Source organism: Streptopelia decaocto, assembly GCF_964273445.1.
Source record: "Streptopelia decaocto genome assembly, chromosome: 10".
NCBI lineage: Eukaryota > Metazoa > Chordata > Aves > Columbiformes > Columbidae > Streptopelia > Streptopelia decaocto.
In genome coordinates, this window is record NC_138665.1 from 11,478,628 (window position 1) to 12,055,343 (window position 576,716).

Sequence of the window (576,716 nt, forward strand, 5' to 3'; positions counted from 1 at the left end):
ATTAAAGCATAAGTTTGTTGAAGAACTAAATGTGTATACTGCAGCTCTGCATGGCAGGGACAGAAAGCCCCACACAGTGACAGCCCAGCCCAAGCCCGAGCCCGAGCCCCTCTCTGTGCCCAGTCCAGCCACCCGCTCTCACCTGGGCAGTGCTTGGAAAATATTGGCCCTCACATCACCTTTGACAAAGTTAAGCCACAGTTTTGCTCCCCACTGTAGCCTTCCTGCCTTACATAAATCCATCATTAGCCTTTCTGCTTGTGTTATTTCTCACAATCCCTCTTTATCTCTTCTCTAACCTCCAGGCTGTCCTTTGTCTCCTGCCACTTTCCACTTCCTTCCTGCTTCCCTGGTGAGAACTGGAGTGAAACTCCCGGCTGTTGTCTACCAGACGCCCTCTCTCTTCCTCCATCTCTTAGACTCTTTGCTGAAATTAATCCTACCTGCCTCGCTCACCTGTGATGAGTGCGCCAACCTGAGGATTAATTCCACTTGACAGAAAGCTCTACTCAAAAATGATATGAAAATCTGGCTTTAGAAGTCTAAATATGGTTTGCAGTATTTCTGCAGGCAAGTGTCGGTATCTCTTTGCTACATGCATTTATCACCACCTTTCATTGTCTTCCCTCCACTGAACCCTGCTGCTGGTAGAGTTTCTGCAGGCACTCCAGTGTGCGCCATTGCAGGCAGAGCTACATAAGTGATTATTCCCTTGCTGCCGAAGAAGGCAGCGCATCTTTTCCCCACAAAGGCCTTGCAGGTCTAACAAAAGCAACAGCTGGTTTTGTCACTGACAGTCACAGTAGATCTGTTGAGAGTGAAAACTTCACCAGGGCAAGGCTACTTTTCAGAGCAGAACCAGATTTACCAGCCCCAAGTTTTTCATTGCCAGCCTGATGAGTGGTTCTGCCGAAACAGAAACTATGCTCCAAGTGTCCCCTGTAGTCTCGTGCCCTGCTTGCGCTCCAGCCCTCCCCAAAGCACTGCACAGACCGGGTGTTCATGCTATTGCTGACTTGCACATGGGCTGTCACACCTTGCTCTTCTGCATGAAGCCACGTGGCAGAATACCTCCCAGCAACTGGGAAATTGAATGCCTTAGCAGAACCCGAGTGCTAGTAAACGAGAAACCCACATTCATCTTAGCAGTAATAAAAAGTGAAAAGGACCCTCAAAAATAAATTCAATTTAAAACCCAACCAACCAAACAAAAAACCCAAACCCAACACACACAAAAGAAACAACCCAAACCCAGAACTCATAATACAACAAACACAAGATAATTAAATGCTTTCAGTACAGCTTTCTTCTCCAACAGCCAAGTCAAACCCCTGCAGCCAAATTCAGCAACCACAGACCTGAACATCAAAACTTTGAAAATACCTGTGTGCATGCAAAGGATGTTTTGTATTAAAAGGGAAGTGCGAGCATGAAGGGGGAAGAACTTCCTTTGTTTCAGCAAAGGAAATGCCATTGTACCCCAGAAGTACGGGGCTAATCCTGAGCTCTTCTGTCTGCATCCCACCCCCAAACCCGGATTTGTAGTACTACTAATAGTAGGTAGTACTACTAATAGTAGTTGCCCCTGCCAGGTGTGACACTCAGCAAAGGAAGACTGTTTAAGGATGAAGCCCAAACTGATATTTTGGCTTGTTTCCTTCAGCTTTGTTTTTGCTGAGGTCTCAGCTACAGGTGTGAAGCTGGCAGAGAAAAAAAAAAAAAGAAAAGATAACTCTTAAGAAAACAGGATTTCCGGTCTGCAGGAAATAAACAGCTTCTTAAAACGTGGATTCAGTCTGAACTGGAGAAACTGACTGTTTTCAGAACTGTAAATTCAGAGAAATTGTAATTCAGAAAAGCTGAGACACACAGGATCTTCTCCCTGAAACGACCCCCCGGTGCTGCTCAGGGAACAGACATCCCTGTCACCTCCATGGCCGCGGGAACAGCCAGGCTCAGCAGCTCATGCCATGTCCATCACTGACCCTAGCGCTCAGACATCAGCACCTTTCTCCCAGAATAAGAATCCTTTACAAAATTCCCCATGACTTTCGTTTTTTATATGAACAAGATATTTTAGACATATCTTCAGTGTTTCTTTAGGGTACAACCCTTAGCTGAGAGGCAGCAAAGTGACACAAAAGCCCATGAAATCTTGTTGTAACTACAGACTCACCCTCCACTTCCAGAAGCTCTCTCTGGATTGCTTGAAAAGGAGGGTCGATCTTTTTGCCTAATGGTTTCAGCAACCATTTTGTCCTCGTTTGATAGCACCAGAACCAGACGATTACCAGCTGCTAAATACTGATTACAGGAGAGTCAATGGGCAGCTGTGGCCAGCAGGGTATTAAGCCCCACATTCACCCATGGGTGGGGTTTCTTGGCTGCTGCTTGAATTCATTACCATTTACATCATCATTCTGGAAGTGATTTATTATTACTGAAGATTGTTATGAAGTCCTGGAATACAAAAAAAAAACCCCTTGATTTATTAGGCCAGCCACTAACTTTAAAGTTGTCCCGTTCCGTTTCCAATTATAGCATGGTTTAGTACTGTGGGTGGCTTTGCTAGACTGTCAGGAACAAAACTACACATTAAAAGAACATCTAGGATTGTATATAGCCCGGGTATGTTCCTGTGCTAGCTTGGTGGCAGTCATACGACAGCATGAGTACTACTTGATGAACACAGAAAAGTGGAGAACACTTTAATCAGGTCACACCTTGGAAAATACCAGTACAACTTAGCAGAGCTGCTGCAAAAATTCTTTAGATTGCAGGGGGAAAGATTTAAGTTTCAGGCCACAGACACTCAGTTACTTACATTCCAATTTAGTTAAAAGATGCTAAAAGAAATGAACCACCAACCCCTCCCCCAACCCAATCCATTTAATAACTTCAGTATTTCTGTGACCCATCCCTGCTGAGCTTGGAAATCACAGTAAATTGTCTTTGTTTTCAATGGATTGTTGGATCAGGCTCTGAATATTTCTCATGCTTTCTCCTATTTGAACTAAATAAAACTCCACTTCATTCCAAACACATTAAGGCTGGGCCAGAAAGTCATATTTAAACCCAAATCTGTCTTCAGATTTGCACTTTGCAGAGGCTGCTGCATTAGGATTGAGAGATAGGGTTACTACCTTGAGTAAACTGGGAATACCAGAAATTCAGACAAACAAACCAAAACAGTCATTTCCCGTACGATACTCAGTAGCACATACAGTAGTTTTCAGCTCTTTAAAAATTAAATAACTTTTTTTCGGTTCCTGGCAGCCGTGCTAGTTCAGCTTCACAGGATATCCAAAATGAGACCAAACAGCTTCCTTCCCAGAGGGTTCCTGAGTGGACAGGCAAGCTGGAAAAACTGCCTCGCACTACTGTAATCACAGCCAGGATGTCCACCTCATTTCCCAGCGTAAAGCTTAAAATAAAGGTCTCCCACAAAACCTGCATTGGTCCGAATGCTGCTCACTGGGACTCTTGCAGAAGTTTATTTTCTTTTCAGTCGCACACAAACAGGCCTGGCTGAGGAAAGCGCATCCCAGTGCGCTTGCACACGGAGAGCACAAGGAACCTCCTCCTCGCGGGACTGATAACCCTCTGGCACCGCCTGACCCCTGACTTCACAGCATTGTTTCGGCACAGCACCTCCGAGTTTCCCCAGTAAGAAGCTGCTGCTGGAAGTTTCCCATTTCCCCTCAGCCCAGCACATGTCCCTGCTATCCCTGACAACAGCCACACAAACACTTTCAGGGACAAGAGTCGTATTTTCTGGAATTATGATACTTTGCACTTCTGGCTTTTGGACTCTCCGTTCCAAAATCCTCAATTGTCATTTTGTGCAGTAACACATGAATCACACAGATAACTGTTTCTCTGGGTAAAAGCTATTTCTATTACATTGTCACCCCATGAGAGTTTTTCCTACTCTGATTTTCTTTTTTTTTTCCTACATCGCCAGTTTTTTCACTTTAACTGTATACCTAGTATAGAATCATAGAATAGTTTGGGTTGTAGGGACCTTAAAAACTCATCTAGTGCCACCCCTGCCATGAGCAGGGACATCTTCACCAGCTCAGGTTGCTCAGAGCCCCGTCCAGCCTGGCCTGGGATGTCTCCAGGGACGGTTCATCCACCACCTGGGCCAATATTTTACCACTCTCATTGTAAAATCTAGTAAAAATAAATATCTAGTAAAAAATTAAAATAGTATCTGAATACCAACATAGTATCTGCATACTACAGTGACACCTATGCATGAAGGCTGGCTGGCAATTTTGCAAAATTAAGAGCAAGATGATTTACTGAAATAAATCGAACTCATACATTTTATGTTACTGTTGTATATTACTGTTGCACAACCATCTGCCTAGCTATAAGTTCTTCCCTTCCCTCCCATCTTCTGCAAAGTTATTTCTTCAGTCAAAGTGGCAACCATTTTAATCACTTTGCAAGGAACAGTAGCTATATATTACTAGGTCATCAGATCCCAATGGGGTTTATGAATACCATAATGAATTTCAGCCCAACATCTGTCTGCTCTCTGAAACAGACACAATTATGGGAAAAAATAGCTGCTGCCTCTTCACTGGCAGATTTCTCAGTAAAAAAAAATGAAAATACAGAGAAAACTCACATAGCATAGTTTAATTGATACCACATTAAATTTATCAGTCAAAATATCATATTGCACTTTTTTTTGTGAAAGCAAGAAGAGTTGTGGTAACTTTTCCGGCAGACAGGCAGAGGGGTTTTTTTAGACTTCAAGAAAATCTTGCAGGCATGATTTTGGTTTTGCCAAGCAAATGCTAACTTTGGATGACTCAGACCGCGGTTCCCTTTTATCCAAACCACTGAAGTTTGGTGGTTAGCTAAGGAGGAACTGGTATCTGAATCACCCTTGGTTTAGAGGAATTATCAGATGAAAGCCTTGGGCGCAGGGTGTTTTGGGCAGGGTGTTGGCTGGGTTTTTTGCCCCTCTCTTCCCCAAAGCAAAGAAAAAAAGTCGACAGCTTTAAAAGTGGAGACACCTTTCAGTGTACTTAAAAAAAGAACAAACAAAAAACACAACAAAAAAACAAAACAACACACCACCAAAACAAAAACCCCACACAACTTTATCTTAGCTTTTTCACCTTTTCAATGTCATGTGTCAGTCTGAGTATGTTCTCAGTAAATTCAACATTTTTTTCAGTCATGTTGCAAGCATAACCTGCGCCTCACAAAATTACACAATTCTAACCTCATCTTTAGCTACAAAAAAAGCCCACCTCATTGCTCAAGTCCCAGTCACATATCTGCAGTTCCCAGGCCTCCCGCTTCTCCTTTTCTTAGAGGAGGGAAAAAAAAATGGGCAAAAGAGGAACCGTAATTTATGAGCCCCCTTCCCGCCCTCTGGAACAAAACCTGCCCCCTGTGACTTATTACGCATCTTCAGGGAAGTATCCCCCATTCTCACTCTAATTTCTATTTACTTCCAAGTTGCTTTTCTTCTTGGTAGTTTGTCAACTTTGAACATTTCAAACACACTTGGATGTGCCCCAGTGCAGTGCCTGAGCCTTTTAAATCCTCCTCTTTTCCTCAAGGGAAGTGTATCCCATCTTTGAGATGTTGCCTAATTATTTTGTGTGTGTGTGTGTGTGACTGCTCAATTAGAAAAGCAAGGGGAAGCTCATTTGAGCCTTGAGCAACAGAATCCTCTTCCAACACTAAATCATGAATAAGTCTGTGCCTTTTCCTGTATATCCTTGCCAGTCCTGTCTAAACATTCTCTATCTTTGTATATTAATAACTGTGGGACAGGATTTGGCTGGCCTCAGTAAAACTCCCAGCACTTATCAATTGGTAAAAGAAGATGTGCTGGAACTTGTTGGTCACAGGCCATGGGAAGGATAAAGTCAAGAACCTTACTTAGAAGGAATAGGGAGTGCTGACTCTATGTTGGTAAAGTTGTAAAACAGTTGTCCTGTAAAAGAGGGACTCTTGTTCTTGCACAGGGAAGATTGCTTGAGTTAGGGTAGTAACTGTTTAAGAAAATGTCTTAGCATCAGCCAGTCTGTGAATGTCTAGTGTACAGTGTAGACCAGTCACCTGTAACACGGTAACAGAAACAGCAATCAGCTCGAAGCACGTTGCTGAGGAAAAGTATAAATGTATGTGAGGTACACTAATAAAGCGGACATTTTGTTTGCATCAAACTGTGTCCCGTCTCTCAATCGCGGCAATAACCGGCAAATAACTTCCAGCCAAGTTCCAATTATGCTTGTAACACCACACTCAGTCTGGTAACAGGCAACCCAGCTCTCAGGAGGGTCTGTCAGTGTTCTCATCCTCACTGCACTTTACAGCAGATCTGGGAAAGTGCTGGAAGGTGCGTTCACCTTCATGTTGCTGCTGCACAGTGCAGCTGTCAGCTGAGACTGCAAACATTTTAAAAATTAAATTTCAGAAGTTGTTTAGTGGCTTGGGAAGAACAGAAAGCATCTGTACATCTGCCAGTCACTCACTGATATTTAGTCATGGAAGTTTTGTGGGGAAGGAATGTGTTTGTGCAGGTCTAATGCAGGGTGTATTCACTGTTTTTATTGATAACCTGGAAACAAATACCAAATACTTGCTGCTTAGCTCATACAGGGCATAAAGAGGTGCTGTGGCAAGGGGCACAGGGCTGCGCTGTCTAGTATGCCTGCCTCAGTAACCTAAATCCATTTAAATGATATTCATCTTAATAGAGGCTCGTACCAGGTTACGTGCAAACGCAGCTTGCATGTGGTGGGGCGGAAGGGCTCTGGACACTGCCCAGAGCACTGCATCCCAGAGGCACTCACAAACTGTATCAAACAGAGCAAATCTGTGGAAACACCTAGGTGCAATATTGTGGCAAAAGGGCTGATGGGATCGTGGCTGCATAAGCAGAGAAGACAGACTAGGGAAGGAACTTTACCTCGCATATGGCTTTGCCGATATGGAAGCGGGAACAGCAGCTCCAGTATCTTTCTAATAATGTGCAGAGCAGAAATGAAGACTTGGATTCAGTGCAAGGAAGTGGCATAAAAATTAAAAACCGAGGACAGAATGGCTTACTGTGCCCACCTTGAAGAGCTAAAGCTCTTACCTTCTTAAAAACAAAAGTGACTTCATGTTTTCTCCTAAGGAGAAAATAGTGGGAATTTTAATTACAAAAGGCATAACAAGAGCCAGGTGCTGAAGCACAAAACAGACAATTAAAAAAAATCCCCCAAACCAACAAGGTAGAAACAAAGGCATGTTAACAAAAACAAAACATGTTAACAGACCTCTTGGTTTCCATTTTTCATGGGTCTCACTTTCTGATTCCTAGGGTAAAGAGAACACATGCTCAGATCACCTCAAATTACAGCTGGTCTGAGCAGCCTCTCAGACTGTTTCACTAGTCCAAAGTAACTGCTGAACAAGATGTTCTGACCACAGCAGCTTCTGTGCCACCCAGGAACCCGGAGGGCTGCCTGGCTGCTTTGCAGCAGCTGAGTCGCAGACAAGCCCAGAACTGGCACCATATAGTGTACTTGGGCTTAGCCTTTCAGCAGGGAGAACTGGGGATTTAAACCAACTTCCTTTTTCACAGCAGCTTAAGTTCTTTAAGGAGTTTAGCTCCATAAACCAATTAAGCATCTTTAAGTCATTGAGCTCTCATACCTTCCCTGAGCAGTTTGCATGCTTACGTGCTTTAAAGGGTGAAAGCTGATTTCATCTAGCTGAGATGTGAGCATCTTATGAGGTCACAGGGAGAGCAATCCTAAGCAGAGTCAGCGAGTCTGGAATCCTCTGCAGACCAAATCTGGGGTGCTGCACTCCTGTGGCCTCATTTCAAAAAAAAATAATAATAAAAAAAAATATATATATATATAAATTCTTACAGGTTTGGAAAAGGCCACCTTTAATTCTTTGCTTTCAAGAAGCCCCAGTTCTAGGTTATAAAGTAATAGGTGTCACATGAGCTCATAAAATTTACAAACCAAGAGTGGGAGTAAGACAATTATTATGTGCATTTGCACATCCACTGTGGCAGTGCAGGTGGACACAAGTGGTGTGTCACCCCCTCGAGTCCTATCCCAACGCCTTATCTGTCCTCCCCATCTTTTTTCTTTGCATTAGTTAACACTAAAAGAAGAACATTAGCACAGTCATTTTATATTGGAATATGGAAGCTTAAAACCAAGTCCACAAAGTACTGTTTGGGGCTGGTTTTTAGACAGACAAATCAGCAATACCTTGAAAGCCAGAAAACCACATCATAAAGTTCTATGGGAATCTGTCACTGGCCCCCTTTGTTTCCGATAGTACATACCCCATATAGCTAGATGCATTTATATATAATATATATATATAGGTTTGCATTATGTATACATATGTATATGCATATGTATACATAAATTTAATTACTGTGTATCTTCTAAATGCTGTAATTTTCATAGATACTCTTTTTAAGTCAGTTAATAACCATCTATCATTATACTGTGTTAAAATGTAGTTTTTAGCTCCTGCACAGGAAAAGCAATATGCTGCAGTAAAAATGTGATTCTGTAAACAGCTGTGGATTAACATTCAGTGACCACTGAATCTTCTCTGTGATTAAAAAATCCCACCAGCTGCCCAATCTGCTTTTTTTAGTAAACTCTGCATCATTTTACAGCAATAAAAACACTGTTTGCCCACTCACTTGAGGTCAGTCATGTGCTTATGCCTGAAAAGGAGCATTTACAGAATGTTATGTGAAGGGCAGACCTGCTGCTTGCTTAGAAGGTCACAACCTCTGTTTCTTCTAAAACAGTGACAAATTATCCCAGAAAATGCCCCATCCATCAGCTCTGCCTGGTCAGCACCCATGTAGAGCCCCCTGCACTAGGGTCACCTGAGGAGGACATGGCACTGAGGCACAGCCCCTGGACCCAGAAGCAGATCTGGAGGCACTGGATCCTCGCATGGACCTCCCAAGATGTCACAGTAAGGCACTTTGTACAATACATCCCCTGAACACGACTCATCAACAGGTCAAACTGTAGCTCTAACCGTGAAACTTCCCAGCCTAAACCCCCCACCAAGAGGAGGCACCTCAGCGGTTCCTCCCTCCCTGCAAACTCCAGTTTTGTCTGCAAACTCAGATGGTATTCCAAAACACAGGGGGACCAGCCCTCTGCCCCGCCGGCTCAGGAAGCAGGGAGGCAGCCGCCTGCGGGGCTGAGCGCTGCCCTGGGGCTGGCAGGGGAGCCCGGCCACAGCAGCTCGTCCAGCCGGGGCGCGGGACCAAGGGCCACGCTCACGCGGCCTCTCTCCTCATGGGCGTCTCTTGCAGACGGACAGCCAGGCACACAGCAGGGAGCCCTGCAACCCAGCGGAACTGCCCTGCACGAGCGTGCCCCGGGAGAAGACAGCCCATCTGCCAGCCCTGCCGCCTCTCCACAGGCCCGCAGCGGCACCCGGACCCGCACGCACAGCTTGGAGGTCTATAGTTGTGCTCCGGAGCTGTTCTGTGCATGAAGGTGTGGCAGTTGCACAGCCCCCTCTTTTCCCCCTTTCCCCCGCCCCCACCTTCCTTCGACATGGAAGGTGTAGGCACATCCCCCTCTCCCTCAACACATCCTTCCCCCTTCCTCTTCTGCAATGGGGGTAACAGCTTTTGTTTGACCCCAGAGCCCATTGGCCAGGGTTGTTAAGAGAGAGGAGGACGGGGTGCAGAGGCGCCAAGGAGCCGAGAAGCTTCAGGGCACGCCACAGCCAGAGTGGGGGTGCAGAGAAGCTTCTGGAATGCCCACAGTCAGATCTACACGCGGGTATATAAATGGGACCCCGTCGAGGCATGTGCTTGGCGTGTCCTCTCGCAGCGCGGGCCAAATGCTGCCGCCGAGAGCCCTCCCGGGACTGGGACGCCATTTGCCTCATCTCCATGTGTGGGTGAGTGATATCCTTCTTTCCTCACCAGACAAGCAAGTGTGTTTAATAATTCCTCGCCACTTGGGCGGGTGCTTATTCCATGCTTAAATATAAGCACGTGTATTTTCTTTAATCATTCCTTGCCAGATTCAGGCAAGGCAGGTGTATTTTTCCCGGAGTCAGGGACGGCTCTGGTATTGTTTTTTTGGTGAGCCATGTGTATGCACACTGTGGATCTCCATTGTTATTATTTGCTGCACCCCAATAATTTCCTCAACTGATACTGGAACCTGTATTTACGTTACTGGAGTGCAAACCACTGGAGTGGTTAATCTGCTGCACCTTTTTGACCAGAATAAAAGTTTGGTTTGGACATGGTTGTCCACCTAAAACTACCTTGGGGGTGCCTCCGTGACAGAAGGCTTTTGCGTCTCGCTGTGCAGTGGCTGCAGAGTTGGTCTGATCCCACTGAAGAGCACCAGGAGACATCAATCTGTTTGCTTCTTTTCTAGACCAAGTTTTAAGGCTGGTTTTGGTAGTAAAATGTGATTAAAACATAACGTTCCTCCAAGAAGACCTCAGGTAACTCATTTACCAAAATTCAAACCACTTCTCCCAGGGAAGCTGAATTTCCTCCATAGCAATAAAATGATCAGGTTTTGCACAGAAGAGTTGGTGTGGTTCTAAGCGTATTTATTTTGTATATGCTGCCTGGAAGGAGCAGACTCTACTGCCTTTTGCTTTTGGTGATGGAAGTTGGGAATGGTCAGCGTTGTGCTTCTTGTTAGGAGCATTTCATTCTCGTCTTATTGAAACTTTGGTTTTGCTGGACGCATCTCAAAGGAAAACGCCTCAGCTTGCCTTCCCATTCTCTGCTCCCTGCTCCTTCAAGCAGGGGCTGCCCCACGCCAGGCCCAGCCGGGCCCAGAGGTGGGTGTCTCCATGGTGACTGCCCAGGCTCTGTGATGTGGAGGCCTCATCATGGCCAGAGGCCATTGTGACAGGGGGGTCCCCACGGTGACCGTGGGGGTATTTAAGGAGTGAGAGCCCTGGGGTCCCCACTCCCAGGTGAGCAGCTTCTCAGGAGGCAGCAGCTTCTCAGGAGGCAGCAGCTTCTCAGGAGGCAGCATCTCCCCTGGTTGCCCGTGGCAGCTCTGCGGCCGATAACGCCCAAGATGCCCATGGACAAGAAGCCGAACACCCACTCCGAGCCCTTCAGGCTGCCGCCCTTACTGAATAGGCCGCAGGTGAGGGACGGGGCAGGAGGGAGAGGCCGGTGGTGGGATGGCGCCACGTGCAGCTGCCGTGGTGCCGGGGCTGGGGCTGCCGGCACTGTGGGGGCTGCTGTGCCGAGGCTGCCGCCCGCATCCCATGTGTCCTCCTCCTCCTCCTCCTGCCTGCAGGTCGGCCACAACCAGAGCCAGGCAGCGCCGCAGGACAGCCAGCCCCAGGCCTTGTCCCATCGTGGGGTCAGGCTGCCACCGCTCGCCTGCCCAGAGAGCTCGCAGGCTGCTGGGAGCCACCACACACAGGTAGGGAGCCCGAGGAACGTGGAGCCGAACGACTTCCCGACCCCAGGAGCTGCCGACGGGCAGGTGGGAGGTGCAGGAGGGAACAGTCGGGCCCGGCCCCGTAACAAGCTGAGCCCCCGGGCTGTGCCCGGCCAGCTGCCCAGGCACGTGGGGGTGCTCCCAGGAGTGGCCATGGGCCACAGGGGGACCAGCCCTCTGCCCCGCCGGCTCAGGAAGCAGGGAGGCAGCCGCCTGCGGGGCTGAGCGCTGCCCTGGGGCTGGCAGGGGAGCCCGGCCACAGCAGCTCGTCCAGCCGGGGCGTGGGACCAAGGGCCACGCTCACGCGGCCTCTCTCCTCATGGGCGTCTCTTGCAGACGGACAGCCAGGCACACAGCAGGGAGCCCTGCAACCCAGCGGAACTGCCCTGCACGAGCGTGCCCCGGGAGAAGACAGCCCATCTGCCAGCCCTGCCGCCTCTCCACAGGCCCGCAGCGGCACCCGGACCCGCACGCACAGCTTGGCCACCGGCACCTGCCAGGCCCTGCTGCAGGCTGTCTCCTCTGCCAGCAGCACCTTCTGCAGATGCTGCCAGGGGCGGTGAGACAGCAGTCGGCACGGCAGACAGCATCCTCCGGCAGCCTGTCTCACCAGCTCAGCCTCACCCAGCCACAAGGACAGCGAGCAGGAGTCATGGCCAGTACAGATGTGCACCTGTGAAGGATACAGCCAGGTGCGACATTGTCACTGGAATCCAGGGACTTGGCCTGCAGCTGGTGGAGACAGCAGGGAGGATTGTCCTGCAAGCGCCAGAGGACAAAACAGTGGCCTTGGTGAACAAGGAAGAATGGGAAGACGAGAGAAGCAAAGAGAGGTCCCAACTGGAAGACATCACCATCCACACCATCTGGGTCAGCCCCTCGTTCCAGGACTGCTTCCAGGGCCCCCATGCACATCCCCAGGAAGGGTCTGCCTGCCCCAGCAGCACAGCCACAGAGGTGGAACCAGGGGCAGAGAACCCGGGAGCTGCCCAGCACAGCCCCACAGCCGACAATGTAGCTCTGTCGGATGCTGTCAAGCGCATCGTCAGTGAGGCTGTGCGCACGGATCTCACTGGGCACCAGAGACCCATCCAACAGGCAGCAGTGAAAGCAGGGAAGACCGTCCTGCAAGTTCCTGAAGACAAGCCAGAAGCCTTGGCCAAGAGGGAAATCTGGGAAGATGAGAGCAGTGAAGAGTGCTCCCAACCGGAAAACGACAGCATCGACACCATCTGGGCCAGCCCCTCATTCATGGAGCATGACCAGGATGCCCGTGCAGGTCCCCAGGAGGTGTCTGCCTTGGCCAGCACGATGAACACAGAGGCGGCACCAGAGGCAGAGAGCCAGGTTGCTGCCCAGCACAGCCCCACAGCCAATGATGTGGCCATGTCAGATATTGTCAAGAACATGGTCAGTGAGGTCGGGCACAGAGTTCTCACTGAGCACCACGGACCCATCCAAAAGGCAGCACTGAAAGCAGGGAAGGCCGTCCTGCAAGTTCCTGAAGACAAGCCAGAAGCCTTGGCCAAGAGGGAAATCTGGGAAGATGAGAGCAGCGAAGAGTGCTCCCAAGGGGAAAATGACAGCATCCACACCATCTGGGCCAGCCCCTCATTCATGGAGCATGACCAGGATGCCCGTGCAGGTCCCCAGGAGGTGTCTGCCTTGGCCAGCACAATGAACACAGAGGTGGCACCAGAGGCAGAGAGCCAGGCTGCTGCCCAGCACAGCCCCACAGCCAATGATGTGGCTCTGTCAGATTTTGTCAAGAACATGGTCAGTGAGTACGGGCACAAAGTTCTCACTGAGCACCATGGACCCATCCAACAGGCAGCGGTGAAAGCAGGGAAGGCCGTCCTGCAAGTTCCTGAAGACAAGCCAGAAGCCTTGGCCAAGAGGGAAATCTGGGAAGATGAGAGCAGGGAAGAGTGCTCCCAAGGGGAAAATGACAGCATCCACACCATCTGGGCCAGCCCCTTATTCATGGAGCACGACCAGGATGCCCGTGCAGGTCCCCAGGAGGTGTCTGCCTTGGCCAAGAGGGAAATCTGGGAAGATGAGAGCAGCGAAGAGTGCTCCCAAGGGGAAAACGAAAGCATCGACACCATCTGGGCCAGCCCCTCATTCATGGAGCACGACCAGGATGCCCGTGCATGTCGCCAGGAGGTGTCTGCCTTGGCCAAGAGGGAAATCTGGGAAGATGAGAGCACCGAAGAGTGCTCCCAAGGGGAAAACGAAAGCATCGACACCATCTGGGCCAGCCCCTCATTCATGGAGCACGACCAGGATGCCCGTGCATGTCGCCAGGAGGTGTCTGCCTTGGCCAAGAGGGAAATCTGGGAAGATGAGAGCAGCGAAGAGTGCTCCCAAGGGGAAAACGACAGCATCCACACCATCTGGGCCAGCCCCTCATTCATGGAGCACGACCAGGATGCCCGTGCAGGTCCCCAGGAGGTGTCTGCCTTGGCCAAGAGGGAAATCTGGGAAGACGAGAGCAGCGAAGAGTGCTCCCAAGGGGAAAATGACAGCATCCACACCATTTGGGCCAGCCCCTCATTCATGGAGCACGACCAGGATGCCCGTGCAGGTCCCCAGGAGGTGTCTGCCTTGGCCAAGAGGGAAATCTGGGAAGATGAGAGCAGCGAAGAGTGCTCCCAAGGGGAAAACGAAAGCATCCACACCATCTGGGCCAGCCCCTCATTCATGGAGCACGACCAGGATGCCCGTGCATGTCCCCAGGAGGTGTCTGCCTTGGCCAAGAGGGAAATCTGGGAAGACGAGAGCAGCGAAGAGTGCTCCCAAGGGGAAAATGACAGCATCCACACCATTTGGGCCAGCCCCTCATTCATGGAGCACGACCAGGATGCCCGTGCAGGTCCCCAGGAGGTGTCTGCCTTGGCCAAGAGGGAAATCTGGGAAGATGAGAGCAGCGAAGAGTGCTCCCAAGGGGAAAACGAAAGCATCGACACCATCTGGGCCAGCCCCTCATTCATGGAGCACGACCAGGATGCCCGTGCATGTCGCCAGGAGGTGTCTGCCTTGGCCAAGAGGGAAATCTGGGAAGATGAGAGCAGCGAAGAGTGCTCCCAAGGGGAAAACGACAGCATCCACACCATCTGGGCCAGCCCCTCATTCATGGAGCACGACCAGGATGCCCGTGCAGGTCCCCAGGAGGTGTCTGCCTTGGCCAAGAGGGAAATCTGGGAAGATGAGAGCAGCGAAGAGTGCTCCCAAGGGGAAAACGAAAGCATCCACACCATCTGGGCCAGCCCCTCATTCATGGAGCACGACCAGGATGCCCGTGCATGTCCCCAGGAGGTGTCTGCCTTGGCCAAGAGGGAAATCTGGGAAGACGAGAGCAGCGAAGAGTGCTCCCAAGGGGAAAATGACAGCATCCACACCATTTGGGCCAGCCCCTCATTCATGGAGCACGACCAGGATGCCCGTGCAGGTCCCCAGGAGGTGTCTGCCTTGGCCAAGAGGGAAATCTGGGAAGATGAGAGCAGCGAAGAGTGCTCCCAAGGGGAAAACGAAAGCATCGACACCATCTGGGCCAGCCCCTCATTCAAGGAGCACGACCAGGATGCCCATGAAGGTCGCCAGGAGGTGCTCGGCTGGCCCAGCACAACGGGCACAGAAGTGGCACCAGCGGCAGAGAGCTTGGCTCCTGACCCTCCGCATCAGGTGAGCTGGCTGTGCGTTGCCAGCACCGGGCATCCCAAGTCGCTGGAGATCGGCGCGGTGCCTGGGGCGTGTTTGGCAGGGAGATGCCTGGTGCTCCCCGTGCCATCCCACCGACATGCCCTCTATCTCCTGTGCTCTCGCTGTCTTCACGCAGGTGGCCTTCCACCACAGAGGTGACACACAGCCCTGCTGCATCTGCAGGTACATGCCCGAGGATGGCCAAGGTACGTCCCCAAGTCAAACGCCATCCCAGTGACGGCTGGGCTGGCCTGGCTGGCCCAGTGAGTGGCACCTGGGCCAGTCCTGCGGCACTGCGCGCACAGTGGGCCACTGTCTGTCTACCCCTCCCTGAGGGAAGCCCTCAGTGCTGGGGGCAGGTAGGGGTTGTCGGTCGCCTGCCCTGCCCCTCACCTACAGCTCTCCTACCCCCACAGGCATCACCAGCCTCCCACACGCCCCAGCTCGACAGCGACGGCTTTCCCTGTTCAGGAGAGCGCTCCGAGCTCTGCGCAGGGCTTTCTGTTGTAGCTGCACTGCAGGAGAGCAAGAGGATTAGAGCCCAGTTGCCAGTGCCAGACAGGTCCTCAGAGATGGCAGCTGGTCCTGAGCCTGCCAGCATCCACAGTGAACGGCTCAGGGTGGCACATGAGAGATGGGTGCGTGGACGGCAACCGCGGCATTCACCTGCCCTGAGGACGTGATGCTGCTGGCCTCTCCTCAGCCTTGGACACTTTATGCAGCCAATAAAAGATCGCAGTTTTCCTCCCATGCTTGTCTGTGCCTGGTCCGCCTCAGGAGAAACACAGGTGCAGGCAATCACTGTCCTCGGGGTGGCCCGGCATTGGTTGCGGGGAGCCCTGGGCTGGTGCTGCTGCCAGCCAGCAGTCTGGCTGGATCCCCCTCAAGCTCCTGTTCCACCCGCCTGTCTCCGATTCAAGTCAAGGACTTTAAACATTTGAGATCCATTTCCAATTTGGCCTCTTTGACCTAATCCCTGCACCATACGGCATCACCTTGGTTTCAGAAGGAACCTCCCCATTGCAGGGGACATTTCTGAGCACCTACACGGTGCTCTTGCCCCTTCATTTTTAAGACCCTCCTCCATGGTGCTGGTGCTTTCCCATCAACAGCAGCAAGTGCAGCGCTATACCCCGTTGGTGTGTCCGTCCCCAGCAATGCGTAATCGAGGCTTTTGTTCCAGTCCCACCACCAGAGATTCCTGCTTCCCTTGGTCTCTTGTTTCACAGCCATGTCAATGATCTGCCAGAAGCAATCACGAGCCTTGTGCCTCTCATTCTGTGGACCACTGCACACCTCAGAGATGTCAATAACCCCTTCCCTTAGGGGCTGCTGCATGGCAGGGTGCTGAGCTCTTTCACGGATTCTCTGAATTAGTGTCACCTGATATTTCTTCACAGCTGATTATCCCCCACGCAGCTGGATATGAAACAATCTCAATTCATGAAAAGCAAAAGGAATGAAATTGACGTGAAACAAAGCAAGTCATTTGCCACAGCTGTCCAACCTGCGCTCCTCACACCAGAAGCGACCATCAACACTTTCTGCTGCTGCAGGGCCATGCCGCAGCAAGTCAGTTGGGGCTGTGGCCAAAAAGGTGGTGATGTACATACAGAAATACCCAATTCATTTTGTGGGGAGCATCTGTCTCCTCAGCATGATTTGGAACACTTTTGACACAAGGTACTTGCTGGGCCCCAAATCACAGCTGCGCTGACTCCTATAAGCCCCTCCAGTTCCAATTCAGCAGGTGCCCAGTTCAAGGTGACAGTACAGCAACATGTTCTTCTCTTTAATCTGCTTTACATGCTCTCTCTGAAAACACTTCCTTCCTAGGAGCGATCTGGGTCCTAAGGTAGGGTACGAAGCCATTGGCCTTGTTGACAGTAGTTTGCCAACAGTAATTTGCCAACGGGAGGAGGTCTCGCTAAAGCAATAGCAAAACACAGGCTGAAAAATGCAACGGAGCAATCCAGGAGGTCTATAGTTGTGCTCCGGAGCTGTTCTGGGCATGAAGGTGTGGCAGTTGCACAGCCCCCTCTCTTCCCCCTTTCCCCCGCCCCCACCTTCCTTCGACATGGAAGGTGTAGGCACATCCCCCTCTCCCTCAACACATCCTTCCCCCTTCCTCTTCTGCAATGGGGGTAACAGCTTTTGTTTGACCCCAGAGCCCATTGGCCAAGGTTGTTAAGAGAGAGGAGGACGGGGTGCAGAGGCGCCAAGGAGCCGAAAAGCTTCAGGGCACGCCACAGCCAGAGTGGGGGTGCAGAGAAGCTTCTGGAATGCCCACAGTCAGATCTACACTAGGGTCACTGCCCACCAGGTGCAGGGAGGAGCAACCAGCTTGTGTAGCGGGTGAGTCCCACCCACGCTGTGCCGCACCAGCGGGTGTGGTAGCTTGTGCAGCAGGGTGCAGAGAGCACTTGTTGCTGTCAGCCCCTCTAACTTATTGCCAGCATCCCAGACTACTGACGACCATGGTCACCTCCAGGAGGAGAGCTTGTCTCAAACAGACGGTGGCAACGCAGACTGAGGCTCTGTCCCGAACGGTGGCTGTTCAGGTCTCCGGATGCAGGGAGTGCCAGAGCCTGCTGCTGCCAGGGCAGGGAAGCCAGCACTCCACCTGTGTGAGGTGTGAGCAGGTGCAAGATCTGCTCGACATGGTCGTGAAACTTAAGGAGGAGGTTGAGACGCTGAGGACCATCAGGGAGTGCGAAAGGGAGATCAACTGGTGGAGTAACACCCTGACATGCCAGTCGGAAAGGTCCCAGGGAGGTACCCCCCAAAAGGAGATGGACCTCCTGCCCTCTCGGACAGAGGTGGAAGTCCTGAGACAGCCCACCCTTGTTGCTGTCGGGCAGAGGTAGGGGACCTAAAAGACGACGAGGGTTGGAAGCGTATTCCGGTTCGGTGTCACGGGCAGCCCCCCTCCCTGCCTCCTTTGTCTCCCCAGGTGCCCCTCCGTAATAGGTTTGAGGCCCTGGATCTTGAAGAAGAGGTAGTTGAGGAGGTGGTGCCAAGCCTGCCTACAAGATCACATAGGAAGAGGCGGTTGACTTCACAACTTAAGACTGCCTCTGATAAGAAAGAAAGAAGGGTGATTGTAATAGGAAATTCCCTTCTGAAAGGAACAGAGGGCCCAATATGCAGAGTTGACCCTCATCTTAGGGAAATTTGTAGTCTACCTGGAGCCCGGATCAAGGATATCGCTAGAGAGCTCCCCAAACTGGTGCACCCGACAGACTACTACCCACTGCTGGTCTTCCAGACAGATGGGGAGGAAGCTGCTTCCCGTAGTCTGAGGGGAATGAAGAATGATTTCAAGGTCTTGGGAAGGATGGTGAAAGACTCAGGGGCTCAGGTGATCTTCTCTTCACTCCTTCCATCTTCAAGTGACGATGTGGAATGGAATAGAAAATTCAGTCTCTAAATGGTTGGCTCCAAGACTGGTGCTACAGGCAGGGCTTTGGATTTTTTTATAATGGTTGGTTTTATAAGACACCAGTCCGAACAGTGTCACGTGGGAAAGGTTTATCTTGTAGGGGCAAAAGGATGCTGGGGCAGGAATTAGCTGGGCTCATTTGGAAAGCTTTAAACTAGGCTCGAAGGGGGATGGGGTTGTAGCTGGGCTTGTCCCAGTGGGGCAGCATTCTAAAACTGATGAGGACCAGGTGGCCTCCTATGGCCCTAAGGAGAAATGGGTGTGCTCTGCTCGCTCCCTGAAATGCCTGTACACCAATGCGCGCAGCATGGGGAATAAGCAGGAGGAGTTAGAATCCTGTGTTCGGTCGGGAGATTATGATCTGGTGGCAATTACAGAGACACGGTGGGACAGCACACCTGACTGGAATGTGGTCATGGATGGCTATGCCCTTTTCAGAAAAGACAGGCCGTCCAGGTGTGGTGGTGGAGTTGCTCTCTATGTGAGAGAGCAACTACAATGTACTAAATTCTGCCCAGAAGTGGATGATGAGCGAGTTGAGAGTGTATGGGTCAGGATCAAGGGGCAGGATGGCAGGGGTGACACTGTTGTGGGCGTCTGTTACAGGCCACCAGATCAGGCTGAGGAAGTTGATGAGGCCTTCTGTGGGCAGCTGAGAGTGGCCTCACAGTCACAGGCCATGGTTGTTGCGGGTGATTTTAACTTCCCTGATGTTTGCTGGAAGGACCATTCAGCCAGCCAGCCACAGGCCAGGAGGTTCCTCCAGTGCATTGATGAGAACTTCCTCATGCAGATGGTGGAGGGGCCGACTAGGAGAGGTGCACTGCTGGATCTCATCCTCACTAACAAGGAGGGTCTGGTCAAAGCAGTAAGGGTTGAGGGCTGCCTGGGTTGCAGTGACCACGAGATGGTGGAGTTCAGCATCTCGTGTGGCAGGAACAGAATAGCAAGTAGAATTGCAACCCTGGACTTTAGCAGGGCTAACTTTGGCCTTTTCAAGCAATTGCTGGGGGAAATCCCATGGGCAAGACTGCTTGAAGGAAAAGGGGCCCAAGATAGCTGGGTGGCATTCAGAGATTGCTTCTTCCATGTTCAGGATCAGAGCATCTCCACACGTAGGTAGTCACGGAAGGGAGCCAGGAGGCCTGCGTGGTTGAATAGGGGTCTGATGGGTATGCTCAAGCAGAAGAGGAGAATTTACAGGTCATGGAAGCAGGGGCTGGCCACTTGGGAAGAATATAAGACTGATGTTAGAGGATGTAGGAAGGCAGCTAGGATAGCCAAGGCCTCCTTAGAATTACAGCTGGCGAGAGGGGTCAAGGACAGCAAAAAGAACTTTTTGAAATAACATAGCAGATAAAACTAATAGCAGAGGCAATGTAGGCCCACTGATGAATGGGTTGGGTGCCCTGATGGCAGAAGATACAGAGAAGGCAGAATTATTGAATGCCTTCTTTGTCTCTGTCTACTCTGCCGGAGGCTGTCCTGGGGAGCCCTGTACCCCTGAGACCCTGGATGAAGCCAGGTCAATGGAGGAGTTTGCTTTAGTTGATGAGGACTGGGTTAGGGAGCAATTAAATAGTCTGGACATCCATAAATCCATGGGTCCAGATGGGATGCATCCGCGGGTGCTGAGGGAGCTGGCTGAAGTCATTGCTGGACCACTCTCCATCATCTTTACATAGTTTTGGGAAACGGGAGAAGTGCCCGAGGATTGGAGGAAAGAAAATGTCACTCCAGTCTTCAAAAAGGGCAAGAAGGAGGACCGGGGTAATTATAGACCGGTCAGCCTCACCTCTGACCCTGGGAAAGTAATGGAACAGCTTATCCTTGGTGCCATCTCAAGGCATATCAAGGATAAGAGGGTTATTAGGGGCAGTCAGCATGGCTTTACCATGGGTAAAGAGTAGTGAGGTGGGTTGCAAACTGGCTTAAGGAGAGAAGCCAGAGAGTGATAGTCAATGGTGCAGAGTCTAGTTGGAGGCCAGTATCTAGTGCAGTGCCTCAGGGGTCAGTACTGGGGGCAGTATTATTCAATATATTCATTAACGATTTAGACGAAGGAATAGAGTGTTCTATCAGCAAGTTTGCTGATGACACTAAGCTGGGAGGAGTGGCTGACACGCTAGAAGGCTGTGCTGCCATCCAGCGAGACCTGGACAGGCTGGAGAGTTGGGCGGGGAATAACCTAATGAAATTTAACAAGGGAAAGTGTAGAGTCCTGCATCTGGGCAGGAACAATCCCAGGTTCCAGTATAGGTTGGGAAATTACATATTAGAGAGCAGTGTAGGGGAAAGGGACCTGGGGGTCCTGGTGGACAACAGGATGACCATGAGCCAGCACTGTGCCCTTATGGCCAGGAAGGCCAATGGCATCCTGGGGTGTATTAGAAGGGGGTGGTTAGTAGATCGAGAGAGGTCCTCCTTTCCCTCTACTCTGCCCTGGTGAGACCACATCTGGAATATTGTGTCCAGTTCTGGGCCCCTCAGTTCCAGAAGGACAGGGAACTGCTGGAGAGAGTGAGCGTAGGGCAACAAAGATGATTAAGGGAGTGGAGCACCTCCCTTATGAAGAAAGGCTGAGGGAGCTGGGTCTCTTTAGTTTGGAGAAGAGGAGACTGAGGGGTGACCTTATTAATGTTTATAAATATATGAAGGGTGAGTGCCACGAGGATGGAGCCAGGCTCTTCTCGGTGGCAAGCAATGATAGGACAAGGGGTAATGGGATCAAGCTGGAACACAAGAGGTTCCACTTAAATTTGAGAAAAAACTTCTTCTCAGTAAGGGTGACAGAACACTGGACCAGGCTGCCCAGAGAGGTTGTGGAGTCTCCTTCTCTGGAGACATTCAAAACCCACCTGGACATTTTCCTGTATGACCTCACCTGGGCGTTCCTGCTCCAGCAGGGGGATTGGACTAGATGATTTTCTGAGGTCCCTTCCAATCCCAAACATACTGTGATACTGTGACACTGTGATATAAACAGGACCCCGTCGAGGCATGTGCTTGGCGTGTCCTCTCGCAGCGCGGGCCAAATGCTGCCGCCGAGAGCCCTCCCGGGACTGGGACGCCATTTGCCTCATCTCCATGTGTGGGTGAGTGATATCCTTCTTTCCTCACCAGACAAGCAAGTGTATTTAATAATTCCTGACCACTTGGGCGGGTGCTTATTCCATGCTTAAATATAAGCACGTGTATTTTCTTTAATCATTCCTTGCCAGATTCAGGCAAGGCAGGTGTATTTTTCCCGGAGTCAGGGACGGCTCTGGTATTGTTTTTTTGGTGAGCCATGTGTATGCACACTGTGGATCTCCATTGTTATTATTTGCTGCACCCCAATAATTTCCTCAACTGATACTGGAACCTGTATTTACGTTACTGGAGTGCAAACCACTGGAGTGGTTAATCTGCTGCACCTTTTTGACCAGAATAAAAGTTTGGTTTGGACATGGTTGTCCACCTAAAACTACCTTGGGGGTGCCTCCGTGACAGAAGGCTTTTGCGTCTCGCTGTGCAGTGGCTGCAGAGTTGGTCTGATCCCACTGAAGAGCACCAGGAGACATCAATCTGTTTGCTTCTTTTCTAGACCAAGTTTTAAGGCTGGTTTTGGTAGTAAAATGTGATTAAAACATAACGTTCCTCCAAGAAGACCTCAGGTAACTCATTTACCAAAATTCAAACCACTTCTCCCAGGGAAGCTGAATTTCCTCCATAGCAATAAAATGATCAGGTTTTGCACAGAAGAGTTGGTGTGGTTCTAAGCGTATTTATTTTGTATATGCTGCCTGGAAGGAGCAGACTCTACTGCCTTTTGCTTTTGGTGATGGAAGTTGGGAATGGTCAGCGTTGTGCTTCTTGTTAGGAGCATTTCATTCTCGTCTTATTGAAACTTTGGTTTTGCTGGACGCATCTCAAAGGAAAACGCCTCAGCTTGCCTTCCCATTCTCTGCTCCCTGCTCCTTCAAGCAGGGGCTGCCCCACGCCAGGCCCAGCCGGGCCCAGAGGTGGGTGTCTCCATGGTGACTGCCCAGGCTCTGTGATGTGGAGGCCTCATCATGGCCAGAGGCCATTGTGACAGGGGGGTCCCCACGGTGACCGTGGGGGTATTTAAGGAGTGAGAGCCCTGGGGTCCCCACTCCCAGGTGAGCAGCTTCTCAGGAGGCAGCAGCTTCTCAGGAGGCAGCAGCTTCTCAGGAGGCAGCATCTCCCCTGGTTGCCCGTGGCAGCTCTGCGGCCGATAACGCCCAAGATGCCCATGGACAAGAAGCCGAACACCCACTCCGAGCCCTTCAGGCTGCCGCCCTTACTGAATAGGCCGCAGGTGAGGGACGGGGCAGGAGGGAGAGGCCGGTGGTGGGATGGCGCCACGTGCAGCTGCCGTGGTGCCGGGGCTGGGGCTGCCGGCACTGTGGGGGCTGCTGTGCCGAGGCTGCCGCCCGCATCCCATGTGTCCTCCTCCTCCTCCTCCTGCCTGCAGGTCGGCCACAACCAGAGCCAGGCAGCGCCGCAGGACAGCCAGCCCCAGGCCTTGTCCCATCGTGGGGTCAGGCTGCCACCGCTCGCCTGCCCAGAGAGCTCGCAGGCTGCTGGGAGCCACCACACACAGGTAGGGAGCCCGAGGAACGTGGAGCCGAACGACTTCCCGACCCCAGGAGCTGCCGACGGGCAGGTGGGAGGTGCAGGAGGGAACAGTCGGGCCCGGCCCCGTAACAAGCTGAGCCCCCGGGCTGTGCCCGGCCAGCTGCCCAGGCACGTGGGGGTGCTCCCAGGAGTGGCCATGGGCCACAGGGGGACCAGCCCTCTGCCCCGCCGGCTCAGGAAGCAGGGAGGCAGCCGCCTGCGGGGCTGAGCGCTGCCCTGGGGCTGGCAGGGGAGCCCGGCCACAGCAGCTCGTCCAGCCGGGGCGCGGGACCAAGGGCCACGCTCACGCGGCCTCTCTCCTCATGGGCGTCTCTTGCAGACGGACAGCCAGGCACACAGCAGGGAGCCCTGCAACCCAGCGGAACTGCCCTGCACGAGCGTGCCCCGGGAGAAGACAGCCCATCTGCCAGCCCTGCCGCCTCTCCACAGGCCCGCAGCGGCACCCGGACCCGCACGCACAGCTTGGCCACCGGCACCTGCCAGGCCCTGCTGCAGGCTGTCTCCTCTGCCAGCAGCACCTTCTGCAGATGCTGCCAGGGGCGGTGAGACAGCAGTCGGCACGGCAGACAGCATCCTCCGGCAGCCTGTCTCACCAGCTCAGCCTCACCCAGCCACAAGGACAGCGAGCAGGAGTCATGGCCAGTACAGATGTGCACCTGTGAAGGATACAGCCAGGTGCGACATTGTCACTGGAATCCAGGGACTTGGCCTGCAGCTGGTGGAGACAGCAGGCAGGACTGTCCTGCAAGCGCCAGAGGACAAAACAGTGGCCTTGGTGAACAAGGAAGAATGGGAAGACGAGAGAAGCAAAGAGAGGTCCCAACTGGAAGACATCACCATCCACACCATCTGGGTCAGCCCCTCGTTCCAGGACTGCTTCCAGGGCCCCCATGCACATCCCCAGGAAGGGTCTGCCTGCCCCAGCAGCACAGCCACAGAGGTGGAACCAGGGGCAGAGAACCCAGCACCTGCCCAGCACAGCCCCACAGCCGACAATGTAGCTCTGCCGGATGCTGTCAAGCGCATCGTCAGTAAGGTTGTGCGCACGGATCTCACTGGGCACCAGAGACCCATCCAACAGGCAGCAGTGAAAGCAGGGAAGACCGTCCTGCAAGTTCCTGAAGACAAGCCAGAAGCCTTGGCCAACAAGGAAATCTGGGAAGATGAGAGCAGTGAAGAGTGCTCCCAACCGGAAAACGACAGCATTGACACCATCTGGGCCAGCCCCTCGGTCATGGAGCACCACCAGGATGCCCGTGCAGGTCCCCAGGAGGTGTCTGCCTTGGCCAAGAGGGAAATCTGGGAAGATGAGAGCAGCGAAGAGTGCTCCCAAGGGGAAAATGACAGCATCCACACCATCTGGGCCAGCCCCTCATTCATGGAGCACGACCAGGATGCCCGTGCAGGTCCCCAGGAGGTGTCTGCCTTGGCCAAGAGGGAAATCTGGGAAGATGAGAGCAGCGAAGAGTGCTCCCAAGGGGAAAACGAAAGCATCGACACCATCTGGGCCAGCCCCTCATTCATGGAGCACAACCAGGATGCCCGTGCAGGTCCCCAGGAGGTGTCTGCCTTGGCCAAGAGGGAAATCTGGGAAGATGAGAGTAGCGAAGAGTGCTCCCAAGGGGAAAACGACAGCATCCACACCATCTGGGCCAGCCCCTCATTCATGGAGCACGACCAGGATGCCCATGCAGGTCCCCAGGAGGTGTTTGCCTTGGCCAAGAGGGAAATCTGGGAAGATGAGAGCAGCGAAGAGTGCTCCCAAGGGGAAAACGAAAGCATCCACAGCATCTGGGCCAGCCCCTCATTCATGGAGCACGACCAGGATGCCCGTGCAGGTCCCCAGGAGGTGTCTGCCTTGGCCAAGAGGGAAATCTGGGAAGATGAGAGCAGCGAAGAGTGCTCCCAAGGGGAAAACGACAGCATCCACACCATCTGGGCCAGCCCCTCATTCATGGAGCACGACCAGGATGCCCATGAAGGTCGCCAGGAGGTGCTCGGCTGGCCCAGCACAACGGGCACAGAAGTGGCGCCAGCGGCAGAGAGCTTGGCTCCTGACCCTCCGCGTCAGGTGAGCTGGCTGTGCGTTGCCAGCACCGGGCATCCCAAGTCGCTGGAGATCGGCGCGGTGCCTGGGCTGTGTTTGGCAGGGAGATGCCTGGTGCTCCCCGTGCCATCCCACCGACATGCCCTCTATCTCCTGTGCTCTCGCTGTCTTCACGCAGGTGGCCTTCCACCACAGAGGTGACACACGGTCCTGCTGCATCTGCAGGTACATGCCCGAGGATGGCCAAGGTACGTCCCCAAGTCGAACGCCATCCCAGTGAGGGCCGGGCTGGCCTGGCTGGCCCAGTGAGTGGCACCTGGGCCAGTCCTGCGGCACTGCGCGCACAGTGGGCCACTGTCTGTCTACCCCTCCCTGAGGGAAGCCCTCAGTGCTGGGGGCAGGTAGGGGTTGTCGGTCGCCTGCCCTGCCCCTCACCTACAGCTCTCCTACCCCCACAGGCGTCACCAGCCTCCCACACACCCCAGCTCGACAGCGACGGCTTTCCCTGTTCAGGAGAGTGCTCCGAGCTCTGCGCAGGGCTTTCTGTTGTAGCTGCACTGCGGGAGAGCAAGAGGATTAGAGCCCAGTTGCCAGTGCCAGACAGGTCCTCAGAGATGGCAGCTGGTCCTGAGCCTGCCAGCATCCACAGTGAACGGCTCAGGGTGGCACACGAGAGATGGGTGCGTGGACGACAACCGCGGCATTCACCTGCCCTGAGGACCAGATGCTGCTGGCCTCTCCTCAGCCTTGGACACTTTATGCAGCCAATAAAAGATCGCAGTTTTCCTCCCATGCTTGTCTGTGCCTGGTCCGCCTCAGGAGAAACACAGGTGCAGGCAATCACTGTCCTCGGGGTGGCCCGGCATTGGTTGCGGGGAGCCCTGGGCTGGTGCTGCTGCAAGCCTGCAGTCTGGCTGGATCCCCCTCAAGCTCCTGTTCCACCCGCCTGTCTCCGATTCAAGTCAAGGACTTTAAACATTTGAGATCCATTTCCAATTTGGCCTGTTTTACCTAATCCCTGCACCATACGGCATCACCTTGGTTTCAGAAGGAACCTCCCCATTGCAGGGGACATTTCTGAGCACCTACACGGGGCTCTTGCCCCTTCATTTTTAAGACCCTCCTCCATGGTGCTGGTGCTTTCCCATCAACAGCAGCAAGTGCAGCGCTATACCCCGTTGGTGTGTCCGTCCCCAGCAATGCGTAATCGAGGCTTTTGTTCCAGTCCCACCACCAGAGATTCCTGCTTCCCTTGGTCTCTTGTTTCACAGCCATGTCAATGATCTGCCAGAAGCAATCACGAGCCTTGTGCCTCTCATTCTGTGGACCACTGCACACCTCAGAGATGTCAATAACCCCTACCCTTAGGGGCTGCTGCATGGCAGGGTGCTGAGCTCTTTCACGGATTCTCTGAATTAGTGTCACCTGATATTTCTTCACAGCTGATTATCCCCCACGCAGCTGGATATGAAACAATCTCAATTCATGAAAAGCAAAAGGAGTGAAATTCATGTGAAACAAAGCAAGTCATTTGCCACAGCTGTCCAACCTGCGCTCCTCACACCAGAAGCGACCATCAACACTTTCTGCTGCTGCAGGGCCATGCCGCAGCAAGTCAGTTGGGGCTGTGGCCAAAAAGGTGGTGATGTACATACAGAAATACCCAATTCATTTTGTGGGGAGCATCTGTCTCCTCAGCATGATTTGGAACACTTTTGACACAAGGTACTTGCTGGGCCCCAAATCACAGCTGCGCTGACTCCTATAAGCCCCTCCAGTTCCAATTCAGCAGGTGCCCAGTTCAAGGTGACAGTACAGCAACATGTTCTTCTCTTTAATCTGCTTTACATGCTCTCTCTGAAAACACTTCCTTCCTAGGAGCGATCTGGGTCCTAAGGTAGGGTACGAAGCCATTGGCCTTGTTGACAGTAGTTTGCCAACAGTAATTTGCCAACGGGAGGAGGTCTCGCTAAAGCAATAGCAAAACACAGGCTGAAAAATGCAACGGAGCAATCCAGGAGGTCTATAGTTGTGCTCCGGAGCTGTTCTGGGCATGAAGGTGTGGCAGTTGCACAGCCCCCTCTCTTCCCCCTTTCCCCCGCCCCCACCTTCCTTCGACATGGAAGGTGTAGGCACATCCCCCTCTCCCTCAACACATCCTTCCCCCTTCCTCTTCTGCAATGGGGGTAACAGCTTTTGTTTGACCCCAGAGCCCATTGGCCAAGGTTGTTAAGAGAGAGGAGGACGGGGTGCAGAGGCGCCAAGGAGCCGAAAAGCTTCAGGGCACGCCACAGCCAGAGTGGGGGTGCAGAGAAGCTTCTGGAATGCCCACAGTCAGATCTACACTAGGGTCACTGCCCACCAGGTGCAGGGAGGAGCAACCAGCTTGTGTAGCGGGTGAGTCCCACCCACGCTGTGCCGCACCAGCGGGTGTGGTAGCTTGTGCAGCAGGGTGCAGAGAGCACTTGTTGCTGTCAGCCCCTCTAACTTATTGCCAGCATCCCAGACTACTGACGACCATGGTCACCTCCAGGAGGAGAGCTTGTCTCAAACAGACGGTGGCAACGCAGACTGAGGCTCTGTCCCGAACGGTGGCTGTTCAGGTCTCCGGATGCAGGGAGTGCCAGAGCCTGCTGCTGCCAGGGCAGGGAAGCCAGCACTCCACCTGTGTGAGGTGTGAGCAGGTGCAAGATCTGCTCGACATGGTCGTGAAACTTAAGGAGGAGGTTGAGACGCTGAGGACCATCAGGGAGTGCGAAAGGGAGATCGACTGGTGGAGTAACACCCTGACATGCCAGTCGGAAAGGTCCCAGGGAGGTACCCCCCAAAAGGAGATGGACCTCCTGCCCTCTCGGACAGAGGTGGAAGTCCTGAGACGGCCCCACCCTTGTTGCTGTCGGGCAGAGGTAGGGGACCTAAAAGACGACGAGGGTTGGAAGCGTATTCCGGTTCGGTGTCACGGGCAGCCCCCCTCCCTGCCTCCTTTGTCTCCCCAGGTGCCCCTCCGTAATAGGTTTGAGGCCCTGGATCTTGAAGAAGAGGTAGTTGAGGAGGTGGTGCCAAGCCTGCCTACAAGATCACATAGGAAGAGGCGGTTGACTTCACAACTTAAGACTGCCTCTGATAAGAAAGAAAGAAGGGTGATTGTAATAGGAAATTCCCTTCTGAAAGGAACAGAGGGCCCAATATGCAGAGTTGACCCTCATCTTAGGGAAATTTGTAGTCTACCTGGAGCCCGGATCAAGGATATCGCTAGAGAGCTCCCCAAACTGGTGCACCCGACAGACTACTACCCACTGCTGGTCTTCCAGACAGATGGGGAGGAAGCTGCTTCCCGTAGTCTGAGGGGAATGAAGAATGATTTCAAGGTCTTGGGAAGGATGGTGAAAGACTCAGGGGCTCAGGTGATCTTCTCTTCACTCCTTCCATCTTCAAGTGACGATGTGGAATGGAATAGAAAATTCAGTCTCTAAATGGTTGGCTCCAAGACTGGTGCTACAGGCAGGGCTTTGGATTTTTTTATAATGGTTGGTTTTATAAGACACCAGTCCGAACAGTGTCACGTGGGAAAGGTTTATCTTGTAGGGGCAAAAGGATGCTGGGGCAGGAATTAGCTGGGCTCATTTGGAAAGCTTTAAACTAGGCTCGAAGGGGGATGGGGTTGTAGCTGGGCTTGTCCCAGTGGGGCAGCATTCTAAAACTGATGAGGACCAGGTGGCCTCCTATGGCCCTAAGGAGAAATGGGTGTGCTCTGCTCGCTCCCTGAAATGCCTGTACACCAATGCGCGCAGCATGGGGAATAAGCAGGAGGAGTTAGAATCCTGTGTTTGGTCGGGAGATTATGATCTGGTGGCAATTACAGAGACACGGTGGGACAGCACACCTGACTGGAATGTGGTCATGGATGGCTATGCCCTTTTCAGAAAAGACAGGCCGTCCAGGTGTGGTGGTGGAGTTGCTCTCTATGTGAGAGAGCAACTACAATGTACTAAATTCTGCCCAGAAGTGGATGATGAGCGAGTTGAGAGTGTATGGGTCAGGATCAAGGGGCAGGATGGAAGGGGTGATACTGTTGTGGGCGTCTGTTACAGGCCACCAGATCAGGCTGAGGAAGTTGATGAGGCCTTCTGTGGGCAGCTGAGAGTGGCCTCACAGTCACAGGCCATGGTTGTTGCGGGTGATTTTAACTTCCCTGATGTTTGCTGGAAGGACCATTCAGCCAGCCAGCCACAGGCCAGGAGGTTCCTCCAGTGCATTGATGAGAACTTCCTCATGCAGATGGTGGAGGGGCCGACTAGGAGAGGTGCACTGCTGGATCTCATCCTCACTAACAAGGAGGGTCTGGTCAAAGCAGTAAGGGTTGAGGGCTGCCTGGGTTGCAGTGACCACGAGATGGTGGAGTTCAGCATCTCGTGTGGCAGGAACAGAATAGCAAGTAGAATTGCAACCCTGGACTTTAGCAGGGCTAACTTTGGCCTTTTCAAGCAATTGCTGGGGGAAATCCCATGGGCAAGACTGCTTGAAGGAAAAGGGGCCCAAGATAGCTGGGTGGCATTCAGAGATTGCTTCTTCCATGTTCAGGATCAGAGCATCTCCACACGTAGGTAGTCACGGAAGGGAGCCAGGAGGCCTGCGTGGTTGAATAGGGGTCTGATGGGTATGCTCAAGCAGAAGAGGAGAATTTACAGGTCATGGAAGCAGGGGCTGGCCACTTGGGAAGAATATAAGACTGATGTTAGAGGATGTAGGAAGGCAGCTAGGATAGCCAAGGCCTCCTTAGAATTACAGCTGGCGAGAGGGGTCAAGGACAGCAAAAAGAACTTTTTGAAATAACATAGCAGATAAAACTAATAGCAGAGGCAATGTAGGCCCACTGATGAATGGGTTGGGTGCCCTGATGGCAGAAGATACAGAGAAGGCAGAATTACTGAATGCCTTCTTTGTCTCTGTCTACTCTGCCGGAGGCTGTCCTGGGGAGCCCTGTACCCCTGAGACCCTGGATGAAGCCAGGTCAATGGAGGAGTTTGCTTTAGTTGATGAGGACTGGGTTAGGGAGCAATTAAATAGTCTGGACATCCATAAATCCATGGGTCCAGATGGGATGCATCCGCGGGTGCTGAGGGAGCTGGCTGAAGTCATTGCTGGACCACTCTCCATCATCTTTACATAGTCTTGGGAAACAGGAGAAGTGCCCGAGGATTGGAGGAAAGAAAATGTCACTCCAGTCTTCAAAAAGGGCAAGAAGGAGGACCCGGGTAATTATAGACCGGTCAGCCTCACCTCTGACCCTGGGAAAGTAATGGAACAGCTTATCCTTGGTGCCATCTCAAGGCATATCAAGGATAAGAGGGTTATTAGGGGCAGTCAGCATGGCTTTACCATGGGTAAAGAGTAGTGAGGTGGGTTGCAAACTGGCTTAAGGAGAGAAGACAGAGAGTGGTAGTCAATGGTGCGGAGTCTAGTTGGAGGCCAGTATCTAGTGCAGTGCCTCAGGGGTCAGTACTGGGGCCAGTATTATTCAATATATTCATTAACGATTTAGATGAAGGAATAGAGTGTTCTATCAGCAAGTTTGCTGATGACACTAAGCTGGGAGGAGTGGCTGACACGCTAGAAGGCTGTGCTGCCATCCAGCGAGACCTGGACAGGCTGGAGAGTTGGGCGGGGAATAACCTAATGAAATTTAACAAGGGAAAGTGTAGAGTCCTGCATCTGGGCAGGAACAATCCCAGGTTCCAGTATAGGTTGGGAAATTACATATTAGAGAGCAGTGTAGGGGAAAGGGACCTGGGGGTCCTGGTGGACAACAGGATGACCATGAGCCAGCACTGTGCCCTTGTGGCTAGGAAGGCCAATGGCATCAAGGGGTGTATTAGAAGGGGGGTGGTTAGTAGATCGAGAGAGGTCCTCCTTCCCCTCTACTCTGCCCTGGTGAGACCACATCTGGAATATTGTGTCCAGTTCTGGGCCCCTCAGTTCCAGAAGGACAGGGAACTGCTGGAGAGAGTGAGCGTAGGGCAACAAAGATGATTAAGGGAGTGGAGCACCTCCCTTATGAAGAAAGGCTGAGGGAGCTGGGTCTCTTTAGTTTGGAGAAGAGGAGACTGAGGGGTGACCTTATTAATGTTTATAAATATATGAAGGGTGAGTGCCACGAGGATGGAGCCAGGCTCTTCTCGGTGGCAAGCAATGATAGGACAAGGGGTAATGGGATCAAGCTGGAACACAAGAGGTTCCACTTAAATTTGAGAAAAAACTTCTTCTCAGTAAGGGTGACAGAACACTGGACCAGGCTGCCCAGGGAGGTTGTGGAGTCTCCTTCTCTGGAGACATTCAAAACCCACCTGGACATTTTCCTGTATGACCTCACCTGGGCGTTCCTGCTCCAGCAGGGGGATTGGACTAGATGATTTTCTGAGGTCCCTTCCAATCCCAAACATACTGTGATACTGTGACACTGTGATATAAACAGGACCCCGTCGAGGCATGTGCTTGGCGTGTCCTCTCGCAGCGCGGGCCAAATGCTGCCGCCGAGAGCCCTCCCGGGACTGGGACGCCATTTGCCTCATCTCCATGTGTGGGTGAGTGATATCCTTCTTTCCTCACCAGACAAGCAAGTGTATTTAATAATTCCTGACCACTTGGGCGGGTGCTTATTCCATGCTTAAATATAAGCACGTGTATTTTCTTTAATCATTCCTTGCCAGATTCAGGCAAGGCAGGTGTATTTTTCCCGGAGTCAGGGACGGCTCTGGTATTGTTTTTTTGGTGAGCCATGTGTATGCACACTGTGGATCTCCATTGTTATTATTTGCTGCACCCCAATAATTTCTTCAACTGATACTGGAACCTGTATTTACGTTACTGGAGTGCAAACCACTGGAGTGGTTAATCTGCTGCACCTTTTTGACCAGAATAAAAGTTTGGTTTGGACATGGTTGTCCACCTAAAACTACCTTGGGGGTGCCTCCGTGACAGAAGGCTTTTGCGTCTCGCTGTGCAGTGGCTGCAGAGTCGGTCTGATCCCACTGAAGAGCACCAGGAGACATCAATCTGTTTGCTTCTTTTCTAGACCAAGTTTTAAGGCTGGTTTTGGTAGTAAAATGTGATTAAAACATAACGTTCCTCCAAGAAGACCTCAGGTAACTCATTTACCAAAATTCAAACCACTTCTCCCAGGGAAGCTGAATTTCCTCCATAGCAATAAAATGATCAGGTTTTGCACAGAAGAGTTGGTGTGGTTCTAAGCGTATTTATTTTGTATATGCTGCCTGGAAGGAGCAGACTCTACTGCCTTTTGCTTTTGGTGATGGAAGTTGGGAATGGTCAGCGTTGTGTTTCTTGTTAGGAGCATTTAATTCTCGTCTTATTGAAACTTTGGTTTTGCTGAACGCATCTCAAAGGAAAACGCCTCAGCAGCCATGCTCTGCTCCCTGCTCCTTCAAGCAGGGGCTGCCCCACGCCAGGCCCAGCCGGGCCCAGAGGTGGGTGTCTCCATGGTGACTGCCCAGGCTCTGTGATGTGGAGGCCTCATCATGGCCAGAGGCCATTGTGACAGGGGGGTCCCCACGGTGACCGTGGGGGTATTTAAGGAGTGAGAGCCCTGGGGTCCCCACTCCCAGGTGAGCAGCTTCTCAGGAGGCAGCAGCTTCTCAGGAGGCAGCAGCTTTTCAGGAGGCAGCATCTCCCCTGGGTGCCCGTGGCAGCTCTGCGGCCGATAACGCCCAAGATGCCCATGGACAAGAAGCCGAACACCCACTCCGAGCCCTTCAGGCTGCCGCCCTTACTGAATAGGCCGCAGGTGAGGGACGGGGCAGGAGGGAGAGGCCGGTGGTGGGATGGCGCCACGTGCAGCTGCCGTGGTGCCGGGGCTGGGGCTGCCGGCACTGTGGGGGCTGCTGTGCCGAGGCTGCCGCCCGCATCCCATGTGTCCTCCTCCTCCTCCTGCCTGCAGGTCGGCCACAACCAGAGCCAGGCAGCGCCGCAGGACAGCCAGCCCCAGGCCTTGTCCCATCGTGGGGTCAGGCTGCCACCGCTCGCCTGCCCAGAGAGCTCGCAGGCTGCTGGGAGCCACCACACACAGGTAGGGAGCCCGAGGAACGTGGAGCCGAACGACTTCCCGACCCCAGGAGCTGCCGACGGGCAGGTGGGAGGTGCAGGAGGGAACAGTCGGGCCCGGCCCCGTAACAAGCTGAGCCCCCGGGCTGTGCCCGGCCAGCTGCCCAGGCACGTGGGGGTGCTCCCAGGAGTGGCCATGGGCCACAGGGGGACCAGACCTCTGCCCCGCCGGCTCAGGAAGCAGGGAGGCAGCCGCCTGCGGGGCTGAGCGCTGCCCTGGGGCTGGCAGGGAAGCCCGGCCACAGCAGCTCGTCCAGCCGGGGCGCGGGACCAAGGGCCACGCTCACGCGGCCTCTCTCCTCATGGGCGTCTCTTGCAGACGGACAGCCAGGCACACAGCAGGGAGCCCTGCAACCCAGCGGAACTGCCCTGCACGAGCGTGCCCCGGGAGAAGACAGCCCATCTGCCAGCCCTGCCGCCTCTCCACAGGCCCGCAGCGGCACCCGGACCCGCACGCACAGCTTGGCCACCGGCACCTGCCAGGCCCTGCTGCAGGCTGTCTCCTCTGCCAGCAGCACCTTCTGCAGATGCTGCCAGGGGCGGTGAGACAGCAGTCGGCACGGCAGACAGCATCCTCTGGCAGCCTGTCTCACCAGCTCAGCCTCACCCAGCCACAAGGACAGCGAGCAGGAGTCATGGCCAGTACAGATGTGCACCTGTGAAGGATACAGCCAGGTGCGACATTGTCACTGGAAGCCAGGGAGTTGGCCCGCAGCTGGTGGAGACAGCAGGGAGGACTGTCCTGCAAGCGCCAGAGGACAAAACAGTGGCCTTGGTGAACAAGGAAGAATGGGAAGACGAGAGAAGCAAAGAGAGGTCCCAACTGGAAGACATCACCATCCACACCATCTGGGTCAGCCCCTCGTTCCAGGACTGCTTCCAGGGCCCCCATGCACATCCCCAGGAAGGGTCTGCCTGCCCCAGCAGCACAGCCACAGAGGTGGAACCAGGGGCAGAGAACCCGGGAGCTGCCCAGCACAGCCCCACAGCCGACAATGTAGCTCTGCCGGATGCTGTCAAGCGCATCGTCAGTGAGGTTGTGCGCACGGCTTTCACTGGGCACCAGGGACCCATCCAACAGGCAGCAGTGAAAGCAGGGAAGACCGTCCTGCAAGTTCCTGAAGAAAAGCCAGAAGCCTTGGTCAAGAAGGAAATCTGGGAAGATGAGAGCAGGGAAGAGTGCTCCCAACAGGAAAACGAAAGCATCCACACCATCTGGGCCAGCCCCTCATTCATGGAGCACGACCAGGATGCCCGTGCAGGTCCCCAGGAGGTGTCTGCCTTGGCCAGCACGATGAACACAGAGGCGGCACCAGAGGCAGAGAGCCAGGCTGCTGCCCAGCACAGCCCCACAGCCAATGATGTGGCTCTGTCAGATGTTGTCAAGAACATGGTCAGTGAGGTCATGCACAAAGTTCTCACTGAACGCCAGGGACCCATCCAACAGGCAGCAGTGAAAGCAGGGAAGACCGTCCTGCAACTTCCTGAAGACAAGCCAGAAGCCTTGGCCAAGAGGGAAATCTGGGAAGATGAGAGCAGGGAAGAGTGCTCCCAAGGGGAAAATGACAGCATCCACACCATCTGGGCCAGCCCCTCGGTCATGGAGCACGACCAGGATGCCCGTGCAGTTCCCCAGGAGGTGTCTGCCTTGGCCAGCACGATGAACACAGAGGGGGCACCAGAGGCAGAGAGCCAGGCTACTGCTCAGCACAGTCCCACAGCCAATGATGTGGCTCTGTCAGATATTGTCAAGAACATGGTCAGTGAGGTCGTGCACAAAGTTCTCACTGAGTGCCGGGGACCCATCCAACAGGCAACAGTGAAAGCAGGGAAGGCCGTCCTGCAAGTTCCTGAGGACAAGCCAGAAGCCTTGGCCAAGAGGGAAATCTGGGAAGATGAGAGCAGCAAAGAGTGCTCCCAAGGGGAAAACTACAGCATCCACACCATCTGGGCCAGCCCCTCGGTCATGGAGCACGACCAGGATGCCCGTGCAGGTCCCCAGGAGGTGTCTGCCTTGGCCAGCACGATGAACACAGAGGGGGCACCAGAGGCAGAGAGCCAGGCTGCTGCCCAGCACAGCCCCACAGCCAATGATGTGGCCATGTCAGATGTTGTCAAGAACATGGTCAGTGAGGTCGTGCACAAAGTTCTCACTGAGTGCCAGGGACCCATCCAACAGGCAGGAGTGAAAGCAGGGAAGACCGTCCTGCAAGTTCCTGGAGACAAGCCAGAAGCCTTGGCCAAGAGGGAAATCTGGGAAGATGAGAGCAGCGAAGAGTGCTCCCAAGGGGAAAATGACAGCATCCACACCATCTGGGCCAGCCCCTCGGTCATGGAGCACAACCAGGATGCCCATGAAGGTCGCCAGGAGATGCTCGGCTGGCTCAGCACAGCGGGCACAGAAGTGGCACCAGCGGCAGAGAGCTCGGCTCCTGCCCCGCACATGCCCACAGCCGACGACACGGCTCTGCGGGACACAGTCCAGCACATGGTCAATGAGGCCGTGTGCACGGCTCTGGCTGTGGCCCAGGGAATCGTCCAGCAGCCAATGGAACAGCGGGGCCTTGCTCAAAGCATGGATGTGGAAATGGCAGCACCAACGACTGCAGGACTTGAAGCCACAGAGTCTCCCTTGGCTGGGCAGCCTGAGGAAGAGGCCAGCACAGCCCCTCTTGTCCCAGCTGCACACAATGAAGGGGAAAACATGGTTTCTCCCATGTCTGGAGACCATCAAGAAGGGGCCATCGTCAGCCTGACAGCGCCCGAGGAAGATGCGGCTTCTTCATTGCCTCAACAGCCTCCGGCAGACGCTGGCACACTCAATCTTGTGCCAGCAGCAGGCGACAAAGGACATGCAGTGGCTTCTCCCTTGGCTCGGGACCTTCCCCATCAGGTGAGCTGGCTGTGCGTTGCCAGCACCGGGCATCCCAAGTCGCTGGAGATCGGCGCGGTGCCTGGGGCGTGTTTGGCAGGGAGATGCCTGGTGCTCCCCGTGCCATCCCACCGACATGCCCTCTATCCCCTGTGCTCTCGCTGTCTTCACGCAGGTGGCCTCCCACCACAGAGGTGACACACAGCCCTGCTGCAGCTGCAGGTACATGCCCGAGGATGGCCAAGGTACGTCCCCAAGTCAAACACCATCCCAATGAGGGCCGGGCTGACCTGGCTGGCCCAGTGAGTGGCACCTGGGCCAGTCCTGCGGCACTGCGTGCACAGGGGGCCACTCTCTGGCCACCCCTCCGTGAGGGAAGCCCTCGGTGCCGGGGGCAGGTAGGGGTTGTCGGTCGCCTGCCGTGCCCCTAACCTACAGCTCTCCTACCCCCACAGGAGTCACCAGCCTCCCACACGCCCCAGCTCAGCAGCAACAGCCTTCCCTGTTCAGGAGAGTGCTCCGGGCTCCGTGCAGGGCTTTCTGTTGTAGCTGCACTGCGGGAGAGCAAGAGGATTAGAGCCCAGTTGCCAGTGCCAGACAGGTACTCAGAGATAGCAGCTGGTCCTGAGCCTGCCAGCATCCACAGTGAACGGCTCAGGGTGGCACACGAGAGATGGGTGCGTGGACGACAACCGTGGCATTCACCTGCCCTGAGGACCTGGTGCTGCTGGCCTCTCCTCAGCCTTGGACACTTTATGCAGCCAATAAAAGATCGCAGTTTTCCTCCCATGCTTGTCTGTGCCTGGTCCGCCTCAGGAGAAACACGGGTGCAGGCAATCACTGTCCTCGGGGTGTCCCGGCATTGGTTGCGGGGAGCCCTGGGCTGGTGCTGCTGCCAGCCAGCAGTCTGACTGGATCCCTCTCAAGCTCCTGTTCCACCCGCCTGTCTCCGATTCAAGTCAAGGACATTTGAGATCTATTGCCATTTGGCCTGTTTTACCTAATCCCTGCACCATACGGTATCACCTTTTTCTTACAAGGAACCTCCCCATTGCGGGGGTGTTTTGGAGCACCTACATGAAGCAATTGCTCCTCCATTTTTAAGACCCTCCTCCACAGCACTGGTGCTCTCCCATCCACAGCAGCAAGGGCGGTTCTTTACCCCGTTTGTGCATCCGTCCCCAGCAGTGCGTAATCGAGGCTTTCATTGCAGTCCCACCATCAGGGATTCCTGCTTCCCTTGGTCTCTTGTTTCACAGCCATGTCAATGATCTGCCAGAAGCAATCACGAGCCTTGTGCCTCTCATTCTGTGGACCACTGCACACCTCAGAGATGTCAATAAACCCTTCCCTTAGGGGCTGCTGCATGGCAGGGTGCTGAGCTCTTTCATGGCTTCTCTCAAATAGTGTCACCTGATTTTTCTTCACAGCTGATGAGGATTTTCTCAGTGCTGCCCATTCAGGGTCGTTTGCTTTTGAGACTGGAGGTCCTACCTCTGCTCTGTTTCCTCCTGCCCAGCTGTGAGGCCCTGGAACAGCTGCACCGTGTGTCCTTCTGCTGTTGCTTGACTTTTTTTTCTCCTAAATTCAGCTGTTTGCTCCTCTACCACAGGGTCTAGCGTCTGGAGATTGCTGAACTCCAGCTTGAGGAGCAGCAGCAGGATGTTGCCCCCTGGCTGGAAAACTGAGCCATGATCCATCCACCTCTGCACAAGGATCTGATGCACAAAGCTTCCGAAATCACATCCAGGCTCTTCTTTAATCTGCTCTAAAATCAGTGATATTCCTTGGGATGACTGTGAATACACATGCACACGTTGTGGGTACTCACACCCCCCTTCTGAGCTGCATGCTTTATACCACCTCTTGCTTTGATGCAGCAATAGCACTTCCAGTTTTTTCCTAGGTGTTTTTTATTAAAAAAAACACCAACCAATCAATAACAACAACAAAACCCCACAAAACCAAACCAGAAATCTTTCCGTTTAAGTCTACAACATTTGAAGCCTTTTGTTCTTTTTCCTGGACTTAGGTTACCCCACAGAGATCAGTTGTTTTCTTTCTTGTCCAGACATGTCTTCCTGCTCAGCCAGATAACGATTTGCTTTACTTTCATGTGGGTGTATGGGTTTGTGTTTTCCCTTGCCATTTCTGTGAACAACGTAGCAAAGATCGGTGTTGCGTATCCTCATTCACTTTCTTTTTTTTGGCTCATTTTGATGATTGTCCCATACCAATACTAGCTGCTTTTCCAGTCATATTTAATCCCCTTTGTGGCCACCTCCACTTTTGCTGGAATTAAATGGCCTGATATCCTGCCCTAGTTTCCATGTTACAACTGATGGGAGGATAATCAGAATTCATCTGTATTTTTTTCCTCCTTGCTGTGTCCCTTTATCTCATTTATTCTTCATCTAGATTGGGAGGGTCTTCAAGTCCTTTCATGACTATTGTTTTTTTCCACATGTCCAAGCTCAAACTGAGAATTAGAAAGCTTCCAGGGCTGATTTTACTTGGCCAGCATTTCCATCGCATTTCTCTTTTTAACCTTTTGAGAGCATTTTCTGCAGTTTTTGCCTTCCCAGCGGATCAGAGAGGAAACCAGAGGCAGCGGGAGGGCTCACCAGGAGCCAGCCCCAGGATGACCCTGCACTGGAGATGTGCTTAGGCCCTTTGCAGAGGCTTAGACTAGGAGCAAGGCAAATTAATTTTAGTCAAACTGAAATCTGGTTGCTGTTGGGGTCAGCAGGGATAATTCTGTCCTCTGGGCAACGTGAACTTTACGTTGTGACTTTTGTGGTCTCTTACAGTACAGCTAACTCTGGGAGGGTTTGGTTGGTTTGAGCTGGGGGCATGGTCTGAGCTCACTTCTTAAAATTTGGTGCAGTTCTTGGTGTCTTACTCATGTAAAACTGGGGAGGAGGAGCATGGGTTTGTACTTCAGATGGCAAACTGGAATTACGACTGGTATCTCCCCTCCATGTTAGAAGGAATCACAGATTCTGCCAAGCCACATTACACTAACTAGTCTAGTAAGCCAAATGCTCAGCATTATTACAATCTTCCTTTTAGGCTGCTCAGATTAATGGAACAACTTCTCATTCAGAGAGATCAGGTACAGATCCCTAGTGACTACACTGATTTGACTCTGCTTTTGCGTAGTACAAATTACAGCAAAATATCATTATTAATTTCAGCTGTCCCCTGTTCTGGCAAATTATCATTCATCTCTCAAAATGGGTATCTCAGCTGGAGACCTTTATTTTACCATTTTAGTGTAAAAAATCCCCACTGTGTCCTCCCTCCAAATTAGCACTCTGTGATTTTCCTGGGTAAGTCTGTCCTTAAGTGTAGTGCTATGACTTATGCTTGACTAATATCCCCTGACTAGACAGGGCACCAGAACATACCTGAAGTTTCTCACCAGGTCCCTGACTGCCTGCTCAGGAGTTAGTCACTTCCTCCACAGCCTGTAGGGAAGACAGTAAAATTAAAAAAAAATGTTGCTTTATTATAAGAAAGCTTGTAATCAGTGGCTCACCACTCACACGTACACTGAATTCATCTAACTCCATGTGAAAACTGCCCAGGCTGCAGGCCAGGGTCTGATTGTGCTGTCAATACAGCCTTTGCTTGGTTTCTTGGTGTCACCGGGTAAGCTCCTGAATTAACCAAGGTACTATAGAGTGTCATTTCTAAATGTTGCAGTCAGCCTCACTGCCCCAGTGCTACATTTCAAGCTGCCCATATGGAGCCTTTCCCTTCCCACAGCCAGGGAATTGTCTCATACGGCTCAGTGCAGAGTACGAATTAAACATGAAATCATCAGAAAAATGGTGTAGTGTCTTTTGTAGGGTGGCCGATGGGTCAGTAGTGATACCCCCATGGGAAATCTGAGGAAAAGCAGAGCTGGCTGGGGCAAGGGAGGTCAGCCTGGGGTGGCTCATTCCCGGTGATGCCATCCAGAGCCCTACAGACACACTGAGGCTGATGATTATCTGAGCTTGTTCTTTGAAAATACGGCTTTCAGATCACAATTTTTAAGTACTATTTAAGATGCTAATAACTTGCTACAAGTTAAACCGGTCCTGACTAAGTTACCTTGTGATACTTTAGTCTCACTCGGACATTGTGGCTTTGCCGCCAGTGCTATTCCTGTGGGGTTCGCTGGCTCAGTGGCAGTAAGTATTAGAAACTGGAAATTTTGGTGAGGTTTCAGGGACAGCAAGGACTGAAGAACATGCGTGTTGAAATGCTCTTGCACCTTCTGCTGAGGAAATGACAGTACTTGAACCCTTGTAACCTAGACACTGGCCCCATATGGGCATCCCTGTGCCACCCCTTGGATACCGGACCCCTGCCCTGCTGACATGGGACAACAACTTGGTCTTTGGGCTCGCTCTAGCATCAGCCTCTTTGCTGAGTGAAGGGAAAAGGCTGCCAAAGGAGAGGCCCACACCTGTCCACTAGAAACCATCCCAAGATCAGCAACTAGTGTCACAGAGAAGTGACACTGTGCAGCGCTGGGCAGTCGGCCCATGGCAGGGTGATGGGTACTGCCTTTCTGCATCGTACAGAGTCTGCTGGCCCTGTCCCTGTCCTGTGTGAGACCGGTGTTGGCCACCTCACATGGACACTCTGGTTTCTCCACTTCTCCACTTTTGTCTGCTGCCGCCTTAACTTCTGTCACCACCCTGCACAAACCACTGCACTGTCTCCTAGCTCTTGGGGAGAGTTTGTGCTTTACAGTCTTACTGTAAAATAACTAGAATCAGGCTTCTAATATCAGGATGTTTCTCTAACAGGCTTCTGTGCTTTTGCTATAATCATTCCACATGCTCCTCCGACAATTTCTGTGACCTCATTTCTCAAAAAAAAAAAAAAAGAAGACAACTCCCATCATCCCTCAAGTCTCAGTAGAGCTTTCTGCACGCTAAAGGAGAAGCAGAGGCTGCCAGTTCTCTCTTGAGCTCTTACACATGTTTGTTAACCCTCAGGGTACAATGGATGCTAAGAATTACTCTTTCGTAACATTTGTTTGGCTGCCAGAAAGGAAAAATGATTAGCAGCTCAAAGGTTACATTGCTGTATTTTGTGAGAAAAGCCCTTGTCATGGGCTGCCTCTATTTTGCTGACTGCAGACGTGCTGCCGCAAAGCTCAGCTGCCCGCGGGGCACCGGGGCACTCTGCCCGCCCGGGTGCGCTGCTCCAGCTCCCCGTCCTGCTGCTCGTGGTGCAGTGTTGGAGATTTCCACTGCTGCCCTGCAGACACGTCTCCTCTTCTCCTCCCATGGAGAGCAGCCGCCAAACCTTGCAAGTGGTGACCAGACCTTGCGAGGCCTCATCTCCCACTTCACCTCTATGACTGCGACCAGCTTCGCACTGCGCACGAACCACTCCCTGCTGCAGGCAGTGCCACTTCTGTACCCTCTCCAGGGACTTCAGTACCTTAAAGACAAGTCAGATACTGAGTTTATGAGGTACAGTTAATGTTTTAAGAAAGGGATTTAAAACAGCTTGCTGAATTAATGACTACCATTATTGTTTCCCTTATTAGCCTGTTTCTCGGAGGCGGAACTGTTTGGACAGGATTTACCTCTCTTTGCAGCCCAGGGAGCTCAGGAACTGGGTACCATAAGTAGCTTTGGTAGCCCCCTCAAGGACCTCGGAGCAGGCTGCAGTGACCATGAGATGCTGAAGCCGTTGTGTCCAAGCAGTGCCCATACCCTACACATCCCCAACAGCTGCTGGCATGGGGTGTCTTCTAGGCAGGCGGTGGTGGGCTCCAGCCCCTCACACAGCTCCTGCCCCTCTCTACCTCCAATCCCAGCTCCGTAGCACCTCTCAGAAACACTCACCCAGCCTGACCGCCTCTGCCATGGCATTCGGGCTTGTATTTCACAGCTGGGGGACTCTGCCAAGGACAAGCCAGGTCAGCCAAGTTCATTAATGTATTCCTTCATTTTGCTGTCTGAGGCTCCTCTCTTCTGTTCCACAATGAGGGGGCTGCTTTAAATTGTCTGTGCACTAAGATGTACATGTACCTGCCTTGGTCTAGGCATTTTGCAAGGAGAAATTATTCAGAAGGGTAACTGAAAACTTCTGGCCCTGGATTGAAGCCTTCCTCACAGACTGGCACTGTTGTATCACAGATGCTTACTCTGTTCATTATGTTGATGGGTGTTAGCAACGAAGTTTGAACTTTGTTCAGATTTTCCCTGAGTCTGGCAGTATAAGAGGCAAAGCTCTCTGGGTTCAGGCTGGTTGTTAGGTACAAATGATCTGTCAGTCCAATTTTTTCCCCTGCTGTCTCCCTTCACCAATAATTTGCTAAAGAACAGAGATTTGCTGTCATCTCATCTTGTCAGTCGGCATCCTTCCAAAGTCACTTCACTGCTGATGAGGAGCTTCTGTTTGTTCCCCTCTCTGCAGAGAGCTGATGATCCTGCAGGGCAGCATCATGATTCCCTCTGGGTGAGCTCTTTTGTGCTCCCCAAAAACAGCCACAGTGCAACCCACTTAGGGAACATTCAGAGGTTGTTCACACAGACTGGAAAGATGTTTTTCTGTCGGTCAAGAGATGATGCAGCCACAGAGCCAGGCCGAGGCAATCTGCTGGGAAGTTGTCAGGCTGGTCCAGGGAGTATTATCTACTGGGCAGAGCTCCAGACTGGGAGGCAGTGGGCACGGCCCCAGCTCTGCCTCTGGGTTTTGGTAGGATCTTGGGCAAAATGGATCCTAACCCTGTTTTTCATTTGCTAAAGGGAAGAGGAAAACATTTCCCCAGCAGAGTTAGGTGTTAGATTGTTTCATGATCATAAAGCCTTTGCTATCCTTGAATCAAAGAGCTGTTAAGTGTTTTAAAGGTTGTTATAATTTGTGGAATAGATGTTAATTTTCTGTGCACAGTCTACACAGAATATGGACTCTCTTATTTGGGGACTAGTATTAAATGCTCCCTTGTAGGTGCTGTCAGAAGTTACCTTTAAGCCACATACACACACTGATTAGAATATATCGCACTTCAAAAGTTTCTTCATATCTCAATAGACCTTCTCTTCTTGACTCACCTCATGAGAGACTAATTTATGTTAAATCTAAGCCACATCAGGGTCTGGATTTCTCATGAAAATGTGTCTTGGTAGTAAAAGCAAAGGCCCTTGTGCTCTCTGAATGAGAATCACTAATTCTCCCCTTCACATCATAAATCCCAGGGCATGCCCTGAATCCCAAATAATTTGGATTTAGAAAGAAATGAGGCGCGCAATTCTACCTTTGAGAATTTTAATTTCTACCTCAGCTTGCCTACAATTCTCCATTAAAAGAGGGCACTGGAGACTTTGCAAATCCCTCTATACAGTGTGAGCACAGTCTGAACCGGTGCTATATTCTCTTGGCACCGCCCAGTCAAATACGCGAGCCCATCCTGTCCCGTGTGGGCAGGGTCTGTACCACCCGCACTCAAACGCTGCTCTGCTCAATGCGAGCGGTTCAGCAGGAGCTGCCGCTGCTCTCACTCCAGCAAACCACTTTGCATGTCCACAGTGAAAACCTGCAGCCAGGAGAACACTTACCACCCAGTGCTGTGCACAAAGGAATTTACAGGCTTAAACTGTGAAACTCATCTAGTATAAAATACGTTGTTTTGTGTTTGTCCTGAAGAAAGCTCTTAAAACGTTGTAAAGCCAATTACGCTCTATCAAAATGAATTAGAGGAGTTGTTTATAGAATACCTACCGTGAGAACCTGGCTCAGTTTGACAGACTGTATTTTTGTTTATTTATTATTTATTCTGCTTGGTCTGTAGCTGTACAATGATATTGCAATGAAGAGAAAATGCTGACAGGTCATGTTCTGCTTCTATTGGCAGTGTTACTGTTTTATATTTAAATGACAAACATCCTAGCAAAGCTCAGTAACTTTATCTTTCCTTCTTTTCAGACATTGTTTTATACTTCTTTAGAGCAGCCTTATTAACCTCTGAATTTCTCCAGTGGTATTGAAATGATCAAATGACTCCTTGAGGTTAAGTATTGCAAAGCTGTCCTTCCTTCACCATCACAAATGCTTCATGCCATCTCTTTAGGGAAGCAAAGAACATTTCAGAACATTGTTCTCTGTGTTTGCAGGAATGTGACATGCCATTACTTTCCATTTTCAAATTTCACTTTGCTCCTGTAAGAAGGTATTCCAAAATCCTGTATTTTTAACACTCGCTGTGCTAACTGGTGCCAAAATGGAACTGTTTCAATCACTATTATTTATGAAATTTCAAAAATGTAAATACTTTCAAGACCATGGAAGGTACTTTTATGTATTTTTCATGATTTTATAAGTAAATAGACCAATAGTGATGACATTAAACAATCATTGTAATGTTCAGGTACTCATTTTCCTCCTGACCTGTGTGATGAAGGGCCTGCTGGCTTCACCTTGGTGCGGTTCTTCCAGCCCTGCTGCTCAGAGCAGTCGTTAGTTTTCACAGTCCTGACTAACTAAAGCTGGTAATACAAGAACTGATGACCAGGACTAACTCCTATGGACTTCTGATAAGATCTGACTCCTGCATGGCTTCATTTCTTTGGAAAGACAGGCTCTGGCTGTTATTGCACTGCTCAGCAGACCGCAAGGCTGACACCCCCGGGGACGGTACCGATGCAAACTGATACCACACCCAGCAACTACATGTTGTAAGAGCTGCAGAACTGCTGTTGGGACAGTCCTCAACAGTAATGTTTGGTACCCGCTTTACTCCTGATGCTGGGCCACACTTAACTGAAAACGTACACCTGGTAGAACAGGGCAATGGCAAAATTGAGTAGCTTGGTTTTCTGAGAAGCCAGACCAGAAGCCGCACGCTGCAGGGATGGGATCCCCCGCGCTGCAGAAACCAGTCACCTCATCCACCCCAGCAGGCTGACCTGGTAACACTTAGGGCATTACATGTGAGTTTCAAGCGCACAGGACCAGCAAAAAGCATGAGTTTCTACTTTGTGGGGAATTTCCAAAAACATAAAGCAGCAGCTTGCCTTTTTTGTTGTTGTTGTTTTCTCCTGTGGAAGAAATCAAGAAAGTTTCCCATTTGACACGAAACTGAAACTTACTTTTAAAACTACCAAGATAAGGGTCCTGAAGCAAGTGAGCTGGCAAGAAATGATATTTTTCTGGGGAACTTTGCCCAGCATCCAGTGAATAGTGGACATACACAACGCACTCATGCAAGAGCTGTCATTGTGCTGAACTGAATCTGTATTTCTGCCTGGGGAACCCTTGGACTCTGACTGCTCTCTTCTTCCTCTCCCTCCTTCACATTCCACTTATTTTGTCGTGCCCCGGTAACTTTGCAGCCCCAGCATGAACCTCAAAGGAGGCACAAAAGAAGAAGGGTGCACAAGAGAAGATGCACAAAATGCGGCATGGCGGTAGAGGTTTCTGGCAGATGGTATTACTAACCAAGCTGTCCCATGGCCGCTGCCCATGGGGTAAGCTCCCAGTTGCCCAACATGATGAAAAAAGCCATTGTTCTCCCCTCTACCATTGACTTCCCAGGGAGATGTCACCACCAGGCTAACGAGCATTGAAGATGTTCTTGCTTGGAACCAGGACTGAGAGACCTGACAGCTGTTCTGCCATAATACTCGCATTCATTCAGAGACTGAAATGGGAAGAGCTGCTCCAAGGCTCTCCAGAAGGGCGCAATTCTAAAGGCTGCTAAATGCCGTGATTTCTGCTGCTGAATGGTTCTTCCAGGCCCCTGCTCAGTAAAAGTATTTCTCACTGAATTAAGGGGAATTTTAAGTATGCACTTACGCTTTTGGATGAACAGAGAAAGCCTGTTGAATCAAAGGCACTACTGAGAGCAGAGCAGAAGCCCTTAAAAATGGTGTGGTTTTTTTTTCCCTAAAAGTATCTGTTATTTATTCCCAAGTCCTTATCTTGTTTATAACAAAGAATGAGCAAAATTCCTTTCCCAAGGCTGAACAGTCCTGGAGCATATCCGTACCAAACAGGGACAAAAATAAGCTTGATTTTAGGCAGATTAAATAAGCAAAAGCTTCTTAGCCTCTTGACTTCTTTTTTTCAGTTTTGTCCTTTTTATTTCTCTGTACACAGCAAACCTAAGGTTTTTTGGCCATCTCCAAAGTCTGCTGAATTTGATGGAAATGTTTCTGTTGGCTTGAATAGGTTTTGGAGTAGAGCTGTAGGCAACAATATCTTTACACAGGTTTCTCATCCACCGTCTAGAGAAAGGAACATTAATAATTAAAGCACTGGTCCAGCACACAGCCCCAAGAACTGTCAATATTAATTCTACTTTGTTACTTACTTTAGAATTACCCTGTTTTGTCTCTGAATTTTCTTTAGGAACATAAAATCTGTAGAGGCTGAATAAGCTTCCAATTTCTAGCTCATTTTATATACAACCTCCAAGCCATAACTGCTTCTGAAGGACATCACACACAAAGGTAAGCACACGAACAGTAGTTTCCAAACATTATAACAAACCACCTTTAAAATGAACCTGCACCAGATCAGAAGCCACATGTGGCTGCAATGAGGATATTTGCTGCTGGTGACTTTGTTGCTGGGGAGGGCACAGCCCAACATGCCAGGGGGGTCAGGGCTGCTGGTGACACGAACGAGACGTGGCACCAGGCACCGTCAGGATAGAGCCCTGGCCTCTTCCCGATAAATCCAGCTGAATAAGTACACGGCTTTGCTCAGACAGAGGAACACAAAATGCACTTACACCCTTCTGTTTCAACTAATGAAGTTCAGGTGAACGAGCTAGAACATTTTTGCTGCCAAACTGTCACTGCTGCCACCAGGGACCGCACTGGAGGGTTGCTATGATTTTCACTGTGGGACAAACTCCTGGTCTTGATGCCACCCAGGTCCCACTGACATACGCATTTCATTGTTTGACAGTATTTTTCCAGACCCTTAAGTGCTACCTATGGCAACTGTAGCACATCATACTGGTATTACATGAAACTGGGCCAACAAGAAGCCTCCTGAGCTCAGGTCCCCATCCCCATACTGAAAGCAGAGGGGTACAGCTGGTTCAGATTCACGTCTATATTGTCAATACACACTTCAAAATCTTAAAGCAGATTGTGACTTGTCATCTATAACTAAAAGACATCGGTACACAGACACACAATGTGCTTTTGCAAAATGACAGAAAAACTGTTCTTTTCATGTTACCTCAATGCAAACATGACTGCATTTTGCTTTTGTATAGCTACTGCTCTAAGAAACATTATCATCAGGTAAAAGAATTTGCTACCCCTATTTAGTCATTGTAAATAAAATAAGCAGATCAACCTGCATATGCATTTTTTTCTTATTTTCTTTTTTTTTTTTTTTTTGAGTTTGCATGCTTAGTACAGAACCAGTAGGTTTAAAATCTCACTGAACATTCTATGTGAATTAACTAGAGTTTAAAGTAATGTGGAAAGGAAAACGATGAAAAGTACAGCTTTTCATTTAAACATATGCAGCTCTTTTCATGCAGGGTTTTCTTCTAGTTTTTTTCCCTTTTTAAAAAAATCACACTTTGCATTAAAGAACATAGCCAGTGTAAACACAGTCTGTAAACACTTAAAAAACGGTGCAAATTCTGTAAATTTCTGGGAGGAGGTTGAAATACATATATTTATAATGGAGGTAAAATTACTTTCTCAGTAGAAAAATACGCATATTAAACACCCATATGTTTGGAACGTAACTTCACAAAAGAGCAAGTTATAGTCCTATACTGTGTAGTAAATTAATATATTTTCTAGATTCCCATTTTCAGTGTTAGTGTTGAATGCATAATAATGCTAGAAAAAAACAAGAGAAATATGTATTATTTAGAACCTAATGAAAATCTTACCAATAGTAACTGGTGTAAGAGGGCACAGAATAGGGGAAAGAAGCAATGGAAAAATACCGACCTCGGTGAATTACTGCACATTTGAGATCATTCTCATGGCCTTTGGGCCAATTCTGGATACTTCTGTCTTAGGTCAGTGTTTGTTTCCATTTGACTGTAGGGTGCAATTTAGGAACCACCGCAAAATGTCAAGGATTTACTGAACTTGTTTGCCGATGAAACTGCAGGCAGCCAAGTGCAGAGTGCGAGCTTTTATTCATGCAAGCAAAGAGAACAACGCTAAAATCATACTGAAGTACAGGCAAGCTTGCCTGCCATAAAAATATTTTGGGGAACTTGCTCCAGTAGATCTTACTGAAACAAAACTCTCATGTCTACTGTGTTTTCATTAAAACTGTGCCAAAAATTGCAAAACTGTCTTCTGCCTTCATTATTTAGAGCTTTTTCCTTGAATACTATTGTCTCCACGGTCTGATTCTGCAACCCTGAATCAACAGAGTGTGGAAATCTCCATGAAACATCCTGGTCCAAAGAAAACTTAACTCGCTGAGTAGTGAAGCCTGATGCTGAGTATGGGTAGGTCCAACAGCAGCAAGAATCCTTTCCATGAAAGATAAATGACAGTATCCTATTTGACTGATGGGATCACTCACATAAGTGAGAAATGCAAGACCTTACCAGGTGCTTATCACTTTTCACTAGTTGCACAGAGCAGAAATATTCCTGCTTTGGCATGTTTAAAAGGGACATAAACTGATAGGTAGATAAACAGAGAGAAAACTGTCTCAGGTGATTATCAACGCACTAGACTACTAGTAAACCTGAGTAATTTAGTGCTTCATCTCTGAATATTGCTCTAGTCATTATTTTCTATTGCTGATGTTCTCACAAAAAAAAAGTTAATTTCAAATTGTAACTACTGATTTTGGAAAAAAAAAATCCTATGTAAAATTACATTGCCTTTATTACAAATCTTAAAAGAGCTCAAGAGATTTTAAGAAATTTCAGATTAATGAATTGACTGACAGACATAAATTTATACTTAAACTGTTTAAAAAAAGTCATTAAAAATCTGCAAAAAATAGTGAAATAATCTATAATTGACAGAAAAATTATTTAAAATCCTCCTAAACATCTTCTGATATTCTAGTAAGTTGTTTAATAAAACCACATTGCTAATCATTGACTAGGAATACAACATGCCTCAATAATAAAACGAAGAGATGTTGATGTGGGCAGGTGATTTATTCTGCAGCAACTGTTACTATGCACTTCATTGATAAAGCTTCACCTGCATTGTTTCAGCTGGTCATCTTCTAAAATGTATTTGTGACACAACATCACCAGGGAGGTTTCCTCCTCCCTCCTTCTGAGAATGATTCACCTGATCTGTGCAGGAGATGATCATTTTCGTAGCATGATTAGAATTTCAAACTGTACTGCAGTCTATAACAAAAACCCAACAACTTCTGTGTATTTCGAATACTATTACGTAAATATGTATGAATGTGGGAGATCATGTACCGTGACCTTTTATCCATCCCAGATTGTAAACCTACTGTAAAATGATGGGATCTGTTTTTTCTATTCCCCCTCCTTTTTAAAGAAGCAATAAAATTGTACATTAAAAGACAGGAAGGACATTACCAAGTTACAAAAGAATGCCCCCTTTGTCAGTAATTTGTAAATGTAAACAAAAGGTTCAAGTAGAAAAGCAAACAAGTGTGCTGCTGCTTCGAATATCTTTTCTCACCCCATGGGGTTAGGCCAAAGTTCTTTAAAAATGCGTCTTCATGGCGGTCATGAAGCATCCCAAAATGTCCTGATCTTCACTACCAAATATCACTGGTGAAGCTAAGCTCCTTTGCTGATAAAGGTAGCAACGGGTTGTTCCTGTGAGGCTCTTGGGGATCCTTCATGGTATTGTTAAGAGGCAGCTGTCCATTTAGTAGTGTCAAGGGTATGTTACAGTACGTGTGATGGTTGCTTATGGAAGCTATCGGCAATGTTGCCGCTGACACATCATATTCATATCCTCTGCAATAATGTCTCATTTGCACAGAGTCCGCTTGATGGTAATCAGTTAAATCAGCCCGCGATTCTACCAACGTGGCAGAAGTGCCGGTGACGGCAAGAGAGGGTACAGTCTGGAGGTCTCCAAAAAGGCCCTGCTCTGCAGAATCCAGGACCTGATGCCGAGACACCACCTCCTTTTTCTTCCCTGGCATTTCAAAGACTAGGCGCTTCCAAAACTTAGAATTCAGTTTGCTGCTTTTTGGTCCTTTCCACTTGACCACTGAGAGAAGTTTGATGGTGTGCTTTAAAGATTCCACTTCATGATAATTCACTTTCCCTTTTAATTCAGTACACTCAATCAAAATAACTTTGATTTCTCCACTGACTAGCATGTTATGGAGTCTGTTTTCCATCTCAAAAATACTCCATCCTCTCCTGAGAACATAGTCTGGAGTTAACACGATAATGAGTCTTCTGCTTTGTTCAACACATCTTGTGAGATCTTCAATATAGGCTACAAATTACAGAAAGAGAGAAAGAGTAAAGAATAAAGAAGTCTATTGTATCAAAACATCAGGCTTGCAATCAAGTATAACAATCAGCTTACTGATCCACACCATTTAAGACAATTTCACAATATACTCCAACAAAAATAGGATTGTGTATCACAACGTATTTGTATTTATGGAGTACATATATAAAACTCCTTAATAACACCCTCCATCCTTTACTGGTTTTTCCCTGTTCATCTCAACAGAATGACATCTACATAATATCCTCACTGTGCAGATGCATTACTGACTGAAAATACACAGTTAACTTACTGAAAAAATATAGGTCAAGATCAATGTAATGTTTGTGTAAAGTTTACCAGTAACTCTAGATATGAATAACATCGCATTGAAGGAAGCACACACTGGGAAGCAGCTCTTGTGTTTCAGATGCAAGGACATGAGGGTGCTGCAGGGTGTATGAACGGTAACTTGCAAGAGCTCAAAAAGAAATCAACCTTCATCACATGCAAAACTTGTGCAATTGCATAGAAGCATCATGGTGGCTCTTTTTGTTTTAGGTGTTGACCACAAAAGGACAATAACATGCTTTGTGGCCCAATGTTTGGGTTTTTTTTAAATATCACAAACCTATGCTTCTATGTACCCCAAGGTATTAGAAGAAAATTGACAAGTGATAGGAACAAATGGAAAATTTAAACATGTTGGAGGTGTTTATTTGTTGAGACATCAGTGACAAAGAAAACAGTATTATTATTTCATTCATGCATGCCAAGTAGTTGCAAATGATCAGTGTAAGCAGAAATGCCAGCCCCATCATTAGGTCCATGATGTCAGCTTATTGAACCATGAAATATTCTGGACCTGGATCTCTGAGTTTCACTTGTCCCAGGGATGGCAAGGAGGAGAAGCCAATTACACTGGTCTGACATGGAACAGGATGGGAAAGAGATCTACTTACAGACCTGATCTAAAACCCATTCAAATGAACAGAACTCAACAAATTCCAATGGGTTTTGGGTCAAGACCAGAAAAATTAAACCATTAAAAAAAACGACACTAGGGTTAGAAAAGTGTTCATTGGTTGCACAGCATTGCGATTGCGAGCTTAGAGACAAGATACAAGACACTTTTTGTTTAAAAACTACATGAACCTCTTGACCATGCTACTCAGAATGTGCCACCTGACAACAGAGGAGAAGCATGTGTTATAAATGAAGACTTGGACACAAGAGCTGCACAGAACAGATCTTTACTCAGCACAGGGCAGGGCCTCTCTTACACACACTGCCCTCCAGCAGGAACGACGATTACAAATAACAGCATTAATCAACATCTGTTACTGCAAGACTCATTGTTATAGTCCCAGGCACCATACCACAGCATGCTTATTCACACCACTTCCAGTAAGTAAATAGCTACAAAATAGGCCAACAGGAACATTCTAAAATAGCTTATTTTCATAAGACTGAAGGCATAGTTAGCATTGGATCTGCCTTTACGAATGTTTTATTTCACCACTTAGCAGCAAGAAGAATTTCTTTCACAAATGGAAAAAAGAGGCAATTGCAAACATCCCACAGACACACAAAAATTTAAGACATACACATATATTACAAATGTCTACGCAACAATCCTGACTTTTTGTTAATGTTTTATGACTCTTAAATCATGCAGCATTTACAGATTTGTTTTTGTTTTTGTTTTTTTTTTTTCTTAAAATATTTTATGAGGAAAACCCCCACATTGCTCTGTGTAAAATAGTTACTCATTAATGAAAAAAATTCAACATGAAAATCCATGGGAGAAGCAGCAAAGAGGGAAGAGAATCAGCAACAATGAGAAAATGATAAGCAGAACTGGTGAAACAAAACTTAAGGAAAGGTAGAAATGTTCAATACAATGGAAAGAGATTATCCCAATGTATCAACAGCTCAGACTCTTCATTTTCTTCCTTTCTTTCTGCTCCCAAAAAGAAAGAATTTAGGTGGGAAGCTTCATCATTAGAGGTTGAATCTGCAAGATACAGTAAAACAACAAACTATCATGCATCTTTCCTGAGATATCCATCGCTCCTTCAAACAGCTCAGAACACTGCTATGTACAAGATCATTCTCTGCAGGACACAATACTGGTCAGTACCACACAGCCAGCCATGTATATACTGTAGGCATCCAATTAAAAGAGAAAAAATAACAAAACAAAACAAAAAATCACTCCACTTTCATCTCTTCAAATATCCAGCAGCAGTCATTTCAATAGCAACAACCCAGCAATAATCCCTTATATCATCTCAATGAAAAACTCACCAGACTTCGGTTTACACAAGGAACGAGGTAGGAAGAAGACAGGAAAAATCCCCCATTTTCACAGCTGGATACTTCTCCCCTCTGTGCCTCCCCCATGCTTTTGCACTCCCACCTTACTTACTGGATACTGCAACAAGTTAGAGCTCGTTCTACAGAAGACTCCACAGACACCTCCACAAATGATCACTAGGTGCTCCTTCACGTTCCAAGTTTGCAGCTGGTTCGCTGACAGACATGGGCAACATATAGGGGCTTTGCTGGTGCATTGAGGATAAAATGTACTGTATTATAGGAAATTGGGAACCCCAATGAACAGGCAAACACATTTTCCAGTCATCTGGTCCAGAAATACTTAGTACTGCCAATAACTTCAGCTTGGGACAACTACCAAAGGCAGGTGACAATCTCCCTGGAGCACGTAGTTCCATGTGGTGCACTCTACAAGAGGTCCAAGGTGCACAGCATACACACTTCTGTGAGGAAATGCATGGGGAACAGATCCCTGTCTGTGGAAATTCAAGCTTTATTTTTTTCCAGAGGTACCAGACTGACTGCATAAGCCCATGAGTTGCTAAATCACCCACTCTCCTTTCACTTCAGAATTTGAGACTGCCCAAAATACCGCAAGTTGTCTGTCTTGTGTTCAGTCCATTAGGAGGTCTTAAATCCAAGCAATCTCTATTGCAATGTAGGATGGAGAAAGGGCTGTTTTCACCCTTCCAGTGAGCTCAGATGTAACTGTCAGGACGTGTTTCTGTTTCACTTTCAAGAAAAAACACTGAGCAGGGATTTCAGGAATGGCGTCAACAACCAGGATCAACTGTGAGATTCCAGAAAAATACAGTTCCATCATATAAATATCATTTTGCTGAAAATTCACTTTCACTGCAGGAGGTATCAGTTTCAATGACACTTCATTGTGGGGGAAGAAGAAAATAATCTTGACAAAATCAGTATGGAATTATTAGTGTTTAATTCCCAAAGATTGTATTTTATCATAAACTAGAATGTAAAAATAAAATGTCAGCATTAGAATTGACCCACTTGATGTTATTGAAAAAGAACATTTTAAATTTTGAACCTTTTTTCCCCTTGGAACAGTATTTTGCAGTATGGTCCCAAAACTCTTTTCGAAATGTTAGCATTTGCCATAGGTCAAAAAATTAGAATTGTGAGTGACTGTATCAGTAAGGAACTTGCACCACGTCCAGTGCAATGCCCAAGGAGCTGTGGACAGCAAGAACTTCTAGACTCATAACAAACATAGTTTTTGCATGGTTGCCCTTAAGTAACGAAGACAGATCACCTGACAGCAAATATGTGCTCACCAAACTGTCAACATGTAATGATGCTGAACTGTAGTTAGAAGCGCCGAAGAAGAGAAGTCCATTTGCAGTTAAATCATGCATAACTGCCTACTGAACCTTGAACGACCCACACTAACCACAGGCTGGAGGGAAACCCAGACAACCTCATATGCAAGCGCACTAAGAGCAAGGGAATTAATGAACACCATGGACACAGAGCTGCTTATGCAAAGAAAAGACTGACTAACCAGATTCAGATGATTTGCAGAAGCAGTTGAGGGAGAGGGAAAGTACATCAGAAATCATAAAAAGCCCTATGGATATTTTTGGAAAGCATGGTCTGCAGGACCACAAGAATCAAAGAGTACCTGCCATCAGCCACACACTGGCTGGCTCCTGGCACTCTGAAAATAACCAGCCTTTCTGCGTTCGGCAGAGTGACTATCACTTGAGAAAGTGATTCATGGAAGAATAATTCAGCCTTGGTTTCCTAACTGAATAGTTTCCAAACCCTACCTCTGATTATTTTATTATGACAAAAATTATGGCATGTATTGTTTTTCCTGCTTATTAAATATCTGTTCCTTCTGCTAGCTCAGACCAGACCAGTAATGCAGTTGGGACTGCTGAAACACAGAGCAGAGCGATGGCTGCTCCCCAGAGAGCCCAATCCCAGGATCAGCTAAGGGACAGCTGATGTGTTCAACATAAAGAACAAATAATGCAGATCAGCATGACACACTGCCCTCTCACCATACCGCTCCCTTAACCCCTGTCAGCCTTTCTGTATTTCACATGGCGTAGGAAGGAGGGATTAAGGAGAAGGAAAAGATGGGAGCTCTGGGGATGTCTCCTTGCAGACTGAAGTGGGTGATTTTAGTGAAACTATTGTGGTGATAGGTGATGGAATCAAAATTCTGCATATTTAGAATCAAAGATTCATAAACTCATACGGGTTAGAAGGGGTTCTGGTGATCTGCAGGTCAACACTCTGCCCAAAGCAGAACCAGCTAAGTTGCTCAGGGCCTTTTCCAGCACAGGTTTGAAGACCTCCAGGGCTGGAGGTTTCTTCTCAGTGTCTCTGGGTTCTGTTCCGGTGTCTGACCATCCCCACGGTGAGGAACATTTTCCAAATGTTTAAATTGAATTTTCAGTGCTGCAACTCATACCTGTGGCCTCTTATTCAACAACTGTGCACCTTTGAGAAGAGTCTGCCTCCACCTTTGTGCTTTCCACTGGAAAGACAACAATAAGATTCCTCCTTGGCTTTGTCTTTGTTGGCCTTTTCTTCAAGAAACACAGTTCTTCGGGGCTCTCCTCTTGTATTATGTGATTCAGCTCCCTGAACATCTTGGTGGCCGTCAGAGGACCATTAGCGGGTAGCCAGCCTTTTTTGTTTTATTTCTCCCATTTCCAACTGTCATTTCTGTGCATCCCTCCTACTCCTGCCCATGCACAGCATTAAGTATAAGATTAATACAGAGTAGACAACCAGGGACTTCTGAAAGGAGTTTGTGGAGCTGGGTACTCTATTCCCACTCCACATAAAAGCTGTCCCCTACTGTATTAAGGCTTTTTGGGAACCCCAGGCACACAGTTCATACAGGTTTTCTTCATCCAGGAACCCAAGAAGCTGGAATTCATCCGGCAAAAATCACACAGATGGGCAGACAAACTACAAAGTGCCAGAACTGCAATACTGAGCTGTTGGGTGCTTTTTATCACATGCTTTAGCTGCTCTCCTGTTGTGCTGACAATCTCTCATTTTTTAGGTAAAACCAAATATTTTTATTCCATCACTGTAGTTCATTTCAGTGCCTGATCTCTATGTCCCGGGCTGAGCTAGAGTGAATTGCTGGTGTTGCTTCAATCCTGTCAAGATCAAATGCACATATGCTTAGAGAGCAACTAGATGGTGCTCTGATAGGTTTGTATTGCTGGTACTAAAAATCCAACTTGACAATTTTGACCTCTTCACTTTCAGGGTTTAAGATAATTTGCAGAAACCATGTGAGAAAAGTATCTTTCTCTAACGTAGCCCCAAATTTAGAAGTCAAGTGCAAACAGATTTTTCTCTCTGTATACACACCATACTTAGCAAGACAAAAAATGGCGCAGGTAAAAACATCATTATCCCTGTTTCCCTCCCCACAAGCATTCAGTCTCCTCGGGTCTCCTAACACTGAATTTAAAAGCCCACAGGGCTTGAGAGTCTGCTTGCCGTGGGAAAGGGAGAGGGTTTGCTAAAAAAGCCCTGAAAACTAATAGGGTGGAAAAAACGGTAAGAGCTAAGTAACAAGTGCACCTGTATCCTAGGGATCACAGTCTCTTTATACAAGCTGACATGTTCAATTATGCCTCGGTTACCTAGGCAGAAAGCTGCACGTGCTGTCGGCTCTGGCAGGCTGAAGAACACTCACTCTCTGTTAAGACCAAAGATATTCTTGGAGAAAGAATAGCTGCTATAATGCTTCCTACAACATGCAACTCCAATCCCGGGTGACAAATTTGGTCTTGCTGCTCACAAAGCACACTGCATTTCATGTCTCCCTGCCACGCTGCCCCTCTCATCTCCCAGCCTGCATGGATACGGGGGCTCATGCAAGCAGAGAAGCAGTGGCTGCTTGAACCCTGTTCCTGCCTCACCAGTTCGGGAAGCAGGTCCAGCTGTGCTGCCCTCAGGCAGCTCCAAGAGTCACCACAAAGGTCCTTGCTGGCCACCTTGTGGTGGGCACCACTGAGGCCCCCGGCATCCTTCGTGGTGATTCTCCCATTAGGACAAAACACTCCACTGGGATAAATAACATTTGTATCCTGGCAGGGTGCAGAAACCAACACCTACTGCAAAACATGATTCAGCCCCATCTGGCCTGGACTCTGGATGCTGGGGATCTGCTTCTCAACGGTGAATGGTGAACACGGTCAGTCCCCACAGCCATCACCTCTGTGCTCCCAGCAATCGCAAGAGTCACTCCATGGGCATCCCTGCAGCAGAGGGTCCTCAGCATGGAGCCGAAATGCTCAGATACGCAGCTCACTGCTGGGTGTGCAGCCTCAGCTAAGGCACATCTGGCTGTCATCTTTCCCTCAGCTGCACAGGGACATGCAGAGCCTATCATAGCTTTTCCCCAGAGGTCAGAGATGAATCAGCTAGACAAAAACATAATCAAATGTGTCCCTGAATTTTTCTGAAATCAGCTTTTTAGTTTCTTCAGAGAAGTGTGCAAGAAAGTTAATGAAATACTATTTAACAAATCTATTTTTTGCTTGCTCTCAAACCCAAGTAGCAGCTGTACATGGTGCTTCGTGCCAGGAACCAAGCGCAATAATGCACACCCTCCTGTGGTGGCACCTTAACATTGCAGCGATTATATGGAACAACCAGCCTCACAAAACACACATTTGTTGTACTAGTGGAATGACACACATCTAAGTACACGAGGTGTAGAAGGAAACACAGCAGAATGGAGAGTGGGAAACATTACGTTACACTGAAAGTCATTTAAACCGAAAGGCAAAGAAATGCAGTACATGTGAAAAGAGACATTTTCTAAAAAAAAATTTAAAAAGGGGATAACTGTGACCAAACCCCCATTTTGTTTTGTCATATATGCCACTTTTTGAGACAATGACTCTAAAATGTTATGTTACCTCTGGAGTTTCTAGCCGGTCCATGCCACATGGGACTGTCTGGTCTCCTCACCAAGCATTGCAAGTCCTTGTAGAGCACCAGGCAGAACACAGACACGTTCCCCTTCTCCAGTGTGCACGGAGAGCTCACAAATACAGGAGCCCTTCCCCATCACCTCTCCCACTCCCCCATTTTGCTCCCCAAAAATAAAGTGCCTTCCCCCATATCTTTGTCGAAGCTAACCCGTGGAAATCACACTCATTTCAGTTCCACATTTTATTCTGCATTGTCATTTTGTCTGATTAAACGTTCTTGAAGCTCCATGTGTTTGAATCAGGCCCTTTCATAATACTGAAGAAGTGAGTGTGAGATGAAAAAAGAAGTATTAAATTTGTGAATGTTCGTAAATGAGAACTGACATTTTCAGGTACCCTACATTTTCAGGAGAGGTTTAATGAAAACCCAAAGTGATGAGAAGTATTTGCTGAGTGTCTGACTGACAAAAATAAAATACCTTGCTGGCTGGTACAGCACTTGGAAAGAAGAATCTCATTTCAGATTAATCTGTGCTTCAGTATAGTTATCACTGAAGGGCAAGCTTTAAACTCTTTAATTCACTTGCATAATTGCTGTGTATAACTCTGTTATATTGTTGGATATGAAACAACTATTTACAACATTCCTGCCATTTTTGACACAAAAAAGGATGTATTTTCTCTTAATAGTATGTAAAAATTCAGTATCGCTTGTGTTGTCAGAAATCAAAGTCTATAAGCCAATTCCCCTTTCTGTAATAAGTCACTAAGACAGTAAAACTCACACCTTGCAGGGGCCCGGCAAAAGGAATAGGGGAAGCAGCTCTAACCCAGGAGCTGCAAATGCACATGGGAAGTTCACATCCCTGCACAGGACTTTGTATGATGTCTGACTAGGCTCCGACTCCTCCTCCCCAATGGAACAGGACTCTGAGCTCTGTTTCCAGCTCCCTCGAATGTCAGAGCAGAAGGAGGCTCCAACTTCTGGGGCAGCCACTGATGTTTGGCAGCAGCAAAGCAGCAGTTCCAAGTCTTTTGGCAGGCAGGCTGCTAACGCAGCCATGTTCTAGCTGCTTCGTGTCTGGGGACATCTGCTCCAGCACAACCACTGCTTTGTGTTGTTCATATTTCCTATACAGCATCACATGCAGAGATAAGTTTGTGTTCTTTTCTAATATTTTCCAAGGAAGCAATCTGCAGGCAGAATTTCTACAAAAAGCTGATTTCTCACAAGGGCAGCATTTCAAATAAATGTGATATTAAAGCAAACACACTGCACATTGGAAATTCATCAACATGATGCATATGACTCATGGTCTTTTTTGACTTGTGCAAAAATTACTCTGGAAGAAGAGATACCACATCTACAGCTAGGAAGGCATTAACAGTTGATACAGATGTGCAAAATGCTGCTGAATCTTCAGACATGGCATCAAAACTGATTGGAAATGGACAGCTGTATTTCACCATCAGCATGGAACACTGGGCTGTACATAGTCCTCTGAAGAATCAGAGTTACTTACCCAATACCAACACTGCTTAGAAATGCAACACTTGGTCAAAACTCTGATGAGAAAATTGCACCTGTACCATTAACTGGGAAACTACTGTAGCTATGAGATTTCAAAATTAGGAAAAAACAAACAAACAAAACCAAAAGACAATGGGAAATAAGACTTTTACCTGTGAAGGTCCGGTAGATAAGCAAATAATTACTGGAAAAAAATAGTAATCCCATTTTCAGTGATTGTAAAACAGAGACTACAATTTCCTGCCTAGTGTCTGATGTAGAGATTTTGGACTACAGTATTCCCTGCAGCACTGCAGCCTTTCCTGAGGGCAGGTCCAGCTCCTGCCTCCACTGAAATCAATGGAAGTTCCCTCGGATTTCAGTAGTGCAGGAATGAGCTGTAACCGAGAGGTCAAATTCGTAGCACTGAGGAATCTGCCCCAGTCCTCACAATCACTTCACAAGGAGAGGTTTCCCATATCTAGTATTTATTGCACAGTCCAGGACTCTAAGACACATCAGAGAGAACTAAAATTGATCAGTCAGAAATACTTACTTCCACTAGGGATCAGGTCCCTATCCGGAATGAAAAGCTTATATCCGTAGTGCTTTTCTAGAACATCTGGCAGAATTTCAAGTGCAAACTGCTCCTCTTCATTATTTTCACAATCTAATGCATCAGGATCCACTTTGGTGTATGAAAGATATGCATCATATTCCTTGTTGTCTGTAAGAAAACAAAGGCATGTTCAGCCTGCTGTTTCCAAGGGTACTATAAAGAATATAGGAAAGTATGAGGAAATTCTATTATTCCTTGAAACAATCAAGCATTTCCCAACAAAGTCGGGACTTTTCACAGGAACATATAATCTGGTTTCCATAGAGAAATTTTTCAGACCAGACAAAGCATATCCTTTCAGTTTTCTTCTGCATGTTGAGCTAGTTACTAACTCTGCTTCATGTTGCCAGTGCACCCATTTCACATCTGAAAAGACTGTGGGCAAAATTTCGATACAAAAACTAAAGTTGAAACTTTTCTATTTTAATCCTTTACATATTGCTAATGGAAATCTTTCTTTCAACTCCTATGCCTCAAGAGTGCTGTGATTATGTGAAAGTTTTGAGATTGGAAAAGTTTCTGAGCCTGGAAAGTTTGGGAAGTTTTGAGCAATGAAAACTTCCTTGCACAGGTAATTGTGAGAAAATACATGACTTAACTGAAATGAATAGCGATTATGCAGAAAACAATGACAACTGCAAACAGTTTGAAGCGTTTGTTTTGGTTTTTTTTTTAGGAGGTCTTGTAGTTTTTAAAACCAATATCATAATTTTAGAGGTCACTTGATCCAGGACATTTTAAATATTTGAGGCTCATAGCATGAAACTCCAAGAGCAAACGGGGTGCAGGGGGAGACATTGCCCCTCCATTGCGCCTGCTGGTTGGGTGGAGGCGAAGCCTGGTGAAAGGGTGGAGGCAGGCAGCGAGTGACAGAGGGGACACGGCACATGAGGACAGGGGGGCTGCAACCCAGTGCTTTGGCTAGAAAGGGTAACAAACCTCCTCCTCCTGCACAGCACCGGAGCTCGGCTCCAGCTCTCTGTGTCCGAAACATGGAGCTAAAAGCTGGAGGCTGTGCCAGGGGCAGAAGTGGCACCACTATTGAGCTTGGGATCCATGCTGGGATCAGACTGCTTAGTGACATTTCTCTTTGCTATTCCTCTGCAGTAATGGAGAATGGTACATTGAAAAAGTCAACCTTCAGCAGCTCGGTCACCAGGGAAGAGCACAGCTGCCATTATTTACAGAAAATGAAAAATCAAATACTTAATGTTGTGAGGACAAAACTGCATGAATGGAGGATTGCTGAGTGCCAATTATCTGTAAAGAATAGTGCACATGAAAGATAATTAAAGCAGTTAAAAACCATCAATATATTCAATAAAAAGAAAACATAGCTAATCATAATACAATACATTCCTTCATGACCTTGAAATGACGGTTATTTTCTTAAAATTCTTGACACAAAGCCAGACCCATGAGGGTCAGAGCTACAGACAAAGCATGTGAATAATTATGTCTGTAAAAGGCAATTTGCTGAGTAACACCATAGCTGTATGGGAGGATGTCCACCTAGCTTGCTGATATTTCTCTGAAATCAACAACATAAAAAAACCCCACAGTAGTTACTGATGGAAAGATGACAGAAGAACAAACAGCAAAGAAAAAAAGCCAGCTCTGGAGGCCTGTCCAAAACCCACCACCCTGTCCATAATGAAGCCTGCCAGAACCTTTCAAGAGAAGCCAGCCACCAAGTGATGCGGGAGGCAAACATCCCTGCAAACATCTGAGCGCTCTGCAAACCCCAGAGCGCTGCTGTGCCTGGTCACAAAGCAGCGTCAGAGCTGTGTGCTGGCACAGGGCAGACAGGGAGGACTCCCTGAGCCCTGTCCCTTCCAGGTACGTGGGTGGCTACAACAGCCACCCCCTCCAGCCACCTCCAGACACAATACAGGGAAGCAAGACATAGAGCCAGCTCCCCCAGGTTCCTGTGAGTCCATATGCTTGTGTCACATCCCTACCGTCTTGACTCCCTCCTTGCAAGGAGGATGGAGCAGAAGGACTTGTCCACGCTTGCCCACTGCTCGCTCTGTTCGGAGCCACTTTCTAAATGGCTTCCCCTAGTACTAAGTATCATTTTCTCTAAAAACAATGCTCTGGACAACACAGGAAGTGAATGCATCCAACATCGCTTACGTAGGATATTTTTAGAAATAGGAATAAAGCAAATCTGTTGAGTGCCAAATCTCCTACTTTAAAGAGTTACATGTATAAATGGAAAATGACCCTGCAATTGCATCTATACAGCTGACCGCTCATGACAATCTGTATGTTCGCCCTATATCCTATATCAGTAGAAAAAAACATCCCCCTATATGCTTTGACTTCAGTAACATTCTGCCTCCATTTTTCATTCTGCAGGGTCAGAATGAGACACAAAGCTGTTCTAAAATCACACACTGGAAAAATAAAAGGTTGCTTCCAGAATTAACATACGCACACAATCCCCTATGTACTCATGGGGCTTCCTCTAAATAACCAGAAGTTACATAATAAAAATGCAGCAGCTTCACACTGAAAACATGAGATAAATGAATCAAACTAATCTGGAGGAAATTGCCTCTCTTTGGGTCATTTTTTGTTGGTGTGAACCAGGGATGTTATGCTGGTATAATCCCAAGGTGTTAGAGGCAAATTACTTCCAAAACCACATAATTTCACCCTTCACTTTCTCCTAGGTATCAGTATAAATATTGTGCAGTATTGTATAGTATGAAAAAAGGTTTAGGTTTTCCTACTCGCACATGAAGATCAAGAAAGAGGTAGTTTCCTGACCTCTATTCCTGCTATTTATCATTCCACATTCTGTAAAATCCCCTGGACATAATTTCACCCATTCTCCAAAACTCCTATGGATTTCATTGTAGCAAAACATTTTCACACTATATGTCCCCAGAGTTAAACAGAAACATTTATTGTTTTGATAACAGTAACGCAAACTGCAGAAAGCAACACAATAGGGGAAATGTGTTCCCTGCCCTTTTTACAAATACATTATTGTTTCCAGTCACACTATTCCAGACACATACATGACTCAGAAGTCTTGCAGTGGGCTATGAAAAGCACCTGCATTTGAAGACAGTACTTCAGATCTTTAGCAGATACCAGTCATATGCATACTGATAACATATTAATTCTTCTACAATGGAACTATTAAGAATATGATAATAAGATTTAAAGCATTTGGATTTAGTTTACCAGGGCTTACTCCAGCTTCATAGGAGGAGGAATGGTCTAAATTAAGGAGAATAAAAGCTTCAATTTTAAAATACACATTTGGTTTTTAGCCATCAAAGAGAACCTATGCTAGTGAGAGGGAAGGGGGAGAAGAACACTAGAAAATACCTGGCAAAAGGGCTGCCCACACACAGTAAGGATCTCAGGAGAAGCAATCCTGGGCATGTGTGGCACTGGGACATATGAACATGAAGAGTTCTCCTGAGGAATCAGTTCAGTGACATTCAGACCTCTACAACAGACTCATGAACAACATTTCTGACTCCCATTTGCTTAGGGCATGGCCTGGGGACATTTCAGTGAAAAGACTCATTGATTTCAGGGGGCTTTGGAAGAAAGTCTTAGGGCTTTACACTGCTGGCTGCTCAGTAGTTTGAACTTAAATTGGCAGCAGGTATCTTTTGGGATTCATTTAATCTAGAAGTTTCATTACTTTTGGTCTCTGAAATATTTCCATTGCATATATTGAGTTTCCTGAGCAACCGCTTACCATCAGCTGCTTCATCTCCTCCAAAGTTCTGTCTGTAGAACAGCATTAACTCTATGTTGTAGCACTTATAGATGGTCACGAGCAAAATAAGCAGAAGAAGGATGGCTCCCAGTCCTCCGGCAAGTTCTATTTTGTAGATCAAATCTAAAATTAGCAAGGAAAGTCAAAAAGGTTATGATCTTTCTGAACTTTATTTGCTCTAATGCACTGCACAATTTTGGATAAAACTGTGCGGCTTCCAATTAAGAATGCCTGATTTTTTGTTCGTTACCTATTGTTTGTTAGTTACCTATTTTTTGTTGGTTATCTATTACCTATTTTTGTTCATTACCTATTGCTTAACTTTACCCATTTACTCCATCTACTGTCCATCTGAAATCGCCACCCCGAACACTTTTGAGGCTATAATCGTAATTCTTCTACAATTGTGCAGTGATTTTACATGGAATATTAACCGACCTTTAATGAGTTTAAAACTTCTGTACTGGCAGAGTGCATCAAATGCTGTATGCAGCATGTGGGAATAGATATACTGACATATTGTACCCCACTTGGGAGGCTCTAGTCCCCCAAATAACATTAAAATTTGGTTTCATGCTTGTGAAGCCGGTGGATGAGCTGATGTCAACCAGCTGAATCACTGGACAGTGAACTGAGCATCCAGAATGCTCAAGATAAGTGAGAAGCCAGGAGCACACATCAGGCTGCTACGAGCCACTTTGAGTTGTGATGGCTACCAACAGATTTCTCATACGTTTGTTTACTACTCATTATACTTTAATGAGAACTAGTGCTAGTTAAAATTTCCTACTGGGATGCTTTTGTTAGGAAACATCACAAGCAGTCTGCCTCAACAAACTTCACACATTCATCCAAATGCAATTATCCACCTTTTACAGCTGGGGAAACAGAGGCAGAGAAAAGTGAAACAACACATTCAAGGTTATTCAGCAAAACAAAGCCAGAATGGGATAAAAAACCTTGAATACCAGTCCAGTGTTCTACCTGATGTAAAACTTTAACAGTATTGCTCTTTAGCCTAAAACGTCCTCTGAGCACAATATTGCTCATAACACGACTTGGCATATTACTTAGCCACAAAAGACAAAAGATGTCAATTTGACAATAGCTACCTCTAACAGCCTGTGTTAGTTTAGATAAGACATTATGAAAACATTCACTGCTGTGATGAAAACAACGTGAAGATGTAGCAAGTGTAATACAAGCAAGACAAAGTTTTTGTTATCTTTGCAGTTCTAAAAATTAGGTCAGAAAAAAATACTGGTATGTCATTTGTGTCATTTTCAAGATAAGAACCAAATTAATTGTGCATCTTTGGGGGTTATTCTTGCCTCGCCATGCCTTGTATTTCAACAATTAACATCAGATGTCAAGCTATTCCCAGTTTACAGTATCTCTGATGTCTGTCTGGTAGGAAGTCATGGACGAATAGATGGAAAAGGTCTATTATAATTGCTATTTAATCTCTCAGAGAACACAGGGAATTCATAGGACTTTCATTACACTACATGATAAAGGTAGCATGTGCTTTGGGGATAAATCTGGTCGAATCAAGAACAGTTGGGTAAAATCACTTTTCAGGGAAAGGACTTTTTTTTGTTGGACTGAGTCTTCTTTCCTTGGAAAATGAGATGACGGCAAAGCAGCCAGCTTGGAAGTATAGAAAATGCTGAGCCTGGATCACCTGCAGCACAGACTGGTGTTCACTTGCCAGGGGAATGGCAGCGTGTCAAGCTGAACCAAAAACTCCAGCTCAAAAGGCAGAATTTATTTGCTTTTGCATGTCCTGTGTTTGTCCTGCTGCCCCATACACTCTCCTAGAGTCCAGACGTAAGGAGGCAGAAAGGCAAGGCTTTCGAGCTCTTTATTTCTATTCCAAGGTGGAGGTAAAGGACAAAAACACACCATGTCCAGATTTCTCGCTTACTCGAGCCCTTAGTCTCTGATTAATGCCTGACTCAAGTGGTCCTCACTGAGGTCAATAGGGAAGGTGACACACCCAGCATTAGGAAAGGAGTTGAATCCAGGCTTTGTGCCATAATAGTGACTAAAAAATAGTAAATAATAATATTCTGTTAGTTTCCAATGTAAAATAATGTAGAAGAACTTAGCTAATACGTGTCACAGAGGTTGATGGTCTTCAAAATTAGTCTCAAACAGCCAATAAGTGAGACAGAAATATATTTTAGAAGGTTCCTCATAATTTAGTACTATATCATCTTCACCCCTCCCCCATTAGTTTCCTATGTGTCCTGAATAAAGGCAGCCTCCTTGAAATAAACGGTGAGTAAATACAATTATAATATTTACTTTCATCTAAATTCACTGCTTCTTTCCACTAAAAACACATATTGATTTTATTCTTCCGTTCCTGACAAGATATTAATAATCTATAATATAACTGTCCTGGATTATGTAGACTTCAATCACTAAAATACTGGACCATTTTCATATTCATTTGAAGGGACTCCTGAATGATTTCCACAACTAAAAAACAAGTGGGTGAATATTGTGTTTCCATGTAATTTGAGCACCAAATGTGCTAGGACAGCATGGAGAAAACAAGAAAAGTAAACTAAGCATTGTCCAGAACTTACTTCTCAAATACTTGAAAGTAAATAACAACATGGTCTTGAATTAAGTCAGTAAAGAAGAATGTGATAGCAGACTGTGGTATTTGGGTCTCAGGAGGAAGCCTGATTCTGTCATTGCGTTGGGAGCTGTGGGTGTTTGAAACTGTAATTGGTTCTTTTTCAGTCAAACAAAAGAAAAAAAATCCTACCTGATGATGCATGCTCTGGGGCTATTAGAATAGTACACTGGTGCTGTACAGATAGCACTCCTGTATTCTCCGACAGCATTTGTGAGGACTGTACCACTAACAAAGTAAAAGATTTCAACATACTCTATCTTAAATATTTGAACAGTTGCCCCCTTTTCTTCCTTAAAGCAAAGTCCATGTTTAAAAATAACCACCTGATGTCAAAACAAGCACTAACTCTAAAAACTCTTACACTACAGCTATCACTTGGATTTGGGGTTTATTCCTGGTGTTTTATACAAGCCTCCCTAGTTTAGCAGGACTCACGACTTAAGCCAGTTTGTGTACACCTGCTGTGCTGCAATCCCACCTTTGAACAGAGGGCAGACACAACCTACAGCACTGGGGCAATCTGGAAACAAAACTGAGCGACAAGCACCTCTTGTTCAACAGGGACAACGTAGCCCTCCACAGTTAAAACTTTGGAGGAAGGGAGATTTCTCTGGTTCGGAGATCTGTGTTTCCCCTTCACCTTTCCCAAGTGCCCCAGCACCTGGAAACTGCAGCACATTACAACAAGGATCCCTGATCCCTTCTTTGACACACATAAAGGATCCTGGTCACATAAAGGATTCCTGCCTCATGAACACCACAGCCAAATCCAAGCCAGAGAAAGCTAGGATAAGAAGTAATTATATCAAGTTGCAGAAAGGAAAAGTTTGGTCAAGTACTTGCAAGAACTCTAATAAATAACAAACGGGACAATGGGACAGGCAGTCAAAGGACATAGTAAAATACTGTGGTTATTTTAAATGACACTTTAATAGCTTGAAAATCAACTATTGAGAATGCCTGAGGGGAATATAAGCTTTTTACAACCACAGTGCAGAGAGAAATGAAACAGTATCTGAGAAGTGATCCTTTCCACCTCCAAATTCTGTATTCAGCAGTGCCGCTTTCATAATTTCAGCAGAGCTCTGAAATGTCTGCATTTCCTTGTTATAAATAAATCTGGCTTGTTATTCTAGTATATGCAACACAGCTGAACATTTAAGCATCAACATAAATATATTTACTATCAGTTGTATATTTATTCGGTTCAGTGCATGGAAAGGTAGAACGCTTTTTGAGGCTAATCCTTCATCAAGATGACCAGCTTTGTTAAAGTTGTGACATGCTGTCAGTTTAGATGTTGAATATACATTTGTGTGTGCTCCACGTCACAACTGTGGGCCCTTGCTTCTCAGAGTGCTTTGCAACTTCCTTATTGTGTTTTATTCTTATCACTTAGTATAAAATAGAACCTATGTTATGCCCTTCTTTCTGAGAGGACATAGAACTCTCATGTCTAGAGGAAACTGTAAGTAGGACTTGATTCAAATGGCTTTAACAGGATTGCATGCTATACATTCACACATATTACACATGGGTCACATAAAAGAATAGCAAAAAAAGGGACATCGACCCAAAAGTTTCTTTCCCCCTTTTTTGCCCCAATACCACCCCTCCCTCAGCTTTCTTTTTATACAGATCATAGCTGTGAAACAGCATGTAGCATCCAGCATTCCTTTAGGTGAACTGGTGACAACAGATGTTTTCCAGAACTGCGATGCCCCGTCTAGAGAGGCCACGGCTGGTCCCTCCTGTTCTCCACCTGCCTCTTAATTCATTTGTCCCACACTGACGTCTGCCCTAGGCTCAGAGGTCAATCTGCAGCACCCTCAGGTAATATTAGTACATTTAAACCTTCTCCAAAGGGTGACACTTTGGGGGAACTTTGCTGTGTGACAATGGAGAGCATTGGTTTTTTTAATTGACACCAACCCTGCAATGCACTATCTGCCAAGAAGCGTGTCCTTCCTTCAGCGGTCTGAAAGCACATGAAGGGCTGGAACAGCACTTATGGGTGTGCCTCGTGAAAACAGTTCTTCTCCTCTTTCGGTAAATTAATTTACAGCCAAGAATAATGGTAGAGATCTGGACAATATAATAAATCTTCAGTCTCCTGTGCTGATGTCTCTGTGGTTTCCCATTACATCCTTATCCCAAGTGTGTCGCCTTCCTTTGTTTTCCCAACAGTCCCTGTCTATAGCTTTTGTACTACCTAATGCACTGTATCTTAGAGAGATCACCATCAAATTTAAATGTCACCCTACTTATGAATAGGAAAGGTGACTGAACAAACAACATAATAATTGTAATGAGATATTGTTACACTCCTTATGATAATAACTTCTACAAACAGCAGAGCATAGTGGCACCTTTTAATGTGGAACATTCAAACCCAAATGGTTTCCTTTCTGCTCCAGATAACTTGTCAGTAGTGGTATTCCCATTTCCAGGTACAGTACCAAGCAAAGCAACCATGATGAGGTATTATCCATTGATTTGTAGTTCCCACTGCAATGTTTTCATTCCCAATGCAGTCAGGAACCAAAACCGTTTAAAACTTGCAATTGAAACAGCAAAGCCAGGAAGTGGAGCAATAGGAGAACATCTGACCTCACTGCTGAGCTGCCTGTTCTAAGAAAAGCACATTTTAGCTGCATGACACAATTACCTCTGGCCTAGTCAGTCAACTCTGGGTCAAATTCACAGGTTGTTTAGACCAAAATACTTCTACTGATTATCCCGATGCTTTATGGGTGACTGTATTCCAGGCAAGTGCCTCACCTGCAAGGCTGATTCACTAGAGACTAAAGAGCAATTCATTATTTTTTTTCACAAATGGTAAACAGAAGCTGTAACAAAACCATATTTCAGCTCCAAGCAGGCACACAGGAGTCCAGCCTGAATCAGAGAGGTTGGCAAAACCTTCGCTACGGGCTGACCTGTTGCTGCTGAGGCAGGCGAGAGTACATGTAATGAAATAAAGAGAGTTACCTTTCTTGCGCAGGAGAACGCTGGCATGTTTCCGTCCGTTTCTGTTTTCCACGTGACACGTATAGTTAGCCAGGTCTGCCTCCTCTACAGCATCGAAGATCAATGTCAATTCAACTTCCTTTTCTCCAAGATGTTCTCTGAGAAGTCTGAAAGAAAACATACAGTCGTCACTTAACTGAATTAATAGAAGTGGAAGGTTCCCAAAAGAACCATGATTTGTCAGCACAGTGCTCCTGGTCTCCTCCACTCCTGGAGAAGGATGCAGGAGACTCAAGTTGCCTGAAAGAGACCTGACAGAAGCATCTTTCTTGACAACCAAAAGCCTTTTTTTTCTTGCCATGTCTACAGCAAGGAGCTGAATCAAGTGCAGGAAGAGTGTCTACGGGTGCAATGGTTCCAAGGGGCTTGTATACCTCAGCTCCAGCAGAATCAAATGATAAAAACAATGTTTCTTTTAAAAGAGGCAATAAATACTCACTTTCCAGATAAATAAATATGTGCTACTAAGCCATCAATGAGCAAATTCTAAGGCAATATTATAAAGGCTGGGTATTGTGATACATTTTAATGTAGTCTGGAAAACCAATGAAAGGAGCTGTGCTATTCTCTGGAATTTTCCTCTATTTTGGGGGCTAGGTCCTGACTTTAAAAGGGAACAGTGTCAAGAACAAGAGCTCTCTGCTCCTTTGGGAGGACAGAGGAAACATGCAAAATGCCCACAAAGGGAACAGAAAGTTCTAGTAGACTTTCAGGCCAGAGGTACAGTCTTTTCAAATCATTGTTCAAATGTGAACATGAAAAAGGATGCAAAGTACATGCAGGTGTTTTCTGATGCTGACATTAAGCCTAAAAATACAATGCCCTGTTCTCTCAAAAGGCTTCTTATCAGTTGCTCAAGAAAAAGTTACCAGTTCTTTGAACAAGGAAAGGTAACATCAAGTAAAATCTACCAGATCCATTCAGTCCCATTAGTGTTCTGCTGCATGACACATACAGGGCAAACACAGAACGTGCCATGCCCTCGCAGTCACCTGTGAACTCACCCTTGCACACAGCACTTCAGTGAGTCTTTTCTCTGAAAAGATAGCGTACAACACTAAGTAAAGGTATAAATAAGATCCATGTTCACTGGAAAATAAGTGTTTTCTCAGGAGGCTGAAGGGAGGCAACGAGGCACAAAGTAATGAAGCAGAGCGCTGCCTGCGCTGGATGGAAACTGCTTCTGGAGAGCTTAATGTTTTCCAATAACAACAACAACAACCACCCCCAAACTTCTCTTTTACAAGTCAAAGTTGTTTAGGTGTTTCCAATGTGCACAAACATTTTATTATGTATGTAATTTCATATAACAAATATGGAAACAAATCACAAGTGAGGTATGAAGGCATTCCACTAGACAATCAAAGATACAAGCCTGACTACTATAAGCCGCATATGTACAGTGAGATTTCATACAGCACATAAGCTTTAAAGGCTTGTGTGAGGAGACATACCAGAGCACCCACGACAATTCAGCGGCTTTCACTATGGCTGGGTAACTTCCCAAAAAGCAAGTGGAAAAACATTGGTTTAAGAACAGGCACGTGTGTGGCATTTGGAAATTTTGATTGCGTCTTTTTTTGCAAATTCACTCTCATTTATTGTGTATTTTTGCATTTTTTTTTAATTCCGTCCCTGAGTCCAAGTGCAAAAAATAATGCAAGAGAGACTGAATTCCTATCATTTCTGTCCAGAAAAGGAACCACCCAGGAGAGCCTGATCTGTTTGCAGACTCAAATCAGTCTAAATCATTGGGGGTCAGATGCATCAATTCTTATTTACCTATTAACATTCCATATGTATATACAGTGAAATATTTTAAATTCAGGAAAGTCATTCTTCCATGTTGGTAAACAATACGCTCCACAATTTTTGGCCTACAAATCATGCTGCAAGGAATGAATAAAATCATTAACAGAGAAGATATCTACGACACCAATCTGTCAATGTTCAGATTATGTTGTGTTTACTATAATCAGCATATTTTATAAAGGAAAAAATTATGACAGATTACAATTAAGATAAAATAAACTATTATTCTGAATCTATTTAAAATCAAATAATTGACCCTTAACCTAAGTTTAAATAGTATATGATCAGCTAAAAAGGAGCTTTCATAAAAAAGAACATGCATTTGGAGTGAGAATTTTTTTTCACTTGTTTTCATGCTAATTGCAATCTTTAGGAAGAGAACTCTTAAGAATGGGATCTAAAATGAAAATACTGACAGACGCTTAAACATTATGCTGGTAGCAAAAAAGCTCTTAGTGGTGTTAAACTTTTAATTCCTGCCTTTTTTTTTTCTTTCTTCCTTTTAACCTGTGTTTGGCAGCTAATAATCCATTATTGCTACAGAAACACACAGTTGGTCACCTACATTTTTTAAGAAGTGTGCAGACTTTAATCGCTTGCATTTTCTAGTTGGTTCAGAGAACACTGAGCACAATATTTCTGGGGAAGAAAAGGAATACAGTGTCAAGAAGTTAAGACCGTAAAGGTGCAACAGTATTTGCTGCACACCCAGAAAATGAGGCTCTGTCCGTGTCTGAGCTGGGGGAAACTTGAGCAGCAACCCTGCCAACACAAGCCAGCTCCCACAAGCTGACTTTCTTCTGGTTTGATGAACAAACTGTACAAGTAATTACACCATTTAATACACAGACAAATCAATGGGGCTTGACAACTCACAACAAATAGGATGGAGGCAGAGAGAAAGAAGAGGTGGATGAAGTAAAAATAATACCCAGTGCTTCCTTTTTGTTCAAGCTGAAGCATTTTATTTGAACTGAAACAAAACATTTTTATCTACTGATTATTTTTCAGTTAAGAAAATACAAATTAAAAGCAGAAGTGTCATTTCAGAATCCTAATGTTTTCTTTAAAAAATGTCCAAAGTTTCAGATTTTCAAATATTTTGTCACATTTTTCCAATGCACTTATGCACTAAATTGAATCTGAAGTTAAAATACCTTTCCCTTGAAACCACATTTTCCTAAACTTTTCAGGCTTTGTATGATCACACATGTAAAGGCCTCACAAAAGCTTCTGCTGGGTCTCTTTGCAAGACCAAGCCACTAATTTCAAACCTTTACTAACCCGCATGTACCTTGGGACTTACCAAAAAAGAAAACTTTCCTTACATAGTTAAAGATCTGGACTGTGAACAGGGGTACGAACTCTAGTCCCTTCTTTCTAGCCCTTAACAATAGTCTGTAGATGAAAGGACAGATCTGTATGTACCTTTCTAAAGAAAAGCGGTTCAACTAACAATGCAGCATAGTGATCTTCCCTCTCGCTTTCCTGCACCATGTTCCCATTCTCTGCCCAGAAGTTGTCTGCTTTAATAATGGTACAAGCTTTTCAGGAGAGGGCTGTGATTTCCATACTTTTCTGCAAAGTACCCAGCACGTTAGTCAGGCAGCGCTGGTTTTTCTGCCTCCCTCCATCAGCATCCTCTCCTAACACAACACACCATCCTCACCCTGTCTGAGCATTTCACACCCATCAGTTGACTTGCGTTGGTGAAAAGGCAGAATGTTAATGAGCAGAAAGAAATAAGGCCGCAGTTCAAAATGTCTCCGTTCACTTCCTTGCATGCCTCAAAAATGAATTAAACTACTTCCACTTTAAAAATGGGGAAGAGAGAAAAAAGGACAAACACGCTTAACAAGCTGAGCATTATGAGGTACCTGCAAACTGTTCTGCAGTGTTGCCTGAAGAAGAAAAAGCAGTTACTCATAGGTGGTTGGGACAACAAGAGTTATGCCTGAAAATACCTTTTTGCCATGGCAAGGAGACCGTGTTGTAATTTGCTGTGGGCTCCTTTGATAATTAGGTACAACTGACAACTCTGCAGGCAGGCTTAAAGCCTTTGATTCCTCTTTAATAGCCTTGGTTCGATTTACATGACATTTTTATTACCGCTGTGAAAAACCCACCTGGCAAACAAAGTCTCACTCTCCTTTTCCCCCTATGCATGTCTAACATTTGGGAATCTTAATTCAAGGGAAGGCAAGGATGCTGGTTAGAAAGAGGGTCCTTGCCTCCGAGTCCTCCAATGCTGATTAGTTACTTTTTATTATGAGGTCTAATAAGTAACGAGCAGCCCAGAGCGACACATATTTTATTCATGGTGAAGTCTCCAATGCTTTCATAAAAGCAGACTAATTGTCTGGTGACCATGCATACTTGGGGGTGCAAACTAGGGATGGACGTTTTGTACTCCCACACTACATTGATCTGCAAACTTGAACTCTCATCAAATACAGAAAATCCAGCAACACAATGGATGGGTAGAATCCAGGGTAAGGACAGCACCAAACATTCTGAGTGCTACTAAATTTGTGAACTGATTTAATATAGGGGATGGATGGTTAAAATGTTAGGTATTTGCCAAAGGAGCAACCTATGGAGTATCTTGGTCTGGTTGTAACAGTGCCCAGTTACTTGTAGTTTCTCAACATTAACAGAAACACCATATAGAAGCAAACTGACGGGGAAAAGCATCTAACCAGCAAGTTCACCGTGGCTCATCAAATTTGAAACAGATGTGACATTTTCTGAAATACGTCAATAAATATGACTGGGTAGAAGATACGGGCTGGCTCGGGGCACTGACAGAACAGTTGGTGCTGCTTAGTTTCTCTGAAGCAGCCTACCTGTAATGGGACACATAAACAAGAGCTGTTGCTGTGAAAAAAAATCATTTGCAAAAAGTTACTACTGCAGTTGCCATAGCTACTTCTAAATGAAAAAAAGGGATGGAGTGTGGCACTGCTGGTAATGATGCAGGAGGTTTTGGTAAATGCTATGTTTTTAATGCTGTCTGTGATGCACAGGAGATTAGGTATGTGATAAACAGCTTTGCTGAAGAGAAGATTCACTGAATTGTACACTGAGTCAAAGCATTTTAATGGAGTGAGAAAAGGGAGTTGTCACAAATTTAATTTGAAACACGCATGTGTAACGAAATGGCACAATGAAGGACAAATACAGCTTCTTCAAACTCAGTTTCACTAACAAATGCACATCAAGGAAAAGTTTTGAACACTGCTGGAGAGGTCTTTAAATACAAACCTAAAATTGTCCTTGTGATGCAGGGGAAGAACATGACCAAAATCACTTTGTTCATACACATATACACCAGAGAGGATGTAATGTCATTAAATGCTGATTACTTGCAATGGCAGAAGTCTCCAGTAATTGTATTTTGTGGTCAGAAGCCCAAAAGAGGATTGTACACTTAAAGTCATTCTGGCAATGTATAATAAATTTCATCTGTATGCAACTAAGGTGCAATGTTAGGTCAGGTATTTTATTGTTTCTTCATAACTAGTGGCTAAATGGCTGAACTTCAGATCATTGATCAAGTCACAAAGCAAAGGAATCTCTTTCTCTGCCCGCTCTCCAAAAATCTCTTTTACAGGAAACAATTCAGGAATGAGAGCAAGAAAATGTGCAATGGAAGGTGCAAAGTCCTCGGCTTTCTTTATAATCTATATTCATCATGTCTATAGGAGCCGGGACCAGCTTGCCTAGAGACTAACCGTAGCTTCGTCTTTGCTCAAAGAGCTATTCATCAGGTGATTATTAAATAAGGAAGACGAGAAGATGGTGTTAGGTGCAATTTCCATAAAAGTTCATGGGGATACAAGTGTTGTCTTCACAACCGGTATAGCAAATGATAACCATCATCTGGACCAAGCCAAGCACAAGTTGGATATCAGACAATCTCACCAGCGACTTCCTTCTGTCCCCTAAGTGTTAAGCATGAAGGAACAAATACTGCTCTTCGAAAGCCCTAGTTAAGGCATGCTAAGAGCTATATCACAGGCAAACAACACATTCAGCACAAGAGAAAAAGTATGGTGACTTTGACAGGAGACCATTCATCTTTAAGATTAACACTGATGCTGAAATGAATGTCACCCTGCCAAGGACTGCCACAAGGGGCAATGGCAGCATCATTTCCACGCAGGGCTAAAATCAACCCCCAGAACACTCAAAGAGACGCTTCAGCTGCTATCGGGGGAATTTGATAACAGATTTTCAGGCACATAGATAGCTACTATGTCTTTAGAGTTTATTCACTAGAAAAGAGAGCAACTCACACTGCTCTGGTTCCAAGTCATTTATCACTCCTTGGACAGAAAACTATTTCTACCTCGAATTAAAAACCTGTTTAAAAAACCCAACAGGATTTTGGGACATACCATATTTTTTAACAGTAAATACTCCAAAAAGTACCTGACTTCGCCTTCTCTAATGTGACCTTCCAATTCTTCTATGAATTTTTCCCCTTTCATCCAGTAGATCATGGGGCCTGATTCTCCGCTGAATCCAAAGAAAGCTTTGCAGGCCACAGTCAGTGGGTTTCCTGAGGACAAGAAGAAAAGAAAGGGTTAGACACTTTGTCATGGCTACTAGTGAGAGAGTGATTATGAGAAATTTCAACACCTTGGGTAAACCTCCCCCTTTTATAATTGAAGAAAAAAAAAAAGACAAAAAAGGAACAACTACAAACCATTGGAAAAAGGGTGATGTTGATTTGCATCTATAGGAAATAGCTGTGGAATGAAACTCTGAGGTTATCCATCCTTTTGTTTTCCCAGAAAGGTATTACATGAACAATGAGAAGGTATGAAAATGGTGGCAACATAAGGTGATGTCAGACTGGCTGTTAAAAAGAAAAGAGATGACTTCTTTGTGAGACTCCCAGGATCTTACCAGGACCGGGGAGTGTGCCCTAAGAGGCAGGTAAAAGCACTGAACTTGCTTACTGCTGCCCATCCGCCCGTAAAAAGACACAGTAATAATTTCCTCCCAACTCAGATAGAAATCAAATGTTAATGAAGTCTTGGTAAGCTGTTCAGAGCGCTTTTAAAGATCCCCAAGTAATACATGATACCCGTGAGCACCAACAACACTCGTGTTACTGTCAACAGGCTTTTGGCAAAGCACCAAACTTCAAAGCATTACTCAAGCAACAAAGAATTCTCCCTTTCAGCTCTGCAAAAATACTTCCAAAAGAAAGAAAATAAAACTTGGAAACTAATCAGATTTCTTTTCTCTTCAAGAATTCAGCATTTAGATGGGTTTTTGTTTGGCTACAGTTTTAGTTGTACTAGAACAAAAAAGCCCCAAAACAAGCCAGGAAATTCAGGAGAACCATGCCCATTCCCTTAGTATGCAAATGCAGCTGCTGCACTCACTTCTCTCTGCCTATTCTAATGCAGCATAGGTGTCCAGGTTACAAAGCAGCTGTAGAATTACCAGCTTACATGGGTGGACAGACCTCATTTAATGTTTAATGGAGACACCTGCTGAATCTTCCAGGTCTTGGATTGCATGGAAAGTCCAAATAATGCATTTTACTATGTTAGGAAGAAACATTTTATTATGCTGTCCATTCTCAGCGTGAGCAGGAGGCTCTTTTGATGCTGAAACAGAACATGCCTATGCTTTTCAAAAAGGGCTAGTCATTTGGAGCACGTCCCTTGGCTGAGCATGGGCTAATAGCTTCACATGATTGAATTACTGTGCCTTAATCAGTTATCTCTTGTCTGTTTGGCAGTGATAACTTGCTGTGTGCATATTCTGAGTGTATCAGAGCTGTGTGTTAAAGCATCTTTGCCTAAATGCCCCCGGAGTTGTCCTAAGTCAACTACTTGCACTCATCTACCCGTTATTTCAGTGCTCAATTTAAGACACGTCAAAAGAGTCTGATTAGTAGGAAGTGCAGCATCCCCAGACACTGAAAATCAGCCGTCTTTAAATTGTTTCCAAGTGAAGATCTGAAATTACAAGTCTTTTTGAAACATTAGGATACAGCAAGAAAAGTTTTAAAGACTGCACTTCAGACTCTGTTTCTCCAATAGCTAGGCAAAAATGGAAGATGTTTATCCTGAAAATGTTTTACAGAATCTTTCATTGTCATATTCACTGTGAACTCTGGTACCACAGCTGGCCATTGAAGATGCGCTGATGCTGGCAGATTACACACGACCAGCTCAAATGTCCAAAACACAAGAAGAGGCGGATATTCACAGTGATTTGTACAGCCCACAACACTGACCACCATCATAAGAAAGTTCCAAACTTCATTAACTAATGAAGAATCAGAAACACTTCTAGGCAGACATTTAATTCCACCACGTGACAATATTGGAGAAGTCTGTTCCCTTCTGCTCCTGACATGTTCAGCCAGCCCTGCGAGACGCTGCGTGCTCTTCCACGGGAGAACTGGCGCCTCCAGCTACATCCCTTGCACGTTTTCCTAACCTGCCGCCTGCCTGTGCGGTGTGAGGTCTTTTGTGCCACTTGCCTCAGAGTCATGATACACATCTATTTAAATAACACTTAGTGATTCCTAGCATGTGGCTGCTCAGTCCATGTTTGATTTTAATGGAAAAAGACAACTGTAGCAATGTGAAACAGAAAAGGGCTGGACATGGCCGATCAGCATTGACAGTATATGCCCTTTTCCTGGCACACCGTGCTGGGCATTAAGCGTTTCAGGCAAAATACATTACAGGGTGTGCTTTTCTTAAAACCAGCAGAGTTTTACTTAAAAAACAAACCCTGAAGAAATGAAGATATTCCAAGGTGAATCTAAGATTTCTATACATGCACAATAAATATCCTGAGGTAATATGCGTGGTCTGAAGAAATAAGAAGTTTTCTAGACAAACACGAAAAAACTAAAAAAGCTAGCTGTTGGTACACAGCTTCTGTAATAAATAAAGCAAATATAACGCATCAGTAGCCTTTACTGTGACATGCCTGGGCAGATCTATTTCCCAGCTTTCCCACCAGGGAAAAACAGTAGAATAAACTAATACTGTCAATGGCAAACTTCTGAATGAATTTGTATTTTCAGCTCAAAGACTGGAACTGGCCACACCTGAAAAACCCCACAGTCCATCTCATCTGCGAAGCCATGGCTGATCAGAGGGAGGTATAAGCAACTGTTTCTCACGGAACAACTAATTTTTATCTCAGTAGCAGAATGATGTATGTCTGCGTTGAGCTGATCTGTCCTGAGGTGGAAAGAGCTGAGGGCTTGATGACACCCCAAGGTCCCATCCCAACCCCAAGTCTCACTGTTCTTCTGTTCCTCAAGCTGGTAAGGACACCTCGCTTTCTGTAGCTCTCTGAAGCAGCTTCTGGTTTATAACTCTCATCACTTCTTTGTGACTCTGGAAGCAGGACAATTCAGAAAAGGTAACATTGGCTCTTCACTGCAGAAACACTTTGCTCCCTCAAATAAGCCTCCATTAGGAAAAAAAGGAAGGCTTCCCCTCTCCTGCTATGCTAAGGCACAGCTGGCCACAGAAGCAACCTGTTTTCAGGGTTTTCAGGGAACTCCAGGCAATTCCCATTCAGAAAAGAACGTGTCTCTGCATTTCCCAAGTCCTGAGATCCTGAAGCTGCAGCTGAGTTCCCTGGTTCCTAAATGAGCCCTTCAATACAGGAAGAAACAGGCGCTAAGCACGGAAAGAGCCCTTTGCAGGTCCTGATTTTGGGGCTGGCTTCAAGGCACGTGGTAACACACTGAATCACAGTTTCAGGCAGAAGGAACTAAAAGGCAGTTTGTAACTACAAAAACTCATCTTGTGTGAGGCCCAAACTTTTGCACACGACTACTTCTATTCTGCATGACACTAAGTAGTTCCACTACTCACTGTCCTTATTAAGTAAAATCACCCTTGTACAATTTAATTAACAACATCAAAGTTCCTAAAATGAATGGTATCCTAAAGTTTTCCATTTAAAAATGGTTTGTGTTTAAATCAGATAGACATTTCAGTTGCGATTTTAATTAATAAAATAATTTGCTGAGAAACAGAGAAAATGATTAGTGAGATTTCTAATGAAACAACAGTTAAGATAATATTTTATGAACCAAGGGAAGAACGTAGAAAAGCCTGCTTGTAGACATCACCGAGTCTATTGCTTTGCTGGGGTCACCTTGTTACAGTAAAGCCTCCGGTTCCAGCAGAAGTCTCAGCTTTAGCTTTTTTCCCTCCTCTGTCAATCAGGCAGGCTTGTTGCAAACTCCCAGCTGATAAGACACAACCACTGGCAATATGAATGATTTCTATTGATAAATCTTATTGTACATTTTTCACCTGACCATTTTCACAATAAATCTGTGCAATTTTAGCTTTTTTTTTTTCCTGAAAATGGGAATTCCACAGAAATGAAATTATTCAAGCAAAATAGTTGCCTGATGGCAGCAGGAGTACTGGCTAGGGATGGAAAAAGGGTCTGCAAAACTTAAGTGCCAAGGCTAGATCACTAACCAGTATGGAAGACAATAGCTGTTCACAGATCATAAGATCTGGCTTACGTCAAGGCAATATTTTGTTGGGTTTTTGTTTGTTTGTTTGTTTTGTTTTAAATATGTATTGATTACTTGTGTTTTTTTTTTTTTTCATGCATTTTGCACAAGTAGGTGTATTTTGTGGCTTATTTGTCAGCATCCATTCTAGAGTGCAACACAGAGTCCACATTCTCTGATGTCTGCATTCTGCTGGTGCTCTGTTCTTCCAGCAAATTAGGCTTTTACTCCTGAAGTAAATCATCCCAGAGCAAACCCACCAAATAGTTGAAGTCATCTATGAATCCTTGAGTGCTCTTTTCTCTCCCCATGGCTTGAAACATTAGTATTTTTTCTAATTCTTTCACATTTTTTCTGCCATATACACCATCACCCTCAACCAGCCTGAACTGAACAAGAAGATCCTTCCAAGCCAGTTGCAGAATTGACTGAAAATGACAAACAAAGACCTCCTTTTGTACCAAGCAACACTAAAAGTCAATCCTGCACATATTGCCAGATGGATTTACAGCATCAGCTGCACCTGACTGTTAATACCATTGACTGTAATACTATTTCTTTTATGTCTTTTCAGGGCTGGATGCTGGATAGATGTAGAAAGGAAGACAAGTACACAAGTCCCGCTGAAAATCATCCCGTCACTCCAAGTCTCTCTTATCGATGATGCATATGCATCGTGTAGCTCCTCTCTGATAATGGTGCCTGTGTCTCTTTCCCTATAAGACTGACAGAGAGAAGTGTTTGCAAAGGAGCAGCTTCCCACTAGACACATGCAAATGTTATGCAGGTACTTCACAAGGAGACAGGCATGAGATGAGAAGGATGAGAAAGGCAGGTTCCTTATCACATCTCAATAACTGTATTCCACAGGCTGTCTGCAGGATTGATTCTGTCTTCCTTTTCCAGGCTGCAAGGTTTGCAAGGGAAATCACATGTCACTGACAAGACCATTATTGTTATAATAGGCTTTACAAGCACTACAGACTGACCAAAGTGCAGCAGAGTGACTTAAATTTCCCTAGCAAGGCAGGTGGGATTGTATACAACTGTGAAGTAAAGAACAGATTTCCTTTTCCTTCAGAAGGACATCCTGGATAAGAAGATATGGGAGACAGAGTTTATGCTTGCAATTAATCCACAAAACAAATGCCAGGGGCAATGCAGACCTTGACTCATGAAAAACAATCTCTGTGTGTGGTAGCTTCTATCTAGTTCGCAGAGAATGACAATTTTCTCTACGGCTCTTGCAAGGACATCCTCTTAGCTGCGCTTCTATGCTCAGCGCTAACGGGCAGAACCCAGGATCACACTGAGGCGGTGCAGCCCAAGCCAAACTATGTGTTTGGCTCAGCCGGCTGATGCTGAGCTGCTGCCGGGGATGTGAGGATGGCAACGGCAGCAAACGGTGCCCACTCGAGGCCACTCCTGCAATCTGAGAGCCAAATCCTGCCAAAAGCTGCTGAGTCCCAGCCCTCTGCGTGACCTCCTGAAGCAGCCAGGGGCGTCTGACAGAGGCAGCTGAGGATGCGCTTGGGTTTTGCTCATGTCACCCAGCCCAGCTGATCACTCATGTTCCCCAGTCCCCTCCCAGCACAGATCTAGGGACTGTAGTACCACTTCACCACATCAGGCTCTTCAGCATCTGTTGCTATGACATGCTAAGGCAGCACTGGAATTCTGCACAGATTATTAGCAAGTTTGCTGATGGTACCCAACCCTGACCTGGTCAGGCAGTTGGACTGGATGATCACTGCAGATCCCTGAAATAGTCTCTTCTATTCTATTCATCCACTACTGGGTTTAGACAAAGTCACAAACTTCCACAAAAACCTCTGAAACATTATCAGCTTCCTCCTTTATTTTTCCCTGGCCACTTCCCAGCATTACCTGATCAAAGGTTCCATGTTTTGTTTAGTACAACAAGATTTATGTCAGTGCTAATTACTCTACCTGGGCTCCTTTTTCCTCCTCTTCTACTTGGCTATTCTACAGAATACCAGCCTAGCTGTGTGCTAAACCATGTTACCCCTATTTAGTTAAAAGTCCCATGGACTTCAGTTTGAGCATTATTTGATCCAGTGAAAATAAAGCATACTCAAAACAAATTATTTTCCCTGACAAAAAAAAATACTACAGAAAATCCCATGTGTCAAAACTCTATTCCAGTAGATTCATGACTGGAGATGATCCTTCCAAATATTTGTGTAACTAAAGATCAGCCAGGAATTAATGAACTGAAAACATTTTAAATAAAACTAAGAAACCTGCTTTGGGTAGTGATAATAATAGCTTTAATAACATACATTTATAGTTAAATCAAACTAGCCTTCAGACATTTCAAATCAGCTTATGAGCATTTCAAAACACACCCATACATACATATATATAATTTTACTAGATTGTTTTATTCTCCAAGTTTCTACAAGAAACAGACTAAAGCAGGTGCTCTACCCCTAAGTAAGGCCCTGTGTTATGAACAGTATATGCTAGCCACTAAAATAATACTCTGGTAGCTGTACTGATACATAGGAAAATAAGTGGCGGCTCTTCACTGACGGAAGAACATTTTGACTAGGGCAAGTCCTTGGCAATAACAAAGAGCCCAGCAAAAACTTTTACAAGAAAAATGAAGAAGATCTTTATGCCTTTTTTTGTCCTCTGTAGTTCATGAACTCAATTCTAACTTACTTTCTTGCTCTGCTCTTATTTCTTACGCCCTGAGACACCACAAAACACACGGCTGTGAGATATTTGTGATGTTCTGCCTCACTGAAATGAGCAAATGGCATATATAAAACGTAGCATAAAAATAACACCAACTAACAGCAAACAGCAACACCCCAAACATGAAGCAAAGCAACTAAGCCTCTAGACAGTTTGTTGCCAAGAACACAAGTCAATGCATTTGCTGTCATTCTATGCAGCCCCAGCCATTCCTAATTTAAACAACACAATCACGACCCACTGCAAGTGGTGCTTGTAGGCTTGACTATTGACTGTGGCTGTCACATAAAGAGAAAAACAAAACTAAAATACACTAAATGTGGAAATGTTACTGATAAAAATTTATTGGACATACTAAAAATTAGTCACTCAAGGCAAAATCTCCTAGAATAACTTTCTTCAAAAACCAGACTAACATGCCCCCCCCCGCCAAAGTAAATCTCACTTATATCCTGTAAAATCCTTTTCCCATTTTCAGAACTACCTTGGTGTCAGAATTTGAAGCCTTAGTCACTGAGAGCTCAGGTGTAACTGAAAGTCAAGGATTTTAGCTTTTCAGTTATTCACCTACAATGAAGACAGATGCTCAGTGGGATTTCAGAGGCCGCTTGACAGCTGCCTTGTGCTGACTTTACCTTGTGCTCAATGCTGAAAATCTCATTTCTGTACGTTTTGAGGCACATAGACATTATTTAAGAGAAATGTCCTGTAGGTGCTTAAAAAACATTCCCTTGGTGATAGGGTTCCAAGGGCTGGGGCAGCCCAGTGGCCACAGAGCAGTAACATCCAGACCAAGGTGAACTAAACAGGGAATGAGATGGAACAAATTCTCTCACTATGGCCAGGGTATGGGTATGGCCCCATGTTGCCACAGCAATCATTTGTCTCTGTTCTGATATTGCTTTTTAGCATGGCCAAAATAGGTGGTAACACACAGGTGTGTTGCTCTGAGAGAAAAGCAGGAAGGGAAAAATTATTCAGAGGGACACTTGCTTTCTTAGAACACTGTCCCATGGTGAGAAGGGGAACAGCCAACTGTTTGTTTAAGCTACAAAGAGATAGACAATGAAGGGATGCTCCTGTCTCCTCCCGGCGCCGTGCTGGCTCAAGGGGAAGGTAGGGTCCTATCCAACATCTTGCTGCTTCTTGTCAGCTTCAGGACTTTCCAACTCTCCAGCTTGCCCCTGCACACAATTTTCTATGGACATTCACATCTTACATTTCAGTTTCCTGAGCCAGTACATCGTGATCTTTTCTCTCGGGGAAAAAGAGGATGAAATCCAGAACCTCATTCTAGAGAGCAATCTGGTTTCATGTGAAGAAGGTGCACAGAGAGACCAACCTAATCAAGACCTGGTACCATCAATGTGGCCAAATTCTGAAACCTTACTCTCATGAGTATGCAAAGGGTATCCAGTCATATGTCTTAGCGAGTTACATTTTAGTACGCAGAAGGTACTTTGAGGTTGCCAAGGAAACCAGCCGTGGGCTGCAATGGACTGAAGAAATTACACTAAACCTCTTCCAACTCCTGTGTTGATTTTTAAACAAATGATAGAATTTCTTGAAATTATTACTACAGAATGGATAATTCTTCTTCAATTTATTAGAAAGGACTAAGCAAATGTGAACTGATGCTTCACACTATGATGTCCTGCCCTATAAACAAGGTGAGACTCTTCAAAATAAACATATGCTTGAATCTAAGGAGTCAACTGGGGTATTTTCATACCTGGTTTTTGACTGTTCACTGAACTCCTGCTTAGAGTTTGGTTTACCCAGCTCATGCTAAGGCCTGATGTATGCTGGGAGCAGCACCATTAGACCAGGTAGGCAGGACAGGTGGCCAGGCAGGGCTAACAGGCCATTATGCACCATTATCACCTGAAAATTGCTGTTTCCAGCAGCCATTACCTTTTGTCTGTAGTTTCCTCAGAATCCACTAACTCACAGAAATAGTATAGACCAAACCTCCAAGCTGGAGAGTATAAAACGTCAGTTTACCCAAAACTCTTTTGAATCAGATCGAACAGCAGCTGAAGTGCTGAAGCTTTCATGCTTTCCAGTGTGATACAGGGGACACCTGCAACTTGATGGAGAAGGAAGGATGAGCACTCTCACCATCAGCTAGGTAACTAATTCTTTTCTTTTGATCATAGGTGCATGACATTAAGAGTTATGGATTATAATTTCTGAAACCTTGTGACTTGAATGGTGAATAAGTGGATTCACATACTAGACTAGTCTGGGCAAAAGGGGATTGAGCCCCTCTTTGTCATGTTTGTTTATTATGTTTCTTAATTAGCTGATGAAATAAAGTTTCAATCATGGACTATATTGTCCTGTAAATTTGAAAGGTCCAAAGAGACCATGACATCAGTTTTGTACAAAGATATTTTCATGAAAAACTTAATTCTCCCTGACCAGCTTGCTAATGTCTCCATAGTGTCCTGCAGCAGGCACATGGGGCCAGCAACATTCATGTGGTTAACAAGGTCCAGAATACCGCCTTGATGCAGATATTCTGATGTTAGCCAAGTCCTCTCCTCTCTCTGCTGCCATGCGGAGAACGGGATGGCAGGGCTAAGAAAAGGAGCCAAACACAAGAGGCAGTAACTTCTGCAACCTTCTTATTTCTCCAGCTTTCCTAGCCTTCCAAAAATAAGTGAAATGCAGTGCTGGGTCCCAGTTAGGGGGATGAAGAGACAGACGTCAATCACCTCTAATAACAAATGTAACCACAACTGTCACCTCCGTTGGCCTCAGTTATGCAGGTGGCCTCTCATCCTCGGGGGACAGGACGTCCCACCGCTCATGATAAGATGACGCAAGTTCCCGCTTCCCTGCACAAAGGGACCAACAGGGACACAGGGACAAGATCAGCTTGTACTCAGATGAGAATCTACAACTGACTGATGTGCTTAGAACTCGGCAAATGTGCAAACATTTTGCTGAATAGGGAGAGGGCTCCCTATTGATTAAATTTAAGCACATATTTAAGTGCTATGCTGAGTAAGGGCCACAGTGAGTTCTAAATAGTGGTTTTACAAATAAGATTCAAAAAGAAAAACAACAGCCACAAAGCAGCATTTTCTCCAAGCTAACTCCAGTAACTAATTCCCATTTATTATTTACTTAAATTTAGAGATAACATTCAGGGAGAGTAGGAAAGTAAAATACAGTTCAATAAATATATATTGTATTTTGCTTATTGAGTGAATCAATGTTGTGCATCAGTTGTCCAATCAAGAATTTACAGGCAAGTTTAATCCCTTCTAATTTGTAGAAATTAAAGGAAATATTTTTATTTGCCCTTATTTTTTAAAAAAAGTAATGATTAAAAAAGTACCATTAAGATTTTTTTTTTTTTTACCTCCAAAACACTTTTAACCAAGACCCAAGACATAAACCAGGGACTTGTATCTCAGGTACAAGACTTTAGCAAGCACTTCAGGATGTAAGGGTCATAAGAAATTTTATCAACTCAGACAACTTCTTAGACCTAACAGCACTCCCTCCTAAAGAGATCCAGCGGGATCCCCTCATGGGGCGGAAACCATAGCCTGTGGTTTCACCCTCCCCAAAGCCACCTAATTCATTCTCAACACTGCTGACGGATGATTAAAAACACTCCAAAAGTCAAAAAAATACTTCACACTGGCCCAAGCGTAAACTCCTGCAAGGGGGAACTACGAGGTTTAAATTCATGGCGATGAGACACCACATGCTTGCAGAAAAGAGTGTGAATTTCAAGAAATCACACAAAGATTGCAAAACTCGGGTGGGTAAAAAGGGAAGGAAAGATGCCTCTGCAAGGACTAACATTAGCCGTGACCAGAACACAGCAGAGCACCCCTGAAAGGGGTTAACATTGCCTTTGGCTCACAGCATGAGAGGAGCAGCAGTCAGCTTCTGTGGACTCGTGTTCCAGGTTTGAAAGGGGGCAACTGTTACCTGAGTAAGCTGTAGATCCAGACCTCTCGGGATGCAACCAGCCTAACCCTATTGACATCAGCATGGGATACAGCAAAGCCCACAACTCGTGGGACTACATCGGGAAAGAGGGGAGCACGGATTCACCCTCGGGTGGTCCCATTGCCTTGGGGCTGGCCAAGGTGGCAAAATTGCCTGGCTGTAGATTCCCCATAACCAAGGAAAACTGCACAAGAGGTCACACTGTGAGAGGAAAGTGGGCTCAGAGCAAGAGATCCTCAGACCTCAGTGTGATATGGAAAGAAAATGCAAGGATAAGAAACCTTTTTGAAAGAATAAAAAACCCAAACCCCTTGGGGAGAGGTATGTCACGTCTTCTCAAGACTTACAAAATGATACTATGAATTTGAAATACATTGAGAAGAGGGAAGCTATACTGCCCTGCTGTGGAGAACTCAGCATGAACTTCCATTTGGGTGAGCCATGTTATGACTCAATTCAGAGCAACCTCCTGAAAATTTAGTGTGAACCTGGGTGGCTGATCTTAAAAAGACCATTTGCTCTTGGAAAATAGAGAGGAATCGGGAAATAGGATCCCTTCCTCTACCAGGTGGGCACAGCTGTCAGTCCTGTTATGCACAGAAGGCAAAGCCTGTGTGAGCGACTACCTGGCCCAGGTAAGAGTTCCAGCCCGCCCTTCACTCCAGCACGCTGTGAACAGCCACGCTAGAGCACTCAGCACACACAGCTGGCTCCCACAGAAAGGAACTTTGATTTCATACAGTCCCAAAGCCTCAGAATAACCCCCTGGTGTCTTGCCCACAGTGATGTTTAGATACAAGGCAGTGTTTTTGAAGCTCAGAGCAGGATCTTTAAAAAAAACCCTCCCGAGAGAAAAGCTTTTCTTTTCTTTATTGCTTATCTCTTTTCTTAGCTGTGCTAGTGCTGAGAAAGGAATTAAGCTGCTCCCTGCAAGATCTAATGTGAAACCAGGGCGACTTCAGTGTCAAGATTGTTATGTGAGCTCTTTTCTAGTGACAGAAATCTTGATGTGCCTTGACCTCCCAACTTACCAGAGGAAGCTAGAGACTTGCTCTTCCCCCCTTGGAAAAGGTCGTGCCACCATCCAAAATGAAGCAAAGACCCAGATAATCATGATCATCTGGAAGTGTGAGGGTCTAATCACACACAGATGTGCAGGAGCAAGACCAAAGGCCTGGCCTTTAGAGATGTGCATCTGCTACTGTGCTAAAGCTGTGCCTGCAGCTGATAACAGGCTGAGGCAAACGTCTGCCCCCAAAGCCTTGCAAATGTTTCTTTTAAGGCTTTTTAAAGGAATTGCTGCATACATTTTCAAAAGCTCATGTAGCAATACATAACAGAGAAAAATACAACAGAAAAAAAAATGGTTGTTGTTCGGAATGGATTTTCAAATTCAAGAAAGCCACTATGGCTCCATGCACGGGGTGATACGAAATGGCTGGCAGGGCTTCCCTGTTATTTTCCACTTCAACATCCAGAGGAATACTGGCAGAGGGTAACCAGGGTACCAGTGTCTAGTAATACCTGTGAAGAGTTGTTAGCTGCCCTGAGGGGACTGTTGCCTTTGGAAGTTGGAGAGGTTTTTCTTTAGCTTGTTTTCTGCTGACTGTGCGGAGTATTAGAGACAGAAAAGGCCAGGTAAAATTTTCCCTCTATTTGGACAATTCTGTGCTACGTTGCTGAGAATGGATGTGTCTGAACTGATTTCCTTAATTTCTCATCAAAACCATAATTATTTCCTTAGCTGATTCATTCATCCTTGGGCTAGGGCTCAGAAAAAGACACTAACTCAGGTCAGTTTGTCGGGAATTGACCGAGCTCTCCTCCCCTCAACCCTTAGCTCCCGAGTCAGCCTTCCTAAAGCCTGAATCTCCACCACCACCTCTGTGCTGACTTGGTGACGGAGAGAAAGCTGCTGCTTCTGAGTATGGTTTATGTAGTCTGAGATTTCACTGGAGGCCTCTAATATTTTGCCTTATGTGCTACTGCTGCTGCGTTTCAGCCTGGTATTGCTCAGTAACATTTCCCTCTGCTGAGCTGTGCAGGCAATGGGCAAGATGCAGTTCTCAGCTCTGCCAGGTGGACTTGCCTCTGACAGAAAGCCTGCCTGGAGGGAGATGGGGCTGGACGTAGCATCTGAAAAATCCTTCCCATGTTGTAAAACTCAAACTGTGGGCAGGTCTGCCCCAAGAGCGAGGGAGCTGAGGCAGTGAGGAAAGAGACTGAATCTTCACAGGTAGAGCAAGGATGCTGTCAGCTCTGGTCATGGGGAACAGGGCTGACTCGAGGCTTGTTGAGGAGAGTCTCAAAGCAGCGCTCCCGTGGGAAGGCTAGGACAGATTTGTGCTCTGTGCTGCCCATACCTGTGTCATTTCTCATTTCCCACTAAGGACAAGCCCGGCTTAGAGAATGAGCACAGCCCCCTACAGCACAGTGTACTTCATGCCTCGCAGTGTGCTGAAAAGCAGGATCCCTTGGGTAGTTATCAGCCAAACAGACCAACTAATACTCACTATTCCCAAATACCAAACAAATTAGCTACACAGACACTCATATCCCACTTCAGGCCACGTAATGAAACCCATTTCAAAAGTCAGCTCCACACAGAAACATAGCTCTATTTGCTAACAAGTTGGTTTTTTTCTTTCTTTTCCAGTGAGGTGCTGAATGTTTCTCATTTTCCCAACAGACAAAAAAGACATTAAATCCTTTTGTACTGACTCCTGTAGCACTAGTTTTCAGCCTTTTTAGATTTACTGACCCCTACAAAATTTCTGTTGGAGCTGCTGACCTTCCCAGAGAGCCCTTGTCCCCACCGCCAAGGTACAGCCCAACTGCCCTTCAGAGCCCTGAGGAGCAATCTGCCGCACTCCTGAGGCACCAGCCACTGCCCCGGTGAAGTTACCCGACAGCAGTACACACCGCGCTGTGTCCGCTGAGATTACAGAGCATACGCAGCAGCTGGGGATAGGTGTGGAAGGCAAAGAGTAATCTCCCTTTCGGGAGACTGCTTCAGAGAGACTGCTTCAAATGGCAGAGTAGTAAAAGGGCACTTCAATGAAACGAGAAATTACATCTCAGCGTAGGCAAATGTTTCCCTTGTGTCTGGCACATATATGTGAGGGGACAGGGAATGAGCCTTTTGGGCAGCGTAAAGACCCAACCAGGAGAACAGGAGTGGCAGGTTGCAGCCTCTCTAACGGTGACAGGAGGGCTCCTAGCATGGCTGCCCCAGCACTACGCCTGCCTGAACAGCAGTGATGCCATTCCCAAGGTGCGGGGCTGCCACGGGGCAGGCTCTTGCTTGTGCTTTACCAAAACAGTCTTGAGTTCAGTTTCAGCAGTGCAAGGGGTAGTATTAACAGAGGCCAGGCTTTCCCAGAGAGGCTGGCTGGGGAGGGTTTCTCTTCAGCTGCTGGAGAAAGATGACACCAAGCTGTAGTTGCATAGGAGAAAAATAAAATCTGCCCCACTTGCCAAGGGAAATACAAACACGTGGCTGGCAGCGCACTCGCTCTGTGCTGGGCTTGCAAGGGAAGGCCAGATGTTGCACGGTTGGCCATGCCAATGGCAGCAGCATGCTAGCCCCCATGGGCCTGGCAACGCCATCTCTGCTGCACACAGCTTCAGAGCGGCCTGGGGTGGTGGATGGTCCTGGGTCCAGCCAACACCTCCTGCCTCCTGCCCTCACAGCTAGCGCTGCCCAACCCACGGATCCCGGGCTGCTGTCACACTTGACAGGCACTCGAGCTAACATGGCTTTTCTTAGGGGGTTAAAGAAACTTCAGACCCACTGCGCACAACCACTGCTAAAAAGCAGGCCTGCCCCACCAGAAGGGATCTGCATGGGGTTCCAAGCAGCCTCACTCCCTGATACTGCCTGACCCACTTTTTCAGCTGGCTTTAGATGCAAAGGAGAGGACAAAGTGACAGGCGGTTTGTGGGAGTTACTGATTGCTGGCACCCTGCACTTTGCTTTTGTCATGTCGAGTCATCTGCAAGCTGCTCAGAGCCTATGTGATGGTACTTTTACTTGTTCAAATGGAAATGAAATGGAAATTAAGTAAAAGCCAGAGTGACATGCACTACTGTGCAGAGAAACAAATGCAGAGCCACAGAGTAGCACGTCCTCCTAAATCTGAGGCCATGAGCTTCACCAGTGCCTGGGGAAAGGCTATTTCACAGAAAAGAATTTCACTTTGGACTAAATGAAGACAAGGTTTATGTAACCTCAAACCCAAAAGCAATCAAAGGAGTGTGAATGGTCCCACAGAAGGTTGCTGACCTGCTTTTGTCTGTGTTTTTCCTTCTTCAGTTCCTGGCCACCCTGAAGCATTTCAGGGAGGTTGTTTACCATGCAGTAAACCTGACAGTCACCTGCCTTTGTGTGGGCCAGCTCTGCTTCAGTGGCTTTGATCCTGTGCAGCGAAACCTGAGCATCTGGCAGGGTGTAAGCAGGGCTGATCTGCTGGGCTGGCAGCTCTGCCAACAGCTGGCGGGCACAACAAAGCTGCACCCAGCTGCAGTGGGTACCACAGGCACCTGATAGTTTTTATCCATCCATACGGACATGCCCGGCCTCTCTCCCTCAGTCTCCTTTATCTACGCCCATGTAAAGGGAAGGTGGCTTTTTGCACAGTTGTTTCAATACATTCCTCAACCTATGAAATATTGCCTGGAGTAACTGAGGGAAACACTAGAAGCACAAGAATACTTCAAGCCACTCTAGAGCATGATATGACCCACTTTAGCTCAATCAAAAATACCTTAACTCCCCCACAGCCTCATAAAATTTTCACTTTCAGTATGCTAAACTTCTGGAAAAGCCTAGGTTTTCAGTGATTACAAAATATTTTCTTAATAAAACCAAAATATATATTTACTCTCAAACAGCAAAATACATTGTTTGCACTTTGGGACCACAGCTGAACGGAAAGAAAGAGAAGCCTATGAGGACAGCTGAGGCAACAAAGCTTTTGGTTGCAAACAGACTTTGAATGGTAAGATCTCAAAAGCATGATCACACTTCCAGTGTATTCAACTCCACATAAAAACCTGAGTAGTGAGATCTGCTGTGATCACACGTGACAGATGGAACTGCCATGAGTCATGCTAGTAGTTCACATCCATGTGCAGATACATAGATGCAGTTGGCAGTTGATACTGGGTCCCTCCCAAATGAAAATATGCTCAGATGTCTCCATCTTGAAAAAGAGAATAATAATAATAATCCCCCAAATACACTAATTTAAAACAGATATGATTCAATTTTCTTTTGTTTTACACCAGATGTGCTCCAGACATGCCAACTTGGTCTCTAAAGACTTCCCTGCGTACTATGGTCTCCTAACTACTCATCAAAGCACACTGGGTAAAAATTTCTTTCCTCCACATCACTCGTCACCGACATGACCTTGTAATTTCAGTTTCTCACACGTCTTCTTTTCCCTTGTCCTATATCTCTGCAAAGTCTCATCTGTACAGCATATTGCCATTGGCTACTACTGTTGAACAAAGCACTCCCAATTTCAAACATAATGAAAAGAAAATTCAGTAACACAAAAGAGAAAATTAACCATGGAAACCACTCTGCTGCTGTTCTTCACTTCCTCTGGAGTTCATTTCACTGAACAATCTGCTCCCAAAGAGAAAGGAAGAGTGTTGGGGTAGATGCCAACCTGAGAGTCCCCCAGCACCCTCCTGAACCTCACAGAAGCACTATTCTGCCCCCAAAATCTTCCTCAGGTACACACACATACCCTCCCCCCACCCAGTAGCCCAAGATCTGTTTTACAACAAGCAATGATTAGGAGACATGAATCATCCTCTAATTTTTTTTTCTGCTACATGCACACAGGGTGCACCCTCTTTCCCCTATTCCTGCTGGAACTCCTGCAAGCTGCTTTCATGACAGATTTTCGCTTTAAAAAGCAATTTGTCAGTACAAGTGATGCTTAAATTTTAAAAGGTAGTGACTAGTACTGGGATTTGGAATCTCAGTCCTGACCCAGGCAGACCAAATGAGGCTGCTGCCTTCTCAAATTGAGAGTTTCTAGCCAAAACTTCATTTTGTGCCAATTGCTAGTATTTAAAATTTTAAAATGTTAAAAATGGCATCTCAGTAGGGGGTCTAAAGACACAGCCCATGCAGAAGGCCACTTATGTAAGCACCAAAGCACACAACATCTGAATCATCCCTACAGCCATTTGGCTATGGGACAGAAAAGGAAGACAAAAGCAAGCAGGCTTTCTGTGGGACACTGTCTCTACTTTACCCAACGTTTTTACATCTCCTCATTTTTCACCAGGGACCATCATCTTTCAAACTGTTGAAGAAGTTTTGGAAGAAGAAAGGAGGCCAAGGTACTGCAGGAAACAGTGACTTCAAGAGCTGTGGAAACAACTCTTTAAGTCCCTGGAAGCCAGAAAATATCAAGTAAACTACTGAAGTGTCAGTGTACTATCACCACTGCCAGTTCATCTTGTCATGTTCCTTCATGCCCAAGCATCTGGCATGGACTTGCACCCACTGGCTCTGTGAAACATACTCTCTCCAGAGAGCAAGAGGTCCAGCCTCAGAGGACCTGGGCTTGTACTCCTGTCTTAATCTTGCAGAACAATGCACTATTCCTCACTTCTAGTCCCAAGGAAACTCGTGCTTTTATCCCAGAGCAGTACACAGTTAATAGTTTTAGCTAGTAAATCCCTCAATTCTTTAAATGATGCCTTGAAGAAAATTATATTTTTGTTAGAAAAAGATAAAATTACATGAAAAAAGTCTCACTCCCGCTGATATTCATAAAGTAGATGTTACATGCTTCAGAAGAATTGAAGATTACCTTCAAAGATTTTCAAGGCTTATCACTTGATCCCGGCTGCAAGTCTACTATAGCAAATTTTGTATAGATCTTTTAAACACAAACACACCTGCAACACACAAAAACATGTATATGGGAGCTTGAAGAACATGTTTGACAACTCACTTTTGACTGTAGCCTTCCCTCAAAAAAGCTGTAGAACGAGGACTATGCACAGCTAAATCTCCTCCTATACTGAGAACCCTTTTGATACTGCAGGATGGCCCAAATACATGGTGAGCATCTGTCATTAACTAAATATCTTCCAATCAATTAATAAAGTTGACCCATTGTGTAAATGATTCAGGAAGTTATTTCCCAAGAATATGTGTTCCCATTACAATCTCAATAATTATCAAGCACTTTCCCCTTTGCAGTTTAAGGTGAGCACTCCAAACACCAACACACAGGAGCACTTTGAAACACTGACCAAGTCCTGTCCACATACATGCATTTGCCAGGTTAGGGTGCTAGATACTATAGTGCCTTATAACTTTGAAAAAACCACTTAGTGATTTATCTATTCACCTTGTGTTTTGCAAGAAATGACAAATTTGAGCTTTATTTGTGCCAATACTGAGCTGTTCTGCACAGTCCCACCGTCAGCAGTGCTAGGATAATCATTGATGTTGCAGGTTGCCTTGCTTATTTCCTTAAACAACTGCAGACAGAGCAACCCTATTACTGCTGTGCTTTGTAAGACACTGACCTGAATTTTTCACACATTGTAGTGGAAAATGGGAATAATGGTGACAGTCTGTGAAATTACACAATGGCTAGAGAACAAGAATTGATGCTCAGGTTGATTGAAAAAAAGAGGATCTTGGAAATCTGCGGGAGTCTACCACATAGTATGCTGCCTCTCTAAGCCAATATGATTCAAGCTGAAAATTGAGCCTCTCTCCTGCTTTTTAATCTGTGTTGTTTTTCTAACAACTGGGAGTTCACTTGTCTAATGCTGGTTTGCTCCTCTGTTAGCTGCATGAGGCTTTCTGCAGACGTCATAAATTTTTGAGGCCAGAACAGGTCATCAAGACCATCTCTCCCTATCCCCGCTCATAATGGTCTTCTTACTGATCATTACACCGTTCCCCTTAACTTGTGCTTTGGTGAGCATGTATTTGGAAAGAGACTGAGTATCTGTGTGTATGGGAATGGGAAATGCTCTGGAATCTCTGATCCACTGCTCCGAAAAGCTGTGGTGTAAAACTGAAGACACAAAGGGAACACAGTGTGTCCTCAGCAGCCGTTCCTCCTCCTCCTCTGTGGACTGGTTTGATAGCCTTGTGCAACCCCTGGCACCACCCAGGAATCAGCACCTGTTTTCAGCCCTATGACTCCTAATTTTATGGAGATTGCAAGTAATGAATCTGCACCATCCTCTCCAGGGCTTGCAGATTTTTAAGTGCTGGCTATGTATACATCCAATTTTTTAAAAGAGGAAAGACAATACCATATTAAGAAGGTAATCAAATGCAAACCTTCTAGCTTATTTTATCTGTTCCTGGATAAAATACTTCTGTGACAAAGTTATATTTTTGAAACGGTGATTAGGGAGGTATAAGCTACTTGCAGTCCCTGTATTAGATAGTAAATATACTTTGGAAGAAACGTACCGGTACATCCTCGGACATGTAATATCACAAAGACCCTGTTCAGTCCCCAGCAGAGATTCGTAAATCTGGCAAGTCTCAGCACAGCTGGCAGGCTCTGCTCAGGAGAGAACGGAACGGTGACAGGAAGGCTTCTGCCAGGTTCAATTTACTTCAGCAAAATGTGTTTAAGAAGCCTTGCAGAAAATATTGTCCTGTTATAGATAGCTCTGGCTATGCCAGAAAGTCTCTTGCATGTACTTACCCCAAGGCAAGAAGGGTTTATGCCTTCTTTGTCCTCAGTAAGATAAAAATCGCACCAAACATCCTTCTCTCCTTTAGCACCCCCTCCTTCTGTATGCTACCCCAACCCACCGGAAAAAAAAACTTTGGCAGAGTCATCTATCACTTTGAATGTAAGAGCAGATATTTCATGAAACTTAATAAAAGCAATACCCATATTCTTCACCCAAACATAAAACACGATAGATATGGATTGGATGCCATTTTTTTATGAATCTGCTTAGAGCACTAGTGGATATAAATTATGGTAAAGGGCAAACTGCAAGTTCTACATGACTTGGCTTGCCATAATGAGAAACCAGTCCTGCATATAGCATGTCACCAGAAGACATACTTTCTTCCTAGTTATCGTTAGTATCCATTAACTTCTTGTTGGGGGAAATTTTCCATATTTTTTATCTATTCCTGTTTGTCAGAGCCCTTGCTAACATTTCAAGCAGTTATGATTGTTCAGCCAAAATCAAAGGCCAGTGATAAGTTATAATGATCCTTGCTTTTTGAAATCTAATTTGCTTTTAAGGAAGGAAGAAAAGGAGAAAAGAAAAGGATCTTACTGCATTTGCACTATGTCTGATTTCTGTCAATCTAGCATTTCCCAGAAGTAGGTCTTTAAGTCCAAATAAGTTAGCTTTGTCTTTCTTTATGCATTCATGCATTCTGTTATGTACAGCAGCAACACTTCTGTCATAATGAGGAGTCAGGATGCCAGACTCCAAGTCTGTAACCGGGTGCTGGTACGGGATGTGCAGAAGCCTAATACAGCCTCATCTAGGGTTTCAAAAAATAAAAAGGCAAGCAGAAAAAATATTCTCATTAAAGAGAACATGGCTTATGCACAAATCACCACCACTTTGAGAGTTCCTCTTCTTCACATGAAATTGAGGAACACAAGTTATTTCAATATGCTTTGACCCACTTTAGTCTCACTTCCCTATCATGAGCACATGGCTGTTACTTAACCACTTCTGAAAGCTACCATAGAGTCAATGCATTGTTACCATGTTCTTCATGGCTTGTGCAAAATTTTCACCCAGACTTTTCTCAGCAGGGAGCTCCCACCATGGGGCAGGTGTCGGCATTTCCACCTCCATATTATGAGATTCTTTTTGGACCCAAATCTCCACAGTACTGACACCAAGAGGACAAGTGGAAGTGGTACACTCAGGTAAACTTGACATGATTAAATCTGTTGGCTTCAGCAAGGTTATTCAAATGACAGAAGGGATTAAAAGGGATAGCAGCAGTCAGTCAATTGGGCAGTGGCAGCGACGTGCAGGCTGCTGCCGAGGGTACTTCGTGACTGTAGGGAGCAGGAGGCTGCTCAGCATCCAACTGCCTGTTGCTTATCTTAATGGTATCAGCCAAAACCCACGCTGGCTTTTGATATTTACTGCAAGAAAGACACAAGACAAAAGAATCTCAAAGGGGACTGAAAAAAAAAAACAACAAATGGAGACCAAAAGCCAAGATCCTGTCACCAGTGCACCCCAAAGCCTGTCTCTCAAACCAGAAGAACTTTCTGCTACAAGAACAACGTCTGAGTTTATACTATAGTTTGTGATTAATAACAGCACACAGGGCAAGCTTTCCATTTGAAAATCTTATAGAACTTCTTGAAAAACAGCCATTGTATCCAAAGCAGAGAACAAGGGGAAGAAGCAGGCTGGGACACACCGTGCCCAGATCCTCCCTTAGTGCTCCTGGGTTCCTGGGACACATACCCGCTCCTTCTCCCACCTCACCAGCCCAGCCAGAGATGGGGACAAGCTGTAGCTGAAGGGCAGGAATAACTTTGCTTTAAATCATATTCTCTGCTGAGCAGCTAATGATGCTGAAGCTTTGGAAGATGGATAAGTGCCAATGCCAACTCTTGCAATTGGATTGTGGGACCCTGCTGATAGGTTTTGCACAGATTGGTGCTCTGATGCTTTGCCTCCTTGCAGCATGGATCTAGAGGAGAATGTTGGGTTTTATACTGACAGTTAGAGAGAAATGTGAAGTTCAATGATCTAATTCAAGTATGATGAAGTGCCCAACAATGCCTGAAGACCATTCTGGCATTTATATATATTTCAAAACTATCTCATGTATTTTTGGAGCCTGACTTATTTTTTCTTTTAACTCTTTGGGTTGGCAATACTAGAAAAGAATAATACATATTTCAGCTCTTTTCAGGGAAGTACAATTGGCAGAAAATCACATCAGGTGTTCTCAGCTCGGGGTTAGGGAATGGGTCTCAGAACGAATCCTGACTGATCCTTCTCTCTTCGTTGCCAGACTGGATGGCTGAGGATGAGGAAGTCCTAAGGAGATTCATGCAAAGACAGTGTTGGTTTGGAAAATTACAACAAACAACCACACTGCAGCGTAATGCAATTTACCATCTAATCCAAACCAGAATGTGCATTTTTTTGAACATATTTCACCAGAATCCCCACCAAGCTGTTTTCATGAAAGACTCTAGTTTTTAAATACAGGCGCTGCATTTTTTACAGGCCCAGGGAAAAGCAACAGCTCTACAGGGACCACATGGACACATATGAGAAAAGAGGGTGCTTCTTTCTGCACTTTCAGAAAAGCTCCTGCAGTGCATAAAGCTTCTACAAGATGTACAGCTTCTTCCAAGAGGTATCACTAAAGCACTATTTAGGAATGTATCGATTGGTGGACATTTACAATGTTGTCAGTCCCAGACAAGATGACCTACCATCAATTATTATATTGGGTACTGCTTATAAATGTCAGAGTCATTACTCAGGAAATTGATCTTGACTTTTTGCAAGTTAAACATCAACAGAAAGCAGCAAACAATTAGCAGGCTATTTGTAAGAGTGCAGTGACACAATTATTGACACTTTCCTTGGAATTTATGCACTCACAGATACACATACTGTGTTTATATACCTACCATCTATGGGCTATCTGTACCCTCAGCAGATGCACAAAGCTTGGTCTGACTTGCACAGCTGCTCCAGAGTCTCATCCTTTTTGGGATTTGGACCCATTGTTACTATTATTATCTCAGTACCATCATAAGCTTGTAGATGTTCTCCTTGGGTGTGGTGGGTTGATCCTGGCTGGACACCAGGTGCCCACCAAGCCACTCTATCACTGCCCTCCTCAGCTGGACAGGGGAGATAAAATACAACAAAAGGCTCATGGTGCGAGATAAGGATGAGGAGAGATCACTCACCAATTACTGTCACAGGCAAAACAGACTCAACTTGGGGAAATTATTTTAATTTATTGCCAATCAAATCAATGTGGGAGAATGAGAAATAAATTCAAATCTTAAAAACAGCTTCCTCTCAACCCTCTCATCTTCCCAGGCTCAATTTCATTCCCGATTTCTCTACCTCCTGCCCCCAGGCAGTGCAGGAGGATGGGGAAGGGGGTTGTGGTCAGTTCACCACACGTTGTCTCTGCTGCTCTTTCCTCCTCAGGACGAGGACTCACATTCTTCCCTTGCTCCAGCGCAGGATCCCCCCCAAGGGAGATAGTCCTCCATGAACTTCTCCAACATGGGTCCTTCCTGTGGGCTGCAGGTCTTCATGAACTACTCCAGCGTGGGTCCCTTCCATGGGTGCAGTCCCTCAGAAATAGACATGAGTTGCACCACGGGCTGCAGGGGAACCTCTGCTCCAGCACCTGGAGCACCTCCTGCCCTCCTTCTGCACTGGCCTTGGTGTCGGCAGAGTTGTTCCTCACACATATTCTCACTCTTCTCTCTGGTTGCTGTTGCACAGCAGCTTTTTTTCCCCTTCTTAACTATGTTATCCCAGACTTGCTACCACCATCGACTGATGGGTTCATACTTAGCCAGTGGTGGGTCCATTTTGGAGCTGGTTGGCATTGGGAAGCTTCTAGCCGCTCCTCACAGAAGCTGCCCCCCTGCTATCCAAACCTTTCCACACAAACCCAGTGCACTGGGATACACAGGGATGCACCAGCAGCACTCAGCAGCTGCCTTTTGTAACAAGTGCTGCAGGAGCCAGTTTACCAAGAAAATTGATGAAGTCAATCACTACGGGACAAAAGACAAAGAATTCTGAATTTCTGTTCTTCCAAAGCACAAAATATTATAAAATATATTTGCGCTAGCATCCTGGACTAATCCATCTGAAGTATAAAGAAGTCTAGAAAAGCATAGCATTTCCCATTCAACTGTGTTTGCATCTTCAGAACTGACCTTTGCGATCAGAACCACCCATGTGAAGGAAAATGGGAGTTTTTTTGTTACACACCTTACAAATGTCATTTAAAATCCCTGTTGCCTCCCTGGCAGGAAGGGTTTGAGTAAGCACAAAGCTGTCCATGAGATTACCTGTATTTTCTTCCAATCTGGCTACTTGTTAGATTGTAACCACTTTCCTATTTCTAAATTGCCAGTACTTTGAAAATTCTGCATTTCATCAGGGTCTTCCTCTAAAAATAGAATCCTCTAAAGGATTTTAAGAATGTAGCAAATGTAGCTTGATTTCCTTTTCTTCTCTTAAAAGAAAAAAAGAGAAAAAATAAAGGAGGGACTTGAAGAGACTCATTAGGTAGCCCAGCTGCAGTGTTTGGAAAGCAGATAATGACCGTCCAGTTGTAGGTGAGCAGAAACCTGAGACACAAACCTCTCAACTATGTTTAGAACCTTTTGCTTCCATTTTGGTTGTTAAAACCCCGCAAGTCCCAAGAACAAGGAACAGGATGAAAGGTTTCCTATGATTATCTGTAGATGTGCAAGTCACATCTGCGCAGTCACCTCATTCCCTTCCCATCTTCTTCCAGTAAGCACTTCAGTTTTAGTCTGAATAACCTGGGGGAGGTTTGCAGAACAGTTGAACACCCAGGGATACTGAAGATCATCAGAAATTCTGCCTGGAGTTTCACTGCAAGCGCTCTGCATTGCTACCTTGAGAGTGGCTTGAAGTGACAGAGATAAGAAGGGATTTAGAAAATCTTCTTTCTTGCCTTTCAGATCCAAAGCAGAATCACAGGCAAGAAACTCCTCCATTAGGTCTATTCTCACTTCCAGGGTGCTGCTTTAGAAGTATCAAAAAAAGCAAACAGATTCAGGTGAGAAGCTCTACTTGAAGTCAAAAGAGGCTAAGGGGAGGAGGAGGGGTACTTTTTTGGACAGCGTCTCTGAAAAACAAATGTCAAATCAAGTGACTGAAGCAAAAATACCACTGCTGCCTTACAGGCTACAGAGCCTTCGTGTTTCCTTGTCGATATGCCAGAAAAGCATTAATGTCGAAGGATAGAAGATGATCCTGTAATGTACACAACCGAAATACAAAAAGTCATTTTGGGGTTCTTCAGATGGGGGAAAACCCCATACTTCTTGGGGTAGAACAGAGAGCTGAAGATTCAAAACTCAACAAGGACTTTAACTTTCTCACTTCCAACTTATTTTCGCAAAACTACAGCCACTTATTCTCTTCCCTTGCCATTGACATTGCAACTGTCAAATGAATAAATAGCGGTGTTTCAAAGAAACATCACACATTGGGAAGAGGGCATCAGGGAAATTAGAACGCTGAGCAGGAACCTGACTGTGACAGGAGGCATGTCAAGAAATGACTTTGTAAGTCTGCTTGTGAATGCAGCTGTGCGGTCAGTAAAAACTGGCACAGCCTTTTCATATTATTCCTACTGGCACAGCTGCCAAAGGAAGAGCTGCTAATTTAACAGATTCCTGCCAAGTACAGTAAGGGGAACAGCCCCATTTGTGGTGTCTGAGGATTTCGTTAGATGGCATCACATTTTAAAGCCCCCCAAAGATCTGTCTAATAATGAAGCCTACAGACTCAGATGTTGGTATTGGCAAGTTCTTTGATTTAAGTGTACTTGCCCCTTTGCTGAGCTACAGTAAACAAGCTGTGCTTTTGCATTTTTGATGTGTGTGTAAAAGCAACATGACATGACATCAAAGCAGCTCCCATAGCATTACCCACAATCTCTCTTGCAAGAGGAGCAGAAGGCACTATCAGCACCTGGGAATAAATACGAAAGAATCCTGCTGATGTGTTCTACCCTGTGCCGAAAAAGTTAACTTTCCTAGAGATTAAGCACTCAATGATGTGACTCAGTGATTACATTTCAGCAAGTTGTGTGCAATTTCTTTGTATGCCAAATGTGGACTGGCTGACTGCAGCAAATTTAACTAAACTACTTGGCAGCAGCCAGTGCTGAACAACACTTCTCTTTATGCCTGTGCAAAGGCACAGTCCAGCTCCCATCGCACCCAACAGCAATTCAGAGGCAATGCTATTTTACCTACTTAACCAAATCCTCAATCTACCATCTTTGATCACGATTCTATGACAATTTCCTTAATCGCACAGCTAGTTGTGTTACAATGGCTGAGTCCTGAGATGTTGGTCTTGCCCCTAGCTGAGAAAGGGATGGAGACAGAACCCCTGGGAGGGGCAGGGAGAGGACACAGAGGAAGAATTCAAGTATCCATATGTTCAGTTTGTCAATAAGAGGACTGAAAAGTGCCTACAGTACAGCATACAAGGATTTCACTAGGAAGCAATGCAAGACAGTCGAAGATTTCTTAGTACCGCAGAAAAGGCATTTCAAGAATCAAAGTTTTAATTGCTAATAAAACACCAATTTGAAACAGAAAATCTAAACAGCAATTGGAAGAGGGCACTCTGGGAAACAGTGAGTTCTCCAGCTCTCAACACCCTGAGATCAAGGCAAGCTGTCTTCCTGGACTATATGATTTTTTAAAATACACTGTGTTGGGCCCAACACAGCGGGGAGACTGAAAATTTAATTGCCCATAATGCGCATGAGATGAATTCAGGTGAACTCACAATCCTGTCTCTTGAAGCTCTGTGAGTCTACAGACTCCTGTTAATGGGATTACTTGCATAAAAAATACCCACATAAATGAGAATTTACACAACTGCATCAATTTCTAGTGAAAACTGCTCCCAACAGGTATCTTCTATGTGATACACTCCATCTCAATGATGCAAGATGACCTAAAACTTAATTTAGTGAGAAACAGTAAAACTCAGGGGACCTGTGAAGACTTTTAGCAAAAAGTTTGTTGTTTTTTTCCTCCTCTTTAAATAATTTCTTATTTGTTCAAGGTTGTTTGTTGTTGCTGGTTTTTTCCTGCAGACTTGACTATTGAAGTGCTGTTGTCCAAATCCAGTCTCAGCATATTTTTCACCTTCAGAATTTCACACATCTAATGAAATTTTCTGTCTCATGAACCTGCACACATTGTTTGATTTTTTTCCTATTGTACGGGTAGGAAGAAACCCTATTACTCCTTAAATATAGAGGTCACTAATGGGATTTAGGGAAAGGTCATTTTAGCAATTATCTGCAGAAGAAAAGTTATTTGAAATACAAAACATGGAATTCCTTAAATTAGGTTTTACGTTAAGGAGAGAAACAAACAAATACAAAAGTGGTCCCCAGGCTTGAATGAAAACCTGCTTATCTGTAAACTGGCCCTTTTTCAGAGTTCTCTTGGCAGTTTTGGCCTGAGGGAAGGTCTAGGATGATATGGTTACTTTCTTAGTAGAGCAATAAGATTAATGGGACAGATTCTCATTCACTGACTACAGCCAATTCTCTGGAACTTACACTATCTGAGGGGCTAGCCCAATATAATTTCCGAAATCTAGGTTTCACATAGATGAACCAATTCCTAAAGAGGAGGGTAGCATTTTAAAAGGCTGTGCAAATATTAAAGCATCATTTTTGGTGGTAATGCTAAAAACGGACATTTCCCCATCCTCCTCCTAGCAGCAGAAGGTAGTGGGCATTTTGTGATTCATTTCTAATTCTGCAGTTCATGGGAGTCTGCTGTGCTGCTCTGAGAATGCCAGCCCAACTTACGCCAGCAATTATTCTGAACCAAGAGGAAATTTTTAACGAGCCGGGACTCTATTGCTGACCTGTTTCCAACTCATTAATGCTTTTAAAGTCTTTGCCATCTTCCACTTCCACATCAACTTCTTCACAGCTGCACTTCCTAGTACACATGACACATTGCTAACAAATGACACAGTGCACAGCTCACAGCCTGGAGAGATCTTACTCCAAAAATTAAAGCCATACTTTGAAAGTGCGTTTGGAGTGACAGTGAACTCCACCAGGTGTTGGCTGCTTATTAAATCAGCAGCACCTCAGTCAAAACCTGTGCAGTTGTCTGAGTCTATTACCATTTTTCACTGATGCAATACTATTCTAAAGACTTTCTTCTCTGCTCTTGAATAATTAACAATATCCTTGCAATATAAAAACAGCCATACTGGATCAGGCCAGAAGTTCATCTATCCTCCTATCTTTTCTCTGACAGTAACTGGGATGAATGCCAAAGGAAAACAACAATCCCTCTCCTGAAACACACTTCATCCTTTCAGCAATCAGCATTATAAGGACTTCCTGAGCTGCAGGTTGCACTGCATTTCACAGCTGCTGGTGGTTATACGTTACCAGCCTCTGCCCCAACCTGTTTTGACACAATGAGCCTCTACAAAATAGTGTCTAGGAGCAGAACCATTTTACCATCTGAGATTGTGACCGATCAATGGTACATAAATGCCAACAGCAGCATATATTATCACATAAGTGAAGCTAGCTTTGACAATGATCATTCTCCCTGCTTATATAATAGGTACATAATAATTACCAAAATATTTCTGATCTTGTCACACACACAAAAGTCAGCTTGTAACAAGACAGAAACAAGCTTTTCCTGGTGGTTTAAAAATGTACATACTAATCTCCCTTGTTAGCATCTATTTAATTGTGCTAAAATCTATCAGACTGTAATTATTTGGATAGAGACTGTCATGCTTTCCCCAGAGCCTAAATCCAGGTATCTTTGATGTCTGTTTTGCTGCCTGAAAGAACACTAAGTTTTGTTTCATATTTTTCCCATATTTCGTAAAGTGGATATCTTAAGCCTTCTGCAGGAGAGGCACTGCTGGAGTTGTGGGCTATTACACAGTTAATCGCTCCTGGCCTGGGTAAATGGTGAAACACCAGCAGCGCTGTTACACTGACGGGGCTGCTGAACAACCGCAGTGCTGAGCTGGAGCTGCAGAGCTCTGGCTCAGTGTGAACCCAGGGGCTGGGTAAAAACTGCTTCAGCCTCATCCTCTGTAAATGGAGCTTTAGAGCGAAGGGCTGTGTCCTGCCTGAACAGACAGTGGTGCTTTAGAAAAACACATCTGTCTCAAGGAATAGTTGGGATAGACACAGTGTCACCTGCTGGGAGCTCTGCCAAAGTACCTCCTTGGAGACTGACCTTGCACTGGGGAAGAATGGAGCATCTCAGGCAGCCTCAAAAAGAAGGAGCTGGCTGAGGGTAAAACCCTGGGATGAAGCGGGGTTAGGCTATCCTGTGTGGGTCCTGTGGTTCCTCTAAGTCATGCCATGAATCTAGAACACCTTCCCTAACAAGCCAAGGACGAGGAAAGTGAGTGCTGCTTTCCCACACCTTCCCTCCTGCTTCCTGCGCTCCTGCTCAGAGGAGGGCGAGAGACAGGAGGGCATGTGTGAGCGATGAGGGAATGAGAAGAGAAGCAGTTCTTTCCTACGGGCAGAACAGATTACATGTAATCAGGGTGCTAAAGCTGTCACAAAGCAAATATGCTGCATTGGTTAAGATGTAATTTGTCTGCGGAGAGTTACTTAGGAATACAATAACAGTAACTCACCAAGTAGGTGGGTGCAGCTGAAGACGAAACCATGCTAGCTCCAAAGCTTGCCTGTCTCTCAGAGCTTTTAGTGCCTGAGTTTTGATGGTATTTCTAGACTGAGGTGGCTGGTGCTCTACAATAGACATGTACTTTGTGAGAAGATTCATGGCATATTTATCCAAGAAGTGTCCTAGTAGCTGTCAGTGGTGAGTCTCTCATTCATCACGCTGTCCCATGTCATAAGGGGAAGTTCATCTATCCCACAATATATTTCGACAACCTAGCAGTACTTCAAGCGTGCACTCTACCTATTAGAAATCATCAGCAAAAGGTAGGTTTGTTGTCTGTTATAATACCTCCATCAGCAGAGAGCTGCTGTCACTTGCATTCAAGTTAATCTGCATGTCGTTTGCAATACTCGGAGCCCAAGCGAGCGAGGACAGAGGGGTTCCTGCAGAGAAACACGCTCCCGCTGCTCTCTCCGCAGGCTGGCAGCTGCTGTGTGTTTAGCTCCGCACTCTCGACACAGGACATGCCGCTGCGTTGAAGTGGCATCTGTGGAGAGCCCATACAGCCCCAGGTGCTGCTCCTCATTTTCTTCCTGCAAGCGCAGGCAATTTATTATGTCTACACTAAGACCTAAAATTCTTAAATGACATGGTGCCCCAAAATGAAGCCTTCTCACTAGCAGATGGCAAGGGTGGCACACAGTCTGAGCAAGGTCAGAGCCGCTCTTCAGTATAAAAGCCCAAACGCTCTGTTGAAGAACTTCCCAGGGCCAAATACGATCAAAACCCAGAAATGCCTTGAAAGTCGTAAATGCTTTTGGTGATACCTTCTGTTCACAGTTTCATGTGATTCTTATTGCATGCAAGAACAGCTTCCCTGAAGTCCCTGTTCACCAGAGTGTTTAAAAGTATGTAAATTTAAGTGCCAACATCAACGGAGTACTTGCATGCTTAAAAGTCCTGTTAAACAGAGGCCTTGGGCTACGTCTCACTGCAAAACCAGGTCTCTTTCTACATCAAGATTCCTGTGTTGGAGCAGTTGCTCCAACATAAATGCTGTTGGTGATGTGGTACAGGAATTGTCACGCTACTGTAATGAACAGAGGTCACCTTATTTCTGGACACCGCAACTATCCGGACTGAGGTACAAGAAAGCACCAGCTCTGCTGGGACACTACTACATTTCCCAGTTGTAGCAGGGTTGCAGTGTATTCTTATTTCTTTTTGTGGTTAGAATGTCCCTCACCAGAGAAAGCAGCCTGAGTAACTAAAAAAGTCTGTCACTGATTTAACAAAGGAAGGAATGTGCCACAATCAAAAGTCTGTGAGAAGGTTTCTTATCCAGAAACAAAAATAAAGAAATGACATCAGCAGCTTCCCAAGGGCTTCCTTTTCCCTTCCTTTGTGAATATGAAAAATAAAATACAGTCACTGAATTTGAACTGAAATTAATTCCTTTCATCTTTTAACTAGTAGCTTTAAAAAAAAGATAAAAATTATTTGGTCAATTAATTGTGGTGAACAGCATCTTCTTATGTATTTGTACAACATCTTTCGTAACTGGGTCTTGGTTTGTCATAGAAGAGCTTCCAGACACTCCCACAACACATACTAAACACAGTCACAGAAAGCATCACCAAGGAAAAAAAGGGTGCCATGTAAAAAACCAGGAATTATCTGCAGCCTTAACCAGGCCTCGCTGTGCAACTCCAGCACCAGACAGCCTGACCACACGTACACGTCACATTTTTAACACAGAGCCATTGCCTCATGCATTGCATGGGATGAATGTTGTCCACATAAAGAGCAGCTATTCGATATTTTGCTTTCTCCCCTTTTTTCAACATGTGGTCCCTGAAGACAGAATTATTAATTTCCTCATCTTTTTGATGGAGTTAATCTCCCTGGTTTCTAATGGCTTCACAAACAATAACAAATGTGATTTTCACAGCAACTCTGAGAAGCAGGGGATGTGTGCACTGAATGTGGCCCACATAAAAATACCATGTGTTATGCAGATCACTGAATGTTGGCCTGAAAACTGCCTTGGGCAGTGACTTTTCGTGGTGAAGTGCCATATGTATCAATAAACCCATGCCAAGCAGCTGCAACATTACAAGACGTCTTCTTTTTTCTGAACATCGTGCCACAAAAACCTGCCTTAATGCCATTTAAAAGATACCTCCTAGAAATGTTCAATGATTTCCTACTACTTACATGGGCACAGACAAGCTGATGGAGATGGGGTAGGCAGTAATGTGCAGCCAAGAAGGGCCAGGGCCAGATCCCACTGATGAAGCGCAAGGAATGCTGCTGCTCTCTGCAGGACTGGCTGATCCGGCCCTAAAAGTTAATGGTGCAGTTTGTGTTGAAAACAGGCAAATCCCTTTTCAAAAGTGTGTTTTCTGCTAGTGGAGAGGTCTAGATGCTTCTTTATGCAGGGTGGCCTGCTCTTCCCTGTTTTAAAATCTTTTTTGCAAGCTACATAGAAATGATGCTACAGATTGCCAAGGATTGATAAATACCAGTGGTGTTAGCACAGTTTTAATCACAGGATAAATGTGGTACAAAAGAGGATTTTTAGGTAACAGCTTCTATTCTGGATGAATGTTACAGACAAACTTCTCAGCAGGGTGATTTCATAACCTCTCCGCAGGAACCATTTACAGAATTCAATATATTTATATATGGCACCTCAAAGAACATTTTTTAGTGTCAGAGGAGAAAATTCTTTGCAGAGGGCTTGAGATACTGGTCAAACCTTGTTAATTAGTCAGGCTGTCAGCTTGTCAGATGAATTATATGGATTTGCAGGTAATAGCTCATTAACAAGAAATAGCTACTGCTAATTATAACAAGGTCATGAAAGCAATATCATTCCAAATTTATGAAGGAAATAAAAATAAGGCAAGTGTCTTTTCATCTGAATGCAGATTAAATGAGTAGTAAATGTCTTTTCTCAGTATAAAGTAGTTGGTTCTGGTAGCTGAAGTTATAGCTAGGTATCTCTTTTACAGGAAGATTAAATGAGATTAAATTAGAATGGCCCCACTAATTTAACTTCACTCATTATTTAACCATGCATATTGATTCAAAACAAGTACTACTCAGCCCTTACTTGTCATCTTCTCAGTGTTATTTTCTATGTCAAGACCTTTGTAAACAACCGTGCATGCAATTACAGAATTTTGCTTTCCAGATTAGCTGGTAAATGGGTTTAACTGCCACAAAATATCATGTTTGTAATAAATTACTCTGTGATTTGGTTTAGCCTAAGGTAATGACAAATGTAATTTCTTTTCAACAAACAATTTACAATTGGCACACAGGCAAATATTTGTGTATTTAAACGCTCCTGAAAGTTTCTGTTTGACGTTCTGATACTAGCAATATTGACTTAGCACATAACGGATGAAACACTAGTACGGGGACATTCTGCTTTTTGGGGGATGGAAACAAAAGTCATTCCAGTCCCCATTTCCTCCAGCATGCCATAATATTTTTTAATATTATTGCCTAATCATTGTTACCTTTTGCAAGACCACATCCACATTACATCCTATAGGAAATTTGCTATTGATTTCAGAAGGGCACAATAAGGGCAGTTTGTAATAGAATCATTTCAGTTGGAAGAGACCCTCAGGACCATTGAGATCAACCATAACCTAACCTAACTCCAGCACTAACCCATGTCCCTAAGAACCTTGTCTAAATGCCTTTAAAACCCCTCCAGGGATGGTGACTCCACCGCTGCCCTGGGCAGCCTGTTCCAGTGCCTGACAACCCTTTCCGGGAAGAATTTTTTCCTAATATCCAATCTGAACCTCCCCTGGTGCAACTCGAGGCCATTTCCTCTTGTCCTACCACTTGTAACTTTGGAGAAGTCAACCCCCTCCATGCTACAACCTCCTGTCAGGCAGTTGCAGACAGTGATAAGGTCTCCCCTCAGCCTCCTGTTCTCCAGCCTGAACAGCCCCAGGTCCCACAACCGCTCCTCATCAGACTTGTGCTCCAGGCTCCTCACCAGCTTTGTAACGCCTCAGTGATCAATTCCACCAGAACTAGCACAACAAAAGGCAGCTGTTATATGTATCTTCACTACTGAACTTAAAACTATGTAAAGCAGCAAACTGGGACTTTCATTTTGCCTCACAGTTAAGGAAATTTCATGGCAACCTCCTGTATCTGAAGGTCTTCTACTGTATTGCCCAAACACAACACATTTCCTCTATGAAATGTAAACATAAAACAGTTCAAATTCTTGCCTGAAGTTCTAATCTGTAAATGTTTTTAACTATCCCTACTGACCACAGAACAGTTTCCCTGCCAAGGAACTTTGTTGCAGTGCAACAAAGCAAAAGAATAGCTTATTTTGTATAAAAATTGTAATGTTTTTGCAATATGGAGTCCTACTAGATAGTTTTCCATGAGGATTAAGACATCTGTTTGGAACATACAAGCCTCTAAAATGCTTCTCACAGTAGTTCAGATAATTGTCCATTTCTGTTGTTTTGGTGGGAAGTATTCCCACTGAATTGAGTCTTAAATGCTAAAACAAAGCAAGCTCATAAGCACAATAGAAAAGCAGGCAGTGCATCGATTTCAAAAACAAAACAAAAACTCACCTCCTAGGAAAAGCTTTGTAGAAATGTGCTTAGTACAAGTTGCAAAAAATTACAACTATGCTAGTGTTAGCAGCCAAGAAAGTCTCGTTACTTTTAAAGATGAACAGGCAGAGCCAATTTCAAATTACACTTGTTGTGGTATAACATATATAACAAAGAAAAAGCAAGGGACTGAACTGATCCCTGAACACCACACATAATGCATATTTCCAAAGTGCTTTTGGGTGTGTAACAAAACGTTCTCCTTTTATCCAGTCACATTTCAGTTGTTTGAAAGGCTGCTTGGCTTTCTAAGTTACTAAAATGGACAAGAAGCACTGATGTTCTCTGCCAGTGATGATGATCTCCAGTGCAACTGAGCTCCCAAATCAAATTAGGAAATTATTGTTCCTCCTGGTTGTGCAGCACGCTCCTTAAAGAAATTCAGTGCTTTACTTGCAGAACTTTCTGTGACATTAGAAGAATTATTCTCTTGGTAACTTTTTCCACCATTATCTACCAAAAGAAGTTATGTAAGCTGAAGCAACACCAATAAAATGAAGATACACGCTTTCCCGCTGCACCGCAGCCCTACCAAGGGGCACATCTTGTTGAAGCTGCACAGACTCCACAGAGTATTATCACTTTTTCTGCTTATGGATCTATCTGCATCATGACTGACAGACCACCACCGCTGAGGTCTAAATATTCTCCAGGGCTTACTGGAGATACTTACTGTTGTGTAAGCGTCTCAAAGTCGAGGAACAAAAGCTTAAAGGAATTCACTGTCTGGATTCCACCTCAAACTGCTGAGTACTGGAATCCCACTTCAGGCAAAACACAGTGTGTTTTGGGTTGTGCAACAAACAGCCAAAAGGTAACAAGAAATAGGAAAGAACTTCTTTCCACATCAATATTTGAGGCTTTTCCATTTCCTTGCTTACCAGCTTCTTGAGCGCACACACACACCATTTCTGCCGACCAACAGCTCACAAACGCTGTCCCGTGTCCTGCAGTGCCCTCCCCCTGCCTGGGGAGGATCTTGCAATTTGCCTGTAAAAGCAGAGCTCGGCTCGGGCCAGAATCCCCCCAAAAGAGGCTTAAAGGAGTGAGGCTTTCTATATTGGAAGTCAGATTAGGACAACGCTCTTGGTTTTTTATCTAGTCAGTTTTACAGTATAAATAGTAACATATTTATCACTGGTTTTATCACAATCTGTCAAACTACCCTTTACCTACTAAAGACTGCTGCAGCACTATGAAGTGGAACGAGTAGAAATAATTCTAGTTTTATTGCTAAAGTGAGGGTTTTGTTTACACTTAAATGCTCAGTCTCAATTTCATAACAGTTAGAAACCTGAAGCCATCAAACATGTGGTAATTAAACATTTTTGTGAAAAAAGGTGAATGTAAATCAGAGACTGAAGGGGGCATTTGTAGGAAACATGGTGAGTTCCTAAGGATTTCTATTTGCTCTGAAATTTTTCATCTCAGCAGGGCTATAAGCACCAAAAGTTTTAATGAGCATTAACAAACTATAATTCATGTCTCTATTTCATCTGCACAGCCCAACTTCACACGAGATTTGGCAACGGAGCCCAGGCTTGGCACCAACGCTCTCTGCTCTGTACGCTGCTCACCATCTGTCCAGGCAGCAGCCAGAGAAGCTCCCCCATCACAGTTCTGCAGCGCCCTGAATTATAGATGCTGCTGCTTGCAGCTGCCCCCAACATGCCAGGGCAAGGCGAGCACAGGCCAGGCTGACCTGAACCAAGCACTTGGCTGATCTGTCATGCGTGTTTCCTACAAGAGTGTAGCTGGACCAAACCACTGCTGCATTATTGCTGGGCAGCCATAACATTTTATTTAATGGCTGACTACTTAAAACATTGAATGCAATGAAAGGAGGACCTGTATACCCTGAGAGGCAAGTGGGACATATGGCTTTCAATGAAGTTATAATGAATATTCCCAGGACCATCCTAGCAATTTGAAGAAATCCCTCATTAAGCATTTAATTTTGCAGCATTTTTTTTTTTTTCCCTGGAAAATGCAACTCCGGTGAAAATTTGATGTTTAATTTATGACTTTATTTTGCACAGATACTACGGGGTGCTGGTATACCTGCATAAATAGGTGTACAATAGATTGTGTGGGTATACACTGATACTCAAGGAGAAGGAAGGGAAACTCAACCATAAGAGTTACAAGCAATTGTCAAAAGGACCACCAATGTATAAATGTAGACTAAATTAGTGGTAAGGATTTATCTGAAATGGCTCTGCCTTTGAAAGGCAGTAATAAATAATACAAACACCTAAATATATGTGTGTGTGTATGTTTTACCTGGGAAATTCACAGTCCACCAACACTGTCAATTATTTTTCCCCATTTAAGAAATGACAGCAGCAAAGCGCAGCCGGATGATCAATGTGGCTCATGGCCAAGCGGATAAAGCAAGACACAGTAATGGAAATCTGGGGTTTAATCCCAGCTCTGCCACCAGCCTGCTGTGTGTCCTTGGACAAGCCTGTGGGTGCCCGTTTCCCCATCTGCAGAGCACTGGGCTCCTTGGCATCAAGCTTTGAGCTGGAGACACTGGAGCAGATTTGCCCTGAGCCATCCTATCTCCAGCATAGCTGGGGCCAAGCTGGAATGATGACATCCATCTGGATTTTTCTCGCCCTTGCAGAATCACCTGACTATCCCTGTGCCCTGCTCTGCAAGGCTCCCAGCAGAAGGCGCAGTATTTTGTGGGCTGAACAATATGGAAATGCAGGACCAGCTTGAATCTGGTGCTGCTCCCAAGCTAGAAAGCTCCTCTGAAGCCAGAACAGTTGGGGAGCAAACATGTTTACATCCAGATGGGCTTATTAGCTTTAACTCTGGATGGACTATCCCAAAATTGGCAGTACCCCTAGCAGAAGCGTTCAGTGTGTCCACCCAAGGTTTCCCCAGGCTGTCCATTGTGGGAGCGCAGTCAGAGTGCCTCCTGCCTCCGCAAACCAGAGCGCCAGATCTGTTCCTGTCTCCTGGCCACACAGATACATGGCAGTGAATGTGTCATCATTTACCTTCTGCTGCTGAGCCCTACAAATGCCATTAGAGAGAAGATGCACAGGTTTGAATTATCGTATTGGAGGAAGGAATCTATTTTCAGTGTTTCAGAACCTGAGTATCATACACTACATCCAAATGTTCACTGTCAAAGCATCCTTGCTTATTCATACCAGCAGTCCCATTGAAATCAACAGGGCAGACAAGACCTGGGCTGCTGTTACTAAGCTAGAAGCAAAGAGAATATAATTTTCAAGGACTGTATTCACTGACTACAACAAATTAGTCTCCAGTGAACCTGCATACATTTGAGTATTTTGTTTTATTTATGGCTTTAGAAGTTGTTAAACACCTCGCTCTTGCTATCTAAAAGGATTTTAAACAGAATATTTACAGATAAAAATAAATGATCATATGGATGAGTGAGGCCTTCATGTGTTAAGTCAAAGTTTGAGCACTTACAGAATGTAACTTCAGAACCTTGTACTGACTTCAGGGCTTTAATCTGCAGGGATATGGCACAGAAAACTCAGCACGACCTTACCAACCAAGTTTTTAATCTCTGAATGTCTTCCTCCTGTCTGCGTAGTTTCCTTCACCAAATTTTCATCTTATACTTTGCACATGGAGAGTTGTCACTCTGCTTCAATCCTTAATGAACATCACTAACAAAGATAATTACTATAGCAATAAAAATGGAGATTTTAAAAATCAGAAATCAATTGATTAATGAGAAAATATAATTTTCTTTATTTGTTTTATACTTAGGCAGACTCTTAAAACACATAAAGGGCAGCCAACCTTTCCTTAAAGATCACAGAGATGTAAAATAGTATCTTGAGATGCTTTGAAAGTCACATTTAATTCTTCATTTTAAATATTCAACAGCATGTATCTAGGAGCATTTTTTCACTTGGTTATATTAACATGCTCTGACAAGAGAATATAATAATGAGATTACCAGTCCAGCTGTGAAACAAAACTCTTAAATTCTGCCAGATGAGCAGTTATGTTTTGGCAGGTTTTGTGAGCTGCTTTGGCTTGTCTGTTATCCACTTCTCCTCCTGCCACGGCAATATAAGTAGTCTTCAAAATCTACAACATGTATGTCTATTCGTGTTACTGTGAAGAGCCTGTGCCACAAACTGATGAGTCTCTGAAGATCTGGACTTCGACAATTTCCTCTCTTTCAGTAAGATACAAAAGCTAAGAGCAAAACTTTGCATATGAAAGAACTCTTTCCTGGTTTAAAACACATAGAAGGGGTAGAATGTAGATCACAGAACAAGGGGATATCAACTATGAGCATGAAAGCTTTGTCAGCTAGGCCTGAGCCTTTAGAGCAGGTGCAAAGATGAATACTCCTACTACTCTATGTTTTCATCAATGACCTGGAAGCAAACACAAGATCACTTGCTGACATATTTGCAGGTGACAAATTGTAGCTCAGTGATACACTGTGAGGAAGACAAGCCAGTGAAAATGACTGGGATCATTGGCAAGCTGTACCCATTCAAATTCAATGCATTCTAATTTAGCCAGAAGCAAGGCCTTAAGAAACAAAACCCACAAATCTACTTGCAGAAAGGATCTGCATTATTGTGAAGAACTATATACAGATATCTACACACACACACACACCAGCTCCCAGTATTATCTTAGCTGTATGAAAATGCTAATTTATTCCTTAAATTTGAATACCGAAGGGCAAAAAGAAGAAGTAGGCAAGTGTACACAATACTTGTGAGACCTTGTGTCAGCACACAGAATGTTCATGTCTTGTCTTAGAAAAAAATAGAATATAGAAAGCACCCCCCCAAAACTAGACTACTGGAGAAAAATGCATCTAGTGAGACTACAGAAATCTCAATACACTTAGTTTATAAAAAAGAAGATTGACAAGTGACTACTTTATATGGTGTAAGCACTTTCCCAGGGAGAAAACAAACACTTGGTACTTACAGTCTCTCTTGTCTAGCAGGGAAATTACACAAAAAGAACTAATGGCTGGGAACTGAAGCCCGATACATTCATTTGGGAAACAAGGCATTACTTTTGAAAGCTGAGCCAAGCAATATAGTGAGTTGCCCATGTTCTTTTTAGTTGGAGGATGCCTTTGGAGAACAAGCATTGCACAGGGACAAGTTCTTGGGCTCAAACTGTTCCAAGTAAGCTCACATACAGGGGATCAATTACAATGATCTTCCATTTTCTTCTGGCCTTGAAGTAAACAAATTTATCCATGTACACAGACCTTTCGCAACTGTCAAAGAGATGTAATAGTTTCCTTCAATCATCAAACACCACAGTGCAGCAATGGGGACAAATTTGCTACTGACAGGGAGTGACACCTTCCACAATCACCAGACGTGAAAATGGTCTCTCATCACTGCTGCGGAGCGGACAGGTTATACTAGTAAACTTTTAATATTATGCTGCAAAGGACAGCTCATTTAGTATTATTAGTTTCTCCCTGGTGATATTTCCCACAGTTTCTCACTGACAATTTCATGCCCTTCTCTGAACAGGATCTAGTTCTGCTCAGGAAGCCTTAAGCAGCTTCTCAAAGCAGTTCAGTTCGGTTCACCTCTAGCACACCAGAAGATCTACAACACCGCTATTGAGGGGCTCCATTGTCAGTCAGCAACAGACACGATACTGCCAAGAGCAGACAAAATCTACAGCACGTCACCGTAGAAAATAAGGAAATTCCAAGCCTCAAAGGTCCATCAATGATGCTGGGAAAACCTGCTTTCAAGTCTGTCTGTGACAAACACTATGGAAGATCCAAAAAGAAAGACTCATATCTGCATATATATTAGGTAGCACCTCACTGTGTTGGGAACCCTTTTAACTCATATCCATGTCACTTTGGAAATGGTTAGGGACACTTCTCTTCAACAGTTTTTCCAATGAAACCCTTACGGACTTAAAGGTGATTTTACATGAGTGAAAAATCCAGGCAGATTTTGGAACAGGCCTTGAAACAGGAAACATCCCCTCATTTTTAAATGAGGCATAGCAAAAAAGAGAAAATATATTAAATGAAATAGCATTGTCCCTGTGACATAAAACGTGTTGTAATGTTCCATCTTTAATTGTGTCTCCCAAGGCCCGTGAAGCTGAATTCACTTCAATTTGGAAAAAAAAAAAAAAAAAGAAAAGAAAAACAAAAACCCCCCATGCCACCACAAACCTGTAACAAGCTGGTATGAGAGATCCTTAAAACAAGCCTAGAGTTTTCTTACTCGTTTTGCCTTATTATTACATCTATAAACCTCAAGAGTGGAGCTGCTCAAACATGCCTTAGACATTCCTCTGTCTACCATGCCCGTATCAGCTGCTGGTACACGGAGTCCCTGCAGTAACAGCAGTACAGCACGTTTCCCCAGCCCAGGTTTACTGCAGTACATGTTTTGCCATGAAATTCCTGAGGAGTGCTCACATTGCCCTGGGTGAAGTGCCTGAACAAAGCTTAACACACCCCATGCCAACTCCCCAAGCTGCATTTCAGTGATGGACGGGCTCTGGCAGGCCAGGAGCACGTGCCAGGTGGAAATCCCTCACAGCTTCTGTGCACAGGAAGGGTGTCACTGAGGACATCACTGTCGGACCTGACGGGGTTTGGTCTCTCACAACACACTTGTTGTTGTAGCACCTGAGAGCGACACTGAAGAATTCCTCTGCTCCGTGCAGTCCTTGAAATGTAAACTCTTGTGATCCTAGTGCTCACTAACTACTGGGACAACTGAATAAGATAACAAGAACCAGAATGCTGGTGGTGCTCTGTACCTCTCCCTCAAGCAAAGCAGAATTAGCCTTTTGTTACAGAAGCCAAAGCTACAGTTTATTTAATTAAAGTAATCTGAAGAGCACTCTACAGCAAATATGACCTAGCACTCTAAATGGAGAGGTACTTCTTCAATACAAGGTACTACAGGCACCTGCAAGACGCTGTCAAAGAAAACCTTAGCATACAAGTTTTTGGAAAGCAGGAGGCTATGTATTTATAAATATAAGTTTCTAGTGAAATTACATTTAAAAATAAAAAGCCAAATTTACTTATTTTTATACAAATGGGTTTCCAAACAAGAGGTTAACCTGCAGCTCATTAAATGAATAGATTTTTAAGTGCTGAAGAGAGCCATCACTATCATCATTCAGTCTAGCCTCCGGTGTAACGTAACGGTTGGGTCTGGAAATGGAAAACACACAATCATTAGGGAAACTTAACACGAAAAGCGCTACTCCATCTTTCAGGGGCTAAACCACAAGCCGTGGAAGCTCCTCTCATATCAGGGGAAGGCTGCAGCCCTGAAAAGCTGTGGGTTTGGCTGGCTGATTGTGTCAGAAAGAGCTTTTGTTTCCATTAAGTTCACACAGGATGGCAAGGCCAGACTCCTCTTCTGCAGCAAGTCCCTCCCTTGGGGGCATGGTACCTGGGCTAGAGATGAGCGTGTTTTGTATTTGAGGCCTCCAGTTAGCTCTCCAACTCCTTTTGGCAAAGCACAAACACACAGGTAGCGACAGAAAGAAGCCTCAGATTTCATGCCTACCAGGAGATATAAGCACATGCTCAAGTATTTTGCAATAGACTTCAGCACCACCTTTGCCAAACCGAGCCCTAAAATTTCAAGTTTTGCCAACTCTGTCATTACAGCATGGAGCTAACAGATTGCCTAAAGCATCATATAATATACCACCAGCAGTCTGCTCACAGTCCCTCCTTAGCTCTGTATGCTCTCCCTGTAAACCCACACAACTATGTGATTTCTAGGTAATGGGAAATTATCAGTGCCTGGTACTTGAGGAAGGGGAAAGAAAAGAAAAAAAGTTTTTGAAAACAGGTGATAATCAGCACTAGCATTCCAAACTGGTTTTACTAGAACAGAACAAGAGGATTTGAGCTGAGCTGTTTCACTGGCACTAACTCAGAGGGAGCAGTAAAACAACAGATGTTCTGCAGAGCTAAAAAACAACTGGTACTTCCACTACCCCCAAGCAATGATGGGATGCTATTCTTCTGCTGGAAGAATTAGGGTGGCAAACCAGCACCCACATGATTAAAAAGGAGTTGGACTAAAGAAAGTGAGTTTCAGAAATTCCTAGAGTAGGCAGATAAATTTAGCAACTACAATTCAAACAGCCATTGATTTCAGCAGGACAAGAATTGAACTCCCTGGTCACTGTCATCATATTCTCCTCATCATCTTCACTGCCCTTTAAAAGCTGAATTTCGTGAGGTGTGCAATGGCCAGGGCAATAGTGAAAAGTGGTTCAGTGCTGTGACATCAGATGGTCCACTTTAACAGTAGCACGAAGGCAGTGCAGATATTTCTCTGACTTATTTTAAAACATGTCCCTAAACCAGTATAATTTCTTCAGTTTCAGAGGTAGCAAAGGAAAACTATTTATTAGATTGACCATTGCTATTTCATCTATTTAATGTTGCTGGTATACTGTCTCTACTAATTTTGTGACTTGAGTTCTTATTTATGCTCATAAATCTGTGCTTAACATTTTATATTATTATAGAAAAAAGCTTCTTTTAAATGCTCTACTATTTTTTATGTATTTTTATTAGAACACGCAAATCCTCACTGGCTTAGTTTCCAAGTGAATATATCAACTCCCAACCCCTTTTTGCTTCAGAAATAATAGTTTTACTGTCTGTTGCATTTTTCAAGTTTTGTTTGTTTCCTTTCAGCCTGGTCTTTTTGGGTTACTTACAATGTGCCATCTCTAATTGCCTTACTGGTCACTCAGGAAGACGAATTCAGCAATTACAGGTTTTGTCATTAGTGGACTGAGGCACTTCTGAACCACCTCTTTAATTACATACCAGAGTTACTCAGGGCTCTGCCCTCTGCTACAACACCACGTTCCTGCAGAAGATCACAAATGGCACCTCAAATTCCTGTTCCTGAATCCTGTTGCAGAAGTACCACCGATGCCCAGCCCCTGCCTGTGCCTCACCAGCCCAGTTCACATAACCCAGTACACGATTCTCCAGCACGCTCTGGCCTGGGTCACACATGGAGGCATCAGGAGAGCGCAACCTGGCCCAACAGAATAACTAGTTAAATCAGATTCGGGTTCCTCTCTAGCAGCGGGAAGCAATGCAGAACAACTAACCGCTCTGGCTGCAGGATGTGGTCCTGCCACAGGTAGCACCAGGGCAAGGGTTTATTTAAACTGCCCTGAGGACCAACTGAAGCCCACCAGAGCCTCTTGTGGTCACTTCCTACTTATCTCAAGGAGGGGCCAGTGCCTTATTTCCCAAGAACGGCAGGATGTTAACAAACAAGTTCTTGAAAAGACCCTACGTCTGAAATTATTACTTTTCGTCCTTTCAGCAACTTCTGAGTCAAACATGAGATCTTTCAGTTCTCCCTTACACTCTGGCAACAGGTTATATCCCTCAATCTCTCAGAGGAAATGATTTTTGTATAGCCATAGCTCCCTTCTCCTTCCAGCCCTTTGAATAGCAAATCCTAGTTAGCATCTATATAAAAAATTTTTTTTCTAGCTGTTGAAGGCTGCAGATCACCATTTCTCTTTCTTAGGACTACTTATTTAGCAGCTTGCTTCCACCCACAGATTTCTTCTTTGAGATTATTCGTATTTTTCTCTAGGGGGAATGATTTCAGAGGAGCTGCTCTTGACAGAAGAACAAATGTTTAAGACCTGGACCCATGACTTTTACATTCCTGGCAAGAATTCATAGTCCCCTTTCATAAAGTAAGAACTTAAATCTGACTTCCACAAAGTAGAAAAGAAGAAAAAGCCAGGAAGGATGCTTTTTCCTCTTTAATCTCCTTACTCGTTTAACTATAGCACATCCTAATTCTTTTGAGATAAATTTTGGCAGCAGCAAAGCTCAAGCTCTTAGAATCCCTAATTTGCAGAACAGTGATGCACTACATGGACAAACTGTAACTATGGAGTGTCACCAGCCAGCACAGTGGGAATTCATTTACATTACCCTAACATGAATTTAAATTAAGCAACACCTGATTATATACATCCTAGTACACAATATTAATGCTGTGCTATTAATAACACTTTTACAGTTTTGGGCCAGCCTAATTCTAAGATTCATCATAACAAAACAGAGCATATTGAACAACTCCAGGGTACATTTGTTGAAGTATCTGAGTGAATTAGTACTTAGTGTTCCATCGATTTTTCCCACAGATGTCTACATCAGTAATGTCTATTGCCAAATGCCTTGGGGTTAACACATCCCAACACTGAGTAAAACACCAGTCCTTTCAATTCAAGCAGCTGACTGTGCCTGATTTTAAATCTGTTCGAGGAGAGAAGTTAAGCACATGCTAACAACCTTTGCTGAGCAGTGAAGTTCTCTCCTGACTAAGTGTCAGGGGGTCCCTCTGGAGAGATGAGAATGTACACATAAAACAGGAGGGAAGTCAGGTCACACATGCAAGCCCAGAGGAGGCGAAACAGTTAATCTGAGGGCACAGGGAGTTTATGGCATTTTGGTAAAATAACAATTTTATGATGTTTTCATTTATCAACACATACACGCTTGGGATTGCTTACGTTATCCCCAAAAAATGAATTGTGTCAGAAGGATGACTAATACTGGGTCAAGCATCTGGCTTGATATTCGAAGATCTTCCAAAACCAGAAAGGGGGTGCCAGTTGCTTTCACCTCTGGTTCTGCACTAGACAGTAGAGACAAAGGAAGCTCCACGCCCTTCTCCAAGCTGTTCTGTCCTCTGGGAGCCTGACCTGAACCGAGCGATGAGCTTTGTCCCGGGAGTAGTTTGTGACTGTTGTCAGCCTTTTGTGATTACAGCTCACAAGGTCCTTCCTTGCTGACAGGACATAATGGCAAATTCTTCTAGTGGAGATATAACTTTTATTTGCAAGTGCCCAGTAGTAGAAGTACCCAGTATTTTTAAATCAGAACCAGCCAGAACCAATAAGATGCTCTGTAACAGTAAAGGATATTTTTCAGAATAATCAAAACTGGTTTAGGGCTTCCACTAGTACAAAAACATTGCAATGTAGCAACTTTACCTCTTTGTCCACCAACATCTTTTAAACTGTCAGAATTTTTAGCACTATCTGACTCTGGGCAGCTTTTTTACATATTATTACTATAAACCTGCTGCAAGAGATCTTGGACTCAGTGCCTCTTCGTTTTATTACAGCAGTGGTGAGAGAGCCATCTAAAGCCTTTTCATATCAGCAATTGTGTCAGTCTGTGTAGTTTTTATCTCCCCAGACAACTGCCACCACTAGAAAAAGAGGCTCAGGAAGGATGACTTTTATTCTTTAAAGCTGACAGCTGTAAAACAAGGTTCTTAGGACTGCAAAGAAAAAGACCCTCAGAGATGGGTGCACCCTAGTAATCAAGTGAGCTGTATGTTTCTTTTTAATTCTCAGCTGCCTGTAGGCTTTTCCCCTTCCCAGCATTGCATCTGACAGATGATTGATACAGATTAGGTGCCACTCACAATTAAAGCTGCAAGAAAACGATGAAGATCATGTTTCTTTTGATGTCTATCAAGAGACAGACTAGCTCTCTGAGCTTGTGATCAAAACTCCATTTGGCAGATTACAAATATCTAGAGGATGATAGCTTACCAAAAGCTTCATATTGTTGGGACTTAACGTAAGATGAAAGAAGGTTCAGATCCTCCTCTATTGTACTTCGCAAAATGCTTAAGTGTCCTCTGCATACATGAACCTCAACTCTGAGAGCCTACCTGGCCCATTTGCTGTATGTTCTCCGTGTCCTTGCCCTTTAAACAGTGACAAGGTATCAGGAGGACAGAGCAAAGAGATCCCACAGTGCCAGGCACCAGCCTGTGATGATAAGGACAGTGGCAAAGCCCAGGTGGTCTGACAAAGCATCCTCCCAGCAAGCTGAGCACTGGCTGCCTCCCACTTCACCTTCACACTCAAGAGAGGAAGGAGCTGTGAATCACAGAATCACAGAATGTTAGGGATTGGAAGCAGGCTTGGGAACGACAGTGTGGCAGAGAACGGGGCACTTGGGGGAGTTGGTGTGTGGAGGCTGAGCCAGACGGAAGGAAGATCATGTCAGGACTGGACTGGCTGTTCAAGAGTGGGCACAAAACTGCTCTGGAGAACTGTAAGGGCACAGAAAGGGCACAGCTGTGCACTTGCTCTTGCTACTGAAGCACACGTTTATAACAGCAGCTGTTGTGCTATTTCGATTGTTTTCCAGAGTCCTACAGCTCTGATTTGGACCAGCATCAGATCTCTCCCAAATCCCCACTGCAGCTCCCACTTCAGCGTGCTCATGGGAAAGAGCAATCTTCACAGGGAACGGGAGAGACTGTGAGAGGCTCAGCTGCTCTAGATGCTACTGCAGTGGTGGAGAGAGCCCCAAGGGGGCATGGAGAGGAGCAAGGAGAAAGCAGAGACCTGGTCCGGGGCTGTGCAAGCCAAGGGGAGCTTTTTCAATCACCTTCCTCAAGAGCAGGCTCTGGCAAGGCAGGTGAAGGACAGAGTTGTGACACTGGCTTGAAAATTTCCTACTTGCGTTATTTTCCTAATGGCACTGTTTTCAACTATTTAATATTAGTCACTCGCGATGACATATGCAAGTCTATTTTGTTTTACGATTCTCTTGGGATGACCTAATTGCATCAAAAATAGGGAGGTTGTTCATGTCTAATCAGATTGCTGTGTGATTAACTCATTCACAAGCATTTTAAAGGCAATTTCATAAATGCATGTAAAGGCCTTTGTCTCCAAACTTGAAAAGTCTATTTGAGTGTGTGTACACAGTCAGGCTGAGTCACTCCCTTTCTGCTAGTCAGCGAAAAGACATCCTATTATAGGACACTGAACTCTTATCTATTTGCTGGTTACATTTATAGTTCAGAAAGACTCCAGCTATTTATTTATATTTGCCCACTGCACAGACTTAGTGCCTGGGGACAAATGAGCTAGGTGACACCAGTGTCAGGCCCGCCCAGAAACTATTTTTAAAAACCAGGCTTTTAAACCCAACTTCCCAGCATTACACAGCAACATCAAGAACCAGGGAGGCCTTGTTCCTAAGGGTGGGAGCTCAGGAAGAACAGATGCAGAGCCCAATTATGCCTTGTATCAAAAAATTCTATATAATGGAGAGGGCAGCAGTTTCTCTGCCCTTGTCCCTGCCTATGTGCCATAGCCAGTGCACTGGCGTCCCATGTGAGGCTTTCAGGACACAGTAAGCACTGAAATAGTTATTTGCACTACAGTGGCACTTAGAGGTCCCATCCCACTGTAGAACAGATAAATATTAAGAATACCGCTTTAAGACAGAAGTGCTGTTTTAAAAAAAATACATCATTCTTCCTCCAGAAGGAAAATGCATATAGCTATAGCCTGACACTAGGTTTTTCCCAAGTTTTATAATATGTCTGAGACTGTGGGTGAACTGCAGCACACAGATTCCAAAGGGAAGGCTTATGAATCTTAGTAAAAAATAAGTTTGATTATGAGCAGAATGAAAGTGCTTCCTGAGTCAATAGCTCTGAGCTAAGAAAAGCAAATGTAAGGTATAATTCTGCCCCAGGTTATGATTTTGTCATAAAAACAAAGACAAAACTTACAGCCAGTGAGTGAAAGTACTATAACAAAACTTGACACTTAGCAGATTTAATTAAAATACAGATTTCCTAAATCCATTTTCCATTATTATTCTTCTTGTTCTTTAGAAGCTGATTAGGCAATAGCAGATGTCACCACTGTACAAATCTAGATACATATGCAGTAATATCATAATTAGAAGATTTCTTAAGTCTCACTAGAAGTTGTCTATTGAGGAGTGAAAAAGAAGGTTTACTCCAAATATTTTTCAACACTTAAACCCAAACCAAATGAATTTACTGCCAGAATTAAAGAGTAGCTCTCCACCATAGGGATTATTTGTAGGAAAAAAAAAAAAAAAAAAAAATCGAAAAGGCCTTGATTTGCAAACATTTTGGGTGCATGGCAGCACACACACTCTGTGATGCAGCAGCTACAGAGATCTGTGAAGCACCATGGGGACAGATCAGAGCTGAACGCAGCACAGCCAGCAATGCAGAGTTTAACATCCCAGCTAAAGCTGCTTCCCAAATTCAACCTCACTTCTCAAGACAGTGTTTGTACGAGTCTTCCTCACTGTTCAGTGCTACCACAGAGCTGAGATAGTTCTGCTCTGTGTGGTGACCACAGTGTTAGGAACACTTCTGTGTGGTGAACTACAATGTAAGGGATGGCTTTGCGGTCCTGCGGTCCCAGAGCCCCATCTCATCTGGGTGGAGAAGAGGTGGGACCAGACCTCTCACTCCATTGAGTTGCTCTGCATAGGCACTTCTAGGGCACCCCTAGAGAAGACCAATTTTTAGACTAGCTGGATAGAGATATAACCTTGAAAACCCCACAGTTTGGGCTTTCTATTAACCACATGCTGAGGAAAACTAATCTTGACTCATTCTTTCCTCTCTGCACCTATGTTTTCTTGCAGCTCACCATCCCTCATGCATGCCTAATTGAACTAATAAGGTCCTACAATAAGCATCTGCTAATCAGCCTGCCAGCCAACTCACTTCTTGTACAAGGTGTGCTTAATTTATGCTCAGCAAGCAGTGCTGCTGAAATTATAGAGGGCAACTCAGTGTTTCAAGTGAAGCATGGGGGCCTAAATAAATAGGGCTTTACCATTAACCCTTCAAAGAGGCCAGGTCCAAAACCCACTGAGGTCAAAAGAAAGACCTTATAACTTTAGCAGGCTTTGAGTGAGTCACCAAAAGCATTAAGCCATATCAACTACTGTCTCAGCACTTGTAGACTAGGGCATGAACAGCAGTAATACAACTCTAATATATATTTCAGCTGTATTTGCATTAGCAGCGTACATATTTTGCAAAAAAGGAACCTTCAACTTGTAAAAAGAAATCAGTAGAAAAGTCAAAGTGTCTCCCCTCTGTTTAATAAATGTAAATTTATTTAACACTAGTGAAATGCACGTTGTACTATCAGTCTGCATGTCTAAGACCAGATAAGAATTTTTAAGACCTTTCCTTACATTATTAAATTGCAATAGACCTAGTAGAAGAAAACTGGAAATCAAGTCTCCTTATTCATGATGGGGGAAAAAAAATCCTGAAGTCATAACAAGATCACAGAGACCAACACGACACAGTTTGCAGAGAAGATCAGTTGTGTCCCATGTAAATGGCTTCTAAGAGGATTTTCAAAAAACACATATACAATCTGAAGACTCTCTGCTTTCCATTGAAAGCTCTACAGCAATTGGATTTGCATTGAAAATCCCATCCCTCTCAGCCTGCAAGTTTCTCTGATAACAGTGTGATTTTTTTTCCTCCATTCCACAGGTCCTGTCTTACCTTTTACTATCATTAGCTAAAACCAGTCCCTGCTGAGTAGCGTACTATCACTAACTTCTGATACACGAGCTGAATCAGCTCCTGTACGTCTACAGCTTTTTTCTTTTTAAATTCCATTTCACTTTTTGCTGAGCAGCTTCATGCTGTTATTGTTATGCCCTTCAACAGTGGAGACAGGACTCTCTGTATCAATGCATAATGGGTTTGTTGTGATAATAAAGCCTTTTCAAGACATCCCAGGTTCATTCAAATGAAAAGTACCCACTTTAGAAGAACAAAACCCAAAGGTGATTATTACCTGACTTGAAAACAACAAAAATATGAGAAGCAAATTGCTCACATGGGATTCAACTAATATTTAAAAGGTAAAAAATGCAGAAAAGATTGATGCCATTTAAAATTTTACTGGTTCTAAATGAAGTCTTAGACATTTAAATTAAATTATGCATTTGTACACAGGAAATATCTAAGATTAATAACATGATGAAGATGCCATCTCTTGCCACAGCAATAAAAGGAAGTTTCAAATGAAATCCCCTGAATGATATTTAACTGTTGTAGAACTGATTTCAGTTTAAATAGACAGAGGAAGTATAACTGCATAGCAAATATCGCCCTGACCAAGGATAACGGTCAGCGTTTACCAGGAAGACAGAATGGACCGCGATGCAAACAGTGTCCCACCTGCCCCGGGAGGTGTTTCCAACACCGCACCTGAGCACCCGCCGTGGAGCGGAGCCGGGGTCACGGTGCGACTGCGGGCAGCGGCCACTAAAGGAGCACTTCTGGAAAACCAGATAATCCAGCTCAGGATTAACAACTCCCATGTAGCTGTGGAATTTATTCAACAAGGCTGTCTGCCCTCAATCCAGCTTTTAAACAGTTTTTGGCTTTTGGCCTGCTTCCATTTCAAGGCTATTTTTAAGATGGTTTATCTCTCCCTTAATGAAGACAAGCCAATTTCCCCACCACAAAAAATTTTTTATGCAGCCAGCAGGAACCTTCCACATAGTTTACAGAAACATCCCAGAGACTAGCGGGATTTGGCAAATTCACCCTGGCAAAGAAGGCAACATCCCCAAGTTTGTCCTTATCTGTGATCATTAGGTCTTTTTAGGAAGTATGTTCATTTGGCTCCAGACCACAGATCCATTAGTGAGATAAGTCACAACTCGCATTAGCTGTTTTCTGTCCACAGGTCAGATGCGAGTCTGAAGTACTTTGCCACAGACAGAGTGAAAGCAAAAATTTAAACCTGTCCCGTGCTACAGGTCACCTGTGGAGCAGACTGACAGAGCTGCCTGTGCCCCAGAGCACAGCCGGTTCCGTGTGGCCAGCGGGCTCAGACAGGCTGGGTCCAACTGCGTGTGTCCATGTAGGCAAGCCCCGAAGAATGACAGCAAACCTGACACCTGTGAGAGGCGGGATGGTCATCTGCACTGCAAAGGCTCATAGCCTGGTCAAATGGAACAGATTTTCTAGGGAATGCCAAATGATACAATCTCGAAATCCATGTTAACTTTCCTATCCAATCTAGCAAGTTTCTGTTCACAAAGCCCTAGTTAAACAGAATATTTTGTTGCTCCCAGATACATCTGAGTTGCTTGGATTTAAATTAATTATTTGTCAAGGGAATACTCCCCCAGAACGGGAAATTGGAGATCGAAGGTTACATTTTACCCAGATTAAATTAAGACAACTGAAAACAGTGGTTTGAGCATGTTCAACAATCTTAATAAGACAACAATATGACAACTGCTTACAAAGGAGACAGTCTACTATCACTTTTTAGCACCATTTAGTGAAGGTGAACAGCTACAAAGTGTGTGCCAAAATTGTTGCAGTTAGAAAGAAATAGTAACTAAAGTATGAGATTTCTTATTCATTCACATCCAGAAGAAAAGAGACCTGGACGTATTCCAGCTCTGGGGCAGGGGGGTGGAAGGATATTCATCACTTTGTCAGGTTATGCTGGACAGTCCTTGTTCTGTGAAATGAGCCAGGATACCCTCTTGTTCCCAAGGCTGAGAGCCGAGTAAATGAGCCATGTTCCATGAAGCCGGTTGTGCTGCCCTCATAGATTGTAAACAAGTTTAAAAAATTTCACGTAATGAATTTATCCTGGTTTGCAAGTGCCAAATGCAGAGTTTAAATCAGATAGCTATGAATGTATTATATGCTTTCTTTGCTATCAGTGAAAATGTGTTGATAACATCAATTTTACACCAACTGTCCATACCACATTTGCAGATACCAGAAAAACAAAACAAACCCAAAACACAGAACGTGAGGGAAAACTATTAAGTGATTGTCATTTCCATTAACAAAATTTGAACCTGGACCATAGAAATAGGACTGAGGTTGGTAAGTCATGTTTTGGACTGTTCACTGACAGTACAAGCTATATTCCATTTGTAGTTTTCAGATAAAGGCAGATAATAAGTAATATAACACTGCGTTCATGTAAACATGAACTGAAATAGTGTTCTGTGAGTGGAAATTAGGGCTCTAGACCAAGTGGCCTCAGTATTTCTGAGCAGTGTCTTTGTCTTAAACTGTCAAGGTCTGAAGATATTCTTCAGGTATAGCATTCTCAGTGATGCTGCGACACATGAAATAAGGTGCCTCTGTGGCATGGAAGAGTTTCAAAGTAGGATTTTTAAATGCTCTTAAACTTCAAAAGTGCTGTTTGAATAAAGAACACCAACGTTTTCTGTAACAGTCCTACCACTATCCAGAAAGTACAGGATATGCAGCAGAGGAACTTTTGCTGCTCTTTGTGGGAACAGAAATACTGATCTTGGTGGACCCTGAGCTAGATCAGTTGAAAAATCCACCCAGAGTCTCTATTTATCTACAGGGCTCAGTCCTCAGGCATGCTTTCCAATGTCAGACAAACATACCTCTGGGGGGTTTTTTGATTGAGAGTAAGCTTACCTATTCACTGGTCAGATAATTATTGGCTCATGTATAAGCAGTGATTAGATTTGTAAATCTAACTTGCAGCATCTAAATCACTAGAGTAAATTATTTTAAAAACAAGCAGAATATTAGTGCTATAAACCACTGAGCTGACTGAAACATCCTGAAAGCATTTTGCATAATGCTAATTCTTTGAAAGTAGTCATTCCTACAAGAAGCTACCACTTGGCACAACGTTAAACCCTTCTGCATTGCCTTGGGCTGTTAGCTGACTAAATGATCGTTAATTCTTTGGAAATAAAAAATACCTCCAGGATCACCACTTTAATGTTGAAGGGAACCTATTTCAGTACAAGGAATGCAGAGAAATATGATGCCAGTTTTCTGCAGTGTATTAATATTTCTAATTATCTTGAACACACATTTTAACATGGTGGATATGTTCATTAAAAAAAAAAAAACAACAAAAAAACAGTGATATCTCTTCAGGTTGGAATATACTTACTCAAGCATCTGCTGTGGCTTAAGGCAGTCTCTAAACTCAGGTCATTAGTTCTTATAATCTCCACAGCTCCAATGCCCCAGAACTCACCCCACACACACTGAAAAGATCACATAAATTTCCACAAATTTGTTCATCAGTAGGGATGTTGGACCTTATGTCTTTGGTGTGATGGCTACAAGCATCACTAGACAACCAAAGTCAAAACCTGCCCACTCCAAAGGCCATGAGCAGCATGGCGGCAGGAGGACCCCTCCTAGGGAGAAGGCGCAGGTTTTACATGAGGAGGATGGCTCACGAAGGTTCGGGGTGGTTATGTGCTCCACAGCGCATCACATTGACTATCTGAAGAGAAACAACCTCCTCACAGCCATACACACAGATACAGGAGAGTTCTCATGGCTTCAAGTAGCCAGATTTTACTTCTTGGGTGTAGGATGCTACTTTTAACTCGTAGGCTTTGTGTAGGGGCGATGGCATGACAAAGTGCATAGGAAAAGACTGCCTTTCTCTCAGCCCCTCACTACAAGGAAGGTCAGGACCTAGCCTTTCTCACTTCGAATATTGATCTCAAATGCCTAAAATATCAAAATCTCTTTCTGGATTGAATCAAACAGAAATATGTAGCTTTCTCAACTAATGGTAAACTAATGGTTTCAAAATTTCACATTAAGATAAAGACACTGTGCTGTCTAATCTGCAAGTGTTTTTTACCTTCTTAAAATGAGATCAAAGTGAAACATCAGTAGTTTTTCTCTGCCTTCTCTCATTATAACCAAAACTTTTTGTTACTTGTCACGTCAGCTCACTGGAACATTGATGTCACCAGTGGCTAATGGTTGACATAGTTGATTCCTTGAAAGTCATTCAGCATTCACCTGTCTCTTTTGCTCCTCCAGGCTAATAAAATATGGCAGCTAAGACACAGGCGTAATTACCACAAGTTGGCTGCACTTCTAAATTCACATAGTCTTTTTGTGCCTTTTCCAATAAATCTTTGTCAGATATTGCAGATGATTCAAAAACAGTTTGAGAAAGCTACCATACTTTTCCCCGAGGAATTTCATTGTCTGTGGATCTGGCTGTACCAGATCTGGGTCCAGGTCCTCTGCAGGAATCTCAGCTCTACCACACCCCCCTTGGCACAAGGGCACAGAAGCAGTGGAGCAGTTATGTCCTAGTTCCAACGAAAAGCTACAAATATGGGTCCAAAGGATTCCTCATCTTCCTACGGGCATAAAAAGTGTGTCGGAGTGAAGGAAACCACTGCATCAGGATGTGATCTTTTGCTACCTGGAACAGCTGCTGAGCTGCAGGTGTTTTGCAGCTGACTGAAACTGGAGCTCGTTTTTTCAGAGTGCCTGATGCTGATACCATCAATGCTACTCTGTGATCTTAAAATGTATTTAGCATAAAAAAGAAAATAATCAGAGCCAAGAGGCCATTGTTTCTTCCCCAAAACAACTCCTTAGAGTTTGCAAAGGACTATTAGAAATTCAACACTTGCATGAAACCTGCGGCAATTTTCTATGAAAGCATAACAACTATTTTTACCGATGTCATAAACTATTCAAAATAATATGGATTACCACCAAATCCCTTTACAACTCTGTTCTCTGAAGTGCCAAATCTCCAAGGAGACACACATACCATATTATCTACCACTTTCATACAAAACATTAGAAAAGAGATGGCAGAGAAGAGAACAGGAAATATGTAATTAACAGACACTGTGAAGTAAATGGGAGAAGCTGTTAAATGAGGGGCAGCAGCTGGGCATACTCAAAGTTTCCACTTAGTTTTGAAGTAAAGAATGACCTTTTTATTTATAGGACAAAATTCTGACTCATGTTGCAATAACCTGAGGGTAAACCTTAGCCCCACTGACACCAAAGGACTGTCTTGTCTTCAGTAAGTGGCCTAACTTGCAGAAGCAGAGGTGCCCCATGAGAAATACATCATGGTTGAGCAGGCAGGACACCTAGCGTGCACCCAAAACTGCTAACAGTTGGGAGACTCTTCCATTTAGCCACGTATGCTGTAGCCATCTACCCTCTGAACCTATCTGCATTTTTCAGTACATCCATGATCTTCATAAGCGTAATACTGTGGGGTTCTGCCAGAGTAATAGTGAGAGAATAGCTGTAGGATTTAACTGACTGGCAAATTAGGGAACTACTCTGTTCAAAAAAGAATGATGCAAACTAGGGTATTGCCAAATAAGTAACACCCAATATTTGCCCTAATAAATCTGTGTATTACCAACCTCACTAAACAGAAGCAAAACTCCATCTATTCAGCACCTCCTTCCTGTTATTGTCCTAAAAAACCTCAAAAAACAAACGTAGAAATGCAGTTAACTCTAAATTATGATGGCATGAGAGGTATCTCTCTTTCATTATCTGTTGGAGTGTAATAAATGTGACAAATTACATTATGTCTGTTTGTAAAGGGCTTAGAAAAGAGTTAGTGGCTAAGATTATCCTGAGGGATTCTAACTCCTGCCTTTATGGAGCATAAAAGGGTTAGGCACCATGGCATCTCAGCCAGTCAGAACTATGACAGCAACACAATGTTTGGGATGACATCAAACCAGAAGATTTTCAGATAGAATCAAACTGGGACAACTGAAACAAAAGCAACAAAAAAAAAAAAAAAAAAAAAAAAAAATCAGCAAACACCTGCAGAAAAGCTGCCTAACAGTATTCTAAACCACATGGAACAGATGTGATGAGATGCAGTTTTTAAAGTATTTGCAGGAAAAACTTCCACATTTAAAAGCAATGAAGGTCTTTCTGGCAGCAGCATATGGTATTTTCTCTTAGGCATGGAGGAGAATATCTGCTCTGAGTACATGTATTCACTAGTCCAGAAGAAGTAGCACATATCTATTTTCCAGTCGTTACTTGTAGCAAAGTCTTATCTTAAAAGACAACAGTTTTCCTCATGCTGCTATAGCTTTAAACTCGGTGATGCTGAGTTACGTAACGGGGGATTGAAAAAAAAAAACCAAAACAACAGAAGGCTGTATTTAGAAATACAGATAATCTGTTTAGTACCCATAATTTAAGGAGTAGTAGTCCAATTCACTAAATCTGTGTCTCACAAACATTTAAAAACTTTCAAGAAAATAAAGCCAGTATCACTTTCTTCCCCCAGGAGCTGTTCAAAGATACTCAGAAGGAGAAAGCATCCAGAGAGAATGTCACAATGTCTGCAGATTCCTCTCTTTGGTAGATCAGTGTGCTGTGGCACAGATCATTTGCTGATAGTTTTCCAAAGGTTCCTTTATAGCCAGACATTTACTTTAAAAAAAAAAACAAAAACAAACAAAAAAAAAACCACCAAACACCTGCTTTACACCTTAGAGTTGTGTCCTCGGCCAGGTCTGCCCCTGATATGATGCCTGCAGGGGATGGGAAAGTGGGCAGCAGGGTGTGCGAACTCATTTTGGCACAAGCTTCCAGTGGGGTACAGGGATGGACTACACCTTTCAGTTTAAAATGAACCAATGGCCTCTGGTTAAAGCCCAAGTCTGGCCTAGGAGTCACCAGCACCGAAAGTCAAAAATGAGCTGACCAGACTATAGAGGCTCTCTTCCTCCTTTGCCTTATGCTCTTCTCTGGACTATCAGCTGCTCTGGAATTCTCTCTCTCAAAACAAGCTACCCATACAGCAAAACCCAACCAAACCAATCCCTCCTTCCCCAAGCCTTTTGAAATCTCACAGCTCAAAGCACAATGGGAACCAGACATCCCCAATGAACCTTTTTTCCTCACACCTTCACATCTACAAAGGAAATTTAAGAATCCTTTTCCAGAAAAGCTTGTGCAGCAGCAGCCCGCTTCCAGCTTTATTGCTACAGAACTGAAATGGGGTGAATTGCCTCCAGAATTTTTCATTTCATTGAACATTAATATCATTTGAGAACAACCAATGCACTCCCACTGCGTGATCTCTGTCCCTTATCGGAGTTGAAGTAAAGGCATTTGCACTTTCCGCTTATAAAGATCATGCAAGCAGGAAGCATGAAGGGGAACTTTCCGATTACTTCTGAGTGAGGATTATACAGATGAGACCGTAAATAATATCAGAGCTACTGAAATGACCTGACAGGACAGTAAGATTTATTTCATAGTTTATCTGATCACTTTTGTGAGCGAGGCGATGGAATGAAGCTTGAGCCTTCAATTTAATCCTTTCCTCCCTTTTTTATTGAGTCAGGAGATGTTTAAAGAAATTTATGTAGCTGTTTGAAAGTCAGAATTTTTAATAAGTCACACAGAAAAATAGATTACAGTGAGGAAAGGACGCAGATAACACAACACTATACAAAAGGAAAAAATGGCTTTGCAAAGACTTTCCCTATGAAGGCAGAGGGATGGAAGTTATTTTTTATGATTTATCCATGCAGCTTCTTTAACCACTATCTGCATTTGACTAAAGAAGGGGAAAAAAAGGTAAAAAGGACAGTTTGGGAACCTCACTGTAGAAATGCAATATATGGATGCCTAACTTTCCAGGGGCACAGCATATGTATATAAATATATGCACGCAAGACAGTGATCAGGTATGGTCAGGCTGTGTCTCTTGACTTACTATCTGCCCAAAAGCAGAATCCTGTTGCTCAGCTGTCCATATGGATACATGGATAGTGGAGTAAAATGTCATTTCCATTAGTACCAGCTTTACCCTTTGCTTTTCCAGGGCCAATATTTCACCTTGAACACTGAATGCTCAGCCTAAATCAAGGTGACGATAGCAGCTGAGAGAGTTTCATGAACTCTCACACAAAATGTTTTCAGGGTTGTGGGCACCTCCATTTAGAAAGATATTTCTCACTCTGAATCTTGACTTTTTTCTCCAGTTAGGAGATGATTTTGAACTGCTTAGAGAAAGCCAAGTTCATAGTATCTTGCTCATTCACTTCAGATTTACTGTTGATAGCCAATTAAAAATTCATCTCAGATTTAAACAAATGGAGAATAATTTAGATGTAACTGCTGTTTTAAACACTTACTTGCAAGCAAAATATCATATATATGCAGAAATCTGTTTCCAACCTTCTGCATGAAGCAGAAACAGCAATAATTCAACTCTAAAGGACAGCTAAAATATGCATTGCTTTTAATTCTTTCAATATTGTGCACAAGGGATTGGTGAAAAGAATCAAGTGCCTTATGCTGCCTGGTTGTATATATCAGATGGATAACAATAAAATAGAAAACAAAATCATTTAGAACGCTTTTAGGACCATATGCTCAACTTCACAGGCAATAATCAATGATAACTATGATACTGCATGATTCATGTCGAAGAACTGGAGAAATAATCCGGGCTCATTAGGAGGAGAGTTACATCGAATTCTTGCTGCCCTAGCCATGGCACAGCTTTGTGCAGCCTTGAAGATACACATGTATGTATAGACTTACCCCTTCACATACACCCCACACAGATTAATCGAAACGGCCATGCATACTTGCCCATAAACATGTAACAGAAGAAGAGTCAGGGTCTGCTCTGAGTGTCAAAGTAATCCTATGGGGCTTCAGGCAGCAGCCAGCATGGATGCCAGGGTTTGAATATAATTGTAGGAAATTATTCAGACTTTAATAAAACATATACATCCGAGTAAATGGCCAGGAGAAGTGACATATCCTATTTACGTACCTCATTTTCAGGACAGCTCTCCTGGGGCTGGATGCTACATAAAGTCACTTCTTAATTCTCTCACCTTTTTTTTTTTTTCCCCTCTTCAAAAAAGATCCTTTCTTCTCCACCAGTACCTGTTCATTTCACTTCTCACTGATAGCTGATGACTCCTTCGGTAGCTTTCTGTTTCTCTCCTCCTGTCTTTATACCTTTTATTTTTTCTTTTCCCCTAGGCAGCTCACTCCATCCTTCCTCCCTTCCCCACTTCTTATTGTATCTCCCCGTATCTCTCACTTTCTTTCTCTCTCTCCTGCTGTTACATCATTTTCATTTCATTACCATTAATCTCAGAACAGTTAAATTACAGCGAAGAGACCCTGTGCAGAACCCTTGTTGGAGTCCCTAGAAAAGGACAAATCCCCTAACCCCAACATTTTCACATCTTTTAAAACATCATCATGATTTTCTGAGGCATTTCTATGTTTTAACACTAGGATTATGCATTCTTCATGCGAATCAAAGCTGACTTACTCTCTGAGTAGCATGTGGAAATGTTGGCAACTAATATAGATAAACAGAGAGTGGCACTAAAAGAAGCGAATAGAACTACATTTATGAAGGTCCCTGAAGAACGTACAGTTGACTAACCATTGTCTTTATGGTTGGAGCTGCAAGTTACATTTAAATGAAATCCCTTTCAAGACTGTTAAACATTTGATTGTACATAATTATTAAGTTTTAATTCCTCATTACTAGTTCTTCCTTTTTTTTGAGCTGGGGCAATCCATTAAATCATACAATTCATGCCCAATACAGCAACGGATATAGGATGTTCTGGGTCTACATAAGAGCATAATAGCTGTAATTTATTCTTAGTAATGACAACTTGGTTGTAATGAATTACTCCTTTTGTCTGAATACCGAATGGCAGCACACTGCAGGCAAAGGAACAAGCTGTTTGAATAAGGCAACGGCTCTGTTGAAGTTTGCGTCATTTTCTCCAACGGATGGGAATGTTGGGAAGCAGCAGAGGACTGGCTGGAAAAGCAGCAACTCATCTTGGGCAAAGTTCACTTGAAGTCAATAAAACTGGGTCATTAACAGCCGCGGATAAAATACTAGGTCCAGATTTAATGATTTCCCTGGCAGTTTGCCATACCTTTGAAAATTTGGCTCTTTACCTCCGAGGAACAGGGAAAAAGCAAACTGCCTCCAGGGAGGTGAAAGACTGGTAACACTACTATAAGTTAAAAAAGCCACAACCTAAACCTGCAGCAATTAAAAGACAAGAAACTAAATGGCAAAAAAACAGGTAAAAATCTATGAGCATCTGTTTTCATTTTATCAGGGTATCTCAACACCTGAAGTTTACAGTGGTAAAACCATCAGGTACAATGAACACATCCATTCCTTGTACAGCTATTCATGAACTCATCTTGCAGGTAATACAGACCAAACTTGAGATTTACTAAACTGGATAAGGCTTTATAGGCACCTAGGCAAACCACAAGATTTATATATTACTTTTTTTCATGTAAGGGGCAGAATGAGACCATGCAACTCCATTTCCTTGGGAATAGCTAAAAAAATATTTCTTTTTTAGATTCCTTCCTTCATAAAGTACAGAAAAGAGGAAAAAAAAACAGGTTATTCTGAACACTAGAAACAGCTAACTTTCACAGTCTATTTTCCTCTCCTACATTAAAAGTATTCAAAATGGAATTTGCTAGCAGAAAATCAGACCTAACTGCATTACAACAAGAAGTTCTGGAGTCAGATCCCTCTTCGCAGGCATTTAGGCATATGTAACTAGAGCTTAGCTCTTTATTTATAGGGAAATAAAACCTGAAATATTGTCAGCACATAAAAAGCAAGTATAATCTGGTATTTGTTTTGTGTAGACTCAGACCATCAAAGGGGGTTATTAAAACTATATGTTACCTTAGGATCTTCACATACAAGCACAGACAATCAATGTTAAGAACAAGAAACTATCCTGGAATATAAGGTACCTTCATATTAGCATAAATATATAGCAGGGAGTGCACTGGCATAACTATTTCAATTTTTAAAACAACTTAATAAATCACACTTTTGCCATGCAGGTGCATCTCCCAGATTCCCAGCTACTATAAATTAGCTTGCAGCAAACAAAATTGGAGGTCTAAGAGATGTGGTGGGCGTCCTATTTTGTTCTGGAATAAGACAATTACTCGGCCTCCGGGGTCTACATCTCAAACATAACTCTGGTGTCACCACTTAGTAGGAACAGGACCTTTTAGCCTGAATTCAGCTATTTTCTGTCATGTACTGTTCCTCTACAGAGTGTACTTGTAAATAATGGAGCATTCTCACAGAATTAACAATTTCAGACAAGGAATTTCACTCTGGTTATGTACCAAGGCTCCGATCCTGTTGGGCTATGGACGCCCGAAACATTTTGAAAATAAAGTCACTTATATAACTACAGGTTCAAGAGCTTAACACTGGGCATCCAGCTTTTCTTTGGAGATGACACAGGCAGAAGAGGCCACTGATCTCCCACTTCAAACTCCTTAAACAAGCCACGGGATGAGTTCAGACTGCACCATACCTTGAATCGGGCAAAGCCCAATTCTTGACTTAAAAATCAACACTGATGGAGAGCCCTAGGCTGATGAACTTGCTGTATTGCCTTATTACCTGCCCTGGTAAAAGCATGTGCTATAAGCATACACTCACCTAGCATCAACACATCATAATCAGATCTTGTTATACACTTCAGCTTAATAGATACAAGAGCTCTCCATCATGAAATTTCAGTTCCCTCTACATGTAACTCACTGACTAAGGTATTTGTCACTGTGTTGAACATGGCAGAGAGAGTTTCTAGACCTTTTATTCTTCCCAGTGCTTTCTTTCAAGCCTTTCTTGCGGGTGTCCCTGGCCTGCTCTCCATGTGCTCAGCTTCCCTGGAGTGCTAACAGCCAGACCTGGAAACCGCACTGCTGTAATGAGCCCAGCAAGATGCCAGACACTGAAATAGCATTTCCCAGTCCTACATGAGTTTACTGCTGAGGGATTGTATTAGTCCTGGTGCACCCACGTTACTGAGTAATGTACTGTCTGCATTTCAGTTGTGCCTCAGGAGCGAAGCCTTCTTCACTGTTGGCTTCTGAGGTTTTTACTGAAGTGTTCTCTAACTTTTCCCAGTCCTTAGCCACAGTTTTTATGTCCTACAAACTGATTTGCCAAAACACATTTGTCCACACTGAATGTGACTCCTTTGAAGCCACTATTAGTCCTCTTCATTTTATCACAGGCAATACAACTGAAACTCTTCAACAGAATTAATGTAAAAAATAATTTCTCAGTGCAACAAAGCATCCCAGCGCTATTAACCATTTAGATAACTACAGTTTTGGAAGAGCAGGGCCTGAGGGCTCTCTCTTCTGTCTTTCTCACATCACCCACCCCTGACAATCTCACTTCTTTTGGTAGAGTAAGCACAAAATAGCACTGAATGCTCTGGTGATCCACAGGGAAGGGGACCAGCAGCTACTGAAACAGAGCTGGCGATTCCTGACACTATCAAAATGTCACATCACAATCAGACTAAGCATTGCTATGAGGACTTACCATAAATCAAGCTCTCTGGGCAATGGGAGTAGAGGGCTGGGTACAGCAGCAGAGACTATGGCGTAAGATGAAAAATAGGCAGCACAGTGTTATGGTAGCATCAGTGACAAATACAGCTGATAGCATGCACTATTTCTCATGTTGAGAAGATTTTTTTTTCACGCATTTGGGCTTTATATATATCATGTGAAAACAAGACTGTCAAATCACAGGCCTCTACATCTACTTAAACTCAACGGGTTTTTAGTGCTCTGATCTATTTCACTTTGTGGCTCAGGATGAAGTAACGTATAAATCCCTTGCTAAGGATGTAGTACTTTAGGGGGGATATTTTATTGCTGACAAAGTGTGATTTCCAGCTTGCCGTGATGGGAATTAAATGCAACACTACGAACATCTCTCCCAGCCCTTAACTAACACAGAAAGGCTTCACAAGGGGTCGTCCTCTTCCCCACTGCAAAACCATGTTCTGCAGAAACACCGGCCTGTTCTCCACTCTGCTCTTTCACGGCTACAGCACCAGTCGATATGTGTCCAGCAGAAACTGCTTCTAGGTTCTCAGAAGCAGCAAATGCCACTTTGACAGACAGCTCCTCCTCCCCTCATTCCCTCTTAAATAGGTTGTAAACATGGATCTTAACACTCCTGTCATGCAAATAATTCCCTTCAGATTTCTATTCTATTCTATTGACTAGGTTGAATTTAAGTGCATAAATGTGCCATTCTCTTTCTGTTGTTTATTACCCAGGTTCCTTGCACGGATGTGTAAGCATTTTTAAAAAATTGGAAAAAAAACAAAACCAAACCAAAACACCTTACATCACCTAAGGGCTTGATCAATTTTGCTCTTGACATCTTGACTTTTTTACTAAATGAGTGCTCATTTGTTCCCTTTCCACCTTCTTGTTTGTTGCTATTTTAATGCCTGCTAGACTACTTAATTCATTCAAGTGAGACTGGGGCTTATGAAGTCTCTGGATACGAGAAGCCCTCCAAGTCTCACATTTCTACTGTTGTGGGACTGAGCTTTGAAAAGAGGTCCCTGAAATCCATTCGCACAAGGAAAATGCACATCTTTGGAACACATTTACCACAGGGAACACAGAAGAGCCACACAGAGAGATAGCTTTTCCTGATGTGCTCAAAGCAACCTGCCAGCACATACAGCAGGAGGAGATAAGCTCAGCATTAGACTGCTCAGAATTCACAAGGCTGCAAGTTAGCACGCCTCAGGATGTTACCTGCATTAGTGGGACACAATAACTGGCAATATATGTGCTTTCCATTGTTCACAAATGTGATAGTTTATTTAAATTATCCTTAAGAAAGTAAAAAAACAAACCAAAACAAAAAGAATAAAACAAAGAATTAGAAAACATCACCAACAGAAAACCAACACTGCAAGAGAAAAACAAAGGCTTCTGCTTCCTAACTCTTACTGTCTCTAGAAATGGCTCAGAGCACCGCAAGTCCCCATGCTCACAAAAAGGGAAAGGCCAAGCCCACAAAGTTGTGTGGTGTTGTTTTAAAAACCAAATAAACAATAAACCCACAACAACATACGGAATCACAAGACGGGCTGCGGAGTTCAAACAGCCTCGCCACACTGAAACCTGCCCGAGCCGCGTAATAGTAGCAGATACAGAGCTGGGTGGGGGGAGAAAAAATCCCAAATATCCAGACTGGTCATTATACAGGAACCACATCATGAAGGAATACTTGCAACTCAAGCCTGATTCTCTGAGCCTTGGTCAATATGTTATTAATATGCATGTCTCTCTTGTTTTTAATGTTTTTTTTTTTTAAATTCTCATTTAAAACATGACTGAACAACAAAAATACTCAAGGCTTTATGCAACATACCATGTGGTTTTCTTTTCCCAAGGTTAAATGTATTAAGACTGGCTGATACACAGAACAAGAATGAATGAATGTCAAGGAAATAAGTAAAAAGAAAAATCAGAGTTTTTGATGGTGCAATTGTGTTTTCTCTTTGTGAACATCTGAGGGAAGCATTCATTCATATTCTGAACAGGAAAAGGCAACTGAAACAGGTGGTCTATTACTAGATCCATTAAACAAGAGATTTATGCATTACATATCCATCTTGAGGCAATTAGGCTGATCATTTTTTTCCTCTTTTATAGCTTAATTGAAAACTTCTGGCAATAAAGCAATTAAAAAGAAACTATTCAAGCATTTATCTATGATATCAAAGACAACCAGCCTTTCTTTTATCAGAAAAAAGCTGCTTCCCTTTCCGTCCTTAGAATGTACAAATTTAGAGGCAAAATTCACTGTTAAGACAGTGACATAATGCTGTCATTGTCCAAAGTCTGAATGGTGAATGATGGGGTACAGACTTGCTAAATCATTGTTTGCTTTCTATTTTGGAAAATGATTCTTTTAAGTCTGACTTTAACCTCACAAGTCATGGAAACAGCCAGCAGAGAAATGAAGTTGCCATGAAATTAATCTTGAAGTATCTCCCCTGCTGCACATGCTTCAAGGGCACCTGCAGCTTTGGGTTTCTACAGGTGCTGTCCTCATAGGTCAGCACGAAATCCTCAAGGAATAATGATTTTCAAAACTCAGGTTGATGTGAAATAAGGAGTCAATCAGAAACGAAACCAAAAAAAGGATGGCTCCAGCAGTAAGATGCAGGTGACACAAAGCTATCTTTTGAGAGATCCTTCACAGGAATGGTGGAAGCCACTCTGTGACACAGGCCAACATGCCCCATGGCCTCCTCTCCCTGAAGAAGAGGCGACAGAAAAGGAAGTTGTGGACTGTAGTCCTCATAGTCCTCCACAAAACCCCAAACAAACACCCCCACCTAAAAAAACCACAACAAACCCACAACAACAATCAAAAATCCCCCAAAACAATAAAATAATAATATTTAAAAAAACCCAAAACAACAACCAAAACTAAAACAACAACAACAACAAAAACAACTGTACAACAACAACGACCACCTCTATTTATAGATTCTTTCTTAAACTTAACTACTTGAATAAGTCAAAGTCAGTTCTGTCAGGGATGTAGATAATCCAGATACTGGACACATGCTGACTGAGAGCAGACTACAGAGATTGATATTGTTGCTTCAGCTCCAAGTACTTGATGTAGCTGCAAGACTGTACCTGAGCAAAAAATATGAACATCCAAACCAACGAGCCCAACCTGCCACACACACCAGTAACCTTTGCTTGTGCACTGGCAGAGCTTTCTCTTTTAGGGCCACTAAACAGTAGTTTTCTTCTGTGTGCTTTGTCCATCTCCAATGGATGACTGGAACTGCAGTGCTGGAAATCTCAAGCACCTGAAGGGTTTTAAGTTCCAATCCCAAGTCCCCAAAGCCAAGCCCTATGATGTCAGAAACTATACTTGCCATTTCCTGTAGGCTGGCTCACTCACTAATAAAAAAATAATGCAAAATTACTTTAATCACCCAAATTCCACTAGCTCAAAGGTTTCAAAGTTTCCAGCTATACCTACATGTTTCATGATTTCCTTATATTTCTTAGGGAGCATAAACATTTGAGGAAACTGAGGATGGAAATCAAAAAAGCTTCAATTGGACCTGTTGGAGAGGGTCCAACAGAGACCAGAAAAAATGATCTGAGGGCTGGAACAGCTCTGCTATGAGAACAGGCTGAGTTGGGGTTGTTCAGCTCGGTAAAGAGAAGACTCCAGGGAGACCTTATTGTGGTCTTTCAGTACTTAAAAGAGGCCAAGAAGAAAATAGGGACAGACATTTTAGCAGGACCTGTTGTGAAAGGACAGGGAATAATGGCTTTAAACTGAAAGATGGGAGATTCAGACTAGATATAAGGAAGAAGTTTTTTATGACAAGGGTGGTGAACCAGTGAAATACGTTGCCCAGAGAGGTGGCAGATGCCCCATCCTGCTCATTGCAGGGTCTGGACTAGATGACCTTCGAAGGTCCCTTCAAACCCAAACTGCTCTACAATGCTATGATTTTGGGAACTAAAGATGATTACATCTCTCCAATCACACACACTGACATGCTAACAGGAAAGATCAGAAGCATATTTAAGAAGCAGACAAATGAAAAACATTTTAATAATTTGATTATGGAATTTGAATTAACTGCAATTAAATGGTCTACAGATAAAAGGAAGAGAGAACACGATGTACACTGCCAAATTCATCAACATCTTGGGATTTTAGCACAAGTGTCAATCTTTTTAAAATCTCCAGCTTCTTAAATCATAAAACAATGGATCCTGAACCACAAAGCTCATCCATTCCTAGCCCCCAAGGCTGGTCAACTATTCTTACAGTAACGTAGCAACACCCAGGTCCATTTTGCTACTGCCAGTCTGAGTAAATCCTTATACAGCCTGTTCTCTATTGTGTGGATAGTGAGAGGTGGAATGACCTGGAAAGCCAAAAATCCATTAACATGGGCACTGTGGGATGAAGCTGTGGGAAAAGGAGACAATGGACAGTATTTTCAATGTGCAGTTCTAATGGTGCACTTAGAGGTAGACTGAAATCTACAATTACAAGAAACAAAGGGCAAAAAAACCCCCTTGAGTCTGATATGTCAGTTTTGTGATTTACAGATATCCCATTTGTGGCTTCTGAAAACTGATAATTCTGTGTATCCTAAAAAGCAATGTGCAGAGCCACACAACATTCTATAGGATTAACCATGCTACTAAACCCAGCGATTACAAACCACCTTATCGCATTCAGTTCTGAGGCAGAGTGATAGCAGAGCACACGTTGCAAACAGAGCTCTTGGTCTTGTTGCACCCTACTTTAGATAAGTTCTGGAAGTACTGCAGCATGTTGTGAATGATGGATGAAATGAAAACTCTCCGCTCAGTGCACAGCGAGTAGCCAGCTCTCTTCTGTGCTGCATCACTTGTTTTCAAGGTACTTAATATGCAACTTTGGTGAGAGACATTCAGAAAATCCCAGTGAGGCCAGATGTCTCAAAAATAAAAATAGAACATCGCAATTTTGTCCCAGGGCTTCAGTTGTTTTTATTCAATTTTAATTTTATTTTTGCCTACCTCTATCCAGTGACCTCCCTTGTCATGGTGCATTACGGACTCAAAATATAAGCATCTACCAGTGCTGGTTGCTCAGTTACAGAAGAGGCTTAAGGGTCTGGTTGCTTCATCTCTCACTGAGCAGAGTTTGCACTGTATCAATACTGCTTTTTGAAAATCTAATGTAAGAATGAATAAGTGGTGAATAATAAGCTTCATCACATTTTTTAACTGTTCCTGAAAGGTTAAAATTGCAAAATATCTTGCTATTTTATTGCTTTGTCTCTCTAGTCCCTCATTCCTGCCTGCTCGTTTGCATCATCAACTTATTTATTGTAATAACTGCATAGCAGATAATATATTACTTATTATACATGTGGGCAGAGGTCAGAAGTTGCTTTATTCTTGTCTAAATACAATGGCCTCTAATTGTAACCCCATTAGGAATTTTTAATGAGAAAAGCAATAAAACAGTTTAATAACTGAATCCACTTCTACTGCATCTCTATAGTTAGTAAGGGGGCATGGAAGGAAGAAAAAAAGATTAGTTCTATCACCACTAGTTCTCCCATTAGGCTGTTTCCTTCAAAGGAGAAGGCAGGATATTATTTAGAGATTACATAGTATAGCAGTTTTATTTAGCACCTTTTACTAGCACTGTAAGGCTATACACACAGCAAAAGGCCATTATACACAGAATTGATTGGTAGATTTGGAATTTCAATCTAAAGACAACATTATTTTTATGTACATACCAAAGCCCTGTCTGCTTTATTTGCTTGGAAGGGAGGCCGGAACTGTTCCAGCAGACTTTCTATTTTCCACCAGTTGCCACAAGAAAGATATTAAGGGTAGAGAGCAGAGGAGGTAATTCCCATCTCTGGGGGGAAAATGAGTCAGACTAGTTATGCAATAGAGGCTTTCACTGATTAAGAAGGGTGCTGTATTCAGGTAGACGACTGGCCAGAAACAGATGCTATTTGTGGGCATAACTGAGCCTTAGCAAACTGGCTGTTTATTAAAGCAGGTGTTTGTGGGGACTCATGTCTGACACTGCAGATGTGGCATTCTGCTGGGAGACTGTGTTAGAGAACATCGGTTTTCTTCCCAGTTACACTTACGCTTCAACTGAGTTGATACAGGAACTAAAATAGATTCAACAGCATCAGCATTGCCTTTGAAAACTGGGGATAATCAGGGACGTAGCAAGAAAATACAAATTGTTACTCCCACCAGCTGCTCTGTTGCCCAGTTTTGATCTCATAATCATTCATTATTGTCTGATTAAAAAAAAAAAAACAAACAAACAACAAAACAAAAACCAACCAACCAACACAACAACCACCACCAAACAAACCAACCAACCAACCACACGCAAACAAAAACCCAACCCCACAACTTTTTAAAAGTTTCTCTGGCTTCCATTAAATCAACAGCACCATCACCACATAACCACCCCCACCCCCTTCAGAAGTCCCAAAGATCTAGGCAAAATATACCCTATTCATACCATAAGAAACAGGAACACAAGGAGAGCAACGGCTTCATAGGCTGAAATTTGGCTCATGTCAGAAGAGGAACAGTACATTGTCACTGAGACCAAGCATCCCTTCCTACAGGAGACATCACGCTTATTGATATGTGAATGCTAGCTCTGTTTCAAGCATTCATCATTCTGGTGACATGGGCAGCAGGCTAGGTTGATCAGATATTCTAAGTTAAAATTATGTTCTGACAGCTGTTTTCCGTTCTTAGTCAAAATGAAAAAATCTTCAGCCTCCAGTGACAAGAAGATGCCATGCCCTTTTCATTTGGGAAATTTACCTCATGGTGTTACTTATTTATTTAAAAGACATGCCACAGTGGCAGCAGTGTATAATACCATGCCACATATACCAGGCCGTGTCATTTTTTGACAAAACAAAAGCCAACAATTGTTCTACATGTTTTGTAAACATCAATGATGGGTGCATCTTCACAGGACCTAACACACCTTCTCCAGACAGAAATACCTTTGGCTTGTTTTACAACAGAACACCGTGAACCGGGCCTGGCTGTCTCAATGCTCTTTTAGCCTCTCTGTTCATAATTCAGACCCTCAGCTACTCCCATTTGTCACTTAATCTTTGCTGTGCCAAAAGTCGACATACACCAAACAGACAGAGCTCCCTAAACATTTAAAATTATGTTTCTGAATATGATGCACTTTTGAGATGGTTATGTAAGATCACAGTATCTCAATTCAAAAATACTAGTTGCAGTAGAAATTCCCCAAAGTTCTCTCAGTCAAGAGTTTTTTGTCATTGTAATTAATGTGGTCTTATAAACAAGATGAATGGAAACTCTGAAGGGGATTTTCAGTGCTTTAGACCATAAGGTAACTGTGGAACAGGAAACAAGACAATGATATACACCTATATTTACAAGTTAGTTATGGAGAAGCCTTACATCACACAGGAAAAAAGGAATCTGCAAGTTCAGTTTTGCAGAAATATTGGTAAAACACCCCACTACACAGTTGGCACAGAAGTGAACCAAGGACTTGATACAAAATTAGCACAGAAAACAAAATGCTCGCAAATTCCCAGGGAGGACTTATTGATGTTGTGTCTTAAACAGCTATTCTGAAATAGTCTAAGACGGCTGCTTGTGTTATTATGCACTACACATTGTAACTCACCTGTGGATTTCCTGTTGGTTTTGTTTATTTGGTTTGTTGTTGTTTGTGGGTTTTTTTGTTTTGTTTTTGTTAGTTTGGGTTTTGTTTGTTTTCTTTGTTTTTTGCTCGTTTATGGTTTTGGGGTGGTTTGTTTTGATTTTGTTTTGATTTTTTTTTTTTTTTCCCAGGCAAAACTATATCTCATAACCCCCAAATGCTTGCTGAAATTTTAGGTGTTTGAAATTCACAAGTTTGTTTAAGAGTCTTCTGACTGATAAGAGAGAAGGTCAGGCTGTGAAGGGATGTGCTGGATTGTGAGATGCTGGGGTTTGAAATCCTGAGACTGAGAGCAGGAGTGTGTTCGCCTGCATCCGAATAACTGCTCAAATGCTACAGATCCCTTCCCAGAGGCAAAGTGCCCACAGTGTGAATAACAACTTGATATCTACACAACATTTGCTCTGCCAGATGATATTTAGAAAAGCTAAACCACAATCCTAAGCAAAAGCGCTTGGTCAATGATCCTTAGTAAAGCAGATTCCTTATTGCATACAGTGCAGCCTCTACAACTCAACTTTCCAAAATGAGTAAAGCATGAAAGGCAGATGAATTCAGATGAAATTAAACCACAAGTATCCATTGCACTTCACAAATAAAACCCTCTGCTTACTCTACATGCATTCACTTAATTGGGACAAATGCTCAAATGGTCCAGCAAAGCAGTTTTTTGCCTGCCATGTTTATTAATATCAACAATATGAATGATAGGCTGCAGAATATTATCTATAAATTTGATTTAAAATTCATCAATGCAGATCAGGAAATAATTAAAAAGAGTTAACAGTAATGTAATCAGGAAACAGAAAGCCTGATTTGATCAGCCTGCCCAATCAAAGCAGCTTTACTTTTCAAATCCTGTATATTCAGGGCTTAGCAACAAACTATTCAAAATAGCACATCAAGTCCAGAAACATTTACAGACTGTATCTGAGGAAAGATCCACATGGACAATCTTTCCCTTCATAAAAAGAGACACAAGTCACAGAACACCCAGCTCAATAGCAGTGAAAAAGCACACTTAGTACACCAGGTTTTGTTTGTTTTTTTTAATAAAAATTATTGCATCTTAAGTATTTAAATTCTCGGGTCAAACCACTGAGCTTAATCACAGAAATGCAAAAAAATCCTTTTAGTTTGCAAAGAATTACATGACCAGTAAAGCACATAGCACCATTTGCAAACTTCAGCACCGAGATTATAGCACTGGCATATGCAGTTCACTTGCATTTTAGACTCTGCTAGACATAAAATGAAATTTACTTATGCCTTTTAATTAACGTGGCGTGCAAGACCATCTCTGAAATGTGTATTTGAGCAATATAAAGCATTGCTCAAAGTATGAAGCGTTTAATCCTATGCTCCTCTGAGCTGAGGTAACTACACACCTGACTGTGCACCAAAGAAATATCGGTGGATGTTTCCATGACTAATGATATTCATCTGTTCATGGGAGTAGGGCCAAGCATGTTAAAATTAATAAGCTGCCCATATAGTATAAGCAGATAACAAAAACATACTCAGTACTAGAAAGTTACAGTCATCATTTACTGTGAGGCTGGTTTGTTAAAATAAAGATGTGTGGTAGAAAACAGTGTGCCTCTGCTGCCCTTCCACAGATTACTGCCTTCTGTATTTTTACTTTGAAGATGATTAGGGATACTAAGAAGTCACGTAACATGTGTTGTCAGTAGATAATAAAGGTATCTTTTCATTTTGAGAGTAATCTTGCTTTGACTTTCATTTAGTTTTCATTGGACTGAAGTGTCTAATATAAGTACAGTAAATCAACATAGTTTTAATGGTCAAAGTTCAATTACCTAATACAAGGTATTTGTTTCTGTAGGATAGAGTCAAACACAAGGGTATTGAGGATAAAGAGCAACATTCATCAAATGCGGATTAAATGAAACAAAGACTTGGTGAGTAGAATTCCATCTCATTTTGTTTGAAGGACTACAACAACTTTGATTTTCACGGCCTCTAAGATCATGACATTACGCCACTGAAATTTTAAGAAACAAAAATTATACCATCACTCTTCATTTTCTACACTGTTGCCTTTGGAACAGATTACAAAGTACAATTTCCTATTATTTTTCAGTGAAGAAGGAAAAATTGTGAGAACAGTTAGCCCAGATTTTAATCTTCATTGCCCGCTGAACAGCGGCACTGTGATGCATGACCCTGACCTTTCGCAGCCGGGTATATTTTGACTGTTTGCCCACTCAGCTCCATCCCTACATTTTAGTGAGGCCGTAAACAAGAGATGTGGAATGGCATGCCCAGCAAATCACAGAATGCTGAAAAGGTCAAAATAGTAGTGCCGAATGTTTCTACTCTGTAATTTACAGAATATATGAGGCATTCACAACCTAATAACTCATTCATATGACAAAAACTGTAGTGAATGTAAAATGGCAGAACATGAATTCCTTCCAGTGACAGCGTTTCTAACAAGCACAGAAAATGGTGCAAACTTTGCCCTGTGGTTCTCTTTTCTGAAACATTAATATTGCCTGACTTTCGATGCACAATAGCATATGCCTGTGGACTGTGCAGTCAAATATCTCTGTGTTTGCAGTCATGCTCAGAACCCAAAAGTCAAGGTCCCCGAGGGAAAAATCCTGGTCAAAGCCTTCCCTATCCATACTCCTTCTCACCCTTCTCAGAGCACTCTCTGAGTTCCAGGTGATTTTATTGTCACAACGCTCCTAGAAACCAGAAAAGTGCTACCCTCACTTCAAAACCTCCTGCCAAGGTCAGGAGAACTACAGCAGAACAAAAAAATGGCAGAGCTCTTATCAGCAGCCCTAATCCCCCGCTCTCCACTAAGACTATCTTTTCTACTTTCTGTCCCATGGGCTGAACTTCATTTTTATAGAAACAAATTTGTGCCCATTTCTCAGACACAAGTCAAATGCAGTAAATCTAGTAACCAAGCCCAGTTCAGCATAGCTGCATGTCTGTGGCAGTTGAAGTGATGGTTGTATTTGTTAATGACAGTTTAGTCCTAATGAAGTGCTCAAGACACACGCCCTGGAAACCCTCACACAACAGTCACCACTTTCAGAGAAAGCTTCCTGGCGCAAGATGATTTGAGGCATTCCTCCATCACCATACGTTGGCTGATACCCTTGGATGAATGCTGTTGAACAACTGTACACCAGGACATACAGGAGTGGTTTGTATTTACTACTTTCTTGTAACAAAAAAGAACAAAACAGATCTACCTGAGGCGTTGCTGTTTCAAACCTAACTGCAAGGATATCTGACATCAATTCCTCCATTTTTTCTATAAAGACAGCATAATTTTGTCCTCAGAGTATATATCAGACTTATGTAAAACCCATTGAAAGAAACATCAGCAACAAATAGTTTACAGAAGTACAAAAGAAAATTTGGAAAGTGCCAGATCTTCCTTTCTGACATATCTGTGCCAATCCCATGGATCAGTAACCAGAATTTGGCCTCATCTTTCCAAGTCCATTAAAACAAAAGAAAGAAGTGTGGGAATAAACTGTTCTCAGCTTCACAGATGTAAATCTGGATTAACCATACAAAAGGCAAAAAAATGGTGGTTTTACACCAGCCGAACAACAAATCCCAGCCTCAAGTCTCTGAAGTACAGCATTTCACCATTATCCCTGAGAGAAGCAGAAATATTAACGACGTACCAAATTAGCATCAAAGCATTAACGGTAATACACTTAGGGTATTTAGGGAACTACTTCTAAACCTAAATGCCAGACAATTTGTCTCTAATATTCCCTGCAGATTAGTACAAAATGATTGTAATAGATGCAAATCCTGCCTCCTTTCATACAGGCACGTATGGCTGAAAGAGCTGTGGAGCTGTGTCCCTCATGCTGCAGAGGAGGCAGGTCCTGGAGAATACACTCCTGGTTACTCTTCATTTCCTAGTGAAAATTGCTCTTTCTTGAACTTCTGTGCATGAAGGGGTGACCTCATTAATGTTTACAGATATATAAAGGGTGAGTGTCATGCAAAAAGAGTTATATGATCAGCAAATCAATAATGACAGACACTGTTGGATTGTCTCAAATAGACAGCCTTGGTATGAAATTCATGTCTCCAGAAGATCTTGCAGAACTTCTTTTTTAACCATTATTATTTATTTTTAAGCAGAGAAGTGTGGTCACAAGGAAAATTAAGACTCTGGACAGTAAATGTAGTATTTTAAATATGTCAGCAAATGCATGGATGTTCACCTCCCAAATGACACCTTCCAGCAAATGCTTAAAACAAAAAGGACCTTTTTTTAAAAAAAACCCTGCTTTTATTCTGTTCCTATACCTGTCAGCAGATGTAACTTTGTATATTCCCTTGCACTTGTTTTGCAGTAGTTCTATTGATCCACTTAATAACTAGTCCCAAGGAATTGCACTGTTAAATCTTCTAGAAACAAAATCTTTCTGAACAGGTCAGCTATTAAGAAAAACAAGAATCCTCATAAACTATGCATTTTCTTTCTTCAGCATCTTTAGAAGCAGAGAAACTACCATGACAAAAGTGAGTTAAACCTCTTGACATTTTCCCTGTTCAGTAAATGAATTCACATAGATGTTTCTTGTTCTGTTTTCTTAGACTCCTGCTACATTCTTAAGTAAATGACTGAAAACAAAACCAGTACACAGTTGAAAAATAAATTACACATAAATGACAGATTCAACTAATACAGAGACAAACATGCAAATGTTAATTCCAATTAACTCATTCATAAGGAAAACTTGACATTGCAGTCACTGTAATACATGGTACAGAATTAACAGACTTCTATTTTCATAATCCATTTTTAGCTCTTTCGATACTCTGTGGAGCACACAAGAATAAAATAGCAGACATGGTGCAAGCTATATGACTCTGGGAGCTGCTTATACATAGACTAGCTAGATACAGTTCCTACAAGATCCTTGTAGGTCCTGGTCCAGCCAAGAACCAGCAGAGCACAACTATGTTCAGTTTTGTGTCCCTCATGACAAGACAGACCTTGAGGTGCTGGAGAGAGTTCAGAGAAAGGCAGCGAGGCTGGTGAGGGGCCTGGAGCACAGTCTGAGGAGAAGCAGCTGAGGGACCTGGGGCTGTTCAGCCTGGAGAACAGGAGGCTGAGGGGAAACCTTATTGTTCTCTACAACTACCTGAAAGGAGGCTGTAGCATGGAGGGTGTTGACTTCTTCTCCCAAGTTACAAGGGGTAGGACAAGAGGAAATGGCCTCAGGTTGCATCAGGGCAGGTTCAGATTGACTATCAGGAAAACTTTAGTCACAGAGAGGGTTGTCAGGCATTGGAACAGGTTGCCCAAAGAAGTGGTGGAGTCACCACCCCTGGAGATGTTTAAAAGACATGTAGATGTGGTGCTTAGGGACATGGTTTAGAGGTGGATTAATGATTTGACTTCAGGATCTGAAGTATCTTTTTCAACCTGAACAATTCTGTGACTCCATGATTCTATTCTATGTGCTTCCTTTCTTCTACAAATGCTTATGTCCCTGCCATGCTGCTTTAACACCAGCTGAGGGCTGGCAGCGCAGTAACTCACAGCTCCCTATGTATCACTCGGATTTTGGCTCCTTGGTGCTACCATAATTGTGCAAAGGAGCTAGTTCAGAGAAGAAACCTGCTCTGTAATCATGTAATCAAAATACAAAGGATTGGTACAAGGCTAGCTGGAAAATAATTTTTAAAATAAATTAAGAAATCAGCAGAGTGATGTACCAACAAGTCATCTTAAGATCCCACCTGCTGTCAGAACAACTGTATACGCAAATAGATAACAGATCTTTAAAACTCACTGCACTGTAGCCTTGAGACTTCTGACTGGGCTTTTGATCTTTACTTTTCTAAATCACGTAAGGAATTCTCTAACCTCAGGAATTTGGTATCAACAGGCGTCTTTCAACAACTACTTCAAATCACATTGGTATAAGCTTTAATAAATTCACATTCAGAGCTTTACATGGGAGACAGTCACATTTTACAAACAGAGTTGGGAGGAGTAGAGCGTTATGGCTCAAAACTCTTCATGAGCAATCTTAGGGCCCTTCTGCTAAAACCACACCATCTCCTGGGCAGAAGACCTGCATGTATTTTGGCTCATACTATCAAATTTGATTTTACTGTCATGAAGACAACTCAGTGACATCTTTTTTTTTTCCAGGAAGAACATTATATTATCAGATTAATGTAATATATATTCACAACGACATATACTATGTAGTAAAAATAAACATTATTTGTTAAAACCAAGATATAACAAAAATAAATGTGCTGTATACCATGTAATAAAGAACTATTACTAGTCCGACACCAATGCAAAGAGCTAAAGAACAAATAAAAAGGATTTTTTAGGTTTTGTTTTAATGAAAAGGAAGCAGCAAATGAACAATAAAAATATTCTGTCATTAGTTTCTAGTTTGCCCAAGATGACGTGATTATCTGACCTGGTAAAGCACCTGAGACAATGAAATTGTTTCAGACTATTGCTCTAATCCTCTGGGATGTTCTTTTGTCCTCCTGTCAACCTGCGTCTCTCTGGCTCTGTTTCTCCAGCACAAGCGAATACAGAAAACAAGAAAAGAAGCAAATTCCAGTTTCTGCTTCTCTCTAACCTTGACAGGGTTGGTTTTGATCTCTGTCACATTCCAGAGGAAAACAGAAAAAGCAAAAAGTACATTCACGCTCCTTGAGAAGATCAAGGCAGGCTCTGGGCCATGTTTGAAGCCTGAAGGAACTCTTATCCACTGTCAATAAGAATTGTGCATACTTAATTTCATTTGAATCCTCTCATAAAAGCTGAAAGCCAAAAGGTGAATACTGAAGTCTGTAATCAGGTCAAATAAGCTGCTAAATAGTTAGGCCACTGCACAGAGATCTAGGAAGATTTTGCATTGCATTGTGCTAATCAGTAAGGATGAAGACGGCAAATAATTATTAATCTCCTCTGCTTTTCAAGCAAAGACCACTATTTCTGTAAAGATTAGTTTTCCAATAGAAATCTAAAATAATCTCTGCAGAACAAGTAGACGGATTAAACTCCATTCCTTTTGTACTTTAGTGGCATGTTCATACTTGCACAGCCACTGAAAGAGCAGGCGTATTGGGTGATCTGACTTCATGGGCTAGAGGCCCTGTAAAACACAGAAACTTTGCTTTGATTTCTAATAAAATACTGAAGTATGTCACTTGTTCAAAACTTCCAGGAGCTTAACAAGATTTCAAAGAAGTATTCCAGCAGATGACCTTACATACAACTTTCTCCCCTGTTACTTTGCTGTAATCAAACGATTCTCTTTCCTGCGGAGCTCTAACACGGAGTGAGAGCCTGCAGCACATCGCAGGGGTCGGCACAGCTCCCAGCCCAAAGCTGCAGGTGGCCTCCACAACATGAAGATGCTCCCTGAGAATTTTCGAGCCCTATCTGTTTGCCATTTAAAATCGAGAGGGAAATCAATGAGCTTCTTTGTATGTTAAAGAAATAAGTTCAGGTTCTTTCATAAGCATTAATCTTTTACACATAATATGAATACAGTTTAGCGGCAATAACCAAACCCATTAACACATAAAAAAAAGCACACCATATGTAAATTCCCTGATCTTAGGGGACAACTAATGGATTACAAATCTTGCATCTTTATATGCTGGAATGTATTTCCTTCCAGAGATATTCCAATATCCTATTACTGAGCCATATCTCCAAGGAGAGGAGTGTGTTTGTTTGTTTTAATTTATTTTTTAATCAAACCTCCTTTTAATCAGTCAGAACAAAATGTTTTCACACAGAAAAAAAAAATAAAGAAGAAACTCAATGCAAAAGTCCTGATGGAACAGGGGAAGTTGGAAGAGAAAATGAAGACAGAATAAATATGCACAAAACAAAGATGTGTACTCTTCGAGTGGCTTTATTACACAGATATATGCAGGGACAGTTTGCTCCCAAAGGAAATCATTAGAAAACTGACTTTTAAGAAGCTAAAGCAGGAGACTGAATTCAGCCTTTTGGGCTGATCCAAACTTCGATGACTGTGTTTTCCTGTTAATTCTGGTGGGCTTTTGACTATAGCTTCAGATTCATTTTGTCTTTTTCTGCTTTAGGGCCAATTTCTGCTCAGGTACAGACATGTGAGTCCCATGGAGGGGAACCTGAATATGCACATACAGCCCAACTGCAGAATTCATCTGGCACCAGCTGCTTCCCAGATCCACTGCCATCCTCCCTGTGCAAGCCCTTGCAGGCTCCTCAGTCAAGCCAGGTATATGAGAGAAAGATGATCTTTAAGATTAGCTAAGGTCACAAATGATTCATATTCTCACCACATTTCAACAAACACATTCAAGAACTCAAGCCCTGTTTTTAAATACTTCATAGCATCTTAATTGGTTCACGGAAATTGTTAGGCACCTGGTTTAGTAACATGGAGGTGCCGTTGTATCAAGCTCAAATAGACCCTGTAGGGTTTCACAAAAACAAACAAACAGTTTTACCATGAAAAAAGTTTCATTCTGACCCTGCTTGCCTCTAAACACCATTCAAACACTGAATCCTGGCCAGCTTTGGTATAAAAAGAAGAGAGTCAAGCTCAAGAAAGAAAACGCCAAAGCTTCAGCCCAGAGTGAATAATACACATCTGCAACACATTTCTTTTAATTTAATCTCATGGCACCACAGTCCTCAAAGGTAATTCCAATTCTGCCTCTCAAAAATCAAAAATCTATTTTCAAGTCACTGAAAAAAACTCTGGAACTTCAAAGCTGAGCAGTTCTTTCAGCACCAAGATGCATCACAGTTCCCCAAAGTTAGCAGTACTCTCTAACATTAGTGTCTCAACACAAGAGAAAATACAGGCTGCCAGCTGAGGTTCAGAGATGTGTATTCACAGAAGAATATATAATAGGAGTGAGAAAAGCATACAGGCATTTTAGTCAAAATTCCATTCTGGTAAGCATTCAGAACAACCTGAAAACACACTGTTTTACATTAACTTGTAAAGGAATCAGCACTTCTTTTATGAGAATATTTGTCTTAGGGTGAACATCAACTGATCAGTACAGCACCAATGTAGACACGTATTACTCTATCAATCATATATTAAAAAGAGCAGTGTGCTTTATATTTAATACTCAATGTCACCAATTAGTACTGCCATCCCCTGATTTTACACTAGTTCATTCACTCAAATTGCCATGGCAATAAATTCTACAGCTACAAATGAAAAGCTGCAAATGGATTTGCATGTAATAACAGTACCACTAAACCTTTCTTACCACTTTCAATTTTTCCCATCTGCTACCAGAGTGCAAGTGTAGGATCTATTATTCCCAGAAGGGGACTTACCCAGCTGGACATCTATAACAGCTGGCTGGTTCTCCATGGGGAACAACGGCTTTGGAGGTTTGTCTGTGAGTAAAGCTAGAAAAGAAAATGAGAAAACGTAATGGAAAAATTGAGACCAATGATTACAAAAGAAAAGCCCTGTCATGTAAGCAATCAAAAGCTTGTACTCTTGACGGCATGTAAACATTTATTACATCACATGGCTGTTCCACTGCCAACGTGTTACCACTTTCCTAGGGGCTGCGGTGGCCCACTGATTCAATGGAAATGAGCTGTTTCAAGAGTGACATTTTAATACAAAGCAGCAAAACAAACTCCATTTCTCACTTTTATTCTACTTATAGCAACTATATCAAGAATTTTAGATCCTCACCTTGTGAAGTTAATGCATGAGAGTGAGAGTATATTTTCAGTACTGATCTTTTTCTGTTCAACATGTACAAGAGCTCTGCTTTTCTTATACTCTAATTCCTCACATGAAAAAACCCTGTCAATAAATGATTAGATAGAAAGAGCAAGTGCCACTAGACTCGAATAACATAGTTGAACTGTAACCTGCTGCCAGCCATGAGAAGGACCTCTTCACAGGCATTGCTTGCCATTTTCTCTCAACTCATCACAGAAAATTAGAGGTAGTATTGTCTGGCCCTGGCATCTGCTGAGGGGGAACTTCATAGCTTGAGTCACAACCTGACAATATTGCTTTTCTGTTTTTTATACTGTCTAGGCAGAGTTGCTCAGACTGCCTGCTTGAAGGAGCCAGGAAAAATAAGTACTACAAAGGTGTTAAAAAATTAACTATGTTCTTAACTGCCTCTGTGCAACTGAGGTTAGTAACTTCTTAAAAGAATGAACCAAAAATCTCTCGAAAATGCATTTTGGCCTAGGAAGGACACTATTCAGACTTCTTAGGAAGGTAACACATTGGCCTGTGTCTAAATGCCGGAGCACCCCAGATGCTCAGCACAGAGAGAATGGCTTCTGCCAGGGACGAGCAGCTATTTACTGCAGCTTCACATGAACCTGCTGCAGAACGTGCTGGAGGGAGCGGAAAGGTCACAGTGCCTCGCAAAGGGGTTTTGGGATTTAACCCCAGCACTAACAGAATCAAGTCCTTTGTCCAGACTATGTCAGAACAAGCAACACTCTCACCAACCCTTTACAGGACTCCTTCAGGAGACATTAGGATGTGTTTAAAGCTCAGCACACACACAAGACCTCATAAGTGAAGGCTGAAATGGGGAAAGAGATGAGCTCGAGAGCACAATTCTAAACAACCTGATATACCCAGTAAATTCTGAGTTGGGTGGAAATTTGATGTGGGGGAAGTAGGGGAAGAAAAAGCCCAAATCCCCCAAATCCCAGCTAAGTGCAGTCCCGTGTACTTTGTGAAAAGCCTCAATAGTGTTCCACTTTCTGGTATATAACCAACACTTTTTTTCTCAGCATATTTTCTGTAGTTTTTCAGGCTTTTGCTGCTACCTTTGGGCTTTTCTTGCATTGTTATGTTTCATCTCTGGTACTAAATTTTACTCTGTGTGCACTGTAGGATGTGGAGAAAACTTGGTGGGGTAGCTGCACCCCGGCTGTGCCAGTGTGCTCAGGCTTTTCTTCCTTTAAGTACCTTTTATATCTCACTCCCACCAGCACCCCTTGAAATCCAACCTGACCAGTGCTTCTCCCTGGTTCCTTTGGCGTTACTTCCAGCCCTGGGATGTTTTCTAAATGTGCTCCTGTGTGTCACATTTTAAATGGCTATATTTTGCCATATTGTTCTTGGAGAGTAATCGTTATAATGAACTGGCAGCCTGTCAGAGCTCTTTACACAGGAACTGAAATGGCCCAAAGGGATTTTGAGTCTAGAAGGCAATGAACTGCCGGCTCTTCAATGTCGTATGTGTTTACAGAAAACAAAACCCATTCTTATTTTAGAGGTCAGACATCAGATCACTTATTTGCCTTACGAAATTCACTTTTGGTCCTTCTTAAACACTAAGGCAGCACAATATATTCTCAGCTATAAGGAATTCTAATAGTTAATGATCTCTGTACTTGACAGAAGTCCATAAGCAACCTTTATTCAAATGTCCATTTCTCTAAAATAAGTTTCTATAATTCTTCTAACAGTTTTACAGATGTGTGGCACTCTGATTTCCAGCCTTGCTAGAAGTTGAAGCAGAACAAAAAGTTGATGCTGTTACTGTATCAACATGTCTTTAATAAAGCTAATAATATTATGCATTCTCACCTAAATCTTACTTCACCTCCCAGAAAAGTACTTTAAATTAAAACAACTACAGGCACAGCAAACACTACTCTTACAGCAAGGTTGGTTATTAGTTCCACAAAGCAACAATTCCTGCAGCCACACAGACAGACCTGCCTTTGCCAGACCCCAGGTCTGACGATGCAGCGCTACCAGCTTGCTTTGCCTTTACTTGCTGTTCTAGGATTTCGTCCCACAAACAGGCTGGGGCACCTTTGACTGCATTTGTTTGTGCAAGTACCAGCTGACACAGTACGCTACTGTATTGAGACTGAGAGGAGGACTCACAGACTGCTGCTTTGCTTTGTTCGAGGGTTACCCCAGGCACGCTACCTGGGGAATCACTTGAAGTCACAGGTGTTCGATAACAAGCTGGAAAACACATGTCTTTACCCAGAGGCACCTGGCAACGCATGTGCCTCCCATAAGATCTCAGAGGGCATGGTCAGAGACCATTTAGCAGCCACACTACTAGGAGAATGTTTCCTTCTACACTCATACTCATCCCATTAGAAAGTAACACACAAACTTTAAAACAGTCATCAAGTTTCTGTAATTTCAACATTTGTCATAAGTTTTTTTCCATAAAAGGAATAAAGGAATACTGTTGTACAAATCAATACACTGATCTGATCCTGCACAACTGTTCGTCCAGGTGCATTTCCTTTCCCAGAACACATGATACTTCTGTTCTCTACTTTTCATAGGCACAAGGAATATCCTGAAGTACCTCAAGAAAGTAGAGAAGAGACCTGCAAAAATATTAGGTCTCTCCAATTACTTACACGGTGATCTTTAGCAAACACGGGACAGCATGACTTGCTGCACAGGACAATGTCTAGCTATCCACAGGACCAACAGAAGAAGACAACAGCTTTGAAGGAGCAGCTCCTGCTTCCAAGTGCCAGAGCAGCATAAGAGCCTAGAGGCTAACTTTTTCCACCACAACATTACTGTTTCAAAAATCTCTCATTCCATATTCAAACATACATCTGACACACTAATGAGTTCTCCTCAAAAAGCACAAAGCAGTTGAAAACAAACAGCCTTAGGATATCATTACTTAGAGATAAACAATGATAACCAGTTAGAAAAAACTACCAGGCATCTCAGCAAGCACCAGTTCCTTCACAGCTTGTTATTTCCTATGCAATTTCCTACCTTCCTTCTGCAGCAGCCTTGCAGTGCTCTCCCCACCCCAATCAGACTTCTTTTACAGCAACCACAATGACAGACAGCCCACACTGCTGCTACAATGAATAAAAGTCTCCTACTAGAGTTTTTGGGTGGTTCAGCTAAACACAACTTCTCAATTTAATGCAGATCAGCTTCCCCCTGTGCCATGCAAAGGCATGCTCTAGGCCAACAGGCATCACCTGTGCTGCACAGAGCTGAACTGCTGCCAGGATGAAGCCAGACAGCACCAGGGTCATGTACTGAATTCCAGGTGCTTGTGATCTGAAGGGATTCTTTCTTGTGACTCAGCACAGCTGCAGCATTTTCCAGACCAGATAACTCTTCTAAGGGAAATGAAGGCACGAGGCTAGAAATGTTAATTCATATGTGGCAAAGAACCATAGAATGGTTTGGGTTGGAAGGGACCTTCAAGATCATCTGGTTCCAACCCCCCTGCCATGGGCAGGGACACCTTCCACCAGACCGGGTTTCTCAAAGCCACGTCCAACCCGACCTGGAACACTTCCCGGGATGGGGCATCCACAGCTTCTCCGGGCAGCCTGTTCAGTGCCTCCCTGCCCTCCTGGGGAAGGCTTCCTTTTATCTAATCTAAAATCTCCCCTCTTTCAGTTCAAAGCCATTACCCCCTGTCTTATCACTACATGCCCTTGTAAAAAGTCCCTCTCCAGCTTTCCTGTAGGTCCCCTTCAGGTGTTGGAAGGCTGCTATAAGGTCTCCCTGGAGCCTCATCCATCCCCAGACAGAGCTCCACGAATTCCAGTCATTGACACAAAGGGTGGCATCCCCTCCTCATCTCTCCTGCCTGTCATTCCTAAAGAGCCTGTGTCCTTCCATTCCAATACTCCAGTCAGAGGAGCCATCCCACCACGTCTCTGTGATGGCAATAAGAACACAACCCTGCAGGTGTGCATATCTCTAACTCCCCTGGTTTATCCCCCATGCTATGTGTGTTTGCATTTAAATTGGGCCCCCGATGAGGCTGACTTACTGGCTGGAGTGGCTGGAATTCCTATGTGCTCCTCTTCAGGTGCTCTCCTGCTGACCTGTGATCATTCTCCAGGCTGACCAGAACTGGTCAAATGCTGGAGAAGGGTTGTCTTATTTTTCCTCAGGGCGGGTAATGGCTTTTCCTCTTCTTGTGGTAAGCACCCAAAGTACAATTGCTGTTCTATAATTACGCTATTGATGTACCTCCTGGACATTTGTTCATGTAATTTGCAATGATGAAAGGAACAATTATCCAAATATGAAGCAGAATGCAGAGAATTTAACAAAATTGTTTCAGATCTTCTATGAGACAATTACATGCCAACCTACTTCCTTCAATCGAAGGATCTGGCATTTTCCCACCATTAATTAACACAGAGCCTGTAGTATCATTCAATCAAGAATCTGGCTAACCTTTTGACAGCAGAACCGATCTGTTTGAATAGCATCCTCTGGGGCAAATAACAGCATGCCAAATCCTTAATCTGAAACTAGCTCATACCCAAAGTTAAGCTTTTGTTCACTCTTAGTTCAAATATCCGTGCTTCCAGGCACGGCTTAGATCTACGTTGGCATCTCAAAATCTTGGCGGTGACATTGCAACTTTCACACCACAGATGAAGATGGAACTAACTGCATGCAAAACGCTACATCAATGTTAACCAGAGGGCAAATCTTGCTAAGAGAAGCTCAGTATCACACCTTTTAAAAAATACGTACCTAACTCCCTTTGGCTCATCTGAAATCCCCAGCTTGTGCCAAAAGAGTTCTCAATGGCTGACAATAAAATGCTTCAGGCCTGACCTGCTACTGCTTTATCTTTTATGTTGCTGCTTACACCTAAGCAAATGTGTGAGCCAATTGTGCAGATGTAAATGTGACAGCTATAGTCTTGGCTCCCAGGAACTGAACTGTGCCCTTGCAGAGTTAAAAGCTTGTCTAAAGAACCAAGGGATCCCACCTGGACTTGTAATAAGTATTCTCTGTGGACTGAGCCTCTAACACACGTTGACCAGCAAGTCCCGCTCTCAGATCAGAATGCATTCTTTTCATTTTTTTGGCACAACAGTGAATTACCTCACAAGGTGAAAAGCAGTGGAAAACCACATAAAAAACCTCATTCATAAAAATGGAGCTTTGTGAGGCTGTGTTTATATGGGGACTCCGTTCCCTGATTAGCTGTAGTATGTTCTACCAGTCAGTCAAAACGCACTTCAGCATTCAGCTGTTGTGCTGCCTTTCCTTCACCACAGTATCAAGCTGACAAAATGATTGCACCTTCATCCGTCATTTGCTGTAACAGAAATAAAGCCATTGCAACAAAATGTTGTCAAAGGATAAATGTCTCCATCTTTGAAAATAAACACTGAAGACTTACTCTCAATAAACTCAAACTCCATAAACTCAGAACTTGTGTGGAAGCCAGGAGTGCATTAATCAGGGACAAAGAGGGTTTTTTTATTATTATTCAAGCAGGAAATGCATCTTTTGGGACAATGGGGTGAAATCATACAGCAGCTGGATGCCTCCCTCTCTGCCACCATCACCACGAATACCACTTTTTGAAAACTCTACCTAGGATCAAAAGTGCCTTAATGCATTGTCTGCTCTCTCTCTCTGTGGGGCTGTTTTCTGCAAGAAGGAGTTTAGCACCTTTTTGATTAACACTAAATAATTGGAACTAATCAGATGAATTTTTTTTGTGACATAGAAAGAAGGACAACACAATCACAGTTTTAAGGAAGATGCTGTGTCCATGCTGAAATGCAGCTCACGAGGGAAATGAATTTTGAGGCACTGAAATGCTCTTGGATCATTACCGATGGTTTTGATTCTAACCCATTAAGTCCTCAATGACTTGGAACGGACCCTTGTTTGACAGGTCATACTATTAGCACCAAGAAAAAACTGGCCGTGACTGCAGCCCCCTTGACTTTGAGAGCAGTCAAAATCCTAAACAACCATAATAGCTATGTTGGTCCTGTTCTTGCCAGCTCTTCCAATAGTTTCTGCTGCAGGCATGACCTTGCAGCCCATGGTAATTGTTTAAAACTAGTAACAGCAGCTGGCAATAATCTCTGGACAAGAAGTCTTGCTGCCAGACTTCTCAGCTAAGATGTCTTCAGCTTCTGCGCACAGGTGCTGTCATAGTGCACTGAGACAGGCACACTGCTGTGGAGAGAAGAGCAGGAGCACCAAGTACTACCTGAACTCTGTTGGGTACATGGAAATGTTAAGAAAAGTAGAAAAGAACAAGATTTTGGGTTGGGGATTTTCTAGTTTTCAGATTGGTGCAGGACCTTTTCCCCCTTCTTACAGGGCAATCAAGTCATGTAGGGTTGTAGAAAATGAAATGGTGAGATTCCGGTGGAACTTATGCAACAGAATATGACTTACGCAGACTGTGGTGAAGTGGAATAGAAACAATAGCATAGATTGCACATTATTGAAGCACAGATGGCAAAATCCCACAAGGTGCCCATCACGAAGTAATTACAACATGGCTGAACACTTATCACTACTACAATATACGTGTTAAATGCCAGCGGCAGCTGACTCTTAGGCATCCCCTGATGTGAAACACTTAGCGACACTGATGGTATGGGTTACTATCAGTGTGTCACTCGAGTCATTGTAAGGTGGGTGCTGGAAAGGAGAATAATTCCGTGTTAGTAGGACTCTCACTGAAGTGATGATACCAAGTTTCCTTACTCCTGTGGTTGCCAACCCACCTTTTCATTGCATTTCTAAATTTCACAGATTGGATTAGAAAATGCGTGACCATTTTATTTCTTTCCTAAATTTGGATCGTGCAGCTTTCTTTTATGAAGCAAGCATAAGTTTCCTCTGAAGTAAAGAAAAAAGTGCAATAAATTGTTACTAAATGTAAATTACATTTCCGTACAATATAATTCATGAAAACCTCAAATGGAGTGTGCTTTATTTAATGAACAGAGTGTATTTAACACAAAGGACACATCATGTCACCTGCACTCAAAATGTTTCTCTTGGACTCTGAGCTGAAATAAGATGCTTGAAATTACCCTCTATTTCAAGGGGATCTGCAAAGAACATTTTATAATATTTTATCTTTTGGCTTTTTAAATTCTTTTTTATTTCTGTCTTATAAAAAAGTAAAGAAGTGGTGACGAATGAAGCCAAATCCCATTATTCATCTTGAAGGGACAGCTGGAGACTTTGCATGCAAATGAATGCTATCATTCTTGTCAACCTGAAGTCAGAGTACCAAAAGCCTGCAGTCCACAACCAATTAATATTCCCTGATCAAGCTGACCACTCACACACAGTGAACTATTGCTCCACAGCACAACCCCAGCAATGTGAATTATTGTGGAGTGGATTTTATGTGTCGTTTTAGTAAAACCCAAAGTAATGCATTCTTTTCTGAAACTAACAACCTCGCTATAATACAGATAGTGTATCAAAGGATCATTCCTGTGGAAGATAAATGCCAGCTGAACCAAATATTAAGCACTTATGATACGATATCTAGGCAAAAAAATGGGTGGTCTTCTTGGGGCTGGGCAAAGCCACCTCCAAGCTCCAGAGCAGCCTCTGGCCAGTGTACGGCACAATCTGGTGAAGAAGGAGCCGGTGCCATTTGCCACCTCTCTTAGTTCACTGTTTCAGGCAGCTGCATGGCTGACCCTGAGGTAGCCCTGAGTCCAAACCTTCTTTACACACCAAATGTTCCTCTGCAGTTTTTCAAAGATGACAGAACTACTGGAGATCAACATTAAAAATGCATTTCACCTGAAGTCTCAAAGGCAGTGGAGACCATTTAAAAGTTGGATGTTGGACATGATCAGATGCTGCACAGTGTAACAGCTCAGCCTGCTTTGATGTTCAGCAGGACCATTTTTAATTTCAAAGCTGTTATACCACAAACAATTTTTAGATAGAATTTCAATTGTATTTTTTTTAGATTAATGACATTCACAAGTAAGAAACATGGAACTTCTGTTAAGTCATCTCTTGCCAATTGATTTTGCTCCATAGGGGGTTAATGAGTAGGTTTCACCCTGCCCCATTCCAGGCTATTAATTCTGATGCATTTTTTGGATAGCACCCTGGCTTACAAAGCTTGCTACAATGATGAAAAATTTTACTATACTTGACAAGGAAAACCTTCTCATAAAATGTTTATGCAATATTTATGTAGGCTCTTTGTCTCTAACTTGCCTTCAAAAGCTGCAAAATATATTCCACCAGGTTTTGCTATTTTTTTTTTTAATTTTACCACTGAGAAGCTTTTAATCAGATTATTCACTAAGCACATGTAGCCTTGTTAAGAAAAAAATTGGGCCAAATCATGTCATTATTGGTTGGGTGAGCAGGAAAATGAATAAAAGCAGGCATAATGTAGGCATGTAAAGAAATCATAGATACACTCACTACTGGTTATCCTGCCTCACGACAAAAGATCAAGCAAATGTAAATCTTCTGATGAAAGACAATGCTTTAAGAAATGAAGGAGATAGATATCCCATGAAATTTGTATTCTTATTTGAGGCAAAGGGTTTAAAAGAATTACCAAAAAAAAAGTAGCATCCACAGAGATCTCTGGTGGGATGACCCATTTTCAGAGTCAGCACTGCTGCCTTTCACCACTTTCATCAGAGTTTATACCAGCTGATAGGGAGCAGAACAGCCTCCTGGTGATCAGCGCGGGACCTGAGTCTTTCAGCTCCTATCAAACACAGGGCAGTTTTCTGATCCAAGAATGCAGTTTCTTTCTCACAAACATACACCAACCATGCGCAAAGCACTGCCTCAAAGAAAGATACTATGGGAAAATTCATAGCATGGATAAAACGAGTTCCAGATAAATGATTCGCATCCCAAGTCTGTGTGCACACTCTCACCCCCATGCATCAGGCTTACAGGAGGCAACTACTCAACAGTAAATGTAATATTTTAAGACTAACGTGCTGCTTGAAAATGTTTAATGGTCAGTGGAGATGCAAAGAATGGCAAACAAACCTCCAAGGCGATCGTGACTAAAGGCTGCATAGAGAGCTACATACACAAAAAGCACAAAGACAAATGTCATTCCAGTGCCCACTGGTGCATCTCTGCGCAGCCCTGTTAACAAGCCCAGTGACATGCAGCACAGTTGAGAGGAGCAAATTAACTTCCCAGTGAAACAATTCTAAGACCTTGTGGCAACACTAAAAGCAATGGAAAAGAGTGAAGACATGGCCAAAAATTTCTTTGGGACTGTACTTGTTTTGAATCTATGTGACCATTGCTAAGCAGGCTGTCAACACACCAGATCTTTTTATCAGAGGAGGAAACTTGAGAGCAGAGTAAGCGATGGATTGTGCATCTCCCACAGGTCAATTTGGGAACAGGTTACACTGTCTGTAGCAGAAACTGCAGGAGGGCTGAGCCTCCAAATCCTCTGAAATGTGAGATTAAACAGTCCCACAGGCACTTCAAATGGCTGCAGATAAGAATTTAATCCTTCAGTAAATTTCCTCCGTCCTTTATTAGAAGATGAAGATAAACTTTAAATCAAGAAAAAAATAGCAAACAAACAATGGAAAGAGTCAAAAAACATCGAGGAGAGGAAAGAGAGGAGAGAAGGAGAGGGAGAGGGAGAGAAACCCACTCTGATTTTACTAACAAATCAGTGCCAAGTGTCACCTCAGCCAGGGCTGCACACATGAAGTGCGTGGGAAGGGGAACTCGCTCCCCCGGCCATGGTGGACAAGGCGGTACAAGCTCTCTATGAACGGTGCATGGACATGACAGCAATGGGCTGCACGGACACCCCGATACTCCACCTGCCTCTTCCTGAACCATTTGCACACACGCAGGCTCCTGGAGAGGGGATTTCTGTTCTGCAGTTTCACCACCCGACTGCCAGGACAGCAGTCAGAGCTGCTCCTGCCCCTCAGCCACTGGGATGCTGCTGGTGAAGCAGCTCAAAACAGAGATCACTTTCCTCAGCTTCTACATTTCCCTGCTGTTCTCAGAGGACCATTCATTACACAGCTTTTAGGTTTTCTGATGTTTTTTTTTTTTTTTTTTCCAGCAGCCAGATATAAGTTTTGCACCAGGAATGTAATTTCTGAGAAATTTTTCATGAAATTATGTCAGCTTGTTGTAACAAACCTGGTTGACACTTCATTTTCCTGTTGGAAGTGTCTTCTGTTTGTCATGTGTTGAAGCAATTTAAGATTTTGCTTTGACATTTTCAACAAGAGAACAAGATGATTCAATCTGTTCTAGGTAGTAACTGCCATTACATTTAAACTACATCATTCAAATGAAACTCAACGTACTATTTTGACTGCCATTTTATATATGATCTGTGATTATGTAGTACCACTGCCCCAGCTCACGAAACAATGTTCAAGCAACAAAGAAAGTCATTTAATAATCTCTTCCCAAACTTTCCAATAACACCACCCTGAAACTTTAATTTCTTTCTGAAACAGTATTCTCAAGTGACATTCTTCAGACACGCCTTTATGAGGGGAATTTTGATAATTTTGTCTTTTGTTCCAATGTAAAATAAAAGCAAAATCTGAGAAAAAACCAAAAAATTTCCTCCCAAATAAAAAATATTAATTTCTGACCATCTATAATACTTCAGTTGCAAAGGATGGGCTGACTGGCTGATGGAGAAGCTGAGCACAAACTCAGCAGTGGCAGTGAAGGGCAGTCAAGGTTTCATTTCTTATCACGTTCAGCATACAGTGAGTGTGAGAACATGTACCACGCTCAGTTCTCGCTAACCAACGTGTACATGTCCATCAACTCCTTCTGATGCACAACAGTTATCAACCATGTTTTATTTATTACAGGAAAAAAGATTATGTCTTGTTCATCAAGTCTTTCACTTTGGTTCTGTTTTCTAGAAGTGTAAGACAATGCTTTAAACGGAAAGACATGAGATGCATAGCTAAAGAGCATGACAGTTTCTCAGGAGGCGAACAATATTTTTTGGATTAATAATTACAGAACAAATTATTTTAACAAGGTAATATGGAGATAATACAGGATTACAAGCGAAAATATTATCACTTTCTCAGATTTTAACTGATAATTAAAGAAAATCTTTGTGTGTCAGCACATTTGTAAAATAGGCACTATATAAAGATCTATCACTTACCTACAAACTATATGATATCATTGCTTTTTACAGAAGCAGCAGATTAAATAAAGGAAGGGCTGGGGTTGGTTTGGTTGTTGTTTGGGGTTTTTTTTAGTAGTAAAAGCATAGTGGCATCGTAAAAGGGTTAGATCACAGAAGTAAAACCACAGTGCAGCAGTAACGTTAGAGAAGCTTTTAAGACAGAATGTCTGTCTTAATCTGTTATTATTCTGAGATTGTGTCTAAAGACTACTTTTGGTACCATGCTTTTGTTGATTATTACCCATCCAGAGATGGGTCCCTATACCTGCATTACTGGTATCACAACAAAAGGGAGTATTCAAACGCAACTGCAGGATTTGGCTCCATTTCGGCTAATACACCAAAGTAAAAGTCAGAGACCTCCCCAAGCCCTTGGTATTCTGCAACTGTGTGCTTCCCTACCAAGGTGCTGTAAAGGGATCCAATACACTGTAAACAGGCAATTTTGGCTGAACGCATGATAGCACTGTTTTTTAACTGCTCTAGAGCTGACATTTAGAGAATTCTGAGTAGTGGCTGGAATGCTTCTTTTCTCTTCCTACATACTGACAAGTTGGTATATCTCTTTCTGTTGGTAAATAAGCACATTTGTGTTCAAAAGGAGTCTAATCAGGAGCTGCACAAGACAGTTAAATTATCATTAACACCATATACTGATCCTGCAAGGAGTTCAAAACTCCGATGCAGTTTCATATCAAAGCAACGGAGCCTTAAGCTTTTGCGTCTATGAATGATGAGCAACATTACTTCAAATGACATCTTTTGTCAGAGTTGCTTGAGCTAAAGACAGAGCGAATCCATTTGTATAAATTGTGGCTTTGCTGCTGAAAGATTACAAAAATATATGGTGCTATCCTTAAGTCTCAAACCATTAATATAGTTAAAATATGTCATCTCTTCCCAGGAAGAACTACAAAGTTCTTAAAACACTATCATAAATCACAACTAATTCACTAAATATACAATTCAAACAGCGATGGAAAAAGAAAATAAGGTACAGAATATCATTTGTCACTACATCAAACATCTCTTCTTTTTCATTGGAAACTGCAAGTCAAGATTTCCAAGGTCTGTGATATAGACAGCTCATAACTGAATTCCTGTTCCACTGGGATTAGACCTTTTTTTTTCCCATTTGTCTGATAGATCCAAAGCCAGATATTTTTACTTGGAAAGGCAAACCAATATTAATTTCCCCTCCAAGAAAATATATGTCCAGATAGCATAGTTTAGTCATTGAAGACTTTAAAAGTGATCAGCAATCAAATGGATCGTGTAAAAGGTATTCTGATTCTGCAAATCTATACATTAACTAGTTTATTAGAGTTATGCAGATTTCATACTGCTAGGGTGTCCAAAAGCACTACAACGTGTGTGCCAGGAGTCCACCGTACTGTACAATAAGTTCCTGCGCACCAGTACTCTCTTGTTTGATTCAGATCATTGCCTTATCAGTTGTATTTTCATTGTGTTACGCCATGGTTCGGAGCAATGAGCATTTCACTACACAACACTGAAGGTCACACTAATGAAAAGGAACACTAATGGGGTGAAAATGAATATTGTGGGGACAGTAAATCATTCTTAGAATCCTAGTTAACTGGTCATTTTGTAGCTGACCTTGCTTCCGTGGAAGTCAATGGCAAAGCTTCCATTTCTGTGGATAAGATCAGGATTGGGTCCTTAAAAGTATGGCATGTTTTATGAATGTTGAAGTTAGCATATTTTACACTAGAATTTTCTTTATTACTTCTCAATACAAAACTTCACCAAGACTGTCAAATTGCTGTATAAAAGCACCCCATAATATGGTACATTAATTTAATACATGATACATCTTCCCGCTAGTAATATTAAATGTTGTCACTCTCAATACAAAGATGTCTAACAGAGCAAATTTTCTCCCTCCATCTTCCTCTCCAGTAATTTACTCCCAGATTTTATAAACATGTCTATCACAAACTACCATCTCTCCATCTTTGGCTGGCAGCCTGACATTTCCTTTAATAATGTGTGAACTACTTCTGAGGCAATCAGAGTTCTCCCGGAGACCCAGCTCCGCGCAGCACAATGCCCACAGCACTATGACAGAGAACTTAGCACTTGGATTTATGCTTACTTGAAATGGAAAGGTACCACAAGCATTTTTCTGCAGCTGTACTGTTTAGGTTAGAGAACCTGACTTAACAGCGTCTGATGTGAGCCATGAGAGAAGCAGGCAGCTCAGGGTCAGGAGTGTGCTCGTGGTGGCTAAGGCAGATCTTTACCAAGCCCAAACCAAGCTGAGCAGGGTAGGCAAACAGGCTTGGTAGGAGCTTAGGCTGCATATGAGAAAACATGCTCATTCTCTCTCTTTTCCCACACTATCTTCATTCAAGAGATGTCACTGTCTGTTTTGTACATTGATCACTGTTAGCCATAACAGGACCTGGCGAAGTGTTTTCAGAAGAGCACATGCTTCTGCATGTCAGTGTATTTGCACAACCTGGATCAGGGTGCGTGGCATCCACTGGGGAATGCTCAAGATCTCCAAATCTGCAGTACTGTGAGAACAAACAGCACAATGGGGTTTGCTCCTTCCATCCTTCTAGGTACACAAGCCTCCTTCCTCCTCTTTTCCATGTTCCTCTGCCTCTTACAAAGATTAATTTACCTATACCACACACTGAAATGTCTCCTTTGGGAAACAAGCGTGACAGATCATAGGTGAGAAGAAGAGAGGCACGTACAGTACAAGCTGTGGGGGCTGTCAGAGATGCACTGAGGTAAGCACACAGCTTTGGGGACGGAGCATTTCCTTGAGGGACACGCTGTACAGGAAACAGACGTGACATGTGGGCTTTGGCAAGATGTTCTTTTGGGAGCAAGCTTTCCATCACCACTGAAGCAGAGCTTTCTTCATGCCCTGGGTAAAGGTCTAGTTAACCAGTGCATTTTGGACTGCTGCAGGGGGAGCCTGGGATTAGGAGCTGGGAAAAACCCTCATAACAGTAAACTTTTCTGTCTGAATCCCACTGTTGAAGTAAAGTTCACCTGGAGATGTTTCCTTCGAGAGATGAGGCTGCAGTTTCACAAGCGAACACATTCAGGGCAAGCAGAAGCTTTGTGCTGATTATGGTCTTGCTGCTATTTATCTTGCTCCTATATGGCTTTAGACTCAATCTGTGGCGTGCGTGGGATGACTCTGGGTGCTGCCACAGCAGCCTGTCACAGAAAAGAGTAAATTTGGAACCTGAAGACCAAGTTACCAGATTTTGGGGGTAATAGTTTGGCTGTAAGCTATGTGATTCTTAGTGTTCATGTTTGCTGGTACTCTTGGTAAGCACATTTTTTACTTCATAGATTTAATTACAAGTTTTGGTTGTATTGCATCCATTCCCAGATCAAACCTCTCTCAGGTTTTAATTCTTTTTTTCACTTCTACATAATGCTCGTTCTACTTAAAATATGATAGTGAGAAGAGGCAGAAACTAGGAGATCCCAATTATATTTTCACACAGTTTGAACACTGAGCAGTTCTCAAATATGCAAGGCAGGACCCCAGTTGATTTTTTCAGACAAACGGTTTATGAAGGAAAAGAAATGTGTTACTAGTTGCCTGAAACTGCAAATTAATGTCAAATTCAGTTTTAGATGAGAAAAGAAAAAAACATATATATACCTCATCTCCACAAACAGGAACACCTTGGTGTGACATTTTTCCTATGTGAAATGTAGTTGTATTTTTTTATTCAGAAAATTAAGACAATACCTTTGAAACACATTCAACTTCCTCCAATCTAAAATAAATGTGTTGAGAAGGTTTGCAGGGAAAAAAAAAAAAAAATCACATATTTTGCTCAAAATATTTTATTTAACTACTGCATTGAGAAAAGTGCCATACAGCACTTAGCAAAGGCTCATCTTCCCTTTCCAAGGCTCTTAAAACCCTGCACAGCTGAATGTCTACATAATCTCCCAAATGTGTCCTTTTATACCTTGTCATTAATTTGATTAATCTGGGTGTGGGTTTCGGGACATTGAATTTCCCCTGGTTTTGCATAATTTCATATGATGCTTTCATTATTCCATTAAGCAACTGAATGGACTGAAATGACTCTTACATTTTCAAGCTTCAGATTGAAGCAGATAAAAATTCCTAATTCAAACTCATGTTAGTTTTGAAAGCTTCTCTCACAGCTGCAGCAGCTAGAGCCTAAACTTTTGCTTTTGTTTTTTTTTTTAGAACCCTGAAATTATGGAGGCATCTAGAGAAAACCAAACTACTGTGTCTCTCACATCACAGCTTTCACAGGAGGAATATCCCATCCCTCGCAGGACTCAGCTGTAGCTATTCTCTCAGGCTTCCTTTGGGTTAGCAGACCAGGGCCTCTCGGACAACAGAAGAGCCATTCAAGATGGGATGTCTGGCACGATGTGAAACTTACTTTAATGAGGGTCAAGAAAACCCTATCCTGAAATCCAAACCTATTCAACAGACAAATATTTGAGGTATCACCTAAACTGAGAAGATGGAAAAAATGCACAGAGTTGCAGTTTGAGAAGTTCCCTGTTCACTTATCCAAATGTACAACCTGTTTGATACCAAAATTTAAGGTAAGTGGGTGAACTACTCTACTATATGTTAAAGCTATGGCTGGGGAAGCAGCAGGAAGACAACTGCAGCAGCGTTCTGAGACTGGAACAAAGGGGAGTACCTCCTATCTTTGCTCAGTGATACCACTTGACAGATAATTTCTGCTCCTGAATGCCATGGCACAGGGTGGCTCCACATTCATACAGGCTCAAATGAAATTGCAGCTGCAACTGCAGCCTCCGTGGACTTACTATACAAAGTAAGCAACAACACCAGCTTGTGAGCCAATGTCAGCCAGACTGCCTGCCACTTAGCATTGTGCATAACTTGGCCTCTGTGAGAAAAGAGTCATCGGCACACACTGAAGGACAAAGCTCCAGCTCAGGCAAGAAAGTTTCTGATGAAAGCTCCAGAAGAATGGCCTGTTTTACTTTGCAGGCTCTCCTCAGCCTCATTCCAATCAGATCATTAGGCTTTGTCTCTATTCTAACCATACCTCAACCCTAAGCCTAGTCTTTGGTTGAGCCTTAGCTCAAAGACCTGCAACTATTGCATATGCTTGACATTTAGCATGAGTGTACATCACTTCTCTGTTCTGCAAAGACCTTGCTGGGCTGGAAATGCACATCATGTACTGCTGAAATGTGTGGGGCACCCAAACGGTGACTCTTAGTTTTCTTTCGTTCTTTTGTGCATTTGAAATTTATAAATCACCAGCTTCCAAAACGTGAGCAAGTTGATTGATTTTTTTGTTTAAAATGAAAGGCGATTTGGAAAATCTATAATCTGTCTGTCCAAACCAGAAAATGCATTACATTAACAGCTAGTTTCTCCTCTGTAAGAGTGGATAATCTCAGGTACAGTCACCCTGCCTCACAAAAGACTTCTATGTTAACGTAATGCAATGTCACCACTCCCCGACCCCAGAACACCAGGAATAGGAAGCAACACAGTGCCTGACGATGTACATTTATCCTCTTACAACTAGATTTAATTTACCAATCCAATATTCATCTTCCTGTTGGAAATCCTCCTGCATTCAAATTTCCAATTATTCAGGACAGCAGCTTTGTAGACCTTGCTCTCAATAAAAGAATATGTATAACTGGGCGCAGTTCAGTCACACAAGCCCCGATGACCTGCTGATGTCACACTTACGCTGAACTCCTCTCATGCAGCAGATAGAGGTTTCTGCCTTTTAACACAGCCTCATCAGATACCTGTGTGCAAGATCCAGCATTTTCCCCAAATACACCATTATTTAACCGCTTAACAAGAAAACTGTAGCTTTCTATCAACTGGGCTTACAGCCAGCGTAGTAAAAAGGCAACAGACTCATACTATCTCCATGTAAGTGCACATTGCAGATGCCACATGTCACCAGAGCTCAGGGGCTGGCGTGTGCTGATGCTCGTCCTCCCCCTCCAGCCAGGAGAGGCCAGGGGATGGAGACAGCACTGTCACTGTCACATGGACACTTCGCCCCAGTGTTAGCAACATCCTACTGAGTCCTGTACGAACCTGTCTGGCTTCTCTTGGCACGTTCTAGGTTCTGTTTTATCCTTTTAAGTGACTGTCAGTGAGCTCTTCTGTGTGAAAGCACCACATACACCCTCAGAAAGGCACCTTTCAGGTACCATTGTTGGCAGAGATATTAAATTATCTCAATATAAATCCCTTCCGACGGGGTCTTATCACCAGCCTCTTCCTGCCAACAGCTGCCCGGGTCACAGACTGAGGCACCACCGTGGCTCCACCAGTCCAGCACCACAACGAGCCCTCACCCCTGCATCTCTGAGAGCGCTCTGGGTTTTCGGGATTCACGCTGTAGGTGCACCTGGCTCCCCTTCTTGCTGGGCACCTCATTTTGTACCTGCTAGCATTAAAACATATTCTGGTTTAATATACCCAGCTTGACAACTGATCTGGATAATGCTCTGAATTTTTCATGAGGTGAGGCCTGTTTTGATCAATAGGTGTCTTCTAAGAAAGCAGGATCATAAATAAAACAAATTTAATTTTTAATAATAGAATTAATGTCTCATGGAAGCCCTAGAAAGGCAGAAGCAAAGCTATTATTATAACCCTTATTTTAAAATCTTTATTATCTTAGGAACTTTTAAAAACTAATTATTGCCTGTACAACAAATCTACTGATTGCCCTTCGATTTTTCACATGGCTTAACCTCTACTATTTTGGGAGGGTGTTAGAAAGACCCTGAAGTATGTTAGGAAAGCTGAAAGTACATTTAATATTCTTAGGCACACAATGTCCTGACCCACTTTTAGATCCCCACTAAGGAAAGGGCTCCCCATACAGTGCTACACAATGGTGACATTTGTAAGGAAGGACTATGGCAACAAAATCCTATTTGGAAAGTCATCTTCACTTAAAAGAACAATGTTTCAACTAAAGGACATTATTGGCACTGGAACAAGTGTCTATAATTGACCATGAATTCATTTAAGCTATGAAGAGGTATTTTAACCACCAGAAAAAGCAAGCATTTAGAATAGGCTTTGACTAAAGAAAGTAGGGGCAAAAAAACCCCACCATTTTCATTTAAAACAAGACTGACTAGCTTATAATGTGAAATATTTGATGTGGTTATAAAGGAAATGACTGAAACAGATGAACTGGGAAGTCCCTGCCAAATGCTGTTCTTATTTATATCAATAAAAAGACTCTTGCTGCTGGAAAAGAAGGAATTTGCAAACACTGGAAAGCGGCATTTCATACTTTTACCTTGTTGCCACTTGAAAGCAGACAAAACTTCTTGCTAAGTGGTAGAATCTCTTTTTCCATTAAAATGCTAATAGGAAGGTTGACTTCAGCTTAAAACCATTGGGAAAAAAAAAAAAAAAAAAAAGGCAGGATAAGCAAAAGACTTTAGCTTGAGGTTATACTTCGGAAGAAAGAAAACAAACAAACAAACACCAAGTTTAAGCTGAATGGGATTTCCACTGAGAAAGAACACTCACTCAAGCACGAAAAAGAAGAAAAAAAGTGGGGAGCAATTCTAATTCCTGCATAGCCATGGACTAACGTTTTCCTTTAAGAAACAATAATTTAGTGAAAAATAACTAATGCCTCTTGAGTGGAAGAGTATCACATGGTAGCCTTGCCTTTTGGATATTTTAAAATTTACTAAAACGTGTCCCTCACTTATCCCTGCACTGTAAGGAGAGCACTGCACAGTGCCTGTGCTGATTCACACAGGCACACACAGAGCGAGTCCCTCACATCTGTGCAGGAATTGGCAGCACTGTTGTCTGCAGGAGGGTTTGGACGCATTGTGCAGAATCTCAGAGATAAGGATCGGACTCCATAATGATAAGCCTGAGTGGGTGAAACCTTCCTTCACGCTTTCATCTGAAATTTGGGGTTCTTATTTCATGCTTGATTATGCTGATGTTTCTTTGGGGAACGTGCAGGCAAGCGAACATTTTGACTCAGCTAAAACTCAGCTGTGACTACTAAATGGTCTCATTCTTCACTAGTGCAGATACAGACTTAAAAGCTCCTTTCATACAGGTGTCTTCACCCATATTGAGCACATGCCCCTTCTTGCCCTTTAGACAAAGAGCATTGCATGCAGTATAATAAGTATCAGGCCACAGAGCTGGCAATCCCTAATTACACAGTGCACACAAGCTGCTGCAATATTCCAAATTAAATGAGAATTTCAGACCTGAATGCAGTCAAGGGATAGAAGAAGGTAGAGGTGAAAGGAGGAAAAGTCTTAGCCCCAAGAAATTTCCATTGCGTAGCCCTGAAATGTGCCTCCACACTGGTCAGTGGTTTCCATTTTGATTTCATGAGCAATAGTACTAAAGCTATGTGAAAACTTGTTTTTTAAGCAAAGCCCAGCCAGCAGCCTCAGGCACTCTTAGATTTTCACAAACTCTGAAACCTGCTTGTTGTGGGGCCAAAGTTCATTTCCATTTTACACTGAGGTCCCTTTTAGAATCTAGCTTTTATTCTGAGACGAACAAAATGAGTGGAGAAAGGATTTCTTCTGAGTATCGTACTCAGTATTTTCACAGTTTTCAACTGTGCAGGAGTTACCTGCATCCACTGATGTAAATTCTAGTCTGAGGAATCCAAATAGTAAAAGTTTTCTCTAAGTGGAAGACAAGGTGCATTGATCTACACCAGAGTTGTATGAACATGAACCATAAAGAAGTTTTTATTTCAAGGATCTAGCACCAAAGTGTGTGAGATAACCATGACACGTTCAAATCTTAGATAGAACACAACCAAGCCCAGTGCTGAGCAAATATTTTCTATAGCATGAAGAGTGCCCTTGTAAATATGGAACACATTTCCTTGAGTTCAAAGTATTCCATAAGCAGGAGGTAGGAAAATCAGTGTATTGTCAATACGAAGGCTATGAAACTGAAAATCTACAGTGCACGTCCTGCCTTTCTTCCCGTTTTTTGTGCAACTGCTATGTGAAAGCCTGTCTAGGCTGTCTCTTCATCTTGGTTTCTCACAGGTCCTCTTTGTCAACCTGAGGCTCCACAAACAGAAGCATGCAGGAGGGACGCATTATCTCAAGCCATTCAGAACAGCCAAGTTGAGGGCACATGGCAGTATGACAGCCAACCTCTCTGCAGACCAACGGAGAACACAGCTACGCAAGGCAGAGAAAACTGTCCCATGAAAACAGTTTGAGGAGTGGAGCCCACCCTTTCTGGTGGGTTCTCAGGCACACCACAGTAAGTGTTATAGCACAATACACAATATAATTTGTGGGTGGCTCAGATGCTCTTCAACCCCATGGATGAGAGATGTTACTTACTAGATGGAGGAAACTCATTTTGTTCAAACGCATATTTTAACTCAAAGCATAGGACAAACATGAACTCCCTCATTGGCTTTGTTTTAGAATGACAGAATAGGTGGAAGATTGAAGAGATGTTATTATCCAGTAACAGCTGCCCTATTAGCTGTGATAGTGTGCAACTTTATGCCAATTTATAAAGTGACCTTTCCAATGGCTGGTGTCCATACAATATTACAAAACAGCATAGGACTGAAAATATCCAGAAGGTGTCATTCTGCTATCTCCAACCATCTCTCACAGACACAGGACAAAACTCAGAATGAAAAAACCTCACAATTTCAGAAGCGCCTTCCGTAAGTGTTGCCTTCCCTAGTGAAACTACAAACAAATAAATAAATCCCCCTCTGAATATGTTTGACTCAAATTCTAAGAGACTATCCTGCATACAACTGTTAAACAATAACTTCCAAAAGATGATTAATGTGTTATCCAGCCAAACTTGGACTCATAACCCTTTTGGTTTTGTTTTGAAGGTTCACACAGAACCTGTCTATTTCCATGAACTTTTTAATATATCACGACTGTCTGCAGGAGAACTGCAGCTGTAAATTTCATAAAACAGTTTCATAGAGTCTGGAATCAAGACATAAATGTAACAGACAATGTTTCTGATTTTCTGCAATACTTTGGGTGCAAGGGTCTTTCATACATTTTGAAGTCTAATATTTTGAAATGTCATCTGTTTGCCGGAGGACAGCATAGAGAATGACATTATTGACTCTCAAACAAACTGTGCATTTGGATATTATTTCAGTTAGTAAGATTTTGACAATAAAAGGGTACATTAATCTGCAACTTTTTCAGAGGATCCCACTGTAAACAACTAACAGGATGTTAAAATTTCTAAGAACAAGGTACAATTTTACAACTTCTAACTGTCAAATAATTGAGCAACTCAATACACTGAGTATTATGAAATATTAAATGAGACTGATGTGATCACCGATTACACAGACACACACATACACATATCACCAAATCTTCATATATGGTGGAGTTCTCCTCATGCTTCAGGGACCTTTAGTGCTTTAGGGTCTCAGGAATAGAACTAATGTCAGAGAAAGAAATAAAAGCAGCTAGATATAGCATCAGTGCTACATTTTAGTGAGGGCTGACAAATCTCTTCGACAGAAAATGGCAAGGTACCTATAGAGACCATCTTTACCATTCCCCCGATCCAAGGAAGAATCAGCTCTAACTTCAACAATCCTCTACTACCACCACTTTCCTGACAAGTGTTGATCCAACCTTTTCTTCAGTATTATAATAAGATATTCAAGGTGACACAGAGACACTGTCTGAAATGTGCTTTGGAAGCCTGTTCTTTAATACTTCATACATTTTATACAAGCAAAGCTCAATATTCTCAAACTGAGCGCAGGTTTTTAGCCCAAACTAAAGGCTAGTGAGCTAATGCAAGTAAATATGCTCTCAATCAGATAGTACGCATATTACTAATCAAAACAAAAACATCCTTAGGTCAGCATCAATTCTCCCATAACAGGAATAAAGTCAGAATGGACATGCATTGCCTTCTTCCCTTATCTTCTGACCGCACCCCTCCCAATGTATCTCAGTGTGTGGTTTGCTTTATTTGCAATCGAACACACTGTTGTCTCATTTTTAACTTGGCATCCACTGTAAGCACCAGGTCCCTTCCAGCAGCAAATTCGCAGGAGCAAATTGCAATCTCTGTGATCGGTCACACCAGGCTAAGCACTTTTAGCTCCCACTGGCACAAATCTACCTAAGTTTTTAGCAAGATGAGGGTATCAGATTGCTGTAAGTTTGGGTTCATTGCATGTCAAGTGTTCCCTACCTTCCCTTAAGCACCTTACTGAAGTGTCTTAATACTCTGAAATCTGTTTTCCCCTTCACATGCCACTAATGAACAACTGGGAATGGGAGGTTCCCAATTAGGTGCCCTTCTTCATTAGAAATGCTCAAGAAAGGGCTTTAACTGTACTTTTTTCCAACCATTTAGCCATGATGGGAAATAGCTGAAACTTTTCTAATTATTGAACTTCTAAAAAGTTATCTGAGGGATGGGAACTTGTAGCTACCTCATATTAAGTGATTAAGTACAGTAGCTGGGTCAAATTACAATGGCAAAAGAGAAGGTTGGCCCAAGGCTTTCAAATCTCTGTTCTGTGGTCTTATGCCCCAGGCATATTTTTCAGGTCTTATTAAAAGAAATCCCCTGAAGTATTTCCTGGAGGGCTGCATCCTTATCTTATTCATGACACTCTTCAGGATTCATCATTTTTTTAAATGACAAGAGATAATGTATTCTTTTATAATCTTTTCTTTATTCTTATTTTGCAAGACCATGACTTTGTCCTGCACTGTGCTTAGTTCTTTAGTTTAACTGTTAAAATGTTCTTAACTTGTTAGATAGGCAATCATTAAGACAGTGAGTCTTCAACAGGAATTGTCCATTGATGACACCTTTGCTTCAAATGTTAGACTATAATGTTCATTTTATGCACATACTTCCATGTCCAGAACAGAAAAGGGACTCAGAAGGGATACAGAGGACCAGTTGCCTGTCCATTCTGCAAGTTCCTCTACTAATTAGCAGTCACTCCTGGATTAAGAGGCTCTTTCGGTGACCTTTTCTGCTAAACACTGCAGCAAGGTACACTCAGGCAGCGAGAACCAGCAAAATAACCCCACGCAGAGAATGGAGGCCATACCCTTTTGCAATCGCTGCTTGCTTTGTCTCCACAGCATTTCCCATCTTCAGCTGAAGCTGCTCAGTGCCAGAGGTTTACCTCACTTTGAAAACCAGGTTACTGGGTGTGCCTCACCGAAAGCTTCAGAGAAGAACTGAAAAAGCACAGGATATATATATATATATATATATATTTCTCCAAGATTCTGGCTACCCCATACTGATTTTCTCGCTAGAGCACGTACAATTGGAATATTCAGCACTAGAAAGAGTTGATGTGCCTACACCGGGTTGTACTTTCATTCAATTAGGGACTTCCAACCTGTAGCACAGAAATAATATTTGAGAAAATGCTACAACCTGTCCTATTAATACAAAATTCAAGACCGTAAGATTCCTGACTGACTTACCGCTATGGGCTAGAGAGTCAGCTAGAGCTAAGCAGCTCATTTCACTAGACTGTAAGGGGAGTTACACTGATTTTCACAAGTGTCGCTTAAGATAATGAACTAAATACAACTATTTAGTTGAGAGTAGGAACAGTACATGCATCTGCATACATGTGAGCATTTGTGAGTATCATATCTTGCCACTGTGATTTATGAGTTCTTTTGCACTAATGGGAATAAATGCATTATTCTGACTACTGAGGATAAAGCTCATAACTCACAAACATTCAGTTTATGTCTTACAAAATATTTCATTGTCAAAATACATTATGCACTATTTAAATCTGCATCAGTCTGCACACAGCATCTCAAAAGGAAAAAAATAGTTTTGATATGTACTGTGATTCTTCAGTAATTCAAATACCAAAACTATTTTAGACTTTGGTACATATCCTTGAGAAATAACACTGCATTACTTTGCAGATGAATTCCAAGCACTGCACAGTGAAATGGAATGCCCAGAGGTTAGCCTGTTTATAAGCATTTGATTTCTTGTATTATTATTTTTTTAAATCTGTTTGTTATGAAATCATATTGCTTGAAAGAAATAGTAAAACTCACAATCTGTGCTGTAAAGCTCCATGACCAGGCCATGGTTCACACAGTAGAGAGATTAGAGATGGAAAGGCAAGCTGAAAGATTATTAGATTGCACAAACCATGTTTGGGGTATTTCCCAGAGCTAAGCAAGCACGGTGGGGGTTAGTCCTTACACTTCGTTCCCATGGGTCTTCCCTCCTGAGTAGCACCTGAGGAAAATTGTGACATGGGACATTGCTCATCACCAGCAGGACGAGGTACAGAACAATGACTTGGATTTTCAGTGAAACACGGGAGCATCCCCACTGGTTTGAAGTAGTGCTACAAACTTACGTCCCATTTCCTATTACCAGTTCTCCAGAAAACATTTCAGGTGTTAATACTCTCCCAAGACCTAATAATATCCAATCCTATGACACAGCAAAAAACAGGACAGAATAAAGACAAGTGTGAAAAGCAATAAAAGTACTTTCTGCCATTTACGGAAGACAATTTTCTGAACAAAATAGTTCTCTAGCAACGAAGTAATAAAATCATAGAATGTAATACAGAAAGAAATAGCTTGGAAAGGTAAGCTATGTCCAAACTAGTAACACAACTACAGGACCAAAAAAAATAGTCTTGGGAACAACAGCTGGAAGAACCAAGTACCGTAGTAAACACATACAAAACCACATAAAATATTAAAGTAACATCACTTACACTGACACGATTTCATGCTAAGAATTCCTTGACAGCCAATTATTTATCATCAGAAATAAAGCTTGCTTCTTGCGCTACAAATCTCAATTGACTCTAATAAGGAACTAATTAACAAAGATTAGCACCCTTTTTGTGTAACGAGCCACAAAGCCAATCAAGACAAGATGATAACAAGATGCAATCAAGAGGTATTAAAGACAACAAAGTAGAGCCTAAGACTAGGCAAAAATATGCAGCAAGAAATGAAATATCCAGCCACAGAGGAGTATTCTTCCTAATTAATTGGTTGCTTCACATTTTTAAATATTCACCCAAAGCAATGATGAGAGGGCAAGGTTTGCTCTGGTACCTGAGAGCTGTGTTGAGTTGCAGAGATTTCTGGACTCTAGTAAAACCTTTATCCTGTTGTTATCTAACACCAGTAAGGTGTTAGATTAGTAAGATTTTAGAGGACAAATACAAGAGGCTCCTGTACCGGTTCCAGGGCTACACTGCAATTCTGAGCATCAGCTCAGCCATGTGGTGCTCAAAGATGCACCCAACCCAGAGCGGGGTGGCGCGAAGCAATTCCCCTTCCACTGCTGAGAGCGAACAATGAAACACTGCAAGAAGATGCTTATGATGTTAATCACCTGTGACAACACCATTAAATGGAATGATTCTCAGACCTTGAAGCAATTTAGGCTATGACACCAAAGGATACCCTGGGGGCTGATACATGTGCAGTGAGCAAATCGAGACTGAGAATTTGGTTCAAACATAATTCATGTCCATTTTCCATTCTTTACAATTGCAATGATTTAGGGATAATCAGAAAACAGCAATTCAATCAAGCAGAAAAGCAGGAGGAAACAGTTTTTTTTCCAAAACTGCTTCTAATCTATAAGCAAATCCTGATCTTTCTTTCCCGAAACACTGAATAAACATCACAACGGGAGACACTACAACAGAAGCAGCAGCAGTCTGGTAGAAAGGGCAAACAGTTATCTGGAGATGAGAACTTCAGTCTCCTGGAGGTGACTGCAGGAATGATCAGCCTCCTGACTGCTCCTGTAATGCACTCACTCTTGCCAGTACCCTGGCATGTCCACCGATATCCACACAGTACCATGGGCAGATCACATTGATGAGACAGGATTTCACAAACCAAAAATGAAAATTTTATTTAAGAGACTCTGATAATTTTTTGTCAATGAATATGTGTGTTTTTACATTAACTCTGTCTTTTAATCGCACATAATTGTATGAGGCTGGGTTAAAATGTTAGCAGCTAAAACAATCCCAAATGTAAAGAATTCTTGAGTAACACCTAAAGCTTCTGTAAAAAGCAACATTTCAATTTTATTATATATTTTTTTTTAAATGTGGATACAATAAAAAATGAGATAATTTCATACCTTGTCTGTATGAAAATCGAAATCACCACAAAATAATTCAAATTTGAATCTGAGTCATTTAATTACTTCTAAATGGAAACAAGATGGGAGTTAAAAGGCACTGTATGCACCTAAATGCCTGTGATCAGATCTGCTCTCAATAGAACACAACATCTCAATCCTTCAAGTATTTGCTCTGTAATAGCGTTAACATTCAATTCACAGGACACACTTTATCAGCATCCTTTGTTTCATTGAAAAGATGTTTCACATTTCCATTCCCCTATCAAAACCTGAACGTGGTAACAGCCTGGATTCTGTAATGAATTCTACAGCAATCTGCTTGCTAAACTTGCATTAGACTTGCGTGTGGGAAGATCTGCCGGATCTGAGATAAACCCCTCCCTGCCCTACCTGATCTTGGTGGGGCAGAAAGAGGCAGCGTGCAACACAGCCCTGCTGCCACGTGCTACGAAAGCGTAAAACGTGCTGGTGTAATATTTGCCTGGGATGTTTCTGAGATAGATAAATTCTCTGATTGCATGGGATAGCAGAGCTGTTCGCAATGCTGTTCATGGCTGGGACGAGTGGGCATCAGTGCCTGTTGCTGGTGCTGCCGGCACCAAAGATGCAGCAGCGCTGGGGGAATGGGGCCGGAGAGTGACCCGGGTGTGGGAGCACAGGGTGCCCATGCATGGCGAGGTTGCGCACTGTTCACACACATCCTGCAGTCCTGCACACCCATGGCCAGAATGGAGCGCCCCATCTCTGTGTGCCCCCCGCGCTGTCTGCCCAGGAGCCACCCGCTCTGGCTTCTGCCGCCCCGGCACTGACGTGACGTGCACTCTTGCCAGGCAAACACAGCCCCCCATCTGCTTTGTGGAACCTCCCACTCAACCTTTAAAGTTAAAAAAAGAAGAAAAAAAAATAAAGCAGCAGCTGTGGATTTTATCATAGGCCTGTCTCTGAATAAATTACACACTATAATTTCATAATTATGCATACACCAAATTGCATAATGAGAGATCACTTCAGTAGTTCTGTAACTACCGAGATAGCCAACGGTCAGTGCAAGGTAATTAAAATAAACTCGCAGGATAAAAGCACCTGAAGGGACCGTATTGCAAATGGGAACACAGAGCCACTTACACTCTAGAACACCTGTAGATCAAACTGAAAGCACTGCAGCCTTCCTGGCATGCCGCTGCACGCAAGAGCTCATTTTACAAAAACTCATACCTGGGTTCAAAAGCCTCTGTTCCTTACAGCAAATAATGTAATGAAGAATTATTTCTGAGTAAAGTTAGGCGGGTGCCAGAACATGTGTAGGTTGACAGCTTCTATCTGTGGAAATAGTTCCACTGTAGATGTCCATTTCTGAGCCTGTAGTATTTAGTCATCGTGTTTTTGCACGCCTATGTCTGTGTGTCTGTCTGTACACATACACAAAGCCTCCCTGCTAAGTAAATACTGGGGATGTGAAGAAATTATGCATCTATTCTTCTGGCTTACACAATTACAGAGAACATCTGACAAAACAGAAATAGCAGAACAAAATTGTGAAATATGCCTGGAAAAAAAAACAAACATGGGTGTGTGACCTTGACTCCTAAAGACAATGAAGAAAACATGCCCTACGCTTTCTCTTTGCCTTGTCTCCCTATGCATGAGGCTGTTTGAAGTGATCCCTGCCTGAGATTTTATCCTGCATTTCCACTTCAAAGCTAGAAGTAGACTTGCTGGGATTCGCAGCCAAGCCGACCTTCTCCAGCTGCTGCCAAAACCTGCTGCTGCTCCTAATTCCATATTTCTCCTGTTCCTCATTCCCTTCCCAGCCACAGGAAAGCTCTGGGACAGCTCTAGGCAGACAAAGCTGCTGCCACAATAAGACAGGATCATCTGAGAGCAAGAAGATTTCTGGCACTATAAACGAGCAGCAGCTCTGGTGAGCCTGGCCTCCCTGGTCTATTTGATTAGAACAGCCTGTGTACAAAGGAGGAAGAAGCTTCCATGTCTTATTCCTAAGAAAAACAGGTTTAGGATTCAGTCCTGCATGCACCTGTGATACTGTACTTTGCAAGCAGACAGAAAACATTACCTCTGTGCACACAACTAGAAGACAGACAGACCCCAAAACATGACACTTGGCATTGTGGAGAACACAGGTTGTCAGGACGGACATGGAGTCTTTGACTGAGCTAAAGGGTAAAGAACAGAAAAATCTCACAGTAATCACAAAAGTGCTGATGGGAAGACTGCAAGGTGGCAGGACCAAATTACTGCCACTTCCAGCACTTTGGAGAGAGCAGCAAGACAAAGAATTTTCTTTACTAAATACTGAAAAATAGCTTAATAAAAAATCTGAAGGGCCAGAGGCAAATTTAATATTTCTTGCAGGTTGGGAAGGCAGGTACACTCTGCTCAGACAACAGCAAATAATAGTGAGTGAATAGTAGATATTACTTGGGAATGTTTCACCAAATGCAATAGCATTTTCATCAGGAGCAGAGAAAAAAATATAGACTTCATTGAGTGTCTCATTGAGTCCCTACAAGCTTTGGCCTCTTAACTGCATCAAAGCAAGGAGAAACCTTTAATTTCACAGATCACCTTTAAGGAAACTGTTCTTAATTCCTATAAATGAAATTAATACAAAAGTAACCCTAGCAGCAGGGGGACTCTGTAGAGATTTGGGGTGGCTCTCTTTCATTTTGTGCAATCAAGATTAACACCAGATGTTCCCAAAACCAAGATCAAGAGAATTACCCACCACAATGCATGTCTCCAAGCCCTCTACAGTTCATTCTTGACAATTGGGTTAAGTCCATTTTTTACGCAGTCCGATTTTCTTGCATTTTCTTATAAATGGCATTTTTTAACACAGTTTTAAAAGTACTCTTCACCTGCAATCTGAGGCAAGCAGGCACAAATGGGGCTTTGCAATAGTCTCTCCCATTGAAAAGATGATAATCCAAATGTCTAAAAATCTACTAATACATAAGCAGTTCTTGAAAAGGGGCAATTTTTGCTAGCAGCTACATTCCTGATATCTTTTCTATTCTTTGAACCAGACTTCTTGAAGTTAACAAGAAATAATCACAAAAACAGATAAAGGGCGAACCAATACATTTCCCTCCAGTACACTGCTGACTAGGCTTTTCAGCACCTAGAGTATATGTAATCTCTGAGCCCATTTAGAGGAGCAGCAGACTCTATACTAGATAAAGAATGGGCTCAATAGAAGTATGGTAGCCTTCACAGTTCTTCAGTGTTTCTAGCAAACTATAAGAGCAAAATAACCCCCACACCTCCTGCCTTCACCTCTCAAAGTACCACTCTCTACGTATCTACCGGGTAATGGATACACAAGCAGTAGAGAGTATGGTACACAAAGAATAAACTACGCCAGAAAAACCAATTGCTCTTTGGCAGAATTCTAACAGTAAAGGCAGGTAGCAACAGAGGTGGTAAATTAAAAATTAATTATGAAAATGTATAGAAATGCATGCTGGTGTGTAAGCTGAAATCTGGCCGCTGAGTCGGATGCAAAAGGGGAGTTTCAAACTCTGCCCCTGCCGAAAGAACAGCCCCTTACAGAGACAGTGTGTGGAGTGGGGCGTACAGCACCAGGGAAGCAGGGCTCCTCCAAAGAGAAATGTAGGGGTTTTTCTGTATTGGTTTTGCATTCTCATGTCTACATATAATTTTTAACATGACAGCTCAGTCTGTCAGAGAACTGCCTGCAACCCAGTTGCCCAGGGAGCGCTGCCAGGGTGCAAACCAAGCGGGCAGGATTCTGCAGTCGTGCCCATCCATCCCCACTGCACCATTCGGGGAAGGCGAATGAGCCTCCATCAGGGCCAAGGTTTGTCCAGTGAAACTGCCCGAGCAAAGAGCTCCCGGAGCTAATCCCCAAAACCACAGCTGTGTCCTGACCAAAACTTACTCCTTGCTCAGAAAGTTATTCCACCCTGAATGTGTGAATGTGGACACACAAATCATTGGGATTGCATTTGCAAATTCTTACCAGGTGAGGTAAGCTCTAATGCTTCTAAAAATGAGAAACCTGAGCCATATAAAATCTCCTCAAAAGACCTATTTTTAAAGTATTTCCTATAAATTAATATTTTAACTCAGAACTGCTTATGTGAGAATTATTTCTTATCTCAAGGGCCTTCAGCATGTCCGAATGGACAAATCCCTTTTGTCAGCTGAGCTCCATTACCCTCTTCTGAATGAACGCCTCTGGGATGGATATAATAGATATAATTTTTAACAGCATATCTAGTCTGCTAATAAAATGATGCCAGACACTGTCTGCACAAAGATTTAATACCAGTAGGACTCTCCAGCAAATTTTTTTCTCCTGTTGTGGTGGATAGCTTCCAAGCAGCCTTGAATCATAAGGTTCTCATCCAGATTTTTTATTCCCTAGGAAGAAAATAGCTAATATGGAACTACCTGAATAGAGCTGCCTTTCTAACAAGAGCGTTAATGTCACAGACACCATGAGGAATAGACTCCTTGCTGTTATTTACCATATGTACAGCCCTGGATTTTGTGTTACTGCCTGAGAAGCTGGTGGAGCCTGAGGTCAGGTGCTTTGCAGCAGGGTGCCCTTCATTTCTGTTCCCAGAGTGACAGCCCAAAACTGGAAGGTCTACACCAATCCCCCTCACACTCCCGGGTAACTGATTTAACACCTCTGCATCCATCACAATGTTTCTGATTTCAGGAGACACCTGAGTTTTATATGATCCATCTTAAAAGTGTTTGGATGCAGGACAAACACTATAACACTGTCCAGCAGTATGTGGGCGCTATCCCTCGCCGGTTTCCATTTCTTAGGACTGGTGTGAATCTAGGCTCACTGGTCGCTGTGCTGCTGGCATGTTACCAATTATATAAGAGTTATTTGCTGGGGCACAGGCTTTCTTACAGTCACCTCCACATTCCCAGCTAAAACAGCCTCTGAGATGACATGATGACTTACCCAAATATGTGAAAACTTTTTAGCCAAAGCCAAATGCAGGAAGAATTAGGAGTTACAGTGCCAGTAGAGAAAAACAAGTATTATTTTTGCTTCTGTCCTCCCATCTACAGAATATTGGAAGCATGAATTCACCAGTTATCCTCCATGCTGAGCAAACACTATGTATGCTTGAGCTTTTGTTGGGAGGGTAAAAGGACACAGTCTGACTTAAATAACTTGTTCAAAGCCATGAGTTGAACAGGGTGACCAGCAAAGCTGAAACACTGAAGGTTTAAGTTTTGGCAGCTTCAGGTCAGCTGCAGTCAGGGAGTATTGCTACCAGCAACCAGCTGGGTGATACTTTATCATCCGGGGTCAACCACTAGTGGGGGACAAAGACTCATTCTCCACCAGTATGGATTATGTCTGTTTTCATGTACTGATCACAAGCATCTCAGTAACAGATGAAGGTTCATGTCCACTAAAACCAGAAGCATTTACACCCTCAGAGAATGTTCATATTCTTTTTTTTCTCTTTTTAAAAATTATTTGAAGAATATCTAGGTAGATGTGGTCCAGGCTTTGTTACTGAAACAGCCCATTGCATAGAAACTCAGTATGTTCTTTCAAGCACCAAGGGTGTAAATCCCTCACAGCTTTCTGCAGAGTTTGGAATACAGTCTCCCAGCAAAGAAAAAATGTAATAAAATACACGACTGCTCCTATTTCTACGTGAAAAAGCAAAGCTGGCTAGTGTGTATGTTAATTATAGGCTAAAAAGCTACATGAGTTTCTTCAGATCAACTAGAACCTTACATAATTATTTTGAACACATGATTATGTGTCTGCTGTTAAAGGAGCTTGGTAAATTACATTAGTATTTAGCAGTCAGCAAATTCACAGAAAGTTGCATGTGCTCTAAGAATACAACCAACATGGCATAGGAGCAGTGACAGACATTATGTACATATTTATATTAAATTTCTTTCTGCAATTATACCAGAACTCTGAGTGCTTTGAATTTCAATGACCACTAGAAAAGTTTATATTTCATTAAGCTATTTTGTATGTCACTAAAAATATTCCTCTTTAATTAAAGGCCATTGTATTTCAACAGCAACACAACTAATATTTTTCTTCCTTTTCCATCTAAATGTGAGCTGAGTTATAGCAGCCAGAAAGATTTCTAATTTGAAAAGAATTTTTGTTCTGCTGAGATCATGATGGAAATAGCCCCCAAATTGTATAAGTGCATGTGCAACTTCAGTAAAAGTGAACAAAATATTTTCCCTGAGTTCCTTCCTTGGCAAACAGATACTGTGTTTTTTAAGACTGAATTCTCCAGTACTGGTTCAAGTCAACACACAATGGTTTCTGCAATGACCTGTACTATTGCCTCCTCCTCTTCTGAACGCACTTGTTGGACAGAACTGCTGGTGTGCTGTAGAGATACCTGCACTTCCTCCTCCGAGCTCTCACATGGACCTGCCTCATCCTTAAACTGAGACCTACTTGTATAAAATCTCCAGTATCTGTAAATCTGGTTTGGTTCTAGGTACTCATGCTAACCAACTCTTCCCCCCTCTTTCGCCTCACACCAAATGACGTAGCATCATGCAATGCTGAGGAATACGTCAGCGCTAAGGGAGCCATCTCAGGTGATGGCCCCAAGATCCAAGTGCCCCTTTAACCTTACTTTGCATAATTACAAATGCTATTTATAGCCAGAAAATAAGTTCCTCCACTTATTAACCTTGGTATAATCTTTAACCAGCCAATTTCATACTGCACTTAAGCTTCTCATAAATCTTGTACCTAATACCTCTCAGACATCTCCCATACTCAGAAGTTGTGTTTTGCTTTCAATACAGAAAAAAGTCTAATCCCAGTGATCCTCATTTTTACAATAGTCTTCTGAGAGCCATTATCTCCATATCTTGTACAGAATTACGCAGTGTCTCACTGCTCCCCTATGTTTTCAAAAGTCAACAAAATCCAGCAAATAAACTCTACTTTTTAACAGAAGGCTATTGATGGCAGAAAACAAGCAAAGAACTGCAAGAAGATGCATAGGAGGAGTGTGTGTTACAATAGGACATGCTCTGTATCTAATGTCACATTCCTTTGCTCCCAAATTGTTGTCAGAGGGTGCTACTGTACCAGATTGCTACTTCCATGCAGTTTGATGGCGCTGCTCTGGGCAAGCAGCTTTGCAAAAGTTATTAAAAAAGAAAACCAAAAAAGATCCTGTAAGCCCAATGCACGCCTGTGCCGGGAGAGTGAGAGAAGGGCATGAAGTCAGAGTCACATTCTTAATCAGTCTCACTGTTAAAAACTTGAAGTTTTGAAGAAGTAAACAGATGTTGGGAATCAGAAACAAGTTACACCAGAGCTGAGTAACAACTTACTCATGTGAACTATTTTGTTAGGATATCATCTCTTGCTTTGAGTCCAAGATCACATGCCTTACAATGATAAGGAACTTTTCCAAAATCTTTAGCTATTACATGCTTCCAGTGAAGAAAGTGTCTTAGCAGAAAGTAGAACTGAAACTCATTTGATAACCTTTTAATTCCATAGACAGTTGTGGGGCTTATTTTCCCCTTATTCTTGCCCTTGCAGAATTAATTTCTGATAAACTGAACCCAGATTGTGTTCACAGTACTAAGCAACATTTCTTTCAATATGTAGTGATGTATTCATCAGGTGTCCAAATTAGGCACACCAAGCTGAAGGACTGAATATGTAACTGACTTTTATTGTCCTGTTCCTGTGTTTTGTTCCTGCTTTTCACTTGACTCAATGGAAAAGTTCTGAGATAAGCATGTTGTAGAAGTGATGGATGCCACCACTGTTAATTATTCCACCCATTACAAGATACAGTATAAATCACTTTTTGTCTGGTGACTGTCGCACCAAATTTGTAGAGCACAAAAGACACTGCAGATCTGTGACACGGCTCTGTTCTTCTCATTACACAGGAGATAAAGATATGCATACTTAATAATTACATTTATTTTAATGAGATCTACACAGGCCTAGTTTAAGTAGTAGCACTTTCTGAACTGCTTTTTTAAATTATTATTACTTGGTACAAAAGTAGAAGTTTTATTTTCAACATGGCCTTCACAACAGGGCATTTTTTGCCATTTATGTTTCTAATAAGTCCTGCTTAAAAATGCTATTCAAAGATGAAACTGCTGAACAAATACACTTTGTTCAACAGAAGAGCCAAACATTCATTTCTGACATCAGCTCTGTAAGAAAAGCTTCCTTATTCATAAGGTATTGATTCAGCATAAGTTTCCCATATACTTTCAAGTGTTTGGGATTAGAGGGCATTAGAGAAAGGGACTGGATGCTTTACAACAACAGTGGCAGCTGCAGTGCTGTCACAGCTGGAAAAGCTGAGCTCTGACATGTGCTGGCCTCTCAGAGCTGAGCTGGAGGTGAACAGAAGCAGCCCTGGGAGAAGGAAGGACCCTGGAAAGGTTTCCACATGCACCGCTTCTCCGAAAATCCATTCCTGTTCTGCCCAAGTCTTACACGATGTGACTGCCCTTAAGCATTGTGCTTCAACCTCATTGATTTCAAGGACAATAAAACACTTGTCTATGTTTTGCTGAACAGCAACAGACAATTGGTTAAGGAATGGCTTAACCTTGGTCCCACAGAAATCAATTAAGGCCCATGAGTATCCTCCTGACATCTCTGAGTAAGGGACTTCAGAGTCAGAATCAAGACTGGAAAGCTCAAGAGCTCACCAAGTGTTTCCCCACACATGCAACTAAACCCTCGGGAAGATGAGGAGGTAGAGGACGAGGGGCTCTCAGTAAACTCGTGTAGGCAGCATCAGTTCCACAACACATAGCAGGATGTATGTACGTGCCTGCTCTTGGTATCAATGCATTCCTACCTCTACTTCCATTTTAAGGTCCTTACATTTTTCTGCAGAGGTGAGAAGATAACCCAAAAATCAAGTAAATAAATTATTTTGCTGTTAAGAAACAACTATTACTCCCTCCTCCTCTTTGTTTACCTTTCGAATGAAATGTTTAACATAAAATACATTTTTCATCTGTTAAATTCTTTAGGGGCATTTCTGAATGCTTGGAGATTTCACAACTGATTTCAATTTCAAAACTCAAAACTTGATTTGAACTTAGTCCTGGATGAAGGCTTTTGCTATGATATGCTTCCAAAATTATAACTATGAAATGAAGCAGCAATGTCATTTGAGACTAGTTTACCGTATGGTAATTTTCACAGCTGGAACCGCATATGTTTCTCTTAAGATGCAAGCAAGGCATGGCTTGAACAGCTTTCTCTCCATGGCAAAGGAAACTTAACACCCACCAAAAATTAACTCTTTTCCATTGAAATGGAAGCTCTTTTTTGCCTGCTGCCTTCACCTCTTACTTTTCTAACTCTTCAGCTTATGCATCCGAACAGCTGTTCTCCAGCATTTCCACATACACGTCTGCAACAGACCAAATGCTCAACTGTACACTTCTAGAAGATCACTGAGTACAAACCAGGTTACTTTTATTAACATTAATAAAAGCCAGACTGCTTGTTTCAGATGCTTTGCCCCTCCAGTGACACAGGGGAGCGAGTCTAGGAATGGCACCCCATTTAATTGCTATTAGATCAAAAAGACCATCCTAGATAAAAACAGCTTAATATACACACTTGCTTTTGAATCCTAGATTTTTGCTACTGATGTTAACTGTCTTGAACTCTATCACCTTCATCTCAGGAAGCTGGCAAATACTCTCTCAGCTTCATGCTGCAATGGATTTATTGTAAACTCGGTACTATGTACTCACTTGGTTACTTACTCTGTCTCTTTCACTTCTCACATTATGGTTCCTGATTTTGAGTTTTCCATTAGCCCTTGTTATAATACAGTAGTTACAGCTATACATACATGTACAAGGTTGCCCTTCTGTACCAAGTCAGTGACTTGCAAACCTTCCACTTTCAGGCTGAAAGTTCTCAGGCCTCATCAGAGGCCACAGTTGATTTTTGCTGCCGTTTTTGTTGCAAGAAAAGTATCTGTTCAGATGTTCTCCTTGTCTTTTGAAGGTCAGAAACTCAAAACCAAGGTTAAATTTAGAAAAAATACTTAAATATTCAAAGCCTAGCACCAGTTTCCCATGAATTTTACACCAACGTAACTATCAATTTCATTGAATGTGTTCTTCACACAAACCAGTATAAGGAATACCATAGCCAGCCCCCTTGTAGATCTGGTCTGAGCATCTCATCTCTAGTACAAACAACTGCCACAAGAAAACCAAAATGAGGCTGTAAAAAACATCTTGCACTCACATGTTTAATTTTAGCAGCTCCTCAGATGAGCACATGGTACGTGTGTCTACATGATGTGATGGACCGCAGCACAGAGAGCTCCAGCAAGCAGTGCCAGCCAGCCCACCAGACCATGCTGCAAGGGTGAAGCGCCACATCAGCCCGGTGGCATCTGCCCTGTCCCTTGGGACAGTCATCATGCCCTCGGACAGAGACGGAACAGGGTTATGTTCCTCCACTGCTTATGGTACACGTGCATCTTGCCTCCAGGACAACCTTTGGAGTGATCTACAGCACACGCGACAACATCACTAGGGCAGCACATCTGTTATGTTGATAAACGAGTTCATACGAGAAATTGCAACCTCATTCTTTCAGGTGACTCCATCTCTGCCCCCATCCTTGCTCTGGCTAGAAGCAAAATAGCATTTAATATTTCAAAAGTGCTCCTGCTATGAAAGGGTTTATGACAAACACTTTAAATAATGGTTTTAAATAGTAATTGGCACTCTAGTTCTTTGGATCAGAGGAAGACAATTGCTCTTGTTACTTGTGTTATCTCACAATGCCCTCTCCAGTGGCAAGGTCCTTGGCACACACAGCAGGCTGCAAGGTGAATCTAAATCAACAGGAGCAACTTTTAAACCTGCCTCCATAACAAGCCACAGAGAATTACATATACAAAGCCGCACCACCTCCTAGATTTTTTACTGCTGATTTGTGCCAGTTGAGGCTCTGGATTGCTTTTAGGTACCTGTTTTAGCCTCCTCCTTCCACCTTTCCACCAAGTCTTTGGACTCATTTGGACTACTGCGCTGGGTCACTGACCGCAGCTGCCCTTTGCAGACTCCCTCCTTCTCCCTCCATGACAACACAGCACAGCGCGGTTGTATGTTCTCAGCCAGACGTAAAAGCACACATTAGAACGAAGGAGAACCTCAAATGCAAACATGGAAACAATCTCTGTTTGAGTTTAACTTTTATTTGGTTCAGGTTTAACGGACATGGTCATGTCATGGACTTGAGAATTCAAATTGCCACTTTCCATACTGCAGATGTTTCTCACGTCAGCTTCTGGGATTTGACTGTGCCTTATATTTAGCAAACATAAGACCAACAACAAGATTGCTCTAATTTAGGCATCTTTGCTTGAAGATAAGGATCTGCATTTTCATTTCCTTTTCTTATTTTCATAATGTAAACCCAGCAATCTGTTATTCACCAAGCATGTTACCAACCATGAAAGCAGAGAAACGCAAATGTCTCTGAATTAAAGCAGAATCAGAGCAGTACAAGCACACTAAGCCAAAACCAATCCTATTTAAAGGATAAAAACATGCCATGAGGTGTCCAAATATAATTGATAATATTCTTGAAATGCAGTATTTTTACCAAAATGAGCACTCATCTGTTTTCCTTCATCACCCAGAAAATTCAAACAAAAGAACAGCCTGTAATGTTTAGATGAAAATTTCTGTATTGCACAGTAACTTCTTTTTTAAGCTAGACTTTATTTTATATATATATATAAGATACATATATATATATATATTTTTTTTTAAATGTCATGTTTTAGCATGACATATATATATTATGCTTTTCTATCCCACAGCTCAGCCCTTCGCACCCTGGATACTTAAAAAGAAATTCTAACAAGAGTCTGGTCTTTTTGTAATGTTAAAGAAAAAAAAAACCAAACCACACCACTCTCTGTCATACTGAAAACATGAGAATGATTCAGAATCAAAGGAAGGGGATGTCATCAAAGGTCCTGGCAGATGATTAATAGCTTCAGGAAGGGAATGAGCTTCTTTAATGCACAGTTTAACACCGAGAATGAATGTAAATATCTAGTCTGTTTGTGCAGAGGGATGGAGGAGTTTGTGGGGAAGGGGAACGGGAGGAGGTACAATGTACACAGGTGGTTATACAGCAGTACACTGCAGATTTGGGGCTGTTTTTTTCTTGAATTTTGACTGTCAAAGTAAACATCCCCAGTTATATTCGGCTGGATCGACACATACAGAGCTCAAGGATGGGGAGAAGAATATTTCAATAAGCAGTTGAGTTACTGTAGGCATGAGGACATCAAGTTTTATTCTTGCTTCCTCCTGTCCTGACATTTTAAAATGTCAAGCTACTGTCCACATTGCTGCCTTATTTCCCACCATGTCTGCAAGTAAGCAAGGGAAAATTACCTGTTTACTGCATAAAAGGAACAACAGTATCACTTGCAGTTTTAAAATGAGCAATACGTGACCACAAAGTTGGAGTAACGGCACAACTTTAGGTCAGGAACTATAATGTGGTCAATTTAAAATTCTTATTTGAAAGACATAAGTTTGTGAAAACCACAGTCCCAGGACGAATCAGTGCGGGCGCTATGCTGGATGGGTCTATCGCACAGCACGGCAAGCTCCCAGCTCTATCCATGGCTGCATTTTGGCATTGGGCAGCACTTGTCACTGACAGGAGCTTCTCGTGCACTTTGGGACAAGTGACAAGTTCCTATCACCTTCAGCTGAGGCCCATGTGTCCGCAGCAGAGCCAGTGAGGAGCACCTCATCTTAATGAACAATGCTCTTCTCTTACACCAAAGGAAAGGTGGTGTGAAATGTGATATTTAAACTCTACAAAGTCCTTTTTAAATGTGACAGCAACAGCTGTAGCAGCTGGAGCACTGGCAGAACAAGGGGAAGCATTAAAGCCCTATCAAGGGTCAGGTAAACAAAACAGGTACCATTTCAAATATTAAAATGAGGTCTGGGCTGATGGAGAATATAGATGCAGTGGCAGATAGCCAGACATTTCAGAGGTGCTGAAAGCTGTTGCTCTGACCCTCCCACAACTTAATGACAAGGAACCATCCTTAATTCTTTCCAGTCAACATCCTCGACATTAAACTAATACATATAATTCTCACTCCTTATTTTCAGAGTATGATGGGTCACGTTAAGCTATCACCCCCATCAGGAGGTCCAGCTGAAACAAACCTCAGTATTTTCTTATTAAATAAACAACTCCAGTTGCAATGCAAGAAGAGTGGATAGTGGGGTATAGAATTATTCATGTTTGGAAAGTGAAGAAAAAGCAGAAATCAAAAGTAGAACTCAAAAAGGGACAGGTAGAAGGATAAAACATGTACATTTTCAATGTGCCTGGAGTTTGTGACTGCATTTCTAGAATGAATAAATTGATAACTATCCTTGAGGAAATGGTTGGAAACACTTCCATGCTTTACTATACTGCTTCAGTCATGTTGACATAATCTATAGGAACTTGAAATGTCTTGTATGGGAAGCCACTAACATATAAGATAAATTTCTCTTTCGATAAGTTTGTTTCAAACAAACAATCCCAAGTGAATTAACCTCAAAGTATGAGCAAATTATGCAACACTTATTTGCACAGGCTGTATGAAACCTGTTAACGATGAGAACATAGCCGGCTTTGTCGTTGCTGGAGGTGTGGGCACCACAATCCTAACCCCTGAGCACCAGCACCTCTCCAGACTGACCTCTATCTGTTCTTCCCACCCATGGACTGTGATCACCATATTTCCCCTGAGTGCAGCATTTTTCAAAGCTCTAGTGCAGCTTCTTTGTCAAGTGATGGAAAGAGCCTTTTAGTCGGGAAAACACTGAATTGTTTCCCCCTGGAGAATATCACAGAAAAGCTGCAGTTTATCCCAGAATGGAATTTTTGCTATAGAAGGAAGAAAGCGTTTCATAAAGGGGCAGATGTTAACATTCCTCTTTGGCAAAACTAATTATTTTTTCAGAAAAGTCACATTTCTTCATCAACCTGATGCTCTAGTTAGGTTTTTCACCAGTTTCAAACAGACTTCTATAGCAAAAAACTCAAACAAGTACCAAAGGTCTTACTCTCTGCCCATCCAATCCTTCCCACGGTCTTTCTGAGTCTTACTCCTCCCATATTGTCATCCACACCATCCTGAAAATCTTACTGAGTACCTCTAATTCCTACTTTATTTACAAATTAAGTTGCTTGTATTTCTGCCTGTATCTCTATCCCAAGAGAAGCACAATTGAAATGACATATCTAAATCTTTACTACACAGTCACATGCACGTGACATATATTCCGATAACAATATTCTCCTTAAAAACATCTGCCTAAATACAGTTGCTACAGCCACTTGGAGGTTACAGAGCTGTCAGAGCCCTGGCAGGGTCATACCTCCCTTGTTCCAGATGCACCTCTTTTCCCACTTAGGTAGAAAGAGCAGCATGTTTCTGTATTCCAGAGAAGTCATAAGGGCATATATGGCTTATGGGAAATGGGTTCCTTCCCTGCCAGAAACTATAACCACTCACAGCCCGGGATGGGCAACTCAGCTATCTACAACTGGATGGCTAATGTGATATGTACTCTACAAAGATGAAAAGCCATCTGGTGCTTGAATCTAGACTGCTTCGATATAACCAGAGGCCTTTTATCATCTCAAGCCATTATGAAATTATCTCAGACCAATTCTTGGCAGGCAGGTACCCACACAGGAGAACCTGCACCAGCCATGGTAAAATAAAATCAGAGATCACACAGACCACGCTGCCCTTTACTAGTAGAAACAGTCCTTTAGGTCCATAGCTGGTCTATACCGGAAAAAAAAACAGAGGATAAGAACTCAAAGCTGCCTTACAAATTTACAACTGTATTGTTTATTACTTTTACTGTTAAATCATTTTGGTTTGCAATTCTGTGCTTTATATTTCCTGCACTTTCTCAGAGTACTTCAGCCCACAGGGCTTGTCATAAACAATACCTCTGAGAGCTTTTCATTTTAAGCTAAAGAAGAAGATGAAAAGTTAAATCACTGCTCCCTTCCCATTGGTTGCAAATTGATTTTATTTACCGAAACGTGCTTGCATTGCAAAAACCACTCAACACATTCAGTAAATAAGTCACTACATGAAAGTCTAACGTAAGCTAGTAGATACGTATCCCTTCAAAATAGACTGGAATCATAAAAACTTAAATACAAATTTAATTGAACACTTATTTTTCTCCTGCTCACATGAGGTCAATCAATACTATCGAAGACAAAAAATAGCTTGGTTGGTCCTGATAAAAATTAAGAGCATATATTCCATGCTGCTTCACAGTATTAAAGACAGACAGGGTACTTAACAAACCAACCGTATTTTAGTGTGTCCTTTCAACTTAAAAATTGCAAGGCACAGAACAAACATCGGTAAGTTATTAGCTTCAGTCTTCTGGCGAACTTTGTAAGATGAACATCAGAGCCTGAAGCAATACTAGTGCTGTCAGATCTCATAAGCTAAGCAGGGTCAGATCAAACAGGCACTTGAATAAGGCACCTTTGAGGATCACGTAAGTGCAGCAAGAAATAATGCTGACAATTCAGTAGTGAGCACTATTCCTTCCACAGCAGAACTTTTCATCTCGGATACAAAACCACAAGTGCTATGCAGTATAAACCAGCTCTGAAAGGTGTCAACGTTGTGCTGAGAAAACATAACCCTAATCCCCAACCAAAGTTACTACAGTTCACCTGTTAAAATTTCTCCAGTCATTTCAGAGGAACTAGATAGTCATTACCTCCTATTCTCACACTTTTCTTATGAGACAAAACATCAGTCAAGATTTGCAGTGTTTCTCTGGGAGGGTGGGAAGGCTGCATTTTTAATAGGTAAAGCGATCTGCTCACTCATGTATATCTATTTTACCATTAGGAAAATGGTTTCAGGGCAGCGTTACTCCATGTCTGCGCATCTATCTGCCTATCTATTATTAATAAAAAAGAATGAGCATCCAGCCTACCCTTTCATGATGAAGGAAGCTTCTTTTATATAGGAAATGAAAATGTACAGTTTTATTTCAGTGGCTGCACTTTACCTCACTGTTGTGAGTGAAAAACCCACAATCCTATCATTTATACTAAATCACCTCCACTACTGAAAGCACAATACACTTGGAGAATGTGGCTCAGCAGCTCCCAGAATAAAAGGCAGTTCCTAAAGTGGGAGCGCATACCTGACATTTACAGTATATAGTAAGTGATTCAGCAAGCTACAGTTGCTGTGCACAATGACAGAACGTTGGATAAACGAGCAACTGATAACAAGTGTTGAAGCCTTGGCTGTCCACATTAATAAATTGGACAATACCAAATAATCAATGCCACAAACTGCAAAGTTCTGATTTAAGGTTGAAGGAAAGAAACCTAAAAGATGTTCAAAAACATGACAGAGAACTAGGGGGCATCAGAGGTCAATAAAAACTAATGCTATTTGCCATTCTAATTACTTTGCGTGTTCATGAGCTAGGAAGGCAGCTTGTGAAGCTGTAAGTAAAGTGCCAAGAGTACTGACACCATATATAATTCATAGACTGCAGTATACTGCTACATCTCTCCTTGCCCTTAGAACTCGTACTTTCTCCAGGAAATATGGAGGTAATACTTAATGTTTATCTTCCAAAATCATTTTTTGTGAGCCCTATATTAACAGGTCACTCTGATGAATTGGGAAGTTATCAGTCTGGATCATTTGAGGGACCAAAAACGAAGGACCTTTTATCCTTGTGGATATATTCTATTGCCACTTCAACAGCGACACAGTTCACACAGCAATCATGAAAGGGCCTGTGCATCTTTCAGATACTGCCCAGATCCTCAGCTTGCTGACTTTGACAAGGTGCTCTTGAAACCAGCAGAGTTGGGTCAATCTATCAGGCCCTTGCTGGGTGTCACATGAAAAGGAGACATTAAAAGACAATGTGACTGTGTCACTTCTTCCAGGTGAACAGGCACCCATATTGTACTGATACCTCATTCTGGATTGAATTTCCTGTTGACTCTTTGCAGACACAGAAGTTCCTGCAGATTTATGTTGGGGTTTTTGCACGGGTGAACAAGGAAGAGTCTGAAAGAGGCACAGAAATTGTTCCATTTTCCAAATGTGGTCAAAAGCAAATGGCCACATTTCTCTTTCGGGATCACGTTGGGTTTGCCTGAGGTAGCTGGAAAAATTAAAGTCACTATCAAAATCAGTGGCTTTTAAGTGTGCTTTGACCATGGAAACACATTTAGCTGTCTATAGCAGTGAGTGGGGTGCTGCTAGCCAGACATGAAACAAGTCAGAATCTGAATTAGAGGTTTAAGATAAATACTTTATTGTAAGAAACAGAAACCTAATATTTATCAAAAAAAGGATCCTGATAAAAATTAATACAAATCACATAACATATATCAAGAGAAAACTCTCATTTTTGGCACTTCCTATATGTAGCTTTAAATAGACAGTTATTTCAGCAATGGTTTGAGAACTCAGCTGTGAAATTCATTTCCTGGTCTTTTAGTACTGTATTTGTCAGCACTTAACCCACTTAACTGGCTTCATTTTTGTCACAAAAAGGAAGGTTCCTTCAGAAAATCAAAATACTAGAGGACGCAATGCATCCTTTATATGAAAATACAGAGAAAATTGCAAGAAGAGTATCTCCTACTAAAGGTCTTTTAAAGTTTGAGATGCTCAGCAAAAAATTCATTTGGACAGGTTTTTCTCTATCCTTTGCATTTAACGAAAAATTGATTCCCTAGCTGTGTCAAGGTACTGCAAAAAGGGGGAAGAGATGAAGTCTTGCTGTGGAAACGTGTAAGTTACAGCAGCAAGAAAATGTCACTCCAGTTATTACGTAAACATTGTATATTTTAACATCAGAAGGGAACAGGAAGGATCTTCTGTTCCCATTCAATCTGTAGGATCCCTCCTGCAAGTACAGAATTTCTGTAGATTTAACTTTTTCACTTTAGGATTTCTCTTTTGAATTAAAAAAAGTATCTCTTTTGAATTAAAAAAGCGTCTCTTTTCACAGTTATGAGAACTGTAGTCACAAGTAAGCTGCTTTTCCCTTTGCCTTTTCTTTTTTGTAAATATTTTTCCCCCAATAATAGGTTTCTCTAGATTATTTTTTTTCATTTATTCTCTTTTGGACTCAAATATCAGGAAAAGTTCTGTTACAGAAAAATGTTAAAAGGTGTTTTCTGAAAGGAAAGGCGTCTCTGCTGCCTCTTCCACCATAAATACAGTTCACTGGCTGGTGACACGTACTAACATTGTGAATTAAAAAGGAAATAAAAGTCACTGTGAAAATCTTATCATCTTACTATTCACCCTAACTGCTTATACTGTGTTTGATGAAAATGTGAACATGCACGCTGTATTTTGAGGTCAGCAGCTCTGCTCAGTCAATCATTACAACTTACCTTGAGACACTATTAGAGAATGACACACGGGCAGATGTCAGGGAATCCACCATGAGCCCCCCTGAGGCTGAGGCGTGAGATATGGCCTCACACCAGCCAAGGAAACAAGGTGCAAACATCTGTCACCCCCTTCCTCAGGAAGTATTTTGCACAGTTTTTGCTGCCCATATTACCAAGTACAGGAGGGAGTTACGGCTTATGGATAAAAATAGGCTGTTGAGTACAAAATTGGGCTCTAAAGTACAAAGTGCCAATGTTCTCTGATGGCACTCCAGCAGCTCTCCTGGAGTTATGACGAGCAGCAGTGGACCTTCGGCTGGAAACTGCGTATTTCATGCCAGGAGTGAGCTCCAGCTAGAGCACTCGCATGGGATCCAACAGGGGACAGGCACCCTGGGCCATGTTGTCAAGAGCGGAGAGGGCTGCCAAGCACCGAGAGCGAATGGAACGTTGTTCGTGGCGGGGAAAGAAGGGCTAAAGCTGCCAAGCTAAGAGAGAAGGGAAAGAAGGAAAAGCATATTCCTGGGTTCAACAGCTGCTGACAGCTTCAACATCACTTTGGATACCATACAATTCTGGTGAACCCTAAACAGGGGAAATTTTTCATTTGGAGACGTGGAGCTAAAAAAAGAGCTCTCTAGATGGAACAGCTGTTTCCAGGAAAAGGGAGACAGCTCCAAATGCAGCAAACTCTTCCCATCCCCGTCAGCACCGGCCATGCGAGTACGCGAGGAAGAGCAGGCCCTGAAGGCCGTGCTAACTCCCACCATACGCATGTCACCACGTTTTACCTTGGAGTGCTTTTCAGTCTATTTCATCAGGAAAAATCACAGGCTGCTTTAGGCTTTCCTTGAAATGTTTTCTGCTTTATTTGAGACAACAGGCACTCTGACCCTTATTTGAAAATACAAATAAATGAGAGAGAGAAAGAGAGTGAGAGAAAAAGAGAGGAGAGCTAGCAATTCTCACCAGATCCACCGGTCAAAATCAGCAATAAAATTACTCCTGGACTCCAAGCAACTGCCAGATCCCAAGGATTAGGTGAGATGTCTAGTGCTGCCTGGAACTAGACTCTGCATTTAGTGAAAATTCTGGCATTTTGTGAGAAATTTCCTGCGAAATATCAGTTAAAAAGAAAAATAATAGGAACTATCAAAACATCTAATTTCAGGAACCCTGAAAGATTCATTCTAGTAATATACACGGGTAGCTATATGTATTATTCAAAATTATACACCCACAAATCAAATTAAACTCTCTCAGCTCACAAAAAAAGAAATAATTTGACACAACAAAACAAGACATACAAAATGTTGTAACATGATCTTTGACGGTAAGATTACATAAACCGAAATGAATGTTATTTCCACACACACTCTGACATGTTACTGCCTTATTTGATTGTCAGATTGTGGTAACAACAGCTATTCCATCCCATCCCCAAAGAAAAGGCTCTGGACTGTGAGTCAGTGCCAGGAGGGTGAGGGCGCAGCCAGCTCCAGCAGGACCTGCAGCACAATGCCAGACAGATGTCACAGTGACTTTGGGTACCAGAAGCCATACAAATACATTAACCAGCTCAGCTGAAAAAAACTCCTTCAGAGTTAACTTAGGAATCTCTACAGATCAGAGCTTTTTGTGACAGGCATGTCCTTAGTTTAGTGCCTCTTGCTGCATGAAATCACTGAATACATTCAGTTCATCTACATTTATTCCTCAGCCACCTGCTTTTTTAACCTGGGTCTGATGTTCACCCTGCTTTTATGTGTGTCCAATTCCTACCTTCATAATGATACTTGGAGCTTAGTGACCTTTTAGAACTAAACTGTTTTTTTGATAAATAACTACTTAAGCAAAACTGAAGTATTTCATATATTCATCGCAGATTACTAAACCACTTGTGTCAAAACATAATGCCATTGGGACAGAATCATAATTAAATGTTTTCAGATTTTTAAGCAAGTAACAATTCTTATATTTTACATCATAAAAGTAAATGTCTTATAATAGTCTGAATACCAAAGGACATGTTTCAGTTCAGTTCAAATAAGCTTTTAATTTATCTTGAGACTTTTTGCACTGGTTGTTCTGGAAACTGTCAACAACCAAAAATGTTGACAGTCAACATGTCATTTGTATGTTGATTCTGTTGATAATATTTTATCTACTGTATATTTGATAAGGCTTAGGGTGCACTTACAGGTTACTACAGGTGTAAATTAGTACTGCTCAGCACCCATTAATTCCTCACAATGTGTCATTAGACTGCACTACAAATAATGTATAAAAGCATACCCAACTTACAGAGGATTAAAAATGTGCAGAAAAGCAACTACCACCAAACAGTGGATGTACCTCTAGCTCATACCCTCACTTATTCTGTGGCAGCTTGTCTCTGCATGTCCCTAGAGCTGCTGGAGAGTATGACTAATTGTTTGCATTTTTAAACCCAATTCACCCCTTGGCTTAACAACAGCAAAGCACCATCAACTGCCTGTGCTAATAAAGGGGTCCCAAACACACAAAATCTAGCAGCAGGTGTAATTTGAAAAGTGAGCAATGTAATGAGATTTGAAACAATTTAATTGAAAAACTATGAGCAAAGAATGAATTCAGGCATAATCATTCAATTCATGTAGCCATGTGGAATAATTTGTCATTTATGACGGTCAAAACAAATATTGCTGCATAAATGACTTTTAGGAACAGTCAGGCATTTTAGCAGCCTATGAAGAATATGACAGAATAGAGGTTGAAAGAAACTTGGAGGACAGGGCTGCTGGACAGAGTGGTCCAGTAATTCCTGCATGTCACTCCAGTCCATCACCAGCAGTTTATGAAGTTGGTCAGATGGCCACCTTCTGCTGTCAAAGTGGAAAATAATTCAGCAGTACAAGTTCACAAATCACCTCTTTTCACAGGGAATAGAAAGAACAAGTCAACGTCTCCCACTAGCAAAACTATCCATGGAAAAACATGTCACTGCAAGACAGCCCCACATGCCAGGGGACACCTGGGCCACCCATGAGAGCCGGGCTTGCCCCCTTCTGGGGGGGTCACCCTTCCCTCAACCTCCAACATATTCTTCCAAGCCTGTTTCCCTACAAGACCAGTGTTCCAAGACCAAAAAAAGAGTGCTGAAGCAGCAGGTAAACATAGCAGGTATTTTTCTCAATCGCACCTTTTCATCCCAAGAGCCATTGAGACATTGCTGTCTATCAGACAGAGCAGCCTGGCTGGCAGGGCTGGGGAAAGCAGGAGGCTGCCTAAATCACCTTTAAAAAAAAACCATGACTTTCAATGTTTTTGTTTTCTCTTTTTATCTGAATAGTATAATTTTCTTCAATAAACACAGGCACTTAACAATACTCATTAAAAAGCTTGTGATTTCTGAAATTCCTGAATATCTGTAATTTTAGTAAAAACCAATACATTCTGATATTGTTGCTTGTGTGTAACTTTATATTAGTATGTTCATTTTTTTCTATGTGTGTGCACTTTAATTTGTTATGTAATTAAAAACTGAGTTTCTGTTACATTTTTAGGTCTTAGAACCCTGGATCACAGTTTCTAATCTCACTTGTTTGTTCACAACAAAACTATCAAGAGGCAAAGTGAAAAGGTATATATATATACTTTTTTTTTCTTCGCAGAAATTGCAGTTACATGTTACTTGCTAAGAGATAACAGTGTTGTCATGTTTCTTCAGCAAAAAAGGCTGACAAGACTTGTTTCACATCTGTCTGCATAATATAACAAACCCATGAAGAAACAGTGATGAAAAAGCTGGTTTGTTGACAATCTATTATTGTTAAATGCACCCAAACACCACGATTTAGGCACTGCTCATTAGTGCTGTATTGTAGCTCAGGATTTTGTCTCTATAAATACTTCATGTCAAAATATTTTCTGAATATATTCTAGGCTGCAAGCTTTTTCCTTACAGCCCCAAAGAACTACAGCCTCTCAAGCCTTTTATCATCTTAATCACACTTGCCTGTACCTTAACCATCAAAGCCATATGATAATATTGCCAGCTAATTGTAGCCCAACTACCTCTGTCTACAAATGCCATTTAACCTGTTTGTTTTGTGGCCTGTTCATTCTCCTAATACAACTCAGATGTCTCTGTCTGTCTTATTGTGGCCAGGTGTTACACTGATGGCTTTCAGGTTCTATCTATGACTCCAGAAATGTTTCCTTACAAATTACATCATAGTAGCTAAGATCATGATTTAGTCACATGAAGAAGAGAAGGAATAGGACCTCCCCTTCTACCTCTAACTGAGCCACTGAGATCCTCTGTTTGGGTCTGCAAAAGTGAGGATGCAAGGCTGGAAAGCAGTGCCCAAGGACCGGCACGCGCTGTCCCCGCAGCTCATGGCACAGTCACAGCCGCTCAGGCAACGGCTGAGCAGCACAAGAAGTTCGCTTTAATAACCACTGGATAACTAACTAATAAGAGGAGGGCTTTGCCCCTGATTTAAAGTCTTATCTAGTAAATGATACCTGAAATAAATGCTTAAGCAACACTAATATGAATATCAAATACACAGTCATTCCTCGCTTAGTCCACCACTGCTCTCATCTGCAATTAAATTTGATCAGGCTGCCTTGTGGGATCACATCTTCAGTAAAGGTGTGCTGCATTAGTCTTGGATACATTTAACTCTTCTTATTACCTTTTCTAACAATAAGTTACAATAGTGCTTCTGGCTCCTGCACCTTCAAATTTTCCTGAAGCTTTCAATTTTTCCAACTTCTGTTACATCAGCACTGCCTTTATTCTGATTTCAAGTTTCACTCCTTAGATGCCCATATAGCATTTACCTATGAATATCAGTTATTTCATATTGTCACTTCCATAACTACCAGAATCTCCAAAAAGGACTAAAAACCTCATGTACCAGATTCGATGCAACTTTATAAAGGAAAGATCCTTGTCCTATGATCAAGAGATAACTTAACTTAATTGACTCAACCGGTACCGCAAGCATTGTGTACTTCAGCAAACGCCTGAAAGACTACAGGGAATCTAGCCTGACCTCCTCTCTCCCTATGGCAGTGCAGCTCTCCTTGCTTAAGGGGGACATGGAGTTGCCTGTTTCAGAATAACTCTTTAATGACAATTTCAGGTTACCATGGCTGCTAGCAGTGGCCAACAAGGTCTTGCTTTTCAAAATCTGTATTGACAGAGAAGCTCAGCCACTTGCCAATAAATGCCAATTCAGGCATGTTAATAAGTAACAGCAATAGAAAGTTCCTGCAGAAGAAAATAGTAGGTAAGATCCTTTTCTCCATATCTGCTAAGCAGGCTGGCAGAGACAATTCTACCACAGCTCTGCTGGTAAGCCTTTAAAATCACTGCTAGCACATACTGGTGAAGATGAGCAGTTCCAGCTGTCTGAGCTCTGGTCTCACCCCCACTCCTCCTGGTACAGTATTTTGATGAGAACTCTGTTTTCAGAGAGGTGAATAATGTGGCCCAGTGCACCACAAGAAAGACATGGGCATACTGGAATGAGTCTATGAAGGGCCACAAAGCTGATTAAGGGACTGGAGTATCTATTATATGAGAAGAGGCCGAGGGAGCTGGGGTGGGTTGGTCTGTAGAAAAGAAGGCTCATGGGAATCTTACCCATGTGTATAATCACCTGGTGGGAAGATATAACGAAGATGGATCCAGACTGTTTTCAGTGGTGCCCAGTGAAAGAGTAAGAGGCAATGGGCACACAAACTGAAATAGAACAAATTCTGTTTAAACATAAGAAAAATATTTTTTTACTGCAAGGGCTGATGAACACAGTGACAGCCTTGTCCAGAGATTCTGTGGAGTCTGTATTCTCAGACATAGTCAAAATCCGATTGGGTACAATCCAGGGCAGCCTGCTGTAGCTGATTCTGCTTGAGCTGGGGTGTTGGACAGGATGATGTCCAGAGAAGCCTCCAACCTGGATTTGCTCTAGCCCCAGGGAAAGCAAATTCTCAGGATGTATCAACGACTACACCATTATGTAGTTTGCCTTCTTCCTCCCATGAGACATATTCTTCAGCGTCCCTGAGTGTGTCATGTACCTGCTTCCAGCCTGTGATCTGATCTGCCTCAGGACCCTCCACCCAATGTGGCCAGCCACAGAACACAAGTCATCCTCTCCTGTTCCTTGTGTGAGTTTTCTTTGACCTCTCCCCCATAAACATCTAAACCCACATGCATATAAAATTCACAAACTGAGACAAAACACAAACAGGAGAAACTTGGTGAAGCAACAAGTTATAAGATAATATGCTTACATGGTTCTATGTATTACATTCTTAGTTCTAATCCATACTTTCATGTCATCATCTACATAAACTTACCGGCCTATTCCAGGTGTCTAGAGAGATTCAACCAGCAAACACATAACATCAGATACATCTCCCAAATACTCAGATCTGGAAAAGGTCTTTACTAACATATGTGATTTTATAAACTAAAGAAAGTGCGATTTAATATGAATTTCACACCAAATTACAAGGAGAACAATCTCCTGGTTCTCAAGCATTCGACAAAAAGGTGAATGCTTGCATATTCCATATTTACAGTTTTTATAATTCAGATCATAAACATTTTAATAAAACAAATAACTTTAATACATACTATAGTTAGTTTAGGTCGAATTCACTAAATTGTGAAGTATGAATATACCACACTGTTCAAATAACAAAGAGAACACATGAGTTCTAGCAAGGTCATGATGAGAGGGAGAGCACAGAATATCTGCTATCTAAAGAATATCCATCATAGGGAATTGAATTAGATGCATCTCATTTTCACTTTGTCAAACTTAGTTCATATTCTGGTTGAAGACCAGCATGCTACCTAGGATAGCAACTATCCACAAGGCAGGTATTATATCTTTATTTGACAGGTCTGGGGTCAGGTAGGTCAAATCAATACGTTAGAGACATGTCCATGGGCAAAATGGACAATGAAGAATCACATGATATATTAATCTGGCACACACAGGGAAAAGAACTCATTTAAAAGAGGAGTAATGATAAGAATAGAAAAATGGATTTCACTCAAAATAAAGGGAACAATTGTATTTCATGAACATACTAGAAATATCATATCGACTAATTAATTTTGATATAAGAAAGTAGAATTCTACTTATCACTACTTCAAGTAGGACTCCCTTTTAACCAGTATGTCAAAACACAGATGGGAAAACACCCAACTATTTGTTTATATGGTTATGCGTGAAATGCTGATAAAAACCTCAAATGTTTTCAGATACTTGCAAAGTTCCACAGACATTGAAGGCAAAATACTAATTACAGATGTCATACTGCACAGTGGAATGGAAAGGGACCAGGAATATATTGGTAAACAATACTTTTTTACCCATTCATTTCTGACATCAAGAGACAAAAAAATACTGTTGGCCAGTAGATTACTACATGGATTCAGAGACATACAATGTATGTCCTCTTGTAAGGAAGGTTACTTTCCCCCTGACAGTCCAATACCCCTAACTTCGATCTTGGATCAGGTTATGCCACACGCTTCACTAAAGCCAAACCCTAGACTAGAGAAAATGACCTCTTAAATTAAACCAAAGCTCAAAACGACAGAATAATCCCTCAAAGACAAAACAAAACCACAACAACAAAAAACCAACCAAACAAAAACCCCCAAAACCACCAAACCCAAAACATGCACCAAACAAACAACAAAAAACTCAAGATGCCTCTTTTGGCTGTGTTCTATTCTAGGACAAATGTCACCAAAAGCCTGTTTTAGAGATTCAGTCAACCTTTCATCTTTTTAGCAATAAAGACAAAAACTGGAGTCTGAATTACTTCCAGCATGTTGGGAGGACTAAGGTCTGCTCGACCTTTTGCTTTATAACCATCATGTCCAGGTTTTGTACAGAGCAAATGGTAGAAGTAGTCTTCTGTGGAATTTTATAAGATCTTGATGTAAATTTATACTACTTTGGGACTGCTCAGCTATTGGGATTTGCTCAGGACTTCTATCAAATATCTTCACTGACATGTGAAAACCACTTTTTCTTATTACTGCAAAGCTTTGTTTTTTTCTATTGGCATAGCACAAAGATTCTTACCAGTAACCTTCAATTCAACTGTTCTTCGTATAAGTTTGCCTTCAAACTTTAGTTCACAAGTATAATTTCCTCCATCTTCTTCCTGGACTTCTTGTATTAACAGAGTATTCCCCTTCTGAATTACAACGCTTCTCCACATTTTTGGCTTACATTCCTGCAGAAAAAAATTCATTGCAAAAATTACTCAGCTTATACGACATAAAACAGTGCCGCCTAATCACAATTTTGGTATCATAAAATCATTTCAGTTGGAAGAGACCCTCAGGATCATCCAGTCCAACCACAACCTAACATATCTCTAGCACTAACCCATGTCCCTAAGAACCTCGTCTATGCACCTTTTAAACCCCTCCAGGGATGGTGACTCCACCACTGCCCTGGGCAGCCTGTTCCAAAGCCTGACAACCCCTTCCATGAAGAATTTTTTCCTACATAAGTAAACAACCATCTCAATATATTTTGCAATTCAAATATAATTTCAGAAAGCACAGAGATCTGAAATTGGAATTAATTTGAAGACAGAAATTAAACAGAAATATTTTTAAGGTTCAGTGATTCCCACTGTATCACATAAGCTGTGTTTAACACATGGTGCCCTGAAGAAATGGTTAAGTATCTTCTCTTTTTAATGATGAACAACTGCCAAGGCCTCTACTTTAGGATGGACCATTAAAATGCATCTCTGTTTGAAGGGAGTAAGGGCAACAACCGTTAAGAGTTAGCCTGAAGGCAAACTTTACACACAATCTCAGGCTAGAACCATGTACCAAGAGAAGAAAACGGGAAGAACAACAGCAGTTTTGTGAGCAGTTCAGGAAGCCTGGTTTCCTTATGGTGGTCTTTTTCACCACTGGTTGAGAAACAAACCAATCAAAAAAATCTAACTGGTCTATCCTATTGTGGAAACAATCCAGATTTTACTGTCAGAGGTCTGCTAATTTCTCTAAAAGAGAACCAATTAATTGCTCTCTTCTGCTTTTGCACTGTGTTCACCTGCCAGAACAATCTGAAAGTTTCTTTTTCTAACCTGTTTGTTCTCCTTAGAGACTCCAAATTTTTTAGGTTTTTTTCCCGACAATAATTAAGTTGTCTACTATCATGCTTTTTTCCCTTCTATGAAATTTAAGTGGCAGCACCTCAAAAATTCTATTTTTTGTAGGGTAGATAACAACTATTTGTCCTTTACTTACATTTTAATCATTTTCACAGCCCTTCCTTCAACCCAGTAGTAGAAAATAGATGGTGGAAATGGATTGACTCTGCATTCTAGATGTAATAGCAATTTTTCCTCTGCCACTTGATATTTCATTAAACTGCTCTTATTGTTAAATCCCATTCTTTCAATCAAGCCTTGACACATACATTTATTTCAAAAAAATCATTATACGTCTAATCAAAACAGTCCTAAGAGGTGTAACGGTGCTGTGTGTATATCAATGGCATTAATTGTGGAAATCTAGAAATAAATATTTCATGCCGTGTTAATTCTAGCCAGAAGTGAAGTTCATATTACTGTTAAAACAAATCCTCATAGCAAATGTTTTATTACTTACTGAGTGCACATGTGGAAATCTATTCAAGCATAATTATTTTAAGAGCGTGTTTAAATTACAGTTAACTCCCTGTAAATTAATGCAATTATTGGCTCAGATTCATTAATCCCTTCACATAGAGAAGCCTTCTGGAAGGCAGAGTCCTGAACATGAATTTACACCATTATTGTCCTTTCTGATGAGGTTCTTAGGGACATGGGTTAGTGCTAGAGTTAGGTTAGGCTATGGTTGGACTGGATGATCCTGAGGATCTCTTCCAACTGAAATGATTCTATGATTCTATGAACTACCACCGAACTGACAGGTTCTTGAGAACATAAGGATTTCTCTTTTCAACCAAAGGTAAAAGAAGGAATTTCAAGGACTTCCTGATATTTATCTACTGTTTGATTTTGGACAACTTATGCTCTCCCCTTGGACGAAAATCTTCTCTAAATATTTCAGCATATTGAAAAGGAATTGCCCCCCAAGTGCCCCTGGAGCAGATTGACACAAGAAGGTGGCTGATCACACCTTCAGGTACATGCCAAACTCAGTCACAAAGGTAGAGGGAGAAAAACTTCAGGATCCCTTGTGCTATGACTGCAAACAGATGCCTTCTTCAGAAAGTGAGGGTCAGATCCTAAAGTTGAATATCACTTTATTCTTTGGGAGAAGGAACCTACTTTTTGTTACACACATTGCCTCACTCAGCATGATCTTAAATCCCACACTATAGTTTGTAGGGGTTACTCCATTAATTACCATATTATTTTGAAATCCAAGTAATTATCTATTTTCTAGAATCTGGACTTATGCTCTTACGAATAAGAAGACTTGTATTAACACTTAACACCATAATACCCTCTAGAATATTTTTCCAAAACCCTGTTTCAGGAATAACTTTCAAGGGATAACCTGACATGTATACTTTCTGCATTACATTGACATTTCACATGACTGAGCTTCCTGACTCAGGTCCAGATAACATAGGTGTTGTCTAAGAACTGAACTGACAGCACCTTATTGTTAATTTTTGATAAGGAGGTATATGAAATAGGTTGTTCCACTAATGTATCTTTTCATTATCAAGCCAGACTAGGGGCTGTTGGATTTGATTGTCTCACCATTATAAATTCTGTTCAATTTCACCATGGTGATGACTTGTTAGTCAGCTGTCACACACCAGCCCAGTATCACACAACTTTTGTCTGCAACCCAGATAACAGGTGTGGGTATATGGAAAAAAGACACTTCTGTTCCCTTTCTTGGTCAGCCCAAAGCATCATTGATATGGGGTTGTACAGGCATCTTCCTTAGACTGACTTGTGCTTCTTGACAGCTGAAGATTACTCCTGCCAGACTATTTTTGCAGTGTTCTCTTGCAAAAAAGTAAGATCTCCAGTGATCTGGTGTTCAGTAATACAATACCTAGGTAGACAGGGCAAGAAAGAGTTTCTCTCTGGTACCCTTTTTTCTTCTCCAATATGTCAGACTTAACTGAATACATATATTTTATGTATGAACAGCATTGAAGATACCCGCCCCTATGCTGAGAGAAACAACTTCAAAGGCTGAAAAAAAAAAACCCTTTGTTTATACTAATAGTGGGTTATGACACACATTTTGTTACTATGAGATACAACATGTGAGATTTCTGTAAAAAAAATAGAAACAGGTGACAGCTTTTAGAACTGCTCTTTTCTGATGCTACCTGCTAAGCAGGAAGAAAATGTGCAGCTCTACACATATTACTTATTTCACACAAAATAACTATCTTTAAAGAACGTTATTAAGGTTAGCAAATCAAGCACTCAAAATTTAGGATTAAACTAGTTTATGTGTTTCTGTCTCCATTACCTGAACAAAGTTTGTCCTAAATTCATTCTGCCTTTATCCCTAAAATACAAACTCTATTTTCCACAGGCCCCACTGAACTCTTCCTCTTGCCTAGTTCTTGTTCCCCTGTGACTTCCAGCTCTTTATTCTCTTAGTTGTTCCTTGCAGCAAGTTGCACCTGATGGCTTTTCAAATATCAGACTTTGGTCCAAGTTAAGACAATGTGTATAATTTGCCAAGACAAACCACTGCAGGCTCAGAAAAGGCCGTCTGTACACTTCAGACTGAAAACAGGAGAAGTTTTGTATAGTTTCAGCACAATAGCAATAAGACAGCAATAGTTACCTTGTACCACACCACATCAGGCTCTTGACCAGCTGTTTTGTAATCCTCAATATCAGGACAGGAGATTTTCTTCCTCTTAGTGACTTCTGATTTTTCCAGATATCTGATCTTGCTGTTGTAGCAAAGCCCAGATTCATTCTCAGCTACTGTCAAGGACATGGACACCTTCATGCAGTATGTCGAGTTTCTGCAGGGACGGAAAGATGTTTTAATTTACCATACCTCCTTTTTAGCACGCTTGTTCCAGACAGTAAGTTTCTTTGTTAAGCTCTCACCTTCAGGAACACTTCAGCAACACATTAAAATAGTGACTGTCATGCTGTGCATTTCCAACACAGAGGAATTACTACAAAATGTAAAGGCTCATTTCTGATTTACTATGAATAACGCTGTAGAAATTTTGTTGACAAGTGATCTAACCCAACACAGCAGCTCTTTCGAGCTTGCAAGTCTATGAACACACAAACCTGTTGGCATCTCAAATGTTGGTCAGGATACACTGTCCCAATCCCTCTGTGTGTCACACACATTCCTCCTCTCCCACGTTCAGGAGATTTCACTCCAGCACACAGTGCTATACATGTGAGAAGAAAGGGTTATGTGCTGGATGTTAAAGCACTTCACATGGGAAGAATTCCGCCCCCCTGAAGGAACTGCTATATAAAATCCTACAGCATGTCATATGTGGTAGGCTGCCCAGGAAAGCAGTGGAGTCACCATCCCTGGAGGTGTTCAAAAAACATGTAGATGGGGCTCTTAGGGACACGGTTTAGCACTAGATTTAGGTTATGGTTGGACTTGATGATCTTAAGGGTCTCTTCCAACCAAAATGATTCTATGATTCTATATGGCTGTGGGTCAACCTGGACTGGCTGCCAGTCAGCCACCCAGCTCCCCTCTCTCTCCTTCTCAACAGGCTGGAAAGGAGAAAATTGATAAAAAAGCTCATGGGTTGAGATAAAGACAAGGAGACCACTTGGGAACTACTGTATGGGCAAAACAGACTCACGACTTGGAAAAAAATACTTTAATTAATTGCAAATTAAAATCGGTTTCCCTGAGGTGCTGCCAGCCTGGTTGAGGGGCTCAGCTGTGCCCTCACTGGGGCTGCTGGAACCAACTGGAACCAGCTGGGACCAGCTGTGCCTGGTGCAAGGCAGCGCCTCAGCTCCCTCCGGGACCCGCAGCCCCACGGCCAGCGCCTGGCACAGCACTCGGCGCACACACGTGAGAAGTCGCACTGGTGGTTACACAGATATATTTTGGTCTTAAAATCTTGAAAAATCTCATCCCTTAGCACTTCAAACCATTACCCGTGCTACCCCCAAAGAAGTCTGAAAGAGTTAAAACCAGGCAAGTGGGTTGCAAGCTACACCTAGTTTTTCTTAATATCAGGGTAGAATAGACAAAACGAGCCCAGCTCCTGTGACTCACGATCATGAAAATAGCATTAAATTAAATTCCTTCAGACTAGCAACTTTAACAGAGTTATCAGACACACAATAAAAAACCCGAAACTGGTGCTTGTCATGGTGTTACTGTGAAGCATTTGCACTTTGCACATAATCGCTGCAAGCCAGACTGTCAGCTTCTGCCCTTCATTAGGTGCGATGGCAAACAGAGTCCTTTATAAAAGCAAACTACAAAGTACAAGCAACAAAATAATGAGGCTCTTCCTCCCATCATGCATCATATTGTCATTTTAATCGACTGCGCCACAACCAAAAAAAGCCTGGAGGAAAACCGACATGCTGGGTAGCGACTCCCATCTGAGGCAGTTGTGGTGAGGTCTTGCGGGAGATATCCCCGCTTTGCCACCGCCTCTTCCATCACAGCCCTGCTGCAAACTGGTTTAGCTGAGGCACGAGGGTGGCATGGCAGACAAAAACCACCCTGCACGCCTAGAAAGCGACCCGCCAGTCAGACCCTGGCACTGCTGATACCGGCTGCTTGCTCCCTCCAATTACACTCAGGACAATGCTTTTAATTCTTTTTTTCTTTAAATAAGAATCCAACACGATCCATAACAAATCTTTTTTTATGCAATGTTTCAAGAACACGTCACTGTCAAGCGAGCCTGTAGTTAGGAAGAAAATAAAAAGGTCTATAGGGACACTTCATCACAGCACTAAGCTTCATGCTAAACAAGTGGTGACAAAACACTGTGCAAATGGCTTCTTGTCAAAGGTGTGCCATGAGCAGGTATTTGCAGAAGGAGACATTTGCAAGGCAAATCGACAGGCAATCTTCAGAAACATCCCGTTTTCAGCATCGTTAGTGTTACATATTCAGCAGAACCACAGACTTCCCCCTTCTTACTCCCTTCTCTTCAAAATGCCGCCTATTCATTTATGTAATAGAATTGGAGAATATTTTCTCTGCCCCTCACCTCAGGGTGGAAAGGCTCATTTTGCACACTGCCACGATGTGTCTCAGTTGAGAGGCTATAGAAAACTCTCATCCTCACAAACTACCCAAATCATATTGTTTTACCAGAAACAAAAGTTCTCTGGACTGAAAAAAAAAAAAAAGAAAAAGCATCATTTGGGGTGTGTTTTTCAGAAATATGATTTAGGAAATATAAGTCAACTTCCTCCCAACCTACTTGCTTTTGAAAAGGGTTACCTTTTTTTGTAGGAAGAAAACAAGACATATTCAGAAAGTTTCAAAGCTTCCTAATACAGCACTGAAAATCCACAAAATATGGATACAACCACTCAGTATAATCAACAGTAATTAATCAGTAACAACTATTTAACTTTCCTGAATGACTACAAGTATTTCTGAGTGCAAATAAGGTCTCATGCATTCAGTAATAATGATCCAGGCTAATCAAGAATAATGACTTTGAATAGTTGTCCATTACTTGGTGTTATTTAATGCTGCTGTGTTTTCTGCTAACAATCTTGCATTATTTAGATTTTATTTTGAACAGCGCTGGAGGCTACTGCTATTTAAAATGCTTCCTGGAACCACAGCCTAAAAATGTAGTATTCTTTTCATTATTTACAATTAGAATTGAGTAGAACTGAGAAAACTAAGTGCCTGGAGAGGACTATCACTTTTGTTCACACTCCATGATGGAGACAATGAATCTATTCAGGCTCATGATGAAGAAAGCCCTCACTAAGCCAACAGCATTAGACTTGAAAGCTTTATGAATACTTCTTCACCAGCCACTCACATTAGCTGGTATTATACTGCTTGTATTTCAGAAAAGGGTAACTTCTGCAGGAATTCCAGTGAATGAAGCAGCAGCTTTCCTTTAATTTAGCCAGTTTGGGGTAACAGTTATATTTCAGTCATGTGCAAAAGGAAACAGCACTTTGATCAGCCTCACTGTTTTTCTTATTTTTGAGGCAGAAGTCTGGGAGCTGAAGTTGGCAGAAGCCAGGAGCCGTTCCTCCCTGCGCTAGGCAAGCTGCTCCCAGGACGGTACGGACTTCATCACTCAGGCCTTGGAGCAGGTGCTGGGTCTGTGCTGACTTCTTGGAGGTGCCCACGGCTACCAGTTTTCTGTCAGCCCAGATGCTGTGAGACAAAAGCTTCCTAAAAAGATACATTGCCTTTGTTTTACCCAGAAAACTGCCATAGAATTAAGCATGTTCATTCCATATAGGAATTAGCAGATGAACCAGTCAATTTTCCTACACAGAAAAAAACCTTGTAATTCAAACTGTAACTTGCAGAAAAATGTGCATTTGGTTTCACTGGCACATGGGAATGTGCAGCCTTCCCTTGTGGGGCCTGGGGCACGAAGGGGCTCTCTAGAAGGTGACAGCTTGCGGAAGAACTCTGGAAGGGGCTCTCAAAGACATCGTGAGTCACTACAGCACTGTTTTTACCACCTGGGTAAGCAGACAAGAATATTATGGTGCTGGCCACCACACAGGACGCTGATGTGATGGGAACTCACCTACAGAGATCCTTCAGGAAGCCCACGTTGCTGCTATGCTGGGAGGGACCCAGTTCTTTCCAGTTGTTTTCAGGACCTCTGTGCCCACAACAGCTCTCCTTGATGAGCTGCATTTAAGTTTTTTATGTTAAGAGTCTTTAAAATATTTTTTTGTAAAGATGTGAAGGCTGACTAACATGAATCCTAAATTTATTGCTTTTCTTCTTTTAAAAGCTGAACAGATGCCCTATGAATTATAGAAAGGAGAATCTACTTTTGTTTTCAGTACATGGTCATCGTGGAGCTTGGTGGGGGAGGTCAGTGCTTCCCAGCACTTTGCAGACTGGCAGGAAAGGTTCTATGACCATTTTTAATGAGGACAGCTGGAACACACAAAGAACAGGAGACAACAATAGCAAATCTGGTAACCTGGATTTTGCTGTCAGAATCAGTGGCTGAAAGGAATAAAAAGTAAGTATCTTCCATGTGGATGAGGATGATGATGGAGGGCTTGAGGTGGTGATCTCAGTATTGAGAAGCCAGGTAAGAAGAGTTGAATTTAAGCAGAGAACATTGGAACCCAAATGAATCTGGCAGACTACAGACAGACCAGCTTCCACATATAACGGAAATAAGCCTGTGAGTCTGAAAGTGGGTATTTTAATAATTTGTCTTCTCCAAAATGTTTCCAAACTATTCGTTTTCCAGGGGAGTCAATTTCCAATGGTTTCCATTTCTATAGATTGTAGCAATGGTCATATGGGGAATGGGAAGAGGGAAGAAAAGAAAGAATCATTCCACAGTACAAAGAAAAAAAAATAATGGTCTTATGTTTTCACACTGAAGCTAACATTTGTAATTCACTGTTTCAAGGGACTAGTTATAAACTGGGCCTACTCTCTGGACTGGAAACGTGAAGAAGGGTTTAGCTTTGCCAGAGTTCACAAAGCAGCTTTCTTGGTTCTGGTGGCATTTGTAATCCCCAGGGCATCTGGAACTGGGTTTGAACCACAAACTGAAGCCAGCTCAGGATCCAACAGGAAGCCACAGGGAAAGGCAAGGGAGTTTAACAGGTCTCATCACAAAAGTGAGCAAAATTGTGAGTTTGGCTTGACTTCAAAGCAAGGACAAGAGGGAAAAAGGAGGATATAAACAAATGGATAAGAAGGACATTTGAAATGGAAGTGTCAATCTCTAAACTATTTTTCATCTTGTTCTGGATTCAAGACAATCCATCAGTCCTAAGGCTGAATTCAAATTAGAGTAAATATACATACCTTTGGAAAAAACTTTTTGCTTCAGCATTTGTGTTTCTGCTAGTGAGGGTGGTTTGTTAAGAGTAAAGTAAAACACTCTGGCTGCTTTAATGATGGCTCACTGAAATACTGATTGCGGGACTGTGTAGGCTAACCCTTACATTCACTTTTGCTTGTTCTGAGTTAAAGCAATAACAGTAATAACTGCACCACTATCCTCCTTTGTCCATCTGAAGGTCCACAGCAATTAAAGCACCACCAGATCCACTTCCAGCTGCTATAAGAATATGCTTTGTTATCAGCTTTCAGGCTTAATTGAGCATTTGATTATTTTCCTCTCTCTTCATAAGAATTTTATAAATTTATTCCTGTCTAAATTTCACACTTCACATAATAGTTACCAAGCAGCTTCACTGGTATCTGAGCTTGTTTTGCTCAGATCAATGAGGCCATGGTTTGGTGATCCGCTTAAAAAATAGGTTCTTATTGTTGGTTTTTTTTTTTTTTTTTCAAATTGCATAAAACATCTTTCCTAAGAACAAATGCATCAGTACTTACTCTTCCAAGGTTTCATTCAAGTGCTAACTTATTTCTTGGTGACCAGCACTGCTACATGTTTGGATCATTGTCTGGAAAAGATCAAATTCCCATTTATGGTGTAAATCACTCTCAGAGGCTATAAATCACAGGTCCTTCAGAGTTTTTGGATTTTTTCTTCATATCAGCTCTTAACGTGAGTGAGCAATGCCCGAAGAGGAGCAATTCAACAGCAAGCAATGTTGTAGCTGCTCCCTGAACCACAAGCCAAGAGATGCAGTGATTCTGCAGCACGTGTGCGTGTGGTACCTGGCCTTGGCACAACTCCAGATATTCATGTCTTGTATTCTGCTTGCTCCATGCTATAATAACTGTAATTCTAATACCAATTCCTATGCATGATATGGAGAAAACCTAACCATATGTTGCCTCTCATTTCTGACTGGTTTTTAACATCCTACTAGTAAAAGAAAACAACCTAATGGAAGTAATCTCAGAAAGCGAAGTGCTAAGACAGTATAATGTTACGAATCTGAAGTTCATGCATTATCTCTTCTTCCTTTGATCCTCCAACAGAGGCCTGTATTGTGAATCCAGAAAGAAGTACCATTCAAGGCCTCATTCCCTTCAAATAGAAAAAGGATTTGTGCTAAGCTAACCCATCACTCTTTAAGAATTTTTATTCTTTCTGTACTTCTTTTCTCCTAAGATTCAGTCACTACACAAGACTCACAATTTGAGCTTGATGAAAACAAACTAGATGTCCCTGAGGTTCATGTTTTACAATGAAGAAAGGCCATACAATCACTATTCAAAAGAAACAACTTTCAAGCAAAGTCACTGAAAGGTAATTTCAAGAGGTTCGCATTAATGACAGCTTGAAATGCAGATATTCAGGTATGTCTCCTCAAGTTAACCATCAGGAATACAGTTCACACCAGAGGGACTTAAAAGCCAGACCTATGCTCCCCTCTGTCAGTTTAGGCAATTTTCAGGTTTCCTGGATACTGGGGCAGAGAAGATGTTCAGATCTAGCAGTTGGGTTGAGTTTCTCAGAGTTGGGTCTCTCTCTTGCCAAAGCTTAGCTCTAAAGTTGGACTTCAGATAACATCCTTATTAAGAGGGAAATGTGACACAAAAAATTGTCAGGATGTGCTTAGTACAGTCAGTGATTCAGTCACTAACAGCAAGGCCACGATTTGAAAATTCAGTGATAATCTCTAACATCACGTTAAGTCTCTCTGAGGATAGTGGCAGCCAGCCTGATTTTGCACATGGTTAAGGGTCAGGAGGAGCGATTTCTTTTCTGGTTGTCTTCACACACAGATGCACTGGGCCTGCTGACCTCTGCATCGTGACTGAAGCAATTGAAAAACAAACAAGTCAGCAGTCAGTCATTCCAACAGGGACTACTCAGGCACAGAGGGAAAACCTCCCAGCATTTAGGTTAAATCAGACAGGTCAACAGTGTTCCTTGGTTTTGTTGTCTTCTTGTTGGTAGTGGCAGCTTTTAAAATCTTCAAAAATGTTAGTTATTAGAAATAATTATATGAAAATATAATACAGAATACAGAATAAATGTAGAAGCCAAAAGAACACCACATTATCTCATCATATCACACCTAAGTTCATGAACTACCTGGTCTCTACCAGCTTCAGCACATCCTGTACCAGCAGAAGAAATCCTGTAATTGGCTGTGTTTGCTCTCAGGGAAAATTTCTTCCTCGTCCTTAAGAATTACAAGGCAGCAGGTTGCCCTGAAGTTTGCTACTGCAAATGACTATGCCTTTTTCATTCATTTCCTAATAATTTTCTATTAGAACTCTGGGTATTACTGCTAAATTATACTGTCTTACAGAAGAGCCCCATTACAAATGACATAAATCTGAGGCACAGGGACAACTGCTCCCAAGAAAGTATTAAGAAATCCCCTTCCATTAATTTGGTATTTGCAATACCCCTTTTCTGGGAGCACTGAACACTTTCTCCTTTATTTCTTCCAACCCACACAGTGGGTGAATTAGTGTATCTAGCCCCCTATGCTTTATTTTATTAGACATCTAGCAGGCAAAACAGAAGTTGCATTCAGGATACACACCAGACTTGCCTTCATTGCTAAACCTCTCCGATGTTGTTGCCTCCGGGAACAAAACCTGTGGAGCACATCCAACTTCATGCATGGAAGTCCTCTTTGTAGATGCAAGGAGGAAAGTTAAGCCCCTCCTCCCCAGTTTGTATACAGGTAATTGAGCATGCAAGCCAGTGGATCAGTTATTATGTCATCGGGTATACAAGGAATGAAATAATGAAGAATCTTGAAGTAAATGTCCTTATGTCAATTTGCAATGAGAGCTGTTTGAGTCCCGCAGCAGAGTTCACATGGCTGTGTCTTCCCTTAAATATTTTCAAAAAAAGAAGAAATTACCCTCTAGGATGACTCACCAAATACCAGTTTAACTCCCTATGGTTCTGTCACCTTGTACTTTGGATGGAAAGGATTTCCTCTGGAAACCTTCCCTTTGTCTGTCCACTCACAGGACACGCAAAACATTGTCTACTGAGGTGTTCTAGTTACAGCTGGCCTGATGTGGGTTTGAACAGGAGTGGTACCTGGGCAAGCACATTGTCCTCATTGTTATTTGTAGAACAGAAGGGAAATGAAAACTCCCTGACATGTTGGAGAGGAGATGGCTGAGAAGGGCTGAACTCAGCAGTCTCCTTGCACGCAAAGCTGACTTCACGAGGAAGCAGTCACTCAACTTTGCATCCTTTTGCTCCACCACGCAAGGTCTGAAGCCCACCAGGGAAGGTATTTCTTCCACGAGCAACCAGTGGCAGTAAGCTGAAATGTTACTGATGCACTGCAGCACATGGAGCTTTCACAACAACAGCCTGTTGGGACTAGGAGGTAATGCCAGTCATTTTAAAGGTATCAAAAGCTGAGATTTTATTATGAGGAAACCTGAAGGATACACAATATTCTCATTCTTGTGAGTGCTGCTGCAACTGGGAAGTTGCTGAATGCTCTCCAAACACAGAGCAACATGGGCACTTCTGCTTGAAGCCCTGACTGCTCCTGCAGCTTCTCATCAACAGTAAACACTGGCTTTCAGAAAGACAGAGGATTAATATTTTCTCTTTTAAAGCTTTAGACAAGGAGGGTAATCGGAATATATCACTGGGGAAAAGAAACAAATCTTCGTTTTTCTACAAGTGTGAAAAGAACATGTAGAACTGATTTCTCTCAATGAACACAATATCATCAAAATGATTTGCAGGGGCACCATTAGTTTTTACACAATTTTAGATAGAAAAGTAGTATTCTGATTCTACTTTCCCCTGTATTTTGATAACGTCTAAACATTATTTCTCAGCAAATTAAATTTTATTTTGTCATGAATCATACTGACTTTACATTGTATCCACTCTAACGCTGTATTCAGGTATTGAATACCATATATCACAAGGATTTTGTTTATGCAGAATCAGTCACTTTTAATGTGGGAAATGTCACCCACTTTTAATGGTGACATTTGATGTCAGTGTCATACAGAGCCTGAGAAGACTATGCCTCGCTGAATCCATGCACTTGCTCTACATGTGAAATTTAGCTGGCTTGTACAGACGTGCCTGGGACAGTACAGCATGGCAGTCTGAGAGGTAACTACGAGATGCGTAATCCATCAGCTACTTAGATGTGCTCCTCTTAGCCATCTGATGGTTAAGGACACTGGACCACTAGGAACTCTCTTTGGATCTTCACAGAGTAAGCCTATGGGATAAAAAAGCACTTGCCTGTGAAACACATGGAAGGAGGTGTTCTATGACTAAACTGGAATTACAACACCACATTCAAAGGGATGTGACATCCAAAAATCACCTTTGTCGTGAACTGTTGAGAACTGAATAAAGCCAAAGCACCTGAACATGAAACATTCTATAATAAGAAGATATTGCCACCAACAAAATGAATAACTGTATTAAAACACATATTGTAAGAACCATGAGAGATGGCTACAGAGAAAGCGACCTTACCCCTACACATTTTCACATCACAAATTAGTCCAACTTTCCTGTTTAGACCTGAAAGCAAGTCCTCTTTCCTTTTGCTTAGAAGCCAGACTTTCAGCTCTCAGAAAGTGGGGCAAGTTTTCCTGGGATGATAGGTGCATACTGCAGTATCCAGGTTGTAGGCATTTGAAACAACTTCCTCAGGTCCTTCTAACACCCACTGAAGCAAGAGCACAAAGGTTATGCTGCAAATAAAGTTTTATTGACAGCCCCTCCAAGTTGTCTAAATCTGATTTTGATTTGCTGGTCATGCGCTCCACAGACATTCAGAAGCCTGAAGGCTTAAAATCTACTATCAGTCTATTTTATTACTGCTCAGAAAGTAATATCTCAATATTTCTGCAAAGGCTGGATTCTTCTGTTCATGTCCGTAGCAATGCTGCTCTACATTAAGAACTGTGCAGATGGATAGGGAGAAAGTAAGGGAAAAGGATATGCCGTTCTCATAACCTGATTTGTTGGCAGTTCTCTGGCATCGAATGCTGGTATTAAAGATCTGCAGGCTTATTTTCTCATAGGCATTCAAGGTCCTCACTACCCTGTTATTCTGCATCCTGCACAAAAATCGAGGTTTAGCTCCATCAGCCAGTCTGGAGACGACAATCATCCACCCCCTGCTTTTCCTGCACACCCAGACTTTCTACCTCCTGATTCACATTATGGAAATTGAGTTATTTTATTTCACCAACAGTTAACTAACAGCAAATATGCACTAATGTTTTACTGCTCTTGCTCATAAAGCATTTATTCAGTACTTCAGTTTATTTCAGAGCTGGGTCCAGTTAGAAGAAAGGGCTCCAGGAGCAGTCCCTTGCTGGGGGCAAAGGTGCAGCTAAACTTTGCTGAGATTTCTTCCTTAGCTCATCTTCTTTCACCAGTTTAAGAAGATCTAAGTAGGCCCAGTTCTTGTTCCCTCTTTAGAAAACAGAGGCTTTTAACACAGAAAAAACAGTGTATTTGTTCAGAGAGCAAAGGCAGCACATAATCTGGCAAATTACTGTTTTATGTACTCAGAACTTTAGGGCCACCCCATGCGCTTAGATCTATTTTAGTTTCCATGTTTGGTTTTGGTGTTGTCACCTCTGAATCCTTCAGTGAAGATGCTTCGATCCAGAGTGCTGATGTGAAAATCCCAGAACACCAGCCCTCTGTAACAGAAACGCTGACAGCTTTATCTGAAGGTAGCATTGGTGGGTGCTAGAAGATTAATGGCATATCCAGGGACTGTAACTGCAGAGCCTTCCCAAATGCAGCATTTCCATATTGGGCAGTAAAGTCACAACACAAATGTCCCAGCATTTATCTGGGAATTGTAATGAAACACACATCTATCCATTAGTCAAGATCCCTTTTGAACATCACTGGATCTTGTTGTTGTAATATCCTTGATTTGGCACAGAAAAGGCACCTGAAAACAAAGTAGATGCATGGGATTCGTGGGGATTAGCTGACACAGCTCAACTCTGCCCTCTTTTAAAAGCCCCTGCAGAATCAGGACTCCTTAACATGTAACAGCCATGCTTAACACTGGAGAAAAATACCACCCTTTGGTTTGCATCCAAGAGTCAGCTCAATGTCAAAATGTATTGTGAGAAGAGAGAAGTTTTAATGCAAAAATCAGTTCCTATTATACACACATACCCACATCTGCCTATGTAACAATGTCTAACTGGTTAATAAAGGAGAGGCAATACTTGAATTATGGTATCAGACCTCTGCAGCCTGGAGAAGCAATCTTTTTCATTTATGCTGCTCTAATATTCCTTAATTATATTCGGTATTACAGGTTCATTTACAAAACAGACATTATTATTATTATTATTGAAATGACAATTCTGTATAAGAAAGACTTCACTGACATATTTAATTTTTACCCATCTCCAAATCACTGTCACATCGGCTCATATCTACCCTTCTGAAGCAGCTTCTGAAAAATTCCTTCCAATTGCTTTAAACTCACCCCTTGATCCTACGAGCACCCAGGAGCAACCAGAAAATGCAGCTTCTTGAAAAACAGGGCTTATTTTTTTGTTTGTTTGTTTGGTGTTTTTGAATTGTGAAGAAGCTTTTCAACAAATAGGAAATTCAGTGAAATGAGTGAAAAGTGCAAGTGCCATTTTCCCCATGCGGTTTTCTCATTTTGAGTGGGAAAAAAAGTAACATGTCAGGGGAGGGTCAACTAGCACAGCTCTCACTATTGCCTCTCACAACCTTCATGTATGACTTGCTAAAACCCCTTGGTGTTCAACTCCCTTCCATTGAAGATCTCCCCAGCGCGAGCGTCTGCCCATCGTTTCAAGCCATGAACTTCTTCTGGGACAAGGACCTCTTGTCCCCACTCAGCCTCAGCACCACATCCAAGCATCTGACCCCACGCAACCTTTTGCACAGACAAACATGTATTTCAGAAAGAACAGTTCTAAGGCAAGAGACTTGAAGTGGTTGACTGCAACACACACCGGCCACCGGGACACGCAAATGTGGGTTTTCACCCTTCGAGCAGCACAAGGAATTGCACCCCGGCTTCCCACGCCATTGATGAGTGGCTAGAAAGACAACAATTCAATTTTGAATTGCATTTGCAGACCCAAATGAAAACTTCTTTGTCAAGAAAAACGACAAAAGTTTTACATTTATCTTAGAGCCGAAAGCACTTTCCTCCTTGTTTTCTCTCATTCAGCTACCAAAACAAAAGACTCAGTTGTGCATGTAACCCTAAACCCAGTGTTGCACACTGATGGACAGTTTCCTCCTCATTTCCACTGCATTATGTTTTCTGTACTCGTTCAGTCTACAAAAGAAAGCATTTGTAACATAAACCTTAATGTTTCTATGAAATCTTACTCTAGAATTGCTGCTCTCATGTGACCTCTTCATTCTCACAAAACAGGTGATCCTGGTTAGTGACTGAAACACAAATAGCTGTTTATCCCCCTCCAAAAAATGGATTAATTAAGCTGAAATTACATGCCTAATATTGTGAATAGTCTACCACAAAAGTGTGATCATATTTCCAAACGCTACATCTAGCCCAATTTTAATGAAATTAAACTACTACTGCTGTTTCCTCAGCTATTTGAAGCCACCTATTATTTCATAAACAACAGCAAGCATACATTACCAAATTTTTGGAAGAAAAATTAATTCAGTAAAGAAAGAAATACAGTCTGTTATCTGTAACCACTATATATAATATTCTGCACTCCAACAAATCTGAAAAAGACAAAAATATCCATATTATATAAGAAAGTTCTAGCCAAAGCAGGAAAACTGTATAACCAACAAGGAAGGTCTTGTCGCTGTGTAATGCCTTGCAAGAAGCACACCACGTAGTTTTTATCCGAAAATGAGGAGAATGCATGAATTATATAAGAACTTTCCCTTTTATTACCAAAATTACTTTGCCATGTAAATGAGCAGAGAGCTTTGAAATTTACCGGAAAAAGTATGTCCCATAATTTGATGCGAGATCAATTCTCCTTTGTTCACAAAGTATTTGCATTAATATTTCCTGAATATTAAACTATTAGGTTGATTATCACAACAGTGACTTCTCATGGAAAAAGTACAGCTCCCTTGAAACATGTAAACACAAAACATTTAGAAATCACGGAGTTCACATTACATCAAAACTGTGACAGAGCAGCTAAGAAAAGAACAATTAACTCCAAAGGTGGCAACTTACTAGTGAGTTTGGCAAATGCATCTGATATTTAAACTGGACATTGGTTCCCAGTACAAACCACTATGTACCACAGCACCATCTTTGCTTTCAGTTCTTCAGGATTAAAATGAACTGAGGCAGTTGAGCCAAGGCAGCAAGATACAGACATAGCGAGAGAACAAATTCTGGGCCCTGAACAGCGCCGTTATTTTGCTGCAAATATTTGATATCAAATTCATCTAAATTGTGTACAATTTCAGTATGGAACAGCAGACAAGGATGAAGCAAGCTTCATTCTCTTAAACCAAACAGTTTAAAACTGCATCATATGAAGTGTCTGTAAACTGTTTTAAATTCAAAACTGGATCATTTAAGGGACATTGATTCATCTATTCTTAGAGAGTCCTTCGTTTTATCTTCTCATTTTAGGCACAGAGCTGACATCAACATCCACATGATGGAAATCATGAGCTCTAGCACATGCTTAATTTAAGGCTCATCCAACAGTTCCAAAATAATTCTGAGACACTAATTTCAGTGCCTTACCAAACAAGGTCTGCTTAAATTTATGACAAATCATAATTGTATATCAAAACAAACATTTCATCAAAACCAGACAGAACAGTAACTCTCCATGGCCTAACCCCATCAGAATAATTCAAACTCTTGAATAACTTAGAGGATTTGAAAAAGAGCATTACTTTGGAAAATACTTAATGATTTAAGAAGCATCCAGTTCTGAAGTTTTATGGCAAATTCAGAATTTGTAAATGTTGAACTTAAAAAAAATTAAGTGAAAGCACGTGTTTAATTATAGCAATTGGAAGAGGTAACCATAATTACTAGGGAAACTAATTTTGAGACAAAGCATTATGTGGCATATATAATTATGAGAATAAAAATAATGAGTATATATTAACTGGAATAATATCTTAATCCTGAGAGCTAAATTTAAATATTTTTTTTAACCAAGACAATCTATACATTCTTATAGTTAGACTTTAACACAATACCCACCTTAGAACGCATGTGTAGAAACCACTGTCTTGCAACTCAACCGAATGAAACCAAATTGAATCTTCATCCTTGCTCATCCTAACTTCAGAAAATATAATGGGTTCTTCTAAATCTCCTTTGTTTTTGTACCACATAAGCCTAAGACCTGTGCTTTGGGCCATGCTATAATTAGTTCTGATATAGCTGTAGAAAAGGGCACATTTCACTCGGACTGGTTCACCTGCCAAAGCCATGTATGTCTTGAGATCCACTGACCAGTCAATGCAACCATCAACTGAAACGAAACAATAATAAAGAAATATTAGATACAGATATATTTTTAAAGATAGGGAAAGGCAGCTTGTGAAATGAAGTGCAATTAATTAAAATAAAAGAACTTTTGTTTCGTAGCAATGTGAAAAACCTGAAGCAGCTATTGGCAGTTAAAGGGTTTTGTATATCTTCTTTAGTTACATGTAAATCATTGAATCATTTAGGTTATAAAAGACCTTTAAGATCATCAAGTCCAGTTGTTAACCTAGCATTGCCAAGAATGTGCATGCAACATATAGACCACATTGGGCCTGCTTAATTCCATTTCTTTAGAATATCATTATTTTCATTCCCAAAATACTGATGTTTTAATAAATAAAGTGTTTTCTCCTTAACTACTTGCTCCAGTAAACCAGTTTTCAACTCTAATTCCTTGTTGGAAGAAAATATACATTGGCATCTGATCCAAGTCTTATCTCTTAAAACACTTCCATCCACCTGTGCTAATTACATTACATAAAAAAATAAATAACAGATGTGACATTTATCATTTTCTTTTCAAGGCAGTTCCACACAGCATTTTTTTCCTACAGCCCACTCAGACTGTAGAGATACATAATGTATACAACAGAATAAAAGTACCACATGCTACCTATGCAATCAAGCTTAATACAGGAATCACACAAATACGAAAAGGGACGTTTTGATGTTCTGTTCAGCAAAAACTTTTGCAACAGTTTTCTTGGTATCTCAATTTAAAAACAAACATGTCAGCCACTTTAATATAAGATTATGCCTTACAATTTTTTCTCCCATTATTTTAAATCATCTTAGTTACAATATGATCACAGAACATGCATACAGAACATGTACCTCCACAACACATATCAGAGACCTTTTAATTCAATCTTTTTATTGCTGGAAAAACTGTAAACCTGGAAGTCAACCAATATCGCAACCAAAGAAAAAGTCTGCAAAGGCAGGTCATCAATAGACAAATACACAACGTAAAATCAATAGACTTGATGAAATGTATAGCTTTTAGAATTTGTTGATCATACCTATCTGCATGTAAGTGGAGCATCTTTACCCTTGCTGTAGCCACCCCAAATTCAACCACGTAAGGTTCAAGTTGCCTCTTCTACATTTACAGTATCATTTTTCAGGCTCTAAGTCTTAGATATTCTCATACACTCTACAATTCATGTATATCTTCAATAGTATTCACTCATTAAGTGATTTTTTTATTGACTTCCTAAACCAATGTAGTGATCCAAAATTTCTGTATGTGACAGAATATCAGATTTAGTCCTTTAGTGCCTTTTACTGCCTTAAAATTATGTCTACCATTTTTTCAGGCTTCTCTTGAATCCTTCAAAACTAACAGTGGTAAATGGAAGGTTTTAATTTCCGCACTGGAATAAATCAGCTTTAATTGTACTGTGACCATATTTTAAAGCTGTTGACACTGACCACTTTCATACATTTCCAAAACATAAACTTCCATGTAACAGCTTGTTGTAAAACAAACTTTACCTGAAAAACAAACTAACATAGGCTCAAGAAGGAAAGAAAGTCTTTTACTCAAAACTTATACTTCTAATGTACTAGGTTGGTACAAAAGTAATTGTAGTTTTTGCATTGTTTAAATTTGCCATTTGATACTGGATACATTCTTAAATAAATGTGGTTATGTTATACATCATTTTAATGCACTTTTCTTCACTGCTGCAGAACCACCTCTTCCTCTGTGTTCTCCCTTTCATGGCTTAGTACCACAGAGAACAGGACGAGTTTGGATAATCGTTACCCGAAAATCACATCTGGAAGTATTTGTTGTCAGTGCATTCCCTCCAGGTCTAAAACACCCTTCACCATGACCGAAGCTGCACATTGCACCTCAAACATTCTCTTGCCAGGACCCCATTCACCTCTCTCTGTGATGGTTTTATACACACACGGGCAACCAGCAGCAGAGCTGGAAAAAAGAATCCAAATCTCCAGGTCCTACAACCCATCCAGTCCACTTTTACATTTAAGCCTGGTTCTGACATCATAAATATAGAAAATTATTTTCTATAGGTGGCTTTGAGGGCATTTACATCGAGCGAGTACCAATGCACTCCATATAGAGCTTCCTCACAAAAGCTCTGTGGTTTTTTTAAGCCCTGCATTTTAGGCTGGGCTCTCAGCAAGAGATGCGAAGGGCAACGCTGAGCTCTCCAGATGGCTCATCCTGTTCCCCAGGACATACAGATATTCTCAGAGGCACCTTCCTCCTCTGCTTTAGCAAAGTCACAAAAGTCTAAGAGAGGGCATAAGCTGAAATGAATAGGGATGCCCAGACCTGGAATTCAGAGCCAAACTAATTCAGCTGATCTAATTCATTCTGTCAATCTTCTGTCAATCTAATCCTGTCATGCCATCTAATGCTTCCAAACCCACGTTGGTTCAGCAAAGCTAAATCACAGTAAAAAAGAACTGAAATTCAGATACACATGGAAAGCTTGTGGGTCAAGCAGAAAGGTGCCAGTTTGTCATTTATTTCACCAAGCTGAGTCGCAGTTAGGAAGAGTTACAGAAATAGGTACTGACCCAATATGGAAATGCAGCTTTGGAAACTGAAAATGCCTCTGTTTCCAATAAAATTTCTCCTACATCCACACCAAACAACTTGCCAAAGCACAGCTCAAAAAAACATTAAGCATCCTTCAGTGTCATTCAATCTGCCTCATCTTCCACTTTAATTTGAGAATTTCTTCTCCCTTCTAGTACGCGCTTCTCTACTACTTTGTTTTCAAAATTACAGCTGCTGGAGTATACAAAGCACAGTGGAAGAGACAACAGACATTCAAATGGTAATTTACAGCCACGTCATTAGAGCAGCTAAACTCTCCGGCTCCAGTCAGGGCTGGTGCAGCCCTGGCCATGCCAGTGCGCCCGTGGGGACACCGGCCATGGTGACCTGACCCCAGCTCAGCACCTGCACCTCGAGAGAAGGAAAGAAAGAAAAGGAGATTAGCGCTAGAGACCTTCTTCCCATTAACAGCATCCAAAGGGAAGAATTCCAGCAGCCAGCGGTGAGGCTGAGCCCAACACAGGGAGCGCGGCGGAGGTGGAAGGTGCAGGCACGCTGCCTGCCGGAGGGGGGAATTACAGACAGGACTGCACCCGGGAACCCCGTAACCATTCATTATCAGGGAATGACATCTGCAGAGGGGAGAAGTCTCACAGAGCGCCTCAACTAAATCATAATTACTGAAGAAAGACTAATCAAACAGAAAATGACTTTTTCCCCTTGCTCTTTTTTTCTTGTTAAATACACAGTCAGAACATTTCCCCTCATGAAGCTGTAGAGGCTAAAATCTAGGTCAGGCTCCCGCGCTCACGTGGAAGCTGGAGTTCTTCCTCTTGCCGCGCTGTCAGTCACTGGAGCGTGAGCATTGTTAGATGTGTTCGGAGTATTCTACAAGCTGTCAGTACAAATGGCTGGAGCTGCTTAGGTGCAGTTTAGCACTCCATTATCCAGAACAAAGTTTGCTGTCATTTTTGTTGGCCTGGCTCTCAATATGTAATATAATCAGGGTGGTGAGAAGAGAAAAATAATAGCATTAGAGAGAGGCACTTATTATATAATAAAGGCATGTACATCTTTTCTCTACTACCCAATAATCAGCTAATCCTTAATAAGTGCCTGATTGAAAGCCCATTCAAATTAAATCCTATCTATTGTGGGTGTATTTTAGAAACTTTCAATAAAGACAATTATTTGAAATATATTCTGAAATTTGGAGCATTGTGAGGATATGGAAAACGTTGTCCCATTTTTAGTGCAGCTTCCTAAGGAAAAGAGGTTTGTCAGTCCCCCCGCCCCATTAGCATAACTTCTGACCCAAATGACTAAATTCAATGCGATTTGGTAGAACATGACAGTGTTCAGGTACCCAAAAGCCCTACATGGGTGCAGGAGAGAGTCCTGATGTGTCCCCCACGGGCAGGGAAATGCAGCAGCAGTTAATCACAGTGCGGCCCCACTGGGCCCTTCCCAGTTCTCTATCCAGGATAATGCAACCTGAGGAGATGGTGAATTGAAAATGAAGGTTTCAAAATTATTAAGCAAATCACAGATTAAGTTGGCTGACAGTAAGTCACTGTACTTTAATGTCAGCAGTCACCCAAAGTGTGTACTGCACCTCCTTCCCCAACATTTCCTGGTAATTTCCTGTTATTCTAAATAAATCTATTTGTCTAGGGAGTCTAGATGCATTTTAAAATGAACCATAATAATTTATGAGCAATTATAGAAGAGCATGTACATAGTCTCTGAGTAATTTGTCTTTCTGCTTGCTGTCATATAAATAATTTTTTGCATTGTGAATCTGCCTGTAATAATTTTTGCAGGGATCTGTCACCTACAGCAATTTATATCATGGCATTGTTAAACATGCTTGCCTACCTTGTTACCTGAAAATCTAATTTTAAATTGAAATAATCTACAAGTAAATAATAATAATAAAAAAATAAACTAGCTAATGTATTAAATTTATTGCTCCACAAGGCAAGTAATGCTTGTGACTGTAAATACATAGTCAGAAGGAAAAAAAATCCTCTGATACAGGAGCTATGTTTTTATTTCTACATTAGCTACAGAACAGGAGATTCCAGGAACTGATGTCCATCATGCTCGGGGCTTGCAGACATGCAGCTATGACAGATGCACTCCATTAAGGAAGTTCAAACAGGGATGCAAATTTTTCAGACTCTTAAAGGGGAGAAATCAGTTATACCCCATGAATTTCAGGCAACTTGGTATTTTCAGATGTTGATTCTGGAGAAAAGAGAACACACCCTACATTTGAGCAAGCACAGTAATGCCTCTAATAGCTTTGGTTGGATGAGATCTTCACAAAGGGTCAGGGTGTTAGATCAGGCTCAGCAAACGTAATTGGTTTCACATCTCTGGCTTTCTGGCTGCGCGACGCTAATTGTGCTACGGTGCTCACAGAGCCCTGGCGGCATCTCATCACAGCCCGGCGCTGCCATATGAGACCTGTCTGTCGGCTGAGCCCAGCACGGGGTCCCATGGCACTGGACCTCCTCCCAGAGCCCTTCCCTGCTCCTCGCACCGTGAACCAAGTCAGGGAGCTGAGCCTCCTGAAAACTGGCAGCAACCAGCAGCCCCTACCCCTGTCTGTGACTCTTTAAATACTCCAATATCCAGAGATACATTTGCTGGTCAGAGAACACATTTCAGACAAGACAGACTTTGTGCACTCTTCAAAATCACAGATGTCACCTCCAAAGCAAGGTAAGATCTTTGTTTGTAGAGCTCCCTTAGCTTAGTGGACCTACCAAACCAGATGGTCAAAGGACACTCACATAATAATTAATAAAAACCCACTCCATCTCTGACATGGAGAGCCAGGTACCTGGTTTTACGGGGGAGGAGGAAAAGCTTCTGCTGGCAGCAGTGCAAAGGAGGGCGGCCTTCTCCAGCAGCAGGGCAGCCCAGCTCCAATGGCAAATGGGCAGGAAAGGAGACGGATGTTCAGGTAAAATGTCTGTGATGTTTCTTCTCTGTGAGTTACAGCTTTGCCTTTCGAGTCAAGTGAACACTGGTTTTTGACTCTGAATGTGCTCATTTTTTTAACTGCATTTTAGGAACAAAAAAAGAAATATTTGTCCCCCGAGGGACATAGTAAATAAAAAAAATGTATCTGTTAGAGATGAAAACTATTTAGAAAACCACTTTTGATCTTGAGAAAAAAAAAACAAGTTTATGATGATTCAAGCTGGGTGAATTTTGCAATGTTTCTCCTACTACTCTGCTAACAACTTTATCTAAATAATTCATTTCTATCACAGCAGCATCTAGATTCAGCAATCATCAGCCAAGTCTATTTTGCTGTAGAAATACAACATTTACGAAGAGGATCACTCACAAACTTTGTAGTTTCTCTACTCTGATCTTCATTTTCTGAATGTTTTCTAGCAAGATTTAGACTATTCAAACCTACTGGTGAAAACGTTTGAGACATTCAAGACATGTGAAAGTGCAAATATTCCAAAATTCCTAAAACAAATTATGATGAATAAAACAAACAAACAAACAAAACACCTCCACAAAATACCCACCCAACTTCAGTAGATTTAGCAACATGCAAATATTTCTCCAAATCTAGCTCATAAATAAGGCAAAATGCATTCACTTATCCTTATACATTAGCTGATTTTTTCCAAATTTTTATCAAAGCTTCCAATTTATGTAACATGGACTAAAAGGTTTTTAAGACTTGTATGTGTCTGAGGTTGTTTTTTTTCCAGCTTTTCTTATGATCCACGGCTAAACGACCCAACTCAAATGTCAAATATTCCAGCTGAACACTCATAATTTCCTTTGAGGTCAAATAAACTGTAAATACATACTGCCAGAGGTCCAAATAACAATGGATTGCTCTGTCCTGACTTACATATGCATACAGAGCCAGAAGCACTTTAGTCTTATATTGAAAATGCAAAAGAAAGAACACACTAGATCACCAATCTGCAAAATTCTCTAGGGAGTGAAAAAAACAGCTTGAACGCTGAACAAGTTCTCAGCTTCCTGGAGCGATGGCCTATTAATGAGGTCAAGACTTAGAAATTATACTTGAAGAACAAAAACACTAAAGTAGTGTCAGTAAAAGTTACTGGACAGGAGCATTTCATCCTGTAGCACTTGTCAGAGCCAGCTTTTCAGATGGCACCTTATCACAGGGACTCCCTGGACTGCTTGGTGATGGAGAGAAGAGCAAATCGCAGCTGGCAGGTAAGATTTTGCTGGAGACAGGGAGCTCTGAAACACATTCTGTGACGGAAAGGAAATCTCTGGTGTCATCATACTCTTTGTTACCTTTTCCAAGTCGGATGTTGCTGCAGACAGATGGACCTGAACTGAAGTGCCCTTCCAAAGCTGTGCTCTTGCTTCGAGCAGATTGCTCTGCTGAGCACAGAGAAAGAAAACAGGAGGGCACTAAAGCAACTGTTTAAAATGCAGTGTATTTACCCTAAAAATGAGTGTTTAGTGACCTTGATCTCCTAATCACTTCAATATCGGGCAGGTTTTTAAAGAGTCTGTGTTGAAGTAAACAGTGCAGAAATTGGAACTTATAAAGTGGTTTTGTTTTAAACATTCAGTGTAATGCCTTAATTCCTCATGGCTGTCACCTCATTAGAAAACAATGTGAAAGGCACCTTGGAACTCAACAGCAGTAGAGCCAGGACATGACAAGTAAAGAAATCACACTTCATGGCTTCATGCTTTTGTGTATTTATGAAGTCCCAGACATGGGTTCAAGGACTGTGCCCCAGCCTGTCCTGCCTGCTCAGCCCCCTTCCCTTCCACACTGGGCAGGCAGAGTTGGAAGAGTTGCGGGGAAGTTCATTTACAAAGGTCCTGCCTCTGCCCAGCCTCCGTCTTTGCTCCCACAGAAGTAAAGCCAAGTGGGTGATCCACAGTGAACAAGGTATCCAAACTTCTTGCTTGTGGATCTATAAATGAATCCCCATTTCTTCAAAATCAGCCATGAAATAATATCATTACATTAGTACATCTTCCTTTTTTCTTTATCCCACTAGTAAGGGAACATTATTTCAAACAAAAAGTATGTTGCTGTAGATTGGAGTGGCCAGATAAGTCACATGACATTTCATCTGTTTCTTGGACTGAACAAGTAACAACACTTTCCTGTTATATACTAAAAGTTAAATTCCATAAACAGACTAAGGCAGCCAACAAATCAGTGCAAACACAGGTAGGAACTCAATAAAGACTGTAAATTAGCTGTTCACCCAGCTCTGAAACCCATCTGAACCCAAATATGTTTTTTTCACATAGTGCCCAGAAAATCGAGTAAATAAAAATACTTCCACTCTCTAAGCTCCAGAAAAGTGAAAAGTAATTTTTTTTAACATCTTCCACAATGAATATTGCCATTTTTATTAGCTCTTTGGATTCCCGAGGAAGTCAATTAATGATGGAAAAGCACAAATAGAGATTTTCCAGCATCTCTGATACTTCTCTGGTGCAAATTAGATACAAAAAGAAAACAAGAAGAGTCCATATCTAGGAAAAGGGAGAATAAGAACTCATTTAAGTAACAAGTAAAACAGACTGAAAATATTCCATTGCATTTATAAATAAAAAATTTATCTTAAGAACATTTTGGGTAAGGAGCAACACATTGGAAATATTTTATACCTGAAGGCATATGCAATTAATATTTTAAGTGGTGTTGACTACACACAAGCTCTTTAAGGACACTCTCTGAGAAGGTTTTAATATTCTCCAGCCAACCATATTAACCCACGGAGACTTTCACACACTTCTGTTTTCAAGTCTTTAGCACCATGCAAATTCTGGGAACAAAGCTGGATTCATTTCAATAATTGATGAGTGTCTTTTCACTAGTCCCTTTGAATAAAGTTACTGAAGGTAAAGCAAATGGAAACTAGATCCCAAATCAGGTAGTTGCAGTCTCAAGTAATCACACAATTAGGAAACTCTATATCCAGTCCTTGTTATTCCCACCAGGGAATTGCAGGAAAGAGCTGTGAATAATAAGAATTTTAAATTAAAGAGAATGAAACTCTATTAACTTTCTGGTCCCTGTGGGGCAAAGGGACTGGTGTACATGCACAAGATTATTTTATTTTTCATCTGTTTTTCAAGTGTGTGGATAGTTTGAGTTGGATTATCTGCTTTGAGGGCACAGTCCTCTTGAGTTTGGATTGGGTTAGGAACACAGACTCCCTGCTGAATACACCAGGCTAAATTCATTTCTTCTACTGTCTGCAGAAAGGAATCCTTAAGTGGCACAGCTCTGCTGTCAGGGCTCTTGCTACATCTCAGTTGTGGCAGAGGAAGACTGCTTGACAGAAGAGAGCAAGGACACTACCAGGAGAGCCCAGGGACAGTATCCCACCCCACCACAAGAGGAAAGCAGGAGTCAGTTATTCCTATAGATGAGCGACATAACATTTGTGCAAGGTTTAAGCAATTATTCACAGGGCACCTCAGCACGGACATTTCTGGTACTCCCAATTCCCCGTTTACCATGGGCAGCTCGTGCCTCACGAATGCGCCTGCCTTGCCGGCGCAGCCAACCATGCCAGGCTCGGAGCAGGAGCCCAGGCTCTGGGCCTCCACAGGCCTCTTCCAACCTCCCGGACCCCAATGACTTGGTTCTACCACCAACACAGTTCTTGCCAGTCACACTTTGCAGACAAATAAAGGGAGCCTTTTGCAGAATGCCCATATGTGGGTGCGCACACTCTCTCCCTACTCAATAATGATTTTGTTTCTGGCCTACAAAAATGTCGTCAGTCCACCAGAAGATTACCAAATGCTTTACAAAACTAGTTGCCCATCATAAACACACAAGGTAGAAGGAATGCTTTGGGCCTTGGACATTTGCAAAGTACTTGAGGAAGACATTGCAACGTTAAAAAAAAAAAAAAAGGAGAGGAAAAAAAACCTTTAAATCAGGACATGCTCATGAATAGAAAGGAACAAGTCAAGTTCATCTGTATTTACTTGCAACAAATACCCAGCTCTGGTTACTGGCTTTGTCTCTACACATTTACATTTGGATATCTAGACATACTTACCATTTTACAATTGATATACCATTCCTCCTGTTATCTGGCACAGATAATTTCAGCTGCAGTGAGCCAATTACTATCTCTACTTGCACAACAGGTGCACTGCTGTTTGAAAAGGTTGCGATCCATGCTCTAACCTAGGTTGTAATTCCTCCTCTCATTTTAATTCATTAGCTGTACATATGCAGTAGAATTTAAATAGGAAACTCTCCTGACTTGCAGAACATACAGATTTTTGTTTCAGTAAAATGAACACTCACAAATCAAAACGATATTTGCTTTTATAGTACAACTATGCATAGAAGTGGTAGAGGGTTATTTGATTAAAATGTGTCTGTAAGTGATGAATTACAAAGTGTGTTCCAAATGAGATATTTTTAAACAGTAAACATTGTTCTTAAGACTTTTGTTTCTATTTAAAATAAACAAACAGAGTTACCCTTATTGCAGGCTCTTATAATTACATGTAAAAGAAAAATGAAGGATGATTGAAAAATGAACCATTACAAGAGCTATCTGTGTTACAGACATCTCTCTAGGTAAAGCAGCAAGGAGTAATGCAGTGCTTTGGGCCTTTGGTATAACACAGCGTTGGTTTAGGTACACCATTTGTTTAGGTACACCTTTACCATTAACATTTATATTTTCTAAAACCTGCCTATAGCAACATCCTCCAGCACTTCATCCATCAGCAGCTCCGCAACCCCAATAATGAAAACTCCAGTAAAAACAAGGGCCACATTTATGGGACCACGTACACCGCCATTTCTCAGGCACAGTCTGTGAAAAGGGGCTGTGATGGCAGCTGCCCCATCTGCCAGATCCCCAAAAATCCCAACCTGCTTCCAGACCAGCTACGAGCGGTGGCCCTGAGCACGCCCTGTCACCAGTCCCCTGTTCCCAGGGCTTCACTCCTCCCCGGCCCCAGCTCTGGTGACAGCCCCACAGTGGGGGAAAGGGGCCATTCTTGTCACCACCAGGACTGCAGCTCCCCACACAGGCACGTTCCCAACAGCTTAATCCGCTTTCTGGTCATTTTCCCAAGTCTTGACTCAAGAGACTCAGACCAGGGGCAACAGCCATCTGAAACCCCACAGGAACTGGCACTGCTTCAAGCTGCAGAGCAGCAACTATTTATCTTTAAATAAGAACCATCATAAAGCAGACAGACCCCACACCAGCCCATTGTACGGCCTTTTCCTCATGAGCCAGAAACAAAACTGATGGCAGGAGCATTTCATTTATTAGTAAGCAAAAGTGACTAACTGTGAATCCTTCATTACTAATACATCATTTGCTCAGAATGGCACAAAACAAACAGGTCTGTGTTTTATTCATGGGGCTCCTGTCATCCTTGAAGGCCTCAACTCACTCTGCAAAACATGCAGTTGCTGCATGTTTCACCAAGCAGCGCCCAAAAGGGGGACAGGAAGATGGAGAGACCTTCGAGCTCCAGGCTGAGGACAATCGAAGGCAGGGGTTGGGATGCGGGATGCAGGAGGAGAGCCGGGGAGCCCCTGGCACCAGTGGCCTGCCTTTGGATGTCACAGATCATTTCAGTTGGAAGAGACCCTCAGGATCATTGAGTTCAATCATAACCTAACCTAACCTAACTCTAACACTAAACCATGTCCCTAAGAACCTCGTCTAAACGCCTCTTAATCCCCTCCAGGGATAGTGACTCCTGCCCCTGGTCCCCTGCCCCTCCCTCACCACCCCTGCTGCCTGCAAGTTGAATTCAGCAAAGAGTGTTTCGGTGGGGAAGAAGCGGGGGGAGTGGAGGATTTATTTCAACAGTGTTGTGAGTGGATGCATTCCCAACTAAAAGTATTCTATTTAATTCAACATAGCCATTTTTTTATTATTATTTTGACTTTATTATTTTTTCAATTCATGATGACAGATTTTTCAGTTCAGATGACAGAACTGTCATCTGTCCAGCTCTAGATCTGAAGGAAGAGGGAAACGACTGTTCCCAGCTGGAGGGGAAAAAGCACACAGGAGGAGTGTGACCTGAGGGCAGGGATTTTGGGCTACAGAGAGGGAAGCGAAGGGAGAGGTTTCTGACAGTAAAACACGTGTTCCCAAAGCACAATAAAAGGCACTTTGAATTGGTTCTCGCAAAGGTTACAGCAGAATTTAATGGCAACAAATCAGTCTTGTTTTCATAAGATATAAGGTCCAGCCTCAGGGGTCCTGATGGTGTTCAGCTCCCATGGAGGCCAGTGCACCCTATAGCACTGGGTGCCAACACTCCTGGGAGCACATCCCCACAGCAATCTCTCTTTGAGAAACGGGAAGGAGGACAAAACAGAGAGAACCAGGGGTATGAATCAGAAATAAAGAGATGCAGACGTCATACAAACTATGTTAAGAAATTGCTCATAAAGAGAAGTTCTTCAAAGATGAACACACTGGTGTACATCTGTTAAAAATAAGAGTATCACAAATGTAATCATATTTTTTCATGTGTCACTAGTGAAATAAATGGTATTTCACTGTGAGGCTGACAGCGTAAGAAATGCAATTAGAATGATTTGCATATTAAAAACATTATTATGTCTTTGTTGTAAATATTTCCATCATGATGACTTTGAATAGAATCTTTGCAAACAGAAATATAAATATCCTCATGCCAGATTTCACATAATCTGAAATCATGTTGTGTCAAGTTGTCAATTTTAGGAATTCTGCTAAGCCATTACAAATCTCATTTTAATCTCTCTAAAGACTCATTTGATTTTACATAACTGAAAATAACCACTGCTTGGAATGTGTTAATTTTGATGTGCAGTGTGTAACATGGTGCCAGAACCCTTCCAGCCAACCACAATTTTGAAAAACTGTGCTAAATTTTCAATCTCCAGACTGCCCAGGGCTGCATATATCTTTACAATGTAACTTTTTGCTATTGTTTGTTATTAAATATTCCAAAGCATGTCATCAAAATGATAAGAATTGGATTTTTTTTTCCTCTTCCCTGGGACTGATCAGTGTGTCTTCAGTACAAAAGATAAGCAAATACAACCTCATTAATGAGCTGCAAACTTGAGATAACAAAAAGCGTCACTAATAGCCTGGTTGCTATTGGATTGCTGCTCTGGGTAGCAGATTCCTGTTAGAAGAGAGGAATCTACTCAGCAGGACCCTGCACTTCTTTGCTTCTATTTGCATATATTCAGGAATAGTCTTGTCACTCCAGAGACATCACACTTGAAGGATGGGAGGAATGACAGTGGTGTCCCACTGGACCCAAACCAACAGACATGCAAATACAGGCATGGACAGAGGGGACTGGGGTTACAACCCTGACACTCAAGAATATTCACAAACTTTCACTGCGCATACACGTACATAAACCTTTTTTTGCAAAAGGATTTCTCATACACCCATGTATCTCAAAACTTTGTGCTAGGAATATAATTTACTTCTAAATGACAAATGTAGGCTGCATGCAAAATATTTTGATTTTTTAGCTGTTAACCCAACCTTATTCCTGCCTACCTTAGGTTTTTAAATGGAATTACATGTAGCCTACAGCTTCAAATCGAAATGAAAAATGTAGCTCCAATTGAACCTTAGGAAAAAAAAAAGCAAAAGTTAATGAGATTTAAATTAGTAACAGCCAAAGCTTTCCCTTAAAGAAAACATTATCGATTTTAAAGAGCTAGCTAATGAAAAAGAATGGCACTCATTTAGACTTCGCATGAGCTACATTAGAGATTCATTTATAATAATAAATAGGGATGTGCTTTACAGTGCAATGAATCAGCAAAATTTATGTACATATTTCTATGAGTTAACTACACATTCCTTAAGCCTTTAATAACAGTTTGGGGTGAATTGTTTATCGTAGTAAAGAAATTACAGTTCCTGAGGCCCAGACCATCAAAGATAATCAAGTACCCATTCCTATAAGAGTTAAACACCTACACAACTCTGGCGTTTATAATCTATTCTTCATTTGTAAAATGGAAATGGATACTGTTTCCCTTTATTCTTTATTAAACTATGCTTCTATTTTAAGTTCATGTAATTAATTATTGGAAAAATTCTCCTCCTATGAATGCTCTGCAGCTTTGATATATTAAGTACAAAAAATGGGTATTGCCAGGAGAGGCTATATATATATATATATATGCACTCTTTGTAAATTCCTTGAATAGGTAGGAAATTTGTCAAGCTCCTGGTTTTCATATATTTTCATTCAAACACAATTTTATACAATTGCAAGATACTTCATCATCTCCATACAGTTCAGGAATATAATACTGCAATCCTATGACATTTAAATACGGAACACCAGCGACCATGCACAGGTAATTATCTGGTTGCATTTTGCCATCTTACTTAATCCAGTTACTTCTCCGAGAATTGCTAAGAAAACAGATGAAGCCCAAGGTCCTCCAAACAAGCTTCAAATTACTTTTAAAACTAAACTGCTTACACAAAAAGTAAGCATGTCTAGATCCAGTCCAAAATAGAATGTTACCTCATAATTAACTAAAGCTTCAGACAAAACCCATCAGAACAAAAGGAAAATTCCATTCGTTTGCTGAATTATCTGAAAGTGCTAAAACTTTAAACTCCATAAGAGATCAAATTCCCTCGATTTCAGCTGCTGAAACCAAGCTTGCTGGGGGAATCCCAAGCCCCCAGCCAGAGAGGCATCTGCTCAGGCTCACTGCTTGAGCTCACGGCTTGTAGAGCTGCTTGGAAGCTCTTCAAAGGGCTGTCACGGTGCTACAGCAGGGCAGACTGACCTTCATGTAGTATTGATGACAAACTCTAAAGACAAAATTTCTCCCACATACAGCCAAACGAGGAAGAAAGGAGGTTCCGCTGCTGGTACACACATGTACTCCCACCGTGAATGGAGACAAATGGGTCCAAGTCAATACCTGTTCTTCAGCCAGCTCCAAGGCAGATGTGAGGTTGGGAGACATTCAATCCCAGGGATCAGCTGAATCCTAGGATTCGATCGGGTTGAAGCAAATCCCCACAAACCACATACCATTGAGATGTGGATGTTTCTGCCTCAAATCTTTTGTTCAAAACACAAACCCCCAAACCTGCTCTTGCTGCACCACATCATGTGCTAACACAGACAGAGCCCAGGGTGCCCCAAGGTGGGTCTTTCTATTCATTTTAAAAGTGATATGCGTCAGGCTTCATGCCTTCAAAGAAGAGGTCCCAGAGGCAAAACAACTCTCAAACACATAATCTTTGTTAAGAACTTTTGGTGGAGAGAAGGAAATTGTAATTCAAGTATACTAGGTTGGTTTTGTACTTTGTTCTTCACTTTAATTATAAAGTAAATTAATAATCAGGAGCATTGCGTTTGTTTTTAACTGTAGTATTCCCTAAGGCACGACAAAAACCAAAATGAAACTGCAGGAATTGCATCCCTGAATGGATCTTAAGGGAAATAATTAATAAAATCTACCCTATTGCTGCTTGTTTCTCTAAACAATATTTTGGTAATGTTCAATAAAATTCCTTGAAGATCAATATAAGCCAGTTCTTTCTACCCCACACAAATGTGACCAGAGTACACTGTATATCAGCAACATACACCACAGAGCCGTGATGGCTTTGGAGAGTGGTGCAGATGGGAATGGTCACTTCAGTCAACCCAGCTCTGGTTTAGATCTAAGCCCAAGGGACCATGAATTACCAGTGGACAGAGCGCATCAGCTGGCAGTTGAAACTGTTCTAAATTAAAGAGTAACCAAAGCTAGATCTGAAGGAAGCAATAAACAGCTGTTACTCACCCTGCTGCCACAGTGATTTTTCACAACAAAATAAGCCTAAATGTTTCTCTTGCATTTATTTGATTTCACTTTAGAATGCACTGTTTCTTTTCAGTCTTTTCATAGCTGATGCTGGGGTCACTTATGGATGGGTTATGGACCACAGCTCAAAAAATCCTGCTTCCCAGCAGCCCAGTCTGTACGCAGCTCAGCCTCCTTTGACAGCATGAAGCTTTTTACTTCTTGTTAATATCCTCTAGATTTCACCTACCCCTACCCACATTTAATGAATAAAGTTGAGCATATCACCTCTGATTTCAAAATCTTTCACAAGTAACAGGCTTCCACAAGCTTTTTTTCCCCCCCTTTTTTATGTCTCCTACAGGTTGGGTTTTTCTGCATTGTTTCAACCCACAGAGTTTAACTATGTTCATATGCACTCTGTACTTCAAAACTTGGACATTTAAAGTTTGCCTTCCTCCCAAAGAGCCTTCAGATGTGTGTTTATTCTGTTTTAAGCATTCCTGTGGGAATTCCTACAAGCACCTTGCCCTTTCCTTTCTGCTGCAGGAGGATTGCCACTTCCATTGTAGGGACACAACTAAAAATATTCTGGCTGTTTAGACCCAAGCATCCCTAGTGGAATGAACGAGAGATGGTATTTCTTTGGAGATGGAAAAGACAGTGTTCACAAGGAGGTGGCTGAATCATTCAAGCATTCATTAGGTCTGTAACTTTACCAAGTCTCTTCTGAGCTTTGACAAAAGTTTCATAGCCAGGCAAGACCAAGCATTGTGCTCTTTAAGCTTGAAGCTGCAAACAAAATACCTCCTACAAAAAGTATCTGAAGATCATTTCTTCCAGCTCTGCCCAGGCCAGGCTTTCTCTGGTCTTATATCCATCCACCCTCCCCGCAAATGGTGAAGGGTATCTTAGGACAGCATTCTCAAGGAGACAACGTCTGCCCACCATTCAGAGGCAAGATTAATATGCAAGCAAAATCCCTTGGTTCCATGAAGATGCAGTTTCAACTCTGATTTTCTTTTGTTAGAAAAAATGATCTACTATAGACTTTGTCAAAAGACCTTTGTTAACACTAACACTTGCAAAACAACTATGCTAATATGACATTTTCTATCTGCTTGTTCTGTCCTTTTATGCCACTTAGGAATGAACTATAGCAATTCCCTCCTAACCCCTAATATTTGGCCATGTGAGTATGTGGGAGGCCACTTTTAAATTACTTCTACTGTGCTAATGTACCATCATTTACTGCTTATACAGAGTACACCTGCACTTTAAACCTGACTAAACGTGCCATCTGGCCAATAGCCTTGTTGACACAATGTTGGTTTATTAAAAATAATTATTTTACTAGTAAGCCAGAACAAAAAAAATTAAGAGAAGTTCACTTCTATGCATTCAAAGTCTCCATGCTTTCATACCAAATACACCCTGGCAGTCACTTGAGCACACAGAGCAGCTGTACCTCTTACTCCAAGTCTCAGCTCAGAAACCTGAACAAAGCTGAAAAGGAAAAATCGTGGAGAACTCTGGCAATTAAAGAAAAAATACTTTGCTGTGACACTGGAACGACATTTAGAAAGGGGGCAAAATGGCCATCCTTTCCTAAGGAGCATTTTTTAAAAGTGCAAGAGCCTCAATTCTGCAATTCAAGCAAGTAAAGTGTTACTTGTATAGCCACCAAAGTTTAGCACCTGGTCAGCTCTCCTTTGCGTGATTATTATGCACGTTCACTGCTTAGTGTGCTGAATGAAAACCATGGGCCGTGCCTAGATGTTTATCAACAGATAAAAACAGGCTTATTCCCCAGGAATAGACAAGCTTGATAAGAAAAGAAAATGAAGTAATAATTATCCCTGTTTCCAAAAGAAAATAGAAATATTGAAGCTCCAAGGCAAGAAAACATTTTCATGCTCAGTAGCTCCTTAAGAATGACGCTGTTCAGGCAGTTCCTGATGAAGATGCTGGTGCTGAAGGGATGTGAACACAAATCTGCAGCTTTCACTTCACAAGCATCCTGCTCATGGCTTGCTCAGTCCCCGAGTTACAAAAATAACAATAATCAGAATTGAATCTATGCTGAAAACATCAGCCTGCCACATTATTTTCACCTCAGAGTAGTCAGAGTCCAAGAGCAGAGGCCATGATTTGGACTTATACCACAGATGTCTCTGCTAAGCCCTGAGCACTGACAGACCCCCAGCCTGTGAGAGCCCTTTCCAGGAGCTGTGTGCACCCAGTCTGCTCCTGGGACACCTCTCCCCATCAGCATCCCCCCTACAACACCCTCAAGCTCTCTGAAGCTGCGGGTTTGCTCTCTGATGCACCTGCAATGACCCCTTAAAGAGCTGGGTTTCTATTTTTTCTGTCTTAGCTCCCCACTTTTTCCCTACCAGCTTTTCCTTTTCAATCTATGAACAAGGATATTCTAGCTGAACTTTCAACAGCCCAGTCTCCTCCTGGAGACAGCTGGCTACACAAGTCTGCCTATTTACAATTATTTTTTTAAAAACACAGATGAAGAGACAGGCATTTAGATGAAAGGGGCTGGATGAGGACTTACAGTGCATTGTTTGAAAAAAGAAAAACAAACCAACCAAAACCAAACACCAAGAAGTTATAGATAACCACCTCTGCATCATTTATTTGGTTTCTATTACAGCTGTTGTGATTTCTAAATTTAGTTTTTCTTTTCATTTATAAAAGTTTCTTCCTGATTTACTAAAAATAACATTATTTTCTCCCTGGAAAGGCCAGGTCCTGTGTTTCTTGACTTAATAACTTCTTTCCCACTCAGCCCTGGCTTTTACACAATACCTGTCCCAACAGCTCAGCAACAGGATCTTGAGCATTTGTGTTTCTAAGGGGACAGGCTGAGGAGCGCACGGGGAAGTGATGCAACTCAAATACATGGCGCCAAAGCATTCTGCAATGGACAGATGTCCGTAACGTCAGCACCAGAAGAGACAGACTGCCGCAGGCTGGACTGCAGCTCCGATGGCGAGACAGCCCATACAGTGATAATGGTGCCGTCACCCACGCCTGAGCCAGCCAGGGATGTTTAGTGCCATATGGCCACATCACGTTGGGAGTGATGCTCATTAAGGCAACAGCGTGGCAGTTGCTTTTATTCTCCAGACAGAGCCCTAAAACCTCCAGGCTATCAGTTCAGTAGGAAAGAAGAAACTTACTTATTTGGTCAATTTCTTCACACTATGTTTTTTATTTGTATTTTAAAGCTTTCATCCCCAAATCACAGCAAAGGTCAACAACCCTTTAAAAAAATAGTAACTGGATTCCACTTGCAGTGCATTGTATCCATGAAGTTACAGCTCAAAAAAGGTGAAGTTTTTCTACAAGTGCTTTAAAAGATCCTTCACGCTACAGTGGAAAAGTCACTGGTCTGCATGTTTCACACAGCTAGCGGGTGAGCCAGCCGTGGTACAAACCTTCCACAGAGCTGGGACGCTTTGCAGGACTCCAGACAACTGTTCCTAGATGCCACAGAATCAAGTTTATGGTTCAGGGCAAAGGTTGCCAAAAAGTTTGACTTGTGGCCACACTGAATGGGTGGCTTCTCCCAAACAGGCTGCTGTATCTCTATATTTATCATAATGGAGTTCAAGGGCTGCAAGCCAGGTCTTCACATGTCTCAGCAAGCTATCTGCAAAACTTAGTTTATATTTGAGAGCAAGAGGATACCTAATAAGCATCACCAACTGCTCTCACTGTCCTATCAGACAGGAGCCCTAGTGAGCGTGAAGCAGTGGCTTGTTTCGGCTGTCAGCGGTTCCTGCACGTTTGCCACTGCCCCCCCAGCTTTCTCCTGCACTGCCCTCACCTGTGCTTCAGAGCAGGCAAGGAAAAAACCCAGAACCTTTTACAAAAAGTCACTTTTTAAAAGGATTGTATACCTCAAGTGAATCATGACCCTGATTAAAGCCTAACTGCCTTTTTTTTACCATGACTCAACTGAAGTATACAACAGCAGTCATGCAGCACCAGGAGTCACTGTGAGGGGAGACACAAAAACCAGATTCCAGAACACTACAGTAACTGTCCACACCTTTATTCATACTCCTATTTTTCCTCCTTTTCTTTTACTTGCTGCAAGAGGTACCTAAGAGCAGCGACTGGGAGATCATTCCTTTCCAGGATGGGCAGCTGAGGGCCAGGGGGCTTTGGGCAAGTTCCTCTGAAACAGGTTTGGGGGGAATGTGAATCTCCAAGTTGTGCAGACAGCAAACCCCACTTGGCAGAGTGCCCTGGCCATGCTGTGCCTGCCTCCGTAGTGAGGCACTATGAGAGCAAAAATCCTCCCCTAGAAGAGGCACTCTCCCCAAAGGCACTTCAGAGGACTGGTGCTGGCAAACCATCAATGCAGCCAACCCTCTCTTTAATTGTCTTCTTCCCAGCAGCAGGGTGCAGGCCTGAGTAGGAGAGCACTCAGCAGGACCTCAAAGCAGCATCATGTCTACAAACTCATGCTGCCTCTCAGCTGAGACCCACGGGTCCTGCTGCACGGCCCCGGCAGCCTGTGGGCACACACAGCAGCGAGGAGGCTGCACGCCCCTGAGCTACGTCCCAACGGAAGGAAGACATACAGACATCAAGCCTTATGGGAGAGCACCAGACAACACGCACACGCATCCCCAGTCCACATTGCAAGCTGTTAAACCTGCCGCAGGTCTGGCTCAAAATGCCTATGCTGAGCTTACAAAGAGCTGAGCCTGGCACTGCTGCCAAGGCGTGGGGCTGCAGCAGGTCCAGCACCGGCTGCACCGCATTCTCGCACACCTCATCAGTGTGGCCCCACTAAGCACGTGGAAGGCTGGAACTTCCCTTCCCCAGACGCAGAGCAGTCTCCTTGCATGGGCTTGATGATTCACAGCTCGAGCACCGTGCAAAGCTGGTCTTGCATAGCGGCACTGACCCATGAGCAGCCAGTGGTTACATGAGCTCCTTCTGCTCACTGAAGCAGAGAAAAGCCTACAGGGATCCTGCTCACTAACCTCCCACAGCAGCCATCACACAGTCCCTCCGCATGCTCTGATCAATATTTAAATGATGGTGACAGCACTAAGAGGCCCTCCCCCATGCACTGATACGGTGCCTCCAGCCATCCCGTCTGGCCAAGGTCAGAAGGAAAAAGAAAAGATGAACCTTGTACTGTATCTTGAAGGTCAGTAGGTTCAGGCATGTTTGAAAGTTTAACTAAGGCTTTGTGGCAGGTCATCTCCCTACTTCCTGATGTGGAAACAATTTTATTTAATACTTCATTGAAATAACAGACCATTGCATAACACCCCCGACAACAGTCTTCAGTGCAAATCTGCCGCACCAGACAGGTAAAGCTCTGCCACAGTGTAATTAACGGGCTGTGAATTAAAAGCTCTGTAACGTCCACCTGAAGGCGAGATGCCCATTCCATCCCTCTCTGCATCAATGCCGAAGCAAAGCAGCCAGACACCGCTCGAGGTGCTGCCCTGCATGGCCAGCCTGTCACCGCTCCGACCCGCAGCCTCCCAGAAAGGCTCAGCAGTCACCCTGGGCACACAGCTCCCACCCACACCGCTTTGCCCAGAGTTACTCACAAGGCGCAGTACATTCATTACCCGTGACGTTGCTATGCAGTTGCCACTGTGAGGCACAATATGGCTTTTCCAAGAGCGGAGGTGGGAACTTGCGTTATGATAAAATGTTACGCTGGCTGCTCCGAGGCTCCCCATCTGGGGTGAAGTGCCTTTCCCCCCTCAAACACGTACCATGCTCTGCCCATTGCTTGAACACTGCAGGAGCGCCACACCTCCCACATCCCTTGACCCTGCGACACCCGGCATGCAGGCAAGTTGAAAGGATGATCCCATTCTGGTATTTAAAAAAGGAACATGTCAGGAGGTTCCTCACTCCTCAATCTGATTTTCTTGCTGGTCCTTATTTACTGTCTTCTAATTTCCCCGATTTCTGAGATAGCACTTGCTTACACACAGGGAATCACTGTCATCTCTGCAAGATTAAGACCATTTGGTCCACGGAGAATGTCCCTGCTATGTGCTGGGAAGAGCACGGACACTTTGGGATACAGCAGGTGATGTCTATTCATTCACCTTTGAGAACAGAATGCAGGAAAACCAGAGAGAACACAAGTGAGAAATGTTTCCCAAACACAGTTTTGTCCAGCAAATCACACTGGAAGTTAAAAAATATTTTAAAAAAAATGACCACGCTTCATTCAAATGTCATTGCCTGAATTTCACCTGGGAATTGCTTTCAGCTTGAACAAAGCCCTTGGTAAAAGCCCACGGCGTGTGATGACTTGAAGCATCCCATGTTGAGCTGCTGAAGACTCTCCAGGACACCAACTGCAGCGGCAGGCAGGAAACAGCGCAAGTCACAGCAGCTGCCCCGGGCCACCAGCCCTGCCAGCCAAATCACTGGGGCTGAGCTACAGCAGAAACAAAGCCAAAAGAAATACTAAAAAGCCACAGGAATGGGAAAGGAGAGGAGAAAAGGACACTTCAGGAAGGCTCAGATCTAAGACATCTATTGTAAAGAAGACTTTGAAGTCAGGCAGGTGCCAAAAATCTGTGGATGACTCAGAGTTTGTTTGTCAGAGAATGGCCACTTACCAGGATTCCCTGCTCACCAGACACAGACCCAGAGCTCATCAGCCAGACAGGCACCACACAATTAACTGACAGTATTCTCCACCACATTTGTATTTTTACTCTGCTTATTAAATAGTCAGAAATTAGATTTTTCCATCAAACTATTCATCTACTACTTGCCTTATTCCAGGCCAGCAGCATGTGCGTATCAGGAGTCACATTAGGTTTGTCTATCTTGATCAGTTTTCACTGACTGCAAAGAAGTAAGAGTTTGTAAGTCTTTTCTAATCCCTGGGAAGGCAGAAGTTGGAGCCAGTCACAGAGCAAGACCCACATTTTTAAGGTGGCCACCTCTGGCTTTAAAGAATAGGAGGGCAAGTAGCTTGTGGGAAGCCCTGCAAATTCCCATCAGATCAAGGCACAGCAGCACTGCCAGCTATGAAGTCCAGACATGGATCTAAATGTCTCCAGTGGTCAGAGGTTTGCCTCCAGCTTTAATGCATGGGGTGGGTTTCGAGGCTCCCACCAGTCTGACTATGCAGATGGAACTATTTTTCCCTAATCAGAAGTCTAACCGCAGCTTGCCCCTGGCAACTGAGTCCTGCTCACTGTAGGAATGACTATGACCTTCCAGATTCTGCACCGATTCCAGCATTATAATTTTTCGCACTTTTGTATCACAACATATCTGAATACAGACACTCGTGGGAGCGAGCATTAAGCAGACTTTCACAAGGTAACAGAAATTCGAACAGATGGACAGACCCCAGTTTTTAAGCTGTACCATTCCATGGGGTTTCCTTTAGCCAATGTGATCACCTCTGAGGAAAGGAAGTTTTACACCTGATGCATCTGTGCTGAAAGACCCCCTGCCTTTAAAATGACTTTTCTGAGTGTTATTGGAAACAACAACATTAAGATAATGGCAGCACTGGCAGTGAGAAATGCACAGGGGATGCAAAATAAATGAAATCAATTAGTATTATAAATACAGGCTGAGTTTCACGTGTCTCACATGTCAATTACTCTTACTGAACTTTTGAGACTTCATTATTAACAGGGTTGTTTTGGCAAAAGCTATTGAAAATGAACAGAAAAACCCAACAGTGCTATTTTAAACTTGTGCCACCATACCTCAGTTTACATAGCTGCAAATAAAACGGAAGAATATTTTTACGAGCCATCAAATGGCTCAGTTAATACTAAGAGGCATTTACTGAAACAAAAATTTTGAACAAGCCTGCTTCACAGCAAGCCAATTCAATTTTTCCAATTAAAAGAAGAACAATTCATACCTGTATATGAAAGTGGATGAGCTCTGTCTAAGTATCAGCTCTGGTGGAAAGTACATTAACCGAATGCATTGGGTTTGAGGTCAGCTGTCATTCTTTCCAGATTGCTCCCTAAGCAGATCACAGAGCAGATGGAAAGGCCAGTTTGACACAACTCTTTGGCTTAATTATAGCATTACTAAGACAGCATATGGAGTTGGTATGTACTGCAGAATTTTATCCAATAACTTTATTTCTCATAAATCCAGTGATCTGTTTCACTTGCTTTTACTTGATCTTCAGTATATATGTTCACTGCAATTGAATTATTTTCACCTGTGCTTTACTAGGTCAAGCTTTCTTAGTAAGTACAGGAGCTGTGATCCACACTGATATTCAAACAATCACAGAATTTAAATTCTATATCAGGTACAAGATCATTTTCAAAAAATCAGTATTTAAACTGATTCATTGTTTTCAGAACTAAATGTGTCAGATCCCTCGAGTTATACTGTGACTGCTCAGAGATGAGCAACGCCAGACTGGTCTAGTGACAAAAAGGCTTTGTATTACATAGACTAACACCCCCCTAAAAGAATCAGCTCATGGCATATGCCTGCCCATATGCACAATGCACCCACAATGCAGTGCTATGCAAAGATAGCAAAAACAGGTCCAGTAGGAAGAGCAGAACTGATAAAATCCCCAACAAACTACCTGCTAACGTTGACAATTTAGCATCTCAGCACAGCACTGCTCCATTTTTATATCCCTGGTTTACAGAAATCTCTGCAATGTTCAAATCTGCAAAGGAACCACCTATCAACAAGAGATCTTAATTCTTGACAGTGATCTTCTGTTGGAAATACTTTATTATAGAAAGGTGAACACCAAATAAAATTAAAAACTGTTGTTCTGGTCCTCTAAATACTGCGGTTATGTAGGTTTTTGTAACAGTTACCTATGTCATAGAATCACAGAATGTCCTGAGTTGGAAGGGACCCACAAGGATCATCGAGTCCAACTCGTGTCCCTGCATGTGACAACCCCACAGTTCACACCATGTGCCTGAGGGTCTTGTCCAGGCTCTTCTTGAACACTGTCAGGCTTGGGGCACAAGGCAGCAAGAGGGAAAGCATGTCAACAGTTCCATTTGCACCACTGACAAACTGTTCAAGGTTCAGATAGGATATCAGGGTATGTCGTGGATGCTGACATAATAAAATACAAGAACCACCTGCCATTGTGGAAAGGCCTACCTTAAGCTGGCTGTTCTCTGTAACTATCACTAACATTCCTGCAAGGTCTATTATCACATAGAGGGTGTTTTGCAGCACTGGCTTGTACAGAATCACACATCACTGCCAAGTGTATTGCAGACAGAAAGCAGGAAAACCCAGATCCTACCTGATGATTTTAATACACTTCACCTGTTTTCCTAAAAGGAGGAAATGGGAAAAGGCTGTCAAATTGTGAAAGTAGTTCATTTCTACTGCCCTTTTCTAAGCAGTTCAGTTTCATCCTGCTGGGCAGGAATGGAAGGAGGCAGTTGTTTGAACTGAGGAAGGGGAAAAAAATAAAACAACCAAACATCACCAACAGAGAAAGCTGTTGGGTTTCTATGATTTCTAAATAGAACTTCCAGGAAAAGGCTTCATTTTGAAATTTCATCAGGAAATTAAAAAGAAAACAAGGGTTTTTTTGTACAATATGATGTCATTTTTAATCACCCCTCAGCCCCTTGCTGTAATACAAAAGAATCCTAAAGCAGCAACTTGCTGTGAAAAGCAGACTGTCAAACCTCCCACTGAAAACTTCTTTCCAAAGCTGACTTAGGACCCCCATAACATCTTTGATACCTTCACCTTACCATTTTTTAAAGACAAATCTAACTCGAATTAAAAAAATAAGGGTGGAAAAAGACAAAGTAACATAGCACCAAAAAAGAACAGTTCTGAAAAATTCTCACTGCCTAAAACACTAAAATGCCTGATTTAAGGGGCTGGTTTCTCACACTGCCACATGAACAAACGATCACCATCAACCTGCGGTTTAACTACATACATTTATAATCTTAGTGAAAATAGATGGATGGTGACTAATGGCTCCTCATTTGTTTCCTGGGCAAGAAACAGACCCTATTTCACCAACTGGCAAGGAGGTACAAGCTCTCTGAGGTGCCACAGAGTCTGTCTGAGGATGCTCTCAACTCCTCCTCAGTGTTTTCGGCACATCCCGCCTCTAGGACCCACTGCAGACAAGATGGTGTGTGGCAAGTGATGGGATCTGAATCCACAAGCAGCAAAGCCCTGATGCAAAGAGCAACCAGGATCAAGTACCACTGACAAAAGAATGTCAAACAGGGAAAGAAAAGGAGGGACGAGTGTGGAGGAATAAAAAGGAATCAAATGAGTACTTATGGATGCTCCTCACAAGGCACTCTGCCTCACTTGATTCTTGTGGCACTCAGCCTCAAAGGCACGTAAGACTGCAATTTAATATTTTTTCCAACTCTAGTAAGAAAAAAAAAAAAAATTCCTCCTGTGTGATTATAATTCAGAAACACAGAAACGTCCCCTCTTGATTTTTCTGACAAAGCAGAGGTCAATTTTGGCTGTTCTCTTTGCATCTACTCTGGTATCCATGGAATCAGTGCATAATGCTGGATTTACTCTATCCCACACAAAGCAAGCTGCAATTCTGCCTTAAAAGTGCCATGACCAAAGCTAACAGTTGCTCACAGCAATCACACACACCACGAACTCTGATTTCCGTCCCAACACAATCTGGAATTGTAGTTTCACAACTTATATTTTTGCTGGAGAAAGGATGGGGAGCCCCTATCTTCTGGGTCCCTCTGGATTCAAGATGACTGGTCCTACCTCAGCCACTGTCTCGACTCCCAGATTGCATGACAGCAACAAATTCTCTGTAAACCCAGCCACTTGGGACCTGGTATTGAAACTCAAATCCAAAAACATCCCAATTTTGAAGGCACTTCTTAGCACTGTAACTTTGATCCATTTTTATGTTTCCATTAAGATTTACTTGACTTACATTAACACAGTTGAGGGTTACAGAGGTGGGAGGGAAGGAGGGGAAGAAATTGAGATATTTGTGGATGACATTTTTAAAAGATTTAGCAACCAAATGCCACTGGGAATTCTGAGCCTACAAAATCCAGTGCTATATACAGAGAGCTGCACCCTCCACCCTCACAAGATCATACATTTCAGCATCCTTACTACATGCATATTTTATCTATTTTTTTAATATTCAGTATTTAATATTATAAAATTACTTTATTCTGTAATGCTTGTTGACATTAAAAAATGCAATGTTCATGTGAGGGTTTTCAAACTTTCACATATTACGCAAAACTGAGACGGTTTCTCATTAACGTTTGTCTTGGAATAATTTTAAATCAGCCTGTTTTTATCCAAATGGCTTTGCACAATTAAGTGTGTATCTGAAAGACAAACGACAGCCATGCATGAAGGAAACACAACAGCAGTAAAACTTCAGTGAGTTGCGAGCACCACAAGTTACAAACACACCCTCCAGAAGTGACCCCCACACCATCACTCCCCAAGGACACACGGAAACTTGAAAGAGGTCTCCAAAGAGGCTCTATCACAGCACAAAAGCACAAGTGAAAGGCAATTTTCCCACAGATGCATCTCCCAAGAAAAAAATGATTCCTCCTTCATCTTGGGAACACAGAACAGACTTTCAGATAGCCTAAAATAGAAATTATTGGAGGCTATTTAAGCAAGAGAAATATATTGCTTCTACCTACCATCTAGCTGGCACGATTAAAAGCCAAACAGCACTTCACTACGATGAACTTTCAAGGCAAAATTGGAATGTTTCAACCTGACAAATATAAAAACAACATATAGAAAAAAATGCCCACCTAGGTTTTAAATGATGCTTTAGATAACTCAGTTTGACACTTCGAAATACAGAATTTAGCTTGTGCTGCATCCTTCACAACAAGGAAGACAGGCTGCACAGGATATAAAAGATGAGGTTATCTGCTCTGCTACTACAGGCAGGACCTGGGGCCTGTTACCTCCTCATATACAGCCTAAATTAAATTGTCCTACAACAACCTGCTTATTGGTACGAAAGGCAACATTGACCCTTACTTCTCAAAAAAATATTTACACAAGAACTGGGGTCAGCTCTTCAAACCAGGCCACTGTGTGTGATGTGGAGCAGCACAGAGTGGTCTGTGGGCGAGCTAAGGAGGTGACCTGGGCAGCAGTGACCGAGGCAGCCAGGCAAAGGCAACCTGTGATGCCCAGGGTCTGTTCTATGGATGCAAGAATGAAGACGTTGCAACTCAGATACTATATGGGTGAAGACTATTTGAAAGAAGACAGAGGAAATATGCCAATGCCATGGGATGACCACACATGCAACCAGCTGAGTTATAGTGAGATTCTCCACTGAACCGTTAAATGCAATATTCCTGAAGTCTCTAACTGTAGTATTTTCAATGCCTAACTAAAAAGGAAATACTTAAATAAACAAAGAAAATAGCAGCAAGGCTGATTTAATTGGCATATAATAGAACAGACACTTTGTTCAGGTAACAAATTCCCAAAGTAATATTCTCAACTTAGAAAACTGCACACAGTTCAGTAAAAGCCAAAGGTCTATTTTTAATGAGAAAAAATGTGTAGTCAATAGCCTCATCTTAAAAGAGTCTTTTCTAGGGTGGGGAAGGAAACAGAAAAGAAACTTTTTCATCTCCAGCATTTGTCATAGAATCAGTTTAAACATAATTAATGGTTTTCCTGCAGGCAGAGATTCCTGCAGTTACACTGTCCACAGACTAATTTACTAATTTCTCCAGACTCTGAGGATAACAGAATTCCTGCAGAAAATGCAAAAAGAATTCTGTAACTGTAGCATTATCATGCATAAAGTAAAGCTCATGTATAGAGTAACTGAATTTCAGATAATTCTTACTTATCATAATCTCTGGCTCACGGGCACTGGAACTCTACAAAGAGGCACCAGAAGCAGGAACCAAGTCATACACTCCTGGGGAATTCAGATAAACTGTTTTCTAAAACCATCTCCACCTCTTTAGACATGGCATGATATTCTCAGAGACTACCCACTAATCTACACAACTGGGAAAGTAATGAGCAGAGAAGCAGGATGAATAAATAAAATAACTTCCTTCAACTTCTTACATCTATGCAACAGAGAGGAAAGTCTTTCTAGACTAAGTTTCTTAGAAAAAAACCTGCAGTTTCTTCTGAATAGTTGTTAGGATAAAAATTAATTTCTGGATTTTAGTCCAGTCTCCATAGGGAACAGGAAGAATCTAAATAGTACAAGAGAATTACTGCTAGTTAAAGCAACAGTCCAAATGTTAAACCTGTCCCAAATACAAGCTCAATCCCTCACTTGAAGTGACTTGACCTCATCAAGGAAAATAAATGCATGTGAGCACAGAGATGCCAAGAGCTCACCTCATTCAACATCCATTGAACACACAGGTGTGGCACTTAGGGACATAGTTTAGTGGTGGACTTGGAGGTGTTAACAGTTGGGCTTGATGATCTTAAAGGTCTTTTCCAACCTCAATTATTCTATAATAATAAGAGTACTGCTCTGCAAAAATCTAGCATTTTCTATCCCCGTGTTCTTTACATGCATATTACCATTTATTTTTGTTTTTAATCAAGCACATGAAGTTTTCAAATTACACAGTACTACCAAATAAAACCGTCAGTATTCTTTAAGTGGAGGAATTCACTTCAAAGTATTCCCATTTCAGTCCCAAACCAACTATGCCTGAACTACTGAGTTCAAAGCAGTCCAGGTTCATTTCCACAAGTAACTACCATGATTTCATGTTAATCATTTATCGTTGGAGATGTTCTGAAGTTAAGGAGCTACCCAACATCCATTCCTTTTATTACTGTGTTGGGAACACAACACCTGAAGCTAAAATAATTTTTCTCCGCAGCAGTTGGAGTTCAGGGCAGGGAAGCCCATTGCTGACGTGCACTTTGTCACTCTGGACTACTTCCAGTTTTCAGCTCCTGCTAAGATCCCTTCATTCACCCTGAATCATTGACAACTGGAGGATAATTAGTCCACCATTGCTTGGATAAACTAGAACATTTTCCATATCTCTTTCCAGTCATTAAGCTGGCACAGAGTAGCACCTTATAGCACAATTTTGCACTTCACTCTTCTTAAGGTATCTCACCTCCTGTTTCTTAACATTGAGATACTGAGCAATTCCTTGGCTTTGCTCTAAAATAAAAGTTACATCACATTTGAGCTGATTCCTTCCAGCCATCTTCTGCCAAATACAATTTGCTTAAAAACCTAAACCTACCTAGCTGAGGTGGGATAAGAAACTTGTGGCAAAAGCTGCTTTATAAATAAACCTCGTACTCTCACACTTGGGGAAAAAAAATAAGAGTTTCATACAGGAACAAGAGAAAACCTGACTCCACATAACCAGATGAGACATTAAACTGTATCAATACACTTAGCCAAAAAGTTCTTCTAATTAAAACCAAATGAATCCTTACAAATGGAGCAGCAGCTGAGCTGGGTTTGAGTAGGCAGCATGTGACTCTCTGCTTTCAGTTCCTGAAAATGCGACAGACGTAACAGACAGAGATGTTCAGTAAGAAGCCACAATGTGCTGAGGGCCAAACTTCAATTTCCTTGTAATGGCACTGGGATTCAGAAACAGAGTGTGAATGGGTTGGAGGTTTTTCTCCCTGAAAATACTTCTAGCCACATTAGAATTATTCTGATAGCCATCAGCTGTGGTCTTCTGATGAAGGAAACCCTCCACAGGGCTTCTTTCAAAAGTTGCATTTGGACAGACCTAAAGAAAACCGCAGATTTTAAACTTGGTGCTACACATCTATCTTAACACAGTCAGAAAGCACTGATCATGTTTAGAAGTCTTTTGGAATAGCAAACTGTTTCACACCAAAACTGTTCTCAAGTAATTAAACCTCACTGGTGACGGTCCCTAGCATAAATACCAGGTATTCGGTGCCTCTTAATATTTGACCTCTAATAAATAGGAGCTCTTTGTGTGTCCTGAAAGCTGTATTGGAAAATATATTAATAGTGACACAAATCAGAAATAAATTCCATATTCTCCAAGGTTTTCCTAAGAAAACGGGAAGTAAGGCAGTTTCAAGAGAAAGCAAACTGAAAAATCCTTGAAAATTTAGCAATTAGCATGGAGAAACACAAAACTGCTTTTCATAAATAGAGTAATTCTTTATGAAAATTCCAGAGTCACTTAATTTTCTGTGAATCCTTTTGGACACCATAACAAGTAGTTGTTTCAGAAACTGAACTAAAGCAAGAAAAAAAGAAACAACAACCTAACCACATCCAAAACCCACCATCCAATTACACATGGTAATTTGTAAAGCTCCAGATGATCATCACCAGTTCACTTCTCACCCTTCCCAAGCACTCAGTTGTCAGATGCAGAGTGCTCCTATCTTGTCTACTCTCAAGTAAAAAACACAGTTATTTGTTATCATTGGAGTTCCGGCAGAGATGCTTTGAGAGGCTCTTTCTGTTGATGAAGGCAAATTTGTTGGAAAGACTGGAAATCTGGGCTCTTGAAGTTCATTGAGAAAGTTAAGTAGGCATCTATCTCACTACCTGGTGTATTTACAAAATGAGTTAATTAATCTATCACGTATGTTGTGGTTTACGCCAAGCTAGCAATACAACCATGATAGCCGCTCACTCACACCTTCTCCACCCCTCCCCAAATAGGGGAGAGAATCAAAAGGGAAGGGAGAAACTTGGACTGAGATAAACACAGTTTAATAAAATAACAAAATACTGATAAACTACTAGTAAATATATATATATAACATAGAAATAGAATATAAAAGAAAAGATACTCAATGCAGTTCCTCACAAACTCTGTCCACATGGAGCAACCAGTCCCAGGAAGCAGCCCCTGGTCCAGAACAGCTGATCCCAAAGAGAGAAAAGAGGAAAAAAATGGCAGAAAGGCCCAGAAGCCTCTGCAAAACAGAAGGATGCCAAAAAAGGCTGAACTAAATGCCCTGAACAGATCTGCTCTGACAAAAGACTGAAGAGAATGTGAGAGAGAGACTGGAAGATCCCGACTCCCCTTAAATAGAAAGCATGACACCAATGGGATGGAATACTTTTATTGATCAGTCTGGGTGTCAGTCAGGCTCTGCCCCATCCATGTCCCCCTTCATCGATGCCTCACACCTGTGGGCAGAGTGCTCAGAGTGTCCTTGGCTCTCAAACCAGAGTAATTAAAAACATTAACCCTGTCCCAGCATGTTATCTCTTGTTCTCAGACTAAGTCCTAATAATGACCGTGCTAGCTATGAAAAAGAAAGGTTTCTAACTGCATGAAGAAAATTAACTCATTTTCAGTCAAACCAGCACAACATATAAGTCTTTTGCATGACTGCAACAAGGAAACAGGAGAGCAGGGGTAGGAATTTATGCCAGAAGCTTGATGATAAGCTCAGTAGTTGCTTTGCTCATGATACCAGCCCTCCTGCCAGAGAAGGGAGTCGAAAGGCTGGAGGTGACCCTGAGGAATAACTCCCATGTTAAGTCTGGTTGCAAGCAGGCCAGACTACATGTGTGTTTTGGGATGGTGGTGGGTGAACAGCGTAAGTGCATGGGCTGAAGAGACTCATTCCCAGGAATGACATCTGAGTCCCAGGGAAAACTGAAGAGAGCCTGCAGACTAGAGTGGGTTTCCAGCAGCAAGGACCTGGCATTGCTGCCCCCCGGATGCTCCTTCAGCCTGTGACATGGAGATGCATGAGTACTGGGGACTATACAGCCCAGAGACAAGCCACACCAGCTTGTGTCTGGCCCCCAGGCTGGTGACGAGCACCACGGGAACCGTTGCCCATCACAGCCCGTGGTGTCACACCTGCAGATCCACAGCACATGCCAGTCCTCTCAAGGGCTACAGTAAATAACTAACTTCTGAATTCAGTAAGGAAAAGAGACAAGGACAAAGGACACCAAAGCTGCAGACCTTAGTCAACCTCTCGCACTGTGTCACATTCATAAGCAATAGCCCGCTTCTGCACCAGAGCAGCACACAGTGCAGCTCCTCAGCAACGGGTTCTGGTGGGTGCTGAGCTCTATATTGTCACCTTCCCGTGACAAGCAAGTTTGCAGAGTGTGATTTTCTGTCTGCCAGTCCCTCATTCTGGTCACATCAAACTAAAAAAGAAAAAATTAAAAAAAAAAAAAGGCAAAAAACATACCAACGGCAAAGACCAAGCTACAATTGAAAAACTGACAACTTCCCAAATCAGATGTGACTGTGACCCAAATCAGGAGGGGAAGAAACAGTAATTCACCCTGGCACACTAATTAATTATCACACAGATTGCTTATTGATTTTCTTGTGTTCACTCTCATACTATATGAAATTCACTCATTTCATGAAAACTTCTCACAGAACGGCAGACGCTGGTGGATCAAAAGCAGATGCAAGCACACAGGTAGGTCAGGTCTCCAGTTCTGCAGAGGGGCAAGGCCAGGGGCAAATCCATCCATCCACAGCATCGAATCTCAGCATCAAGGCACTCATCTCTAGTCCCACGCATAAAGGCTAAATTTTTCAGTAATGATCTCTCGGTGAAGCAAACCAGCCCTTGCTGATAAAAGTAGTCAAATTGCCAAGGTCACTCCCAAGTCACTTCAGCTTCTTGAAGGCTTCATGCATTGGACAGTAGGCTGAGTTCCCAGAGATGTTATCTAACAGGACATTTTCTAATTATAGAATTAATTACTGCCACAGAATAAACAGCAGAGGCACATCAAGCTGCAGGTAATGATTTGTGCAATTAGCTCTTTCACATCAAATACTTATTTACAGCTATTCTTGAACTGGGAATTTGCAATATTAGGAGGTCCAACTGTCATCATCCCTGAAATATTCTGCCACTATGTCGTGGTTTAACCCAAGCTAGCAACATAACCACAATAGCCGCTCGCTCACTCCTTCCCCATCCCCCGAAACAGGGGGAAGAAAATTAACTTATTTTCAGTCAAACCAGCACACACTACAACAACCAAGTGAAAACTGTTTACATCGTATCACTAAAATAGCACAAACATACCATTTAAGTTGTTGATTTTCTTTAGCATGTTCTGGGTACTAAGGAAGCATCCTCTCTGCAAAGGTTTTAGTCTCCTTTGTTGTGTTTTCATTGGATAACCAACTGGTTTCCAATGCACGATTACAGAGACACTGCCTGTTCTTAAGATGTGCCTACAGTATGTGTTGCATGGATCAAGGAAAATTCCCGTGGATGTTATCTTGTTTGCTTGTGCACAGGGAAATAGCTACGGTCTCATTTCCTGCTCTGTGCACAGCCAGTACAATCATCATCATTACAGTGATAAAAGCAGCCTCTGAATATGTTTCTGTCTAGTGAAAAACCTGTTGAAGAACAAATGCGAACAACCTCAGAAGGGGGCCTAGCATATGAAAGGACACAATTTTGTCGTCTAAAAACAAACACGAATGAGCCAGCGAAAGCACTTGCAAAGTTGCATAGGTCTGAGCACTCAACTGCTTGCTGAATTCAACAAAAGATTAAAAGAACCTAAAACTATGATTAGTTGCTGGTCTGTCGTCATCCTTTCAAAACCGCCAGCACCACACGCCATGCCATATTTCCCTTCAGACACTTAGGGACAGGAGAGCCAGTGTCTGGCAAAGCCTACGGGGTTTGTCCAAAGTCACAGGCTAGGGAATCCTGTGATGGGCCACATTCAGTACAGCTCATAGGAAGGGCTGAAATAGCATCAAAATAAGACTTTTTCCAGTTTAACAAGGAGAATCTTTGAGCATTAAACAAGAGGTATACATTTTTCTTCATAGGTTGGCCAGGCTTCAGCACTACTCTGAATTTGCAATCTCCTTCCAGCCAGCTCTGACTATGTCATCCTGGCTCATATTTCATATACATAGCTGTATGTCACCATGAGGATCGTCCACAGCCTCTGCACTGAGCACAAACAGACCAGGGAGGGCTACAGCCGGCTAATGGTGAGCACGTGTGATGCAAGTGCTGCTGTACGATCCTCAGCTGAAGAGCTTCTTGCCTTGTGAGTACATCACACTACACCAAAGCCTTTCTTGTCTGGTAGCAGCAGGTCTGTAAATCCTGTAAAAGCAGGCGTTCTTGTGAGATTACTAATAGCTTCTTGGGCAAGCGCAGAGACACAGCGAGGAGCTCTGCATTTCAGCATCCCTGTGGGAAGCAGATCCCCCACAGCCTGGCACACCTGGAGCAAGGAGCCAAGACCTCAATGTCATACAGTCCTGAAAGGGACAATACCAAAAGGTGCCAAGGTAACCTCTAGAGTAAATGATGATAATAATGACTAAAAATATGGAATACAATTTAATTTAACCTGCAAGTGTTTCTTTTCAGAATGGGTCACTCAGCCTGGATAATCTGACCAGTTCACAAACATGTTGAGGCCTTTGAGCTGCACCAAAATCATGGATACACATGAAAGACAGCAGTCTTAATCTGTATAAATGAATCACTACAGACATATGAAAATTCTTCTAGCCATTTTTGCAACAGCTTGCCTCAAAAGTTACCTTGACAACCTTATTGTTTCTGATGTTGCATAGCTGCCTGCTATAGGAAGGATGTCTCATCGTTGAATTGCTCACTTAAACAGACTGGCTTGTTGAGGCAACATCACTATTTAAGGCTTAGAGAAGATGTACCACTGTACTGAGGACACTGACAGTTATTTACAGCTCCATCTCTAGCTGGCACAATGGTGTTTGCAATTAACGCAATTAAAAGTATGTTCATTTTATCAAAAACCCCACATTGGTGAAAGAAACAAATTATTTTATGACCAGCACATCTAGCAACTTCTGTTTTATCCTGTATTTATTTCTTGTGGTTGGACACCCTTGTGCTCCAGAAGGGGCAAGCTTGACTCAAAGCTTTCCATGTGGCTGGTATGCCCATAACTTCTCCCTCCTTCTGATTCCCAGAAGTCCAATAAACAAGCTGCTTCTTCAGCCTCCCCTGTACCAGCCAGTCATACCTGTACTCAGTACCCATTTTCATAAAAATGCAATTGCCTGTAATACCCGCCTTGTCAAACTGGGGCAATGGGTTCGTAAGTTATTTGGAACAGGAGCAGCAAGCGCATGTGCACGCACACAAGGTTATCATATTATCCTCATGTCCTTAAGCAAGCCGGCTAGAAATGACCAGGCAAACCAAACTAAAAATACACGAGCTCACACTTTGTATGTAGCTCAGGCATTCTGTGAAGTGGCAGGGCCAGAAAATCAAGTCGTCCCCCCCCGCCCAAAGTCGGGATATCTCAAGTGAAACACCCTGGTAGAAAGCACAAGCTTATCAGCCTCCAAGCCCTCGGCAAGAACCTTCCAAAAAGTGAAAAATGCAGACGCTCTAGGCCCAAACCACTCACATCACAGGGAAGTCGCCCATGCCCTGGACACCGTTCAAAATCCGTGATGAACCAAGGCAAATACCAGAGCAGGTGCCTGAGGAGTTTGCAGCGCCGCACTCAGCCCCCGCGGAGAACCTACAACCGCCTCCCTGCCACCAGCCTGGGAACAGCACGTCACCCCAAACGGATCCTCTAGGACAGAAGAATTAAATTTGATATCTCAAATTAACCTACAAATGTACCATCAAGACAGGAATAACTAAGGAGTTCTGTCTCCCTTTTCTTTTAAACTATTTTGGACACAATGCCCTCGGATGAAAAGATGCAGGTTTCAGGAAGGCAGGTACCTGGAGAGAGTGACTCGGTGCTGTTAATGATGGGTATCTGGATTGAACCAGAAGATCTACTTGTGAAAAGTAATGAAGACTAGAGTGTGCTTTCCCTGTTTGAGAGAAAAACATAAGTAATCTACTTAAATGAAAATCAATTTTAGATGTTCCTTTATTACACTTTATGGTCTGTGAAGTTCTCTTCTTTTCATGCTGTTACGTGAATGGTATGTAATTTCCACACTGGCAATAGATTTTCCTTTAGAAAAGTAGTGAAGGCCTTAACTTTTTAATACAAATTATTCCTCAGGAATCCTTAGCTGCTATTCAAGCAGCTTAATTCAAAGTGTTATATCTCTCATTCAGAAAACTTAAATGACACTAATCAGACCCAGCTATTTTTATTATTAACATACAACAATAGTAATCTGATGTGCCTAGAGTCTTTAGCCAGAGTATTAAGGGCTTCTTCTCCCTAAAGTGGTATTTAATAAGAAGAAACTAACATTTTTGTATAATCCGCTTACGTGTGCTGCAACTGCTGAAGATTACCTCCAGCATTTTATTCTCCTTTCTGATCCTTAGCACAGATATGCACATCCCAAAAATGAAATGCGTGTTTGTGAGCTGATGGGAATCTGGTTTGGTGTGCATGTCACAGATGCAACATGCATTGCATGATAACACACAGTCCCTGTGACAATCCATGCACAACCCTCAGCAGCTACACAGTCATAAAACAGCTGACAATTTTCATGTCATTTTAAGTTTTGAAAGATCCAACAAAACCTGCACATGGCAGGTATGATTCTTTTAAACTGTATTGGCTTCACATCACCTTACACAGGTCAGGCTGCACAAACACAGGATCTCGCCTAAGTCCGTCCCAGTTTAAGCAGAGGAGGCAGCCGGCACAGACAGTAGATGCCTGCACAAAAGGCTGTTGTATCAAGATACTGAATTAACCTTGGTACTTACTTCATCAGTGAACAAAGTGTTACAAGCAGTAAACTTTAAACAGACACTCAACACAAATTGCCACCCAAGCATATTCAAGAGCCTGCAGGGGCCCAGCCACAGAAACGCTGAACTAGGTTGTGAAATACCTTTATTCATCTTAATTGGGTGTTGTTGCTGAAGTCTAACCAAACTCCTACTAATCAGAAATACGGCACAGAAATCCAGCTTCCTTTGCTGTTTGATTTTGACTAGTCAAAGGTAAGAAGCAGAGGCAACAGAGCTCTTGTGATGTCTCTAGGAATTATGCTTTTTGTATGTAAGTTGTTCTCCCCTTACAAGATGCACTGATACCACTTTGTGTTTCTGATCCCTTTTTAGCAGAGTTCAGAGCCACTCACTTCCAAGGGCAGCGACGAACGCAGCTGCTTGTCCCCCTCTGAGCCACAGTGCGGCACACAGCAAACCCTCTCTGCAGCTCTTGGAAAGCAGCTGAATTGAAAGACAGACAAATGCATCACAGATCAGAAAGACATCTTGGTCTCTGACATATGGCCTGACCTCAAGTGAACTACATCAAGACCTGTTACTGAGAAACTATTTAGAAATCTCCTGGAAACTGTATTTTTTCAAGTCTCTTTCCATCTCCTCGCTTCAGACAATTGCATCCTCTTGCTGCAGCTCTGCTCGGCTGCAGGACAGGAGAAGCCTCCTTCCCATCCTCCTTTCCACAGGCTCAGCGTGGGTAACACAGCACAGCTGATGTGGGGGATTCAGTGAGAGCTGGTGGGGAGCCTTCCTTGCTGTGGCATTCCAAAAGAAATCATTTTGCAAAATCACCATTTCCTCCAGGAAAAGGCAAAACAAAACCAAATCATGGTAATAACAGCCTTCCTGTGACACCCGAGGCAGAGCAGGAGCAGGGCCAGCCAGGGGCTTGGCTCGTGCAGAGCCCTGCGGGGCACCTGAGGGAAGTCAGGGAGCTGCTGGTTCCCCAACATGGGCAAGCGAAGGTCTCAAGTCTCCAACCTCAGCAATCAGCTCACAACAGCTTCCATGCTTGTAAATTCTCTTCCATTTTGCCTGAAACCAATTTTTGCTTAGAAATCTTTCCGCCTCAGGTTTTAAAGTTAGTTTTATTTGTTTGGTTGGTTTGGTTTTTGTTTGTTTGGAGGTTTTTGTTTTTCTGAGGGGGCGGGTGGTGTGGTGGTATTTGTGTGTGTGCTTCCCCTTTGCCCCCAGTTAGTTTCAAACTTTTCTTTTTAGCTTTTTCTCCCAGCTTCAAAATGTGTTTCATTAATGCAAAGCACCTCAGAGAAAAGAGCTTCTGAGCTAAAAATGAACAGGATTTCAGGTCACTGCATTAACACTGATAGCTTTAAAACAATAACTGTGCATCAGGTATAGGACAGGATATTTTGCTATGCAGCTAATACAGCATAATACCATGTCATTACCACAAAATCTAATGCAAGTTTATAGGAAAAAACTAATTCATCTCATCCAAAGAGGCAAAAGACTTCTGCATCTGAAATACCTAGGAGCACTGACGGGCATTGCCAAGCATGGGGCAGCCAGGAGCTGGCAGCCCCAGCCAGGCAAATGGTGGCAACTTCATGTGAAGTTGTGCTTTCCCTTCTACAAGCAGGTCACACCTGCTCGCTTTTTAAAAAGCGGGGTGAAGGCCAGGTGTGCTACATAACCACAAGCAGTTTTCCAAGTGTAATTCAGTTCTGTCTTACATTACCCCAGGATGGGTACAGATTTCACTACTCCCAGCTGTCCCTCCTGCTCCACATTGCTCCTGTGTGACACTTGCTGAATCTCTGCAAACTACAGTCTGGTACAGTATGAAAAAAATGGATGCTGCCCTACATTAACAAATCAGGCTTTAAACCGACATGTCAGGAGCTGTAAATGATAAAACTACATTCCTAGTTTGCACCTTGGAGAGTTAAACAGTGGTTCACACCCTGAGTGGGCTCGGAAGCCCACTGTCACTGCAGCTCCTTCAGTGTTCACATCCCGTGGAAATGGAGTGTGGCATTTCATCCCATGTCAACAAGCAGGACTTACGGAGAACACAGTGGCTTTAGAAAGAGAAATCTCCCTGTGCTAATAAGATACAGCATTTGAAACACTGATACTTCTTTAATCATGTTCTTTCAGTATTAATTTTGGCTAATACAGTGTGACAGTTTCTAATATGATCGGTCTTTCATACCCCACTGGTGACAACAGTAACACTAATTCAATACGATTCTTCTGTAACAAGATGGGTGGAAAATTGTTGATGCGGTAAAAGAACAGAGATAAGTGCCTTCTAGTAGACTTTTCAAGATTCAGGTCTACCAGCAATTTTCAAATAATCAGATAATATCTCCTCAGATAAATGAACACATATCCTGATCCAGCCACCTCTAGTTTTCTTTTGGTTGTTTTTTTAGGTTGGTTGGTTGGTTTTGCTTTGGTTTTCCTTGTGATAGGTGAATACATCAAGACCCTTTAACAACTCTTTAACGCAGCTTTATTCATCTGAAATTACTTTCATAATTCCTCCCAGTTCTTTTCAACCACCAGCACCAGATGTATTGCAGTAATTGCTAGTGCTGCACAGAGCGAACAATCTGCCTTTCCCCGCTTGGTGTTTCAGTGGTTACACATTCACACTGTTCTCTTCACCACAGCTCTACATCTCGGTACCACGTTTAATAGGTTCTCCAACACGAGCTCTGCACCCTGTTCAGCGCCGCTGCTCTCCAGACACAGCTCTCTGCTCAGTTACGCACAAGCTACATTCTCGCTCTTAGATGCATTGCCTGATCTCCAAACTAGTTTACAAGAAATTAATCCAGTTTACCATGTTGACTGACCTCACATCAATCATTATTTAGCATATTGGCAACATCTAATCCTTCTGCAAACTTAATCAGAAGAAATTTTCTATTTTACTTTCACTGAAAAACTGAAGAGTGGCCAGACAAGCACAGATCCCTGCAGAATATCCCAGCTGATTGCTGCTCCCCATTAACTTTAGGTCCATTTGGAGAAAAGCAAAGCATTAGTACTTTTGTCACCTCTAAATCATTTCACACAGCTTGTGATCTGAAACAGAGTCCTCCATTAATCTAAAGAATATATTTGAAAGAACTTTTAATTTGAACTTTACAAATTAAGCACAGCAAAGAATCCTTCACGCAGGACATCACATCGGCAAAGATGTCCCATTACATTAATTTAGTGAATACACTGAAGCAAGACTTCAGTATTTCAATGCAGTTTCATCAGAACAGGATCACTTGTGAAGGTATTGATGTAATATTATTAATTCTGGGAGCACAGAGAGCACAAGATTAATAACACAAGTATGCAATGCTTCATATTGCTAACACACTCAAAACAATTGTCTGGCATTGGTATATCTTATGTAGATAAAAGCACAATCATAATAGCAATATCCTTCCTATTCCTGTTTGTTTTATGCCATAGCAAAGAAACAGAAAAAAACCCCAGCTAATACTGGTTATTCCCATAACTTGTTTGCAACCGTGGAAGACAGCAAATACTAATTAGCAATGGGACTAACATTACTAAAGTAACAGGACCCTCCACTTCTGCAGATTACAGAATGCTTTTGGATTATTTTTTTTTCCCTGAATAGAGCCCTTGTTGCATGAACAAACTCATTGTTCAGAAATCAACTGGACAAACCTTACATTGACCGTAATGAGCTTTGGCTCAAATCCTGTGTTGATCTGCTTTAGCCCACAATAAAACTGAGAAGCACAAAGAACTCTTCTATCTGTACACGTAACACTGAAGTCACATTCAAAGCCTCAAGTTCAACTGCTAAAGCCAATGTAGGCCCCAGTGCTGCAGAGGAGATCTACCCATCCGTATAAACACAAGCTCCTTTCGAAAAGATACTACTGATTTTTTGATAGATGAAAATGAATAATGCCTTGATAATACATTTATTAGGAAAGCTGCAAATCACAGCCACATTTGCATTGCTCTTCAGGGAACAAAATCATACAGCTATTGCATTTATTTATGAAATATATAAATCTCTGCCTGACAGCAGAGAAAGATCTTTCCTCTCGCTTACCAGACACCCTAATACAGATGGCTCGGCTAGGATGGTATTATTAAATATTTGCAGTAATTAGCCAAATACACTGTCCACATGGTCCTCTGTCTTTATATACATATATGTAGTTTCCATTCTCAAATCTGACAGGCCATCACTCACCATGGTTGATCTGATACTGAAGCTTACTTCTACACATCAACACCTTCACCGGAACTGATTTATTTCTACCTTGTACTTTCCCCGCAATGGACAGAGACTTCACATTTGTCTCTACGCCTTGGCCTTGCAGGGCTGTGTATGCCATTTAAAAACTCTTCCATTAATTTAACTGATTGTGAGCCATGGCAGAAGAAGAATGGGAGCTTCAGATGATTAACTGATCAGGCAGGGGATGGCAGCCAGTAAAACAGAATCACTATTTTTATTATGAGAGCACAGAGAAGTGCCACAGAGGCACAGTCCAGCTATGCTAGATGCTACACAGCTGGAAAACTGGATGCATAACCATGCTCCTTTAGCAGGGTGACATTTAAACTTACCATAGAGACCTTCAGAATAGGCATATGTGAGCATGCTGGAAAGAAGAGGTGCAGAGAATGAAATAAGTTAGGAAAGCAGCAGACACAGGTGATCTCACAAGTCTCCAAAGCAGACCTGTCTCCAGGTCCCCTACTACTAGATAAGTGAAGTCTCACAGAAACTTCAGATGCTGGATTTTCCTAGATTAACCACAAAAAGCCAAGTCACATTTCTTCAGGAGATCTTTTCAATGACACATCTGGGAACCAAGCAATCCCATGCTCTAACCTTCTAGGTCTTTTTGCTCCATCCTGCAAAGTTAATAGTAGGAGTGAATAGGTTTTTAGGGTAAAAAGCCTCTTGTCCACATAGCTGCTTGCCCACAGCACAAGGAGGTCAGGTAAGAAACCTCATCCAGAATAACTACCCCTGATGGCCCAAGAACATAAAGGAAATAGTATAAACCAGTAGGGAAAACATGTCTTTAAAACAGACCTTAAGCATAAAAGCCTACATAAGAAAAGAGCTGAGACTGTCTGGGCATGTTCTTTCAACATAAATTAATGTTAAAATATTGAGTGTTCTGAAAAGCAACAAGAAGTTTTCACTCTCGAGTTGATTTAACTGAATGTAACAACACATTAGTCACTTCAACTCCCACTCACAGAAATGCTTTTTTCACCCACTGAAAAAGAAGGTAATGAAAGATCCATTTTTTTTTATTATTTGTGCTGTTTCACTTCACTGTAATTTTTATTTGTCAGCTCTAATGAGTGGGTTCACCAAGTATTCGTCTTGATAGTCTCAAACATTTGGCCCTTTTCAAAGAGTGTCCCAGTGCCATCCTGGGTTGAAGATGGGCCTTACCACAGGTAGTCTTCCAAGTTAAGAGAACAAAATATAATGGCCTTCCTACAATGTGTTTACAAATATTTGTTTCACTGTTCTAAAAATAGTGTTTTCAATCAGCACCACTGAGATCATAATCTCAGCCTTTAAAGATCAATAAAATATTTACTTTAAGTTAATACATTTTCTGTGCAGACTGCCAGTGCTTCATTTCTAAGAGCTCCACGTGAATATTGATATTTGAACTATACAGACATAACTTTATTTACTTTAGAAAAGTATATTAATACTGATTTATTTAAACACTTTACCAAAGTGGCAGTTCAGTTTAATCAAATACTGAAGTAATTGGGTTATGTTTGACTTTAAACTTTGAAAACCCAACTCTAAGATTTATCAAGGGCTGAATTCAGCAAAGTTATCATCATTAAAAATTGATATTATATAGTGAGGCTATGCTGGCTTCACTGGCACATTGCCAAGCAGCAGACCTTTTAAAAGACTAATTGTCCACGCTCGTGTAATTCCCAAAGCGCTCTGCACAGCGGGCCGCTGGCTCACAAACGCCAAGTCAAACAGCGCCAAAAGCACCAGGAGGAAAATATTCTTCTATTGCTGCATGGGGGAAACACACTGGTTTTTCATGGTGCAAAACCCACACGTGCCCCAGACATTAGGGTGATTCTAATGAGCATGGTGCCTTCCCTGCTCCCTCCAGTCTTCCCCCCCTGCAATGGCCAGTTCCTTCTTGATGGGGAAGAAAAGGGGCAGCCAAATTCCTGCAGGGAAGTGCTGAGACCTGCGGGGACCCCCCTGCGACCCCAAGCAGCTTGCTGAACCCCCGGTGCATTTACCAGCTCTGATCGCTGTGAGATATCGCAAGGCGAGAAGTGCTCCCACTGCCTCCCTCCAGGAAAATATGCAGAGGTCAATTATTTAAATACTCCACGCTCACACGCCTCAGCTCGGCTGGAAGAAGCTGGGCAAAGCTCCTCCGAGCAGCCCCTGGGGCAGGTGTGCAGGGACAGAGGAGCCAGGCAGGCTCTCAGCAGCATCGCCAGCCCCACGGCAGGGACCAGCACCTCTGCTCATCCACGGGGATAGCCCTGGGAAAGCTGAAGCATGGCAGAGAGTGGCAGTGCAGCTCAGGGTCAGCATCAGCAGTGACATCGCACTGGTGCTGAGCACCCCTCTGCTGGGGGCTGCAAGAGGATGGGGACAGAGCAGATGTGCCACCACCTGCATGTGCCCTAGGAGGCCTTGGAGCCCTGGGGGAAAATGGTAGCAAAGTTCAATCACAGAGTGGGGGAAAAGAGTGGATAAAATGGTTCCTGGGAATTTAAAGGAAATAATTCTTCTCAAATTACAATATTGCTACTGAAATTTCTGTATTTTTTGCCCTTTGATTTTTGTTTTCCAAAAACAGGAAACATTGAGGAAATCACCTCCATGCTAAGTCCCTGGCTTCACCTCTTCCCTGTTGCCTTACAGCTCTGTGCCCATGGATACCTCCATCGGAGTTATTTCTGGTATGAGAGACCACACCTCAACAGCTAGTAGCTACCCCAAAGAGCAGATTCCCCATGTGTGAATTATCAGCCTAAATCCATTATCTTCATTAGGGCCACGGGTGACTTCCCTATGGTCTTGCTATTGGACACCAGGTCAGGATTTATCCTTACATCTCCAAAGCAGCCAAGGACATAGTTTGCACTACTCATCTGACAACCCCCTATGTGGCACTGAAGACTTTGTGGTCTATTTCTAATTATCAGCCTTCCTCTTTTCCTCTCCCAGACATGTTCCAAGGGTAAGTATTGAATAATAATCCTCGAGCCCGTGACCCATGGGGCACGATGTAGTGCAGAGTCTGCAGTACAAACACAAGGAGTTGCCACATTTAAATAAAGAAAAGCTCTTGCTAGTAAAGCTTGATACACATGCACTCACACTTAATTATTTTAAAAAACTTTTCTCAAGAGTGTATGAACAAGAAAGCAGTGACAGCTGGAGGAAAACCACTATATCTAACTAAACATTCAAAATTATGTTCTGAAAGGAAATCTGTCCTATTGAACTGATTTTTTCTCACGTTAAAATAAAAAATCCTCTTGACAGAAGCAATCAAAATAGAAGACATCTAAAAACGCTGGAATCCTTGTGACAGCTTGTCAAATTATTCTTCACCAAAAAATGATCACATTATTTGTGTTTGTACAGAGAGGTAAGTCCCTACACCTATATAAGCTAATTATTCCACAATACACATTTTAAGTGACACATTGTCCAAAAAAAACCAAAACAAAATACATTTTTCCCAGAATGTCAACACCTTCTGTAACTGAAAATCTCTGATAAACATTAGTAAGGACACGTGGAAATTAAAAAATGCCTACTGTCTCAGCTGAGGCTGAACATATCATTTGAGAACGCCAATTCAAGATGAAACGCTTCCTCCCAATCATCCCCTGGAAGCGAGGAGCTGCGCTCGTACCGCCAGCAAACCCCCCGCGGCTGCTCACGGCCGCTCCCCCAGGAGCTCTGGGGAGACACGATCTGAAGTCACTCGTAACCTTTTACACCCGTGGGTTGAGCTGCACAGGTCTCAGCCACCCAGCAGGGGGAACGTGCTGCCCACTGGCAGGTCCCCCTTGCTCAGGACCTTGCTCTGTCGGGGACCAGGAGCAGCTGGGACAGAGACTGGACTGATGCGGTCTTCTCAATTTCAGAAATAAGCAGTCTGGGACTCCCCGCAGTGGGAGCTGTATTCAGAGCACCATGTTTAACATATTTTGACAGACCTATACTCCATTATCTGAGCCAATGAATTTTTAACAGCTCCAAACATTCCGTCTTCATAACAGTGGCAATGAGTTACAAAATTCAGTTTCACGTCTCATCTAAAACATAACTGCTTTTATTTATTAAATCTGTTGCCTCAATCCTCATCAAGTGCCTTCTAGGTTTTGTATCATAAGGAATGATAAACACTTGTTCTCTAGTTACCTTGGCAAGTCAGTTGTTCATCATTACTAGATCTAGGACAATAATTATAAGCAAATATTATGGACAGTCTGTTAGAGTCTGAACTACAGACTGCACGCTCATGACAGTGAAGCTAATGAGCATTTTGCTTGAGGAACCACAGACAGGACTACCAGATTTCTTGGCAGAATCAGTTTTGCCATACTGAAACTTAATTTTAATGAAAAAGCCACATAAGCCCTGGGGAGGTTGTTAGATTGTGACCTGAAGTCCATGATTTGTGGCCACCTTTAATTAAAACTAATTAGCTTTCCTCTTGCAATATGGGTTCCACACCCTACCTTCTTACAAGCTGTCTGTGCTATCTAAGGGTACCGCAAATTTCATGAATCACTGATACCACAAAACAGAATCCAACTATTCATTTGCAAACAATGAGAGAAAGACAAACATGCAAAATACTTGCTTAAATATGTGCTCAATTGAGTCTGTCAAATAGCTGAAGCCAAAAGTTTAAGAATATTGAAGAGGTTTTAAAATCTCATATGAAAGTTGTAATGAATTTTTTAAATAGCAAATATTTTACTTTCAGTAATTTTCCTACAGTTTGGGGAACCACCTTCACACTGGCCTATTTGTACTGGCAAGCTAAATGAGCGCTCTTTAGCTAATATTTAAAAAATACTTAAAACTTTACATAGGAAAGGATGATTTCTTTTTCTATGAAGTTTTAGTAAATGAACCTAAACTTACTCAAATTTCTTCCTTTACTATCCTGACAAACCCAGCACAAAACTGTGATACGGCTCTTAAGACATCCTATTTGCAGAGATCTTCAGCATTTCTCTTAGTAACACTATCTTGTTTATCCAAAAGTATCAGTGTCCCACCTGACTCTAACCTAGCAGAGTGATCCCTCCCCAGCCCACTCCAGGCCCTCCGCACTGTATTACCCTAAAGAAATCAAGGTCTTTGCACTGTATTACCCTAACGAAGGCACAAGTGGCAAGAGGGGGCTTTGCACGCTCTCTCTGTATCGAGGCAAATTTCAGCAGGGGTGATTATCCCAACAGTTCACATTTAAGACATATTATTGACCTGAGCCACGCTCACCTCCCTGCAGGAACCATGGCCATTAATGCAGCCACTAAAATGAAGAAGGAAAGAGACTTTTGAAAATCGTGTCTCATCTTGTAAACATGAATGGGTTTCAGAAGCTTTTAAAGGGTATAACTATTAAAGATCAGTTCTAACAGCTTCAAACGATCCACCATAATGCATTTCATAAAAACCTTTCAAGATCTTTTCAAAGTTCCTCCTCTTCCATTGTTATAGCCCATTGCTCTGAGAGTGCTGGAAGCTTAGTAGGTAGAATTTTGACATAAGGTCAAAAACTTTTTATGACCAACTATAGAGGTGGTTTGAAAGCAAGTAAAATATTGTTCTTTGAAAGTAGTTATCAATGGTGCCCTGCCCGACAGGCTGGATGAACCCAGTGAGGAAAATCAGGATATCAAGATGATAAGCCTTCCCGAATACCCCTGCATAGCAGAGGACAGGCCAGCCCCATAGTTGCGAAGACATGAACTACATGTGTGTCTGCTCACACGGCATCTCCACGCTCCCTGCTACCATCCACAGTCACCGGTTCCCTAAGTTTGGCTTCAAGCACTGGGTCACTGGCAGCTGTGGAGGAAGAAGAGAAGGCGGAGGGGATGGACCAAGCCCAGGGCTCACAGCTGAGTCTAAGCAGCTCTGACAGATAAAGCACAACACGTGGGTTCACAGCCTGGGTTACAGACCAGGAGCTCTCTCTCAAACCCACTGTGCATCTCTGGACAAATCACTTTTCCTCTCCATGAGACAATGAGCACTGACGACCCATTGTGGAACAGCACAATGCATTAACTTTGGGTATAAGAGTGCAATGTTTTGAGTATGAAAAGTGTAAAATGACTGCAAATCACTCCTTTTCCCTTGGAAGCATGAAATTACAGGCATGGGAAATTCTATCCTGAAATATCTCTGCAGTCTGTTTGCTTTAACGATTTAATCCTTTGACCACCTTATAGATGCACAAATAAAAATAAATGGCCTCAAACTAAATGCTGTGGAGTTTTTGTGCTAAGCTTCAAAATTATTTTAGCTGTTATTAAGAAGGAAATCTTTCCTTAGAAGGGGGGATGATTTAAAAAAAAGGCTGACAGTACATCAATGATAATGACAGAAATAACTGACAATTCATTAAGATTATGGAATTATATAGTATCCATAGCTCCTTTTCTTTCTTTAGTCCATTTCCTGCTCAAATAGATTCTGAAGTGCCATGATACCTGCAAGCTGGGTTCTTATTGACATTGGAAAACAAAGACAGCAATACAATATGGGCAGATGTAGGTATATCATTCAGTTCTGGTACTAAAACAGCAAGAAAATTTATTGTATCTATTCTTCAAAGTTTCTTGATTTGGGCAATCTTGAACTCTTACCCCTACTGAAACACACACTAACACTACTCACATTCAATTCTATTCAACATGCACAAAATCCATTAAATTAAGATAGGAATTTCAAAAGGATTTGTTTCCTAGAACCAGTCTGCAATGACACCAGGACCCTGAATACTGACCAGTCACTTCAAAAGCCAAACAATTTGGGCAGTGGAGCACAGCTGAAACTTGCCTCCTTCCTTCCCTACATTGAAAATTTTCTGCCACCCTACAGACCTCAGCCCCGCTTTCAGAAACTATTTTCAACAACCAAACAATGCTGCAACTCTATAAAAATACACTCAGCTGTAAACAGTTTGTTTACAATTAAACAAAATCTGCTGCAAACGGTTTGCACTCATGTGCAAGAATCTCCCAGCGCTTCACAAACAGTACAGCAGACTGTCGCTTCTGCACCTTTTGTTTTGTTTTGTTTTCCTTAGGCATCTAATACCAGCCTATTTAAGTATCCAATGGTTACAGAAAACACTAAACACATAATAAAAGGGAAAACTGAGATGAGAAAAAACAACAACTTGCCTGAGATTTCATAACAAGGACTAAGAATGAAATTCAGCAAGCTAATACTGTGTGAACAGCTGTGCAAATCATGTCACATCGTGGTGCTGCTAAGTGGGAAAACTGTTGATACCAGGCTGAGGTCTCTGAGACAGCTCCACTGCAAAAGCAATCTGTGTGGCTTTAGAGCAGGTCCCCTTGACTTGCTTTTAAAAGTCAAGGGTTTTTTTTTCCCATTTTAAGACATAAAACTGGGTTTGCAGCCCACAGAACAAGCGCTGGGTCAGACAATCTGCCCTGGCCGTGCTGTTGGCTTGGCCCGGGGGAGCTGCCCAGCCCCGGCTGCCTTCGGCACTGAGCGGGACCAGAGCAAACCCATTTCCATGGCCCTGCCTCTCCTGGGTCCCGCTGGCTCTGTTGGGTCTCTCCAGCTCAATGCAGCTAAACTGAGAGCTCAAAAGCTCAGGTGAAGTGTTTGTAAACAGCTGTAACATAGAGATGGAGCAATGAGCTCTGGGCTACTTCTCATTTCAGTTTACAGACCCAGACAGCCCTTCCTCGGAGCTGGGCTTGACCAGCCTGGTCTCTGCTGGTAGTAACTGCAGACCCGTCCCCTGCAGCGGAAAACAATGGCACAGGTACATTAAAGTGCCTCATTCTGCAAGCAGCAGATACACAAACCTACCCAAAAGCAGGAAAGAAAAAAAAAAAGCCAGAACCTAGAAAACTTTAGCTAATGCTTGGAAAAACCAAAGACCCCCAAAGTGCATCTTATTAAATCCCACAAAGTAGACAGGAGTAGCTCAGCAGAGTCTTTTAAAACTGTCATGGGAGAGAGTTCTCTAACAAGGGAAGAAACCCTCAGGATCCAAAAGAAATCTACAGGGCCACGTTCTCAGCTGCTGCAGACAACATTTCTCAGAAAAGGCACTATAAAAGAGGTGCTTTATATTTAGTACCAGTGACTTGGCATAGTGTGTGCTTGACTGCCAGTTAAACAGCAGAAAGAGGGTTTTTTAACCACCTGTCCTGCAAACTCTGCTCCAGCTCTTCCCCATGCACGTACCAACACCAGGAATGAACCTTTTGCAGTATGCCCTACTTATGCTAAAGGAGACTCTTAAATGGAAATAACAAGACCACCCTCCAGGCTCAGTGTAAATACCATGAAGGCTTTTAAATACAGAACAGTGGTTTTCAGTTTTAGATTTTTTTTTTTTAAGGTTCTGAGCTCCTAATGCTTTCCAACCACACATGTCCACATACAATATATGGAAATGTATCATCTTTCACCGATCCTTTCCAAAGGTGGCTGTAAGACTAACCCATCATGCTGAAAACAACTGATCAAAATGGTATCAACTATCCCTAACAATCCTGTATTTACTGAGTGTGTGAGACCCTGTGCCTCAGGCCACGTGGCAGGATGGGCTGGCAGCTGGGACAGGGCAGCTGGCAGCACTGGGGACACGTGCCCCCACAAAGGTTCCTCGGTGGCTGCGAGCCCCACAGCCGCCCTGCCACAGCCTCCAGGATCCAGATGTGCCCCCTCCACAACACCTGGGCAGCATCTCCCGGGCCCATCCTAGCACAGGATGGGTAAATCAGACCATGAAACAGATGGTGGAGCTGAATGGTACCAACAGGTTGGCTTTCCATGACAGATGTGTTAGGGCTGGACCGGCAGCTCTGGCCAGAACTGCCACAGCCAGAGAATGCTGCTCGCTTTACTCCTACCTCTTCTCTTCCCTTGGTGTGAGACATGTGGCTGCTGCTCCTAAACCAAATAGTTCCACTTCAAGTAGGAAAGAGGGGGAGAGCGATGGTGGCTCGTAAGAGGAACGTGCAATTAAAACATTCTGAAAAAATTAGTTATTAAAAGTGCCTAGGAAATGATTCATATTTATTGACTAATTTGATCACTGAGACTTCGATCTGCCTTGTGAATATGCACTTGATTTTAACACTACTATCAGAAGTTTTTAAAACTATCGTTTCCTAAATTGCAAAGAATAAATGGAAAGCTTGGAATGAAAAGCTTGTAAATTAAACATACAGCCATCTAACCCCCCTAGCAAATGCATATAATTTAATATAATAGCACTGAAATAGCATTTCCTTCACTCAAGTTGGTACTTACAAATCTAGATGGGTATAAAGGTTTCATTATCTAAATGATATGCTAACACTTTCTGAATTTCACAAATTATAAGTTAGCGGTATCTTCTATTGTACTGCAACTCATTTCAGTATGAAATCACCTTGTACAGAAACCAGCAGTGGGATTTCAATTACTTCTGGCAAACATTATATATTTCATAAAGTATGATTAAGTTTAATTTGATGGATTAAAAATAATCAATATTTAATTTTTGCCTTGTACTTCCTAAGTGTTCTTCCTGAGGGTTTCCCAAAGAATTTTCATTAGCTAACAAGGCAATTCTATCATGAGAACGTTATTCATTGAAGTGGTTTAAGTACTAAAGAAACATCTACATTCTTACTGATCTTAATAGTTATTTCTGTCAAACAGATGGTCTATTGTTCACGTCTACACTTCCCTGACTTCTTAATTGCTAATGTACATGCTACTACTAATTGTACAGTACTAGTAACCTCTGTACAGTAATAAATAGGTCAAAGCTTCTTTCAGACCTTAAGAGTTTTGGTTCTTATGGTTGCAGCCTTATGAATCATCTACCAGCCACAGCACAGCTTTAAATTACACAACAGACCACAGCGAGTGGAAAAGCAATTTATTTGTCCTAATACACATGTACAGGTTTGTGCTTGTCTGAGCTCTCAACGGGGCCCTGGGTGGGCAGCAGGAGGAGGTCAGTATGATGCTTCAGTTGAAGTTTGGGTTTTTCAGGTCCTACATCTTGCTCCTTTGCTCTCCCATGGTGGCTGAGAGGGCTTGTGGCCATACGTGTCTTCTCCTGCTGTGTTAGAGGAGCTGACTGGCCATCATCTTATCTTCTCATGACACAGAAAGAAAATCAGCTCATGTATGAAGTATGAAGTATCAAGTATGAAGGACTCATACCTGACAATAATGTCGAGCTAGTACTTTACACCAAACATTTAACATTTGTAAACCAGTCATCGGAAGAAAAAGTTGTTAAAAAGCTTCCCTGAAAAGGCCAGGGAGAGAACAGAAGCAGCAAGAGAAGTCCTGCTCCAGCAGGGGGATTGGACTAGATGATCTTTTGAGGTCCCTTCCAATCCCTAACATTCTGTGATTCTGTAAGTAGATGCTGAAAGCAACAAGTCTGTAAGGCTACTCCAGCACACAGGCACGTAACCAGAGCTGTCCTTCGCAGTGAATTGTCCTACCTGAGCTGTGCCTGGTGGCACAGGCAGCGCTCGCTGCACCGGCGAGCGCGGCCACCACCAGCACCCGGCTGCTGCCAGAGGAGCTCCCTGCAGTCATTGTCCCCACTGCACCAGAGCAGCAGCGCTGGGTTTAAGAATGTGAGGTAACTTTCAGAGACACATACATTTGCAATTCATGACTTCTTTTCACAGGCCTGGCTGCTTTTCAAAGAGGTTTAAAAACCAGATGTGGAAAATAAGATTGCTAAAATCATTTGGCAACTTAATAAAGGGGTGCTGCATGTTCCCAGGGCAGATTCTCAACAACAAAGCACAACAAACACATGAGAAAAATGCTTTCAGGGCAAGGGGGAAAGGCTTTGAAAATTCAGCATCATAGGAGAATGGAATGAAATATGTTTCATTTATGTGATTTGGTTTTTCCATAAAGTATTTTTGTCTATCTCCATGTAAACATTTTCATGAAGTTTAAATTCTTATTTTCTGGGGGGGAAGGATCAATCTCAATTGCATGTGATTTTAGTTGCGAGTCCTGTTCACGTTGTCTTGTCTCATTCCTAGAAGATTAGGAGCCGTTTCACACATTCACAAAACTACAAATAAGAATGACATGAAAAACACCATTACTATTAATATAAAACTGATCAGAAGTAAAACAGGAACAACAATGCAAAAAATCAAGCACAGAACACAATCTCAGCACTTGCTCTCGAATATAATGCAAAATCCTACTTGGCCTGGCCACCAGGTAACAGTGATTCAAGCACCATGAAATCCACCCTCGACTGAAAGGAGCAGCGGCTCCTTTGAGCAGTTCCCAGCCATGGCTGAACACAGTGACTCCAAAAGAGAAAAGGTATTTTTATAGGTGGCACTAGGTACAAAGGAAGAACACTGACTGGAAAAAAAGAAAGCAAACCAAGCAGAAAACCAAACCCAAGCTTTTGCTCACAGCCAAGCTACACAGACCGTTCTCCCAGCCAGCACTGGAGATCCCATTATCTGCGTTCTGTACCACGAGAACGGAGTCACACTCAAAAACGTGTTGTAAGAAATAATCAGTCCCACTTGGCTAAACAAAGGGCTCAGCCCTCAGTGGGTATAAGTTGGCAGAGCATCACTGCCACCTCTGTGGCCCCATCTGTCCACGCAGAACCAAAGACAGAAAACCACGAAAGCAAACACAGACACAGGCGAAAAGCAAGAGGGAAGAAACAAGATCGGCGTGCTGCTGGAGGAGGGCTGCGGTGGGACAGCGCGTTTGCCTTCAGCTTCGGCACAAACGGCACAAACACTTGGAGTTCAGAGAACAGCCTGAAATGGTAATGCTCTCTAGAGGCATTTTGTGTGCCAATTAAATATTCTAAGCTTATATCAAGATTATCGTCACCTATTTAATGGCTCATTGATTTTAGAAGCCATACCAATTTTCTCTTTCCTTTTTGTCAAGTTGGTTACAGTAATGACTAACCATAAAAATTAGATAACATGCTAAAATGGGATTTAAAAACATCTGTGCATTCAATATCTCTGCTTCTAAGTGAGAGACAAGTTAATATGCCCCTGCCTTACCCCACATCACCACCTTCAGCTATGTGACTCCAAATTCAGAGCAAGACAAATTGAATTACACTGAGCATGATTAAAACAAAAAAAATCCTAGAAGCTCTCAGCTATTTCTGTGGTCCTTTGAAGCACTATGTAAATACACAGTCAAAGAGTCCAGTGTCTTTTCTGGCTGAACAGCTGAAGAGTTGGTTCCCAGGGAAAGGCTCCAGCCTTCTCTGGAACCATTTCTGAAAGATGCCTCAGAAACAGGCATGGTTGAAACTGTCTCTGTGTGTCTCCACAGGTCAAAAAAAACCCCACTCACTTCACTGTAACATTTTTCATCAGATGAACAAATGGAAAACATCTGATTTTTGCAGTGTCACATCCACTTTCAGGTTTTTATTTAGAAAAAAATGAAAAAAATCTGGAAAATGCAAGCAAAACACCACTTCTCTCAATTTATCTAGCAGTAGGTTTCAATTTTTCATTTCAAGTAAACATTATTCAATCCTTAAACTTCTAAATGAAATATTTTAAAGAAAAATGAGAGAAAAAAAAATCTGAAGAACACACTGGAAGTTAACTCAAATCAAACATTCCAGTAAAGGAAAAAGAAAATAGATTTTACTTAGCAAAGAAAGAAAGTACTGGTTTTCAATCTTATGTAGGGTACAAAAAGAAAAGTTTAAAATCTTAAAAACTTTTTTTTCTCCTATAATAGAAAAAAAAAAAACCTTTTAATACCAGGTTAGCAAATTTCAGCCCCTTGATTCCCATTTTCCCTTGATCTTGCTAGTTGCTTCTACCCGCTTTACCTAATTATTGTTTCCATGTATTTGATTCAAGAATAATATGGGTTCTATGGGCCACGCAGAGGTATCCTGCCAGTTTCTTCATGGCACTGTCTACCTGCCCTCTCCTGAACCCAGCAGGATTGCACAGGCTCATGCTTGCACTGAATGTTCACTTCAGGTTTTCAGCCACATTTCTAGTCCGTGTAGAAAACACCCAAAAATTCAGTTGCATCTGACCAGAAGGGAGATGACCTGAGGTGCTGAAAACACAATTGCACCTTTTGCCTGTTAGAAGACATTCCTTTTCTTTTGAACTATGGTATAACTTTCTGAAAGAGTGCGGAGAGCGCTGCATGTAACATCTCACCAAGCAAACAGATCCCTCCCCCAGGAGACACTGGAAACTCCACACCAGTAAAACACCAGCACTTTACTGTCCACCTTTTTGCATACAGTTATCTCACATTACTGCTTTCACTCTGCAACAACCTCAATGTTTATTCCTTAAAAATAAGCAACTTTTTGTCCTTGGTTACTTTTTGCATATCCTTGTTCAGATAAACTGCCGTTTCTCTGTGACTCCCAGTGTTTTTATTGCTAGGTAATACGGCTGAACTGTGGGCATCTGTTCAAATATCTTCGAACACTTTTCCAACTCCCACTGGTGTCCTTTGTGGCGCTCTCTCATTTGATTTCATGTAATTATTTTCACAGCCTCATCTGTCCCACAAAAATTTATTTCTAAAATTTCATTTTATCAGCAACTAGTAGATCCAAATGATTATTCAAAAACGCTCAGTGAGTCTCCTTTGTTTCGCTGCATCTCCTCTCAATACAGCAGGGCTGCAAATCACCCGGACACGACCTCTCTAAAGCAAAGCGTGAGCAGTTTTGCAGAACATCCTCAGTTCAGAGCACAAAAGATCTCATACCCCAACTCTGACTGTAATATATCAGCCACCGGCAACACAAACCCTTCACAACCTACACATGCCCTGTCACAGGCTTTCACAAACCCATTTACAAATGAGCTACAGGCCAAAAGCTACTCATTAAAATAATTTGGCAAATGCTCTTCAATGAAACTTAGAAGAATACAGCTCCACACTGTCAGGCATTTCACATGCCCCTCAACCAAATCCATTTGATAAATGACTAATTATTCTAAGCTCCATTAAAATTCAATCTTGATTGTGATTATGACTGGTTAAGTACTACTCAAAGTCTACACTTCAGTTCAGTATAAGATCTGTGATTCAGAAGATGCGCAGAGTGCCCATTGCCCATGGCAGCATTAACACACACTCTCAGCCACAGCAACAAAAGTAGCTTCTAACTTGACATGTACAGTTTTTCAAGCAAAGGGGCTTTATTACTTTCATAAAATTGTTCAGTGATATTCACAATTTCTAAACTATTTTTGAGACTCTCTCAGCCACTCTCTAGTTCTGTCCCTTCTACAACACTGAGCCTGTTCCTACCGTCTTTCTGTTCTCAGTATAAACACCTCAGTTCTCCTGTTTTCAGGCTCACGCCTGTAAACATTTTGATCCTTTCTCTACCCTTCTTTTATCCTTCTGCTGTGACTGGCACATGTATTCCTCCACTCCTGGAACTAATCTGAGTTTTAAAGCCCTGAAGACATCAGCAGAGAAACCTACGACTTGCAATCTCCAAAACATCCAGAAGGCCAAGGACTGACAAATGCACATAACCAAGGAACTTCAATGCAGACAGAGGAGCTAACATCACTGAAAAGGAGCACTTACAAAATGCAAAACCAAAACAGTGGCAAAATTCACTGCAAATAAAGGCAAAGGACTCAGTCCCCAGCCCTACACACATGTCCATGCTCCACGTTGCCCAAAGGCTACATTCAGGTCATGATGGTGAAGGCCCACAAGGGACACAGAATCACAGAACGGCTGAGATTAGAAGGAATCTCTGCAGGTCATCTGGTATCTTCCGCCTGCTCAGCTCAAGCAGGGCCACCTAGACCAGATTGCCCAGGACCATGTCGAGATGGCTTCTGAATATCTCTGAGAATGGAGATGACACAAGTTCTTTGGGCAGCCCGTGCCAGTGATCAGTCATCCACACACTAAAAGTGTTTCTGATGTTAGGAGGGAACCTCCCATGTTTCAGTTTGTGCCCATCACCTCTGGTCCTGTCACTGGGCACCACCAAAAAGAGCCAGGCTCTGTCCTCTTTGCACCTTCCCTTCAGGTATCTATAATTTATATACATAGAAAAGATTCCTTGAGCCTCTTCTTCTCCAGGCTAAACAGTCGCACCTCCCTCAGCCTTTCCTCATGTGAGATGCTCCAGTCCCTTCAACATCTTTGTGGCCCTTTGTCAGACTCTTTCCTGTATGCCCGTGTCTCTCTTGCACTGGAGAGCCCAGAACCGGCCACAAGTGTGACCTGACCAGTGCTGAGTAGAAGAAACGATCACCTCTCTCAGCCTGCTGGCAATGCTTCTCCTAATGCAGCCCAGGATACCGTTGGCCTTCCTTGTTGCAAGGGCACCTTTGCTGGCTCATGGTCAGCTTAGTGTCCACCAGGATCTCCAGTTCCTTTTCTGCAAAGCTGCTTGCCAGCTGGGCAGCATGAAATGATGGATGACTAAGGCTGAGCTCAAGGTTTTCACATGTGAAAGGGTAGACACTCTGCACACTGCAAACAAGCATTTAGTTCAAAAGAAGATACCTTATTTTGCTCATAGGCCCTGACCCAGATGGTCTGGGTAAGAACAGTCCCAGCTTACTGAATCACTGGCAACTTTGGTAAAACTTGCAGTAAGCTCTTCATCAGCCCTTCTTTGCCTGCATTTAAAATGTGTATGTGGCCAAAATACCTGCTCACGTTGAAGAATGACTCCATCTACTCTATTTGTTGAATATTGGTCTTTCTTTACCTGTTGTACATCATGTAGATAAAATTAAATCCTCTGTGAAAAAACTACTTTGCAAATGTGAAATCAAAGCAAACAACGTTAAGTTGGAACACAGCTAATAATGCACCATTAATTTCATTGCAAGGAAGAGTTTCAATTCTTGGTATTTGATTTTCTCTGAAGAATAGATAGTACCTATTTACTAGACCCAGGAGTAAATCATTTTTCCAATTCTCTACTGGTAAAACACAGTAGCACATAATAGCACGATTTTGCTCTATTATTAAAAAGAGGGTCAGTATTTCAGTAACATTCTTGTTATCAGTGAAGTTACTCAGCAGTCATGAAGCATACGCTGAACATCCTGTGACTCTGAAATGTTAAAACATATCATTCCAATCATTTTTCCACTCCTTGCTAAGTACCACTGCAACTCAGATTGCAGTGTCAGCTGCCTAGATAAGGATTATATAACCCGGGGAAAAAATAGCATGAACATCTAACCGCAAGTCAGCATGAAAATAAATGACTCAAATGTGGAAGAATTCGGATTTTGAGACTGGCACTGCAGGTCATGTCTGGGTCCATTTCTGTGCAAAAAAAATACATTTATTACCAAATGAAAAGAACACTGCAAAGAACAGATATATTTCATTGGAATATTCAGCTGCCAGACTGTAGTGTCATCCAAAAAATAGCAGGAATATTATCAACAGAGAACAGAGTTTTGGTAGCTCATAACAAAATTACAGTGCTTACAGTTTATCCAAAAAATAACTGTGTAGAAAGGAAAGCAGTCAAGAGACAGCCAACACAAGAAATAAAAGTTGGAAATCCTACAGTTTTAAAAAATTGAGACAAATTTGTTTTGAGAGGAAATTGTTTACAAATTACACGAGACATATTCAAACCATAGTATAGAAAAGATGATGATCATGGCTGTTTCCTCTGTCATAAAATACTAAATGTTTTCAAATGCATGTAAAAAGTAAATTTGAGAAAGAGACAAGAGCCTGCTTAAAAATCCCCGAACCAGTAGGATTAACCTGTGAAGCTGCTTATCAATATTGTTGAAAGCTCCAGAACAAAACTTAGGGCATGGTAGTTACTTGCACTGAAAGATCCTGAGCTTTACAATGCAATTAAGTGCCACTGTCATGGGTGATTTCAACACTGAGTGTTTGACTCATCAAAAAACAGTTCAATTCTGCCTCCTTAGTAAACAGATCATTTCTGAGTAGGGAAGGTAGAGTTCCTTGAAAATGTGACCATTGGTCCCAATCCTGTTATCACTTTATCACTCAAGATTTCTTTCTAATGGAAACTATAGCATTAAGCAATACTGTTGTCACTCAAAGTACCACTGGTAATTGTGTTTTCACAACTGGAGGTTGTAGAGAACAACTGTATCTACATATATATTTGTTCTGAGCCAGCTGGGCACCTCTGCTGAACCTTTCCAACAGCACCAGTGTACCTCAAAGCAACAAATTGGCTGGCAACCGAGATATACAGGAAGGTTGAAAAGGGGAGAGAAAAGAGCCTCAAAACCTCTTTGCCAGGAGCAGAGTAAAAGAAAAAAAAAGGACAAGGAAGACGAGATTAAGGTACTGGAATTTAAACAGAGGTGCGGATGGATTGAGAGACTGAAAAGTGCCACCTTTGTGTGGCAATATTTGCTCAGGGAAACACAAAGTGTGTACAGAAAGTCTAATGGCTGTATTTAGAATTTGGATTAACCTTGTCTCCTAAAACAGCTTGACAGTAGCATTTACAGGCTGGTAATGTCCATATCCAAACCCACTGAATCATACTAAGTAGCTAAGCTGAGCTGTAAGCCAGATAGGTAAGCAGCGGTTAACAGGCAGGAGGGGAGAGCAGAATGGGAAGCAGAGACTTGACATGAACCCTGAAGGGACCAGAGATGGATTTGAGTGAGATGTTCAAGTCTTCAACTTTGTTATGAGCTAATGAAAATCTAATGTTGGATAACTCACTGACAGTAACGTAAATCCTTCCAAGAATGAGGGAGAAACACAGAAAGGTTAATTTGCTCTGAGTTTAAATCAGTGGGGAGTTCTCTTATTCATCTATTGGTCTATCAGGAAAAGTCCTGCTCTTCTGATCACTGCAGCTGGGTGATAGCTCCCTCAGAGACTCCCCAGTTACCAGCATTTTCAAGAGCTTCTGGAGTGCAGAGACACAAGAAAGGAAAAGGCATGTTTAGGGAGAAACAACAGAGGAAACTACCTGAGCAAAACCCAAACTACTAGCACTTTGGAGGCCTAAATGACATGCAATGCTAAATACATTAAGAGCCTCTCAGAGAACTGGCAGGCAAGATCTTATTAGACATTGCTCTGAAGGGCAAATAGAAGCACGAGAGCTGTCTAATCTTCAAGGATTACCTCCATGCAGCAAAAGCACGGCTCAGCCCAAAGTGCAGAAGCCAGCGTGGCCAAACAGAGAACTCCAAACTGAGTTGGAAAGCAAAAACCAGCAAGGATGGGGCAGAGAATGGCTGTCCAGAAGGAGCACAGAAGCATCACCTGGGCAGGAAGGGTGGGAATTAAAACAAAACAGTCTCATGTGCCTTCCTAAAATCTGGACAAATTCAAAGAAAAAGAGATGCTGTAAGGACTGTTACATACAACCGCAACCCTTCTGATTTGGGAAGTCTCTAACTGCCAAGTTGTTTGCATCTAGGAGAATACTGGAAAATCTGCCACACATGCCATCTGCCTTCTCACCTGCATTCACATCCATCCATCACTGGCCACTGCCTCAGGTGGGATACTGGGCAAGTGCAACCTGTGATCTGGCATGGTATAGCCACCCTTGCGTCCTCTGGTCTGCACTCTCTTGTGCTGTACATGCTGGATTTATATTTACTCACATTTAGAGGTCAGCCCCACCTTCCAGCATGAATATATTTAAAAACAAAGATAACAGGAATTAGCACAGAAGGGAAAACATCTCTGTTCTCATGTTGAAAAAACATCAAGATCACCTAAGATAGAGTAGCGTGCCATCTGAAACATTTTTTCCTCTGAAGCTGTTGACCTACTTTGTTAGCTATACAATTTCTTATGAATTTACTATATTATAACAGCTGTGTTCATGCTGTTCTAGTGTCAGCACTTCTATTCTAAACCCCATTTTTTACACACTTCCGTAATAACTCAGTTATAAAACTTGGCTAAAATTTGGCTCTCCACATGCATTTTATTCTCTGAAGTATATTTGACCACCCATAAAAACGCACCATTGTACACTGCCAAACTGCCTACTCAGGGTATGATTTGTTCCCCAGAGCATGGCAGGACTCTGCCTGACGGTGGCTGGCAAAGACATCTGAGCCCATCCATGCCATGTCAAAACAACTATCTGCTCTTCTTGCTGCCAGGCAGACGTGGTGTGTGGCCCTGTGCTGCTCTTCTGTTTTCCCTGGGTGGATTTGCACCGGGTCCTGACACCCCACGGGGCACCATGGAACTGGAGGGTAGCACAGTCAGGTAGCCCAGAGTGGCCCTACAAAATCACAGAGTACAGCAAAGAAGGAGAACTTGGAAGTGCACAGCACTGAATGGAGAGGTTTGGGCAGGAAAGGAGCTGCAGAGGAGAAACTAGTATAGGGAGAGAAAGAACAAGAGGAGAAGAGAGGTCAGGTTGGTTTCCTGTGAAGAGCCCATGCACTGTCAGTAGTGTCCTTGCAGTGCAGCAGATGGGAATGAGGGAGGAGGACCTGACAGCCATAAAGACAAAATGGCAAGAAATCTATGTCCCCAACTCAGCTACAGCCAAGCTTTGGCTTTTCTAACTGCCTCCTTGCCTGCCTGGGTAATGTCTCCCTGCTCCTCCTGGTCAGCCCATCTCTGCCTCAACCTCACTTCATGGCCCTTCCATAAGTTTTCCCTATTCTTTCTGATAAAAGGGCACCAAAACCGCATGAGATATTCAAGGTGCTAAAACAGCATGTGGTAACACAACAGTGTTTCTCCAGTTTGTTTTCTATTCTCTCCTAATAACTCATAATGTTCCGTTTGCCTTTTTGCCTGCTGCTGAGTCTAGCACCCACAATTTCATGGAGCTATCTGCTATAGACTCAAGTCTCACTTCTGTATAGTACCTCATGTCAGGCAGCACAGACTCTCAGATGCTACATCCACACAGCCACAGCAGCAAGGTCCTCGAAGCAACGCCACTGTAACGCGGGACACGACCCTCCTTGGCGCAGGGCCTCTCTCGTACAGTCCATGGCGTTTCTGGACACGTCCTGAACAGAACACAGCCACCAGGCAGGGGCTCCACACATGTTTTTTCCCTAGAACACTTCCTCTGGCAAAGCCAGCAGTAAACCCCAAAGGTGGTAAGTTCCTGAACTTCACCAAGGCTGAAATAAAATCTTCCTTCAGTAGATCTACACCCATGTATCTTGTTTCTCCCCTTAGCGTAACAGACATGGCAGTCCCCGCACCAGAGCGTGTCTCCTAGAAACAGGACCTGCTGCCACTGGTAAAGACTTCAGACTTTTCAGCCCAGACTGTATCTATCTTTCTGGACTCGCTTTGGAAGTCTCCAAACAGTCACTGGACTCAAAACAGCAGCAGCTTGTTTTTAGTAAAACCATCAGAAAATCTTAATTCGGGAAATGGGCAAATACTAAGTAATTACCATCCTTCTTATAAAGTACATCTTGAAAACTTTTTCTATAAAAAGATTGAGTTCTATGCACAAGTGATGTCCTACTAAAATAAATTAATTTCTATGTCTGCAAAATTAGGCATGACCATGTTTGGCTGGACTGTGCAGTACAGTGATTCTCTGACTTCTTACAGTAAGGAATTTTACTACATATTAATGCTGATAAATTACAGAAGTTACATTAAATTCTACAGTTGATTTTAAAACACCAAAGAAAACCTTCTATCTGTTCCCAACTTCTTCAGATGCAATGATCAAGTAAAATAATTCAGCTTTAGCCCGTCAGTGCATCTTCCCAATTGCTACCTAAGCATGTATGTGACAGCTGTCAATTCAGAAATCATTTATCACAACAGAAAGATGACAGAAAAACACTGAGTTGATGTGACAGCAATGGCAAAAATTTGTTTAAGCAGGCATCCCTGTAGGAAATCTTTCTGGACTACAACAGATGGCCAGTAGTTAGAGAAAACCATTAAAGCTTGAATTGTGAAAATCGGTTACATTTTTCACAGCAAAAGACAGAGGATAACAACAAACTTCACCCACTTTCTGGGGAGAGCCAGTCCTTTGACAGAATGCAGGTACCTATCAATAGTGCAGAAAAGGCACTAGATTTTAGAGGCACGCTGCTATATTTTCTAATGATTTTATAATCATTGTATCATTTCCATATACCATGCAGACAATACAGTCAGTCAGGTGTCATAACTGCATAATTACTACATTAATACACGCAGGCAGCAGTCACGCAGACCTCACAGCTCTGAGCTGCAGGAGGGGAAGCTGCCGAGGGCGCAGCCGCTGCCCCACAGCCCAGCGCGGCTGCAGAGCCACCGTGGAGCCCGTGGAGGTGATGGGTGTGTGAATGGCGGGACTTCCCTCCTCTAATGCTTTAACGGGAACTGGAGAGACCTTGTATTATGCTTTCGGCTACTCCGGAACACAACAGTTCACCTGAGATGTGACACATATGAAGATCACAGTATCACAGTATGTTTGGGATTGGAGGGGACCTCAAAAGATCATCTAGTCCAATCCCCCTGCTGGAGCAGGAACGCCTGGGTGAGGTCGCACAGGAACATGTCCAGGCGGGTTTTGAATGTGTCCAGAGAAGGAGACAGACTTTTCTCTACATTTGGGAGTTCTCAGTGTCTCAAGAGACATATTGGAAACATTTGTCTATGCAAAATTTCAGCAAAGATTGACTCTTAAACTGACTACCTCTCAAGTTCATTCCTTTCCAAACCAGCCCTTTGCCCAGATAGCATTCATCAGTTCTCCTTTTTCACATTACTAAAATATATTCCAGCACCAGGCAAAGAAAATGAAGCTTACATAAGAAAACCTAAAACTAGGAGAAATTCAAGTTGTATGAGTATTGTACACGTCTGGGCTGCATTCCAAATGACAAGGGCTAAGAGAGGGGATTGGGAAATTTTAAAAAAGCAGCACTTCACTGAGCTTTCTTTTGAGACCAATTTAAATAAGAAACTCATGGACTGTGAACCTGTGAGGACCAGAGAACAGATGTCCAAGTCATTCCCACTTCTGAAGGCCTTTAAAAAAATCAAAAACAAAACAAAACAACAACAACAAAACCTGGGAATCCACAGTAATACTTGCTTGAGTGAGAGCATCTCAAGAGCTGCAGGCCTGAGCGCTGCACAAGGCTGCCCCGAGCATGGCTTGGCACAGCTTGCCTTACTCACGCAGTCCGGGGGATACGCTTGTTATAATAAATGCTGTCAGTCTATGTATGTTAAAACTTTCCTGTCTTTAAGTGGAAGACAAAAGAAAGGATGAAGTAGCAATAGTCCTCATCGCTGCAGTGTATACAGCAGCCAAGCAGTGGACATTACAAGCTGATGGCACTGAAAAGCTACCCCAGCATCAGCTCTGAATTTGATTTGAAAAGTCTTTTTGATCACTGATAAGAAATAAGGAAACTCTTCGGTCCCTGAAATACAATTTCTTTTCTTTTCCCTGGAATACAATTCCTATTTTAAGACTGAACTGATCTTTGAAAAGCACAAAAGCTGTTTCCTTAGCCTTACCATACATTCCTGTGAAGCGTATATTATAAGCAAAAGCAACTAAATTATCTTGATAACACTGCAGTGGGATTTCAAGAGAAAGAAAAACAAAGCAAACAACATTGTTATGTGAAGAAACATACTTTTTCATAAGATCTCTGCTGTCTGGGTGAGGATAACCACGCTTCCGGCACGCTGCTCTCACTCATTTAATAACAGAATGCAATTTTGAATTGCGTATATGTTGACAAAAAGCAGAAGTGACAGAAAGCTTGGGAAGCTTTGCTTTTAGTATTTGCCTGTTGGAATGGAAATACTTGAAGAGAACCTCCAGGCAGATAAAATCTGTCACTTAAACATCAAATAAAAATAAATAAAACCAACTTTATCAGCCACTAGAAAAAACCCATCTATTTCCATTGTGAATTGCAATAATATCTGGTTTAGGCCTTTTCTGTTTCACACGTTTCATGAGTTCCCTTCTGCTTCAGGGATACAAATATTCTTAACCTGCCAAGTAATACAGCAGTATTATCTCTAAGTTGTATCAAACCACCTGCACAGGCAGAGTTTGAAGTCCAGAACCTAAAAACAAGTTACAAGTAGGATTCGGTGCTGAGCAGCATGAAAACCCCAGCTGAAGATCAACCCACAGGGACACAGAAACCCACAGAGCCACAGCCCAGGCTCCCTGGGGGCTCTCCTGACCATGGGCTTTGCTAGGGCAATACTCAGACCATCTGGAGGCAGCTCTGCCGCTTCTCCTATAAAACTTGCTTCATATCCAAGATCAGCACCAACCCTTAAAGCTTCAGGAAGATACATCCATCTGATGAAACATGATGGATTAATAAGAGTAAAAAACTTAATGCCTTACGCATTGAAACATGCTCTGTTTTTAAAGCCCTACAATAATAATAGTTAATTCTGACAAACAGGCTATTTAAGCACTTAACTTTGTCCACCTCCACTTTCTAAACCTAATTTGATAAATACACAAATATGTATGTACCTTTTAGACAGAGGCAGTAATTACAGCTGACAGCTGTGAGAGCATTTTGCATGTTTCAGTAATAAACCTATCTATCCCTATTAAATATTAATACACCATCTCTCCCTATTACCTATTATGTCATCTGTCCCATCAGTTCTATGAGGAAGGTCAGCAAAAACAAGATAACAAGATTTTTGTCATTGTTTAAAAATAAAGACTGAGCAGTTCGTAGATGTTAATAAAACCCCTGACAAGAGAAACACTATTTATTAAAAGGACTGATATACAAGCCAGAAAAAAATAAACAAAATTAAGGCAGGAAAATGTTGTATTTATCTATTGCATAAATGTCAGAGGTCGTATATCAGCGTGGGTAGGAAGGGCATGGAAAGGAAGGTGAAATGAAAATATACCCAGGTCCTTCCCCATGCTGCCACCTCCCAGCCTCTCCACGGGGACTCGGAGAGGCCGGCACTGAGTTGGTGCTGGCGGGCGAGGGCAGGACAGAGGGAGCCGGGCAGAGCTGCTGGGCTGGGACTGCAACAAACCATAAGGCCACTGATCTGAGCCTGCCAGCTCTGCCCTAAACTCCAGGATCTTCAGCTGTCATGTCTCTCTTAACCTCACAAATTATTTTTGTGTTTTCCTAATCGAGAAGGATGAGTCTAGCAAGTGTGAGCACGTATGACACCCACAGACACTGCAGATCATTTGCAATTATTATTTCAATTTTTTTGACTTAATAATACAGTCTGGCACACAGTTCAGAAGCTGACTCACTTGACATTCAGAGTTTTCTACTGAAAAAATGCTGACTTGATAAAAATTGAAAAGTTTCAGAGGAATACACTTCCCACAAATTGCTTCCTAACAGTTGAAGTGTCTTTTTATGTTTGAAATTTTAAAAGTATCTATACAAATTTCATGAAAACTCATACTAGTAAGGACATTCCAGTTTCCTTTTCAACAATTGTTTTCATCCACATTTCATCCATAACGTTGTTTTGAAAGGTTAAAACAAAATACCTTTTCAAGTTTCTTTTGTGGGAATTTTAGTGATTGACTTTTCATTCTAATTTGGTTGAAAACAAGAAGCTGGGAAACTTGGACTTGCTACTGCAACCTGTTTTTTTTTTTTGTTAAAAACTAACCATTGAGGAAACAACCATTCATTTTTAGTTGCCAAACTTTATCGCTAGTGCTTTTTCTCCACTTCAATCTCTCCTCTGCCTCCCTGCCCTCCAAACCTTGGGAAAGGACAGGCAACCAAAAGTAGGGCTGGTTTAGGTGCCAGACAGAAAACAGGGAAGGCTGAAATTCTCCAGTCATCTGTCAAATATATTTTTGATCTGGGGAAGTGGAAAAACAAATGCATGAACAGGTACTGCTTGAAAGTGGAAGTTCACCACTGCTACCCACAAACACACCGGCTCATCTTTTTCCTTAGCGTTTAACCTCAGCTTTACAACTAGTTGCTTCCTGCTTTCACTGCTTCTGGTAGAAAATTCCTCCACAACCTCCCACCTAAGTAATTAAGAATTTTCTTTTAGTTTGTGCGTAACCAAGTTACAGCCTGTTACTGTTCCAGCAATTCTGACTTTTTTCCCAAAATAGGTATTTCTTTCACTCCCAGATGTTAACTCACCTAAGTATTACCATTGCCAATTAAAGCTTACAGGCATCATTTTGCTGCAAAGATGACTGTTCTGTCTCATCTCAATACTAAGGCTTCCCACTACCCTTATTATCCAAGTAACCCCTCTCCACCTTCCTAGTTTGAAGGCACCTTTCTCGAAACTGGTAACTGGCAGGGTGCATGAAGCTCCAGAGTATAGAGCACCCCACGTTTTTCAGACTTCTCCATTAACCCCGGCTTCTCTTCCACCAGAATTACCTTTGCTGACACGCAGCCCACGGAGTCTTCTCTTACTCCCAGATCTGCAGAACTCAAGCAACAGTACTCAGACGATTTCACCTTCAATGCCACCATTTCAGGCACATGTTGTCTGCCCATACCTTCTACTTATTGATTAGAAGGTTTTGTTGCTTACCAATCACTATTGTTTTTTTTTTCCCGCCTGTGGTAAGTCCTATGGAGCACAAAAAACCCTTTAAATCATAAAAAACAAATAATAGGGGGAAGTTCTTCTCTTGGAAAGATGCCTGTCTTTGAATATATACACACATATACTGTTCACACCACTTTTTTTTTTTTTTTTTTTTAGTAATTCAAAACCAGTTTTGAAAACAAATCTTTTGTCAGCTTCAGTGCTTATTACTGGCTTCAGTTTTCTTTTACTAGGGGATATAGTTCCATTAAATCAGTGTCTGCAAGACCGGAGTCCAGGAGAACTCCATCCTATTTCATGCTTCATTATGAAAGATTCATAGAGTCCTACTCATCATGTTTCTACAGTCATCTACATCAACTTTAGCGTACTAAAATGTTGTACAGTATGAAGTGACACGTTGAAATGATCAGTCAAGTTCACTGGGCTTAACCAGTCTGACAATGATACGTAATCTTACTTTAGCTAGGGATAAAGAGACATCCAAATCAGCATACAAGAGCAATCTTTATTGTGGTAATTAACATTTACCAAATTGCAACATTAAGCTCAAAACACTGAAAAGCGCCCTAGAGGCAGAAGTACAGGAGCGAGATTACCTACAGGCCACCGAGAAAGGACGCTGCCTTTGTGCTGGAAGAAGCCCTGCAGGGATGTGAGCACCACATGCCTGAGCTTGTTTTCTACGGGGAATGGTGGTAATAGGATTAGTTTCTACAAGATGACATGTTAATAAACTGTCTGTCACAAACATACACACACACCATCCTGGAGAAAAAAAAATCAACCCACAAGTCATTCCTGTGCAAAATGGACTAAATTATTTAATCAATGTAAGAAGAACCTAGAAAGCAACACTCTAGAGCAGAGTTAAACATTTGAACTTCTTGGTTGAGTACAAGCTGGTATTTTATTTTAGCTTGTTTTTTCATTGCCTGTAAGATAGGAATTGAGAAACATAAAACAGGACTGGAACTAGAAGATAACCAGACTACCCGAAGTCTGTCAAAACCAGGGTCGTGTCACGAAATTCTTGATCTTTGTTTAACATCGTACAGTTGAACGAGCTGTGTGTGGATGTGTGTATATGCACAGGGAGGTTCAGATTGGGTATTAGGAAACATTTATTCATGGCAAGTGTTGTGAGGCATTGGAACAGGCTGCCCAGGGAAGCAGTGGAGTCACTATCCCTGGAGGTGTTTAAAAGATGTGGAGATGAGGCTCTTAGGGACATAGTTTAGCAGTGGACTTGGCAGTGTCCTTCTGACACTTCCCATGACACAGACCAGTTAAGGCTTCTGACAAAACCATTCACAAGCTACAAATTGCCACAACAGCATGAGGCTCTACAGCTTTGGTTTGGTTCATTTTTAAAAATCTTCATTCTTTCATCTTGTCTACTAGAGACTATCTAGGGTGGCTTCTACAGCAGATAACTGCGTATTGTAATGACACAGTAATGGCACTGGATACCTAAAAATTCACGCATTCTAGGAATGTTCAGTTTCTTACTTCGGTTGATACCATTAGAGAAAGCAGATCATTTATCCACCATGACTACTACTGTTATCACTCGTGCTGTTTCCTCTTCCTGGTTTTGCCACCTTCTAGTGATCTACATTTTCATTTATACACTTGTCCTATTATTTTACTAGGAGAAAAACTTCAAGAGACCTTACTGGGGCTTCATTTGCATTTGATGATTCCATTTAATAGCCCTGTGGGCTAAAAGCCAACTGATGAAAATTTCTAATTCACGATAGCAGAGGAGGACGTTAACCCCATTAGCATCAAAAAGAAATGACCAAGTGTCAAGACAGTTTTCACAGTTCCATTTCAGACCAGTTAAAGCTCCCAGAATCAGGTTAGTCAATGGTGCAGACTAGTTCCTTCGTTAACATGTCGGACGCTAAGCACTGACTACATCCGTCATGCTGCTGGATCCAGTTACTGGAAATTTAAAAACCAAGCAAACCAAAAGATACACAATGAATTCTTTATACTTAAAAGCTCTTAGTGGAGAAAAAAAGAAAAAAGAAAAAAAGAAAAAAGAAAAAAGAAAAAAGGAAAAAAAAAAAGAAGAAAGGAGAAAGGAGAAAGGAGAAAGAAAGGAGAAAGGAGAAAGAAAGGAGAAAGGAGAAAGAAAGGAGAAAGGAGGAGAAAGGAGAAAGGAGGAGAAAGGAGAAAGGAGGAGAAAGGAGAAAGGAGGAGAAAGGAGAAAGGAGGAGAAAGGAGAAAGGAGGAGAAAGGAGAAAGGAGGAGAAAGGAGAAAGGAGGAGAAAGGAGAAAGGAGGAGAAAGGAGAAAGGAGGAGAAAGGAGAAAGGAGGAGAAAGGAGAAAGGAGGAGAAAGGAGAAAGGAGGAGAAAGGAGAAAGGAGGAGAAAGGAGAAAGGAGGAGAAAGGAGAAAGGAGGAGAAAGGAGAAAGGAGGAGAAAGGAGAAAGGAGGAGAAAGGAGAAAGGAGGAGAAAGGAGAAAGGAGGAGAAAGGAGAAAGGAGGAGAAAGGAGAAAGGAGGAGAAAGGAGAAAGGAGGAGAAAGGAGAAAGGAGGAGAAAGGAGAAAGGAGGAGAAAGGAGAAAGGAGGAGAAAGGAGAAAGGAGGAGAAAGGAGAAAGGAGGAGAAAGGAGAAAGGAGGAGAAAGGAGAAAGGAGGAGAAAGGAGAAAGGAGGAGAAAGGAGAAAGGAGGAGAAAGGAGAAAGGAGGAGAAAGGAGAAAGGAGGAGAAAGGAGAAAGGAGGAGAAAGGAGGAGAAAGGAGGAGAAAGGAGGAGAAAGGAGGAGAAAGGAGGAGAAAGGAGGAGAAAGGAGAAAGGAGAAAGGAGAAAGGAGAAAGGAGAAAGGAGAAAGGAGAAAGGAGAAAGGAGAAAGGAGAAAGGAGAAAGGAGAAAGGAGAAAGGAGAAAGGAGAAAGGAGAAAGGAGAAAGGAGAAAGGAGAAAGGAGAAAGGAGAAAGGAGAAAGGAGAAAGGAGAAAGGAGAAAGGAGAAAGGAGAAAGGAGAAAGGAGAAAGGAGAAAGGAGAAAGGAGAAAGGAGAAAGGAAAAAGGAAAAAGGAAAAAGGAAAAAGGAAAAAGGAAAAAGGAAAAAGGAAAAAGGAAAAAGGAAAAAGGAAAAAGGAAAAAGGAAAAAGGAAAAAAATATATATATTGTCTTTATATTTTTTCTATTTAAGAACAAGTGCACCTGAATAAAATGGGCAAGATGGGGAGGACAGGTATTTTCTGTACTGTATCATTTGTCCTTCTCACTATCATGACACAGGAAAATTAAACCAGCTTTGTAGCAACTAGATAAATCACAGGGTAAGCACAGGGTTTTATGATACTCCTAAATTTGCCTGGATCCTCATGCCCTCCTTGGTCTCATTTTGACAAAGCCTCCCTGCTGAACAAGGAGTCGTTCCAGGCTGCCAGACTCACTGTTGCTGGTGTTAGTAAGACTTTACTTCGTTTTTTTAGTTCTTTCTAGATATCTACTCTCCTAATTTTCCTCTATTAACTTCAATTATATTATAAACCTCCACAAATATCACAAGCAACCAGCATTCAAAAAAAGGTCAGTTGAGGACCTCTGCAGAGCATGCTTCAACATTAATTGCAAGCAAGTAACTAAAATCACAGCAATATCAGGTACATTTTGGAAGACCGACCTTGCAAGGCATTGACTGTCCAGCTCTACAAGGTTTGTGTTCAGCAGGGGACTCAAACTTTTAACTCAAGTGGTGGAGGTTCTTATTTTGGAGAAAGAAAAACTCATGTAAGTGGGCAACCATGGCTTGTTCCAAACACAATTAACAGGGGAAATAAAACAATCCTAACTCTGAATTATTCTTTTATTCATTAAGAAGGTAGAAGAGTATTTCTGCCAGTCCTCTTATATGCACTTGCTGTGGCCAGTAAGGACATTTAGGCTCTAAAGAGAAATATGGAAGAGGAGAGAAATTATGAACAGTCCTTCTCCACTCCCCAAAATAACTGGAATCCAGTTCAAAACAACAACAGAATCCTCAAAAATGTGGGTCAAAGAAAATGCATTAAAACGTTTCACCTAACAACAGCATTCTCCCTTCCAACTAAATTCTTGACTTTCATCTTAGGCAATCTTAGACTCTTCACTCTATTAATAGCTTAATGCATGATAAATAATACATTATTCAAAAGGAACTTGTACTTTCGTATTTGGTACAATACTTGCAAGCTACTGGCACTGTCTTTCACTTGATTTCAAGTGACATGCCCAAAGTCTTTGCAAGGAAAAATAAATCTGCCCATTCAAAACACAGATGCTGTCTCTGTTCAGCTGAATGCATCTTTTTCTTGCAACCAAAGAAAGGAATACTAAGTTCAAAATGTACTTCAAAGTGGGGGACGGCACACAAAAAAGGATGAGGTGTCCTATTCAATTTGGGTCACGGCACTTGCAAAAGGACATAACAGAATTATAAAAGTTTCAAAGACGGGCAATAAAAATTATTAAAGTCATGCTGATTCTTTTGTATCAGTAGAGACTGAAGATGTTGGGACTTCTTAGATCGGAGAAGCAAAAGTAGAGATGACATGAAAATAAAGACGACAATAGGATAAAAGGTACATCAAAGATAAATCAAGGTCTACCATTCAGTCTCTTTCATAAAGCAAGATCAAGGATACATTCAACACTATCAGAAGGTTCCAAAATTGACACAACGCATTATCCATCTATAGAACTTAACAGTACATGATATCATCGATGTCAAGAGATTAGGCTGAATTAAACAAATCCAGACAGGTTATGCATGCTTAAGTTCCAATGGCATTTTTAAATTTTTCTAACATTCTGATCTGTCCAAATGAAACTATTTCCTTAGTCTTTTAGAAGAGAAATTCCCTGGACTCTAATTTTTATAGTGCCAAGAATACTTCATTTTCAGTTTATCAGGTGGCCAAAACACTTCACTTTTTATCCAGTCATAAATCACAATACAACAGAAATTGAAACAAAGCATTCTGATTTTACTGGTGTCAGTAATTCCATGAAAAAATACCTGTATCTCATATTGAATTTTTAAATGTCTTTATGGTCTACACTGGAGGAAAACAGATGATAAATATTGGAATTTCAGAAGTGAAGCTTCCTGTTTCAGCTAGCACTTTTCTGTAAATCTTGTCAATATCAATAACTACGATGTGTCTTTAGTATGAAAACAATCCACATTTTCAATAACATAGACTGAAATAGTATCAAACATGAATTAACTGAAAACACAAACAAGAAAACAAAAAGGTGCATTCTGACAGCAAATGTTTTGGAAATACATCTCTATTACAAAGCTAAGAAGGCTTCTGTGAGATCACCGAATCACAGAACATCTCAAGCTGGAAGGAACCCACCGAGATACTGGGTGTTCATTCATTCCTTGAGTTAATACAATACACGTCCACACGCAAGCCAATTTTAAACAACGTTTGGGAGTAAACTTTTCCTGTCTTGCACTCTTCTCAGGTTACTGGGCAGTTCAGCACAGTGGTCACCAGGAAGAGAAGGTGCCTCATGCCCATGGTGGCGGGGGAAGAGTCACCCCTGACACCTGCACCGACCGAGCTCCTCAGGCCTGGAAACAAGGGCTTGCTGGTCAGTGAGGCTGCGGACACCATGTCATGGTGCAGCCGCTCCAGAAACCAGAGGCACAAGGAGACACAGGACTATTCTGTGGTAGCTCTGAGCTAGAGAGCCTCCGAACAGGAGAGAAGATACGTAGTAGCAGCAGAGAGGAAGAGAAAGTCTGGAGAAGGTAGCAGGAATGTCACTGATTTATCACTTTACAGCCGTGTTACTATTTTCTTGTTGCTATGGGAATACTAGAGAAAGTGGTTACCATTTTGTATCCCAAGCCCCACATAAAGTCTAGGTGTGAACAGTATCATTTGTTTGCAGCCTATAATTTTCTCTTCTAAGTAGTGTTAAATAGTTTTGTTTGGGGGGAGGGTATTACTAATACTCTCTTCTCTATTCACATGTTAAAATTAGCTAACCTTCTACCTGCTCTGGAGAGCATCCAAGAAAATTTAAAGCAATGACAAGCACTAAGTTATCAGGGTAAAACAGATCTTTTTTCCATATAATTAAAATTAACGTACTAACTGAAATACTCTTCATGGAGCTGATGCTATCTTGCTTTTTATGATGAGGCCATCAACTAAATTAATTCCACCATATTTAACTTGAGTGTCAAGAACTAGGCTTCAAAGCACTTTAGAGGGAATAGCTTTGAAAATTTTAGTAATGATTCCAGGGGCAGTCTAGAAGTCCTTCCTTATCCTAATCAAACAACATTGCCTGCATTCTCTGAGGAAGGATCAGAGATGGAAGTCAACAGAGGTAAATACTGGATTGGTTTTTTTAAATCAGTTGTATCGATAGAGAACAGGAGAGGAAAACCCACAGGATACACTGGGCTGTGTTTGTATATTCACGCGACGACTTCTCACTTCAAAGTGAAAGAAATTATGATTCCTCACATTTACTCAAATGATCATTGGCAGGAACAAGCAGGTCTTGAAGCACGGGCTCAGCACCATGAAAGTGCTACCAACTCTTTATTTTTGTATTTCAATAAATTGTTTGATGTTCTGCCTGAAGACTTAAATCATACAGGAATAAGTGCACGTATCTAGCTAGTGATCGCTTTGCTGCTCACTTATCCCTGTTCAGAGAGAGTTTTCTACACAGTTTATTATAACAACAATATAACAGACAAAGTAACATACAAAAGGAAGAAAATGCCAATATAACAGACAAAGTAACATACAAAAGGAAGAAAATGCCAATTTTCAGTCTCCAGGCTATTTTCACTGTGCTGTGAATAGAAGTTTGAAACTTAAGCTAAGTATCAACTAGAGACAGGTTCATGGCATCTGGGAAGAGCTGTACAGAAAGATTTGAACTAGCAGGTTTCCTAGTTGCATATTCTGAATTATTTCTCCCAAGCCGCAAGGGCTATTACAATAATTTCTCCTAGAAATCTTGCCAGGTTTCAACCACATTCAAAGAGAATTAGCGTTCAGACTGACAGAAGCGTGGACAGGGATTTACTTAGTGTTCTCCCACTTCTATCAATCTTACTCAAAATTCACCTGAAAGAGTCCACCTGACCTCACAAATTTCTGAATCAGTCTCCTTAGTGCCTGTTAAAAACAGTCCAAAGATGCAGTTTATGTTGAGAATTGATTACTCCAAAGTAAATATATAAAGCTGTAAGTAGGCATATAAATATATGGAAGCAATGCTAAAGAGAAAGGCTGTTTCCCCAGGAAGCCAAAGAAGAACTCTTCACAAAAGGCCACTTCAAAAATATTTTAGCTCAGCACTGTATTCTCTTAACAAAGATCTTAAATACTGTTTGAGATGAGTGAAACAGAGACGGGAAAACATGAGTTCCATATTTAGATTAAGACTGATACTACTTGTAGAAGAAGGAGCTGGAGGCATTTGCAGCAAAACCTGTAGCAGCCGCTAGAAAGGGTTGGTTAAAATTCAGATGTTGTAACCGGTGTGTGTGAAATGCAGAGGTACATAACTCATCAACAGAAAGCTACACTAAATAGCATTTAAGAACCTGATTATGCAAAAGCAGAGACATACAGAACGGGTGCGCTCATGTACGTGTTTCCAGCACACGCTGTACACTGTAAACTTTACTCGACTGCGTCAGCAGCAGCAGGAGAGGAGCCCTCTCAGAGCAACGAGAACAAGGAAACATCAGCTGGAGGATACCGTGCCATTAACAATTAAACACTATGGGGAGCCTGGAGTTGCTACTGGTGGGGAGGAAATAATTCTTTAGGTTTAGCAGCAGATTCCTCTGAAGGCTGCGTACATCCCAGAGCACGGGGTCAGCTCAGCACTAAGACAGCTGGTGGTGTATGCATTCTTGAACTTGGCAAGTCATCCATTGCCATATAATCATTATTGCCAGGCATTTAATTTGGGATTAATGGGGAAAAAAATGGGTGCTAAATTTGAACCAATACTATATTATAAAGGAATAACAGGCCAAGTTCTCAATTGCAGTGACTCACCTTCCCTGAGGTCAATGAAACTACATCAGCAGGCAATTTTGTCCCATTACAAGGACCTAAGCAAATAATTCATAATGAATCATTTAACTAATTAATCTAAATTTTTCAGCATGAATGCTAACAGGCTCCAAATTAATCTCTTATTTTTATTTGCAATTATTCACTGAATAACTGTTGCCCATAACACTGCTGTGAGGTGTCCACAGAAGGATGGGAGAATTTCTGAGGTGTCCTCAAGGTTGTATAGCATGTTTCTGTCCATCGGGAATACACAGTCCAGAAAGCAAAAGTTGTTCCCCAGTATTATTCTGTGCCATTTGCTGGAAGGTCAATGCTATTGTTTAAAAATTTTGCCAGTGAACTGACTTACTAAGGCACTCAGAAAAAAAAAAAAAATGAACCCTACAAATTCTGTGAAAGAACATGAAACAAAGATCATTTACCACTCTTACTCCATTGCTTATATTAAAAAAAACAACTAGGAGAATTAATCCCTTTTGGTTTTTCCTCTCAAAATAAATGCAAGGGTTTTGTATGGATATCAATAATTGAATAATGAAGTGATTTATAGCTATTATATATTCATATGTTCTCCCTCTCTCTTTTCCCAATCAAAAGAGTGTGGAGAGAAGAACCATCCAGTGCACCTCCCTGCCATGCCCAAGGCTCTTTTTTTGCCCAACACACTGTATATAAAGTAGCTTATTCACTACAGTCATTGTCTTAAGGATGCCCTTTCAGTGCTCCCTTTGTTTCCTCTGAGATCTCTTGTTAAAAATCTTGAAAGCAGGTTCTCTTCATTTACCCAGACATCTGTTTTTGTTGAATCCCTTATGCTACTACGCATTAGTATTTAACATTTGTACAGAGTTAATGTTTAAAGGCCCAGCTATGGCTGACACCATTCTGCCAGAAACTACGCAGATTAGAAAGCTCATCCCCATCCCAGCCGTGATCTCCGTGTAGACAAGACACAACAACCAACACACAACACAGTCAAGGATGGAGCACACTGCAATTGAAACAGGATGGGGCAAGCCTGAGCCTCGCGGGAGCCTTTTGCCACATGGGGCATTTATCAAAGGTGCTGCTCAAAACCTGCTGTCACACTGCTTGTGCTCTCCTCTTGCACAGTCAGTATCTTAGGAAGGTTCTTCAATCCCTTCTGAATTAAAAGGCACAGCAAAAATACAATGCCATTAGGGACAGCTGAAAAAAGAAGTGAAAAACCTCTCACCATTTTTTCTGTCTGCCAGTTGTCCACAAAAGCATTTCAGGAGATGTTGCTAAATGCTTCTCAAAACATTAATGTCACTACCAAAAATTGCTTAGAGTCGAGCACATGGTCACAAGTGTGCATTATCTGTCATTTGCTCATTTTCAAACCATCATATTTACGCTCTGCAACACTTGAAGCTCTTCTGGTTTGTCACAACTGTCCTTTCCCAGTGAATTATCCTGCATTCACTGGGGCCGAGGCACTATGAGCTGAAGGATTCTTCACAAATGTTATATGTTCTGAAAAAGTACAGCCCTTCTCCCTCTTTCATTTTAACAACTTGTGGACTGGAAGAAAACAAAAGGATTAACAGCTCTCATGCATCCAATAAATGCTTTGGCCTTCTCTACCTTGCTTTTTAATCAGTGGCTCAGGGGCCATTCCCTGTATACACTAGCAAACCTAATATTAGCTCTTAATGAACCAGTTACTGACAGCTGGGAATGAAAGCTGCACAGAATAGAGGAAATTACTACAGAAACATTATTTTCCTTTCAAATTGCATGCAAATATTATAATGGCAATAGCACACAAGTTTGTCTGTTTATGTATGGCTTACCTATTTTCACTGATTATTGCATAAACCACTGCTCCATGTTACAAAGTGTAAAGATCACTCTGCTAAGGTCGAATATCTTATTTCAAGGTGTTGAAGTTACCGTATTTAGCTCCAGAAGCCCTGCTTCCCACCTCTTTCTTACTGACCCGAAAGGTCATCAACCATACACATCATGTCCAACATTGAAAAAATCCCACCAGCCAGGCCAAGTACACTCAAAGACAACTAAACATTTGTATTTTTCTTTCAGCATCAGAAGCCAACCCATGTGACAGTTTCTTGCTTTGTCACTTTCTGGGGCTTTGAAGACGGTCATCAGGACTGACATAGAAACTCCTGTGTTCCACATCACCTACAATTCCGCTTAACAAAGCGCTCAGGCTCATATCAACTCAGAATCAAAATCAGACTGCCCAGTGAAGTGGTTGAGTCACCATTCCTGGAGGTGTTTCAAAGACATATAGATGATGATATAGGGACGTGGTTTAGTGCTAGAGTCAGGTTATGGTTGGACTCGATGATCTTGAGGGTCTCTTCCAGCCAAAATGCTTCTATGATTCTATAAGCCCCACACTCTTTCAAACAGGAAGAATTATTAAGGGTTAAGGAACAGCTGTCCCAGAATAACCTTCAGCAGCAACCATGGCATTTGAATCCCTCTGGAAACTCACTAAATACAGAAGTGTGTAAGGAAGACAAAACCATCAAGAACAAACTCATCTTTTTTTTTTTTTTTTCCCCCCCCTCCCTTTATTCAGACAGTGAGGAATTCCAACAGTACTATAATACATCAGCCATATCTCACAACCCTGTCTTAATTGGCATTAACCTGTATTTCAGGAGGTAACATTTCACTAATTAAAAGAAAATCAGACACAACTTATTATAGTCAACTTACAGTAATAGTACCCTTCAGATATTGGCAGTAATGAAGATAAAGCAATAATGCACTCAAATAATTGTTCCTCACAATTTTGAATCCCTTGGATAGCTATTAGCCTAAAGCACAATCACAGCTCATTAGGAGTCTCCAAATAATAACTTAGAACAAAATAGAGAACGATTCCTCATACACAAACTCACACAGTTTTTTCAAATCACTGAAGTACTTGAACAAGACTGGAGTTGTGGTAAACATCATAGGTTTAAATATTTAAGCCAAAAATAAATTTTCAGATTCCATTCATGTGCCCTGCTACATCTTCTCTCCCCTCTACAGCCTCTCCTTTTCACCCACCTTTGCTCCCAGTTTCGCTTTTTATTTCTCCAACACTCCCCTGACTCTTTCAGTGCCCCCTGAGAGGTAAAGCAGCAGAGGAAGATGGACATGAAACAAATCTCAAGCAGCTTCAGACAAAAGGATTAAAGAAGTAGGTGAAGGAGGCATGGACAAGGAACACAGAAGGGATATATGAGGGTCAGAAAGTTTTGCATCATTACTCCTCTTCCTTTCCAAGACGCAGCATATCTGAGGAAACAGACAGATACGTTGTTGCAGGCAGAGCAGCAACGTTAGACAAAACCTTTCAATGTGCTGCAGCAGCCAAAGCAAAGAGCAGGATCATTAGCCTGATTATTCCCAGTGCTAAAGATTGAGGACTGCAGGATACAACTACTGTTGGAAGCAAATTAAAAAGGTAAAGAAAAAGTCCAGCTTCATCAAGTAAGGCTACAATCATTAACAGCACCTAACAGAGATGATACCAATGGGTATCTCTATGAACCTGCAAGAAACGGAGAATACTCTTCCCAGTGGATCAGCAGTAAACCCAGCAAAATATTGTCCAAGGTGATCAGCCCACATCCCACACAATTTGCCTGCATCCCACCTAGAGAAGCTGCTGTCCTTTGCCTCTATTTGGTGGACAGACAGAGCCTCAGACTAATTAATCCCTTCCATGGAGTAAGTGAAAAATTAGAGACATTGGTTGTCCCACAGAGACCGAATATAGAAAAAGTTCTGAATTGACTAGACTAAGTCAAGAAAAGTACCCTTAATACCCAATTTGCCTGGGCTGTGCCATCTAACAACTCATCCACACATTTTTCAGCCAGTTCTAGCAGAAACAAAGGCAAGAAAGGTTTGGCTCATGGCAGCAGAAAAGCTTATAGTAGAGAACACCACAACAGCTGCAAAAATTTAATAGACCCTTTCATAACCAAAATCAGAATGATGCCTGGGAGAGGATCTGTAAAATCAGGAAGGTTGAACAAAGAACAAAAGCAATACTGTGGAATGAAATTCAGAGACCTGCATTTCACTCCCAGTTCTGATAGGGTCTTCCTATGTGATCGTGAGCAAAAAAAACTTGAGCTGTTTGGCTTTCCAGCTCTTGGACACTCCTCCTCTACTTGCCCTGCAAGATTCTCTCTGCCCATCACATGGCCCAGCTCATGATCTCAGTTGGGGTATTTACACTAGAATGCAATAAAAACAATTAACAAGTGTCTGACTAATGCCAGCATTTTAATAAATTGGTCCACCAGTGTATAAAGGAAATGAAACCTTCCTTTCAAAAAACACAGGGACCTTCAGCTACCAAAAAAGAGAATTAACGTGACAGACAACTTCAGAACAAATACTGTGATTAAGATTCTCCTGGTCTGGTCTTGGCAAAAATTGATAAAAATGATAGATACACATGTCAAAACAGATGAATTGCTGTACAAAAATCCACACCAGTTAATGTGCCAAAGCAAACAAAAGTACCTGGAATCATATCAGATAAAGACATAGATAAAACACTGCCAACAATAAAAACAGTAATACAAAATGTTTGACTGGTGAACAAAAACCACACTTGGACTGGGAAAAATCAGTAGTCAAAACTGACTGGTATATAGACATAGACCACAGCAGCTCTGCTCAGAACACCCAACTTGTCCCGTGTCACCTCTCAAATGAGGGCTGCAGGAAAACCATTTCCATAGCAGAATTTCTGCACTCAGGCTTTGATCACTCATCATTAGACTACCAGAAAAGGGATGATATAAACTGTAAAAGTGCAGTAACCAGATTGATGTGACTGCAGCTATCCCACAGACATCATCTCTCCTAGCAAAGGTGGCAATGAAAACACAGACGGACTGATAAATCTTTAGGGAATCCTCTTCCGCTAAGCTGGAACCGACTGCCGTCAGCTGTAGCCCACAACACAGGACAGATGCAAAAATGTGGTACCCTGCCAACCTCTTCTACTAATTGAAGATGAAGCCACTAACACCAATTCTAAGGCCACTTCTTTATTCTCCTCTATGTCAGACCAATAGATGTAAGTAATTTTCATTTCTAGTTAACACCCTGAGACCCAAATGACCCCTCTGCTATTATGCTAAGATAAAGGAGGACACATGAGTGTAAACAACAGTGAAATTGACCTTCTGAATGGCCAAAATTCAGGGGAGATAACAAAGGGATAGGGAGTGGTAAAAGACAGTACTGCTGAACAACAGGAATGAGTAAGGATGGAAGATGAACAATTACTATAGTACATTGAAAATTTGTGTAAAAATACTTGTGACTATGTACAGGAAAATTTTAAAGCAGCTATCAATTTTAGCATTAATCTAAATTCCCGTTTCCCCCAACTATCAGGGAGAAGGTGGTGATTATTCAAACAAAAACAGAGGCTGATGTATTTCTCTTCTGGTCAACAGGTGAAACCTTACTGATGGCTTTGAAAGTCAAGATGTCAACCCAAACATTTTACTCTTTTTAAGAAAAACAGGAAATTAAATGTAAGGTTTTTTCAGGTACAACTTCTGCAAAAAACTCTCTCCTTGCAGGGAACGATGCAATGGAAAACTAAAAAGGTCACATAAGCAAAACAAACACGTGTCCCTGTGGAGAAGCACAGAGAGATCATCTTGTACTTCTCACTGAGAGCCGATAGGATTGTGGAAAATGAAGAGCTGAGTGTTGCTGTATGCTTCCTTGCTAACGGTTCTGTTCTATGCTTACCTTTCATTATCTCCTTTCGCATGACCTTACAGGGCAGAAAAAAGGCCACCTAATACATCAGCCTCATTTATTTTACATCTGTTTATACATAGGACTAGTGTTTTAATGAATCCATTTTGACATCCTGGTCATCTGAGATGGCACTTGTGGCAATAAAAGGGGTACAGAGTGTAACAGACTGGTAAAGGAATTAATATTTAGGATGATAATAGGACATTTGACCCATTCCAAGAAGCAGCTAACTCCCATCATATATCAGCGTGTAACATACTAGGTTGCAATAGTAATTTAGTCAAATCATCTCCCTAGAGCTAATAAAAAGGAAATAGTAAAGATTTACAATTCATACAGATTAGTTTGTGCCTGTGACTCTACACTTCTGGTGTAAGCATTTGATACACTAAAAATCAATGAGATACCAAGTGCTGAAGCACAGGCTTGAGATGAAACATTTTCATTCCCATAGTGTAATTAGCTTGATGCAGTCACTTCCTAATGGTAGAATTCGTTTCCATTGGAAAAGAATAAACTCCTCACAGCAATTTGGACTTTAATTAAAATCAGCTACCAAGATGCATCTTAATTTGGGTCCTGTTCCCATGTTAAGCACAAAATAGGCTAGACACCCTCTCTGGTGTGGAAGGTCAGGCACCGGGACTCATCCAGCATAATCCACTGCACATTTACTTAAATTTTAAAAAAAAAAAAAAAAAGGTCTGGTTGAAAACAGAAAAGTAACACGAGAACAACTGTTTAAAACACACAGACAGGCCCTGAGCTCCAAAGGCAGCTGCAGGGATCATACCTGTGCTCCCACCTGAACTGGCTGGCGAACAAATCTGCAAGGGAGGGACCTGACCCCCAACCCCTCTCTCCTCTGCATAACGAGTACATTTAAAGCCAGATTTGTAAAGCTCTCCAGGTGCCTAATTCCCATTGATTTCACTGAACTATGAATTCACTAAACAGCTCTCAAAAAAGATCTGAGAGATTTCTCAACATATTCTGCTCTTAGGAATCTACCAAGGAAATGAAGTAAGTAATGTGTTTGGTTTTCTTAACCTGACACAGACTGTATCTTTAGAGAAAACATATTCTATTTAATCTATAGGCTGGCTCTTGGTCCCAGTGAAATGATCTATGTTTGATCTAGACAGGAGCTGCTGCACCTCGTACCTTTCTCCTCGGTATCATTTCCCAACACACTTAATTATATATATATATATATATATTCACAAGAGTTTGTTTCTTTGTAAGAATCAATAATCTCTCAGAATTATATTTTTTGCCAGTTTACTTATCCTATATTTGTACAAACTCTTTCAAAACAAAACCAGAATTTTAGCTACATATTAAAACAGTATGTAAGTGCAGTTTTGTGTGTGATGACAAAAACTTTACAGAGTTTTTAATGGCTATTTCATGAAAGAGTCTCTCCATCAAGTCACATAGTGGAGCAGGTGCATATGTACAAGGAAAACAAGCTTTAAAGAAAGAAGAAAAAAGGCAGAGTGGGAAAGAAAAGAACTATTTTACAGCTACTTCTGTCACAAAGAAGAAAGTTGATTATCACTCTTTGATAAGGAAGAAGAAAGCTGTCTAATGCTTCTAAAGCTAAGCTGGTATATAATTTCCCTTTAAGTTATTTGACTTTCCCCCATGAGCCTTTCTTGTGCAAGGTTACATGCGTAAGCAGCGAGCAATTGGGTTTCTGGCTCTTTTCAAAGCACATTTTAGGATCTCCAAACTCCCACAAGTGTCCTAAAGCAGACATCACATGAGAAAGCCTGCTAATCACCAGCATTGCCTTGTAAAGGGGGAAACAGTCAAGCACAGAACAACACAGGGTGAAGCCTTGAACAAAACAGGCTAATCTAGGAAGGCATCGCCTTCTATATATTTCCAAAATCCCCCCCATAGGCTAATATGACCATTCTCAGCTCCAGTGAGACACGTACAAACACACCATTCCCAGTGAGGTTCGCACAGAGCTGCTTACGGGAGTGAGGATGGATATGTGTAAAGACCAAAATCAGCACTATGGCAGGAGCCAATTGTTTTTATCTCAAATCCCCATTCTCTCCTTATTTTACAGGTAATTAGTAAACGCTGGGCAAAACAAATTCCTCTTCCCTCTGAAACACAAACTCTGCACTGTCCAGCTGTTTTTGTGAGTGATCTTTCCCTTAGCAACACGCCAGAGCACTGATACACCCACAGGTTTTGTTCCACAGCTCTTGGATTTCTATTTTCCCAGGAACTTGTTGTCAGGATCAGTGCTGTAGCACAACTGTTTATCTTCAATGACCTTCTACCCCCCAGCCCTCTACTCGGGCAATTAAAATTGATTTTTCTCCTTTTTACCATATAACAATCTCAAGTGCTGTCCTTGCTTTACTATTAGACAATGTAAAGTTGCACCCAAAGCAGAACATGTGAAATCAGGCTTTTGTACAGCCCTGAAAGCAGCTAATCTCAGCAGTCAGCAAGGAAGCAATAGGAAGACAGCTTGCAACTATCTGCCTCCACCCAAAATGCCCCAAAACAGGCTGCTTTCAACTTAGAGCAGCCTATGAAGCATGAGGACCTGCCCGGTGCTGTGTGAAACACAAAGGCAGTAACTTGTATTAACCAGAGTCAAGAGCATGGAGCCTTAATAATTAATACTACAAGCAGCAAAGACTGAAGAACTATTAAGAACAGAACAAGCTATCAGTAGACTATTGAAGATACATTTTTCACACTCAAACACCCTGATTATCAGAAGGGACATGCATCCTTTTCCTTAGATGATGAAGAAACCACAAGCAAGTACTTTCCAAGATCTACATGGATCTACATGACTTCATATGACATGTTGTATAACGAGCTACACGAGTAGACAGCAAATACAACCACGTCACCTATGCAGAGAAGAGGGTGTTCAGGCAGACTTTGGTGGACACAGATGGGAAGATGCTGCTGTCCTCAGAGTCCAGCCTGAACAGCGAGCTGCTTCGGTCACCTCCAAGGACATCTCACAACACTGGGGTGAAGAGCCCCCCCAGCTTTTACATCTGACCTCCTCTCCAGACCCTTGCAAACAGCTGTTGCCCAGATCTCAAGCTTTTTCCAGATCCTAGATATTTCATTAGCTGTCTGAGGCTCATCAGCTCTGCTCTTAGGCAGCTCTGCATGCCTGGACTTCCGAGCAAAGACAAAGCATTAACCTCACTTCTCTGCAGCAGGGGATTTTACATTCTTGTTACAATAATGTTTTTTGCTTTGTTTTAAGATAATTAGATCTACAAATCAATACAGTTCTCTCCAAGCAGCAATTACAACTGAAGAAAGATAGCTATTGGTACTATGGAAAGCCATTCAATTAGCAGCTGTTACCTTGAAGGCAGTTTGTCACATTTTCAAGCACAGATATTAAATAACACTGGGTTTGCTTGCCTTGTTAGAAGGCCCCATTTCCACAGAGGGAAAACACAATTCAATAACTAAGCTACACCAAGAGGTAACAGGCTCAACAGCAGAGCCTTGAAAGCAAGTAGTGCTTGTGAGAGAAATGTGACATAGGGAACAAGGAGTGGAGGTTAAACTGAATTAAGGGGACTGGTCAGTCTACCAAAGCCATTCTGCTTCCTCCTGTACACCAGTAAGCATGTTACAATAGCTGGTGCATTGGTCTGTATTTGGGAAATAATTCTTTCACCATAATCTATGTTTCTCACATTCTCATGGCCCTGGCTGTTAATATGAGGAGGCTGGTATAAAATTTTTATAATAATTTAGGATATTTTTTTTTTTAACCCTGAAAAAGCACTTAGAAGCACTAAGCTATGTGTCTGGGGGGCTTTTCACCCAGGGGCAGTATCCTTTCTCTGTTCTGTTTGCATTTCCAGAGCATTCAACACGAGCAATTTGGAGATGCTGGCTGTCGGAGCACTGCTCTTCTCGTTGTGCTGTTTTAATGGAGCATTACCCCACCGCCTTTCCCCAGAGAAGCTTCAGCACGCTTGAAGCAGCCAGCATCACACAAGATGGCAGGATCCGTTACTGGGCTTTGCTGGTCATCAACAAATTGCACATGAGCCCTACTGAAGAGCATGAAACTCAAGTACAAGATTCAGATTTTTAAACATTCTGAAAATCTCGCCTTGAACAAACACTAATATGTGGCAAATCCCTCCAGAACTTTACAGATTTCTGATGGCTCCTTTACAAACAACTGAATTACCTCTGTAAAGAAAACTATTGGATGAGAACAGAATATCCTCAGGGATTAGAGATAATTTTGTTCACATATTGGAGTATCTGAAGTCAGAGCTTATTCTAACAATAGTTACCAAACAGGAACTATTTTTTTAAAAGAAAAAAAAAAAAGTCAATTGCAAAACCATGGTTTTCATGTTGATAAAGTGAGCATTCAAACTTCTTTCTTTGCTACTTGTTTCTTTCCTGATTGAATATAAAACCTTTCCTTGGATTTGAGAACTCACTTCCACAGTGTCTTGTTCTGCTCTTATGACTCAATTAAGGTCACAACTATCTCTGCTTCACTCACAGAATGATCTCTTCTCTGCTCCCCTTGGCTAAAATGTCATTCCAGTGGGGCTGACCTTCAAAGCTTTCAGCTTTAAAATAACTCACGCGAAGTGGCAGTTTCATCTCCCGTTTCATTTCCCATTGACTGAGTAAAAGGAGTATCTGGGAACAGGTTCTCAGATCCATTACCTTCCTTCATGAACACTGAACTCAGACTCAAAAGATCAAAGCCTGGTGGTCTGTTAACAGTTGCACATATGTGGTCAACACACATTCACCCCGCTATACCCCATCTCTTTTTTTCGTCACCAAATCCCACCAGGAGCTCAGAGGCTCATTGACCTTCAGGCAGGCCCATGCAGCTAAATGACCTAAGAGCCCAGAAGCACCATATATCGCGAGATTTTTTTTTTTTAACCTCTTTCCACCATATCAGCAATGTCCTTTTTCCAAACTTTACACTTGAGTTGAAAATCAAGACGCATCACCCTACAACACACAGAGGCAGATGATGATTTTGGATGCACTGACTGTGCTGGTGTCCCCCCATGGGCACCAGACCCTGCCTGCTGGTCACACAAGAGCCACAGGAGACTTTGGCTCTGGCACTTGAGCCGCACGGACCTGACTTCATCCGTGGCTCAAACAGAGCTCGGCTTTATGCTCAAGCCTCTCAGCCTGCCAATCTCCCAGACAGATGCCGCTAACCTTATGTAATTATCATAGTTATAAGAGAAACAGCACATGAGAACAAAGACTTCATTACTAGCTCTAATTAGCTTTAAGCTAAAGGGGATTTAACATAATTTTCTCCTCCAATCTGGATGTCAAAGGGAAAAAAAAAAAAAGTTTTTTGTAACCATTCACCTAGTTTCAAGTCAATAAAATCTTGTAAACAGCCAGGGTTGGAGGAAAAGAGAGGCCTCTAAGATCAGAAGATAGCTAAAGTTACTTTTAAGTTTATTGGCAAACACTTCTTCAAATAGTTCACATTAGTTAAGATTTCTTTTTGAACAGAGCTTTATGACAAGCTCCAGCATCTACCCAGGGCACCTCTCAGGAGCTCATAACTATTTTTCCCGTAACAAAAGAGGTGGTAGCAGATGCTTTAATAATAATAACTGATGCATCTTCCTTCCTGATATTTTGAGGTTTCACAGTTTATGGTTGGTTTTGTGCCAGTTTGTTTTACTCTTCCAGGGTGTGAAATCATGAATGTGCCCAGGCTTAAACTTACAGACACCGAATGAATCAATGAGGAGGACAGCAAGGCCATGATGCAGCTGCCTTGAGCTTGGGACTTGGGCAGACTGGAGCAGGGCGGCTTCTCCTCTGCAGGTCCTACAACACTGGTCACTCTGTGACTCAACTCAAACGGCCAGACCACCACGGCAAGGTAAGCAGAAAAAGCGCTGCTACTTTGTAGAAGGTCTATCTGACCAAGGGAAGATTAGATTGTAATTCTTTGAGCTGGTATTACAAGTTATATTCTCTTTAATAAGCTGAACAGACAGAGCTGCTTGGATTTCTGACTGTTTATTTCCACAACTGATTTTTAGGAGACGTATGCTGCATGTACACACATGCTGAGTTTATGTCACCCTTGTTTTCCTGGAAGAAAGGAAAACAACAGTTTTTCTAGTAGATCTATATATTTAGAATACTCAGCACTAAGCATTATTTTTATACCAAATTTTCTTTTGTACAATTATTTTGATGTTCCTTCAGGAAAACAGAATGGACTTAGACACCCTTCCAATGTGTGAAGAATACAGATTTTCAGTGTTACTTCATATAAACGTGTGTGTTTGCTGTCAACATATGGACATGTGTAAAATTTGTAGTTTACTAAATATCAAATATTTCACCCATGAAAACAGTCAAAAGCTAAATTTCTAGGTCACATATTTGAAAAGTGACTTGACTCATTTAAGAACAAATTGATTTTCAGATCCTGATTGGTCCACAGACTCTACAAACTCTCTTTTGAATCAGTTTGTGCTTAGCACCCAAAAAACCCAGCATCTCCCCCCAAAATTCGTAACACGTTGCTCCAAAACATGTTGTTCACAGGACTATAAACTGGCCTGTGATTAAACTTCCATTTGTCACTAGTATTTTCTTTATTTTACATTGTCTGAGACTTGTGAAAAACAGCTGGCTCAAAACATTCCCCAGTCCCCAGCATGGCAGATCACAATATACCCACATGTAAGCAAGGAAGGCATGATGAGGTTTACTGAGTTTCTTAACATCAATAACCACTTTTCATAATGTAGACTTCACACTATAATGTCACTGAAAAACCCCCTAGCCAGGAGCTGCTCAAGATCTCAGACAGCGTTTAACCCCGATTCCCTCACTGAACACCTCAGCTACAAACAGCCCCAAGCAGAGCCAGCGCGGATGCTGGCAGAGATGCTCCTTGCCTTTTTGTCAGTAGCTTAAGTAAACAAAGCCATGCCTGCTTTTCAGATTGGCCGCAGTTTTTAACAACCCAATTTGAAATCAACTCATTTTCAGAAGTGCTCTGTATGTTTTCAGCCTAGTAAGGTCAAAAGGAACTTTCACAGTCAGAACACGAGCATTTCTCTGGGCTTCTCTTGCCCCTTCCTCTCCCATACACTTTGTGACAGGACTTGACTTTGGGGGCACACGGAAATCTTTGCAAACTCTCCTGCAAAATCGCCTTTATCCATACAAAGCCTATTTTGTGCAACTCGTTCTGTGTGCATCTTTTTCTCCTCTTTCTCTCACTGTTTTTCTTGATAAAGAGTCAAATTAAAGTTCACTCGAGCAAAGATGCGGCAGAGACGGCTGCTAGCCTCAGGCCACTTTCCACTCCTGAGACTTACAAGGCAGCCGCTTGGAGCTGATTATACACTTTCAACAACACATTTTTGACTTGACATTGGGTCGCATAAGAGACCTAAATTTAAACCCCGCCACATTATAGTTCAAGCATTGTCTGCCTTGCATGGACTCGCTGCCCCTTTCCTGCCCACAGCCACCTCTGGCCTTCCCATACCTTCCCAAGCATCTCTACAGCCAGGGGACTCTGTCCTTCTGTCCCCAGAGCCATGCAGGTATCTCTGCAACGTGTGTAATACACTATAGTTAAAACTCATCTGCCTAAAGAAAAGCATGCTGTGGGTATAAATACAATATATTAATTCCTATTATTACCTTATGTTTCCTCCCAGCAGGCCATACTATTTTTAAACCCTCTATAGCTCTGATTATATTATAGCTCAGCTAACGATAGTACATAAATACTCCATGCTCAGCATTTCCATAGCAGACACATACGGGTTCCTCTTTACTAACCCCCAAGGCCATTAGCAAGACAACCTCTGTTAGGATACCAACAGTTACCAAAATATAAGCACTCTAGTCTTTCCATAAGGTATTTCTTCCAGTGTAAACAGACAGCTCAAACATTAGTCCAGCTTTTTCTACCACCCAGCACAGAACCCATCCTTTAACACCAACTCTCCTCAGCCAGGCAAACAAGCCCAATGTACTGTATTGCAGCCCTGGTGCCCACACAGCCCAGCTCAAACCGTGGGGAGCCCCGGGACTGAGCAACCCCACAATTGGCACCAAGCTCTGGTCCTGGACTGATCCCTGGGGCAGGGCAGCGCCACCAGCAACTCCTGGCCTAAACAACCCAGAAGTCGCCATCGGACCTTTGCAGTGCAAGATAGCACGTTCTCCAAGTGAGCTACCAGAGGTTAACTCTGCCAAAATCCTCATACACACACGGCACCTGTGTCACACTGGTCAATGCACATTTTTTTCAGCGCTATCACTGCTCCACAAAGCAAAAGATATTTCCACATAAAGCCACTAATTTTTTCCCCAGGCATGAGAAGTCAGTTCTTCACTGCTGTCCTCTGTGCTCTGTACTTAAATGGAGAAGTGGATGATTAATGCTTGTGCAAGAAATAGCAGGGTGAAAAACGGAAAAACATTTTGGAAATATGGGTTTGTTTTTAAGCTGTGATTACAGGAAATATATTAAAGATGAGTTTTCTGAAGGGATTGCAGCTTGCTCCTAACTAGACAATTTCCATTTTGGTAAACAGACAACAATCTCCTCTGGAGTTAATACCCCAGAGATCAAACCCATAAACATTGAAAGAAACAAATCCAGACACACAACGCTGAATGCAATTCAAATCAAACCAGAGGTAAGTGCTTTACCCCAGCTCTCAGTTGAGCACTGCGACCTCTGAATCCTTGTGCATAAGCTGGGGCATGAGCTCTGCCCCAGCACCCCGATGTCTCCCGCAACACGCCCTCCGCCAAGGCCTTTCTCCCACTCTGCCTGCCCACCTCCAGCTGCACAACCTCTGCTAAAACACCGACAGAGGGACAGGAGCAGCTGTGATCTCCCATGCTAAAGAAAATGAGAGCTTACCCTAAAGCCATAGAGAAACTAAGTCTTGTGAGCCAAAACCAGCAAACATAGCCAAGCATGAAGTAACCCTGTTCACACGTGCCAACAAAGAAAAGTGAGAGTTGTAAATTTACATGTATTACCCTAAATCCAGGCAGAAAGCAGCTGTTTCTCACCTGGGATCCCAGTCTGCACCTCACCTACCCAGGAACAAAGCTGAAACCTCCATAGCAAAATCTCTCAAATTCCAGCTTACTGCATTCTTAATTTTTAATATTTTTTTAAAAACATAATTTAACCTGAATCTCAAAAAGGCAATCAGCGTGGCTTCTCTTCACTTTTATTTGCAATAAATGCCAGGAAGAACTGGACAGGAAGACATGCAATGGACTGTAAGAGTCCAGCAGCATCTCTGGCCAAGTCCAGTTTGTGCAGATGAAGGATGGGAGGGCCAGGTCCTCCTTGGGAGCTGGGTCTCCAAACAGCCGCCTCGCTGTCCTGTGTGCTGGCATCAGCCCCCACACCCGGCACAACTCAGCCTCCTGGTGCTAGAAATAGTTGCGGGTTTGGCTGTTTTCCCAGCTGATGGGCCTGAATCAGTGATGTGCTGGGAGAGCAGCCTCTCAGTCAAATATAACATCTCTTTTGGCCCTTGCTTGACCAGTCCCAGCATGCAAAATTCCCTCATTCCTTTTGAAAGCATGCAGCTGCCAGAATTGCATGTCTTCTGCTACCAGGGAGCACCTTGGGGCTGCCGCACACAGCTTTATAGGGGGACACCTGTAAGGAACTGACACCCCCAAGCCAAGAGCAGGTTAAGTCACCGCACTGCCGGCATGGGGGACAGGACAGCCCCACAGGAGTGGCTCAAGGACGAGCTCCTGACCTCAAGCCTCCAAAGCCAAGAAGTAGGGGTCTGTTGCAACCAGCATTTTGGGTCTGGCCTGGCCCCAATTGAGCCAGCTCAAGGGCTGCAGGAATCTAAGCCAGTTCATATTTTGGGCCCCAGACTGGCTGATCACCCTCACAAGTCAAGGAGGAGCTGAAGGGGCTGCTCAGACAATAACAGTTTACATGATCTCCATGTAAGTGCACCGCTGCCTTCTGCATGAGTCAGGCTTGTGGGGGATGCTTCAGAATTGGTCTAACGAACAAGCCACTGTGCAGAGGATATCAAAACGAAGAGCAGCCTTCTGAATATGCAGCCTTTGACAGAGAGCTATAAGGAAAACATTCAGTAGTAATAAACTGCATGTTAAATAAATACCAGTAAAGCTTATAACAGAATTACAGACAACCAATTCAGCTTCTCTCAAGAGTCTTGCATGCTTCAAGGAAAATATCTCCCAATTATCATAAAAAGCTATCTCCAATTTTCACAGTTCATCTATAATATGCTGATTGAGAATGTAAAATGTATGGCTCAGGTATTTTTGTATAATCAGCTGTAGCCATATCCCCAAGTGTAATGACGAGCAATTGGAATAGCAAGACTAATACTTTAGCTATTTAAATTCAGATTGCCTGGTGTTTATGCTAGTATTCCCAACAGAGAAAGGAAACAAAATATTTGAAACAAACAAGTATCTTCTCTGTAATATTAATCTTCTCTCATAACAGAGCCCTAGTGGAAAAACAGATTAATCAACAACAGAACAGAAACAGACAGCAATGCAATTCTCTACATCGTGTTTTCAAGAATAAGCAAAAGGCCACTGTTTGCAGGGAACAAATATTTCACGTATCTGGAAAAAAAAAAAAATAGCCCTAACCTCATTAAAGGGTCACTACAGACACAAGGAAATAAGAAGGATTTGGTCAATGAGGGAACACAATGGTTCAGGAGGAACCTGTGGGCAAAAGAGAAGTGCTCGTTGGAAGGGCCCAAAGCAGCACTCTTAGTTGGCCAGCTGTGCTCCAGGGAACCAGCCATGTCCTGGGGAACCAGCTGTGTCCCGAGGCCACCTCCCTACTTGCACAAATCTGACAGGTCTAGAGGCCCCAGGACACATGGTGTCTTACCTGTGGTTTTGTGTCTATCATGGAGCTGCTCCAGGAGCTAAGGAGGAAGAAGAATTTCCAGACATAGTACTTAAACGTCTGCACCAAAAGATAGCCGGCGGTCAACAGAGAACCAGCACTTTCAGGATCAGCTGCGTTTGAATGCACAATTGTAAAACCCAAATGACCTCAACATGCCAAAGCCAAATTCTATATAAGCAGGCACTTCTGTTCATGGAGATGATACGGCTGCTTAATAGAGTAGAAAATCTGGCAGAAGATTGCTCCATTCCCTAATAACCACGTCTGTGAAAAGATCGGGTTGAAATCAGCCTCTTAGCAAACTATCAACCATTCTCATGACAAGGAAGCTGCACAAGTGCAAACGACCATTACAAAACAGTAACATTTAAAAATAGAGCATCAGCAAATAACAAGTGACTGTTTAAACACCAACACTCCTCAGCAGCCACAGGAACAGTTTTGGGACCAGCCCCGTATTCACACATCACAGCTCTGCAGAAAACCGAGGGTTTTCCTTGGTTTTGGCTCTCTGCTACTTGCCATCTGTAAATAGAGTAAAGAACCAAGACATGCGAGACTGCAAACAGGTATCATGTAAAAGTATAAATACGTCACTGTAAATTAAACATTGATATCAGGATATTTTACAGTTCAGCAGCCCCCCAGATGTTACTGTGTGCACACAACTGTCTGCAATAAGGTTGAAAAGCACATGAACAGAGACATTAAGGAGGCCTATTCTCAAATACAGTGAAGTTCCATGGTGGATAAAACCCAATAACAGCAAAATGAATAAGAAAGGGTAAAGAAAAGAAAAAACAAAAATGTGATAAGAGGAGACATGGAATGTATTTTTGTAACCTGGGGGGTGGATGCAGTGACCCAGGTTGTGGATCTGGCTCCCCTGTTTCAATGGGGAGGGGCTGAGCCACTTGAGAGCAGAGCTGGGCAGTTATCCTCTAAAAATTCAACTGCTTCAGAAGAAAAACCTGGTTTAACAGGGGAGGATATCATATGTCTATTTGATTATTCATTTCTTTGCTTGGATGCTTTAATTTCTTGCTAGGAAGTCACTTCTTGTTTGATTTTCTACATGTTTCCAGGTGCTCGTAAGCTGGTTAAAATATATTTCTGGTTGTCCACCCGTCATTTCTGTCCTTTTGGGTTGCACTACCTCTCCTCTCAGATGCACACTGTACCAGCCTGAACACAAACTCTGGCAAAAGCAACCATTTTTCTTCTGGAGTAATCGCAAACAATTTCCCTGAGAAGTAACCACATTTCAGTGTCTCAGCAGCATAACACTACTTTGAAATGGCAAAAAAAAAAAAAACAAAACAGCATTCAAAGAGTTGATATTTCATGCCAACATATTCAGAAACTCACTATTTTTCAGAGAGAAATTTTAGAGGAAAAAAAATTGGAAGTTATTTGCACTTGTGCAATGACTTTGTTCCATCCTGTGCCTCTCTAAATAAGAAAGTAAAGGAAAATAAAAACTGTCATTTTTTTCATGAAGAGTTTTGCCCCTAGAGCTGAGGCTTCTTCCTACTTCTTTGTGTTTTGTCAGCTGGTGTAGGAGGCATATTATGCAGGAGTTAGGCACACATTTCCAAAAGAGAGAGAAAACAGACAGGACAGACAGTCCATCAAAAAGAAGATGATACTTGAAGTTTCAAACATATGAGACACACTGGAGAGAAGCAGCACTTTCCTTTAGTCCTGCTGAGTGTTCCTCTCCTTGTCTCTCCTCAGCAGCCCCATTTCAAATTTGTTTATTTTTGAGAGAACAATTGTCTCAGAAATCAGTGGGAGCAATTCTAATCCTAAAGTTAAACCTGTGCTTAACTACATCCCTAAAGTCAGCCCTTTGCTGATGAGGGGGGTGAAAGGGCTCCTTATAACTCCATGCAGCAGAATTCCTGGCGCACATGGAAAAGGAGAAAAGGAACCAACATATTTCACCACTGGTTTCTGACACAGTGTTGCTCGTCTTTCACATTCACACCATGCCTGGCAGCTGAGCACAGAGCCACTGGCCCCTTGTCTGCCCAGCACATTCAACCATCGCAGACCTGCAGAATTTGGGGATGAACACATGGCAGAACCACCAAAACACTGACACACCACATGTTTAAACTCTCTTTGGATACACAGCTTCTGTGCAACTTGAAGTCTACCAATATTAAATACTTGTAATAAATTGTCAGTCTCATCCTTACCTACCACTAATGAATGAAACATGCAGCACTGGACCAAACTGCAGAAAGGAGAAGTAAGAACTATGGAAAATATTTCCCTTTGTTCCCTACACAAGAGCATTAATTTGATAATTCTTTAAAAATGGAACATAGCTGGCATAATCAAATAAATTATTAGAAGGCATATAAATCATTACCACCTAATATGACTGCAACAAGAGTCAATGCAATTTACATATAAGTATGAGGAATGACTACAGTGTTTTACTGAATTAAAACTCGCAAAAGTTGTAAGAAGACAAATGATGTAAGATGACCCTACATTCATTTGCAAACTAAAAAGGCAGAAGAAAAGCAGCAGACAGATAAGTCTTACTTCTTCAACTATTTTGCAGCTTGCACTGAAAACAAGGATTAATCATAAAGTGGAAATTCTTTCATTTAATTAGAGACTGAGTGGGAGAGAATCTGAAAACAGACTAAAGCTGGATGGAAATTCTTAATGTTTTTGGAAATGAGGCATCCTGAACTGAGACAGGGATGCAGCCTTTCAGAAAGTCCAAAGCCAGACTGCTGTCTGGACTGCTAGCGCTGGCCCTTGTAATGTACTATTTACTCCCAGATGGACATTTCCTTACAGAACACACCTTCTCTGCTCTCACAGTTGGTCTAGATACCAAAGAGTTGTCTGCATGAGCCCTGTTTAACTTCCTGCAGAGGCTGGAAGGAAATATGTACAAAATCTGGTGCTGAAGCAGGGAACCAGAGCAAATGATCGGCTCACCCTTTCACCAACACATGCAGCTGAGCACAGCCTGGCAAAACTGGCTTCTATCCTGTTCTTTGCTCCTGGGTTTCTTCATGACACTATTTAAGATCCTTAAACCTAGACTTTTACGGACACTCACTCACCTTCTGGGTGTTCCTAATGCACAAGCTCCATTTGCGACCACAGGGCCCCGTCTGCCATCGCCAACGATCCCATCAGCACCAGCTGCAGGAATGTGACAACAGATACTCTGGGGCTCAACCTCCCTGGCCTCTGCTTTCCTCATTACGATGGGAAGGGGAGAATTGCAGTAGAGTTCTCTCAGGCTTCCAAATAGCTAAGGAGAATTTAATCACCACTTGCACAGCCTTACCCCAGTTACTGGAATTAATACCTTGGAAAATCTTTGAGAAAATTGTTAATTCTGCCTAAGAGCACACACTGAACAGTGTGCACAGTCCCACACCAAGCAATAAGAATCAATCACACTTGTAAGATGTTTGTTACATTCAGATTAGTGCACTTTGCATCCATGGGATCTCTATTTCTCTGCTGCTCCACACCCTTGACATGCCCTTTGCTATAGTTCAGATCTTAGAAGACCTTCCGCAGCACTAAGCAGGGATTCAAAATCAGTGCAAATCCCAATGCTCCTCTGCAAGTCTCCGGCCATTATTTCCTGCTCATCTCACCAAAACATCAGTCCTTTGCTCTGAAAATCTGAATAGCCTTGAGCATTCTCCTCTTTTTGCTTCAGCTCCATAGTCAAAAAGAGTAGGACAAAAGCAGAGGATGTGTGAGATGAGAGCCTTCAGTTTTTTCAGTCCACATCTCTTCTTCGGGGATTATTATTGCTTTTTAGTTCATTTTGACACTGTCAAAAAGCAATTTCAGCTTCTAACCCGGTTCAATATGGACTGCTCACGTGCTTTAAAAGCAAAGCACATGTTCACCTGCTAGGGCAGGGGACAGCATTTCTCATCAGCTGATCTGAGGAATTAATTCCCCCAGGAACTCTGAATTTACCATAAACCCTAATCCCTTCCACTTCAAAGTCCCTTTGGATCCAGCCTTCTCTAGCAACAGATAGACCTGCACTGATGCTGCCTCACCAAATCAGAGCAGCAAACCCGACCAAAACGTTCTGCCCCAACCCTCCTCCTCCAGAAGGAATTGAGGGAAAACAGACTAATACAAAACAGGTAGTGGCCATAGTGCTTCCTACAGAAATAAAAGGCACTCCTACATCATGGCAATGAGCCACCTATAAAACCTAGACAGAACAGAGGAGATCAATATTTGTCTTAGGGGCAATGAATGGCACACACACTGCATATTTACCTTAAGGACATGCATACATACACATATGACCACATGCAACAGCTTGTACAAAGAGTAACATGACAGGTATTTTTCTCTTGAATGTGAGAAAGATGTATTAACCCATCAGCACGGCTTGTTGCCCACACAGCGTGTAGTAAACTGTCATGATACACATCGCTCTTACTGGAGCCCTGCCATTCTCTTCTCAGTGTCTTCCATTCCTGTTCATTTTCAAAGGTCTTAAAAGTTTTATATAATTTTGCATGATCTTATCACAAATTTGCAAACACAAAAAAAATAACTGGCAGTTACAGTCACCACCTTTAACTGAAAGGCTGTCTTTCTGGCTCCTCTGTTTTAGTTGTACAGGTTATTTCCAGTTCTTTGACTTTATGCCTTACCTGCCATCCCCAATTAAAATAAAAGGAAAGGCTACCAAGAGACAAGCGTATAATTTCAAACAAGAGCTGACAGGGGCTAGAGATAGGGGGCTGAAGAGACAGAGGAGATGATTGTTTCTTTTCCCCTGGTTGCAGCCCCTCAGCTTCAAAAGCCCCTCGGTTTCAAAGCAGAGACACAAGCTTTCGAGTGCCTGGGCCGCTGCGCTGCCTTCCTCTGTTTGTGACATGTGCAGTCACAGTATTTTAATGGAGCCCAAAGCCCAGTTTTTAATGCAGACACTTGTGCTGGGGCCTGGATTTCTGCAGCTGATGTGACTCTAGGGAACAGCCTTCATTTCAAATAAAAGCCAGAAAAATGTTTCTTCCTTGCAAAGGATTTTGAGCAAGTAGGATCCATTGTAGCACAGCACATGCAAATAATTAAGACATAGCTATGAACTAGAAATCGTAACAGGTTGACTACAGATTAAAGTGATGTACAGACACCAGCTGTAGGCTTGCTCTCCTGCTATTGCTTCACAGATTACATTAAACATTTATTGATGGTGGAATTAACTTCAGCCTGACAGCTCTTTGGGGAGGAAAGGGTTTACGTGCATCTATAACCTGAGCTCCTAAATAACCAAGCTCCAGAGCAAGCTGCTTGCTACTATTCCACATCACCGAAGCCCTTGACTAAGCATTTCAGAAAGCGGAATCCAAATCACTGTCAATCCCCTGCCATCCCACAAGAACAAAATTGACAGCGAGGACAGCAGCAATTTGAGATGCCTTTCATGAAAAGTTAAGGCACTGGTACAAACATCTGGGAGCACATCACATATCAGGTGCTGGGAGAAGGATGGAATCTGAGGAGCAAAGCCCTTCCCAGATCACAGTCCTCATGTACAGGCAGAGTTTGTATTCACACTCAAGCCCCAAAATCAGCAGATAAGATGGACTCCTTTCCATCTGCCTTTTGTTGAGGCCAGGGGAGGATCAAACAACTACATATTATTAATCTGTATTTTTATAGTGCTTGCTATGTGCTTCTTAAACAGTGAGTAAAACTGAAAAGTCTTTCAGTTTATATGTATCTTCACACCATTTGCTCACTCAACCATTGATTTTGCTCAGTCTCCATCTGCCTGGAGCCAACAAGCCCACCATGCCTTATGCCCACCTTGCCGCTCACCCACATGCTCCAACAGCCAATTCCCTGGGGAGGCCAGTGCAGTTGCACCAGTCAAAACAGCAGTAGAAGGATGGGCTCCCATCTCAGTGGATTAATAATAATAACAACAACAACAACAAAAGATTAAAATAAAAAGTCTGGCCAACTCTTGCTATTTAGCCATGGAGCGCTTCCAGACAAACGTTTTCAGATGATGAGCTACAGCAGCACGGCAAATCAGCATTAGCAAAGGCAGCAACTTCTTGCAAACTGTGTGCTTTACTAACTTCTTGTTCCATTTGAATGCCCTACCTTCTTCAAGTCCCACATCAACAGCAACCAGTAGGCTGTCTTCATTTCTATGCAGCAGAACACTTTTGAGCAGCAAGAGTCCTGAAGACTTAATTGAGAAACCAGGTGTTCAAGTGATATTGTGCCTCACCCTCACCTCCCATCCTGCTGATGGAGACAGGGGTGAGAGACAGAAGGAGACAGGGAAAAACCATGAGCTAGAACCAGCTCTGATCTGCTAGGTTAACAGAGCCACTAAAAGTCATACAGACAGTTTGAAAACACTCAGCCCAAACGCACCCTTCCCAAAGCCTGCGGTGTTCCACAGGGGACCAAAAAGAATAATTCAGACTTGACTCCAGGCTGCAAACATTCCCAGCACAATTTCCTGGTTTCACCTGGGGGAAGTGAAACATAACATCGCAACAATTAATTCCCAAACAGAATGTTTTTTAAAACGTGGGTGATCTCAAGTATGTGGAATCTTCTGAGAACTTCACAACATCCATATGTCAGATTTTTATATATAGGCGCTCCATACGGCATATGGATTGCATCACTCGTCACAGCTGCTGATAATAGTATAAGAAAAATAAGTAAAGAAAGCCTGGCTTTCCTACAGTTGAAGTACCAGGGCCATTTTTAATATGTTCATCAGGAGCCCACAGACCCGTATCACAAACAAAATGCCCTCTAAGGAGCCCAGCTCACACGATGACCGAGATGCTTCAGCCACTTGGGAGCATTTTAAAATCTTCTCTGAAGTCCCCAAGGCAAAACCCTGGACTGCAGCAAGGGGCAGCGATTCTCATTGCCTCACTGAGTAGGGAAGTAATCCAGAAGTTACCACTAGTCACAGTCTCTCATCTTTATCCTCTTCCATCCCAGCCGCATTTCAGTGGGCCAAAGTCAGGCATACCCCTGTTCCCTAGCTCTGCCTTAAGAAAAGCGTGAGCAAATCCTTACTCTTCCTTGCACCTTCTTGCCCTGGCAAGCAGGGTCTTTTCTCAGAAGTAAACAAAGACCCCGGCCTCTCCCACGCAGCCAGGCACATTTTTCTAGCACTGTCGTCTTCCACATTTCTCCTGACAGATCACTAACCTGGCATCAGCATCCCTGGCTCACTCCCTTGCTATTTTGAGCTCAGAACTATTTAACCAACGGATATTGAACATACGTAAGGTTCTGCGCCTGGAGAGAATTTTATTTTTATTGTACACCAAAAAGGCATGTTCCTGGTTTGTCAGGCAGGTTTCATTTACACAGGCTTGCAGCACTTGCATACAGCTCATTTTATTCTCAGCTTGCCTCCAGCACGGCTGTAGGAGTACATCCATATGGTCAGGGCTACACAGCTAAAGTGGAAGTACCAAAACAGAGATGAAACTTTCATGCAATTATATGCACTGCTTCACTTTCTACATTGGGAAGCACACACCATCTCACTCCCACTGCATCCGCAGGGAAACACGTGGTAGCAAAGAGGTCCATGGCAAGGCATCTCCTCTGCCTGTGAGAGCCAGGAGCTGCTGCTGCTCTGCTGCTCGCACCACACTGGCCTCATGGGGCTGCTCAGGTGACACCATCTTAGTGGAGCTTCCTCAACCATCAGCCTAGAACTGCCAGAGAAATGCTATTACCTTCTTTCAGCAACCTAAGGTACACAGGGCAGAATTAAAGATACAGAGCCCCTATCACTTTCTGTCTCTTGAACCTCAATCAGTGCGTATTGAAACCCCACTGACCATCCCTCTCCAGTGACGGGTCCTGAGGGAGAAGGAAGAGACCTGGTTCAGTCATCAGGGTCACCTGTGCAGATGCCCAGACGGGAGACCCTACCAGACCAGGATCAACAGGACTCTCCTGTGAGCAGATGACAGGACCAGACAGGAATGATGTGGTAAGTGTCCTGTGCTGAAACAGCAGGAATTCATTGGTCTGGCTCCAATCTCTGTGCTGGATCCCACCTGCAGAATTCAATTTCTCCAAGTGCTCTGAAAGCAATAGAAGCTTTCCTGGTTTTTAATAAGCTTGCATTTAAAATCACTTCATCCACATATATGAATATAGGTATGTACATATATGTCAAAACATAAACCTAATTTAATTTCTCAGTGAAGATCATCAAATGGAAATACCTAAGACTATACACCCACATCACAAGCCAGTTCATCTCCTCAGAACTTGAAGTTCAAAAATTCACAGGAAGGAGTTTGATAAGCAAATTTAATGACTTTGCACAGATGTATCCACCTCCTTTTATATCACTTGTGATCAGATGACAGGCACTCACTCCTTGCTAGACTTTTTATGTACTTGCTCATTTGCATGCACTCCAGAATTACCCATTAAGGTCTGCCTTTTCTTGACAAATTTTTGCCTCTGATAAATGGTCAACACCGCTGGCCTGACTTTATGACAGTCCTTGGTCCTGACAGCTCAACTTAATTAATCTATTTAATTTATTGATTAAGCCCATGGCACAGAAGTATTCCCCATTAAATAGGATTTTTATCATCCTGAGTTATATGACTAAAGGCTCTCCTAAAATCTGAAATTTAGTTAGCAGCTGACATGCTGTCCATCCAAAAAGCCAGTCATGAAGAGGAAGAGTTGGAGATTACAAATGACTTGATGATTTTAAATAATGACCAGCAGATTAAGCTATAAGTTGAAACATATCCCGGATGCCTGTTTCACACACACACAAAAAAAGCATTACAAAACAATAATAAATCCTTGAAAACCTATTCTGAAGACTTTCTCTACCATTGGACTATACCCCATCACATTTGTGTCACTTGTAGCGAACAAGACGGTTCTATTTGTGCAAACTGTGACAGTTATGTCATTGAGAACATACAGGTTATTCAGCGCTACAATACTTCTTGGATGACTGATTAATATGGATGTAAAACTGTGCAGTTAAAAATAAAACATACAAGGAAGCAAACTACAGGCTTAAACTACAGGCTTAAGCAGAGAAGTAAAAGACCAGCATAGTCTCTAAATCTAAAATTAAGAAATCATGTCCAGATGAAGGACATTCAGGTAAGTCAATTACCCTGCTGCCAAAGCCCCAAAGTGCTCACCTTCCCCTTAATTATCAAATACCCAGAAGCCATTATAAACTGGCAGGAAATTAGAAGCCTAACCAGGCAGAGCAGAAAGCTGACACATCACACACCCTACACGTTAGCCTTACTATCTGTGATGCGACAGCTCCCTGCACATCCACATCTGTTTGCAGAAAGATGCAAATGAGGTTTAACTCTTGCAGTAGTCTAGCCACTGAAGGATAATTAGAATAAATACTGTTTCTATGCTAATTACTATTTGTGTTTTTGCTATAAAACGACTTCATTCAGGGAAGCCTGAATGAACAGGTAGGGACAGCTAGACTGGACAAAGGAAAAATGGTCTCATAATTACATACAGTTTAATTTCTAGACATGAAATAGAAATTATCTTTTTATGGGATGCTGGTCATATCATTTTAGCATTAATATGTTGGATACTTTACAACTGTTGCTTCATTTCCTTGCTAATTTATTTTTAAACTGGTGACAAGCAGGATGAAAACATTCTATATAAATCTGTGCAGCATCTGAAATCACTTCAGTTCTGTGAGCAGCAAGTTGGGGGAGAGACACCAATTGCTCAATGTATGTATTTTCAGGACGCTTTCCATCTGCATGTTTGGATTTACATCTCAGTTCACTCCAGACGGGCATCTGTATTCCCGCAGGAGCTGTTATCAGTGGTCATACCTCCTCCTGCGAGGCAGGCAGCCCGGCAGCAGTCGCTCCTCTTCGGCCCCTGGAGACAGAGTCTGCAGGCAAACTGAGCAGTCTCATCCAGATGGAAAAATCAGATGACAATCTTTTTTTATCCCAGTCTTGAGTCTGTCTAACTCTGGCAGGTAGCAGTCTAGGCTAACACATTATTATGCTTAATTTCTCTCGCAGAGCAGAAACCAACTGTTACTATTTACCCTCACTGTGCAAGTTTTACGAGGGTCAGGTCCAGAGCCACATGCTATTTCCCTCCATCTCCCACAGCTCAGACACCCTCCAGCCCTTTGGCTGCTGCCCCTGCACCGCACAGCACCCTGCGCGCTCCCCGAGGGCACGGTGCTGCCCCACCAGTAGATGCCACAACCTGCGTTACAGACCACAGCGGTGGAGTCGCTTGCCCCAGCTACATCTCTGCCAACAAAAGACAGCCAGTCCCAGTTCCCAGCATCGGCAAAGGGGCAGGGGGATCCTTCGGTGGAAGGATCCTGCACCTTCAGCCACCCCGCAGCCAAGTCCTCAGTGCTGAGGCTCCAGAGCTCCCATGGAGAGAGCCGGAGCTGGAGCCCTGCTCACTGTGAGCGTGTGTGCTCACCAGCACGTTTAAGCAATGCATGTGCACAGCTCCCTTTTCAATTTTTTGTCTCTGAACAGCTTTAACTTTATCTCCTAATTAAAACCCACACTGTTTTTACTCTACAGATTCAGATAAACAGCGAGAAGGGTCTGGAAGCTGTCTGTTGCTTTGCAATGAGATTTTAACACATTGCAAATAACATCACAAACATCCAAAAGTGCATTTGATTGTCTGTGGGCAATTTCAGCCCTTTGAGGCCACCAAATTACTTCTGACAACAAAGAATATTCTGAAATTAACTTTGAAAGGTGTCTCTGTTTTACTATGACAGAGGAAGGAAAAGAGACAGGTCACGCTTCTCTGCAGCATTCCTGTACCTGAGCAATGGAGGATGGATTCCTGCAGGACATCGCCCAGCTCCAGCACCTACTGCAGGAGCCTGGAATCGGACACTGTCTCTTTTAAAGTAATTACATTTAAAGTTAGAGGTAGCATGGCTTGATCTGTGACAAATGCACAAGCACAGAAGCTGGATATGATCGTATCAGAATCCATGGCATGCTGTTTTCTGAAGAGACAAAACTAATTGTTACTCACCACCCCTCCCAATTTCCCCCAACCTTTGCTGAAACAGCTCTGCATGGACACAAATTACACAGCAGTAAGTGTGTTTATATTAGCACATGGCTGACAACAGCCTTCAAAACACTGCATCACACCGTTATTCCAATGGAACCACAATGAACACGCAGTTACAGACCCCGACCCACATCTATATTGGAAAACCCTGCCTTGCTCCCCCTTGAGCACACACTTGTACGTTCCCACGCCTGCTTTCCTTGGATACTCCTGCCCAGCAGCCAGAGGCTGGTATTAGATGCAGAAGAGACTTTGTCTTTCACTACAGGCTCCCTCCTCAGAGCCAGGAGGAAGTTTGTTTGCCTTGTGACAATTTCGCAAAGTGGGAAAACAGCATCTCTGTTATTACAGCACATACAAAGCACAAGTCACTAATTGCCTCTTCTCACACTGCTGTAAACATTGACAATAACCCAGAATTCAAAGGCCTCACTGTAAGATGGAGCTCAAAGTGATTTGCAAGACCTCAAGCTGTCCCACGGCCAAGGCTTCAGCTTCAGTCACGGGTTGCAAGTGCTCCTGCAGCAGAACTGATTTCTGGTACCAGCTGGAACACGGGCACGTGTTTATGTCTGTGAGGTCAGAGGGCTGGATGAATTTTCCATTGCAAGATTCTCCTGCAGTATACAAAGCTCCATTATGGACAAGAGAACATAAAATAACCCTAACCCTGGAATCAAGAAGATGTGTCACTTCTTTGAAGTTAATAAATAAGATATAAATAAAAAGCTATAAACAGCTGTAGTCTTGATTCTGCCTCATCGTGTCAAGGGCAAGACTGGTGCAAAGACTACAAAATATCACCACCTGCATCATACACGACCATGGGAGACTTTGCTTGTATGAAAACTTCTAACTCAAGGAAAAAGGTCAGAGGTGCCATCTTTGTATCATTATTTCAAAATCTTCTCATTCATAGCCCAGGCTACCCAAACATAGCTGGTTTTGTTACGCATCTCAAAGCGTGGTCCATCTCTGGCTCTCACAGCTGAGTCTGCTTTCTGCTCACAGGCAGCATAAGCAATACCTTTGCACATCAGTCATATTCAAAAGCTACCTAGATCTCTATAACTTAAGTATATACTTAGCAAAATCAGGTGTTGCTCAGCTATCAGAAACTCCCCCAGTATTTCAGCTACTAGAGATACTTTTGCAAGAGTATTATGAGTTGTTTAAACTTTTGTTATCCTGAATTCACAGCACTGCAGTGTACGTAAAATTCTTATTTTTAATTAAGATGATAAAACATTCTGAAGCCAGAGAAACATCCAATTTTTGTAATTAGAGAGATGAAGAAAAAATTGGCTAAATGTATCCAGAACTAAATTTCACAATGGTTACACCAGCTAAAAGTTACAGAGCTTGGAAACTAGGTTGCACTTTTAAGAGACTCTTTAATAATTCAACACCTTTCAAGGTCAGAGAGAAAGCAACGATACAGTGATTTCTCTTCTTGAAATTTAAGAGCTCTGCTCAGTCCTCTCATATACGTGCATATATATTCCAAGGGTTACTATGGGATCTGCAACAGTCACGGTCAGCATGTCAAGGCAGTGTTTACAGCCCTGGCCCATCTGAAATGGGTATTCGTTACTAGTTTTCTTGAATTTCTTTTTCACTACAAAAGTGTAACTTAGCTCTAAGGTCTGTGGAACAGGAACCTTCTTTTTCAATATATCTAGATGTTGTTTAGTGTAGGAGGGACCTGAACTCTAACTGAAGTTTATAAGTGCTACTCCAAGAAAACAAAACAAAACCCACAATTGACTGTAGTAAAATAGAAATAACTCCCAATCAACTGCCACCGAAGCACAGCTCCAGTTTGAGATTTGGTGGATTGAGTACCTGCATGGGAGTGTTCAACTCCCCAGCAATCAATCAGACCATTCCAAAGTCATTCAGAACAAGTACGAAAATCTCTGAGAATTACAGAGCAAACAACTGCACTAGCAGATGTGAGCACGGAAAAAAAAAAAACCTTCTAATACTTCATGGAGAGTTAGAGAACAAAGTATTGTTCCTTACAATAGTGGGCTAAAATAAAATGCACAGATGGGCTACAGAAATTAAAATTAACATTTTGATACTTTCACAGAGGTGTTGGGCAAAGAAATGGGTGAGTGAAACCCTTCCTTATCTTGCACACATTGCAACATCTGCTTTGACAATTGGGTTTTGATGAAACCTTTCTTCCTCCTGTGCTAATATAACTTGGCTGATCCCTGTTAGAAAAGCATCACTTTGAAAACAGTTTCTTAGAATCCAAACATCACAGCTGGCATTTATGCAATCAAAAAACAATCCTTCAACTCTGTGTGGACACAAACTAGAAAAAGAGCTGGCATGCCCAAAAGCAAGTTCACATTCCAATTTAGACACATACCAATGGCAATTTATTGACAAAACACCTTGGTTAATAAGGGAGATCACTCTATGCCTTCAAGTAGTTCCCTCAGTAGTTGGATTCTCTGGTTCTGCCTCCAAAGAACTAAAAAGAATGTTCCCCCCCTCTAGCTGACTAGCTGAGGTTAGGAAAAGGCCACTCCTTTCACAGAGAGAAAAACTACAAACCAATAGCACCAAGTACACAAAATCAGTGCAAATACAAGAGGAACAATTCAGAAGCTCCCTCTTTCCTGCCATTTATCACAGAATCAAGAATACTATCCAAGCACTCTCTGTTAGTTAATTTGGTGTCTTTATACATTTTTAAAATGTGATTTCTGGTAGGTTTGTTTTTGCACTGATCCGTCAGTGTGTTGTACATAAAATGACAATTCAAGTCTCAAGCTATCAGCCTCTTTCTGCCAAGTAATGAATAGCAGATGCTTAAAAAAAGTCTCCTGGCATTCCAGAGAGCTAAAGGATAATGAATCACAGTCTCAGAAAAACTTATTTTTCTCCTCCCGCCCTCCCTTTGGTCGCTCACAGGAGGAGGTTAAGTCACTGGGCTCCAGAATTTTCATTTCTGAGTTTTAGCATATGGTTTTCAAGCACCAGCAAAACCTCATTTTCACTTTGCACATCACATGGAATTTTGTCATTGATTTGGACAAGATGTCAAAAGAGTAGAAAACAAGCTGTAAAACCCACCCCCAGGCTATCCTTTCCTGTTAGATTGAAAAGTCCAGGTTAACAAAGGTGCTAATAAGTTGTTAGCGGTGTTTCCCTTCCGCGTGTAAAAAAAACTTGCTAGTCCTTAAGGGAAACAATTGAGTTTTTGGAAGAATTATACCAAACCTACACGGTAAGCTTTATTCCTGGTTTTTAATTACTTCTTTTGACGCATTTATTTTTAAAAGGTCTTCCTCTCTTCTCCAATGCTTGGGAGTAACTACACATAACCAGTGCTACATCTAACCAGATGCTTAAGTGATTCTTTCATCAGTCTCACAAGCCCAAAGAACATGTGATGGAGAATTATGACAGAAAAGCCACAGAAGTGTCCCAAGTACCTGGGACGCTGCCTCAGTACATAAAACGAAGGCAGTTGGTTATTATCTTGACATCCCTGGTGGCTTCTGCCACTGCTGAAGAAGTAGTCTTGAGAGGAGTAGTTTGAAAGCCCCCTTTTAGCAATGAAATTCCTGACAAACACGAGAAGGCAAATGTTGCCCAGCCAGCCAGCCTGCTAAAGGCCCCTTCCTTTGATACGTCCTCGCTTCTATTTCTATTTCATAGGATGAATATAAAATTTTGAAGCAGGGAAAACCTGCCCCACTCAGACACGCCAGCAGGGTGTGCACCGGGCAGGCAGCAAGGACAGGAACAATTTCTATTTTTTGTTTATTAGTTTATCAGTGACCCAAACACACCAGGCTGGAGGGAGCACATTTAAGTGCCAGCTCACGCAGGTGTCAAGCAGAATGAGAGAGTAAGTAACAGAAAAGGACGGGCGGCCACGGGGAAGCACGTTCCTGGCCCCTCGCCCATGTAACGCGCATCAGCACGTACACAGGGACGTGCACCAGGCAGACAGGGACACACAAGCAGTGTCCAACTAGCAAGCACTTCTAGAAGGAAAACAAAACCTGGCACAGAGAAAATAGGTTTTTATCATACAACTGTTGCTTGCAAGTATGCTAGTAATTAATCATAACAGCCTGGCCCCAGATGGACCAAGACTGAAACACCAAAGCTCACCTTTCCTTCAGCACTTGTGTACCACGTCATCATTGTCCCAGTCCAGTGTGCTTCTCTCATACTGCCCGAGCTTGCCTTGACGTTGCTCAGTCTCCTGACGTTAATGAAATAATCTGTATACTAATTAAACCTGCCTTATGAGAACGAGGGTTCTGATGCACGTGTTCAAGTCAGGGCTGTTACGGGTGAAGATAAAAATCTCACAACTAACCAAGCACGTAACTGGTGGTCAGCACGGCACTTCTGTCACTCAGCTAACAGCTTAATATTCACAGGCTGCATTTTAAGGAACTTCGCCTCTAAAGGTTTGTCGGCACAGAAAAGCAGCATGGCAGTACGTGGTTCCCTACAGGCTTTTGCCCTTCACATTATAGCAGTATGAAGGGAGAATATGCAGATCGCACAGTGTCTTGGTTTAGAAAAAAAACAGGTGTCGTACAATAAGACCTCTGAGACAGCAAGTAATTCAGATGTGATCAAAAAAGTACTCCATGCCAACACGGGTGAAAGCTGTTGGCAGCAAAGGAATATCAGCATCTACTCACAGCAGTGCGTGTACTGCTCCAAGGGTGCCCAAATGCACCCGGTCTCTGCCTCCCTGCAGCAGGGGCTGTGACTGCACAACCAAGTTTTGCCACGAGCTCTGTAAAACTGCGTGTGCTCCCTGTATGATCTTCAAACTCCACGCTGAAGTGCAGATATTTCACAATGGATTAATCTGTTTGGGATAACCTAAGCATTCTCACAATTAATGACTCTGATGGGCTCAAATTTTCTGGAACTGGTTCTTTTGATGAATACACCGTGCGCACATGGACTCAGCAGAGAAAGTGAATCCCTAACCTTTTGAAAATTTAAGTGTCTAAACGGAAATTGTTTTTACTAGTTAGATACAAACAAAAAAGGGAGGTGATGAGAAATTCAAGGGAATCAAATTAACCTTTTTTTAAACAATTACTCATTTGTAGAGATAGGCACATTTTTAAGTTGTGAAATCTCTGATGTATGCAGGCCACCGAGGCCGGAATCAATAAAAAGTGAAAATGAAGTGGTTTTGTGTAGACTGATTTTTAAAGCAAACTTATGCATTATTTATACATAAATCTGCCTATAGTGACTGGAAGGCAGATTGAAAAGTCTAAAGGTTTAGACTCAGTTGAAAATTTAAGACAAATCGTGTTATTAAAATAAGCCTTGATTAGTTCTGCAGAATACAGAAATCCGGACTCACTCACCTACAGATACATTTCTAATGTGCGCAGTTCTAGTCCGCAGTGTATGTACAAGTAACAAGACCCTCTTAGAGCAAGACAGACTGAAGTTTCAAAGAAGAAAACAGCTGGACGTCACAGGAAAAATTAAAAAAAAAATAATAATTCTACAAGTAATTCACATGTTAAACATTTACAATACACTTTTTTTTTTTTTTTTTTTGCACAAGGTACCTTCTTAGACATTCATGACAGCTGCTTTTAGTAACAGACTCCTACTTATCAAAACACGTAGGATGTTGCAAGTGGTTAGAAGACTTTTCTCAGCAGATTGTGCTCTACATCTGGGATGGGATTTCCAGAAGACACTGAAGCATCGGTTCTCTATTTCTCCCAGTGGTAAAGCAAAGTCCATGACTTCAATGGGAAAATCACCCAACTGCAGCTTGGTCTTCACTACCAAGCAGCACAGCGCAACAGGGCAGGTCTGCGGAGTGAAACAGCCGGTACTGAGGACCAAACCCCCACAGTTTCACACATTGTGACCACGTGTAAATACGCTACTGATCCAAACTAAAAATGCTGACAGAAAAAATGTGGTTTTAGTGGACAGTAGTTTATAAAGATCACTTCAATATAACAACCAGGCCACATCCAGTATTTCTCCACAAGCTTAAATATAAAGCATTTATTATTCTTTCCTCTTGGACTGTACTTTGCCAGAAGACCAACTGATCCAGCTCCATGCAGCAAAGTCAACTCACTTCAGCATAATTTGGTTGTCAATTACTACTCTAACATTTTCTCAATCTCTATTTAAAGAGCAAAACAAAAAAAGCAACCAGCTTAGAAAAAAGAAAGTCTTCAAAACCTGCAGATAATACAAGATTTCATAGGGAAGAGGAAAAGAGTGAGAGGAAGCTGGAATATAAAAAATGTCAAGAAGAGAGCTTGTACAATTTCAACAACATCCAGCTGCAATTCAACCCCTGCTTCAGCTCTAATCTCTAAATCGATCCAGCTCTGCCTAGAAATGCTTGATTAGCTATATGGGCCTAAGGTTATATATGACAAGTACAGAAAGTAGTAGTTTCTATCTCCTTACCATTACTGGGGTTCAACTTTAAAACTTATTTACCTTGAAAGTACTTAAGGGATTGCAGCATTAATTATTTTTAAAGGACACTCAATGCAATTGGTGGCCCAAAATTGATGAGTATATAAAAAAATAACAAAGGAGAAGAATTAATTGGGGATCTTGGGACCTTATTAAAATCTATTCTTGATTGAAAGTTCTTTGGCTTTCTACTGCTAAACTTCTCTTGATGAGGTAACTACATTTTTACTTTAGGAATACCATTTGGTGGAGAAAAATAACACATTTGCACTACAAATTGGCAGTTTTCCAAGGAAAAAAGATTAGTAGGACCGAAAGCCTTTACATCTAATGCTGAAACAGGATCTGGTTCTTGTATGTCTTAGAGGCAAACCTCCTCCAAAGTGTCACACTTCGCGGAGAATCCTGGGAGGCCAAGAACACGTTCACAAGGCTACGTTGCTGACAGAAGTGTCAAACTGGCCAGGATAACGGAAACCTTCACCTCTGCAGGTAATTCTACAGTACTACCCATCCCTCAGGTCAGGCACAAGATGTGCAGGAAAGGAGGAAAACCTCACCAGTCCAAACAGCGTCATTCCCACAGTAAAAGGACTGCTGGATGCAAGCTACAGGGAGGCTTAATGTGACACCAAAGCTCAGCTGCTTCTCCTACAATGAGCAGAGACGGACACGAGTACAGACATTCTGGACAGGACATTCCTTCCAGAGGGGCTATATGAGCCCAGGGATGTCCATACAGGTGATGTCTTCACACTACCTACCTCATATCTGAGCCACCTTAAAAGCCTGTGCCAATCCTACCTCTTCAAATAGCAAAACTCAACAGGCAAAGAAAAATAAAAAAAAGGTAAATTCTTCAACAGCATTGAGGAAAAACAGCCTTGACTTCAAACACTAGCAAGATCTCTCTTTTTATCTCATCACTAGCCAACTTCGACAGTTGTTTGGCCACAAAGCCTCAAGCGCCTTCTCAGTTTCTTGACATTAAAGTCCCTGTAAATCGATCCAGATCTGCCTAGAATGCTTGATTAGCTATATGAGCACATAGTTATATATGACAATTACAGAAAATAGCAGTTTCTACGTCTTCAGTGTTTAGGTGTAGTATTTTGGTTTGTTATTTTATTTTTCCTCCCCGCTGGTACCACACAATGAACTTCAGAAGTTTCACTGTACAGCAAAATATTAATCAAAACCACCCTTTATTACCACTTCTTCCATGCTCTGTGTTGTTTCCACAGCGTCCAGCTTTGACTACACCAAATCACTTTGCTCCTCCGTGGAAATCTGAAATATACTGCACACACCAAGTGAATTAAGCAGAAGACCAAAGCATCGGGAAGCGAACGGCTGTGCCTGCCCATGAGGGTGGAGGGCAGGCTTCACCTGCTGCACCACAGGGTTTTCACGCTTTTGCTGTTTTTTACAGCTTCTTTGAACAAACCCCTGGTCTTTTAGGGGAAGGAAGTAGCATCCCACTTTCTAAGCTAAGCTCTAATCTCCCCAGTCTTTTCAGTCTTATTTATTAGTAGAAACCTTGACCATTTTGCTTTCTTCAACTACTCTAAATCTGCTTTATAGCAGTTAAGACAGCAGCTCTTTTAATAGTAAAAATCTCAAACTAAAGCAAGTCTGGAGCCCTGCTGCTTGCCCAGAAACTCCTCAGACCCGCGTCACAGGTCAGAGATCCCGTCACTCACAAGACCCTCGCACAGCTTGCTTTAACGTGAAGGTTTTTTGAATCTCACCATCCCCTGCTCCAGGACCTCTCTATTCCTCTGAGAAAACACTTCACACATTCCCCAGGTTTTCTTCCTCACAGTGTTTTTCTCAGTATTAATTTCTCTCCCTTTAGTGACCCCACATCTGCAGCCACCTGTTCATCCGTCCTCTCTTCTGTCCTGATTGCAACTGCAGGACAGGTGGCATCAGCCTCCTGCAGCTCTCAGGTCCCGGTGCCTGGGCTGACAGCAGAGCAGGAAATCTCCATTTCCTCAAGGCACTCGGCTGTTCCTGCCATTCCCTGCTAACAGCTGAGAAGACTCTTCATAGCCTTCATTTCAAACCTTCACACATCCCCCAGCAATTTGTCCCTTTTGATTTCCATGCAGATTATTCCCAGAACACTTCCTTTAAGTGAACAACCTATCTTCACCACATCTTTGCCTTCTCTTCTTTTCTTCCAAATATAGGCAATATGTTTGTTGTCATTTTGCACAGTGATCTCCTTTAATATCTCCAGCGATAACATCCTTCCAGTCTCCCTACTTTTCCCACCTAGTGCTAGAGAGAGAGTCAAGAAGAGTGGCACCCTGACAGGGGACCTATAAAAGGTTCAAGGATCTTTTTTCCTTTCACTGTATTTGTAATAGGAATAAACCTTCTGTAAAGTTCCTGAAAGCAGAATGTACATTAGCAAAATATTTCTGCTGTGGGTTAACATCAGAGGCTAACGGGAGAAGCTGAATAATTTACCCTCAACTGCTAAAACCACTATTTTTTGGTAACAAAAGATTTAAGTGAATTCTTTCTCCTGCTCAGTCTTCAAATCTGTTTCAAGTTTCCAGCCATTCCAACAGCTGCCTTTTTTTTTAATTTTTCTTTTAATAAGAAGACTCTTACAAACAGCAAAGGCAGATAATTCATGATGAGACATGCTGGACAAGTTTTGTTGTTGTTGTTTTTTTACTAAAGAGACATAAGATGGGGCTGCATTGATGGAGAACCCCACACCTCTAAGCCAGACTTTAGTACACATTTCTAAAGCAGATAACAGCTGGAAGCCACTGCCCACCAGAGACCCAGCTGATGCCCCGCATAAAGCTGCCTTTCTTGAGTACACTGAATAACGCCTTCCCTGCAGCTGCTGCCGAGGAGCCTTTGCTTGTCTTCTGCCAGGAAGCAAAGGCTACACAGCAAGGCAAAAGCTGCCCTTACCCAACATTTTCCTGAATGTTTAAACAGGAAAACAAAGTCTTTGAAATACCTGGGGGTAAAATAGGTTGGTTGAAAAAGAATACTTCTATTTTGATAAAAAAACCCCACATTTTAAGTTTTGTCTAGATTCTACATAGGAGCCAGACCAAAAACCAAATCATTTCCTTACAGCGCTAAGAGAGTCTACCAGAGCTGAATAGCTTTAATAAACACATATTGCGTATGGTTAGACCAAGATCATCTTCCAGCAGGCTCCTTCCCCTGAGACCAGCCTCGTATCTGAACTTTAGCTGGACTTATATTTCAAACCACAAAGGAAGCAAGCAGGGACCATCCTCCAAAACCCCTGCTAGGGGAAAGGGGGGCAAACGGAGATAAATCAGGATGAAGGTAAAGACAGAAATAAGAAACTGAGTTGCCCTCTGGGAAATACATAATTATGTCTCCCAGTTTGTCTTCTAATCATAGAATTGAGGCAGACAATTCAGGCAAAGCATTAGTAGCTTCCACACAAGTTAGGCAGTTAACCCTAAATTTTCAGATTCAGTATTGGCAAAAAAAAAAAAAAGTCAGGGGAGGGGAAGAAAATGAAGAAGAAAATCACCAACACTGCTGCAGCAGCGCTAAGCTCAGGATCTTCATGTGGCCAAAAGTTCCAGCAGCATTTAAAGCAGAGTTCAGGGAATGATGATCGCACTGCTCCCTCAGACCACATGACGGCAAATGAGGAAGGATGGGTTGGGAGCAGAACTGACACGAGGCCAGACTTCAGCCTGGACCATTACCAAGAGCAGCACGAGGATAACCTGCTCAGAAAGATGATAAACCTCCCTGGTCTTGCAGGGGAAGGAACTGCTAAAATTCAAGACTTGCTCCAGAGAAGCTGCGCCTGAGACTGACGAAATAACCGAGGAAGGGACAGAAAAATGGCTAAAGCATACATACTGCAGCCAAGCAAAGGCAGCAATCCTTTCAACCCCTGGTCTTTGCCACTCCGACACAAGGCTTCACCTTGGGGCATGCTCAGCTCTCAGCTTTCACAGGAAAGGGAGCAGACCTGCATCCAAAACAAACCCCATGCCGCTGAAAGTCTAGTTGGCAAGTCCCCCACAGACCCGTAGCCCAGCTTCACAGCCTGGTCACATCAACTATGGGATATTGACCCATCCCAAACGAGCAGGTGACACTGGTTTGGCCAGGATGCTCAGGCAATGGGATATAATCCAGCTTCTCAGGTTGGCTTCACCAGCTTCCATCATGACAGCACCAGGCTAAATAAAAGCATCCTGACCCAGGAAAAGAGCCCCTCCAAAACACGACCGCCAAAACAGCACAGGAGGGCAAATGGGGCAGACATGTATCTCTATTGTGAATGGCAACAGCAGAGTCCCAGGGTGACTGAGGCCGGAGGGATTTGTACAGTACCACTCACCAACACGCAGCAGAGCCCTTAGACTGCTGAGAATATCACAGCAATAAGTAAAATGAGAGCAAGCAAAGGAGATCGTCTTGCTTTAGCTTCAGATCCTCATTTTAACTGGAGAAAATTCAATTAGTTTCTACCCAGAAGCAGTTTAGCTGCCATTGTTGGCAATCAATGGTCCCTAAATGCTGAGAAACTGGCAACTGTTCAATGTGCTGGCAGAGAGGCTTTCCTAATTAAAGATGTCACTTTTCCAGCTAATTTAAGTCTGCCATCTCTTTAAAGTACCAATTGCCACAACAAAATATGAATAGGAAATTGACTTTCTGTGCATCTGTTTTCGCAAAATACTTCCTCCGAGTCATATGTTTCAGCTTAAATGGCTTAGGTCACTTGCTGGGAGGCGATAGCAGAGCTTTGTTCTGCCTCCCAAATACCGCTTATATAAAGAAAAAAAAATAAGCAAGGGTTCAGTCGTCTACAGGAATGAAAAATGGATTTGTTTGCTTTCACATCTTCGGTGAGTTGTACTGTATTCCATCTGATACTGATTTTGCTAGGATAAAAGAACAACAAAGAAATCCCCACTGAATCAGTCTGCTTATCTAAACGGCTTCCACTGCACTACATACTTATCCTCACAACAACCCTGGGGATAGGGAAATGCTGTTATTCCTGCTGGAAGGAAATGTGAAGGCATAATGCTGAGACACAAAGACTTTTTTGATGTCTAACTTCCACTGAAGTCAAATTTCTGAGTCATGCTCCTTTCCACAATAGATAAATAGCATACCATTTGTTTCTGAATCCAGCTATCTCAAGACATTAGCCAACAGCACAATGTTAAGACTATTCATGCTCTTTGGCAACAAATGAAAAGCAACACCTATGCACCTGTGAACAGAATTCCTACATTCAGTAATGAAGCAGTGTCATAACTTCAGTGCAGAATCTAATGCAATCGCAGGTACCCTCACTCCAGTCCTTTCTGCCATGGCCCCAAAATCCACGGCTCCTTTATCAGCACCATCCTGAGACAGCCAAGGGAGGAAACACAATGAGTCCCAGCACAGCCGCCTTTATCAGAACAGCTTCTGACTCCCCTCACTCCTCCTAATCTCTTCTTATTTTATGGCACATTCATGAATCTGCATGGAGCAAATCATACTATATGCACTGCTAATTCAGATAGCACAACAGAGTCCATATCTAAACTAGTTTCCTTCACACCCCAAACCTCTGACCAACAAAGCAGTTAAAGGCAGGACTTGAAATCTTGCCCTTCCCTCTCATCCAAAGAATAGAAAGGCCATTGAATTTTGAGGTTGCAGGATGCCTGATACAGCTAGACAAGAGCCACCCTCTACTGAACACCAATAAAACAGCAATAAAACCCTGATCTTCAGCTGGGAACTCAGGTCTTTTTATTGTACACTAAAGTTAAATTCAACATGGGTGAGATACATTCAACAACTGTAATTACTCACATGAGTATAACTGACATGATACTGTGTTTCACAAGCTTGGAAATAATGGCTGGCTACCTAGAGTTGGTTAAACAGAAGCAAATCATGCATTATTTATAATTTATTAAAATTTATTTTAAACAATTCCTCTCCCACACCGTCATTTGATCAGCTCTGTTTACAGTCTACAACTGTGGAGCAGAGGCGTGTGGCATTAATTAAGCCACCAGGCTCTCCCACCCCCAGGGATGACAGAACAGACCCACACTTCCTTCCTGAAATGGAAACCACCTAACGTTGGGTAGGAAGGGGGAAACATTTTATGCTTAAGATGTTTTCTCTCTGCTAAAGCAAGTTCAGCTGTTCCCACTGCAGTATGCCCCTCCATCTCAGGAAGGACTTCTGGCAGAGTGACAAACCATCTGGGAGCTGAAATAAGGGACTCCATGCCACACTAAGGAAAAAACATGGATATACCCTTTCCTCACATCTAGTTCCACAAAAGGGAATTTCCTTGGACTCTACCTCCTCTTCTAACCTCAAATTGTGTTGGTTAAATTTCTTAACACCAGAAACACATAATGGGTTGAGTTGTAAGGGACTTTTAAAGATCACCTAGTTCCAAACCCCATGCTGTGGGCAGGGACACCTTCCACTAGAGCAGGTTGCCCAAAGCCCTATCCAACTTGGCCTTGAACACTTCCAGGGTACAACTGCAAAGCCAACTCCAAATTATTTGCAAATAGTTCCTCTAGACTGTGAGAATGGTAATATTTTCCGAGCCCCGTTCAGCAATGTTGCCATTGTGCCTGGCTCCAGCCCTGAGGCTGGATGTGAACTCCATACCCCACCAACCAAGGTCAATGAGGCTTTCTTTTCTAAAAAATTAAGTCACAGAGCACTGGAATGAACGCTATGCAGAACTAATTTGTAAAGCCCAGCCACAGTGTCTGTCTGCATATTTGCTGGTGAATTCCCTCCCCCTCCTCCCTGGCCCACGGCTTCCCATCCTGTATAGGGACATCATGGCTGGAGTCAATCCGAGGACTGTCTGCCCTACTCTGCCTCCTCCAAAGGAACAGTGCACTTTCCGCTTCCAGCTCTCCCTCCTGAAACACAGGATTATACTCAGGAGTCAACGCGTAATCACAGTCATGCCAAGAGGGGAACAGAGTCATCATCACTCTGGGGCACCTCCAGCCCTCATCCCCAGTACCTGCAGCTGCTGCTCACCCAGCACCCATTGGTTACCTTCCCAGCAGAAAGGGCAGAGCTTATCCGCACCCTTACGGGTGGCACAGATGCAAAGTGGGACTCACACAGCAATGGTGCCTCACCATCACACAGGAGGCTGCAGTGCGGAAAGGATAAATCAGAGGATGGCCCATGGCTCCTGCAGCCTCTGCCACCCCCAGCATCATACAGGACGGTGGTCACAGCCCGCTCACACCCATCAGGACATGACGCTGCTGTCTGCAGGTACCCAAACTCACAAAAGCCATTCCAAGAGCAGCTTGCTGCAGGACAACAACCGAAAGCAAAGCCTTTCCCAAGCTCTCTGAGAAGGCTGCTTTGCAGAGGAGGAGCCGCGGAGCCCCACTCAGCACAGGGCTCCAGGACAGAGCCTGATGACCTTGGATACAGGGCAAAAGGAGTGCTGGAAATGAGGAATACAGCTATAAAAAAAATTTAAAAAAAATATATAAATATATATATACACAAAATCAGGAATCTCATCTCCTTTTCAGACCTCCTAATTACTCAGTCTAGTAATACAAATGCAATATGGGAACATTCACCACTAAGAAAATAAAAAAAAATGCTTACAACTTTATATACATATGCACATATGTGCACATATAGTTTACAAAAATAACATGTTTAACTGTATATTCTACATGAGCACATTTCATTTTAACTCAGGGATATATCACGCTTATTCCAAGTTATTTTATGTACACAGCAGCTGTGCACCAACACCTCCATGGGGAAACCTGCGGGGTACTGCTGCCTCCATCTACCTAAGTGCTAATGAAAAAATAACCCACACAAATACATCTGTCAACAAACAGGAAAAAACTTGATCACTTGAGGCAATAACCGCATTTCACCTGGCTTTCTGTTAACATGTACATCCCTTTTCCACTGGAAGACACTTTGTGTAGGTTCGCAGTTGAGAAAGTATCACATCCAGCCGCAGGTGCATCCATGCCTGTTCTTTGCTTCACTGGCAAAGAAACACACACTCACTGGTTCTCATCATTCCTTTCCATTTCTTTCCAAGCATCAGCACAGGTCTCGCCCTCATAAATCTGTGCTCCTACTTCCCATCAGATGGAAAGAGTCGGAGCTATATCTTTTTTAATTAATCCTATTACAGTCCACAGCCTTGTGCCATGTCAATATTTGGGGAAGGAGAGGGGGTCTGTGCAGTTTCTGGACAGATTAAAGTAACCTCCACACTTTTATACTTGCAAGGGAATCTATAAATTACGACAACAATAAAAAGCAGGAAGCACAACATCCACAACTACAAGAACAGCCCCAAAGAATCTGATGTGTCACTGCTCAGGGCAGAGCTGCTCCCTGTTCTCTAAACGAAGGGAAAAACCAGAGCTTCCCTGCTATGATAAAACACCGCTTGGCTCTGCTGCCGTCACACTGCGTGCCCAGGAAGCACACACACATGCAGGTTCAGGAAGGAGTGGGAGGGATCAGATTATTTCTGCTTAAACGCTCCCCAGTTTTAAACAGTGGTTTGAAAGAAAAAAAGAAAGAAACTAAAAAAACCCACCATACCACAAAAACCCCAGTGTGGCTGCTGAGGGTGGCTTGTTCTCCAACCATCTGTGCTCCTGGCAGAAGCTGTTCTGCTCCTACACACCTTCAGCGCCTTCTGCTCCCTGAAGTGTTACACAACTGTACAGAGAGAGAACAATCAACAGAATTAACAAGTGGCCAAGTACAGAATTACCAGTGGGGCTGAGTATGCCTGTTGGTCTCCCATCGCCTCTACCCAGTGCCAGGTGTTCACTCCTCAGCACGTGATGCAGGAGAATCCCAACACACCTCCCTTCTTCCACTCCCTTTTTCTACCTCTCTTCCCCATTCAAATTACGATTCAGCCTCCAGAGCCATAACTAACTCTTTCTCATGACCAGAATAACTGAGCTGCAGCTCCAGAAACTCAAGCAGCAGCACCTCGCTCCTGTCCTCTCCACAGCTCTCCTGTGTCACACAGGCTGTAGTGGCCAAGCCCAACCACTGATGTGCTGCACAGCCTCAGGCAAATGCCTTCTCTTTGTACATCTTCCTTGTTCCTTTACCCTTTCATCTTTTGTGTTAAGACCGCAAACTGTAGTCAATCTAGTTGATCTCAGCTGTAGCCTGTGGATACTAATCTAATAAATAATTACTAATTACTTAGGAGAGCAGTGAAGAACAGCACAAAAGTAAGTGACACTGTTGCTCCTGGCTCCCTCTCATTTCTACAGGTTAATTTTGTGGTTGCACAGTGTCTTCCACTGCATTAACACCAGTGACCATATTTCAGCCATCCTCTGTTCTTGTGGATGAGCTTCTCTCTATCACTGGTTTTGTTGTGCAAAGCTCATTGTAAGCCCAAGTCTGGATCCATAATTTCCACGTGTTCTAGCATTTGGATTCAGGATCTAAAATTACCTTGATGGCCACAAAAATAGGAGCTTACAATTCCCCTTTGCCTTGCAATTAGGTTTCTAAATCTCTTAATTGTGGGAGCCAGATTTTCTAGTGGAGCTCATTCATAAGCAGAGTGAGCCAGCTGCAAAATATTTCTCACTGTCCAAATTCTCTCAGATTTTCAGCATTTGGATCACAGGATTCTGTTCTGATCCAGGCCTAGGGGTAATGACAGAAAAATCATAGGAGGCCAAATAAATCAGAAATCGTTTTCATTAGAAAGCACAGCTTCTCCTTCCGTAAGTGTTATACTTTGCTGTTTCTTGCACTGAAACTGTAATTTAATCCTTTAACCTTCTTCACTGTTCTGCAAATTGCAAGACTTGATATTGAAGGATGCTGAACAATTATTCTAACAATTAATTCTTTTTTTTGCTAATTAACTAGCTGAAAATTTGATTAGCTTTAAATGTATCTGTCTGATCATTTAAGCACCTTCTTCAAAAGTCACAAATTAGGAGCACCTTTTGTAGAAACTCTCTAATATACCGATTATATCAGTTCTATCAAAAAGCACATGCACAGAACTACAGAGTAAAATAGCCTAAAAATACTGCAGAGTAAGGAATATTTGATGTAAATTATTTTTTTTCCCCTATATTCACCCATCTCAATAGTAATTTACAGTAATTAAAATTACAAGCCAACAAAGCATTACCAGGAGTAGGTACCTCATGACAGGTGCTCAACAAGTACTAAAATAAGCAGTTCTGTACTCATAATAAGTGCTTACACATTGTCAAAAGTACTCTTTTAATAAATGGCTACATTTGTTGTGCTTTCTTCAATAATTATTTGCTAGAAGATCATAATCACCTAATAAAAATGTTTGGTTTTGAACTGGACCTAATTATCAGTTTTAAAAGCTAGTGACAACATATGTATACCAGAATCCATTAGCGAGTTCTGGATAGAAGAAGGTAGCAGGGTAAACTATCAAAAATTACTCACTCTGGTGATTTATGAGATCATGTTCCAGAGGAAATCAATGGGATTTAAGTGCTTGAAACCTAACTCTCTTTTCAAAATGAGATTCATATAATTACTATTTTTTTTAATTATTGGGCTACCACAAAGAACACTGCAATCATCCCAACAAATCTCTCTTGCACTTCTGCCAAACCTTTTTCCTCTCTCCATGCGCAGAAGATACAAGTTAATAACCTGAAATACATTTCAGGTTTCAGCAACTCCAAATGCTACAGCGAATTCCTAGGTAGATGCAGAAATAAAACCACGTATATCGCACTACAGGGCTGAGAAAGAGAACAATTATCTACTCGCAGATCACAGTCTGCTAGTCTACCTGGAGGATCAAGGATTTTTAGGATCAACTCCTAGCCATCAGCACCAACTTCCCTTTCATCAGTGTGTGTCAGAGATTTAACATCTTTTAAACATCATTTATTTCTATTTATGACTGAACTACGGTTCAATAAGGTGACCCACTGAATCATTACACTTCCTCAGGATAAAAATTCTGCAGGTTAACCGCATCTCCCTCCTCAAATGTCCTTCAGGCAGCAATGAAAAATGAAGGAGGCTGCAGTGTGCTTATCGTGGTGACATGAGTTAACTCTCTAAGTAGTTCTCAGTGCAAGCAGGACAAGAGTCATAACAGTCTTACAGGAGAGAAAGAAAAAACAAACAAAAAAATGAAATGTCAATTTATGTGTAATGTACAGTGATGACTTGCTTGGCTGTGTCAAAGAAATCATCTGGACTTCCAAGTATCAATATCCATAGCAATAAAAAAATAATAACTTCAGAAGACAAGGGAAAGCTTGATTCACAAAATAGTATTTGAAGACTTTCAAAGACTTTGAGTGTAACTGAACATTTGCTTTAAATTAATGATCCTTTTTCAACTGCACGGCAGATCAGTTTCTGGCTACACAACACAGCTTTCCAAAAAGGCTGGTTATTGTATTAGTGCTTAAAGAAATTAATATGCTAGCTGGTATTAGAAATCATAGGAGCATTATTTACCTCTATTGAATACCGATCTAGATGCTTAGCAAATAGAATGCAGCTTAATTAAGTGATTTTATCTAAGGAACTTTGATTTGGTAATAAGTTATTTAAATATCAGCTAGTATTTTCTTATTTCAAGCATTTCAATTATTATTAACAATAGAATGGGTGTTATTGCAATAGCAATTTCTCATGCCAGTGGAACGGACTTTTAATATAAATTCATAATGACAGCATTGTACGGACCTGATTCTAATCTGGAAAGCACGCCGTGCAGCTGAAAGTGGTGCTCATGAATCACAACCTGGCTTCCTACTGTGGCTACTGTTCCTGTTTGTGACATTTCTTCCAAAAGCAAGCAGCAGTGCTAACTGCACGCTGCCAGCAGAGCTAGCGCTACACATGCACAGAGGCTGAAGTTTAAGCACTTACATTTGTTCCACTAAGAGGTGGATCTATTTACTCATTTATGTGCTTTGCTAGATCCAAGTCCATCTCTCTGGCAATGGAAATGGCACATTTTCTGTGAGTTACATTAAAGATAAATGTAGGGCTACAGGCGGCATATCTGTTTAATACACTGCCAGCCAGCCCTGCAAAGCCAGACCCTTACAGGGGTCACTACTGGCACCTCCTGTGCACTGTTCTCATCTACTGGTATGTGACTGACCACTGGACCAAGGATAGGACTGCAGCTTCATTCAGAATAGAAATTTCTATGCTTTGGACTCACCCCTGGAACGCATGCGGAGTAAATTCCTCAGGGAGTGTTCAGTCAAAGGCACAGAGTGGTGTGTCCTATATCCGCACTACAGCTGATGGGGAAAACACAGATGGTTGCTCAAAACAGAGGAGAGCTGGAGGAGGAACATTTGTGTTCACAGTTCCACCAGTGGAGATGGCAAGCAAGGGAGGAACTCTGGCCAACAGCACTCCCTTTGACTCTGGTGAAGCTTCACAAACAGCTCCTCTCCTAGATAAAGGCCAAGCACAGCCCTGGACAGTGGTGCCTACAGGATTTCTAGACCTCCTCTGGGTTCAGTGCTTTGCAGAAAAGGAGTCTGCACATTGGAGGCAGGAACAGGTGGTGTAAGGGCTGGATGTCGTAGACTGAGAAATGCTCTGTTGCCTTCTGCACGAGACTCACCAACAGCTCTTTATGACTATTTTCAAACCACAAACCTGCAGGGCAGACCCCCTTTGGCTAACAACCCAGCTAACTGGGGGAAAAAAACCTACACCTGTCTCATCCTGAGTGTTGAAGTAGCAAATGCTCTCTGAGCTTTATTTGCATAAATGGGACAATCAGGGCAGTTCTTCTAACTTTAGAACAAAATTTCCATCTAAAAGTAGCATGGCAAATCATCATTGTGGTATATCTGCTTTCCCAGACACACAGCCATCCCAGAGCACCTGTCTGGCAAGCTGCCTCATCATGTTCCAAGGTTTAGCCCATAGTCTGCAAGTGAAAACTGTTCTGCATGTTGAATACATACATTCTGCGTGTGTGTCTAGGCACATGCGTATTTCCATGCCGATACATCTGTATAATCCGTCCTTTCTACATGAATTAAGCCAAACGGTGATCACAACGTGTTATTTAAATATCACCAGGGATTAGAAGGTTCAGAAAGACTCCAAACCCCATAAAGTGATGCTAAGCAGGATTACTTCCTGGCAGCGTGTGGATACAAGTGTAAGCTGATTATACATTTTCATGACCTACATCAGCACATAAGAAAGAGCCACAGTCCTTCCCCTCCTCAAACAGAATCAAATCAAATTGCATATTTCGCAGTGATGGATTCCAACTCGCCTTCTTCCTTTCATTCTCTTTAATGAGCAAAAAGGAGCAAAATATGAGAGAGAGCCTTCAGCAGTTAAAACAAGATGGAACTGCTGAGCTATATGAATAACCACAGTGTTGAGTCAATGGCATTCAAACCAGTAACAGTGGGGAATCAATTGAAAAAAAAGGTGTAGTAAGGAGTAAGAATCTCAAGGTAGACCCAAGGTCAAAGTAGCTGGTGGGAAAAAGCTGAGCAACAGAGAAGAAAAAAAAAAACACACCACCGCACACAACACCATGGACTATTCACATTCATAACATTCCTAGAGTATTTGGTATGCTCCTACCTCCTTACTGCTAATTTATATTATACCGCGTACAACCAAAAAAAGAAAGAAACACTGCTAATTATAACAAGGTGCTACACATACAGAGCAATGCCATTGCTATTCCTTACATGTCAAGGGCAGCATCCTGTGTTACACTGCTTGAAAGAGGCTAAATAATGCAGTAACTCTGTTTGCAAAATCATATAAGCAAAACAAGTGTCATTTTTCATGCACAGAGCAGTTATTTTTCTTCACGCATATAATCTTCAATTATTAATGAAACTGTGATGTCAAAAATAAAGCTGCCAAAATAAGGGGCTGAAGACAGCTTCTGTATTTAGACTCACAACTCTCTTGTTTTACATGAAGGTTGTAAGACAGGAAAGCAGCACAAGAGCAGAAAGCAACGTTAAGCGACCTGTGTATTATACCCAGGTTACACAGACAAAGACCTCCAATTAATGCCAGTGCTAGTTTTCATTCGGACTCAGGTGTGCTTGGGAGTGACAGAAACCACTACTTACAGGGTTACAGCATTTACAGGGTTATGGCGTTTTGTTAAAGACAGAGCTGGTGTTGGACTATTTGTAACACAATGTCCAACCCTGCCAAAAAGGGTTCTGACACTAAAGGCAAGGGATAAAACGTGCTGCTTGCAGCATGTTTTCCTCTACCCAGATTAAGAGCTGTTCAATAGAAGTATAATAGAATCTGTAAATCTACTGTGACTCGAGAGCAGTGTATCTGACATGGAAGACACAGAGCTGTCATAGTGGAGATAACCTGCACAGTCAACAGTAGGCATCTAGGTGTGCATAATGTGTTGTGTGATAGCATTAAAGTTTAAAATAAACAAACAAACACAAAAAAAAACACAAAATCAAACAAAAAAACCACAACCTAAAATAAAATTAAAAACTGGTCATACCACAGACTACCTTAAGCTTAACATTAAACAGTCATTGGTGCGTATTACCTGCTCCTTCTTTAAAAGCATGCTAAAAACCATTTGTTTTAAAATTCTAATGTGCAATTAACACACTCTCAGCCAGCTCCTGGCCCCACTCCGGCTCACATCCATCGCCTCAGCAGTCGCGCCGGTGTTCGCAGGGAGCGGCCCTGCGGCTGACACGCCGGCAAGGCCCAGGCACTGGCTGTACGGAGGGTGCTCGCAGCGCACAGCCCAGCATCTCTGAATTGCCACAGCCTGCTGCTCCTGCTGGACGAGATGCAGTAGCTCTTTAAATCCCAATTTTTCAAGGTTTTTCTTTTGCTTCAGTGAGTCTGCAAAAATATCCTGGGAGCAGGATGTGGGGCTTTACACCTTTTCACTCTAGAAAAGCCTCCAAGACTGTTCTGTACATTCCCTCTCCTTCAGCCGTCTTAAGCCTGATACTTTCCACTGAAACTCAGTCCCTCGCACTCCAGACTTGCCACTCCTGCGCCTCACCCCATTTCCTCTGCCAAAAGAGCTGGCCTTCCCCCAAAGCTGAAGGCCCCCAAGAAGTAACATACCCCTGTGATTGAGCAGCTGCTGTGTATTTCCACAATATCAAAATGTTCCCCCTCCTCTACAACTTTGTGCTACCACTGCAGTTGAATATCCTAGATATTTTAAGGCCAGATCCTTCAATCTCAAATACAGGCAGGACCCCTGTTTAGGCAAGTTTTACATTGCTAAGAAATGAGCCCTATGGGTCAGCAACACAGATGGACTCTAGAATCCTCCCCTTGGTTACCTCCTTATGGTACTGACGATTTCTAAGCTTGGACAAGTCAGAGAAACAGAAATGAAGAGACTAACTCCAGTACAAAGCATGGTAACACAGAATCAGATCCAGTCCTGCAGCTTCTTCCAAATTCAGGCAAAGAATACCCAGCATGGACATGCTGAGAAAATCAACAGAAGAGAAGAAACCAGACAGAAGACACAATGGGTGAATACAGGAATTGGCTAAGATTTCAGACCACCAGTGGTCTAGACCTGAAAATCCTCTACATTCAAAACCCTTCAGCCAGGTTTCATAATTAAATATGATGTGACTACATGCTACTACTACATCACTCCTTCAACAGTCCCATCCTACTCTGCATTAGCTGCAGGTTCATTAAAACAGACTAACATTACAGGTCTAACTTTTGTGGTGTCTTGCAGAAGGAAAGGGTAGAGATTTGAGCTGATTAAGAGAACATTTAACCCAGTAACTGTAGTGTGAAAAGGGACTGGAGGTTTGATCAGCTGAATTAACACCTTCACTTTTGATCTAGCAGTGAGAAATCCACAAACATCAAAAGCAGGTTTTACTTAGCCTCTTAATATCTGCGACTTGCCCTAAGATGTCAGCTCTTCTCACGTATATTGGACATGAATCACAAATCCTGTGATTACGCCTGCCAAGACTCCTCTGAAGAGGAGTAGGATTTCCTCCCCCCACACACCTCATTTCAAGGGAAAGACAGTTCCTGCTGAATACACATATCAGAACAAATCAGCAAGGTATTGACCTGTTTGGATGTCCAGTCATTAGTACAAATAGAAAACTTCAGAAACACTGAAGAAAAAAAAGATGCTTTTCTATAAAGGCAATCACGATCTGCACCTGAAAAGGTTACGGTCTTATCAAAAGAAGAAAATTTATAGAACATATGTAATTGGCAAGATCTTCAGATGCATCTCAAGCATAAACAGGGTAAGATGCTTTCAAACAACATTTGAAGTGGCAGTGGAAGATGTCAAGGGTCTCACCAAGAGGAAGGGATCGACCAGGGAGGAATGGAGCACCCGGGGTCTCACCAGCAGACTGACCAGCCACGCAACGCCGGCGCAGAGGTGGAATCGGACTCACACATTCAACTGGTCGGGCCAGCCACTGCCGGGCAGGCACAGACACGGGGATGCCTCGACACCAGCTGACAAAACCACAGAAAACAATTGCCAAGGCATCAACAACAGCCCAGCACTGCCAGCCGTGGCAGTGGCTTGACAGCATTTGCGGAGGTAGTAATTGGCAACCACGGGGCCTGTCGGATGGATGGACAGATAGAGCTCGCTGGAAACCAAACCTGCAGTTAGTGAATTTATAAGACAGGCAGGCGTACTCTGACAAACGCCTCCCCCACCACAAGCATGAGCACACATACACGGTCTACAGATCTCAAGATGTGCGTGCAAAACGCAGCTTTTCCCAGGATTTCTATTATTTTAGCTTTATAAAATTATTGCTTTAAGTTAGTTCATGGCCTGCCAGTTGGCTGCTTTTCAGAGCTATTCCAGCCCACACAGCTATAGGTTTGGTTTTTTTAAAACGCAAAAAAAAAGTGTGGGGGAAAAAAAAAAGCCTAAACAATACCATGATCTTGAAGAAAGCTAAATAATCCCAATCTTTTTCTATTAGGAAAGGACTGGTATGCTAATCCCACAATTCTAAGAGCTGGCAAAATTCGAAGGGAGATTTTAAAATGCTTTCATCGACCTCTCACCCTTTAACCTGTTTTACGGGACTTGAGCATTCGCCAGATTGGCACAAGTAGTCACTACCCTTCTTTTCATCATGAAGCTGGTTTCCCCAAACCACCTTTCCCTTTCCAGCCCTTCAGCCACAACTCCAACCCTCTGTCAACTAAACTGAAGGTCGATCCACATTTTGTATTTCCCTCCAGCCATGGCTGCTGGGCTCAGGCTCTCCCCAGCAGGGCAGGGCAGGCTCACTGTGATGCTCAGGAACAGAGCTCTGACTGTTCCTCTCCACTGAGCATCAAAGCTGTATCGCAGGGGCTCGAGATAACGTTATCAAATCTGTATCTTTGTGCCTGCAATGAAGTGCAGGCTCTTACCTCTCTTTTTATTAGATAAAAATCCTTTCAAAATTGGTAAATTAATGGCTATATGCCAGGCTTAGGGCTCTACAGGCAGGAGTAGAAATCCCAACAAGGTTTGCTCCAAATTTGCTTTGCTAGTAATAACCCTAAAGAAACAGCCAAATGAATACAAATGCCATATTTTATTCCTACCATGGATTTTTACTTCTTTATTTTATTGTAGGATATTTAGTTTCTAATGAAATATGAAATGCAGTAACGGGGAAGATTTTTAAAACATAGCAGTAACATATCTTAAACTTACTTTTTATGGAGTACTTCTAGAACCCTTCTCAAAATAACAGCTCTCCAGCTCCCATGGTTGCCATTAAATGTCAGCATTTGAGAGTTTCCATACAGTTCTCTCTCAGACAACAGTTTCTATCCGTAATTAGGACAATAACAGTTGTAAACCTGAAGTGGCTATTAGTAAACAGTGGCATTGTAAAGGCGGGTTACTGAAGAGACCAAGGTCTGGAAGAGCAAGGTTTGGGGGTGTTCTCCCGGGTCTGTGTAAAACCAGAACATTGTGGTCAACTTAACTGATTCACAATCAAAATGAGATTTTTATTTGTATTGTTTACACAAGGAAAATTTTGCAAAAATATTATTTACCTGTTTAAGTTACTTTTTTGCAAAGAAATCCCACAGGGGCAAAAGAAGATATTTCTCTTTTCTTGGAGAAGGTGGCAGTTGTCACACATTCCCCCAGCTGTATTCATGAACAAACAGTCAGAGGAATCACACTTTTCTTCCTGCTCAATCCTTTCTCCTTTTCCAAGACTGGAATAATATTAATAAGTTCTCATCAGCAGACATATTTGTTGGCCTGCAAAACCTTGACATTTCAGTGTGCTACCATTTCCCACTAGAAAAAAAAGAAATACAGGTTTTTTTCTGTCCCAGCAAGGAATAAATGCACATCCACGCAAGAGCATGAACCAGCAGACAAGACAGCTGATAGGGGACATGTGCTAGAAGGACAGGCAGCCTTGGATCTCACCACTGTCCAGCTGCTCTCCAGCACCCCAGGAAAGTCGCCAGTCATCTCTAGCAGAGAAAACTGCCTCAGTATATTCATGTAGATCTGTATACACAGACATATGAAACCTGAAACCGTACACCCCTCACATTTTGTTCTTTTCTTCTCAGATGCAGTCTTCACCCAGGTAGCCAGATTGCAGTGTAGGCTTGCTGGGTTGTTATTCAGAAGTGGCGAGGTGCTAGAAATCAGATGTTGGTAAACTTTAAAGAGCAACGCAAGTTGTTTTCAGTACACTATGAAATCCTACCTACAAGCTTCTCAAGCATTGCCTGAAATACAAATTGAGGGCAGACACCTGTCCTTTCGTATAAGCTCCGTGTCTCAAGGGCTTTAATGTTTTTGGTGTACTTCAATGGGATTTTGTACTTGCACTTGTGACACCACAACTGAAATCAAATATACCGACAGAGCAGCAGCTAGGGCAAGCAATTTCTTCTGATGCTCAGAAAGAAAAGGTATTTTACAATGTAAGAACTAACTCCCAATTTAATGATTCCTCAGTGTTCCTAAAAGAATTGCAATTTTGAGAATGTATAAAAGGAAATATGCTGGACATGCTAATTGCATCTTCTGTCCTCAAAGACCAAAAGGGAAGCCAATTATCACATACACTCAATAGGACACAGCACCAAAATACCCATCAGCATAAGGCAGCAGCTCCCACAGCACATCAGCTTATGTCTGTTGTCTGTGCAACCAGCAGTTGGAAAAAGTTTGCTCAAAGAGATAGCACAGGAGGGAAAACACAAGTGAATACAGCTGGCATTTCAACCAGAGTTCATCATACACTGCAGCTGAGGACAGAAAAATTATTACTGTATTTTTTTAAGAAATACACAGGAAAAAAGAGAGTTGTCTCTTCCTGAGCTATGCCCCATTCTTGAAGACCACAAACCCATTCAAGGACTTCTAAATGTGTCTTTCCCAGAGCAAAGGCACCCAGAGCAACAACATTAAAGCAGAACCAGAAAAGAGAACTAGCTTTTCACACGCTTCAATGGCTGACAGCACTTCCATTTTCATTTGGCCACCTGGTATTCAGCCCAACTCCTCTCCTGAAAGTGTCCAGAAAAATTAAAATGGAGGAACAGCATAGTTCTGCTAGAAAACGAGGACAAGGGGTTGCACTCTTGCACAGATACTAGAAAAGTCCCTTTAGAATGTGGCCGTGCTTCACAAGACATAGCAATTAAGCAGCACTCGCAGAGCACCTCCTTCTCCAGCCTGCACCGGCACCAGGGAGGCAGCAGCTGCCACCTCACCCCTGCTCGAGCTCTCCAGTCGTGCAGGCAAAATTGAATTTTGCTGCCCATGGATCAAGCCTGGATTGTTCCATCTGGTGGGAGACACATGAGGAGTCAGACTTGCTGTTCCTGCTACCAGGGATGGGATAGCAGAGACAGTCAACAACAGCTGGTGTGGGACCAAGTCATCTCCTCCGCCACATGGATGCCGTGTCCTGTCCCTCAGACCCAGCCTGGCTCTCCAGGGCTCTGGCAACACCGAGGAGGCAGCAGAGCAGCAGCTGCCAGGGCCGCCCCTGCCTGAGCACCCTTCTGCTTTGCCCGGAGCTGATCCCGTTTCCACACCTTAAACTAGCAAACCTGTAAAAAACAGCACAACTCAAGAGAGGTGTAGGAGAAAAGAGGATCTCTCAGAAGGTTAAAAATGTTCTCAAAGCAGTATTTTATTAGCTTCCCTAAAAAAATGATAATCAACTGCTATGAACACAGTGAGAGCAAAGCAGGCAGAAGCTGGATCTGCTATGAATAGGAGCTTGAAACATTACAGCCAGCTCTTTAAGTCAAGAAGTGTAGTTAATTTTGATGAGAAAAATGAAGCGTCCAGCTTACTTTTGGACAAGTCATGTATTTTATGAAAAACACTGCAGTCTATTTGCTTTCAATTTATTGCAGTGACTTGAAAACCTGTGTGTATTTTTTTTTTTTTTTTTTTTTACACTAAGGAAAAAAAAAGATCTTGCCGGTGATGAAAAATCACAAAAGAAAAATCTATGAGAGCTGGCTGAGGGAGGAAGATGTAGAAATAATAGTATGAATTGCTGAGCACAACAGAAGTTAGTCTCCGTGCAAATTACCAACCACACTTTCTGAAAACATACCCAAGGGAGGAAAGAAAGGAATGCAAGATGAGGCCAGAGTTGCCCTGACAGAGGGAAGGCTGTGGAGAGCCAAGTACAGGGCATTCTGCTCCTGCAAACAACTACATGCTTATCGACTTCAAGGTAAAGTCAGCTGCCAGCACCGCTGAGTTCAGGCAAGCGAATAGGTGGGCAGAGTTGGTCCTGCTGACATTAATGTTTTTCTCAAGGTAAATTTTCCAGAGACTCCCCTACTGCTCTGCTTACATGCTACCTAATGGATGCGACAGCCCAGTCAAGGTGCCAGCACCACTACACTTCGTTCACAAGAGAGCAGATCTCAACATATTCCACCCGCTTATAAAATCTTCCAAAGGCAAAGCATTTTTTTTTCAAATCTTTCATCGCAGAGGGACACTTGCAGAGCAGATGTGCTTATAAAGCATGAACATGCAAAGCCATTTTTCACCAATACCATGCCAGTTTTGGACAGCGCAATGAATTCTGTAACATCCACGTCAAGTTGCGTTTTGTTCTTTCAGAGATTTAAACTACCTGCTGTTTCCAACTAAGTGAAGATTCAAGCAACTTAGATTAGCTGACTTTTTGAAGTCAAACTGTATTTTACAGAAACCAACAGGCCTAAACATCCTTTGTCCTTACCCTTACATCTGAGACAGTGCTTGCAACACTGTAACATCTCCAGGATGCATCAATACATGACAGGTAGCCCATTGCCTGTACTGAAGAGACTCATTTCAAGGGGTTTAATACCAGATAGTCATTCAAGCCCTGCAGCTGGCTGGCAGTGAGGTTACCGGGGAGAGCAGGTGCAGGGCTCACCTGGGCAGGGCTGGCTGGCTCATCCTCAGCACAGCTCCTTGCAGCCTGGCCAGCACTGAGATCTGGTCTTGACATTTTACCCCCAAGTCACCTCCCTCTTGTAGAGTCCAGACTTTGCTCTCTCACTTTACTGGAGGTGATCCAGTATCTGGCAGGAGACATTGTTTTAAAACCTCCAGTACCTGAAGCTCTGTTACGTAAGGCAAAACACTTGCTATAAAATTAGCACAACAAGCACAAGCTAAATCTTTTTCTGCCAGAATTGATCCCATCACATGTTTTATGATCAGGAAACAACACAGCAATAGCTTTCTCTCTGATGAGCACCTTCTGGATTCTCGAGCATGAATCTTTCGTCCTCTGTGAACATCCATATTGGAACACCTACCAGAACATGGTCTAAGCAAACGGAAAACACCAGCAAGGCTTTTCCATTGAGTGCAGACTCTGACAAAGACCACCTTTGCAAACAGATTATACTTCTCAGCACAAACATCTTTATTTACATCTTAATACAAGGTTTCTCTTAAGAAAACAAAAGCAGTTCCACATTAGAGAAAGAGCCCCAAGTAGGACACAACCATGAAGGTTTACACTTTGCTATCTGGCAGCCAGATTTCGAGGATTACCTTTTACCTTGAGGGTAATTTTTCATGATAAAGCTGTTTCCTTTTGTTTTGTTTTAAACACAGAAGAGATGCTAAATTGCCACAGATGGTCATTTGTTTTCATTTTGTGCATTTTACACAATACATTTTATAGATTATGATTGGTAATTGAATATAACACATAAAATTAATTTCAAATTCAAATGTTGAGCCTGTTAAATCTCCACAACATGCCATTACTGTTGGGGTAGCACACTTTGAATATAATTGGGGGAACAAGGTCCTTTGGCAGTCCAGTCACAGACCAGCTGCTGACTAGCAAGTTGCTTTATGACTTGAAATTCAGAGGAGCTGACTGACACTGATATACAGGGTGCTCAACATCAGAAAATATCAGGCCCCTGGTTTCCTTACAGTAAAAATAGTATTGCCTATTTATTTTACAAGGGCTTTTTCAGAATTGTTCATATTCATATATTGTTCTCTTACTCCTAAGCTCTATTTGCAGATTCTGTTATTCAAATGCACTTCTATGAAGGTGAAAGATAACAGAGCCAGGCACGTGGTACTTCACAGGACAGAAATACAATTCACCTCACTATAAAGAGGGCTGCAATGGCATTTAAAATGCCCAATTTGCAGAGTCAGCAAAACTGTAGTTCTAAAGAAAACTTTAAAAATGAGCACTTAACCCACTCTCCCCACAAGAGTGTTATTTGAGGGAAACAATGGAAATAAATGGAAAATAAAGACACTACCCATAATGTACTGCACCACGTATTTCAGTTAGTGCTCTCCATATGCACATCTCTGGTCTTCTTTAAGCTCAGAACTCGGTAATATTTCCAAGCACTGTTCCAACAACCAAACTGGGTTTTAGACCTGCCACAATGCTTTTTGTAGAGGCTGCGGCAGGGGTGGAATATAGGACATTAGGAGTGCAGAAAAGAGTGGGAGGAAACACAACTGTGGTATCTTCGGCTCCTGGAGAGCTGCGCAAGCTCAGGCTACCATAGGCAATCCTGCAGCACTACCTAAAATCCAGGACTGCAACAACTCAAAATACATCCCCCCCTCTCCCCCCAGTAAAAACACAGAACAACAACAACAAAACCCACACCACACCAGCTTCCCTGTGTGGTCCTTTAAACGTTAAGAAAGCAGTTTGTACATTTTTAGAATGCTGCCATACTTGTCTGTCTCCACACTAGGAATTAATACATTTCAAGATGAATGTGCATTAAGTACATTAAGTAGGAAAGAAATGTTGAAGGCACCAGCCCTCAACCAACTGGAACTAACCTTGCCTTTTGCATCTTCCCAGAAAGTAATGAGGACTGATGGAAGGTGCTGAGGAACAACATATCTTCAGTAATGCACAGAGATTTCTCTGCCAAGATGAAATAATTTACCATCCAAGATTTAACATCCATACTTGCCTATTCCTCACTAACATGCCCTTTTTCCCTTAACACAATCATTACTGGTGTGACCTTTCAAGTTCCCCATACAATCTGTTGTTAATTCACTTCATCTCCTAATGTATCTTTCTTAAAATGCCCTACAGTTGAATCTTTTGCTATAGAGCCACTTTGTCGATACATTAAAATAAAACTCTACATCTTTCATTAGTGTTATTACTATACACGTGAACCATTAGCAAGGTTTATAAAATATAATGTGTTCCTCTAGGACAGGGGTGTCCAACTCATTTTCAGTGGGGGCCACATCAGCCTTCTGGTTGCCTTCAAAGGGCCAAATGTAATTTTAGTACTATATGAATGTAACTACTCCTACATTTACATAGTCCTAAAATTACATTCAGTCCTTTGAAGGCAACTGCAAGGCTGATGTGGCCCCCAGTGAAAACGTGTTGGACAGCCCTGCTCTAGGAGAAGTGTAGAAAGGGGTTTGTAAATTGATGGATTGCTGGCATTTGTCAGCTGGTATTTGGGGAAAAAAAAAAACAAACAACAGCTTGGGTTGGATTGGGGGGGCAGGTGGGGGGCAGTCTGTGCTTGTTTTCATCTGTTGTATAATTTTTCCATCAGATTAAAAGCTCACAGGTTTTAGCGTACTATTTTGTTTTCAACAGGACTAGACCAAACAGTGAAGGAAGAGCTTTATGAAGCTAGACCCATCGGTTTGCTGAGGCATTCCAATAGAATCATAGAATGTCCTGAGTTGGAAGGAGAACCACAAGGTTCATCGAGTCCAACTCCTGTCCCTGCAGAGGACAATGTCACAGTTCACACCATGTGTCTGAGGACGTTGTCCAGTCTATTCTTGAACGCTGTCAGGCTTGGGGCCATGACTGTCTCCCTGCGGAGCCTGTTCCAGTGTCCAGCACCCTCTGGGTGAAGAACCTTTTCCTAATGTCCAACCTGAACCTCCCCTGGCACATCCTCCTGCCATTCCCTCGGGTTTGTTGTTGGTCACTAAAGAGAAGAGATCAGCACCTGCCCCTCCTCCTCCCCTTGTGAGGAGCTGGAACCGCATGAGCTCTCCCCTCAGGCTCCTCCAGGCTGAACAAACCAAGTGACTTCAGCCGCTCCTCACTCGGCTTCCTCTCCAAACCCTTCACCAACTTCATAGCTCTCTCTGGACACTCTCCAGTGGCTAAATATCTTTTTTTTACCCTGTGGTGCCCAGCCCTGCACACAGTGAGTGCTCCAGGTGAGGCCGCTCCAGTGCAGAGCAGAGCGGGACAATCCCCTCCCTGCCCGGCCGGCCGTGCTGGATGCACCAGGACACAGTTGCCCTCCTGGCTGCCGGGGACACTGTTGGCTCATGTTCAACGTGCCGTCAACCAGAACCCCCAGATCCCTTTCCACGGAGCTGCTTTCCAGCATCTCGTCCCCCAGTCTGTATGTACAGCCAGGGTTGCCGTGTCCTGGGTGCAAAATCCGGCACTTGCCCTTGCTGAATTTTATGCAGTTGGTGATTGCCCAGTTCTCCAATTTGTCCAGACCCCTCTACAGGGCCTCTCTGCCCTCGAGTGTGCCAACAGCTCCCCCAGTTTTATGTCATCAGCAAACTTACTAAGCAATCCCTTCAAGTCCTGAGTCATTTATAAAGACATTGAAGAGTGCTGGCCCTAAGATGGATCCCTGCAGAACTCGCTAGTGACTGGTCGCCAGCCCGACGTTACCCCATTTACTAGAACCCTTTGAGCCCGGCCCATCAGTCAACTGCTCACCCACTGCACTGTGTTTAACCAGCTGGATGCTGGACATCTCCAGGAGAACACTGTGAGAGACAGTATCAAAGGCTTTGCTTCACACCGACAGACTTCCTTGGTCAACTAGGTATAGTTGACTTTATATTTTTATTGACTCAATAGCTCACTTTGACTGCAGATCCTGAACTTGAAACGTGTCAACAGAGACAGACCTTCAGAGAAAATGACCCAAGCCCCTTAGCTACCAGCTACTTTTTAAGAGCTTCAACCCAGAACTTTCCCCCTCCCAGAAGGGCAGCATTCCCACCAGTGAGTGTAGAAATCCTGTTCAGAGGAAGAACATGAACATGTTTGTAGAGAAGAGGGGAGCACCATCAAGGCAGGATTTAGTCTGGATTGTGTTCAAATTCTGGACCAAAAGAGGAGTAAGCACTTTACCCACACCAGTGAGCACTTCAACCACACCACTACGACCTTCCATGGATGCCGCATCACAATGTTCTTACATTTTTTTTCTCTTCCTTCACAGAAGGAGGATGCATACACACAGCCAAACTTCTTTAAATGGTATTATGCGCAACACCACTGCTGGACTGCTACAAAGGTGACCTCAGATGTGCCTTTCTCAGGATTATCCAACAGCCCTTCACGTACCTGGGACAACGAGCCTGCTTCTGAAACTGCCCCTTAGACAGTCCTGCAACCTTTACATTTAGCTGGACTTTCCAAATAACCTGTTGTGAATTTGTTTTTCCACTGAACAAATACTTACCTAATATTTTATGAGTATTTTTTCTTACCCATTAATTGCGATGAACACATCATGAAATTCTCTAATGTATTCATTATTCAATATTATTCAAACATTTTGTCGGCAAATAATTCTTGGTTTATAGGTCATTCGAATTGCAAATTATAACTATTATAAGTCATAGTTTGCCATTTATTTTTTTAACATATGTAATTTATTTAACTTAAGTAATACATACAACCAATTTAATCAATGTGCAGTGAATTTCAATTTGCACATTTGGCTTTAATATTCTTAGTTACATAAATCATGCACTCAGGAAACTGAAATTAATAATATGGGACTTAAGTGAATAATTGGAACCACATTAACTACTTCCATGGAAAACATCAAAATAGTCATATGCACAAGCAAATCTAAATTCACTTTCCAAATCTTATGAACGTTGGCAAATTTTTACCCTTTGTAATTCACTCTGATACAGTTAATTTGTAACAAGCCCATGCCAGTAGCTACAGCAAACATTGCCAGATTGCTTTCCACTTCCTCTTCTGTATCCTTATTTAGGACATTAAAAAACCCTTGCTGTTATTAACTTTTCTTCATCCAGTATCTCTGAAGATACCCGACCACCACATATAGCAAAAGACCTTCAACTTCCACAGCATTTGGGAGGCAAACTGCAATTAGTGGTTACCTGAATCAATCATAAATAGCCAAGGACAGCTCTAGTTACGTAATGCTTTTGATTTTACTACAAGAACAGAGATAAAACTGTAATGAGGTTCAGTGATATTAGGAGGTAGGTCCTCTGGGACTTAAAATGGAAGTAGGCAGGCAGAAATTAAATGTTCATCTAGCAGATTCCTGTTTGTTCATGCTTTAATCTATACCTCCACCCATGCTTCTACTGCAATTAGGGAACAGCCCAAATTAGTCTGATCATTCTCCTTCAAGTAGGAGAGAATAAAAAATAAAAATATAAAGAAATAAAGTGAAGCTGACAGTCAATATCTATTACCAGCATGAATTTTCCTGGTGAAAAGACCTTACTTGGAACAGACAATGGACCAAAAACTGCACCACCTCCACAGCTCTGAGACTTCCTCCTTTAACTGAATCCAAGGCAGAAAACACAGCACAACTATGCACAGGCAACCTCAAATAAGCTTGTGCATGCTCACCCATATCAATACATTGTACAGTCTACAAGTGAGCAGATGATCTGGAAGCAAGAGAAAATACATTCTGTGTTATATCGCTATAGGAAGGTTCTAACAAAAAACACAGCCCTTGCCCTCTGTAGACAAGCCTAGAAAGGGGTTTCAGATATACACGGTGCTGAGATTCAAAGAACTGGGTCAATCATGAGAAAAGAAACAGCCACAGAAAGTCTACATCGAAAAACCTGCATTCCTTCCCCTCTTCTCAGGCTACGGGTTTTGCTTCAGGCTGCTCTCCAGTTCTTCGAGGATGCCCGTTTCACAGATGTTGCATCATATCCCAGACAGACTAACAAGTAAAAAAACTGTAACCATCGCTGAACTGTTAAACCAGCATTTAAGCAGACAGAATTGTGGTTACGTACATGAATCAAAATGTGCCTTTTTGAGTGAAGAGGCAAAATAAAAGCAACTTCTGCAGTCAGGTTTTGTGCAGATTCATACAGATGCTGTTGTGTCTTGTGAAGATGCCAAACAGTAAACAACATGAGACTTCTCACACTGGTGTAGAATATACAAATGGTCAGTTCTGAAAGCAACATCCATTAGAAAAAACAATTCTCATGGACAAGTTATTCTGATGGCAATTACAGAAGAGAAAACAGACTTTGTGGGTTGCCCTGAAGAGGATTAGATGGGAATGCGCATGATACAAGTACTCTAGTTTATAATCTAAATGAGCAGAGTACTTTGATTGAAGGGTTCCAGATCACTACATTCAGGGTAGACTCACCCAAATGACAACCCTCCCAGGCACCCAAACCTACTGCATGAATGAGTTAGGTACACCGTTGCACAGCATTGACTCCGTTGCAGGGGATACTGAACTCACTAAACTCATTCCTAGATTTCAACACCCTAAATTTCTGCCCCTTTTCCAGGTGGTAGCATCAATCTGCTTTAGCTCATGCTTGTGGGTGAACGCCAAGGTGAGAAACACAACCAGCACCTTCAATTCTCACTCACAGCACCCTGCATGCAAAACTGGGCAGGAAGAACACAAGCTTTTGTGAGATGTTTGCATGAGGGGTTTCACATGAGAGCTCAGAAAGCCTTCAGTACACGCCATGGGCAGCAATGGCCTATTGTACTGACAAACGCAAACTGGCCCTACCCAATTCCCTCCACCCCGTTCTCTGCTAATGTAGCCCTGTTCTGAAGGCAGGCAGAAGGCAACACCAGTGGAACCATCCCTTCTTTGCACAGTGCAACTGGACTTTAAATTATAGTCCCTGCAAGCCTCTCCAAGAGTGATGCTTGCCTACTCTGCTGTACAAAAAAAAAATGTTCATTGCAAAGTCTGTCTTCTCTTTCTACTTGAATCTTTCTCCTCATTCCACATGACAAAATTTGAAATCCTTACTAAAAGCCATGACACACTGAATTGTTATTAACAAGCTTATTAGAGCTGTGAAACAGGATTTCCATTACATAAATCTCTTACTTTCCCCACAGTACAACAGGATACCATCCTAAGTATCTTATAATGCCCAGTGACCTACCTAATGCCTTGTTACAGAAGCAATCATATCTGATGTTGCCCTTTATGAATTCTCCAGCTGTCTTGGCTCATTAACATATTGTTAAGCATTCCTTGTCTAGCAGTGAAAATGTCCTGCTCTCCCATCTCATAAGTAGCCTCTCTCCATTCAGCTTCTTTTTTAATCAATGCTAATTACACAGTCCTGTGATCATCTCCTGAAATTAGCACAAATGGTATCAAGTTCTTTGATTGCCAATGTTTTTGTAAATGTTATATTAAAAAATAGCATTCAAATAAGAGCATAAACAAAATTTGTATTAGAACCATGTGTGCTGTTCCAAACTTCACAACAAGGATGGCATGCAGAGTGGGAGCCCACTGCCATTCACTTCAGTTGTTTCAATTAAACAATGCACAAAGAAACCCACCTACTTCCAGTTTGGAAAAGTGCTGGTGAGGGAAAATGCAATCAACAGTGAGTATCAGCTACAAGAGAACATGACATCACAGCTGCAAATTCTCAGTGTGTCATTTTTTCAGAAAAAAAAAAAAAAAGATTTAGTTATAATCTCATTAATTTAGCAATATTGGGGGATGAGGAAGGGGGAAAAAAAAACAGTGTAAGCAAATTTCAGAACGTTGTTCAGAGATTGCTCAAAACCAAGGCATTTGATGAAGATTGCTTCACCTTGCTAACTGCGCAGAATCATGTAGCACCAATCCTTGCAAAATACAAAAGCCATTATTAAACAGCTCCTGTGGGAACTTACAAAAAAGACTAGAACATGCCTGTTTGGTACTAGAAGTCAAACATCCACAAACTTCCATTACCCAACAGAAGCTAAATAACTAGAAAAATATAGGACAGAGCATTTCAATACACAATGAGATGGGAAATAAATTACTATCCACGATACTAAGAAAAATGAATGAGGAATGAATTGTATAACTGGGTCAAGCCATTAATTCTGAAAAGAACTGGGAGCCTGCTAGATAATTTACAGTGATTGTCCAAGACAAAAAGCAGCTTCTTGGAGAAAGATTTTATGAAAATGGTGTCTTAAATATTTTATTGTAAAATAATAAAACAAATTCCTGGAGGATGACCAGCTCTATCAAAGACAGGCCACTGACAGGAGCGATTAACTCACCTCAACCAAAGGACCCACACGATCCTACCCTGACCAGGTAAAAAAAAAAATTAAAAATAAAAATAAAAAGCATAAAATCATAATGTCTCTGAAGCCAGAGGCAAAATCCTGACTGGCTTTACTGTAATCCAGTTCTCACCAACTGTCCAGGGAGATGTTTCCAGTTTCCTCAGCCAAGTGTCCTGCTGAGGACCAGTTCTGAGTCATAGCATCGTTAAGATCATCTTCTATGGGATACAGATGGAAATTCACAATAAATTGATACAGTTTCCTAATTTGACACTGGCCATCATTTCTGTGTGGTTACTCTTCTACTCACTGCAGGAGTTAAGAAAATAATATGCCATTCTCCCATCAGCTCTTATTCTTCCTTAATTTCTCTGTAAAATCTGTGAGATGGGAAACACCTTAGCAGACATGCCAAAACCCAAAGACCATGAACCTTCAGTCTAGTTTGGGTCCTCCATTTGTTATGACAGCGCATTTGCACATTTCTTGCACAAATGGCCTTACTTTTGCTCTGTTTTCAGAAGGAACACAGAACACTTTTAAACCACAAAATACTGGAGTGCCAGAAAGCACATCTAAAACCAAGCAATCAGCTTCATCTTCACACTATTTTGCAGCACATGTGACAGACATTCAACATTAGAAATTCCTCTGCAAGGACACTGAAATATCAGAGCAGTACAGGTTATCTAAAACTAAGGAATTTGTTCTTAGTTTTTCTAATAATAAGCTGTATTACCTTCTGTTAGGACTGGTCCAATTAATATTTGTTCATCAGCTCACCTGAGGACCATTCTTTCTACCCTATAATTTCTATAAAGGTTTTTCTGAATGCTCAAGAATTCTGGATAAAAAGCAGGAACCTGAAGACTCATTACTGTCAGCAGAACTTCAGAACTGTGCTGTTACAAATATACATAGCCAAAGATTAAAAAAAGAATACTGACCAAATGTGGCTCCTGAATCAGGTACAAAGCTGCTTTGTCTCCACAGGTTATCTAACAGGCCAATCAATGCTAACTGCTGTGCCACCCCATTTCATTTCTATCTGCAACATTATTACAGGCAAAAGCAGAAGGCACAGGAAAGCCCATTGCTCTGTCAGACTGCAGCACAGTGAAGAACTTCTGGAAGCTTTGAGCTCCTCATCTGTGCTCCAAGCACCTACCAGAGCTTCCAGATGTCGTGGTGAGCCAACCACACAGAGCAGTGCCAACGGCACATGCAAAGCAGTTGTCATGTGCAAATGACATCCAAGGGCTCTTTGTTTTAGTTCCCTGCTCTTCCAGAGCAAGATGAAGACAGAGGCGAACTAGAGAAACTGCCAGTAAGCAAGAGGTTATATATCATGCAAGCAAGAACTAGCATGTGAATTTTAAACAGATGCAATGGTTAATTAATGCTTAATATTCCCTTGCAACATTGGATATGTGATCTAATAACAATTCTGACCTCTTGGAAAGGACAATTCGGTGCCCAACAACATGATCATTTTACAACAAAGTCAAATATAAATCACTTTGAAGCTTTTGCTAAAGTGAAATGTATCCTTGGCCCCTGGACATGTCCACTGCAAGACTTCACTCATCTGTGGAACATGACAAGCTGATGGGAGTAAGTCTCCACAGAACTGCACAGTCCCAGTCATCCATGACTGAGAAAATCACATTGAAATGAGTGCTGAAAGGGATAATCTAGGAGACCAGGCAAACTGAGATTCAATTTTACAAGATGAAGGTAGCAAAATAACTGACTCCTAAGTACATCAGGGAAAGCACCAGGGTAGCAGAAAAGCTATTTACACAGCCTCAAGTAACCACACGTACCTTCGGGGTGGGAATGAGAAGGTCTCCAGTCATCAGAGCCCAGTGGTTCTGAGGGAGCAGCAGTACTGGGAGCCTGGAGCAAACTGCTTTCACAATACGTCTTGATAAAATTAAAGGAAGTATATGACATGTTTGCCCACTGCAGCAGAGGACTTCAGCCAAAAGTGCCCCCATGCCTCCACATACCCAGGCATCCAAGTGTCTAATACTCTGAATCTTCCCATTTCAATTAATTGCTTCCACTCCGCTATTTCTGAAAAGTATCAGCCTTTAAAGCCCCAGGAAGCATCTACAGAAACAATTCTGTCATACTCTCAACACACGAATGTTTCTATGGTGACTTTCTAGCACTTTTTTGGATTCCCTTTCCTAAACACTCAGGGTACTCCCACACTACCCCACAATCCCAAACCCTAGGTAAACCAAAATGTAAAACTCATTTTTTCTATACCCAAATGTAAAGTCAAGCCCTAAATACGCATTTGCCGTATACCCACGCATCACACCTCCATGGCCTGAACACGTTCTAGGGCAATGCCGGATGATGCCACGTCATCCAACCAGTGGCAGTAATACAGCAAAGCTTATCCTTTGCTATATATACACCATGAGCTCACTTGAGCCTGGAATATCGGAGTATTTTGCCTTGAAATACCACCTTTTCCTGGAGCATTTACACTCACAGCCTGTTCACAGATACTAGAGCACAAGGTCCACCTAAATATGGAATAACTACAACAACAAGCCTTTCTCACTGCCTGCTTTTTTTTTTCCAGTACGCTTTCTCCCCCTTTTCTATTAAGAAACCCCTCCATCCTCCTCAAGGTCTCATTAACCTCTCTAAAATATCATCCTGACACTAGAAATGCCTTCTGAAAGGGCCAGTGCTGTCAGAACAACCTGAGACCCCATGAACACTCCCAAAAAACTGACCTCTCAGAAGCCTATTCACCTACAACACTTGCACATCCTCATTCATCTGCTTTCAAGTCATTTATTCATTTGTTGATAAGCAATTATCAGATGTTCCAGGGGGTTTGTAGAACAACTTATCCTTGTCTTCAGTTCCCTGTTAGCTCTGAGACCTTGTGGATGGTAGTGCAGGATAAAACTCTCCCATCTGCCTGATCAAACGGTTGACAACCACTATTTACCATGGCATTGGTAAAGCCAGCACTGTGCATGTTAGTGCATGAACAAGTTGGGTGGTTCCCCCACAGTCCATTATTTTCTTAAGGGCCCAGAACATGAAGATATTTCTTAGAAACTCAGTACAGCCTCAACACTCACAAAGTCTTCACAGATGCTTGTGAAGGCCATCCCTTCTTCCTACAGCCCCACTTCTGCACATTAAAGATTAATACCTTATTTGCTACAGAATGCTGTTATTCTGTCTCCTTCCATCCTGGCACCAATGCAGCTTCCTGCTGAGTTGAACACACTGCTACAGATACTTTATTTTCAGTTGTGAATATTTTCTGGCAAATGTAACATGAACAAAATGAAGGTTCTTGCAAGTAGCAGCTGTTGTGAGTAGCATACATCCTGTGGAATTGCTCAAGGGAAATAATATGGAGTGTTTCCTCTGGGAAATACATATAAATGGAGAGGTCTCAGACAAGTAACTTCAACAGGAACCTGAACCTAAATCTTCTCTTACAGTCATTTGGAGATACTCTTATTAAACAAGGGTAGGCTCTGCCTAGCAAGGCTCCAATCGCAAACTCCCAGCGCACACAGCTTTCAATAAGTACAGCGGTCATTACGGCAAATAACCCATGCTGCTCCTCCCATACAATGCTCCACTTTGAGCTTTCTTTACAAGACACTTCGTAAGCAGTTTACCTTGTCAAGGGCTTGTTCATTTGTATACAAAACTGCCCCTCTGCTTAAAAGACCACCAGGGTTACAGGCCAGCCTCAGTGTCGCAGCCACTCAGAGGAAATCCTGATGCTCCGTGATTAACCCACACCATAGTGCTGATCGCTCTTCTACCTCTAGTAATGCACAGGACAGAGTGTCAACTTCAATTTTGAAATTCTGTGATGCTGTCACTTTGTGTCACAGTGTTAAGTGTTTTTGATTATTTGATGTCAGCTCAGTTTACTTAAAGCATTCCCACTACTTGCATTTGCTTTCCATCAAAATGTGTCACAAATCTCTTAGTAAGAATCATTCTTAACCCAAAGGGCTTAGCAAGACCCAGCTGCAACTGCTGGTGGTCACAACATGCAACATTTACTTAGTAGGTTGTCCGTGCACGGCTGTCCTCATCACAGCATCATTCCCAGTGGAATGAGCCTGCTCCTGAAGAAACCCATTCAAGACAGCTTTAATGTGGAAGTGTTTCCAAGGGCCAGGGCTGCCCGCACTGTGCATCGGGCAGGCGAGCTGGCCGTGCTGCTGGCTGCCCAGGCCTCCTCAGACAGGTGGAGGCTTCACTTTCCCAGGGAAATACTTCAGTATGTGACAACATTGCTCAAGGACTGCCAGCTTTTCAGTACAGTAATGGTACCAGGCAGCAATACTTTCCATTCACTTGCTTCGTTATAAAAATGACATGGGTTTTTTTGTGAAGGTGGATACTACAAGAGCTGGAGTCTCCCCTCAGATACGTGCCCTGAGAATGAGAAGCAAGTGATGGTAATTGACTTTCAGCTTTTCTTCTCATTACTCATTCATTCCTACAACCTGAATTCACTCTCCTCTGCTCAACTGCAAAACAGCCTTCTCAGAGCATCCTGGAAGTAAGAAACACCAGGGAAAATGTACTCCCACTAACATCCAGCTTTCCTGGACCATGAAAACCTTCACAGCTAAATGATATGCTCTAATACTGAACTTGAACACAAACTGCAGGGTTAGATGAACAAATCACTGAACAACACCAAAATTATTATGAAAATGAGTAATAACGTGTTCTTTAAAGCTCTCCTGACTTTAAGTCTTGACCTCCCAGTGCACTGCTAGCGTTGATAAAGTTCCCTTTATGTCAAGGAAACTACATCCATTGTAAACCAATTCAGGCATGACCAGAATCAATCATCGTGGTTTTCAGGGTGATCCTGGACATGAACAGAATGCCATTAGAACAGGACAGCTAAAGCAAGTCCACGGTGAAAAACCTGCACAAAGTAGGATTTTTTTTTTTTATTAAAGTCAAAGTTAATTGAAGAATAACAGTATTCTTAAATTACTGAAATATTTAATTTACTCCGGAAACACCTGAATCATCATTAACACAACAAGAATCCCTTTGCATTAATTCATACCCAAGTTCGAGGCTGTGCATTTTGTTAAACTTCTTTCTTCCTGTTCATATTTGTACCCGATTAAACTTCAGTACAGGTGCATACTGGTTAGTAATCACATTTTTATATTTTGCATGCAGATTAGTCCTATTCGAATCTGCATAAATTTGTTATGCATCACTGCAAAAGTGAATGCTCAGGCAACTTTTATTTTTATCTAATCAAATCACTGCCTAATGAAAAATGAGCAACTGTGCACAAAGGTGCACTCGGGTGGACTCCAGGGATCCCTGGGAACGGAACATTTACCACTCAGTAGGGCAACCAGGTGCAGGTCTCTTCAGCCTCATGGTCAAAGCCTGATCAGGATCAGCCACATCCAAAATGCCAGTGTTACCTTCTGTAGAAAGATTAAACCAAGGTCTCCAACACAGGATGGACCCAGAAGGGGCTTCTACGGAACTCCTCACCTAAACCTTAGCATAATCAGCTGAGACTTGCTAGACTATGACCAAAATCCCTCCTCCAGTATGGAAATAGATAAGTCCCTTTGCTTCTCTATAGCCAAATTTTCTGGCTGTGCAATGAGCACCACATCTTTTCTCCTAAGGTAAGTAGCTGCAATAAGAGGAGCTGAACCTCAGGCAGAAAAACAGTTTACTCTGGAAGTAACAAGACAAAGCACATACTTTCCACTGCTGAAATTGTATTAAACCATTTTAAAAGAGACTCTGCAATGAAATAAATATGCACGAACTGGCATGACTTCTTAGTGCAATTGGCAGAATCTAGTCCAGAAACAAGTCTGCTGGGTGGAGAAAAGTGGGGTTTTTTTTAAAGCAAAAAGTTAAAAACGTCATCCCGTAGTAGGCAACAGTATCTGGATGATTTATTAATATAATCTGTCCAATCCCTCGTGTGCTCCTGTCCATGCCCTCACCCTTCAGCCAGCACTGACTTCAGAACAGCTAATGGGTACAGCCTTGACTCAGAATACACAGTGGACAATAATAAGAAAGCATTAACAGAGACAAGGAGTTAAAAATCTGTGTGAAGTGATTTCAGACTTAAGCTTGAACAGAAGGCTTGACCACCTCCAGAGTCCACCCCTCCACACAGCAAAGACCAGCAGCTGGGGAAGGAGATGGACACACAGCACTTGAGGAGTCCCTGGAGGGGACACAACACTGCCCACCCATCCCCTCTCTGTCACACTGTACCTGGCCACCTCACAGCTTTACACAAATCTCGTTCTCATCCCAGGAGCTAAAGGAACACGGCTTTTGGGATCTGCAAAATCTGTGTAAATTACCATGGGGCTGGAGTAAAGGAATTGCAGTGCATTCACCTGAACAGCTGCAGCAGAAGCAACAAAGGCTTGAAGGAATATAGATACTATATCACATGCAGTTCATTTCAGCATCTGCCTCACCACATAGGAGAACATTGTGCACCGATCTCATCTTCAAGCTCACAAAAATTTTACGAGCATGCTGTCATCTCAGAAGCACGCTCTGCTCATTGCCTATTATGCAGCACAAGCAGCAAGGCAGAGCGGCTGCACCCTATTTCAAGTTCAAATCAGCAAGAAAGATGCTTAAGTAAAATAACTACGGCAAAATTAACACGCAGATATACTTGCCATTCAGCTCCACTACTGGTATCTCCATTCCATGAAAGGAAAGAAGTTCTGCCAGAGCAGCAGCAGCATGGGGCCATAGGGCTTCATGCTAGAGGAGCGAAGCCCTTCAGGACATCCCTGCTCACAGGACTCCCTCCTCCTCCTCACCCTCCCACAGGCAAGCGCCCACCACCCTAACTCCTCGATTGCCATTCCTCCTTGTTCCACATGCATTTGTTTATGGGATTTTTGAAAAGAGGAATTTGAAAGGAATTAAATTAAGGCTTAGGAACAAGCAGCAACCGGCAATAAACAAGTTTCCAAAAGCGTGAGAGTTTCTCCTCCACACTCACAGCACATTTCAAGGTCAACTACACTCCCCAACGAAGCGCTCAGCCACGGCCGGGCTGCGGCAGCCACGCGGGGCTGAAGAAACGCACAAGGAGCTCGCACCCATGCTTCTGCTGGGCCGAAATCAAATCTCATTCCTCTCCAGCAAGGAGGGCTCTGAATCCATGACGGAACCTAAAACTGCACCTCAGCCCTTGTCTTGACAGCACAGCCATCCTGCTTCACCCAACAGATCCTCCCAGAAACACTTTTTTCATTTTTTTAATTGCATTTCTATTTGCATTTCCTTTAAGAAGCATATCATAACCCTCTCCTAACTCTTCCATCTGCCACCCCCCTCCTACCCACATCCTCCCAAGAAACACAAACATCGCCACCAACTTTCCTCAAAAATCCATACATTTGGGTATCTGAAAAATCAAATACTTTGTATAAAATATTGATGGAATTTGGTCAAGAATAAAAAAAATGAAAAACGATTTTAGATATTTCTCGTCACTGATCTCTTTTCAGAGGATGCATGCACTTTTTCAGCCTAATTTTTTCTCTCCATAGATTTGGACAAACACACTGGTAATCCAAATTGGTCATTTGTCCATCTGCACACAGTGATCGTCTTATCTACCTGCCACAGAGTGGACAACTGTTTTCACTTTCATCAAAGAAAATAACCTATTTCAGAAATTAAATCCATGTGACTACATATTTAATTGTTAAAAAAAAAAAAAAGGCAGCTCTACATCACCACCAGCAAATAATATATTTCTTCTTCTGCGGGTTGGCTGCTACACCTGCCCACGGGCTGTGGACAGACTGGGGAAACATAACACCTACGCGGCTGTACCTGCCACCCCAGGATACAGTTTCTTCCCCCAAAATCTTAACAATTAATCAACATTTATTATGTGTTACTGGGCCATTAAAAACAGATAACTTTTATGAGAAATCCCAGCATTTAACTGCTATACTTAATGCATTAATCTCTAATGCATTTTAGAACCATTTCCTTGATGTGTTCTTTAAAGGGACTAATGTAGATAAGAATCAGTTTTAGACTGACATGTTACCTGAATCATTTACCAAGATAAAATATTTTTACTGACCCTCACACTACCATTCAATACCAAAATTATTGCACATGTTTAAAAGCATCCTGCTTTAGGGAAAACAAAAAAGTGCATTAAGTTTAATTTTCATTACTGTGGTTGAATACTATGCCAAAAATTTATATAAACAACTTTAACAGCTCTAGCAAAGCAATATTTCTTAAAAAAAAAAAATCATTAAATGGACATTTATTAACCACAAAATGAAATTAGCTTTTCCTTTTCTTCTTTGGTGTTTTTTTGTGGGTTTTTGTTGTTGTTGTTGTTTTTTAAATAAGGGTATGGCTTTCAAATTATCGGTTTGCCTTCACCTGCAATTTACACAGCACCAGATGAAGCATGTCAAGTCTCTAAACACTGGAAACATTAGACATTTAAGTTTTGTAATTAGCTCCATTGCCTTCAGCCACTACAAGATGAGAGGTCACTAGGAGCCACCTCTTCCTCCCCATTGACAAACATCTGCATACAAAAATTTGACAGAAAAAATAAGCAAAAGAAAACCAAAAAGCCCCAAACCCCATAAAACAAAGTATGCTGTGAGGCAGCCAGAGCCAGCACAGTGACAGGTGAACGTGCTCCAGCATTCTGATCTCGCAGTGCCGAAGCCAGGGAGAGTTTTCCTGCTGACTTAATTGAGGCCAGGATTTCAACCTACAGCATTTCCTTCTCTAATTTGAGGGATACTCTGATTAACTACAAATAATTAGCTCATTTTAAAATGGCATAATCTTCTTTGTGCACAATGCACGTTCTAAAAATGGATTAGCACGGGGTCTAATGCTGGAGCCTCTCTAGCATTAAAGGATTACAGGACATCAATCTGAACCCGCAGCTAATTGGGATGGCTGTGTACCCTCAGCCAAATCCACTTGTTCTGCCCGTGCTGTGTGGAGGGGCAGGCGTCTGCCCACCGCCTGTGCACAATGAACGGCTTTTGCCGAGGCTAAAGCCATCACTTTCTGCAGTGCTGATTTTTGGAAAGCCAGGCACAAGGGCATTCGACTGGACATCACTGTTTAATAACCCTGGAGTCACAACTGCAGATGTCTACATTAACACGAGGTTTGAGAGGGTAGCAGATGGTTAGGAAGCTCTTACTGTGAAGGCCCTAACGATTTCCAAAGGTAAAACAGCAAGTAGCTTTTATGTATAAATGATATTCACCATATGGTAAGTATGATCGAAATTTTGAACAAAAAAAAATTACTGCAGTTAGACCGAATAGAATCAAAACCAATTAAAAGTAAAGTTGAGCTTTAAGATAAAATTTGGAAACAGTTTATGTCAACAACATTAATGCTTCCAGAAAGGGGAGCAGTGCACACACCAGAAGAACAGCGGTCTGAAGTGCTAGACACAAATTCCATCAAAATTCAGTTTGCTCCTTTGAAGGTACATCCAAAGATGAAGCTGGCAGACTTACAATTAATAGACTTACAATAAACAGACCTACAATTAATAGAAAAATCATACTTTGTTGACAATAATTAATTAATCTATTAATTTATTGATTGTGATTACAGGCCATGATTACAGCCTGATTACAGGCTGTGAATAGGTACTTTTTTTATGTATACATAAGCATTCCACAAAAATAAATAACAAATGACGTGCAATTCTCAAAACGTTCATCAGAGTGCCTATAAAAGCACGTGAAGGCAGGAAATTATCAAGTATTATTAATTTGTGTTAAAAAAAAAGAAAATCACATTTGCTGGTTTCAGTAAGAAACCTGGGCACATCATCACCATCACTTTTGCTAGAGCAGGGAGCTCTCGGTCACAAAAATGAAGATCCCTGGAAGCCTGAGGCTGCCCCATCCTGACAAGCACCCACAGCACCCACTTCTGCACATGGGGAGGGGGCTACGGGCACAGCCCAGGTCCTGCCCCCTCCAGGCAGCGCCTCACAGCTCATGGGATGGGATGGCATAGGATGGGATGGGTTGCCTCAAGACAAGTCATCCTACATCACGCGTGGTGAGGCCAAAAGTCTAAATGCCTCTCACCAGCGAGGTGACGTCTACTGCTCTGTACCACTTCTAGCAAAAGAATAAACACTGCTTGCTTTGGTAGAGTTAAGTATATATTTAATTTCACACAGTAAAATCAAAATAGCCACCTGTGGATCATTAGATTATCTGCTGCCTCTTAACATAATAAGCAGTTAGATTACATGGCATTCCTCAGATCATTAAATTAAGCCCACTCAGCAGTATGCAATCTGTCTCTCAGAAATCTGGTAGGTTACTGAATCCTGTCAGTCATTCTTTAACTTGTCACAGGATTGTGATGAAAAAATACCTAAAATTCTGGTGTTAAAGACAATCTCAAATTTCCATACACTTTAAGGCAGCTGGACTTCTGCTGGACATCAAATGAGACAGTCACAGCAAAAACCCAAAGCTAAGTACAATTCTGGTCCAGTACCATTATGAGCTCCCAGTTCCACAGAGGATTGCCAACAAATCTTCACATCTTTTCAGCAGGTCGAGTGCGAGTGAACCTTGTGCATGCAATGTGGAGCCCTTGCAGATAAATTCTACTTTGATCTTTCAGGTTCACTAGAAACCAAAGCAAAACTCAATAGATTAATATGAAATGCAGGAGAAAAGATGTCTGCACACGTGTGCATACACACAACATACAGCCTTTCTCCCCTTCCTCATTTTGTCCCTACACCAACTTCCCAAATGCCCAACCCCAGCTCACAGGGGTAAACTGCCCAGCGATAACACAGGATTTAGAGGAAAACTCTATAAGGTTCCACTGGGCTGTTCATTATACTGTGAAACACCAGCCCTGGAGAGGCTCTTTGCCACAGACCCGAGCCCCTTCCCAGGGCACAATTCCCCCAAATCTCATGCTCTGAAACAGGGGTCGAGGCAATGCTGGAGACATCAGTCCAGGTAGGCAGTCTGGCACTGACGGGCAATGTTTTTGTCCCCCTCTCACAGGAATGGGATTACAAACTATTCTCTGGGGAAGATAAGGAGATGACAAAGTATGTTTTATTGATTCTCTCCTTTTTGAATATAAGTGGTTAAGTGATTTCAGCCTCCAGACATTTCTTAGTCACTGTTGACTTTTATATATTCTTTCAGGGATCAGAAAGTTCATTGTTTCCTTCTTTCCCTGGGATGCATGGCAATAATGAGACAAGGAGCACTCAGAGGGCAAGCAACTAGCAACTAACTGCAGTCAGGCTCAGGGCTACTCTGAGAAAATTTTGTTGCTTTCATTTTAGTCCACGCTCCATTCATAGCAGAGACTATTCCCACAAAAATACAGATCATTGGGATAAACAGTTTTGAGCAGCTTAAGGCTGAAGCAGAATATTAGGAAGAAAAGCGTGTACATCTCTGGGGTGTGACAGATGGGGCATGCTCCAGCGTTACTAAATCCCTTTCCTTTCCTTTCAAACAACCTGCAGTGAGTCATTGTTATACTGTGCCACCCTGTCACAGTGTAAAAAAGCTCACTGTAGTAACACTGACTATGGGTCACTCATCCTTCCCTCCATGTAAGCACTGCGTAGCAGGAGTATGCAGACAAACGTTAAATCAGCTTTCCTTTCTGGGTACAAAGCCACTGTCCTTATCTACAAAACCACTGCAGTAACCCAGAAGCAACTGACACCTGAAGTGCTTCATTCCGATGGGGACAAGCCTAGAACAAGTCACCACTGCTCAGGCTGTTCATAACACTCCTGAAGAATTTTTAATTTCTCTCCCAAATTGAAGGATTTAATACATTAACTACAGACTTCCCCATCAGCCCAGTTACAAAGCCCCCAGCCACTCCATGGTCCTCAAATTGTTCATTACTAGTCCACACCTGTAAAAACTGTGGTTTTCCCCACCAGCAGGTAGACAAATCACGGCTAAACACACAGGATGCTCCCAAAGATGGGCTCAATCCTCTGCATAGGATTGTGCAGATTTGAATCACTGCATTTACTATTTAATTGTCCTTCCACTACCAAGAGAAAACACCCACTATCAGAGTCCAGCTCTAAGATGCTGCTATTCTTATTTGTCCATCCTGATTCATACACCGAAGAGATGAGTACTAAAGAAAACATTCTATGAGGATCTTATACTTTTAGTTATTTTATCACAGCCTTCACGTACCCTTTTTTGGATATTATTACCCTGGAGAGTATGCTAACAACCTTAAGTTGCTGACTAATTAAGTTCTGGTATACTCCAAAGCCAGTTTTCACACACTAATTAAATTTACAGGCAGTTAGATTTGACAGGTACTACAGTATCTGCCAACGTGCCTTCATAATTGGTTAAATGATTAACTCGGAGGCAGCAGGCCATGCCCAGGCGGGCAGGGAAGCACTCGGCGGTGGAGCTGCCCCAGGAGAGCAGCAGTCAGCGACCCTGTGCCACAAGGAGCTGGGGACACATGGGCGCTCTCTCCTGAGGAGAAGGCAATGGGCTGCAGTGTTGGGGAGCCATCTGAATTTATGCCCAGACCTGGCCCTTAAAGGACAGCAGAGGTCAGGCAGCGACAGGTATGGGCTGCCCTGTTTACCCCTCCTGCTACCCCAGAGGTGGGCAGCAAAACCCCCGAGAGGCATGACCGCCTTGGACTGCTGACAGCATCCCTCACCCCTGGCTCTGGAGACTTGCACCTCAGGGTAATTTCAAAAGGCAAGACAAGCAGCAGGGCACAGATACCTGTGCCCAAAGCCCTCTGGAGCTGCCATTGCTACGCTGCTGTTTGCCATCGCCAGCAGCCATACAAATCCAACTCCGCTCCCGCACTATCACACCTCAGGCCCCCTACAGACAAAACATTCATTTAGCAATCTATATGATTCGCAATGTCAAACGCCTCTCTGTTAGTTCCCTTAGGACAGCTGCTCTTGCTATTTCATCTGTTAAATATTTCCAGAACCCAAAAGTCCTCAGGGAGAAAAGCAGCTATTTTGACTAACTGCTCCTCCTCCTCAACTAGTTACTGTGTTAGCTTCCTCCCACTCAAACACCAGGAGTTGATTAAGACATATGGATTATCTCAACACTACCAAGAATTTCAATTTAGAAAGTGAAATATTGACATTCTTAATATCACATTCCTCTTTTGCTCAGGAACCCTTCCTCACATTGACACCAATCCCTGCTGCAACACACAGCGTCGCACAGACTGCGATCCAAGGGCTAGGCAGACAGCTTTTTTACATGGTTTTTGGTTGAAGTTGCTGATGGAGTCAAACCAACATGGTTTTCTTAATTTTACTGAGAAAACTACTTACAAGTGACTCTCATTTATGGAAATCTTTGGGTCATAAAAAGAATTATTCATTTCCACATGAATTTAGAATTTTGTTTAATGGTCTTCTGCCTTGTTTAAAGATTATTTTGTAGCACGTTGGGCCTCCTTTGAATGTAACAAAAACACCACACACAAAAGAAAAGCCACAAAGAAAAATTCTACACTTGGAAATCCCTCATTTGGAAATCCTTCAGGAACACATCAGTCTGAAGTAAAATCTTATTTCCCATATGTAAAAGCTTTGTTTTGTTCTAAGTAGAGGAAGGGTGAGGTTTTGTTTTCAGCTGGAACAGAAACTAAATTTAAGGTGTGCAAAGTTTCCTATTAAACAGAAATCCTCAGTTTGGACTGGCCCTGCTGGGGTCCTACAAGCTCCCATACAGCAGAACCACCAGTATCCCCATCCACTCTCGTTGGCATCTCATTTCACCAAGTTTCTGTTTAAGATTGATGGCCATAAGCTGCAGTTACGTATTTAACCAAGTCAAGAAGAACATCACAGTGAACCTCACTGACCTTTTATATAAATCTCAAAGTACTGGGCATATGTATTTAAATTAACAAAGTGTGATAAAACCACAGACTCTTAGATGCCAGTCCACATTTAGATGAGTGTTCCATGACAAAGAAGCACTTCTAAAGGAAAAATGTGGGAACTGCACTAGTGCCACTGTGCACATCACAACATGCATTTACCAGTGTCTGTAAAACTCCAAATTTCAGGACTTCAAGGAGGTATAGGGCAGGAAACAGGCCACTTGGCTGACCTGGTAAGAGGATTCACATAAAGCCCAAGAAAGTGGAAGGAAATGGAATATAATTTTATGCTTTTGACAAATCATAAATAAGTAACCACTAGGCAAAGCATTATTTTAGGCAAGAGACAACAAGGTTTTGCAAACCTCAGGAAACGTCTCAACCAGGATGATACCAGGCAGGGAAAGGCCGCTATCCTTACTGGTAACCCCCAGCATCCTAGATTTAAGGTCTTTGAAGGCAAGAATCAAAAAATATATCTATATCACGACAGCTACAGAATTCTGGAAGAAAGAGTTCTGACCAAACACTAATTTAAATGCACCGCCACATAAAACAAGCCACGGTCTAAAATGGGTTGTGCAGCTGCCACTCCTGAATACTTCACATGATTCAAGAGTATTATTATGGAAGAGGGAGTTAATCCCAGAGACTCTCCATTCACCAGCAACCACCCTCATTCCTCAACATTTTGAGACCTCCCTTGGTTTAAGCAGTTTTAGTTAAGCCTGTTGCTCAGCAGTTCTCAAAGTAACGCCAACCTCATCTCTGTTTTTAATCAAACCTGTGTGAAGAACCTTCTGTTTATTCTGTACAAATACCAAAAAAACCCAAGGCATATACACCCATTTTTCAGAAACCAGAGTGACAGATAGCAAAAGAATCCAGGCCAGAAGATAACCCTGTCTCAAAACAGTTGCAGCCATCACCGCCGTCTCCAGCACTCAGGAAAGAAAACTCATGTTACTGACAAAGCTTTTTTACATCTCTACTCCACCAAGGAGAGCTGTAGGCCCCAGAACTGCTTGTAGCTGACATTTCTAGGGCTCTGCACCACCATTTCTGAGGCAGTCACACACGAAAGAGGCAAAAGTGATTGAGATGCTTGATGTATTGATGCCAGCCATTGGTTTGCAATCAGTGAACCAAGAGAAAGACACATTGAGATGTACTGAAACAAACAAACTAGAAACAAGCCTGAGGCAAATAAAAGAGGCTATTATATATTAATTATATTCTGGTTTTGGTTTCTGCCTTGAATAGCAGCTATAATGAAATTCAGCAAGCACTCATCTCAGGTACTGCAGAAATGTGCGAGTCAGCCAAATGACCTCCCAACATCAGGCTCAAAGTCTTCAAACACGAGGGAATCTTGCTCGAGGCAAAGAACCAGCATTCATCCTTGCTTTGCTGATGCAAATCCTCTTTACCTTGAGAGCAGTCCCTCAGCTTCAGCGGTGCTGCCCATGAGAGCGTTGTGGCGAGACCTTCACTCTCAAGTGCTGCTGACCCACCTCCGGCACGGCTCTGCCCGGCCCCCCCACCAGGTGATGATCAGACACCCCCGGCAGCACGTTACCCCCATCTCTGCCCAGGGGCAAAATGACCCCTCTCAAGGGCAGGTGGCAAAGACTTGGAGCCAGAGCTGCCAGCTCCAACTTCAGGAGTTCAGCCCTGCCTCGAGGCAAGCCGGAGATGACAGAGAGCAAAGTCCAACAAAGCTGCGCTGCAGAAAGGGCTTTGCTTTTCATATTCAGTACATTTTACTGAGATGAAAACTGACACTAGGCTGACAAGAGCATGACCCCGAGAGCCTCTTTAGCTACATTACAGGGACACTGTGCATTTTTAATTGTAATCTGCCCCTTATTTGTGTTTGCCAGCAGCCTGAGGGGGGCATACAACACCGCTCACAAAGGCAGGTGGGGATTCTGAATTATCCTGAGCTCTGGGCACTACAGCATCTTTCAGTTGGAGAAGTTCTGCCCTGATGGTGCCTGCAGCCTACATGCACGCAGCAAAGCCTGCAACCCAAGGTTTCTCCCTGAACAAGCGAAGTCCCTGCTACTGCAGAGTTTAAAAAACCAAAAGGTCTGAATGTAGTCTGGAAACACAGGAGGAATTCAGTTGCTTTCCCAGCTCCTTTTTGTACTTAGAAATGAGCTTTTACTGCATGACTGCTTGACATTTTCACTTCTAATCTCTGTATCTCTCTGCTCTTCATTGAGTGAGCCCATTTCTCTGGCACAAGTCCGCTCCCTTCGTCCACCAAGTCCAGTTTTTTTCCCTCCACCTCTCACCAATGTAGAGTTTGGAAAGACAAAAGTTCGACAAGTCCTACTGGCATCCAGATCTCAGGACTTCCCTGGTGTCATATGGGCTGTTGTAAGCCCCACAAGCTGCCAGAGTCCCCCTGTGAAAAACAGAGTCCTGTACACAATCAGAGGACTACTGTGGCAATCCCAGTTTGCTGCACCTGGATGAAGAGAGGCTCTGCAGCCATCGAGGCCTTCAGAAGTTTCAAAGGATTTGGTCATCACTTTGCAATTTTGCCATATAAGTTTTTTTTCCAACTTCTACATATTTTCCTTGTTCTGCAGTTCTCAACAATGTTTTTCAAGGAAAAATAAAAAAAGAAAAAAATAAATAGCCCAGGCTCCAGGCTAGCTGGGAGCTGTTTGTTCACCTTGGGTAGCGTTGCGCTCAGCCAAAGCTCCCGTGTTCCCAAATGCAAGCTCCCCTCTGCTCACAAGGCACCATGAGGACACGGCCCAAGATCCAAAGCCAGGCTGTGAGGAACGGCACGCTGAACAAACAGCCCACTCTCCACAAGTGCCGCGGCGCTCTGCTATCCAGCTCCTGAGTCCTGGCAAAGCTAGTGGCTTTGCAAAACTTTTCACCCTCCTCTCCTCCTCCTTCCTTCCCTCACCCATCGTGCAAACACACTCTACTCTTGCAAAGAACCTCAGCTTACTCTTTTATATAGTATATAGCATGCCTATTTTTTTGCTCTGCTTTGGTTATTCTTTTCAGCAGTTGAATTTAATCTACACTGCCAAAGCTCAGCGAGCATGTGCAGAAGCCCAGGAAGCCCTGTTTCCTGAGAAACAGCTCCCAGCACAGACAGAGGCTGTGAATGAGCCGGGTGCAGCTCTAAGCATATGCACAGATCCTGCAAACCCCTATATTCCACTTGTTATGGTATCAGCCTTTCAACATATGCCATATGTACCAGGATGCAATATTGCATACTTAGTATCTTTTTTTTTTTCTTCCAGTTATACTGCAGCTAAAGAAACCCACCTCATTAAAAGTTTCAACCTCTAATTCTGAACGCATACATGCCACTCTCTTTTAAAGAAATCATCCTACCCTTTTTTTTTTTTTACTTAGTTATTCCAGTATGCAACCCTGTCATCATCCACCAGCATAGAGAAACTACAAAGGTTTAAGAAAGCCCTATACACTATGGTGCATTTTATTATTCAAAGGCATATGAACACGGATCAGCAAATGAGGTGGTACTATCTCCTAATTTAATGAGGACAAGACCTCCCATCCTAGGTAATTCTTCTTGCCCAGAAAAACAGCACATTTGTTTCTTCCCCAGAGGGTGGAAAACAAAAATTAACAATAAGCTACAGCAAACAAATCTGAACTGACTCTCAGCAGCAGCAATCAGTGCATGACAATCAGTGCTCACTTTCTAGGCTGCCCATCCCATCACGGGATGGGGTAGAGGGGCATGTGTGGGTACAGGGACCATGACAGGGCTTCCAGGTGACCCTCTGGTACCTGCTCTCATCAGACAGCCCCAGCTGTGCTCACCAGAAGCAAAGAGATTAACAGGAACTTCTCTTCATTTAGGTGCTGGAATTTTAAGTAAAGCTCCCAAAACTCCCCAAGGCGTATGGTCGCCTCCATCAAAGGAGGCCAGTGAGCATGACTGATAGTTTGATTTTCAGTGGTGCTTGGGTTCTGCAGCGCTCATCAATTGCAGTGAAAGTTGTAGGTGCTCAAGGCCTATTTTTTCTCAAAGGGTATTTTAAACATATTGCAGTCAACAAGAATTGGGAGTTACAGTTCTTTGAAAGGTATGAAAGCCTTCAGCACTTGAAGTCACATTGTGAATTTTTTTCCTCCTTTTCTCCCCAGTGTTTTGCTTTTTGGTTCAGAAAAGATGACAGGAACACAGGAGATGCCCATTTCATTACAGAAATTAAAAAGAGGAGATACAACAATACATGTCCTTGGAGATGAACACAAATAATACAGGGAGCCTCCGGAAAATTTACAAAACACAGGAAAAACCCACAGTCTCTCTAGAATGTGCAATCATTTCCTTCCATTTCCCACAGGAGAGGGGAACCCACACCATCATTTCAAAACCCCAATCTATCCCCTCTCTAAAGAATCCGTTTAATTAGAAGCAAACTTCTTTTTTTTTGTTATTACTGCTAGAGATCTCTCAATAAAGTCCTCTCTTTGTCAGTGCTGCAGAAATCAAATAGTAAAATTGCATTATCCATGAAGAGGTTTTGAGGTTTGTTTACACAACAAGAATTACTTTTACATTTCTAATTAGGTAGCTTTTAACTAACATACAGGGAAATCACACCAGCATATGAAGTTTTGCTATCAGAGCAATTTCATTAAAAGGAGAGCTTAAGATTTTACTAAGAACAACAAATTAATCATGATAATGTGGTTTTAAATTATCAAATGCAGAAGTCAAGGGGGCCTTTTTGGAGTCCTTTGAATCAACATGTTTTCTCTGATGATATCAGAGTTCTAACACAGGCTTCAGTAAGAGAAAAGCTTTTTCAAATTCTTCCGGCATTATCCTATATATGAAAATCTAGGAGGTACACTAAATTAAGTTGAAATTACATTATGTGTAGTCATTCTTCCACTGTTACACTGGGAAAATAACACCTCTAGTATTCAGAAGGTGCTAGAAAGCCTTTAACCCTTTCTGAGCAAACACGGCAGAGTAATGCTGGCTGAGGTCTAACAGGTCAGAGACCCCAAATCCAAGGAGACCTCAAGTGCTTTATCATCATTCTATGATCCCCTGCACAAGAGGTTTTCTTACACAGTTTTCCACTACAGTGCATCACCAGAGAATTGAACTTTGACATTTTAAAATCAGCTGCGTTAAACATACACACTTTTTTCGACCCTTTTTTTCAGGTTACAAGTGTGTTTCAATGGAGTGTTGTCAGTATGGAGAGACATGAAAGTTAACAGACCAAAGGAGCACGTTAGTGGTGCTTTTGGAATTGCATATAAGAGTAATGTGTGACTGTGCCAAAGACTACGGCAGAAAGCAGCCATAGGGACTTAATAAATCCTTCCTGATTTGGGAGTTCTTTGCTGTCTGTAGAAAGCTGCCATATTTTATTTCGCCAGCTGGCAACACAAAGTACATGGACTTGGAGTCAAACTGTGAAAGTTGTAACCAAATGCAGACTAGATGACTAAATGCAGGAAGAGAACTTAAAATAGAAATTAACAGAAAACTACATTTCCATTATTCTGGAAAGCATGAACCTGAATTTCCCACATTTGTTAAAAATGCTCTGCTCCCATGACTATTCCATTCAGATCAAATAAAACAGCTTGAACAAGTTAATGAACCCAGGATGGAGCAAACTTGGGTTCCAGAAGATTGTCCTGTAGTCTCAGTGTGTGCTCTGAGGAAGATCGCTTGAGAAGAGCTGTTGGTGGCCTTCACTGGACACAATGACGATGGGAAATTATGGAGATCTGCAGCCTGCTATTTCCACCACCAACTCAGAGGCATCCTTCACACACAGATGCTGGAGCACAATGAATTTGTTCAAGACAAAACTAATTTGTGCTAGCTACTTAAGAGTATTCCTGCTTTTGCTTTACACAGTGAGATGGAGATGTCACTACCATTTTAGCAGCACCAGCCGTAATGCTCCAAGAACTAATGCACAAACCCCTCATTACACAGCACTGGCTCTTTCCATCCCAACAGGCTGTCTCTCTCAAAGAAGCACCATTAAACATATACATTATAGATATGTTTGATGCTGCAAACTGAACAGTAGAGGACTGAGATAGCCTGACCATGTGTTTAGTGGCCATCTCATGCCTTTTCTTGCAGAAATAAGTTAATTTGTGCATTCAGTCAAGCAAGTGATAGAGAACAGTAGCCACCTCACAGCAAAAGAATTATCAAGCAATCTTGATCCACAGTGTAGTTCTTTGCCACTCTAATCATCGTAAGTCCATTAAAAGTTAATCACAAACAATATCAGTAAAATAATTGTTTCTGAATTTATAAAAAATAGTCCTACCAGGAATTGCAGCATTTCTGCTCTTCTGTACAAAGTGATCCTAATCTCTATAAATAACCTTAATTAACATTCTAAGAGATTAATATTTTCTCATTATCACTGTGAGTTCAAACAAGTACTTTAGGACAGGTTGTGGCCCTCTAATTAGCACTACTAAAGTATTTCTGGTCCTTCACAGAGTTGAAGCACTCAAAAGCTCCAGTCAAATAGAGAACAGAGACAATGCCAGTCCATGAGAACTTATCGTTTAAATGAGTCAACAATTCCAACCTCAGAGGTAATTTTATCACCACACATACTTGACAAAAGATAGCTACTTACTGATATAGTCATGTTCTGGTTTACAATTTCATTTCGCTTTCCAGTTGCAAAGGCAGTTTCACAGAAAAAGCTCGGCTGGAGACCACCACAGTTTTGTTTCTTTATATCATATCTAATTGAGAAGGTTTCCGAGGATAATCATTGTTGGGAAGTGTATTGATTTGCTTCTAAGAATCTTAAAGATGCTTGAGGAATTGCAACTGGGAGTTCCCCTCAAAGGATCTGTCTTTGCATAATAGCAGTGGTGTATTACTTCTCTCTTGTGGGCTACAAAACTTCAATTAAAATTCAAATTTCGTATTTTCTTTGGAAACGATACTGTGGTATCCAAATGGATTAGCATTAATTGGCCTTTTAAAGTGGATACACTGAAGGAATTGGCACAGCATACCTGAATTCAGCCTACACTAAACTATTTGCTGGTTGTTTAGTCAAACTACAGCCAAGGTGTCATTTTAAGGGAATTTTTGCTGCTACACCTACCATATGGACAGGCTTGACTTTTATTTTAATAAAGAGCCAGGTCCCTACAAAATCCACTGCAGTGCAATTGTCATTGTGATACAATCTCGAAAAAGCAAAGGTTTTTCCTGGGGATTTACTGTGATACATTTATACTTCTCTCTCTCCACTTACCCACTGCAACACCTGAGGTTGAAGCAGGAGAGGGAGCTGTCAGAGGCTACTGTCACTGATAACTGGGTTTCTTCCCACTTGTGTTCTCACCTCAGCAATTCGTGGCACACATCAAATTATACCGGCAGGGAAATTTCAGCTTCAGAATGCTTCAGATTTACAGAGTACAAACATCCATTAAGTACTCATTACTTAAATGATAATTGCTGGCCATTTGCATGCACAATAGTCTCAGTCTGGAGGCAGGGGACGTGTGCGGAGACCTGCTCTGCAGCCATCACGCAAGCAGGGTCAATGGGAGGTTCCTTGCAGCAAGTGCCAACACAACCGGGCACCATAATAAGAACTGTGTTGTTATAGGCTAAATAAGCATCTCTGCTGCTTGATCCTGTGGGTTACAAGGTAATTAGCTTCTGAATAACTGAAATCAATGGTTGTTTTTGCAGAATCACACCAAATAAGCAGAAGCTCAGCACACAGAAGGGAGAAACAGCCCCACCGCTACACAGTCATGTTTGTTAATTCCTAGTTTAATGCCACCAACTTCAATAGCTTTACAGCAGGAGAAAAAAACACACAGCCTAAGGTTACTAGTAAACCCTCTTAAATTACCATGCAATTTGAAAGCAAAAATGAAGTACTGCTCTTTCTTCTTCAACACCTTCACTGAAAAGCCCTATTTGCTTCCAGGACTGCATACGCTGCCATCTTTGAACAGCTTATGGAATCCCACTGCCACCAAACTCCTGGAATGTCCTTGGAAATCATGTCATTTGGTGATTTCCTGTCCTTGTAAACCCCAAACCCTCCCCACAGCTCCATCAAGCCAAATCTATAACCAAGTAAACATTTTAAAGTGTCTTCTTCTAAAGCCTTAGTCTTTTACACATGTCCTTGCAAAAAGCCTTCCCAGTTCCCTGTGCATGACATCTATCCCATCCTCCCATCTCTCAATGCACCACTAAGTTTCCAGCCATCCTTAAATGACCCTGGAAACACTGAATCCCACTGCCCCAGGGCAGTAAGTACATTCCATTCAAATTTTTCAGGTTCAAATATTCAAGTTCCACAAAATAAACCTTGTTTCATGATAGTTCTGCTCCCTCCAGTGCAGGGTGGGGAAACCACACACACTACCAAGGATTAAAGCTTGAGCCCAAAGCAGGACTTAAACTGCATAGTACTCTACCTCAGAGAGGATCAGGATTGTTCAAAACACTTGTGTATCACTAAAGCAACATGCTAACTATTAAAATACTATTCACAGACTAAATCTGTTCCTGATTTACCTACTCCATGCTACTATTTTTAAAATATACTCCACAAAAACAAACATTAACTCAAAAAGATCTACCAAAACAGCACTGTAACTTGCACATACACACCAACGCAAAGACTAATCAAGCTGACACAGAACCATTCTTTTCAACAACAGCTTACACTCAAGTAATAAGACATCCAATCTATTAGAAATGAAAGACAGAGTGCAGCATCAATGTAATTTCTATCCACCAGAAATGCAACAAACAGCTCTGTTGAGGGCTTGGTGAAAAAGCATGCACCAGAAGATTGTAACTAGCAGCACTATTTAACTGCTCCTCAAGGAAGGTGTGAAATGCACCAAGTTTGTAGAGAAACAACATGGGAAACAATAAATTCTTTCATTAGAAATTGTTTAGCACAGTTTGCAACGAAAGCATTTGAGCAGTGATATGAAAAGCAGCTAAACAAAGTGTAACTACATAGGAGACCTAACCGTGGCTGTTTGGGGAAGAACTGAGGGAGGCTGATTTCTTGCCCAGCCCAGTCTTAATGGTAAAAGTCTCTTTTAAGAGGAAAGCCAATATGCTTATGAATTCATAGATGGGTTGAGGAATCTCACTGCTCACAGCCAAATGCATTAATGGACAGCAGTAATTAAAAGCTGGGCTCAGACTCCGCTCAGGCAAAAAAGAGACTGCCTGAAGGAGGGATGGAGCAGTTCTCCATTCAATGAGAGACGTGGGATGAGAAGCAGAGAGCACATCTGTCGTTTGAAAATGAACCCATGATTATTTTCATCTCTGCTTTTACCCTACAGCTTTGAAATCGGGGGACCCCAGGGTGGCCGGGCAGGACAGTGGCGATGTCCCCACTCACCCACTGCAAGGGGGCTCTTCCTCCAGTAGTGTTAGGCACCCCAGCCCAGCACTTTCCCTCTTCACTGGTGGGTGATTTCTTCTCTTTCTATCCACTACCATTTGCAGGAGGAACTCAACTCATTCAGAAAAAGCCTTATTTTGAACAAACTGTTTACACGCTGCATACATGAAAACAGGACAAAAAGCAAAAAACTATATATATTCCAAATAAAAATTACACTCTGAATACATCTCTCCCTCTAGGCAATTATACGGGTAAATTAGGTACTGAACAAATGAAATAGTTATTGTAAGTCCATTCTTGCAACACAGAAACAGTAAATTACTTTGAGTATTTATCATAATCTGTTATCTACAGGAAAATGTGAAAACTAAATAAGTTTATGGAAATGCATTTACCTAATAATATTTACCAAATGACACTGTTCCCTCTGCTGCTTGTAGCAAACTCAGTCACGGAGACTAAGGACAGGTTTGCCTTATTAATACAGCTGCCTGTGTATTTTAAATATCTTAGAGCACAGTACCATCTGTGTGTATTCTACTAATGAGCTACTTCTTAGACCAAGGAAGGCCGGCCAGCCAGCCAACACCGATTACTCAGATGGAGACTGCCTAATTTTTAAGCAATTAATGAGCTCATCTCTCACTCTACATAGAAGCTTCCTCTACTTAATTCTTCTGGCATATTACAGTGTATCCTACTCTAAAGAAAGTTTCTCAAGAAAAGCGAGGTGCACAACACAGCCCAGTCCAACTCCTTAGAAGAGAGCCCAAACCCCATGTGTGGGACACAAGGTTGAGAAACCCCTGCTGGGACCACCCTGAGCAGGGGCTGCATCGCTGCTTCCCAGGGAACAGCATCTGCAGGGGGGGTAGCGCAGCCCTCTCCCTCCCTCCAGATGCTTTGGGGCACTAAGATACCTTCAACAACACCTCAAAGGATGGACTGGAAAAGCCAGGACCAGACCTTCGATGGTTCTATTCCCTCTCACCTCCCAGTCATTCAGAACAATCTGACACTGACTGTCACCAAATGCTGCACAGCCCCAGAGCTGAGGATCGCCAGCCGAGGATGCTGTGCGCTCAAGAATCACTGCACGCTTCGTGAAATGACTGACTGCTCCCATCTCATCCCTTATCTGATTGATGTGATTTTAAAAGGTGAGCCTTAAGGGGCTATTAGATTATGCAAAAATAGAATTCCCTCTTTTGCCACTAAAGACATATTTCTTAATAACCTAAACAAAGTTTCAGGAGATCAAAATTACCTTTTACAGCTCCCTGTTGGAAAGCACTGTAGTAAAGCATAGAACGAGTATTAAATTATCTCAGTAATTACATTGATAATGCACAACTTTCATGTGCACAATAAAACCACTACAGGAGATCTGATTTTTACAAGTATATTACATCATGATTCTGAAAGGGCAATCCTGTGTGCAGGAAAGGCGCTTGTCTTGCACAAATCTGAAAAATACGCCAACTCCACTCATTGCACTGACACTATTATAGAGAAGAGCTTTTACCCAGCAGCCCTCAGCAAGCAAAACACTGGCCTCCCTTGAGGATGCTCATATTTACACACCACTAAGAGCCTGAATGTAACGTTTCAACTTGGTTTGACATTACCGAGCCATTCCACAATCACATTGCGGAATTTGCATTTTTTTTAAGTTCTCATGACTGAGGTACCCAGCATTTCAGTGCTGGGGGCAGGGGAGGAAACTGTTCCCAAAGACAACTACTAGTTCCTATAGTACATCAAGGGTTTTCCTCACTACAAGATGAAGCAAGTTGCTGACACATTCTGCAAAAGACTTCACACAAGTGTGCTGTCCAGCCAACTGTTCACTTGGGATCTGTGTCCTGCAGAAAAAGCCATTAATTACAGCTCTTTATGAAGGACAGCAAATGGAGCAGTTCATTTGTAGACATTTCTGAAACAGGATTTAATAAAGACCCTCTCTTCATCATTTGAGCTTTATACTTTCCCCATGTAAGGTCCCCAACAGTTGCAGCCAGGCATCCCAGGTGACTGGATTTAGGTTTCATCTCTCATGCACTAAGTCAAAGGCATGTTCTGCAGTTGGAACAAAACCATCTGCAATAAACACGGAATGATAAAGAGCAAATTTAATCATCCAGTCCAGATGAAAAAATCATAATGCTGTAAATAATATGATGTAAAATCATGGTGAATAAGAATTATGTTGACCTACATCAGAAGTCAGCCAAAAAGCTTCAGCTTTCAGTCTGCTTCAATAAAGCTGAGACACTCCTAAGTGCAGTTTCCACTGTAGTCCCCTGATTTGCCTAAAATTACAGATGTCATTTTGAATAGAAATATTACATCCAAAATGTCATTAGTGATACACATCCTAATTTATTTCCTTATTTTTGATTGTCTAAAACCACATGATTATTCACACCTCTCTGGCTTTATAAAACAGGACAAGATTTTCAAGGTCACGTCAAAAATAAGTAATAGACTCAAAGGCTCAAACCTACAATAATTATTTTCTTGGCCTGAGTTTCAAATGTGTTTTTCTAAACTACAAGTACAAGAGCAAATGGATTTCAGAAATACTTTTAAATTGCTATATTTTCTCAACAAACCGTACTCTGCAATAGGAGCCTGCAACCAGAAAGGAAGCAGCAGGTGCAGAAGGTGGTTCCCCTTCACCAGGGAGCTCTGCCAGGGAGCGGTGCTGATGGCTGCACATCCACCTCCAGCCTGGGAGCCGAGGAAGCCTGCGGGATCCTCTGGTTCCACAAAAGTGCCCTCACACTCTCAGTTTTCAGAGATTTGACATGGCCAACTGCTTCCCACCAGCAAATCCCAGAAACAGTAGGGTCAGACCAATACTTGTTCGAAGTCTTCCAGCTTCTTCATCCAACATCCGTATCAAGGACCTCACAAGTCCCAGCATTCAGCTGCAGCTCCTGAATGCCCCAGAGACACAGAGCCTGGGAATAACCCTGCCTTTGATTCACATTCCAGCAGTCTTCCATTGCTTATTAAATGTATGCATCTCAGGGAATTTACTGCTCAAAATGAAATTGTGTGACTGAAAAAGAAATTCTGAGGAGCCCTATCCTGCAGAATGTGATTATATTTCTGTATTTTACCATTAGCTCAAAGAGACAGGAATGATTATAACTCACATTACTCTTCCTCTTCCAGGCCCACCCACATATGTTTTACTCAACATGTAAGACAGCAGAAGCATGCATGAAGTGGCTCTGCACAGAGATTCAAATAACCTTAGAATCATGGAGTGCATCAGCAAAACAAACAGCCTCATATTCATTCAATTACTATTTAATTTCACCTCTGGATTAACAGATGCATAAATCTCAGTAGATACTTTTTTTAAAGGAATACTGATCATTCAAAGGTGCAAACCTGTCTTAAAATGAGCGTCAAAATCCCTTCCTTAAAAAAAAGGGGGGGTGGGGTGGGGGAGAGACTGGGAGTAAGAGTTTCCATAGGTCATATGCAGCAAAGTTACAGTTTTGTGAATCTCAAATGTGGAGAAGGTTTAAAACAAGTCAAGCTAACAGAAATATCCTCACACCGCCTTCCTGCCTTGAAGGAAGAACCACACAGGGAGGCCAGAGCCTGGTTACCGTGTGTCGGAAAAGCCAAGTGCTCAGGTAAGAGGCTTAACTGCCATCTAAGTCTCTGTCTTCAGTGGCGAAGCACTGTATGGTTTCATATCAGTACGTATTATAAGTACTAATCATACTTCTTGTAGGAAAGAATCGATTGGCTTTGAAAGGGTTAGAGATTAATAAAGTGATAAAATGTTCACTCTAGAGGTGACATTACAGCTCAGATCAATTTGTTTTCAACTCCTAGATAGGCAATCATTCCTGCTTTAGTTATAACAGTATCACAAGAGTTTCACCCAGGTCTATGTACTAACGTTTGCACATACATGCACTGCACTGAAAAGAATTCCTTCCTTCTTCACAGGTCAGCAACTTGGAATACTTAACTCTGCACATCCTGAAAGAGGAAACCTCTGATGTTTTCTATATTAAAAACCAACCTCTCCAAAGTTAAAATACAAAAAAAAAACCCACACCAAAAATGCATCTTAATTCTCATTTCTGGCATTATTTCTCATAGTGATCCCAACACCTCCTGCCTCACAATTTTACGGCTTGCCATTTTCACCACTACATTAATGGTAAAAACAAGTAAGTAAAATAAGTTTCTGATACAATGTATCACAAGGACTAGCAATTTAAAGCTGAACTGTACTTCAAACAACAAGCAAGGTTCTGAAACAAAAGCAGAAAAAGTTCTTTAAATTCAGTGTACACAGATATGAAAAAGGGTATTAATATTCATACCTAGCTCAATCTAAGGAGCCTTATTGATGTTCCTTCAAATATATACAGCAGTCTGTAAAATCTCACGTAAACATGTATTCAGGTTACAAAACCCCAAGCGTACTTCAGAACTGCTCTTGGTCAGGAGCTGACACAAAGCTAAGCCATATGTCAGAGATTCCCTATAGCTCCTATAGGTCTATATCCCCCTAAGTTACCTCCCAGCCTCTGCATCACCAAGAGGTCCCAAACTGAGCAGCCATTCATCTCTAGGACTAGTGAACATGCTGAGCTTGAAAGCTCTGTTCTGGGTAACTTTGCAGCTGCATTATTTATATATATTTCAACATTCAGACAGACCTTCCAAAAATATTTTCATGAACAAATGGGAAACAAAGCATGCCAGAACAACTCTCCCTGTCCCTCAGGACAGCCAGTTTCAGAGTAACTACATGAACCTAGGACACAGCCTCAAAGTCAGCATACTACAAATACTGCAATAAAGAGCACTCTTAAAAATTCTGTTTAGGATCTTGAAGAAAACAAAGCAAAGACACCTTGATACACCACGGTTTTTATTTTTAAAGGCCTCATTTTGGGGAGGGGAAAAAAATGTATTATCCAGTTAAAGGCACAGAACTGGAAGATTTCTCAATCATGACAGTATGTCTACTAGAGGTTCAGATATTACTAATAAACTCTTACAAGCTGCAGCTAGAGGTAGAACAGATATCCAAACAGCTGAAATGATGCTCATTGCAGAAGTGGAATATTATACATTTTTAACTGAGGAAATGACATTTCTTCCCTGCTTTGCTTATTTCCCCTACCCCTAAAGATCCTACCTTTCTGATCTACACAATTGTGGAACAATTTAATTGTGTACATTTATTTTATTCAGATACCGCTGTGGTTTTCCTTTTGGAAAAAAAACAGTATCAGCTCAATATTTTAATTGTTTTAATTATACATGAACTCATTTTAAACGAGTGTAATAGCTAAAAATTTCAGTGCTTAAATAAGTTCAATATTTAAACCCTGTCAGGTTGAGGTCACTAAAGAAACCCCAAACCTCTAGCAGATTGTTTCCTTTCTTGCTCTCCTCTATGCATTTCCCTTCCTCCCCACCAGCAAACAGAATGTCCAAGAGGTGCCAGCTGTCTCCCAGATAGGTCTGTCTAGCTGCAATGCCGCTTTCTGTTTACGGGAGAGGAAACTGAAGCTGAGACTCCCGTGACAAGGTGCACAGACCAACAATGCTCCACCGCTTACTTGCTGGTAGCCCCCCGAGACCTGACCAAGTGCAGGTGCCTGGTTCCTTGCTTCCCGCTGATCCAAACCGAACAGATGGAGAGCAGCCATGGACCCGTGAGCAGGCTCGACCATATGCAAGAGGCACTGAACATTCCTGCACTGATGACAGCTTAGAACAACAGTGATTTGAACTTTTTTTTGTTTGCTGGAGCTCTAAATAATTTACCATCTTCTGGGAAAAGTAAGAGATAGGCGTGCACTGATTAGTGCCGCCAAGCTCCAGTTTCTTCTATGTCTGCACATTATTTGCGGGCAGCAAAAGCTGAAAGCCTCTTTTGCATCACTTGTATCTCAGAAATTGTGAGGGCTCATAGCTATGCATTTTACATCAGGGCCAGAAGTCAGCTCTTCAGGCAGATGCAATTGCAAACAGAAAGCAAATGGTAACTGTGACTGCTCATCCTGCAGCTTCTTTAGAGGCCCACTCCAGCAGAAGCAGTGGGCATTTGAGGTTAGGGTTAGTGTTGTCCTCTAGGACATCTCACTCCAGGCACAAATCCATGAGTCACCTCTGAAGTACAAACACCTCCTCTTCCACCTATGTCACGATTTACACGGCCAAAGTGATCAGGGGACAATACTGGAAGACTGAGCTTCACAGAGGGAGCCAAGGGAAATCCTAGGTTAGAGCACAGACAACCAGTAGGAAAGGGAAGGCCTCCTGAAACATCTGTAGCAGATCAGAGTAAGTTGTTGCATGACATATAAAAGGCAAAAAATACCAAGCCAATATATTAAAGCACTATATTTGCTCACTGCAACATCAATGAGGGAATTTGCCTATGCCCATACAGAGTACAGCATGATGCTAAGCCAAGCCCTCTCCCTCCCAAGCCACTTCTGACAAAGTTGGATGCAGGTGGAGGGTGATGGGGTGGGGTGGAAGGTGACAGGGTAGGGTGGAGGGGGGAAATCAGAGATGCACTTGCTCCTCTTGCATATGACTGCCTTTTGGGTGGTCCCAAGATAAAGAAGAGAAGGCCAGAATCCCAGAGCACATCCATCTGACACATTACAGAGGACAAGACACAGAACTCTGGTTCTGTACCTTGGAGGATGCACCAGTGCCAGCATACCAGCCAGTTAAACTTGGTTAACCTGCAGAAAGACTACTACCAGCTCTGCAGCCAGCAGCCTCGTGGAAGCTTTGGGGATGTCTGCCTATGCTCCTCCACAAAAGGCTCCCCTGACCTCTGGAGCTCCAGCATGCTGAGACAGGGTATTGCAGCTCAGGAAGTAAATACAGCAACAATAAATGGCATAAATTATTCACTAATGGAATTATGTCTACCAAGTCAAACAGAATCTGTAATCTGAAAAATCTTTTGCTTAAAAAATGCAATGATTTTTTAAAATTTGTTTTATATTGCCTGCTATGATTATTCAAAGCACTATATACGAAGGGCTTGGAAAAATAAGTCACTTAATCAGATTAAAAGGAAATCACCTACCAGCTGGGAACCTAGAAGCTCCCACATCCTCAGTTTATTTGTATAACCTCCACTTGTAAAATACCATTTCTAGGATATTGCTAAGACTGCAGTACCAGCATTAGCTATTTGATCAGTTTTACTTCTCGAAGCAGGCAAAAAGGATGACCTGCAGCTTTCAAAAAAGCTTCTTAACATTAAGAAATGCTTGTAAAACTTAAGTCAACATCACATTCACACAGATGCTTGAGGCAAACTGTTCATTTCCCACCACAAACAGCAATCATTACTCTGTAGACATGACAGATTTCTTCTGGAGCATCTGGAAGTTGCCGCCTGTAAAGAAGAATCTGACTAGCATAATTAAATTAGCTCACCTATTTTAATTATTTTGGCTCCACATCTCAATTGAGAAGCAGCCAAACAAATTTGTCTTGCTCCTAGTTTCTGTGTCATTTTTGCAGCATTGCAAGGTGCTCTAAAAATCTATCTGTAGCCTGCATGTGCATTCCTGTTTGTCTTCTCCAAAAAGAAACACAGGCACCTGAATCTATAACAGAGGGCAAGTAAAGGCCATGAGACAAATCTCTTTCAGTTCAGTTTTTCCCTTCCATGAGGGCTGTTTCTTCAGCAAACTTTAATTCTATGCTTGTAACTGGAGCACCATTTCATCACCTTCTGCTTGACATCTTGGATCCTCCACTCCTGACCTCCCCTTAGTGATTCTTGCCTGTTGCGCAGCCCCCTGTGTACTGTCTGCATTTGCCATCTGGAGTTTTCATCCTCAACATTCTCCCCTTGGGCTTCCATTCCTTGGCTTTGAAGGAGTATTTTCCCACCAGCCTCTAAAGATGCCTTCCTAGCCAAATCCTGTTCTCTTAAATGGAACTTCAGTTTGACTGGTAACGCCCTTCTGGACATTCTGCCCCTCTTTTGACTGCCTTGGTTTTAGCAATGCATTTGCATCATCAAAAGACAACACCACACCTTCTCATTGATCCACCCCAAGTCTTCTTCAACTGGGCTCTCTTTAGATTCTCCCTGTGCCTTAAAGAAGATATATTCTGTTACGTGGTATTACACACATGCTAGTCAACTTCATAACTGTTCATGTACTTAACCCTAATCACAATTCTGGCCATTTATGCAATAATTCTACATATTGCTTGGGAAAACGCCAGTCTACATAAGTCAGCAAAGACACAGATACCCTGATTTTGCTGGTTTATTGCCCTAGTAGCCCAAATCTGTCTTTATCATCAGTGTCAGCACTTTGTGTGCACTACTTCACACAGTTCTACATAACTGTCTGCACAATTTCCCTTCCCCTTTTAAGAATGCTCACCAGCTTAGACATCCCCATACCAATAGCCAGCAAGACCCAAGACTACAGCATCCATCCAGAAACTGCTGCAGGGATCCTGCCCACAGACTGTCATTGGGCACCTCAGCCACTCCCCCACCCCAGCTCTCATCTGACTTCAGCCATTCTGCTGTTTACACTGCAGTGCAGCTGCCCACAAGCAAACATTAAGTTACTTTCCCCTTCCAACTCTCCTTTATCAAGACAGCAGTAAAAACCAAAAAACCATCCTGAACTACAGCACCAACATGCTACAGCTACTATCACCCTATCAAGCAACATGGTCTCCTTGTTTCTACGTGCATTTGCCTGCTCCATCTGTTCACTATCTCTAATCTTCTACTTAAACAACAATACAAATAGTTAAAGTTCAGAAGCCTCTGGAGCATCTGTCCCTTCACAACATATAACATTTAGTAATGCCCCAAGCAATCAAACAGTCCTTCATACATAAATACCCTTTCAGAAAGGGAGGCAAATTATCAATTTTGCTCCAAGTGCTGAAACCACAGAAACAGAAAATGTATTTCACACAAAATGCAGTGGAAAAAGAAAGAGAGGAAAAAAAAAAAAATCAATAGTTTGCTCCACACAGCAACCTAAGACTCAGCACATATGACACAATGAATATTGAACTACCTGATCATGTACTTGCAAATAAACTGTAATTTTACTTTATGTGCATTTTTCTGCACTGTCTTATACTCAACTTATACCAATGCAGTCAAATGAAAAGAAAAAGAACCAGCTATTCACTAGTGGGTTATATTTAGCAACAGGCAGTCTGACATATTAAAGCATTTTTCCCACCAGTACTCAACCTGAATTGATACTGTCAACACCTGCCAATAACACACAACATTCTGCAGTCAAAGAAAGCAGATTATAAACAAAAAGAAAGAAAAAGACCCCCACATGCACATGCTAAAATATAATTAAAGGTAAGCTACTAGCTGAATGATGCTATAACCACAGGCATGTCACTTCTACAGATATGTATTTCTGATAAAGGAAAGGCAAAGGCCCTTCCTTGCAGCCAGGTGGTGTTGTCTGGCACCAGTGAATCAAAGCTGCTCAATTATATAGATTATGGATCTCAAAAGGGTTCCCATCCAGGCCTGTAATAGCAGTTTTGAAAAACAGCAACACCCTTAGCAGAGTTTAGATCAAACTCCACTCTAGCCAAATCTCGATATCCCTGACTGCTCTCACAGGGCACACAGGGCTCAGGGCACAATAACCACAACAAAAGGCTATAGAATAGTTCAATTTAGCAATACCCATTTATACTTTCTAGCCCAGCAGAAAGAATTCAGTCTAGCATCTGGTGGTCCCCAGAGTTACACTTCCTAGCCTGGAATGTGACATAGAATTCTTTATAATAGATGGACCAATAACTTTTCTTCTCCTTTCTCAAGAAATGCAAAAATTAAATTTAAAACTGGCCACACCATCTAAATTCAGTAATTCCTTTTTGCATCTGTACTACTAAAAGTGCTGGCTGATAATATTGAGGACCACGAGATCAACAGAAGCCCTCATACTTGTATGCATAGCACACAACTAGTGGGAAAAAATGACTAAGTTAAGATGTAAGTTTAAAGGCACAACATCCTGCATCAGTTACCTGCCCAACACGCAAGGCTCTAGCAGACCAACAGCACTATGCAGCACTGCACCTGACCCACCTGTCTCCCCAAAGCCCTTCCAAACTTGAGAAAGCCAAACGGTCTCATGGACTCACCATTCCCTTTGAGGGGGAGAGCTGCATGGACTAGAAATCACTTCAGGTTCTAATACAGACGAAACATTATCCAGATCAACTGTCTATCATCCTGGAAGGAGATACTCTAAAGTTTCTTTGAAGCGTTCTGTTACTATTAGCAGGTTTCAAAACCAGATGTAAACATAAACACCCACTGTCTTCCACTGCCAGAATAATCAGAGATTATCTACCCAGGAAAGCTCTTCCCAGTTCACACTATGTATGATCACACATATGGCTGGCATGACTTTTTGGAAGATGCCCTTCCAATATACACACAAATCATACAGACCAAACTTAAAAGTCACCACAAACCACATTCACAGTTAAGAAAATCCCTTAGCATGAGAAAAAGACTGGATGTTGTTAAAACAATGCCAAAGTCATTATTACCTTTGTGGGTTTTCAACCTTTTTTAATTTTTTTTTTTTTTTAAGTTGTGGGGTTTTTTTAGTAAAAGAAAACATAAGGACATTTTCGAATAGCTTAAAGTCACATCAACAGAACATTACAGTCAGAAAATACATCCTGTAACATCTGGTAAGCGAACCACGTTGATTAGGACTTTTTTTCTTTTTTTTTTTTTTTTTCCAGAAGAGAACAAGAAGTATATATGCAAAACAAAAAGCAGATAAAATGCTTGATTGCATGAGCACTAGGTCCAGATTCAGAAGTAAAAATATTTTTCTGTGACTTACCAGAATTTCTCTTTGACACGAGCTTCAAATTCATGCTGACTACAGTACAGATCACAAGAACCAAGAGAACAAGAGGCTTCATCTTTCACTTTCTGTGACAGCTGAAATGCAAACATAGTATGAAGTCTGAATCACAGCTCTTCACTACAACAAAGCAGCAGCTACAGTTAAACATTTCTCAAAGAACCATTACGGGGCAATGGCTTAATCTAGTGACTTCTGCGTTTATTTTTATGCAGAGGTAGGAAAACATAATGGTTCAAAGTAACTGTCTATGAATAATTTATCTCTGACTATCACACAAAAGGGTTGGGATTTTTTAAATGACACTATGAAAATATTATTTTGCTTAAAAAAACACAAGACATGACTGTTTATTTGAAATAGGGTCTAATCTGACAGATTTTTACATGTTATTTAAGACCCTGATGGTCATGATTAGTTTTGTCTCATACAAACAGTCCACATGCTTAAAGAAACTTCACATTGTTCAGAAAAAAATAAAGAGTAGGTTATTCATGCAATTCCTCTTAGCAATCTTGTTTTCCCACTGGTGACCTTGTAAAAGCTCCTACAATGAATTAATGCTATTCCAGAGATTTCTTCTATAAAATGACATAAAGACAGGTGAACAAAATTCAGAAATCAATGAATACAGGTCTCAGGATTCTTATTAAAAAATTAATCTCCCCTGAGAATTTTACTACCTACTTTATATTACATACATTAAAAATAAATAAAAATCTAGTTTAACATTGTATTTTTAATTTTATATAATTACTGAACTAATTCTGCTTTCATTTACAAGTACAAGGTCATTAAATAAAAAAATAGCAAGAGCAAACTGAGGTTCCTTATCTGCACTCAGAGGAAGAACAAATCTGAACTCAGCAAAGCCCACCTCTCTCTCTCTCAGTAAACAAGAAAGAGATGCTTAATTATAAGCAAGAAGTCCTCAAATATATGCTTAGCTTGAAGTCACAGGCCTTTAAGTGGCTTGATATTAATATATTTAGACTCCAGGAATTTATCTCCATATGTTTAGATCAGGACCCTTATTCTCCGATAAAGAGGGCAGTCATCTAAATCAGTACAAAATTATTATTTGCACCAAAAGACTCAGCAAACATTTTATAGCAGTTTCTTTTAAACGGGAACACACAAAACTACCTGCACCAGTATTCAAAACAAAGGCAAACAAAACAGACTTGTTCTTAAAGGCTGTCCCACAGCTGCCCCCAGCCCGCTCACAGGCACCCTCAGCATCGGGACCAGCCCAGGCCCCCGCAGCTCTCAACATTTGCTCCACATAACGCACCAACAAGAGGGGCAATGTTCTGCAGTTCGCTGAAAATTATTCACCTTAATTTGAGCTTATTACATCAAATATTCTTCCCTTGTAATTTTACTACCAGCCTACTGTTGTGTGAAGAAAATGTAAAGAACCATGTACAATCTTTTACACGACGGCAATTATACTGCTATTCAATTATTTCAAATTTACCACTTACAGCTGAAGTTTTCCCCCTCTCACCATAGGCAGTGGATTCCCCCCCCCAAATTCTATGTTCCCGTGGGCACTTTATGCCTATTGATTCCCCACGGTAACTATTCTAAAGGAGTTTTCAAGGAATAACATGCACTGAATAGTGTCTGACAGTGGTTAATGGCAGAATTAGTATTCACTCTTCCTTAACCTTTCCTCAGAGTACCAAAATCCTGAGACAAGTAAGGCCATCTTGACAAGACAGATTTTTAAAAAGTAATTAAACTAAATCTTTTGACAGATAATTGTAATGATGATGTTATGCTAGGATGATTTTCAAGTGTAGCTTTGCAAATTACTTTCTCCACTTTCCTCCCTTCGGTTATTACAGCTGAAGTATGTAACTCCTGGGTCTTTTTTCATGTGGGTGCCTCCATCCCCACCTCAAACGAGCTATGCTGCATTAAATACACTTTGAAATTCAAAGCAAGTTCTGCTCGCCAACATTCATGCTAGACATAGGGGAAAATTCTTGGTTCTGTCAGCACTGATAGAAGCCCTCACCAAGGCAGCCAGTCTCTGTACTTGGGGGAAAGACAAAAATAAAACCAACAACAAACAAACAAAACCCCTCAGTAAAATACAGCAGGAAAAAGATAAGAAACTACTCCACCACAGTCATTCACAGCCTAGCCCAGAGCCTCAGCTTGTCACATCTGACATAACTCCACTGAAGCCGGCATAAAAATACTCAGAGTTTGAGGCGTTACCTTCACCGCCCTAGACATCCAACCAGAAGAAGATAGGATCAGTCACACCAGTGTGACCAGTGGGTCAGCTGGTTAGTGTCCTGAGACAACAGACAGCTATAGACAACAAGGCTGTTCAGACTGCCATATCATAGATCATTTTTTTAAACATACAATTTGACAAAGAATGCAAGGTACAGTATAAGATGCATTTCCCCCAGAAGAATGTCAAGCAGCCAGAAGGAAAGTTGTGTTTAGGACAAAGTCTCTAAATTTGCTCAGGAGAAGACTTCTGGGGCTGAGCCTGCCAAGGCTCCCATCATGTCTTCCGGTGGGACCAGTCTCAACTCCCTCCTCCAGGCCATTCACCCCCTTATCAGGCAGTGACAGGATAGACTAGAACCTCAAGACAATCCTGTGCTAGACCTACCAGCAGTTTTGGAAATAAATATGTAGGAAAGTGTCTATGATCTGATGAAAAACATGAATAAAAATCTTCTAGCTTGAAGAGATATGAGATGGGATAAACCAGTTAACATTCAATACCATTTTCTATAACTGAGGCATTTTCCCCCAAGCAGGGCTGATTTTGTCATTTGACAAACTCTCCCATCACAGGCACTGAGCAGCATTTCCCCAAGAAGCCACTTACTCTGATGCTGCCAACTCCAGCCAGCTGTGAGTAGGGAAGAACATGGTACTCTACCGGATACACCTCGCAAGAAGGAGACCAAGTTTAGCACCATTCTCAGAAGAGTGAAGACGACATGTTAATAAGGATATAGAAATACCAATTACAGCCAGCTTGCCCAAGATCACTGAGAGGAGGGAAAAGAGACACAGAATAAAGTGCTTGTTGAGAAGACTGAAAGAATTGCTAAACCAGTTAATCTAGCCCTTTTTGTGACCTGCCAGGTTGCATTTGTACCAAGGTAAGGCAGGTTACTACCAGCAGAGGGAGAACTGTAGGAAAAGCAAGGTGTGACAACTTTATTCTCAATCATTCCACTGCTAACGAGGCCACCCCTTCCGTCCCCATACTATTTGATGCAACAGACCTCAGGCAGTGTTTCCAGGCTGCTGTAAGCACCCAGCAACTACAAGGGGACCAGGCTGCGATGCAGCACCAATTCTGTTCATCTGACAGAAACCCCAATTCCAATATGGTGCCTAATGCCCTTCACCCATATTGAAAAACTTAATCCTTTCTTCTGAGTCCTCAGAAAACAGGGCTTGAGAAATCATGTCCCATTTTCTTCATGTACTGCTTGCTGTCCTTCCAGCACTCACTGCAGCTCACATAGCTTCCAGACTCAGAAGAATTCCAATTGACAAGGTTAGAAGAAAGCACTTAGAAACAAGAATGAAACTGGAGCATTAATATTCTGCGCAAAACCCAGCACTGAGATTCCCAAGTTCCCTCTTTAAATATAATTTCATTTTTCTCTAATTTCTACCACAAGCTTTGTTTATATGGAGAAAGCAAGAAAAGAAAGCGGTGCACATGTGCGCTCAGGTACACGTCTGTGCACAGACTGAGATTTGCTGACACACCACCAGGCTCTCTAGATTCTGGTTTCTCCACAGAAGCTGCGATGCAGAAGGTGCTCATTAAAAACAGCAGCCCATCTCTTTAGTGGTTTCCAATTGTCAGGTTTAGTTGCTTAGAAATCTCCCGGAAATAAATTACAGTTTTCACCCCACACAGAACGCTGCAATGGCAACAGTAATTCTTTCATTGTCTTTACAGTGTGCTAGATGGTAACTTTCGTTCATTTCTTTTTGAGTCATTTCCCCACTCCTGTTTTTAAGGCTTTAAATTTTAATGTGAACTCTTTCTCAGGTTGTCTTTTCCCAACACGCCACACTTTGAGCTGTTTATTACTGAAAGATTTTTGGTCTATATAATATGCTGGATGGAAGAAATCCACAATGTGCACCAGTCCCTTTTTGTTGTTACCTCAAACACAAACAAAAAAAAATTTAACATCAGAGATGCATGCTAGTTGAAATAATGTATCTCGAGCTCATGCGGTGTTCTTCGCTCTGTTGCTCAATGAGCATCAAAGAATATTTCATTTTGCCTAATTCACTGTGCATCCTCACCATCGTAACCAGCCACTTTAGTTGTCTAAATATGCAATGAACTTTAATTCTACAAGGCAGTGTGCATTCAGCATTCGTCTTGCTGGATTTTAGCCTCCACTGGGCCTAAGTCCTTAACTAAATTCACATCTGGCTAATTCTCCTTTTTTGGCAGAAATTCTGTGGGAAGTTTAAAATTGAGGTAAGCACAGAGGGAACGTGGCAGTGCTTGTGCTGTGCCAACTCGAAATACCAGCAACAATGATACATCTAAAATGCCTGGGATTATTACTGGCTCAACAGTCTATCACCTGTGTGATAGCAATACAAGACCAAGGTATTGTCCTGAGGAAGCAAAGGGAACCACAACTAAACACACAGAGCACCTGAGAAGGTCACGACACCAATCTGCAATGATTCCTCCAAAGGCTGCATGTCTGACTGCAAAAGAAAAGCCAACAAACTGAAAAACTCTCAGATCACTTGTCACGTGAAGGGTTAAACTCAGAATCATATCAGTTATTTCAGAAGAAACAAACTGCATGACGCCTTAGGTGTTAACATCGAGGTTTGGCTTGAATGACTGCAATGCTTCCATTTAAAAGTTAAATATCTTCCAAACAGCAGCCATAGAATATACTAAGAGCAGCAACTTAAAGCTTCAAAAGGCATCTTAGAGCCTAACACCAAAACAAATAAATGGGTTTCAGTGACAGGCACAAAAGAAAAATACTGTGGATGGCCTCCACACAATAACTTCTCCTATTAATATTTCTGGCTGCAAAGAGTAGAAGTTATTTCAGTCATGTTGAAGTGGCAATCAGACTCAACACGATGAGCAAACTGCTGGTTTGCCCTGTAGAGGGAAAACTCTGCAAGCATTAACACAAGTACCTTTTCCTGCAAGAACTTTCCAATCCAATAGCTGCCTAAAATAGTGCCCATTTATGGCAAAAAATGAAGAGTGGGAAATGGAAAAATCCCCTGAAATATTTCAAATACAGATAAAGTTCCCAATATCTATAGAATCGAAATGCTAACCAGAGGGGTCAGTGATGAGTATACGATACAGGTATTCACCTAAATCTCTACCAAGAAAATTGGACAGAAACCTGAGCAGCCCATCTTAACAGATTCATGAACCAGAAGAACTAGAACTACTCAGCACTGATTAGCAGATCGAGTACTATCAGCTCACACCACACACTGACCTCGACTCCCTAAGCAACACACTCACACAGAATTCAAGTTCATTATTCCTTCAAATCGGATTTTAAATCCCTGTATCATACTCCTCCCTTAATTGCAGCAGCTCCTGCACTTGGAAATGCAGGAAGCAATTCTAAGGAGGAACAAAAACAACAACAGAATGGGAAAGTTAGCTATTATTTTTTAAGCCTCATAACTAGCTGCACCATCAATCAGCCTGATTCAGCCCTACCCTGGATTCTACAGAGAACCGTTGTTCCAGGCTTAACGTTGCAATATTGTAACTACACATCCCAGGATATATGGATATGCTTGCCCAGTATCACAGCTTTTATATTTGAGTAGTCCAGGCCTTTTTATAGACGTTCAAAGTGAAATACGTGTTGTGGGAGGAGGATTACAGCTGTACTTCAAACCTCATGGTTTATGAGGTCAGCATAATGGATCTATTAATTTACAGCCTTTGTTTCCACGTAGAGGAGGAGCTATTAATATTCTACATATATTTACTTCTGCAGATTGTGGTTGAATCAATACAGTACTTCAGGCAACATTTACCATAGGTAAAGACTGTCAGATCCAGAGAGTTTAGGTTTAGAGGGTGAGGCTCAGCCTCTTGACACTTTGCGGAAGTGCTTAAAAAGCTTACAGAAAAGCCAGCTGGGGGAAAGAAGAAAATGTGAAGATGTTCCACACTTGGAAAGCTAAACACATATACTAGTACCAGGGAATGGGCAGCGATTTTAAGAATCAGCTTAAATCAGCCTAAATCCTAGAGTTGATGCAGTCAGAGCCTGACTGCAAAGTAAGCAAAGTAAGCCACAGCAGTAACCACAGCTGCCCCAGGGGACAGAGGAGCCCCAGACACGGACGGCCACATATGCTTCCCAACACCGAGAAGGCGGCTGGGCACTGTCCCAGGAGGTCAAACTTCTTCTGGGCCAAGATGAACTCCAAGGCTGCTCTCAGACCCAGCCCAGCCAGCCTGCCCTGCGGAGAAGCTCTGCTCAGGAAGAAAGGACTCTGAACCCTGCTTTTCAACTCTCCAGAGGGAAAAAAAAGCAAGCTGCTGATGAGAACTCTTAGGCTTCAGAGTCACTGATAAACCTTGTAAATTCTGGAAAACCTGTGGCTTCACCTGACTCTGGCTCTTCAGCTGCTGACACTCAGAGCAAACACCCCTGCTCAAGTCACGGCCTTTTCGTCTTAAGTGTTTCGGATGATCTTGCCAGTGATCACAGGTCTCTTCTACAGATCCTTAACCACAAAAGTAGAAGTTTTGACTAAAAGATCTAAGTCCATTCTCACCCACACCAGTTTCAAAACTCACTCACTGCTCTTACATCAATAAGGAAATCTGTCCAATTCACAGCAGTCTTACACAAGAGCATTATTAAGCCAAAATATTAGATGCTTTACTTCTTTCGTACTCATACCAACCTTGCTCCCCAAGCAGCTTTTGTAGAAAAGCTATTAAAAATGGAGAGAGAGACAGTTCAAAGAGAGGTCTCAATCCTGAAAGCATATCCCTCCTCTTCCACCCCACACTGCTTCTCTTGTTCCCCTTGTGTTCCTCAGGGTTCATTACAGAGGTGCTCAGCACAAAACAGAACTCTATTTTAGACTGGGCTGCCATCTGCATGCTGAAACGCTCCCTGCTTTTATAGAGAAACTGCTTTTACAGCATCTTGAATCGGTCCTCTTTCCGAGACCACATAGGAGACAGACTGCAGTTGTTACAAGTGTCAGCCGTATTGACTTTATATCTGCTCCTATATACATTTATACCTCTGCAATATTTACACAATAACAATATTTGCACTATTCATGGCAAACCTGGTCCACATTCACTCCTGCACATCAATGAAACAAGCACCGAGAGAACACAACTCTGCATGCAATGTGCTTAGAATTTCATTCCTTGATCTCATTCAAGGCCACATGCTTCCCTAACTAATACATAATGCTCAAAGAAGACAGAATTAACAGAAAAAGATGACATACCAGCTGTTATGCTTCTTATAAAACGCTCTTCCACAGTTTTTCACTTCGAAAACACAGTTCCAGAGAAGCAAGACAGGGCACCTGGCTCTGCTGTCAGCACTGTGCTCGGCAGCATCTCATAGTACCTTAAATTGATAATCATATTCTTGATGAAAAATTTTTCCCCTTACATAACCAGAAGGTAGCCTTTACCTACAAGTGTTTTGCCAGATTTGTTGGAAGGGGGAAAATAAGAATTTAATTAAGCAAGCAAACAAACAAACCTCCCAGAATTTGAGAATCATGAGGAAACTGTTTATAAAACATTACTTCCAAATATTTTGTGGAAATCTTGTAAACACTGGGGTTTTGTTTTGATGCAGGCCAAAATCAAATTCAAGTACTTATTTTACATGCCCTGGAACTGCTCTGTGAAACAGACATCCTTGTTAATTTAACTGTCACATGAAGCAGTGGGAAGAGGGGTGGAAGGAACTCTATTCCTGCAGTGCTTTTGGGGTAGAAAGGGACTGGAAAGGATTAGCTGAAAAGCCTCTGCTGAACTTTCTAACACACAGTCTCCCTCCCACCAGCTTTGTCACTAAACGTAACACAACCCTTGGTCCTACACCAGTTCCAAGGGAGGCTTTACCTAGGTCAGGCACCAGATGCCTGAGGAAAACCCAACCAGAGCTAGCAAAAAGATTCTCATTATTTTCAGCGAGGGCAAGATCTCTTCACTTTGTCTTCTTTTCAAGGCTGTTTAAAGGAAGATTTATTTTTAGTTGAACACCCTGAAAAGCAAACGGCCTCTTAATGTGCCTCTTTACTTTGTGATACAGTTTAAATGTTCACTTCCCTTTCCAGCACTAAAGACCTCCTGATAAATAGCTCAGACTCATATTGTTTAAGGAAGGCTTAGAGAGCAGACACGGTTTCCCATACAGCCCCTTAAGGCTCTTTAATAGCTGTTCATGATTTACCATCCCTTGGTATTTTCAGCTTGAGCCTCACTGTGAAGTAAGAGATTACACAGAGCCCAAATGTTTTGGAGAGCCGGGAAAGCCCATACATTATAAATACTACATTTGTACTTCTTACTGTGAGCACAAATCTCAGCCCTTTCCCTCAGACACAAGGGTCAACGCCACCAGCCTCTGGCAGCTTCGCACCTCAGCCAGCACCCACCCAGCAGGGACAACTGGCTGCACAGACATGCTCCCTGGAATTTTTCCTCCATCTCCAGTCCCACAAGGGCCTGTCAACCCAGGACATAAAAATTCTGAACCAAACAGCCTCTCTCTTCCAAATACCACATAGAGGACACTGTGCTCTGTAGCTTTAACTGGATAATTGTAACGTGTACCCTTCTCTCCCCAGGAAACAGCTGTGGATAGTCAGGGAACAAATTACTCTGCCCATGCCAACAAACCAAATCCCTTTACAGACCCATCTCAGCCAAAGAGCTTCACCTGGATGCTACTGTCAGCATGCAGGCAGAGCATCTGGAGGGGTATGGGCCTCACCTGCTGTCCCCACTTCCTCCCCCTTGCTCTCCAGCAGCCCACCTGCATCTCTGCTGGGCTCCTCATACACACTGCATCCATACACAAGCTGCCCGTTACTTCCACAGGGAACTGAAGACAGCAGCTGCCCTGTGCCTCCAGACACAGACACTCTTAACCCTCCATGGCTTGAGCTTATTGTACAGCAGCAAGGCACACCACCCATGAGATCTTGAGCACACCAAGCATGCTCCTACCTGCCTCCGATTCCTCACTCCTCTGGACTTAAGGCTGTGAAGTCCACCTTCTTCAGAGGCCCAGGCCTCCAGCTCCATCAAACCACAAAACCTCCTTCTCCCACACCACCAGATCAGAAGCGATCAGTGCCACAAGAACAGCCCTTCTGCTGAGCTCCCCTTCTCCCTGCCAGCCTATGAATCCCTCCTGACTCCGTCAGACTCTTTTTGATCTGACTTCTGTTTGGAGAGTGGCCAGTTCCCCACACTGGTTTCCAACAGCTTCGGCTACTGCCCTGCTTCAAAGTGCAGCACTAGCCTGGCAGCACTGGAGATTAAAAGGCTTTCCATCGCTCTGCTCTGTGAGACACAAAGCAGATGAGGCAAAGCTGGCTGGCACCATGTATGCACAGGGGTTCCAGCAATTGTGTGGCATTCACTGAAGTTGTCTAAGTGCATCAATGCGGCACACCTCGTCTTTTTTCTTACCTCTTGTGTAAGCAAGTATTCCTCCCTTCTCCCTCCCATTTTACTGCTACAGCATCAATCACCAAACAATTTGAAGACAAACCTATGAACTTTCAGGTATTGCGAAAGTAAAAGGGTGGTCTGCAGAGAACTCTTGAGCCTTACAAATGGAACAACCAAAGATTCGTCTCCCTCCTGTGCTCACTTGCAGCACAAGCACTGGGGTGAGTATGAGAAAGTCTTGGTATCAGTTAACATCCATCCGCGTTCCTGACTGACAACCCCTCCCCGGTCTCAAGGAACAGGCCAGAAACACATGCAGACCCATGCACACAGGATATATCACCAGCTAGAAAGCTTTAGTTCAGTAGAGGAAGGTCTCCTCTCACAAACTCAGAACTGGAGCACACTGGAGGTGCAAGTTGCTGCTTAGCAACACAAGCGTGCTGCAGGGAGGTCAGAGCATGCCCCTGTCCTCCCACTGCAAGAGGTCTCCTGTGCACAGAGAAATACCCTCAGAAGGACATGGTTCTTCATAACATCTTGGAAAGCCATCCTCTACCTCACCAATTACAATCTCTGCTTAACCACAAAAAGCCTGTGCCTTGCTGAACTGCCAGAGCTCTTCATTTCTCATGTTTATTGTGCAGGCATTACACCCCACTGACTTATGGAGCCAAAACCCCAAATCCCAGCCTATTCCTCCATCTCATCATCAGCCACTTGTCTACTGCAAAACAAAAATTCGACTTGCTGTCAGACAGCTTCCTCCCAGACTTACCTCCTACTTCAGCTCTGGCACAAGCCAAGCTTTTCAGCCACCACGTCCTCCTCACAGCTCGCCTGCTCCTACCTCCAGAGGGAAGACCCTTTCCACTCATTACACAGAAGCAGGGCAGGCAGTCACCTGCTCTTACAGCTGAGACATCTGACAGGTATCACAGACCACCAGGCAGCTACACAGTTTTATCCCCGCTAAGAAATAATATACCCTTTTAAGCACCAACAGCAAGCGTTCAGGGTGAGCGCCTCTCTCAGGCATGAATGCAACCACACTTGCACAGCGCCTGGGCACCCTGCGACAGCCTTCCCAACCACCTTTCTCTGCTCCCACGCCGGCAGCAGCTCACCTTGCCTTGTACCGACCTCTAACTAACAACTCTACAAAAAAATTCAAAACTACCTGCACTGTGATGGTAATATCCTAACAATCACAACCCTCCAGACACACTCTAAAAATACAACTATTATTTTTTTTTTAACAATCAGGATAAAAACAAGGGAGTATAAACACTGCAGAGTAGCAAAAGAAAGTATGAGTTCCATGACAGGATGGGGTTTTCCTCATGGTATGAGACCTAGTTTTGGTGTTAAGCCAACAGGAGCAGAAATCGCCTCAAGCGTGCAGACCTTACCGTAACTTCGAGAAACTGCAGTTTACAGCATTTTCCACCAGAAACTTTAGATTCCTTGAATAATAGCATAGCCAGCAATCCAGGGACAGGCTCTTCAAAAACAAACACTTAAACAAGTGCTTGAGAGAGGTTTAGTGCCCTTTAGCAGGTTTCCATCAGATCCCAAACGAAAGCAGAAAATCCCTATTACCATAAAACTTTTGGAGACAGCTAGAGATTTCAGAGCCACCCGACATGCAGGGCACCACCGCGGTACCTCAGAGCAGCCAAGCGTCCACAGAGCCGGCACTTTTTCAACAGGCTCCACGAAGCTGGAACATCCCAACACAAAACAAACAAAAAGAAGTCCTCGCGTGTTTTTATTTTAAATCCCCCGGCAGAACACTCCCCGGGGCGCTGAGTGAGAGCCCTTCGATACCAACCTTCCTTCGGGAGAGAAAACACTTTCAGCGCCTCCACAGCCGCAGGGCCCGATCCGGGGAACGGCGGAGCCACCGCGACACCGCGGACGCTCCGGCCCCGAGCAGCCGCTCTTTGCAGCGACCGGCGAGTGCCGCGGCAGGAGCGCGACCTGCGGGATGGCTACGGAGGCGGCGGGGGCGGCCGGGACGGAGAGCGGGAGCTGCAGAGGGTCCCTGTCCGGAGCCCCGCGGGAGCGCCCCGGCACCAGCGGATCCCCAGGCTCCCTCCGGGGCTGAGGGGCGGCAGATGCCGTGTCCCTCAGTCCCGTCCCGCGCACGGCAAAGGCGGCACCGAGAGGATGCTCGTTACAGCAGAACTTTTCTCTTTTTTTGAGGGAATATTAAAAAAACCCCAACAATTCCCGCGAGCAGCGCCGCGCGGCAGGGCTTACCTCCCTGCGGCTCCGCTCTACGTCTCCATGCCGGCACGACCCCGTCCGAGGCCGGCGGGCTCCGGGCGTGCCCCCGCCGCGATGCCAGTGGAAGCTGCGGCCGGCGGCGCCGCTGCGGGGGCGGCACAGTCTGCGCGGAGCGCGGCTTCCCGCCGCCGCGGGGGAGCGGGCGCTGCCCCGGCCGAGTTGCGGTGGAGCGGCCGGGGGGCGGCGGGGCCGCGCTGAGGGGAGCGGAGCACTGAGCGCAGCGGGACCGCGCTGCCCCGCGCGCCGCTGCCGCCGACGGCCCCGCACGCGGCAGGTGCACCCGCCCGCCCCGCGCAGCGAGACGCCGCAGCGCCCCCTGGCGGCCGCGCCCCGCCCCTGCCCGCCCACCGCTCCGGCCCCGCTGCCCCCGACAGGGCACCGGCTGCACCGGGGGGGAGCGCTCCGCTGCCAGCACCCGCCGGCCCCTGCGGTGGCAAAATGCCGCCGCCAGAGCCCCTAAAGGCCCGAGGGGAAAGGGGCTGCTAGCACCAGTAAGGGATTCCGCACGTCAGCCCGCTCTCGGCAGAGAAAACGGCCAAGAAAGGTCCTTTGTGTCAGCGAAGGGCTGTAGAAGCGCACGGAGGAGTCGGCACCTTCAAACCTGGTCTTGCAAGATTCATATCAGAAAAGGTGGCATTGCAACAGCCCCGAGCTGGTAGGAGCGGGCTGTGCCCACCACACCTGGGGCCGGGCACGTGAGGGGCACAAACGAGCACACCTGTGGGAGCACAACCCCAGCACAGGTGCGCTCCTGCTGCTCCGCCCCAGCTCGATCGCTGCTCTGCCCCCGGGCTGCCTGCACAACTTGCATCGGAGAGACGTGCAGCTTGTCCCAGGGGTCACAGCACTTGCACTAAACTGGGAGAAGCCGCTTTCAAACCCACTTCACAGTTTCATACCATCATTAGCACCAAATTAACCAGATGATTAATTAAACTAGACCAGGTGGAGTTTCTCTTTCCTAACTCAGTAACTCTTCTTGTGCCCTCTCTGGCTGCAACTCTGCTTCTGACATGGCACATACGAGCTTTCTACAGCTCAGCAGTGTTATTTTTAGTTTCCCTGTGGTTTTTATTCACTTTTAAATAACTTAGAATAGCTCCATGCAAATACAATCTTCTGCTTTTTGCTCACGTTCACAGGAGGACCCTGTTTTGTTAGGCAACTGTGATACAGGCAGGAAAATCACAGGCCAAATTTCTGCAAGTGCGCTTCATGCTCATGTAAGCAACGAGGCTTCATGGTGCTGTTGCTTGGACTGACTTGTGCTGTGTCACAGGTTGTGCAATTGTCACTCCTGCACGTGACCTAATGCAAGGCTGCAAATACCAGACAATGCAGCAACAAGAAGCTCATAACCTAACATGTAAGCAGCACCCAGCCACCCACAGGGAAAATGTCTTCCTTGGGAGACCTTCACCACAGAAGTTATTGTCCCCTCAGCATCCTCCCCTCAAGCCAGGGCAGCAGAGAAGAGCCAGATCCTGCTCAGTCACACACAGCACACCTCGGGTATGCATCACATTATGCAATTATTGATGCCACAGCCAAGAAAACACTCAGCTTTGGTTTTGGGTCTTTATTGAATATAGAGAGCTGACAATTAGAAACATTGTCTTGTTACCTACAAGCAAAGGAAATCTGAACTAGATGCCATACAGTGACAACAAAAGTAGCAGCATTTTCAGTCATTTCTCTGAGTATAACCTTCCTTTAAAGCCTCTCTTGACTCAAGTAGGTGCTGGGGATGAAGACCACACAAGCCACTTTGTTCTGCAAGGTGAGGCCAAGAACAACCAAACATGACGACCTTTCCCAGTCCCAGCCGTGCAGAGGGCTCAGGCACACACAAGGTATTCTTACATAGAGTAAATGAGCAAAACTATTGTAGCACAAGAATGTGATAAAACCCAATAAACTAGCCCATTTTTACTGCCTATGTAAATCTTTTAACTAATTAGAAAAAGTCAATATGTTGTCAGGAGACTTCTCCGTGTGACATAGACTTCTTCACCAAGATGCTAATACCTTTGCTGCAGTTTATAACCTCTGACACTTCAGCTACTCTTTCATTTCTCCTGGCATGATTACAGTGTAAAAGTGCTATTTCTTAAATTATTTATCAAGTCACTTCCTGAAGCCACATTTTAGTTGAATTAAAAGCCTAGAAATAAAACATCCCATGGACTTTGAAATATACAGTTAGGTGAATGTGTATTTAATGATACATTGAATTTATATTTGAACTTTAAATGAATAGATAAAGCAGTATCATTAGACATTCTTCAGCATTTTATTGGAAGTCAAAAAACCTTAATTATTATGCTACACTATATGAATGTATACATTATTCATTAAAAAAAAAAAAAAAAAGAAGGGAATATACCATTGCCTGTATTTTTTAAACACTAATTTCATTTCCCCTATTCTGATGTCATCTCAGCCCATTGTGGAAAACAATCCATTTTGCAGACAAGAGTAATATGATATACAGCTGTCAGTCTTCATGTAGGCTCAGTAGGAATGAAAAGAGTATTAACGGAGTTGAATACAGAGCAGGAGAGATCAGCCTTCTGAGGAACTGTATGAACAGCCTGCCTGCACCAAGCCTTATACTAATTTCTCATGTACCACTAAAGAAATAATAAGAAGACCTCTTTTGGCCTTTGTTTCTGACCATTTTTCTTTTTTTTTTTTAATTTTTTAATATGTTTGATAAAGCAGGCTGGGGGCCCCAGCTGAGACATCCCAGGTGCTCTGTGTGTTGTAGACACACACAGAAAGAACAGAGAATGATATTGTTGTCACTGATTAAAATGGGAGAGGGAGAAATTATTTACACTGCTCAAAGAAATTATGAACTTGGGCAATGTCAAGCAGTAAGTTTGTGGAGAGCCAGGAGCAGAATGCATCACCTCAAATACTATCAAGTTCTCCTACCCTCGATTTGTTAAATCTCTCAAATCTTACTGAGAATGCAGCAAAAAAGACACTTTTCCACCGACTCCAGTTAGCTTTGGAAGAGTCCTCAAATACACTTTCTTAATCAATTTTAATCAATCTATGCATGGACTCACCCACATCCCTTACAATTAGATTGTGGCCAAACATCCTCCTCTGACTGCCACCAGCAGAGGTTGTCCCAGCTGCTCTTTTCTCACCTGCCAAGGATCAATGGATCTGCCAGTTGCACGTCTTGCACTCTGTCCTGTTTTAGTCAAATAAAATGGGTTTGTTTTGACTTTAAATAGCAGAAATTAAACAGCTCGCACCTGAGCAGTTTGCTTGGCACAGCTGATGTACAAAGCAAGCAGCATCCAGCAGGGATAGGGTAATTTGGGGGGGCATAAATTGTCCTAATTAGCCCTACCATTAACACATGTAGTTGGAGAAGGCACCGCTGTCCATGGCTGCAATCAGGAGACCCCCAGTCCTGCTTCTGAATCTACATGATTCTCACATCTTTCTTGCCTGAATGGGAAGATGACAGGATAAGAGAATTTACAGCTGTGTAAACTCCCATTTATTGACTTTATGTCTAGTCTTTTGTATATAGCAGCACAGATTCAGGTCTGATCTTTGGGAAATGTGGCCATATGTGGAAAGCATGCAGGTGTGCGTACACTCCTGCTCAGAAGAGACCCTGCAATGACCAACATAAGAAGGAGCAAATTAGACTGAAAGCTAAGTACATCTCTCCAAAAACACCATCAACCCTTCCTAGCAATTAATTTCAGCAGATAATGATGCAAACCTGGTAGATAACCCCACCACAGCCAGGTGCAGGCATCCAGCCTCCCTAAGACCAGGTGATGACGACACACCTGTGGGGCTGCAAACCTGTAGATGCTACAGAGCATCACCCACCCTGTACTGTGTCCACCCCCTCCAGCCCCACTGCATCCTGCTGCCCAGGGCCCCATGCTCTCCAGCGGCTGCTCTGCCAGCAGCACCCACATTGCTGGAGCAGAAAGAGGCAGCAGCGCTGATCCACAAGGATGCGAGATGCTGATGTTACAACAGCAGAGCACGGAAGGGAGCTCATCCCAGAGAGACTTGGCGGGGCTGTGTTTACATGGGACAAAAGCCAAAGCAAAGAGAGCCTGTTGTGAAAGGAATGAGGAGGACATCGGCGGCCGGATAACACTGGATGAAGGATTAGCTACAGGAAGGAATAAACTGACAAGGAGAGAATCCTGCCTGGATGGCAGCAGCCATGATTCCCATCAGCGCTTGTCAGGAGATAAACACAGAGCCGCATAGTAACATATTTCCAGTTCAGCTCTGCAAAGACGGAGTTTTAATAGGGTGCCAGTTCCCTGCAGTTGGAGGGACTCGCACAATAATGTCACTGCTGTTGGCTGAAGTTGCACAAGACAGTACAAAGCAGCAGTAAATGCCAAGATTGCAAAAAACATTTTGCATCTGACATTCTCCTGGGTTATTTAAAGTGAAAGATAAATGCACTATCTTCCAAGCAGTAATCTTGTTTGATACCAACAACATACACAAGTAGTTAAGTTTGGAATAGAATAACTTTCTCGCTTTTAAGCTTGAAAGCTGGAGATAAAATTATTAAGCATTTTGCATGTACTGAGTGTAAGAGGGGTGACTGCTTTGCCTGCGTATATGAATTGGAAAATAAGAATTCCCTTCCCCAGAGAATAACATGATAGGCTTACAGCAGAGGTAATCACTTCATGCAGTAGGCATTATATTTTTATAAAAGAGTCAAATGATACAGCGTATTGACTATTTACCTGCCTCTCTTGACTGGCCAACGGCAGAAATAGAAGCATTGTTTGAGATTAATTAACATCAGACACAAATCCTAACTTTGCCTTCATCCAGCGAATGGCTTCAAAGCTTGTTAGGGAAACTGCTCAACTGGAGAGCTTTTTTCATGTGCAGAATAGTTTGTGGAGCAGGAATGTAAAATCCACTAACAGAGAGTGGAAATATGCTTCCATTTCCCATTGGGAATTTCGTAGACAAGACTAAGACGTTTATTTAACTTTATTTAACTGGATGTTTATTTAACTTTTTTGTAGGAGAACCAATAATCAGCTAGCAAAAGGCAGGGGAGGCGGGGGCAGAAGTAAAAATAATTAGCACACAGAAACACACAAACTCTTGTACTGGTGATTTGTGTCCTCTGAATGGGGTGTAGCTACATAAACAATCAATCCAGCAGTTCTGAGACTTCTGGTGAGCATCAACAACATCCTAAAGCAGGTCAGCCCCTAATAATAGAAAAGTTCTCCACCAGCCCCTCATTTCTCCTCCCTTCCATCCCCTTTCAGTTGTGCTGCATCTACCAGCAAAACTGTGGCTGGCAGAGACACAGAGACAAAAGATTAAATGCAAGTTGTGCATCTTCTAAACTCTTGTGGGATTTAGAGAAGCTGATCAACGATGGATTCACTTGTATCCCACAGATCAGTTTTGTTTGGCAGTATCTAACCATCATTGCAGAAATCCCACTGCAATACAGAGCTTGGCAAACTCATCTTGGAACAGCCCATTTGGTACAAACTTAGGTTGTATTTTAACTTCAATGATAAGAAATTACTGAGAAGATGACAAGCACTGTTAGTTTTAGATGCTACAAGCTGAAGAAAAAGAGGTAAGTTACCTAAAACGATCTCATCATATTTTGTAACTTTGTCCTCATAAAATGCAAATTTCTGCAAGTAGATGGCTTGAAAAACCTAGTTCAAAAAGGAAATAAAACCTAGAAATCAACAAATACTGGTGTTGATCTGTTTTTCTATTACAGATTTATTTTCCCTGCTCCATTTTTTGCTGGTGCTTCTAGAAAAGAAGAAATTAATACAACAGTTTATTAACTCTGTGTTTGTAGCAAACAATGGAAGTTCTAAATCTGGTTGTAAAAATCATCATATTTTGCATTTCTATTCTGCTCAGTTTATCCTATTTCAGGCCACAGAAGAGAGCAAATCAAAACAATGAAGGGAAGGGTATAACAAATGGTCTGAAACTCAGGACTGATGGTAAAAAAATACAAATTACTTTTCTGGACAGAAGCTACACATATTTGGTGTAGCTTAGACTTAGTTGAATAATGGATTTTCCAGGTCAGTTGGCAAAAAGAAAAGAAAAATGTTTCAGATGAAAATGAATTGCAGTTTCAGGACAAGGGAGAAATGTGGTAAAAATAATAATTACCAACCTGAAGCGTGTTTTCCATATCCTTGTTCACAGATAGATAAATTGTGTACTAAACCTACATACCTGGATCATACCATAATGATCATACCTACCTCTTTTTCAAGTTAACCAGCACCCTTCCTAAAATGCAAAGTTCAAGGTTAAATCCTAGACTCTGATTCTTTTGCTTCCAAAAAGATAACTGGGCTTTAACTCAAGCAGACAGGCTAGCCTGACACGCAGGGAGGATTTTGCTGCTCCTACTTCTGCTCCTCCCTGCTCTGCACACTCACATGCTGCAGTCGCCGATGGACCTGCCAGCGAGCGCAGAAAGAGCCAAGCGTGTGAAATGACCCGCGCTGCGTAGCCGCAGCAGCACAGCTCCCAGCCAGCGCAGCCCACGCCGAGCTGCAGGTGGGGAGGGATGGAGAGGGGAGCTGCAGGAGTCCAGCCCTCGCAGACCAGCGGCACGGTGAAGAGCCTCACGTGCCGAGACCCTTTCTCAAGCCCTTGCTTCACCTCGAGTGCAAACACAGGCATAAAGATCTGGCTTTTATGAAACACAGTATTTGGCAGAAAAGAGGTTCCTTCGTTTTCCTGAGATGTACATACATGAAATACATTTGGCAAGAAAAAGATACTCCACACTCACACACCTGCACATTCACCCGTTCACTTCGCAGATTGCTCTAGCGTGACCTGTTCGACTAGTCCTTTAATTTATCACATCAGTAATTCAGTTCTGATGTCAATATTTCAAGGTCTCTTAAAGCATCAGTGACCATATCCTATGAGTAAGATGGGGGGTTGGGGTGGGAAGAAAAAGCAGTCAACATATTGGCAACAATCAACAAAGCAAAGATATGCTAAACCACTTTTTCTAGCATTACCCGTTTTAATGCCTGGTAATAAACACTTTTCAGGACATTTGTTTCCAGGCTTTGTCATCCTCTGTTGTCCATGCATTCAAAGGCACTGAATTCTCCTCTCCCAGTATATCTGCAAAGAGACATTAAATCATATACCTTTATTTCCATAAATCTCAAGTTCAAAGACTAAACAGTGGTTTTAGATATAGCATTTTGGGTTTTTTTCACTATGCCTAAGCCAGTCCTGCCCTCCAAGCTGTCAGTGAGTTCATTTCCTCACAAGCAATGAGTGTTATCAAAGACAAAAAAGCAAAACAAGTCAGAGGAACTGGAGCTAACAGCTTCAAAAACACCTTTGATTGCCAATGCTTTTGGCTTGTGAGAACACGGTAATATTCTAAAATTGGCTTGAATTTCTGTAAGAAGCTGTTTAGTGCATTTCAGGCTTGAAGGTTTCTTACCTATGTAAAAATGCCAGTACGTGGAAACATCAAGCACGTACCCTGTCTTAAAGGAAACAGAACATGCATGTCTTAAAGGAAATAGAACATGCATGCTGAAACTGCTTGCTATTTTCTGTTTTGAATATTAATATTCCATGGAAGAAAACATGTGGAAGACAAGTGCATGTGTATGTCTGCTCCATGCAGGCACATACTGCCCATGTTCTCCAGCCTCCACCTCCAGCAAACCTGCAGTGCGCAGCTTCCATCAAACCGCTTAGGGCAAGAGGCACCCCTTGTACTTCCAAAATAAAGAAGCCACTCTTTGGAAATCAATGTACAGCACCAGTTGCCTGAGCAGAGCAGACATGGCAGTTGTCTTGGAGTTTAAATAACCACAGCTTTGGAGCACGCACATCAGAGACAGCTTTAACTCAAATAGCAGAATCACAGCATTGACTTCAAGCACTTTGTAAGATCCAAAGAAACACCCTTTGCTGTGTGGACTCTACAGTCCAAAACCTTCTGAGAGGGGGATATGTCCTAAGTCTCAAAAAAGGACAGGGACTGGGATACAGGGAGCTCTTTGCTGAGCTCAGGAACAGCACGAAGAGGAGTCAAAGCAGCTGTGTGAAATGGTGTGGTGATGGGAACATGATAAAAACAACTGAAAAGTGGACCATAAAGTGCATCCTGGTGCAGAAACTCTGATCAGCGTCTCTCACGACTGTGAGAGGGGGAATGGAAGCAGATTAGGTGTAAAATTGGGTGAAAATAATGCTTTTTGGGAGGATTCTGGTGATCAGCATCTCTGGAGACCCCCAGAGAGGTTGTTCATTAAAAGCCCTCAGGCTGCAGGAGCTCCTCAAACAGCCCACCCCATGCAACAAACCCAACAACACTTCCCTGGAGGGATGAAGACAGACTCAGTCAAACACTGAGCTCTGCAAACAGCAAGAGAAACACAGAGAATGCATCTGGGGACAGATGGAAACAGGGGCAAGGAAAGAATTTATAGGAAGCACCATAATTTTACTAAAGATGCTGTGAGGAAGACTCAGTTGAAAGACTACTGCAACAATACATCCAAGAGCAACAGTTCAACTTGAAAGCCACAGATCATTGATGGGCAGCTTTCTGAAATGCATGTCCAGTTTCCTTCCCAAATCCTTGTGTTAAATCCCTGGACTTGGTGCTTCAGAATGGCAGTGCTTTGCCTATCTAGGGTACCCTTGAGGTCACTGTCATTTCCCCATGCCTGAGAGAGGGACAAAGGTGGTGGTGTGGTCTCTGCAGGGATCTGAGATCACTGAATCATTTCCTCCCTGGAGTAATCAGAAGCAGAAGAAATATCAGAAATAACACTTTCTTCAGTGAAAAAGAAAGACAATTCTTAAGCAGTCCTCAAATTTACAGGAGTGGTTTTTCTACTGCTCCTCTGATAGAACTTGCCATTCCTTCCTCTGCCTCATTGTCACCACAAATCTGGCACAACTCAGACAGCAGAAGTAATCCACTAGAGGTGATGAACGCAATATATGATGTTCTCAAAAGCCCTCAGATCAAGGTTTCTTAAAAATAAAATTTGTAGAGCAAGAATCAACACTCAAGAGCGGTCAATCAAATGCCTGAATTATGTCCTGCCTTTAAAATATACAGTGGATAACAGTTTTTAAATGGTCCCTGTAAAAGCTACTGTGTGTACCGTACCTTGACATTAAGTTCACAGTAATGTACTTACCTTCAGGATTCTCCCCATTTATAGGTCTTTCATTCTGCTTCAAGCTAATCAGAACAGCTGTTCCGGAATGTAAAAAGAAAAAAAAGCAAACATATGATTTACTGCCAGACTCCCAGTAGGCAAAAGGGCAGACACCCATCACTGCAGGTAAGCAACACGCAAGGAAAAGAAAAATGATTCAGAGCAACAGAGGGAATGTGAGAGGGAAGAGGGTGTGGGCTGGGCAGGGGGTTAGTATGGAACACCTCATTAATGTGAGCGTGTACAAGGCCAGTCTGACATCAAGGAGGCTGTTACAGGATTGCAACGAGATTATGGCATATATATACAGACAAAAGAGGCCATTAGCTTCAAAGAACCACTTATTTATCCCTTTCAGTACAAAGCAGCGGGCCCTGAGCTCACAAAGCACATAGGCACACGCTCAGCTTTGTCTTCGGTGGATCGAGACTGAAGTGCCAGCAGGCAGCAAGGTCTCCTGCACAGGTGAGACTCCTGCCCACAGGCTCTTCACCCTGACACTGGTGACCAAGAGCAGTCCACACAGTTACAACAGCCAGGATGCTCAAAGCAGCACTTGATCCTACACAAACTGGGAAGGAGATGCTGGGTATCTCCTGTCACTTCCAGGGGGAACAGAATACCTTGGGGTATTAATCCAGTTTGGTGTCCTTGCTGCAACAGAAGAGCCTCAAAAAACAGCACTAGTTTCTTCTAGTTCCAAAGATTTTCCTTATCGTTGCCTCAGGACTTAGATCAGAGCTCAGTTTTCACTGAGCCATTCTGTTATGCAATTCTCCACTTACCTGCCATTCTGCACACCCTGAGCTGAGGCTCTTCCCTCTCCTCCTCTCCTCCTCTCCTCTCCTCTCCTCATTTGTGGGCAGGCTGAAAACTGTTCAGTTTTCCCTGTTACATGAAGATCTCTTCAATTTCTTCTTAGGAAGTTCACTCTTGGCAGATTCTTCAGTTCTTGGCTGAACCTGACAGCTGATCACTAGCCACTGCAGAGCTGGGCCATTTCTGAATAAAATTGTCTCCGAGGACCACAGAGATCCCTTGACAAACATCAGTACCTTTAGGCCTTTCCTGTGCTGCCGCAGGTAAGAAGTAGCCATTCAGGTTAGGGCTTGCACCTTGGTAATTTATAAAAGTGAAGCTTTGAGCCACTAGGTCAGCAGTGAACAAAGTAGGAAAAAAAGAAATCTGGCTACACTAAAACATCTGGGAGCCACATCAACACAGCTGTGAGCCCGGCTCAGGCAGCGGGTGAAATTCCTGGAGCACTATTTCACACTGCCCAGGGACAAGGCTGCAGCTCCCCAGTGTCCTATGGATGCACGTTCACCTTCCAGCACATCCAGCCTGCAGCAAACCCAAAGGACGTGACGGCTCACCCAGGTGCTACCCAGGGCAGGGGCCTCTTGGGTAACTCCTCCAGTCATTTCCAGTGCCATTTGTTCACCCTCTGGTCACAGTCCAGCCCAAGCTGAGGTGGCTACAAACGCTGCCGTGCCCCCACTCTGCAGACATCTCTTCCAACACTGGCAGTTCAGCCTTGTGAGGGAAAGCAGATTTGGCCCCTTAGCACGTCATCTCATGTTTTTCAGTAGGAAATTTAGATTGCACACATCTAATTAATGGAAAACAGGGATAAACAAGCAGATTGCTTACTTGAATTATGTGCACAGTGCCTGCAGAGTTACCACTGAAAAATCACAAAGAAAAGAGCCAAAATGGGTAAAAAGATGCAGACAGGAGTAGACAACCTGCAGCTTACCTTGATGACAACTGAAAACACCTCTCCGCCAAAAGTGAAAAAAAGGAGGTTATTCTTGGCAAATTAGTATAATCCAACATTTTTCAGCCATCTGTAAATAACATTTACCTGGAGGAGCTTTACATAATTAAATTACTTCCTTATGAGTGTTGCATAGGCCCATCTGTGTAGAGAGGGAATAACTTGCTCAAAATAAAGACAGAGAAGAAAATAATTCAGAAGCGCTCTATTAATTTATTTAAATTTCTCCCAAATGCAATTTATCCAGAATCCCCCAAATTCCATGAAGTCAAGCATCTGCTTTCCTTGTAGCTTAACTTACTGAAAGAAGCATTACCTGGACAAACAATCCTCTCTTTAAGCAGCTTAACAAGTTTGTGTAAATGTTTGAGCTGCTGTAAAGAGCTAAGAAAGTCATTCCATATCCTATTTAGAAAGGTAAACAATTTTCTTGTTGAGTCCCTCAACTATTTGCACTACTAGATAGATTAGATGAATACTCCGTGGGATGGCTATTTTGGGTGACATGGCTCACGTGTAGCAAAAGGTCCAAAACTGGAAGTGAAAAGTGATTTCTAATTTAGCGATTTTAATAATCAGGTACAAATCCAAGTCCTTGGAATGACTTGATTTGTATTTGCTAAGAATGTTGGTGAGACCAATGATCAAAATTCATTGTTCAGCTGCATTTTAAAATTCAAATAGCCAACAATGCCAGCACACTGAATTCCCCCGCTGCTCCTCTGTGCAAACTAGCTGACTGTAAAACAAACACCAGAGTTATTTCTGTTGCCTTCCATATTCAATAGGTGTCCATGTTCAGTACTAAAAAGGATTGGTTGAGACATCTGGCATTTCATCTTCCTCCTCTTCAGCTGGATCTCGTTCTGCTTTCCTAAGCACCTGTGGCAATATTTCCCCCCCACAGAAGAAAAAAAAAAAAAAAAACAAAAACCACAAAAAAACAAAAACCACCTACAAAAAAAACCCAGTAACTGTCTGTTCAAAGATCTCCATGGGACTGAAGGAGTCTCATTGACCAAAAATTAGCTCTATAATAGCTCAGGAATAAAGCACTCCACTAGTATTGCAGATAGAGTTCCTCACTCAAAATAAACTGGAGGGCCAGGTTCTTTACTGGTTTACACATGGATTTCAGTGATTGCATCAGAAGTCTCCACAGCCAGACAGGATTCCGTTTTATTGCATCTGTCCAAACCCTATCTGAGAAAACAAACTTTTTACCTTATCCAGTGCCCAGGCATTCCTGTGAAGTTGTGCAGTGACCAGTGATCATCATCTCAGATTTAATTGTATTAATGGGATGATGATAAACAAACTGCTATCTTACAGTGAATATCTCTGCATCATTATTTGCATCTTCTCAGCCACAAAGGTGTTATGTGACTGGAAATGATTTAGTACCAAACACTCCAGGGAAAAATTCACCAGATGTGCTAATGGTTCTGACCCCCAGCATAAAATGCATCCAGAAAGAAGATTTAGGAATAAGGTTTATGCAACATATGGTCATGATGTACAGCCTTTCTTTTTACACACTAGACGGTGTTTTAGTGACACCATGGACATGAGACCAGCGACTTCTGAGATGTAAGCAGCTCACACCAATCTACAAATGCCAAAGATTCTCCAGGCAGGACCAGATTCCTTCCCTATACTGAGCACAGCCTGACCCACTGTGACAGAGACTCCCCAGGGGTTGTAGACCCTACAGGAATGTAAATTGCTTAGGACCAAAAGAAAATTCAGGCTAGAAGTGACTTCAGGAGGTCTCTAGTCCAACCCCCTGGCTCCCTCAGCCTTTAACTACAGAGCAAGTGCTCCAGCTCCCAGCCATCTTGGGAGCCCTTTGCTAAACTCACTGCAGTTTATTGATATCTTGCTGTGCCCAAAACTGCACACAGTATTCAAAATGCCATCCAACAAGTGCTGAGCAGAAAAGGATAATCACTTTCCCCAAACTACTGGCTAGGCTCCTGGCAAATCAGGTCTTCCATGTATAAGAAGACAGCCATTAATTCTGCTTTTCAGTGCAATAAGGAATTGCCTATCAACATTATCAAAGCTTTAGAAATGGCCACATTCAGAGCTTGGCTGCATTGCTGGAGTGGTGTGGATACAGCAGGGTTTCGAATCAGACTTTAGTCCAGATTTGCCAATAGCAGTGTGTTCAGAACATCGCACGTGGAACACAGCGAATGCAGGTAGCACAGTTATCTGAGCTACAGAATTGCTTAATATGCACAGTGGTCATCTGTCCAGGATATCTCATGTCTGGTAGTCCACGTTGCTGAACACGCGATAATCATCATCCAAGCCAATAGGCCAAAAGGAAGCAACAGTTTTTGTCTGCTTAAATGAGTATACCTGGTAGGCCTGGCTATTTCCTTGGTAACTACTGCGTGGAGTCAGCGCTAATGTAACCCCTGCTAATAGCCCTGGGTTTGCAGCACTCAATGCAAACTGCATCCACTAGGTCGACCTATTTTTCTCGATCTATACAGAACTCGTAATTTCTCTGCCAAGTTAGCACTAGAGCTATCCAATGCTCTCAGGCTCCAGAGCTCCAGGTACAACTCAGCGCCGTGAGATAACTAAATCATATGCGTGACTGAAATACCCCAGATAAGATGAAGCATGCAAAAGAGATGTAATCAATTTTAGAACAAAGTAAAATCTCAAGTCATTTATCCTACTTCCATTAATATCTACAGATAAATAATGTCATGCATTAAATATTTCCATCACTTTTGTTCCAGTAGCGAGAATCTTCTAGCAAGTACTTGAAAGCAAAAATAAACATCGATGAAGTGCAACAAGAATCATAAAAAATAATAAAAAAAAAACCCTAGTATGGTATGTTTGCATTCAGCACAGATTTTCCAGTCAGCTCCCTTTCCAACAGGGAAAAAGGTGAGTTTTGGCAACTCCATCAGGCAGAACTAGAGGAAAGGCGGGTTCTTTTTTTGCCTCAAGAATCAGCATTTAATCATCTGTAACCCAAATACAAAGTCAAATACAATCTCCATTAGATAGGCACAATCTCGTCTGACAGAAGGAGTAAAACACTTGCTTTATCAGAGCAAAACAGGGATCTTGCTTTCTCAAGTTAGCTGATTCCAAGGAAAGTATAAAAACAACTGCAAATTCAGTATTTCTGAGACTGCACAGTCATTTCAGAGCACATGGTTTAACAAGCCTCATCAACCTTTACCTTGTTGAGCACCTCTTAGCAGACATAAAGGAAAGACATACAGTTTTGAAAGCTAAATGTTGTTCTTGGTACAGCCTTCGCTTTCTGTTTTATAACATTTTTGAAGGAAGTTGCCTGCTTCTGCTTCTGAAACACAGCCTCCTCTGATTTCTAGCTAAAGCATGAAGCTAAATTGCTTTGAAATGAACTGAGCAGATCTAATAAGTGTGGCACGTAAAATACTCATCCTTTTTTTACCTAAGTATATCTCATAACAACACAGGATCTTGTGGAATTGAGATCTCCAGGTTAAGTTTTGCACAGTATAAAATGAATTCATCTATTTCAAGCTTGTCACCTTTGAGTTTCATTGAGCACCCCTTTTGTATACTGCAAACACACAGTGAGGAATAACCCTCCTGACCCTCTCTGTGCCATTCATTATTGTACATCCTTCTGTCACACTCTTATTTATTAGTCTGCTCTTAGAATTAAGTGGGTTTTATCTTGCCTAATGTTGTCTCAAATAGAAGTCCCCTTGTGCCTGTAATTATTTCAGCTGCCCTTTTTGGCTTCCTTTCCCTTTCAGCTCTAGCCTTATTTGAAAGGAGAAGATGATTTTGCATCCATTTCTCCAGCAGAAAAGGAGCCATTATAAGAAGGCCTGATACAGGAACATAGTAAGCAAGGACGCTCCTGTATTATTAATATTTATTTCATGCTGGTATCTAGAGGTATCAGCTGAGCCAGAGTCCTAGTGTGATAAGCTGCACAGCCATGTAGTACATGACAGTCCTTGCTCACAGGACTGCACCATGAGGGATATAGAGATCTCAGACAGGGAGAACTCATATTGCAAGTTTACTTGTCTAATGCAAACTCATTGCCTTTCAACTTCCCAGCAGATGCAGCCTGTGCTCGCTGAGAGCGGGGTGCATGTTAGATAGTGAGAGCGCTTACATTTCACCCCCCACAAAGGCAGCTGGTCCCTGCTGTCACAGATCCCTGTACAACCTTTACTACGAAGCTACAAACACCCTTCTCAGCATCTACATCTGTACACAGTCAAAAGGAAGCACTGGGCCATCACATACCAAAAATCCAGTGCTGGTGGTAGCAAGGGGCAGAAAAGCTTAGGGCTCCAGTAAGGAACCTGCCTGGCGAGCAGTCAAAGAGAAGCCAAGCACAGACCACATCCTCACATGTAGCTGTCCCTTTAAAGCATGAACCACTTCAGTGACCAAAACCACTCCAATCAAGGCCCAGTGGAGAATGCATTAAGTATTAAAAGGCCTGTTTCCAGAAAATGCAAATGCCCATATTGGTAATGTCATCAGGGAGAAAACATTTCAGGAGCATCAAGCAGGTAAGTAAAAAGTCTAAATTTCACTTAGAAGGTGAAAATCAAAGCACCTAAACGACTTGGACACAACAACCTGGTCCTCACAACCTCTGCTTCCTTCTGCTCACAGCAGCTGTGTATGAGTGCCAGGACAAGCCATTTCAGTGCCTGAGCTCATCCCTCTCCTCCCACCTGGCAGAGGGTTCCTGCTCTGCATCCTCCCAGCCATCTCTGTCTAAATGAGCCCCTTTGCCCTGTGCCACAGGGGCTGCCTCCTGCTCACTCAGCTGGAGAGTCTGCAAGAGCCCCTGGAAGTGGAGAGGCATATTTGTTTGCCTGCATTTCTCTGCTGGGAACAGTTTGCTGTGAAATGGCCCTCCTACCACAGAAAAAAAGCAGGATGTTTGCTATACAGGCATAACGGTGGCTCTGCAACAGCTCTGCTCACTGTGTATGCAATCTTTTTAGCATGGCAAACAGGGCAAGGTCAAAAGGAGCACTTGGAAGTGGACAAACAGCTTCATCAATGACCAAGCACCAGTCCCATGAGCACTCTTGCCCTTGGAGTACACTTAGCAGAACTGCAGGAGGGCAGTGAGGCACTGGAACAGGCTGCCCAGAGAAGCTGTGGATGCCCCATCCCGGGAAGTGTTCAAGGCCAGGTTTGACTGGGCTTTGAGCAGCCCGGTCTGATGGAAGGTGGGTTGAAACTAGACCGTTTTGAAGGTCCAACCCAAACCATTCTGTGATTCTATGAAGATAAAAACAGTCAGAAAAAAAGAGCAAAAACAGTGAAGGAGGAGCTCTGTGAGGCATTAGAGGACAGCAGCCAGCCCTGGATTGTTTTCCTTTGATTAATGCATAATAGTAAAACTAGTCACTTATCCAAGATGCAGGCAAGGGCATTTTTACCCATGCCCACAAGCTCAGATCTCACACCCGGTTTCCTCTAATGATTAAAGAAAAGGTTTTATCTCCCTTCCTAGAGAGACAGCTGTCCACAATGATTGCGATGGTGATGATGCCCATGTTATTTGAGGATCCTTCTCTGCCCCACCCCATCCCCTTCTAATTCTTTTTCTAATTTGGGGCAGGTCAGTCACCTTCGACTGCCTATATTATACGACAAGCATATTTTGAAATATGAAATAGCAGGTAGGTTTCTAATACACAACCAGAAATGCAACACAGGTGACTGCAAGGCTGCAGGTCATACTTCTTGCAATGTTTCAGGGTGAACAGAGCTTAATATGATTTTAATACAGTTACCCAATTAGAAATTTTTCTGATTCTTTGCACTTGCATTTCCAATGACACAGCCAAATCAACCAGACACATCATCAAAAGTCATATTAGGGGGTATATCTAACAGAAATTGTAAAGTGGTGCATAAACTTTAAAAATCCCAACTTACTGTAGACTTCAGGGAAAAGGACAAAGAAACTGCTGAATAGCAGCAGTGCTTGTGCCATTAATAAGACATGGCACTGCTGTTAATTCTGTTTTAGAACAAATGCATTAAACATTTATTACACCAAATGTTAGTTTAAAACAATCATTAAAATCAGTTTTTTCTCTGTCCACTGGAGATCAGTTATTCAGCTAAAACTGATGAAGCTTCCCTAATTTCAACATTATTATTTCTATGTGCGCATAACAAGAGCCATTATATTTTAGATTCATATAGTAATGTTGCTCAATTTATTTCTCACACTTTCTATCTCCTGATGCAAACCTTTAGACTAACCGTGAACATTTCATTTAAAAATTAATCTCTAAATGACTGCCTTCTGGAAATACATGTACAGGATGTACGACGGGGGAAAGTCAGCTTAGAGTAATACACACAGATTGATTGTTTCTGAGCCAGATCGTTTCTGCTCTTTTCTTTTAATTCAGACTTTGTAAAACTAGTCATTCATCATAGGAGTTTTTTGTACTTTGTTATTTGCCAAGCTATTTACTTCCCCTCCTAGCTGAAGGTGAGGATGCGGGCCCATGTTTTCCCACGCCTGTGTTATCCCTAAAGTATAACCCCAAAGCAGCTGGAGGCTGGTCTGCCTCTTGCTGACGGCTGGTGGCACCACCGGTGGCTGCGAGGCCAGGGGACCAGCCCAGCTGACTCACTGGGGACTCGCCAGCACGGAGCCTGAGCAGCGAGTGTCCCTGGGGCTGTCTGGGCTGGGCTGTGCAGGAGAGAAGCACAGGACGGGCAGGCTCGGGCACCGGTCTCTGCTGTTGCCCAGCATTGGACTGACGGGACGACAGCAGGAATGACAGCTTAGTTAATAATGACTGCTGAATAGGGCAAATGAAGCCTTTACCTTTTAAAATACATTAATTTACAGTAATTAAGATACAGATCTTATCAGCTTAGGACTAAGAAAATTGCTGCCATCTACTGCTGGAAAGAAATATATGAATACCGAAAGCCTCTTCCAAAAACAAGCTAGGAACCACAGTTACACTGAGGAAGCTAATTTCAAGCGTGAGCCTAGCTCTGAAGAGGCGAGGTGTCCCACACAAGCAAGAGGGACATGACTCTGCAGTTTGGTGGTCAGGGTATGAGGCTGAGTGGACAGAGCACTCTTCTTGCTCTGCAAGCAAACATTTCTCACCAATGGAGGAAGATAAACAGTAAGGCTAGCAGGCCACTTTCACACTACACTGTGCAAAGCTGTATGTTAAGTACATCCCCCAGTGCCTGAACAACTCCGAGTTGTCACTTCCCATCAAAGCAATAATGGTTTAAACCTTGGGGAAAATTTTTACTTTGGATTCCCCATTTGCTTAAAATTTAGGAGATATTTTCCTTCTCCTCCATGTTCGGCTTTACTCATTTATAACAACTCACGTGAGTTGGAGGCGATGAGGCAGTCTCCCATAAGTCACCGCTGGTCTGCAGGAGGTTAATCCAGTAAAGACGGTGCATTGTCAGGGATTCATAGATAAACTCTATACTGGTCTGCAGACAGGTATTCCTCATGAAAAAAAAAAGCAGAAAAAGAAGACAGACCTTACAAGGAGAGTACATAAGAGTCTGGAATGAGTTTAAATTTATTCAGAGCTTTGGGGGCAGAACAAGAGTCTGCAAACTGGCATTCTTATGGCCTGTTCCCAGTCCCTGTGCCCATCAGATGTCCTTGTGCTTCCTCTTAGCCACAATCACTCTCAAACCCATACTGATGTTTTGCACCAACAGTGTATTATATTTTCCCTCCAAAGCATTTGCTTGAACAGCCTCTTAGTCCCTGTGGTACCAGTGCCTCTGGGGATTTTACTTCCTTGTACTCATATAAACACAACATGACTCCATCAACCTCCCTCACTCTCCCTAGCATGCTGCTTCTTAAAAGGCTAATTTTTCCACTTCATTTTCAAGCACATTATTGTCCTCACCACATGTGCCCAGCAGCCTCAGGAATCCTGCCCGCTCTGCTGAGTCAAATGCCCTCTGCCTCATTCTGTGTGTTCAACCCTGCTTGATCTCATGCTCAAAGATCACCACTTCAGCATTTCCTCCCCCTCTCTGAACCAACTAACAAAAAATTAAATGAGCCAACAGAGAAATATCTTTGTTACATTATGAGACCCATGCAGTGGGTCCAGGTCCTTTGCATGGGCCATTATTTGTCTGCTTTTCCAGGAAACTGCTCATCCAGTGTTACTTTTGCCTTAGGTGAGCTCCCCTGCATTTAACATTTGCCCAACTTCCTCACACTATTCTTTCTCCGTGGTGAAGAGAACAAGCAGCATGTTTTAACTCCCCTCTGGGGCAACCACCAGCTTCACAGAAGAAAATGATGCCAAATTTGCTCAGTTCAGCTCCGCAGCAATCTCCCCAGAGCAGAGATGCCACCACCCATTTGCGTGCAGGATTCCACTGGTAGTTCACAAGGAGGGGACAGACTGACAGAAAGGAATGAAACCAAATTTGACCTGTCTGAACTACAAATCATTTTCCATTTCCTCTTCATTCTCAGAACTATATTACTCTGTCTTGGACACGAAGCAGCTGAGAAACAGCACTTAGACCTCGGCCTGGACCTCAGAGCAGCAGTAATTAAGAGGTGAAAAGCAGTAATTTTCTTGAGTAGCTCTCTCTTTCTCCTGTACACACATCATGTACAGCCCGTTGACTCACGTCAGCAATTAAGGCCTACTCTTTAATCTCAAACACTTTCATCATACAGCTGATAGTCAGAAGTATCTGAAATGCCCAAAGCAGTCTTTCCGTTCCCCCCGCCCAGTGGCAAAAAAAAAAAGGGGTTGGAAGAACTAAAAAAAACACCTCCTGAAATATATTTCTAAAAGTTTAGACAAAAGCAGGCTCAGAAACAAGCGTCAGAGACAGCAGGCACCATGCACAGGCACACTGCCCTGGGCCAACATGCTCCTCTGGGCTCCTCTCCTCCTGGCTCTGGTGATAACTGACACAAGGCAACTAAGTCAGCTCCAGTTTATGTTTAGAGAGAGAGACAGGTAATCACCCCCCACCCAAAAATAGTGTTTACATAGGGGCAGCAGCAAACAGACACTGTGCCATCTGCATTTTTCTCCAGACACTCCTAAGTGTAGGTGCTTAGGGCTGGGCATTGCGGCACCAAACAGCTGCCACTGGGGAGAAAATAGGAAGGTTTACTACATGGCAAGGTTCGGCTTTTCGTTTTCCTCCACCACAGACACTCCAGAAGGTGATATTTCCCCTCAGATAGACTTGCCTGGGATGACTCAATGCACGACAGCTGTTTCCAGGAAAAAGTCCATCCAGCCAAGCCAGCCAAAATTGTTGCCAGTGTCGGCTAAACCATGGCTTTAGCAGCAAATCATTCCACTCAGCTAGGAAATCTTCCACTTCATTTGAAAACTTGTACTCGCATCACTAAAGAAACTGGTTAGCTGAGCAATCCCTGCTGTGCAGCTAGTCAACAGATGAGCAGGTAAGAATCTGTCCCTGTAAATACAGACAGATTTAAGCACTTGTTTAACAGCTTTTCTGAACCAAGACTCTGGTGCATTTAAAGGGAAAAAATAGCATTTTTTATTTGTATTTTCCTGACAGAACCAGGCACCCGAATAATGTTTCCCAACAGGAGGAAACCATAGAAGGCTTTTTTTTCCTCCTAGGAAAACAGCCAACAGTCTTACAGTGACACAGAAATCAGCCCAACAGAAGCATTTATGTCAGGTTATCCTACAAGGAGCATTTCAGCTGTATTATCCAGAGAAGAACATCTGTACAATATTTGCCTGCCAGGAAAAAAGTCTGTACTGCATTTTCCCAATAGAAAAAAATTTATAACCTTTTGCTGACAGGGAAGTAATAATTATCCACATAGGAGCGTACCATTAGAGTTCCCTTGACAAAGATTTACTTATTTATATATGTTTGCCATGGAAGGAAAAAACAATGTGATGAATGAAGTGCTGGTAGATTTCTTTTGCTAACAGCTACAAGGGGAAGGAAAAAAAATAAGAGGTGCAAATAGAGCACAAACATCCCAGCAAAGCAAACAGCCATAGGACAACAGAGAAACTGCCAGGAATTTAGTGGGCCCAAACTAGGATGTGTGTACCCGCAGCACCGAGGTGAGCACCTCGCACCACCAAGTGCGACCCACTCAGAAAGCACGTGGCTGGCATTGCCTCGGGTTTAACAGTGCTGTGATTCCTCTGCCAGCCAGGATCCTTGTGGAAGTGTGTGAAGGAGAGGAAAACCATTTTCCCAAGCTCTGCTGTGGCATTCTTCCCACTGACCTCCCTTTCAAGTAATCTTAAGAAGCTGACATGGTGCCAGAAATTACATGCAAAACACAATTTAACATACTCATTAGTCTGAAAACATGAGAATGTCACAACTAATCACAAGGCTACTACTGCGGTGAGATGAAAGCATGTGTTTGTTTGTCTAGTTATTGTCATAGGAGTCTCACTATGTGAATCAAGGCCTCTAGTCCCATAACTCTTTTATGAAAAGACAGTGTTAGTGTTAGAAGTTCCTCTTGGATTAACATCATTCTTCACTTGTTCAGCTTCCCCATGGCTCTTTGCTTCTCCTGGCCTTCACCTGTTTGATCTGCTCCTTGGTCAGTGGCTGGGTGGATGGGAGAATAATTTATATCACTGATATCTTCATAAGCTTCACATAAAATTATTAAAACCAACTACTTTCAAGCCCCTTGGCAGAGAAGCCAAAAATGTACATGGAGGTGCTAGACATTGTCTTTCTGCCTGTGCAATGTTCTGTCTTGTCTGTGCTTTCATTCTCAGTGCCCAGAGAAATAATCCACTACGGTTGTTGGTGTAATGCAATTGATCAATATCACTGTTTCTGGCACTGGGGAGTAAAGCATGATATGTGCAACACCAATGCTACTGCCCCAACAACCAGCCAAGCAGAAGAGTCCATATCAAGGTTACACCTCATGATTTACCCAAGGCCATGGCTAACCTACAGGTACTTCTTTGCTAATCTTGTCACCCAGCTCTTTTCAGCAGCTGAAAAAGATTCCCAGAGCACTGGATATCATGTAAATACAGGTACATCCTCACCAAGGTCAAGAAGTTTCAACATCTTGGTAGCATCCCTGTGGTTTGGGATCTCCTTCAGGTACTCAGCTGGAAGAAGCAGGAGATGGTGTTCAGTCCATGTTTCAAGAACCATTCAGATATTGGACACAAAACAGTCAGTGATACAAAAACTTTGGGTCCAGGGCATCCCATGCCCCTGTCCTAGGAGTGCTCTTAGTATCAGGCTTTAGGAGCACAACCTCATTTTCTTGGGCCCAGTGACTCCTGAATTCTTCTGCACAGCACCCCAGCATGGGGCTGGGCCAGCTCCCTCCTGGACACCATGGGGAGCTCCTTCTGATGAAACAGGAGGTGTAGGTTTGTTACACAGTCCTGAGCCCTGATCACGGCATCTTTTCTGAGCACTGCCTGATTCATGACAACAACATCTGATGGGAGCATTGCCTAAATAAGAAAGACTGGAGAATCGGGCTTGAAATTTCCGTGAGAACATGATCATAACACTTGGCAGAATAATGTCTCAGGGCTCCACCAGATTATTTATATCTTTGATTCCTGCTAACAGTCTTGTCAAATGAGTATAGATTTATTATTTTAATTATCTCAAGCTTGTAGAGATTTAAACATCTGTTATAGGTGTTCAATAAGTATTAGAACAGCAATCAATTTTTTTCTTAAACAGGGGAGTGATTCATGGTGCTCTGTGAATAGATAAACTCACTATAGTCAATACCAGAAAGATACTTTGAAAGAAAGCAGGAGGCTCTTTTAATTAGCTTCTAATTAATTCTATTTAGGAAGTCTAGAAGAAACATAACATTTAGGAACACTAAAAGTCATTTAATTACAGGATTTGATGTGTTATCCTCAGATTTTTCATTGCCAAAGCAGCAGTGTTTTCTGTTTCCCAGCAGGACAGTGTTTATGGATTATCTATACAACTTATGTTGAACATCCTCTGTCCCACATGGCTTTCCTGCTTATGCCATAGATTTATCATTTAGCAGTGATGGACCATCGGAAGAATGCAGCCCAGAGCTTTGCTTGATGTGATTTGAATCCCCCTTGGGCATTACTTAACATCCGTAAAAATCAAAAAGGAAGAGACTTTCAGGTTTGACCTGGCACAAAGGGCTCCATTAAAACAGCAAGTCTTGTGCAGACCATAGATAGATCTTGGAGTACCAGCCTTTATGTCTAGTATCTATCCTGAGGTGAATAAAAGAACAAATGTTCATCTCTAAAGTAACAGATATTCCTATGCAAAGTTATGGGATTTCATTCTCTGAGTAACTTCTCTGAAGTCAGTGATGGTATAGAAGGGTCAAATCAGTCAGCAACTGGAGTCCGGGACACAATGAGTGGCGTGGTACTACATTTCTCAACTACCTGTCCATTCATAACAGTACAATTGCTCTTGGGTCAACAGTTCCCAAGGACTCACACAGACTTGGGTTTCAGGTCCTTGGGCAGAGCTGCTAGCTCAGTTCCTGAGCCTCTCATGCCCATCAGCCCTAATCAGGGAGCAAGACTCCAAACGTGTTCCAAAATCCCCTGTGCCCCATCACCCTGCTCAGGGTCTCAACAGGAGCACTGCAGAGATAGCAATGAGAAGTTGAGTCCTGGCCCTGAGGGAGATGGAGGGACCAACAGACAGCATTTGCTGAGTGGGTCCTGAACAGGTTTCTCAGGCCCAGCCGAAAAGACACCCAGGAGCTCACAAAACTCTCCAGTACAGAGTTCTCTGTTTGCTGTCCCTGGGGGCAAAGCCACTGAAGCCTCAGAGCTGTGACAGGCCACCAGAGGATGGGTAGATGGCCTGTCTCTGCCTGGGCCTATGCTCCACCTAGCTAGCCTTATCCCACCACCATCACCTGGAGCTTCTCAGCTTGGGACAGCCCAGGTGTGTGCACCCCCACAGTGGCATCTAACGTCTCCTCTATTGCCTCTTTCTCATTCCCAACTCTCCCACACAGCAATACCTCCATTCTGTTTGTACTTCATCTGTTCAGGATCTAGCTCAAAACAAAAAAAAGAAGGCAGCTGAAGGCAGAGAAGACAACTGAACTCCTGCTGCTCCCTCCCAGCTCTATCCTGTCATCCATTACTGTCACTTCAGTGGCAGGCATTTTTACAGATGCTACTGAGGGCTGGTGCAGAGCTGACATTCTGTCCCAAATGTGGTATGAAACAAACCTTTAAGAGGAATCTCATTGTGCTGCATGCTACTGCCCAGCACAGATATAGTTAAACAGAAAAATGTCCCTCTTAAAATAATTTAAGCCCCTGCCCTGGAAAGGAAAGGGAAAAGGTCTTTGAAGGCAGCAAGGCTTCATTTCATGCAGAATAATAAAGTACCACAACAACAGATGCTAATCCATTCTTCCCCAGCCTGTCCTTGAAGATTTTACAGGACTGGAAAAGTGGAAGTTGAACCAACTAAGAAAGTGCAGAATTAACTGAAGACAGCAAGGATAATAATGGCCCTTTCATCAAGTTTTATAAAAGAAAGACACCTGTGTGAAAGGGGTTCCTGCAGCCTTTGCAGGAAAATTTTGCCCTTATGGAATTGTACATGGGAAAATTCAGCTTTAATTTTGGGAAATAAAGGAATTTATTACAATTGTCGTAGATTTCAAATCAATCAGGTCAAAGTAACAAGCAATGTAAAATCCTTAGGAAATTAGCAGCTATTTTATGCCAGCCTTTGATCTTGCCTACCTATAAGAGAGAGCATCTCAGCACAGTTTTACCTTTCCGAAGTCAAACCTGACTCAAGGTTCCAAAAAACTTAAGTCCATGATTACATCTGCCAGCTGAGGAGCTAACACAAAGATTGTTATTACTTTGCTTACCATGGGCAGTGTTAAATGAATTTTCAGGTGAGATTTAAGCTAGGAATGAGGAGAAATTTGCAGATAAGCATGCATCCTATGAAAAGGAGGCAGCAGGAAAATGAGACACAGAGCTGTTTATGGGAGAAATGGATGAATGGAGAATCGAGGCTCATTAAGATAATGAGACAAAACCAGATGTCTAAACAGAGAAGGGTTTTACTAGCATATATGAAAGATGCAGTGAGCAAAAATAAATACCATAGTTCTGATTGCTGCCCTCCAACAGAAACCAGACAGCTTTTAGCTCAAATTATCCCCAAAGGCAGTGCGAACAATATTGTTCTCTCCTGTACAACACATTTTATCAGTTCCCAAACCTCAAAGTCAACCCCTCCTGCAATCTGCAAAGCCAAAATTTTTAGAAACAAGAATACAGATGCAAAACTAAAGGCCAGCTACCAGTTTTAATAAATTCACCATCGATTCCAAGAAAGCCTTTGGCTATGTATTGCACACATGAAAATTAATGCACTGGATTTGTCAATTGGTAGAAATTTAATACTGGATGTAAACCTCAAACTTGTTCATTGTACAGAGTTACTGATAGAATGCAAGTGCTGGTTTCACACCCCACGACATCAATGACATTCCCATGGGCTTCAGAGACTTTGGATGAAACCAGATGTGCTACAGTACTCTGGAAAAAAGAGTGAGCTTGTTTCCTGTCAGTCTTGAGATTCATCCCACAGCTGTAGCCAGGGCTCAGTGTGTTTCTAGCGCCAAACATTGGGAATATATTCCAAATTAACAAATTGCTAGAATTTGGTCCAGAAGAAGAAGTATGTCTCTGAGGGAAAAGTATCAAGTGGAAGACATGTTTTCAATGCTACAAGCATGAGATAGAGCCCAAATTCCACTTCTTTCCACTTCCACTGTTTTTTTTCCTCATTATGTACAATACTCTGGGCACCGGAGCACAGAACCTTCATTTTTTACAACCTCAGCCTGAGTTTGCAGGACAAGCAGTTCTGAAAAATATTACAAGACTGAGCGAATGTAACAGAGCTCATTGAGTTAAAAAAAAGGAGGTGGAACACTGAGGTAACATCTTTCTATTGCCCTTTTTAAAACAACTGCACATGGTTATTTTCTTTTTTGATTTCTTTTGCAACTGAATCTAATTCTTCTAATTCAGGATCATAAAATCTAGTGGGGAAAAGAAAAAAAAATAAAAAATAATGCTAAATTACTGAAGCCAAGAAACAAACTTTATACTTAGCTGTACTGATTATAGTAATTTCCATAGTAATTATGTTGCGCACATCATCTAATACCTTGTCTAAAGTGAATTCTCTACTTCATTTTAGTACCATCCTAGGAACATATATTTTAAAAGTTGTAAGAAGGAAACAATTGCCTTGGGGAGTCACACTTGCTACTTTATTCTAAATTCTAAAACAATGCTTCTAAGAAAACAGGTTTTCTTTTATAAGCAATATAATTAATTGAGAGCAGGAAACAAAACACAAAATATATTAGTCTCATCTCCTAAGAAGAAGCAGGCACTGTTTATGCCCGGGAATTACTGAACTTGTTGACCAGTTGGAATTAAAGTCAGCAAAAAGACAATAAAAAAGATACTATGTTCCAACTGATTTGGCAAGAGCAAATATATATAGGAGACAGAGGCATGCTAAGGCACACAAAGAAAAAAAGGAAAGCACACAAATTTTACTTAATAAGAGAAGATAATATATTGAAGGTGGCCAGAGCTTCCTGTTCTATGCAGATCTCTATTTCCTAATGTAATTCAGATAAGAAGTCAATCAACCCTACACAAAAATTTGTTCACTATAACTGTCTTGGCACCTGGTGCAGAATACAGAAAATGCAGATGATTCATGCTCTCAAGTTTATAATCGAGGACAATTATTTACTTCAGAGAGTGTTATGAACCTTTTTCTTTCCTTAGCAATGCATGGGCCAAATGTGCATGGCTTCTGCCTTGCTTCATGGTGGTGTGTCCTCGAACTGGCCATCATTGCTCTGTCAGCAACTCCAAATATCAACGGCCGCGTGGGACGTAAAGAAGTATCTTGTTAATTTCCATAGGAGCTGGGTTTACTTAGTGCCACCCAAGGGCTTGTCTGCAGCGCCTGCAATGGGGCCTGCGGTGGAGAAACCTTTTCCTGTTTTGCCTAATGAACGAGGTATTGAATTAATTAAGTTGTACTGAAATGCAACCTAATTAGTAATTAATTAAGTTTGTGATCTCTGACTGTTCTGTAGCACCTCTTAATTTCAATGCACTTTCAAAGATTTGTCAACACTTCCTCCATTTCTGGGGAAAAAATAGTCCTCAATAAAGTCTCCCCTCACTACACACTGCTGAGGAATATTTTACTATGTTACTGAAACATACATTGATATGTTACCTATTGTACATAAACATGCATCTGCTTAACATTTTCAGTTATTAGCAGAAGGGGCTTGCAGTGATGTAAGGATCAGTCCTGCGTTTTTGGCAGATTAACAGCTCTCCCTGTGACATTAAAAGGTATTGGAGCTGCATGAGGAATGCAAGATCAAGGGAGCACTGGCTTTGTCTTTAGGATCTCAAGTCACATTATACACAACTAAGTCTGAGACTGAGTCCATATCATGTGATTAAAGCATCACTGGACTGCTAACGCTGGTCACTTATCTGTTTTCCCAGGTCGTCGTTGTCTTCAATCTCTGTTGTCTGCAGGAGAAAAGAGAAACATGCTTCTAAAGCCTGGTGGGAAAGAATCACAGTTGTGATCCACAAGTGAGAAATATTTCCACTATGCACACCATGTACCTATGCAGCAGTTGTTCTGTGTTTCTGCCTTCTGCTATGAAAAACAGAAAACAGATAAGCACCCAAGATGCTTGTTTGAAGTGCTAACACCCAAGCTGAAGTCCATCATGGCAGCGACTCAGGTCTGAACCTGCCACCTTCCAGCCAAGTGCCACAGGTTCACTGGCTGCTCAGAGATGGACTTAGCTCTCTTCCAGAATTGTGCTGTGGCCTTGAATAATCTTCCCCATCAAGTGCCTGTAAAAGATCTTAATACCTATGCATTTGTCTGTAGCAGGCCATCAGATCCAGAACGTGGTGCCTGACTACATCCTGCATTCCAAACTCCTTCTATTGGAACCGAGGTGGGACCAACCGCTTTGCTGTGACCCTTTGGAATATTACAGAGCTTGACTCATCCCCAAATCAAAATGACTCAAGGATGGCACTTCCTCAGCATCAGATATCATTACTGAACCTAAGAAATCTTTGAAGAAGCAGCAAAGCCCCATTGCGTGAGGTGCTGTTCAAATACAGGGGAACAGCATCTGCAGAGGAAAGTCAACAATCTCAGCAGATGAAGCAGACAAGAGCCAGGAGGAGAAATAACAGCATAAGGGTGAGTAACATCCTCAGGGCTGCAGTAGAGAAGCTGGATACGGAACCCAGGTGTCCTGGCTCCAAGCCCTGTGCTTACAGCACCACATCACTACGCCAGGCACACAGATGCTGCAGTTCCGAGCCTATCAGTCTTCATGTCAGTTCTTACCTCAACTAAAGTGAAGTAAAGCTGTCATGGTAACTTCTCCCAAATTTCTATACTTTTTTTGGCCTTGCCAGTCTAGTTAGAAAGCAATCGTCAAACACTGGTACACTGGGACATTTCTGTTTGCTCCTATTCTCAGCGTTTTTGCCTCATCTTGTTTTACTGCATATAAACAAACCTCATTCAATTACAGGTGAATATACAAACGTAGTGGTTTTGGAGGGTGTTACTCCTCCCCCATCACTCCCACCCTTGGGCTATCCATCAAGGATCATACTAGATTGCTTCACACTCACATAATCTAATTTAGTTCTAAACAGTCCTCACAGCAAAACATGACTTTGAAAAACCACTCAGCACTGTTGTCATGAAGCTCACACTAAGTAAGTTCTACTTCCAGACTGCTTCCAAAAGTCTCTCTTGACTCTGACAGCCAGCTGTGCATAAGAGGAAACCAGCATCCTGTGAACACGGCTAAAATCAGAGAGTAAGGTTAAGAGGAAAAACAGCAGGAAAAAAAGATCACAGTTTAACATCCCAGTCTTCAAAGGCACTGCTGAGTTACAGGAGGTCTATAAATGCTCTTAGATACTCTCTGAGAGAATAGGTCACTAGGAGGTTAGGGAAAGGAAGAAAACCTGATGAAAGATCAGCAAAATAAAGGAGGGCTGTAATTTCACGTAAAAGAGGAGCTCTGAATTCGATGGAGCTGCTGGGGCAGGCATTACCACCCATCATAACTTTTCTCCTTCCCTGTGGAGAACAAGCAGATTTGTAAAAGCTCCACAATCTTCAAAAATTGTCTCATAATAAGTCACAACCATATCTGCTACACAGCCAAGAAAGCAAGAGTTAAGGTTGCCACAGTAACCTCCTTCTGAGATGTTATGCAGGGATTTTTTCACAGGAGCTTGAAAGAGGAAGGGGCCCAAATCACACAGATAAAAAGCAACAGGAACCGAGTGCCTCACACCTCCCAGCTTTCCTTGAGGGAGGAATCCAATTAGTCATCCATAAATAGGTCCATCTGGCCTTAGTCTACAAAGAGGCCCAGCCAACTATGTCTTGGCCTGAATCCTGCAAGGACTCTCCTGGTGGAGGCAGCAGCTGAGGGTGCTCTGAAATCTGCTAGTGGTTTTCTTCCGCTCTAGACTTTGCAAGCTTGGACTGCAAAATTATATACCTTCAAAAAATGGACACAGTCCAAACTCTCAGGTGGGGCTATGGCACAGAGTCACCACTGAAGGAGGCCTATAATTCTTCAATGCTTTAGGGTCTTTAGCAAGACCGCGATTATCTTACACCCAGACACAAGAGTCACCAAAGGCTTGGCTTCTTCCCTCTTCACTGGCTACTGTATGGCTGAGCCTTTAAGCAGGATCTTAATGACCTACAGAAAGTAATTTCATCCCTCTTTCTCTAGAAATTCACTATACAATAAAATTAAGTAGAAATCAAATTTAATTAACTCTTCTTCTTATGCTACTATTGCTTCTAACTTGTTTCTCAATCCTTTTTATTTTAATTAAGCACTTCTGATGTACAAAATGAGGGTGAGGCTGGCAGAGAGCATGTTTCGTGATGGAAACATGCTCAGGTGATAGGGAAGCTCTCTGAGACTCTTCTGCACTCCACTAGAAGGCAAAAATGTGATGCAGACACCTACATGCTCCATTTATTCCCAGGATGAGACCTGAAGAGTAAAAACGCCACCCGCACTGGCCTTGTGGGGGTGAGAGACCACAGGAACTACTTACACTGACTTGGCCCCACTTGAATTCTCCTTACCAGTGAAGACCTCTAACTGGCCAAGTTAAGCCCTAACGCCTGAGCTCTACAGCAGAGCGAACAGCTGAAGACTTAACCTGGCACATATTATTTCACAACATTCATTTATCCCTGACCCTTGGTGTCAATCTGCATGCAGCAACTCAGGCAAGAAGTGTTTACTTCAAGTGTATTCAGTGGTCTATGAAGACCTTGTTTCTTATCGCCTCGTGGGCCCCCAGGGACCTCCCACCATCTCCCTGTGCTTTATAGGTGGGCAAGAGGCAAGTAAGACTCCAGAAAGAGTGGGAACGAGATGCAAGGTCAGGACTTAAGCAGTGACAATAAAAGTTAAATGAGGCGAACGTGCTAGTGCAAAGAACATCTGTTTTACTCCAAGGCTGCAGCTTGGTACCTTTACAACAGCATTAAGTTATTGTGGCCAACATTAAAGCAATTTCAAACACCATTTTTTCTGACAAAATAGTATTACCATGCTTCACTACACAAAGAGCCAACTGTACATCCCCTAGACCTCTCCATACTCAAGAGGTCTGAATAGAAATGAGGGCTTACAGTTAAGTCCCACACATCTACACAGGCACCATCATTTGAAGAACTGATTCTCTGTTTTGATATTCTAACAAATGTTCTTCCCCTAAAGTGCAGGAAAGACACATGGTGAGAAACTTGTGTAGAGCATATGGTGCTGAAATAGCAAGCTGATAAGTCTTTAACAGCTTTTGACAGTGGTAAAAGATCAATTATTGCACCATAAATATTAAAAAGTTCCTCCAGCCTTTCGCTGGAATGAATGTATATTTAAACATCAGTGTTTCCCTTTAATAGCAGCCAATTTGCCTCAGAAACTGAAAGTTATGCAGCCCCACAAAGTTAAATTAAATGCTTGATTGCTGTATGTTTACATCTCCAGCTGCTAAAGAACAGGCCTAGTGTTAACAGCAAAAACTCCTGGAGCCACTGGAGCTGTGGGCAACCTGAAAATGGCCCTTGATCCTTCGTTAAAACTAAAGGGTAAAGTGGAATTGCTGTTGCTTTCCTTTCCCTTCCCTGTGATTACAAGATTTTCCAACAAATATAACAAAAGATGCCCCTGGGATATACCAGTCAAGAGGGGCTGATCTCCCAGATTACTGTACCAGCTGACATGCATTAGTGCAATTGGGTTTATCCTCTGAATTTCTTGACCAATGAGATTTCTGCCTTGGATCAATATACAAATGTGTATATACATACGTGTGTGTCTGTGTGCATATACAGACACACACTTTTACTGGCCTTAATTTTAATCGTGAAACAAATTGGCAGCCTACTTTCAACAGTTCTCTGTGGAAAGTTATGCGGTTAAACGATGATATAGGTTTGCTACTAAAATTAACACTAGACACAGCATTTTTATAGAAATTTGATGACAGAAGCACATGTAATGACCCTGGGGACCAGTTCAAAGCTGCACTAAACAGAAATTCACACTGAGCTGCACATCTTGGGTTTGGATCCAGAACTAAACTGTCCTATTATGGTTCTGAAATTATTCATATGGATCCACTGTTGTTACTTAAGGGCAACATACTCCAGTAGCACATCGGCTTCTTGCTCTGGAAAGCTTTCCATCTAAGAGAAGGTATCTTAGCACACTTTGGGCTTTAAAAAAGTGCCAATCTCTGCTGATTGCTGTAGGTAGGGCTGTTAAAAACCGTATGCATTATTTACACTGGTGGGATGATACAGTGATAGCAGAGAAGGTCAAGGCTCTTTTGTGCACCAATGGACAGACACGCACTTGCTGTGTGAACAGACAAAACCAACAGAGAGAATGCAAAGGGTAATGGATTAATGGGTCCCAGCACAGCACTGCTGAAAATCAGAGTAGTTCCCTTGTTCCAAGGCCAGTGCATCACCTGCCAGGCCAAATCACTGCCCTGCTTCTCACACATTTCAACACCTGCCCATATTTGACTCTATATGATCCAGATTCCCAAAATGCCTTGAGGGCATGGCCAACCCTACACACAGCAAACCACCTCATGCACAGGTAAAGTTTTTAGTGGAACACTTCTATCTACATTAGTGCTCTATATATGACCATAAAAGTGTACTTACTTTAGTGGGAAATGCCACTCTGAAGTTAGATCCATCCTAAACATCCTTAGCTCTACAGCCTTCTGTTCTTATGTTCAGGTCAGACCTAAGTCATGGTTCAGATATGTCACAGCAAACTGCGATTATAGCAATTTGTACGATTTTTTAATATCTTTGGCCAAACCTGCTGGGGAAATTAACCTGCAAGGTGAAGTCAGAGGGCATATGGTTAAAGATAGACCTACAGCAATCAGTAGCAGGTGGGGTAAGCTAAGCAAAAAAAAGAACTTACAAAGGAAAGTTAAAAATCATAGTGGTGTCCTTTGGAGTACAGTGGCATGAAAAAGCAGAGCTTACATCCTCCTTCCACATCCAACTCATGTTTTCTATAGCCATTTGCATTAAATGACCCTTCACTGCACAAGGGGCAACACCTGACAGAAAGGACACCGTGTGACTGATGGACACATCAGCAGAAGAGAACAGAATCAAGCCAGTGACTGTCAACCTGCTCTAACCCAGGATGACCTTCTCCATGAAGGGACTACTCACAGCTGGTTAGTGTTCAGCCAACCCAAAGGTGAGCAGGGTGTTTGTAGTTAGCCTTCAGCACATGACCGTGTGCAGGAACTATGGTGAGCTATAAAAGAAGCCCTCTCCTAGTTACCAAACAAAGTGAGAAACTGAATATCATAGGGGAGGAAGAAGAGAGAAGTCCCCAACCACATTCAGCATGAGAGGCAGCCTGGAGGCAGAGAGCGAGTATGGTATCTGTGAAGCTGCCTGGGACCATGATTGGCTAAGCCTAAGTCTATTATCAGAGACGCTTAAGATGAATTCTCATTTCTCCAAAACTAGGCATTTTTCTCTCTCTAACATTTGTATTGTTTTTTTTTTTTTTTTATGTTTATGCTTGTCTAACCCTGGGTTATTTATTCCTGCAATTTGGCTCCGCCTCACTCCTAAGGGTATTTTTGTTTGTTTGTTTGGGATTTTTAAAGAGGATTTTGTGCTCACAAAATATCCCAGTTTGACAACTCCAGCAAATTAAAGCTCCCATTGAGCAGAGTGCCTGTGTCAGCCATGACAAGGCAAGTACCCTGCCCTGTCTCCTCTCTGCTTCCCAAGGTGAGCCGCAGCACCCAGCAGAGCAGAGCGCCACGCTGCTCTCTGCTACAGCAGATTGGGGCTTTGCTGGCCTGAGCCGGGTCCAGAAAGCAGGTAGCAGTCCCAAGAAAACCAAATAGAGACCACTCACTGTGAACCAGCATCCCAACCAGTAGGCATGCTAACTGGCAACTGTGATCCCCAAAACCCAGAGGTGGAAAACATCTCACAAATTTTAATGTAAATCAGACAGATCTTGTGTTGATTAATCACCTGCTACAATCTATTAGCAACACTAGTTTAACCCCCATGTAGTTCAGATTCCTTCATAGTTAGCCACAATGCAGTGGGAAGGGAATAGAAGAACAAGACAGATTCAGGGCTCGGGGCTTCCAAAACACCAAAGTCACAGTTTCAATGGATTACAGGAATTTACCAAACATCAAACTCAACAGACAAAACAGACCACAGACTTATTAATTATGAATACACTTTAGTCGATGTTAGCCAACAGGTTTGACAAGCTTAGCCAAGGAGAAGAGAGACAGACAACATCAGTTCAGGAACAATATTTCTTCTTTGCCCAAATGTTAACCTCCATTTAGTATTACATCCTAATACTCTCATTCTATTTCATATCACTTTATGCTGCTATAATTTTTCTTTTACACTCATTTTCTTTACTAGTTTGGATACATTCTTCATTACAATGTCCTATGCACACTGTCCCGTAGACGCAGCTCGCTATAATCTGAGTCCCTCTGGTTCCAGAGTTTCATTTCACATACAAGCATCTACTTTAAAACATGCAGATTTCATGCATTAATGCATTAACAAAAAAACATGTATGCATTCTCTTTGTGGTTTATTAATCATGGACTAGTGCTTCTAATCTAAAGCTTATCACAAATCATGTGATACCTGCAGACAGGTGTACAAAATAATGGAACTTCTAACAAGTTCATCCCTCACTCACAAGAGAAGCAAAGCACATGCATCTTCAAACGAAAATTGGGGGCAGGAGGCAGCATCGGTTTTCTTGGTTGTTTGGGGGGTTGTTTTTTTAAGGCTAACTCCAGTAAAAGTATGCCCACTATAGTGTTGAGAAGGGCAGGGAACTTAGTAATGCAGTGCCACGCTGTTCCTGGCTTCAGTTTCTGGACTAACTTAACCCACAGACGAAAAAGTAAAGGCAGCAGCAGCACCTCAAGTGAATGAAAATACAAATAACAGCAAGGAGCACACCTAAGGACATGGCTGCAAACTCCTGCACAGATCGAGCAACACCTGCTTAGCAAGAGCAACAACTCCACACAGCAAACTGTCATGTCCTGTGGCAAGTGTCCGTCTTTCATGGCAGGGCAGCGAGAAATCTGGCCATTTCTACTCTTTTCCCCAGCCTCCCAAACACATTGCAGGATTATCTATGTGACTCACCAGCCAAGTAGCTCTTACACTTTGCACAGTGCCAGTCTCTGGCACTGGTTCAAACAAAGAGGAAACAGAGGTGAAGAAATTAGTCTTCTAGTGACTCAAAACTGTTCTGTGCAGCCATGTAACTTCCTAGAAATACTCAGTGCTGAAACTATTGGAAAGGGTTTTTAGTGGAAAAACACTACTTCAACCAAGACCATTTATGTAATTTCAACTGTGGCATAGCTACCAACTTGGACAAATTGGAAAAAATTGACAAATTTCCCTTTTGATTTGGAAACACAAATTCCCCATTTCATATCCTTTGCAGTACTCACAAAGTCTTCACTTCCAGAATATGAGGTGTCATATTATAGTAAATTAAATATTTTGATTTCATGCCTTAAAGCAGCACCAGCAGCAATTGGGAAACACATTATCAAGATTACTGCATCTTCTGGGAAGAGACTGACACAATAAGGGAAGCATTAACGGTAACTATTACCAACGTGTCAGGCAACACTGTCTAACAAATAACAAAATGAAAAAGGAAAACAGAATAACGTGCAAAATAATATTTTATAACTCCTTTTCAATTATACATATATATATTTTTTAGTGATGGGTTAGTGTCTTTGGCATACCTTTCCGGTCAGGCAGTTGATGGTGTGTGGTGGCAGCTGGGGATGGGGAGCATGACTTGAGATTGGCACTGGAATACTTCAGTAACTTATGAGAATTTAAGTCAACCTGCCATTATCTTCCAACCTGTGAACCATTTCCCTGATTTTTATCATTGCCAGGGATATCTCTCATTAAAGACTGAAGATCATAATTTTTAGATTCACACTGTCCAGCCAATGTAATTAACATTGCATGAGCCAAAAGTAATCAAGCATCACTGCGGAATGTTTTCTGGGTGTTTTTGTTGTTTTGGGGTTTTTTTGTTTGTTTTTTTTGTGGTTTGGGTTTTGGGTTTTTTTTGTTTTTTTAATAAACTGTGCAAGCATGGCCAGGAGAGTGAGGAATTAATAGCTCTGCCTTGAACCAGCCAGAGGAAGCGCGGCGCTTGTCTGCTCAGACATTTCAGTTTCAACTGCAGGGCTACAGCTCCTGACCTTCCCCTCAGCTCCAGCTGCAATATGTGCCAGACTGAATGCTTCAGATGGGCACAAGTGGAGATTATAACGTCAGGGAAATCAGACTTTGCAGGTGACTTAGCAAGGTCAGGGCAACACCTACATCAGTGAAAGCAGAACTGTGTACCACAACCCTTAATTCTTAAAAGAGACTAAAATGTCAGTGGAAACATCCAAGCAAATAATACAAAGCACAGAAGATAAACCTGAGGCTGAGATGACAAAGGATTTCTAGGAACGAGGTCCATGTGAAAGAAAGTTTCCCAAAAGCAAAGTAGGTTTGCAAGCAATATTAATCCTAGAAATGGCACACGATGAGGTAGACAGAAACTTCCTGTGGAAGCCAATTTAATCCAAAATACTCTCTATCAATCGAGTCAGAATACATTTTTCAAAACAGGCTTGACTGACTTTGGACAACCCAAAGAGAAGATCCAGAGATTAAAACCAGGCTGCAATTAAGTGCAGAGGCACAAGGAACTTGCTCGATGTACTTGAGGAAGTTTGGGCCACACAAACCAAGGCCCACGGCAAGCCACGGTGACGAGTACGTACACAGAGGATGTGCCTACATCCAGAAAACCGGGAGCGCTTAATACAAAAGGGGGTCTTGAGTGACAAACAGGCAAGACCAGAGCCAGCAAGAGTAGGAACCTGAGTAACCAAGGGGAGGTGACAGAGCAGGGCAGCCCCAGCCACCAGTGGCCCTGCCTTGGCCCGTGCCTGGCAGACCCAGCTCAGAGCACCTTGCACAGAACAAACCCCACATCACCAGTCCCCAACCACTCCTGCCTGTTTCATGGCCTCTGGCAGCAGTGGTGATATCGAAAAAGAAAAACGCACGTTGCCCAAAAGCAGTGTGGGCCAAGGGGAGTGAATTTACAATGACATATTCCACCTTTTCCAAAATAATATTTTGCCGGGATATCCGGTTCACAGGAAGTGTCAAAATATTTAGTAGCAGTCTGATTCAAACTGACACAAAACAAAATTTTTTAAAAAGTTGTTTTACAAGGTGAAAAATCTGCCTTTTGGCCAGCTCTAACTGATAGCCCGGTGTCAGTTCAAAAAAAATAGGCATGTGTTACTTCCCGCTATTCTTCCCTTATTACTTTGCATAACTGTAAGAACAAGGGGGTAGCTTGTCTGATAGATTTCATCTGGCTAATATGAATCTGTCCCCCATTTTTAATCAGCAGAATTAGCAGTCAATAGGTCAAGTTCTTTTATAACATCATTGCAGAAAGTGCAAAAGGTTTGCAACTATTTTATAGTTCTACAGCAGCTAGGCTACCTTTAGTGATTTATGTCTTGCTTTCATGCTTTCCAGCACCCTTTGAAACATTACTAATATCATGTAGGCAGGAGCGACAAAATGCCAGGACTCTTTACCACATGCAACTCTGTCTGACACCAAATCAAGTTTCTCAAGTGAAATATAGATTGAAGAAAGAAGTAGCATGAGGAATGGAATCAAATTAATCTCTGTTATACTCGTGCCGCTGATGTCAATATTTAACATCCCTACCAGGCTAAACTAAGTGTTCCATCTTAAAGATGCAAGAGTAGAAGTACAGCTTTGGATCTGAAACTAGACTGACACAGGGGTCTGCATCTATTTTTAACATTACATAGTTTTATACTTTCTAATTCTGAATTAGTATTTTTTTAATAATAATTTCAAAGCTATCTAAAAGAAGATTTAATAAGGCTGTAGGAAAAGTGTATAGAGGAGGAATAATGGACTGATTTTAATCCTACTCTTAGTCAATGAAAAGATTCTAAATGAAAGACTGCAGATAACCTAATAGTCTTTTCAGTCTCTGTCTCCGGTTTCCTGGATCTTGTGGGAGAATTAAAAGTGAATTACGGCCACAGCCTGGTGATCACACTAGATATTTATCTTTCAGACACTGTTGAAGAGAAACATTTACTTTAGCAGATTTTACTGCTGTGGACTTCTGAGCACCAAGTTGCAACAAGAAAAGACCTTTTCCTCCCTCAAACTAAGACACTTCATGTCATTCTGACACTACTAAGAACACTTAATATGACCATACTTCGTAGCCTCTGACATGCTGTCAAAGGGGAAAATACTTTAGTGCAACTCAGAATTGAATTCACAGTGTATCAAAACAAACACAAATGAAATCAAACAGTCATCAGAAAAATGACTTACATAAAATGCCTAATGGTCAGAACTCAAATATTACTCAGGGTGCTGTTTGAATGCCATGATGTACGTGCCAATCTCCATTCTTCAGGATGGACCAGCAGCAAAAGATTTACCATGTTATGCCTCCTGAAGATTCCTGCTTGTTGTCAAGCAGAATTTTAAGGCTTTTTTCCTGTTTTGCTGTCCTTGACAGCTGTCAAATAGGAGCCACCTTCTGCCAATAAGGCTGTTCAAAAGGTCACAGTGGTCAAAGCATTTTGTCCCCAGCTTACACTGCCACTTGCTGCCTATTGCTGTCCAACTACTTGCTCTTCTAAACCCCTCTTTGTACTCACAAGTTAAATAATTTTTCCCTTAATACACAGAAGTCCAGGGCAACCAGAGCTCAAGTGTGCCTCCAAACAAATACATTTATTAAGATACATGTTACTTCATTAACATCTAGGTTAAAAACTTCTGTTTATCTATAGTCAAAACTGTCATGGAAATGGAGCCCCAGCCCTCCAGGAACGGTGCCTTCTGCATACTGAAATGACAACTTTATAATGCAGAATGGGGTTTGAAACACAAAACCTCCTGTCAGAGGCTCTGCTTTGCCCCAGGTGTAGGGTTGGTGAACAGACTCAACATGTTGCATATGTTGTGAGGCCAACCATGAGTCCCTGGATCTAGGGAGGTATGTTTCAGTATTTAGTAAGGTTCACAACAGCACATTCTCCCCCAATCCAGAATATCTGACCAAAACCCTGCCTTTCACACGTCCGACTGCCAGTGTCCCCTGCCACACTCATCAAGCAATAATGAGCAGCAGCACTTGGTTGTTGATGGAGGTACATTCTAGGCAGGCTGTGGTGTGCCCATCCCCTGCATCCCAGGCATCATTTCACACATGCAGCACAGGCTGGCAGATGTTAATGTTCAGGAAAAGATCTGTTGGTCACCAGGTACCCCCTGTGTGATTAACTGCATCCACCAGGCAGGCTCCACAGCACATTTTCCCACTCGAAAAGCTGTGAGCCTGGCTGCACACACTGCCTTATGGCCAAGCCTTTCTGCAAACTGAGACACTCACCCAAAAGTGAGCACTTGTGATGCCTGGGGCAAGGACTGACCATGCAGACTACTCAAGAGATTTCACTTTGAACTCATGCATATCTAGAAATTATGTTTTGCCTGTTTTCTGTGCAGTGAAGACTGAAAGATCACAGTCAGCATGCATCGCATTTTAGAGATCATCAGTGACAGTGATTTATCCTTTAATAGCGAATTCCCCATGAGTGCTTAATAGTACAGATTAAGCCCTAATAAATATGTTTCCTGCAGGTTTAAGTGACTAACTCATGATCTATTACACTTGTCTCATAATACATACATTTTATCTTGGTAACCGTGGAAATTTCTAAAGAATTGGCAGCATCTGTGCCTGGAGTATTAAAGAAATATATTTTTACTGGAGGAATTTTGTACAAATTAATTCCAGCCTTGGATATAAGAGGCTAAATTGCATATTCTATGTGAATATTTACTAGAAATATACAGAACAAACACTTATAATCATTAAGAAAATTAAACTGTTAAATACTTCCCAAACATTACAATGAATCACGTCAAACTGCATGTTTTTTATTTTCAAGCTATTTTATCTGTTTCAGTTATACATTCACAGCACATAATATATTGTGTTATTCCTCCCCATTTCCAATACTTTTATGTGTTGGTCACTAAAGGAAAGTTTTAACATACAGCTGCTTTTAGTTAACATCTGTCAGAAACCCAAAAGAGTGATGAATCTGGTGCTGAATAGCAGGTCCAAACTTTGTATTGCTCCACTAATGTTTTGATCAGTAGGAGCAAAAGGATATTTAAGAATCTCTCTGACAGCTAGAGGGAGGGAAAAAATCACTTTGAATGAAAAATACAAATTCACTCAACTGGTAATAAAATTGCACTGAATGTTGGTTCAGGGCTCTAATAAGCTCAGAAGTTCAAAGTAAGCACTGGAAGGCAAATATTCCCTCCTCTTCCTTCAGACAAATCTGTAGTACTACCACAAGGTAGGATTTCACTTCGTTCTAAATATATAGGATTATAAGAGAGTTCTGAAAGCAGTCCAGGAGTCTCTCTCTCTCTCCCCCTTCTCTCTTCTCCCCTGAATTTTTAAGCTGACAAATTTAACATCAACTAAATTTCAACCCAGAGCAGCACTTTAAAGTGATTTACATCTAAATGAATAGGATTCTGTCTCCCTTTGGTTTTCAGAAATTATGCAATTGCCTTTTTTTCTTTTTACTAAACCAGACTAATCTGAGATTAATGTTCAGCTAGAGCTCATCCTTCATTCCTCCCAACCATGCCAGAGACATTAATGACAACGTTAGGAGTCGGTTTTGCAGAGGATTTCAGACACCGCAGCACTGGAGGAGAGTTACTCATGAACAGCAGAAAGGGACTTCTTCATATTTTTTGTAAATCACTCACCAAACTGTCTTTCCCCAGCAGATGGTGGGACAGGCTACACTAAGAAAGGGAAGGAAGAAAGTCTTTTAGTGCCAGTTTTGCCTAATTAAGGTGTTGCACATATGACACCATGATTAGAGGAGGGTTTCTAGTGGTTTGCTTTGCAGGCTCTAAGTCACAAGAGATGAGAGAGTGCAATGCTTCTATCTGCACTAACTCAGGAGACTTCTTGGTGGCAGCAAGGAGACTGCGCCTCCATCTGCTCAGACAACTGCGATTTGTTGTGTGCAGCCTCACATTCTGCAGGCTGAAAAACACAAGAGGGTCCCATGCACTTCAATCTGAGTGACCACCTCTCAGCAGTGCTGCCAGTGGGGAAGTGCACGGGGCTGGGACTGCAGAGGTCAAGGCTGCAATCTTGGGTCTGTTAGTGACTGGACACAGCACCTTGCTGTTTGATATTTTAACTGTCTACCTGTAAAGTAGGCATGGAGTCCATGGCAAAGCACTGATGAAAACACTAGGCACCACCCTGGAGTCTTCAGCTGTGGTTAAGTGCCACACTGACAGCTCACAGACTGACTTCAGGCCGCCTCAGCCTTATGCAGCTTGTGCTCAACTCCTCCAGACCCTGCTCATCACACAGGGGGACTTCATGCTGCTTCAGATCTGCTGCTTTTTTAGTAAAGTGTGCACTTCAGGCCATCACTGCTTGATGTCCAATTATCCCTATCTCTTACCAACAACACCCTCTCCCATCCCTCCAGTCGTTTGTGACAGAGACCAGCCTCAATCTCCCCATCCTCCCCAGAAGGCAAACATGTCCCTTTTCATAACACCCAGAAGCTGCCACTCTCCTTGAGGAGCGGGGCACTCGCTCTCTGCTCTTTGAGACTCCATCCAAATCCCTCACCCTGCACTGTCTGTTAGGGTCATGACCTGCCACTACTCACATCAGCTCCACCAGCTCTGAAGCCTAAAATGCCACTCAGTGAGGAAGAGCCCGGAGGCAGGCTGTGAGGAACACAGGTACCACTTTGTAAGCAACAGAACATGATGGAGCTCTTTATATCAGTCAGGTCTCCAGCCACTGGTTGTCAAATAAATGAAAGCAACAACATGCGCCTCCAGCACCCTCTTCTCCTCCCACTCTCACGAGGCTGTCTGCATCTGCCATCCAACCAGAAAGTCAATGTCCTGGAAAAGACGAGCTGGTGATTGAAGTGCACAGTGAGACCTTCCCTGACCACACTGAATGTGTGTCTCAGAATGAAGGCTCAGAAATGACTTCTCAGAATATACCAGGCAATTGGCAGGCAATTTAAAGTTTTTGCCCCCATATATTCCCTACTCTGGTGTAAAAGCTCTATGTGCTAACAACTGGCTCATTGTTCTCACTCACAAAGTAAAAAGCTCTAAAGATTTCAAAGGGAAAACAATCCCTCTTGTTTCAGCTCTGCCCCATCCAGCCAGGTGTGACAAGGCCAGTACTTCAGCAGATCATCTGAGCATCACAGAATTGCTGACTGTTCTCAGAATGCCTTTTTCTCCACTCTGCCTCTCTTTCTCTCCTGCAGTACAAATCTGATTGTTTCCAATTGGCAAAATACTAAAACCTGCAGCTCGATCTCTATGGGAGACTTATTATGGCTGTCATTACATGGTCTTTGATCTTCAGGAAAGATAGAGGATTGCAGAGAATATCTGGACTTGTGCACTTGTCATTAGAGCATCATTGTTGCATGTTATCAAAAAGCAGGTCAGATTGGCTCTATTATTCTCTTCAGTTGAAATTCAGAAAACAAAACCCACACTAGTGTGAATAAATGCTCCTTCTTTTGTTCTTTAAGGGACTGAACACATACACAAAAAGCGCATGTTCTTAACCTAGATCTCTCAAACGTGCCCCTCATACACCTCAAGGTGATGACTCTGACAGGTGATCACTTCCAGTTTTCCCATATCTGAACATCATATTGATCACTTGCTGGTATACGAGAGCAGATCTTTGTCCATATCTATACACACCTCAAAAAAGAAAGGAGAAGAAACCACACATGATGGGGCAGCACAAATGTCTTGTTGGTACGCACTCAGAAGAGTCACATTATTTATGGGAAGTGGGCCTGAGTGCATTCCCAGGAAATCTTTATAACGTGCAACAACTTCGTGTATTCTGCATTTGCATCGGTGTCAGGAAGAAGATGCATGAGTGACACTTCATGACAGTGCAAGCAGCCATGTCCTATGTTAAATTGCAGAGTTAAATTTACTAATACAGATAGAGAAACTGTGGAGAGGATACTGGCACCAGCAGGGGTGGAGAAGGAAGCAGTGACCAAGTGAACTGCAGCACCAGCACAACTGTGAAATATCAGCAGCTCTGGCCAGAATACAAGTTAGTAGAGGATCTGGGCTTGGAAGGAGCAAGTGCATCTCAGAGTGCATTTAAACTTTGTTCACATAGATAAAAGGAGCTGTCACATTCTCTTCACCAACTTTTTATATGACAACCAATCTGATTCCAAAAGCACTCAAAAGTCCGTGACTAGCATAGAGATCAGACCATTTTCAGGAAAGTTTTATTATTTGCTGCTAAGAGCTAGCCTGATGTTCTTTGCAAAACACCTCTTTAAACTCTGCCTATCTGTAGCAGGACTATTAGGTTTCACGGTCACTAAGCTCGTTCATGTTGTCTGGTTGGCACACTGGCTGCTTTGCTGTCTGTGTGCAGAGCTGGGTGCTTTAACAACGTGCTCCACTACCAAAAAAAAAAAAAAAAAAACCTAACTATTTCTTACTAGACCACAATCAGCAGAAAGATCAGCAGCAGATGGTTAAAGATCCTGTGTCCCAAAGGCATTGGGACTGGGAATTGGGTTTGGCCAATGTTTGTGACTTGACTGGAAAAGGGGAAGCACTTTCCCACTAAGGCATCCTTACTGTCTGGGAAGCTTTAGAGCTGACACACGTGTCCCACTCCTGCTACCTTCTGTCCCCTCCTGTTAGTCACCATGTTTCACGCTGCAGACTCCAGACAGAGTCTGGTGATGCGGTGCAGTCACACCTTTAAATCCAGGAAGTGTCAGGCTTGACTCTGGTTGCTGGCATCTCCCTCTCCACGCAGCATGACAAACCTCACAGACCAGCCCATGGTTCCCAACATGTCTATTGTTATAAGTCACAGCCCCTGGTGCATCAAGGATGTCATAAGACAGGACAAGTGAGGAGAACAGACTATTGAATTATATCTTAGGTCATGCACTGAAACAGGATATTAATTATTGCACAAGACACAACAGAGACTGAGATAAATGACCTAAAGGGTCGTTGGCTTACTGTGACCCATTCCCTGATGCTACCATTACTTTGTCACATCTCTTTCTTCATCTGAACAAGTTCTGTCTCAAGAGTAACCAGACTCTTGAAGGGCTGAGTCATTTTGGGGTGCATTGGCCTAAATCCAGCAATAGTGCATAGCACTGACATGGCAAATAGATGCCTATGGATGTGCCTTGTACCTGGTAAACAGCAAGGCACACAGCATGCTGCCAACTGCATATGCTCTCTCCATATAGATCAATATAATCATTGGGAAAAATACACTTGTCAAATCCCTGGATGCAGTCTGAGTATCAGGGTGAAAATGCAAAGGAAGCACTACCCACATAAGCCTGGCAGGAAGCATCCCCCTGCATGTCTGTTAATAGAGAAAAAATATCTTACTGAAAGAACTACCACAGGTTAAACTCTGCATAGACCTCGGACAATGACTGCATCTACAACAGTTAGATATTGTCTGAACAAACGAAGACCTTGCTTTGTAATGTCTGCTTTACTCTTTCTCACAGTCTAGTTAGCTTCAGGATCCAGACTCAGGCTTGAACTTCACAATCAGCATTTTCTAGCCCAAGCATCCTAGCAAACATCATGGTGCGTGGAAAGAAGAAAAGACTTACATGGAGCAAAGCCCAGGAGCCAAAAATTCTGAAACTCAGTCTCAGCTCAGATTCGTTTTCAGATTTTACTTTACAATGTCTCTTCTGCTATATATTACGAGGGGTGGAGGAACCAATTTATACAAGGCCTAGGATATGGATTAACTGCTCTCTGATGACAGGCAGCATCTGGCATTTAAAGAACCTCTACCTACCAATTTGTAAAGCCCTGATTGAAAGGATACTATCTGAAACAAAAACTAAGCCATGGTGTAACAGTTGGGCACAGGAGGCAGAGATGTATGTCTTTGCCACAGCAGGGGCTTTAATTTTAACTTCTTGAACATTTCATTCTTTGTTACTGCCTTGCTTGAGACATCCACGTTCCTCTCTGTTTGTCCATCTGCAATTTTGCAGAGAAAGAAAAACGATCAGCAACTTTTCTTTCATCACATACTTTGCCTGAAACTAACTTCTCTGAATTCTCCTAGTACATACAATGTCCCTGCTGCTGCAAGATAAAACGTGTCACTGCTCCATCTGCTACTCATTTGCTGATGAGTCTGTATGGCAATGTGCTGTTGAGCAGAATATTCCAAAAAAGAAGGAACTCTGCAGCCCAACAGATCTGGCTTTGACAAAGCTAAGGCCAGGTCTCATTAATCATTTTGCTGTGCTGCTTATAGTACCTGGTGGAACCTTAGGACTGCCTCCCTGATTCAATATTTCATGGTACCATCATACAGTAGTTAGACAACTCTTCATTCAGTGCAGGAATGAAGAAACAGAGTCAGCGGGAGGTTCTCAATGCTAAATGATTTCTTATTTCACTACTGCCCTGATACTCATAGGCAAAAGTCCTTAGTTTTGTGGCAAGGAGTGATGACAATCCAGGTGCAGAATGTACCCAGTTGTCACACTCCTCCACACTGTGTTAAAGCTATATCAGAAGATGCTGAAATTGTATGACGCACTGTACTGAGGCATTGACATCTACTTTGGATTCCTGCCCAGTTCCTGCTCACCAAGGGCAAGTCTTATTCCATGTTTTGGAGGAACAAACTACCACTCAACATCAGCCATGGGGCAAAATTGAGAAGAACATGGCAAGAGATGTGCAACCTCTGGCTTCATTCACTGAAAGCTTCCCACCAAGCACAGAGATTGAGCAGGAGACTGGATGGATCTACCACTATTCTAGTAACAGTCAGGGAAATCTCTAGGGGACTGGCTCTGCCCCGAGAAGAAACACCTGCCTTCCTCTCTGGTCTTGCCCTTCTGGGGGCTGATTCACTAAAGGAGGTAAGTAAACCTAAAGAAGGTGGGATGTCCCATCATCTCTCAGTCAGGTACAGAGGGCTCATTAACATCACATGGAATATGAAACATCCCACATCACCCTAAATGGCCCCCACTGAAATCACTCCCATCAATGTCCCATTGGCTTAGGTTTAAAAAAGTGACTATGACACCTGCATGTCGCCCCCTCACCCCTGTCCCACCCTGCTCAGCACCGAGGAGATGGAGGGTCCTGCTCTCCTCTGGCAGCCCAGCTCCCCGGCCAGCAGTCCTCCTGCTCCATCCTCCTTGTTCTCACTGCAGCGCTTCTCATTGTCACAGCCCCACCATCCCTGGGTATCCTGAGATGGCTGAACCTGCAGAGCACTTACCCAGACCCAAGCAGTGTAAAAAAATCTCCTCCTCAGAGGACAGATTGGAGATGCAAAATAATCAGCCTTTCCAAACAGGTCATTCAAGTCTGACTCTCCAGCCAGCTGCATCTGAATAAAGACTGCTCCATTACTTAGGGTCTGCAGAGGCCTCTGGTACCCCAAGAGCTCTTAACCCATTTTTCCCCACAGAGGCTGCAATGCACCCAGGAAATGATGATTATTTGCATTTCATTTTCATTTTTCAAACCAGTTGCAATCAAAGAAATGCCTGATCTCTATTGAATTACAATCTCACTTTGAACTCTTAATATACAGTTCTTTCCTGTACTTTACATAAATAATGTTGTTATAGTTCATGTCCAGTCACAAAGGATACACAGACAGACAGATACAAGAAAAGTGAAGAATCTGAAAGCAAGGTGATAAGATTTTCAAGGCAGAAACACATTTTTCTACTTACCATTGCCTAAGGATAACACTATTTGAAGCACAAAGACATGCAGCTCCTCATGTTTGATGAAAAGGTTACTAAAAAAGAAGAGAAGAAATTATGACATTTCTCCCTGCTCTTTCTGATTTGAGTCAGAAGAGAAACTAAACATGCCTAAAGGGGAAGCAAGGCAGCTGCCTTAAGATACTTTCTGAAATTCAAGTTTTTGCAGAAAAACTATGTTGGTAAAGTTATAGTCCATGCTGAAGTTGATAACACGGGATCCTTAAATTTAAAAAGTCAGTTTTCTAAGACACCTGTTAAAGAAAAGCCCTAAAGGGGAATTGTGAAAGAGAAGCTATTAGAGTATAGCACAATTTCATTACAAACCTGACAAACGTCCCTCACCAATAGAGAAGTGTGAATAATTGACCTTTTAGATCAGTGGTTCAGCTGAGGAGAGAAAAAAATGCTTCAGGTAGACCTGAAGCAATTTATTTTAAAAAGTATAAAAAATATATTTACATATATATAAACATGTATGTGCATATATATTCAATAAATGGTAACAATTTGTTTTGGCTTGAATTACTCATTTCAACCCCAAATGATTTTGTTTCACTTTGCAGTATTTCAAATAACAGCAAAGAGTAGAAGTTGCCAGCTGCACACTGTCACAAAACCAGCAAGACGTCGTATCTGCTAATTCAGCCAGGGAGAGAAAAATCTAGAGAGAAAAGAAAAACTGGAAACATACCCTTTTTCTAACCCAGCTCAGAACACAGCTTCAAATCTGTTTATCAGGATAGGTTTTTAAGCACCAAGATCTATCTGGACCAACCCAGTTTTGTTGAAATTAGTTCACTTTGTAATCAACACTGGAAATTATTCCTCAAGTCTGCAATATTATTTTTAAGCAAAAATCAGGCACTACATGCCTGATTACTGGCAATCACTCCTGTTCTAGTTGTTCTTCTTTTAGTAAAATATTTACATATCTCTTTGAGGCAGGGTTTATGGTGACTTTATAGCTCAGAGGTTCAAGCATTCACATGGCATACAAGAACCAACCAAGGTATTTTACCACAGCTACAGTAAACACCAGGCTTGAAAATCCAGGCCTAATCCTAATGAGAACTTCCCAGCTTGAAAATTCCCTTTAGTTAAATTTAACTTGATTCAAAGCAAAATATCTGTGTATAAATCCCAACACTTTGAAATGGCCCCGCTGCTGTCACTGTACATGGAGTTGCTGTAGGTCAAACAAAGGAATCTCCATCTTGATCCCGAATCAGGCCCACAAGCCTGTTTTGCAGCACTGTGCCATCCCAAAAGCAACCTTGGCCACAGCTGGAAGCTTAACTATACCCTCCAGTAAGGACTGGTCCCATAAAGTTAGTCTCCTTGTCCTAGATCTCATGACTGCCTCGCTACACTGCCGCCAGCTCTTCTGCGGTCATAGTGCGATTTAACAGGCTCCTCCAAACCCTCCAAGGCAGCAAAAATGTAGCTGCAACTACCTGGAAACTTCAAGACCTCATAATAAGGCAGGAGATAAGGCTAACCCTGGTACATTGAACAAACCAGGGCAAACAAATAAAGCTGCTCTCCAAGTCCTAATTGCTCATTACCAAGATGCAAAGGAGCAAATTTGGATGGCTGTAAGCAGCAATCTCTTGGTACTACTCCTCCAAGCAATCACCTTGACTCTCACTCACGGTCAGCAATTACCATACCAGCCTCTCCCGCTGTGACGCTCCCCTGGGAACTCATGCACTAACCACGCTCTCAGCCACTTCTTTAAAACTGCAGATGGCAGCCAATTTTGTTGGCTGGACACTTGGTGTTTTTTCACAGAAAAGGGATGTTTGGTAAAAGGAAGTATTTCCAAAGTAGGAGAAATGAAGGATAATTATAAAAATAACCAGAATCCTTCCCCAATGCATTCTGAGTAAGAAATTTCCAACGACCTTACGGTTCAATGTCAACAATGCAAGGGCTGATAAAGCATCAAAAGACACGTGCCTCTCCATAATTAAAGGGTAACTTCATTTCTGATTACTAGAGTGACAATGAGTACATGATTAACTCAATATCCAGAGAACTACACATATTTATAACACCCAGAAGATTCAAGCACTGACAAGGTAGAATGAAGGTGAAGGAATTACAACCAGATGTTGAAAGGTTGGAAAAATTACTGATAGCTGGAAGCAAAGTTATACAGTGAGAAAAGTTGGGCAAAAGTAAAAATCAATTGTAATACTAACTTGCCAGTAGATCGAAAACATTTTATGTTGGGTGTGTGTTCTTGCACCAGCTAGTGAATCCCTTGGTCTGTGTACTGCTTCCCCTACATTCAGTATGTGCTATTTGCTGCTTCTCCCCATCCTCAACCACAAATAATTTCTGGAGAAAGGCCAAATCTGTCTCTGCTGTCTTTCAAAACCCAGTGTCAGCTACAGACATCTCAATGGTTGGGATTTAAAGCAAAGAAACACCTCACAAAGAACAAGATCGGCTTCTAAGGAATAAGGCAGAGATACCATGCTTTAGTTTAACGTATTTTTTGAGAACCATATATAAAATACAGAAGCCCCCTCTGGGGCCAGACGCATGGGTTACTGTTAGTATCAAGAACATTATACCCACTTCATCAGAAGCCAGGCACAAATTTGGAAGATATCTCCGAAAAAAACCTAGTCAACAGCTGTTTTCATGCTGGAGGTTAGTATTTGGGTCTTTTTGTACTCAACTGATGAGCAACCCCATTGAAGAACTTCTCCCAGAAAAAGCTAACTTATGTCTGTAGTGAAGGTTTTATTCTCTCAGACATTACAAACCCAGGACAGTGAGAGTTCACTTCCATGAAGCCTGAGAACGTACCTTGCCTGACAGTGCTTAGGATCCTGTTTGCTTGCCTGCAGATGGCCCATTGACATCCCAACCTCTGCCAGAGCTGGGCTGGGGAAAATAATTTCTTGGGTAATGGTCCCAACCAGCTCTGTAGCTGTATCCTCAAGGACTTCAGGCCCCACCAGTGAAAAATCTGCCTCCTAGTAGAGGTACTGCATTCACAGAAAACCTGGTTTTCCCCCCAAGTTTTTCTAAAAGTTTAAATTCTCATCTAGTCCTCAATCAGAGCTGTAAGAGCTTTACAAATCCAAGAGTTAAACTCTTGCTTTTATACCTAACACAGTTGGCTTCCAAACCTCACAAGCCCACTCTCAAGTCTGTTTGTTCCTCATCGTGCCCAGCTGGGCTACATTGATCTGCTAATCTTTCAAGCTTGAAGCAGACAAGGCAACATAACTGTACTTTCACTTAATTTATCATGCTCCTTTTGCCTCCGCCACAGCTTACATTAGCTCTCTTGCTTCCTTCCTGCTCTTTCCCTTGGGTCCTTGAGCCTATCCTACAGGGTTTCATTAGTTTAATAACTTTAGAGCAAAAGGATTCTGGTTTTGAAGGTTTTGCTGGAGTCTCCCTGGTTACACATAGACCTCCCTGAAAACCTGGACTCACAGAGGAAATTCCATCATGACATAGAGCTTCAGCTTAAACCAAGGAGAACAACCAGTTGAATTAGTAACGTGTTCTTTCCACACTAAGCACATTTTTGTACATGGTAAATCCCCAACTTGCCTTCCTGGGTGACCACATGTCTGAACATGCACAGCTCAGACGTTCCTATGCCTGCAGTACATGAGTACATGAGCAATTACTCTGCTCTTGCATGTCAGTAAGTCTGTCAGGACCCAAATTTTGCTTGCTGTGCCTGCATAGGATCTCTGTTCATGAGAAACACCTGCATCCTGATGCTACATGAAAATGCCACAGGTGCTCTAATGCAAACCACAGGCTCTGGAGACTCAGCATGCTCTTGCTGCTGTGGGGCTGAAGGGCCAGTGCTCCACTCTGTGCGCAGAGCGGGCAGGGTGGTCACCGTCCGCCCTGCTTGCTCCCTGCCCACGGGAAGCACACACTGTGCCCACGCCTGGGGCCAGACCTCAGGTCTGCTTCTGTTCCTCCCTTCTCACAGACTTGCAAAGAAGTGAAATCTCAGCTGTCGGGGGGTTGGCGAGAGGAGCAGGGTTTCTAGGTGAGAAGAACAGGCCAAATGCTCTCTTTCTATCACCCTCCAATGTGCCAGCTTCGCAAACCTGCTGACAGTCCTTGAGAGCTGATGACATTTTTCAAAACATTGACAAAAATAGACAAGCACTTCCCCCTGCCATTGAAAAAACTCATCAACTATTTCCACAAAGCCCTTCTGCTCTCCACTCTTTCTCTGATCACCTTCACAGCCAGCTCTTCTCTATCAAAACATTTAGGCAGACTCACCCCACTCCATAGTAAAAAAACCTGTTTTCTAGGGAGCAGCCGACACCCCAAACCATTAATACTAACATTTTAATGGCAGCTCCCATACATTGTAAATTCTGGTCCTATCCCTTTACACAAGAACTCCTAGTGACTCCCTATGAAAATATTTGCTTGAGTGAGTTTAATGTAATGATTGTACATAATGTAAATGAAGCCATTAGTACCTGTAACTAACACTGGAAATAAAGTTAAGTGCTCACTGAGCTCATAATTTCAAATTAAAAGGAAAAACAAACATGTTCTTAACAATGTACTTCATAATTTATTGCTTATATCTTGGCTTGCTGTTAAAATACTTTTGTGCTTTACAACCATTTCAGTTTAGCAACACCAATAAATCAATTTATTTCTGTAACCTGAGTACATACGCTTGCTATATATGCATTATCCTTTGGCAATATGCAATAAATTGAACTGAATAAGTGCAATACCATTAATGTTTTTTTCTTTTTAAAGACATATTTATTTCTGTACTTCTTGTACTGATCCTTTAAAACCTATAATTAAGCCTCTATTGGATGTAAATGTACCAAGCTATCTATTCTAGTGGGTCAATCCAAATACTTTACATAAACAGGGACTAATATGCCCATTATGAGCCATTAGTTGGCTGCATCAGTTAGTCCCCTGCAAGAATTAGAACCAAAGTTGTTGACCAGATTAGGGGCATGAAATCCAGCATCTTGAAGGATCAAATTCTCATAGATAAATGATATTCTTGTGGCAACTACTGTGATATGTGTGAATAATCAGGTATCACAAGCACGGTAAAACTACATGCTTTCTGTGGCTCAGATTTTGAAGAACTCCTTCTGTTTCTCATGTCCTTCCATATCCAACTATCTCTTCTCAGGCAAGACATAAGTGGTGTGAGACACATTCACTCCTTGTTCCCTATGCTAGCTAAAAGCTCACCATGCTAAGCCAGGGCTGTATAGAGCGTTATTCTGTAGAATTCATTCAACACACATGAATTCTGCTTTGCAACTGAGGCAAATGAAGCTTTGGAAGCCTCCAAAGATCTCAGGTGTAAGCAAAGGATGAAGTCAGCACTTCAAGAGTTACAGCTGAATTGCAGTTCCACAACCTGCTAGTGTCCTTGCATTCCTAGGATTAGCTGCTTGTACCACCTGGCCTGCTCCAGCAAGTCCAAGAACATAATTAAATCATTGACAGTGTTATGTGCCTTTAAAATAAAAGGTCACAAATAAAAGCTATCCATGCTGCAAGCCCATAAACGTGAATGCAACATGTTACAACATCATATGAGCTGGTACCATATTCTGGCACCAGGGAAAGTAAGGGAAGTCAAGTTAGTGACCAAACTGCTATAAAGCTGGGTAGTCAAGGAGAGCCAGGAATACACCAAGATTGTCTCTGGGGCTAGAGCACACTGGTTCCATTGGGATCCAGCTCTCAGTGCTTTACATGCTTGTTGTGGGTTGGACTAGATGATCTCCAGAGGTCCCTTCCAACCCTAACCATTCTCTGTGATTTGGTTTTATTGATATTTTGGTAGGTTCCCCAACATCATTGTATTCAGCTTGTGTTTAACTCTATCTCCTCTTGCTCCCTTTTTGATTAATCTACAACTCATCAAGAGACTCAGAAGAAGGGAAAGAATAAAATAAGAGAGTTGTGATGTTGAAACATTATGATGCACATAGTGTCTTCATATAATTCTTACAAGAAATACTTGTAAAAAACACTACGTTAATATAAAGATTTTCTTAGTTGGAAAGAAACAACATGAAGTTAACACCTGGTCTCATTAATATGTATGTCAACCTGCTTTCAAGATAAATAACAGCATTCATGTAAACCATATAATATAAAAGCAATCACACAGAGATATACACAATCCAATTCATGCTGAGGTTTTAATTTAATGTTTAGATCACAATTTTATCTGTTTAAATTGAGCATCAAAAACATAAAATAAACAAACATAAATGATTACTTTATATTTGGGTTAATCTTCAAGAGATATACAGCCTGGCAGAGGTGGTCAACAATTTGGGACTCATAGCAAAAACACCCCCAAAATCCAGAGATACTTTGAAGAATTGTCTCCAGTTTATGGGAAACTATATTATGGCTTCCACGTCTTCCCTCTTTATACCAAGAATACCCATACTTGTGTGAATTTCTTCCGGGATTAAGAAACTCTAAATATTCTTAGAAGTAGTCCCCTGGGAAGGAAAATTCCAAAAACTCAAGAGATAAATAAATTAAAAAAAAAAATTCCCAGGTCTCAATAAAATAAAAGCTTCAAACATCCCCCACTATTCAGTTTGGACTGACATTCAGAGTGATAAGACCATAGTCAAGATGGACATAGTAGTATAACATAAGGCTTAGTCTGCCTTCAGCCAAGCAAGGACAGGCATGGACAAGGGGCTTGCACCAGGATAGGGCTTGCACCATTCTTTGATTTAACTACAGATCTTATTGTTCCATCCTCAGGTAAATGCTGAGCATCAAGAACTGCAAAAAATCTAGGTGAGACCTAGAGCTACGGGCTTTATCTTCAGGTCCTTGGTAGTTCAGCCCTCCATTCAAATATGATTGATTTAATCAACCCAGTGGGCAGCTGATGGAATGAGAGAGACAAGTGCTCCTGACTACTTGTGATAGACTGAGCCAAGGAGAAGGGAAGCACTGCAGGTGCCAGGCATCCCTCCATTCCTGAGTCCTGTCATAATATGGTCTAAAACCACAGAGGATGGGAGTGACAATGAATCTAGTGGACCCGCTCCCTGCGGGTTCCTCTTTGTTACCTTCCTTAGAGATGCTACTTTCAGTATCACCTTCTAGAGACTTTTCCATGAGAAGGATGACCAGTCAATAAAAAGGGAAACAAAGTTACCTCAGCAGTTACCTCCAGAAAAGCTATTCCTACTCACAGAATCACAGAATGGTTGGGGTTGGAAGGGACCTCTGGAAATTATCTAGTCCCAGCCACCTCCTAAAGCAGCTACACTTAGATCACCCAGGACTGTGTCCAGGTGGGTCTTGAATGTCTCCAGAGAAAGAGACTTCACAACCTCTCTGGGCAGCCTGTTCCAGGGCTCTGGCACCCTTAAAGTAAAGAAGTTTCTCTGGCACCACTGAAAAGAGTCTGGTCCATCCTCTTGACATCCTCCCTTGAGATATCTATAAACACTGATGAGATCCCCTCTCAGCTTCTCCGGGCTGAACTGACCCAGCTCCCTCAGCCTCTCCTCATAAGAAAGATGCTCCAGACCCCTAATCATCTTCATCTTCCTACCCTCATCTCATCTCCCAGACTCCCATCTCCAGTGATAACATCCTGACACTTCTGTTGTCTCCTCTTTTGGTCCTCCTTTGAGAATAATCCCTATTTCCTATAACTACATTGTTATTTCAATGGAGTAGAAATGAGTCCACTTTCCATCTAGTCCCTCTGCTTCTGCTGTGACGTTTAGCTCACTACATCATGAGACAACATCAGCCGCATTCCAGTACAAAAAAAAAATAGTCATTTCCAACCTTTGGTTCTCTCATTTACTATATTTTGACTACAGCTGCTTGCATTTCTATGACAGAGTCAGTGAAGAGATCCAGGAAAAGTCACATCAGATATTGTTCATGTCATACTTAGCAGTTCTTTATCATTAAAATTCTATATTCAAAAAAGTCTCCCACCTTATAGCTTAATCACAGAACAGATCTTATTTGTCTCCACAAAGGCACCTTGAATGTTTGTTTACAAATTCTGACTTTTCAATAAAACAGCTGTCTCAAAAAAAAAAACAACCCCAAAACACAAACCACAACCAAAACCAAAACAAAACAAACCCCTCTCATATAAATAAAGTTTATTTCCAGTGGTTTTGTGGTAAATAACATCAAATTAATGACTTGTATACTGTCATTACACTTAACTGTATCCTCCTCCTCCACACCCTGGCTCTAATATTTCTATCCTGATGCTCAACATAAAATTCTTCACTCCAGTTGAATAACTCAACAAATTGCTGTGACATACATAACCCAGGTAATAAAGAGCTGCCCAACTTCACACTCACATTAAGGTAGTCAGCTATCTCATAAGCTTTTGTTTAGCAATGATTGATAGACCATTATTAACAAGCAGAAAAAGATTCCATAGCAAGTAATTTAGTCCAAATCCATTAATTGCGCATATTCATTGAGGAAAGATGAAGATCCATGGAGCACAGCTTGTCCATAAATAAGACAGCTTATGTGAGATTAGAAAGCCTTCATAAATGCAAAGCAAGCCATGTTATTCCAAAATGAGCAGTTAGGAGAGAAAGTTCTGTGTGTGTGTTCTTGTGCTGAAATGGTTGCAGCTGGAACAGAAATCATCCTTGAAGCCCCAACTCACCCAAAAAGTCATAACTCACTACCACCATGGAATATTTTTTTACAACTGTCCAGCTAGGAAGGACATTGCAATAAGGCCAGTCAATAGAAGCTGTCATGACAACAAATGGCTGAACCTATTCAGAAAGTTTGCATAGCTCTTCAAATATTTTAGTCAACTTTGATGAGCAAATTTTTCACTTTCCCCCTATGGACAAACTTGGCCTGTGTACGCTACCAGTTCCCACTGGACAAAACACTTCGGTCTCCATGCAGAGGTGCAGTGAGGCTGAAGACAACACTAACAGCACCAACAGTAACTTAGAGGGACCAGCCTGACGAGCACAAGTGGCTGTGCATCCAGTCTGCTCATAGCTCCTAATTTTCCTGTCATACTGTGTCTCATTGTCACTGAGCATCAAACACAGCCCTGCTATAAACACTTCTGATGTAGGATCAGAGGCAAATGGTCTGAACTCGCACATTGGGTTTTTATTTTATTTTCCAGTTCCTTCACACCTCATTTCAGTACCACTCATGTATTTCTGTTACTGCTCTTGGAGCTATGTTGTCCCTGTGCGACGCTACAGCTTCTAAGAATGATCTGTTTGCTCAGCCTCAGGCCCTTAACTTTGGGAAACAGTCAGATCCATCTGATGTACTAGCTAAACATTGCACTTCTGAGGTCTACATTAAAAAAAAATATGGAAATCCCATTACACTGGATAGCTCGCAGTACTGCAATGTATTCAGTGCCAAGTGCTTATACATAGAAGAACAAGCAAATATTGGCCCAATTCTTAGCATGCTGAAAGCTGAGATACTCACGTACATTCCGAGCATATGACACTGTGGATTTGGCTAGTCAGGAACAGCTGAGGGATCATCTCATGAATTTAGGTCTTTTGTCTGGTCACAGTTGCAGTCAGGCACTATATTTCACTGTGCACAAACGAGTCCTTATTTGCTCACATAGAAATTTAAAGGGAAAGTTTACTATGCTGGATATTTCAGTCTGTCTGACTAAGATTCAGAGATTTCAGATAAGCAGGAATCTTCTATATTGGCTCTTTCTTACCAGTCTGTGCTTGATTTGTGGCGTGGAGTACACAGAATTTTAATTGTTCTCACTATTTTTTCCTTCAAAATCGCAAGTTTTAATAAAAGATACACCATGAGAATGGAAGTTTCCACTAAATTTTGTACGTAATTTTCAGCCCATTCTATACCCCGCCGAAAGATACCCAAGCATAGTGTCAGAAAATAGCTGGAAAATGTTACATGCTCAGAACTGTCTTGTGTAAGAGCACATCTTTATGTAGCATACAGATGGATCTTGTCTTGCCCTTGAGTGTGCAAGCACCGTAACTGCTACCGGCCCAGCAGCTGGAGGGCCTCGGGAGACAAAGTAGGAAAACAGAGGAAGGCAAAAGGGAGCTCTGACAGGGGCTGCCTTCCTCACACCTTGTGTCAAAATCTTTAACTGCTGTGTTACACTGCAGATACGTTCTTTGTTCAAGACTGCTAGTACAGTCTGTAGCTAGGGTAGTCAGGTTAAAGACTGTGGCAGGACTAAGGATGTATCCAGACCACCAATTCACATGAAAACTGCAACAACTTATTTTTTGCTAAAATTTTACCTTGGGTTAACAGTAGAAAACACCCTGGTTTTCCTCAAAAAAGTAAGGCTGTGAGAAAGGTACTCTCATCTAAGCTGTTCACAGTGATTCTTCAGGGAGAGAAATGCTTAGAAAAGAAGAACTAGAAAACAGCTTGTCCTTTAAGACATAAAATCAAAACTACTGCAGCTGACGAAGCAATACTAGCAATCCTATCTTCTTTTGTGTGTACCTCCCATCCAAGCACCTTATTGTTATGCCAGGGTCATTGGCCACAGATCCAGCCCCTTGCACTCTTTACAGATTCCTGCATCTCCACTGCCTAGGAACAGAACAGCCCCAGAGTCTACAATTCTCTGTGCATGAATGGGACAAGGGAGAACCCGTGTGTTTACTGTGACCTAACAGCAGAATCAGCCCGATGCTGGCCCTGTGCTCACAGGCTGCCTCACACGTATAAACAGTCAAGCCCTCAGAAGATGCCTGTTATTGCCAAGTCTGGAGAGCAGCTAATTTTAGTCAGTAGCAGAGCTTTTAAAACAGAAATTCTTCATCAGCACAACCCTTCATTGCTGGAAGATAACATCTCTTTCTCCTGAAAGACACACTTAGATAGTTCTGTCTTTCTGGTGACACTAACGAGTTACTGCTCTGGGGATAGTTCACTCAGATCCCTCTAGCTGGCTTGCTTGAAGCTGTCAGCTGCTGGCTGCACTGTAACTCCCTGTTCCAGAGTAGCACATTCTCTGTGCACTACGTTTCCTGTATCTGCTTCCCCTCTCCTCAGATCTTAATTTTATTCTTTAAACTTAGACCCACCACAGATCAGGCCGTGAAGTGTCAGAGAGATCCTTAAATATGAATTCCTTCTCTTCCTCCCACATAACCCTCACCTGCCATCACTTCCCTGAATATAGTTACCTTCACTCTGTCTTCTCAATCCTTTACTCACACTTTCGTCTTCTACAGGCTTAGTAAGATGAAGATCTACTTTGAAATGTGGCTCCAGAAATTTTTCATAAGATTCCATGCTTATTATCTCTGAGTGACTCCAGATCAGACATGTTCAGTTCATAAGGGGGGTGGAGGAAAGAGAATCAAACTCGGCAAAGTTTCTGCCAGCTCAAGAGTTTGCCTGCTATCCTGCCTTCTTAAAAAGGTTCTGCAGGATTAAGTGTGTATTTTGAATATCTTCCTGCAGAAGAAGTACCACTGTTCTCTAACTTTGTCCAGAGGACTGGCAGGGTCAAAACCCATTTCAAATTGAGTGGATCAGTAAGGCCATCAGATCTGATTCCATAGGCACAGCGCAAATAATAGTCATGCATTTACCAAAGTCCTCATGCTTTAAATTCACGGGACCTAGGCCTTCTTTTTCACCCAGTGATTCACCCTGAGACTAGTTCCTAATTCCATTCATCTTCCCACCCTTTCAATGACGTTACAAGCTGTCTATAGATAAACTTCCCTCTGACTTCCACATCTGCTACTTACTTCTTCCTCAGTCTGCTCCTTTCTCTCCTCTTCCTCATCTCCTGTGTGTCATGTTCCATCAGTGGAGGCTACTGTTTTAGTGGTACCGCCTGCTAAACTTCCTTCCAAGTCGATGAGCAAAGCTGTAGGAGAGCAGCAAATGTACAAAGTTTTCATGGATCTTCATGTGAAAACTTAGCTTTTTTCTTTCTGAGTAATGTCAAGACTTGAACATTGTATTTTCGCAATGCTAAGGGGTCAGCAGGCTATTCTGAACAAGAGATCATGATCTTGTGAGATGCAAGTTCTTCATACTGCTAAGCTGAAAACAGTTTTCCAAGCTACTGAGAACTAACCAAACCAGATGGAAGCAAGAACTGCATGAGACTCTCAGTGCAGAGACAAGTGGTTTGCACCTTCTGTGGCGTGCAACTATGTGCAAGGACTCTTCTGGGCTCAATGGTAAGGACACAATTCACTAAGCGAGCTTTCCTTGGGCATGAAAGAAAGACAATACAGACTGATCCAAAGCTATAAAGAGCTCTAAAGGCATACGGAAGCTAAGGTATCAGGCAGTGATGACTGGCAAGATAGATGTTATCAGCTGTGAACAAACCAGAAGGCAAAGGGGTAAAATAAATAAAAGATAATACAAGATATTCAGACAAATAATAATAAAAAATTCAAGTCCAGAGGGCACATGGGTGCTATGAGTGAAGCAGCCTGAATGGTTCAGAGGGATACAGCAGCCAGGCTGATTTATCAAGATAGCAAAATGACATTTTCTAAAACAAGGTAAATTAATTATTTGCCTCAGTGCTCTCAAAGGAGAAAAAATGCTGACACAAAATGACATGTCATAGAATTCCCAGAGTGACAAGGTGGGGAACTAGCAAAGACACAGGGACTGAGGCCCATATATCCCTCCTGTGCTACTTGGCTGCCTAGGGCAAACCCTTTAGTTGATGAATACAGACAACATACCAATGACATGCCAACAGTGCTCTGTGACCGGGAAGGGTTCTGTCTGATCATTTTCATAAAGCTTAAGACAATCTCTAGGACCGATTCTCCTTTTCCACAGCCTTCATGTCTTCATTTCTGCCTGGACAAAGCAACTAGGAAATTCTTCCAAATACGAATTCTCCTTTTTTCTTGGTGGCAAATCAACACTCCCTGTTCACAGGTATAAACATCTACACAAGGTGCAGAGAAAAAAATCAGATAAGAACTCATGCTCCTGTTCACAAGGGAAACAGGTCAGAAGCCTTTTCAAAAGTCCTGTGAAATCAACAGTGATCTTCGACGAACTAGGAGCAGCCCCTGTGAGCTGGCTGCCTTGCTGCAGGGGAAAGGGGTTGCCGGCTTCCTCAATGTAAGATAGACTTCCAGAAAAAATAAAATTTAAATCATAGTCAGTTTTTCTCTCAGCAATGTTAGCTCAATTTCTTTCCTTTTCATAACTCGCTTCCATTACAAAATAGCTCCCCTTAGTGACGGAGGGTACCCATGCACGCGTCCTGTGCAACGTGTTCTAACCGCTCTCCGTTAGATGAATGCCCAGAGATCAGTGACTGCCACAAAGGGCCTCCCTCCATCTCCCAGCCTCTGACCAAGCCAACAGCAACACTGCAGGAAATTGCACCACCAAGGACATGATATTAGAGGATTTACTTAAGTATAACCAACTTACCAGAGCTAAAGCTGGGTTAAATAAACTCCTTTTTGTTAATAAAGAGGGACATTTTAACCCACCAAAAGAGCAGAATGCAAAATTCTTTGTCGTGCTTTTCCAGATTTTAAGAACTACATTAATGTTCAGAGCTTGAGATAAAAAACAGTAAAACAAGATCTATGTATACACTTGACATTGCTGTTGTTTCACTTTCCATAAGCTTAAAAAGATTTTTGAATAACATGATACTTGGATAGAGATTGCAAGGTATAATGTTATTTAGAGTCATTAAGAAGCTTTATCAAGATCTGTTTTACCATGCAGGCAGAGAAATCTTGAAAAAATCATAACATACTTGCAGTGAAGCTCTTGGAAGCTGTAATAATCCAGAAATGGTCTGTTCTTCTTGCACAGGTCTGACCAGTTCCTTTGTCAGCTGCACATTTTGTGCTTACAGTGAAGAAAACCACATTACATAGTATTATCATCATACACAATGCAAGCAGGCATAGTTACACAGAGATAGATGAACTTAAGTGGGGAGTGTGAAATAACGGGTAAGCCACAAAATTCCATAACTATATTTAAGCAAAGGAGCCTGCAATGAAGCTCTTAGAATTCCCTCTTTTCAGATGTCAGTGAGTTGGAAGATCATGGCAATTGCTCACTTTAGACACACTCGAGAAGGTAATCAATAGAGAGGAGAGAGTAATAATGCCGTTTAATTTAATATAAATAGACTAGTATAATACATCTCCCTCTAAATGACAAGAGAAGTCCTTTCCCATTATGGTTCATTATATGCTTCTAAAACAGCATGTGTGTGAGTCTCTGATGGGATATGAAAAGTGCAAAATTAAGCTACAGAGATACACGCAGAATTACATGTGAAATGTTAGAACTAAGCAAGAGGTCATGCAAGACAAGGACAAATTTTTCCTGTTGACATTTTATAGATGTTCTTTTAGCTCTGCAGAAACTGAACGGTACTACAAGCTTCACACAGCAACTGACATACCTGAATCTGTGATGTCTTAGAATGATGCGTTTTGGGGCATCTGTAGCAAACTGGTAAGAGGCGAGAATGTTGTTGTAATTGCTTCTGACTGGAAACAACCTAGATCAGAGCACTCGTGTCAGCATGTAAATAGTCAAATACACCGGCATAGTCCAAAGCCTGTTGTCTTCGCTGGAGGACCCTTGCTGAATCACAACTTCTGTGAGTATTGACACAATTTCTAAATTCCTGTCCCAATATACCAAACACAAGTGACATTTTCTGGGCATGGTCTCTGTTATGCTGACATTCTGGTCAGGAATAAACAAAGGGGGAATCATTTCAGTGCAGTGCAGAAAAATCTGGACCTGTTTCTTGTGGGACAGGAAATAGGAAACAAAGTGTATCTTCAGTAGCCACAGGTTCCAAAATCCCAAAGTCATAAGCAAAAGATGTTTATATACATATTACATTTCAGATCTGTGCTTACACCAGAAGCAAGTCAAGCTGACTCTAATATGTATCAGAAGTTTGCAGGTATAGGATAGTAAACTCTAAAAGGAGATTAAGGCAGGCTAAGGAAGCAAAGAAGCCCCACTTCAACTGTGCTACGTACAGTGTAAATCATTCCATTTCAAAAAGATCGTTCAGGGATGAAGAAAGTAAAAGAGACATCTGGGGCATAATACAATCACAATGAAGTTATTGTTGGTTTAGAAGGTTTTGAGAAACAAGAAATTAAAATTCTACTCCAAACACAAACACATCCCGCGCCATCCTGGAGTCCAACACATCCAGAGACACTAAAAGATCAGCAAAGCTTTGCATGCTCCTGGCTGCTGCAAATGGGGTTGGGGGGGAAACAAAAACACCACCAGACAAACACCAGCGTCCAGGGAAGTGAGGTGGCTCTTATTCCCAAAGAGAAAGAAGACTCTCTGAACTGATGTTTTGTGTACCAAAATAGCTCTCAATACAAGATCAGCTGGACCCCAGGCTAATCAATATTCTCAGGAGGGCAGCATGTAAGGGCACGGTATGCTGGAGAGAAGAGTTGATCAATGCTTCATTATACTCAGGCACTCAATATCGGACGCTGCAGGATGCTCCTAGCTGCAAGCATTAGTGTGGTGCTTTTTGCCACACCACAAAACTCTCAGTAAAAAGACAAGAGGAAACATGGTCCGTAGGTAACCTACTGGTCTGCCAATGATTCTTGTCTCTGACATCTTCTCCAAGCCCTGTTGCTGTTTCAACTGTGCTAACAGTTGCTTTGTGGCAAACGAACTCCCTGAAAATATAGTGACAAATTCCGGTCCTAGCTGTTCCCTCCAGCCCCATCTTCTGGATGAGGCAATGGAAGGAACCAGAGAATGGTTTGGGTTGGAAAGGACCTTTAAAGGTTACCTCGTTCAACTCCCCTGCAATGAGCAGGGACATCTTCAACCAGATTAGATTCTTCAAAGCCCCGTCCAACCTGACCTTGAGTGTTTCCAGGGATGGAGCATCTACCACATCCCTGGGCAACCTGTGCCAGTGGTTCATCTCCCTTATATCTAGTCTGAAATCTCCCCTCTCTTAGTTTAGAACCATTACCCCTTGTTCTACTGTAACAGGCCCTGTTAAAAAGCTTGTCCTCATCTTTCCTGTAGGTCCCCTTTAGGTACTGGAAGGCTGCTACGAGGCCTCCCCGGAGCCTTCTCTTCTCCAGACTGAACAACCCTAACTCAGGCAGTAAAAAGTGACCGTCACTTTTATCTTCTTTGCCTTGAATACACAGGGATTAGATTCTCGGTTCATTCTTAGTCTCAGATCCCCTGGAATTTTTGTAGCTTGTTCTCCCAAAGCTCTCCAAGAGACCTGGCTGAGCAGCAGCTGAAAGGCGTTTCTGACAATGCGCGCTGGAAATGTCACACAAAAAAACAGACACAATAGCTCTAGTGAGATTTACATACAGCTCTGAGACTGCGACCATCCCAAGAGAATCTTACTTCACTCAAGAACAGAGAGAATCCCAGTTCCCAGATGAGATAATGTAGTAATAATTCACTGGTATCTTGACACTCTCTCTGGGATTTCCCCTCATGGAAACACCTTGGGCCACATGATAAACACTTCTCTATGCCTTTCTAGTCAAGTGTCTGGTTCTGACCTGAAACCAGTGCTGCAGGATTGCTACTGGATCAGACAGTTTAGTTTTGTTTTACGTGACTTTTGTGCAGCCTCACGTTCATAGGTCATAAAGATAACATGGAGACAAGGAGAATATGGCCCTGTGGCTGATGGTGCAGAGGACAGCATGGTTCAGCTATGCAGTGTGGGCTCATTTTAGCAAACCAGGGAAACATATAGGGTGCAATCCTTCATAAACTGGAGCCAGTTTCCTGCATGTAGGGCACAAGCTCTTTTCTCATGGTCACTTCTCTGGCCATCACTTCACTTGAAGGACATGTTTTTCTTTCCCTTAAGGGCTTGGCACTGATGGAAAGTGTTTATAATCCTCCTTGCCAATCTTTCATTATTATCCCACACCTCATTAGCAGTTTCCTTATCCAGGATAAAACACGAACCCACTTGAAATGGCAGCTTCCAGCTACATTGGTAGGACAGGAAAATGATGAATATTTTGTCAGGGGACTAGATGGCCCACTGAGGGAATCAGCACACAATCACTGGTTTGTAAAGCACTGACAAACTATAGAGGGCAACGAAACAGGCAGAGTGAGACCTTGCACAAAGCAAAAACACATTTTCAGCATCCTGTCCCACAGAGCTACATCCCACTTAGTACAAGGCAAATATCCCCGAACTGTGTGCCGAATCACAACTGGAGTGCCAAACCACTCAAACTTCATTAGTCCTGTCCTTTCTACTTCTCCTTGCTTGTCAAATCTGCTTCACTTTCAGTAAACAGAAGTGTTTGCACATGATGACACTACGTAAAGTCTCGCTGTAAACATAACCCAGGGTCTGCGGTGGCAAAGGGTCTGAACCCTGGCAAGAAAGAAGGTGTAGTTCCTAATTCCAGGCTCTAGATCAGTCCAGCTCTCTGCCTCAAATCCCCACTGGAAAGGGAAGAAAATGCATCTGCCAAACACCTGCGGGAGACTGCAAGATTTGATGTCTCACAAGACAAAACCCAGTTTTGAGCACTAAGTGCTGTTTCAACAGCATGCAGTGCACATGTCATCAGATTACCGTTTGCAGCTGCCTTGCAGACAGTCAGCTCAGTGCCAATAGTGGCAAACTGCAGGTTAAGAGAATTGCAATAGAGCATTGGATTGCATCCTACTGTACCTTGGCTGTAGCCTAGAATTCTCTTAGCAGAGTCCCTTAGACTAAAGGGCCCAAATTTCTGATGACAGAAGGAAAATTAGCCTGCTAACTAGAACAGAGGGCAACAAACTTCTGCTGGGGTCACCAAATCCATCCCACGTGTTCAAAACAAAGAGAACTGTCCACTTGCTTGTGTTAATTTAACACTGTGAGGGGACAGCAACTCTTCTGCCATCTTGTTCTCCAGAACAAGATGTTGTTTTGCCTACAGAAAGAGAGAAACAGCTTCTATTGGCAAGTTCAGATACAGAAATCTTTCAAGAGAAGCTGCTCTCCATAGGACAGGAGCAGATGCTCAGGGGAGCAAAAAAAGGAATAGAACAGATTTCTGTTTTGTTCTAACCATCAGTGAGGGGCACCAAGTTAAAACCTCAGGTTTCTTTCTGACATGAATTTAGGGCTTTAATTCACAAGCACCTTCAGGCTGGGTTGCAGCAGCTGAAGAATTCAGGTATCAATCAGCAAGAAAGGTTATCTCTTCAGCTGTTGCAGCCAGTTCCACCCAGATCGTGATTTAGAGGGTTTGGCCACTGCAGCTCCCAGTGTAGCATGTTCACAAGCTGGAATCAGTGGTGGTTTAAGTTACAAAACGGACATGCGAACTCTGAGGGCTTGGGAACTGAACCATTGCAGCCTCTGCTACCAGTGATGGAATCTCTGCAGAGGAGCAAAGGCTGGCTGGAAGCCTTACATCACACAAGCACAAATTACTGGGGTCACAAGTTTTCCGCATCATGGATTCCTACAGCAAGTCAAAAGGATGCTGAGAGTTTTGCTGCTCAGTCACCTTTGAAAATAAGCAGTGTCCTGGAATGCACAGAGATTTCTGAAAATGGATTTGATACACATGCAAAGCCTCTTGTGCTACCTACAGCCAGATGCTTCTGGGATTCACAAGCTGTTTCCTACCCTTTGTGTCTGTTTGGTTGGATGCCCAATGGCTTCACTCTCAGTCTGAGGTGTCACCTCTACAAGAGCTATTCATACAATCCTGTTAAATTTTGTATAAAATTCACACCTAGATCCTACTAGACATGGGGTTTTTTGCCTTTTTTCTCCTTGGGTTTTCTGTAGAAATCAAATACAACATACTGTTCATACACACTGAGTAACAAGTTGTTTAGACAGAGAAGGAAACAGAAGTTCCCTTCTTGCCCTCTGTCTCTTTTTTCTTAGTTATTACCAATATCTGATGTCTGAAACAAGATAATTTCAGCTGCTTTCCTGGGATGTTGCAGAAAACACTAACAAAATTTTCGGAGGCAACTCCTGCCACCACAAAAAGCAGGTGAGCAGCAGCAGCGATGATTATTCTAAACGCTGCCAAAATACACACCTAAATGCGGAGCACAAAAAGCTCTGGAAACACATTTACAGTCAACACGGGCTGACGGGAGGCCCGGGCTGTCTCAGCGGCGGCGGCGGGTGCCCCCCCGCGGCCAGGCCGCCCCGCTCCCCGCCGCCCGGCCCGGAGCCGCGGCCGCCCCGGGGCTGCGCTGGCGGCGGGAGAACGGGAGCGGGCGTGGGACCGGGCAAGGAGCACCGGCGGGAGCCTGAGCTGTCCGGGGTCTCCATCGCCTGCTGCTGCCACCAGGAAGCTGAGAGCAGCGCCGGGTTAGTCCACGATGAACCACACGGAATCACAGAATGTCAGGGATTGGAAGGGATCTCGAAAGCTCATCCAGTCCAATCCCCCTGCCAGAGCAGGAACACCCAGATGAGGTTACACAGGAAGGTGTCCAGGTAGGTTTGAATGTCTCCAGAGAAAGAGACTCCACAACCTCCCTGGGCAGCCTGGTCCAGTGTTCTGTCACCCTCACTGTGAAGAAGTTTCTTCTTATATTTACATGGAACCTCCTGTGTTCCAGTTTGAACCCATTACCCCTTGTTCTATCACCGGTTGTCACCGAGAAGAGCCTGGCTCCATCCTCATGACACTCACCCTTTACATATTTATAAACATTAATGAGGTCACCCCTTGGTCTCCTCCAAGCTGAAGAGACCCAGCTCCCTCAGCCTTTCCTCCCTTAATCATCTTTGTGGCTCTGTGCTGGACTCTCTCCAGCAGTTCCCCGTCCTTCCACCCAAGCCCTGGTCCTGACTTAAGATCTTACTCACTACTGGCATGGCATGAGTGAGCTACAGAGAGCAGGTGAGCACAGAGCAGGTTTTACAAAGAATCCCACTCCATCCCTCCAGCTCCCACCCTCCAGCCAGTGTGACTCTTGCCCTCTCACTCCACAGTGCCTCCTTATCTCCCTCCTTCTTGCAATTTCCCTGAGCACTGGTCATATTACGGGAAGAAAAGGTGCCCAGCCTGTAAGTTAAAACAATTAAGAACTTCAATTGCCCCATCATATTTAAAAAATGGACTCTGATTTATTGGAACCCATTCTCTGCCAGGCCAACAAATGACCCGATTCATCACACACGTCTTCAGGCCAACAATATTTATTCCTTTCCTTCCTCTTCTGCCATTGCAGGACACTTGGAGAGGGCTCTGCAGTTTTATGGCTGTTTGACAACTATAGGCAGCTGATCTATGGCCATTACCTTGGAAGTAAAAGTTTCCAAGCCAGTCCTTGACTTTGTGCACCTTAAGGTTTACCCTGCACCAAGTTTGTTGTATTCAGGGACTTCTGACTGTAGGAGGGAGTTCTTCTCCTGTACTACATATCCGGGGCAGGGCTGGCCTGTCAGGAAGTCTTTTAAGTTTGGGATGGTCAGGGTTATGCCACATATATCTCAATGGTCACTAAGCTGGCAAACAATGACCAGCCTCTGGCTACAAATCTCTGTCATGCACCTGGACTCAAGGCACAGTGCTCACCAGAGACAGGCTGGCTGGCAGACCCACTCACTCCGCTCACCTGGGGGGAAGACGGGCATGCACAGGGTGGGTTTCAGCCAGAAGCAAGTCATCTCTCTCAAGACATTCACTGTAGCATTTATGTGTGCAGAGGTTGTTCCAGCTCTCTGCCACTCTGCTCCTCTGCCCCCTGGACCTCCCCTGCACCCAAGCACAACTAATCTGCCCAGTGTCACAGTGAGGCAATAGAAATGGGCAGCTGAGAACGTGTTGCTGCTACCATCTCACAGCCCTTTTGGGGAATCTTTCAGCACCAGTACAATCAGGTTTGGGGAATCACTATTTATGTGCTGCTCACTTCCTTCCCAAACATAATTCCAACTCAGAGAAGTGGGAACGATTTTGATGGGATGGTATAGTTAAATTCTCTCATAAAATGCCTTTCTGTGCAGGAATTCATTCACATAACAAATCTTGCACAATAAAGTAGCCCCGGCAACTCTTGCACCCATCTTATCAGTTGGCTCAAATAAAGAGTGTAAGCTTTGAGAACCTAAGCCCTTAATCATGGGGAACCCAAATGGCTTTTCAGGAAAATTCATTTTCTTGTCTATTTTGACAGAAAGTCTTCACATAACTGAAGTGACACATCTGTTTGATGGATGCTGCCACAACACTCAGCCTTTTCACACTGAAGATTGATGGCTCCTAGAAATAGGTGTCATTCACCTAAGAATTGGGATCCCAGCCTCAACGGAATAAACAGACCTTCCCTGCATCTACTAACTGCTGGAGCATTTCCTGAGCACAACAGACTCCATCAGTGCCAAAGACAGAAGGTCACTGCACAAAGAGAATCTCAGAGCAGCAGCGACTACTAGCAGTAGTCAGCTTTGCTCACAGAGGTAAAACGACACCTCCTAGAGATAACCTCTTTAATTCCCCCAGGTTTGGGTGAGTTTTAATTCAGAAGAATGGAACAATGTTTACAAAACCATCACAGCATTGAAATTAGCAGGGTTGCTCCTACACGCAGCAGATTTGCAGAATGAGAGTCATCATCAGTATCTTATTTGGAGGCAGTTCTGAAAGGGGCAGGTTATTTTTTTTTAGTGCTTTCTCTCTGTTACCTGTCCCTTGTGTCTCAGCACTACTTCTGCATTCATCAGCAAGGCCAGTTAAAAATCGCCTGAACTGACGTCTGACCGAGTGCTTATCTGCACAACTGCACAGCCCATACCATCAGTTAGGGAAAAACAATTTCCCCTGGCTACTAGAGACAGCCTAATTACCTAATCTGACAGGTTATTAATGGGTTGAGTCAACAAAAAGTATAATGGATGCTGATAAGCCCAAGCTGCCTGGACATTTGGCACATACAACCCAGCTAGAAATCACCGCTGTGAAAAGCTGCCACTGGCCACAGGACTAAATTGTCTGATCTCTCAGGGTTTCATTTAACAGGTCTATCAACATGATAAAGAGACAAACTAGCAAGTTTAGTCCATTAATGAGGACTGTGAAACAGCCTAACAGGATAAAAGATATTTATGTTGCAGGTTAACGTAAAAATAAATCTCTTTCATTTCTCTGTAACCACCTCCCCTTTCACAGTGCTGCTTTGGGGACAAAAATCATGTTCTTGTCCGTACTAGAAAGGAGAGCAGTACATACAAGGGTTCAGGACGAAATGGGCAGCAAAAGTCAAGACAGAGATATTTTTTAAAGCATTGTCAGACCCCCATAACTCGCCACAAGTGCTGTACTATTTCATGGTTCTGTTTTAAAGACCCAACACTAGACTCAGAGGATCCCACCAGAATCTCAGGTTTTCATTTTAAAGAGGAAAAAGAGACATGCCTTGCAGTTTCTGACAGCAGTGCAGGTATGTGTATCCCGGAGAGCTCCAAGCCAGAAAGCGTACAAAAAGGAACTCATGCTATCAGTTATTTATTCTAATCTCAGGGTTTTCTGGGCCAATTATTGTAACCATTTGGCACCTTTCTCGTGAGGTATGAATGCCTGGAGCTAACAGCATTGAGGCCATTTAAGGATGAAGAGAAAGAAACAAATTTGTCCCACAGGTTTCAACTTCCAGTTAGCACATTCCAACACTGACCATTGCTGGAACAACTGCATCACAGTGGCAAACAGCAGCTCGCACCCTTAAGACAGGTCTTTCACAGAAAACTATTTAAGTAGGAAGTTAACTGTTTTAACTGTTTCAACTGATTTACCTGATTCATTGCTGCTTTAAGTAGAACATTTTTCATTGTGTTTTGCTGTTCCACTTCCCTGTGAGATCTTTCATCCATCACTTCTGCATGTAGTCCATTTCTCAGCATAAGCATCCATCCTCTATTGCTCATGCAGTGAAAGGGCTTAAGGGCGCTGCTTGAGCAATCAATACTCCAGTAGATCTTACACATGTTTTGAGACATGTTCCATCATTAAGCTAAGCTTTACTCCACTGAAATATTTATCTCTGCAGATCCCCAGCAACATGACAGCAACACCTTGAGAAAACAAGAGGAGACACCTACCCACTTAAGTGCGCCCTGGATAACATGTTTGACTGACACGTAACATGAAGATATTTCAGTTCAGGATGTTCCACATTTACAAGAGCTTGTACTCCCTGAAAATAGAAGTCTTGGTGGCTCACTCAATGCTTGCATTGCTTAGGGCACCTTAGGACTAAAGCCCAGCTTCTAATCCAGATAAAGCAACTATTGATTTCCTTGGATTTTTTCTTTTCTGTGCCAGCAGTAGAACCACAGATATGTAGATACTCGCTCCACAGCAAACTCAAATTCTTTAAACCACAGCAAAGAAAAATGCAAAGCAATTTTAACTGGAACTGCCAAGAGAACTACATGAAAATCAGCGTGTTTCATTAATGTTAAAATCTTTCCCCACCTTCTCAAAATCATGATACATCTAGCCAACACCAATGGTTCATATTGCCCACAGGACTACTGGTGATATTGGAGGCTGCAGGCATTAGATGGACATAATTACAAACAACAAAAAAAGCAAGTCATGATGTAACATGCAGGATATTATTAGCCTGTGATACTACTGTTTAGGCAGCCACAAAAGGTGGCTTCCCTGTTCTAGCATCAGGCAAAACAAGATGCCTCCCTCAAAACACTCCATAGTAGTCTGGAACTCAGAAGGTTCAAGGAAAACAGTCCACTGCTGCCAAGCAGGTCCATCTGGCCAAAAGACAGCTGTTCTGCTCCAAACATGTTTTCACACTCTGGACCACACACTTAAACACTGCAAAGCTGACATTAAGGGAATTCAAAGGGGGTCTTTCCCTAACAAACAGGACTGCAGATTTAATTAGGTGAAGAAATTACGCAGCTATACTATCATTGTTTAACACTTGAACTGTTACTGGGCCCAAAAGGCAGTAATTCTATTGTGTTAGGTTCTGTATAAATCAGCTAGACCTGTCTCTCTTGTATTATAGTCGGGTAACACAAGTCATCAGCTGCAACCACTACTTAACTGCTCACCTGTCTGACATTCCTCATTTGCCTCTCAGTATCTTCAAGATTAGGCTTTGTACCAGTTCATTTCTGCAGAGTATCTGGAGCTCCTGGAGGCTCTGGACACCCTGACATACACGCATGCATGCAACAACGCTGCAGCCCATTGCAAAGACATGGAGCTTACTGTGCACTCCCAGTGAATTCCCCTTCAAACCAGGCTCCTGCCCCACGGGTGACACTGCATACTGCTTCCCTAGAAAGACAAACAAACAAAAAGAGTCAGTTCTTCTGTAAGTACATAAATATTTCCAGAAAAAAAAAAAAAAAAAGTATTATCAAAAAAGTTATTATGAAGTCCAAGAAAACACAGCATCTAGTGACCTGCAATAATCCAGGGTCTTGTTCTCTATTGCTATTCCTTTTCTCATTTCTTGAGTAATAATGCACATAATTTCCACCTATGGGATAAGGATCTTCAAACTTCTATCTAAATGCTTTGTACACTCTAAGGTTAAGAAAGCTAACAGGGCACAAAATGAATGTATTTTCTACTATTGGATAACAAACCTGCAGGAGACTCAAAAACATGTAAAGGAAAAAAAAATACACCAAGTGGCATGAAGATCTGCAGGGGGTGGCATAAAAACTTTAACCAATATTAGCCAAATAGCCCTAAGCTGTTCCTTCATGTGCATATATAAAAATTGATCAACAGAGCATGTACGTAACTGTATTTCACCATTCTGCATTCCATGGCTGTTTGAAAGCGTAGCATTTAGCCTTGCTTTAAAAAGCCATTTGCTTCAGAACTGTGTTTTCTTCTCAGAAAACTTTTCACTTTCATGCCATTTGAAGTAATGTCAAAATTCTCATTTAATTCTGTCACAAGATTCTAAGGAAAACGTAGACACTCGGCTTCTCTGTGTTACAGGCAGTTTTTCCCCAAACCTGTTCCACATTTCTACATCTACCACAAGAGGGAGCAAAGAGTTCACGTTCATCAAAATCTCTCTTCCAAAGGAGGGTTATAGGCAGCAGTCCGATGTTGCTACCTACGACCAAGTTCAGACTAGGAGTTCACGATGCTTTTATACAGCACACGGGTCCTCAGACAATTAGAAGGGGCAGTTTTTTGCCTTGAGAAAGGCGTTGCCTCACATTCACACTGTGCACAGCTCTCTTCAAGGCCAGCAGAGGCTGCAGAGCTCACCTGAGGAACAGACACACACGGAGTGATGCCACAGGCTGGTAACATCAAGATAATTCTGATGAAAAGAAACCAAGAAACCTGCAGCTTCATCACAGCAGTGTGAACAGGTTGTTTGCAAGATATTGATAAGCACTTCCAACCATATTGGATATGCGTGTTGGGGCAGGGGACAGATGAGGAAAACTACACACATCTAAAATTCCTCCTTCTCTCTCTCCCAACTCCTACAAACCTTGCTCCCAGTCATCAAAACTCTTTTGAGGTTCTACCGTTATGAAACGGAGTAGTTACTATGATTAGAAATTAATCTTAAATCCAGGCAGCTACAGGTTGCTGCTGAAATATTATGACACCACTGTTAAAAGCAACAGCTAACATCCCATTCCAATAGGGCAATCAGTCAGGTGCCCAAGCCCATTGCCTACCAACCTACAGCAGTTCTAACTATACCATTGTTACCACTGGTATTGAACACAGCAAGTTAAATATCCTTACGCATTGCTGGATAAAGGTGGATGAAATCCAGATGCAGATCTTCTAGGAGACGAGAAGAGAATAGAGTCCTCTGCCTCACCCTGACCACCTTCCTCTTGGATAAGGTTCCTTGGCTGTGGCTGTCCAACTCTTTTCTCAGACCCAGGCTGCATTGTGTCACCGCTCACAATTAGTTTCCAACATGCAGATGGGGGGGTTTGCTCAGCTCAGGCCTTTGCCGCCTCCACAACTCAATAAATCCAGCAGAGGCAGTTCCCAAATCACACTATTACCAAGTGCTGGGCTCTCCGATCCTTAAAAAGACAAGAACAAGTCAGAGAAGCAATCCACAAAACAGTGCAGGAACCTCACTACAGCTACATCTGCTTTGCATTATAGTAAAATTCTCGGCTACTAAGGAATAGCTGTAAGCACACAGGCACACTAAAAGAAATATAATACTACAGACTTCACCTATTGATTGCCTGTTTCACTTACAATTTTGTCAGAACAGATGCAGACACTATGGATTTCTACAGTTATGCCTACTATAAAATTTTTAGTGTATTAAAGTAGGTGCATTGAAGGGATAGTCTGATAGTTCAGTCAATAGGGCTGAACATGGGCAACGATGTTACACACACAGAACAGCCCACCCACCTTTCCTGCATCATTCCATCTCTCCATGCTTCAGCTCCCCATGTAAAATGATGGCAGCAACAAAAACGTTACAAGGAAACAGCACAAAGCAGCAATCACACCAGTTGCGGAAGAGCGAGACACACACTAACGGACATTCCACACTCTTTGAAGTTTAGTGACTTCGGTCCCTGTAAACACTGAAGTGAGCTGGAACTAGTCATAGCACCTGCAGTGTCCGGTAAGAACTGGGTAACTCCACATCTGCATAAAGAAACCCCAGAGGATTTCAGAGTGAAGAATACTGAAGAACACATCTGGTAGACTCATTTCTGAAGTAGTCAGGACAATTAACTCGCATATAGAAAAGAAAAAAAAAAAAAGTCACAACTACATTTTTCAGTGCTCATTTTGAAGGAAACCCAAGTTTATATCTAGAGGTTAAAAAGGTAAAATGCTAAGTGTATATTTAATGGGTACAACTCATTTTACAACCACAAATGGGTAAACATCAACTATGAACCGTTTTAATCACATTCAGCTTTCCCAGAGATAATTTATTAGCAAAGTCTAAAACTTGGCAACGACAGTACGATTATTCTGATTTTACATAGGAATGAATGAGGCACAAAGATATGGTGGTTTGTCCTGGTGGGCCAGCAGAAGAACCAGGAACATAGTCTTCCAAGTCTAGTCCAAGATTCTGTCCAGTTAGCCCCTTTGCAAAGAAATTTGGAAAAAAGAGCAGTTTTCACTCTGGGCATGTGCAAAGGACTGAAACCCCTCAGAAAGAGTCAAAAAGGAACCCTTAAACAGAGATACGAAGTGGCTTGTTAATCTGTTATCTGGTACTTTGCCTGAAGAACGCCAAGCAAAAAAAGTTGTTCCTATTTATCCTCGCACTACTGGGGCCCGGGACTCCACCGGGTTTTTAAGTTTTTCTCCACAAATACGAAGTCTGTGAACTTTTAGAAGTCAAAACATGCATTCCTTACCTTCAAAAAGAGATGGAGCCTCATATAATTGTGACCTCAAAAGGGGTGGCTTTAGCAGACCAAGTAAATATTACAGTATCATAACAGCACTGACAGAGGTACCCATGCTGCTGAAAGCGCACTTAGTGCAGTATGTTTAGGTTAAGGTCTTTCTCACAATACTTTACCATATTTCAACAGGAACCTCTTACCTGCCTGCCCTTCATCAACAGTCTCCTGTAAGAACCAAACGCATTAAGGGGAGGGGTGAGGGTCTTACTTTATTTGCCTGCATAAAATAAAATCCCTGCAGAGGGAGAAAAGAACAGATCTGAAATTAAGACTACAAACAGATTTGGATGGGTGCACAACAGAAGGGCATCTCCTGCAGGCTGGCTGGTCAGAATGAGCACAATGTCAGCAGTGTCCACCATCTCAACAGGACGGCTTCTCCAGAGCAACACCCCAATTCTTACCTTATTTGTTTTCCAACTAATATTTTATTGTACTCTTGCATATGCAGCACAGAAAGGGAAGCTGATTTCCCCTGTCCTGTGCACACATTCTTTTCCAAGCAGTCAGGTGTGCCTAATCAGCAAAAAGCACTTACATTATTTTCAGAAGTTATTAACTGAAATGGGAAACCAGCATACTGTGATTCCATTACAGAAGAGTTACTGCACTCAAGTGCAGCTGGTATAATAAGTATCAATTGGCTTGAGAGAACCTAGCTATACCAGCAAAGGCTCTGTCCCACAACAGTTGGTCTTGCAGTTCCCCAGTATTTACAGGATTGCCACACATAACCCAGACCTAAACCCATAAAAAGACAGAGAGATGCTGATCTTCAAGTTTACCCAGATCTCCAGGCAGCTATGCAAACCAGAAATACAATGATATTATTCTTATTAATACAGTTGTATTAATAAGAATATTAAACAATCTGGAGAGGTACACTGGCATTAAAGATGTTTATCACCTTTCAAGATCTGGTTCCTAAAATATCAACCAAAATTAACTCAGAGGTCTCATTAGAATCACTTCAGCTTTATCCAAGTTCTGCACTTTAGTAAAGAGTCATCTTCTTTCTTCAAGCCAGTAAAGATCCATGCTGAGCTGTAAAACTAACTACTTTGACTTTCTTAAAAAAAAATCCTGTTAACCTCATCACATATTTTATCTCAGAACTTGCTTTCAATACACATATAGACAGGTATTGTTTTCTAAGCCTAAATATTAAACTTCATTGAAATCTATTTATTTATATTTAAACCACTATAAGGAATGCTGATGCACATAATCAATGTGCCCTTAAAACAAACCAAGAAACATCTGAAGCACGACAAATACCAGTCTCCCTCATGCATTTGGAACTCTGTCGTCATCCACAAACATACACGTTTCCTTCCATCTTTCTAACCCTTTGTGGACAAGGTGAGCTTTGTGATTCATCTGTCACATTTTACTTTGTATGGGAGCCAAAGAAAGCCAAGAAAGCAGTAGTGACAAGGTTGGTTAAACATGAAATGATGAAAATATAATTTAGATCACACTCCTTTAGGGCATTTTTCAATGGCATCAAGTAGCAACTACAACACGGTTTGTCCAGCTCATGACAAGACACAATATGACTCCAAAATACCAAGTCAGAAGTCACTCAGTAGTGTGTGACTTGCCTGAGGACATCCAGAAACTACAAATGCGTGGTGGGTTGACCTTGGCTGGACACCAGGTGCCCACTAAGCTGCTCTATCACTCCCCTCCTCAGCAGGACAGAGAAGGGAGAAAAGACATGAAAAACTCATCGGTCAAGATACAGGCAGCTTAATAAAGCAAAAGCAAAGGCCATGTGCAGAAGCAAAAGAAAACAAAAGATTGTTCTCTACTTCCCATCAGCAGGCAATGTCAGGCCACTTCCTGGGAACCAGGGCTTCAGTACATGTAGTGGTTGCTCTGGAAGACAAACATCGCAATTACAAATGCCCCCCTTCCTCCTCCCCCTTTCTCTTAGCTTTTATTGCTGAGTACACATCATCTGGTATGGAATATCCCTTTGGTCAGTTTGGGTCAGCTGTCCTGGCTCTGTCTCCTCCCAAGATCTTGCCCACTCCCAGCCTGCTGGGTCAGGGTGAGGAAAAGTTGGAGAGACAACCTCGATACTAGAGAGCACTGCCTTCGCCAAAACACCGGTGTGTTATCAACACCCTTCTAGCTACCAATACACAGCACGGCACTATGAGGGCTGCTATGGGGAAAATTAACTTCATCCCAGCCAGACGCAGTACAGTCTCCACCCTTACTCCATACCATTTGCATCATGCTCAAGTCCCGCATATTTTAATACATATACATATTTTCTAACCATCCCATTGTATTAAATTCTCATTACTGAAATCCTTTCTTACCAACACTTACAACTTATGCTCCATACTTAAAACATCTTATACCCAATATACAGATTTATACATTCTCATTAACTACTATCCCCTATCTTTTAACAGACAGATAATATTCTCCCATTCCATGGGCTTTCTCCACTCCACCAAATGTTCTTAAGAACAGGCGATGACTTGGGCCCCACCTGTCAAGATGGGTGCTTTGGACAGGAGAAGCAGCATGTTCAGTTGTTGGGCACTAACACTAGCTTGGTTTGGGTCATCATGGTGCTCATCTGGTTCTTTGGGAAACTCCTTCACTGGCTGAGGTCATTCCTGCTGCATCACTTCCTACAACATACAACTTGCATCATAGACTATTTTTCCCCACAGGTTAAATCTCCTTGGAGCACACAACAGGTCTCCCCAGGTCTCAGTAACCAAAGCTAAAAGCACTAAAGCACTCACATAACCCCAGTGAGGCAAGAGAGGCGAACAGAAGAAAAAAAAATCATTTTTTTGTGGACTACAATGCCAGAAAGAACCAAAAGATTATTCAGCTGGATATCTGGCATAAGACAGGACCCAGATTCAGGAAGCATCTCTGTAGTGACAACCTTTATGTCTTCAGCTAAAATGTAAACCCTCCAGCCTTGATGCAAAGACAGAGAACCTGGAAATTCACCAGCTATATTGCTTCAAAGGTTAGTTATAAACACAGATTTTTAAATTAGTGCCTCATTTCTAATCTAAATTTGTCTGGCTTCAGCCACTGGTTTTTGGATAATTTTTTTAAGCCCTTTTCTGCTGCACTCTGTAAAACTCCCTAGAACCTGGCATTTTATTCTCATCCCCCAAAATCTAGACTTTAAGATCAAGTCATTTTATCGTCTAATTTATATCTTTTTCTAGCAGTACACCACAGCAAGATCACAGAACTGCTGGAAGTCCGTGTAGGAAATAGTTTCGAGACCTCCTATTGAGGAATCATTGCAGTAACAGCACTGACAGCAGAATTCTAGCAGGAGCAGAATCAAAGATGTCCAGGAAAAAAGGCTCACTCTTGCATGGTTTTGCGCATTTTCTCTGCACTTGTCAGCACACAACATTTCGCAAGGTCAGTCTTACAAAGCTGAATGCAACAAGTTGAAGTTCAGCAGAAGCAACAGAGAGCCAAACCCTAGTGACCCTTCTGCTCCCGTGTAAGCGAGCAAGGTGCCCCCGCACTCCCCGGGCTCACACAGGGGCAGTCACGACCCGCTCCCTTCTCCCCAGCAGCAGCGCGGGGGTGCCCGCGAGTCCCGACCCAGCAGCGGCAGCTCCCGACGGGCCGGGCGAGGCTCCCCGCACCCCGGCAGCACCGGCACAACTTCACCGCAGCCGCTGCGAACCCGCGCCCTCGAAGCAAGCTTTACAAAGTCATCGCCGGCTCGCTGCCGGGAGCGGGCAGTTTCGGCTTTTGGGTAGTGCCCGGCCGTGGGACGGCCCCATGCCCGCCCGCCCCGGGCCCGGCCCCTGCGCGGCGAGCGGTACCCGGCGCGTCCCACCCCCGGCCTTGACGCCAGCGCGCTAATGAAATGCTAATGCCGGGGCGCGGAGCCGGGCGCTGCCCGCGCCAATAAAACCCGGCGCGGCGCGGGGGCCCTGTCCGCCGCCAGCCCGCCGCGATGCAGAGCGCGACCCCCGCCGCCCCACCGCCCCTGCACCTCCTCACCTCCTACTTCATCGACAGCATCCTGGGCCGGGGCCCCGCCGCGGGGCGGCACGGTGAGGGGCGGCGGGGCTGGCGGCAGGACAGCGGGGCGCTCCACGCCGGCCCCGGTAACTCCCCGCTTCTCTCCCCTCAGGCGAGGAGCGCGCGGCGCCGCCGCGGCCCGGCCGAGCGCGCGTCCCCGCGGAAGAGCCGGTGGCCACGGTGCGAGGAGGAGGAGGACACCCGTCCGGCGGGACGGCAGCGGGCGGGGAGGCGGCGGGGCCGGGGAAGAGGAAGCAGCGGCGGTACCGCACCACGTTCAGCACCTTCCAGCTGGAGGAGCTGGAGCGCGCCTTCCGCAAGTCCCACTACCCCGACGTGTTCACCAGGTAGCGGCCGCCGGCGGGAGGGGCCGGGCGGGCGGAGGGCCGGGCCGGGGCGGCGGAGGCAGCGCGGCCGCTAACGGTGTCTGCCCGCAGAGAGGAGCTGGCGGCGCGCCTGGACCTGACGGAAGCCCGCGTGCAGGTGAGTGCGGGCGCGCGGGGCGGCCTGGGACCCTCCATCCGTCCGTCCATCTGTCCTCCGTCCGCCGAGTTTCAAAACCACCCCACAGCGAGGGCTGAAAGCAGCTGTTAAAAATAAGTCTCGATCCCTCCGTTCCTCGGTTGACGGCGGAGGGGGCGGGGGTGCCGGGTGCCGTCCGCTTTGGGTAGTTCTGAAATTGGCGAGTTACCTCCGCGACGGGAAAACAAACGGCGGCTTCTAAAACTTCCCCAGGTTGCGCTGCGGACTCGCATTTGCTGCCGTTCTCATGGTCTAAAAGCCGGTACTGGGTCCTGAGTTTTGAGATTATAAAAACAGTATTTAAAAAAAAAAAATCAGTTGTTTTCTAGCGAATGAGGGATTCTGTGGGGCATCCCAAGTTATTTACATGGGCTTCAGAAAGGTTTACACCCTGTTCTTGCTCTAACTTAGCTCGATAAAACAGGTACACTTCTAAACGATTTGCTAAAATAAATAAAAGATTCATTTGACATTCATGTGACAGTCAGGCGCTGTCCAGGAGACTTTTATGGCCTAACTGGGCTGTAATAACAGCAACACCTGTAGAACTTCGGCGTACAGAAACAGACACTAATCATCTCGTATCCTGCAGTTTTGTTAAACTGCGAATGACCCTAGTAGCTTTTCCTAAGCACTCATGCATAACAATACCTCTTAATAAGCAGCTTCTTTAGATCCATCTCTTGTATAAGCTTGAATTCCCTTCTTGTGCAGAAACATTAGCTTAAAAATAAAATTTTTAAAAAGTTGTTTCAAAGGGTGTGAAGGCTAAGTATTTTTAAGCTCAAAATGATAATTTACTAAATTGGGCTTGTGCTGTGTGTCAGCTACTGACTGAACTCCTGTTCTAGCACAGCTGTATGTGCGTGCTCGTGAAAGACTGAGAACTGGTGTGGCTGCTCAGTGCGACAGCCCCGCTTACTCCTGCAAAGCTTTGTTGCTGTTGATGCCAGATACTTGTTTGTATTTGTTGTCATTAGTTCAGTTACTGGATCTGCAACGGTTCACACGTCTGTAAAACTGTAAGGTTTTTAGTGTTTTATTTTAATATGCACCATCTTCACAAAAGGCCTTGGAAGTATGAATGGTCCTTGATAATCGACCCATCTGAGAATACCCAGCTGCACCTTTCATCTCTCTTTTATGAACCTGGAGGAAATTACGTGCCCTCTTTTCTCTCACCAACAATCACTACAAGTCTAGTCACTGAAATACCCCAATATCTGGCAATTACACTGGGTATTTACCAGGGGAAAGGACATGGGTGAAAAGCTGTTAACTCACCTGTTACTGTCACATTCACTCAGTGGGGTACATGCACTGTAGTTCATTTGACCTGTGAAGGAATGGTGCAATAGTAGATGGCAAAGAGGAACTCTTCTCCTAACAACTCATCTGAAAGAAATGGAATTGCTTAGGTTTGATGGAGTAAAAAACAAATTAACTAGCAAAATAGCAGAGCTGATATATCCCCAGTGGATGGAAGGAAGAGCAGAGAGCTGTGCCTTGCTCCTCCTTACTCCTTGCCAGGTTTTAACCCATGTGTCCTGGGCACGAGCACACAGTCAGCACAGCGTGCTTAGGGTGAACTTCCAGTGCATGGTGCCTTTGCCTGGGTATGTGTTCTTGTCCTGTGGTAGATGAGAGACAACTTACCCTGGAGGGAAGAGGATGCATAGGAACAGCTACTATATAGATGATGATGTACTGTGCTTAACAAGCTATCTTAATTCCCAAATTCCTGCCTCGTAGGCACATGCTCATAGTTGCTGTGTACGGAGTCCTGTGTGAAATGAAGAATTCCACACCTCTCCCATGGTACCTGGCTAAACCCGCTGACATGAAAAGTAGTAGCTTTTTATTTACTTGAGTGTAAACCTGGGAAATTAATTTTACCAAATGCAATCAGGCCATTTCTTCACCTCAGTGTGGTTTCAAACTGAGGTCTTCTCTGTGGAGAACCCTTCGTCAGCCAGCTGAAATAGGTACCATTGTCCCTCACTCTTGCCTTTGACTCTTATATGAAAATGAACAAAAAAAGAAAAAAATTGCCCGTGAACATATTCTGATTTCAGCATCACTTCAAATAGATTCTCCTTACCCAACCCCCATTATTTGCTTGTATAGAGGAAGGGAAGGGAGCTGGCAACAAGAATCTCTGCATTGTTCCTTATCTTGGGAAAGGGGTAGTCCGAGAGTCTGCACAGCCTGTTAATAATCTGAAGCCATGTTGGGCTGCTCTTCAATAGCATTTGCATCTGTTGTTGCCATTCCATTTCTCATAATTCATATCGTTAGGGTAGGAGGAAAATGAGAAAAAGTTAAAGGAATATTTTGTTTTCTTAATGTGAAAAGTGAAGCATTACTTGGATATTTCAGTACCATAAACTGCATCAGTGTTAAAACATTAGCTTACAAATGTAACTGATCTAAGCATCTTTGTCATATTTTCTGATTACGATCCTGTATTCAGCTACACCAGAAATAGGATAGTTAGTCACATCTGTGTGTCTTTTTATCTTCATTAGCTATTGCATCAATTAAATATGACAGATTTTAAAGAAAATTACAGCAAGAAAGCTATCAAGTTTTACACACTTTTTTCTTTTTAAAAGACCTAAAGCTCTTTTGTCAGATATGTGTGGTGCTAGGAATTAGAAAAATTATCTGGGTAATATTTAGCATACAATTCAAACTTGATGGTTTAAAACTTATCTTTGAGTATTAAGTAATGCATTTTTCCCAAAGTATTTTACCACTGATGTTACACTCGTAACATAAAATTCGTAAGACTGGTATAGCAGTTTCTGTTGTTTAGTTTGGCACTTCAAATGTGCCTGAAAATAGAGTAAAGGCAAGTTAAGCCTTTTATTGGAAGCAAAGGAAAACTGCTTAACAAAAGGTTCAAGATGACTAATCTGACTGTTAATGACTGTACTAAATTTTGAAAGCTGTTTGTCATGTCACTGTAAGGTATGAGGCATGCCTTTGCTCCTTTTATCACTTGCATTGATGAGTTTGTACCAGTAAGGAACTGAAAGCCAGCTTTTTTAAAAGATAATTATTAGATATCTATGCTGGTATTTCCTTTCTGAGATGACTAAATAAGCTTGGTTGTCGACTCAAAATCACCTGTAATATTTTAATGTTATTTCACAGTCAGAGTACATGTCTGAGTGATCGAATAGATTCACTTTAGGACAGAGAAAGCAGAAAAGCAGACATCTTATTTCATGTCAGGCATATTATGAAGAACAGATTGAAGAACAATGCTAAGATTTAGTAAGGAAATTAATACCTTTGCAGCATTTGTTTTATCCCTTTTAGGAAAGGCTTTATCTGCAGCATAAGACAGTTCACTACCTTTTTAATTGGATTCCATTTTCATAGAAAACACACCTTTGAGTTGGTTGTCTTCTCCTGTGAGATCTCAGATAAGCTCTCCTTACAAATATTTGGGATTACTGGTTAACAGCAATTTATAGTCATCTGATCTCAGTACTTGAGTTCATTTTGCTTACCAGACCCTTATCTTGGGCTACTACAGACCAAGTGTCTCATCCTCATTGCCGCACAAGCAGAGCTGTCTGGTGTTTGACTGGTTCAGATATTCCTTTGTAAGACATCTGATCATACAAAGCCACAGGCAGTGGCTGCTGGAGAAAGAAAAGAATAATTAAAAAAAAAAAAAATAAACAACACTCAAGAATTCAAGAATTTAAGTACCAACTTCAAAATCTTGATGTTCTCACTTTTCTTTTAAGGGCACCTTCTTCTGCCGACTACCTGTACAGTGAGACAATTCTGCATTACGTACAAAACCTGAGGGATATGAATCCCTCCTCCCAGTGTAAAGATAATATATGCAATGAAAGGACTAGAGTAGTAATTCTTCAGCTGGCTCCCAAGAACCCTATAGTGAGAGCTTTGGAAGGGCAAATTGTTACAACATCAAACTCAGGACAGCAATGCTGTGGCATGCTACAGCCTCCTGCTTTAGGTTTGTGAAGGGATTTCCTTCCAAACACAATATTATTTAAGCACCTGAAGGTAAGTCACATCACTGGAAATGGTTACATGGCATGTCTGAGATTAAAGCACGCAGTGAGGCTGGAATCCCCCAAACCCTGACTTTTAGGTGTTCCAAAATATAAGTTTAAAACTATTTGAAAACATTTTTGACGGAAATAAAATTGCAGATGCAAAAAGCAACTATTAAAAGTCATGCATCCATAAAACATGCATCCAAAGATCTTTGTCATATCTATAGAATTTGCTGTTTCTAAAATACTAATGTCAAAGGAATAACTATTTTTAGCATCTGTTTTAATTTTGGTGGAACTTGAATTTTTGCTATTTAATTTTATGATTTTAGTTTGTTTTACTGGATTTGGTAGATCCTTATTAAAAAGTTATCTACACTGTAAGGTAAAACACCTTTGTCTTAAATCGGAAGTAAATTTCAGAAAGTCATAATTCTGTACAGGACAGATACTGGTCTTTCCAACAACTCTTGTTCCTTATGTTACGCGTCTCTACTAAATGTTGAATCCTGAGTAGTGCATTCAAGTATTACATACGAAATGCAAGCAGCTTGCAGAATCGTAACAATAGTTCTATACAAGACTGCCGAGTGAGACTGTGGGCCCCCGCTACTACCTCTCTTCCAGATCCAGTTCAGAATCCACCTTCAATGGCCTTGGCTGCAGATGGGGCTGGAACACCTGAGCACCTTTGGATGTCGAGTGTTCAACCTCAGCAGCATCCATTTTTAAATGTCCTTGGCTTAGGTCCACTCTCCCTTGTTCTAGAGCTGATGCTCTTCACTCTTCTCTCTGCTGCCATCCTGGGTCTGAAAGGTTCTGCTGGGTGAATGCTAAGGAATAACATTATAAAGAGTCAGTTTTCTGATCTGTTGATTTGATTGACAAAAGTCCTTAAAAGTTGTTTACTGGGCTAAAATAATGACTAGTCAGGTTTGAAGAGGCAATATAATCAACAGCTTACTACACAAAACCAATACTAGTTAAAGCCCCTTTAGGAACAGCTTGATACTCTGTTCTAACACTGCTGACTAGATTTATTAGTTTAGTATTGGCTTTCACTGCAATTCAGTTAATCACTTTAATGTAACTATACGCTGTTTGCATTCATGGTAGACAACAAGAACTTCTCATTTTACTTTTGAATCCTCTGTATAAAAATGTATGGTCCAGCTATCAAGATAAAAAGCACACACCATGTATATGGCCTAGTTACTCTTACAGTCATGATTAAGTTGTTTCCTAAGGTATCTGTACAGAAATAGCCACCTCTTGAAAGGCTTTGTTGAAATTTAATTTTCAGTAAATAGCTTATGAAAGGAATAATGATCATTTTTAATAACTGATCATGAGTTCTCAGGTGATAGCTTTATATATTACAATGGCTTTTAAAAATATGGGACAACTCAGAGCTAGAGAGTAAGCAAGTTTACAATATTTATAACGGATGTATATCTTAGTAAACCCACTAAGGCATTTATGAATGGATCTCGAATATTAAAGAAGTAACTCTTTGTTAAACAATAAATAATTTTGCCACCTGTATCACTGCATGCAGTAGTAGATGGTAAGACAAACTGCAGAGTAAGTTCAGCTAATGCCTTTATAATTTCTTATTGAAGGTCTGGTTCCAAAACAGAAGGGCAAAGTGGAGGAAACGTGAAAAAAATGACATTCTGGGGACTGTTCCAGGAATCTCCTTAACGCACCCACTTGGTCTATTTTTGGATGTTCCACTGAGTCATTCTCCCCTCCCAGATCACACGTGGAGGTCAATGCCTCTTTCAACATTGGCTGTGCCATCTATGTCTCCAGCCTTTAGTCCTTCAACCTTAGGGCCATTTGGCCTCAGCAGCCTTACCTGGACTTCTCTCTTCAGAAATCCCATTTTAAATCCACATTTTGGAAGGTATAGAATTAAATTTTTCTTCTAAATCTCAAAACTGTTTGAAAATGCTGCATTTTTATTAGTTTGATACTCACATGTTCTCAATAAACATGCTCCCATAGATAAATAAACTTACTAAAATGGGGTTAGTGCCTATGTAGGATCACTTCTTTAGGAATAGCAAGAATTATTTTTAAGTCATGCTAGTAAAAGCTTAACATGTAATTGCTGTTTGAAGAACAATTGTGAAAACTTACTGAAATTTTGGACTCATTGAAGTCAGGTAGACTGCTGTAACCTGGTGGCTCCAGCTCCACCTTTATCTCAGGGACTGACACACATTATAAGCCATAAAGATGTAACCGAGACAGACATGGCTTGTGGGTGATTTGACAGAATAAAGGTAGTCAGACACCTAGAACTCCAGCAACTCATTTCAGCTGAACCTGCTGTCTGGGTTTTCTTGCCCAGCAACCTGAAATTTATCAGCAAAATGCTGCTGCTGTTCTAGTGCACACCCTAAAATAGGAAAAAAGCATGTGTAGTGTGTGCGTATACGTATAATAGGTCTGTAGAGATATATATATATAAAGAAGAGAGCGCTCTCCTCTTGCTGATAGTATAGCCTGTATTGTAGTTCCACATTAACAGACAGGCAAATGCCACTTTTCACATGGAATAACTTGTGTGAACAAATTTGCTGCATAAACAGCCACATAAATTGGTCTTTTTATGAGGTGGTTTATTGCTTTGAGAGAACAGGCTGATCTACAGCAACCAAGGTTTGTTTAGAAAGGATTTAACATTAGCAAATGGTTGCTGTTCTAGGTATCTGCATGCCACGTCTGGTCATCTATTTTAGTTTAAAGTGTTTGGTTTTTTGTTTAGGGTGGGGGGTTTTTTGGGGGAATTGTTGTCATTGTGGTGGGTTTTGGTTTGTTTCTTGTGTTTTTTTTTCTTTTGTTTTGGTTTTAAGGGCAAGACACTGTACAGCAAAATAAATCTGAATTACATTCTGGAAAACAAAATGTACATTTGGAAGAAACTGGAAATTTTGGCACTTTTTTCTAATACTTTGGGTGGGGGAAGCTGCAACTCAGTAAGTACTTGTTCTCCAAAACAATTCTTAATTTGGATAATATTGACTTCTTTCAAATACAGGTTTCTCAATGCTTTAAATCCTCTCATGACAACAGCTTCAGTACTAATGAAAGCTCCCGGACCCCCGTCAGACCCCACTCTTACTGCCTTCACTGATCCAGCAGCAGTTGAAAGGAAAACGTCAAGCATTGCAGCGCTAAGACTCAAAGCGAAAGAACATTCAGCACAAATCCCTCAATTAAACCTCATCTCCAGTCTTACAAACACTAACAAAGAACTTTGTTAGGAGCTCTCCCACAGACCACAGCCATGGAGCGGAATGTGAATGCCTTCTCCAGTAAGTACCCCCCGTTAGAGAGACATCTTTTAAAAGAGAAAGCAAGCACACGCGCACACACAAAGTTGTGGTTCCTCCATCTTCAGCAATGGACTGAAAGGAAATAACCCTGCTAAAAATTGGTCTCCTTCATCACCACATGAAATCAGGTAGCAAATTAGCTTGTATAATTTCTGACACTAAAGAAACAGAATCAGAAACTATCGCCTCTTTGTAATTCAGCCCAATGTGAACCTCAAGCTTTGAAATCCCAAAACTCACCAGATGCTAGTCCAAAGGTTCAAAATTCTTTGTAGGAATGACTTCAGTTTTCTAAGCAATTCTTAACTCGCTTCTCAGGAGGAACTCTTACACACAATACTTGAGACCTAAGAATCAGTACACCGTTGTTAATTTTGAGACCATGCTTCATGTTGAAGTGCAAATGCCAGTGAAATCTCGCATTTTAGACCTGCAGGAATGAGGTGGGGACTATTTTCAGTATAGGCTCTTGATGCAGAGCTAGGTTTGTATAAAGAGTACCTTGTTTCAAACTAAAAAAAGTTTGCTTTATGTTCACGGTGACAACGTTTTAATAATTAAAAAAAATTAAACTTTGTATATGAAAACTGTATCCTGTGAAAGTAGGTTATCCTGTGCAGTAAAGTGTATGTAGTTCTCTGTGTATATACACATATCAATAAGTAGCTCATAGCTGTAAATATGAGGTTGCTAAATATTTTTAGCATGATTACTGGCACATCTTACAGACCAGTAAGTTGACAGACTACTTGTACGTTTCCAGAAATTTCATGCCTTCAGTAGATTCAGAATTTAAGTGAAAACTAAATGTGAAGTGTTAAATTCTTCCTTGGGCTGATGTTGGAATGAGTGACAACGGGCCTTACTGAACAGGAGCGTAGAGTTCATCGAAATCCTGGACACCCTTTCTGGCCTCAGACAGGTCATTTTAAAGTTTTTGCTGAACTTCCCTGCCCGGGAAATGGGACTGAGAACAACTATCTCATCTATAGGTCTGATGCTTGAGGGTAAAGTGAGGGTAAGCAGTGTCCTCCTTTTGCAGCTGACTCGCCTACCTCACAGGGCTGTTGTGAGGACCAATTAAACAAACATGGCACTGTGCAAATCTTGGAGTGATACACATGCTAATTGTTACTTAGCAATTACAAAAGAAAGGCCAACAGCTGACAACACATGAAGATCACCTTTCCCACACCTGTTGCACCAGCCCAAGCAAGCTCTGCTTCTGTGGGCTCATGGGACAACATGGAACTCCCCCATTGATTCTGCCTGGTTCCTCAAGACTATTCTCAAGCACTTAGATTCACACTGGAAAGAGTTCATGTATTTTAGAACTTCTTTATCAAGGCCATTCTGGGACTACTCTTAAGACTACACAGATATTCTCAAGGCTGGAGTTGTGAGTGCAGGGCTCCACATGCCGAACTGTTTCAGTAGGTTCCTCTCAGCTTGTACTGAGGTACCTGACAGAGAAGGCAGTTTGCTGGATCAGTTTTCCATTTCCTCTGAAATACTAATAGCTCTGACTGCTCTTGAGTCATAACCTATCACAAGACTGGAAGTATTTCTGGGCTCCTAGACCTCATTGTTAACACAAGCAGAAGGTGGTGGTATTTCACAGTGTGGAAAAGCGAGCTTTCTACCCAGGTTACACTAGGCCTGCACTGTGGGTCAAGCAGCAGGAGACTTGGGAGGCGATGTAACCAGGACCTCTCACACAGAGTTTGAGTTTGTTTCTGCCACAACAGCTATTTGCTTCTATCAAGCCACTGTCATGGCTCAGACTGCCAACTGGCGGCACAACATGGTACCAAGTCAAGCACTGAATTTGTTCCAAATGAACCTTTTAAGTAGGTTAATGGTTCGAAAATTGTCATTACACAACTCATGTTCTATTCATATAAGGTTTTGTGGCATCTCTCCTTGCCATCAGTGCTTCTCTCTTGCAATGCAAGGAGGTTCTGCAGGAAAGGAAACTCTTGTTGGTGTTTCATTTAAAGTAGCAGAAACTGTCCTGTATTTGCCGTGAGCCATTCAGAAAATAACTCTGCCATAAAAATAAGACCTAGGTATTTTTGCCAGATTATATTCCTAGACAAATTTACCAGAAGCGGCATGTGAGAAACAACTGCTGAAGGCTGTTTTGAAACATTGCATGAAATAGTAGGCCCTTCCTAATCACCAAAATATTCATCATTGATCCCGGGGCCAACAGAAATCTCACTCAGGCTGGGGGGTGGGGATCAAATGCAAAAACTAAAATTCCCTTGATTTCAGCAGTTACATCAGAGATAACTTTCATTTATCAGAAAAGTTTTTCCAATAGCTATGGACAGAAATAATCTGAGGGACAACAATTAACAGGCAAGTAACTTCTCTCATTTGTACCATAGCTCATGCCAGAGCTGGGAGCTGCTACCCTTACCCAGTGCCCGCAGCCACTTTAACACCACCCTGGGAACGGCAGGGTTGGACAGCAGGGTTGGCTCCGACACCCTTGACAGATTGATGTGGTGTTGCTCTTCCCTAATTCTCCTTACAACAGTGCAGCCTTCCTCCAAGAAACCCTCCTCTCTACTGAAACCACAGCCAAGCACCGGCTTGTTACCTCTCCCCTGCCACCACAAGCTGTGGCCTCTCCTGACATTGTCACATGGAGGCAGGGACACTCTCCAATCTGGTGTATATTTATGTTGGCTTTGTGGCTTCAAGCGCCTGTGTCCTGTTTGATACATGAGAGCATTGCAAAGGGAAGAACTTTGCCTGTTTTGTTACATTACTTAATAAACAGAAGCTGCCATTCCTGTGCCGCTTGAGCGGATGATGATGTCTGGAAACATTTGCATTTCCCAATGGGTGCAGGTAGAGAACACAGCTTACTGATGCTCACCTTGGTTTAGTTTGAAATGCAGAGAGGTTTTCTTTAAGCTAATGTCATTTTTTCTGCTTTAATGAGTCCTTCCAAGAAATTTCAAATCTTTCATGTGAATTGAAAAGCCAGTTGTCAGAGCTCATGATACTATGAAAATAAATATGCAGGACAACACTTGAAATCAGTTTAGGAATCAGAGTGCATCTGTAACCAAAACTCAAGAAGTTTTTATATTAATTATTACTATCTCATAATGCAATAGCACACCAAGGGAAGAAGGTTTACTTATTCAGTCTACTTTCAAATTAAATAAAGCAGCTTAATTATAAACTGTTAGGGATACAGTATTAAAATTGCATTTAAAAACAGTTGGGGAGCTTTTAGCTGAAAAACCTTCAGTCTAGTTTCATAAATACGCATAGAATCATAGAATAGTTTGGCTGAAGGGACCTTCAAAGCTCATCTAGTCCAACTCCTGCCACGAGCAGGGACATCTTCACCAGCTCAGGTTGCTCAGAGCCCTGTCCAGCCTGGCCTGGGATGTCTCCAGGGATGGGGCATCCACCACCTCTCTGGGCATTCCAGTATTTTACCACCCTCATTGTAAAAAATTTCTTCCTTCTATCTAGCCTGAATCTCCCCTCCTTTAGTTTAAAACCATGGCACAACACTCTTACCATGAACCAAGTGTGGACATATACTTTCCCAGCTTCTCTGAGGGCAATGAGGAGAGCAGCATCTGAACAGGCCAGCCACTTGGAGAGTTTCTCACGCTGAACGTTGCAATTATTTCCTGACAATTTATCTTGCCGTATGCACTAAATTCTTTAGTCCTAATTTAGGCAAAGCCTACGCTGATCTAGATTAAGACTGCAGGATTTGACCCTATGTCTCTCTTCAGAATAAAGAAGGGTTGCAGCCTCATTCTTCTCTGGGTGACATCAGGACAGTTTCCAGGCATCAGTTTCAATGGCAGCAGGCCTGGAGCCCTGGTTGTTTTATTGGGTTTGTCCGGTCACAATTTTTTGAGGTCTTTTGTGGGAAGATTCTGCAGCATATTGGTGTGTCTTCAATAAACATCCACAAATATTTCTGTTGGAGTACTCACATTTGGCTGAATGGCCAAGTTTGTTCAGTTTGTTCTCTGCCCCAAGTTCAGTTCTGATAACAGAGGCCATTGGGTAAATTTCCGTATTTCCAGTGACATAATATCATCAGAACTTTGCCTACAAAGAAAGAGCAATTTTGTTGGGGGAAAAAAAAAAGGAGAATAATAGGCCAGGTGTTTGAAGAAAAGACAAAGAAACAAGCACAGTAGGGTGTTCTGACTCACAAATCTGTATTGAGAAAGAAGTATTCATGAAGAAAATTAATTTAAGAAGTATGTAGTTCAGGTTTTGAGCCCATAAGTTCCTTTCAAAAACAGATTAGTGATTAAAAACTTTTTTTAGTCTAGCAATCTCTTAAACAATTAGCACAGTAATTGGAAAGGGACTACAAATTCAAATCTAGATGGACATAAAAGAGTTTCCCCATAGAGCTTTGCCTTGGTTTTGTGGGTAACTGGCATGCACCTGCCTTTACCATCAGTGGGGCTGAAATACTGAAGAAGTGCTTTGAATAGGGATACAAATGCCCCAAACAGTAATGCCATACAAATTACTTAATTCATGTAAAGTAGAAGTAATTGTATTGATTATGAATGTGTGAGTGACTCCTTTATTTCAAGTTATATGAGATGTAAACCACCAGCTTGCAATGGAGTCCTCACTGCAAATTTGCCAACCATAGGGTAGGATGTTACTTTTTTCCTTATTCTAAACAAGAAATCCAAATCTACTGCCGCATGGAAATAGAGATCTGCTGACTTTAATCTAAACCAGGTAAATAAGAACTTCTCTGTAAAAACTCCTCTCTCATCCAGCCAGGTAATAATTTTGCTCCACTCATTCATCCTGCAAAAGATGTCTGAAATCAAAGGAAAAGGAAGATAAGAGAGAAATATGCACAAACTTCAGATGTTTTTCCTCAAGGCAGAACTTTTTATTTTCTTTTTGCTATTACTGACATTTTTAACAACTTGTTCATTTTTAACCCTGTCATTAAATGCCGTAGAATGCAACTAGATAAAGCCTAGACTACCAAAAGAAAAGAAAAAAAGGGAGAGATTGTGCCTAGTGTATCCCTGGCAATGTAATTACACTTACCAGCAAATGTCTGAGTTGTGGCTTCCTAGGAAGCTGTAGGAACAAAATACACACAGGCAGAAGCACAGGATGACATGCATGCCACCTGTGTGTCACTTACTTGAGCTACACAAGCACCCAAATTGCAAAAAATGCAGTCAAGGACATGGAATTTCTATAGACCTTATATTCAAGTAGTTCTACATATGGATTACAAGGAAATCAAGCCAGTGGGTTGTGTTCCAGTCTGCATTGATCTACATGAAACCATCCCCTGCTCCAGCGTGGGCCTCCATGGCTGCAGCTCCTGTTAGGAACACCAGCGCGCCGGGGTCCCCCACGGCCACAGGGAGTCCCTGCTGGGGCCTGGGGCGCCTCCTCCTGCCCGGCCTCCTTGTCGCGGGGCTGATTCTCATGCTTTCTCCTCACCACTCACTGCCCAGCAGCATTTTGCCCATCCCTAAATATGCTTTTCCCTCAGAGGGTCCTGCAGCCCCACAGCACCCAGCACTGTGATGTGTACTTACAAGAAGGGATGTGTCACAAGCTCATCTTTGCACCTAGAACTTCCCCATGGCGTAAGAAATACCTGACTTTAGCTAAGGCCATTCCTTTCTCCACACAGAACCTGTCCATTCACTTCCTATACACCACTTCCAGGTTTGGACGCTGTCCCGGACATCACTCCTGCCACAACCAGCCCCGAGGACCAGTCTGTCCCACTGCCGATGAAGGAGCCACAGCGCAAAGCAGCAAAGTCCTTTAGTTCACAGCAGCAGCAGAGCACCCAGAGAAGTCAGCTCTGCCAGCTGCTTGTCCCCTCATCACCTCTTGGCCATGATGTCCTCCACCCCCCGATGTATTTAGTTGGCTAAAAAAATGTGAGGTTCACCTTCAAGGATTGAAGACGTCCAGTCAAGCGTTATGCCAAGGCACAATTCCTGGAAGGAACATAATATTCTCGATTAACTTCATTTGTTGACCACAGCAACATCTCCTATACTTCAGCTGAGGAAGACTTGCTCTGTGATGGCTGGTGGGCAGTCACTAGAAGACTGGGATGAGCTTGCAAAGTCACACCAATGGAATGCCAAAACTTTTACATTAAAATATATATACTGAATGAGGGACTCTTGTTTGTTGGTTTTGTTTCGGTCTAGTTTTTGTTTTAGAAAACCTACCTTATCAGTAATGGTCCACAGAAAAACTAGGACAAAATACCTGATGCAGCTGTTACAGATAAAATCTTAAGTCTTTGGTGTGAGCAGCATAGTGACATTATTGTGAACTAAAGCAGAAGCAGACAAGACAGCTTGAATTACAGTTTCATCTGGTTCAAAAGGGTTGCTAGTAAAATGTATTTAGGTGATCTGCTAAAGAAAAGAATACATTGCATTTTGTAAGCACCCAGTCACAGCTAGAGATTTTGACAAAAGTTGACTTTCACACACAATTAAACAAAATAATTTCAGTTTTCTACTTTCATAGAAGCTGATCCACAGACTGCCCTATCTCCAGGGTTATTTTGTATTGATAAAAAATCATGGGATTAATGTTTGTGAAAGAAGACAAGAAAGGACAGCATTATTATAGCCTTATTTTCTATATATCCCAAAGTGAATATAGGAAGAGAATTGAAGCAGGCTGCAATGTTAATGTATGAGAAGAGCCTGGAGACATTCTCATCAGTAAGTTATCAGAACATCTAAGTCTTAGCTCTGTTAGTGCTCTCTCAAACTGAACTAGTAGAGAAGTTGCTGACTGCAGCAATAAAGTTTTCAGTTGACGTTTGAGCAGCCGTGTGGTTCTTTGTACAGAGCTACGCAAAGAGAGAGCAAAGGAGCGAGGGGGCTACATCTGCAGGATGGAGGAACAGATGGACGAGATTCCTACTCAGTTCCCAGCTCCACAGCAGGGTTTCTGCTTTGGGACTGCAGTGAGTTCACTGCTCTGAGCTCAGCCCTGGATGCGAAACAAACAGCCCTTCCCAAGAAGAGTGGATGGCAAGTGCTAAGGACTGCAAAGGCGCAGCCTTGCAAACAATAAAATAGCAGCTCCAGGCATTAAAGAGCACAGACAAAATTATCAGTTTTAAGAAGAACTCAATCTGTATCTAAGTCTCTCATCCCTAGTCCAAGAGAGTTCAGGAAATAACCCAGTTTCTTGTTTTCAGTACAGACATGGCCATTACTAAGAACTCTCTCAGAATTTTACCTTACGAAGGTGTCATTTCAAGAACAATTATTCTTGAAAACATTTAAGACAAAAATGCATGTCTACGGTGCAGTCAGATATGTGAAATTATTCAGAGCCTCAACACTGGAGCATTCAGCAGTTTTGCTTGTGCAAGAACACTTGGATCAGAGAAATGAAAAATAGTGCAGGCCATTCAGATGTCTGCAAAAAAAAACAGTCCCGTGAGACTCAGATGTGTATCTAAGGATAACATACCTGTCAATGAGAGGAGGCTTTGGTTATTGTAGTAAATCTAAAAGCACCCTCAAAATCTCTACTGTTACTACTTAAAACTCACACCCTGCATTTGACTAGGCAGTCTCTATTCACTGTTAATTCTTCCTGGCATCCCCAACACAACAGTGTTTTTATGGAAGTTCCTATACACTGCTAGTGATCGAAAAGGAAGACAATTCTAGATGAGAAAACAAACAAACAAAAGAACAAGAAAAGCAAGAAAACACCAGGCTCCATGTACAGCAGGCAAAGGCCTTAGCACCCTGCTGAATAAAAGCCGTGGATCACTTCAATCAAAGCTAAACCAGCTCAATCTGTCAGTGAGAAGCACAAGGGAATATCTAACCTTACTGAACTGAGTCTTTCTGGTCCCACTGACATACTGTTAATGATACAGCGTTCAGAGACATCAATAATTACTACCATACCTGTCATAACCATAAAGTTGTTTGTTTTAACTGACATATTCCCCAAAATTTTGAAATTACTAATCACTGTAAATGTCTGTTTCCCCTGGAATTGCCGCTGTGCCAGAAGGTAAGCCATGCTAAACAACTCCAAACATTATCCTTCACTTCCAGAGCTTGCCAGCATTATTTTGGGGTTCTGGCTCTTTGGAGTTTTTTAAGTCCATTATTCATCAGTTATATTATGCCTTGCAAATATAATTCTATAAGTTATTTTCATAGACACAACTGAAATCATGGCTGCATAATAATAATAAAATCCACCTACAAAGTTACAGTCTTAGATAATTCCTACATTACGTGTAGGGGAGAAGGGTAGAGGTTTTATTATAATACGAGAATATTGTTTCTTCTTTCCCTTTAAGGTTTAAAAGGCATTACCTACAGACTTGGCAGTTTGGCAGCTACACATCCAAACAGACGGAAAAAACATTCCATTCTCTGCTACTATTTCAATATGGAAAGGTCTCATACACAATGCAGCAGATTCACAGCAGGTCCTTAGAAAATATTGTACCTTTAGTACCTTTGAGTAAACAGGGGACTTCAGAAGGAGAAAAATGAATACGACAAGCAATCCAAACAAATTTTAAAATAATTTCACGAATGGTTTCCCTTTCAGAAGGACAAAAAACTCTGGCTACTCTCTAAAACACTCAACTGATAGCTTACTTATTAGACAAAAATTAGTGTCCATTCAACCATGAAAGAGACAAGCCATTATATACCATAAGAGAGATCAAACTGACATCAGCTACTGTACATCTTGACACTGACTACATAATCAAAGTAAACTTTGCTGTATGTGACTGATCTGTACCTGTCAGTTACCACCATCTCTGCTCAGATGAGCTTGTGTGTCACCTATGTACATGGGACAAAACAAATAAATAAATTGCAATGTTATCGCTTCAAGCTGCTCACATAGTAAGGGGAGAGTGCTTAGTATTCCATAATGGAGTTAGGAGTAATTTACTGCAAGATAATTTCTTTTGGACCTAAAATGTCCTGCCTCCTGTAGAGCAGACAAATAGAACTATCTAACAGGAAATGGGGCATGATAATACTGCTCTTTAAATAGAACTAACAAAATGGAAATACAATAGGCATTACAAAATATACAGCTAACAGTTATCAAAACCTTTGATGTTTTTATAGCTATTTACTGCAAGAGATTGTATTAGCTGCTCCAGCCCATTTTAATGCAAGAAAAGTTTAACATGTTGTTTTTTAAAACACTTAAAAAAAAAAAAAGTTAAACCTCTGAAGTGGTACTGTCGGGTATCTGGGGAAACTGAGTATGAGAAGAGAAAGCCACTTCATTGAAGAAATAACAAAGATTCGGCAATCAGCTCCAACAGTGGTGTACACGATGGGCTATAGTTGTAATAGCACTGATGGTTTAATCATCCGGCACTAAACTTCCTCTGTCTGAGCAGAGATGCAGCAGGGTGCAGAGGCCACGACACTCACCTGGGACTGGAAAGACAATTCTGCCTTTGCAGCTCCACACAGCTTAGGCAAGACATTCCATCCTTGTGCCACACTTTGCCCTGTCTGCAGAGCTCGGACTCCTTAGGGAAAGGAGCATCGCTCACCCCTCTGCTTTACAGTGCCACCGGGATCCCAACCCTCTGCGCCGCCACAGCACAATCCTCCACATCAGTCATCTCAGAAGTGATCACCTGGGCCCCCTTCTCAACGCACAGAACTGATCTTTCCCGGCAAAGGTGGCAGGGACCGAGCCAGCAGAAACAGCAGAACCAAGACTCCGGGAGCCCTTTCTCACAGCAGCATCGCTTAAGTATCACCTCCTCTCTGCTGCTCTGTGAAAAGTCAGATTTCAGACAGCAGTAAGCTCTGTCACGGCACTGCAAATCCAGTTTCTGAAGAGATCCAGTTCAGCTCAGCTCAGGTCACTTCTTTTACTACCCTACCTGGCTTCTTTGCATGGGATGCAGTCCCTCCGCTACTGCAGAGCCAATAAGTGACACAATTAGGCATTAATGCAGTAGATGTTCTTACTGTAACAGAGACTTGTTTTTTCCTCACGTTCTCTTTCAGCCATACTTTTAGCACCAGTTCCTGAACCTCAAAAGGAACAAAACAAGCCTGGAGGACTGGGAACTCCACCAATGGCTCCTTGCTGCGAGCGATGTTGTGTTTAGGTTTCTTCCTCTTATGAACTTGTCAGCTCTCCTCCAGTTTGCCAAACACAACCCTTCAGCACAGCACACTTCTGCCCGCAGCCCCAAAGACAATAACCAAGGTCTCAATGGACAATTAAATTTGTTGAGCTGATTTTTTTCTGCTTGATACATATAAATTAATTTCATTGTCTTGCCCCTTGATTGTGTCACTACACCAAAATCATCTTGGTTCTGGCCTCCCTTTTGTCTTTTCTGTCCGGGGCCCAGTGGTACCTCTCTGACCTGAAAAGAGAAATTATCCAGGAACAAAACTGTTGCTACAGTAGAAAGTGAAATGAGAGCAGCTCCCCAAACCCAGCTTCGTGCTGCATCCTGCGGTCAAGCTGAATCTCCAGCCACCAAGAATGTTGCTTTACAACACAATTTTTGGGGCACTCAGTGCTAAGCTTCTTTCCAGAGCATCTCTTTTGTCCTTTTTGTTGGTGTCAATTCCCTCTCAGGGAACTTCTTCAGTACAACAAAATATTTATTGATGCTGAATTCTCTGTGAAGTAGAAGAGGCTGGAAGATTCTCTTCAGTGAAAGAAATTTTAAATATTTCACTTTCCAAGTAGCTCTGTGAATACAGGGAAGAAATGCGTAACTTAAACACAAGAAGTTACTGACCCAGAAGTGATTAGCATTAGCGTAAAGCTTTCAGACCCTTTTTCATCTTATTGATTCTAAGCAGAATAAATCCGTAAATGATAATAGGGCTCAATTTAAATTACCTACAGCAAGTGCTGCTTTTTAGCTCTCGTCAGACAATCATGCTGTTCAATCAGCTCCATTCTGAATGTACAAAGCAAATTAATGTGTATAAAACAGCCATAACTCAGGCCAGTTTTCAACAAAAGAATCTTTTATGTAGCACACAACTGCCTTTTATTGACATGCTTTTAATTGAACCTATAATGCTAAGTCCATATTCTACCTCATTATAGCAGAAAATACATATATCTTTCAAAATACTGACCATACCTTTCCCTTCGCAAAGTTTCTAGAAACTTTACCAAGGCACAGAATGATGTTCTCAGTTAAGCCTGGATTTGTTTAGAGACACTAAGAGGGCATGAGAAGACACTTCTGAGCACATCGCAGCCAAGCAACATCTCAAGGACGATGACATTAGCACGCTGGATCACAAGGCCAGTTCCTCACTCCTTGAAGCCAGTCTATAAACGTGCCTCTCAAAGCAACTCAGAGGGCACTGTAGCGTGCGACATTGATAGAGAAGCCTCCAGTCTGGAAAAACTGCTCCCTAAGCAACTCGTTTCTTTTTCAAAAGGGATCTTTAATGTGTCTTACTTTCTTTACTTGTGTTGCTCAGTTTACCAGGGAACAGGCAAGTCCCAGGAAGCCAGGATGTTCCTTCTTTAAAGGGTGAACTCCTGGGACAACAGAAGCAGCAATAGCAGGAAACAAAGAATGAAAGGTGAACTCTTGCAATCCAAGACACTTGCCCAGCAGGATTATCTTTGTGAGGGCAGCCATGCCAGGGGTGCGGGGGTTACTTGCATTTGTCTCCACCATTTCAACCAGGATGGCCTCAAGAGAGCTAGTGAGGGATTCTGCAGAGGTGATGGAGGACAGAGCACAGGTCTTTTATTTCCATTTTGATATTGCCAAGCCCAGAGCTTGCTGTGGGAAGGAAAAATCCCCTTGACAATAAAGCAATAAAGCCTCAAGCTAAGACAAGAGCACATACTCTTCTTTAAGAACAAGCATGCCATACCATGGTTACCAGTAGCAAAGAGCAAACAAACCCAAGGCTAAAATCAACTGTGCTGTTGGCATCAATTTTAACACAGGTATAACTCCATCTCAAGAACGGCCATTGACAATTAGCCAATGTTATTGCCAGGCTCTTCTGACAGGTCTGTACTCCATTGACACTATGCATGCAACTCTCTTCTAGCATTTTGCTTTAAACCTTCTTCCTATTAACCAGGCACCCCAAACGTATTTTAAGGTGAAAGACATGAACACGGCCACTCTTACACGCACCCAGGCACAGCGAGTAGCTGGGAACACCACAGAGAAAGACAAATTCTTTAGCAGTAGCCAAATACTCATCCTGATCCACACACACAAAAGAAACCTGCAACGTGCATGACCCAGCGACGCTTCCTGCGGCACCAACACCCCGTCATAGGGGCACAGGAGCCGCTGGAGCTCGGCCAGGGCTCCCGCCCCGCACGGCGGCTCCGGCACCGCCGACCCGCTCGTCCTCTCACTTCGCTTTTTCTTTCTAGAGAATTTCGTCAGACACTGCAATTAAAAGTCTGTAAGCACTAGTGGAGTTAAAGTAAATGGGTGTTTAATCTCTCTGAGGAAATATTTAAGAAGTGTACTGAGATGTATTTACTGAAGATTTCACTAATTCAAATAAATCAAGTTAAAATTACAGACTAGACTGGCTACTGTCAGTTTTGTGCAAACCCTTCCATTCAAGAAAGCAAATTAAAATGGTAAGTTCATTTGTTCTTTGCTTTTTAACTGAGAACAGAGCTGACATTGATGTCGTGGTGAAAGACATTAGTATTTAACTACTTGAAGAAATTCACATCACCACAGTGTCCTTTTAAATTGCTGTACTTATGTTCGCCACATAAGTTGCTATTAGCAACTGTAAAAAACAAAACAAAACAAAAAAAAAAACCCTTATATTATTGTCTTGAATATAGCAATGGTTTATTGTATTAAATTCTTTGGAGCTTTCTTCATTCAATATTTGAAATAAAATTAAAATGCTCTCCCTGAAAAAGAATGCTTTCCTCCAGAGTATATATATCCTGCACTGTAAAAACAGACTTTAAAAGCTAATGTAGCTGACAAGTAATCTCCAAGTTTTATATCATGAAGTAAAACAAGTCCTTGTGAGAATATTGACCTCCCCCTTAAACACCACTTTCCAGCTTTTAAGCTAAAAAAAAGCACGTTGCTAAAATCCTTACATTGAAGTGATTTTTATTTCTCTGAAGCATATGATAATTCCTGTTTGCCTTTTGATACTTTTGGGTTTTTTTGCATACCACTTTTCCAAATCTGTATTACCAAAGAGATCCAAAGGAGTAGGGTGTAGATGTTATATATTTAAGGATGAAGCAATCATTTTATCTAGGACGGATCAAACACTTTAAGATAAGCTGTCATTAAATATTTAAGTGATGCTTCTCGAAGAACTAGTGAGTCTACCTGATGTTTAAAACAAAACACTTTTAAAAATGTTTGTTTTACTAAACAGAAAATGTGTCTAGCACTCAGATTGTGTGGACAGAGATTTACATGCAGTTAAACAATATACTGCTGAAATACCAAACAAAATACTTGTTCCTGAAACACACTGATCATTAACAACTCGGAGTTACAACATGGCTTAAATTAAAACAAACAAACAGAGGTGACATGCCAATAGATTCTCATTTACCACACTCTTTACACAAGAGGATCAAATGAAAAGCTGGAATGAAGAATTCCAGTCTGGTAGTACTGTAGTATTAGAGAAAGAAGGGATAAATAATGAAGCTGGGAGGGAGGCTGGATGGTCCTGCTTCCCTTTCTGCTCAGCCTGGGGCAGGATCCTGGTCAGCTCACAGTGTCTGCAGCTCCCCCCGCTCCGCACGGGGGCCACACCACCTCTCGACTCACAGAAATGAACACAGGATCAACCAGCTTTGGTAGAGAAGCAGCTTTGGTGCTCCATGCATGCAACATACTTAAATACACCCGTGTAACCCTATTTAAGTAGCACAAGATAAGCACAAGCCTCAGAGGATGGAGCGTTCACTGACGTCATTCAGAAACACTTCCCTCACTCACTGCCCATCTATGCCTAAAACTTTAACTAGTCTCAAAACTTCCCTTTACAAAGTTTAAAGTTTATTGCCCTGCAGCAGCACAAGGACAGAATCCCCTGCACATGTTCCATCAGGCTCCGATATTCTTTACAGCAGCTTAGTCAGCGGGACACAGATTTGTAATAAATAACCATGGGTAAGGAACAAGATAACGGTGACAAGAAGATAAAAAGTTGGCTCTGAATGGCAGGGAGCCGTTCACAACGTGTGCATCTCGCTGGGTGAGATCCACCTCCCTCATCAGTGCAAATACACTTCACTAAAAATTGTAGTTAAATGTGCCTTCAGGAATGGGCTGAAATGATGCTGAAGTCAGGCTTTCAGATCTGGCTTTACAGCATCTAATCCTGCTGTATGGAGTTAAACAGAGACCAAAACCCCTTTTTCTCTTCCACAAGCACTCTTACCTAGACCATCTCCAAAACATTGTTTGTTTGTTGTTAGTTTGTTCTTAAATGTAGTTAGCCTCAGATTCTTCTTATTTTTTCTAGCAGTACTTAAAAAAAAAAAAAAAATCTGTCTAGATTACTAGACCTTCCTGCTTAATTTTTCTTGTTTCATCAGAACACATCCTAGATTTCCATGCTTTTCTGCTTGTAAAAACTGTTCTTTTCTTCTGGAACAGAGGACCTAGATTTAGTTCAGTCATTACATTCATTTTTTAATGCATTCCAGGTCTCTAGAGACAGGTGGTTCAGGATGAAGAGAGATAAATATAGCTGCTTCTCCATGGAGCATTCTGTTGCCTCAGGTTTCCAAATCCAAATTAAGCAGTTAATGATTTATGTATACACTGAGCATTAGCATCTTTGTGCCACGTTAGTCATCAGATCACAAGTGGCTCTAAAGAGGCTTTAGTCAAACAAATGAATATTAGGTTGAATGATTCAGCTTACTTCATGTAAACACTTCCAGCATGTTCACATTGATCATCACTAAACTGCACAGGGGCAGGCAGTCTCCCTTCTCAAGTTAAAGGAAAAAAACAACACTACCACAGCAGCAAGTCCTTGGCTCTTTTTTAAGATATGCCCTTTTCCAGATATATTATCCAAGGCTGCAAGCATTCACCATCAGTAGTTTCTATTAAAGCTTCACTGATGCCATTATGAAATTGCAAGACTGCATCTCTTCCTTCAAAGATAACTTTCAGCTTTCGTAGTCACAAGAAACCCAGAAATACATAACCAGAGACCAGCTGTATTTATGCCTGCATGCAAGTATTAATGATTTTTTAAAGTAATTTCCTGGTGCAAAGATCTCAGACTTTAAGCTTAGACACCAAGTTAGCAATACAGGGCAGGTGTGAATTCTTCATCCGCACTAAACCTTCTGGTTGTACATATTGCTCTTTCTACCAAAGTTTCCTCTAAAGGTTTCTTTCCTTCTTCCTTCCTTTCCCTTTCTCCCTTCCTTCCTTTCTCAGATCTAATACTCAACATGAATCCTTTTATCAACATAGCAATGCAAACAGATGAGCAAAAGTATCATTTTGGATCCAGCATCCAGCTATATCAGTGTTTTTAACTTGGCCTTTGTCAACCTTCACTTACAGAGTGAAACCTGCAGATGCCAGGTTTTGTTTTGCTAAGAACGTCTCTCTGGAGTCACAAACAATATCAACAGTCTTTGTCTAGTGAGTAATCACTTTATTTTCAGTACTGCCTTACATTATGCAACCTATTATTTCATTTTTATCTTTCCTACATGTCAGAAAACCTGCACTATACTGTGCCTTCTGCCTGCTCTACTACATGGTGCAAAAACAGCTTAATTATAGACTATATAGATATTTCCCCAATCATCATCAGTACTACCTAGTTGGGGCATATTTACCCCAGCAAAGCCTTTTTGGACTTCTGTCACAAAAGACAGTATCTAATTATTATAGCAACAATCATCCAACTCTAAATTTGCTTTCACTGTGAAACCTTTATAATGTTTCATATTCTTAACACCCCCGTCCTTCTCCAGGCATGTTCACGGTGGGCATTTCTGCGGCTCTGAAGCACGGTACAAGTACAACTCACCTTCGCCCTCGGTGTTCACTCGGGAATGGAGCAGAGCCCCTGGTTAAGGCTGCGGCGCCACAACGCTGAGCGCAGGAGGGACAACTCTGCAGGGAGAAGCTTCACTTTCCACACAACAGCTGAATACTAAGAGGAACAACAACAAAGCGCGCTGCCCACAGAGAGCAAAAGAACACGACATGAGCCATAAGGCACCTCCTTTCCAGACCCGCGCTCTGTTGGCTGGACTGGGGAGGCAGATCGTCACCTTTATGACATGGTTGAATAAGGGATGCTATAAAAAAAGACATAAAAATCCCAACATGTTGATGCCTGTTCTTGAGCAATGCAAGTTTAGCAGAGAACAGTATAGCTCCTTTTAGACTTTTTTCTTCTCTTGGAGGCAGGGATGCTGCAAGGCTTCACTGTTTCTTAACAGAAAGCGATTAAGAAAAGTTTTCTTAGAGACTACGATTAACACTTCCCAGTAACCCTCTTTAGCAGTACATTTTCAGAAAACCATTCTGATGGCATCCAACTAGAACTGCAGTGCTACCATGGCGCGGCTTTACTCTGCAAAATGTAAAGCAAAATTGTCTCAAAAGTGGAGTCAAGAGTACTTGTTAACTTGCAGAGATGGTCTTAAAAAATTCAGAAGCAACTAGAACAATACTGATTTGCAAGGTTAATTTGGTTTTTTTTGTATACTCTGCTTTCGGTAAACTGCCATCAGAAGTCCTTTAACAACAGGACTGTTCAGCTGTATTCCCAGCCCCACATTGACAACAAGGCAATTCTCTGAATGCAGAGAAGATAAATGGAGTTAATGCCACTAAGCAAACATGACATTTTTGTTGTACTGTGATCATAGATGAGTCACTAAGTAAGATGATTAATCACAAATCAATGTTACTAGGCTCATTTAGAGATGATTCTCCCTTTGCAAAGCAGGTAGAAGCTCTAAATTTATAGGCTAATGCGTTTATTCTAGCTGTAGCATTCGCGTTATTGGTCTTAAGCATCAGAGTCTGCAGGAAATTTGTGCGCAATTAAGCTAAAGTGATGACCTCCTTATACACATTTTGGCACTTTTTTATCTGATAGTGTGTTGTGCAAATATATAAATGAATTGAAGCATTACATAGAAATTACAGCTAATGCAATACTAAGAAAAATAGACATATACCAGAATTTTAATACATATGCCAATAAGGCATCTAGACCATAAATTACACTCATTTTATCAGTCTGCAAATGGGTTTATCAGTCCACAAATGGGTTTGCACTAAGATTTTAGGCTGCTCCATTTTCGGTTGACTAACATTTGTAACTTCTACAAACAGTTTTATGATTTATATTGTTTCAGGAGGAAGTGCACAGATTTGTTGAGGACATGTTTATAAGTCACACACAGGCTGAGAGTACTTTCTATTTGGGAAATAAACCCCCCTTATTTAAAAGTTAAGCAAAAAAGACATTATTTCAAACTTCGTTAAGGCTTGCTAGCACCATAATGCTTTTTTTTATCTCACTCTGCATTTATTATAACAAAATTAAATACCCACATATACCCATGCACATATCTATATCTGCCTGCCTAATCTGTCATTATAAATTGTTTCTAGAGCAATCCTTCCAATCTACAAAGGGTAATCTTCCGGGGCAAAAGATTATACCAGTCCTAGACACGACAAGCCCTGGATCCCTGTACTACCAGACAGGGACCGTTTCAAAGCAGAGCTTACTGAATATCAAACACGATTTAAAGACATTAAATAAATATATGACGATTTGATCAACTTCAGTGTTCAGTTATGTTTTCAGAAGGGAGTCGTTAGTTGAATATAATACATACATTCGTGACTATATGGTGAAAGTCATGTAGGCACCATAATTCACAAGTTTTCAGATGCTCCTAGCGCAGACACACGGTGTGTTTGCTCCAGTCGGCAGTAACACCAGGAATCACAGAGTGGCCTGGAAAACACAAGGTTTACACTGACACTGCGGTGAGACTCTGCGCAATGTAGCAGCGGTACGGGCGGGATGTGGTGGCAGCGAGGTCCCCAAGCTGCGCTGTGTTCTAGTAAAGCAGAGAGGAGTTGCCAAGCAGAACCATCCAAGAGTTGTTGGGTCCTCAGCAAAACTGGTCTATAGAAACTGCCAAGGAGCTCACACTGCTTTTACCAGAAAGTACCAGCCAGGCAGTGAACACACCGCTGAGCTCTGGCTTGGGAAAATGTCAAGTACAAGATCTTCGGACACGCACAAAACTGCCCTGTGTGTGGAGCATTTATTGCTCAAAGAATACACCTCGCACACTTCAGTGCTCCTTGAGACAGCAATTGATGCATTAGACCTTTAGATATCTCCTGAATGCCGAGACATCAAACCTACAAAGTGATCTAAATTATGCTTGAAAGAAGCTGCCCATACATGGAAATTGCCCAGCTATTAAAATGAACCTGTCTCAGCTCTTCCTTTTCTCCTACTACGCATAATGGTGAGACAAAACCCTGTGACTAATCTATTTATTTCTACACTGAACAAAGAAAGCAAGGACTAAATTAACTGCCCTTTAATTAATTAAGAATAGGAACAAATACCAAGAAATTAAAATTGCCTAAATAACTAGGAGGATCTACAATGAATTACAAATATGTTTTCAGCAACTCCTATGATGAACTGCCACGTTGTACTTGCTAGTTACTGTTTTTGGCAAGTAGAGACAGGAACCAGGTGACAAGAAAAACAAGTTAAGAGAGCTACGTAGACATTAACAGCTGTATGTCGCATCCTAAAGCTCTTTACTCTGCAATCATAATTTAATACTTTATTCCCTCCTTTCATGATTATTTGGGTTTTTCCTAGAAGAGATACCCTAGAATTAATTGACTTAAAAATCTGCTACCAAGAGCCTGAGTAGGACACGTACCTTCACAGGACACACGTTACAGACGGGCATCTACACACATGTCAAAGTGCTTTTTGAACTTGGCACCATAGCTTTCCGACCATTTGCTCTGTGTTTTTCCCCATTTAAAAGCCATCAATAAAGAGGGATAAGCAAAGCATTCACAAGAAACTAAGCCGTGGTCACAGCGGAGCTAAAACCCCTTCAGATCAGTTCCCCATTTTCCAAGGAAAAGCACACTTGAGCACCCAGCTCTCCCACAGCAGGAGCAGCAGACCACTGCTGGACATCAGGCAGCTGACATTTTGATGATATACTGGTATAATGCAGCTCATTAAACTCAGATGGCAATATTTAACCAACTGATACGATTAGAAGCATCCCATCTTCTTGCAGGGCCCTGCTGCAACATTCAGGAGAAACACAATGCGTGTGCTTACGGTAAGTCCAGGATTTCACCTGTGCCAGGCCAATGATATCAGTTCTCCCAACAGCGAAGAAGCAGCAGCCACGTACACTGTGAAGGTGAACGTTGCTGGGTCGTGAGATTTGCATGATGATGCTTCTGCAAAAAGAACTCAGAACTGAGACAATACTGCTTTTTCCTAAGGGACCGTGGCTAATGCAAGGACCAGGCACATTGTTCCCAGCAAGCTGCCTCAGATCACCCTGCAACAGCAGCTTCCCAGCTGAAGGTGAGAAAATATCTCTCTACCACAGTAACATGGCAATTTAAAACCAAAGACCTTATAAACCAATCACTAAGGAAAGATTTGTCTAAACAAGTCTTTCACTTGATGACTAGAACTTTTATTTCTTGTTGCATTTCAGTTTTATGGTAGCTACTGATAAAGATAGAAGGGGATGAGCCACTGGCATATCTGCACTATCACACACGAGCGCTCAAAGCCTTCCTAATTCTGCACAGGACCAGTAAAAGCTTGACTTCCAAGAATGAACCTGAGATTCCAGGGAGAACTCCCCACGTGTTCTCTGTGGTTATAATACATGTTAGTAAGCTTTTTAAAGCTAGCAATAACTATCAGACAAGTAGACAGAAGGAAAAAAAGACTACTACAGAACAGCTCTCATTGAAGCAGGTTTTCCTTTGCTCCAAAGGAAGCTCCAAACCTATATTCAGAAGTTACTATTCAAAAAAACAAAGCTGGTCAAGCTACATCTTCTCTCCCCTGCCTCCCAGGGACAGGAGGTATCTGCATTATGAGACAGTGCATCAAAAGCTGCTTGTTTTCTATCATCACCTCATATTTTCAACTGCAAAGTTCTCAGCCCACATTAAGGAAGGTTGAATTTGAAACAGGAAATTTAAAGCAGCAATGCAGTGTGCACTAAAAAGGAATATACTTACATCTTTCAATTGCAATAAGCGGCACCAGGCAGGAATTACCAGTCACCACAGACAGAAAAAGCAACTTTTTTCACTTGTCACTGGAAGTGTTATTATTGTAAAACCTACTTGTAACAGGCACATTCCTCCTTCAAAAACGGCATGAGAGAGGAAGCAAATACCCCTAATGGTTTTTTAACAGGGCACAACAGAATAAACAGTGTTAGTAGCAAAGCACGGTTGGCAGCTGTAGCCCCAAAGGCAAGTAAGGTGACCACAGTGCTCCCTCTGGTGGCAACGCACACGGGGAACGAGTCACCTGTTACAGCCACAGCAAGCGGGCGGCCAAACTCCACATCTCAGCTACAGCAAAAAATCTTTACAGCAGGTTCTTCGACTGAAATACCATTAGAAAGACTCTACAGCAAGATGAATTATCAAGGTGGTCTGCATTAGGAGAAACAAGTTTTTACACCAGTGATGCTGCCACTGCAGCAGGTAGAAAAGATCAGGAAACGAGGTTTCTCATCAGAAATGTGGATTTTAAATTAAATTCAAGCTCAGCACCAGAGAAATCATTTATGAGAAATGAATGTTCTGGAAGGAGGAGAAAAAATTGTTTCCTGTCCATTAGGACACAGGATACTTAGGAGCACACACAAAGGATCTCAGGACACCAAACTATTTCTGTGCTGGGAAATGTTGCGACCAAGCGTACAGCCAGGCCAGCAGCAAGAGGCCAGCAAGATCACAGCCAATGCCATCTTTCTGTATCAGTTTAGTAAAGGAAGTTTATCAATTTGGTTTGCCAGCATGGAAATTTTGGTCCAGCTTGTGCCTAAATAGTGTTCGGCTATCAAATGAGACTTTCTCATTGCAGTGAAACTTGATACACTTGAGAGATAAACGAAGAAATGTTTAAGGAGGGTTAGAAAGAGATTCGTGACACACGGTGTTTAGTTGTGGCCACATGACCTCACTTGTCAGATAGGCAGCAGTTTGCCAGGAGTGTAACAACTGGTCCGTGCAGCTGTTCCCTCAGCAATGAACGGCTGCAACAGGGCTCCTGCAAAGTGCAGAACTCCAAAGCAGAGCAGACCAGCTCAACAAGATCCCACAATTCAGGAAGCATCAGCATCAGCTTCCCTGCAGCTTCTCCATGCTGCCCAAGAAGCACTAAGTTCTCAGTGCAAGCGACCACAACGGGTCACGGTCCTTGGCAACATTTCCATTTGTTTTGCTGCAAAACACTCTGCGCTGTCACTCACCTTTGGGTGAAAACAGACAAGATCCCAAGCAGGTTGCTGAAACGAAGGCAAAGCACCACTAGAGCAATGTTTCCTGCAGTCACGTTCTGCAGCTGCTCAGTTGCAGACTACAATGAAGGCCTCTGACAGTGACAAGATTTGCTGTGGTTCAGCCCTCATCTGTCCTTCTCCATCCCTCAATACCTGCAGAAACAGGCTGGGATGGTCAATTTTAACTTCTGTCTTTGATGAAAATCAGCTTCCATAAGGGTTGGATAAGCCCTAGTTGTGGGATGAGCAAGATGGCTTAGATTCAAGATGCTGTAGGAGACTGAGCACCGTGGAATACATCCTGGCACCAGCTACTCTCTTCTCAGGTTTTGAGGATTTTTCTACTGGATTCCAAGAGGAAAAAGGAGTTTTCTTAATATTACACTTGAAACTTCAATATTGCAGAATGCAAATTTGCTTCACAGACAACACAATATACAGGCTGGCAAGCATCCTCACCATAGCCTACGCAGACACTGGTGACAGCAAAGCCATCGCCACTGCGTCTCGTTGCTGGTGCTGCGTGGCTCCGTGTTCATCGCTGCAGCTTCTGGTGCTCCCGAGCATACCTGCTTCTGCTCAAGGAAATGAGATCTGGCCTTACGATCATGACACGTGGGTGCCAGCATGATGAACTGTAAGGGCACGGTACGTTGTCAGCTTACAAGTCATATTAGGGATTCTAAACATCACAGGATAGGTGGTGGTTTGATGGCTGTGGGTACTGAGGGCGGCAGCTGAAGAAGATGCAGAGTTATTGCTGGCAACAAAAGTGATTCGACTTCCTATGCCCAAAGCTACGTAGTATATAGCATATATATTAAAAAAATCCTCTGGCACAGAAATCAAAGCTAAGGACAGACAGCTTTCGGTATCAGACCTTGGGTTATATCATTCGCAAAAAATAATTAGTTTCCTATGAAACTATTCAGATCAGATTTCATAGATAACAACCCACGCAAGTTAAGGAGGGACTGGCTTGCTTTCTGTCACAGAGAACAGTTAACATCTGCCAGTTTGTATTTTCTGCCTGAAGAGAGTATGCAAGCCCTATATATGGAATACCCCTGGCTCTGAAGACACCACAGTTTCATCAGAATATCTTTGCTATATCATCAGTTTTAATTCCAACCTGTACTTCGATATGCACATAACTATTTTCAAATACAATGAAAACTTGAAGTCAACAGCATCAGTCACCAGCATTCCAGATTTCAGTACATCCTTCACAACTTCAGAAAAATCTCTATAAACATTGTGTAGATACAGAATGTACAGAGGACAGTTTTCTATACAAAAGTGCATTTTAGCAATACAATTAGCAGAAAACCTGAAAAAAACCCTCAATTTAAACAGTACTGTATAATCTATACCCTTATCTCTTACTCCCTTTCCTCCCCCCCAAAAAAAAAATCCACAAAACCCCCCTCTTTCCCCTTGCTTTGGTTATGAACTATATTCAAGGCTTCAACATTACGATTTCTTTTTAATTGAAGAATTTATTTGTAATTTGGAAATGTTTTTAAGTGAGCCAGACGAGAGAGAATGCAAGTACGATTAATCAGAGCTACTAGTCAAAACAGACAAGCTTTGAATAGTACTAGGATTTGTCCTTGATAGATTAATAAACTATCTTTGCAATCCTTAAATGGAAAATCAGATGTTAACTTGTCTTTTCTATGCCCAAGAACTGAAAGATCAGTAAGGCAAAGAACATTATACCAATAAATCTAACATCTGCCGTGAAAATCTGGCTTGTAAGAATGAACTTCAAGAGACCCCAAAACAGTCAGGTTATTAATATTTATAGACCAATGCACCAACTGATTTCAAAGCTGAAAGAGCATTAGAAGAAAAGAAATGGCTTCAGGCTACTCAGCGTAGATGAACAGTAAATATTGCCATTTTTATATGTTTCTATATTGTATATGCATTATGATGTAAATGCATGTGAACAAGTTCAAGCAGGTTGGTTTGTTTTTTCCCCAGAGAATGAGCTTCACAGGTTTCAAACCACAATATAATAAGTAAAAATTAAGCTCAGTGAAGTCTTGCAAAGACTTTTCTTGCTCTTCTTAGTAAGCACCCCGTTCTGAGCATACTATAACAATATTTTAATCAATTTCCCAGATAAAGAAAAACAGATATTAACAGAGACAAAGGATGACATTAGATACACACACAAAAATTAGACAGGTTTGTCAGGTAGCTGTCTTCCTTACATTTAAAATCATATTAGAAAAGAATGTTCTCTATTGTTTACAGTCCTATTGGAATCAGACTTTCAGTGCTCCTTCTAAGCCTTTTTAGAGAAGAAGTTACCCTGGAAGGAAATCGTTAATGTTAAAGAGTATGAATGGATTACATTCATATTACAGTGGGTACCAGGCATCTCGATATACAGCTTCAGTACCATGGAGCCACACAAACATGAGCTTTTTCCTGTTTGTCTCTATTTTCCTTTCAAGCTTGACATTTTTTTTGTCTATGAATAAAAAGCAAGTATTTTCTTCTTTTTTGAAAAAGCATGAATGCATTATTTTAGCAGGCTGTTACTCTTCTTTATCTATTTGAACCAAATAACCTATAGATAACTTCCTGTAAAGCAAAGCAGCAGCCACAACAGCCAACATTTGAATCAGCAAGACCAGGTTGAACTAAAATTCCAACTGTTTGACTAATGCCACAGGTATCCAATAAAAATTCATAGAATCATAGAATTATTTAGGTTGGAAAAGACCTTTAAGATCATAGAGCCCAACCGTAAACCTAACACTGCCAAGTCCACCACTAAACCACGTCCCTAAGCACCACATCTATACGTCTTTTAAACATCTCAAGGGACGGTGACTCCAGCACTTCCCCAGGTAAGCATATGGTGGGCTGCAGGTAAAGACAGGAATCTGACAAAAACATCTTCCCCCTCCCTGAAATGAGTGTGTCATTCGAACTAAGAAGGATGTGAAAAGGGGAAAAAAAAAAATCCACAAAAAGGTGGAAGTATATGAGAACTCTCCAATCTCACAGCTACTCCAGGCCTGATTCTCTGAGATGCCAGGTGCTTGGCAAAGACAACATTCAGGCAAGCCAGATGTTATTCTGTGTTCTTACCACACCATCCAAAGTTTTGTATTCTTAGATTATAAGCATCCTGGGACTACAAGATTACAGAGCTATAAATTATTACCATGAAACCCCTGGAAGTCTCTTCTATCACTTTAACTGTCACACAAGGGACTGAAGTACCCAGCTGGATACCACATCCCACCCAGGACCTTTTCACCCAATGTAACAGATGAGCAACAGGACCCACCTAATCCCTTGGATCAACTTATTTACATGCTCACACTAAGATCAAGATGAAAATACTATGCTCCCTCATTTCAAGATCTCTGGAAGGTAGTAAACAGGTGGCCAAAAAGAACTGTACCTCATCTAAATGAGGGGGTCTTCTCTCAACAAAACCTGAGGGATTTTACACTCTGAGGAGCTGCTAACACAGAATAAAGTTACACACTTTCATGCTCCACCATGCTGAGATATTGTACCATACTTCATTTCAGACTCTCAATTCTCTCAAGTATTAAGTGTGCATTTTAACTCAGAAAAAAATAATCACATTTCAAAGTCACTGCAGAAAATAAAGGTTGCACTAAAGTCTAACAGTGTACACACAGTGAAACACTTCATGATGAATTCATCCACTACAGCCACAGTAAGCTGCACGAGTTCAACAACTGCACCCTGAAATTAGCTGAATTGACAGCAATTCAATTTTTTCTTCCATTCAAGACATTTAAAAGAAGCTCCAACCTAAATTCTCTGTAACTATATACCATTAAGAAGCTTTTGGTATCGTTTCTACAGGAGGGAGGGAGGCATCAACCAGCTGTAGTGCAGTACAAGCAAATACTGACAGGCAGCAGTCACTTCTGGTTAGTGACCAAACTGGACATATGGGATCACTAACACTCGAGTTTAAAATGACATCACCCAGCTTCTTATCAGCAAAACCTGGGTACCTCTTGTCTAGCTACAGTAATAGTGACTGTAGTCACAGTAATAGTGACACATATACTAGTTTGACTAAGGAGCTCATTTATTTATCATCAAAGCCCTTTCAGAGACCATTGTTCATATATTTTACTGGGCAGTTTATTTTGAGGCTACAAGGAATGCCACTTCTGAAATAAAATACTTCAGCTGTTGGTGCAGGACATGTAAAATGAATGTGAGCTGTCCTATATAAAGTCGATCATGCAATCCTGCAGGATTGGGCTATCCTGCAATTACAGGCACATGTGGCCACACCAAACTGCCAAACTCCTTAATACACAAGAGCAACATGAAAGTAATGAAGCATGAAGATAATGAAAAATTACTTTCTAAGCTTAAAACTAGAAAATACTTCTATATTCTTTTAAGTTTCACATTGAAATTTAGAAGTATCGTTTTTATCTCAGCTGTGGAGGGAAGGAGCTCTGTAACAAGTAGTTCCAAAACAAAGACAAAAGTCACTTTACAGATTGTCAGAATTAGGAAACAGGTTAAAACTACTTTTACCTCCCCACCTGAAAGCCACGATTTTACTTCATTTTCTTAGTAAGAGAAATTTCAAAAGCAGATAGACAACAAAAGGAGAATTCTGAAACATGTAATGGTGTTACAACCCACACAGAAGACACGTCCTCATCTAAACACAGAATTAGAAAGCACAGTTGCATTAATTAAGCTCTTTTGCCAAGACAACATGAATCTATTTAGGTATGCTTCTGTGGAAAAAAAGCCACCAAAGTTGTGTGCCACTTATTTGCACTTCTGTTTCCAGAAGCATTTTAAACTGTTTTAAGTAGTGTCCAAGACAACTGAATTGCAGATTAGTGTATTTTCAATGCATAAAGATGTTTTTATTTGATTTTTTCATAGCAATGTTAAGGAGGTACTGGTCAACCATTAGTAACAATCATACTACAAGAGATCGAGCAGCAAAATAACTTTCTGAAGACTAAGCTTGCAGGTGTTTGGGGTTTTTTTTTCTTTTAATTCTAATTGCTTCCTAAAGAACAACATCATTAGGAATTGTTCGTGTTACAGATTCCCTGCATTAGAAGTCCTGCTTCTTGTTTTCTGTGTAGTTTGAGTTAAATTATAACTTCTAGAAAAGGATTTATCACAGTACTTTAAATTCGCATGATCCAGGAGCAAGACTGAAGAACACCCTACAGAACTAAAGATTTTTTTCCTCATGCTAAGCAATCTTTCCTAGTAATGGGAAAGGAAGACAGAACAAGCCAAGTGTAATATTAACTCTAAGTCATAAAGAAACAAAAAAGCTGAAGCATAGCAATGCATGCTTAGTGTCATCCAAACGCAGCCCTAGACTTATGTCTTGCAAGTAAGTTAACATGTTAGCCAAGTACAAATTTCCCCAAATTCTATCTATTCTGCAGGTTCTCAGAAGTCAGTTTCTGAAGTCTGTTGCAAATTAGTCTTAAAAAGCTGAAGTTACTCAATACTTAGACCTTCTTACCAAAATTACACTTGAAGAGAGATCTGGTTTATATATTTAACACTAATCAAAATTTGGTCAAGAAATATATGTAAACAATAAGGATAATATATTTAAGGCTTAGAAAGAACACTGATAAATTCACCCCGGTCACATTAAAACATCCACATCTCCTTCATGGTCCTCCTCAGTCACTTTTAAAGAGAGCACTTCTTCATTAAGAAATAATCCACTCAGTCTTTCCTTACGAGCTTGCCTTTGCTCTTTCAGCTGTCTCTTGCGTAAGGCCTTTTGCTGTAGTTTCCGTTGCTTGGAACGCTTCTGTCAAATACAAAAGAGACACAAAATAAGATTTTGTTCTGTAGATTAGAAACCACCTTTAAAGCTGGTAAATGTAAGCTAACCTCTAAAATAACATCTGCTCTGAAAAATAACTAAAATGAATTCTCAGAGGTGGTAAAACATTCATCCAAAATCATATCCAATATTAAAATATCAAGACCATTTACCACATCTGAGTTATGAGGCACAACGATAGCCTGTAATGTTGCATAGCTGAGCTTTTGATCGGAAGAATCTTTATCGCGGGGAAATGTTACAGTTTTACAATAACAACCTGAGATGTTGAATAGCAAGAAGGAACTGCTCCTCTCCTCCACATTTGAAACTGAAATTACAGAGGCAGGACAGGTGCCACAGTACTACTGTAACTGAAACATGCTTCAGTAGGTCACTCCTCACCAAGTAATCTCATGACACATGTTGGAAGAATAAACTGAAGAAGATTCAAAAAGCCTGACGAAAATTCTAGTTAGGAAAAAAAAAAAACACAAAACAACACAATACAACCAAGACAGTTTTTACTGTCCAGAAAATATGCCTAGCGTAGGTTGATCAATCTTGAATAATTTTTTTTGTAAAACTATGTGCATTCAAAGAATTAATATAGATGCATAAGCCCTTATTCAAACCCCACTCACCTTAATCTAAACAAAAGGAATAAGATCTACTACACACAAACATCAGGCTTTCAGTTAGAAGAGCGCCAAGTTTAAATTCCTTATAGTCATGTCAGAGGAAACAGCACTGGTTTCACTAGATAACTTCAGCAGATACCCAGTTACTAACCAGGCTCCTTCAGTACAAACATCCCAGTTAAGAACCTTAAGAAGTTACACAATTTAACACATATGTGCAAAATTAGGAACTTTACTTTTGAATCCCGGATTCTTTCTGCAGCACTTGCGGACAAATTACTATCACTGTGTGCTCGACTCATGTTGGCACTTGAGTTTGAAGCGGAATTGGCAACACTAGAACCGCTGCTGCTGGCTGAGCTGACCATGCTGGCACTGCTGCTGCTGGCACTGGCACCGCTCACCCCACTGGTACTGGCACAGCTGTAGCTACTCCTCTTCCAGCTTTCCCTTGCAGACCGTTGACGAGGTCCGTGCTCCTTGATGTAGTTTCTCACCTTTAGAACAGAGGCAGCAGAATTACTAAAGCCTGGTAAATACTGTACTGAGATACTCCTTTTCATTGAAAAACCACAATTTGCCTATCAGTAATGATTTTGCTGTGGTTGCTTAAAAGCCAAGCCATCCAGCAATCATCAAGAGAATGGAACTAAACTAATATGAACTTCATTATGGAAGGAAGAAAACTAAGTAACAAGGTTTGGGGTTTTTTCCCCTCCTCTCCTGCTCCCCAAGTTTTCTTTATTATAACACCAAACAGGAATATCAGTCAAGTTCAACTGAACGAAGTTGTTTACCAAATTTATCAAACCCCTTTATTTTACAAGGTATACTCAAACAAAAGGGGGTGTAAAGAAAGCAGTACTTCTCTACTTTGATACTTACAAAATGTTTGAAATATTAAATAGGCCAAGGCTAGATGAGCAATGAATGTTTTCCATGTTTCAGTCTTTACCTTTATCATAACCACAAGCACAGAGCAACACTGAGAAGTTCAGCTTGTCTGGATACTGCAGCTTTTCCCACCCACACATCACAACAGTACAAAGACTAAGACGACAGTAGCATATATCTCCCATATCAATCAGGTGCCCTTCTTTGTTAGGATTTGTATTTTCTAACATCTCTAAGACACATTTTTCTATATCCCTTTTTACATTAAATTTATGGTCTTCCCCGACAAATTCCAGTCCTTTGGATTTCTAAATGCTAGGTTATATCCAGCGAGCAAAGGAAGATCCTCAACCAGCTGACGGTCAGAAAGTGGAATATACTTTGTCACAAACAGTATTGGGCCCACAGCATAATTAGTTACACACACACACACACACACACACACACACACACACACACACACACACACACACCAGCTTTGGCTTCACACATATTCTAAGCATGGTCTTTCATATGAAGGTTTAATACATAAAATATACTTTTGAACTCTATTTTCCCTCATTTACAATATCGTGCTGTAGTGTATCTCCCCATACCTAATGATTATGTATAAAAATTGATCATAACTCCACAAGAGATTTTGCAAGACGTATCAGATGCTGAAACCCAAAAGTCATATGTACAAACCTCAACTCACCTGTTTCAGTTTTTCATCTGTGAGACAGTTCAATTCAATAATGAATTCACTATCTGTAGGTGAGATCTGAGCAGTGGGATCAATAATTTTAATAATATCAAGTTGCTCTCGAAGGCCCATCTCTGTACTGACTTTGCGACTCAAATATTCAATATATTCAACCTAGGACCCAAAGAAAGGCAGGTCATTTTGAAGTATTACCAATTCTAAATGAGTGACAGAAAAAGAGAAGGACCAACAGCATAAAAAGTGCTCAAATTTCACACTTCCTATGATTCTAGCCTCACTGAGTATCCTCAAAAGCTCACAGTGAAAACTTGAGTACACATTAAACTCCCTACTGCAGATGCAAAAGACAATAAGATTTAGTTTCAAGAATCATGTAGTACTACATAGGTCTACATTTACAGCTACAGCAATCAGTATGTTTTTTAAGATGTGGTGCTAATTGAAAGTTCTTCTATATATTACAGTTCTCAGATAGAAAAAAAAAGTCAGTTTCACCTGTTCATCATTTGTCATGGCACTCCATGGAAGTTCATCGAGATTCCTGTGCTTGTTTTTCTTTTTCGGAAGCAGACAAGGAGAGCTGGGAATACTAGGTATAACATCAGAAAGTACATCACTCCCACTCGTAATGTCGCTGCCAGGCAACTTGTAATAGGCAAGAGAAAGAACAAAGCCTTAGGATATAGTAGGCAGATTCAAAGTCATTCTAACATTATTAACAATTCAAAACATACCATCAAATTAACGAACTGTTGCTTATCTATGTGCTCTTACAGCTTAATAATTACTCACAGCCCTGCAGATCTCCTTTGAATCTTCCAACAAACAGCAAGTGCAGCGAACTCAGTTCACACTATTCTCTACTTATCAATCCTCTCTTTAAAAATTTGCATTTAAGGAAACAGCAGAATGATGTGGCATTTCAACTGTTTCTCTTCTCCATCACTGTAAGTTGTCCATTACAATCCAAACCTAAATCCAAACCTTGCATTTTAACGCCTAAGTCTAGTTTAAGGAAGATCATTTCAAAATAGGTTTGTAATTTATCCCACAACCCTTAATTACACAAGATAATTCAATTAAAATCACTGTCATTTTCCTGGAAGTAACTGCAGAAATTTCACTAGCTCCATTTATTCAACTGACATGTAATTTCTGAAGGCGCTTCCAGTTAAAGGGTGACATTTGGATTACTCATGCTCAGATTCTACTAGGTAACACTATAAAGTGCTACAAAAAAAGTCTTTCCAAAATTCTGCAAGTCCAATCAAGTATGCCTCTTCAGAAAGCATACTTTAAAAAACAAAGAATAATTTTAAAAAGCTATTCACTAATCAAACATTCTGTCAGTTAACTAAGACAGGGGAAATTGCTTCTTTTCAAAAACAATCACGGAGTTTATCAGGCAATTAAAATTTCGCAACTCAGTGGAGTTCTAAATCTTTAGGATGCAATCTGAGTTGTTCCTACGGGCTGCATTGTACACATGTACTTGTAACTTCTGTGATACAACATACATACACCAGCAGTTAGACTAAAACAGTAAGAAATTCAGAGATAATCTCAGTCCATGTTAAGTTCATTTGCATCGTCTGGAACAGGATTTGCGCTTACTTCAAATAAGTGTTTTTAGTCCCTATACTGCACTTTAAAGACTCTGTACATGCTCTGACTAAGCTTTATGACACGATTTTAAAGTATTCCTCAGTATACTGTGAAGCATCATGTTTTCTATTTTGAAGTTATGTACAGGTTCATAGTTGATTCAAGCGTATAATATAAAAGTCGATCAAAGTCTATAATTTATAAAAAGATTCATATATCACAACTGAAAAGCAGAATAGGCAATGACAAGAGCTTCTGCACTTTATCAAGGTCCATTCCAAAGGAATAATTAGCACTATCAAATCACTAGGAGCAGACATTACAACCAGATTTCACTATCAGGGCAGATCCTCAGTACAAAGGAAATAAGCTACAAGGCACATATTGGTCACAACTACCGGAACATGTAAGCATCCCTCTTTGATGAGCTGACCTTCAGGCTCTCCTCCACACTAAGAACAGTGGAATAAAATGGAACAAAACATTTCCTTTATCATCAAAGATTCAGATAGCTGTTCTTACATTCAGTAGTTACCAAGAAACAAATGCTGAGGACTTTTCCATTAAAGCTAAATGCAGCATTTAATAGTCCACACAAAACTGTACATATAAAGTGGAACTAGTTTACCTGCCATTCAAACTCACTGTCTGACCAATCCCAATATGTGCTGATAGAAGAAGAGACATCACTGCAGACGCTGCCCTCGGGGAACAAATCAAAAGAGGTGAACTCCTGGTCATCCAACAGAGAGTAACAGTCATCTTGGTCACCAACCGAAACCGATGAGAACAGCTCCTCACTGCACTCCGAGCTGGCTACACTGGTTCCACAAGAGGTCAAGTTCCACCTACAAAACAGGACAAAATGAATAGAAATCAGCAAACATATTGGCATCACGTGTCCTGAAAAATTCTTTTAAGCCTCATAAAACTGTAAACTGGTTTTGGTTTTTGGTGGGGGGTTTTTGTGTGGTTGTTGCAAGGCGGGGTTGTGCGCTTTTTTGTTGGTTGGTTGCTTTTTCAAATACACTGAACTAAAAATATAATTTCCTACATGCTGGGATAGTTAAACTTCCATGTAAATTCAAATAAGCAAAACTAAGAAGTAAATCAGCTGGACTTCAGGACAAACAAGTAAAAAGAAATTCCATGTGGATAATCCCACACAAAACTAAGGCTTAGTAAGGAAACACATTATGGGTATACTCAAGGCTCTATTATTCACTGTTTTCAACTCTGAATGCCAAAAATAGTGGACATGCTGTTGGAATGAGACAGTGCAAGATGTAAAAATGACCCATGTGAAAATGCTATCATGCCAAAATTAAACACACTTTTTCCCCCTCATTATTCCATTTTAAAAGCTAATTAGCGCTGGTTTTAAGTGAAAACAATTGAGGACTCAAACTTCACATAACAGGTTTTTTACTCTAATGAGAGTAAACCAGAATTTAACAAGCTCATGAAATCAGTCTCCATATCTGGATTTATTTTACATATTAGTGAAAAGTAGGTCAAGACAACCATGAGTCAGCACAGCACTGCAATACAGCCAAAACAGTTTGAAATGGGTTTCTAAAATTCACCACACAAACCCATGCAACCAACTCCTGTTCCATCAGCCTACCTAGGAAAACCTTCCCCCACTCAACTGCAAAAGTTGAGCAAAAGTCTAGTCCTCACTATTGTTATTTAAGCTGCATACCAGGTTGGCTAAATATGCTTGTGATGGACTCATTCCCACATCTATTTGGCCAGCAGGGAATTTATTCAATGTTAAAGACATTTCAAAACTTTTATTTTAGCAGATCCAGGAGATCTTGTCCTTCCTCCCTTTCTGCATGTTGTGCAGGCACAGACTTTCGTGGGCAGGGCAATCAATCGGTATAGAGTGGAATATGAGCGTGGTGACACAACACACTTTCTGAACATTACTACAGTGTCAGGATTCATGAAATATCGATGAAAGGAAAGGTAGAGCGGACAGAGTTTAGAGACCCATCAAAACACAGGATGAGGTACTGGGGCTCTACACCCAACCAGCTGTGCAGAGATACCCCAGGTGTGCAGGATCACTGCAGGTGTACGCATTCAGCCCTCACCTTCCCCTACCTGGCGGGGCTGCCTGTGCTTGCTGGGGTGAACTGGATTAACAAGCAGTGGGAACTACATTAAAATTACTTGTAATTAAAAAAAAAAAAAAAAAAAGAAAAAAAAAGAAACCTTACACAAACATCATAGATTGAGCTGTGCATCAGTGCAAGACAGAGCACGTCCTTGCCCAAAGAAGTGAAATACCCACTCAAGCTGCCTGGGTTACAACCCGTGTTTGTAAAATGAGCAAGCCTGAATAACACACTCTAGAAGTGAAAGGCAATACAAAGAGAAATGTACAAAAACCAATTAAATGCAAATTTGGTGAATACTGCACATTTGTGTAACAGGTATGATACGAATACATCTCACTGTTCATGTAACAACTGGGTCTTATAAGAACTAGATCACGACAGTGTATCATACTTGATCAAGGCTCTTCATGCCGAATAATTTAAGAATCTATAATTAAGAGCTTGCCCTTGTAAATGATGTAATTTCCATGGTTTTGCACAAAATTAATTGAAAGATTACCTTATTATCCATTTTTCATTAAGACATACAAGAAATACTAATAACCAGTAAAGTATCTTGCAACTCTGCAACAGGAACTAAAACTATCCCATACATATGTTCAAGACTGAAGTCTTACAAATTATTCTCAAAAAAAAGGTATTTGTATACTCTAGATTAATACTATGCATAAACAGTGGCAGAATTAGGTTCTTAGGTAAGCAGGACAGGTTTTGATTTTCTAAGCTCAACTGGAATTTCTTTGCAGAGCTGCATTTGCATTTTTTAGAATAGACCTTTTCTACAAATTACAGACTGAATAATTTGCCCTTAATTAGTAGCAAGGGATGGAAATGTTTCTGCAGAAACTGGCGCAGTCAGCAAGCTGCCTGACTCATCCTGAGACTCTCCGGGTCTGCCTGCTGTCCACCAAGGCCTGCTTTAATCATTAAAAACACAGCACTCTCTAGTTGCCCATCCTACAGCGCTCAAACCCGCGTTTTTAAGAAATTCGGACAGGAGCAAACACATTTAAAAACCCGACCAAGCTCACACTAACTGCAACCTTACTAGCCAAAGCCAGACCGAGCTCGCACACGCACGGCCCCGCCGAAGGGAAGCGCAGCCCGGGCGGGACGGCGGCGCTGACCGCGGCCACAGCCCGGCTGGCACCGGCGGGGGCAGCGGGGAAGGGAGCACCGAGCCCTCCTGCGCCGGCAGCTCCGGCCCCGCCGCTGCCTCAGGGGCTGCCGGCGGCCCCAGCGAGGGGCAGCAGCCGCCTCCGGCCGCCTAAGCCCCGCAGCGCCCGCCCGCCCCGGGGCCCCTCAGCCCCCCAGCCCAGCCGCCTCGCTCCGCCGGGCGGGCAGCGGCCGGACCTGTTGGAGTGGAAGCGGTGCAGCGGGTCGGTGCGGTGGCAGGACGAGAGCTGGCAGCCGAAGTCGCTGACGTCCAGGCAGCCCTCCTCGCTCAGGCTCCAGCTGCCGCCCCGCGGCGGGTGCTGGTGCGAGAGCAGCGGGCACGGCTCCTCGGGGGCCAGGAACTTCTCGTACGGCTCCTCGGTCATGGCGGCGGGAACAGATCCGGCGCAGCCCGGCGGCGGGAGGAGGCGAGCGCCTCACGCACACAGCGGCCGAGCCGCCATGAGCAGCCGGTCCCGGGATGCGCCTCAGCCCGGCGGCCGGCGCGACCCACTCTTTCCGGTGCCGGGCCAACCGCGCCGGGACGGCACAGCGCCCCCTGCCGCGGCGGAGGGCGGAGAGCGGCCCAGGCGTGCCCGCCCACAGCACACGGCCCCGCCCTCCGCCCCGCGCGTGGGGCGGTGCGTCAGCCGGGCGGGCCGCGCTGCCATGGCGGCGGCGGTGAGCGCGGCGGCGCTGGGCAAGGCGGCGGGGGTGGCCTACGGGCATGGGGAGAGCGGCGGCGGCCGCGGCGGCAGCTTCCTGGGGCCGCGGGTGCCGGCCGAGGTGGAGGCCATGGCCCGGGGCGTGCAGGACGTGGGCAAGGACACCTTCCGGCGGCTCCTCAAAGGTAGGGCCCGAGCGCGGCCTGTCTAGGCTCCCCGGGGCCGCGGCCGGACGGGAAGGATTCCCCAGCGCTTCTCCCCGCAGGAAGCTAAAGCTGAGGGTTCAACACAGTGAAAGGTTTCCCTGGCTGTATTCTGAAATGCTGTAAAATCTGTGAGAACCGAGTATGGACTTTTGCAGCTATGGACGGCTCCCAAACTGAGTGTTATTGAAATCGTTCCTCTCCCAGCCCTCAGTCCCAGGCTCGGGTTGCTGTCAGGTTGCATAGGGCATGTGGAATCAGAGACCACCTGGATATTTTTGTCACATGCAGCAGAAAATAAAAGAACCTTAAAGTGCAGGTGTCTGTCAAAGTCAGGACTGTACGATTGAAAATGCTGTTTAGTGTTTGCTTGTGATGCTTCTCCCTGTGGCAAGGCAGGACAGGTGAGATGTCCTCAAGGCACCTTTGACCACCAAAGTCAGGGTTACTTGGTTGAGTAAATTACTGTGTGCAGAATGCTCACAGAATAATCAGAGGAGTTGGTTAGCAGAGCGAACAGCTTTTTCATGGCCAGCTGAGAGACCAGCTGCTGCACAGCATGGCATAGCACTGCGACCCTCACGTGCACATTCTCTCATATATCTTCCTCTCGGGGTTTTTCTTCTTAATTTCAGCCAATAAGGACTCAAAGCATTTGGTAGCTGTTTTGTCTTTAAAAGTGTTGCTGCACAGTGTCAGAAATGGAGCAACATATCCAGGGTTTCCTTACAATAATTGGAAGTAATAAAGCTTTGTATAGGGAGAGGCATTTGGGACAAAAGTAAATACAGATGTTGAACCATATTTGCTGTCTAGTGCAGGGGCAACAGGGACTGAAAAGTTGTATCAGTGCCAGGAAGACTGACCATCTCCTAAACCCCATCTGGATCTAATTTCAGTGTAAATTATTGCCTGCCTTTAGGTGTGCAATAAATGCTTCCCACTGTAGAGGGAGCAAACAGTCCTTCAGACCCCTCTGAAGCCAGGGCAGGTGTCCTTGCCACACCCATGAACTTGTGCCCATGTCCCCAGAGTGGATGGGGATGGCCGCCAGGTTACACAGAGCTGGCAGAAATCGCCAGTTCCCTTCTGCTCTTGCTGGCCGGTGATTAGCAGCTTGCAGGACAGCAGGTTTTTTCCCTTGAAGGTGTACAAGGCTTTGAAGACATGATAGATTTCAACAGAGCATATCTCAGTTGCTCTGGCACTAGCACCAAGTAAGTTTTTCAAGGCTGTTGCTGTTCTCTATTGCTAAATAATAACTAACATAAAAAATGAGATGCTGCTGAGCCTGCTCAGTTCATGATGTAAAAAGTGCATACACTATTATCTCAGGGTTATCTAGCCAGTGTTATTGCTGGCTCTGCTAAACTGCAAATGTCAGTTTGAGGCCACAGGCCTCTCCTAATAGGGGCAAATGATCCAGGAGTGAGATTTTCTTGGGATGGTTTTGTGGTATTCTTTTTTTACTCCCTCAGAGTGATTGTTGGAAATGTTGGTACAGCTGATATTTCTGAGTTCCCTGAGGTATACTTGGTAAAAAATCTAGGGTAATGCAAGTAAGTTATAAAATAACACATGGATTTTTAACCAGTTATTAAGGTGTGTCAATAGAAAGAAGACCGATATTGTCATTAAAGGTTTCTAGTTAAAAACTATAAGCAGCCTGTTGTTCTTTGAAGAGACAGATCACAGTTGTACTTAAATAGGTAAATAGACAGCAACCTGCTTCCTGCTCTGCACATGGTCTGGTAGACAGGCCTTAGTGCTGATCTGTATTTGATCTTTCCCATAAATAGACTCTTCTCAAAGTCAGTTTTGTTGTGGTAGAACAGAGCCTTTTTCAGACAGCATGGAAAGCACCTTGCACATCCTGCTGCTCTGTGTGAAATCCGCCACACAGATCCTTCCAGACAAATTCACTCAGCCACAGGAATGATCCAAGACTTGCCACTGAATTTGGTGTGCATTTAAAAATGTGGAAAGCAAAGAGAATTATCCAGAATCAGAAGGCAGCAGTCAGTGGAACCCACCTAATACCAAAGAGAAGGCTGCCAGTTTGATTAAAATGCCTCTTTTTTTCCCCCAACCTTAGTATTAAGTTAATCACTTAGTGTTTGCTTTCAGTAACACTTGTTGGACATTTTTAACTTTTCATGTTTTATTCGCAGCACTAAATACGTCTCACTATAAATGACTAATCTAATGCCCCAATCCTGCGGTGAGATTGTGTCAGTAATTTTATCCACAGTGCATCTTCCTGTGGCTCCAGCAGTTCATCCAAACTGATCAGAGTGCAGGACAGAAGCTGACATGACAACATAAATCTATATAAGCCAGTGCATCTGTAGAAAAAGAAAGAATAACTGAATGACGAAGATTGAGATAAACCCACACCAGTTATTAGTGTATAACATTGCCACATGGATCAACAGTAATTTCCTTGAAAGTTTGTATTATCAGCAGTTGTGCAAAGTACAAGACTTGAAGGTTTAGTTTTGTCTCCTTGCTCCTTTAATCCTTAGTCTCTGATGACATGGCAAGATTAATTATGTGAAACACTGGAGAACAGTGTTGGATTGTTTACTCTCTCAGTCCTGTCTTATCCTGTGTATCAGAATTTTAATTAAGCTGTAAGCAGCCTTCTGATGTGAAGAAGTTTTTTGATAGAAGCTCAAGTTGGATTTGTACTCATGAGTAATTAAATTTTAATTTTTTTTTGCATTATCCTACTGGAACAAATTTCAACAGTTAAACATCTTCAGTTTTATAAAGCAAAATCTTAATCCATTGAAGTTCTCTTTGTAAAGTGTTGTGAGACTGACCTGTGATGGTGGATGATCAGATGTATTTACAGAGACCTGAAGTGACAGTTTCACATGAGGAAGAATGTCAGGACATTAAGTCAAGTAAAATCATAGACATGTTTATGTTAATGTTCACAGTTTCCAGGTCTTTGTCTTTTTAAAAGGATCTTGCTTTGCTTTCTTATTTACAGTTACTGTTAATGCATTGGAAGGAAAAGACTGCAAGGAATCTGTCAAGCTGATTGCAGAAAGCACTAATCTCTCAGAAGAGCAGCTTGCTTTCCTCATTTCTGGCATGTATACCCTTCTTCGAGAAGCATTGAGACTTCCCTTATCAACTTTCAAACAAGAAGTAAGTTCTGGGAATACTTGGAGTTCTGATAAGTTACAAGTTGCGTCAGACAGGACTCACCATCTAAACCCTGTTTGCCGGGGTTGGGAGCCGCACATGAAAATGTTGCTCCAAGTTAAAGTGGTTAGAAGAAACTGTTAAAAGTCTAGAGCTTATTATTTTGCTTGTTGGGTAGATTTACAGTGAGCTTTTTGGAAGTATACTTAAGCTTCAGGAAAGAGATTCCCGTATCTTTTTGTGCTTCAGCATCCTGTTTACTGTGGATGTTTGTATCAAAACTGCTGGCACTAGAGACTAAAACTCCTGTGGGGATACACCAGGCAAGTAACAACTCTTAATTCACTAGGTAAGAAATGACCTTTCAAGACTGCATCCTGCAAAATTTCACCTTTGTCTTTCTAGGTTTTTAAGGAAGACCTAAAGGAGCTCAGGTATGCCTGTTTATGCCTGATTTTTTTAATGTTTGTTTTTCCATAACTTTTATGTAAATGCTTCCCCAAATCAAATTTTTTACACAACAAAATTGGTACAAAAATTACCTGTAAATAACACATAATACATCTGTTGCAAAATGACATATGAAGTCAGAGGAAAAAAAAACAGGTGTTGTGTAAGGCTTGCTGAGCATGAGCGGTAAATTCACATGCTCTGAAGATTGGTCTAATTTGGTCTGTAATGTAGGTTATGCAAATGTGAGTGACCTCCTCTCTGCCATCCCCACATTGCCCTGCAATATTTTTTAACATGTTTGGTAAGACAGTGGTAACACTTCAGAAGCCAGGAAACTGCCCTACTTTTTTTCTTTGAAAGACCAATGATATAATGCTCATTAAATCCTGCCACCTTGTTCAGCTATGCTCTCCCCTGCCCGTTACCTGTAGTGTTTGTTACAGTCTTAGACAAAACTCGTATCAGTCTGTTCAGCATATCTGAATAGAAGTGCATATCCAAAAAGCTAGACATCAGATGCTAATAGTCTTGATAAGTTTTCCCTTATTTCAGTAGCGCTGACAGTAGCAATGACAGAATAACAGCAGCTGATATTTTCATCTATAGAGAAACCTCTGCACCAAGGCCCAGTTATTTTAAAATGCTAATTTCCCATAATTCTTAGCATTCTGATTACTACCTAGGAGAAATATATAGACATGTTTCGAATTCAGTCTTTTTTCATCCTTATTTGTCCGTTAACCTGCAAATTGGCTTTCTTCACAGACTCGGTTCTGCAGAGTCATAAGCATAATTGACTTTATGAGCAACTTCAGGCAAATTAAAACTGCAGATTTAGACATGTAATTGGTGAAAGGTGCAATCGGGGGCCATGATGAAAGGTCCCTTGCAAGTTGATACAATTTAGTCTGCAGCTCAGTGCCGGAGTTTGGCCTGCATTCTGTCTTGTGAGCTAAAATGCAAGTGGGTTCCTCTGCCGTGTCATGGGGTTCACACCCAGGTTAAAGTAGGTCAGTAACAAACTCAGGAATTGCTTTTGACCCAGTGGGAGTTGGGTTGGCTTTTTAGAGGTGCACACAGAATGTGATCAGTGTCGTTAAGGAATAACAAAGAGCACTAAAAGCTCAAGCCATAAATAACGCAGGATTGAGACATCCTCACACCTTCTTCCTTGCCCTTTGAGTTCCTTCCTCAGAATGTTTCTTTGCAAAATGATTGCCATCTGTAGCTCAGGCCTGAGCTGTGCCCTGTTATGTGTCTGATCTGCTTAGTGTGTGACTGGCCTCATGTCAGCTGCTTGCACCAGGAACAGAATTTTCACCAAAATCATAAACTGTACAGCAAAAATAATGCAAGCGCAAAGGTAGCATTAATGCTTCTGTTTTAATAACACTTGCTCTTACAGTCAAGCAAGTATTGTGATAGGTATCATAATAATTGTATTGCAACCCCTGCCTTCAGCTATTCCACTACATACAGAGGATATTTGGTCATCATCAGGATGCGTTAAGTGATACACATGCCTCCTCACTTCCCAGTTTGCCTCAGATAACAACCTTGCTAATATTAATCCAGTTTTATCCAAGCACCATTTAAAAATGTGGTTTAACCCCATTTCTTCCATTGGGAATTCAAGCTTTAATAACTGCTGTTTCATCTTCCCACTGTGCGAGTCAATGAGTTGTTTTTTCTCCCACCATTAGACACTGTAAGCCCTTTAGGACAAGTAACTTCCTTGTTTGCTTTGATTTTTCTTTGATGTAACACAAGCCACTGGTGAGTAAAGTAATGTCTCTGGGTCCTGATTCATGTTGTGTGCTGGGTTTAACTGCGGCAGCAAGACGTAGTTACTTCTCCCATTTGTCAACCTGCCTCTCAGTAGGAGGTCACCGTCCCTGTGGCAAAGGCAGCTGAATGGATCGTGTTTGCTCTGCAGTCTTAGTGATTCACAGCCTGATCTATTGAACTGAAAACAGCAGCTTGTTTGTGAGGCAACAACAGTGTCAGAGGAAGGGCAAAGTAATGGAGAGGCACAGGGTCGATGGAGAGTCAGTCTGTTTGACCAGTTCTCATGGTCCCCATCAAATTGAGGCTTGTTCTCCCCATGTTGGATTTGCTCCTTTTGTAAGTAATCTTATCTACAAGGGCCTCTGTTTTTACTTTCGAGGCAGCAATTCATTCTGTCTTTTCATTACACTTAAGTTGAAAGTGAAATGAAATCTGTAGGTTTGGGATTTTTGGAAGCATGCATTGCTGCGCTTGTCAGAGCCATGAGTAGATGCCTGGCTTTACCAAGAGAAGTTAAGCAAATATGGCATTGTTTTGAAACTCACTGTTGCCATATTAGGCAGGACAGGAAGACAAAATACAGGTTTTAGGGTTCTTGATACAAAAACAGGCTGTCCTTTTGAGAGCCTAGACTGAACCGATACTGAAGTGCTTACGTAAGAGTTGATGGCAATTTTGAGCAGTGAAGATAGAAAATGTTGACTCATTTTTTGTGTTCTATAATTTTTTTTTTTTTTTTGGTAGCTAAGGCCATATATTCATAGTTACAAAACACTTAACTATTTTGTGTTGCTTTTCTTTTTAAGGATACCAGAAGATTTCATCGTGGACTTTTCCAGTATAGTCTTTGGTAACAGGTTAGTGTCCTCATGTGTCACACATTGTGCAACCAGCAGGGTCGCACAGAGCTCTGCTGACAGAAATCTCAGGCCTACTGAAGGAACAGCAACATTATCTAAATTAATGAGAACATGATTTGTCTCTTCATTTTGATTCAGCATAACATCATGTCCACCATGCATGGCTATATGTGCAATAAGTAGCTTTCATGCCAATTTTCAGTTTTTCTGTGACCATCACCCATTGGGTTTTATAATGTTCTGTAGCCTCTGTAAGGTGCATCAATACCTACAGACAAAAAATGCATTGCAGAATCAAGCATTTTTATAATAATTATCATTGCAACTTAGAGCAAAATTGAAAGACTTGCTTTGTTGAGAGGCAACATATGCCTTCTGCATGCTGTGGTGTATGGAAGCTTTCTCAGATAGTATTTAATCAAATCTTAATGTACAGCTGAATTGGGAATTCATACTGAGTGACTTGATGACATGTATAAGAGATGAAGTGCTCTGCCAGCTGTAATTTGTTTTCTAAGCAGTATATCTCAGTAGCTCCAGAGGAAGGACTAAATCAAGAACCGATTGAACAGCCTCTCTTGTCCAATCTAGGGATTCCTTTTTTCTAGATGGTTCTCTGCTCAACCATATTTAACTTATTCTACATCTAGAAATTGCTTGAACTTTTAGCATACGCAAAACTTTCCCCCTTTTCCCACTCAGCATGTAGCATCACTAACGCAGCACTGCTCCAGATACTCTGCACGGAATCCTTGTAATCATAGTTGTGGTATTTCAGTTACCCTCACAGGGGCTGAAGGCTGCTGCCAAAGTTAAAAATATTTTTCATTTCCTTGGTTAAGATCTTGGCTTAAAGCTAAAGGTTCTTGGAGTAAAAATAAATTCAGCCTTCTCATCTTTTCTTTCCTCTTCTGTTTGAATTATAGGTGTTAAGAATGCAAAATTCATGGTTGCAAAGTGGAAATATTGTTTGCAGTGGAGAAAGAAGATAAATTTAGATGTCATTTGAAGCATGCATGATTGTCTGTTTTCTACTGTGAAATCACGATGCTGGAAAATTTAGCTTTTTCTGACTTTGAAAGCTGTGATTATCCAGTATAATCTTGCTCTGTGTTTTGAGACCAGAGAAGAGCACCTCAGATTTGATTTCTAGACAGATCTTCTTTTATAATCTTAAATGTAACACTGAATCATACATGTGCTCATTGAGTTGTAAATATAAATGATTGTGAGGTAAGAGAAGTTATTAGCATCTGATCAGAAATTCACTATGATCTACATAACTCAGAAAAATCCATTTTTAATACTTTTCCTGGCATCTTATCCTGTTTTTGCAATTTTGTTCACTAAACAGCAGCTCTGAAGTACTGGAAAATTGACATTTGTACTTCTGTGTCCCTACAGTTCCATAACACTGTAGAGACTAAGAGGAAAGAAAAACTTTCCACACTGACGCCATCAAATAACTGCATGAAATAAAAACATTTTTAAGGGAAAAGGCAACCCTCACTTTTCCCTCTCTGAATGTTTTTAATAAATGTGTTGCATTTTTTCAAAAATAGTGTAGCTTTAGTTTCTACCGGGAGGGTGCATTCTGTGTGCTGTTGACATTTCATACATATTATACCAATGTATTCATTCTCCCCGTTCACTGGCCTGCTAGGCATGTCTTGTTATGTACATAGGGAACCATCCAGAATTTGTCTTTAGTTTTGATATTAAGTCAGCTCCTGCTCCAAATTATCTAATCTGCTCTTCTGTTGCATCCTTTGGCAGATGATGTTCACGTCACCAGGTCTATCATCCTTTCCACATATAATTTGGATGGTTTGTAGCTGCTCCATGGTGCTTTACTTGTTCTAACTTCTGCACTATGTGGTGACAGTATAATGCATCTGTTGGCACAGTGTTTATGGAATGTAATTATAGTCTATAGGTTTTGGATCCATTGAGGCTTTTCTGCTCCATTTTGCTATTCCTTTTAGAAATCAGTGGCTTGATTAATGCCCTGTATAATCTCTGTATGTATGTTTGCCATTCTTCACAGGATTATTGCAGTTGCGATCTTGTCCAAGCTGGGAAGGTGCTGACAGAAGCTTAAACTAAGTTATAAAAGCTGTGACTCATTCTGAGGGAACAGTACCGAAGTGCAGTCCTGACCAGAACTAAAGCTTTGTGGTTTGGCCACAGAAGTGCCATAGTTTTAACAACATTCAGAAGCTTCAATGTTCAGGTGTTGCTCACCTTTCCCGCCACTGCAAACTAGGATATCTTCCTGTTTTCTCTACACTTTCTGCCCCCAAAATGCTGATGCTGCACTGGATGGACTATCTTCCATTGATGGGAGTTAGTGTGTCTTAAGGAACCAGTAGCAGTTTGGCTATTTTTAGGCACTCCCCAAATTAAGTGTTAATGAAGTTTCTTTTCCCTAAGTTTCCCGTACCAGAGACTCATGCACGGATTCCAGAAATTCTTAAATAATTTTTTTGCAAAGTACAGTGTAGAGCAGCTCAAGCCGGTGCCTCCTGAAGAGGGACCATCAGTGGAAGAAAACTTATAGACAATTATACCCCCACAATCCAAGACCTCACCCACTGTGCATCAGTCCGGGCCAACTGCAAAACTAGAGTCTGGAGTCTCCCCATTCTTCACTGGATCTCTCCATTTTTGTCCGGTGGACTGTCAGTTGAAGTGCTGACCTTCAGTTGCTATTTTGCACCTGCAGCCGTAGAAAAATAAATTATTGGCAATAACCAAAACATTATTCTGTTTTGTCATCTTTTAGATGCCCTTCTGTTCCTTTACTTGTCTTCAGGGACACAGCTCCCCTTATTTTCTAGCTTGAAGACTCTGTGGCCTTTTTTTTCTTAACAAAGCAGAAAGTTCAAAAGTTCACAGCTTGCAGAAATTATGCTAAGCAAGCTTATTTATGCTAAGCGAATCCTATATAAGCAGTTTCTAATCAAGTTCTATAAGAAGTAGTATACCAAATAATTCAATAAGCTAAGGAAGTCTATTCCCTACCATTAAGCAATTCTCTGGCAGCGTCTTGCCACTGAGGAAAAGGCCTGTTCTTGTTGTTTAATCCCACTAATGACCATTCTAGACTCCAGCTCCTCATATTTACACCCAGCTGTGGGGACCTACTTCTTATCCAGTAGCTGAAAGTGAGTAAGAACCAGCTGCTTTGCTTTTTCTGCTCATTCCTTTACCATACTACTAGGAATGTGTGTCACTTCTGAAACCACCACTCCCCCAAAAAGAAAAAGAAAAAAAAGATAAATTATTTTTTATTTTGCCTTTGTAAGAGTATTGGGGGATCTCAGCCTGTCAGCCCTGTGTACCTTATCAAATGATTAATCTTTCTGGGCAGTTTCTAAAGGCACCAGCTAACTTGCACACGAGAATCTGAGTAGGGATGTTAGTCTGTCATTCCTAGAGTCCTTGATTTGTTCAGAGAGGATTCCTTGCTGATGTAATGTCAGTAATTAGATTACATCTAGCGCCATGGATAAAGGATGTAAGGTCCCTTATCCTGCCCTTGGCGGGAGTACTGGAGTAGATAACTTCCAGAGACATGGGATGCTTAGCAAAAAAAATATAAGTAACACCAAGTCCAGACTAGCTCGCAAATGGACCAGCTGAGTGACCTCATTCTGAAAACATTTCTGCATATATATCTAAAAATGGGTGGTGGTTATGTGTTTGTATCAGATTTGGCTTGTTTATTTACCTAGAGCTTAAGATGCTGTTAAAATTTTAAAGATTGTCAACCATCTGAAGTTTAATTGCTGTCAACTGTATTTCCTCACAGAGATAAGCTGAGGGTTGATTGGCCTGATCCTTCCTGCAATATGAGTAATAAATAAGTCCTTGGCTTCTTACACATTAGACAAGACAAAATTTGTGAAGGTTGTGCTGGGGTTGGCAGTGAACATAATGTAAGGAACCTAAGAGTTTGTAAATTATGTTGGATTAGCAAGAACCGCTGTGTGGTTGTTTTTTTTTTAACTATGCTTCAAAGTACACCCTAATATTACTATATTTTAAAACATTACTGCTCCCTAATAATGGATACTTTCTGCTGAAGGAGCACAGTGACCTCCTTCCAACATTTTTGCTCAAGTTATCTGTCTCGTTCCTGCTTGCTTGTTTCTGTTGGATTTGCATGAAGGTAACGATATACTTGCAGATGCCTTTCTATGCCTCACAGTTGCATATAATTGAAATAATAGATATGCCAGCCACCACAATGACTCCTACTAAATTTTATAGTGACATCAGTTTACTAGAATTAGACAGAGTCACTTGGTCTCTGTTTTTTTTTTTTAACATGGACCATAGTTAAGCATAGGAAAAGTGGGTAATCTGAGCACAACTGACTTAAACACACAAAACCTCCACTCATTTAGACCTCTCTAAATGAGGACAGATGTAGAAGAGAAACAAGTTCTGGACAGGTTTGTTCTGAGAAATGATATTTTCTGTTTAGATTGTTGTTTCTGTTTATGAATTTGCATTTCAGTCTCCCATTTCTGATTGACTCTGTAGGCGTCCTGCTTCCGAAGGCACAGCTCTGGTACAAAGAAGTAGGCTGCCAAGTGTCCAGGACTTCAAGTGGAGAGTGGACGTAGCTATTTCCACAAGGTATAAAAGAGAATCCTGCAAGACCCTGGCAATTATTTTTTCCAAGGTTCAACTCACCTTAAAAATGTTAGTGGTGTTAAAATGTATCTTGCTATTAGGGATTGGCAAGTAGCACAATGGCAAGATGCAGAGGGGATTTTCTGAACAGTGTAGAAGTCAGTTTATATACAGGTTACTGCTGTTAACATGGACCTGCCAACAGGCTGCTGCCTTCATCTTCTAGTAATGAGACTTTTTAGGCTCCTTATTTGTTCTGATCTCTAAAACCTCTGTGCTAGAAACATTTTACTCAAAGTTTGAGTTTCTCTTTCAATATTTTAAAACTTAATGGAGCTGATACCACTCTACATTTCCTCAGAGATGATGAAATAAATTAGACGGATTGAGCCTCACACAGCCAGCCAGGCTCTTGGTTTCAGTGGATCAGGGGGGGGAAAGAATCTATCCAACTTCTCAAGTAGACTATCATTTGTATGTTGCGCATGTTAAATAAAAGGACTTTCCATCACCTGTACATCTGCTGTAGATTCTACAAAAAGAGGCTTCAGAACAGCACCTTTACGCTGCCATAGATATGCAGTTGGTCAGTGATCTAATCCCTAGTTTCTTTCACCAGGCAGGAGCAAAGGCCTTTGTGATCATCCCATCTGCGCCTGCAGTGAACAGCTTCTTGCCATCTGCCACAGCAGAGGCAGCGGTGGGGTGGATCTTTGGCTAGAGCCAGAGGGAAACAGAAACCTGTTGTCTGTGCTGTTCCTGGTCTTTCTCTAGGTCTAACCAAGATGGACCAGGCTGAAAGAAATGATTCAGTATTTGTCAATAGCATAAATTGTTAGCGTGAGTGACTTCATATTGCGTTCACAAATACCTGCATCCAAGGGAGAGTGCCATCTCTTTGCTGCCATAGTTGAGAGGCCCATGGATTATAGGGATAGTCCTCCTGAAACCAAGAAAAAAGGCTCCTAAATGAAAATTGTAATGGCTACAAGTTCATGTGACTCTCAGGTGAGCAGTGCTGTAAGCACCACACAGGTATCACTATGCAGAAAAAATCTGTACCTATAAGAGAGCAAAATGTACAGATAAACATCTTCAGGCACAATGCTTGTAAGCTGCAGGTAAATCTATGTTTTGTTTTTCAAACAACATAGGAGCAATACATTATCCTTTTCTGGTTTCCTTCCTCTTATTTTCCTTTCCATTCAACCCTCCCTGGGATTTCTTGTTAATCATCCAGCAACAGCCTCTGCGAAGAGCTACAGCTTCTGGCTGTAACGCCTGTCAGTAACTGAGCTGGCTGTGGCAATATCAGTTCATGGAAGCTGCACAAAAATTACTCGTTTCCCCTCTTTGGGTCATCAAATAACAACCCACAAATTTAGAATAAAGCCTGGAAGAGCTTGATTCCCTAAATGAGATGGCAGTTGAAAGTATGAAGGGATGGAAAGGATTAATGCAACATGATTAACTGCATAAGAAAACTGTGCATTATTACTAGCAGTACTTGGTCAGCTCTTATTCCTACCATAGTTCCACTAAACTAGTTATTACATAAAATGAAAATGCTCTTAAACTTCCAGTTACTAAACTATTAAAAACTTTTTTAGTCTCAAGACTGAGGTAAATTGGACAGGACTCCTATGTGCACCATTTTCCAGCCAGCCAGGTACAGGACTGTATGATTGAAATTACCATGTTCTATGTAAAGGCTGTGCGAACATCTTAAGTTGTTAATGTACAATGCTGTACTCATGACACTGCTGATATCTATTGTTGTAATACTAATAATGTAAATAATTTCAGTTCACTGGCCCGTGCACTTCAACCGTCCATTCTAATGATGATGAAGCTTTCAGATGGGACAGCTCATCGCTTTGAAGTAAGTCTGATTGCCATAATACATAAAAAATAAACCACTTGAAATTCTTTTTAGAAAGTTGAATTACTATTTAAAATATTAAAGCTTTTGTGGAAAATGCATTATTGTTGGTTGGTTTGCTTTGAAATCCTTCATTTTCAGTGTTGCCGCATGCAATATATGCCAACCAAAATAATTTCATACCTTGTTCCTACACACACTTTGCTGAAACCTCATTTGTTAGAAGAATATCAATTACTGAAAAGCACTGTTGCATGATATCTGGTTTGATTTAAAATTATGGTTTTGTTATCAACTGTAACCTTCAGACCTGATGGTGGCTCTTGAGGGCAGAAAAATGACTGGAGTAGTTTATATAATGTATGATACACTTTCAAACTTCCTGTACTTGGTAGAGAATGGTAACGTTTGCTTCTGTGGCATGGGTAGTTTCGTTGTTTTTCTTCATACAGTTCTTGGTGCTGGAAAGAAAGTTAAAAAAAAAACTAAAAACCTCTTTGCTTTTTACCTCAGAATTAGCGAATGGCAGTATTTATGACACTGTACGTAAAGGCTTGCCAGAAGATGGCATAAACTCTTCCATATTTTTAACCTTTGAAAAGGAGTCCTATTTGTTCTATAAATAACATGGTGGTACATACAGGAATTCAGTGCACAGCAGGCATTGCATTTGAACTCTGTAAAGACTTTGGCTTCAGAGAAAATACACTGTGTAGCTGTTATTTCCCTTTTTTCCCCGCTCGCTACTCTTCACCCAGATGATTTATTTGAATTATTAACGTCAAATATTTTATCTTAAGCCTAAAAAAAAAAGTATTTAAAGAAAGACGGGACTGACACTGTGGAATGTTCCCCATTCATAGGTATGCCCTAGTCAGAGTTCCTAAGATGTTTCATATTTTCTAACCTCAATATTCTGTTTCAGGTGCCAGTTGCGAAGTTTCAAGAACTGAGGTACAATGTTGCCCTTATACTGAAGGAAATGAATGATTTGGAGAAAAGGAGCATACTGAAGATCCAGGACTGAGCGCTTCTCAATTGGGAGGTTTTAGAACAGAGCTGAGACCCTCAGCGTGTGCTGTGAATGGCAAAGCAGAGGACCATCACTACTTTGCCTGACTGAACTGCAGTGTAACATTTATGATCTCTGCTGTAAATAGTTTTTCAATTCAAGTTTTAAAAGCACAAGCTCTTTTCAAAAGACTTGAGAAAAACAAGAAATACATCCATGAAAAAGTATAACGCTGTTTGTGAGCATTTTTGCGTGATTCATCAAAACATTTTTTAAATAACTGTCTTAATACATAGAAGAGTCATTTATTTCTGATTATGATTCATCACTCTAATTATTTTTGAAAGCCTGCTACCGGAAGCCACATCAATGTGTATCATAAGAAAGCTCTGCAATATCTCAAATAAAAAACTAACATAAAAAACCCACTCCTGTGCTCAAGTATGACAAATATGCTCTTGAGTTTTGCATAAGTAACATTGTTTGGCTTCTCACTAAGTAACTGAGGTATAGCTACAGGTATTTAAAGGCTAATTTTGAAGAAAATTGGAAGTCAGTGGATCAAGAAGGAAGTGTCGACTGAGCTTCCAGAACTAGTTCCCTGGAGTTGCAGAAGTGGAAAGGTGCAATCTAAGTCTTTATCTGGTTGATTGGAATGGGCTAAATAGCAGTGATCTCATAGATTTCTAACTGGACGTGCCTGCCTCTTGTTTCACGTGTTTCCTACGTGTTTGATGTGAATGGCGTCATCTGACTTAATACCGAGCAGATATCTCTGGCACTGCCATAACAGCGAACAGCAGGACTTTGCAATCTTGTAGACCACTACAGCTGTATATTGTTAATAGTGCGAGTCAGACCGCAGCATGAAGAGGCTGTGTACAGCGTCTGGGTTCAAAGTCACAGCTATGAGGATATTCAAGCCCCCAGGTCAAGAAAATAATTAAGCATAAGCTGAAGTTCCCTAAATTGGCCAGGCAGTTGGATTTAGATGATCCTTGTAGGTCCCTTGCAACTGAAATATTCTCTGTTACTCCTTTGCCCCATGTATAAACCTTGGAAGAACTCCCTTAACTTGAAACATATGGTTTAAGTCTCATTTAACACCATGGGACCACAAGTATGTCCCTAAGGTTTTTGCCAAGAAGGGATGCATTCCTCAATCATTGCGTGAATTTTCCCCCAGCAGCAAAGGTATGGAGGCTGTTGGCAACGGTCCAAAGATGGCACAGGCCACGGGCCCTAGTAGTATTGGATTTATGTGGCTGTCAAACACAGTTTAGAAAGCAACTGCCACTATCATTTTTAAGCATTGGCGTATTCTAGCTGCTGTCAGGGTTTCTATCTCAGTAGTACCACCCATACTTCTCTCATTTTTTTTTAAGACTGTAGAACTTGCCTTTATCTTCCTCACTCCCTGCAGAAAAATACTGAAATAAAATCATGGATTCAGGGGGCCTTTTACACTCCCACAGATGTTTGTGTAGGAAAATTCACGTCCTGTTCTCTAACCATCAGTCGTGGCACCTTCCTGGCGTAATGGTCAGGTCTCCCTCTTTTTCTATTTTTTTTTTAATTGGCTCAACTCCATGGGCCGTCCGCCCAAATCTGTTCTTGCCTATGGACTACCACAGTGTGTGCAGAGCACTTGGAAGTACAAAGCCATCTGTGACTGTAGTTGTTACATGACTTCTCACATCCCTGCTTCTAGTAGAGAAGCTTTGTCGGCATGACTAGTAGGTCGGAAATTCACACTTGGGTTAGTTGTGTTTGAAAGAGGAAAGAAACAGGTTTGCTGGTTATTTTTGTGGTCTTAAAATGTGATGCAGATTATAGTTCCAGAAGGCTGAAGAATGTAGTCATGCTTTCATATTGCCTGTTATGCCAGCCATTAACTGCTGGAAGGAGATCAGTATTGTGCTCATTGTCATTAAAAGGAAAAAAATTAAAGCTCCCTTTGTAGAAAAATCACACAAGGGAGATGTGTTTTTTGCAGAGTGAGTCACCTCCTGGCTTTAACTACTTCTGTTTAAGTGAAGGATAAATCCATCCTTGATCTCATGAACAATGCAGGTAGGTAGGGGGTTGCTTTTTATTTTTCCTTTCTAATCAGATACACCTCATGACCTACTGTTGCTGCAAATCCATGAATATGTATGAATGTATGAAAACTCCACACTTTTAGGATGTTGTATAAAAATACCCACTTCGGCATATCTAGATTGAGCATGTACATCAAATTTACACAGCTGGTTTTGCTAAAACAGTCTTTGCAGAGCCAAGCTGGATGTCAGAATCAAATATTTTGTATTTGTTTGACTTGTAATGAACAGTAAATTAGTAGCTGGGCTTTAAAATATTTTGCTGTTAGCGAATGTACAGCTCGTTCTGTACCTGTCACACCCCACAAAGTACTAACATTTACCAAATGCCACACACACCAGGAACTAGCAGAGGCAGAGCCAGCTGGTTTCTCCCCTGAGAAGTCACAGAGCTGTTGCCCATAGGCCATCCATAATAAGGTCTTGAGTGTTTTCTGGCTTCGGACCAAGGTCTGTTTTCTGAACCCTCATAAGCATGCAGCTTCCACCACAGGAGCAGCTCACAAGCACAGCTGGCCCTTTTCTCTTGAAATGTTTCAGCCACATCCCTGCTGGTGTAAGAGAATTCCCAGAAGGACATTTCACGGTGCTGTTTTGAGACTCATTTCAGTCCTGAGTGGTCAGACTGTCAGCTACCCCTGCGGATGCTTTCACACACTGTAAAGAGAAACTGTGCAAGTTCCTTTCAGAGCACAAACACTGATGACTTTTTCTATTATCATCTATTTCCTTCCCCTATCTTGAATTCATGTGCTGCTAGAAACCCTCCCTTTATACCATGACTTACCTCTTTAAGTGTCTGCTATGTAACTATGTAAATACTGGTGGCGTATCCCTGATAGAGAGATTGTCCTTGCTTTGCTACTGGTAACCAGCGGTTATGTCACTTTCCCTCGCTTGAATAGGCTTTGACTCATAGTGGTTTTCAGGACAATGGTTATAACACACTGAGGGGTTGTCGAGACTATAGTTTTGCAATAGAGACAACTGTCGACCTCAAGGCTACAAGAAAGCATTTTTCTTTTCTTTTTTGTTTGTTAAGGTTTTGTTGTTTTATAGTGTGCGTTTTTCTTGCCTGGAAGTTTGGAAAACAAGAAGTCTATGTCAGCGAGCTTGAGTCCAGTGGGAAAACCCCGTACTTTGAGCACAAATGCTAATTTTTCTAGCTGCTCTGAAGCATTGATTAACTGAAATTGTAAGTGTTCCAGCTGTCCTGTCTTTCTCTGAATTATTTGATGGCAAGCTGTACTTTGGATTATTATCTGACTTAAGCGATGGGAAAAAGAACTACGGAAACCAGCAGTTATTCAATTAGCTGCCTTCTTCTAATTAAAGGGCTTGTCTGGGAACAACAGTTAGGTGTTGAACTTCTTTCTTCTTTTTTTTTTTTTTTTGTTTTGTTTTGTTTGGTTTTGGTTTTGTTTTAAAGATTCAAGAACCCTAGAGAAAGAAGCCAAATTTTGGCAGGTAAAAAGTGTCTTAGTATCATGAGGATCAAAGACAACTGAAGGGTCTGATGGCCGGCTTCTGTTTACAGGTATATATCTGACTTTGTCTGTAAGCTTAAGGATTGCCTACACATGGACACATAAACATCACAAAACTAGCCCTCATTTTTAATTTAAAGTGTATATTATTAAGAGTTAAGGTCCTTTAATTTGTTTTTCACTTTAATTCCAAGTTCATCTGAACTTTCTGAAGCATCCTCTTTAAACAAGTCTTACAAAAGTCACATTATATCCTTTCTTCTGTATTTTGTCCCGTCCATTCAAAGCCCATAGGCAGTGCTTGTCCTTTAATACCTGCTTAGCTTACACAGTCTAAGCCTGGGAGCCCAGATACTTCTGTAAGTAAGAAATGGGAAATTAATTCCTTCATCCTCTCTCTTAAGCTTTGTGAGGAGGCCAATAGGATCAGTAATAGGGCATCCTCAGAAATTTCAAATTCTGCAGCAGACAGTGTGAGAAAGTGCCCTATATTTTTAGAGTATTTGCAAATGTGTGTACATATACATCTCATGGACATTCCTAGATCTGTGCAAAACTGCAAACAAAAAAACCTCAGACAACTTCTTTTAAAACAACTGCTTCTATTCTATGGTAGCACAGGTCATTTTGTCCCTAGGCTACATTTAGCATGAATGCTTACAAAACTAGTGTGATACTTTCATATAATGAAAATTGATGGGAATGTGCAGATTGAAGTGGTCAACACAACTGGTCTTAAATAAAACAAACATACATCACAAGCTGTGGTTTTTATTAATCTAGAACCTGGCATAGGCAGGTGTATCTATGCAATATGCTGCACCACATGGCCAAACTCACCATTTTCCTGCTATGTTCTGCTTACTTGTCCTGCAAGCATTATTACCTGACATTAAAATAGCTTCACTACTACGTAGATTCGATTAAAGAGTGATTAACCGTATAACTACAGCCTCTAAAATTCCAGCTATAGCAGGGAATGCAATTCTTGTTTTTCAAAATCGCTTTGAACTGCGACTTCCTTTATATTACCGTAGGTACCAAAACACCAAACCCAGGACTGAACTGCGTTTCTCACCGTGGTGTCACTGGAGACCAGCGGGTCAAACGGAACTTTACGCGCAGCGTAACCGGCCGGGGAGCGGCTCCCGGTGGGTTCCTCCGTGCGGTGCGCGGCTGTGCCAGACCCCGCAGCGCTCGGGGAGAAACACGGCAGGGGCTGGCGGGGCGAGCGCCGGTTGGTGTGGGTTGCGTGTGAGAGCGGCCGAAGCGGGCAGCAGCAGCCAGCGGTGCCGAGGCGGCGCAGCTGCCGCGCCCGACGGACTCTCACACCGGCCCGGCCGCCCTTTCCCGGCCGGGCCCCGACACCCGTGCAGGAGCATCACCGGCTTGCCCCCGCCCTTGCCGGACCCCGGCTGGGGTTCCGGGAGGTGCTGCCCGGGGCGGAGGCGGCGGGCGGGCCCCTCAGCGGGCCGGACCGGGGCCGTTGTTGGCGCGTTACAAAACCGCCTGGTTTTGTAACAACCTGCGGGCGCTGCCCAATGAGCGCCGCCGCCCGGCGTCACGTGCCCGCCTTTATATAAGCGGCGGCGGCGCGGGGCGCTCCCGGCGCGGGGCGGCAGCAGCATGGGCCGGTGGGGCCGCACCGCGCCCCCTCTGCCCGCGCGCCCCGGCGCCCCGCAGCGCCCGCCCCGCTAGGGTCGCTGCCCGCCGCCATGGGCTCCCACCTGCCGCCGCAGCAGCAGCGCCCGGAGCCCCAGCTGGTGCTGCAGCTGGCGGCCGGGGCTCGTCAGGCGCAGAACTTGGAGCTGTCGGGCGGCGGCCTGGGGCCCGAGTGGCAGGTGCTGCTCGGGCGAGCCGACGCACTCGCCTACGGCGGGCGGCTGCACGAAGCCCTGCCGCTCTACCAGCTGGCGTCCCGCCACCAGCAGCTGCGGGCGGAGCAGTTGGAGAAGCTGGTGGAGTGCCTGGCGCAGAGCGTCCGGATCAAAGAGGGGCTGCCCGCCGCCGGGAGCGGCCCCCCGCAGCCCCGCGAGTGGGATGTCTTCAGGTGCCGCAAATGCCAGGGCTTCCTCTTCGAGCCCGTTTCCTTGCCTTGCGGACACACGTTCTGCAAAAAGTGCCTGGAGAGGGACCGGGCGGCCGAGTCCCGCTGCGTTCTGTGTAAGGAGGAGGGCAGCGCGGCGGCCGGGCAGCTCCTGCGGGTCAATGTCATCCTCAGCAACCTGCTGGCCAAGTGGTTCCCCTGCCAAGTGAAGGCTTCGCAGCTCAGGCACGAAGGGAACCTCCTCTATAAAGAGAAGAAGCTACAAGCCGCCCTGCAGAAGTACAACGAAGCGGTCAGCCTAGGTAACGGGTCCCCCTTCCCCGACACCTGCCCGCGGGGGACGCGCTCCCCGCCCGCCGCCGCTCCGGGCGCGGCGGGGGAGACAAGTGTCCACCGGCCGGGGCTCGCCGGCCGCCGCTCCGGCGTGTCTCACCCCGACGAGCCCCGGGCTGGGCCGAGGGCAGGCCCCGCGCCCGGGGGTGTGCCGGGGCCGCGCTCCAGCCTGCCGCCGGCTCCCCGCGGTGGGCGGCCGCCGCCCGGGCCGGGTCCGGGGCAGGTGGCGGAGGAGCCCGGGGGAAGAGCCCCGGGGAGGGGTAGGGGCTTTTCGGCCCGCAGTGAAACTGGGTCAGGAGAGCAGCGGTTGCGTAAGCCGGAGCCTGCGGTCCGGCTGGGCTCCCCCCCGCCGGCGCCGTTGTGTAACCGGCGGAGCCGGGCGGGAGCGGGCGGCCTCGCCCGGGGCGCCCCGCCGCTCCCCGGGAAGGGCTCCGGGCGGGCGGGTCGCTGGGCGCAGGGTGTCCCTGGCGAGCACCGCGGGGCAGCGGGCGGCTCGGTCAGGGCAGCGGCGGGGCCGCGGGTGCGGAGCGGGAACCGCCGGCAGGGCTGTGCGGGAAAAAGTTTTGCTGTGGTCGTTCTAATGGAGTTCTAGATAAAGCAGCTGACGCTGCGCGCAATGGGTGGCGATTGAAGGCACGGTATTACGGGGAAGAGTTTCTTTCAAACGCCAGGGTATTCCAAACACAAGCGTACAGCCTTAATTCAGTACACGCTGTCTTGATGCTACATCAGGCAGCGTGTGTAACCAGATCACTTTATCTGCGCTGCTGTAGCGTTACCTGATTCTCGTAGTTGCAGCTTGTTTTCCTGTGTTAAGCTATGGCAAGAAAATATCCTTATGTACCATTTTAAAACTTTGATACTAAAAATTTTGAAACTCCTCCCTACAGTACGACAGCATTCCACTTGCCACCTTAAATTTCTCCTGTATGTTTCTATCAGTCATCGAATCCTCGCTCAGAGCTGATAATTTATTGTGTGAGTGTCTCAGCATTTATTTATGCAATGTTCCCTGCAGTTATATAATACACAGCTGACATGTTCTCTGGAGTTGCCCAAAGAGGTTTCCAGATTTCAGTTAGTACATAGTTATTTAAAGAGTGGCTATTTTGTGGTTTTGTACAACTTGGGGGCACCAACATGTGGTTTAAAAAAAAATAATAATAATAAAAAAAAAATATGTATCTTATGCAACTAACTTTTACATTACTTTAATCAACCAATTTTTCTATTTCCTGCAGCTCCAAATGACCACTTACTGTACAGCAACCGGTCCCAGATTAACTCTACTTTGAAAGCTTGTGAAGATGCATTGCATGATGCCGAAATGGCGTGCAGACTGCAGCCGAACTGGTTGAAAGTAAGTTCTGACTCCAAACATAGTTTGATTTAAAACCTTAATATTGCCCCGATTAAAAACGGTTGGGATGGTCAGACAACTGTATCTGATGGAGGCTTTAAGTCCTGTAACTTCTTGGACTCTGTGATTTACACACATTTAACCATGATATTCTTGAGCTTCCTGGGGTGAAGGAAGTGAGTGATAATCCCAGAGGATGACCTGGCACTATTGTCTTTGACCTGGATGAATCTCAAGTTCATGAACTGTCTCCAAAAGCTGAATGCTGGGCTTATATAATTCTATAAGGACATAATGACTATTTTAGGAGATGAATGTAGGGGAGGTAGATTTCTCCAGGATCAGTTGGGCTCAGGTACTGCACAAATCATACTTGTTTGAGTTAGAAAATATTCCAGTTCTGCCTGTAAGAGTTTTCAGGACACTTGTGGTTAAAAACCCTGATACTGGCGGTGTCCAGGTAAAAGAGATGGTTATAGTGAGTCTCTATGACTAACTTTTTATTCTCTGGAAAGGTCTTTTGTAATTTCATCTTTGTTTTTGCGTGACGAAAGAGCAAAAGCTGCAACTATGGATGTGTTTGACTGCAGGGTCACCTGAGGAAAGGACAAGCATTAGCTAATCTGGGGAAAACAGAAGAAGCTTTAAGAGAGTTTCTATTCTGCCTTGCTCTAGATACTGGGAACAAGACTGCCAAGTCTGAGGCACAAAAGGTGAGTTCCCTAAATTGTTGTTTTCAGTGGCCTTTCATGAAGGAGGATAGGAATTTTTGTTGTCTCTTCCCCTCTTTCATTACTGTCAAGAGCTGGATGGAGAGTTACATCCAGACTGTTGTTCAAACTTGAATTATATGTATTGCTTATGTGAAGATTGAGAAGTAGCAAGGACATGTACTTACTATGTGGAAACAGTTACAGTGTTAGCATCAGTGAAGTAAAAGCTGAATTGTTAATAATTGCCACCCACAGCCTATCGTGATTCCCTATAGTCAAATTTCTAAACCGATGACAATGCAGAAGAGGGGGAGTTGCCACTCAGTGTTGTCTCAGGCCGTTGACTGTCAGAATGCAACACGCAGCAGCCGTCAAACTCCGCTTGGGAGCAGCAGCTCTCTCCCTCCTGCCAGTCGTGCTGCTGCGCATCCCTGCGCGAAGGAGGCGTGAAGGGAAGCAGTCAACAGAAGAGCTGGCTTAAAATCGTTTTTAAAGGTTGCTAATAACTAATGCTATATAAGCAGCAAAGTGAATCTGCAGATTCTTATGTGGCTTTTGTGAAGACGGCTTGGCTTAGCACAACCCTCACATCTCTGATTTGCTGTGAATCAGTGTTTTGACAGTTGACCATTTTTTTTGTTGTCGTAGCTGTAAGGCTTAGCATCACAGTGATAGCTTATGGTAATATAATGTAGCAGTTCTATTTTCCTTGTACTGAGTTTTCTAAGTGGCAGTGCATTCACACTTTCTTCCACCACTGTTGGGATGGGAACTTCCAGGTTTCTGTGTGCTATAATATGTAAGGTATTCTACGCATGATAGAATTCTTACAGTAAAGCACTGATCATGGAAGTAACTGAGTGTATAACCTGGATGGCTGTAGTGCAATTGAATTTTTCTCTCCTTTTACATATAGTTGAGGTTGCCATCTCCTCTGAGTTTTTTGCTACTGATATTTGGGTTTTTTTTTTTAGTTGTGTGGGTGGTGTAGGTGGGTTTTTTGGTGTTGGAGGGGGGGTTGTGTTTGGTTGGTTTTTGGGTGGTGGTGTGTTTGTTTTGGTTGGGTTTTTTTCCTTCAGTGGGCTCCGTGCAGCCTTTCACTGTCATTGTGCCATGATTTGTTCTCATAGTCGTGCTGGGAGACTTCCTGTGCACTAGAGCAAAAAAAGCAGGAACAAACAGATATGTTTCTAAATTCAGACTCCAAATAGCCTTATCCAAGACACCTAATTTCTGAACAGTGGGGTTCTGAGAGAAAAACTAGGCTTCTTATGACTGAAAGAATTACTCATGCACTCATCAGACACAGAGTTCATCCATGATGCAATGTTCTACTGGGTCATTTCCAAGGCTGTTTGCATAACAATGACATACTACATTTTACCAAATTCCTCAGGTGCAGCTGTGATGTTTCACTTGTATTAACTGTCCGTCTGTGCTAGTTTTGACATAGTGTGATCCTGTGGAATCCTTTTTGACTTTAAAAAGAAATGTCAGCTGTCATGTGGCTTCTTCAGGTATCAGCAGGATCACCTCCATAGTATGTTGAAATTAGTTTTTGGAGTGTGAATCTTCCATTCAGCTCTGTTTCTTTCCTTGAATAATCATCTGATAAGCTATGTCCTACAAGTGGCTACAAGCTGCTACTTGATACAGATTCACTCATTTTCTGATAGCAAATGAAGAAATAGCATTTTTCTACTGCCTACATTTTTTTTGTATTCTCTCATAAGTGAATTAAAAATAGCTACAATTTACAATATCAGAGGCATTTACTTTAACTGAACTTGGATTAAGCCTGTGAGATGAGTGCTCTCTGTACTAGCAAACTCCAGTGAAAGCTTCTGATGTGCAGAAAAAAACATATTTAAGAAATAAGTTAGTAATTTCTGGTGAGTTCTGAACTGCAGGATGAGAGGACAAAGGCGTGTGTGTCATATCACAGAGAATGGTTAATAAATTTATGGGCTTATTTAACTCTGAAAATGTCTCTTGCTGTCTGGCCTATATTGCATTAGCTCTTTCACTTTTTCTTCTTACCTTAGTCTAAAGGGCTCTTTAAATGGTTTTAACAAGATCAAGGATGCTTCTTTCAGCTATTCCCTTACTTGCTTTTTCATTTGGAGGTTGCAAGGAAGGAACTAAGCAGTGAAGTGTTCTGTTTTATATCACAGCTTCTACTTAGTTTGTTTTCACTCATCCCGGGGAATGCTCAGGAACACTTACCCGATATCCTGCAGCTGTTGTCACATCACTCTAGATTAAAGGGGAATCTCCTAAATTCAGTGGGATCTGGAGGCACCAGCCATAACCTACAAAGGTTGCTCAAGGTAACGATCAAGTCTGATGTGTGGTTCTTAATTTGTTGTGTGTTTTATGTTTGCATTGGGAAGCTTTCTCTTGGAGATAGGAGAATAGATTTTTCTCAGATTTTTACTGAGTTTCAGCAGATACAAAACAATGTTGACTTATTGAAGTCTCTTTATCTGACTTCTTTGTCTTTAATAGAAGTTTTCTGTTGTTGTTCTGATAAATGTTATGCCAGAATAGAGTACTATTCCTGTAACTCTCTAGCTCTTCCAAGTAGTTGGTAGTGGGAAAGAGTCTCTGAAGATTGGATTGAGATACCCTCAAAAGCTGTGAAATACTAAAATCTAGGTTTTCAGCTTGAAATGTAACTGATGATGTCAGTGACAAAAACCATCCTGCATTCAGATTCCCTATAGTGCTTAGAGGTTATTGCAGAGCCGTGTACGATACATTCACTCCCCTGTTAAGTTTGGTTTCACAGCTGTAGTTTTGTAAATGGCTGTTGAGGTTTACATTCATGGGTTTGTAAGTACCACTTTTGTTTCATTGAAACCTAAACTTTGAGGACAGGTTTTGCATATACTGTGTATGTAGAAGAAAACTTCACTAGTCCTTATCACTACAAAAAACTTCACAAATAAAAATGGCAGGTTTTGAGCAGCCTTGTTGAGACTGATAAGAAGGATCAGTGACATTGCCTTCTGGAAAGGCTGTCGGGATATTCTGAAAATAAATCCATGTGTATGACCCTTTTGCAGAGTCATTTGAGGGACAGATCGCTGGTCTTTCTGCATGTTACACATCACCGCAGTTCCTGGTCACAACCCACAGTATCTGCTTTCAGGTTCACTGGGGGGTTGATGTGACAAGCTGAGAGGTGATGTCCTGTGTGCTGGCTGCTCACAGGTGGTTCTGTGGCCGCAGTGGGATCAAGGCTGATCGTTTTATCCTTTGTGAAAGAAATCTGTCTCACTGGAGGAAGCTCTGTCCGCTTTCTCTGTTACAAGTTTTGTGTGTTTATACTGCTTCCTTGAAATAAACTCGCATTGTTTTGGTTGGTTTGATGGTTGATACCATGCTTATGATCTGAACAGTATGCATTTGTCTATAGGTTAAGTGATGACAATATATTTAACCTGAGATCCAGCCACAGTTCTGCCTGAATCAAATTTGATGACCCTGCTATAAGGGCTGAAAATACTCAGTGTGGGGGGGGAGGGGGGACAGCAATAGGTCACTTGATTTTTTTCCCCTCATTAAAATCAGGCCCTGACACAGCAATTCTCAAACTGTTGCTTCTTGAACTACAAAGTCCTTCCTGGTGATCTGTAATATTAAAGACTTGTGACAGGTTTGGGGTTTTTTCCTTAGCAAGTTGTTGGAAGGCTGGTCTAACGTCAATCCTCTCTTCACGCAGGTAAATGTGGAACAGAAAAAAGGTTTTCCCATTCAAGAGGAATCAAATGTAGCTACTTCTGGTAGTTTGAAGAAATCTATACAAATTACAGAGAGCAAAAAGGACTGCTCGGAGGAGGAGAACAAGCTCAGCTCCATGCCGGAGTCTGCCTTTCTCTTACCTGAGAAGCGCGGCCTCCTGAAGCGGAAATTCTGCGCGGAGGAGACGCGGAGTGCTGAGCTACCCTGCAAGCTGCCCAAGAAAGGTGTGTTTAACGACGCCTGGGGCGAGTTCCATGCCATGCGATCAGTGGAGATTTTGCTTTTGTGAAACTTAGAGGAAAAGGGTCCAAATTACACTTTAGCTTGTATATTTTCTCTTTAGCCTAATCAGGGCATGATGTGGAGTCTTTGTATGGGAAAAAATAATCCAGATATACTTCAATTATGTTAGTCTAAAGGGAGCTAAGAAGGTTGGGTCAGGTTTATCAGCAGAACTCTGAACCTTATGGAACAACAGTTTCACACATGGTCTTGGCACTTTCTGGATCAATTTTTAAAAGTTTGTTTAAAAGCACAAATTCTGTTTGTTCATGATATCTGGCCTTTTCTTCATGCTGTGGGATGTATTTAGGATGGCACAACAGAGGAATTTGTCCCACTTAAGACTTCTAATACTCATAAAAAAATGTCATGACGTTAATTGTTAATGGTAGGAGAAATTCAACACCATGTAAGTGGGTATAATGTCACCAAAATTAAGGGGAGGTATCCTGATTTGTGCCAATAGAAATTATTGCAATGATGCTTGATGGTTCAGTAACTTGCAAGTATATACAATAAGCATTTAAATATCAGATGCTGCTTGTAGATGCATGGAATACTGTTGCGTTTACATAGTTCTATTCAATTACCTTATAACCTGTTGTTTGTTATTGATAGATACAGCTGATACAAAGGGAAATAGTACTGGACAACATACTCCATTTGAATTTGTGGATCCATCAGATTTGGACTGCTCCCTGTGTATGAGGTATTCTTTGTTTTCTTGTGGATGTTTTCAGCTTTTAAGCTGTTACCTCTTTCCTTTTTGTGACCTAGTGAAGGTGTCGGAAAGGTTTCCTCTCACCACCCACTGACACACATAGTGCACAAACCACAATTTGTCCTCTGGAATTTGCAGAGCCGTGTATGATGTTATATAATGCACAAATAGCTAAAGGAGCCACATCCTTTGAATATTCCAAGTTTGTATGTAAAATACTGTGGTGCTGCTATTGCAACAGGAGGATCTTGCAAGCAACCAAGAACATGTTTTTCCTCTGTTGCTTAAGACATGGTTCCTTAGTTTACTAAGGCTGCCATTCTGTTTGCTTGACGATCTCTTGTTCCAGTAAACCAACAGTTATTCTTGGGGACAGCAATAACTTGATAAAACCAGTAGGTGTTGTCAACTACATCTATTTTACTCCTTGTTTTGTAAAAAAAAAAATTCACTTTGGCAAATATACATGTTAGGTTTTGTTACTGAAGTAGGAGGAGATATTGGGAAGATGTTTTACAGGAGTCTTGACCTCTGCACTGAGTGTTGCTTAGTTTTGTCCTTTTAATTACCTAGATTTATCAATAATGCATATTGGAGTTAGTTTGGCACTATACTTTACATTCTTAAATAGCAGATAGCCTCTTTGTGGATTTATTTCTGAAGGCCTATGCTTTGACAAATCTGGATTTGCTTTGTTTTCTTGTTTGGGGGGAGGGTGGGCAGCGAGAAGCTTCAACGTATTTCAGACAAACCAAAACCTTTTGGGGAGTAACTACCGTGTTGTTTGATTCACTTCTGCTTGTGATAAATCAGATCTGCCCCCTCTCCCTCTGCCTACAGCTGAAACATGCTCTGAAAGTTTATACAGCTGTCAAAAGACTTGATGCTGCTAAGAGCAAAACTTGCCTCTAACAGAAAGCCACACAATTAGTCTTACTGGTTTTAATGAGTCTGCATGTTTACGATCATTATGTCCACAAAGCATTTTTCAGATGTTTTTTATTAAAATTAATTATTCCTACTCCCTCATCCTCTATGTCAGAAACAACCAGGCTACAAGACATTTGTAAAGGAATTAGCTCAAGGATTGCTGATTCCCTTAGAGGAGAGGGGATGGTGATACTGATCTAGTAATTGCAATCCCAAATAGAGGCCATTCGCTTTGTAACATCACTGCAACAATTAAAGCTTGTGCTAAGGGAAGCTGTCACAAGACCTTTTTCTTGCTATTAATGTAGGTTGATTGTAATTATTTCCTGCCATGTTCCTCAGAAGTATTTTAGGGATTTGGATCCTGAGATACTCTGGACTAATTACCTAGTAACCTACTGACCTGTTCACAATTAACTGCAGGAGCTGTTATTAACCTATTTGTCTGATAGCGTGGCCAAAATGTTATTGATCTACATTTGCTCCAGCAGCGAGCAGGAAATAAAAAAGAAACAGTCAAAGCAACATATTGGTGAGAAATAAAGGAGCATTACTCAGCAGGAGTGATTTGGTTTCTGCTGTTACAATAGCTTAAAATGATGTCATGAGAAATCTTGGTACACAGTGTTTCTTTCTACAAGTCATGAGCTTCATCCAGGTCCCCTCAGAGCTGTCAGGAAAAAGCTGCCGCTGGCTTTCATGTTCATTGTAAGAGGAATTTCTTGTCTTTAGGCTCACGTTTCAGATCAAGTCACTACTAAATAATTCCACATGCAAACCAGTGCTTACTGAAACATATCGTAGAGTTCAGTATTTTATACAGTTCAAAGCAATAAGGTAGGCTTGGTGCAGTGAGGTGTCTCTTCATGAAACAATTAACAAGGGTTTTCAATTATACAGTCACGTTGCAATAAGATACTGTGGTATTTTTGATACTTTTTCATATGTTCATTTGCTTAAATGTCAATATTTACAGTAACTTTTATAGTAACTAATGACATTTATTATACTGGCTATGGCAATCTTGTTAAGAGCCAATTATGCTCTTAAATCTTGTTAAAGACGCTAATAAATGTGGGTTTAAATATTATTTCCAGATGTATAATAGAATTTAGTGTACTGTTTTATTTTAAAGTAAACTTATTAATGTAGTTATAATTCAAGTGAATTAATATTTGAGACCTTAAAATGCTTAGACAGCATGTTGTAAAATACAGTAAATGCCAAACAACTTAATTTCTAGTTTCAGATGTTTTATATTAAAAAACAAGAACAAGACCAATAACCAAACAAAACCAAACAGCTTTCATATTATTTATCTCTCCCCGAGGTACTTATTGGCAAGGAAACATCACTATCACTTTGCAGTATCATGTAATCATAATAAGTAAAAAATCCTTACATGAAAATAAGTGTCACAGAGGTACTTGAAATGGGTAAAAATTAGACATCGTGATACTTTGAAGACCTGGCCTTATGTATTTAAACCTTTTTTAGATGAAACATGAATCTGCTGTCAGTCATTTGCCAGAAAAGCAATCATTTGAAGGATAAAAACTGTCTATTCCAACAAAACTGCTTTGTAAGTCCACATTAGAGTTGGCAATAATGGTTTATTGCAATCACTTATGTGGGTTATTACTGCAAATAGCTATTTTTGTGCTTAGCTTACACATACAAATAACCACATGATTTCCACAGTACTAGTTACGCAAGTATTGCTCAGTTTCATTAGAAAAAGTCAAATGTCAAACTTCTGCTTTTATTTATTGCTTACATAGAGGAGAATTAAATCCTGGCTTGTTGGAAGTTAATGACAATATTCCCTCTCATGTTCACTGAAATCAGAATTCATGGGCTGCCTTTCATGTTAGGTGGCAATAAGCAAGTCTGTAAGCTGAATAAATACAAAAGTTGGTTGAGAAAATGGAAAGCAAAGAACAGCTTTATCCCTGGAGTAGTCAGTAAAATGTAGTGAATTAATACAGGTGTGGGTTTTTTTGTTCTGGTAACAGATTTTTGTTTTACTTTGGTACACGATATTGTTGTCTTTTTGTTTTTGGATTTTCCAATCCAGGCTCTTCTATGAACCCGTCACAACACCTTGTGGACACACCTTCTGTCTCAAATGTCTTGAGAGATGCCTGGATCACAACCCAAAATGTCCCCTGTGCAAGGAAGGGCTCTCAGAGGTAAGGATGCTTGGATTTTCTGGGCATAAATTCAATGGCACAGGATAGGATTAACTGGCACCTTCAGAAACCTTTATTTCCCAACTTAAAAGAAATATAACTTAAGAAGAATGTGACTCTTAAAATGCTCTTGTGACTTACAAAGCATGGATGGTGTCCTCTGTTCAAACCTTAGGGCCAGACCTGTACTTAGAAAGGAGGTGATTTCACTTCCCAGATTTCCCAGGATAATGCCCGTAACTTCGGGAATGGTTCAATAAACACCTCTTCAGTGGCAGTACAAGCCTAAAAGATGGTTTTGTTTTGTATAGATGTAAGAAAATGGAGCTAACAGATGACCACCTTGTGCACAGGCACAGTGCGCTTTGAAATGCTGGCATTATAGATAACTTGTTGTGTGTGTTTTTACTGCAGTGCTTGGCTATGAGGAAATACTGTAAAACAGTACTAATGGAGGAGTTAATAGCTAGATATCTTCCAGAGGAACTCACTGAAAGAAGAAAGATTTATGAAGAGGAAATAGCAGAGCTTTCCAAGTATGTAATCCAGTTATGTAAAATCCAATCTTTAATACTGCTGCCGTTAGCTGATGAATGGCTCCTGCTGCTGTGGAACACGAGCTAAGATGCTGACAAAGGAGCTTCTTTTTCAGTACCGTGTGATTTCAGAGAGAAGCAGGGTCCAGGTGAAATTGTGATTTGAGTTAGCATAAAAACTGGACACTGCGCTAAACAATAAACAGAAGTAGAAGAAATGTAGAAGGCTGCTTTATAAACAAAGTACAAAGCAATGCGGCTGCTTTCAGGGGCGCTCTGTGAAAGCCACAGAGTGAGACAATAGGTGGAAGCAGTGGAAGCAGTCTCACAGGCTGGGGGTTGGGATGTACTGGGTAGGGAAGAAATGGGATTAAGGAAAATAAAGTAAATAAAAGCAATAAGGAGATGCATTAATGCTCTCACTAGCAAAACCAGAAAGCACAACTAAAAAATCCTTCTGCTAGTAAGTGGTATATCACTTTCCATAATATCTAGCTAATTAAGGGAAAAAGTAATTTTAGTTTTTACTTTCTCCATGAAGGATTTTATTCTAAAGATGTTATAATTTCTGTTTAAATATATCATAATTGTAAGGACTATGTTATTGCAGAAAATATATTTTATACCTTGTCAGTAGTCTGGTAGAATGTCATATCTGATTTTTCCTTTCTTTCTTACAGCCTAAATAAGAATGTTCCTATATTTGTCTGCACAATGGCATATCCTACAGTCCCATGCCCTTTGCACATCTTTGAGCCATGTTATCGCTTGATGATTCGAAGGTGCATGGAGACTGGCACCAAACAATTTGGGATGTGCATCAGTGACCCTGTAAAGGGGTGAGTGAGCAGCATGCTCAGACCATGTGATGTACCCCACTTAGTCTGGAGCAAGTCTCTTGGAGAGGTGCAGAAAGGTCCATGGCTGTAATATCTGTGATCATTTTCAAGTAGAGGAAGTTTCCTCCTCATCGTGCCGGTTAAAGACATTGAGAAGACTGAAGTTTGTCTTGAGCACTTAGATTCTGACTAACAGGTCTGCCCATTTTTCTTGAAACACAGACAGCTAGTGTGTGTTGTATGAAGTTGAGCTGCAGGCCTCCTGTAATATAGGAAAAGGAAGTGTATCTTCTGCTGTTCTGAAATCTGTTGAATGCTTTGGTACAAGAAATCAAATTGACATGGCAGTAAGGCGTGTTGGTGGGGTTCGTTTTTTCTATATTATGGAAAGAATAGCTAAGCTATTGGGATACATTTACATCTTCACTGTCCTGAATATCTTGGAGGCTGCAGAGTTACAACAGGACCTTCAGAAGGACTGGCTGAGCATTTACATTGAGCCTTTTACAGTCAGTCGTAGGTAACTTGACCTTAATGTCTGTGGCTGTATTTAGCTTTCTTCCCTTCTTTTTATGCTGTGTACCTACAGGGTATATATACACCATAGAAAGTAAGATGTGCACAAAACACACCTGCAAACTAAAATCTGCCAAAATTGTGGGACAACATTTTTCATTCTAGATTATATAGTTGTTCCATAATTCTAATATTCTGAATTGCACTTGCCCTTCTGTACAAGTCAATTGGATTATGGAGCAAGTGTGCTGCTGAGCTGCATAACTTTGAATTTCATAAGATGTTCCTGTATTCCAAAACATGCAGTTAGTGTTAATCAGATTAGACAGCCTGAATCTTCCTGATAGTTTTGAAAACAATTGTGGAATAATTTGAACCACAGTAGGTCAGTACTATGAACAATAGAAATGAGCTGACACTGGTAAATACCTTTGTGGCAGAGACTGGCTGTATGGCAGTTCTGTGGAACGAAGGGTGGAGAGAATAAGACTTGTTGACTTGCTTTTGTTCTGATTTCAATAGGTTTGCAGATTATGGCTGCATTCTGGAGATAAGAAATGTTGAATTCTTTGCTGATGGTCGCTCTGTTGTAGACAGCATCGGCAAGAGGAGATTTAAGGTGATAGAGCACAGCCAGCGCGATGGCTATAATACAGCAGATATCGAGTACATTGAGGATCAAAAGGTAAATTTAGAAATATTTCATTCAATCTGTATTACATGTGAAATTCCAAGCACATATGTTTTCAGTGAGTTGTTTTGTTTTGGTTTTTTTTTTGTAGAACAGTTTCTAGTAAAACAAATTTGCGGTATTTACTAATTGCACATGTTTGGAGATGGGAAACATAATAGTTACCACAAGCGTGTACACACACTGCCTATAGACTGAAGAGTGTTTTTCTAGAGATTTTTAGCAGAAGACAAAACTAAGTGAATCCAGGATGAGATCTTACCACTCTTCTAGACAGAATAGCTGCAGTTTATAAAGTGTCTGGGGGTACCTGCCTCCATTTGCATTGAAACCAATTAGAAAGCTCAGGTAAGAAGGAGCAGGATCAGGTCATTACACCTTCAAAATTATTTACATTAATTCTTTCTTAAAAAAATATATATGTGTGTAGGTAAAGTATTCTGGGTGATCTATGAGCTTTTGGTATATAATGGAAAGATAAAATGTCTACTCTGAGGAGCTGCTAATAATTACAAAAAAGCCTTGCATAATCTTTTTTTTACATAAACATCATATGACACAGAAAAGTTGTTTTCATATAGCAATCCAGAAAGTGCTTGTTCTGCAAATCTTTGGCATAGAATATAGGATAAGAAAATAAAGGATTTGATAGTTGGTGGTGGGGACACACACCAGAATAGGGGACACCAAACTAGCTTTCTTGATGTTTCCCCGTTTCCTCGTATTAATGTTGTGCCTTCCCCAACATGCAGACTGGACTAACAGTAGCCTCCCCCTCTCTTTACTCCTTTTAGGTGCAAGGACAAGAGTATGCTGCATTACTTGTTCTCCATGATTCTGTCTATGATCAGGCATATATGTGGTTTAACTCCCTCAAGCAAGCACTCAAAAGTCGAATTCTCAGTCATTTTGGTCCAATGCCAGCTAAGGATCCTGACCCACAGGTATGCAGAACCAGTGGTTTATGTAACTTTTAGGGGCAGAAATAGCAGGGATAGCCGATAAGCTGGGAGGTGTTTTAAGATCGAAATACGAATACTCTTTGTTTATCCTGCATAAGCTGAGTATCTAAGTTATATTGCCATACGCCAGTGGTAGCACAGTTGCAAATGAAAAGCTTGTATTTAGTGTTGGTATGTTTCTGAGACTACTTAACTGACTGTATTAATCCCAAGAGACTTAAATGCCTTTTTGCCTACTCTACTCCCCCAGTTAAATGACTGAGAGAAGACAAATGAGGAAAGTTGGTACTCTTGTTCAAGGACTGCAAATGATAGGAATCCTAAAATAACAGAATGTAACAGTAGAAAGAAAATACGAACTAGTGTCAAAGCATGAAGAAGGGAGGCAGGAATCCCAAAGAACAGGGTCAGTAATAACATGGGGAAAAAAAACATAAAAATATCTAGAAGACCCAACCTATAAACTGTTGCTAGAAATAGAAATGCATCTTGATTATACCTTCAACATCTTATTTTCATGCAACTTGGTTGTAACTATTTTCAAGCCAACCTGTAATCACAAGCCATCAGGTTGGCAGTGAAATGACGTGCTTGCCAGATTGCTCTCAAAATGCTGTGTTTACAAAGTTAAATGTTCAAAACCAAGACCTTACCATCTATATGTATCCTAACTTCTATTTTTTTTCCCCTTACTGCAGTCTAACCCTAATGGGCCAGCCTGGTGCTGGTGGGTCCTGGCTGTCCTTCCCCTTGAGAACAGGGCTCAGCTCCCTTTCCTCGCCATGAAGTCCCTCAAAGACCGCTTGAATGGCATCAGACGTGTCCTTACGTTCATGTCTCGTACAAGATCACGGTGATGGTGAGGAGAGCTGCGAAGTCTCCCGCAGTACTTGACTGTAGACTGTCTCTTGTAACTTCAGCTAACTGCAATAATGTCTTACAGATTTGAGTGTCAGGATGTTTCAAGCCCGAATTTCAAAGAAAATGAGTTATAAAGAGCAAGGGAAGTTTATGGATACTTCAATAGTTTCCTTTTGGAACTCTGAGATGATTATTCAATCACTGCACTGCTAAATTTATAACAAATGTGATAGAACAAAAAGTGATCTTGTTTGCCATAAACCTTTTAAAAAGCTTAAGGGGTTTTTTAATTTATTTTATTTTTATTTTTTTAGTGGATGAGGGATAAACTGTGCAGTTTAATGTGAAGCAGAAATAATAACGTTAATGCATTATTTCAGTGAACTGCAAAGTCTTTTATTCCAAATGGTTCAGGTTTTATATAGCATTGTGTAAAATAATGTTCACAACTTCTGTTTGATAATTTATTTTTGCACTATGATGTTTTGTTTCAAAGTGTTTATTATTTATGTGTTCATTCTCTAAAGGAAAATGAGCTGCTCTATTTATAGTGTTTTTACCCTGTATTTATCACTGAGGGCAAAATGATGATTCTAGCAGTGCATGAGCAACTGCTTTCATAACTTTTCAGATATTTGTGTTCAAATACTTTGAATGTTTTTCTACTTATCCCCGGTCCTGCTGTGGCTTAAGAAGGACTTTTCCCCCCGAACCAGCCTGCCATGAAGTCTTTGAATACACACATTATGTCTGAGATAATTCCAGCACAATTTTTGGAGCCTGATCCTCTGCTTGCGACCAGGTTCCTGCTGTCGCAAACCAGTCGCACAGACGCTGAACCTCAAGCGTGTTTAAGTGCTTGGGCCAGTTCAGGTATGGAGCAGTTGAGGTCAGTGGGAATCGGCCATAGTGGTGACAGAAGGATCTATCCCCTAATTTTTCAGAAAACAGAGAATAACTTGAAGTTGAATTTATATCTGAACTCTTTCTTGCAAGAACCAGATAATGGCTACAAACAACTGTGAAGAAAGAGCCACAATATATGAAAAGTGGCTTCTACAGAAAACTGGAAGTACTGGTAGCATTTCATTGTGGGTTACTACATAGTTGTGGGGTTTTTTTACATCAACTCTTGTTGCTGTTAAGATCAGTTTTATTTCTTTTTTAATTGTTTGGTAGGATTTGGCTTTGGAGAGTGTGTGTGTGTGGGGACAGGGGGAAGTTTTTCAGCTTTAGGGACTCAGAGAGCAGTTTGTGTCACAGGAGAAGGAATATGTTGTAATAAATGCTATTTATTTCACCCCGATCTTCAGGTTCCTGCTAGCTTCAAATCTCTGCCCAGCCATTGCATTTCTCTTCAGAGACTGGGTAGTCTCGCTAATAATAGTTAACTCCCAAGGAAAACAAGTGAATTTTAGCATGATTACTTGTAGCTATAAAACAGGTAAAAATAGGGCAGAAATGAGAACAAGTAGTATCTTGGCTTTGATTTTTAATTTTTTTTTTAACAACAGTTCATATACTTGTTTTGCTGCTTTTCTTGCTCCCAGTGTACCGCTTTCTAGATGGGATCTTGCCTCCATCTGACTTTGACTTTCACGGATTTCAATGTAAGCAGATCTGGGCCTTTTATTCTAAACTACTGTTTTCCTTTCCAGTGGCAAAGAGTAGATTGAATTGAGAATGTTATAGAATGCTACAAATTTATTTGCTTACGCAGGATAGCAGTCTCTGCCATTCCATGCCTTTATGGAAAAATGCAGTAGAATTTAATGCCAATTTTCTGTGCGTTTTTCCATCATCTCATCAGAAATAATTATTACTTAAAAGTAACTTCCATACTGTTCAGTCTCCATAAAACTACCTTTGTTCCCTCTCTTGTTAAATTCTATAGAACTTTTCCATAAGGGTACCAAAGAAACAAATGGAAGATAAACATGTTTCAGTCTTGTGATGCAAATGGAATATGTATCCTGTGTTTGCATTGAGCTGCTCTAGAAACGCTACAACTTATTTCCATATGCTAGATTGCTGCACTTCTTCCATACCATAGGTGGTATTTAACGTGCTTCTCTGTAAATAATGTATAGAAATACATACATGTTCTGAATAATAACAAGTGTATGGTGGCTGACACCTGCTATGGCATTTGTCTTCGTAAGTCAATAACAAAGTGATTTCTACTTGTTTGGAAGTGAAGCTGCATTAAATGCAATTCTTCCTTAAACCATTATGTATTATTGCATAGCATAAGGGGCCCATATTGCTCCCACAGAAAAAGCTGTCACTTTGCTACTCTTACCTGTGAGAAAAGGACCTTAAATATCTATTTTAAACTGTTTTCTCACTGACCTCATTGTTCTTTTTTCCTGCATGCTACGTCTTCTACGTACTCATATTCTGCCTATTTTGTTGATTTAGAAATTGGCATGGAAACAATCCTTGACTTGAAAAGTGAATATTGTCTTTTCTATTAGCCTTGAGTAAAGCTGCCAGAATTTCCAAAGCAGAAACCTGTGTACATGCCCTATATCACGAACGCCAAGTGCATTTGTTGCAACCTGGAAACACTGGACCTGCTGCACATAATGCGTGTGCACAACAAATCAGATACACCACGAAGGTTCATCTGTACGTGTACAGTACCGTTCTGTCTGTGGCTGCACATCCCAAGTTAATAGCTGGAGTCTATGAGTTCCACCAGAAGATGAAAATACTGAGAACAGATTTGGTAGAGAGCACGAAGCTGTCCAGGAGCAGCTGGGCCAGGAGTGAGCTGAGAGGGCCAAGTGTCAGTAATGAGGCTTCAACACAAAAAACTCTCCTAGTTATGCCACAGTATTGCTGACTTTTTTTTCCAGTTGTATTAATCAGTACAAGGATGTAAATGCAACACTTATTACAGGCATGAATGTACAGCTGAACAGATCTTTTTTAAAATAGCTTCACTTCTAATTATAGAAACAGCATTGATCAGATAAAACACTAATTGGGGGAGTATTTTATTGAAGCTTCTCACATTTTCTAGATACCAGATCCAGTCCCATAACCAGACTTGCTCATCTGTTAAAAAAAAAAAACCCTGACTCGCATTTCCTGTGTGGCCAGAAGTATTGATTAATCTTTATTGGGAGGGCATCAGGCATGCACAGGCTTCTTGCTTGTTCTTCAAATAACTTAATTTCCATTGACCCCAGGTCACCAAGTTCAGATTACTGAAATCAATATACATTTTTTCCCCAGGAAATGTGATCAGTCCCCCTTTTTTAAAAATAAAGTGGAATACAAAAGGCAAATGTAATATAGGGGCAGAGAGGGAATCAAGAATAGGTCAAACTAGAACTAAGTTCCAGTCTCCTGGGCAGCAGCACCTAAACATATCCTTGAGACTTCTTGAAAGTTTTAGGCTTGCATTTGAAAGATACGGTTTTGTTAATTTGAAACATCTTCACTTTTCTATAAGTATTTAACAAAATACATTAAAATAAATAACAAGGACTGGCTGTATCACCTTTCCAAATCCCTGTACATAGACATTATAAGGTTTCTAATTAAAAACAGAAGTTTGCTGCAGGAATTAATAGTAATTTTTCATTCCCATACACAGACAGATGACACTCATAATAACTTTGTCTTATATGCTCCTCTGTCTAGCAATAACTTATGGGGATATGTTTCCATGAAAACAGCTGTTATCTTGGTTGAAAGTATCCTGAGACAGGGCTGGATTAATCAGGAAAAATCATGAAACCTGATAGTAAACTCAGACACAGTTGTGGAAAGTAGTTCAGTAGTTTTAATAATTAAATGATAAGATGGTATGGTAGGCCATTATCATGCTATGTCTTAAGTGACATTCTGGTTTTAGTTGTGAAAGTCCCTCTTTTGTTTTAATTTGAAGTGCTGGTGTCTTATCTTCCACACCTTGCAGCAATAAGAGATCCCAGCTGTCACACTGTCTGTCCTGTGTGACCGCTGACTGACAGAACACCTGAACTGTGGATTTCTGAATCCAAAGATTATTTTAATCTCAGTAAAATCATCTGGATTTGGATATAACAGCTCTGGCTTAATCTGTGCTGTAGAGAAAGAGCTTTATAAAATTAAGTTTTGCTTTAGATGGTCTTCTCATAGAATACTGGGTTGAAAGGGACCTCAAGAATCATCTGGTCCAACCTTGCCTGGCGAAAGCACGGCCTAGGCAAGCTGGCCCAGCGCCCTGTCCAGCCAAATCCTAGCGGTGTCCAATGCTGGGGAATGCCCCGCTTCCCTGCGGAGATTATTCCAGTGGCTGATTGTTCTCATTGTGAAAAATTTTCCTCTTAATGATTTCTACTTGGTGCTGACGTTTTACTGGTGTTTAATGACAGGAGTTATATTTAAATGCACTGTTTAGGAATGGAGAACATGTTCACAAACTCTGATTTTTAAAATAAGTGTAAATTAGCTACCAGGTTTTTGTGCATAGAAGCCCAATGGAACTGTATGCACTTTGGGTAGTGCTCCCCTCTTCCCTGAGTCCTCCAGCAGATGAACTCAAGCCCTGCTTAGTTCTCATTCAACTTGTCAGCTTCACAACCGAACTTGTAACTGGGGCAGCACCTGGTTTAGGATCTGGGGGTTATTCCAAAGCCCCGGAAATCATGGAAAGTCTGACAGCTACAGAAAAATGGTAGTTTCAGCAAAGTCACTATTTTGGAACATTTAGCTAAATAAATATTGCCTGGATACAAGCAACTCTTCTGCTTAGACAGGATTAAAATGGTAGATAATAAACTGAACTACTACATTGACTTACTCATCCAGGTATCATGTGAAGTGCTTAATAATGTTGGAGTTTCATAAGGTCTAAAGTAACCCTCACATAGAAGTGCCTGTATTCTGTTATTGCCATTCTTGAGCTTTTTAATAGAGTCATAGCCATATATTTTATAAATATAAACATATGCACCTTTAAATCTTTACATTCAATTTGCAGAACAAAGGTTTACAGAGCAGAAGTGTAGCAAAAACAATGTAATAGCTTCTATAATTCCCTGGGGAGGAGCAGAAGTAGAGAAATGAGGAGCAAAGACTCTGTGTTAGATGTCTTAATTTGGCACCATATACTTGTCCAATTTAATTCCATCAAGCTATGTGGTTACAAGAGTGCCAGAAATATCTCTATCAAGCCATTTGAAATAAAAAGTTTTGTGGACTTGTATATTCCATTTGTTTGTAAAACATCCTTTTGTGCACTGTAATGAACTTGAAATGAAACTTTAAGTTATACTCTCATATCATTGAACAGAGTACTGTTCAGCTACCTCTACATAAGGTTGAAGTAATTTGTTTTTTCCAGATTTGTTCACATTGTCATATAAAATATATTTTAAAATATCATAGTCCAAAGAACCTGTATGTGTTTGTAGATGTACTTATAACTATGTTGTACCAACAAAGTCTGTGTGGAGAGTTGTTTGCTAATTAAAATTTTTGTGTTCTTTACTCTTTGGCTTGCATGACAACGAACTGCAGAGGTGAACAAGTATTACACATGAGCTGCTTTTTTAGGTGTGCTAGATAAAGGAAGACCAAATCCTAGATCTTGCAGTCACACACCACCACTGGATGTGAAGGAACCAAACCACAGAAATTAAGTTGTCCAAACATCATCATCATTTGTAAATGACACCGAGTGCTTTTTTTTCTTCTTTGCTGTTGTAAAGTAACTGTAATGGGAACTACCATGCACTTCATGGACTCTGGTACCTCTCATGCATTACTGTTTGCTTTACAGGTACCTGTGATTTAACACTATAAGCAGGACACTTTTTAATTTACAGTCTCAAGCAAGAATGAATCCTAGCTGCAATTTTATGCTGCATCTGTAAGGCAGTGAAAGAACTATTTGCTGTCAAGACCCCTTACCAAGAAGTTCTGTAGGATTTTCCAAGTTCTTATAGAAAAAGCTAGAGAATAGTTTTATTTATAAACCTGACAGTGAGAGGAGTGACCCCAGAGCTGCTTCTACTGAAAGTGGGTAAGAGTTGCCAACATTTTTAAAAGTTGGGTAGGTACGGGCGGCTGTTTTTGCGTTGTTGTTTAAGCAAGATGTGGCTGCCGAAGTCCCGGCCACCTCTGCTATCAGAGATTTGCTTGCTGGCCTCTTACGTAAGCTTGTTCAGGCCCTGTATTTATTTTAGAATCCAGGGCACAGGCTAAGACTGGGTATGGAAAGCAAACAACTAATTATGTCAAAACTGCTGTTTTCTATAACAAAATACATTTGCATCTGAGCAGAGGAAATGTTTTGGTTGAAGCGCTTTTTCATCAGTATATAGTAAACAGTCAAAACTGAAGCTTTGCTTGGGAATATGTTGATACAAACAATTCCTTTTAAGTAATTATCTTAGTTTTGAAAGCTTTAAAAACAGTTATAAAAAGTGGTATTTAGATGCAGTATAAAGAAGAGAAAATTTAAACCAAACACAGGATAGCACGTTATTTCCCAACTACTTGCTCACTGTGTTCTCATGTACGTACGCAGATTCAGTCAAATGACATTTGAAATATTCTGAAGTCATCTGCACTGACATAATGCTTTGTATCAAAATAATCATCCAAAGTGGCTAATGATCTCTACCATGTAGAGCAGTTCAAGGGAAACTACGCTGTGCTGTGAGCCTTTGCTCCCCTGTGTGGGTCCCTGGCAGCACAGCTCCTGCCTGGGACCGGCCACCCCTTGCAAATTAAGTCATTCAGCTGTGATGTGCTTTCCATTCTGTGAATGCCACCAAATCCTGGAGCATCTCACTGTGCTGTGGTTCTCTGTATGACTGAAAGAAAGGTACGGCAACATTTTTCTCTTCAAAAAGTGCAGCTTTGTTGACAGTTATTTAGCATCTGTTCTAGCAGTCATGGATTGACAAGTCTTTACTCCGTACTACTCACAATAACGAGGTAAGGTGTGCGACCTATCATCTGCTGGGCCAGTGGACAGATGAAGGAAGAACAGAAACTGCATTACTGAACTATTGCAGGACTGGGCCTGGGTTGTTTTTTTTTAAATGTATTTCTATCAGCAGTTACTAATACTAAATTCTCCAAAAACTACACAATATAAGAACAGATTAAGTCATGCTTACTAGTAAACAGTAATGTCAACAGGTCATCTTTACCAGAAGTGGTATGTTTTTAACTAGCCAGATATATTGTATATCGATATCAAAAAATATATATACAGAGGCTACCTGAAAAACAGAGCCCTGACGTCTTCATAGTGAATCTTCCCCCTTACAAGTCTTCAGCTGCCCCATGCTGAACACATTACATCTTACGATAGGATGGCTTTCAAGTTGTTAAGGCAGAAATACGACCGGCTGAAAGAATCCATGTAATGAAAGCCTGCATATGCTGTCAATACTGGTTTTATGCCAGTCTAACATCTTTTGTTTCAGTAGATCTGCTCTTGATTTATAATGCCATAAATGAAAGGAGAATTAAGCTATTTATGTAAGTGACTTTATTTATATAACTGACTTATGCTGTATTATGCGATGGAAAAGAAAACCAAGCACATGCCTTTTTTGTGTTTTCTATGAGCTACAGAAAGATTTTCTAAAAGCAATGCTAGTAATCAATAGTTTTCTCTGTGTGACATTAGAAACTCAGTCACATCCACATGGAAGTTTTATGATGAGTAGAATACATGGTAATAGATCACACGATCACATGGAAGGATTTTGGCAAGTCTGCAGACAGTCTAGAAGCTCTGAATGCTCAACATCATTATTTAGGCTGTAAGTTAGTTCAACAAAGCAATTGTTATTCAGGCTCTTCCTTGGATGAGTCAATGATTTGTACTGTGACTATTAGTACTGAATGTACCATCTAAAATTCATTTTGAAAGATTACTGAAGCATTAATGATTTAAAAGTTGTTTCTACAAGTATTTTTTATCAATGAGCCCAAGCACTACCAAGGCTAAAGAGTCTACACAAGGATTTTCAACATAGAAGAATTAGGGTTTGGTTTTTTTTCACATGCTTTTACATGCATTTTTTTACTCCTTAGTGAATGATGACTATATAATATTTAGGAAATCAGGGTCAGTAGAGTAAATATTTCTGTAGCAATTTGGCAGACACACCTTTCATAACTCATAAAGTCACTACTGGAAAGGCACAACTGGGTCACAGAAGTGCATGGTGGGATGCTGCTTCCCACTTATGCAACCAGGGTAACTAAAGGTTAGAGCAAGCACTTGAATAACAAGCTTTTTGCCAGAAAGAGTAGAACAGAAAAACAGTGTTTTTTAAATGCTGGTTTCTGAGAAGCAGCCGCCTAACGTGTCTAGTTAGGAGTCATCAAACCGAAATAGAACCGGATGCGTCAGAACTTTGAAGAATGGCAGTTCAACATCCCAAAAGAAAAATACATCTGCTTGTTATGCCAAAAGCAGATCCTACCAGTTGTCTCATTCCAGTAGATGATACCAGAGCCATTTGCAGCGTGCTGCTCAGCTTTTCTCCTGGCCCACTGGAACTCGCTTTATGACTCATCTTGTGTCTTTTTACTTTCTCCATCATCCAGCAACACCTTAAACTTGAAGGAATTCTACAGTTTGCCTCTGTTCTCTTTCCTGCTTCTATGTATATCTTACTGATTACCTCTAATAAATATAATTATTGCAGAATTCTTACTTCTGACAGAGGAAAGAAGA

At 42.5% G+C, this 576,716-nt stretch overlaps 4 protein-coding genes and 1 long non-coding RNA gene across 8 annotated transcripts; 2 read left to right on the forward strand and 3 right to left on the reverse strand.

Moving 5' to 3' along the window:
• Positions 1–49,927: 49,927 nt before the first annotated feature.
• Positions 49,928–412,508, reverse strand: IL1RAPL2 (interleukin 1 receptor accessory protein like 2). The gene is made up of 11 exons (XM_082061910.1): positions 412,232–412,508; positions 400,243–400,343; positions 226,432–226,705; positions 211,991–212,177; positions 208,275–208,428; positions 154,847–154,921; positions 75,782–75,911; positions 69,497–69,642; positions 63,832–63,975; positions 60,042–60,212; positions 49,928–50,695 (listed from the first exon to the last, which is right to left on the reverse strand). The coding sequence occupies exons 2-11, from the start codon at positions 400,322–400,324 to the stop codon at positions 49,998–50,000; spliced, it is 2,061 nt and encodes a 686-aa protein (XP_081918036.1). The 5' UTR covers positions 400,325–400,343; positions 412,232–412,508; the 3' UTR covers positions 49,928–49,997.
• A 109,427-nt stretch (positions 412,509–521,935) lies between these two features.
• Positions 521,936–533,551, reverse strand: FAM199X (family with sequence similarity 199, X-linked). The gene is made up of 6 exons (XM_082062106.1): positions 533,229–533,551; positions 530,375–530,594; positions 528,637–528,786; positions 528,133–528,294; positions 526,778–527,038; positions 521,936–525,885 (listed from the first exon to the last, which is right to left on the reverse strand). Exons 1-6 carry the CDS (start codon positions 533,414–533,416, stop codon positions 525,715–525,717), a joined length of 1,152 nt encoding a protein of 383 aa, XP_081918232.1. The 5' UTR covers positions 533,417–533,551; the 3' UTR covers positions 521,936–525,714.
• A 107-nt stretch (positions 533,552–533,658) lies between these two features.
• Positions 533,659–548,121, forward strand: COMMD5 (COMM domain containing 5). The gene is made up of 7 exons (XM_082062107.1): positions 533,659–533,880; positions 536,897–537,057; positions 537,460–537,488; positions 540,102–540,152; positions 544,707–544,802; positions 546,606–546,681; positions 547,607–548,121. The coding sequence occupies exons 1-7, from the start codon at positions 533,700–533,702 to the stop codon at positions 547,706–547,708; spliced, it is 696 nt and encodes a 231-aa protein (XP_081918233.1). The 5' UTR covers positions 533,659–533,699; the 3' UTR covers positions 547,709–548,121.
• On the reverse strand, positions 536,112–552,498 carry LOC309444356. Its single transcript, XR_014185005.1, has 4 exons — positions 552,361–552,498; positions 545,671–545,742; positions 542,747–542,874; positions 536,112–536,243 (listed from the first exon to the last, which is right to left on the reverse strand). It is a non-coding gene; the product is annotated as an uncharacterized lncRNA (long non-coding RNA).
• Positions 552,499–552,881: 383 nt separating this feature from the next.
• Positions 552,882–573,499, forward strand: LONRF3 (LON peptidase N-terminal domain and ring finger 3). 4 transcript variants are annotated; one of them, XR_014185004.1, is made up of 13 exons: positions 552,882–553,631; positions 554,904–555,022; positions 555,613–555,735; positions 557,910–558,065; positions 559,463–559,706; positions 560,383–560,473; positions 563,493–563,607; positions 564,022–564,143; positions 564,824–564,982; positions 566,021–566,183; positions 566,984–567,133; positions 567,850–569,622; positions 570,490–573,499. XR_014185004.1 is itself a non-coding variant. In XM_082062103.1 (12 exons), the coding sequence occupies exons 1-12, from the start codon at positions 552,998–553,000 to the stop codon at positions 568,006–568,008; spliced, it is 2,235 nt and encodes a 744-aa protein (XP_081918229.1). In that variant the 5' UTR covers positions 552,882–552,997; the 3' UTR covers positions 568,009–573,499. The 4 variants fall into 4 exon arrangements, 3 of the variants coding, with proteins under 3 accessions (XP_081918229.1, XP_081918230.1, XP_081918231.1); XM_082062103.1 differs by having other exon boundaries at positions 567,850–573,499; XM_082062104.1 differs by having other exon boundaries at positions 560,389–560,473; positions 567,850–573,499.
• Positions 573,500–576,716: the final 3,217 nt, after the last annotated feature.

Bases quoted from the DNA above. Each gene is read 5' to 3' on its own strand.
- IL1RAPL2 (XM_082061910.1), bottom strand. From the start codon at position 400,324: ATGAAGCCTCTTGTTCTCTTGGTTCTTGTGATCTGTACTGTAGTCAGC. The intron at 69,643-75,781 runs GTACTTTTTGGA...GTTTTCTTTCAG, and splicing joins ATTAGAGAAGGCGAAGTCAG to ACTTCTCAGAGAACATCTTG. The intron at 60,213-63,831 runs GTAAGCGGTTGC...GTTTTCTTACAG, and splicing joins AGGAGATGAAGCAGCTGATG to ACAACAAGGAATATGATGCA.
- FAM199X (XM_082062106.1), bottom strand. From the start codon at position 533,416: ATGACCGAGGAGCCGTACGAGAAGTTCCTGGCCCCCGAGGAGCCGTGC. The intron at 530,595-533,228 runs GTCCGGCCGCTG...CCTGTTTTGTAG, and splicing joins CACCGCTTCCACTCCAACAG to GTGGAACTTGACCTCTTGTG. The intron at 528,295-528,636 runs GTGAAACTGACT...TTTGGGTCCTAG, and splicing joins CCATGACAAATGATGAACAG to GTTGAATATATTGAATATTT.
- COMMD5 (XM_082062107.1), top strand. From the start codon at position 533,700: ATGGCGGCGGCGGTGAGCGCGGCGGCGCTGGGCAAGGCGGCGGGGGTG. The intron at 533,881-536,896 runs GTAGGGCCCGAG...TCTTATTTACAG, and splicing joins CTTCCGGCGGCTCCTCAAAG to TTACTGTTAATGCATTGGAA. The intron at 537,058-537,459 runs GTAAGTTCTGGG...TTGTCTTTCTAG, and splicing joins TATCAACTTTCAAACAAGAA to GTTTTTAAGGAAGACCTAAA.
- LONRF3 (XM_082062103.1), top strand. From the start codon at position 552,998: ATGGGCTCCCACCTGCCGCCGCAGCAGCAGCGCCCGGAGCCCCAGCTG. The intron at 555,736-557,909 runs GTGAGTTCCCTA...TTTATATCACAG, and splicing joins CCAAGTCTGAGGCACAAAAG to CTTCTACTTAGTTTGTTTTC. The intron at 564,144-564,823 runs GTATGTAATCCA...TCTTTCTTACAG, and splicing joins GAAATAGCAGAGCTTTCCAA to CCTAAATAAGAATGTTCCTA.